At 38.0% G+C, this 576,716-nt stretch overlaps 2 long non-coding RNA genes across 7 annotated transcripts in view; one reads left to right on the top strand and one right to left on the bottom strand.

Moving 5' to 3' along the window:
* LOC102127669 (uncharacterized) overlaps positions 1-187,237 on the bottom strand; it is a 198,832-nt gene extending 11,595 nt beyond the window's left edge. The window contains exons 1-5 of the long non-coding RNA XR_006692093.3: positions 187,060-187,237; positions 123,581-123,805; positions 115,799-118,167; positions 56,911-57,042; positions 6,225-6,369 (exon numbers count right to left, since the gene is read on the bottom strand). This is a non-coding gene — a long non-coding RNA (uncharacterized lncRNA). The remainder of the gene's footprint in view (positions 1-6,224; positions 6,370-56,910; positions 57,043-115,798; positions 118,168-123,580; positions 123,806-187,059) is intronic.
* A 67,788-nt stretch (positions 187,238-255,025) lies between these two features.
* LOC102128208 (uncharacterized) lies at positions 255,026-566,639 on the top strand. 6 transcript variants are annotated; one of them, XR_006692094.3, is made up of 12 exons: positions 255,026-255,407; positions 256,713-256,863; positions 271,678-271,816; positions 325,220-325,411; positions 327,599-327,690; positions 390,308-390,395; positions 410,928-411,119; positions 509,059-509,217; positions 511,761-511,901; positions 561,533-561,731; positions 563,893-564,000; positions 566,499-566,638. It is a non-coding gene; the product is annotated as an uncharacterized lncRNA (long non-coding RNA). The 6 variants fall into 6 exon arrangements; XR_006692095.3 differs by lacking the exon at positions 256,713-256,863 and having other exon boundaries at positions 566,499-566,639; XR_006692096.3 differs by lacking the exons at positions 561,533-561,731; positions 563,893-564,000; positions 566,499-566,638 and adding an exon at positions 512,172-512,625.
* The last annotated feature ends 10,077 nt before the right edge of the window (positions 566,640-576,716 follow it).

Raw genomic sequence — 576,716 nt, 5'->3', positions numbered from 1 at the left:
GTCATTTAGATACATCAGTTAGATGAAATTCAATAGACTGCATTCAATTAATCAATTATCTTGAGAAGATAAAGTATAAAGTAACAATCTAAGCTTTTGGTTCAGAACCTTTAAGGTATCACTCACCATGACTGAGGTTGAGCCAGAAATGTCAGCTTTGCTAATTAAGTCATTGCTGTTTCATCTACTTTTCAACTGACCTGGCAAATCTGAACTTCAGAAGATGATAAACTATGACCAACACTGGGAATTCATTTTTTTAAAGCAAATTCAGAAGGTGTGAATTTAACCCAGTGACGAATGTGTCTTTCTCCTTCCAAAGCATCATCCATACCAAATTTTACAATTTGGCATCTGCTTTGACAACTCTAGCAAGCAATCATTTTGACAGAAGACCATCTGTGTTAAGCAATATGCAGAGCGTTTACATGAAACAGAAAGGAAAAGAACAGTGCCTAGGAGCAGATCACTGTCTAAAATGACCCTGGAGTTTGGTATTTAGAATCTCAGGGGAAAATATATGGCAAGAGTTGAAGATTTGAGGCAGATTCCTGTCTAGAATGGTTTCAAGGCTAACACTCTCCCTTGAGGATTGAAATGATGAGAAGGAAACATTTAATAAAAAGCTACCGGTACTGGATTAAGAAATTGGCTCTAGTCCTTTCTCTTCTATTAACTACTTGTTATGTAGCTACTTGACCTCTTGGTATTTTGCTCTTTTTTGCATTAACTAGTTCTGTGTTTCCTTGCATAAGTCCCTTAGCACATGTTTGCTAACAGGCTTCACAATTTCTTGGAATTGTCTATCCCTCCCTTCCATGCATTCCCGGGTTCACTCCAGACAATGAGCCTATCAGTCACATGTCTGGTCAAATTTCATTGCCTCAATTACATTCTTACCCTTGTGTTTGGAATAGAGACTAAGATATTCCAACTCAGAATAATCTATTCTCTTTAACTGAGATATAAACTTGAGATCTCTTGGCAAGAGCCATTTCCCATCACATGTACAAGGAACTTGAGAAGACTATTCTGTGTAAAACAGAGAGTAAAGTAGATAAACAGATAGTAAAGACAGTGGATAAAGAGAAAAACTTAGATAATTTACTTAAATTCAATTGTTCATGAAGCCTAGCCTTAATTATCTCCCTGGGTTTCAGGAGAAATTTTAGTATCCTCATTATTCATTGCTTTTTTTTTTCTTTTCTTAAGCTACTTTGTCCTTTACAGTAAAAAAAGCTAACTAATTTAACACTTTGTAGGATTTTGTTCATGGATTTGCTATCTTTAATTGGATGTATCACTTAAGAATCTTTGGTTCTCAACAAGGAACATTAATGATCCTAGTACAAAATCAGGATGCTGAATTATATGAATTCTGTCATCCTATGCTGTTCTAACCTATCAGTCTATGTCTCTATTGAAGGCAGATTTCGGTTTTAGTTAAAGGGGAATACAAAGTCAAGTAATAAATCACTTCTGTTCTTACAGATGAGTGGTAAGACATCTACACAAATAGCTATAAAAATCTACCAACTCTTGATGCCAACTGTAAGAGAAGCTAAAAACAGAATGTGCCTGCTACATTCTGGCATCACTAAGTAATTCTGAGTCTTCATACTTATGTCTGATTGTAGCATCAATAATAGCAGAAATTACAAATGAAAAATACAATAGAAACAAGTGCTTCGTATTTCTATGCAGCTGGCAAAATCTGCCCCTCTTGGATCCAAAGCTGGCTTTGCAGGGATAATTAAATATCTGATTGTCGATAATAAGAGACCTGACTGAATTGGATCTTATGGTCCATAATAACTTAAAGACAACAGTCAAGCTAAAGACTTAAATGGGTAATAATGTGCTTAGTGACAGTTGTTGGAGCTAAGATGGCCTTGGTTTTTCAGTACAACTTCTCTACTCACTGTCTCCTCAATATGTTTTCAATCTCCCTACACTGGTATCATTGCTCATGTAGTTCCTTCCATAAGAGGTATGTCCCCTGATCCATAAATCCATAAGAATAAGTTGCAGCTTCATCTCTTTTTTTTTTTTTTTTTTTTTTTTTTTTTTTTTTTTGAGACGGAGTCTCACGCTGTTGCCCAGGCTGGAGTGCAGTGGCGCGATCTCGGCTCACTGCAAGCTCCGCCTCCTGGGTTCACGCCATTCTCCTGCCTCAGCCTCCTGAGTAGCTAGGACTACAGGCGCCCGCCACCGCGCCCGGCTAATTTTTTGTATTTTTAGTAGAGACGGGGTTTCACTGTGGTCTCGATCTCCTGACCTTGTGATCCGCCTGCCTCGGCCTCCCAAAGTGCTGGGATTACAGGCTTGAGCCACCGCGCCCGGCCTTCATCTCTTTTTTTTACGGAGTTTTGCTCTTGTCACCTAGGCTGGAGTGCAGTGGCGCGATCTCAGCTCGCTGCAATCTCTGCCTCCCAGGTTCAAGTGATTCTCCTGCCTCAGCCTCCTGAGTAGTTGTGATTTCAGGTGCCTACCACCACGCCTGGCTAATTTTTGTGTATTTTTAGTAGAGACGGGGTTTCACCATGTTGGCCAGGCTGGTCTTGAACTCTTGACCTCAGGTGATCCACCTGCCTCAGCCTCCCAAAGTGCTGGGATTACAGGAGTAAGCCACCACACCCGGCTGCAGCTTCATTTCTTGAAGAAAGCTTTTAGCCCACTTTGCCACACAGTGATTTTTTCCATCTTCTGAGTGCAATGTATTTTATGTTTTCCCATTTCATTTGAAAATCATGTGGTGCCTTCTTCCATCTTACATGAGAATGATGCTAGCTACTCTGACAAATTCCAAAATGTGAGTGACTTAACGCAACAGGACTTGCTTGTGACATAGTCCAGTGCAGGTTTCCAGCCAGTAGGTGTTTTACCTCCACGTGATGGTTCAGGAACCCAGACTTCTTCCTTCATGCTCTCTATAAATATTCCCAAGGCCTTGGAGTCTTCTGTATGCATTGGAAAGACCAGAGAAGCCATCCTATCTTAGCCTCAAAATGACAAACATTTTTCTCATTTTGCATTGGAATAGAACTAGTCACATGGCCTCACTTGCAAGGGTGATGGGAAATGGAGTCCCTGGCTGAAGAGCTCCTTCCAAGTGCAATCTTTAATTACACAGGTGGAAGCTTGAATTTTGGTTGATGGTTAGCTTTGTCACACATTTTATATTCTTAATTCTCTCTCTGCAACATTTCTCATTTCAGTCCTTAAAATTGTTGATGGAGAGGGATAGCTGTTAAGCAATAATTTTAATCTCCCATAGCATATAATATACTACTACCTTGAGCAGATTTTGTTCTCATTAAGTGTCTTAATTGGTTTATACTAAATTGGAACAGTATACCAGAATTACTGCGATGTCAATTTCCCCCAAAGTGCTTGCATAGTACCCTCTTCTCTGGTTTACTCCTAGGAAGAAATAAGTAAGTGGAATGAGAGAGTTCCCTTTACAAATGTAATGTACTTTACTCAGTGATACTTATTTCACAAACATTTGGGAATAACCACAATGAACCAAACATCATGCCAAGTGCTTTGATAAAAGAAATGAAAATCTTAAGGCCCCTGACCTTAAGGAGTTTGGCAAGCCTGACGAGAAAAATCTATAATAAACTAGCAGGCTGATAGGCCCATATGTACAGAATGAAATGGACTTTATAATTTGAGCACAGAGGGGAGGTCTGTCACTTTATAGTTTGATCCATTGAGATGAGCTCTACATAAAAGCCCCAAGACCGTTATTCATCCTGATAAAATAAACAGTACTACTATTAATAATAAAAACCAATCTGGTATGCACAATATGTTCTATCAAACATTCTCAAGTGTATCACACATTCTATCGTGTGTATCATGTTGTTTGCTCCCCATTACAATAATCCTTTGCAGTAGATGTTGTTTTCATTTTGGTTTGGGAAATTTTAAAAACCTGAGACTCTGAGAAAAGTGAATTTCCTAATACTATAAAATTAATGAATAGTGGCACTTGGAATTGTCCCACTGACTGTTGCATGTTTTGTATTTATGTTTCACACACTTTTTCTTCCCTTAAGCTTTTGGCGAGAAAAGTCGCTCTGAACAACAGAGCCAATGATTGAAAATATCTCTGTGTCCTTAGAGGTCTAATGAATGGGTGGATTGGCATTTACAAAGCCACATGTACCAGTTTAGACCAGTAGGCGGCCGTTACCAAATTGCTTTTTCCAGTGAGAGTGCTAACTAGTACCTCAACTATATGATTCCCCAGAAAACCCAAAATATCAAGAATTGAGTTAGGGTCCAAAATTACCAGCTTCTCTTGAATATAGCAAGAGTTCAGATAGAGAGAGCCCTTCACTGAGAGTACAGAGTTCACGAACAGAGGCTTGGAGTCCATCTTGCCAATACCAGAGAACTCTGCTGAAATTGAGTAGTGTTACAGCTACACCTGCTGGACTTTTCCTAAACCAGCAATTGGAATTTCCACAGAAATTTACTCAGTGTGACAATCCAAGACAGAATTTAAAATCTTAGTGTCAATCCATCTCTCTCTTCAAAAGATTTGCAGTAACACATGTGTGAAATAAGATAATGTCCCGTGGAAAAAAGAATAGTCACAAAAGGTTATCTTACTTTCCATATGTGTAAGTATAGGTTTTCATGTGGTAAGAGATAACTTGACCTTAAATGTGCAATTTTAGATGAAAATATGATAAGAATAGTCTCTATTTTACTACCAAAAGCAAAAGTGGAATCAGTGATGATATAGAAATGCAATAACATCAGAGTCCATAAAGCTGAGTATATTTACACAATACATTGATCTGAAGAGTATTTTTATCTTCATCTCTCTTCTACAGGCTCAAAATAAAGGTCAAATTTAGTCTTCAGTGAGATTTCCAGGGAGAGCTCTCCCTTAAAGATCTGCAGCCAAAACTTGCTTTCATCTTCTTCTTCCCTCTTCATTCTTTTCTTTTCTAGATCTTTTCACCCCCATCATTTCCACCCCTGTCCTCCCATAAACTTGTGGCAAACTGTAGTCCATGAGCAGCAATACCAGCAACAGCATCTTGGATTCGTTAAGAGCTTTGCAGATGAGCTCAAACTCATATTTCATCTCATTCCTGAAGTCATCAGATTCAAGCTTGTCACATTTTCTGAACACAAAGCTCCAGGCATGTTTTATTCATTATCTGTTCTCATCTTTGAGACAAACACCTGCAACCCATTTCAGGGTCGAGAGACATCCATGAAGTTTCAACCCACCATGCTTAGGTTTTTGTATTTCTGCTTGGGCGAGGAATGTCAGAGTATCATGGTTCCTATGGCTACTTAGTAGCCTCTGTAAGTCCTGGGGCCAGTTGCTCATGAAGGTGTCCTTGCTGTTGGCATTTGAGGGCAAAGTTGAAACCGACACAGGGACGAACTTTTATTAGCTTTTTACATTGTATGACTTAAGCTCTAAGCCATTTTCTTAAAATGCTTGAGGACAATGGCATAGAAACCAAGGTAAGTAATGTTGAACTGAATTTGCTGCTCTGATGACTGTTCCAGTGTTCTACCTACACAGCTTCATGACTCACTGATAATGGGGATTAGTGGTTGTAACATTGGCACTCACAAGATGAAAGCCTGAAGCCTAGTTTGGTCACTGACTTCTAGGTAACCTTGGACAGTGGTTCCACTTTCCTGCCATGGTATATCTACTGTTGAAGAAGGATAATTGTGAACTAATCAATCATTTGCCAAAACAAAAACAAAAACAAAAAAACCTTCCTCATCTAGTGCTCGAAAGAGAGCACATGGTATAGATTGTGTGTTCCTTCTAGAATTTTTAAAGTAAGAACATGAGCAAATACATTCCAAAAATAGACAATAGAATAAATCAGTGGTAAAAGAGAACTACATCTCAGGTCTTCTGATTCCTAGTCCACTGACTTAGGAGAAAACACTGTTCTTGTGATAGAGTCTTCCTTGACAATAACTTACTTAACACTTTTAAAGTAATTTGAAATGTTAGAAGAAAAATAGAATTGGTTTAAAGTTTACAGATTAAAATGAACATGCACTAACAAACTGCATCTCAGCTTTCCATATATGTTTATCTTTCTGTACTCTGACAAAGTTATTAAGTCACAAATTAATTAACCAACTAAACAAACTCAGTATAAAAATAAAAGGAAAACGGTCCCAGAAGGTTAAAATGCAAAGTACTCACACAGCAAACTTACCAGCAAAAACCACCTCTTTTTCTTGAATTCACAGAAAAACAAATTGAAAAACTAAGTGAGAAAGCAATTGGTCAGTCAGCCAATAACCAGGATGCCAGGGCTGGGACCTCCTATACGGTCATGCCATTTCAGAAAGGGGTAGGATCTAGGACAAGCAACAAATAAGAATGAGAGGTGAGCCAGCTGACCATAAAGGGTGATTTCACTCCATCTCAGTTTATATTCTGATGATTACATTCTGGGCAACATCAATTTCTTCCTCCTCACCTGCTGGAGGAGATAAACATCATGGCCTGACACACACTCTACCTTTTCAACCATGACTAATCTAAAGAGAAACATTCACAAAAGGCCAACCATGTAAGAGGTGTTTGTTGAGGGCATACATTGGGATTTAAGTGTATACAAATATGTGTGCGATATAATCTCTGTTGACTGGTAATTTACACTCTATTTGGGTCAATACCAGTTCCTGAGAACTTAAGCAGTAGTAAAGAAAGGCACCACTATTGAAAGGGGGTTATAAAGGATATTAATGATGACAACAAAGAGCACAACAGGTTGAAAATACATGGGTTTAGAGGAGGGTACCTGTGGGCTAGAGGGCTTGAGAAGACTCCTCAAAGGAGAATTCTGAGTTGGGCATTGAAGGTTAGGTAGGAGTTGGCTGGCAAGAATAAAATCCAGTTGTAGGAGTTAATAGGAAAAACTAAAATCTCAGTTGCAAGAAATGCCATGCATGGAGATGAAAAGGTAACATTTCTGGAGTCAGCAGTTGAGACATACATGCTGATGGCTAAATGTGTCTGGGGAGCCTCACTCTTAACTCGATTGGTTTGCTAGTTAGCTGCAGAAGTCTGCACTTACTCCTTACTGCCTCTCTTTTATTTATTTTCTAATCACTGGGCATAATAGCAGCCAAGTCACTGGAGGATGGTGCTGTGACAGCATAATGGGCTCCGGCTTTGAAAATAATGTCTCAGTTTCTCCAAGCCCCCTTCTTTGGCAGCAGGAGACCATTAGCTTGTCATTGTCTAGCCCTATTGACATTATCTTTTAATTGCCCCCAAAGACCCATCTCCGAGGCAACGTGTGTCTGAGATTTTCAGAGCATTGGAGATTTTGGACTGACATCCCAATCCATTTTATCATTCAACTTCAGAAATTCTAAGGAGGGAAAATGATTAAAGAGTTTAAAAAACGAAGAAGAACATTATGGGAAGATGTACGGAAGGCTATATTCATGACAACAATTAAAGCCAAAGTAAAGTGACAAGGAAAGCAAGTTATTCTGCAAGAATTCTAGGAACAGATGTGCATGTCTATATGTAAAGACAAGTACACTATGTTAAATAGAATATTCAAGACCCAAATCAAATGTCTGAACTGAGTGTTTGTGTAATTTTGTATACGGCATAATGAGAGAAGCGGATGCTGCCAAGTCCTGAGAATATTTGCCGTGCCCCCAACTTTTCCTCGGAGACAGATATCTATGTCTGGGTGGTCCTTTTTATGGCCCCATTGTTTCTGTCGAGTGTCTAAAATGTTATTATGCCCAGGAAGATGGCCAGCTGCTTTCTATGTACCCTATGGACAAAATAAAGTAAACAGGTTGAAACGGTATGACGAGCGTAGGTAAGACATGAGAAAGCAGTTTTGGACCATGCAGCATTTGAAATCTAACAGCCAAAGAAAAGCAACGTTTCACTTTGTTAACAGCTGGTGCTGGTCTGGCAAGGTTTAGGTGTAGTCTGGTTGGGACTCTTCCGGGAGTAGGTGAAGGCTGGAAGAGGGAGGGGATAGAGCTTCCGGGCAGTCTAGGCAGTGGTGGGATGCGCTGTCTCAGGATTAGTGACAGAAGGAATTGATGCTGCCGTCAGGGACTCAAGCCCAGGCTGGGAGATGGACTCCCATCCCATGGAGAGGGACTCAACGTCTTTGAAGGTCCTTTCTCTCTAGTTTCAGGCTTCATCACCTTAGTGGCTGTGACCTTCCCCTGGAGGTCATTGGTAAGGAAAATGGACTTTGCATAAATCTATGTGTGTCCATGTGCAGTCTTTGGGCACACATCAACAAGGGCAACAAGGCAATCATTTTGGAATATGCCCTCCTCCTTGCCCGGCTCTGCCCATGTTTCCAGCTCACAATAATATCCTGGCTGCTGGCCCCTGACAAAAGCCTCTCCGGGCCTTTCCTGTAGCCTGCCTTCTTTCCCTGTTGCCCCTCCTCTCTTTGACATTCCAGAATCCTCTCCTTCCTGTTATTGTCCTGCTCATTTCTGATAAGATTACATTTGTCCCTATGAAGAGGAATTTTTCTCTCCTGTATGTTATTGTTTTTCAAAGACACACTAATGAAAAGATCTCTATCCTAATGCCAGATAATTTATACTAAGTGTTGAGGGATCTGAGAGAGGAGTAGGAGGCCCCAGGAGATGGGAAACCCAGATTCTCCTTTAATCACAAGTGAAACACTTGACGGCCTATCACCAAGCTTCTGATTCTGATTTCCAAATGCAGTTTTGTTTTGGCTACAGAGCAAGGAATTTTATTTTACAAGCTGGAGTTCACAGTTCAGCTGCACAGGAGAAATCAGAAGATGTGAGTTCCAGCACTAACCCTGCATTTGCATTTATTTGTTTACAGATGGTTTGTGGGCCATATCTTGCCTCAGTGCCCTCATTGTAAAATGGGGACATTATTACCTACCTCAGGTAATAATGAGGGTTCTTATGAGGGTTAGTGAAACACCATATCAATCATGCTTCATAAATGGAAAATATAACTACAAGGTAGTTTGATCACCTAAACGTATATAAATTGTGACTCAAGATGAGTCGCATGAAGTCTAGGAAATAGGCCCCATAAAGAGTATTAGAGAGGTTAGGCCCTGTCTTCATCCTCATAGTCAGCTTACAGCCTGTTTGAGCTCTGCCAAATGGAAAACGGACTGCAGTGATCATTTTATAGATGACGATATTGAGACCCAGAAAGGGCAAAAGAATTATTCACACTGGTGTTTCCTTCTTTTCTTTACTCTTTTCTTCTGTTTTATTTTCTTCTCATTTCTCTTCTTTTCTTTTCCTTTCTTCCTTCCTTCCTCCCTTTCTTCCTTCCTTCTTTCCTTCCTTTCTCCCTCCCTCCCTGACTCCCTTCCTTCCTTCCTTCCTTCTTTCCTTCCTTCCTTCCTCCTTCCTTCCTTCCTTTTCTCCCTCCCTGCCTCCCTCTCTTCCTTCCTGCCTTCCTTCCTCCTTCCTTCCTTCCTTTTCTCCCTCCCTGCCTCCCTCTCTTCCTTCCTGCCTTCCTTCCTCCTTCCTTCCTTCCTTTTCTCCCTCCCTGCCTCCCTCTCTTCCTTCCTTCCTTTCTCCCTCCCTCCCTGCCTTCCTTCCTTCCTTCCTTCTTTCCTTCCTTCCTTTGCTCTCTCTTTCTATTTTCTTTCTAAAGGAATATATATATGTATTTTAGCTGAACAACATGATGTTTTGATAAACATATACAAAGCAAAATGATTACTACAGCCAAGAAAATCAACATATCCATCACCTTCCATAGTTACATTTTTGTGTGTAGTAAGAACACCTAAAATCCACCCTCTGAATAAATTTTCAGTAAACACAATATGATTAACTATTATTAACTATAGTCTTCATGCTGTGTATTAGATCTATAGACTTAACAGCAAAACCAGCACAATAATTCAGCCAAGATTTGAGATACCTGGGTTAGATTTTTTTCAAATTTGCAGTTTCTCCTACTGGAAATGAGAGTATTGATTGTTTCCCTACTCTTTTTATATTTTAAGGCAGGATCTTGCTTTGTCACACAGGCTGGAGTGTATTGTTAACGATCATGGCCCACTATAGCCTCAACTTCCCAGGCTCAAGAGCTCCTCTTGCCTTAGCCTCCCGAGTTGCCAGAATCACAGGCATGCACCACCAGGCCCAGAAAATTTAATTTTTTGTAGCTATGAGGTCCCACTACGTTGTCCAGGCTATCCTCGCACTCCTGGACTCAAGTGATCCTCCTGCCTCAGGTTTCCAAAGTGCTAGAATCTAAGCTGTGTTAGATCTAAACCAAACAGGCCATGGACCTACTGTGGGCTCTCTAGCATGAAAACAAAGAGGTTAGATTTAAATTTGTAGCCCTTGTATTTCATCACCACTGATGATCTGCCAAGCTGACTGCCTTTTGATCTATCCTCCTGTTTAGGTCCTGGCAGTGCTTCTGTTGACTCTGCTTATTTATCCTTCTTTTGGCCCTGACTGAGCCATTTGATTTGCTGGTGTACAGCAGTTGCAGCTGGAGGGCAGTTTTCTATGGCCCATTTATCAGTGGTTCAGAGAATTTAACATCCCTCAGTGCAATGACAAATTTTGTCACCTCACCTGGAAATAATAGAAAACTGTTTCCACAGACCCCACAAGCACATAAGGAAAGGCCATTGAAGCATATGATGAAAGTGAAGGTGAATACTTGAAAGACCTAAGAATCCTAAAAAAAAAAAAAAAAAAAAAAAAAAAAAAAAAAAAAAAAAAGGATGTAGAGCTGTGGTTCTCAAACTTGGATGCACACTAGAAATATTTGGGGAGCTGGGAGATAGCCCAGGCCCCAACCTAGAGCAGTGGTTCGCCCACTTTAGCATTCATCTGAAGCCCTCAGACAGCTTGTTAGAACTGGCTGATAGCCTCTACCTGCAGAGTATCTGGTTCAGTAGGTCTGTGGTGAGCTCTGAGGATTTTCAAGGCTAACAAGTTTCTGGGTGAGGCTGCTGATCTGGGGATTTTCCTTTAATAAACACTTCCCTACACCAATTACGTCAAAATTTCTGGGGCCAAGATCCAGACATCAGCACTTTATAAAGCTCTGTAGGTGATTCCAATGTGTAGCCAAATTTGAGAAGAAAGGAGAGAGAGCAACTCAGATGCCAGAACTAGTAGCTATGACAGTCCTTTCACATTTCTAGTCTTCTCAGGAGGGTGCATCCTGAACCATTTGATCATTAAGTGACTAGGTATCTGCTTCTGTAGAATGCATAATTTAACTCGAAGGACACTACAAACTCACCACCCCAAAATATTCCTCCCTATGCTTCTTTCATCCCCTTCCCTTTCCTTGACTAGTTATCTAAGCTTCATGGGTCACCTATGCCTTAATCCCTGTGCCTTAAAGACATTGCAAAGGTCAGCCTGAGCTCCCTGATGGATGCTGGCAGGAGTGAGGTCAGAACCCGGCTGCAGGTTCCCACCTCCCCTCCCTGGGCTCTGAAGACACTTCTAGCTGAGAGAAGAGAATAGCAGGGTGAAATACCACCAGTCACGAGCTTGCTCTCATGGTGTGCAGTAGTCTCGATCACCCTCAGAGAGCCAGAATCTCTGGTCATGGGGAAACTTTGCATTAAGCAGGGAATAAATTCTCACCCTCTGGAGTTAGTGGGGTGATACCTACCAAAAATGAACTCAGTAGATGTTAACCTGATATTTAATCATGAGTTACAGTGAGTTAATATTAGTTTATCTGGTATATGACCAAGCCCATTATACGCATGTTCTTATTTAATTCTCACAGCAACCTTGTAAGACAGGCATTAGGTTTCTATTTTCTAGAAGGGGGCACTAAGGTTCAGTAAGGTAAAATAGTTAGCCAAAGGTCATAAAGCTGGGCTTCCTACTCAGATCTGACCCGCTATACCATTGAGTGGTAATGAATCCTGTTCAAAGGACAAGATAGCAGGGAATTGAGCAGGGTCCGGGAGCTATGGCATGGCGGATACTGAGGCCAGAGTCATTTTTGATACAGAAACTGTTAACCAGGTTCAGGAAGCAAGGCCACGCATGAAAAGGAGGGTACTGCTCAGAAGGCCATGCTTCTGACTTAATACTTTGGCTTCAGGCCACCTTCCTCAACTGCAGTGGTACCTGTGCAATGAAAAATCAAATACAACCAAGTTTGCAAACATATTCTCACTAGCTAAAGATATTGCTGACATGATGTAGCAGTAATGTATGTATATACATGTGGATGGGATTGTAAAATCTAGAAATGTGCAAATGCTGATCTGCGGCTTGTTCTTTTGAAAATTCTGTTTCTATTTCAACCTAAAATTTTTCATCTTGACAAATATTTTTCTAAGGTACGATTTTTAGTGAGTGTATTTTATTACATTATATGCATCTGCTGTACTTAACCAATTTCCTATTATACGAGTTTAGCTTTTATCCATTTGTCCTTTTCATAAAACAAAGTTATGACAAAGATTATTTACACAAATATCAAACTCTACATTCTTACTTTTTATGTAAAATTCCTCGAAGTTGAATTTCTGGGTGTTATGTATGAATATTTTTAAGGTTTTTTGATACTGGTTATTAAATTGCTCTGTAGAAAGTTTGTTGTTGTTGTTAAAGCAGTTTGCCACCTGTGTTGTCAGAGGGTGCCTATTTTTGCCAACCTTGAAAACACTGGATATTCACACTTTTAAATATTAATTGTGTAGGTTAAAATGGTGCTTCATTGGAATATTTTAAATCAGCATCACATTCTTGGAGACAATTAAAAAACAAATTTAACCACATAGGCTTTCTCTGTTAGTCATATGCTTATCAACCCCATTGTAATGACGAATCTTTGTTAAACAGTAATTTAGACACAGTAGCCACTGAGCCACACTTTACTTTATGCTCACTTCTATCTTACCTCCTTGATTAACTCTGGACTTTCTGGCTTAGAACTTGTAGGGGGTGTGTGTGTGCCTTCGCAGGGGTTGGGTGTCACTTCCCCAAACCTGTCATGTTTGGAATTGAAGCAAAGAATATTTTCTCCTTAGGAAAAGCAGCATTTCTATTTGGGTCCTCATTTCTCTACCACCCCCCATCCCCTTTTTAGCCACTTCATTTGCCAATTAACCCAGGCATTCCTGATTCTGGAGGTAAAAGGCGAAACAGAGAGCCATGCAGACAATATATAATACCCCCATGAGGGCATCAGAATTTGACAGCCTTCAATAGGTTAATTTTTCAAAGTGGTAAGCTGATATTTCTGTATAAAATGCACATCTGCAGGGTAAACGGTATTAAGTGTTGGTGAATTATGGTCCCAGCCTAGGGGTCACTTGAGCCTCAGTGCTACAAGTACCTTAATGCTTTTTTGAATGAAGGCTCCACTAATTGCTTCCATATGATTCTCCCCTTGTCCCTCCTCCCAGCCTCCCTCACTGTCCCCACCCCTTCCCCACTTGTGCTTTGGCACACACAGGAATAATGAGCTATGAAATTGTACCATATTGATTGGGGACTGATCTTACAATAGAAACTGCCATTTTCCACTGGATTTGCTTTGACTCTTGAAGTTCAGACACCTTTGGGGTCAAGTCTCAGAAGCCCTAAGCCCTCCCCCTCTGCTCCCTACTCCCTCATTCTTTTAAACCACTGGGAGCGAGCACATAGACTATGAAGAAGCAGGCAGACCATTAATTAGCTTGACTGTTATGCTGTCTGGTGGAAGGGGGATCTGAGGGCCTTTTAAAGGGTGTGTTGGCATGTTGATGGGAAGGAAGGAGGGGAAAAGAGTTACAAGCATTCCCAAAATATGCCCCTGGAAGGATCCCCTGTGTGAGGCAAGGCAAGCCAGTCCAGAAATGAGCCTTCGGAGGTTTGCCTGCTTCCCACCCAAAGACCAAGAGTAACACTGAGAGACAACACAGGTGGGCTTCCTGGATGGAGATTAAAGTTAAACAATATTGCCCATTTGGCTAAAAGGGGATCAGCAGGATACCTGGCAATGGGAAAACAGAGAAAGGAAACGTGGCGTGTCTAATGCCTATTGCATGCCAGGTGCCCTCATGAGCATCATTAATTCTAAACCACTGACTTCCCATGGAAAGTAAGCATGAGCATGTCCACGATGAGAAAAAGAAGGCTCACCCAGTCAAGCCACTTGCCTGAGATTATTACCAGATCTTGTAGATGGTGGATCTAGATTCTCACTCAGATCTGCCACGCTTCCAAACCTATGCTCTCCAACAGCTTAATTTAGTGGTAGATGGGGCATGCTCTGGCATCCTACAGTCCTGATTGGATGCTGACTTGTCCACTCACAGGCTAAACAACCCAGAGATGCTACCCAGTTTTTTAATTTGTAAAATGGGGATATTGCTATATGCCTTATCCAACTATCACGAGAACAAGAGAACACATACGGGTCAGACACGGTGGCTCACGCCTGTAATCCTCGCACTTTGGGAGGCTGAGATGGGTGGATCACTTGACGTCAGCAATTTGAGACCAGCCTGGCAAATATGGGGAAACTCCATCTCTACTAAAAATACAAAAATTAGCCTGGTGTGGTGGCTTGTGCCTATAGTCCCAACTACTTGGGAGGCTGAGGCAGGAGAATCACTTGAACCTAGGAGGCAGTGGTTGCAGTGAGCTGAGATCGTGCCACTGCACTCCAGCCTGGGAAAAAAAAAAAAAAAAAAGAACCAACGTGGAACAGCATAGCATGTAGTGCTGACTTAACACTCAGAAGATGTTAGTTGTTAATAGTTGTCATTGTTTTTACTATTATTATTTCTGTTTCTTCCTATAAACTACAAATCCCCACTGCCACAGAATCCTTGACACTCTGTTGGCCTTGAACTTCCCCTGATCAGTTTAGCCTGAAGTGACTTTGCATTCTCTTGAATTCCTCTACTGCTACCTGTCTTGTTCTCTTGGCAATAATATAAACTGCCTTCTCACTTTAATTGCATTATTGAAATGGTATTTGTATTTTATAGCCATTTAATTTCCTCCGTGTTTATGGCTTATTCTTCCCCAACTAAACTGTAGATATCCTTGTAGGGCAGGCGTCTCACATATCCTTCAGTTTCGTAGTACAGCTGGCTGGAAGCCATGCCAGTCTTGTGCTCAGAGTCTCAGGATTCTATTGTGTCATGTTTTAATACAGAGTACAAAATTCCATTTTAGATAACCCTAAAAACATGATGAGATGTGTTTTTATTCCCCACATTGCTGGTCTGATCTGTAGCCTGTACCTGGCTGGGCAACTCGAAACCATCTGCATATCTAAGGCCTTCTGCTGTTTATGCTGATGTTTACAAGTGAGCAGGTATTTAGCAGTAAAATTGTCTTTTGAAATATGACTTAAGTAAATTAAGTAGTTCAAAAATGAATCAGGCCGGACTACATTTTATTTGTTTTGAATGCTGCTGCTCCCTCCCCATGGATTGAACTTACAGCCAAATGGTTGAGATTTATTATCTTTGCACAGCGTAGATTCAAGCTGAATATGTTTATAGTTAGAGTTCATTCAGACACATTTTGTAGAAACTCAACACAAACTAGTTTGAGAGAAAAGGATACTGGGGATGAATGAAAAACCAAAACAGTTTGCTAAGAGTGTGAAAGCTGGAAAACAAAATAAGCAAAACATAGCAAAAAGAGGGTTTAAAAAAAGAAGAGAAAAAATATAAACCAAAACAGCTTTCAGGGATCTTAAAAACTGGAATCTGAACCATCCGCCTCTGTCTTCCTCCCTTCTCCCACCTCTTATTTTTCCCCTTCTCTCTGGGTGATAGATTTATTCTCTTTTTTCAGCTCTGGGATTATATTCTTAAAGCTCCATGGGCAAATCATAGAGGAGTTTTCTGCAGCACCTCCACTTAAGAAAACTACAAGGAAAATTCTGACAGAAGCATGAACATGCAATAGGATAACTGGCCTTATCTGGGTCCCCTGCCCACCCCTGCAGTCAGAAAGGCCAACTTTGCGGCCTAACCACTCTTCAACAATCTTGAGAGGACTGAGATAAAAAGACAATTGAATATTTGTCATATTTGGATTTGGATTTTTTTGTCTTGCACCTTAACTCATTACCTATTTATTTAGTACTTGCTGAGCACTGATGAATGAATAATGAACAAGACAGACATGTAGCTGACATTCCAGAAGGGAGGAATGGTGATGAAATAATTCTTAACCCCAGAATTCTTTAGTGCTGTGTTCAGCATGACTCCTCAACCAACCTTTTTACCGTCTGTGTGCTGGATAATAACGTGGGAAAACTTAGCCTCTCCTGTTCTCCATTACAAAAAGCAACAAATTAGTTTCATCATGGTGTGTTGGGCAATAAGAAGTGGAGGTCTCTGTATCCCATGTGAACAACTGAGCTTCAAGAGAGTGGAGGCTAAGCTGTTCTTTTCCAAACTATTTCTCCATTTGATCAGAAAGCCTCCTTTTGTCCCACAGCTAAAATTAACCTCAGCCTTTCTTTAACCCATAGCACTGTATTTTTATCTCTAGGGTCATGCATCTTCTACCCGATGTTACATTTATTTGTATTTGTATCTTCCCTCCACAACTGCTCCCCGGGAACATGATCCCACACTACGTTCATCTGGCTGTCCTCCCTATCTTTTTCAGCAGGGAATTTCCACGAGCAGGTGCTCAACAATAGTATCAATGCTTATGTGGTAATTCATGTACCAGGTACTATTCCACGTGCTTCACTTGCTGATTCATTTACTCCTCATAAGAATTTTATGAGGTAAGCCATATCAATATTTTTCAAGTGAATAAACTGAGGCACAGAGGGATTAAATAATTAGCCCAAGGTTACAGAGCTTGTAAAAGCTGGAGTCACAATTGGAACCCAAGCAATCCTGCACCAGAGCCCAGGATCTTACCCTTTATGCTATACCATCTCCAAGTGCAGTTAATAGGCTCCTGAGTTTTAAATGGGCACAAGTCTGCCCTGCCACAACTACATTTCTCAGCCATCTGTGCAGCTAGGTGTGTTCCTGTGTTTGATTTTTACCAATGGAATCCTAGTAAATATAACCTTCTAGGGAAGGGATTCTCCCTTTATTCTCGTTCATCCCTCCTCATGGTTATAATACAATAATTTGGATAAATGTTTAAGTGGGTGTGTGTGTGTGTATGTGTTTGTGTGTATGTGTATGCCTATATATAGAGGGAGTGTATATATATATATATATATATTTACATATTTATATAAACACTGATGTGTTAATTACCACATAAGTATTAATATTATTGTTGAGCACCTGCATATATATAGAGGGAGTGTGTGTGTGTGTGTATATATATATATATTTATATATGTATATAAATACTGGTGTGTTAATTACCACATAAGCATTAATGTTATTGTTGAGCACCTACTCTTGGAAATGCCCTGTTGAAAAACATAGGGAAGACAGCTAGTTGAATAGCTAGATAGCTAGATGAATATATATATAACTTTTATGGATCTTGCTTTTGGTATCTTTACTAACCTGAGGTCACAAAGATTTATTCCCACGTGTTTATTCTAAAAGTTTTATTCTTTCAAGTCTTATATTTAAGTCTATGATCCATTTAGAGTGAACATGTATATGATGTGAGGTAAAGATCTAAGTTTATTCTTTTGTCAGCTGATATCCAATTGTTCCAGTTATGTTGGTCAAAATGACTATGCTTTCTCTCTTGAATTGCTTTGGAACCTTTGTCAAAAATCAACTGACTGTAAATGTAAGGGTTTATTTATGGGTCTTTAATTCTGTTCCACTGGGGATTTCCATGCCATTAATCTATCTGTATATCTTTATGCCAGTACCACTCTGTCTTGATTGCAGTAACTTTATAATATATGTTGCAATTAGGGGCAATAATTCTTCCACTATGTTCTTTCAAAAAATTACATTCACTAGTCTGAGTCGTTTGCTTGACATTTCCTATAAAAAGCCTGATAGAATTTTGGCAATGATTGTATTGAAGCTAGAGATCAATATGAGGAGATTATCATCGTAATAGTATTGAATTTTTATATAAAATGTCATCTGGTAATTTTTTAAAAATTTCTTTAAGCAACACTTTGTAATTTCCGTGTACAAGTCTCACTCATCTTTTGTTAAGAATTCTTAAGTATTTTATTTTCTTTTAATTCTATTGTGAATAGAATTGTTCTCTTAATTATGTTTTGGATTGTCCGTTGCTAGTATATAAGACTACTGATACTGAAAATACAGCTAATTGTTATATATTGTCCTTATATTCTATAACCTTGCTGAATTTATTAGTTCAAGTAGTGTTTGTGTATGTGTGTGTGTGTGTGTTCTTTAGATTTTCTACATATAGGATCACTGAAAATTAAGACAGAATTACTTATGTCTTTCTAATATAAATGCCTTTCTTTCTTTTTCTTGCCTGATTGGCTCATGTACAACATCCAGTGCAATGTTGAATTTAAGTGATGAAAGTGTATATCCTGATCTTAGAGGGAAATAATTCAATTTTCTATCACTAATTATAATGTTGAGTGAGATTCTGTCTACTCCTACATTGATGAAGGTTTTCATCATGAATATGTTAAACTTTTTTCCAAAGTCTTTTCAGCCTCTATTGATATGATCATGTGCTTTTGTTCTTTTCTTCATTGATATAGCATAATATATAAATTAATGTTTTAATGTTATACCAACTGCGCATCCTAGGGTCATATTGCATAATGCTTTTTAGATGCTTTTGGGGTTGGTTTGCTTATATTTTGTTGAAATTATTGTATCTATCTTCATAAAAATAGTGGTTTCTAGTTTTCTTTTCTTGTGATGCATTTTTCTGGCTTTGGTATCAGAGTCATACTGGCCTCAACAAAGGAGTTTGGAAGTATTTCCTCCTCCTCCTCCTTTTCCTCTTCCTCCATAGTTTTCTTAAAGAATTAATAAAATATTGGCATTGTTTGTTCCTTAAATGTTCTACAGAATTTACCAATGAAGCTATCTGGCCCTGAGCTTTTATTTGTGAGAAAATTTTAATTCTTAATTTAATCAATTTACTTGGAATAGGTCTCTTCAGATATTCTATTTCTTCTTGAGTCATTTTATGTCTTTCTAGAAATTTGTCCATTTTATCTGCATTGTTCAATATGTAGACATAAAGCTGTTTATAATATTTCCTTATGGTACTTTTAATTTCTGTAAGATCTGTTGTGAAATTCATTGTTTCGTTTCTGATACAGGCAATGTGTGTCTTTCCTCTTTTTATCTTGGTGATTTTCTAAAAATGTGTCTAATTTTGTTGATATTTTTAAAGGACATACTTTAGATTTCATTGATTTGCTCTATTTTGTTTTTGTTTTCTCCTTTTTGTTGTTATTACTATGTATAATACATCTTACATAATTATAGTTTAATTCCAAAGCTAGGAATTTGACAACAATGTAATATGTCTATATTCTATGCCATTATACCTCACACGTAGATTTCTGTAATCACCACCACAATCAAGGTATGGAACTGGTCATCACCACAAAGTTCTCTCTCTTAATAACCATATAAAGTCACACACACACTTTCTTCCCTTTTTCACCAACAACCCTTGGCAACAACTATTTTTTTCCCGTGTCTACAATTTTGTCATTTCAAAAATTGTTATATAAATGGAACCATGTAATATGTAACATTTTAAGACTTTTTTCACTCAGCATAATGCTCTTAAATTTCAGCCAAGTTATTGCACATGTCAATAGTTTTCAATTATTATTATTAATATTGTTGAGAAAGAGTCCATGGCATGGGTGTACCATAATTTTACTTTCTATTTGAGGACATTTTGATAGTTTCCAGATTTTGACTATTACAAATAAAGCTGCCATGAACAGCTGTCCACATGTTTTTGGAGACCTAAGTTTTTATTTATCTGGGATAAATGTTCAGGATTATAATTGCTAGGTTTTATGGAAAGGGTAGGTTCAGTCTTTTTAAGAAACTTTCAAACTATTCTCTTAACTGGCTGTACCATTGTATATTCTCACCATCAATATATGAAAGAACCAGTAGACACCAGTAGAAACCATGTCCTCATCAGCATTTGGGAATGTTACTTTTTATTATCATTAATATTTTAGCTGTTATAAGAGATGTACAATAATATCTCACTATGGCATTAATTTGCATTTCCTTAATGAGTAGTGATTTTAGACATCTGCTCATCTGCTTATTTGCCATTTGTAGGTATTCTTTAGTGAAATGGCTCTTGGTGTTTTCTGCTTATTTTTAATTGGTTTATTTGCTTTTATTTATTGTTAAGTTTTGAAAGTTCTTTACATAATCTAGTTATAATTACTTTGTCATATAGGTGGTTCTCTCCCAGTCTGTAGCTTGTATTTATCCTCTTATCAGCATCTTTCACAGGGCAAAAGTTTTGAATTTGATGAAATTCAATTTATTGTTTTTTTCTTTTATAAATCATTTTAAAAGTTTACCTTTATATTTCTCTTCTGCAATTTGAATATGATGTGCCCGTGTGTATTCTTTTGTCATTTAACTTGCATGGTGTTGTCTGAGATTTTTGGAAAACTCTCAGCCATTGTAACTTCAAATATTTTTTCTCCATTTTCTTTTTATTTTCATTCTGTTATTTCTATTACACATATGTTACATCTTTATAGTTGTCCCAAAGTCCTTGGATATTCCTTTCCATTTAAAAAATTCTCTTTTCTCTTTAAATTTTAGTTTGGGAACTTTACGTTGACATAGCTTCATGCCCACTAATTCATTCCTTGGCCGTGTGAAGTTTACTGATAAGCTCATAGAAAGCATTATTAATTTTGTTATAGTGTTTTATTTCTAGCTTTCCTTTTGATTATTTATTAAACTTTCCATCTTGCTTTTATATAACTCATCTGTTCTTGCCTTTTGTATACTTTTTTCAGTAGGTTCTTTAGCATATTAGCCTATTATTCATAGTTACTTTAAATCTGTGGTTTTATTATTCCAAACCTTCTGCCATGTCTGTGTCTGGTTCTGAGGCTTGCTTGATCTCTGAGTTTTTTCACCTTTCAACGTGCCTTGCAATTTCTTATTGAATGCTAGACATGATTTATTAAGTAAAAGGAACCAAAGCAAATCGGCCTCTATTGTGAGATTTTATGTTTTTGTGGCTAGGAGTTAGTGTGTGCCTAATGTTTACTGTAGTTATAGGTGTCAGAGGTTAAATTTTCCTCAGGTGTCCTTATTTTTTTCTTCTTTGTTGCTTTTGGATTTTCCTAGAGACTTCTTAAATAAGTCTTACAATTTTTTTAGTTGTAATGCTTTACTATATGGAAACTATATTGAAGAGGCGATAAATGTGGGAGAGGTTTTCTATAGTCCTATGATTAGTTCTTTATTTTTTAGTGAGCCTGTACCCCTGGGCTGTAACCTTCACAAGTGTGTCTCAATTCCCTCTCCTAAAGCTTTCAGGGACATAGAAAGGCTAGATAGGAATGGAGCTGAGTGTTTCGAATGGCCACACATAGAAGGCTGGAGCAGGCTGTTGTTAGATATTGCTCTTCCCCAAGGTTAATTAGGCTCTGGTAAGACCCAAGGTGGTTAGGCTCTGTTAAAATAGTTTACTTTGAGAGGTGGCTTTTGTTAAAGAGAACGTAATACTCTGGGCATATTTCAAAAATGATTGCTCTTTTCTTCCCCCTAAAGGAAGCGTAAGATAATATTTCTTCGGTCTTCTTCCTAACAACCTGGGTAAAGCACCTGGTGGTAAAACACATGAAAATGTAGAGATTCTCTGAAGAATAACCTCCCCTCTGGAGTTTTTAACTCTCAGGCTTATCTACTCTGAGCCTCCAAAACTTTACTAATTACCATTTAAGTTCTCCTACCATGATACTGGCTCCAGAGGTAGGCTTCTGGGCTGCTGCTCTTGTTAGCTCTGATTATCCATATTCACTTGCCTCTCCAATTTAGGGGGTTTCCCAAAACTCACCCCAAGGGTCTCTAGCCAATTTTGAGAGCTCTCTTTACTGAAGGCATGGACATTGAAAAAGTTTTAAGTTAAGACCGTAATTATTTTAGCTCCCCTTTCATTAAATGTGGAGCAAACAACTCATCGGGGAAAGCAATAATATATCACCTGTGATTTGTATGAAAGGCAAAGACACTGCCATTATTATTCTGGCCACTTTCGGCTCAGCAGTCAGTGTTCTGCTGCTGCAAGATCATGAAGAAAGGATTGAATCTGATTGAATTTCTTACCCTAAGACATGTGTAAGCATGAGAGGAATCACGAGTACAGAAGAAGGATAAGATAGCAGGATTTACATTCGTATATATTGGACTTTTGGACTTCCTACTCTTAGGGTCATGTGGATGCTTGATTACTCACTGAATAGCCTGTGACATTCTATTTTTATCCAGAACATGGTAGAGGAATATGCCACTTAAATAAATATGTTTAAATAAATCAAAATTTTGAAAAAACATTTACATAAAGTAAAATTATATAGCTATGTTTTCAAGAAATGAGGATCAGACATATACTACAACTAATTGGACACAGGCAGAAACCAGATTTTGCCATTAGTTGAGACCAGTCTTATGTTCAAGGCAATGCTGGCTTAGTTACAGCACAGCAACCCCATGGGTACAGCAACCCCATGAGCCATTTAGGTGAAGTTTTAGAACATCAGATGACATGAGTAATTTTGCAAAGTTAAAGCATCTGCAGATGTTTTTATATGGAATTAAAAGCAAATAAAATTTTGAAAAACAATGAAACTCATGAAATTTATGGATGGTGATATGATTTGAATCTGTGTCCTTACCCACATCTCATGTTAAATTTTAATCCCCAGTGTTAGAAGTGGGACCTGGAATGATTGGATTATGGGAGCAGATCCTTCATGAATGGTTTAGCACCATGCCTCTTGGTACTGTTTTAGTGATAGTGAGTGAGTTCTTGCGAGATCTGGTTATTTAAAGGTATACTGCACCTCCTCACTTACTCTCTCTTCGTCCTGCTCTGGCTATGTGAAGTGCTGGCTCCCACTTCACCTTCCGCCATGATTGTAAGTTTCCTGAGGGACCCCAAGAAGCTGGGAAGATGTCAGCATCATGCTTCCTCTATGGCCGCAGAATCATGAACCAATTAAACCTCTTTTCTTTATAAATTACCCAGTTTTTGGTATTTCTTTAGAGCCATGCAAGAATGGACTAATATAGATGGACTTTGAAAAGGGACAAGTAAAATATATGTAGACGCTGGAGAAGTTAAAAATGAGTTCCTTTAAGAGATCAGCAATTTTTCTCTTTTTATTTAAGAATACAAAATTAAAAATAACTACAGAAACCTTAAAAACATGGAAAACAATAAAGAAGACAATTTAAATCTCACTTAATCTTAACATCCAAGGTTATATCTGTTCTTGTTTCTATGTATATTATTACATACTTTCAGCATTTTTCTTTTCCTACCAATGAAACTTAAGCCAAGGCTAACAGAAAAGAACTATCGGTAGATTTAAGCATTTGAGCCAAGGCATGAATGGCATTTTGGTGCTAGAGATGAAGATAGTAACAGCAAAGAGAACGTGAGGATGTGGGAAGTTTAAATGAGGGTTCAGAGTGAAGGTAGAGCTTTGGAGCTTGATCGCCTATGAGGCCATTTTCAGTTTAATTAACATTCTTACAATTTGGGAACAGGAAGAGCTCTTAGGTAAAGCAAAAAATCCCTCATCTGGAATTTCGGAAAGTAAATTCCATGAACAAGTATTGCTAGAAAGGGTTTATTAGTCTTCACTGAAAAACCCAGTTCCATGGTCAAGTAACTTTGATAATGACTGGGTTGAATAAAACCAGAAGACTTTTTTTTTTTTTTTTTTTGAGATGGAGTCTCACTCTGTTGCCCAAGCTGGAGTGCAGTGGCGCGATCTTGGCTCACTGCAAGCTCTACCTCCCGAATTCACGCCATTCTCCCGCTTCAGCCTCCCGAGTAGCTGGGACTACAGGTGCCTGCCACCATGCTTGGGTATTTTTTTTTTTTTTTTTGTATTTTTAGTAGAGATGGGGTTTCACCGTGTTAGCCAGGATGGTCTCGATCTTCTGACCTCGTGATCTGCCCACCTCGGCCTCCCAAAGTGCTGGGATTACAGGTGTGAGCCACTGCGCCCAGCCATGAATTTCTTTACTGTAGAATTTCTCCCATCATTTATGTTAATCTTCAGTGCTAATCTCTGCGATAGGAAATAGAGTGCTTTCTGTGTACCTGTTGAGGACTGTTTCTCAAATAATGACCACAAAAGGTGACCACAGAAAGAGTTAGTATTGCCAAGCGTACACTTCAGGAAATTTAGCCCTATATCCTTTTGGAATGATTATTTGCTTATGTTTCTAGTGATACAGGAGAGAGTTCAGACATCCTACAAATGCAAGTCACAAGACATAGCTGTCACAGAGCCACCAAGATGTCCTTGTTGGGCATGGAACAGGGCACTTCCTGGGCTCTCTGTCAGGTCTCAACTTATCAAGAGAATTGTTTGGGTGAGAAATCAGTTGAGGGACTACTGCCCTGGGGAGAGTCAGGGAAAGAAGGTGGTGAACCAAGAACAAGTCAAAGGGAGCCACATAACTGAGACCAAGTAGGCAGTGACTCAGTCCAGCACGGATTTGTCCATCGCAGGGAGTACACAGCGGAAATCAGCTGATCAGAGCTTCCAGGCAACTCATTGCCCTTTACAGTGGAAAGCATTTACAATGGAGGCTTCTTCTTTGGCTTTAAATAAAGCATGTGTTAGGAAAATTACTTTCTAAACTGGGCTGTAATGATCCAACTCCCTATTCAATAGATGAGTGTGTTGTTTTAACTTCCATAAGTATTAGAATAACACAATAAGACTCGTGTGGGGAAGGCAAATTACGCAGTCTATAGAGAGGTTAAATGAAAGGAGTCAAAATTCTACAAGTAATAAGGCAATGTGATTCAAGAGGGCAATAGCTATTATTTTATGAAAATGTATTGTCTGTAGAGATCTTCAAAGGGCTGGAAATGGTCCTGTTATTCCTATTCAGAAGAGAAACTTTAGATCAATAGTACTCTTTATGGCAAAGAAATTGGCCAGTAGAAGAAGGGGTATAGACATTAAAATAGGTTAGATTTGGGTTTTAAATTCCAAGTCCATTGATTCTCTTTTCCCTAGCATCCAGGCTAGAATCTGCGTCAAGTCATAAAAAGCCATAAATAGTTACAAGGCCTCGAATCACTTTCATCGTGCTCTACCTTGATGCATACCTTGGTTCTTCAGCAATATGACTTGGACACTTTGTTGTTCTCTCAAAGCTTCAATTCCTCCTCTGAAAAATTGGATTAGTCCCACTTAACTCATAGAGTTCAAAGGAGGTAAATTTTAAGTGTACATAAAGTGTCCGGCAAGATTCTCAAGCATATAATAAGTGACAAAAAAGCATTCACTGAGCGAGTTAGTGGCGGGCTAGGCACATTTTACCCTCTTTGGTAAATTACCAACCATCAATGCTGACATTTCCTTTAAAAGGCAATAAAAGGCCTCCATTATCAATCACTCATGTTCCAGGGAAAAGTTATTTAATCTGAGATGGCTGTATAACTTCAGGTAAGTTATTTAATAGGTGAGTTCTTCTGTCATGTTTCTTTTGAAATAATTCCATCTCATCTTAGTACGAAAGGAGTTAGGCGACCTGGAGAGGATACTCAGCTTTCTGAGACTTTAGGCCAAGTTCCTTAACATTTCTGAGTCTGTTTGCTTGTGCATAAAATACCTGTGATACTCGTCCAATTTATTTCATAGTAATGTAGTCAGGAGCAATTGAGATGAAGTATTTGGAAATCCTATATGAACTTCGTAAAGCAGGCTATATCTCTAGGTTGATCTCAATGTTATTTCTCCAGCAGTGGAAGAAGAGAGTTCACAGGTCTGTACTGCTGGCGTTCCATTAGGGTGAAAAGACTTTGGGAATTAGGAGAGCATGGTTCTCATTCTAACTGTATCGTCCTGTGCTATCTTAGATATTTAATTTAATTTTATCTATTTGTTCTCCATTTAATAAAAAATTGCTCCCCATATGACAAAAGAAATTCAGAGAGTAGAAGAAAAGGGGATTTAATCTCAACTCTCCATTCCAAATGTCTATGAATATTACAACCCTTCTTTTCTGTTGGCATTCTGAAAAATGGAGTCAACATTTATAAGTCTAATTGGATTCAGTTGTTCATAGAGAGATACCTGCCAGAGGCATATAGTTTAGTTGGATAATCCTGCTCTATTTCTGTAAAATTACCTTTTTCTTTCAGAGGAAACAAAAGCACAGCTTGGTCTCTTTTTTTTGAAAGAACTTTTTGTCTTGCATTCTTTTTGGTCAGATACCAGGTGCCAAGAAGCAAGTGATCCCACAGGAATTTCACTTTGGCACTATCGAGGACAAAGGGGTCATTTAAAAATTTCACAACCATGGACAGGCTCAGCACCTAGTTTGAAGCACGGAGCCTGATTAATTGGGCTGTCATTCCCAACAATTCTGAGCTTTGGCCTTTTCATTTGCCAGAAGGAAAAAGAAAGCAACATTCCTACACTTAATTTTCACAACCTTGAGCCAACAAAATATGACAAAATCAAGCTATTTCTCAACCATGAATTTCTTCTCCCTGTGATGCTTAACCTCACTGCTTCTTTTCAGTTGTCAAATTGAGGTAACATATAAAACTGAAATGTGAATGCAAGAGACCACTCCCATCCACTCACTCTCAACACAAAACACACACATTTTTTCATAGCTAGATGCACAGACACGCAAGCACATACTCACATACCACAAAGATACATCCTTGAGAAAAAAGGTTTTTCAAGAACCTGAATATTGTTCGTTACTGTCTTTGGAGTTTTTAGGGGACAGATTTTTTTGCATTATGTGTTGTACTTGTCTCATTTCATAAGCAACTACTAATAATGATATTATTTAAGAAGTTGGTAATAACAGCTGCCATCAATCAAATGCTTATTATATTTGAGGCTTTGTGTTAAGCTCTTTAGTCATAACATTCTTCTCTGAAAGGATATTAGATCAATCTTGTTATTATTATCAAATATCATTGTTATTATGGACTTCTAGATGAAGAAACAGAAGCATGGGAGGATTTAGTCACTTGCCCAAGGACACAGAGGGCTTGAACTGCAACTCAAATCAAAGTATTTCTGATCCAAAACCCCATACTGTAGACCTCTCTTCTCTACTCCTTTGTACACATATGCCCAAATTTAAAATCCCAGACAACCAAAATCTTTTTAAAGCCTTTGAAGCCCTAATCAAACTATAATTATCAAGCACCTTTGTGAGTCTTGAATAGAGCCCCTTCCCAGTTAAGGAGCAAGAACTAGGCAGAATTCACTCCTAGTCTCACAGCAGAGAATTAACAGTGTATTATCGGTTGGACAATATAAAATTCCTGATTGTTGACCATTTTTAACAACAGCAATGCCAATTTAATATGGATTTACATATTCCAAGCACTGTATGTTCGGCATAATCCAGGATATTATTTCAAACAGGAGCCAGGCAACAAATATAAGTATCTGAAGCATTAGCTATGAGGCCATAGGGGACATCTGGATGGTGAAGCGCTGGAGAGGACAGGCCTTGTCAAAAGCCATTAATAGAAAATAAAAGTAATAGTAAAAACAAAAAACCGTTTACTGGCAGAAAACAAAAACAAAAAAAAACCCACCACATTTTCATTTCTAACCCCTAGTTTATAAAATAGACTTACTAGCAATTAGAAAAAGAAAATTAATTGAAGGCTATAGTTTTCATAAAGCTGCACAGACATGTGGAATCTTCAAGTGAACCTTTCAGAAACAGCAGAATTAAAACAATTACAGTGACATGGCCAGAGACCATTTATTTTAAAATATCTGGTCCTGTAACACTTCACCACAGTATGAAAAAGATCATTAATCTCAGAGTTTATACAATAATATTTTGGGAAAATGTAACACCGCTCACAACACAGTCTCATTAGAATGGGTTCTACCCAATATGACAATAAATTAAACAAATAATTATCAAACTCCTCTATGTGCCCAGTGCTGTGCCAGGCATCATGAGAAATAGAAAAAAAAAGTGCAACCCAAGCATTCTTGTCCTTACCATGCCAACAATTTGATTTTTAACTATCCCCAAGTTTTATTTTATATTCCTAGCTGATGTTGATATCAAGGGACAAAGTCAAAATTCATTCTGGTGGGGAGCTGACCGCTTCAGCCTTTTGTTAAGCTACCATTCTTTTTCTGTCAAAGGGTGTCAGCCTTTCTACATGCAAGGGCCTGCCTGCCTAACTTGGACAGAGTGGGCTAGACTGCCCATGTCCTCCCAGCCCTTCCCCCAGGAGTTGGATCCCAGCCTCATAATCATTCCTGGGAGGGGGAGGTGCAGCTCAAGCCAAATTAAGCCAATGCTACGAGTGACAAGTAAATGAGTGCAAAGCTGCTCCAGCTCTGTCTGCCCTTTCAGAAAGTAATCAAGTCAAATTATCTATGAGAAGAAGCGAGGTTGAGGGGGCCTGCAAATGAAAACCAGACTCAGACAGCGGCTGACTTGAGAAAGCCCAGGAGCTCTATTAAAGACAGAGAGAGGGGGAGAGAGAGAGACATTTTTTTTCACTACCTCCAGACTCTGTTTACTTTTAAATATTTTGCTTTCTCCTTTGCTCATTTCTACCCTTTTGTTTACTTTGATTTGTTTCCTTTTCTGGACCTTCTGAAACTAGGCTGAGGACTCCAAGGGCAGGCAGAAGAGGCCATATCTGTGTGGGAATGGGGAAAGAATAAGGGAGCCCAGACTGGGGCTCTGGCACAAATGTCTCTGGGTTCTGGGGTGCCCTTCCAGCAGGGATGACGGGTGGTGGTCAGAACTGGCTTGGGTCTAAATCTTCTGAGTGCAGCTTTTGGTCCAAACTGCAGGTCATTGGTGAGCCCTGTAAAATGCATTTGGATCCTTTAGGCCACTGATTCTTCCCAGGCAATTTTACTCTCGAGAGGACATTTGGCTATCTCTTGAGATATTTTTGGTTTTTGGTTGTCACGTCATTAAAAAGTGAGATTTGATACTGATATCTGTTGAGTAGAGACCAGGCATGCCCCTAAACATCATCCTATAATGTACAGGATAGCTTCCCATAAAATAGAATTATCTGGCTCAAAATGCCCCTAGAGCCCAGATTGAGAAGCCTGCCTGAATAAGTATTAAATGACAAATGGTCTGGAAGTGAAGAAATAAGGGCTGGAGCTGCCCCTAATCCTTTTCTTTACTGTGAGCTCAGCATCCCCTGTGCTCTCATTTGGAAATGGAAGCTGAAGTTGCACAAGAACTGGCCGCTCCAGTGATGATTTCTCCCCCTTGGAAATACAGCAGTAGTTGTACAGTCACCTGGGCCCTCTCACAGGACGACACCTCCTGTTCTTCCACCGACCCCTGAGAATCATCACATTCCCTTTCCGATGGACCATCTCCAAGAAGCACTCGCCTTGGCAAAACTGCAGGCCCACATCACATCACTACTTCATCCTCCTCTTTCCACAATTAAATGTGTACCCAGGTGAAATCAGGAAGTGGAGGCTTTAAGGGGAAAAGCCCCAGTATGATAGTCTTTATTGGGCTGTGTGGATCAAAAGGGAGAAACCCAATTACTTTGCCATAAGGCTGCGAACCACTTGGCAAATGAATCTCTCAAGCCCAAACACTGCTAGGAGCCTGGGGATGGTCAACAGTTTTTCCTTTGGAGCAATATCGGATGAGGGAGTTGAGCAGTGGGAAGGTAGGAGGTAGCACGGTGACAGTGTCCCAATAATGCCCTCTGGTGTCTGCTTCACTTTATCTCCTGACATTCACAGGCCCTTTCATGGGCTCCACCTTTGAGCGGTGATCAGCCCCTCTGAAAGGCTTTCTCTGTGTTTGGCGTGATTTTCAGGGTCAATTGGCTTTAGAGTCTGTGTGCTCTTGTGAAAGGTTACCCACCATTTCTATTTCTAATAGAACAAACACAGTTCAGCTGGGCTAATTGTTTCTAAGCTCCAGAATGATGGATAGAGGAAACTAACTCTGTCTCTCTAGAGCCCACAGAGGGTTTATGATGATTCAGAAGTGAACTCAGGAAAATAAATGATTGGGTGAGTCAAGCTCCTAACAGGAAGGATCCACGGGCATTTTTGACAACATCAAGGGAGTCCAGTGATCAAGTGGTCACAGAGCTCTCCCTAAGAGAAGCAACAGTCAATTATCTGTACGGGATCTAGTTGCTCTGAAAAATGGACTTCTAAGCCTCCTGTCCTCTGACTAACTTGGAAGGCACAGTGTCTTATGCCATACTTTATCAGAGAACAACAGGAGCAAGAAAACACAGCTTCAATTTATTAAAAGATTATATTTAGATACGAATTCTTACCATCTCTCTTTTGCTTTTGTTCCACCTCAGTTCTCTCTGTCTCTTTCTCTCTCTCTCTCTCTCTCACACTACAAAAGCCCCAGTTCCAGTTCAAGGGGATTGTACTTTTGCCTTGGCAAAAATACCATTTTACATTTCCAAAAGGTTTAAATGCCTGTAAAGAGGCTCAGATGGTGGCTCAATCACTGACAGCCTCAGACTAAATGATTTTTGGATGCAGTGAATGGAATCCAATCAGAAGTATGTGGAATTTTATTTTGCTTAAAATTCACACCACTTTAAATTAAAGGAAGAAGCATTAGATCAAAGGGATGCCAAATTTTGTTTAGCCTCAAGAAACCATGGGCAAATTGTTCACATCACTTGGTTTCAGTTTTTAGTCTTTAAAGTACGAAGGATACGCTAGATAATCTTTTATGCCCTTTGGACGCTGACATTTTACGGATTTTTGAGCCAGAATTCATCCTGCTCATATACTCTGTCAGCCTTGCTTTTCTGGTAAGAGTGGGGTTCTCAACAAGTCAATAAGGCAGAGACCTGAGACTGGATTTGTACAACTTCCATTGGTCTTCGCTCACCATAACGGCAACAACAAAATGAAAACAAGTAAAACCCTCACACACACAAGCCATATGGAATTTTAACCCTTATTTTGTTTTGTTTTGTTTTTCTGTTTTAGTCAAGTTGGAAGGGGGCAGCTATAATGAGGTGATTCAAAAGAAGCTCTGCAAATTTCGATGGAACATCAAGAAATCACATTGTTTTTAAAAGGCTGAAGTATGCTTAGCTGAATGAAAAGCACAAGGAATTGGGAAATTTACACCACCTAGCATTCTCCTGCCTTTTGTTCACTTAGCCTCTGCTGGCTTGCAAGGAATGGTGGCACGAGTGATTATAAACAGATGCAAGAAGAATAACACTACTCTGAAGAGTAGGGCAGCGAATATATGAAAATACACTTTTCTGGGGCCTCTCCTTTGGCCTTAAGAGAAGATGGAGCTCCACTTTGCTCGCCTGGTGAAGCAGTTGTCACTCTGTCCATAAGGCCTCTACTAACAAATACAGTCTCAACAGAGTAGCTAGAATAAGGGAAACATCAGTTGCCAACTCTGGTTGATCAGCTACAATACCAAGATTTCCTTCATTTATGCAAGGAACATGTATTCAGTGTATATATGCATATGCGCCAAGCAGCATGCTAAATGCTGGGGATGCAACAGAGAATCCAGCATAAGTGGTCCCTGCCCTCAAAGAGCTTAAAAAGAGGGAATTAAAAAACAAACCCTCAAGGGCATAAGATGACAGCTTTGTGCTAGGTGCTTGATACAACTGACTTATTTAATCCTGCCACCTACCTGCTGTTTTCTACAGTTGAATAAGCAGAGAGATGAAATAATAAGTTCAGTTCCATATAGCTTATTCATTGACTTCATAATCCTTCAAATCCTTACTTCAAGATCCTTGCAGGTGTCATGCTCTCACTCACAACCAAGAACTTAACTCTTTTGGGACTTAGTTTTCTCATCTCCATAGTAAGAAGACTAGAGATAATTACTTATAAGGTGTCTTCCAAATATAGTGTTCTATTTCACCATGAACAAATTCTAAGGACTCTTCTATATTTGAACTTCTTAAAATATTTTTCCTCTCTTGGAATTTGGCTCTTTTCTTTCCTGGTTTCCTTTTTCTTTCTTTCTTTTTTTTTTTATTTTTATTTTGAGATGAGGTCTCACTCTGTCACCCAGGCTGGAGTGCAGTGGTGCAATCTTGGCTCACTGCAATCTCTACCTCCCAGGTTCAAACGATTCTCCTGACTTAGCCTCCAGAGTAGCTGGGATTACGGGCGTGCAGCATCATGACCTGCTAATTTTTATATTTGTAGTAGAGATGGGGTTTTGTCATGTTGGCCAAGCTGGTCTCAAACTCCTGACCTCTGGTGATCCACCCACCTCGGCTTCCCAAAGTGCTGAGATTATAGTTGTGAGCCACAGTGCCTGGCCCCTTTTTATTTCTCTGAATGGTTTTCTTCAGTCTTCTGTGATAGTTCATTGCCTCTGGCCCTTTGAAATAGTGTTGTGCAAAATCTCATTCTTGATCTGTTTGTGTTCTACTCCCATTATCCTTTGGGACAGTATTTCTGATATTTTGATTGCTTTGCCATATGCTGATGGCCCCAAAGATATGGGTGCAGACATCACCTTCAGCTCAGGACTGACGTTTCCAACTTCCCCCAAAACATGCTCATGTGTTGCTGTGTTACACAAGCACCTCACTCTTTTTCAGGGATATGATGGATTGGCACTGATGAATTTGGCATTCAGCATTACTTTAACCATTTTCTGATAGGCTTTTCCATATTTCAGAGGCTGGGGACCATGTTTAGCATTTTCTTGTGCGTGAATCATGTTCTACTTAGAAGAATTCACACAATATTTGAGAAGTAAGAGAGAGATGGGGGCAGCTTGCTAATGTTTTGGATGTTGTTGCTGGTAGGCAATGTTGTGAAGTGTTTTTTTTTTTTCTTTTCTTTTGTTTTTTTGTTTTGTTTGTTTGTTTGTTTTTCTTTTTTTCTCTGCAATAGCATTACACTTAGCATCACGGGTGTTGAAAGCATTTTGGCAGTTGGTGGCATCCTGAAACTTGTATCACAGCTACAGCTGAATGTTCTTATTTTTTAAATTAAATTATACATACAGAAAAGTGCATACATCATGCATTTGCAACTTGATAAATTTCACAAACTGAGCATATGAACTCCTTTAGTGATGTCCATATCAATAAACAGAACATGAAGAACAGTATCCCAGATGCCCCTCCCCCAGTTACTACCTCTCTCAAAGAAAGGATAGCCACTATCTGTCTGTGAGTTCTGCCTGCTGTAAAACTTTATAAATGAAATCATATAGTATTTTTTTGTGTTTGACTTCTCTGCACTTAACATTGTATTTGTGATATTTATTTATATAGCTGTGTGTAAAGATTATAATTGCTGTCTATATCTCATTTCATAAATGCACTACAATTTATTTCTAAATTTTACTGTTAATAAGTAATTGATAGTTTCTTGTTTAAAACTATTAAAAATGGTGCTCTATGAACATGGTGGGCCATATTTTTGGTAAACAACCATAAGCATTTTGTTGGGTGTACACATAGGAGTAAAGTTTCTGGGTCATGAGAGTACAATATTTAGCCTAAGTAGATACTGTTCAGGTTTCCAAAATGATTCTACCAATTTACACCCCACTGGCAATGTATTTGAGTACTAGTAGTTCTATAACCTTCAACACTTGTTATTTTCCAGAATGTTCTATTGTAACTAGTCTGATTGTACATAGTAAAATCTCATTGAGGTTTTAATGTCCATCTCCCTCATGATTAAGCTGAGCACCTTTTCATGTATTTATTGGATATTTGGATACCCCCACTTAATAAATTCCTTTTCAGACTTACCTTTTACTTACTGATTTGTAAGAGTTCTTTATATATTCTTGGTATGAGTCCTGTATTGGATAAAAGTATATTATCGTCCTCTGTGTTTTGCCTTTTCCATTTCATAATGGTGGATTTTGATAAACAGAAGTTTATTAATTAAAGTATATTTTATCAATTTCTTTTGAATTATAGTTAGCATATTTGTGACCTATTTCAAAAGTCTTTACCTATCCATGATAAGATCTTCTGTGTTTTCTTCTAAAACTTTATTGTAATATTACTTACATTTAGAGCTGCTATCTTTCTGGATTGATATTTCATTATAGAGATGGGTAGGGATCAAGATATATGTTTGCTCATCTGCCTGCCCAATTGACTTACCAAAATTTATTGGAAAAATTATTCTTTCCCACTTTGATGAAATGTCTATTTCTGAAAAATCAGGTCTGAAATATGTGGTGAGTCCGTTTCCACACTTTCTATTCTATTCCATTAGTCTATTTGCCTATCATTCACTAATACTACACTGCTCTGATTCCTTCATAATAGGCCCTTAATATTCTGTAATAAGTCCTCCAGCTTTATTTTTTATTATTCTTGGCCCTTTACATTTTGAAATATTTGCAGATATCAGCTTGTCAATTTGTAGACATACAGCCACGTGCACACACAGCTGCTTGCTTGTTTAGATTTTAATTGGGATGACATTGAATATAGTTTGTGAAGAATTGGCATTTTTTCTGTATTGAGCCTTCTGATCCATAAGCATAAGATAAACTGTCATTTACTTAGGTCTTATTTATCTCAATAGTTTTGTTGTTTCCAGTGTAGATTTCCTTGCACTTCTAAGTTTATTCACGAAGGTGTGATAGTTTTAATGCTAGTATAAATGGTATAATTTCAAATTTTGTTTTTTTGTTTATTTCCAATTTATAGAAATATTTTTGTTTTGTTTTGATTTTGTATATTGATTTTGTATACAGTTTTCTTGTTAGCTGCATTTACTAATGCTAACACATTTTTTACATTCTATTTGATTATTCTTACACATATGCAATCATGCTGTCTATAAAAAATAACTTTACTTCCTGTCCAGTAATTATGGCTTTTTCTTCTTCAGTGCATTAACTTCTGATACACTTTTGAATAAAAGTGGTGTTAGCATAAATCTGGTCTCATTATTTGTTTCAGAAGGAAAACTTACAATTTTTCATTATTAAATTATGGAGTTTTAAAAATTCTCAGCTTAAGACAGCCTTATGCCAAGTTTATGAAGTTTTTTCATTATGAATTGGTTTTAATTTTGTCAACTGATTTCGCTGCATCTACTATATTAACATTATAATGTGATTGTTTTTTTCTTTTTTTTTGTCAATGTGGAGAATGTTAAATTCTCTCACATTCTCAAAATAAATCTCAGTTTTTTGGACTGAATTATCCTTTTTCCTGTATTGTTAGATTTGATTTGCTAAACATTTAAAGAGTTTTTCCATCTGTGTTTAGGAGAAAACTTGGTCTATAATTTTCTATTCTTGCTATGTCCTTGTCAAGTTTTGGAATCAGGCATTATATAAGAAATTGGGAAATGCTTATGCTTTCTACTTTCCAGTAGGCTGTGTACGATTGGAATATTTCCAATTCACCAATAAAGCTACCTATTTCTAGTTCTTCTTTGTCAGCTCTGTAAATTGTATTTTTAAAACAATTTCTTTATTTTATCCAAATTGCCTAATTTATCAATATGCAATTATTTATAAAATCCCTTAATTTTTTTTAATGTTTATAAGATCTGTAGTTCTGTCCCCTTTTCATTGCTAATGTTATAATCTGGGAACTCCCATGCATATTAGTCATGTTTTCCAAATAGAATCAATAGGATATAAATAGACAGAGATACGTGAGAGGGGATGCACTCATGCATTCATGGAGGGTAAGAACTCCTGTGATAAACCTTCTGCAAGCTGGAGGCCCTGGGCTGCTGGTAGCATGGCTCAGTCCAAGTCTGAGGACTTCAGAACCTGAGAAGTTTAGGTGTAATTCCCAGTTCAAGGCCAAAGGCCTGAGAACCTGGGGGCCTGTCAGCACAAGTCCAGGAGTCCAAAGGCTGTGGAGCCTGAAGTCTTTGTCCAAGTATAGGCAAGAAAGAGTGTATCCCAGTTTTGTCAAATAGATTGACTCACCTACCTTTGTTTTCTATGGACTCCCCACAGATTGGATGGTGCCTACCCAGATTGAGGGCAAATCTTCTTCACCTAGTTCACTTAGACTCACATGATAATCTCCTCTGGAAACACCCACAGAGACACATCCAAAAATAATACTTTATCAGGTGTTAACTATTCCTTAATCCGTCAAGTTGGCACTTAAAATTACCCTTCGCTCATCCTTTCTTAACCCATCTTGTATAATATTGGTCCTTGGGCATAAAGTTTCTTTTATCTTGTTGTCCCTGCTAGGTTTTGTTGTCAAGATTTTGGTAGCCACATAAAATGAGTTGGGGAGTAATCACTTTTTATTACTACAAAGTTTATATGGAATGAAAATAGGTTTTTAAAAAATATTTTGCAGAACTTACATGCCAAATCACCTCAGCTGTGATTTTTATGGTGGGAAGGTATAAAGTTATGTACACATTTATTACTTAAATAGAAATAGGCAATTTAGATATTTACTTTTTTGTTAGTTGTATTAATTGATATTTTCTATTTTTTCACATTTATTGGCACAAGGTTTTTCATAATAATCATTTTATTATATCTTCAATGTCTGTACTATTTGTAGTTATGTCTCTTTCATTTTAATGATGATTACTTGTTCTTGTTAGTTTTGTTTTGCTCACTCTCACTGAAAATTTGGTTAAACAGTTAGTTATTTCATATAATCAACTTTTAGGTTTGTTGATCTTTATATCTGTGTATTCTATTTTATTAATTTCTGCTTTTTCCTCATTCCTTATCTTTGCTTCTGAACTTACCTTCTTTATCTTTACCAAGCCTATTTTGCCATGAAGATATTTACTCTGATAGCAATATAATTGCATCACTTTATTTGATTGAAATAGACCTACAATAATTGTGCCATACTTTTATTTTTGACCTTGGATCCTTATGTTTTTGACGCATTTCTTATGAATGTGTAGCAAGATTTTAGAAATCAAAAGTGGTAACTTTTTTATTTGAAACATTTACTGCATTTACACTTACTACAAGTATTTATAGATTAGCATATTTATATATAACATTTATTATGTATCCTGTATTCGTTCCACCTTTCTGTGTTTCTCTCCTCTTATTTCTTGTCCTCTTTTCATTAATCAGATACTTCTTTCTCATCGCATTTTTTCCTATACTACTTTGGAAATTATGCACTTTATTATTGTTTAATGGTTACTCTGGAATTACAACATGCAAATAGCAGTAGCCTTATCCTCACCCATGAGAACCTTTGCTTTTTTTTTTTTATAACTTTATTGAGATATAATTCATGTATTATACAATTAGCCATTTAAAGAGCACAATTCAATGTTGTGCAGCATACTCACAGGGTTATGCAGCCATCACCACAATCTAGTTATTGAAATGTTTTTGCTCCCCCTAAAGGAAAACACTTACCCCTTTAGCATTTATCTCCCACTCCCCAACATCCTCCCCGACCCTATGTAACCACTAATCTTCCCTCTGTTATTACAAATTTGCCTATTCTAGACATTTCATATAAATGGAATCATACAATATGTGGTCTTTTGTGTTTGGCCTCTTTTACCTAGCATCGTGTTTTCAAGGTTCATTGATATTGTAGAATATATCATTATTTCATTTTCATGGCAGAATGAGAGTTTATTACATGGATATTTCATATTTTACTTATCCATTTATTGGTTAATGGACTCTTTGGCCATTGCAAGGGTTCATATTGAGTGTCAACTTGATTGGATTGAAGGATGCAAAGTATTGTTCCTGAGGATGTCTGTGGGGGTGTTGCCAAGGGAGTTTAACATTTGAGTCAGCGGACTGGGAGACGCAGACCCACCCTCTATCTGGGTGGGCACCATCTAATCAGCTGCCAGCATGGCTAAAATAAAGCAAGCAAAAGGTGGAAAGACAAACTTGCTGAGTCTTCCAGCCTTCATCCTTCTCCCATGCTGTATGCTTCCGGCCCTTGAACATCAGACTCCAAGTCCTTCGGCTTTTGGACTCCTGGATTACACCAGTGGTTTGCCAGGGGCTCTTGGGCCTTCTGTCACAGATTGAAGGCTGCACTGTTGGCTTCCCTGATTTTGAGATTTTGGGACTTGGACCGGTTTCCTTACTCCTCAGTTGCAGATGGACTATCGTGGGACTTCACCTTGTGATCATGTGAGTCAATACTGCTTAACAAAGTCCCCTTCATATATGTATCTATCCTATTAGTTCTGTTCCTCTAGAGAATGCTTACTAATACAGCTATTGTTAATAATGTTGCTATGAACAGTCATGTACAAGTATTTGTGTGGACGTATGCTTTTTTTTTTTTTTTTTGATATATGCCTAGGAGTGGGATTGCCGTGGCATGTGGTAACTATATGTTCAATATTTTTAGGAAATGCCTCAAACTGTTTTCAAAAAGACTGCACCATATTACATCCCACCAGCAGTGTATAAGCATTCCAATTTCTTCAAACTCTTGTCAATAATTGTTGTTAGTTTTGTTTTTTGATGATAGCCATCCCACTGGCTAAAATGTATCTCACTGAAGTTTTGACTTGCATTGTTTTAAATGTCTAAAGATGTTGAGAATCTTGTCATGTGTTTATTGCTCTCTTGTCTATCTACTTTTAAGAAATGTCTATTCAGATACTTTCTTCATTTTAAAATTTCGGTTGTGTCTTTATTACTGAATTGTAATTTGTAATTTGTTATATATTTTGAATAAAAGTCCTCTATTGAACACATGATTTGCATACAGTTTTTCCCAATCTGTGCTTAGAATTTTTATTCCTTTGTTGATATCATTTGTAGCTCATAATATTATAATTTTTATATCTCACAATTTACTTATTTTTTCTTTCATCACTTGTGCTTTTGGTGTCATACATAAGAAATCACTTCCTAATCAAAGACCACATGGACTTATTTATATTTTTTTCTAAGAGTTTATAGCTTTAGCTCTTATGTTTAGGTCTTTGCACATTTTTGCATTAATTTTTGTGTATGGTGTGAGATAGGGATCTAACATCACTCTTTTGTACATGGATATCCAGTTGTTCCAGCACCAGTGGTTGAAAGGCTATTTTTTTCCCTCATTGAAATGTGTCTTCATCCTTGTTTTAAAAATCAATTGACCAAAAATTCAAGGTTTATTTCTAAACTCTCATTTCTGTTTCATTGATTTATCCTCATACCAGTACTACAATGTCTAGATTATTGTAGCTTTGTGGTAAATTTGGAAATTAAAAAATGTGAGTCTTACAATTTTGTTTTTTTCCCAAGATTATTTGGCTATTTGAATCCCTTGCATTTTCTCATGCATTTTAGGATCATATTGTCAATTTCCTCAAAAAACCAGCTGAGATTTAAATAGAGATTGTGTTGAACCTATAGATTAATTTGGGGAGTATTGCCATATCAATAGTATCAAGTCTTACAATCCATAAATCTGGAATATGGTTACATTTCTTTCAACAACGTTGTATAGTATTCAGTATAAAAGTCTTGAACTTACTTTGTTAAAATTATACCTATGTATTGTATTATTTTAAATATATAAATAATATTTTTTAAATGGAATTGTTTTCTTAATATTATGTTCAGAATGATCACTGCTTATAAAACACAATGGTTTTGTAAATCGATCCTTGATTCTGCAAGGATCAATTTACAAAACATTTTTAAATGTTTTGTAATGAACATTTTATCCGTTTTAATAGCGTTTTAGTGGATTTTTTAGGATTTTCCATATATAGGATGATGTCATCTGCAAAAAGAGCGGTTTTATTTTTTTCCACTCTAGAGCACTGCCCTCCCTCTAATTTCACTGGTTACAATCTCCAGTAATATGTTTTAAAAAGTGGCTACAGTGGATATTCTTACCATCCTCTGATCTTAGAGGAAAAGCATTCAATCTTTCCCTAAGAAACATAATAGTAGCTGTGGCTTTTTTTTTTCTTTTTTTATGAATGCCTGTCATTGGGTTGAGAATATTCTCTTTTATTCCTAGTTTGTTGAGAGTTTTTTTTTTTTTTTCCCCAAATCAGGAAAGAGGTTGTATTTTGTCAGATAATTTACTGCTCCTTTTGAAATGATCATGTGCTTATTGTACTTTCTTTTATTAACTTGGTATATTACATTAATTGATTTGTGAATGTTAAACTAACCTTACTCTAAGATAAAGCCCACTTGGTCATGGTGGATAATTCTTTTCATACGTTTCTGAATTTCGTTTGTTAGTATTTTGTTAATGATTTTTGTGTCTATAGTCATAAGACGCATTGGCCTGTGGTTTTCTTGTGATGCTTTTGTCTGGTTTTGGTACCAGAGAAATTGTGGCCTCAGAATGATTTGAGAATTGTCTCTTCCTGTTATAATATTTATAAAAATTTGTGAAGGATTGGTATTAATTCTTCTTTGAATGTTTTACAAAATTAATCATTGAGGTCATCTTGGCCTTAGCTTTTCCTTGTAAGAAGCTTTTCAATTAATAATTTAATCTATTCAAGTTTTCTATTTACTGTTGAGTCAGTTTCTGTAATTTATGTCTATCTAGGATTTTTTCCATAATATCTACATTTTCTAAATTATTGGCAAGTGTTTACATTATTCCCTTATAATTCTTTTAATTTTTGTAAAGTCAATAGTGAAAGCTCCTCTTCTGTTCTCAGTCCTAGGAGGTGGAGCCTTCTCTCATTTTCTTGGTCAGTCTACCTAGTGGTTTGTAGATTTTGTTAATCTTTTCAAAGAATTAATTTTTGTTTTGTTGATTTTTCTCTATTATTTCTTTACTTTCTTTTCAATTTATTAACACTGTAGCCCAAATTATTTTCTTTCTTCTGTTCACTTTGGGCTTACTTGAAGTCTTCTTTTTCTAGTTTCATAAAGTGGAAAGTTGGGTTATTGACTTGATACATTTTATTTTTTAATATAGCCATTTCTTGCTATATTAGTAGTGGATTATATGCATTCCATAAGGTTTGGTATATTGTACTTTAATTTAACTAAGACATTTTGATTTCTTATGATTTATTCATTGGTTATAGAGAAATGCGTTATTTCCACATACTTGTGAATATGCCAAATTTTCTCTGATATTGATTTTTAATTTTATGTTATTATGGTTAGAGGATATACTTGGTATGTACTTGGTATGAGTTCAATCTTTTGGAATTTGTGGAAACTTGCTTTATGAAGTTGCCTGTGGTCCATCCTAGAAAATGTTTCATATGTGCTTGAGAAGAATACGTACTCTGCTGATCTAGGTAGAGTATTCTATAGATGTTTGTTAGGTCTATTTGGTTTTTAGTGCTATAGTATTGTTAAAAGTTCTGTTTCTTTGCTGATTTTCTGACTAGTTGTTCTATCCATTGTTGAAAGTGGAATATTGAACCTTACATTTTATATGTTATGGCCCCAACAATATAATTATATACATATTTTTCTATGCAGTTTGTTTTCAGATGACTCAAGGAGAGCATCATGAAAAGAAAATTAAGAAAACAAATTCATTTATAATAGCTTCAAAAAGAATCATATACTTAGAAATAAACTTAACCAAGGAACAGACTCGAACACTGAAAAGTACAAAACATCGCTGAAAAATTAAAGAAGACATAAATGGAAAGACGTGCTGTATTCATAAATTAGAACACCTAACACTATTAAGCTGCTGATACTACACAAACATAGAACAAAGTTTCATGACACTGAATTTGACAAATATTTCTTGACGACAATAAAAGCACAGACAACAAGCATAACAAAAATACATAAATTAGACTTTATCAAAATTAAAAACTTTTGTGCACAAAAGGACACTATTAATATAGAGAAAGGCAACTCAGTGAATGAGAGAAAATATTTGCAAGTCATATATTGGATAAGGGGGCTAATATTTGAATATATAAAGAGTTCTTGCCACTTAATGACAATCTAATTTTAAAATGAGCGAAGAACTTGAATAGGCCAGGCATGGTGGCACATGCCTGTAATCCCAACAATTTAGGAGGCTGAGGCAGGCAGATCATTTGAGGTCAGGAGTTCTGGCCAATATGGTGAAACCTCATCTCTACTAAAAATACAAACAAAAATTAGCCCGGCGTGGTGGTGGGCACCTGTAATCCCAGCTACTCCAGAGGCTGAGGCAAGAGGATCACTTGAACCCTGAAGCTGGAGGTTGCAGTGAGTTAAGATTACGCCACTGCACTCCAGCCTGGGTGACAGAGGGAGACTCTGTCTCAAAACAAAACAAAACAAACAAAAAAACTTGAATAGATTATTTCCCTGAACAAGATATACAAATGGCCAAAAGCACATGACAAGATACCTAATGTCACTAATCATTAGGGAAATGCAAATCAAAGTCACACTGAATTGTCACTTCAAACTCATTAGGATGGCTAGTATAAAAACAGAAAATAACAAGTATTCTGAAGATGTGAAGTTAGAACCTTGTGCATTGCTGGAGAGAAAGTAAAATGGTACAGCCACCATAAAAGACAGTGTAACAGCTTCTCAAAGCATTAAGCATATAATTACCATATGACAAAACTGCACTCCTGGATGTATACCAAAGCAGTTGAAATCAGGGATTCCAAGAGGTATTTGTACATGAATCTTTACAGCAATAGTATTCATAATCACAAAAAGATAGAAACAATTTAATGTTCATCAGGGGGTGAATCAATGAACAAATTGTGGTATATACACAAAAGGGACTATTACTCATTCCAAAAAAGGAAAGTAATTATGATATTGCTACAATATAGATGAACCTTGAAGACATTATGCTAAGGGAAACAACCTAGGCACAAAAAGACAGATATTATATGATTCTATTTACATGACTTACCTAGAATAACCAAGTTCATAGAGAAATACAGTAGAATAGTGGTTACTTGGGCCTAGGAAATAGGTAAATAGAGAATTAATGTTTAAAGAACACAGAAATTTAGTTTGAAATAATTAAATTTTTTTTTGGAGATGGAGAGTAGTAATGGTTGTACAACAATGTGAATGTACTTAATTCCTCTGTGAATTTAAAAATTGTTAAGGTAATACATTTTATGTTATGTGTATTTCACCACAGTTTAAAAAAGAAAGAAGTATGCCATTATAGTGTATTTTGTAACTGCCTACATAATTACCTTTACTAGTATCTTTCTTAAAAATGTTCATTTGAATTATTATCTGATTTACTTGCTTTCAGCTTCAAGAACATTCTTTTACTTTTTTTTCTGCAAAGTAGTAAATTCTATGAGATTTTATCTACCCGAGAATGCCTTTTTATTTAACCTTCATCTTTGAAAGACAGTTTTGCTGTATTTAAGATTTAGGTTGACAGATATTGTCTTTTGTATTTGTTTTCATTTCCAGCACTTTGAGTATGTCTTCTTACTGCTTTCTTTTTTTCTTTTAACATTGATTTTGAGTTAGGTTTGCAGGTTTGCTACAGAGGTAAACTTGTGTCGCAGGGGTTTGCCGTACAGATTATTTCATCACCCAGGTATTAAGCCTAGTACCCATTAGTTATTTTTCCTGATCCTCTCCCTCCTCCCACCCTCCACCCTCCACCCTCCAATAGGCGCCAGTGTGTGTTGCTCCCCTCTGTGTGTCCGAGTGTCCTCATAATTTAGCTCCCACTTATAAATGATAACATGCAGTATTTGGTTTTCTGTTCCTGTGCTAGTTTGCTAATGATAATGGCCTCCCACTCCATGCACATTCCTGCAAAGGACATTATCTTATTCTTTTTTTACGGCTGCTCGGTATTCCATGGTATATATGTACCACATTTGCTTTATTCAGTTTATCATTGATGGGCACTTAGGTTGATTCCATATTTTTGCTATTGTATCACTGCTTTCTGATTTCAGTTGCTTTTTTTTTTTTTCTGAGACGGAGTCTTGCTCTGTTGTCCAGGCTGGAGTGCAGTGGTGCGATCTCGGCTCACTGCAAGCTCTGCCTCCCGGGTTCACGCCATTCTCTTGCCTCAGCCTCCCGAGTAGCTGGGACTACAGGCGCCCGCCACCACGCCCGGCTATTTTTTTTTTTTTTTTTTTTGTACTTTTAGTAGAGACAGAGTTTCACTGGGTTAACCAGGATGGTCTCGATCCCTGATCTCGTGATCCGCTCGTCTCGGCCTCCCAGAGTGCGGGGATTACAGGGTAAGCCCCCGTGCCCGGCCTCAGTTGCTTTCAATGGGAACTCAGCTGTCAATCCTATGGGCGTTTTCCTGTACGATGAGTCCTTTTATCCTGATGCTTTCAATACTTTCTTATTTCATTCAATATTTTTACTATGATGTGTCTGTGTATGAATCTCTTTGCATTTATCCTGCTTGGACTTTGTATAACTTCTTGGATGTGTACGTTAATTTTAAATCAAATTTGGGATGTTTTCAGCCATTATTTCTTCAAATATTTTCCCTAGAACTTATTTGTCTTCATATTTTTTCCTCTCCCTTCTTCAAATTGCATACTATTGCATTCATCTATCTTGCACTTTGCTGATTCTTCTGAGAATTTTTGTAGATTCTCCAATCTACTATTAGCCTCTCTAGTGAATTTTTCATTTTGGTTGCTATGCTTGCAATGTCACTACCTTCATTTAAAAAATAATTTCTATTTGATGAGATATTATTATCATACTTTCCTTCATTTTTACAAATCTATAAATCATGGTCCTCTTTTGTTCTTTGGACAAATGTATAATGGTTGCTTGGGCTGTTTGCCAGCTAAGTCCACCCTCTCAGCCACTTCTAAGTCATGGGTTTGGGTCACATTTTTTTTTTTCCTGTATGTGGGTGACACTTTTCTTTTTCTTGCATGTATTATAATATTTTTGTTGTACACTGCCTATTTTAGATAATCTATTGTAGCAACTCTGAATACTGATTCTCCCTCTCCCTCAGGAGTGGTTGCTTTGTTGTCTATTGTTTTGTGACTTGGCTAAACTAATTCTACAATATTCATTTCCCCCAGAGTGCGCAGCCTCAGATGACCCTCCTCAGCGTTTTTTTCCCTTGGCTTTATCTTTAAGCAAGGTTTTATCTTTTTGTCTAGAGATGTCCCCTGGGATGCCATAAGCCACTTATTTATCAAAGGTTCTGCTTCAATCTCGTTAGCCAGTAAGACCTTTATCCTACAGCATTGGATATATGTGTGGCCTTGAGGCTGCTATTACAGTTCACAGAGTTTACATTTCCTTGCTCCACATTTTCTCAGGGACTAGTTGCTTGAAGGTTTTTTCTCTGATTGCTCCTAGGGGACACATTATTAAGCATGCACATGGTCTTATAGATCTCCAGGGATGAGCAGGATTTTATTTTTAAGCTTGGCTTCCTGCCAGTCAGTGTTTGGTCAGAGGTTGCGTTTAAGATCTATGTGCTACTGACACCTCCGCCCTGTGTTGATGGGTCTGTGTGCACCTTCGGAAATGCTTTCAAATCTGCCCTGCTCTGATTATTCCCTTGTAGATGCAGCCTAGAGCTTGCACTCAGCCATTAAGACCCTAGTGCTGATGGTGACTTCAGGAAAGATCTTCCTGGCTGTCTCTATTAAACTTATGGCTGCTCTGCTATTTTGCTTGTATTATGAAGCTGCCAGCCTCCTCTTAATTGGTCTCCATGAATATTTCCATGATTTGCAACAATGCACTTAGTATGGAATTCTCCACACTCAGTTCCCAATCAAGTCTGTCCCTCTCCACCCTGCCAAACCTCCGCCACCCAAGCAGATCTCTTTCTCCACTACTCTGGAGCTGTGGGAGGGAACTGCTTTTCTTGGGAATAAAATCCCCTTTCTTTGAGTGGGCATCGGGGGTGGCTAACAGCCTCTTTTCTTTTCAGCTTTCTTCTCCTGGCATTAAGCTTTCATCCCACAAGCAAGCTGCAGGGGAAAGCAACTAGGACCTCAGTATTCTTAGCTTGAAATGCCTGAAGTAGATTTTCCACTCTAAGAGTACGGGCTGAGTGGGGAAAAGGAGAAATGTCCTCTCAGCCATGACTGCCTGGAACAGGGAGTCCGGAACATATCTGGAAAATCTGTATTCCCAGACTATAATCTGAGGGAAGAGGGAGTTTCTGTCTTGTTGGCATCACCTGCCCAGAGTAGAGTGCCCAAGTTAAAGCTTCTATAACACAAAAAGGGGTGTGAGGGGTAGGGGAGAAGGATGCAGCTCAAATACCATAGACTCTCATTATTCTAATAAACACTAAGTAGATTTTCTTAAATAATTATTTTTCCGTTTGCTGTATGCCCTTAGACGATTTCCAGATATTTAAATTTTTTTATTTTTGTTTATTTTTATTTTTTGAGATGGAGTTTCGCTCCTGTTGCCCAGGCAGGAGTGCAATGGCACGATCTCAGCTCACTGCAACCTCTGCTTCCTGGGTTCAAGTGATTCTCCTGCCTCAGCCTCCCAAGTAGCTGGGACTACAGGCATGCACCACCACACCCAGCTAATTTTGTATTTTTAGTAGAGATGGGGTTTCACCATGTTGGTCAGGCTGGTCTTGAACTCCTGACCTCAGGTGATCCACCTGCCTTGGCTTCCAAAAGTGCTGGGATTACACGCATGAGCCACCGTGCATGGCCGATTTTTATTTTTTTATTTTTTAAGATTTTTTAGTTTTTATTTTGTAGGTGTGTATATTTCTCTGGTGTTACCTCAATTACCCATCTTTGCAGAAATCATTTACTGAAACATAAGGGCTCAAAATAAAGGGATGAAGGAATATTTACCAAGCAAATGGTAAGCAAAAGAAAATGCAGTGGTTGTAATCCCAGTCTCTAATAAAATATATTTTAAACCAGCAAAGATAAAAAAAATAAAGACAAAGAAAGGCATTACATAATGGTAAAGGGATCAAAGCAACAAGAAGAGCGAACTGTCCTAAATATATATGCACTCAATACAGGAGCACCTAGATTCATAAAGCAAGTTCTTAGGGACCTACAAAGAGACTTAGACTCCCACACAATAATAGTGGGAGACTTTAACTCCAGATACAGAAATGATTTTTTTAAAAATTTCCAGTTAAATTGTTTTGCTTGGAGAGTGTCTGTAGCGCTCTTTATTCTGCCATTCCTGAAATCCTGCCCACTCCCTTTAGTTTATTTTTAGCTTTATTCATCATTGTCTTGATTTATATGCTATTGTAATATATTTAAATTCCATTTTAAAAAATCCCAAAGACATCATATTTCTAATTGATTTGTCATTATATTTATCCACGTATTTATCATTTTTTTCTTTTGCTGTGCTTTCCTTCTTATACCTCAAACTCTTCATCTGAGACACTTTACTTCTACCTGAAATGTGTCTTTTAGAATTATCTTTAGTTGTGTCTGTTGATGTGGTGACAGGGTGAGACTCTATCTCAAAAAAAATAAAAAATAAAAATAAATAAATAAATAAATAAATGAGTTAGGCTGAAAATGAAGCACACTGATGAATGAAACTGAGAGAGAAAAAGAAATTATCCAAAATCCTCTAATGGTAAACAGAGAAATGGAAGTAAACAGAATGAATAAGACCTTGTAATTAGTCTGAGAAAGTCTAATCAAACACAAAGAATGAGAAGAAGAAAACAAAATGGTTTGGAGACAATATGCTGATAATTTGGAGACAAGAGCTGAGAATTTTCCAAAACCAATGAATGGCACAAAACAATAGTTTCAGGATGCCAAATGAGCTCAAATCAGGATAAATAGAAAGAAATACAAAACTAGACATTTTATAGTAAAATCACAGCACTCTGAAGACAAAGAAAAACAGAAAAGTAGCCAGAGAGAAAAGACAGTTGAAAGTGGATTCCTCAGCGGCAACAATGAAAGCCAGAAAATGGGAATAATATTTTCAACGTGAAAAGAGATAGTAACGACCATCCTATAATCTGGACCTAGTGAAAATATATTTCAAGAAAAATAGAGTGAGTAAAATCTGAAAGTGTTTGCACGGTGGCTCACGCCTGTAATCCCAGCACTTTGGGAGGCCAAGGCGGGTGGATCACCTGAGGTCAGGAGTTCGAGACCAACCTGGCCTACAGAGTGACACCCTGTCTCTATTAAAAATACAAAAAATTAGCCGGGCATGGTAGTGGGCGCCTGTAATCCCAGAAACTTGGGAAGCTGAGGCAGGAGAATTGCTTGAACCCAGAAGGCAGAGGTTGCAGTGAGCCAACGTCGTGCCATTGCATTCCAGCCTGGGCAACAAGAGTAAAACTCCATCTCAAAAAAAAAAAAAAAAAAATTCTTTCCAAAATTTCAGTAGGTTTCTTTAATTCTTTCTCAGTCATTTATATATTTATTCTTACCTGCATATATTGTAAACCACATATTTTTATGTCTTTGAACATATTAAACATAGTCTTTGTCTCTCTCAGTCTCTGTCTCTTTCTCTTCCTCTTCTGTATGATTTCAAGATTTTTCATTACTGTTCTTCCAATTTACTAAACTATGCCTATAAGTAGATATCCCTCTTTTTAAAAATTTATTGACTATATGAATCTTACATTTTTGTACACATATTTTGAAAATTCTCAGCTGTTATCTCCTCAAATGATGACTTTCATTCTTTCTTTGCCCCATTCTAGGACATAGTTTAAATTTGCTGATATCCTCTACATGTTCTTACTTCTTTCTCATTTTCTATGTATTTTATTTTTCTGTATTCATTGTAATCATTTATCTGGATCTATATTGTAGTTTACTAACTCTTTTTAACTGTTTCTTTTATTTAATCCTTCTATTTTTTCCTAAGTTAATATATTTGTTATATAAACAGAATAAATATAAATCAATACAGATATAATTCTAATGTAAACTTAATAATTCTATTGGTTGTTTTTTTCAAATCTAAGGATTTTTAAAATTATACTTTAAGTTCTAGGATACATGTGCACAACGTGCAGGTTTGGTGCATAGGTACACATGTGCCATGTTGGTTTGCTGCACCCATCAACTCATCATTTACATTAGGTATTTCTCCTAATGCTATCCCTCACCCAGCCCCCCACCTGCTGACAGTTTCTTCATAGCATTGATGGTCTTTACAATTTGGCATGTTTTTGCAGTGGCTGTTACCAGTTGTTCCTTTCCATGTTTAGTGTTTCCTTCAGGAGTTCTTGTAAGGCAGACCTGGTGGTAACAAAATCTCTCCACATTTGCTTGTCTGTAAAGGATTTTATTTCTCCTTCACTTATGAAGCTTAGTTTGGCTGGATATGAAATTGTGGTTGAAAATTTTTTTCTTTAAAAATGTTGAATATTGGCCCCCAGTCTCTTCTGGCTTGTAGGGTTTCTGCTGAGAGATTCGCTGTTAGTCTGATGGACTTCCCTTTGTGGGTAACCCAACCTTTCTCTCTAACTGCCCTTAACATTTTTTTCCTTCATTTCAACCTTGGTGAATCTGACAATTACGTGTCTTGGGGTTGCTCTTCTTGAGGAGTATCTTTGTGGTGTTCTCTGTATTTCCTGAATTTGAATGTTGGCCTGCCTTGCTAGGATGGGGAAGTTCTCCTGGATAATATCCTGAAGAGTGTTTTCCAACTTGGTTCCATTCTCTCCTTCACTTTCAGGTACACCAATCAAATGTAGATTTGGTCTTTTCATGTAGTCTCATATTTCTTGGAGGCTTTGTTTGTTTCTTTTACTCTTTTTATCTCTAATCTTGTCTTCTAGTTTATTTCATTAATTTGATCTTTAATCACTGATCTGATAGCCTTTCTTCCACTTGATCAAATCAGCTATTAAAGCTTGTGCATGTGTCACGAAGTTCTCATGCTGTGGTTTTCAGCTCCATCAGGTCATTTAAGGTCTTCTCTACACTGTTTGTTCTAGTTAGCCATTCATCTAACCTTTTTTCCAAGGCTTTTAACTTCCTTGCAATGGGTTAGAACATGCTCCTTTACCTCGGAGAAGTGTGTTATTACCGACCTTCTGAAGCCTACTTCTGTCAACTTATCAAAGTCATTCTCCATCCAGTTTTGTTCTGTTGCTAAGAGGAGTTGCAATCCTTTGGAGGCGAAGAGGTGCTCTAGTTTTTGGAATTTTCAGCTTTTCTTCTCTGGTTTCTCCTCATCTTTGTTGTTTTATCTACCTTTGGTCTTTGATGTTGGTGACCTACAGCTGAGGTGTTGGTGTGGACGTCCTTTTTGTTGATGTTGATACTATTCCTTTCTATTTGTTAGTTTTCCTTCTAACAGTCAGGCCCATCAACTACAGGTCTGTTGGAGTTTGCTGGAAGTCCACTGCAGACCCTGTTTGTCTGGGTATCACCAGCAGAAGCTGTAGTATAGCAAATATTGCAGAACAGCAAATTTTTTTTCTAAGTTAATATATTTGTTATATAAGCAGAATAAATATAAATTAATACAGATAAAATTTTAATGTAAACCTAAAAATTCTATTGGGTTTTTTTCAAACCTAAGGATTTTTAAAATTTGATTATCATTTCATTTTGTATTGAATTTATTTAGACATGTTATGCCTTTTAGATTCTATATCTGATAATTCAAAATCTTAAGTTCCTGAGAGTCTAACTTGACTATTTTATTTGAATTGGCTATTTTTTTCATCCAACTATTCATGTTGTTTTGTTTCCTTGTATACATAATAATTGATGAGTAGTAACTCAAAATTTGGCATCCTGAGAGCTCAAATTTTGAACAGTTTACTCTAGAGACAGTTATCTGCATCAAGCAAGGGCTGAGGAATGCTATCTACTTGGACCTACTTTGGTTTATATATTATTGTATACAGAACTAATACAAAAATATTATGACCCCCCGTTCCCCTCTCTTAGAGAGACAAGAAGAACTATTCTTTTCCTTTTGGTGTGAATATTGATGTTTACTCATAAGTCATTTTTTGACTTTGAATTTGCTTATTAGTTTCAATATTTATTGTGGTGGTAGTGATGGTGGTAGTTGGTTGGTTATTGTTTTGTTGCCTTTGGATATTTCCCTTATAGGTTTGAGAGACCAACATTTTATTTGAAAAGTTTGTTTATGATAATTTATCTAGGTTCTAGTGTTATTTTTATAGAAAGATTCCTTTGAGTTTCTAATCTGTATACATTAATTTAAATATCTATATTAACATACACTTGTTCAAGATGCTCAGCTTTCACAATCTTATTATTTTATAACTTGATTAAATATTATTTGATAAATTTTTTTTTCTATAATTTGTATCTGTACTTCTAAACTTATCTTTGTTGAGACAAAACTGTTAAGCAATATATAACATAAAACCAAATTGCATAAAACCAGAAATTTCTACTCATTATAGCCTGTATAATTACCTTGTGAAATAGATTGGCTAAAAAGACCTATTTACATTTAGTAATGAGTAGACACTATCCATCTTTTTATGCTTAAATATTTTTGTACAATATCTGTTACTAATACTTGAGCTTGAATAAGCTAATGAAAATCAGCAGAGTGTTCTATAATTAGACAGTATTATATATTCCAGTAAGGCAGATCAGGGTCAAAATATTTTCTGGTGTTGACTAGGTGTATTATCTTGGGCTTTAGTTATTTTCATTTGTAAAATGGAAATAACAATGAGACTTATCTTGCATAATTAATGTCAGGATCAAATGATAGAATACGTGTAATAATGCAAAATGTCTATCAAAATACTTGACATATAGTATTCGTTGTGTGGTTGTATCTCTGATTATCAACAGTCCAGGAATGGGAAACAGTATAAGCAAGTTTTGAAGGAAATGGGGTTTGGAAAGTTAAGTCTAGAAGCCTTCAGGGAGAAATGGTCGCCTGCTGGAGAGTCAGACCACACTGATGAGGGCACCAGCTGCCAAAGCGAGGGGCTGAGGACGTGGGTGGCACAGAGAGGGTAACTTCACCAATTCCACAATTTCTCCATGTCTAATCTAGAAAAAAATGAATCCCTTAAGGCCTAGAGTTCCTTGAGAAGTGTCTTCATGCAGAAACAGAACTTAGATAACCTTCTTCAAGTGTGAGGTTAGATAATATGATTGGGTTAGGTTCACATCTCAACATTACCTGGTTGATACTGCCTCATACTCATTTCTGCCACTCCAGTTTCCTGAAACATGACCCTAAGAAGGAGTCACCACAAACTGTCATTTCAAGACAGAATGGTAGGTGGCCATATATGGGAAAATATGTTTTCAGAAGGGGGAAACAGTAACAAAAAGAAACCATGCAGAAAGACTCAGAACTACCTTGGAGTATGTGAATGTGATTATGTGTGTGTGTGCTGACAAACTTTCTTTGCTTGGCCAATCTTTAATGATGCTCCTGAACCTTGTTCTAGGCCCATCTGTACACTTCCTTATAAAACCCAGTTTTAGCAAAGAACTTTGCTGAGTCAGTTTAGCAAGAATCCTCTACCTTTAATATTTACCACTCTTGATACCTGATTAGCGGGTTCTCATCCTCCCCCATCCCCCAGGTGATGTCTGATCACTCTGGCCTGCCTTCAGCAAGAATTCTGTTAGGTTGGTTTAGCCAGAATCTCCCCTACCCCTGATGTTTCCTGTTAGTTTTTTTGTTATCTAATGACCCTCACCCTGTTCCTTGGCTATACATTCCCAAGCCTAATCTTTCTACCCCATGGCAAAATCGCATTGCCAGGGTCTCTGTGCCTATTATGTTGGTCCTGAATAAAGTCTTCCTTCCTGTGCTCTAACAAGTATAATTGAAAAGCTTTAATAGTGTGTGTGTGTGTATGTGAGGAAAGGAATCAGAGATGCTTCTACATATGACCAAATTACCAAGAAAGGCATGCAAATGATCATCACCATAAACAAAAGAAAATGACCGAGGTGAATCTCAAATCAATTTAGAGGTTTATTTTGCCCAGGTTGAGGACATGCCTGGGGGAGAAAAACACAAATCACAGGGAGCATCTGTGATCCACGTCTTTTGAAAACAGCATTTTGAGGACTTCACTATTTAAAGGGTAAAGAGTAGGCAGAAGGGGAAGGAGGGAAGGGAAAAAAAAGGGAGTGTAGGTAGTGATATAAGTAGTCACATCCTTGTGAGACTTTGATTAGCACTCACTGAATCCACATTACATGTAAAAGGAGCAGGTAGAGGAACAGTCAATTATGGACTAATGCATGCTCCATAAATCTACATTTTATATAAGATAAAGTCAACAGAGTACAGGAAGAAGTCAAACATGTATTTATCTTGGGGTGGGCAGAGGAATAATTTCTAGTCTTGTCTATGTCCAGTGCCTGTGAAGATAAGCTGTTAATTTACATTGTCAGAGTGAAGGAGGAGAGATATGCATGTGTCCTTCTATCTTGTTTAGGAACAAAAGGAAAGGCAATTTTTTTGTGTGACTCAGTGTCCAAGCTGAACTTTTGGCTTTGGCATAGTTAGTTTGGGGTCCTGAGATTTTATGTGCTTTCATTTTTCAAAGTCAGAATAGTGGCTATTTCTAGGGGAAAGGGAGGAGAAAGGATGATAGGGCAGGAGAATGGAGTTATTTTAGTTGCATTATTTTTATCTTTGTTGAGTTATAAGGTTATTCACTTATAAGACTTGGTAGAACAGTATGTAAATGTTTTAGTGACATTTCTGTACTGCCTAATATTTCTCAGTTTTAGAAGTGTAAAACAATAAATAAAATGCTACAGTTTAAAAATATGTAACAGCTGCCTTTATTTTGTAAAACCGTATTACATAGATAGCAGTTCCTAGCTGTTCTCATTGTGATTACACTCCTTAGGATGATCTGTGAGGTTTCTGATCCCCAGTGGGTTTATCCTTGTTAACTTTTATACTTTGAGGTTGGTTCCTCCTGCTTTCAGATGCTGGCAGCAACGCCCGACTTTAACCCATTAGGTTATTAAGAGGATGGTATTTACAATCTTTCTTATACCCATCAACAAACTAATCAATGCAAGCTAATTATTCATTAGTGTAAATACAAACACTGTATTGATAATCACTTCTGCTGGAACTACCTCTGTCAGCTTGCGCCAAAGTACTGCAGTGGGAAAGCTCGGTTGTCTTAAGTCTGCTTCAAAGGGAGCTTGACCTAACTAATGAATCTAGAAATGATCTATCGTTGAAATAGGGAATCACTACATTCACTAAGTACAGTTTGCTTATCCCTCACACACACGAAGACTGTCCTCTCTGTTCCCATTTTGCTCTAGTTTCTGGAGTCTGTTTATCTTTGCTGTTTACCTCAAGGATCAAAGCCTAGTGCTGGGGTTTTGATAAACTGACCCTCTTATGGAGTGCTTTCTGTGCATATGGAGTGGTCTCTGACACCTTCTTTTTTTTTTTTCCCCCCGTTTCAGGACTTAGTCCCTTCTCTCTGTCACTCTCTCCATTTATGCATAAGATACCATCCATTCTTCCCTCCTGAAAAAAATTTTCATCCCAAGTTAAAAGTATACTTTTTCCTTTCCCTTGGATAATTCCACCAGCACACAGGTATGCTGTAATAGTTTCCATCTTAAAAACAAAAAGATCCCCTCTTAATCCCTGTACAGCTTCACAACCTCTCACTTCCACCTCATTTCTCTTCCCACTTCATACCAAACAAACTTCGAATGATTTGTCCATAGTCATTGTCATTACCTTGAAATGCTTTCCCTTCCAACCCATCTGAATCAAGATTTCTTCCAACCACTGCATTGAAACCATTTTTGTCAAAGTCATGAAAGACATTCATCTCACTAAATCCAGTCAACCATTCTCTCTTCATCTTACTCAGTTTTCATACAGCATTTGACATGAGACTGCCCCATCCTTCAAGCACCCTCTTCATTTGACTTCAGAACCACCCACTCCCCGGTTTTTTCTCTTACCTGGTTGCTTATTTCTTCCAGTTCTTCTTTGCTGAATCAATCCCCTTCTCTCTCCGATTTCTAAATGCTGGCGTCCCCTGAGATCAGTCCTTACCCCGCTGCTCTTTAGCTGCATTTTTGCTTTTACCCAGCAACCTGATTTTAAATACTATCTATGTGGTGATGTCTCCCAGAAATACAGTTTTATCCCTAAACTCTTATAAATTCAAATTTAAAATTTACTTGCCTACTTGACATTTTTACTTGACTGTCAAATAAGTACATTAAACTCATGTAACAAAAACAAAACTTTCATTTTTCTCTTTCTAAACTTGCTTCTTTCTCTATTGTTTCTAAACGAATAAATACTATCATCATTCACCCAATGATTCAGGCCAAAACCTTTCATTCTCTAAATCCAATCCATCAGAAAGTTCTGTCAGCTCTCTCTTCAGAACGTATTCCAAATCCAGGACCTTCTTTGCAACTGCACAGCCCAGCCTGCTGCAGTCTCTCACCTGGTCTCTGGCCAGGCTACACCTATCTCACTCAGTCCTCTCTGGTCTACCTGACACTGCTTTTGACTTCCCACAGACCCTTTTTCACACAGCAGATATAATGATCCTTTATAAATAAACATGATATCAAGTTTCCTGCATAACATTCTCCAAATGACTTTTCTTTGCATCTTAAATACAAACTCCTGACTGAGGGCCTAGAAGAGACTATGTGACCTGTCCCTCACCTATATGCCCAATCACTCTCTCAGTTTATTATATTCCAGCTGTATTAGCTCATTTGCTTCTTCTTGCATGCCCCAAACCTACTCCCATTCCACAGGCTTTACACTTGCTGTCCCTTGCCTGGTATACTCAACCCAAATTGCTCGGTGACTAGATTTTTTATCTTTCAGAATTATCTCCAGATTCTTTCTCCCATCTTATTTAACTCTAGTTCCTCATGCTATGGTTTTCTGTATTACCTTGCTTTGTACTGTAATTCATCTCTATCACCATCTCAAATTATATAAAATCAAACTATTTTTAATGGACTGTCATCTTCTTTAGAATACAAGCTTCAAGAGCATTATACAACATGTAGAAGTAAAATGATTTCTTCTCACAGGACTCCTGATAACTTTAAAGTGGTCATTTAAATCTTTAAGATGTGAGGCCCAAAACCCTCTTGCTCTGGGGAGAACCGTTTCATTCACCTTAGTACTCTTCAGATACAAATTGGCCACGATATTAACCTCTGACTATCATCTTTGAATAGGACAATGGAGTGAGATGAGCTGGGTCTAAACTCTCTCCAGGAAAAATATTTTTCAACCCAATGAAAGAGTTATATTTTTATTTATTTTGATGTGCAGTGAAATATCTGTCTCCCTTACCTTACTTCTTGAAAAAGAATGAAGCACTGTTGCTTTGAAAAGTTGACAGACGATTCTAATCAGTCATCCTCAGGTTTAGATTTGAAGGTAAATTGGTCAAGAGTAAAGGTCAGAGAATGTTTCCTGAAGCTACTATAAGTCAAACTCTAATCCTAACCACGGATAAATAAATGGTTTAAACCAAATAGCTGAGAGGTTAAATTGTACCCTGAAAAATATGCTTTGAGCTTCCAGGAGACTCAAAAAATATGAACCTTTTTCCAAGTTACTAAATCAAACACTTGGCCCACTGATTTTTAAAAAAGTAAAACCAACATAAACTAAACTATGTTACCCTTGTAATGGGACTGTGATAGGAAAAATTATAAGTGTCTTCAAGAAAACTCTAGAACTTTGGATGCTACAGATAGTGTTGATAAGCAAATAATACTTATTTCACAAGGCAAAAACCTTTCAAATTACATTCTATTAAAATTCATAATTTTAATTGTTCTACTAAACTTTGCAGTGTTGGCTCTGGCTTAAATATTAAGAATTAGAAAAGGAAGTAACAGGAGAAGAAGCTAAAAGCCAAAGACATCCCGTTCTCATAATATGTTGCTGGAAATGGCATTGCTTTTAGTTTTACCTTGGGTTATATGGGGAAGTCCTTGTTATTACTTATCTCCACTTCATTTCAAATAGGGCAGTTTTCAAATGGACTCTAGGTGTAGGTTTTCTGAAGTGATCCTTTGGTAACACTTTTATTTCTGGAGACACTCTGCAAAAGATACGAAAGAATTTTGAAAATCATTTCCTGCAAAAACTTTGAAAACAAAATCTACTTTTTTTCTTTTTGCCCTATAGCATATATCCAACAACTAAAATACATTTCTTTAAACCAAATAATGATTAGGAAATACATGACAAATTGGTAGATAGGGCATATTGTCCACTATTATCCCCAGACATTATTATGTTCCTGTCATGTAAGGCACTTAATAATGTTTTGTTGAGTAAAACATGAATACTTACACATATGCTCCCCAAGAATAAGTGACATAATTCGTAAAAAAGGCAGGGATAAGTCGGTAGTTAAGTGATTTTTATTTCCAGTTCTGTCATACATTTACATTAAAGCCTTGATCAAAGTACACATTTTTAAAATGTTAAATTACTCCTTTAGAAAACTGTATACATTCATATAATTATTAATTTAATAAATTGTCTAGCATACCTTACATGACATATACAAAGGATATAAAGATGGAACATGCCTTTCTTCCCTCAAGGAGCTCACATCTAGAAAGAAAAAGAAAGAAACAATCAAGTATAGAATGGTAAGAGAGTATGATGGCTGCTGGAAGAGGTCTAAAAGTACCCTAGTCGAATGTCAGAGCCATTCTGGAAAATCACGGTGGAGTTCCTAGACAAAATGATGTCCAGGTAAAGTGTGAAAGACAAATAGGTGCTATGAGGCAGAGAATGTATGAGAAAGGGAAGGGTCTTCCCAACAGAGAAAGGAGTGAGGCACAAAAAACACAAATGAGAGAAATTACAGCATAGGGAAGTGAGAATAGCTCTACAGTGAATGAAATACTGGAAATAGAAAAATGGAAAGATAAAGAATAAGAAGAGAAATGGCAAACTCAAAAGTCATCGGTGCTCAGACAGAAAACTTAAAAATAGGAAGGACATGGTATGAAAAAATGGGGAGTAAAGAGAAGGGCAATTGAAGATTGCATGCCAAGCTAAAGACATTTGTGGTCAAATGATTAGACAAGATACTGGAAAAATATAAACAAAGTACTCTGCAGGCTGGAGTTTAAAGTCATGGATCAGCAACATGAGATTCCATGTAGCAGAAATGCTTAATGATTTGATTTTAAAAGGCCGTTAAGTGCTCTCCTAAATAATTTTAATTTAACTTCTAGATATTGGAAAAATTCTGAAGAATTTTAAGTAGGGCAGCAACATAATATTTCTAATAAAACAAACACACTGTAGGATATAGAGAAGATGGAAACTTGAGCACATACATCTGAAGGTCCAGTTCCATCATTCTCATGAAAGTAACCAAAAAAGATATAAAAAGGGAAATTCTGGACTCTCTTCTGAAAACTAGAAAAAGATAGCACCTTAATGTTAGAAATTTTAAAAAATGTGTAACTTACACTGTAGTGGAAGAGGTAGCCTGATCATTGGCTGTCCACTTAAGTAGGAATATTTGCCTTGGACATACACATGACAGATCACATCAGTATGTTAATATCAATGTTAATTCAGAGCAGCAAGAAGTGGAGTAAGGAATAGACTAATGCTACATTTGAACCTCAAAGCCACTTCTGGAAAAGGCACAGTTTCATAGGCCAGTCCAGCCAGATTTCACACAGCAGTACTTATACCCCACTTCACATACATGACAGTGGGAGATAAAAAATGAGACATTTCCAGGGCTGGCTACTAACAGGAGGTCAGACCTCAACTGGCTTCAGAATACTACTGTAACTAGAAAACAGTTATTTGTCATCTAATCCCACCGTCCCTACTTCAAGTCTCTATTTTTCTTGCATATCTGCCCATGACCTTTGTTCTTAAATTGTTAAGTATCATCTAAGCATGTATCATCTGAACATGACACTGCCTACTAGAGATGTTCACCTCAATTTTAACTATAAATCCTATTTAAATATAGTCAATCCTTTATAAGAATTAGGAGAGAAAAAAATTCTATTTTATGAAAACACAATGCAATTAAAAAGAATGATATCTGTCTGTGAAGTCAGAACAACTATTTTCCATGAAACAACTCTTCAATAATAGGAAAAATTTATGTTCCTACCCATTGATATGGCTAGGTTTAGCTTCTCCACCCAAATCTCATCTTGAATTATAATCCGCATAATCTCCATAATCCCCATGTGTCCAGGAGGAGACCAGGTGAAGGTAATTGAATCACGGGGTTGGTTTTCCCCACGCTGTTCTCATGATAGTGAGTTCTCACGAGAACTGGTTTAATAAGGGGCTCTTCTTCCTTCACTAGACACTTCTTCCTGCTGCCTTGTGAAAGAGGTGCCTTGCTTCCCCTTCCCTTTCCACACGATTCTAAGTTTCCTAAGGTCTCCCTAACCATGCTGAACTGTGAGTCAATTAAACTCCTTTGTAAATTACCCAGTCTCAGGAAGTTATTTAAAATGGACTAATAGGCCGGGCGCGGTGGCTCAGGCCTGTAATCCCAGCACTTTGGGAGGCCGAGATGGGCAGATCACGAGGTCAGGAGATCGAGACCATCCTGGCTAACACGGTGAAATCCCGTCTCTACTTAAAAAAATACAAAAAACTAGCCGGGCGAGGTGGCGGGCGCCTGTAGTCCCAGCTACTCGGGAGGCTGAGGCAGGAGAATGGCGTGAACCTGGGAGGTGGAGCTTGCAGTGAGCCGAGATCGCGCCAGTGCACTCCAACCTGGGCGACAGAGTGAGACTCCATCTCAAAAAAAAAAAAAAAAAAAAAAAAAAAAAAAAGGACTAATACAGCCATATTAAAAAATGTTTTTAATTTGTTAATTTAACTGTAGTTATAAAGGAGGAATAATCTAACATCAGGAGAGACAAAAATATATGATTTTCTGTTAACTAAAACTGTAATTGAGGCAATGAGTAGGAGTTTATACTTGGATTAAAACTGAATACATGATATAAGCATAAAGAAAAAATTCTCACAAACCTCAGGAAAAAAAGAAAAATAATGAGAAAATATAAAACGTATATTTGCTTTCAAATATTTTATATAAAATTGGAAATTCAAAAGAGGTGAGTATAGGAGATATAGGATATGAAATAATAAAATAAGTAATTTAAAATGTTTCTAATTTAAATAAAAATTTAAGTTTTCATAATGAAATAGATAACTAAAAGTCAAATTTAAAGAAACAGAAATTTGTTAGTGCATTTATGTTAATTTTTAACAGGAATAACATCTTTTAAGAATCCAGGTAGAAAAAATATATGTTCATAAAGGTAAAAATTTCAGCTGACATCACATTTTCAACATTTTCTTTCAGAAAATGGTGATGTAATTATACTCATAACTCTTTGGGTATAAAGAGAAAACACAAAAATGCTAGGTGAATTGAATGCCCATGTGTAACTGAGAACATGGAAAAAAAGAACTCTATATTCTTTTCTACCAACTCTATGTTTCTTTGATTCACCCTGTAAACTTGGCATATATATCTCCTTAAATCCTACTTGATCTCCAGATAAAGACAGCAACAACATCATAATTCCACATTACATGATACAACTATTGCCATACAACCAAATGTTCAGTGATCCCTTCCTCCTAAAGGGAAGACAAGTTCGTTTGTAATAATTTTTATAAAGTACTCTACTCAATGCCCTTTCAAAGTAAAAATTCCTCAGAGAACTGTTTCCATTGACTAAGAGAAGAAAACAAATAACTCAACAATGGAGAGATGATGCTACTAGAATACTCATGGTAAAAATGGTATAGGCAAATAATAAATAATTGTTGTTAATATGGTCACAAATGGAATTTGTGTCTAAAATTATTTTTGAAATAAAATTATTAAATATTCTTAGGAAAAAATAATATGCAAGATGTAAAATCAGAGATTAAAGTAACTAAAATTGAAAAAGATATTCAGGAAAATTGAATGTATACTGAGTTCAAAGACCCAAGAACCATGAACATCAAAGTCCAAGGGCAGGAGAAAATGGATGTCTCAGCTCAAGAAGAGAAAGAAACTTCCCCCCTTTTGTTCTATTCAGTCCCTCTGAATATGGGTGCCCACCCTTACTGGTGAAGGCAGATGATCTTAACATAGTTTACTCATTCAAGTGCTAATCTCTTCCAGAAACACCCTCACATACATATCCAGAATAAAATTTTGCTAGTTATCTGGGGATCCCTTAGCCCAGTCAAGTTGACATTATTAATAATTACAGATCTACCTCTTATCAATTTGGCTTACATATCTCCTTAAATCATGCCTAATCTCCAGATAAAGATAACAATAACATTGTAATTTCACCTAACATGATACAACAATTTTCATACTACCAAATGCACACTAATGTCTTCCTCAGAAAAGAGATGAAGTCCTTGAGTGACATTTTTCTCCTCATGTTCCATAACTTAAATACTATGATGTAAAATGAACAATACTTAAATCCTTATACAAGAGTCAATATAGCTTATGTTACCTGATATGGAAAAACAAAAGAGGATAAATAACAAAGATAGTGTTTAACATATGTATATATACATACATACAGGCATATTCATAACACAATTAGGAGATAATTCTCATGACAATTATAGTCCGCATTTCTGGAACTGGCCACATGGTTGTAGCTAGTATTTATAACTACCTTCTACTGCTATCCTGTACAACCCTTGCCTTCAGCAAGTCCCTCAGCTGGTCCTGGTTCCTTACCTGGTAGAAAGACTCAAATCTTCATTCCTTGAAGATTCTGCCCCATGAGTTGTTCCACCTGAACTGAGTTATCGTAGTTTTCCACTGGCCTTAATCGCAAAGTGTGGGAACACTAAGAGTGCCCTAAGGGAACTTCTGTATTCCAGATATGCTCTCCCTCACCCCCATGATGGAGCAATTTCCCCCTTGTTAGTCAGATCAATTACTATAGCCCACACCATGACTTCCTTATTTGCCTGTTGAATCAGGAGCATGGAGAGCACAAGGTGGCTGGGTGGCAGTCTTAACTCCCAGGTCAGGGAAATTATTCTCGTGTCTCCCGGTGAAGGATTCCATTCTCTGGAACTAAGACATCTAGGTCAGGAGAGCATAATGTTATGGAAACAGGAAGTAAACATTTTGTTTGTGAGTCACTAGGTGCAGTAGTGAATGATGCCACTCCCACTTCCACTCTTTGATTCCTGGACCCATGAATTCTGGCTACTACATAAATAGTATCATATATTTGATCCCTGATTGAGAGCATATACAGCCTTCTGGAGAACTTCATCCCATTCCCGCAAGGTATTGCCATCTAGCTGGCACTGTAACTGAGTCTGCAAAAGACAATTCCATCATTTTATCAGGCCAGAAGCTTCAGGATAGTGGAAAACAGAGTAAGACCAATGATTTTTGTGTTCCTGGCCCTATTGCTGCACTTCCCTTGCTGTGAAGTGAGTTCCTTCATCAAAAGCAATGTGATCTGCAATACAATGAAAATGGACAAGCCAGTGAGTTAAGTTCACAGATGGTAGTTGTGGTGTGCAGGAAAGGCAAATCCATATTCAGAGTATCTATTCCAGGAAGGACAATATACTGCCCCTTTCATGATGGATGTTTTCTCAGCTAATCAACCTGCTACCAGGTGTTGACTAATCACCCCAGGGAATGGTGTCATATCAGGAGCTCGGTATTGTTCTCTGCCGTTGGGAGATTAGACACTCAGTTCTTTGCAGTCCGGTTAGCCTTGTTGAGTGGAAGTCCACGTTTCTGAGCCCATGTGTAACTTCCATCCTTGCTACCATGGCCTCTTTGTTCATGAGCCCAGAGGGAAATGATAAAGTTGGCTGGAGAAAGAGACTGACATGTATTTATCCACACAATGGGTCATTCCATCCACTTTAATGGTAAAATCCTTCTCTGCCAAGCTCACTCTTTGGTGAGCATTCACATGAAATACAATATATTCATTATATTCTGCTTATTCATAGAGGTGTGCCCACATCTCTCTTCCCCAATTTTTTTGTCACCAATTTTCCCATGTGTCCTTTCTACATTTCTGATCATCCAGAAAAAAAAAACACTCACTACAGACCATGAATTGGCAGATAATCACCTCTCTAGCCATTTCTCTTTCTAAGAAAAGTGTATCATCAGGTGGAATGGTTGAAGTTCTGTCCACTGGGAGGATCTTCATTCACCACTGTTCTTCAGGGATATCCCTGAGAGAGGCTATAGGGGTGCAATTGTCCATTTTTGTGTTATGCCTGCATATTTTGCAGAACCCTCTGTAAGCCAGGCTGAGTCTTCTCCTCCTCTGTCGACTGCTTCTAGGGAACTTTTTAATGACTTCATAGCTGTAGGCTGGCAGAGAGCAGGAAGTATAGCAGGAGTGGGTATCATGGGCATTTGGGCCACTTCTTAATGTCACTTACCTGTGCCTTCAGGACCTGCTTAGCCCCAGTCACATCCATTTGATGAACGAGTGTTGCTATGTACACCCAACTTTATGGCTTTGTGGGTCAGTAGCCACCAATTCATGATGAGCAGCTCAGGTCATATGATAACATGGTGGTTCATGGTCAGTCATTCAGTCTCTATGAAGGCTCAATAGCTGGCCAAGAGCTGACTCTCAGAGGGAGAGTAGTTATCTCTGAATGACAGCATAACCTTGCTCCAAAATCCTCAAGTCTTGCACTATGGTTTCTTTACAGGGGCCTGCCAACGTCTCCAAACGACATCCCTATCTGCCGTTGATACTTTAACACCATAGGATGTGCTGAATTATATAGCCCAAGTGGCAGAATAGCTCTCACAGCAGGCTGGACTTGTTGCAGGACCTTCTCTTGTTCTGGACACCACCTAAAACTAGAAGTTTTGGTATGGTTTGGCTGTGTCCTCACCCACATCTCACTTTGAAGTGTAATAATATCCAAGTGTCAAGGGTGGGGCCAGGTGGAGATAATTGATTCATGGGGGCGGTTTCCCCTGTACTGTTCTTGTGGTAGTGGATAAGTCTCAAGAGATCTGATGGTTTTATAAATGGGAGTTCCCCCGCACAAGCTCTCTTTCCTGCCAAGATGTAAGATCCGCCTTTGCTTCTCTTTCACCTTCCGCCATGATTGTGAGGCCTCCTCAGCCATGTGGAACTGTGAGTTCATTAAACCATTTTTTTTAAAAATAAAATTACCTCCATATTGTTCTAATATACATTTCTACCAACAGTGTATGAGTGTTCCTCTTTCATCTCAGTCTCACCAGCATGTGTTATTTTTCATCTTATTGATAAAACCATTTTAATTTGGGTAAGAGAGTATCTTATTGTGATTTTTGATTACATTTCTCTGATGATTAGTGATCTTGAGTACATTTTCATTTACCTGTCAGTCCTTCACATCTCTTCCTTTGATAAATATCTATTCAGATCTTCTGCATATTTTAAATCAGATCATTTATTATTATTATTGCTGAGTTGTCTGAGTTTCTTATATATTCTGATTATTAATCTCATTAATTGAATAGTTTGCAAGTATTTTCTCTCATTATGTGGGTTGTCTAATCCTTTTGTTGATTACTTTCTTTACTGTGCAGAAGCTTTTCAGTTTGATGGGATCCCATTTGTGCATTTTTGTTTTAGTTGCCTGAGCTCTTGTGGTCTTACTCACGAAATCTTTAAAAGTACCATCTATAGAATCACCTAGCTCTTTTTATCTTAGAACTGGTTAAGGGTACTTAACACAAACATATTCAAACATATTGTTTCTCTGTAAATAGCTTATTCAATGGACTATTAGTCTTCCTTTTACTACTGGAAATAGAGTAATATTTAATTATGCATTAAATATTATATATGTATTTAAATATATGGAACATATTTAAGTCTAATCAGATTAGAGAACAAATTCAGAGAAACCCCAGAACCAACTCAGAAAATGTATCCTTAAACTTTTGTTTCTCTAGAACCATTTTCTATAATTCATTTTGTATTAAATATTATAATATACTTTTAAGATACAGTAAAATATAGTGAGAACCTATATGTTCTCAATGACAGCTAACATATATAATGAAAAAATATAGATATAAAAATTGGTTAAATTATAATTGTACCAGAGCGCACACATTACTTTCATTCCTTGTCACATCAGGTATGTAAAGTACTGATAGAAATGGTTTGAGATAAACTCTTAGATTTAGTCATTTGAATTATGAGTTTTTTGTGTATGAGGAGGTTTATTTAATATCCTTATTTTAACTTTGTGTGGTCTACAGAGGCTCTCAAAATTCAGAGAGAAAAACCAGAACTATGCAATTATAGTGGTAGTTTTATACTGCAACATGTTACATCAACTTTTTCTCTCAAAAGTGCCCACGATGTGTTAGTTGATAGCACTAATAATTAAATATATTATGTCCTTAAAATGCAATATTTTTATTGATTTTACTTCTTTCTTTTTAAGTTTTTTCTCTCTTTTTGTATTAAAGGTTTAGGAATTACATAAATTATGGATACCATGCATTATATTTTATTTGTATGCATAATCTCAGTCTTTTGGTAAGTAATAGCTATCAATAAACAAAAAACAATCATATTATAGAATAATGAATTAGGTGAAAACATGTTTTAAAATAGTGTTTTACTTCTCTATGGATTGTATTATGTCTATTTACTAATATTTGATAATAATTTAACAAAAAATGGAATCAATGTAGAAATAAGGAGCATAGTTTTTTTTTTCATTAAAATTAGTACTATTGACCTAAGATACGTAAGCCACTATAGGGTTCTCATAAATTTAATATACTTGAAAGACAGATATGAACATATCATACCTAAAATAAATATTCACATTTTCTCAAGACTTCATAGAACATTTACAAAATGTGGATAGTCAATTTAAAAATATATATATTTCCCAAAGTAAGTAATATTGTTACCTTCTCTGTCCACAATAAACTCAAGCCAAAAGGAAACAATGAACAACAAAATCCAAGACCAAACTGAAATCCTGCTCTCCTAGTAACTGTTAGATTATAAAGAAAACAGCACTAGAAATGCAGGCTAATGAGAAAACAGTAAAAATTATAGAAGGTGCATAAGAAAACATATATAATGCAGATGCAGAACTATAAAAAGAAAATTTTATATTTCAAAATACAATACGAGGGAGGAATTATGCTGATGCAAGATTTTTGTGAAGTAATATAACATGTGAAGATATATATTGATAATGTAAAGATGCATAATGACTCTATTGAGAAATCACTAAAAATAACATCAGGAACAGAAAGAAAAATTCAGTAGAAGAAATAAATACCCAAAAAGCCACAATAAACGAAAGAATCACAAAAGGAATAAGAGAGAAACAAGAAACTGATGATACTAACAAAAGTCACATCAATAGTTAAATTAAAAGAAATTTTTTAAATAAAATTACTTCCATATTGTTCTAATTTGCATTCCAATGAAAGAACACAATGTATCCAACTGGATACAAAAGCAGGATCTAGCTTGTTAACTGTTTATAACATCCACACTTTAAATATAATAGTCTGTAGTCAGACTAAAAATATAAGGGTGGAAACAGATATACTATATATACTAAACGAAAAAAAAAAGTAGTTATAGCTATATTCACATTAGGAAGTGTAAATTTTAAGACAAAGAACATTACCAAAATTTAAAACAGAACATGTCATTAAGAACTATAACATTCCTAAGTATATATAAAATAAAATAATGATTTAAATATATAAACAAATGAAAAGAATTAAAAGGACACATCAAATATATACAATCATGTATGAAGATTTTAACAACTACTTGTTATAAAGGTAGAAAAATATCAGGAATTATACAGAAGAGTTGAAAAAATATTATCAATCAATTCAAATTGAAATGGGTAAAACATTACAGAAAACTGCAAAATACACATTATTTGAAAGTTTTCATGCAGTGTTCACCATGATAGGCCATGTACTAGGTCATAAGATACATATCAATACATTTCAAAGGACTTAAATGATTGATTATGTTCTCTGACTGTGATAGTATTAAAGAGAAAACCAATAACAAGATTTAAAAAAATAATTAAATCCTTAAAAATCAAGCAGCATATTATTAAAATAATTCATCAGTCCAAAATAAATCTTTCTTTTGAATCGAATGATAACAAAAACACAAAGTGTCAAAATTTTTGAGATGCAGGTAAAACATTGTAAACAAAAAATTATAGGCTTAAGTGCTTATATTTGGTTCAAAAATAAATATTTAAAATCCCTTTTCAGAGCCTTCATGTTAAGAAGATTAGACAAAATGAAAAAAAAAAGAAGGGGAAGGAGGTGCAGGACAAGGAGAAGGAAAAAGATGAGGAGGAAGAGAAGAAACAGCAAATAAAGCCAAAAGAAATAGTTGCGATAAAAAAATAATAAAAGGGTGAAAAAATTCAACAAAACAGAAAATAATGAAGAAAGTCAACAGTCAAAAGTTGGTTCATCAACAAAACTGATAAATCCCTCAAACTGAAAAAGAGAAAAGATGGACCACAAATATTAGTAATTGAGAGGGATATCTCCCTAAATCCTACTGACTTGAAGGCAGAAAGAATAGCCCTTGCCAGACATGGAACCTATCACTTTGATCTTGGACTTTCCAGCCTCCAGATCTACGAGAAAATAAATTCCTAGTTGTATTAATGGTTTAGTCTTAGGTACTCTGTTTTATTATCACAAAACATAGAAAGAACTTGGTTCCAGGAGTGGGGTGTTGCTATAGCAAATACCTAAAAATATAAACACCGCTTTGGAAATAGTTAATGGGTAGAAGGTGGAACTGTTTTGAAATTCATGCAGAAAAAAAGCTTGTATTACCATGAACAGAGCATTAAGAACAATTCTAGCAAGGGCTCAGAAGAAGAGGAGAGCTGTAGGGAAAGCCTCGTCTTCTTAAACATTATTTAAGTGGTCATGAACAGACTATTGATAGAAATATGGAGAGTAAAGGCTATTCTGATGAGATCTTAGGTGGAAATGAGGAACAAGGTATTGGAAACTGGATGAAAAACCATCCTTGTTAAAAAGGGGCAATGAGCTTGGTTGAATTCTATGTGTCCTAGGATCCTGTGAAAGGAAGAACTGAAGAGTGATTAACTAATGTATTTGTCAGAAAATAATATCTAAACAACAAGCATTTAAGATGCTGCATGGCTTCTTTCAACTGCTTATAGTAAAAGGGAAGAAAGAATAAATAATTTAAAGATAAAATTTATAATTAAAAGAGAAGCAGATTGTAAAGATTTGGAAAATTCTCAGCCTGGCCAAGTAAAGAAAAAAAAAAAGTACACTTAGGAAAGAAAACCAAGGATGTAGACATGAGATCATTTTATAAAAAGATTAGTATAAATAGAAGAAAGCCATGTACTATTCATAAAGTAGTAGAAAGAACTTAAAGGCAATTGAAAGATCTTCCAGGCTGCCATGCCCATCGCAGGCCCAGAGTTCCCTCACCTTGGGGTCAGAATAGTTTTGAGGGAGGTTCCTAGGGTGCTTGTGATACCTTAGCTCTCTGTTCTTTGTATTCCAGTGTATTACTTCTTGGCTACCCTAGCTGTGGTGCAGGTGGGCCTAGGTGTGATTTGGGATGCCACTTTGAAGGGCTCATGCCTTAAACTTTGGCATCATCTATGTGGCATGCAGAGCACACAAGCTGTGGAAGTATGGCTGCCTCTACTTACATTTCAAAGAATATTTCAGACAGCCTTCCCGAGGCAGAGAACTATATAGCAGAGGTGGGAGCTCCAAATACAGCCCATGCTAGGACAATGTCCGGAAGAACTGTGAGGTCAGAACTACCCCCAAGGCCTGTTAACTGTAGTGCCACCAATGTGCAACTCCTGCCTGGGAGGACTGTAGACACTTAACTATCTCTAAGAGCTGTGGCATGGGCTGCACTCAGTGAAGCTGTAGGGGAGGGGGACATCCCCACTCCTGTGTGTCCTCTTGGTGGGACATGGAGTTCAAAAAGACTATTCTTCAGCCTTATCATTTAATGTTGCTTGCCCTGTTAGGTTTTAACCTTAGTTGGGACCTGTTACCTCTTCCTTCTTGCCTGTTTATTCCTTTTGCAACAGAAATGTCTATTCTATGCCTGTATCACTATTGTGTTTTAGAAGTACATAACTTGCTTATTTCACAGGCCCACAGCTTAAGAGAAATTTGCCTCTGGATGAATTGTGCCTTGAGTGTCACCCATTTCTGACTTAGACGGAACTCTGGATTTTAGACTTTTGAGATGATGTTGGAACGAGTACAGACTTTTGAGACTGTCTGGATAAAGTGAAGGTACACTGCATGTGAGAAGGACATTAGCGGGGGAGGGCAGGGAAAGAATGCTACAGTATGAATGTGTCCCTTACAATTCAAAATTCATCTCTTGAAAAAACTCTCCAATGTAACAGTATTAAATAGTACGGCCTTTTGGGAGTTAGTTAAGTCATGAGTGCCGCACCTTCATGAATAAATTAAAACTGTTACAAGAGGGCTTGATGGAGGGAGTTCACTCCTCTTTGTCCCTCTGCTATTTAAAGACACAGTTTTTCTCACCTCCCGAGGACACTGTAACAAGGTACCGTCCTGAAAGCAGAGAGAACAGCCCTCACTAGACACTAAACATACTGGCATCTTGATTATGGACTTCCCAGGCTTCAGAACTATATTTAAAATTGTGTTTTTATAAATTATCCAGCCTCAGGCATTCCACTGTAGTGGCGCAAGAAACCCCTAAGACACCCAACAACCAACAATTGGCAAATGAATTTTTAAACAGCAATTCCATTTACATCAGCATAAAAATCAAATACCAAAAAATGTGATTAAAACATGTGTAAGATGTGAAAAATAAAATAGTGCTGAGAGAAATTAAAGGAGACATACATACGTGGATTGATACATCATGTTCATAGGTCAGAAGACAATATTATCAAGATGTACATAATGTTGAATGCACATCTTGATTGATTTAACACCATTCTAATAAAAAAATACTACCCTTTTTTTTTAGATGCAGTGTTACCCAGGCTGGAGTGCAGTGGTGTGATCTTGGCTCACTGCAACCTCTGCCTCCCGAGTTCAAGTGATTCTAGCGCCTCAGCCTTCCAAGTAACAGGCACCGGCCACCACACCCAGCTAATTTTTGTAGTTTTTAGTAGAGCCAATGAGGTTTCATCATGTTGGCCAGGCTGGTCTCAAACTCCTGACCTCAAATGATCTGCCCCCTTAGGCCTCCCAAAGTGCTGGAATTACAGCCATGAAGCTCTGGACCCAGCCAATACTAGCATTTTGATAAGAAAACTTAAATTTATTTAGGAATTCAAAGCATATGTAAGAACAGAATAATCTTGAAAGTCAAAAGAACAACTTTGAAGAACTTTATCTTATTTCCAATTCAATATAACGCCATAGTAACCAAGACACAGTAGTATTGGTGCAATATTATGTAAATGGATCACTGGAATTGAATAAAGAGTCCAGAAATAAAGCTTCATATTTATATATAATTGATTTTTGACAAAGTTGTCAGCTCAATAAAGAAAGAAAATTATTTTTACCATATTTTACTGGAAGACTGTATTTTCATTTGTAAAATAAAAATTGTAATCCTGAACTCACTCCATATACAAAAGTCAATTTGAAATATAGTTCTAAATGTAAATTCCATAGATGACAGAAATAACATTAATCATAAAAGAAAATACTTGAGGGACGGGCCAAGACAGCAGACTAGAAGCAGCTCATGTGAGCCAATTTCATGGAGAGAAAACAAAATGGGTAGTGAACCTTGACCTTGCAGACTGATCATCTGAGAAATCATCTTAGGATTCATCAAGGCAGCAGGGAGAAGAGAGCAGAGAAAAGTAGAACTAGGCATCAGCCTGTCTGGGTTCAGCATGAAGTCAGGAGAACTCCTACAACATGGGAAAGGGTGAGTGAGTGAGAGCCTCCTGGAGGATTAACACTCTTCATAGGGACCTGTGCAAGACTGGGAATGGGAGAATCCTCTTGGCCCCCTTACACTCACCCACCATGTTTCTGGACTGAGACAGAGAGCCACCTGGATGTTTTGCGGGAGAAACTCTCCAATCCAAAAGAACCTCTACAAGACTTGAGCCCCAAAGCAGACCAATACCAGTGCCATAGCCCCAACAGAGGCCACAGTCACAATGGCCCTTTCCTGGCCAGGGCTCACCAAGAGATTCCAGTCCGGTTGTCCCACTTCTCCCTGGACTTGGCTGGCAGCCACAGCCTCCAGTTGTCTTGGCAAACACCCAGACAGTAGGGCAGACAACCTCATAACCGGATATGGATAGCTAGGGAGGCAATTCCTGCTGGAGCTGCCAGTTCAGTAGTCCTACTACTATGTGAATTCAGACAGAGGGCACAACCTCCTGTTTCCTGTTGTCCCAGGAAACATCATCTGGACAGCAGGGTGGGCAACCCCACCCACCCCTGCAACTAGTAGACAGGCAGGCAACCTTCTAGAGCTTCCAGCTCAGTGATCCCTCTTCTGCCTTAATGCAGCCAGTGGGGAAAGCCTCCCATTGTCCCGGGAAGCACCTAGACAGCAGACTGAGTTACCCCACACATTCTTACTGCTAGTAGCCAGGCAGGCAATTCTGGCTAAAGTTTCTAGTCCAGCAGTCCCATTTCTGTGTGAACTCAGCCAGTGAATACAGTCTCTTGTTGTCCTGGAGAGCATGGGATGGCAGAGCAGATGACTAGATCTACCCCTGCTACTGGTTACATGTGGGAAATACCTGCTAGAGCTTTCAGGCCAGTGGTCCGTCCCACTTCTGTTTAAACTTAGTCAGTGGGCTCAACCTCCTGTTGTCCTGGGAAACTCCCAATGGCAGAGTAGGTGACTCTACCCAATCTTACTTCTCATAGCCAGCCAGCCACATCTTCTAGATCTTCCAGTCCAGTGGTCTGACTTCTGCGTGGATGTGCTGAGGGGTGCAGCCTCATGTTGCCTGGGAAATACCCAGATGGCTGGGCAGGCAACTCCACTCACCTAGTCTCTCATAGCCAGACTAGCTACACCCACTAGTGTTTCCAGCTCAGCAGTCCTACTTCTGCCTGAACTCTGTGGGAAGCTGCAACCCCTCTTTTCCCTGAGGAAGCACTCAGGCAGCAGATTAGGCCTGACCCAACAAGGATACACCCTTGGACCAGAGCACCCAAAAAAGGAATGCAGTCTTGGAGACAGTAATCAGAGGAGGGTTTCACAATACCCAAGAGCAGACAAAAATCAAAGCCAGTTGATTAAACCCCCCTTATATCACAATCAAACCCTCAAGGGCATCAAAGAAGATAAAATTAAAAAAAAAAACTACTGAAACCACAGCAACTTCAAAGATTGAAGGAATATCAGCCCACACAGATGAGAAAACAACAGTGCAAGAACTCTGGCGAATCAAAAATCCAGAGTGTCTTCTTACCTCTAAATGTCTGCACTAGTTTTCCAACAATGGTTTTTAATCATGCTGAAATAGGTGAAATGTCAGAAATAGAATGCAGAATATGGATAGGAAGAAAAATCATTGACATCTAGGAGAAAGTTGAATCATAATCCAAGGAATCTAATAAAAACAATAAAATGATACAGGAGATGAAAAACGAAATGACCACTATAAGAAAGATCCAAACTGAGCTGATAAAGTTTAAAAGGTCACTTCAGGAATTTCATGATACAATAACAATTATTAACAGTGGAACTGACCAAGTTGAGAAAAGAATCTCAGAGCTCAAAGAACAGTTCTCCAAAATAACTCAGTTAAATAAAAATAGAGAAAAAAATAATAAAGAAGAATGAATAAAACTTAGAGAAATGTGGGATTATGTAAATAAACCAAATTTACGATTTTTTGGTGTTCCTGTAGGAGAAAGGGGAGAAAGTAAGCAGTTTGGAAAACATATTTTCCAAAATTTCCCCAATCTCATTAGATAGTTCAATATTTAAATCCAGAGAATCCCTGCAAGATACTATACAGGACAATTATTTCCAAGACACACAGTCATTAGATTCTCCAAGGTTGAAATGAAAGTAAACTGTTAAAGGCAACTAGACAGTAGGGGCAGGTCACCTACACAGGAAACTCTATCAGGCTAATAGCTGATCTAAGAGCAGAAATCCTACAAGCCAGAAGACATTGGGTGGGGTGGCGGGGGTGGGGGGGGGGGTGCTATATATTCAGCATTCTTAAGGAAAGGAGATTCCAATGAAGAATTTTATATCCAGCCAAACTAAGTTTCATAAGTGAAAGAGAAATAAGGTCCTTTTCAGACAAGCAAATGCTAAGATAATTTGTTACCATCAGATCTGCCTTATAAAAGGTCCTTCAGGGAGTGCTAAATATGGAGAAAAAAAAAAGACCTTTACCAGCCACCATAAAAATACACTTAAGTGCATAGATCACTGACACTATAAGGCAGTCACACAGTTAATTCTGCATAATAACCAGCTAGCAACACAATGACAGGTTCCAACTTCTAAAGTAAGGAGGCTAAATGCCCCATTTAAAAGGCACAGAATGGCACGTTGGATAAAGATGCAAGACCCAACTATATGCTGTCCACAAGAGACTCATCTCACATGCAATGACACCCATAGGTTCAAAGTAAAATAATCGAAAAACATCTACAAAGCAAATGAAAAGCAAAAAAAAGCAGGGTTGCAATCCTAATTTCAGATGAAACAGATTTTCAACCAACAAAGATTAAAAAAAAGACAAAGAAGGGTAATGGTAAAGAGTTCAAATTAACAAGAAGACCTAACTACACTAAATATATATGCACCCAATCGCAGGAGCACCCAGATTCATAAAGCAACTTCAAGAGACATTCAAGGACACTTAGACTCCCACACAATAATAGTGGGAGACTTCAACACCCCACTGACAGTATTAGACAGATCATCAAGCAGAAAACTAACAAAGATATTAAGGACTTGAACACAACACTGGACCAAATAAATCTCATAGACATCTACAGAACTCTTCAACCCTCCAACACCAGAATATACATTCTTCTCATCTGCACACAGACATGCTTTAAAACAGACCACATAATTGACCATAAAAAAATCCTTAGAAAATTCAAAAAAAGTAAAATCATACCAAGCACTCTCAGACCACAGCACCATAAAAATAGAAATTAATACTAAGACCATACAGTTACATGGAAATTAAAAAACCTGCACCTAAATGACTATTAAGTAAACAATGAAATCAAGGCAGAAATCAAGAAATTTTTTGAAACCAATGAGAAAAAAGATACAATATACCAGAATCTCTGGGATACACCTAAAGCAGTGTTAAGAGGAAAGTTTATAATGCTAAGCACTTATTCAAACAAGCAGAAAGATCTCAAATTAACAATCTAACATCACACCTGGAGGAACTAGAGGAACAAGAGCAAACCAACCCCAGAGTGAGCAGAAGACAAAAAATAAACAAAATCAGAGCTGAATTGAAGGAATTTGAGACTCAAGAAGCATAAAAAGATCAGTGAATACAGTATTTGCTTATTTATTGAATACAGAATTCAGTTTTATTAGTCTAGTAGTGTACTAGATACTAGTCCAGTAGCTTTATTAGTCTAACAGTCTACTAGCTACACTAATAAAGAGAAAAAGAGAGAAGATCTAAATAAACTCAATCAGAAATGACAAAGGGGACATTACCACCAACCCCATAGAAATACAAAAAAATTCAAAAGACTACTATGAACACCTTGATGCACACAAACTAGAAAACCCAGATGAAATAAATAAATTCCTGAGAATATATAACATCTCAAGATTGGACCAAGCAGAAATGGAATTCCTGAACAGATCAATAACAACTTCTAAAATTGATTTAGTAATAAAAACCTACCATCAAGAAAAAGCCCAGGACCATATAGGTTCACAGCAAAATCCTACCAGATATATAAAGAAGAGCTGGTAGTATTCCAGTTGAAACTGTTCCAAAAAATTGAGAAACAGTGACTTCTCCCTAGTTTGTCCTACGAGGTCAACATCATCCTGATACCAAAACCTGGCAGAGACGCAACATAAAAATAAAACTTCTGGCCAATATCCTTGATAAACATGATCAATTCTAGCAAATCGAATCTAGAAGCACAAGAAAAAGCTAATCCACCACAATCAAGTAGGCTTTATCCCTGAGATGCAAGGTTGCTCAATGTATGCAAATCAATAAATGTGATTCACCACATAAAGAGAACTAAAAACAAAAAAAACTTATAATTTTTTTCAGTAAAAGAAGAAAAGGCTTTTGATAAAATTCAACAGCTTTTCATGTTAAAAACCTTAAAAAAAACTAGTCATTGAAGAAACATACCTCGAAATAATAAGAGCTATTTATGACAAACCCACAGCCAGCATCAAACTTAATGGACAAAAGCTATAAGCTTTCTTCTTGAGAACTAGAACAAGATAAGGATGCACACTCTCACCCCTTCTATTCAACATGGTATTGGTAGTCCTGGCCAGAGCAATCAGGCAAGACAAATAAATAAAAGACATCCAAATAGGAAGAGAGGCATCAAATATCTGTTTGCAGACAAGATTCTATACTAGAAAACTCCATAGTCTCTGCCCAAAAGTTTACAGATCTGATAAACAGTTTCAGTAAAGTATCAGGCTACAAGTCTATGCACAAAAATCAGTAGCATTTCTTCTTTCTTTTCCTTCTTTCCTTCTTTCCTTCCTTCCTGCCTTCCTTCCTTCCTTCCTTCCTTCCTTCCTTCCTTCCTTCCTTTCTTTCTTTCCTTCCTTCTTTTTTTGATGGAGTCCCCACTCTGTCACCCAAGCTGGAGTGCAGTAGTGCAATCTTGGCTCACTGCAACCTCCACCTCCCAGGATTAAGCGATTCTCCTGCCTCAGCCTCTCGAGTAGCTGGGACTACAGGCACCTGCCACCACACCTGGCTAATTTTTGTATTTTTAGTAGAGACGGGGTTTCACTATATTGGCCAGGGTTGTCTTGAACTCCTGACCTTGTGATCTGCCCACCTTGGCCTCCCAAATTGCTGGAATTACAGGCTTGAGCCACCATGCCTGGCCAATCAGTAGCATTTCTATACACTAACAATGTCCAAGCTGAAAGCCAAATCAAGAATGCAATCACATAAACAGTAGCAAAAAAGAATAAAATATCTAGGAATATGGCTAAATGAGGAGGTAAACAATCTCTACAAAGAGAACTACAAAACTACTAAAAGAAATGACACAAATAAATGAAAAAATATTCCATCTTATAGATAGGAAGAATCATTATCTTTAAAATGGCCATACTGCCCAAAGCAATTTATAGATTTAATACTATTCCTATCAAACTACCAATGACATTCTTCACTGAATTAGAAATAACTATTTGAAAATTCACATAGAACCAAAAAATTTTAAAAGATCTCACATAGCCTAGACCATTCTCAGCAACAAGAATAAAGCTGAAGCCATCACGCTATCCAACTTCTAACTATTCTACAGGGCTACAGTAATGAAAACAGCATGGTGCTTGTACAAAAACAGACATGTAGACCAATGGAACAGAATAGAGAGCCCAGAAATAATGCCACACACATACAACCATCTGATCATTGACAAAGTTGACAAAAACAAGCAATGGGGAAATGCTTCCTATTCTATAAATGGTGCTGAGATAACTGGCTAGCCATATTCAGAAGATTGAAGTTGGACCCCTTTCTTACACCATATACAAAAATCAACTCAAGGCTGATTAAAGACTTAAATGCAAACTCTAAAATTTAAAAGCTCTGGAAGATAACCTAGGAAATACCATTCTGAACATAGGCCCTGGCAAAGATTTCATGATAAAGATGCTGAAAGTAATGGCAACAGAAACAAAAATGGACAACTCAGGCCTAATTAAAATAAAGAACTTCCACAAAGCAAAAGAAGCCATCAACAGAGTAAACAAACAATCCACAGAATGGGAGAAAGTATTTGCAAACTATGCATTCAACAAAAGTCTAATAGCCAGGATCTAAAAGAAACTTAAACAAATTAACCAGAAAAAAAACAAACAACCCCCTTAAAAAGTGGACAAAGGACATGAACAGGTATTTTTCACAAGAAGGCATACCTGTGGCCAATAAGCATAAAAAAATCATATCATCAGTGAAGAGAGATAGTTTGACTTCTTATATTCCTATATGATTGCCTTTTATTTCTTTCGTTTGCCTGATTGCTCTGGCTATCACTTTCAGTACCATTTTGAATAGGAATGGTGAGAGAGAGCATGTTTGTCTTGTTCCAGTTCTCGAAGGTAAAGCTTTCAGTTTTTACCCACTCAGTATGATGTTGGCTGTGAGTTTACCATAGATGATGCTTATTATTTGGAGGTATGTTTCTTTGATACCTAGTTTGTTGATGGTTTTATCATGAAAAGGGATGTTGGATTTTATTGGAAGCTTTCTGTGTGGTTTTTTTTTTTTTTTTTTTTTTTTTTTTTTTTTTTTTTTTGAGACGGCGTCTCACTCTGTCGCCCAGGCTGGAGTGCAGTGGTGCGATCTTGGCTCACTGCAAGCTTCGCCTCCCGGGTTCACGCCATTCTCCTGCCTCAGGCTCCCGAGTAGCTGGGACTACAGGCGCTGCCACCACGCCAGGATAATTTTTTTTGTGTGTATTTTTTAGTAGAGACGGGGTTTCACGGTGTTAGCCAGGATGGTCTCGATCTCCTGACTTCGTGATCTGCCCGTTTCGGCCTCCCAAAGTGCTGGGATTACAGGCGTGAGCTACCACACCCGGCCACTTTCTGTGTATTTTGAGATTATCATATGGTTTTAGTTTTTAATTCTGTTTTTGTGGTGAATTGCATTTATTTGTTTGCATATGTTGAACCACCTTTGCATCCCAGGGATAAAGCCTACTTGATTGTGATGGATTAGCTCTTTGAAGTGCTGCTAGATTCGGCTTACTAATATTTAGAGGTTTTTTGGTTTGTTTTGTTTTGTTTTGAGACAGAGTCTCACTCTGTTGCTGGAGTGCAGTGGTGTGATCTCAGCTCACTGCAACCTCTGCCTCCTAGGTTCAAACTATCCTCCTACTTCAGCCTCCTGAGTACCTGGGACTACCAGTGTGTGCTACCACACCTGGCTGGTTTGCAAATATCTTGTTGAGAATTTTTGCATCCATGTTCATCAAGGATATTGACCTGAAGTTTTCTTTTTTATGTTATGTCTCTGCCAGGTTTTAGTTTCAGGATGATGCTGGCTTCATAGAATGAGTTAGGGAGAAGTCCCTCTTCCTCAGTGTTTTTTTTTTTTTTAATAGTTTTAGTAGAAATTTTTTTGAATAGTTTTTATACATCTGGTTGAATTTCGCTGTGAATCCATCGGGTCCTGGGCTTTTTCTTGGTAGGTGTTTTTTATTACTGAAACAATTTTGGAACTTGTTACTGGTTTGTTCACAGATACCATTTCTTCTTGGTTCAATCTTGGGAGGTTTTACTTTTCCTGGAGTTTATTCATTTTATCTAGACTTTCTAGTTTGTGGGCATAGAGGTATTCATCATAGTCTCTGAAGATCTTTTGTATTTCTGTGGGATCAGTTGTTACACAACATTTATCATTTCTGGTTGTGCTTATTTGGATCTTCTCTCTTTTTTTCTTTGTCAATATAGCTTGTGGTCTATCAATTTTGTTTCTGCTTTCAAAAAGCTGAGTTTTGGTTTCATTTACTTTTTGTATGATTGCTGAGTCTCAATTTTATTCAGTTTTGCTCTGATTTAGATATTTCATGTCTTTTGCTAGCTTTGGAGTTAATTTTTCCTCATTTTTCTGACAACTCTAGGCATGACATTAGTTAATTAACTTGGGACTTTTTAACTTTTTGAGCTTATCTCTATAAAATTCCCTCTTAGTACTGCATTTTCTGTATCCTAGAGATTTTAGTATGTTGTCTTTCTGTTTTTTATTTATTTGAAATTTTTTTTTTTTGATTTCTGCCTTGGTTTCACTTTTTATTCCAAAATCATTCAGGAGCAAGTTGTTTTAATAGCCATGTAACTTTATTGTTTTGAGAATTCTTCTTGGTGTTGATTTCTATTTTTATTCCACTGTGGTCAAATACTGTGGTTGGTATAATTTTAATTTTTTGAATATATTGACACTTGCTTTATGGCCAAGCATGTAGTTAACCCTGAGTTATGTTCTGTGTGCCAATGAGAAGAAAGTATATTCTGTGGTTGATGGGTGGAGTATTCTGTAGATGTCTCTTAGCTTTAACTGATCAAGTGTTGAGTTCAAGTCTGGAATTTGTCAGTTTTCTGCCTTAATGATCCCTGTAATGCTGTCAGTGGGGTGTTGAAATACCACATCAATATTGTGTGGCTTTCTAAGGCTTTTTATAGGTTTAGAGGTATTTATTTTATGAATCTTAATTGCTCCAATATTGGGTGTGTGTATATTTAGAATATACGAATTGAACCCTTTACCATTATGTAATTCTTTCCTTTTTTTACTGATGTTGATTTAAAGTCTATTTTATATAATGTAAGAATAGCAACCCCTGCTCTTTTTTATTTTGTTTGCATGGTAGATCTTTTCCAACACTTCACTTTGAGCCTATGTGTGTTATTACATGTGAGATCAATCTCTTGAAGATAGAAGACGGATAGATCTTGTTTTTTTTTTTTAATTCAAGTTTCCATTATATGCCTTTTATGTGAAGCATTTAGACTATTTATATTCAAGGTTAATATTGATATGTGAAGTAGATTGTAAATTTGTTAGCTGGTTGATTTTTAGTTTCTATTGTGTGTTTGTTGTATAGGTTATATGTGGTCTATGTACTTAAGTGTGTTTTTGTGATAGGAGGTATCATTCTTTTGTTTCTATGTTTAGAACTCCCTTAAGGATCTCTTGTAAGTTTGATCTAATGGTAACAAATACCCTTAGTGTTTGCTTTACTAGAAAATATTTTATTTCTCCTTTGCTTATGAATCTTTATTTGGTGGATATGAAACTCTTGGTTGGAATTTCTTTTCTTTAAGAATACTGAAGATAGATCCTTAATATTCTCACTTATATTATCTTATTAGTCAATTAATTATTAAGAGACATGTTAAAATATTTACCCTGTTTGCAAGCTTGTAAATTTCTTCTAAAAAATGCCTTTTTACTTTACACATTTTGAGGCTCTTTTATTATATGCACACAAAAATTAGGTACTAGTGAATATACTGGTAAATCAAACTCTTAAAAAAATTTGTTAGAGGTTGTCTTTAGATCACTAAATTATTGGCTTAAAGTAAGACTATTATTAAATTCTATTATTAAACAGTATTGCATTATATTTTTAAAGTAAAATGTATCTGATATTTATTTTTCTATTCTCTTCTTTACAACCTTTATGTGTTCTTATATTTTAGAATAATTTGTTTTAGGCAGCACATAGTTAGATTGGTTTAAACAAGTTTGATATTCTGTCTTTTAACTAGAAAGTTTAATCTGTTCATAATTGCTATGATTGTATGTTTTATGTGTGTATATTTGTGTATGTGTGAAATATTTCTAAATATTTTTTGTTTTCTCTACAGCCCTTATTTCATATTTCTTTTCTGTCTTTGTGTTTATTGAATTTTTATATTCCGTTTTGCCCCTCTACTGTTTGATAAGCCACAAACTAGTTCCATTCTTTAAGTAATTTCTACATATATGTGTTTATAATATGCCAATTTATTATTTTTTCTTATATCTCAAAACTTGCTTTAAGATCATTTTCTTCTATCTGAAGCATATCTTGCAAAAGTTACTTAGATGTAAGTCATTTGTGTCAACTCTGTTGTTTTTTGTTGTGATATGAATGTCTTTATTCTACTCTCTTTATTCAATGATTAACTGGGATTCTCTCAGAACACTGAAAGCATAATTTTCCTGCTTTTATCACAATTGTTATTAAGAAGTCAGGGCTGAGTCAGTTCTTTGTTTATAGACTATCTTTTTATGCTGGGAGATTTTAATATCTTCTTTTCACTTTTTGTGTTTTGCAATTTTACCAGATATATTGTCTTTTTTATCCTTCTTAGGATTCATTAAGCATCTCAAAGCTCAGGGCTTGTTTTTGTCTTTATTTTCCATCTTTTCTAGACATTTTTAATCCTTTTTTCATTAAATTTTTTTTTGTCGTAGAAAAACTTTGGCTTTAATCAACTATTTGATAGTGCTTCCAATTATTTCCTCCATCTCCTTATTTAATCTTTCCCATCTCATATCTCTTAATCTCTGCAAAAATTGCGATACTTTCTCTAGATCTATTTTATACTTCACCCACTATTTCAGAATTACCATAGAATCTACTATTTAAATAATCCATTGATTTACAAAACTTTAATAATAAAATGTTTCTTTTCTATAATCTTTTTTAGAGTGATTTTCAAAGCTATCATTCCTTATTCATGTTTTCAATGCCCAGTTTAACTATTTAAACTATTTATTATTTACATGTTTTATATGTATATTCTAATAAGCAAGACTCTTGGAGGTAAAATTATGCTGTTTATTATTTTTGCTATCAAGTATGGTGGTTTGTTTCCGTTGGTTTTGAGATTTGGGACTGGGAAGCCTTTCTTTGATTTAATGTCCCCTGTGAGTTATAATTCAAGTTCAGCCTCACCGCTAATGAGAGCTCAGCCTGGCTGGTTTCCTTTATTAGTCACTTGTGAAATAAGGACATAAAGAAGATCAAGCTTTATTTATTTTATTTCAGAGACAACGGTAGAGTTTGTTCCTCTATTGTTTCATAAGCCATGCACTAGTTCCATTCTTTGGGTTGTTTCTAAATATATGCATATTTTACTAAAAGTGTAAGGTCAATTAATGTCTCTGAACTGTAAGTTAACATATTAACTATTCTTAATCTTCTAACTTAGCAATTATTCCTTTTCTAATCTTTTAGAGCTATTATGTTTTATAACCCAAATTAGACATCATTGTTACTATTTTGTAATCCAGTTGATTATTCATATCTCAAAACCTTAAGATTGTTTTCTATTATCTGAAACATATCTTTCAGTATTTAGTTTAAACTTCCAGTCCTATAATACCAAAAGTATATTTCCCCCTTGAGCATGCTTTTAAGATTATAAATTTATATTGCTACTGGGACCAGAAGGCTGCCTCATGATTCAAATGTGGTGCATTTGTCTTTTTTTCTGACCTTCCAGATGCAGCTGCACGAAGAGTGTCAGTACCATTGCTTTTGGCTATGAGTAGAAATGACACTAGCTGTAATTAAATCCCTATCATTTTAGAAATGGACAATCCTAAATTGCCACTTTTGTTTTCCCAAGCAAGAGTTTCCTCCTATGAGTGCCTTGCTTCACTAACATATCTAAATGTCTCTGTGTTTTCTAGTGCCCATTTGCTCAAGCCACTATCTGCTCTTCCTTGGATTATGACAGAAGCCCCTTAACTGATGTCTTCAATCCTCTCAGACCTTTTCAGATCTGTTCTTATTACAACAACTTCAAAAACTCAGGTACCAAACCAGTTCTTCAAGAATTCTGATTTTATTTAAAAGAAAACTAAAACGAAGGAGAGTCTGAAGGATTGACAAGTTATTTATTTAGCCATACAGTATTCTCAGTCTAAAAGGAAGGTACTGGGATAGGAAAAAGGGAAAAAAAAAAAGAAAGAAAAAACAAGATTGACGTGAATGAGACAGAAAGAGAAGAAGACTATGGGTTGCAGGATGGAGGAGTGAGAAGATCATAGGGCAGCTGAGGGTGCTGTGGAGATAACACTGTCCGTTTTTACCAATTTTTCTTTTGAGCAGGCCACAGGAACTGCCCTCAGTAATAGAGTGGAAATCACAGGGTGAAAGAGAGGAAAAGAGGAATGCCTTTCTTGCTTTTAAAAAGCTCAGGTATAATAAATCATATGCAACGTGACAGTGGATCCCATTAGACCTTCTTGGGCACAGGCTAATGGGGTTTGGACAGGGTCCAGTGGCAATCCACAAACCCACAAACCTCCCAGGCTGTGCTGTTTGCTTGAGTGTGAGCTGTTTGCAAGAGGGCAGGGGTATGTCTGGAATAGTTGAGCTGTTGTTTGGGGGCTGAACTGGCTTCTACTCAGGAAATGTTGGGAGAAAAACAGGTGAGAAAAAGTAAGAAGAGGAAATATACATGTATTGCCTAAAAGAAGAAACAGGACTAAGGGCCTGACTCAATCTTACTCCCCCTATGTCAAAGTCCATTTCCAAGAAATATATGACTATCAGAACCTACTAAACAGGTGTAAAATAAAATATTCTGCCACACCTAGCTGCCATTCCCAACAGTCTAGACTAGGAGAGTGTCCAGATGAGTGATAAGAACATAGATGTGAAGGAAAGAAAGAATAAAGTAGAAAGATAAATGCATTATTTTGTATCTCCAAGTTGCTCTCTTCTAACTGGGAGTGGTGCAATAAAGACTTTCAATGCACCTCAGCCCAATGCAGTACATATTTATCAAACTCAGCATTATTCCTAATATTACCTAAAAGTAAATCAACAGAAGCATAGCGAATTCCCTGAACAAAATGGGTGTGTGTTCGTGTGTGTGTGTGTGCGTGTGTGTATTTGGGGGGAGAGCTAATCCAACATTCGTCACCCTTCCTTTTTCTTAAGCTTGCAATTAATGTAAATCATGCCTTACCTAAATGAGAGACATTTTGTAGCTGCATTACTTGGGTTCCAAATTCTGACTCAGAGGCACTGAGAGGTTAACTAGCACAACTGGCAAGTACATTTTCCTCTACGTGAAACGTGAGAATTTAGTTTGTAAATATAAGTGCTTAGAACAATTACTGGCACTTTTTAAATGTTTGCTATAATGATCATATCCCCACTAAATCAAGTAAATCTACTTCCAAGTTCTCATTCACCAAAGTTCTTAAGATGTGTAATACAAATGTTTTGGTAGCTCCTTCTTCCTCCCACAGTAGAACAAAGACTCTGAGATTATGCAGTCCAGGTGAGAATGAGCAAGGAGGCCCATGACCGTAATTACTAAGCACACAGAGATGCTGGCTCTAATACAAATTTACTACGTGGATCCTTCCTACAGCTTTCAAGAATATAGGCAGGGCGCGGTGGCTCATGCCTGTAATCCTAGCACTTTGGGAGGCCGAGGCGGGCGGATCACAAGGTCAGGAGATCGAGACCACGGTGAAACCCCGTCTCTACTAAAAATACAAAAAATTAGCCGGGCGTGGTGGCGGGCACCTGTAGTCCCAGCTACTCAGGAGGCTGAGGCAGGAGAATGGCGGCAACCTGGGAGGCGGAGCTTGCAGTGAGCCGAGATCGCGCCACTGCACTCCAGCCTGAGTGACAGAGCAAGACTCCACCTTAAAAAAAAAAAAAAAAAAAAAAAAAAAAAAAAAAAAGAATGTGATCCCTAGTGCCCATCCTCCACAAGCTCCAGAGAACCATACACAATCTGAGGTCCAGGTACTGCCTGGCACAGTGTGCAAAGGAAGTACATATCTTTTCCACATTACAGTTCTCCCTTCATCTCACAGTACAAGTTTCTATCCCTTTGCCTTCCGGAAGCACCCATCTTAATCCTCTTCATAGCCCTAGGATTAAATCAACAAGGTTCTGTTAACATCCCCATGAGTTTATGAAAAGCACAGTCCTCAACAGCCCACAGTTATTCTGTTGAGATATTTATGTGTATATCTTCAGTCCATAGCAGCAAAATGTCACTAGTTAATTAATCTTAATGCCACTAAAAGTGGGAAAACTAAATAATATTTTACTCCAGATGACATCGCAAAGAGTAAACGGAAATATGGTTGCCAAAATATCATTTGGGTGTTTGAGGACTGATGTGACACAAAGGTAATGGGAACCCAAGTGTTGCCCTTACAGAAAGGGGAGTCCAACTTGGACATGATGAGTTTTAACACAGGAGGCCTGCCTTAGTACAATGGCATGCAAATCTACAGCAGTGGAGAAAGACCCGTGGTGACCCATGTTACTTTTATCAATCATGTATGTATTCAATCCCTGTTCTGCTTTCCTTTCCAAATTGCGTTTCGATCAGATGTGTGGGCAAAACTCAATACTTGAGGGGTATTTTCCTTCTTAGTGTTTGTCTCCAAAGTCTCTATCAATAGAAAATGAAGCAACAGACAACAATGCGTGGAAATGCAGGTGTCTCCATTTTAATAGAAGAATCACTTAGCTGCAGCCAAGAGAGTTATTCGAAAACCCAGGTGAGAATGCAGCTGTCAGAGCTGGGAACACAAATCTATCTCGAGAAGACTTTTATTTGCATCTGAGCAAAATCTCTATCTGTGAAAGAGCTGCCTGACTTGCTTCCAGGCCATTGTGAATATTTTGGTGGGAAAGCCTGCTTTCAATTCGGGATTGAAACATGCCTATTCTTATATCCCCTCTCCTGACACCTGCCTAGGATTCACTGAGAGAGAATTACTAAAAAAAGAGTGATGGCCAAAGACCATGCAGGCTTTGTTGCTATGGTAAAGTGGTCTTTGCTTTCTGCTCCAGATGTGGGCAAGAAAATACAAAGAAGTTTAAGAAGATTTAGTTTAAATAGAACTGGATTGATTCCAAATGGCTTAATGTTTGCACAAGAGAATCCCAATTCAGACCTAAAACATAATCACTGCTTGAGTTCTTTGCCTTCCTATTAGCTATTAGATTCTGCTAATTATACTCTGAAGTGTGAGGAGTGTTTGCTTGTTTCTTGAATCAAAGCACCAGTCTTTCCTAAAATGCATTGCCAACTTATAGCCATTTTCAAACTATTCAAGTGAGTCAATGGAATCTCTCTCCAGAGACAGTATTGCTAAGTGGTTGTGAACATAACCTTTGGGCTAGAAAGAGCTGAATTTGACTAAAAAATCTCTACTGACTTTGTGTAAATTATTTAACTCCCCATTGCCTCAAAAGTGAGGATGAGAAGTGAATCTTAAGAACTAAATGTTATAATGGATAAAAAGTGCCTAGTATACAGCCTGGTACATGTTGAAGAACTGCAGGATGATCATCATTATCTATGTGTTGTTGCTTAATTCTAGTAAATATGTGATAAGTATTTGACATAGTACATATATGATCCATTCTGAATTGCTAGACTGATCCCCCAGCCAGGAAATGAAGGCATGAAGTCTTTATTTATGTCTACTATAGTCAGTTACATGGCTAGAATTTGTATCACAAACCCCTTTGAAAAGAAAATATAATTAAAATCATTGATTTCCTTCCCCCAAAGAAAAAACACAAATTATAAAAATAGTACCAAGGTACAACAATCCCCTTAGCAGTATTATTCACAATAACCAAAGGGTGGAAACAACCCAAATGTTCATTGCCAGATGCATGGATAAACAAAATGTAAATACATACAATGGAATCAAAAATCATTCCATAAAAGGAAGGAAATTCTGACACATACCACAACATTGATGAACCCAGAAGGCATTATGCTGCATGAAACAACCAGACACCAGAAGACAAATACTGTATGGCTCTACTTAGAGTAGTCAAAACTCTACCTAGAGTAGTCAAATTCTTAGAGATAGAAGTAGAATAGTGCCAAGAGCTGGGGCAGTGGGAAATTTTGGATTATTGTCTAATAAGTTCAGAATTTCAGTTTGAAATGCTAAAAATATCCTGGAGATGGATAATCATCATGATTCCATAATAATATGAATATGCTAAATGCTACTGAGTTGTATACTTAAAATGATAAAAATGGAAAATTTTATGTTAGGTATATTTTTCCACATTAAAAAAATAGTGCCAGAGATTTCTGGTTTAGTAAGTTTAGAAGAAGGCTTATGTTTTTTGATTTTGTTTTTTTATTTACATACCATAAGATTTACCCATTTTGAGAGAAGGATTAGTTCAGTTTTAGTGAATTTATAGTTATACAATTATCCCATGATATGGTTTGGCTCTGTCCCCACCCAAATCTCATCTTGAATTCCCAAGTGTTGTGGGAGGGACCTGGTGGGAGGTAATTCAGTTGTGGGGTCAGATCTTTCCTGTGCTGTTAGTGAATAAGTCTCATGAGACCTGATGATTATATAAGGGGGAGTTTCCCTGCACAAGCTCTCTTCTTTTGTCTGTCACCATGTGAGAAGTGTCTTTCACCTTCTGCCATGATGGTGAGGCTTCCCCAGCCACGTGGAACTGTAAGTCCAATTAAACCTCTTTCTTTTGTAAATTGCCCAATCTTGGGTATGTCTTTATCAGCAGCATGAAAATGGACTAATATAGCAAATTGGTACCAGTAGAGTGGGGTGCTGCTGAAAAGATACCCAAAAATGTGGAAGCAACTTTGGAACTGGGTAACAGGCAGAGGTTGGAACAGTCTGGAGGGTTCGGAAGACAGGAAAATATGGGAAAGTTTGTAACTACCTAGAGACTTGTTGAATGGCTTTGACCAAAATGCTGATAATGATATGGACAATGAAATCTAGGCTGAGGTGGTCTCAGATGGAGATGAAGAACTTTTTGGGAACTGGAGCAAAGGTGACTTATGTTTTAGCAAAGAGACTGATGGCATTTTGCTCCTGCTCTAGAGATTTGTGGAACTTTGAACTTGAGAGAGATGATTTAGAGTATGTGGTGGAAGAAATTTCTAAACAACAAAGTATTCAAGAGGTGACTTGGGTGCTATTAAAGGTCTTCAGTTTTATAAGGGAAGCAGAGCATAAAAGTTAAAAAAATTGCATCTTGACAATGTGATAGAAAAGAAAATCCCATTTTATGAGGAGAAATTCAAGCCAGTTGCAGAAATTTCCATAAGTGACGAGAAGCTGAATGTTAATCACCAAGACAATGGGGAAAGTGTCTCCAGGGCATGTAGAGGTCTTCACAGCAGCCCCTCCCATCACAGGCTCAGTAGCCTAAGAGAAAATGGCTTCATGGGCGAGGCCCAGAGTCCCTGTGCTGTGTGCAGCCCATTGTCTTAGTGCCCTATGTCTCAGTCACTCTAGCTATGGCTGAAATGGCCCAATGTAGAGCTCAGGTTGTGGCTTCACAAGGTGCAAGCCCCAAGCCTTGGCAGCTTCCACATGGTGTTGAGCCTGCGAGTGTGCAGAAGTCAATAATTGGGGTTTAAGAACCTTCACTTAGATTTCAGAACATGTATGGAAATGCCTGGAAGCCCAGGCAAGTTTGCTGCAGGGGTGGAGTTCTCATGGAGAACCTGTGCTAGGGCAGTGTGGAAGGGAAATGTGGGACTGGAGCCTCCTCACAGATTCCCTACTGGGGCACTGCCTAGTGGAGCTGTGAGAAGAGGGCCACTGTACTCCAGATCCTAGAATGGTAGATCCACTGACATCTTGCACCATGTACCTGGAAAAGCCGCAGACATGCAACACTAGCTTTTGAAAGCAGCCAGGAGGGGGGCTATATCCTGCAAACCCACAGGGGCAGAGCTGCCGAAGGCCATGGGAGCCCACCTCATATCAGCGTGACCTGGATGTGAGACATGGAGTCAAAGGAGATCATTTTGGAGTTTTAAGATTTGACTGCCCTGCTGGGTTCCAGACTTGCAGGAATTTGACTGTAACCCCTTTGTTTTGGCCAGTTTCTCCCATTTGGAATGGGTGTATTTACCCAATGCCTGTACTCCCATTGCATCTAGGAAGTAACTAACTTGCTTTTGATTTTACAGGCTCATAGGCAGAAGGGACTTGCCTTGTCTTGGAAGAGACCTTAGACTGTGGACTTTTGAGCTCATGCTGAAATGAGTTAAGATTTTGGGGGACTGTTGGGAAGTCATGATTGGTTTTGAAATGTGAGGACATGAGATTTGGGAGGGGCCAGGGGCAGAATGATATGGTTTAGCTGTGTTGCCACTTAAATCTCATCTTGAATTCCCACATGTCGTGGGAGGCACCTGGTGGGAGGTAATTGAATCATTGGGTCAGATCTCTCCTGTGCTATTCTCATGATAGTGAGTAAGTCTCATGAGATCTGATGGTTATTATAAGGCGGAATTTTCCTGCACAAGCTCTCTTCTCTTATCTGCTGCCATGTGAGATGAGCATTTCACCTTCTGCCATGATCGTGAGGGTTCCCCAGTCACATGGAACTGTAAGTCCAATTAAACCTCTTTCTTTTGTAAATTGCCCAGTCTCAGGTATGCCTTTATCAGCGGGATGAAAATGGTCTAATACATCCCATAATCTAATTTTATAATATTTTCATCACCACAAAAGAGTTACCTGTGTTCACTTGCAGTTAATTAATGTCCTTACTCCTGACTCCCACCCTTCTAGTTCTGTATTTGCTACAAATTTCATAAAAATAAAATCATGCAACATACAGTACATTGTGTCTGGTTTCTTTAATTTAGGATTTTTAAAAAGTATTTATCAATGTTGTTGCATATATCAGGGTTTTATTTCTTTATGTTTCTCAATAGCATTCCATTGTATGCATATACTGCAAATCGTTTATGCATTCACCAGTTTGACACTGGGGTTGTTTCCAGGGTTTGGCTATTACGAATAAAGTTTCTGTGAACATTCATGAATAAGCATATGTGTAGACATAAAATTTAAAATTTAATTTCTCTTGCATGATCCAGGAGTGCAATGGCTGGGTTATATGAGAAGTGTGTGTTTAACTGTGTAAGAAACTGCCAATTGTTTTCCAAATTCTCTGTACCATTTTACATCTACAGTGTAAGCAAGATCTTGCTTTTGAGGTTATTCTGTTTTGTTTGTTTTCATTTGAAGCTCCACAGGCATCTGATGAACAGCTGTGTATGTCAGTTTGAAGCCAGTTGATTAGGGTATTTAACTGTTAACTAAAATTTTGTGGGATAAGTGTAACCACTGATATAGAAATTCTTGTTCCTCTTTCTGTCTTTTTTACAAAAAGTAACTGAGAAATTTTACAATCAATTCTACCAGTCTTTCTTTTTAAAAAATCTTTTAAGTTCAAGGGTACATGTGCAGGTTTGTTGTATAGGTAAGCCTATATCACGGAGGTTTGATGTATAGATTTTTTTCATCACCTGGGTGTTAAGACTAGTACCCATTAGTTATTTTTCTTGATTTTCTCCCTCCTCCCACCCTCCACTTTCAGGTAGGCTCCAGTGTCTGTTTTTCCCTTCTATGTGTCCATGAGTTCTTATCATTTAGTTCCCACTTCCAAGGGAGAACATATGGTATTTGGTTTTCTGTTCTTGCATTAGTTTGCTAAGGATAATGGCCTCCAGCTCCATCCATGTTCCTGCAAAGGGCATAATTCTGTTCTTTTTTATGGCTGCATAGTGTTCCATGGTGTATATATACCACATTTTCTTTATCCAATCTACCATTGATAGGCATTTAGGTTAATTCCATGTCTTGGCTATTGTGAACAGTATTGCAATGAACATATGCATGCATGTGTCTTTATGGTAGAATAGTTTATATTCCTTTGGGCATATACCCAGTTATGTGATTGCTGGGTTGAATGGCAGTTCTGCTTTGTAGCTCTTTGAGGAATTACCACACTGCTTTCCTCAATGGTTGAACTAATTTACACTCCCACCAACAGTGTATAAGTATTTTTTTTCTACAACCTCCCTAGCATCTGTTACTTTTTGACTTTTTAATAACAGCCATTCTGACTGGTGTGAGATATTATTTCATTTTGGTTTTGGTTTGCATTTCTCTAATGATCAGTGATGTTGAGCTCTTTTTCGTATGTTGCTTGGCCACATGTATATCTTCTTTTGAAAAGTTTCTGTTCATGTCTTTTGCCAACCTTTTAATGGGGTTGTTTTCTTGTAAATTTGCTTAAGTTCATTATAGATGCTGGATGTTAGATCTTTGTTGGATGCATAGTTTGCAAAATGTTTCTCCCATTCTGTAGGTTGTCTGTTTACTCTTCTTTTGCTGTGTGGAAGCTCTTTAGTTTAATGAGAGCCCCTTTGCCAATTTTGCTTTTGTTGTAATTGCTTTTGGCACCTTTGTCATGAAATCTTTGCCAGTTTCTATGTCTAGAATGGTACTGTCTAGGTTGTCTCTCAAAGTTTTTATAGCTTTGGGTTTTATATTCAAGTCTTTAATTCATCTTGTTTATGTTTGTACATGCTGTAAAGAAGGGGTCAAGTTTCAGTCTTCTGAATATGTCTAGCCAGTTATTCCGGCACCATTTATTAAATAGGAAGCCTTTCCCCGTTGCTTGCTTTTGTCAACTTTGCTGAAGATTGGATGGTTGTAGATGTGCAGCCTTATTTCTGAGTTATCTACTCTGTTCCATTGGTCTATATGTCTGTTTTCGTACCAGTACGTTGCTGTTTTGGTTACTGTAGTCCTGTAGAATAGTTTGAAATCAGAAAATGTGATGCCTCCAGCTTTGTTCTTTTTGCTGAGAATTGCCTTGGCTATGTAGGTTCTTTTTTGGTTCCATATGAATTTTAAAACATTGTTTTTCTAATTAAGTGAAGAATGCCATTGGTAGTTTGATAAGGATAGTATTAAATTTATAAATTGCTTTGGGCAGTATGGCCATTTAAAATATATTGATTCTTCCTATCCATGAGCATAAAATATTTTCCCATTTGTTTATGTCATTTATTTTAGGACTTTCATAGTTCCCATTGTAGAGATATTTCACCTCCTTGTTTAGTTATATTCCGAGATATTTTATTCTCTTTGTGGCTACAGTTTATGTGATCGTGTTCTTGATTTGTCTTTCAGCTTGGACATTACTGGTGTATAGAAATGCTACTGATTTTTGTACATTGATTTTGTATCCTGAGACTTTGCTTGTTAAGTTGTTTATCAGGTTAAGGAGTTTCTGGATCAACACTATGGCGTTTTGTAGATATGGAATCATGTCATCTTCAAATAGGGTTAATTTGACTTTCTCTCTCCCTATTTGGATGCCCTTTATTTCTTTCTCTTGCCTAATTGCTCTGGCCAGGACTTCCAATACTATGTTGAATATGAGTGGTAAGAGTGGGCAGCCTTATCTTGTTTTGGTTTTCGAGGGGAATACTTCAAGTTTTTTCCCATTCCCATTCAGAATGATGTTGGCTATGGGTTTGTCATAGATGGCTCTTATTATTTTGATGTATGTTCCTTCAATACGCAGTTTATTGAGAGTTTTTAACATGAAAGGGTATTGAATTTTATCAAAAGTCTTTTCTGCATCTATTGAGATAATCATGTAGCTTTTGTCTTTAGTTCCTTTAATGTGACAAATCACATTTATTGATTTGCGTATGTTGAACCAACCTTGGATTCCAGGGATAAAACCAACTTGATCATGGTGGAGTAGTTTTTTCATTTTCTGCTGGATTCAGTTTGCTAGTATATTGTAGAGGATTTTTGTGTCAATGTTCATCAAGGATATTGGCTTGATGTTTTCTTTTTTATGTTGTGTCTCTGCCAGATTTTGGTATCTGGCCTTATAGAATAAGTTAGGGAGAGTCCCTCCTTCTCAATTTTTTGAAATAGTTTCATTAGGAAACTACCAGATCTTCTTTGTACCTCTGGTAGAATTTGGCTGTGAATTCATCTGATCCTGGGCTTTTCTTGATTGGTAGAATGTTTATTACTGATAAACATTGCTAACTGTTCAGAGCTCATTATTTGTCTATTCAGGGATTCAATTTCTTCCTGCTTCAGTTTGGGGAGGGTGTATAAGTTCAGGAATATATCTGTTATTTCTAAATTTTCTAGTTTGCATGCATATAGGTATTCACAGTATTCTCTGATAGTTATTTGTATTTCTGTGTGCTTGGTAATATCCCACTTTTTCATTTCTAATGGATCTTCTGTCTTTTCTTTTTAGTCTAGCTAGTGGTCTATCTATTTCTGTCTTTCTTTATCCTCACATTTTAAGCCCTCTGTTATGCCAGATCTTTGGGATCTACAAGTGTGGAGTACACCAGCTCATAACAAGATGTTTAATAGCTAATGCACTGCTTTTTTCAGGATCATCTCTACATCCACAGGTAGAATTGTAGAAGAGGTAGGAACATTAGGTCTCCAGTCAATCTGTCTGGTTTTTGATTCCTGGCTCTACTACTAACCATCTGTGTACCTTAGGATATATTATTTAACTTCTCTGTGTAACATCTTTTTTAAAATCTTAAAATAGATATGATGATAGTACTTATCTCATAAAATTGTCATGTAATTAAAAGAGAGAACACATATAAAGTACTTAGAAAAGTGCCTCACATATCACATATACTATATTAAAAATAAGAGTGGAAAACTTTTAATAATGCTTCTAGTTTTTGTATAGACAGTCTCTCTCTCTTGCCTAGACTGGGGTGCAGTGGCATGATCATGGCTCACTGCAGCCTCAAACTCCTGGGCTCAAGTGGTCATCCTGCCTCAGCCTTCCAAAGTGCTGAGATTACAGGTATGAGCCACCACACCTGGCCTAATGATAATGCTTAATCCAAATGAATGATTGCTAAAATTCCTGGATGTAGTTGGAGAGATCCAACTTAGTTAATCTCCTACATGTGAGCCCCTTTAGGGAATACGAAAGTGATTAAAATGTAGTTCTAGAACCAAAGAAACAAACTCGTATGTGTGTGGATAATGTGAAGGGTAGAAGGAAACTTAAATACACAAATACTAGGATGAAGATCAGAATGCAAGCTTCTTTGGTTCTCTAATTCATTTCTTCTCTCACCTTATCAGTACCCATAATATCAGTCCTTCATCCTTCTTTGTTCCTGCCACCCTGTCCCCAATACACACACACACACACACACACACACACAACCCCCACAATATGGGATTTAACAATCTAACACCTACACATTGAGAAGATTGCAGTAGAATGAATTCAGCATAAGTAAAGCAAGATTTGAATGATGAACATTTAAAATAACATTTAAATGAGAATGTTAACTTAGATAAGGGCACTTTGAGCTTCATTTCACAGAATAAGACCTGCTGCACGTGAATGTTCATGTAGAATGATGGGGAAAGCTGGGGATGGCCATTGCTCTCCCCCACCCCATCTGCAAATGTTCACTGCAATGCATGTAGGAAGGACTCCAGAGAGCAGAGCAGACCGGTGTGTTATGGAAACAGTTTTCGTTGCTTTACTCCAAGCAGAAGTCACAAAAATTTAGGGATTTTAGACATTGGAAAGTGGAACCCTCTTCCTTTACAAATGAAAAAACTAAGTCTAGGGAAGTAAAATGGCAATATCAAAGAGTTATATTCAGGGAACTAGGACTGGAACCCTGAAAAGTTCTCTTCCCGCAAACCTGTGCCGGGTCCACTGATCTTAGCCTCTTTAAACCAGAAGGAATGACCATGTGAAAGGAAACAAGCAGCTGCTATTTTCTTAAATGCCACAGGGACCTTCATACATCAACCTGACACTTGTATTACATCAGCTTGCAAGCGCGCTAAGAGTAAAAGCCGCACTTTCTAGACGCACTTTCATTTACGGACAAGCTCTCTTCTCCACTGAAACCTGATGCTGAGATTGCATCCTGATAGGACTGTGGAGCCCTCTTCAGCACACACTGCAACAGTTAAGCCGGTGTTGACTTCTGACCTGCCTTCAATCCACCCTCCTTTGAGGGAGACCTGGCAAAACGCCCCTTCCCCCTCACTGTTCCATCCTCTTTCTCCCCACCTCCAGTGCCGGAGACTCCTGGCATGGAGAAGTTTATGACTAGGTCAACAGCAGTAAATATGTCAGCTTCTCTCAGGCCCAGCCTCATTCAGGTTCTTCTGGGATTTGTACCTGAGTGTTTCTTGGTTAATGGCTTCTGTGAGAAGCCAAGTGTGACCCAGTGACAGGGAGAGAAAAAAGACTCAAGGCTTGCCTTGAAACTTTTCTCCAAATTAGGCATTACATGGACATAAAAATACAAGGATGCATGGCCTGAAAAGATAAACATATTTGTCCAAACACTGAGGCAGAATATTTGACAGTAGGAATGTCAAGGAATGTCTAGACTTCCAGTGGCTCTACAATGATATCTTAGATCTATCTTTCTCCCACATGACGATCAATTTGGAGGTACATTCTTTCTAGACCAGAACTGGGCCCACAACACTATACAGCTCTTTGTCAACAACATTTAATACATATGAAGGGGCTATATTTAGTTACCATTTATGAAGTGTATAAAATGTGCCAGACACTCTTCCAAATCCTGTACCTGGAGTCCCATGTATTCTTTACAATAGCCTAGGATACAGGCAGCATTGCTATCACCTCTATTCCACAGATGAGGTTCTGATGCTAGATAGTAAGTGATAGGGAGGAGTGTGGGCCCAGGAAACCTGGTTCCTGATCTGTGCTCTTGACCACAGCAGTGTCTCACTGCTGTCTGGGAGAAGCCTTGGATGCTACTAGTGCCCCTTCATTTTCTGTAACGAGTGCATCTTATTTTGTTGGCTTTCTCTCTTTCTCTTTCTTTTTGCTAAACTATCTCTAACATAATTTTTCCATTCATCTTTATTTTATGTTTTCTTGTTTCTACCTTATCACTACCAGTGATATCAATAAGGATAGGTTAATCTTGGACTTATAGGTGACTGATCCCTGACTGGGTGCAATTTTTGGATCTTTTAAAAATACCATATTGTTGGCCAGGCGTGGTGGCTCACGCCTGTAATCCCAGCACTTTGGGAGGCTGAGGCGGGCGGATCACAAGGTCAGGAGATCGAGACCACGGTGAAACCCTGTCTCTACTAAAAATACAAAAAATTAGCCGGGCGCGGTTGTGGGCGCCTGTAGTCCCAGCTACTCGGGAGGCTGAGGCAGGAGAATGGCGTGAACCCGGGAGGCGGAGCTTGCAGTGAGCTGAGATCGCGCCACTGCACTCCAGCCTGGGCGACAGAGCCAGACTCCGTCTCAAAAAAAAAAAAAAAAAAAAAAAAAAAACAACCATATTGTTATATGCTTCTATATCCTACTTTTCATATGTTTCTTCATTTATTTCTGTCCTTCCTTCTTTTCTTCCTTCCCTCCCTCCTTTCCTTTTTCCTTTCATTCATCAAACGATCAAGTTAGACAATATACCAAACTATAAATTTGATTAGTGGTTCTTACCTGGGGTCAATTTTATCATTCCCTACCCTTGCAGGGAATGTTTGGAAATACCTGAAGACATTTTTGATTGTCACTACTGGGGAAAGTTAAGAATATCCTGCTAACATCTAGGGGGTAGAGGTCAGAGGGGCTTCGAAGCATCATGTAATGTGCAGAATACCCCTCCAAAAACAAAGAATTATTGGCCCAAAATGCCAATATCATCATTGCTGAGAAATCCTTAATTAGATGTAGAATAATCAAAGATGCCAAAAAGAGTTCCTTGTCTAGTGGAGGGGGGAACTAAACAAAAACTGAAAATAACATGTAAAGTTGGGTGCCTTGAATGTAGTATGTGTAAGTTACAGGGATGGCACAAGGGACACATATAGGAAACTTGTATGAAAGTATAAAGGAGATTTCCAAAGAAGGCTTCACAGGGGACATAACTGTAAAATTGGGTACTAAAAGCTTAACAGAATTTTTCTGTGGTGACAGAAACAAGAGCTCTGGCAATGAAAAGAATGGTGAGAAAAGTACAGTTTATTTTGGGAAACACTCAATAATTTGCATTGCTGGAGAAGAGATTATGAGACATTAGGTACCACACTAGGAATTTGCCCTTTATTTTACAGACAGCAGAGTCATTGAAAAGATGAAGGTAGCAAAACGGCAGCATCAGAATGGTTTCTTTGTGGAACCATTACATTCCATAGTACAGACTTCAGCTTATGAGAAGAAGAGACAGTGCAACAGTAGAGAGAAAGCTATGGTTAGACTCCAGAAAAATGGTACTGGTGACATGAACAATGGCAGGAGGATTTGGGATGGAGGAAGGGAGTGAAAATCAGAAACATTTGATGGGTAGACTCAACAAGACTGAATCACTAACTTGTAGGTGGTGAGAGAGAATAGTCGAGAAAAGTTCCTAGGTTCTGGCTTGGGCAATTGTACAGAAACCATGAAATGCAATACAAGAGAGAATCTGGGTCTTATTGGGGTGTTGGTTGAGGACACCATCGAGGTTTTTAAACAAGCATGTTGAGTCTGTGGAAACTATAAGTCTAAGAAATGGAGACATCCATAAAGTTGTTGGACGAATCTGGAGCTCAAGGGAAAGGTCTGGGTTGCATAGGCAGCTGGAGAACAGGTAGAAATGGGCTTTGTAGGGAAAGTTGGCAATTCACTATACAATGTTGAAGGAAGGAAGACAAAAGGAGATCACGCTAGGTGGCATTGATAGCAAAGGCTGTCCATTCTGATGGGCACGCCCTAATTGCTGGGGTTTTCAGAAAGTAAAGGATACTTCATGCAGGCTGGGAGAGAGAATGAAGGGTCTGATTATGGATGACAGTCAAATGACAAGTGCTAGACTCATAACTCAAGCCTAGGCAAGCAGATTAGTTTGAGTTAGAACTCTGGGCTGAGCAGGAAACAGAGCAGATCAACAATGACCCGAAATAGAAGTTCAGGCTAGACCAAAGTGCTAGGGGTTCACTGTCCACATAGAGAGTGGGTCTCCAGCAATGATACCACACCTGCAGCCACCAGCTGGGAGGGGAGAGGGTATTTCCTGCTTTCTTGTTGAGTGGCTCAGATACTGCTTAGGGCTACATCTCTAAGTACAGGGCTCAGGGAGAGCAATTAAGTGGTTCTGGAAAGATAGAGCTGGCACGTGCCACCTAGCTAAGTCACGTGGAACCTGAGTTGAAACCTGTACCAGATTTGTCCTTTTAAGAAAGTGTCTCATCCGACGACTGCTCATGACTCTCAGATTTTGTAATTCAGTAACATTGGTACCTCCATGTCTTTTGATCTATCTGGTAGATAAAGCACAAGATTCGTCTAGAATGAACCTATTTCTGACGACTCTGGGAGGATTCAATCACTTTTTTCTTGTTTTCGGTACAAATAACATGTTTCAATTACAAATAACATGTTTCCATTACTTCATTATAACCTATGTCATCCTGCATTACAAGTATTAGTTTACCCAGCATGTTATATTTTCCTTGATATCTCTGATGCCTAGGTTTGGTAAGAAGTCAATAAATTTTAATTGGTTAAAAAATAAAAACAATAATGACCCCTTAATCTATGTTTTGATTTGGACATCTTTGCCACTGTGCTTCTCTTAATTACTGATCTGTTGATTTTTCATTTCATCTCTTAAATTTCAAATTCTATTAGTCTTATGCGCAATACACACTCATTTTTGTTTGTTTAACACTAGAACACATTCCATGTCTGTGTGAAGTTGGCATGTTCTTGTTTTAATATGCTGCCTCATAGCCATCATCCTAATCTGAGTTGATGGGGTGCATTTTGGCGATGCAGAAAAACATGTAAGTTGCAATTCTCAAATTATATTTGGCAGAATATGACGTTTCCTCCCTCTCAGTACCAAACCTGACAAAAATATCTGATCAAATTTCCAAAATAATTAAGGGTTTAAAAAGTCATACAGACATGGTCCCAGCTTGAGCCTAAGCTGCACTCACCCCTGGGACTCAGACATGTCTGGATTTGACCGGTTAGCAAGTAGAGCAAGCAGCTCTCTGGCATCCAGTGAATGAATTCAGTTGCATGTGGGACAGAAGCCTTGGTAAAGGAGGATGGGTGAGAAGCACTGGGAGGACATCTGAGATCTTTTAAGTTCTCTGGGCCAGCATTAGCTGCTTCTGTTTGAGTCCTATAGAAAGCAAAGTGCAGCCATAAGACAAACTGTTTGAACAATTTCATTGTTTCCTGGGAGACTCTGAAACACAACCAGTTCTACATTGGTTCTCTGGTGACAAACTGAGGAAGAGGAGCCTTTTGTCTACATCTGCACTAAACCCAGCATAGCCTTGGTGTATTGAGAGCTCCACTCTGTATGGAGCAGGCGTGCAGACTTTGTGATGTGAACATGGATACTCCATGGTGGACACTGTCAGAGAGCAAGAGGGTGATACTCTGAACTGGCTTACCAGGAAGCAGGTACTGACAAGGAGACTGGAGCAGGAGAGGAAGAACCTTGCTGATGCCATGTGGCTACTGGAGCCCTAGGAATTGTTTGCAAGCTCAGGTGATGCATCTCCAAGTCACTCCAAGGAACAACTGGATTAGACTACAGGATTAGACTTTGAAGCATTAAAGAGGTTTTTGTGGAAGCAGGGGGAATGGCACTTGTGGAATTATTACTGTTAATTTTGTACTCATTGTGGTCACTCGTAGTCAAAGCCTGTAGAAATGTACCTTAAATTATTTGATGTAGATGTGTATAGATTTTAAACTATCAATGAAAAAGTGGCAGGTTAGATTTTTCTGTCATCTCCAAGTCCTTTTGTTCACTTATACTCTCTTCCAAAAACATTATTTTCCCTTTCCTAGATGTCTCAAAACTGGTATTTGCAAATATTCATCCGTTTATTCACTAAATATCTTTTTGCAAGAGTCTGTGAGATCTAATGGGCATGCTATAAGATTCCAGATAAGACAGGTTGGGGCTTGAACCCTGTCCTTGCTATTACTAACTGGGAGCTATTGTCAAGTTTCTTAATCTATCTGTCCCTCAGTTTTCTCATATGTAAAATGGGAATCACACACACACATTCACATACACATATGCCCTTATTGAGTTGCTGCGAAAGTATAGGTAATGTACTTATTTCAATGTCTGAATATAGTCAGTGCTCATTCATGATAGCTTAAGTAACCAACAGCAACATTATTATTTATTATGAACATGCAGGGCCCTGTGAGAAAACAGAGGAAAAAATGTCTCAGGGTCATTATCAAGGCGTCCTTTTCATGCTCCGATAAGAAAGGTAAGTCTTATATTTTTGGAACAGTCATGTTATCATTGAAAGATGAGTTTTCTCTCTAGTATTCCTGCCCTAGTGTCAGTCTCTGTTTTGGCATTTGGGTGTGAAGAGTGGTTTGTCTTTTTTGCTAGTATCTTTTGTTCAGTGAAATAGTGAATATATACCATTGTTCTGTTTATGTCACACGGTTTTATTTTTCTCATTAATGTTTTTCCTAAATTCCACTGCAAAAAAAAATGGCTGATAAAGATGGAGAAAAAAAAGTCTAGAAAGAGGGATTGGTTTGTGTCTTCTCCTAGTAAAATTTTCAGCCCTTGGCGGTGGTGAACATTTTTCTCTTATATCACATTCTCTGCAGTTGGGCTATTCCCACCACAGACATACTCAGGACTGGACATTATTTTGAGAACATTTTTCTCTCATATCACATTCTCTGCAGTTGGGCTATTCCCACCAGAGACATACTCAGGACTGGACATTATTTTGATTTTAGAGAAGGGGTAATCATGAATTAATTATTAATTTCAATCATGAAGAAATGATGGTCAAAGAAGAAGTAATAAAAAAAAGGAACAGGAAATAAATAGAGGCTTCACACCCAGATTGTAGGATGACTACAATCACAAGGACAGAAAATAACATGTGCTGGTGAAGATATGGAGAAAGGAGAACCTTCATACCCTGCTGTTGGGGATGCTGAATGGGGAAGCCCCTTTGAAAGACAGCCAGAAAGTTCTTCAAAAGGTTAAATGCAGAGTGACCACATGACTCAGAAGTCACATTTCTAGATATATACCCAGGTGAAATGAAAATAGTCTCCACCCAAAAAATTATGGCAACATTATTAATTATAGACAAAAAGTGGAAATAGCTCAAATCTCCTTCAGGTGACAAATGGATAAATAAAATGTGGGGTTTCATATAATAGTATTCGATTCATCAATAAAAATAAACGGGGGAACCGAGGCTGCTATGGTGTGGATGTATGGCATGGATTAACATGAAAAAAACTTTGCTCAGTGAAAGAAGGACATCATACTGTATGATTCCATTTAAATAAAATGTCCAGAATAGGCAAATCAACTGGGACAGAAAGTAGATTTGTAGTTGCCAGGGCTGGAGTGGAAGGGACTGGGGAAGCTAGGGAGGGACTGACATTGGGTGTGGGGTTTCTTTCTGGTGTCATGAAATGATCCAAAATTCACTGTGGTGATGAGTAACTCTGTGAATATACTTAAATCATTGACTTGTACACTTTAAGTGGGTGAATTGTATGGTATGTGAATTATATTTTAGTAACACTGAACTGAAAAAAATAGACTGATACAATGTAGATAACTACCCCACCTGCATTCCACCCCCAACTATAGTGAACTTTTATAAATAACCATGAGATATCAAAACTTTGCCCCGGAAGAAAGGGGATATCTGTGTTACAAATGCAAACATGGACAATTTCTTCAAGAAATAAAGGGAAATTAGAATTTTTTTAAAAACCTGCAACTCCAAGCTACATTTTTAAGAGTTGCTATGCACTTTGACATGTGCAGGACAGTTCCTCATCAACTATGCTGTGATCGTACAGTTTGCTGAAATATTTTCATTTCTAGCATATTACTGTATTGAGAAAGGAAAGTGCTTTGTGAAATTGTTGAGACCAAGAAAAGCAGCCCTAGAGTGGCCCGGAGGGAAAACATTGGGTCTCTTTATCATATTACTCAAAGGCCTTTTCGATCCTGGAGAGGTGACAGAGTCATCCAGGAGAGTGAAGGATAACAGCGTAAAAAGTCTCATGTAAAACTGAGACAGGGCTTTTCCTCTGGAAGAATCTTCAACTTCTGGCACTAATTCATCTTCCTCTAGCTTCCCTGAGGCAGGAATTAGTATTGTAAGCTCTTTCTAGACTGTAGGGTGAGCAAACTAGCCCCACACAGTGGAGCTCTTGTGGAGTGAAGAGTAGAGGGCAGACATTGAAGCGGCAAGCCCTGGCTCCATCCACCTGTGCCTTCGGTGGCAGCAGCTCTGGTCAGGGAGCACTCAAGAGGCTGCTGAAAGACGCAAGAGAAATAGGACATGTCCAACGAATCATCCTGGCACAACTATGAATGCTTTTTAGCTGTGAATCTGCTTATTTCCACACAAATAGTATAGGAACTGAGGGAATCAAATGAGAGCCACTGTCGCTCTGACAAAAGGAAAGAGAAAGGAAGAGAAACAGAGGAAGTAAGCATTGATACTGCATTTGTTTCATATTGACTTCTTGAAATCGTCCCTCGTGCAAAGCACATTCAGGCACTGTCGTGTATGTGATCTTGCTCTATGCTCATGAAATCCATGTATCATCTCTTATGTTAATCTTACAGATGTGGAAACTCAAATAAAGAGAGGTGAAAGAGTCCCCAGGACAACACAAAAAGGTGACAGAGCCACTGAATTTAAATCCACACCCTCTAATTCAAGGTTAGTTCTCTTCATGGTAACTGCTGTTTCCAATAGTTTCATGGAAACCACAAAATATTTTCTAATTTATCCTAAATATTTTAAATATTTTCATGACATTCTTTACTCCAATGTATAATTACCCTCTTTCCTGAATTCTTAAACTCTCTTCACATTTACTTAAGTAGCTTGATATTTAAATTATTTTTGTTTTTGTTTTTTTCAGTGAGACTGTAAGTTCCCAGGGTGAGAGCTGTGTCGAAGGTTCTGTTTTTTTCTTTCAAAATATCATGTGCACTTACTGATTCATAATAGGCATTCAATAAAAATTTGCTGAATCAAGAAATCCAGATATTCTATTTTATTTCCCATTGTCCTTCTCCTTCTCATTTTGAGCTGTCTTCATGTGTCAGGCACTATACTTAGCACAATTCATACCTTATCGCATTTAAACACAATTATTATCTACTTTTCTTACTTAAGAAAACTGAGACACAAAGACATTGGGTTTATTTTCACAAGGCCACAGAGCTTGAGCCTTCATCAACCTGATGCCAGAGCCCAACCTCTTAACCATTACAGGATTTTGTCTCAAGACCACCCATCAATGCGGTAATGGGATCTACAGTTGAACCCAAGAGCTCTGGGTTTTTGGCTGCCAACCTCATCATAAGCCTCTCCACCAGGGGAAATCAACCAGCCAAAAAGCTGTGCATTCTCTCCCCAGTATTTCCTTCCACCTAAGTTAGCATTGTATTCCCCAGAGTCACTTTCCACCCTGGCACACAAACCACAAGTAAAAAAAACTGGAGCATCAAACACCAACATTAGCAGGATAAAGATTCCATCTAATCATCCTACTATATCATCAGACTGAGTCCCCAGAATTCTAACTCTCTTTCACTCCATTCCCTCTGCCTCTCTTGAGGCTTTCATTTGAGCCTTTTCCTCCCAACTAAAACCAGATATGTAAAGATGGTATTATATTTCTTCACAGCTAATAGCCAGACTATGAAATCATCCAGCAAGCAACTCCCAAGCCATGTGAATCAGTCGTAACACATTTCCCTCATTTTTATAACCCTGGAGATGGAAGAAGGGCCAGGAGGTAGATGAAGGGGAGGGTTATTGCCAGGTATTGTTAACGTTTTCCCTGGGTAATTGAAGTAGGAGCAGTCCAGGTCAGATTAGAAGCAAGATCTTCTTGGAAAAGCTAGGACATAACAGGGACCTGGTAGACCCATATTGGATTGATTATGAAGCAGGAAGTGAAATCTGACATGCCTGACACTTAACACCCTAACCACATCCTGTCTCCTAGACGATGAGAATAAAGATATTGTATATTCAGTGGCACTGACATTTTTATGCCTCTTAATGAAAAGGGAAACAACTTTCTGGGACTGGTTGAAAGGATAAGGAAGCAGAGAACACCTTCACGGCCTTTAAGGAAGATAGGGGATTTGAGTAGGAAGTTGTATAAGGAAGGAAACATCAAGTCCTATATTTTGGGTGAATAAAGCAAACTAAGTTGCGTCAGCCTGGGCAAAGAATGCTTTGAGTGAGGAAAAAAAATGAAACAGCAATTGAAAACAGAAAAATCCAATAATGATTTCTTTATTACCTGAAATACTTGGGATTTTTCAATGTTTTCACTCTCAAGGTTTTCAACAATTTTCAGAACTAAAGGTATTTTAAAACTTGTATTAAGTGTTGATGGCTACTTGAGGATGCATGGGATTGAAGCACTGCTGTAGGTGTCTAGCTTAATAGCACATCTTGATCAATAGATGACATTTTATAAATGCAGCTTGAGGATTTTGACAGGTCCCTCTAAATGACCCCCTTCAACAGCCCAGTCCACCTCCAAGTGCCCTCTTCTAAACAACTGAAAATAAGAAAACAATTTCTTGTTATCGCTAGGAAAGAGATAGCTCTATTTCCCAAGTAATCGGTTTCCACGCATAAGCAGCAAGAAAATATTCTTCTTGCCATTCTGAACCTAAATCATTCTTGCTGTAATTTATGATCATTTTCTCATATTCCATATTAAATAAAAGTGGAAAACAGCTCAGCATTTCTTTCATTATAAGGTTGTAGTTGACATCAGTAGATAATATCCATTCTACTGTCTTCAGAGGAGCGGAAAGACAGGTGATTTTATCCAACATGGAACCACAGCCCCCAAACATGATGGAGCTGAGTAAATCACTGGGTGGCCTGCCAGGAATGACACCACAGGACATGTCATCAATGGTGACAGCAACAATAATATCTAGCACCTCAACAGCATTGCGTAATTTTGGAGAATATTTTTACATAAATCATCATATTTGATAGCCTTTTAAATTTTTATTTTAAAATGTATTTAACTTATTTACAATTCTTACCTCACCATCATGCAAGCCCCTTAAAATTTCCAGAAAGGAAATAGAAATTTCCTATGAACTCAGCACTCTTCCCTGTTTGTCACGTTTGCTTTTGTTTTTCATGGATTTCAGTCGTCTCTTCTCCAAAGTATTTCTTTCTTATTTTGGTTCTTTCTTGTTCTCTTTTGCACACTCATCCATGTGATTTCCAAGAACGTGATTCTCTTCTTTCTTTTATGTTTCCCCTCAAGGAAATGAAAGAAGCCTTTTGAAAAGACAGTTGCCTACCATGCTCATGCCAGCATCATTCAAAACAGCAAAGATGAAGAAACAACCTAAAAGTCTGTTGAGAGATGAGTAAAGAAATACAATGATTTCTTTTTTTCTTCTTCCCACTTTCAACTTGTGAGATCCCATCGCTGCCTTTTGGGCTCTTGCTTCTTTTCTGCTTCATGTTCCTGCTCACCATCACCTGCCCTACAGCATCCTCACAGAAAAAGAAAAAAAAAAAGCCAAAACAAAACCAATCTCTTTCTTCACTGGATCAAGTCTTTTATTATAGTGCATTCAGACATTCAGAATACATATATGAGGCCTGCTATTGTTCACATGTTCGAGTGGAAGCAAGTAGTGTTTTTTAATTTTATTTTCTTTTGCCCTTGTGCATGAACCTGCAGAAACTATTTTGTAAGTTCCTTTTACTATTCTACTGAGACATAGCATTAGTCTCACTTGTTGGTGGAAAATATTTGTATTTATCAAGGAACCTGACAACAGAAACCAGCTCGTCAATCTTGCTTGCTTTCTAGTGGAGTCAACTCTATGTTGTTGAAAGGTCATAGGATTTGGGGAAAAAAAAAGACAAAGATTTAGGTCAAAAAGACCTGTCACTCACTGGGACATGGATAAGACACTAAGTCCTCTCTGGGCATCAGTCAGCTCTTCTGTGGAAGGGAAACCCTACTTTCTGCACTGCGTCTCTCATGGTGATAAAAGGAATAATGGGATTGCAAATATAAATGCTTCATAAACTCTGAAGTTCTATATGTTAAATCAAATAAGCTGGAGACCACTAGCCTGAGTCTGTCTCCATACTTTGAGTTCCTACATAACTAAGTACAACCTAACTTAGCACTTAAACCTAACTTAGGAGTATAATAAACAGAAGAGTTTCAGCCCGTCACAGGGAGTCCACTCACCATACCATACTCAAATAAGGCAGACATCTTAGCTGTGGCCAATAAAATGATTTGTCTACTTTACTTCTGTGTCTGCCGATAAAAGCTCGCTGCTCACTCTCCTAAAAAAAAAAGCTCTCTGAACCTCTTCTGATTCTCAGAGTTGCCTGATGCCTGAATCATTTTTTCACTCAGGTAAATTCTTTTAAATTTAATTTGCCTGAAGTTTTTCTTATATGCCTGAATATGATTATTGATCATTTTTAAAACCCTAAGTTTTAATTTGCAATAAAACCCTAAGTTTAATATCACAATGGTCAGGAGTACAGACTTTGAAGGTAAAACTTCTGAGTTTATATCCAGGTTTTGCTGTTATAGTAGTGTGACCTTGCACGAGTTATTAACTTCTCTATGCCTCAGTTTTCTCATAATAATGGCATCTACATTAAAAGGTCATTATAATCCCATTACTAGTGAATATATGCAAAGTAGTTAGAAAAATAGTAGGTACTTTATAAAGTCACCTGCTATTTTATTGTTATTGTCAGTTTTTGTTATTTATTTTCATAATTTCATTTTTGACTTCTTTCTCTCCAAAGCACGAGCTAAAGATATTTGTTGGTCTATTTTCAATGCCACGTCTTCAGGACAGTTGGAGCTTCGTCTTTATGGCTTATGTTTTATATTACTGATTCACACTTTCACTTCTGGGTGATTTTTCCTTGTTGGTGTTCCTAGTGCCTTTGTTCTATTATTGTGAATGTGGTGTCATCTCCAGAAAACCAGATTGAGTTCAGCCTGCACACTGTTTATGTCTTTGGCTTCTTTACTTCCCTCTTCTTCAGAATCTGACAGGTAAAGTCTAATAGGAAAGCTTCAAACCCATAGAGATGGCTCTACGTGAAGTGTTACTCATCAGTCCCTCTGGTATTTTTTTGCTTAGGCTTTGCTCATGGACATCTCCTAGTTTACAACACCTTCCTGTATTTCAGAAGTCTCTATGGCACACCAGAGCTACGCATTGTCTTAGACAGAACATAATTGTTGGATCAATCACATCTTTGTGGATGAGCAACCTTTGATTTTTTCCCTTGTACCTATTTTCCATTTTCCCTGAAGTTCACGGAAAACCAATCACCTTCTCTTTGCTCTTGTATACCCTGGTTGCATTGTTTATCATTCCTGTTCTTCCTGTCAGACTTCACGGCAAGCTTAGTCTTCAATTTACAATGTTATCCTTCTGTTTCTCTCAAAAAATTTTCCTAATGCCTCCTATCCTTTCTTCTAACTTTTTCTACTTTCTCCCATTTGCCATTAGCAGCCAGAGGTAAACCCAGTCACCCTGTAACAGAGCAAACTCTGCAGTGAAAGGGGCTCACCCTGGATGCGTCTCTTCTCCAGGAATTTCACCTTGTGTCTTAATTTGTAAATTGTCATGGTGGTTGCTCCTTTACTTTGTTTTTCATTTTTGAATAGTCACGCTGTGTTTAGCCGTTCCTTACCTCTATCCCTGCCACCCCATCTCTTAGAGGAGTACTGCGCAAGCTCTCTGTGCTATTTTCCTCAGTGTCACTGCCTGTGGCTGCAGTGTCTTGAAAGCCCATGGCTACTTCCCTTTCCCATCCTGCTCACACTCAGAAGACTGGGATTGGAGCTTTGATTCTTGCTTAAACTCTTCATCACTCTTCTCTTTGATCCTGCCTTTGCGAATTTCTTCTTTTTGGTTTTTGATTTTGCTATTTCTGCTCAAATTTCTGTTTTTTTTTTTTTTTTTTTTTTTTTTCTATTTAAGAACTCCATTAAATGATTCCACAGCTGGAAATATCTATTTACTTTCCCAAAGATGGTGGCTTTATACTTTCCCTTGAAAACCCCCACCTCTCTCTTCCAAGTGTTCATTATTCTCTGAAATTTTTGAAAGTGAGACTGGGCCATCTTCACTTTTCTTACCATAGTTTAAATTTGTTCTTGTATTTATTTATTTATTTATTGAGAAGGAGTTTCACTCTTGTTGCCCAGATTGGTGCGCAGTGGTGCGATCTCAGCTCATTGCAACCTCCGTCCCCTGGGTTCAAGTGATTCTCCTGCCTCAGCCTCCCAAGTAGCTGGGATTACAGACATGCACCACCACACCCGGCTAATTTTGTATTTTTAGTACAGATGGGATTTCTCCATGTTGGTCAATCTGGTCTTGAACTCCCGACCTCAAGTGATGTGCCCACCTCAGCCTCCCAAAATGCTAGGATTGCAGGCATGAGTCACCGCACCTGGCCTTGTTCTTGTTTTAACAGGAATCTGTTCTCCCTCCATGTACTTCTGTCAATTTTGTGTCTGGGAAATTTAATTTCGCCTTTACTGAAGCATGACTAAAATAGGTACTATTATTCACTAACTCCACCATTCTGACCATAAATCCAGTCTAGTCTATTTCTCCACTTTTCTTGGTCAGCGAATGTTGCTATAAGGTCACACCTCTAGTAGCTCATTCTCACAAGGCATATTAGAAATCCACTGGCAACACCAGTATTCTTGATGCTTCTGAGCATCATATAAACTATTATTAAAATGATTTTTCAAGCAAAAATAATATTTAGTAGAATTTTCTGTGTTAGGCACTGTGCTAAGTCTTTTCTAACATCAGCTTTTTTAATACTTATAAAATACCTTATGAGGCAGGTAAAAACTAGTAGAACAATTTTATGGCTTTCTTTTTTTATAGGTAGAGATTTTATAGGTAGAAACTAAGGGTTGACAAGAGTAATGATTCATTCAGTGGGAGAACCAGAATTCCAGTGCGTGTCTTCCAGTTTCCATGGTGCCACATGACACATCGTTTACCTTAACCTTTTTCATCATTAAAAAAGTCATGAAATATTTTAAGTATGATGAAAAATAAAGAAAATAACATAATCAGCATAATTGATTAAATTTCAACATACTACCATATTTCTTGCAGAATTGTTATTCTTATTATTAATAGTAGCAGTACATTACACAAGTTAAATATTATCATAGATGCAGTTGAAGAGCTACGTGGACTCCAATTCAGTTTCATTATACTGAATTTGGTGAGTTATCATTCTCAGCTAATGTTTAGTGTCGTGCTGGAGAAAGTGTTGATGTTTATTGGTTGATTTTGTTTGTGTTTTTTTCTGTTTGTTTTGCTTTATGTTATTAAGAATTGTTTTTCTTTAATTAGTGCACTATTTCTTTCTGTGGTATTAGTGATGGTTGAGCTCAGGGAGTACATGTAGAGATAAAGCACCTGTCTATTCAATAGAGAATTAGATATGAGAGCTGGTTCTGAAGTTCCCAGAAGCTGAAGAGGAGTTTGTATTTAACAATTGCTGCTCAAGTCATTCTTCACTTAACTTTGGTGATTCGATTATTTTGAACAATGGAATAAACTGAGCAATTCATTTTTGTTCAGTATGAGTAACCCTTTCTCATCTATGTAACCTTCTTTCACAAACAAAATGTCATTGTTATTTTGGCTTTTGCTTTTCTGACTTGTGAGTAAACTACAAAGTGGCATTAACAGAGAAGTTGATACTGTATTTCCAGCAGTAAAATTGGGTTTTAGGAGAAATGGAGTAAACAATGTGTATTATTAGAATGCCAAAGGCAACAGTTAACCAGGACTATCCCTAGATGCCTTAGTAATTAAGTACTAGATATTTGTATTTCTAAAAGCAAAATTCGGATGGAAAGCTCTACCAAGTTAGGGATTGCCTAACTTATGAGGAATATTGGGAATTTCAATAAAAGGAAGAAAAGTTCACAAACTAGCATTGTAATGAAGAGTCGACAAATAGTATCTTTTAAAATAATAACTCTATAATTATTATATGTTTACTTGGATTAGGCACAATGGAAACTACTTTAAATATATTTCCTTGTATAATACTCATAATTGCCCTATTACATATTCTTAGTCTCATTTTTTAAATAAGGAAACTGGGGCTTAGAGAGCTTAAGCAATTTATGTGAAGTTACCCAGTTATTAAGTGAACAGGCAAAATCTGTTTAAATTCTCTTAAATATCATCCTGGAGATTGACCCTTCTTCCAGTAAAGTCTGTCAGATCCTAGTATTAATGTACTAAAGTAATCAGGCAAAGTAGGAAAAAATTAAATTGGAAAAGGAAAGATTTGTCCATTCCTTGTGTTCTTGCAGTAAACTCTACATATTAGCCATCATATCCAGCTTATATTGGATTTTCAATTATTTGACCTTTTGTCTGTTTCATTATTGCATCACTGATTATTTTTGTCTTGTACAGCACCCAGTGTATATAGCATCAAGTACTAATAAAAGGAAGTTCCAAATACAATACTTTTCCCTCTGGCTTAGTGGTGTCCAAGATTTATGAAGCTACAATAACTTTATTTATTGCACAACATAACTCTTCCCAAAGGAGTTGTGCAATTTTCATTTTGTTTTTCCTATTACAGATAAGAATTATTGGAAAATTAGCACTGTTTCAAAGATTGTCATGGTCTTAGGATATAGAAGACAACAAATGTAGTTAGATTCCTTGTTAACATAGTTTCTGCTACATAATAAGTCATCAATACATGTTATAGAATATTATTATTTGTTTTTAGTAAAATAAATCATAACAAACATACACATACAAAAACATAAGAAAGAGATATATGGAATGAAAAATGCACAATGATAACTTTTCATAGGCAGCTACTCTATCATGACACAAAAAATACACAGGAAAGACTTGAACTAGCTTTTGAGTTTATGATAAAAAATTTAGGCTAAAAAGTTGTTTAATGTTTGGAAAATGAAATTTCTAATAGAAATTTTATTAGCCAGGCTCTTATTTATTTCTGTTCTGAAAGATAACCATGTACTAAATGAAATGAGTCTCTGTTTTCCTAAGAACTTACATTACATGAAAACATTGCCTCAGTTTCAGTCCCTGCTAACAGTAATTTTCATAGTACTTCCCAATAAGTTTTACATAGACTATTTTAGCCTTTAGAAAAATGCTCCAATAAAATAGCTGCAGCAATTTGCAGACAGGGAAGCTGAGAAGAAGAGGTCATGTAAGTTACACAAGCATGTGGAACAAACAGCCCACATTTTCCATCTCCAAATCAGGATATTTCCAAAACTCAACTTCACATCTGTGGTGTGTAGCACATTCCTAGCACTAATTATCATAATAAACAGAGGGAAATTCACTTTAAAATAATAAATTATTATACTTGGATAATGGCAAACAATGGGTCATTACTCAATTAACAAATTTGTAAATTTGTGTCTTAAAATTGTTTGATTAGATTTTGGCTTGTGTGTTTGGCGAAGAGGTTGTGAAGTTCAGATTTCCTGCTGTGGAGAGCCTAATTTACTCACCATCCCATATGGACCTCCTACTGTGTTTCTTCCTGCTACTCTCAACCAATGACTGAGTGCATAGGGCAGGCTCAGTCCTGTGGGAGGTAGGACTTTTCACAGGTGTTAGCCTCTGACAGCTCTCCCTACATTCTCCTGTTCCCTCCGTCAATAAATATCTCACACATTTAATCTCAATTTGGAATCTGCTTCTTAGTGAACCTGAACTAATGAAACTTGTATCACTGCCCTTCCTCATGTTCCCCTTTTCAATTAATTAATGTGTCCATTTTGCATGCCTACATGGATTTTCTCCTTTCTATGTGGAATCTCCAAAATGTAAGTGCAGATCCATATAGCTAGATCTGATAACTAACTGGTTGGGAAAGAAATATAAATGCAGACTTTCCCAAGCTTGTTTAAATCTTCCAGGGTCTATTAATGTAAAATCAAAAGTCAGGGAGATATGTGGTCAAATCAGGATAAAGAAGGGCATAGTGAATCTCCTCTGCAGGTTTGCAGTCCACTTTCACATTTTAAAGAGTGAGAAAACCTATCATTGAACAAAACAGAAAGTTTAATTTTGTTTCTCTGTTTAACTTTATCTGTTTACACCATATTTATTTATTATTTTCTCAAGAAAGGAATAGTTTCCCCTAGCCATAATTGATAATATTCTGTATTCCTCTCCACCACTTCCACTTCTGTTTCTGAGAATTCTAACCATCTTTAGCTGCAATAGGCATCACTTATAATCTCCCTCTAACTCTGTGTGACTGTGGAGCTTAAAGTTGGAAAGCGTCTGCTCAGAGAGAAAGACTATTGGTGGACCCTTTTTTTTTTTTTTTTTAATATTCACAATAAAATTACAACTTACAGACTGCAAACTAAATAGTATCATAATACATGTTATTTTTCCAAAAATTGACATACCATAACTTAGTGAGTTTGTATTTGTGTGTGTGTAGGATGCGCTTAGTATTATATGTTATGTTTTACTGCAAATCGCTGCTACGGATCATCAGCTGAAACTTATGTTCATCCATAAAAATATTAGGTCTCACAAAGGTGAATTTTATCTAAGACATTTTCTCCTCCTTCTAAATTAAAATCATCAAAAGATAATAATAACCAAGACATAGACTAATTCTGAACAGAATTTTATCACACCCTATTTTACAGAGAAGGGAAGAGGTACACAGGGAGTTTATGTAACTTGTCAAATGCCACTTGGCTAAATTGGTGGGTTAAATAGGGATATGAACCCAGCTGGTTTCATTCTTAACCATTCCAGACTATTACCTCTCAAAGTCTTGGGAATTAGTTCAGCAACAAGATTCTAAGCAATAAGATTGGAAGTTAGAAGGCAAGGGAGCTTCAGTTTTGAAATTCGGACTGAAAAGACTCTCAGCATTAAATTTTATACCCAGATAAACTATCAGATGTGGTGATAAAATATTTCTGATATATTGGAGCTGAAAAACTAACTTACTACCACTTTATTTCAGGATATTAGAATTTTTTTGAACAAAAAATTAAAGAAAAAAGAGATCAAGAGGAAAATTTTACATCTAGCAAAAATAATAACCAATATAAGTGAGCATCAAAAGAAATATTCAGGTTTATACCTGGAAAGAAGACCTTCACAGAAAACAGTATGAATTAGAACAGAGGGAAAATTTGAATATATGAAAAATAATGCTTATGGGCCTATGGTAGAGATTAGAATTCTTGAAAAAATATCAATTACTTTATGGAAAACTAGGCAAATGAAAAACTGAGGAAATAACTCCAAAAAGAGCAGCAACAGCATCAGAGGGCTTATAAGAAAGACGGAAGTAGAATAGTGAACAATATTTGTATAATCATAAGAATGTGAACTATTGATTTCACTAAAAGCTGTGATATAACTATGTTAGGAAGCTGGGAGTAGATAAATCTGGGATGGTAGTGGGTGTAGAAAAGCGAATCCCCATTTCCAATGGTAGGTTATAAGTATATAATGTGTAAAACTTAAATTACAGATAGATAGATAGATAGATGATATACACACACATATAGAGACATATGAAATATAAATATATATATGTGTGTGTGTGTGTGTGTGTATCCATTCTCTTAGATGGGTGAGCTTCAATTTGATCTTTCTATTTGTGGTTTTGTTGACATTCTTTCCTTTTGCTAGGCATATATATATACACATACACACAAATATATATACACACACATACATATATAACATAGATATAATATATTTATAAGTCTAGCAAAATCAACATACTATTTAGATATCTGGAAGCTAAAATCATGTGAAATAACGAGAAAAAATAAGAAGTGTTAGCTGTGGAATAAAATGCCTGAGGAATGGGATGGGGTGGAACAGGGTACTTTCACTTTAAGACTTTGAGAATTATTTGACATTAGAAATCATTTACAGTTTTTACTGATATAACATTAAAATTTAGAAATTAAAAATTAAAAAAAATTTTACTATGTCTTTCCCTAGGAGGACTTTGGAGCAGGAACAGAACTTGGGGGAATAGAGAGAGCTGTTGTTTCCTTTGAGCACAAAAGTAGCCCCTGAATATCTTTGCACGAGGTATTAGGGCAGGAGTGGACAGACGCGGGCAGGAATGTGACACATGGATTTGAAACATTAGTTCTCAGTCCTCAGATCATGAGCCATGAAGAGAAGGTCACCAAAGGTTGTAACTATTTTTTTTTTCTTTGTTGCCTGCTTCCGTCAGGGCAAGCCCAGGTCCTGGTTCATTCTGCTCTACCCCTGCTGTGGAAATGGGTAGGACTGCCTGCCTTTCTGTCCATCCCACCCTGACTCCCCTCAACAAAAGTGGTGGGGGTGGGGGATTGCTGATCGGGCTGGACTGTGAGCACTGACAGGGCCCATTAATCATGCATGTGGCAGGCATGCTATCTCTTTCATCTCTCCTGGGCTTGATTATTGAGGGCAGCCATGGTGTCCTCTCACTCTCTCTCTCACCCTATGCAAATATTTACTCCATTGATTTGTGTGCCACATCCTTTGGTTTCCTTCCTGATCATGAAGCTGATCATATGAGCGAGATCTAAGGTTTAGGTGTGGGCTTTGGGGTGGGTGGATGCCAGACTCAGCCCAATTTGGACATCAGTTCAAGCCAAGATACGCCAATCCAGCCATTTCGGAGAGCCCTCTTTTGAGACTTGGGTTTTCACCTAGCCTACAATAAAATGCTACTTTATTTGTTAATTGTCTACTGATCCGTTCACATGGATCACTTGGGAATCCTGTTGGGGGCTGGGAAGGTAGATGGTTTGCAGGGCAAGATTCTGGTATTCCTGGGTCCCAGCTTCTCATCACCATTTAAAAAAAGAGATCCACTGTCACATTTATCTTCACTTCTAATAGACACCATGAAGAACAAATAATCCTACTTACTTCATGGAAAGACTTTGTTATGTACAAATGTAAAGACCTAAGAATACATTGTTTATAGTTTTGTTTTCTCACAAATCCTTATACAATAGACCTTGATTATTCGTGAGAGACCTAGGGATATTCATAAAGTCCTCTCCAATCTACTCTAGAAGTCTAGACTGCCTATCAAAATTTCCATTCTTTCATGTGCTTTTATAATAATAATTATTATTATCATTTTATTTCTAACAAAGAATCAGAAACAAAAACATTCCACGTTATATACATCTATCCAAATATCACATTGTACTCTGTAAATGTATATAGTTATATTTTGTCAATCAAAAATAATATAAACAATACATTAAAAAATAATTTTAAAAGGAACAAAAGGTTGTTCAAACAAAAGCCAAAATAATAAGAATATAAGTCTTACAGTAAGTAAAGAATTAATAAATATTGGGAAAAAACCCAACATTCCAGTTATGGGCATTGATCTAATAAGTGTAGTTCCCCCACCAAGCAATTTCATTATAAAAATGAAGATTATATTCTCTCTACTTAAATTAGAGTATTTCTAATTTTATGCAACTGATTCATCACTTAAATTCAGTAGATGAAACTCTAGCACAAGACTTATTTCATACAGGTACTCACTAAATCACTGTACAATCAATGTATGGATTTGTGTAGGCATTGGATAGAAGTATTTATCTTTATTTCCCTAATTGTCAGAAAATCAAATTTTGTCACTTAAACATCAATTTCCTCAGTCATTCCCTCATGACAAACTAGGAATCTGAAATTTGTCTCTCACTCTCCTAACAGTTTTATTTGAAAAGTAGGTCCAATCCAAAGTCATCCTCTTTGAGAACAGACAACATGAGGTAGGCTTGGTGGAAACGTTTCTAACTACAGACCCTGAATTTCTTGGCCATGGAATATATCTAAGTTGAGTGATTTTTCTCTTGGAAGCTCCTGTTACTTATCCAGCTTCATGTTTTAAGCCTAAGCATTTTTCTGCAAGGAAGTCATTCAAATGTGTTGAAATATTAGTCTCCCAGTGAAGAACTGTAAAACAACATGTTATTTCAACACTCCCTGCTTCAACAACCAGTTGTTTCCAGGCTCCCTGAGCCACAACTCATATCACAGCTAAACCTTTCTTCTGCATATTATCTGAATATTTACCTTCCTGTCCATGTGGAAAGTAAAGACCGATTTCCCTCTGGCCGTGGGAGAAGCCAGGTTGATGCTGGCATGGGAACATCTGTTAGATGGGCGAGCTCCAGCTTGGTCTTCCTATTTGTGGTTTTATGACTTTTGTCTCTTTCTTTCCTTGTACTGTTAATATTTTAGAAAAAAAAAGATTTGACATTTATTAAAATGAAAATCTACATGGAAGTTCTAATTAAACTGAATGACATAAAAATCTCAACTATCATCCAAAACGTGTTCATCAAATGACACACAAATGTCACCATGAGTCAGAATGTATTCTTCAAAACCACTGGAATTTATTACTTTTGCCCATTGACTTCTTAGAATAAGTGTCACGTTGTTTTGTGCTTTACCTTTATTTTAATAATGAAGTTAAGTAAGTTAAACACATATTAATTAAGCATGGAAAATGTCACTCATGTTAAAAAAGCACTTCAAAATCAGTCACTATTACAGACACTGTGGAAGTGATACAAATAGATGAATGGTAATGCCTGCCCTATTGGGCCTACCAGGAAAAACTGGCATGTACATTACTAATTCATGAAATATTTTAATACATAATGTAAAATACATAAAGTGCTATGCAAATATGGAGGGAGAAGGGATGGCTTCAACAATTTCTAATATACGTGTGCAAAAGATAATAAAGTATTACATAAAAATTACCCCCTAAAATCCTCACACGTTTCCCCAACTTGTTCTTACAAAGACCATCCATTTCTGACCCATTTTAAACCTGTCATTGTGCTCTGTCACATTTCACACTCCACAAAAGCTCTACAAATTATTGCCCACACACTGAAATTGGTTTCATACGTCTCCTGTCCCCAGCTGCCTGCACCCTGGCAATGACTGCGTTGCAACACAGTCGTGAAGGGCGTCGCCTGTGTGGTTAGCAGAGTGTAGGTCAGGCCAGGAAGCCTTGTGTGAAAGAGTAGCTGTTGGTGGTTTGGCTTAGAGAGCAGGAATCTTGCCAAGGATGGCTTTGCTGCTAGCTTTAGAAATGATGGATGGTGGCCGCAAGGCTGTTTCTTCCTCAGGACTCAGAGAAAGTTGATGAAAAATGACACGATTGTACATAGAGATGACCTTGGTGAGCCCCTCCAAGCTTACACACAGAGCTTACAGTCTCCTTTGGCCAGAGGATATTTAACACGGTGGTACTGCCTGGGAATTTTGAAGCTCTACATGCACTTGTAATTGGCTATAAAGGGCGTCCCTGAGCAGAACAGTCAGAGATATTAAAAGTTCTCCACACACAAGCCACATACACTACACCTTCAATATACACCACATATATACACCACACAAGTCATATACACCACACTTTCCACTGTATACCACGGACGTGGCCTCGGTATTTGTTCACTCATTATTTTGTATTTTGAAGTCCTTGCTCATCCTGGGGGTCAAGATGAGGAAAGACAATATTTTGAGTTAAATTCCCAGAATGCCTTTGACATTTCTTTTACTTATTTCTTTATCGCTAACCCTCTGTAAGAGGAATAATATCTTACCACATGATCATGAAAGTTTTGTGTAATAAAAGGAAGTAAACCAAGATGAATAAGATAAGATGCAGAACAAAATTTCCACAACACTTTACTCTGTTCACACAACCAAAAAAAAAAAAAAATAGAGAGAGAGAGACACATAGCTGACTTTGCATTAAGAATTAAAAAAAGCAGGGCACTTAGGATAAAAAGGTACATTCGTGACCTCTTGGACCAATGTTGGTTCAGTGCATTGACACTTCTGAAACAGGATGTGGACATCAGGCATTTAACCAGATCATTGGGATTTAAAGACATGTAAGACGAGGTTCCTGAATCCAAGGAACTCACTGATCAAGAGAGGACACAGGCCAGCAATCTCTTTCAGTGCCCTGTGGTGAGGGCTGAGACAGCCACCATACCCGGTTGTGCTGGGAACACAGAAGCAGCTCTCAGGGTAGACCCATAAGGACGATGAAATAGGCTAAGGGAAGAGAAAATATTTGAGGTGGATATTTAAAGATGAGCACAAAAATCTCCTCAATCTGTACATGGGAAAAACAGTGAGGCCCGGAACGATGTAGAAACTTACCTGGGGGTCCAAAGATAACAAGCCAGTGTCCCTCTCCGACTTGGAGGAAGGAGCAGGGAAGAATCAGAGGGTAAAGAGCTGGGCAGCTGGACCGGTCTGGGAATATCCGAGGCAGCCGGACACGCTGCATCGCGGGAGGGAAGAGTTCAATGCTTTCTGACAGCAACATCAGCGGACACCCCAGGAATCCAAGAGAAAAGGAGATGCCACCAGGTGGCAGAGGGGTGTGTAAGGAGGCTTCCAGATGGGCTCTGCAGGAGAATATACATTTATTTTACTCCTTTTATTTGTAAGAAAATGTACTGAATTGTTAAGCATATTTTTTCCTGGTTTTAGCTGTTAAAAAATTCTAGTCAGTAAAATAACATCTGAGGATGGACAGAATGAGAGGGGCATTCGGGATCTTTCCTTCCATGGCGCCCCTCTGCTGGCTCACCACCCCGCCAACCTCGCTCAGCTCAGGCCGCCATTCGCAGACAGCCCGCGGTCTCCGCCCCTATGCAAGAGCCTAGGGTGGGAGTTAAGACCGCTGCACAAATACGTGAAATAAAAGGGCTATGGCAAATGGGTCATTTAAGGTATAAGGAATTGGGCTGGGCAAGGTGGCTCACTCCTGTAAATCCAGTGCTTTGGGAGGCCAAGGTAGATGGATTACTTGAGGTCAGGAGCTCCCAGCCTGGTCAACATGGTAAAACCCCCTCTCTACTAACAATACAAAAAAAATAAATAAATAAATAAATAAAGGCTGGGTGTAGTGGCCTGCACCTGTAATTCCAGCTACTCGGGGGACTGAGGCAAAAGAATCACTTTAACCTGAGAGGTGGAGGCCGCAGTGAGCCAAGATCATGCCACCGCACCCCAGCATGGGCGACAGAGCAAGACTCCATCCCAAAAAGGAAGAAGGAAGGAAGGAAGGAAGGAAGGAAGGAAGGAAGGAAGGAAGGAAGGAAGGAAGGAAGGAAGGGAGGGAGGGAGGGAGGGAGGGAGGGAGGGAGGAAGGAAGGAAGGAAGGGAGGAAGGAAAAAAGGAAGAAAGGAAGGAAAAATTGGAATTTTTTCCCCCTGGAAATGCTTTCCTTTCATGTTGTCTATTGGTTTCCTTCTCCCTTGTTTGTCTTAGTTCATTCCTGGCTGTTCTTTGTTCCTGGCTTCTCTTCTTTTGCCTGCAGCTGAAACATTCTTTGGGGCTCCATGCTTAACTTTTCTTCTCCCTGCAGGTCCCCCAGCTTCACTAGCAATGCTTACTGGAGCCTTCCAGAACTCATTCCCACACCCAGGGCCCCTCAGCTCGAGGCGTGCCATCTGCACCCTGGAGGCTGCTCAAACTTATTACACCTGAGAGCACACTCGATAGCTTCTTCCTGAATATTACTTCTGACAAATGATGTTGCTGTCACACCTGGGCCAGAAATCTGGACACCAGCCCTGCTTTCACCCCATCCTAACCCTGCATATGCCCTGGCCAGCATCAGGCTGTTGATTCTGCATTCGTATCTTCTCTGTGTCACAGACCAGAGTCATTGGCTGCAAGGAACAGAAACTTTCTCAAGGCAGATGAGGTAAGGGGAGCTTGTTGTAAAACCATGGCAGACAATTCCATGGGTACCCAAGGGAATGACAGACTCGGCAAGCCATAATGAGGGCTGTGACTGGAACTGGAAATTCAAGAGCCAAAGATGTTCTCTCTATCACTCAAGAGCCCCAGAATCTCTTCCTTGTTTGCTCCCGATTCCTTTCTATTTCAAGAGAAATCACGTCCTCTCTGAAGCTGTCTCTGAGTCCAGGGATCCACCAACATGGAGCACTGGATGTGAGCACATGGCTCAGTCTGCTCCTGACTTGCCTCAGGGCCTATCAGGTTACACTGTCATCCTCCTGCATGTCTGCCTTGCCCTCCACATTCTCCAGACTGTGAGCTCTGTGAGGGCTGTGATTGTGTCTCACTCATCTCTGTATTCCCCAGAAGTCATCACATTCCCTGGCATGTAGTGACATGCAATAACGCTTGCTGACTGGACATCTGTCTCTACACAGACAGTGCACACATTTGCCATAACCTCAGTACAGAACACGTCATCTCTGAATGACTGCGAGAGTCTCACGTTCACCTCTGGTTTCTATCAGTCGCCCCCTGTTTGGACTCACCTGTTCCCCTTTGTCCATGTAGAGTATATTCTCTGCAGAGTCGTTGGAGTGACTTTTGTGAAACCCAGGTCAGACAATGGCATGTCTCTGCCCAAATCTTCCAGTGGCTTCCCATCTTGCACTGAAGCCGGATTCTTACAGATGTGAAAAGCCCTGTAGGATCCGACCCTGCACCGCCTCCTGCAACTCCGCCTACCACTGCCCAGTCACTGGGCTCCAGCCACAGCAGCCCCTCACTGTCGCCCATCACAGCCTTCTAGGATGCACTTGACCCACCCTTTGCTTGGAACTCTGGCCTCAGGCAGAGATCTTCATGGCTGCTCTTTCACATCCTCCAGGTCTCGGGTCACATATCAGCTTATCAGAAAGGTCTGCACCCCAAACCCTCTATATAAGGAAACACCCCCATTGAGGTGCCTCTATGCCCCTTTTTTTTGCTTTCATCTTTCATATAGCATTTTCAAAACGATCACCTATTATACATTTCATACAAATGTTATGCTGTGTGTCTCACATCTCTTGAATAAAGTGAGAGATTTTTAATTTGTTCACTAATGTATCTCAATACCTAAAATAGTGCTTGACACAGTAGATTCTGAAAAAAATGTTTTTTGAAATGAGTGCATAAGTCATTGGAAAGATATTTATAATGATATTTTTATTTGCTTCTCTCCAGTTTTAACCCATTTTGTGACTTTATCTTTCTGCTACTGTAAATCTATTATTTGTTGCTAAATTGGCCACACATCCTCTGGTTTTATTGTTGGGGGGGGGCAATCTTTGTTTTAATGTTTAAATTAAAGTGTAGTGCACTTCTATCCCAAGGAGAAGAAAAAGATCATATAGAGATGAATGGAAAGTAAAGGTATGAGTGGTATATTAGTCAGGGTTCTCTAGCGGGACAGAATTAATAGGACAGATGTATATATAAAGGGGAGTTTATTAAGGAGTATTAACTCACACGATCACAAGGTGAGGTCCCACAATAGGTCATCTGCAAGCTGTGGAGCAAGGACACCTGTCAGAGTCTCAAAGCTGAACTTGGAGTTCAATGTGTGAGGGCAGGAAGCATCCAGCACGGGAGAAAGATGTAGGCTGGGAGGCTAAGCCAGTCTAATCTTTTCACATTCTTCTGCCTGCTTTATTTTAGCTGTGCTGGCAGCTGATTAGAAGGTGCCCACCTAGATTGAGGGTGGGTCTGCCTCTCCCAGTGCACTGACTCAAATGCTCATCTCCTGCGGCAGCACCCTCACAGACACACCCAGAAACAATGCTTTGCACCCTTCAATCCAATCAAGTTGACATTCAATATTCACCATCACAAGTGGTGAATCATGCTGTCTAAACTCTGTATATGTATGTGTGCATGCTCCCATGTACGTACCCACATGTATGTGTACATAGACGCTTCTGTAGCACTGTCTCTGCATGTGCAGGTGCATATGCAATTATTTCCAACACTGTCCATTGAGAGGGCTGAGAAGGAGAGACAACCTAGGAGCAATGAGGGTGCTTAGCATTCAAATCTGTCTCTGTATGGAAAGGAAGCAAGGATCTTCAGGGGGATGGCAGAGAAAGTAGGAACAAGATGTGCCTGGAATATCCTGTTGTGTGGGAAGGTAAGGAAGTGCTTAAAAACATAATGGGGGCATGTCGCAGAGACACAGGAGCCAGCCCAGAAGGGCTCCCATTGGCCAAATCTGAGACATTTTGAGCACCATAATTAAAAAATTCAGTAATTGATGATAAACCTTTGAAAACATAGGAAAATCTAAGCCCATACAGCTAATAAATAGATAAACAAAGGGTAGCAGGAGTACTCTTGATTGCAGTAGAATGCTGGGTGCTGCTTAATAAATATGGAGGGAAGGCTGAGGACAGAAAACCATCATGTGCAACTTTCACAGTAAAGACTGGGTCAGAAATGAACAGATAATGGGTGCTCGATTTGGGGGACGTTTTAAAGAAGAGCAGGACATCCTTGTGATTTTAAATATCTCCTTACAGATTGCTTATTGTTGCAAGGGGAAAAAAAGCAGTGATTCCACAGTGGTGAAATCAAGCACCACGAGCAGGTGATCAAAATTAACATCACCAGTGAGGGACAATTGAGCTAATATGTCTCCAGGTGTAATACTTCGAAAAGTACTCACTATAGTCCATGAGCTATGTGGGGTGAAAATGCACAATCTGAACATGTTTACAAGTTAGCAAATAAATAACTGAGCCTAGCCTAGATTCTCTTCTAGAAAAGAAAAAGTGATATTCAGGACATCATTGAGCCACGTGTCAGACTTGGAATGTGGATGGCAGACTAAAGTTACTGCATCAACGTTAAATTTACCAAGGTTGATACATATACTGTTACTACTAAATGAATATTCCTATTCATAGGAAATGCATGCATAAGTATTTAAGGGTAAAGATTCAGAACGTATGTAATTTACTCTCAAATGTTTAATGAAAAAAGCTATGGAGAGTATTTAGTCATATAGAGCAGATGACAGCAAAAAGGGTCCATACTCTAACGAGATGGGAGTCTGAGCAAAAGGTATATGAGTCTTTCTGCACCTTTTTTTTTTTTTTTTTTTTTTTTTTTTTTTTTTTTTTTGAGACAGAGTCTTACCCTGTTACCCAGGCTTGAGTACACTAGTGTGACCTTGGCTCACTACAACCTCTGCCTCCTGGGTTAAAGTGATTCTCCTGCCTCAGCCTCCTGAGTAGCTGGAATTACAGGCATGCTCCACCACACCTGGCTAATTTTTGTATTTTTAGTAGAGACAGGGTTTTGCCATGTTGGCCAGGCTGGTCCCGCCCTGACCTCAGGTGATCTGCCCACCTTGGCTTTCCAAAGTGCTGGGATTACAGCTGCACTAATCTTATTCTTCGATTTTCAGTAAGCTTGAAATCATTTCCAAATGTGTTTTATTTATTTATTTATTTTTTATTTTTGAGACAGAGTCTCTCTCTGTTGCCTAGGCTGGAGGGCAATGGCATGATCTCAGCTCACTAAAACCTCTGCTTCCTGGATTCAAGTGATTCTCTTGCCTCAGCTCCCTGAGTAGCTGGGATTACAGGTATGAGCCACCACACCCAGCTAATGTTTGTATTTTCCGTAGGGATGGGGTTTCACCATGTTGACCAGGTTGGTCTCAAACTCTTGACCTCAAGAGACCCAACCATCTGGGCCTCCTAAAGTGCTGGGATTACAGGTGTGAGCCACCATGCTTGGCCTGTTTAATTTATTTTAAATGCACCTCACCATATTAGGTAAAGATAATATGAGCCCCATATGAAGTCCCAGAATTTCTGCAGACCCCTGGAAAAGTCCATCTGCTCTACTGCCTGCCTCTACTATTAACTCTCCCCCATTGATGCCCGTGGCCGTCACCTCTTTGTGCCCCATGCTGTGTGGGATGCAAAGCACTAGCGATGCTGGTGGGTGTGCAAGACACCTCCATTTAAGTTTCAGAGATAGGAAGAGTGTGATATAATAGTACAACAAACAACTGAAACTTACTTATAAGATACGCCTGTTCTTCAATTTTCCCAGCCATCTGAGTCAATGGGGATGGTTCTCTCTCTGGGTCTGTTCTTAGGTGCTGGCCTGTCACTTTGGGGCCCTAGACCTTCTCTCATCTTCCAGCTCTTTCCAGCTCATGATCCTCCTCCACTCTTTCTCTAGGCCGTGATCACGCTGAGCCATCCAGTGTCTCTTCCTCACCCATGCGCAGCACCCAGGTTCCTAGAAGAGAAGCCTCATCAGTGTTCTCTTAACAAAAGGACCCAAAGAAGAGAAAGGTGAGAAGAAATTATCAACATCCTGTCTGCTTTATCCCCAAAGCTGCGCAAAGTGCTTTACAGACATGATTTTATTTAAATGTCACAACTCCCCAAGACATAGGTATTCATACTATTGTGATTCCCGTTTTCCAGGTAATGAAACTGCCATGTATCAGTGACTGGCTAAGGTTTTATGCCTAAGCTCCTAAATTTCCCTAATTAAGCCTCAAATGCAAGTTTCTACTGAGATGGCTGACTTTCACCTCCAGAGAAGACAAACAGAACAAGAGTGTGAGATGTCTGCAAAGAGAAATAAGTATAGCATAGGTGCGGCATACCTATTTTATTTTATTTTATTTTTATTTACTTATTTTATTTATTTGTTTATTTTTGAGACGGAGTCTTGCTCTATCGCCCAGGCTGCAGTGCAGTGGTGCGATCTCAGCTCACTGCAACTTCTGCCTCCCGGGTTCAAGTGATTCTCTTGCCTCAGCCTCCCAAATAGCTGGAACTACAGGTACACGTTACCACGTCCAGCTAATTTTTGTATTTTTAGTGGAGACGGGGTTTTCACTATGTTGGCCAGGCTTGTCTCGAACTCCTGACCTCGTGATCTGCCCGTCTTGGCCTCTCAAAGTGCTGGGAATACAGGCGTGAGCCACCACGCCTGGCCTATTTTATCAAGTACTTAGTTTACTATACTTTGATTAGCAGCCCCTGGGAAATCCCAACATAGAACTTTGCTGCCATCTAGTGCCCCTTCTGCACCATTACCCTCATCAAGATGTCTGCAATTCAGTTCTGCCTGTGTAAAATCAATACCTAAAAATATAGAGGGGTATAGCGTATATTTCACTTGTATGTCACATCTTGGGGCAGAGGTTTTTCAAGCCCAAGCCACACTGAAATTGCTCCTGAAAATTAACCTGAAGTGCCCAGTGACTGTCACCTGTCATCATGCAATCAATGTTTTTGTTTAGGTGATTACCCTACAGGACAGTTTACAACATTTCTTTACATCCTCTAAATATTTAACCTGCATAAAATACCTGTGGATTAAATATAAGTATCTCCACTTTATGAATGGAAAAGAATGTGGCCCAAAGAATTTAACTTTCTCAAGTCCCCGTGGTTGGTTAACAATAGGTCTGAAACTTCAATTCATTTCTTTTTAATTAAAGCCCAGAAACCTTCCCTTCCCTTCTTTCCTGCCCCCACACCACCTTTCTTTCCTCTCCTTCCCTCCTTTCCTTCCTTCCTGCCTGCATTCCTTCCTTCTTTCCTCCCTTTCCTCTTCCCTCCCTCCCTCCCTTCCTTCCTTTCCTCTTCCCTCCCTCCCCCTCCCTTCCTCCCTCCCTCCCTCCCTCCCTCCCTCCCTTCCTTCCTTCCTTCCTTCCTTCCTTCCTTCCTTCCTTCCTTCCTTCCTTCCCTCCCTCCTTTCTCTCTCACTCTTCCTCTCCTCTTCTTCTCCTCCCTCTCTTGATCCCCCTTTCCACTCTTTCTTTTCCAGTCTCTCCCCAGGTATTTATTGTGCTCTGGGGCTGACTTCATTGAGTGGCTCAAGTCACCTGCAGCTCCTCTGCCCTCTTCAGGCATGTGGCATAGTCTGGCCAGTGAGACATAAGCAGATGCCTGCTGTGGGGTTCTGAGAAAGCCTTTATTATCCAGATATAGGAGCTGCCCTTTTCTCTTGCCCTCTTTCTCCCGGAGTAAGGGCATGTGGCTCAAAGCATAAAATGGGGAAAACGAAACAGAGAGACTTGAAAGGCTTGGGTGCTTATGTAGTTGAGCCTGTGGACATCCACCCATTCACTTGGGAGTGCACATTATAGAAGAAAGGTGTTTTTTCCATTTGCTTAAGCCACTGTAGTCAGGGTCTTTGAACATTCATTGGGAGCATTCCCAACTGAAACTGACGCAACAAGTCAGAGCACTGGGCTAGAACCAAGTCAGCACCTGGTGAAGCTCACAGCCCCACCACTCTGCCCTGCAGAGGGCCCACGGTTGTAAGAGGCTGTCCCCATTCGGAAGGACACCCTTTCCCCAACCTTTCCCTTCTGTAACTCTGCTTTGTTTTAAATAGTTTTCTATCAAGAATATTTCTCTCAAGAATATCAACTAGATTTGAAAGAGAATAAAAATTCAAGAGATAGAAACCATTAGAGGAAAAGAAACCACATTTTGCCTCAAATAAGAGCTGAGAATAACAGGGTCAAAGTGTGTTAGTTTTGTGAATCATTTTCTGGAACTCCCAGGCCACAGACATTCTATTCTGGCCAGAAAATTATAGCTTGACCCTGGCCCCATTTCTTCCTTGCTACCCCTTTGTATTGATTCTTTCTTCTTTATCCATTTCCTGATGCTGAGAACAGATACAAATAGCTGTGTGTAGCAAACCCATCGCACGTTTTCATCCCAGCTTCCCTTGGAAGCTTTCACGCCGAAATAAAAACTAGGAGGAATGCATTGCAAAGAAAGCTCTGAGCAAATCACCCCTCTCCTCGTGCTATCTCCCTTTCTGTTGAACCTGTCATGTCTCCGCCAGCTCAGTGACCTTGAACTGCTGCTGCCACCCTCCTCAGGCAAGGTGCAGCCTCTCTATAGAAGGCCCCTGAAGTTCCCTTAAGCAGCTCAGGGTCTCCTTCCAGGACTTGCCTCCTCCCTTTTGTTCCAAGACCTGTTTGGAGGTTTCCATCCTGCACCTTGTACTTCTAATTTTTTTACTTCTCTTTCCAGGCCCGTGGACAGAATTGTTAATGGGACAGCTCAGTTGCTTCCATCCTTACCCTGGAAGCCCTTTCACTCTCCCTTGGCTTCATGCCACTTGGCTTTGGGCTCCGTCTTTGTGGCCACGTGGTCTTATGTAACTCCAGACCCAGATCCAGCCAGGAGTTCAGATACTTAACATGTGGGTTGGTGACTTGTTACAGATTAGTTTGCCTGCATTAAAATGGCATGTCAGTCCCCCTAAATTAACTTTTTATAATTCTTCTAAACATCAGGATGCTGCCACGGGGACAAACCAGGAGTGTCCCCCTGTGGCCACCCCTAGAGAACTCCCCCACTCCCTTTATCAACATGGCAGGGTCATGCATCCATTGGTCAGTGATAAAAGCTACAAAATAATGAGTCAATAGTCCCAGCTGCCAACAGATTTGGTTCAGGGGCTGCCAGATGGGCAAATAGAGTGGTAATTCCTACAGTGGCTTTTGGGTATAGGGTTAAGTCCCTCTTGGAGAACCAAAGTCAAGCAACTTTTGGCTGGCAGGAAAAAAATGCAAAAGAACTATGCAAGGGAGCAGATGGCAAGGACGTCTTCCCATCTACCGGGAGGTTCCATACTTTTCCAAGGGCCAAGTCTAACAAGCATTGATAAACTGCATCATTTTCTTCTTTGCCCCTGATATCTATGCAGCTGAGCCTCTTTAACCACATCTTTTCTTTCTCAGAAACTTCCACGGAAGACCCAGTAGAGATGAGGGTGATGGAATATTTGCCACATTTCTTTGGCTTCTGCGGCTGAAGAGCGGATTCTGGTCTAGATGGGATGACAGCTTGGAACACCAACTGTTATCTTTATCTGTTCCAAGGGTATAGATTAAGCCCGTGTAGCTTACAGAAAGAAATTTTGCTTTCAGGTGGCGACCTGAATACCTATGTCGGAGCAGCCATCTTGCCATTGGCCACCTGAGTAGGGGATAGGACTGGATTTGCCCAGATTTTATTGGTGATCATAGGATTTTGGAACTAGAAGGATCATCAAGCTCGATGGATTTTCAAACTGGGCTCCACAGAATACTGTCGGGCCACAGAGTTCACTCAGGAGATGCAGAATCAGGGGGCAGTTGTGAGGGCAGTGATCAGGCCACTTCAACCAGGCAGCTCTACTTTTATTTACTGTATATTTTGAACTGGAGCAAAGTGGATAAGATCCCAGAGTTTTAAGACAGATAACTGGGATGGATTTATTATTCAGCATTCATATGCTTCAGTTTGTAAAATGGGGATAACAATAATCATTACTAAATTTCTTATAGCAATGACCATGTGCTTGGCATCATTTTAAGTGCTTTATATTAATTTAATATTAATAAATCAATTATTTACATTTATCATGACAAGTACTGTTTTATAGCAGAAATATTGTTTACAAGAGCGTTAAATTCTAGGGTCAGCTCATGAATAAAGGAAGTATATATACATTTAAAATGATCCCGATATAGTTTGAATGTTTGTCCCCTCCAAATCTCAGGTTGAAATGTGATCCCCAGATTTGGAAGTGGAGCCTGATCACACTTTTTTTAGTGTCTGGGTCCTGGGGGCAGATCCCTCATGATGGCTTCCTGCTGTCCTTGCAGCAATGTGAGTTCTCACTCTGTTGGTTCATGTGAGATCTGGTTGTTTAAAAGAGTCTGGGACCTCCCCGCTTCCTCTTTCTCCCTCTTTCCTGCTTCAGCTCTCACCATGTCATGTGCCTGCTCCTTGGCCTTCTGCCATGACTGGAAGCTTCCTGAGGCCTCCCTGGAAGCTGAACAGATACTGGCGCTATGCTTATGCAGCCTGCGGAACCATGAGTCAAATAAACCTCTTTTCTTTATAAATTACCTGGTGTGAGGTATTCCTTTATAGCAATGCAAAACAGACAAACGCAGCCCTGAAAATGCCAAGTTCTTGGAAAAGATACTACTTTTTACAGGGCTTGGGAATTTAGACCTGTATGAGCTCTCCTATCTCTTTTCAAGTCAGTACTTCTCAGGGAGTCTCAGCTGGTGTTTTATGTTTGCTCTCCAATGTGTTGGTGAAACAACTTCAACTGTCTTTCCTGTCCATCTGAATACTTATGGTACCTCTACATCAATGGTCACAAGCCCTTACAATTCATTCTTTACCTTTAAACAAAAGCTGTATCCTTATCCAACATGCAGTGATGTTTTAGTAACTTTACTATGTGTCAGGTTCTATTCTGAGAGCTTCACATATATTAAATTATTCAATCTTCAAAACATGCCATGGTAGTTTCTATTATTATCTTCCTTTCATAGGTGGAAAATCTGGTACGATGTGACAGTGGACATGGGCCCAAGCAGGCAGATCATAGAGCTCCTTTTCTTACTATTATACTCTGCTGATTATTTAGGCAGGATTATTTCCACTGCCTACATCATATAAATGGTATAAAAAATTAACCAGATAGGCAGAGTTGAATTCATGTAAAACTACTGCAATTGGGATGCTTCTCCCTGAAAATATGTTATCTCATTTAATATTTCCAAGAGGCATCAAAGCTTAATTCTATTAATAAGGCCTGTTTTACTCATGAGAAAACAGGATTAGAAAAAATAAAATATTGCCCAAGATTCTAGACTAAGTTCCAATGCAGTAGGACGATCGGGTCTAGCTGATGCCAAGACAATAATGCTCTTTAGCTGTGGTTTTGCTTTCTGCTGTTCCAGTGACCCAGGGTCAATCAAGATCCAAAAATATTAAATGGAAAATTCCATAAATAAATAATTGATATGTTTTAAACTGCACACCGTTCTGAGTAGCATGATGAAATCTTGTGCTGTCCCTCTCCTTCCTGGGACAAGAATCATGCCTTTGTCCAACATGTCCACGCTGTCTGCAATGCCCTCCCATGAGTCACTTAGTAGCTGTCTTCATTATCAGATGCACTGTTGCAACATTACAGTGTTTGTATTCAAGTCAACCTTATTTTACTTCAGAATGGCCCCAAAATGCAAGAGTAGTCATGTTGGCAATTCAGGTATGCCAAAGAGCAGTCCTAAAAGACTTCCTTCAACTGGAAAGGTGAACTTAATAAGGAAAGAAAAAAAATGTATGCTGAGGTTACTGAGATTTCTGGTAGGAACGAATCTTGTATCCATTGCATTGTGAAGAAGGGGGAAAAATGATGCTAGTTTTACTGTCACTTCTCATGCTGCAAAAATTTTGGCTATGGTACATAAGTCCTTAGTTAAGATAGAAAAGGCACTACATTTCTGCATGGAAGACATGAACACAAATATGTTTTAATTGATGGCAGTCAAGTTTCATACTGGGGGTCTTGAAACATATTTCCCACTGGGCTTCCACTGGGGGTCTTGAAACTTATTCCCCACAGATAAGGGGGAGTACTGTACCTACAATATTATCCTCTACCCCATTCTGCCTTCCTGTGCAAGACCGTTGAAGGGGTTAAATGAGATGATGCATGCGGAAAGCATATCACAGATCCTGAAGCAATAGGTTGCAATGAATGTTAGTTAAAATCACAAGTAGGTTCCCAGGAAGCAGACCCTGAGGCAGAGATAAGACAGCAGAATGTGTATCAGAGAGTGTTGGATCAACACATGTGTGAAAGAGGGATAGGAAGCAAGACTGGACGGAAAGATGAGTTGATTTGCAAGGAAGCCTCTCAGTCAATGCCATAGAAGCTGGAGAGCTAGGCTGGTTCACTGGAGTTGTCCTGAATTAGAACAAGGGAGCCACATCTTTATACCCCCGCATCGATCAAACTTTAGATGAAGGCTGCTCTGAGAAGCAGATGTGACTTTGGGTGAAACAGTTTTCTTCAGTCAAGGCAGTCCTCAAAGAGGTCTGAGAGCTGAGGCACTCAGCTGCGAGCAGCTACGGGAAACACCCTTCACTCCTGAAACTGTCACACTGAGGTATCCATCTGTTGTATTAATACTTGCAGTATTTATTGCTTTTATTATTATTATTATTATTGGCTTCATTACAAGATTTTGCTAAAATGTTTTCATGTTTAGACATGTTTGAAAATTTATGATTTAAATAATTCAGACCTACTAGAGAAGCAGAAATTGGGTCCTAGAGTGAGCCGGGTGGAAACCCCAGTGTGCGTCCTGTCCCGGCTAGGACCCTGGTGAGCCGGGTGGAAACCCCAGTGTGCGTCCTGTCCGGGCTAGGACCCTGGTGAGCCGGGTGGAAACCCCAGTGTGCGTCCTGTCCGGGCTAGGACCCTGGCCCAGCCCTCTAGCATCCTGTCTGCCTTCAGTCTCTAGTCTCCAGTTCTTTCCTCCCTTAACTACTGGGTGAACGAAGCCCTCGTCATAGTCTGAGCCATCTATAAGTAAGAGAAACAACCCCCAGACCTACATGGATTTGTTTTACTGGAGAACCAGTGTGTTTCAAAATGAAACCTTCACCTAGCTAGGTATTTCGGGACGAGGGATGCCATTAGAAGAAACAGGATTCACTCTATGACTCTGGGTTATATGCGAACAGGATTCGTGAGATTTACGGCCATGAAAGCCGTTGGGGAGAACCTTTATGGTTATACATTAGGTACAGGAGTATAATGTGCATCCCCCTGGAAAAAGCTAAGAGTAGAGAAATAGAAAGGGAAAGTGATAATCTTACTTAAATCCTAATCCTAAGACAGCTGCTGCAGTTGAGCACAAAACCTGGCTGTGAGTATCCTGGTAGTCAAATGGCTTCACAACCCTCTTAAAACTTCTTCTTTAAGGGGAGACCAGGGCTTAGAGAGAGCTAACTGCTGAGCTCAGGAGAGTCCCACATGAGATAGGTTCATCTGTGGACTCCTTTTACAGATGGTAGACAGGAAAGCCCTAGATGTCATATGACACTGGGGGATGTGGTGTGGTATTTAAGTGTGGGTGTATGTATGTGTAAATGTGTGTCTACTTATTTGAATCACTGTATTTATTTACACCTGTGCAAATTTGTGGTGGTTTAAAATATCTCCGCTGATCATCAGTTTCTACAGTGCCTATCTGGAGATGCCCCAGGAATATTCAACCAGCATTAACCCTGTAGGAGAAAATACTTTCCTAATGCCAACTTCTAGAAAGATGACGAGTATAATTTCCAGTCTCCATTCTTGCCCTAGGGGCTTGACCAGAATATATTAATGAGGGCCAGGCTGCCTCAGGCTCTTCATGAGGCTACTTCTTAATCATCTAGCCATCCGATCACACCACCTCACAGCCTTGATCCACAGCAGAGATTTAGAGCTCTTAGGAAAAAGGCAGGCAGTATGGGATGGTGAAGAGTGTATGGCATGTGTCTTCCTTTCAAACATGACATTAGAATGAGATATCCTGACTGCCCTTTAACGAGTTTCACAATGGCCCACTGGGAGCCCCAAGGATCTGACTGTAAGGTAAACACCAGAAAGTGGTGTGTACATAAGCAATGTGTTCTCTAAACTTCTCTGTACCTAAAATTATTGGTCGACACTATTAGAATTAGTAGTGTCTTTTCTTCTTCCCTTTGGTAAAACAAGAACACAATTGTAACCCGAACAGGCCATCTTTGAAGAACAGAAGCTTACGTTTCTGATCAATATACCAGCAAACCCACTTGACAAAAGGGTTAGGATGGTATTAGAAATCTTTTTTAAAATTTCCATCCTTATGTTAAACAGTATTAGCATCTTGCTCTAGTATCCTTTTCGCATTAAAAAATAATGCTTAGTGAGCTTTTCCAAGGTGCTCAGTGCTAGGCCAAGCACCCCCATGGCTGATCTCATTTAATCCTCTCAACAGCCCTATGAGGCAGGTACTATTATTAGATCTGGTTTATAAGTTAAGAAAATGGGGTTTGGAGAATAATTTGTTCAAGGTGACTTAACCAGTAGTGGAGAGATACTGAGTGAGTGTGGTCTGATGGCAGAACCAAGCTTCTCAACCATCCTGCTGTACTCACTCTTATTAAGATATCAGAGGATAGCAGAGAGAAGACTGATTCTATTTCTTTGTCTCTGTGCTCTGTGACCCATCGCTAGTCTTCACACCTACAGATAATTCTTATTAGAATTTGAACTAAAAATTGTAGCAGCCTTTTAAAGTTTACCTGTCTATTCCAAGCAGCTTTCAAAGGAACTCAAACTTGTCACTTGCCTCCACTTCACACTATGCATTCATGCCTAGGACATCAGAGATCTTAGTGTCTCTGAGGAAGGACAAACCCTGAGCAATCAAGGTCCTTTACAACAGGTGCTCAGTAACTTTGTCTCATTCTCTCTCAGCTTTCATTCAGCATGTGCCATCCCAGGCACCATGGACTAGAGTTACTGAGGGTCACTCCATTTGCATAGTGTCTCTAATCAGATCATATCTGCTTATTCCCTTTGCCTGAAAAAAAATTATTTTCCTTCCTCATCTGTGGAACTTCAATTTGTCTGTCCTTGAAAGAGTATCCTAAGTGCTACCTCTGATGTAAATTCATCCTGATCCCTCAGGCAGAATGAATCTCTTCTCTGTGATGCTAGAATGCTTTGAAATGCTCTCCATTATGAATCTATATTAGTCAGGGTCCTCCAGAGAATCACAACCAATAGAATGTGCATATCTGTAGAGATCTGTGGATCTATATACACATCCGTTTGTCTGTCTATCTATCTATCTATCTATCTATCTATCTATCTATCTATCTATCTATCTATCTACCTACCTACCTATCATCCGTCTAGATCTGTCATCTATCAATCATCTACCTATAATATCTATCATCTGCCTATATTTGTCACCTATCAATCATCTATCTATTACTATCTATCATATATCTTCCTCTATATCTATCACCTATCTATCATCTGTCTATATCTGTCATCTATCTATCTATCTATCTATCTATCTATCTACCTACCTACCTACCTACCTATCATCCGTCTATATCTGTCATCTATCAATCATCTACCTATAATATCTATCATCTGCCTATATTTGTCACCTATCAATCATCTATCTATTACTATCTATCATATATCTTTCTCTATATCTATCACCTATCTATCTATCATCTGTCTATATCTGTCATCTATCTATCTATCTATCTATCTATCTATCTATCTATCTATCTATCTATCTCTATCATCATGTATTGAGAGATTTATTTTAAGGAGTTCTCTCATGCAATTGTAGGGGCTGGCAAGGCTAAATTCTGAAGGACAGGCCTGCAGACTGGAGACCCTGGAAAGAGTCAGTGTTGTACCTTGAATCTAAATGCAGTCTGGAGGCACAATTCCTTCTACTCAAAGGACCTTTTGAGGTCTTTTAAGGTCAACAACTGATTGGACAAGGCACATTCACATTATGGAGGATCGCCTGCTTCACTCAAAAGCTACTAATTTAAATGTTAACAATATCTAAATAATACATTTACAGCAATATTTAGACTGGTGTTTAACCAAAAATGATACCATAGCCTAGCCAAGTGGACACATGAAATTAACCAGTACACACTGTTAGATTTTTCTGCAACTACTTGTTTGTGTCTCCCGGCTCCTCTAGAATGTGAACTGCCTGTGGGCAGTGATCCTCACGTTTTAGTCTCATTGTGATCATGACAAACGTCAGCATCACCTCTTTTCACATATAAAACTGTGAGCACTGCATCTACTGTCAAAAAAAAATACATCTGTTTCAAGAGTAACATGCTCAGTGCATAAGGCCGGCAGCAGGGAGGAAACTAGAACTGACTCAGCTACAGTCTTTGACAGCAGTGAACTGATTTTGCAGTGGATGAACAAGCCCCTGGCTTCAAATATGAAAAAAGGTTTCCTCGAATCAGGTCTCATAACTCTCTTTGGCCATTTGACTGCCCCGAAGCAGGCTGGGTGCATCCTGTCATTCCAGGGCCCAGGAACCAAATTCTGAGGGAGGGTAGCAGCTCTCCAACCTGCTGTCAGCCCCTGATGGGGTGCTCAGAATGCACCCCATCAGGTGGCTGATGGAAGCACTACAAGGTGGTCTAATTCTACCTAGAACTTACATTAACTTCCGTTTTGACTGTCCCTCCCAGTTCCCTCGATGTTCCTTGGAGCCATGAGGGGCAAAGAGGCGGCCCCTTGCTGCCCACTAGGTGGTAGTGGAATCCCACCTCTGTTGCACTCAGCACTTTCTGCTCTCTCAGCCACCAAAGTCTGATGAGAAAACTTCTAATCTGCTGCTGGAAATTTCAGGTTAACTGACTAAGTCACTTTAATTTTCTTGGGAAAATAGTTGCAGTCACACAAAAGATAAGAAGAGGCTCCTGAGCCCCCGACACCTGCAGTGTGAGAGCAGCCCAGCCTTTCACAGCCCTAGGACAGAGAGAAACTTCTTCTCCTGCCACCCAGCAGCCCCACATGTCCCCACCCGCAGCCCCACAGCCAGGTCACAGCTTGCTCCTGTCACAATCCCACGCAAGTCCTGTTTACTTCCACGTCTCCAAACCTGGAAGGATGGCATGCTTAGTACCTGCTGATGTCAGCCAATGGCCTCTCAGCCTCTCTGCCTTCCTCGCCTGCTGCTCCAGGGGAGGCAGGTTGCAAGGGCAGAGCTGACCATAAATTCTAGTGATCTTCTCTAAGATCATTTGTAGCATCAGACTCCTTAATGGACTTTGCTTATTCCTGGGGTGTAGGCACAGAAAAAATTAACTAGTAAAAATAAATAAAAATCTCATGTCAGCCACACACAGAAATATGGGCATTAAAAAAAATCTTTCCCCTCCTCCTTTATAACATTTTTTTCTCCTATGAGTGTATTTATATAACCTCTGCAGCTGAGATTTTTGAAGGGCAAACTTGCCCTAGACAGGGACAATTTGTAGTTTTAGTTAATTCAGTGTACGGGGTATGAAATGGTGCCCTGTGCAGAGCTAGTGCCCATAAATGTTAGTTGATGCTGACACTACCCTCTGGAAGTTTTATGGAAGTGCTCCTTTCTCTTTGTGACTTCAATGTCCTTCACCTACTACCTTCATCTCATTTTCCACTTACTGTGATAACGAAGGGCCACGGATTATTATCTTCAATTTACAGGTAGGAACAATGCGCCAGGGAAAGATGATCTGCCCAAGAACAGAGAGCAAGTCAGTGATCAGCTGACTATTTCTCTGTTCTTGCAGCAGCCCTCAATGTCTCTCTCAGTGAAGTGCTAACCTGTCACCCCTAAACACTAAACTCACAGAAAGTAGAATCAGGATCTCTTGAAACAGACTGGAGTCCTGGACTGTGCACCACCTGCTCTCTGCATGACCATTGCTCTCTCCTCTTGTCTCTTTTCACTGCTTCCTAGTCACCAACAGGGCAGATCATCAATTCAGTCTTTCGGTAGATCAATAGCCAACAATATTTCATTACTGCAGGAATCAGGTTGTTCCAGCAGTCTATTTCCGATTTCCCTCAAGTTAGAACATTTACAGGATGGAACATGGTTCGTATCCAAGCTCTCCACACAATTGACCTGAAACTCCAACCCTTTGGGCCTGGGAGTTATAAAGCTGGCCTGTAGAGTAATAGTGGCAAATATCTCAACATTGTGCATTTGCAGTAACTTCCACTAGCTGATATTCTATCCTCCTTCAAGGCTCCACTTATGTCACCTACGAGAGACCTTCTGTTAATCTTCCACTTCAGTTGATTACTCCTTGAAGCTTACATAAAATTTAGTGACTATTTCTGTTTTGAAACATTTCTTATAATGCCTTATAGTAGAGGTATTTACCCAAAGTTCTTCCCCATTACTCCCAATATTAGACTTCTGATGTCCTAAGGAATATGTACATATCATATTTACTTTGTGTTATCTCTGGAGTCATCACTTTGCTTCTCCCTAGGACAATGTTATAGGACAATGGACGGCACATATCCATATGAAAGCTTCATAAATGCTTGTTGGATGGAATTTAATTCTCTGAACTAGATGCATAGCCTTTAGCCATGTCTAATTCATTCTGAATTTGACCAGATTAATCTTCCTAAAACAACACTGCTTTCATGTCATTTCCCTACTAAAAAAGTTCTGAATATTCCTCACTGCCTAATAGGACTAAGTTTAAACAAGGGGACCTAGTATGTAAGTCAACTTAGCTCATCCCTGTTCTATTTTCCAATTGTCCTATTTTACAGTTTTCCAGTTGCATCTCCTGCTATCTCTGACATTCATCCTTTACTGTCCACAGGCTCTGCATGGTCCCTTGAAGGTTCTTTTCATAGCTCTGCTTACGTTTCTTTATGCTAAAGCTATATTTCCACCTGAAATTCCCTCTCTACTTCTTTGATTCTCAAAGTCCTCACTTTTCTTCAGGGAAGATGATGAATAGAAAAGTACCACTGGATTTTGTAGAAAAGAGATCATTAGTAACACTGAAGATAGAACACGGCATTTCTGTGAGGTTGGAGGCAGAAATAAGGTTTCTGAAGTGAAGAAAGGAAAGAAAAATGGGAGCAGGGTGTGTGATGCATTTAAGTAGTGGTTTGACAGTAAGAAAAAAGGTGATCAGTAATATGTCTGGTTGAGCTCAGTGGTTACAAAGGCATTTTGTTTGGTTTGGTCATTGATATAGGGATATCCCCATTGTGGGTGGGAACGATGGAGCAGGAACCTTGAGAGGTAAGAAGATGAAAGCTGTTGGAGAAAGACCCTGAGCATGGTGGTCCTCTCTCCAAAAGTTTAAACCTGAGCATCCCGCTCTTCCACTGTCGACTCTCCTCTTCCAGCTCTCTGTTCAGCCCCACGATGTCAACACTGGGGACTCATCAGACCCCCTCTCTTTGCTCTTACTCATTTCCTTCAACAGTTCCCTCCATCATCCATCATTTCAGTAGTACCAACAATCCCTTTTCCTTCTCTTAAATATTATCCCCACATGTTCAAGCATCAACCCTGGTGAATCCAAACAACTATCTTTGTAAATGTACCATGAACAAGATGGGATGAAAAAAAGTACAAAATAAAACACGTTGGTTCTAATTTCAATTAATTGTCAACAACCTCAAATAGTCCCTCAGGACTGCCAAAGATCATCTAACATTTTGTCAAGTTAGCTTACCTTTCTACGCACTGCAGGATGTTGCAAACTTTCTCCAAATTTTTAAATCGCCTGGCCACTCACTCCCTATCTCCTTCTCTTTCTATACACCCTATGCTCTCATAAGTAATTTTCTTTCTTTAAGATGGAGTCTCACATTTTTTTTTTTTAAATAAAAGACATCAATGGGAGTTCCCTCAGCCCCCGACAATCAAACCACTGTCTGTGACCTTCCTATTCTCTTTCCATCTTGCTATCAGGAACTGTAACACCTTCTACCTAAGACCATTGACATGACCTGAGCTTTGGAGCCCAGTCACTGCCATTCTCTTAGAAGACATCATTCCTTCTTCATCTTCTCTCTTTGGCTCTGTTTCTCAATTTGATCATTTCCATCTAATGTTACCCATGTTTATGCTTGGAACTCTCAAAAAAGTTTCTAAGGCTACTAATAACCTGCATGTCTGTAAATACAATAGGCATTTTCCAGTTTTCATCTTACCCGACCTCTTATTAGAATTCAGTATGGTTGGCCACAGCTTCTTTCTGAGCTCATTCCTCTTTGGCCTCTAAGACATCATGCTCTCCTGATTCTCTCTCTGGATGTTCCTTTTCTGTCTACTTTGCATAATCACCTTCTAATGCCTAATATTGATAATGATGATGAAAATAATAATTAACAAGAAGCAGCCAAAGAAACAACTTATATATGCTAAGTATTATGTGCTAGACACTCTTCTTAGAGCTTTTCATGTGTTTGTTCATTTAATACTCCCAAAGCCCTGGGGTATATGTTATTAGCTCCATTTTTACTGATGAAGGAATGGCAGCACTAACAGGTTAAGTAAATTGCTTGAGGCCACACAGCTACTATAATGAAGGAACTGGAATTCAGAGAAAGGCAATCTGGCTTCAGAGTCTTAGCTCTTTATCATGAAATTGCACTGTTTTATATTTTTGGAGTTACTCAGTGTTGAATTTCATAGCACATTCACCTTTATGCCTACAACTTCCCTTCCACCTACATACTGATAACTTACAAATTTGTATCTCCAGGCTTGACTTCTCCTCCAAGTTCTAGGCTTTACCAACTAATTGCCCATTAGATGTATGCACTTGGGAGACTTAAAAGCTGTCCATGGTAATTGTGATACAACACTGATGATCTCACTCCAGATAATGGTCTTCCTTCAGTGTCTTCCCTATCAGCTAATGGTACTGTCATTCATTCAGGTGCTAATGTCAAAAACCTAGTAACCCTCATCCCTCTTATCTCCATGTCTCATATCAGATACCAATTTGATTGTTTTCTCCTTGATCAAAATTCTTCAATAATTTTGTATTAATTAAAATAATAAAGTAGAAGAAACAATATTTGATGAACCCCATCTGACAGCATTCACTGTACGTTAGAAAACTGGCCTTATTTTAACAGGCGAAGTGTTTTAACAAGTGAAACGCTCTGCCCTGAACCAGGCCATGTCCCCTCCTCCGTCTGGAACACTCAGTATTTCTTCTAGGTAACTCCTGTTCGACCTTCAGTTCTCAGCTCAAACTCTTCCTTAGAGAAGCCTTTCCCATTTCTCCAAACTAAGGCAGGTCTCTTTATTATACACTAAATTCATCTCCTTCTCCTTTAGGGCAGAACACATTTCTTTATTGTAATATTATTTTGTTTTAGTTAATTATTTTATTGAAATCTATTTCCTAAATAGACTGTAAGCTCCATAAAGTAAGTGACTTTATCATGACAAAAATGAGAGTAATAATTAAGCCCAGATTTACAAGAACGCAGGGAATTGGGTGAGGAAAGTTAGACAATGTGCTCAATACAAAATGTTTTTGCTTCTTTGTCTCCTATATTGTTCATTTATAAGGAATTCTGCTAGTGGAAAGATATTGAGTATGTTGATAATGAAAAGATAGCTTGATTTTCTTAGTCTCCTTATGACAGAAAATAGTAGAAGGCAAAAGTGTGTGTATCTCTGTGTGTGTGTGTATGTGTATGTGTGTGTGTGTGTGTGTCTGTTATGTGTGTAAGGGGAAAAAGACAGTTGCCATCAATAATGTGTAAGTTTACTTGTAAATCTGGACTCTTTGAATCAGTCCACGTAAGGTGCTAATAAATTGGCAGGCAGGTGTAAACTTTGCTTCAGCTACCATACCTTGTGACATGAGGCATTAGCTCTCTTGGATGAGGCAGCCTAGAAAGGCCCCAAGTCTAAATCCATCCATGTCTACTGGGCTAAGGGAGATGGTAGTGAGATGGAAATGTGCAAACAGCTTACAGTGGAGGAGAAGGTTGAACTCTAGTTATGCAATCCACAGATAATACGCAAGAACTCAGCTTTAGCAAAGCATACTCAGGAGTGTGGTGTGTCCCCACATATGATTAGAACAAGGTCAACCCTTCTCAACAACTTGCGAGACCATACAGAGAAAGCAGAGACAATTTCAAGGTTTGCTGGACTGTTAGATTCCATAGCAGAGTATTTGGGACTTGAGGGGTAGGAAAATCCCCTTGGAATTAAACATAAGTGATGGGAAAGGCAGTACATCTGAAGAACACACTTCCTCAGGTACTTTAGCTAAGGAAGGGACGTGAAAGCAAGGTCATGGCTTAGACAGGCAAGCGGTAGAGTCCTGTCACACCGTATCACATGGTGGTTGCTTTTTGGACTTTAGACAGAAGAGATGGCCCAGGGTCTCGGCTTCTTTCTGCTTCCTAAGCCCCAGCCGCCAGTGATCTTTGTGTCCTTCTCTTTCTGCTCTGCCTGTGCCTACTTATGTTTCCCCTTTGCTTGTTCTTACTCCATTTATGTTGCTCAGGGATTGCTATTGTCAGTTTCAGGATGCTCAGCATCCACACACATGGGGCCATTGGGAGGATGGAATGTCAGCAAAAGCAAAAACATCCAGGGACCCACCTCTGTGTGGCTCATGGGGCCCTGACTTGCCAGAAGACATTATTCCTAGGTGAGGGCAGTGCATTCTGTCATTATTATATAGAACTCCCAACAGGAGTCCTATAAAATGATGCTAGACAGACCTTTTACCCTCTCCACAGTGGAAGCAGCTTAGCAGGTCAAATGCCTTGCTACCAGTAACTATGTTGACCCTCCACCCCACAGAGCATTGCTTAGCTTGGGATAACCCCTGAACTAAAAGTAGAGTCATTCTTTTGAACCAAATCTAAGAACTTGGAACTGGAAACTAAAATAGATTCCCCTACTGTCAGATACCTCTTTGCTGCTGAATCTTCCTCATGCCTTCTGCAACCTCCCAATTCCTTATTTTGCTTGTCTCCCTGGTCCTTTTATTACTGGCAACCAGACCTATCTCCTTTCCAGTGCCTACCCCAGTCCTAAAGCGCACAGCTAATTCCGATCCCATCCTCTCCCTATTTGCCTTATCTTACTAGGTTTTACTCGTACATCTTCACCTCTGTGGCTGAAACCTTATAGATGGTGAACTTCAAGGCAAAAACAGATTTTTCAGAGAAGTTCCCTCTTACGGTAGTGCCAGTACCAGAGCATGGAATGAGGCTGGGCATGCTGGTGGGAACATGTAGCCCTGGGGCTTATAATAAGGACATGGAGAATTAGGTGGAAGGTATATGGTAGGTGCTCAGTAAAATTTGCTGACGCATAAATCATTGGGAATAAAACTGATCAGTTTCCATGGAGAGCTGTTTTTGATCTTTAATTTTATTTTTGTATCAATGAAAAAATATTTTATGGTTTTTTTTGTGTGTGTGTGTGTCAGGGCCCTGATTACTGGGACATAGAGTAAAACATGTCAAAGCCCTTTGGAGCTTAATATTTAGGACAGTGAGTTATACCTCTCCTGGTTTAATAATCTGTATTAAATGAGAGCAAATTCTCATGATGCCCAGATTCTGGAAAGTATCTTGAGGGCTGGGAGAATACTGCTTCCTGATACCTCCATCCCCATCAAAGTTCAAAAGCACGAGTCATAAAAATATCCTTCTTAGGACCTTTGGGATGGTTGTTTCAGTGACTTTGGAAAGTAACATTCTCTCTCTCTCTCTCTTTCTCCCTCATTACAGTTTCTTAAATTACATTGGTGTTACTTGCTTCAAGGAGAATTTATTCAACTAATTGACAGCTGACTGGAGCCACACTATGGCCTTTTCTTTGGAATGAAGATTTTGGTAGCAGCTGATGCTAGAGACCAAGTCCCATGCTTAAGGTGTGAGCTCCCTTTTGGGCAGCTCCTGACTACACTGGCATGTTAATTCAGCCTCCTAAATCCTCAGCTCTAACGGTGTGCTTTTGCTCTGCGTGCTTGGTCTAGTGAAAATACTTCTAAAAGCGAATACATGATTTCTAAATGAAACAAACAAAATAACTGACCTCAGCCAGAGCAAAACTGCTTTTCAAAATCTTTGTATCACACTTTCATGAAGAAGAATTTGTTCCTGCAAACATACTACCCTTTCTGAGGACCAAACCCATGCCTGGAAGCTCATTTCAATGCAAAAATGAATTCTGGAAGCATTCAAAATGCCCAAGCGGGGTATCTCATTCCTGACCGAGACAGGGCAATTTGGGGTTGGGGGAACAGGTTATAGAATAATGACTAAATGGGCACAAATACCAGTTCAACCACTTACTACTTACGGGACTTTGAACTGCAGTTAAACTTCCTGGTGTGCCAGTTTTCTCATCCATACAGAGGGAATCACGATACTACCTTATAAGGGCCTGGTGAAAACTGGCATAATTCATATAAAATGTGTGTTCCAGTGAACAGCATGAAGTGGTTAGTTTTGTTGTTGTTTTTATTGTATAAACCCTACTCTTACTAGCTACCTTACTTACATGTATTCAATCCAAACTGGCAATTATGCATCTGCAAATGAATGTGAATTATCATATCGAATAGCAGAGATTCTTTCTACTGTGTGTGTGTTTGTTTTTAATAAGGACAATAACATTTTAGAAAAAGCTCTAGCTCTTTCTAATCTCTATAGCAGTTGTAATTCTTTAGATGGTTTCAGTTTTTCTGTTTCTAAAATGTAGAGACAATTCTCCATTTCTATTGATCTCACAGAGATGATGTGAGCACTGCTGAGATGGATGAATTTTGAGTTATTTGTATACCTTTTTAATAGTCCCACCTACTATTTTGTTTAGACTCAGTCATTTCTGAGGGTATTATTTTAGAACAGTAATCTTCGAGTATTATTTTGTCTCCAAAGGATGCTACACTTTCTTTCTTTTGAAATGCTCTGTTTATAAAATTCACCAAATATTAATTCATGTTATTATCAATAGTCATTTTACTAATTACCACATGGCTTGGTATTTATTTTGTCAATGATCTACTATGTCATTAGTTCTTCTCCTAAATAAAGATTTGTTCTATTACATTATAAAGAGGATTTAACTCAGCAGCAAGTGGTCTGCAATCCCAGCTGTGGCAAAAAGAAGGCTGGAACCAGAATCCTTCAGTCTTGTTTTTCTATAAGCTTCAATAGATAATGTGAAGAATGAATAACAGTGAGATGAAGGATATTTCTGACCTTTATTTCATGCTTTATAAAAATAAAATTTATCTCTGTCATTTATGCTTTCTTTTTTGTTCTTCCTGAGATTTCATTAATTTACACAACTCGTCATATACAATTTTTTGTCCAATGACCTTATTTTAGAATTCTCCTATTTGTATTCTCTGGGATAAAAATTAAATGGCAAATTACTTTTTGTGTTGTCAAGAAGGGCTCATTTTCTCTGTAATTTTTTTTTTTCATTTTGCTGACATTTTGTCCTCTGATTCTGATTCTATTAATTTTTTTTCTCTTCAATTTTTATTTTTAGTTCAGGGGTACATGTGCAGAATGTGCAGGGCTGTTAACGCAGGTAAACGTGTGCTGTGGTGGTTTGCTGCACAGATCATCCTATCACCTAGGTATTAAGTCCAGTATCCATTAGCTATTTTTCCTGATGCTCTCCCTCCCCCAATCCCTCAACAGGCCCCAGTGTATGTTGCTCCCTACAACGCGTCAATGTGTCCTCATCATTCAACTCCCACTTATAAGTGAGAACATGTAGTGTTTTGTTTTCTGTTCCTGTATTAGTTTGTTGGGAATAACAGCTTCCAACTACATCCATGTCCCCACAAAGGATATCATCCTGTTCTTTTTTATGGCTGTATAGTATTCCACTGTGTATATGTACATTCAAATGTGTATATGTACCACATTTTCTGTATCCAGTCTATCATTGATGGGCATTTAGGTTGATTCCATGTCTTTGCTATTGCAAATAGTGTTGCAATAAACATACACGTGCATGTATCTTTATAATAGAATGATTTATACTCCTTTGGGTAGATACCCAATAATGAGATTACTGGGTCAAATGGTATTTCTGCCTCTAGGTCTTTGAGGAATTGCCACACTGTCTTCCACAATGGTTGAACTAATTTATACTCCCACCAACAGTGTAAAAGTATTTATTTTTTTCGATACCTTCACCAGCATCTGTTGCTTCCTGACTTTGTAATAGCCATTCTGACTGGTGTGAGATGGTATCTCATTGTGGTTTTTATTTGCATTTCTCTAATGATCAATGATGTTGAGCTTTTTTTCATGTTTGTTGGTCACATGTATGTCTTCTTTTGAGAAGTGTCTGTTTAGAACCTTTGCCCACTTTTTAATGTGGTTGTTTTTTTCTTGTGAATTTGTTTAAATTTCTTATAGACCAGATATTAGACCTTTGTCAGATGGACAGATGGCAAAAATTTTCTCTTATTCTGTAGGTTGTCTGTTCACTCTGATGGAGTTTCTTTTGCTGTGCAGAAACTCTTTAGTTTATTTATATCCCATTTTCCAATGTTTGCTTTTGTTGCAGTTGCTTTTGTCATTTTCATAATGAAATATTTGCCCTTTCCTATGTCTAGAATGGCATTGCCTAGGTTATTTTCCTGGTTTTTATAGCTTTGACTTTTACATGTAGGTCTTTAATCTATCTTGAGTTATTTTTTGTATATGTGTAAGAAACGGGTTTACTTTTAATTTTCTGTATGTGGCTAGCCAGCACTCCCAGCACCATTTATTAAAAATGGAGTCTTTTCCTCATTGCTTTTTGTTGTCAGGTTTGTCAAAGATAAGATGGTTGCAGGTGTGTGGTCTTATTTCTGAGCTCTTTATTCTGTTCCATTGGTCTGTGGGTCTGTTCTTGTGTAGGTACCATGCTGTTTTTGTTACTGTAACTTTGTAGTATAGTTTGAAGTCAGCTAGTGTGATGCCTCCAGCTTTGTTCTTTTTCCTTAGGATTAAAGAAGCAGTCTGACCATGATGTGACAAGGCAGCTGGACTGCATTGTTGGTGGTTCTTCCTCATCCAGACCACCTGCATTCTCCACAGCTGGCAGGCTGGAATGGCAGATTCAACTGAACTGTAGAGATGGGGGCCACTTCTCCCCCTTGAACTCACTCCCATCTCAGGTGGACTCCAGCCTGCTGCCATTGGCTGGCTGGGGTTCAAGTCAGTGGGTCTTAACTTGTGAGGTGTCATGGAAGTGGGGCCTGCAGAAGGGTGTTATTCAGCTCCCTGAATTCAGCCTTCTTCCTAGGAATATGTACAGATGAATTTTCCACTTTGCAAGATCCTGGGACTGGAGTTAGTGAGCAGCTGCTCTGCTGAAACTCCATACAGCCCTGTGTATTGGACCCAAGGGTCTGGTGGCATGGGCTCACAAGAAGATCTCCTGATTTGCAGGTTGCAAAGATCCATGAGAGAAGCATGGTTCCCCAGGTGAGATCGCACAATCACTCACCGTTTTTCTTGGCTCGGGGGTGAAGGTTTCTTTGGCTCCGTGTTGCTTCTGGATGGACTATTGCCCCATCCCACTCCCTGTTTTTCTTTGTTCTCTGTGGGTCAAGTTGTTTGCCTAGTCAGTCCCAATGCAGGAATCTGGATATTTCAGTTGAAAGTGCTGAAACCATTTGCCCCTTTTCATTCCTCCTCGTGAGTGCTGTGGACTGTAGCCGCTTCTAATCAGCCATCTTGCCTCCCTTCGTTAATTTTTAATGACATTTAGAAACATGCTATTCTGGGGTTCTACTGCAATGAGGGAAACTGTAACGAAAAGACAGCAGAATATGTCAATAGGCTCCTAGACATTGGACCAATGTTTTTTCTTAAAGTTAAGTTCTCTGTGCACTACTCCATTTAGCTTCTGCTGAGGAAACTCGCTGTGAATAATGCTGGGATTCTGGAGGAAAGAGAAAGTTGACGTATCTGTTACGATAAACCAACACACCTTGCAGCTATTCATTTGCTGTGCTTAGAACTAAATTTATTTCTCAATCATTTGGTGAGTATAAAATGCAGAGTCTCCAGTTTTTATCTGCTCTGAGTAGCACAGCATACTGCTCCAGTAAGCATAATGGGTGGAAATTAGGCTCGGAATTCTGGCTGGAGAGTTTTTTCCACGTGAGGAAAGCAGACACAAATAAATCACCCTTTCTGCATAATGCCTTCACAGTAAACCAAAGGATGCCATGAGAGAAGATGATGGCCACAGCTCAGTAGCCTCTACGAATAGCTTTGGTAAGTAGAAAAAGTATGATCTAAGACCTGATGTTGCTGCTATTAATTGTAGACCTAAAAGGTCTGGACTTTTGTATAGGAAGGTGACTGCAGGGAGTGAAGTATATTGTCACTTCTTCTGTGCCCTGCCCTTGACTGACTCAGTCACTTTCTTTGGCTCAACTTTTCCATTTGAACCACAAATTGGGAGTAAATTTTGTCTTCCCAAAAATGTTAGGCCCTAGTAAGAAATCTACTTTTGTAAAAATCAAGGCAGGAGTTCTAAGTGGATGAATCTCAAAACAGAGCCAGTAAAACTGGGCATTTTCCTATAAAGCTAATGTAAGAAAACTTGGAATGCGGTACTATGCAAAAAAGTGAAATAAGTAAGACCAATGAAAAATTACAATCCTTGTGAAGCTTCTGAAATTTACTTCAAATAGCTCTTTTATATATAAATACAATATATGTAAACATTATATAAATAAAACTTAATGTTGTGATGTACTTTTCAAAGTATATCCACAGTCACTGTCTCATTTGAACTTCACAGTAAGCACTGTGGGCAGATATAATTCTCTTGGTTTTGCTTTTATGAAAACTGAAACTCAGGAAGATAAAATGATTGGTACAATGTCACAGGATGTATTAGTAGTACCACCTGGCACGATGACTGACAGATAGAAAGCACTGGGTAAACATTTGTTGGGTGAATGAACACATGAATGAAGGGGCCTGATTCCTAGTTTACTGTTTATTTCTAATACAATGTGTCATGAACTCCTGATACCTTCTGCTATATTATTGGTATTAATAGGGGACATCATTCCTAAAGAAAGTTATAAACTTCCAGAGACTTATCTCTTTCTATTTTTCTTTGCCAGAGACACTTTTCAATAATTCCGCCCTTGTACATCTCTATATCCTCCTTTCTTCACTCATGATCAGAATAAGCTTTTATAAGGTTCTAGGAGTGAGGATATAAGTGAAAGTAATCAGTTAAATCTGCTTTTTCCTATAGTTAGATATTGAGAAAAGAAAACAAAGATTAAAATTTTCAGGACTAAGTGGTCTGTTAAGTTGCTTCTAATTCATATCCTTTGACCACTAAACCAACTTTCATTATCTGGGTTCCTGAAAGGTTGAATCCTGCAGTGAATTCCGTATACAGGCTCTTTCTCAGCAGGAGTTCATGGGGAAACCGAAAGTCATGAAGAAAGATAAAAACCAGGGCATTAGAAGAATTTGAATCCTGTGGTACATATAACTACAGCAAATATTAAGCACAGCCTTACTTTTAGCCCTATTACCATAAATCATCACTTCAGGGCCTACTTATTTCAATTCTCAGTAATTCTCAGTATCTCAGACATGCCTAGTTTTTAACAATGAAAAAGAAAAAAGAAATACAAAGCATGTCAGATGGCAGGAAGAAACAAAGTCTGAGAGACAAAGCAAGCATTAGAACCAGACTCAGATACAATAAAGAGTCAGAATTATCACATTGGGTATTTAAGATAACTGTAATTAATATATTAAGAGCTATAATGGAAAAAGTAGGCAATATGCAAGAAAAGATGAGTTTTGTGAGCGAAGAGATGAATATGCTAAAGAAAGAATTTAAAAATTAATATTAAAATTCAGACACACTAAAACATAAAAGAACAATGTCTTTGATGGGCTCACTAATAGACTGGTCAAAGCTGAGGAAAGAAAATCAGTGAACTTGAAGATAGGTCAATACAACTTCCCAAACTGATTTGCAAAGGGAAAACATAATGAAAAAATAAAAAAGAACAATGGTATTAAACAACTGTGGGAAAATGTCAAAGATGTAACTAACATACAAATATATAGAAAACCAGAAGGAGAAGAGAGAAGGAACAATGAAGCAGGAGAGATAATTTAAACAATGTCTGAAAAATTTCCAAGCTTAGATGCTAACAATAAACCACAGATTTAGGAAGCTCAGGGAACAAGCAGAAAAAAACAAACAAACAAAAAAAACAACCAACAACAGCAACAGCCAAAAAGCCCACCACAAAACTCTAGACATATCATTTTAAACTGCAGAAAGCCAAAGGCAGAAAAACATCTTGAAGGAAACGAGGAGTAGGAGTGGAAAGATGGGGTTGGAAAACACTCCCTACCTATAGAGGAACAAGGAAATACAGAGAGATTCTCAGAAGAAACTATACTAGCAGTAAGAGTGACATGAAATCTTCAATGTGTTGAAAGGAAAAAAAATGCCAACATAGAATACTATACCTAGTAAAATGATTCTTCAAAAGAGACAAAGAAATTAAGACTTGCAAAGATAAAAAAAAAAAAAAAAAAAAAAAAAAAAAACTGTAGAAATTTTATTGTTAGCAGAATTTCCCTGCAATAAATGTTAAAAATAAAAAAGTTCTCCAGGGAGAATAAAAATGAAACCCAGAATGAAAACTCACATCTACATAAAGAAAGCAAGATTTTCAGAGAAAGAATAAATGAAGGTAAAATAAATTAGTTTGTTCCTTATCCTAAATTTAAAGACAATTGTTTGTTTAAAGGGATACTAGTAAGAATTTACTGGAAGATTACAGCATATGGACAATATAAAGACTAAGGTTAAAAGTGAAGAGATGGAGAAAAACACATAATGGTAACACTAATCAAAAGAAATATGAAATAGTTATATTAATTTCAGATGAAGCCAACTTCATAACAAGAAAAACTATCAAGAATGAGAGGCATTTTATACTGATAAAGGGTCAATTCTCCAAGAAGACAAACTTAAAGTTTTAAGATGTTTGCATTTAAAAACAAAGCATTAACATATTTGAGGCAAAAAAAAAACCCCATGAAAAAACAAATATAATTGACAGGAGAAATAGACAAATCCACTATTATAGTTGAAGATTTTAACATTTCTTATTCCATTAATTGATAGATAAGTAAGTAGAAAACCAGTAAGAATATGGTTGGCCTAAATAGCACTGTCAATCAACTTGGTCTAATTGACATTTATAGAAATCTCCATAAATAATAGCTAACTCCACCTTCTCAAGTGTACATAGAACATTAATCTAGATAGACTGTGTTCTGGGCTAAATCATAAAATATGATGCGACATATTAAAAAAATAGAAATCATACGAAATATGCAATTAGACCACAATGTAATTAAACTAGAAATTGTTAGCTGCGAGATAGCTGGGAAATCTACAAATATTTGGAAATTTAACAAAAATACCTTAAAATTATACATGGGTCAAAGAAGTCTCAAGAGCAACTTAAAGATATTTTGTACTAAATGAAAATGCAACATACTAAAATCTGTGGAATGCAGAAAAAACAGCATTTAGAGGAAAATATATAGTATTAAATGCATATTAGAAGAAATCCAAATAGTGTGAAACTAGAGAAGGGAGAAGGAGCAAGCCAAAGAATAGGTATAATAACAACTAAAGTAAAAATAATGAAATTGCAAACAGGAAATCAATATAGAAAATCAATGAATCCCAAAGCTGGTTCTTTCAACACATCAATAACATTGATCAACCTCTACCTGAAATGAAAGATGGGACATCACTACTAATCCTGTAAGTATTACGAGGGTAATAATGAAATGTTAGAAACAACTCTATGCACACCAATTAGATTAAATGGACCAATTTCTTGAATGACACTATGTACCAAAATTCACACAAGAAGAAATAGGTAATGTAAATAGGTTCGTAGCCACTAGAAATATTGAGTCAATAACTAATAACTCTCTGAAAGAGAAAAAAACAAAATTACTCTAAAAAATAAAGCACTGGTAATTCTACCAATGTTTCAGCAAAAAATGACATCAATTCTCAACAATCTCTGCCACAAATTAGAGGCAGAGAAAATACTTCCTAACTTATTATATGAGGTCAGTATTACCCTAATATGAAAACGAATACATTACCAGAAAAGAAAACCACATGCCAATGTCATTTAATATACATGCAAAGATTCTCAACAAAATATTAGCAAATTAAATCCAACAATGTGTAAAAAGAATTATATATAGGCCATGACAAATTGAACCCATTCAAAGTGTACAAGACTGGTTCAGCATTTGAAAAAGAACAAATTAAAGTCACGCATCAACTGGCTAAAGAAGAAAAATGATAGCATCATATCAAATGAACACCTTTCCCTAAGACAAGGATCAAAGTAAAGATGTACACCTCTCCACCTACATTCATTATCATACTAAAACTCATAGTTAATACAGTAAAACAAAAAAAAAAAAAAAAAAAAAAAAGAAAGAAAGAAAAGAAAGATCTACCAATTGGGAAAAAAGAACCAAAATTATCCTAATTCACATTTTGTATGGTTGCCTATGAAGAAAATAACAAAGTAGTCACACTCCTGGAACAAATAAATATGCATAGTAAGGTTGCAGAATACAAGGTTAATGTACAAAAGTCAATCAATTTCCTATATACCTGCAATGAACAGTAGGAATTTGATTTTTTTCTAAAAGTACCATTTATAATAAAATAAAAATCATAAAACACTTAGGTATAAATCTAACAATATATTTATAGAGTTTATATATAGAAAATTATAAAATTCTCTTGAAACAAATCAATGAAGTTCTAAATAAATGGAGAGACAGCTTACACTCACAAATTGGAAGACGCCGTGTTAAGATGTCGATATTTTCCAACTTTATCTTAATATTTAACAAAATCCCAGTTAAAATTTCAGCAGTCTATTTGTAGATATCAATAGATTTAAGTATAAAATTTATGTACAAAGTCACAAGATGAAGAATAGCCAACATGGTACTAAAGAAGAACAAAGTTAAATGATTCACATTAACCATTTACAAGACTTACTATAAAGCTACACTAATCAAGACAGTGTGGTATTTACTAGAGAAACAACGACATGCAGATTAATGGGACAGAATAGAAGGCCCATAAAAAGACTCACATAAATACAGTCAACTGATCTTCTAGAAAGACACAAGGGCGATTCAAGGCAGAAAGGATAGTTTTTCATCAAAGTGTTCTGGGACAATCGGGCATTCACATGTTAAAAAAAAATTTAACCTAGGCACAGATTTTACCCGTTTTGTAAAAAATGAACTCAAAATAAATCTTAGACCTAAAGGTGAAATAAAAATTATAAAACTTCTAGAAAAAAAAAAAAAACAGAAGAAAATTTAGGTGACCTTAATTTTGACGATGAGTTTTTAGATATAAGACTAAAACCACAATCCGTGCAAGAATAAAACTGATAGTTGGCTTTTATCAAAATTAAAAACTTCTACTCGAGAAAAGATGCTATTAAAAAAATGAAAAGAAAACCACAGACTGGAGGACAATATTAACCAAACACATATTTGTTAAAAGACTTGTATTTAAAATATACTAATAACTCTCTTTAAAACTCAATAAAAACAAACCAATTAAAAATTCCAGAAAGGTCTCACTAACACTTCCCGAAGAAAATATACAGGTGACAATTACATACATATAAAAAGAAGCACAACATTATTTGCCATTAGGGAATTGCAAATTAAAAGAATGAGATGCCAGCATATGCTATTAAAATGGCTAAAATTCAGGGCAAAAAACCCTGATAATACCAATTACTGGCAAGAATATAGAGAAACAGGAACTCTCATTTATTAATGGTGGGAATGCAAATGGCACAACTTTAGAATCTGGTATGGCAGTTTATTTCAAAAATAAACATCGTCTTACCACGATATCCACCAATCACACCCCTAGAAATTTACACAACTGACTTGAAAACTTATATGTACACAAAAACCTGCAAGGGAATGTTTATAGCAGCTTTATTCACAATCTGCAAGAAGACAGGGCAACCAAGTTACTTTTCGATAGGTGAATGAATAAACAAACTATGGTATATCTACACAATGGGATATTATTATTCCGTGTAAAAAGAGATGAGCTAACAAGTCATGAAAATAAATGCATGAATCTTAAATGGACATTTAAGAGTAAAAGAAGCCAGTCTGAAAAAACTACCTACTCTGTAACTGTAATTCTATGACATTTTGGAAAAGGTAAAACTAAAGAAACAGTAAAATAAATAAGTAAATAAAGAAAAATATGGTACCAGGAGAGTGGAGCCACACAGTTGAATAGATTAAGCATCGGGAATTATTTTTAGGGAGGTGAAACTATTCTGTAGTTACTGGAATAGTGACTGTGTGACTCTATGCATTTGTCAGCATCATAGAACTTTGCAGCACAGGGCTCGCTGACGGTATGCACGTTTAAAAAAATTGATTCAAAAGGTTGGAAGTTTCAGGATAGAATGCTAAATTTGACAAAACAATCTAATTGTATTACAAATATACAGAACAACTCATTGAAGGAGATGAAGGGTAAAAATACTGACTTATGTGACTAAAAATAAATGGTATTTGTATGACAAAAGACAATAGAGATTATATGTAAGACTGTACTCTAGTTGATAAATCGTTAACCTGAGCCCACAGGAGTACAGGTTCACAATTATAATAGTGCTATACTTGCGTATTTGTATTGAACAATTAAACAGATAGCAGATGGTGGGAGCCTAGTTTCTCACTGTTGCAGTGGGAGGTTACATACAAGCAAGTGCGGGTGGCCTGAATGATACATGCGGCAGAAATTAGATCTGGAGACATCTCTATGAACTTGTCAAGTTCGGTAGAGGTACAGATGGTTGCAGATGTGTGTCTATATACATATGAGAGTCAGTATGCCCACAGATATTTCCTTGTTCTGTCTGCTGAGAGGGACTAGAAGCAAGAACAACATTCCATAGCCTGTCTGTAGCTATGACTTATCACTTAATAAACACATGAAACCTTCAATGTGTTATAGAATGGAGCTCTGCTGGTATCACAGAGCTTCACTGTTTTCTTCAAATTTTGTGATAGTTTAAGATTAAAGTGGGAATTTTGCAAAAGTTTGCTTAGAAATGACAATGGGGTTATTATCCTCTTTTGCTGTAAAATATCAGACTCCAGCAGTTTTTTATGCCATGAATAGGGATATATATATAGTATTATAACTGATAATAAAATTAGTAGTAAAGCTATAATACCAGCCATGGCTGAAAGCTTGATAGGCATCATCTCATTATCTCATTGAAAACTCACAACAACATGTTACGGTAAGAACTGTTACTATTTCCATTTCACTACTGGGGAAGCTGAGAATAGAGATTTAATAACTTACTCAAGGTTACACAACAAGTAAATGAAGGAGCTGGAATTCTAACCTATGCAATTTGACTTCTGAGCACACATTCTTTACTGACATGGAAATTGCTTTGCAAAGGTAAGGCACTATTAAGCCATCCTCACTCATTGTAGGAAGGACACTATATCACTGACAGCACCATCTGCTATGAAGCACCCACATTTAGAAAGAATGGAGACTCTTTAATGACTGGCCTAGTCTCCGAAGCATGAGATTTGATTGCCCATCATTTAGAGCATAAGTGCTTTAATGGCACAAAAGAATTTGGATCACATGGAATCTGCCCCCCCAACCCCCCACAATTTAGTATATAAAGAGCACGTCTGTGATGGCAGTGTTGCCAGAAAAGCAGAAGAAATGTTAGTGCTGGAAAATGGAAATGAATTGATTGACTCCTGTACGTCTCCATAAGTGAGCACAATATGAATAATAATAAAAGCTTCAGTTTAATGTGTGCCTAGGATGTGCTAAACACTGTTCTAAGCTCTTAAGATATATTATTTCATCTAATCCTCACAAGAACACCCTGAGACAGGAATAATCGTACACATTATACGGAGGGAGAAACTGATATACATAGGGAGTGATTTCACAGTCCTAAGATCCCAAGGTGAGAAAATGGCAGAGTTGGGAGGTCTGATTACAAATCAGGTGCAATTAATGACGATGCTAAACAATCTACTTGCAGCCCACAACAAATGAGGATTAAGGAGTGACAGATTTCAAGTTGATAGATTCAGGTTTTACAGAGACAGAGTTTTGTGTTTGCTTGTAGATAACCATGTTTTTTTTTTTCCTTCACTATAAAAAATTCACTGCAATATATATTCTACTAATGTAGTTACAAAATTAAGACATTCAGAGCAAGTGAGATCCTTGCATGTCCCATAGAAATGAGGCATGCATTCCAGAATATCTGTGTAATTCAGTTAGGTTTTAAATTGTGAAAATCAGTTCACACTTTAGGACTTGCTTTCTTTGTGGGCCAGTTAGTTGTGTGTGTGTGGGTTTTTCTTTTTTTTTCCCACTGCCACAGAAAACATCCTCGCACCAGCCTCCAGCCATCAAATTACCAGCTGTCATAAGGATCGGCAGATCAACATTGTCCTGAAAAAACAGGGCAGAGTGCCAGTCGCACAGTTGATGGGTCAGTGATGATCTTTTAATTCAAAAGTCGCTTATAATTCTAGCAAGACATTCCTTCATCTGCCTGTGTAGTAAACCAACAGATCTCTTAAGGCAAAACAATGAACCGAAAGTGTGCCCCTCTCCTGGGCCCCACGCAATGTGGAGAGAGCCATGGTAATTTACTTTTGTACAACACTTCACCATGACAAGGGACTCTCAGATCTCTATTGGTCCTCATGCTTGCAGAGAAGGCCACACACACATCTACAAGGATAAAATTGAGACTATTAGGTGCTGGATGACTTGACAAGTTCGTCTTGAATTAGTCTTAAATTTGTGCCAACTCCAAATCCAGTATTTACTCAAGAATAACTTTTTGCTCTAGTTTGTGAAAGATACAAAATAGGTTATTCCTTCGTGTTTTTGTCGGATCAGAATAGGCATACCTTACTCATATTGCAGTGTTGCCGTGTTTCTGACGGCTTGTCCTAGTGTACGGGAGAAAGAATTTGGGGGAACTTCTTCACCTATCGGAATCACTAACTTTTTTCTAACCACAGCACTTTTTATTAATACCACCTCTGACTGAGAAATGTTTTGAACATATTATTCATGCATGTGGATTGTTGTATGTGAAAATTATAAAGTGAATCTTATTTATATTATTCAAAAGACATAGCCAATGTAACTCCCTCTCTGTCTTGTGGACAGCATGGAGCATAGTTCACCTTTGCAAACTGCCTGAGACATGCACAGAGAATGGCATTATCTACAAATGTTAGACTTTTTTTTTTTTTTTTTTGATGGAGTCTCGCTCTGTCACCAGGCTGGAGTGCAGTGGTGGAGGGATCTCGGCTCACTGCAACCTCTACCTCCTGGGTTCAAGAGATTCTTGTGCCTCAGCCTCCCAAGTAGCTGGGATTACAGCCATGCGCCACTACACCCAGGTAATTTTTGCATTTTTGTAGAGATGGGATTTCACCATGTTGGACAGGGTGGTCTCGATCTCCTGACCTGGTGATCCACCTGCCTTGGCCTCCCAAAGTGCTGGGATTACAGGCATGAATCACCGCACCCGGCCAAATGCTAGGTATTTTAAAGTCTGCAGGTGAAATAATACCCAAAGAGAAAATTATCCACAGTATTAGAGAAACATCATATATTAAGACAGAGGAGCTCAGAGAACAGAGATGATGAGTGGGAAAGTCCTAAAGAAATATTTCAGGAAAAAACAACCCCCGCCCCCAACCCCAATTAAGGATTCAACAGCTGAGAATGACCTTGTGTTTATCGTTACCATTTCAAATGCTTGTCTCAAACCAGCTGAGGGTGGAAAATAGCAAGTCACCTCCACAGTGCAGAGCTCTATAGGCTGATTTCACCTCAAAATTCCACGAGGAACACACCTGCTCAGCCCATTGGGTCAGGAGCCCCAGAGAGCTGCTCTCGCGTGCTACACTGTCCACCGGAGAGTCTGTCCACACAGCCAGGCTCGAGAGAGAACGTATGATGTCTTTTCCTTGCTTCCTCAGCTGCCATTTCTGTTGTTTATCTCAAGGCACATAGAAGTGTGGAGGCCCAGTTGATCTTGTTTAAGAGGCTGATCTCAGCCTACTGTGAGTGGAGAGAGGAAGAAGATAAACAGGATAATGAAGGGGCTTCCAGGTATGGGTGATGGTTTGATTCTTGAGCTGGGTGTTGAATGCACATGGGTTCCATTTGTAAACATTCCATTGGCAGGAATATTTTCTGAATATGTATTATATTATAATAAAATGGAGGGGAAAAAAGTCTGGCTGTATTTTGTCATTCCTGGTGCATGAGTAGTAGTTTTAGGGTAAAAGTCTCTAGTACAAAACCTTTGAGTTAGGACTTGGAATTTCAAACCCAACATACTCAGATATTTCAAATGCCTGAAGCAGTATGTGTTGGTTCATAGTCTTAACACTCTGAGTCCTACATTGTTTTTCTTCCCCTAAGGTTACTTTATTTCAGAGAAGTGTGAGAAAGTCTCTCCCTAAATAGATCTTAAGCCATGTTAGTCAGAATAGAACCATATCTAACTACCTCTCCTCTACCTTCTCCAATTTTTTTTGAGAGCAAATCTAATTGGTTAAAATTTCTTCAAGTGATTTATAATTAAAGAAAATAGTTACCTTATTTAACATTAATGGTCACTTCAAAAGCTATAGATAAGTCACAGAAAAACTTATTTATTTCTTAATAATACCTCATTTTCCTATAAAATGAAAAGGACTGTGTGGCCAGGTATGAGAGAGAAGTGTGCTGACTTTTTAACTTTTGCCTACAGAAATGTCAGTGCTGGCTTTAAGGTTAAAACTGTCACAAGAGACATGCTGGAGGGTGCCTAATCTAGAAAATAATAAAATAACCTTTATCTCTATCAATTAAACTATGTACACACCACACACACACACACACACACACACACACACACACACACACACACACACATTTCCATCCTGCAATTTATGCACCATTCCCTGGAGCTGTTTGAAAAGTGCTGAAAGTTCCATCACCAAACCACTCAGGAAAAGCAGAAGTTAACTAACAAATCTTATTCCCTAAACTGTACTTATGTAACTAATGATCCTTTTCCACTCCAGTGAAGTCCGACAGATTATAGTTTGTAGGAGAAAAAAAGAGGCTGGGGTGGTGGGGAGAAATAAGAATTTCAGAAGTTGAAGGAAGAGAGAAAATTTTTCAAACAAGAGCCATCTTCGCCAAGGCTGTCCAAAGGGGGCACACTGGAGCAGAAATCGGATCTAAGTTTTAAAGTATATTGGGGTTGAGGTGATAAGAGAAGAGACGGAGATTCTTTCCTCCAAAATAAGAGTACCCATGTCCTCCACTAGTGTGTGCCATGCCGCCCAGCTGAATCCCACAGAAGGTGCCATAGGAGTATGCTTAGCTCAGCTAAGCTCAGCAGAGGTCAGCTGTCCGGTGCCTGGCATGCACCATGTTTGCCAGTTGGACGGTGCAGATGGAACAGTCTGATGATGCATTCCTTCACAGAGATAGACCAGTGTGAGGCCTGAGGGAGGAAAGAGAACAAGCCTTGGCTCCAATGGCAGTAACATGGCCAAAGACTAAAACTGGGGTTCCAACCTGGGTTCTGTCACTCACTGATGCTGGAAAGATAGGTAATCACTCTGAGCCTCATTCTCTCATCTGCTTTCTCGTAAGTCTGTTAAGAACCCTAGGACGTGTTAACTCAAGGTAATGCCTTAACATATTACCTGATACACAGTAAGAGCCCAATACTTGGCAGCTATTTTTGTGAAAAAATCCCAGGCTCAGAAACTCCCTGGGGTTATAGCCAACAGCCCCTCCAGACAATGACCCAGTTACACAGGCACTGCACACTCACATTGTGGGTTGGGCTGCCAGGTTCATTTAGCCTTGAAGAAACAAGCCTTGAAATCTCTGCCCACCCTTTCATCCTTTTCAGCATCTCTCACTGAAGAGGTCGCGCCCACCAGCTGTCCTCTCTGCATGTGCATAGAACTTCCTTTCATCAGCCAACCTTTCTTTCTCTTGTTGACTCCTCATTCAAACAGGAGTATCCCATTTACCTGGGCTAATAACGTATTTGGAAAGTTGTTCATATGGTGCAAAGAAATAAAACCATATATGCATATTATTAACATTAAAGTTGCTGGGGAAAATGTTTTTTCGAGAGAAAATCTAATCGGTTACAATGTCTTCTCTAGGGATAAATGAGAGTGTGCATGCTGCACACTCGGCTGAGACTGTCGTGAGTTGGATTGTTTCCTCACACTCCCAAAGATATGTTTAAGCCCTAACTCCCAGTACCTCCAAATATACCTTTCTTTAGAGATAGGGCTTTTGTAGAAAGTAATCAGGTGGAAAGGAGGGTGTTAAAGGCTGGGTGTGGTGGCTCATGCCCTGTAATCTCAGCACTTTGGGAGGCTAAGGCGGGTGGATCACTTGAGGCCAGGAGTTTGAGACCAGCATGGCCAACATGGTGAAACCCCATCTCTACTAAAAATGCAAAGTTAGCCAGGCATGGTGGTGCGTGCCTATAATCCAGCTATTTGGGAGGCTGAGGCAGGAGAATTGCTTGAACTCGGGAGGTGGAGGTTGCAGTGACCCGAGATCACACCATTGCACTCCAGCCTGGACAACAGAGTAAGACTCTGTCTCAAAAAAAAAAAAAAAAAAAAAAAGGGAGAGAGATTATTAGGATGGACCCTAAGATAACCAGTATCATTGCGAAAAAGGAAAATTTTTGGAACCAGAGCCAGACAGGCACAGAGTGAGAATGCCAAGTGAGGATGAAGGCAGAGATCAGGATAATGTATCTGTAAGCAAAGGAACACCAAAGATTGCCAGCAACCGACACAAGCTAGGAGAAAGGCCTGGAGCATTCTCCCTCTTAACCCTATAATGGACCCAAGACAGCTAACACCTTAATCTAGGACTTCCAGCCTACAGAACTGTGAGACAATACATTTCAGTTATTTAAGCCACCTGGTTTTTGGTACGTTTTGCAGCAACCTTAGGAAGCTAATTCAGAGACCTGTGCACTATCTTAGTGGTTTTCTTCCCCTGGCTTTATACCCAGGGGAGAATTAATGTGTTTCTGACTGAGCTTTTTAATCTGCCCCTTACTAAATCACAAAGCAAATTAGATAGTTTCCCATCCTAGGTAAAACAAAGGCATTGATTAAAGATAACATATAAAGATTTAAAAATATATTTTCTAGATCCCACATTTGCAGATAGAGCAGGTAATTGCTTCTTGATCTGAGAGTGGATCTTCACATCTTGCACGTAGCTCTAAGTACTATTTCAAAGATTGGCTGGGTAGTCACCTGAAGGCATAGTGGCTGATGGTTAGAAAGATACTCAGCCAGAACTGGGGTGCTACGTATATACATTTTATCCAGGCTCTCCGGTCAGGTTAATGTAATATAACTGCCATCACCCTCTTCCACTTCAGATAATTGTCTGAGCAAGAACCTACTCTGCTCAGGGTACTTTGCTGAGTGTGGGTGCTTAGGACCTGTGCTATGTAAAACATTGTTTCAATCCAGTCAAGATAATTCATTGGTGGGCTTGATAAAACAACACAGAGCAGGCATGACTAGGGAGGGAATTATAAGATTTCAGCTCTATTAGGAGTTGTTTTTAAACTTGAAATTCATGAAGCTACTGAAGAAAAGATTAGAGTGTTTAGAAAGAAACAAAATAAGGAAATTTTGATGATGCACAAAGAAAAATGGTTTGTTTGTTTTCCTATCAAGAGTATATGTGCTAAGAATGATGGTTTCCAGCTGCATCCATGTCCCTACAAAGGACACAAACTCATCCTTTTTTATGGCTGCATAGTATTCCATGGTGTATATGTGCCACATTTTCTTAATCCAGTCTGTCACTGATGGACATTTGGGTTGATTCCAAGTCTTTGCTATTGTGAATAGTGCCGCAATAAACATACCTGTGCATGAGTATCACAAGAACAGAAAACCAAACACCGCATGGTCTCACTCATAGGTGGGAACTGAACAATGAGATCACTTGGACTCGGGAAGGGGAACATCACACACTGGGGCCTATCATGGCGGGGGGGAGGGGGGAGGGATTGCATTGGGAGTTATACCTGATGTAAATGACGAGTTGATGGGTGCTGACGAGTTGATGGGTGCAGCACACCAACATGGCACAAGTATACATATGTAACAAACCTGCATGTTATGCACATGTACCCTAGAACTTAAAGTATAATAATAAAAAATAAATAAATTAATAAATTAAAAAAAAAGAGTATATGTGCAAGATGATAGTATAAAAAAAAAAAGGTCCCTGATTTAACTAACATTGGCTCAACTTACGATTTTTTTACTGTACAGTCGTGTGAAAGCAATACACATTCATTAGAAACCATATTTTGGGTACCCATACAACTATGCTGTTCTTCACTTTCAGTACAGTATTCAATAAATTACACGAGATATTTAACACTTTACTATAAAATAGGTTCTGTTTTAGATGATTTTGTCCAAATGTAGGCTAATATAAGTGTTCTGAGCATGTTTAAGTTATACTAGGCTAAGCTATGATGCCTGTTAAGTTAGGGGTATTCAATGCATTTTTGATTTAAGATATTTTCAATGTACTATGGGTTTATTGGGCCACAACCTCATTGTAAGTTGAGTAGCATCCATAGTAGTGTGTATGTGGTTCTTCACCATATTCTTGTGTAAATATTTTGGCCCTTTCGTTCCTATGATCATTGGAGCCCTGTCCTAAGGAAGAACCAAATACAATATTTTGGAAGATGGGAATTGAAGACAGACATATATTCAGTATTTAGTAAAATGACAATGATGGTAATGCTGTTTTGGAGCTTAAACATGATGAATTAGAACACTATTCTTTTAGGAAGCAAACTGGAGTTGATGGAAATCCATATGTGGTCATGATATAGCAGCACACCTTCTCTGTGAAGGGCCCAGTGAACCTTCAGCTTTGTTGCAGGACAATGTCTCATAGTTTCTAGGTGTCTAACATTTATCTCTATGCTAGCTGTATTGAAGATATGTTCATTGTACCAGAAGACTGATTATTATTATTATTTTTATTTTTTGAGACAGAATCTCGCTCTGTTACCAGGCTGGAGTGCAGTAGTGTGATCTCAGCTCACTGCAACCTCTGCCTCCCGGGTTCAAGTGATTCTCCTGCCTCAGCCTCCTGAGTAGCTGGGATTACAGGCACCTGACACAACGCCCTGCTAATTTTTGTATTTTTAGTAGAGACGGGGTTTCACCATGTTAGCCAGGCTGGTCTCGATCTCTTGACCTAGTGATCTGCCTGCCTCCGCCTCCCAAAGTGCTGGGATTAGAGGCATGAGCCACTACATCCCACTAACAAAATCTTAAAAACTGTGCTATAGCTTAACCTCCATCAATGGAGGCATTCTCTGCTGTCGAAAGGTTTGTGTGTCTTCATGCATGTCATATAAGGGGTAGTGTGTCACATAAGGGGTAGAGAGTAGAGAGGAGGGAAGTAGGTAGGTACAGTCCTCCTTCTTACTCAACCTCTCATAAAACATTAGTAACAGACAACTATGCCCCAAAGGGAGACAAAACACCCTCAACACACTCTAGCTCTAATACTCCACATTCAAAATTCCTCATCCAAACTTAACCTAATTATAAAATAATTGGATGAAAAAACTTCTCTTTCAAATTGTAAAAGTGCTCTTGGAAGAAAGTCAAGCCTTTATCTCTTGCATCTTTAAGCATGGGTTAGTTATCTCAGTTGGCTAAACACCTTCTGGAATGCAAATTTTGTTTGAGAAGACTCTGGTAGAGGGAGGTATAATTTTAGAACTTGGGTTACTTCACTGTTTTGGGTATCCCAGTAAAAGCTGTGGGGTAGCCAGAGACCAAAAGGAAGGCTGAGGAGGAGTGAACATTGGCCTCATATGGTAGAAGGCAGGACCAAATTGCTATCCATGATATGCAACTTTTCTGAGGTTGCTGACGGTGGTAACTTCCAGGAGATGTGTATTGAGTATGGGGCATAGGATCTCCAGGCTGACTCCCTAGCCATATTTTCCTGATTCCTCTTCCTTACTACAAAGTGGTCTCCCATAACAGAGCCAACAATGCCAGATATCTGATTTCTCAGCCTCCATTTTAGCAAAAATGTCATCCAACTCTGGCCACTGGGACATCTGGGAAAGTCTACTAGAGTCTAGGGAAGATTTTTGTTCCTCAGAAAGAAATGGTGGGAGATAGAAACCTTGACTTGTTTTTGGACATGGTTATCTTAGTACATGGTGCTTTGAGCTGTACAATTTATCTTGCTACCATAAAGCAACAAGTCAGAGAATAGAAAGCCACTGAGCTTAGGATGATGCAGGAGCAGAGGAATGAGCCTGAATCTGTAGATCTTCTAAACACCAACTTTGACATAATTTATCTCCAGACATGTTATCATGTGATATACATATCCTTACTTTTAAAATCATGGTTGCCTCAATATTCTGTTACTTGATGCTGAAAATATCCTGCATGGTACTCAATGTGCTAACATTGATCACAAGTTCAAATTATGTAATTGTGAATTAATATAATGTAAATGCATACATTATCATGTATGTAAAAAGTACTGAACATTCACAAGTATCTTCTCAAGTATAGGACATGAAAATAAGCATGTACTGAAACGATTTATTAGGGGTTTGTGGCGAAAATAAGGACTGGAATGAGTATAATTGAGTGACCCAAAAGGCCATGCCTTCCTTTTTTTTTTTTTTCTTTTATTCCTCAAATCTACAAGGCTTTATGCTAGTTGATAGGTATACAAATGCAAAATATAACATATACTGCCTCTGCCTTCATTAAACTGTCAGTACATTATAGATTGCAGGGAGGGGTATGGGGATCAATATTTCACTACTGTCTTAGTTTGTTTTCCATTGCTTATAACAAAACACCTGAAACTGGGTAATTTATAAAGAAAATAAGTTTAGTTTTACAATTATGAAGGCTGAGAAGTCCAAGGTCAAAGGGCAACATCTAGTGAGAGGCTTCTTGCTGGTGGGACCCCTCTGTAGAATCCCAAGGTGGCACAAGACATCACATGGTGAGGGGGCTGAACATGCTAGCTCAGGTCTCTCTTCTCTTTATAAAGCCATCAGTGACATTCCCATGATAACTCACATTCCCATGATAATTCATCTATGAACCATTAATCCATCAATTCATGAATGGATTAATCCATACATATGGGCAGATCCCTCATGATCCAATCTCTTCTTAAAGGCCCCACCTGTCAATATTGACATTGGGGATTCAGTTTCAATATGAGTTTTGGAGAGGACAAATATTCAAACCATAGCACCTATATAGTCAGAATTTGAAATTGACCCTGAGTATATCTAACTCTTTCTTCCTTTGTCTTAGGTTGCTGAACATCTCCAGAGAGAAATATTCAAATGTAGAATGTTTATGATTATTTGGTCTCTCTACTAAACAGACCTTTAACACAGCCTTCATATGCAGTTCTCTCCATTCTCCACAATGACTACACCCCACCTTCATTATAATAACAAAGCCACCAATGTCAACACCTCTTTCCTTACTCTTGACAAGTGTCCTGATTTTCTACTTCACAGACAACATAGAAACCAACAGGGATCTAATACTCATACCCTATCCACCAAAGCAGCCATATCTACAAGAAATGTTTCCTCATTCTCTTTCCTCATATCTAATTATAAATCTCTATCTGAGGCTAATCTATCCCTATTCTCTTGGATCCATCCCTTCTTAGTTCTTCAAGAAAATTGCTTATGTAATTGTCCACATTTTTCAAATGCACTTTAAAACTCATGGTAGTGTATTCTATCTTCAAATTAACAAAAAACTTTATTTGTTCTGAATTTCCTTCTTCTGATATAAATTTTACCCCTTTCTTTTTATGTTTTCACTCACTATTCTAGTTTCTCTTCCCACAACTTCTTTGAAGCAACTTTTTAAAAGCCACCAATTACATTTTCATTGTCGAGGAAGTGAGGATTTTTTAGTCTTTAAGATGTTTGAGGTCTATGGAGTAATTGACAGTTGACCACCATTTCCTTAAAATTATCCAGTTTCTTGGCTTTTCTGACATCAGTTCTCCTGTTGTTTTTCCTCTGTACTCCCCAGGTTTCTGTCCCCTGACTACCCCTCAATCCCACCATTTAACTATATGCATTCTTCCCGGTTGATTATATTCAGTGCCATGACTTTGGCTGTTATCTTCAGTCCAACGAACCTCCAAACTCCAAATTCATCATGACCTTACCCTCCCAAGATACATTTCCATGTAGTTATCATACATAGAGCTCAAATTCAATATTTCCAAACTTCAGCCTACTGCCTTTCACATGTCACCAGATATGCTGCTTCTCCCATGTTCTCCAGGTTAGAAAATAACATCACTGTTCACCAAGTCGCCTAATACACTGCACAGAGAGTCTTCTCCCTTCATCTACTTTATCTAACAAATTATCAGCTCTTCTCAGTTATATCACTTATAAGCTCTCAAATTCATTTTTTCAAGTTCTATCACTGCCAACCTAGTAAGGTCTTTAACGTTTATTTCCTTTATTGACTGCAACAACATGATTTGCTGCAACAATGTCTTAACTCATATTCCTGTCTCACGTATGCATCTAGTATGTTCTTCTTACAATAAACAGTGAGATTCTTTTTAACAAAGAATAAACATCTGATTTTTAATCATTCTTTTAATCACTTTAATGAGTTCTCAGCCTTTAGGATAAAGTTCAAACATTTATTATTGTATTAAGACTCATTATGTGTGACTCCTCCTTTACTCTCTTGATTCATCTTATGCTGCTCCTATCTTCAATCTTTGGTTCTAACTACATTAAGCATTTTCCCAAATCTACTTAGGTTTTTCCACATCTTAGGACCTTCTCATCTGCTATTCTAATGTCAGGAAGGCTTTTTGTCCGTGAAATAGCACAAAGGATTGAACTGCCAAATCAGATTCACAAAAATGAGAGATCTTATCCAGTATTTAGCTTTGCTGATAATTTCAGGGACAAAAGTAATCATAAGGTCACTGATTCTCTGTAAGCTTTATTGTTATTTTATTTATTTTTTGTTTTGTTTTTATTTTTAAGTCTGGCCTCTGAGGACTCATACCTAGGTCAACCAAACGATGATTGTTCGTAAGACTTCCTTGAAGTCTTGTCTATATGTCTTCTTCCTTTTTTCAAATGGATCTGTATGCAAAGACACAATTTGAAACTTCCAAGAGAAGTTTGCTCTCACTTAGCTTTCGCTTTTTTCTTGCACATGAATTCAAGGTAAGTGAGAGGTGAGTGACTGTTGTTTTCTCCTTTCCCAGGTCTTCTCTGTTTCCTGGGCATGCAAAAAGTCTTGGGCAGACATTTGTATTTCTAGGAATACACTGGAGCTTTAACATTGTTAGATCTCTAGAAATATGCTATAATTTTTAAAGTCCCCTATGCATATTTATGTCTCCAGGATTTCTATTCGAAGTTTCCAGACAAGCTCTCAGTTGCCCCAACTGAAATCACAACTGTAAAGAGTGGAGATGTTGTCAGTACTCTGCCATGCCGTGAGGATAAACTCTGTGCCACCACCTGAGCTGTGCTTTGAGTCAAATGAGATAACCACCACACTCATTTCCCAGGGATCTTCAAGTCTGACAACATACTGGCTGTTTTCTGAGGACTATGCTTTAAAAGAAACTCCAAAAGCAATCAGCTTTCTCTATTGTCCACAATGCTGCTGGCCTTTGGTTGGTTCCCAAACCACAGAGCTGGGAAGAGATGGGGGATGCGTACAGCTCCAACTTCAAACTTCACACACCCCACTGTCTCATCAAGTTTTGGTAGTTTCTTTTAGATAGATGATTTTCAGTTCTTTCAGCGGCCTTTGTTTTTTTGTCAAAGTTCTGAAATTATACAATTTTAGTAGTTTGGTCTGCATTTTCATTGCTTTAGAGGGAGAGCAATTTTACAGAGGTCCTCATCTTTCCAGAGGTCGATCTCTGTACCTCTATGTGGTAGGCAGTATAATGTTCCTACAGGGCATTGCACTATAAATGCGTCATGTAAATTCTTGCCACGTAATATGATTTATGTACAGGTTCTGGGGATGAGGGCAAGAACATCCGAGGTGTAAGAGGACAGACTCCTAGGGAGAAGATACATACAAAGAAGTGATCCTAGCACTACGGGCATGTTTTTCCCTTGATATATTGCTATTCTTGAAATGAAAGTTTAAGCAAGTCACTGAGGAGTTGAGAGACTTTTTATAGTTTTTCAGAACTATAAAGATAAAAATTAGAGGAAGAGAGGCACTGGTAAATATTCTGGGTTTTAAGGTAGAACCTCTAGGGTCTACACCTTAAGCTTGGGAGTAAAACAAAAGTAGATAAAAAGTTACAAAGACCATAGTCTGGTTTAGTCAGCTCAATCCGTGGTTGCATTGAGATGATTTGCTCCCAATTAATGTGTTTGCCAGAGGATAGAGGACACACTGTGGAGAACAGCATCACCCAAAGCCTCTTAAATCCATCCAAACATAATATGTAGTCTTCAAGAAAAAATTACCGGTTGTAACAAAAAAACGGTATTAAGATAAAACACGCCATGGTAGCAAGCCACATATAATTCAGGTGTTGGAATTATGAAGATGTAAACCTAAGAAGAAAAAAAATTACCATGAATTTGCTCAAGAAAATTAGATGGATAATTTTAAATTATGTAACTAGAATTGATTCAATGGACAGATTAAAACAGATTAAATGGACAGTCTATATCTGAAAATATGACTGATTGGATTAAGAACTCACAAATAAATTTAATTACAAATTGGACCCAGCTGAAGAGAAAATTAATGAACCAGAAGCCACAGAAAATATTCAGGCTAAAGCATGAATACAAAAGTGATGAATAATGGAGAAAAAAGAAAATTGTAAAAAAAAGAGAAAAAGAAATAAAAAAATGTAAGATATAGTATAATTTTCCAATATATATAATTACAGCTCCAGAATATAAGGCAGTATAATGTTCCTACAGGGCATTAAAATGCAACATATACATTTTTGCCATGTAATGTGATTTACTTACAGGAACTCAAGATTAGGGCAGGGACATCTAGGATATAAGAGCGCAGACTCCCAGGGAGAGGATATATGCAAAGTAGTGATCCTAGGACTATGTGCAGTTTTTCCCTGCTAAATGCTAAAGAGGAAAGCATTATTTGAAGAGACAATGATTAAAAATTTTAAAATGCTGGTGAAAGGAATCAAGCCATAGGATTAAGTTTTATGACTTCTCCATTAGTTAAGGTTCTTCTAAGAAAATATCTTAGACTGGGTTATTTATAATCAACAAAAAAAGTGTTTCTCAAAGTTCTGGAGGCAGGGAAGTCAAAGATGAAAGCCCCGGCAAATTTAGAATCTGGTGAGGGTGCTGTGCTTCATAGATGGTGTTTTACTGTCATGTCATCATGTGGAAAAAAGGCAAAGATTTAACAAATTCCCTAAAATTTCCCTTATAAAGACACTGATACCATGCGTAAGGACAGAGCCCTTATTTCCTAATCACCTTCCAAAGGCCTTACCTCTTAATACCAGCATCCTGGGGGTTAGGTTTCAACATACAAATTTTGTGGGGATACCAACATTCAGATCATAGTAACCTTTAAACAGAGTCAATATTAATAAAACCTCACCTGAGCATGTATAATTAAAACTGCCAAAAACCTCAAAGCAGAAATAAAAATGTGTTACAAGAGGCTGAGGGTAGTTATGGTGGTAAGCATACTACATTTAAAGGGTAATCGTATGACTGACAGTTGTCCACTTCTTAGTAGAAACAAAGGGTGCAGGAATGATATTATTAATATACTGAAGAAAAATAACTGTCAACCTAGAGTTCCATACCCAGTAAATTTATCGTTTAAAATTGAAGTAAAATAAAGATGCTTCTAGGTAAATAAACATTTATGAATCGCTAGTATATCTTTCATAAGATAAACACTATACAAAATCATCAGGAAGGAGGAAAATGATACAGCAGAAAGCATGTAAATAAAATAAGAAAAATGAGTATGAAAGAATGAAAATAGGTGAATGAATCTAATGAAAATTTCACTGAACGAAACAATAACAGTGATACTCTGTGTATTCTAAAATATATGGATAATTAAATAAAGCAAAAATGAAGGCAAAAGAGGGATAAGTAGTGTTAAAGCTTTTTAAGATATTTGAATTGTCCAATAATCGGTTATGGCACTAATATATATTAAATACTAATGAATAAGTGATTCATATGATAAGCCCTAGAATAAACACTCATGAAATAATATTAAATATGTCTAGCTAGCTCACTGGGGAGAAAGTAGAGTAATAGTAAATACTTTTTAATCCAAAAGAAAGCATCAAAGAAGAGAAAAAGGAAATATAAAATATGTAGGTCAAATAACAAATGATAAATGGTAGGCATAAATCCAACTGAAGGTCATAATTAAAATGTAAAATGGTCTGAATTAAAGAACAGCAATTACTACTACTATATGCTACTTTCAAGAGATACAACTTCTTTTTATAGATAAGCTGAAAATTATGGTATATCTACTACTTGTCCATAGTATATCTACTATGTCCATAGTAGAAAAATATATACCAAGCAAATATTGAACAAAATGAATTTGGTATAGCTATATTAGTAAGATGAAATATACTTTATTGTGGAATGCATAGAGTTTAGAGGGTCACTACATAATTAAATAAATAAAATTTAATAGAAAGATATAACAATCCTATATATGTACACATCTAGTAGCACAGCTTAAAATGTGAGCAGAATTTAGCAACACAATTTTTTAAAAGCGAACTAGAAAATGTTCAAATATTTAAAAATTAATATACTGCTACATAACTCACAATTTAAACATCACAATAGAAAAAAGAACATATATTAAACTAAGTAACAAACAAGATATAACATATAAGACATGTAAATGCAGCTAACAGTGATTTTAGGAGAATTTACACTCACATATCAGAAAAAGAAGAAACAATGAAATTGAATGTTTTAACATCTCAGGTAGGTAGAAGAGGAACTATAAAACAAACTAAAAGAAAGTAAAAGGAAGGATGTTGTCTTAGACAGGGTTCTTCAGGTAAGCAGAGCTGGGAGAGAGGCATAGAGGGAGGTTACGGGTTGTGGAGTCCAAGTGTAAAATCTGCAGGGTCGCTTGCAGGCTGGAACCCTTGGAAAGAGTCCAAAGCCACTCTGCTGGCAAAATTTCTCCTTGCTCATGGGAAGTCAACCTAGGCCTTCTGTTGATTGAATAAGGTCTATTCACATTATGGAAAGTAATTGGCTTTACTCAAAGTCCACCAATTTAAATGTTAATCGCATTCAAAGCATAGCTTCACAGAAGCATACGAAATAATGTTTTACAAAAATATCTGGGCACCGTGGCACAGCCATGTTGACACAAACAAACAATCATCACAGACATCATAAAAGTAAAAGCAGATATCAATAAAATAAAAAGCAGACAATAAAGTCTAAAACTGGTTAATCTGTAAAGAGATTAATACAATTTGTAAAACCTTAGTGATACTGATTAAGTAATGGAAAACAGAAAGATAAATTTCCCAGCTCAAGAATGAAAAAATCATTACTTTATATCCTAAAGTGAAAATTGTCAAAATAATATTATAAACAAAAATATGTTAGTAAACTTAAAATTTTTAATAAATTTAAAAAAAACTTTCTTTAAAAGCATAATTTATAAAAATGAGTACAATAAGTAAAAATCTGACTGGCCTGGTGCAGTGGTTCATGCCTATATCTTAGCACTTTTAGAGGCTGAGGTGGGCTGATGGCCTGAGTCCAGGAGTTTGAGCCCAGCGTGGGCAACATGGTGAAACCCCGTCTCTACTAAAAATACAAAAATTAGCCAGGGCATGGTGACTCATGTCGGTAGTCCCGGCTACTCGGGAGACTGAGATGGGAGAATCACCTGAGCCTGGGAATTCAAGGCTGCAGTGACCTGTGATTACGCCACTGCACCCAGGCCTGGGCAATGGAGTGAGACCCTGTCTCAATAATAAGATTGATAATAAATCTGAGTATTCCTTTATCTTTTAAAGAAATGGAATCTTTCATTAGAACCATTTTTTTGAAGAAACTTCCATGCCAAGATGAATTATTCTAAACAATTTAGTTAGAAATAACAGCAATTTTACCCATTTTTTTTTTCAGGGAATAGAAAAAGAAATAAGTCACAAAATATTATACGAAACCATGATATACCATTATATCATAAGTACATTAAAAGAAAGGAAATAAGAGGCTTATCTCTCTCAGAAATATAAATGGAAAAATCTAAATAAACTGTTAGAAAATCTGGCTTAGCATGTAGAAAACAAGCCAACATTACATTATTACTAGGAGAGGTTCATTCTACTGACTCAAGGTTTAATATTTTTAAAATAAATCAATAATTCCCTTCATTAAGAGAATAATGATCATCTTCATAGATGCAGAAAAGGTTTTTGGAAACAAATTAATTTCTGGAAAAACACTGCTCTGAAAAAAGCAATTTAAGGACTTACAGTTTCAGCTCCAACTTGTTAAGAGCTTGGAAATCATTACTCTCATCCTCAGAAGGAAAATGCTGAACAAACTGAAAATCAATGACTTTTCTTAAATACGTAAGAGAATTGAGGTCACAGGGCAAACTGCTTCTCTAAAATAGAGAAGGAGAGGCAAACACAGAGAATTGCAGCTGAGATCAGTTTACCTGAAGCAGAGCCTTCTGGAGCAGGTTAAGTGGTAAGAACACTAAAATGGTGAATTTGGATGAATTTCTGTCTGCTGAGTATGGACAGCTTGAGATTTAAAAACTCCTGGGGGCATAGTATGAGGCAGGGCCTCACTCCAGAAGCCCTACCAGGTACTCAAGGTGAATATCACTGAAAAATATTCCAATAGGTCAGGCAAGGTAGAAGAAAGTAACCATCTGGAAATAAACCCAAAGCATATTAAAAGGCTGTTGTCTAAGGTAAACTACTAAACTACTACTTGTTTGACCTAAGAGAAGGACAATTAGACAACTCTAGTCTCCTCTATACTCCTAGTCTCACATGAGAGGATTAAAAAAATATAGTAAATGCTTTTGGGAATCACAGGCTAGGGGCTCAGACCCACTGAAACTGAGATATAATCATAAGTTTATGGAACATTTTATCTTCCCAACACCTACCCAACATATAAAACAGGTCTCTGGTATAAAAACAGCTTGTAACTGAGAAGCCATAAGAAATATTTTATTAAGAAGGAGTTCTTACAGAAAGGAAAACCAAACAGTAAACACAATCTAATTCTAATTCCTACAATGTTTAACATAAAACTTTACACTAAAAGCCTAACAATCTTAGTTTCTTTTTCTTTAAACATCATGTCCAGCTTTCAATATTATAATCTATGTTAAAGACAAGAAAAACAGGATGAAGAGACAAAGCAAAAATCAGAACCAAACCCAGATATGACAAGGAGTTTGGAATGATCAAATAGGGAATTTAAACAAACAAAAAATTACAATGTTCAGGGCACTAATGTAAAAAATGGGCAACATACAAGAATAAATGGGTAATATAAAAAGAAATTTGAAAATTATAAGGGGATATCAAAAGCAATACTGACAATTTAAACCTCCTGTAACACAAATGAAGAATGCCTTTGATAGGTTCATCAGTAGACTGGACATGACAGAGGAAAGAATCACTGAACCTGAAAATATACTAGTAGAATTTTTAAAACTAAAAAGCAAAGAGAAAAAAATTAAGAAACAGAAGACAATATCCAAGAAGAGTGGGATAACTAAAAAGATGTAACATAAGCATAATGCAATTATCAAGAGAATAGAACAGCTGAGAGGTTTACAAAATTAATGACAGACACTAAACCACAGAATCAGGAAGCTTAAGGACAAGTAGGATAAATATCAAAACATCTACATTGAAACATATCATATTTAAATTGCAGGAAATGAAAGGCAAACTGAAATCCTGAAAGAATCTGTGTAGGGGGAGGGGAGATGCCTTATCTATAAAAGAGGAAAAACATGAATTGCTTTGGACTTCTTTCTGGAAACAATACTAGCAAAGAGAGACTGGAGAAAAATATTTAAAGAGTTGAAGGGGAAAACAAACAAATAAACAAAGAACCCAATCTGAACTTCTGTAACATAAATTTTTTCTTCAAAAGTGAATGACAAATAAATATTTATTGGACAAAAAAAATGAGAATTTGTTGCCAGTAGATCTGCCTTTCAAGAAAGATAAAAAGAGTCTTTCAAGGACAAAAAATGATACATAGATGAGATATACACCTACATAAGGAAAGGAATAATATTAAAGAAAAAAATAAGGTAAAATAAAATAAAATCTACCTTTCCTATTCTTATTTATCCAATTTGTTTGAATTAATAATAACAATAATGTACCAGGTGATTATAGTATATGGATAAATGAAATGAATGACAACAATGTTATAAGGGATTGGACGAAAGAACAGGAATACTGTGGTATAAGGCACCTGAAAAATACTATATCTGAAGTGCCAAAGTTTTATTAGAGAAGTAGACTTAGGTTAATTTTAAATGTACATCAAAAACTCTAGGACACTATAGGTTTGTTTTTTAAAATAAATATATGCTAAGAGAGGAAAGAAATGGAATTATGAAATACTCAAAACAAGAGAAATCAGAAAAAGGGGAAGTTTTAAATAAAACGTATAAAAAGTATAACAAACAATATTAACAACGTTCAATTTGATAACAGATGAAATAAATGATTTCCTTGAAAGACACAAACTATCAAAACTCACAGAGAAATAGATAATCTAACAGTCCTCTATCTATTAAAGAAAATAAACCAATAATTAATAATCTTGCAATAAGGAACGAATAGGCTCAGATAGTTTCACTAATGAATTCTACCAAATAATTAAGGTAGAAATGATATCAAGTCTCTTCTTCTCTCCTACCTCTTCCAGAAAAATAAAAACAGAGGATATATTTTTTTAACTCATTCCAGGATTAACATTACCTTAATACCAAAACCAGATAAGGTCATTATAAAAGACATACTACAGACAAATATATCCCATGAATACACAGGCAAAATTCCTCAATGAAATACAAACAAGTCAAATGCACAATGTATAAAGACAATTATTTACAATGACCAAAAAGGATTTATTCCAGTTGTGCAAGGTGAGCTCAAATTTAAAAATTAATTAATGTGGCTGGTCGCAGTGCCTCACGCTTGTAATCCTAGGACTGTGGGAGGCCAAGGTGGGCTCATCACGAAGTCAAGAAATCTAGACCATCCTGGCCAAAATGGTGAAACGCCATCTCTACTAAAAATACAAAAGTCAGCTGGGTGTGGTGGCACACGCCTGAAGTCACAGCTACTAGGGAGGCTGAGCCAGGAGAATCGCTTGAACTTAGGAGGTGGAGGTTGCAGTGAACTGAGACCATGCCAGTGCACTCCAGCCTGGTGACAGAGTGAGACTCCATCAAAATAATAATAATAATAATAATAATAAATGTAATTCATCTAGTCAACCAATTAAAAAAGAAAAATGTGATGAGACAAAGCATTTGACAAAATTAAACATGAATTCATGATAAAAACTAATCTTCCTCAATATGAAAAAGAACATACACAAAAAACCTATAGCTAACATCATACTTAATAGTGAGAAACTAGAAGCTTTCCTCCCAAGATTAGGAACAAGGCAAGGATGCCATCCTCACTACTCCTGTTCAACAATGTCTTAGAAGTGCTAGTTAATGCAATAAGGCAAGAAAATGATATAAAATGCATACAGATTGGGAAGGATGAAATGTAATTTGTTCACAGACAACATGATTGTTTATATAGAAAAGATTAAATAATTGACCAAAACCAAACCAAACAAGCAGAAACCCTTCTGGAACTAATAAGCAATTATAACTTAATACTAGCTCCAGAATACAATGCTAATATAAAAAATTACTTGTTTTTCTATATACCAGAAATGAAAAATTGGAATTTGAAATATAGTAAAACACCATTTACATTAGTACCCCTCCAAATTAAATCATTGGGTATAAGTCTAGCAAAATATGCACAAGATCTAAATGAGAGAGCCTACAAAACTGATGAAAGAAATTAAAGAATATCTAAATAAATGAAGAAATATGCCATGTTATGAATAGAAATCCTCAATATTGCTGGATTTCAATTCTTTTCTACTTGATCTACAGATTCAATGCTATCAAAAGCAAAAATCCCAGAAAGTTATATTGAGGATATTAACAACCAGATGCTAACATTGCATGGAAAGGCAAAGACCCAGGATAGCCAACATAATAATGAAAAAGACAAAGAGAGAAGTTGGAGAACTGACACATCCATGTTCAAGCCTTACTATAAAGTGACACCAAGCAAGACAGCAAGGTTTTGGTGAAAGAATAGAAAAATAGATCAATGGGACAGAATAGAGAGCCCAGAAATAGGCCCAAACAAACAAAGTTGCATGGTATGATAAATGAACAAATGCAATTCAATTGTTAAAAGATATTTTTTCAACAAATGTTGCTGGAACCATTGGATGTTCATATGCAAACAAAAACTAAATCTAAACACAGACCTTATTATACTTTTTGCAGTCATTAAGTCATAATGGATTATAAATAGAAATGTAAAATGCAAAACTCTACAACTTTTGGCAGATAACACAGGAGAAAGTCTAGGTGTGCTTAAGCTATTGATAAGTTTTTAGAAGTAATACCAAAAGCATAATCCATGAAATAAAAAAACCCTGATGTTTTGAGCATTTTTAAAATTAGAAACTCTGCTCTGTGAAAGACACTTTCATACACTGGAGAATATATTTGCAAACAAATATCTATAAAGGACTTGTATCATATGCAAACATCCCTTAACATTTTAACCATAAGAAAACAAGCAACCCAATGAAAAATGTGCACCTCACCCAAATGTATAATGTTTTACCTGTAGTTCAATAACCATTCTGAATTAATTTGTGTATAATATATGAGACCTAGAGCAACATTATTACTATTATGCTAATCAAAAAGTCTTTTTTTCAGTGTTTTCTTGTCAAAACAGAAAAACAATAGAGAAATCAATGAAAAAAGATTTAGTTATTTAAAAAGATCAATAATATTGACAAAACTTTAGCAAGAGTGGCAAAAAAAGAAGAAGTAAGACACAAATTACTTATAATATGAATACAAAAGAGATATCAGTACAAAAGCTCCAGGATAGTGAGGGAATACAATACATACTACATTTCTCCTTTTATCTTTATTATTTCCTTTATTCTGCTTACTTTGGGTTTAATTTACCCCTTTCTTTTTTATATTCTTCAGGTGAGATCTTAGATTATTGATTTGATACTTTTCATTTTTTTCCACTGCAGGATTCAGTCTTACAAATTTCTCACTCAACTCTGTTGTTCCTGTGTTCCACAAATTTTAATAAGCTATATTTTCATTTTCATTCAGTTAAATGTATATATATTTATATTTTTTATATATATATAAATTTGTGCCACTGCACTCCAGCCTGGGTGCCATCACGAGACTCTCTTTCCAAAAAAAAAATATAAATACAAATATATATTGTGGATTTATATATACATAGAGCAAACGTTAAAAATAAGTGTTTTTGTGTTTTATATATGATCAAAAACATTACATATAAATAAAAATAGAACTCTGAAAATATTCAAGTAACCCTTTAAACCTCAGAAAGGCATATAGTTAGGCATATTACATAGTTAGGCATATTACCGCATATAGTTAGGTAATATTCTTAAATCCATTCTGCCAATCTCAATATTTTAATTGGAGTATTTAAAACACTTGTGCATAATGTAGTTGTTGATATATTTGAGCTAAATCTGCCATTTTATTTTGTTTTTTTGCTTGTTCTCTGTTCTTTGTTTCTGTATTTTATTTTGCTTGCCTTTCTGATATTTAAAGGGTTACTAGAATGTTTTTTAGAGTTCTGTTTGTATTTATATGTAATGTTTTTGAGCATATATAAAACACAAAAACACTTATTTTAATGTTTACTCTATGTATATATAAATCTACAATATATAAATAATTTTACATTCCACTGTCATTAGTTTATCAGTTCAAGTGACATAGAAAGCATATTTTCTTTTATGACTTCTAACATTATATCATTTATATTATTTGAATATTTTATATTTATATTATACTGTTATATTAATTTATAATGATTTATATTATTTTAAATATGCACATACATTTAGAACCACATCAGACTGTGCTATAATATTTGCACCAACCATCAAACATAATTTAGAAAACTTAAGAAAAAAGAAAATCTATATATTTGCTTGCTGAATTATGTCTTTTTTGTTGATCTTTCAAGATTTCTTCCTTTATTCATTTTGTTTTTATTTAGAGAATTTCTTTTAGCCATTATTTCAGGGTGGAGCTTCTGAGAACACTTTTTCATTTTCTTTCTTCTGAAAATGTCTTGATTTTATCTTCATTTTTGAAGGATTTTTTTCTCTTAGTTTAGAATTCTACATTTTTTTTTCTTTCAGCACTTGAAAATTATTGTACCACTTACTCCTGATCTCCATAGATTTTGATGTGAAATTCACATTCATTTGAATCATTTCCTCCCTACAGATAAGATAAAGTATCATTTTTCTCTGGTTGTTTACAAAAATTTTCTTAGTCTTAATTATCAGAAGTATAATTTATGATTCATCTTAATTGCATAATTGAGAGACAGGACTAGCTGGATTTCCTAGGCCGACTAACAATCCCTAAGCCTAGCTGGGAAGGTTACCGCATCCACCTTTAAACACTGGGCTTGCAACTTAGCCCACACCCGACCAATCAGAGAGCTCACTAAAACGCTAATTAGGCAAAAACAGGAGGTAAAGAAACAGCCAATCATCTATTGCCTGACAGCATAGTGGGAGGGACAAGGATCAGGATATAAACCCAGGCATTAGACCTGGCAATGGAAACCTCCTTTGGGTCCCCTCCGTTTATATGGGAGTTCTGTTTTCACTCTATTTCACTCTATTAAACCTTGCAAGTGCACTCTTCTGGTCTGTGTTTTGTTACAGCTGGAGCTGAGCTTTCACTTGCTGTCCACCACTGCTGTTTGCTGCCCTGGCAGACCCGCCGCTGACTTCCATCCCTCTGGATCCAGCAGGGTGTCAGCTGTGCTCCTGATCCAGGGAGGCGCCCACTGCCACTCCTGATCGGGCTAAAGGCTTGCCATTGCTCCTGCACGGCTAAGTGCCTGGGTTCGTCCTAATCGAGCTGAACACTAGTCACTGGGTTCCACGGTTCTCTTCTGTGACCTACTGCTTCTAACAGAGCTATCACACTCACCGCATGGCCCAAGGTTCCATTCCTTGGAATCTGTGAGGCCAACAACCCCAGGTCAGAGAACACGAGGCTTGCCACCATCTTGGAAGTGGCCCCCCACCATCTTGGGAGCTCTGGGAGCAAGGACCCCCTCCTCCTGTCATAACATAATTATGATGTGCCTGCATTCCTTTGGTTTTATCATGCTTGGAAATTGTTCAGCTTTCTAAATCTCTAGGTTTATGTTTCTTGCCAAATTTGGGAAGTTTTCAGCCATTATTTCCTCAGGTACTTTTTCAGCTCTGCTTTCTTTGTCCTCTCTTTCCTGGACTTGATGACACAAATGTTGTCTTTCATTATAGTTCCACAAGTCTCTAAGACTCTGGTTTTTGTTTGTTTTGTTGTCTGTTTTCCTTATATTTTCTATTTTTCTATCTTCCAGTTCTTTTATTTTTTTCATGAATGCCCATTTATTGAACTTTTTCTTCAATAATTGTGTTTATAAACTCTAAAATTTCCATCTGGTGCTTCTTTTCATCTTTTTTATTTTCTTTTTTTTTTTTTTTGGCTGAGGCTTTTTAATTATTTTTGTTTTTTTCCAAATGTGGTGTAGTCACCTATTCTGGCATTTTAATGATGATTTCTTTAAAGTCTTTGTCAGATAATTCTAACATCTCTATCATTTTGATGTTAGCCATTTGTGATGTTAATTTTACGCCAACTTGTAGATGTCATTGTGTGTGTTGGTAAGAATGTGCCTGGAAGAGATTAGCATTTGAATTACTATACTACTAAAGAGGATCTGTCCTCTTTACTAAAGATTACTAAAGAGGATCTGTCCTCACCAATATGGTTGGGGGGTGAGGGCAATATCTAATTTACTGAGGTTCCAGATAGAACAAAAAGGTGTAAAAAGAGCAAATTCTCTCTTTCTCTTCTTTAACTGAGAAATTTGTCTTCTCCTTTCCTTGGACATTAGAGCTCCTGGTTCTCAGATCTTTAGACTCTGAGACATACAACAGTCAACCTCTCTCCCTAGTCCTTAGGCCTTTGGCCTCAGACTTTGAGTTAAACCATTGGCTCCCCTGGTTCTCAGGCTTTAGGACTCAGACCAAATTACACCTCCAACTTTACTGGCTCTCCATCCTGCAGGCAGTATATCTTGTGATGTCTTGTCCTCTATAAAAACTTGAGTTAATTCCAAAAGTTAATCTCCACTTATGTGTCTCTATCTATATCTACATCTTATTGGTGATGTTTCTTTGGAGAACTCTGACTAATACAGAATCTATTGATTGTCTTTTACTATCCATTTTACCATCTTTCTGGTTCTTGCTAGGGTGAGTAATTTTTATTAAAATCTGAGCATTTTCATATTATGTTATGAGATTCTATATAAATCTTTCAGATTTAAAGAAGGTTTAACCTTTTTTTGTATTTAAACCTTTTGTTTTAGTTGACTCTTTTGGACATCACTACAGCAGGGGAAAGGAACGTGCTACAATTTTATTGCAAGGTGAAAGTAGAAGTCCAAGTTCGGCATTCAGTTTCTATTGACACTTGAAGAGGGAACAACTTTTTACTGCTGAATGGGCGCTCAATTTTCCCATGTTGTCTCCACTGACACTGCAGCAGAGGTGGCCTTCTTACTGCTGATATTGCACAAGTCCTGACTTTTTACTAGGACCCCACTGACCACTGCAAGATTCCACTGACCACTGGGAGAGAGAAAGTGGTATCTCATCTCTGTTGGGTACAGGTAGAAATCCAGGCTTCTGTGGTGTCTCTACTGCCCTTGTGAGGGTGAGGGTACCTCATTACCAGCCAACAAGGATGAAAGCCCTATCTCCCACTTGGCCTCCGCTAGCATGGATGGTGGTAAGACTACAGCTTTCAGTTTTCCCATGATACTTGCCTGGAGCACTGCGGCTATTGTCTAAAAGGTTTCTGTCTTACTAGGCTTCCTCTCTTCTGTTTCTCTGGCTAAAGAAAATCGGCCTTTGGTGCTTGTTGTTTTTGGTGGTGGTGGTTGGTTGGTTTTCTCTGTGCCAGTTGGCACTTCTGGGTTGCAGTTTCTTTAACTCCATATCTGGATATATGAGGCCAAAAGAAAACACCAGCAATTCACCACTATGTTATTTCTCAGGTCTCAAGGTCCCTAAGCAGTCTGTCTTTTAGAGTCTCTTTATGTTTGTTTTATATATTAAGTGCAGTGATTTTACCGTACTCAATGAGAGAAACAGGGAAAAATATGTTTATCCTATTTTCCCAGAACTGAAGTGTTCATAAGAAGTTTTTAAATAAACTTCATGAATATAATAATTGTTACTGTGAAATGAACACTCAACGTTTGTCTTTAGTATTTACCTCACCTTCATCTGTTTGTCTTTCTTGTGCTCTTTCCCTAGATAACACTGCATTTTTTTTCCTACCTTCTCCCATGGCTTTAATGTTTCCTAATTTCTAAGAATCAAAGTGAGGTGTGTTATGGACAGACTGTTCCTGTGCTGCTATAAAGAAATACCTGAGGCTGGGTAAATTATAAAGAAAAGAGGTTTAATTGACTCACAGTTCCTAGGCTATACAGGAAGAATGATGCTGATGTCTGCTCAGCTTCTGGGGAAGCCTCAGGAAGCTTACAATCATGGCAAAAGGCAAAGGGGGAGTGAGCACTTCCCATGGCCAGAGCGAGAGGAAGAGAGACATGGGGCGAGGTGCCACACACTTTTATACAACCAGATCTCATGAGAACTCTATCGCTGTAAAGTACCAAGAGGGAGATGGTGCTAACCCATTCATAAAAGCCCCACACCACGATCCAGTTCCCTTCTACCCCTTCTCTGACACTGGGGATTACAATTTGACATGAGGTTTGGGCAGGGACACAGAACTCAAACCATATCAGGAGGTAAAGGAAGCCCAGCTTGACAATTCATTCTTTTTATGCTTTTTCCCTAGAAAATAAATTACCATTATAATTTTTCAACATTTGGGCTCCATCCCATTTATTTTTAAAAATTCAAATAAAATTGAATGTAAAATACTTTGTTAATCATTAAAAACTTCATGAGTTATCCACTACGTTACTGGTTTTTCAAATTTTTTAGCACTATTGTTTCAAGTTTTAAAGTTTTACTATAAAGTCACCCAAAGAGAGTAAGGAAGCTATTATATTATATACAAAATTTTAACTCTGCCATTTTATAATTAAAGAATACAATTTAATCTACATTTTGTTTTGTGTATCCATAATTGAGAATTATGTAGTATATACTGATAAAAAGTTACAAATGAGATTTGTTTTCTTGATAACTCTCCTTGCAATGTCAGAATATTCCTTAATAAAACTTATCTAGATGTCTGAAAGATAAATATTGGAAACTGTGTTTCAGACTTGAATTACTAATGATACCTAATGAATGCTGGAATTCTTTAATTTAGAGAGTGCCAATGATTATATTATATAATCATTTAAAAGCACCATCATTAGGTAAAATATACTTAATAACTTACAACTTTATGAACTGTTTATCATCATAGAAAACACTTAAATATATTAGGCATTCATGTCAAATATTAGCCCAAAGTATAAAAATATTCTAGTTATTGTAATTATTTGTGAAAACCAAAATTAAAATATCTGGGTATTTTTCCTGAAATTTTTCCTACAGTTGTAAGCACAAAAATATCAAGACTTTAAGTTTATAGAAGGTTAAAAAAAAAGAACACAATTTATGATGAATACTAAATTTTACAATATGAAATTATGATAAACAACATATCATATCTTAAGTCCATTATCCTGGCAGACGCTAGACTTGTCTGGCACTTGTAGGAGTGTAGTATAATTGCTTATGCAATTCTATCTTCATAGACATTTGGAGGTCTAATTAAAAAGATCAATGTGGAACCACATTTTTCTAAGCAATGACACATTTATAAAAATTTCAATTATTTGGCCTAAGATAGCAGACAAAGTTTTATGCCAAGGTCTGCTCCAAACCAAGTTAATCTGGCAGGACAATTTAATGAACTCTCACCAGGGTGGGAAAAATTGGAATATAATACATTTGAATGTGTTAGTTTTATCAGTTTTTAAAAACAGTTTAAGTAAAATTAAAAATGAAGCAAATGCTTTAAAGTAACTCTCAAACATGAAACTCAGTTTCGAAAATTGCTGATCTACATACAGTATTAACCTCCTAGAAAAAGAGACTATCATACATTTTGATACTTCTAATAATCTGCAGTGTTTTCTGCACAATGTGAGCATGCAATAAGTGGTAATGATTTGTAAGTGATCATTTAAGTGTTGAAAGAACTTGGAAATTATATGCAACCGATGGGGGGTTGTTTCTGAGTATTTCTTCCCCAACATCTCTCTTTGAATTTGAGTCTTAGAAATAAGGAGAACTCAACCCTTCTAGATATATGCATACCTTGGTTTAAATAAAATTCTAGGTGACTTTTGGGATAAAAGAGATTCGGGCGCCACTCCCTTCCTCTCCCTCCATACAAATACGTCTGATAAGTTCAAACAATTATGAACAGTCCAACCGATACATGATCACAGGAAGCAATGAAATCTAGTAAAAAGAAATGTACCATAAGAGAAAAGAACATGACCTGAGACCTTGACTCATTAATGCCCTAGATAGGTAAAGGAGAGTGTCATTCAAGAGAGAGGATAGAATGAACCTGATTCTGGAAGGTTTCCTAGAATTTTGATTCTGCCTTGAGTAAAATGGCTATCTATGTTATCAAAGGTCATAAAAAAGGGGTACAGTTAATTATTCTACCAGAGAACTTCCATTGACTGGTTATTTTTTTCTGAGAAATGAAAGGAAGGTAAACTAGGACCAGAAAAGTAGTAACTCGATGGCATTAATGGGAGTGGAAAGCAAAGCACTGGGGGTAGCCACTCCACCAGAGTCAAGTATCTGTAGGACCATGGGGCCTCCAGCACAGCTCTTCTTCCATAGGGCACTAGAATACCCTCAATGGCAGCTGTTTGTGTGCGTGTCTGACTTCCTGCTCCCCGGAAGTTAGTGATGGCTGAGTGATGACCACATGCCATTCTCTGGGGGATTCTAGGATATATTTGGAGATGGACCTGTAGAAAAGACTGAAATCACTGTTCACTAAGTGGGTGAAAACTCAAAAATATTAAAATTTGATTATTAAAGGACATGTAGTCTTATTTTATACTCAATGCTGTTTAAGCTTAAATTTACTCATATACTGGTTACAATTATGCCAGTGGCTAAGAATATTTAAATTCAGCTCTTGAAAGAAAAGTGGTATTTTTTTCCTAGACATTTAGAACACACATGGTTAGAACTGTCATTTTAAACAAGGCACAGGACCACATGGTCTTTCTGAGCACATACAGAGATGCACTTGCAGAAGGTCTTCAACGATGGTCTCTGAACATTGGCAATAAGTAAACAAAAAAAAATAATAAAAACTATTGGCTTTGTTTTCTCAGCTCACATTTTGTTGACCATGCATTTAAAAAAAAAATGTATCATGGTAAAAACAACTGAAACTTTTAAAATAAATTACAAAAAGTAACAGTCTATATTTACTCTGCTGCCTTCAGAAGTTTCCTGGAAAGCTTAATTAAATAGCTATTCATCTGTGCATTGTGTTCGGTCTTCTAAAGACTGATAAGCTTGTAGTCTTAATTTAAAAAAAAAGAACTAGCGCAGCTTTTAGTTTTTATTTTGTTAGATCAAGAGGAAAAAGCACTCAGCACCTCTGTCAACATCAGTTAGAGTTGTTCAATTATAGGTTGATTTTATTCAGTGAAATATCAGTCAGGGCAGAAATTCATATTAAAGTACATGTTGTATATTTACTCATGTTTTTGCTTCAAGGTTAAAATATGAATGTTGAACTTGCTGACGCTCAATCTAAGTGCATAAGCAGCCGAATTCTCAACCTGTAGCAGTTCAACTAATCAGCCATCAGATTCAACAGTAGACTTAGCTATTTTGCCTGAACTTTCTCTAAATCTGAGGCACACTTTATGCGATCTACTTTCCCATTATTGTCTTTTGAGAAGCCGGAGTCTCGGCCAATATTTGCCTCTCCCACTCTGAAACTGAGCTGCAATAAAAGTCAATTAGGGTACCTCAGTTGATGTCCTTGTCACACTGGATTGTGGATTCATCAATAAAGAGTACACTCTTTTGACCATGTCCTTATTAAGACAACTCACATGCTTTTCTTGAAACTAGGAAATAGCACTGATTCATAGATTCACATAGCTCCAGAGCTGCGAGAGATCTCAGGAGATCAGCCCATGCAGTCTTCAAGCACATCAAAGTCTAAAAATAGTCTCTAGGCTATAATTGAAAAACAGTGTAATTTCTGTGTGTACAAATTGCAAATAGCAGGTTTCATCAAGAATTTGTATTTTTTAAAAAAATTGCAAGTCTAAGATGCAATAAAAACTAAATGCACAATGCATGTTTTTTATACAAGCACATGAACAAGCTATGTTCACTATTTTTGTTTTTTTCTTCATTGATCTCTGCATGAAAAGGAAAATGAAGAGATAATTATGTCACTTGTCGTTTTAATTAAGGGGAGTTTCTTGGGTAGTGGTGTGGGTTCAAGGGATATTTGAGGGAAAAGACTGGAAGTGATAAGTAGATTTAGGAGAAGAAATACAGAGTGAACTGACAAGTGTATAGACTTTAAAGAAGCCAAAAAAAGAGACTAAAAAAGATATTTATATGGACAAATTAGATGGAATGAGTAAGTATATAAAGAATCAATGATGTAATCATCCAGTTGCAAAATTTTGTTTTGGTTTTGTTTTTCCCTTTCAGGGAATAAGATTTTGAATCTTTTCTTGGGAATCCATGATGCAATCTTTGTCAGAAGTAAAACTTGAAATGTCAGCGTAAAGAAAAAGGAAGTTAATTATATTTAATGCAAGTCTAATAAGCTCTTGGCACTTTACTTATATTATCAAACTAAAGTTTCACCGTAATCCTATGAGGTGGAAATTGCTACCTCATTTTATCAAAGAGAAAACAGAAGATCAAACCACCGCATGCTCAATCGTACAGCAGGATCCAGATCTGTGAGTCTTCATTATGCATTCCACAGGCAGTTTCTTCTTGTCCCATTGTCTTCAGAGGAGAACAACCCACTGGCATTCCTTACTGCGTCCAACCCTGTCTCAGGGAAGTCTTGGGTAACTATGTCCGGAAGGCAGCCACTCCCTTCTCTGTCTTTTTAGGGACACGGAAGTAGTGGGATATTTTCTTGGTTTCACATTCAAAAACACATCTCTTCTTCTAGGAACAAGCAGTGATTTAAAGGCTTGTTTAATTCTAATTAATTTAATGACAAAATAAATTAATGTCTCTGAGAGGCAAGTTGTTAATTATATCCTAATAATAGGGATGTCTCTCGCAACCCCACATGCTGTCAGCAGCCTGCCTGCTCTTTTCTCCTTCTAAATCCCGTTAGCTCACATTACTACTGAGCTAAGGACATTTTTATTTGAATTACATAGGATGGATGCTAGGAGTTAGGACTTTGGGAATCAGTTTCTATTTTCTTAAGCTCAGGCCTTTCATGGGGAAAAAAATCCAGACTCTCCTTCTGGGGTTAAGATTTATTTATTCATTTATTAATTTAGTTTGTTTTTCTTGAGCTTATGCAGTTGCTTGACCATGTGCTGGGCACCAAGGATACATAGATGAATTAGTTCATGCAATTCAAGGTTTAGAATAACAAATCAACACTCCAGCCATTACCACGAAGTGGAAAATGCAAAGGCAGAAGTTCATGTCTTATAGGAGCACAGAGAAGGGGCACTCTGCACAGTGTAGGCAGAGGCTGAGGGCTGGAGAAAGGATATTGGAGTGCTTTTACCTTAATTATAAAAAAGCATTAGCTAATGTATTCAACAGAGTTCCCCAGATAAACAGAATCAATAGGATATTGGAGAAAGAATTTATTAAAGGAATTGGCTCACATGATTACAGAGGAAGAGAAGTCCCACAATAGACCATTTGCAAGCTGAAAAACCAGAGAAACCATTAGTGTGGCTCAGTCTGGAAACCTCAGAATGAGGGAAGCCAATGGTGCAACCCTCCAGTTAGAGGCAGAAGGCCTGAGAGCACCAAGGCCTCTGGTTCAAGTCCCAGAGTCCAAAAGTTGAAGAACCTGGAGTCTGGTGTCCAGGGGCAGTAGAAGAAAAGATGTCTCGCTCTGGAGAGGAGAGAGCAAAAAGGGACGATCCCTCTTTTTCCACCTATGTTTCCAGCCAGTACCCAGCCCATGGGAGGTGCTTTCCCACAGAGAGTGAGTCTTCCTCTCTCAGTCCACTGACTCAAGGTCATTCTCTCCTGGAAACACACTCACAGACACAACCAGAAATGATGCTTCACCAGCCATCTAGGCATCCCTCCAGCTAGTCAAGTTGACACCTAAAAGTAACCATGATAGGTGGGCAAGGACCAGAAGGCAATGGGTGGGGCCGGGGCGGGGGCAATAATTCCAGGCAAAGGGAAGGAAAGAATAAAAATGAGCAACAGAATGATGCATTTCAGAATTACAAGCTGTTCAATATGCAACCATGACTCAAAAAAAGCAAGAGCTGACACTGGAGAGGGGTGCATACTCAGCTAATAATTAAGAACTGAAACAGATACTGCTGTTTGCCTTTTCAGCAGTCATTCCAGTTTTTGTGCAGATATCCATTCATGGAGTAACCAGGGGAGGAAAACCCAGCCCCACTCCCATACAGGTAGCAAAACACTATTGGTCCAAACCAGTCACAGTCTCCATTCCTTTCTACAGTGACTCATGTGGTAGTGGGCAGGAGACACAACTCTGGTTGATGAGATGTGAGGGGGATACACCCAGATTTGCCCAGAATAGTTCTGATTTCTGCTTCTGGTCCTCAATAGATATTAATAGTCACTCCCTTTCACTCTCAGAAGGGTATTTGTGTCTTCATTCACAAATGTATGAATGAATGAATTCATAAACTATTTAGTCATTCTTTATGGTTCTACAAAATACTTTCCTTTTCAAAAATGTTCAAGGAAAACAGTTCCTCTTTTTCTCAGGATAGCAATGCACAAAATATGTTGCTTGGAATTTCCCCAATCATCTTGCTGAGGAAGGCAGAGTGGAAAGACAGAAGGAATCTGAACCCTTGAAAATCTCATGGAGACTCTGAACAACTCAACTATGAAATCATCCTCTGTTCAGTTTTCTTGTTATAGGAAGTAATACAATTCCTTATTATTTATATCAGTTAAGTTGGAGTTACCATTTCTAAAAATAAAAATGCATTAACTGTTTGTTAGGATTTGAAATTCTTGATGTGATGAATTACACACAAAGAATATGTATGTGTTAAAGAGAGAGAGCGAGCTTTGGTAACCCTTTCATCCCAACTCTCATTTTTTTTTTCCTAAATGAGTAAACTAAAATTTCAAAGGAATAAAGAGAATTACCTAAAGTCACGTATCTTGATCGTTGGAGAGTTGACACTAGCACCAGAGCTCCCAAGGGCATCCAAATGTTATTTTGAGCTGTACTCTGTGCAGTGGTAGGCTATCTGGGCTCAGATGTACTGTCATGGAGACCTCCGTCCCGTGAATGCTCATCATATCACTTAGGAGTCCAGTGTCTAAAAGAATAAACATGACTTAAGAATCTACAGTGTGCCAAACTCTAATCTAGGAAACTTGCATATATTTCACTGAACACTTTTATTTTCATAAAGAGATTGACACTCTTATTGTCTTCATATTGGTGAAAAAACTGAGATTCATAGCTGTTTAGGTGACTCTCTCAAGGTCACAAAGCCAGTGATAGGATGGGAAGTGGTTGTGGGACTTTGGAAAGTAAAGTGTGTGGCTAGAACAAATAGCAAGAAAGCAGAGAGAACTGAAGGCTTTCAAGAACCCTAAATAACTTTCTACTGCAGTTGGAGTTCTCAGTCAATGTTTTGACTGAGATACAGTTTTGCACATTTTGAAATGTATGCAACACTCGTGCAGGTTTTATTTTCTTCAATAGAAAACTCTTCCTGGGGAAAGGAGCTGTATCTCCCAGTGACATCATTACACTTCTCACAGTTTTGTCAACCTATGTAAGGCTAATGGTAAAAATGTTTCACAAAGACTTGCTGATGGATATTTTTTTTTCATCTGCAGAAAAGTGCCCGAAAATGAAGTCAATCCATAAGAAAACAAGGCCAAAAAAGGGGAAGGGGTAGATTCTCAATGACATTGTCTTTTTCACTTTTTGAGCGTCTGGATCCAAGTACTCTTTAATTTGGTTTACCCTTCTAACTTTTAGTTGCATAAACAAATAAATCTCCTTCCTCATGTAAGTCAATTTGCATTGGGTTTCTTTCACTGCAATTGAAAGTGACCTAACATATTTCCTTATTATGATGACTTACCTATAACCTTCATTTCTCTTACTTCTAGTCATTGATTCTTTCTATCTCATTGTAGGCCTCACATTGAAATTATGAAGAGTTATGGTTTGATGGGCTGGCAATTCAGCTTCCAGGATTGAGCTACTCTTGGGCAGAGTTCTCTCATCAAGCCCTTCTAGAAGAACTTGCTGCATGGGTCAAGTATTGATCTGAGTCCAATTAGCTGTGATAATTACCGCATGGGCACATGAGACATTGACAGCTCATGCATTTAAAAGTATCAGTTCTTCCTTCCCTTTAAAGGTGACCTGAGGGCATTGCATGTATTCAGAGCCATGAATCCAACTTTGGAACAATATTGTTGTCTGTACACTTCATGGCATGGCAATTAAAGAGTGGACAAAACTGATCTTAGTTTGTACAATAGGAAAGCTCACAAAAGTTGCAAGTAAATTGAATTCTATTTTAAATATGCTGGAGAGTTTTCTATTGACTTACGTCCTACTTTGAATCCTTTAAAAAGTGAAAAATTAGTTTCTAAATTTAGCCCTTATGTAAACCCAGATTTTCAAACACTGGGTTTGCCTAAAGTAAGATCCTCTACAGAAGAGAACAGAGTCCTCCTTCATTTGTGTTCTTCAACAGTCTGAAAGTTGCTAAATGTCCTTTCACAGACCTATTGCGAACATATTCCATTTTTAAATTTAATGAGTAATCAGTCCATTCTTGCTCATACCCTAAAAGTGGTTTCATTTTTAATTGCAAGAAAACATTTAGACTACTGCTTCATGATAAGTGTCTGTTCATGGAGAAAATACACGACAGACCCCCACCCTGAGCCCTCACCAAACACACAAACTAGCATGAATGCTACCTTCCAAATTATTTTTGTACAACTACATTTTTATACATTTTGAAAAACAGAAATGCATTTATGTGAAAAGAGTGGTTTTGTTTTTGTTTCTGGCATTGATATTGATTATTATACGTCTTAGAAGCATTCTTTAGCCCCTAGGCGTTTGCTTACCCTAGGTTAAGGGCTTCTAAGTTTAGATCACTGGAGACACTCTGATCATTTTACTCTGGCGTTGTTTTTTTTTTTTTAGGTGTTCATATTACTTCTGTTTTAAAGATACGAGCTATTACTCTGCAAATAAGGTCCATCATGAGTTCAGACCAGAAGCACCTTTGCAACCTGGCCTTAGCCTTACCTTTGATCATTAATGTTACATTTACATGTCTGCGGCTTTATACGTGTTATTTTCTTTGCCATCATGCAGAAGCCAAGTATCTCCTTTCCTGGTGGCCCCACTTTCCCCTTCCCGTCCCCAGGCACTTAATTGCCCATTTCTCTGTGCTACAGAGAATGTAATGTGTACTTCATGGCACTATGCAATTAGTTGTGCCTGTGTGAGCCTCACTCACTAGTGCAATCTGTCTCAAACTGGGGTTCCCTTACCTCTGGTACACACAAACACTTTTTAAAGGGTACATGGAATGAATAATGTTTAGGGAGTCAAGTTTCATGTCCTCAATATGGAAGTTGAGGAAGTTATATTCATTTCTGAAATTGACTTTCCTCTGAACTCAATTATACAGTTATGCTGGTTCTCTTTTATCACAGTTCTTTCATCATTGCTCTTATTACTCACAATTAACAAAAGCTCTTACCCCATCTTAATTTGAACATCACTCTGAGTAAGCAAGATATAATTTGAAGTACAGTTGTTGGCTAAATCTTCCTTTACTCAAAGCCTCATATGTCCCCATCTCTTTCTTTATGAGATAAATTGTCAAAAGAATCCTCTTGTATTTAATAATTACTTATCAAATTTTGTAATAAATAAATTCTGCTTGACCAATAGAATAAAGTTTCAAAAATTAGATGTATAGGTATTTTTATAGCAAAGATTTTGATTCAATGAAAAAATAAAAGATTATCCAGAATAAAACTATCAAATGAGGATAAAAGTTATTAGAAAATATAAATTAAAATATAATTTTAGAAATGCATAAAGGATGCAAATTTTTATTAAAGAAACATTTGTTTATATATCTTTATAAATGAATAAACATGGGTATCAAAGCACTATTGTGTTACGTTCCATCTGACAGATATACAAGAGTTTTAATTTAAAATAGCAACACTTAAAACACAAATATTGTTTCTTGCAACTATTTATAATTAATGATGAAAAATACTAATATCAATTTTAAATTGTGTGTCTACATTTTTTCCTCAAAATTCTTTCTGAGCATAGAAAATACCACACACTTAAAATAAGTCTAAGAATATTATTTCTCAAATTCAAATGTGTGTGAATTATTTGAGGGATCTTGTTAGAAGGCAGATTCTAATTCTATACATCTGGAGATGGTGGAGGCTGAAACTCTGCAATTCTAATGCACTCCTGTGTCCTTAGACTATACTAAAGGTAGCATGGTTCTAGAGAAATATTTTTCAAAGCACAGGTCACTCCTCATTATTGGATAATAAAATCTATTTAGTGACTCCTGACAGCATTTTTTTTTTAACAGCAGAAAATAATAGAGACAGATAGCAGCACAAAAAATAGAACCTTAAAGAGAAGATGAAATGTAAAAGCGCTCTTAACACAGTAAAGGTATTATTTCATGGATTTTATTCCTGCTTTATGAGAGTTTGTACATAGGTCTCACTGTAAAACACATTTCTTACTGTGGATCATGGGCAAAAAGTTGAAAATCATTTTAAAGGAAAGGGTTTGCCTTACTATTTTTACCCCCAGTATCTGCCATAGAAGTTAATAGATAGTAGACTGGGCATGGTGGCTCACGCCCATAATCCCAACACTTTAGGAAGCCAAGACGGGTGGATCACTGCAGGCCAAGAGTTTGAGACTAGCCTGACCAAAATGGCAAAACCCCATTTCTACTAATAATATACAAACTAGCCGGATGTAGTGGCCCACACCTGTAATCCCAGCTACTCGGCAGGCTGAGGCACGAGAGAATCACTTGAACCTGAGAAGTTGCTGTGAGTTGAGATCGCACCACCGCACTCTAACTTGGGTGAAGAGTGAAGAGTGAGACTCTGCTTAAAAAAAAAAAAAAAGAAAAAAAAGATGATAAGCAAGTTTGTTAAGCAAACAAATGCACATACAAATAAATGATATACCCATATAGCTAAAACCTCATGTTACTTTAGAATTGGGTAATCCTTTATTTATTTGTGGAACAAAATAAATGCTAAAATATCCTAGACTTTTACTAAAGGGGGCAGGCTGGCTATTGTCCTGTGTTAGTAAAGGTACTTTGCAGCATACAAGGAACATCAGAAAACCAAAGAAGAGGACACACACTTCTTGTTTGTGATTCTAACTAGAATATAAAGTCATAAGATAAACGCATATGAAATGCTGATCAAAATAATTCACACACCCCTGATCCTCTAGTGAACTTTAATGATCACCAGCTTTTGGTCTCCTCTATGAATTAAGATAGTAATCTAAACCCTGAATGCTTTGTGGGTGGTAAGACCATGTGGATAAAAGCATTAAAAACAATTTTAAGGTGAGATTTATTCTCTTTGTTTTCTTTTCTGCTAAAGTATTCTGCTAGACATAGTTACTGGATTATTTCTTGTTGTACCCTGTGGTAGGAAGATAATAACAACTCATATAAGAGGGGCTTGAGAATAATTCTGCCTGCAGGCTGGAGGCAAAACTATGTGACCTCTAGAGCTCCTTTCCCAAAATATGTTTCCATTTAATTCATTTTTTCAGAATTTAAAAATTACACTCTCTGCAGATGTGCCTCAAGGTGTGAACACAATAAATAGAGACACAATGAATTCAAATATTTTTAAAGAGTTTGTGGCAGCATTAAATACAGAGAAATAAAAGCAACTAAAGAACAAAGGATTTCAGCATTATCCATGCCCACCCAGAACATTCCCATCTCCCAAACACAAGACTGTTCAATTTTGCATGGGGCAAACTCTCTGGAAAATATAAATGACTAGGTCTCTTGGGAACCCGATTTCAACATGAGATATGTGGCAGAAAATCTAGGCAGAAATAAAAATATTGGGTTGCATTGGTATACAAACACCATCAAGAGCTGAAGATGTAGTATTTCTCCCCCTTGACTCATTGACTGACTATACGCATGTCTTCTAACCTTCCTGAGTGTCAGTCTTTCCAACTATGGTGACAGTGATGATGTTTATCCAATACACATCTCATGGAAATATGTAAACTAAAACCTGGAAGGTATTTTAGATATGTATGGATTCTGTAAAAATGCACACTTGTGTGGTATGGTAGGCAGAACAAAATCACTTCCAAAATATCCATATACTAATTCTGAAATCTGTGAATATGTAACCTTCCATGGCAAAAAGGACTTTACGTGTGTGGTAAAGTAAAGGATCTTGAAATGGGAAGATTATCTTTAATTGTCTTGGTGACTACAACGCAATCGCAAAGGTGTTTATAAGTGAAAGAAGGAGGCAGGCCATTCAGAGTGATTCAGTGTGAAAACTCAGCCCTCCATTGCTGACTTTGAAGACTGGGAAGGGAATGAGTCAAGGTAACTGGGTAACTTCTAGTACTAGGAATTGACAAAGGCAAGGAATGGATTATTTCTCAGAGGCTCCAGAAGAAATACAGCTCTGTTGACACCTTGATTTTAGCTCAGTGAGACTTCAGACCTCCAGGGTTACCAGATCATAAATTTGTATTAAGCCACTAAGTTTGTTTTTGTTTGTCACAGCAGCAGTAGGTAAGTAATGCCTACCTACCTAAGTGGTAAATCAAACAAATAAACCTATTTGAGATGTAAATATATGTATAAAGTTGCCATTATCAGATGGATGGTTTAGAATGTGGTGCTAATGAGAACAAGGTCTGGTTTTGTTCTCTTTATGGGCAAGTTTCACTAATGGGAAAAAAAAAGGAACAAAGTGCACATGCATGCAAAACTCTTAAGTTACATCTATATCCCTAACCCTGGCCAAATATGTCAAAAATGCATGCTAAGGTTTATATGTAATAAAGAATAAAAGACTGAATATTTTAACTTAACTAAATTTCTAAGATGATGTTTATAAATAAATGCAATTTCGTATTTTTAAAGACACTGAAATGTAAACATATATAAAAATAGGATTAAAAGTTTAAAAGTTTAAAAGGTACTGTCATAATACGACTTGTTTGATTCACATATTTTGATAATTATAATTATACACACTTTACAGAATTATATGCATTCAAATTGAGGCTGAGAGAAGTGAAGGATCCTGATAAAAGTTACAAACCTTGTTAATGAGAAAACCAGGATTCTATAACCCAGGATTCTATAACCCAGATATTTCAACGCTAAATTATTTCAACTCTATGCCACCCTCAGAGCTATGGACTATGTTGAAAATGAATCAAGATGCAGGGTGATATGTCAATTTATGAATGGGTCTCCTAGCTCAGTCACAAATGAGAAGACAAATGTATGTAGTTTTGAAACCATTAGCATTATTTGATCTGACTTTAAATAAAATCATTACTAGTTTTGCTGCCTATCTTTTTCTTTGCAAACCATGAAGGCTAAATTCTAATACCATAAGGGCAGCTGTCTGTGATGAGTACTATTGTTGTGTTAACTATATTTTCCACAAAAGCTGATTGACTGATTCTTGGTTTATATTGTCAAATGCTGCAGCATATATTGACATTTCAGGTTGTTTTGGGAAAATAAAAGCATGTGTGGGCATGTGTGTGCTTGTGTGTGTGAATCCTTGCATGTATGAGTATATATGTAAGTCTGTTCACAGAATTTGAACCAGACAGGTCAATTACATTTCATATCTCAGGGTTAGCTTATTTTGTTTATGAATTTCTTTAATGATTTAGTCAGTATGTTATAGCACTATTCTTTACATAAAAAGGTTGCCTCCACTTCACTTTTATTTTTCTTTATTATTATTATTTTTTTTTATGAGACGGAGTCTTGTTCTATTGCCTAGGCTGGAGTGCAGTGGCACAATCTCAGCTCACTGCAACCTCTGCCTCCCGGGTCAAGTGATTATCCTGCCTCAGCCTCCTGAGTAGCTGGGATTACAGGCATGCACCACCACACCTGGCTAATTTTGTATTTTTAGTACAGACGGGGTTTCTCCATGTTGGTCAATCTGATCTCGAACTCCCGACCTCAGGTGATGTGCCCACGTCAGCCTCCCAAAATGCTGGGATAGCTCGGCTAATTTTTGTATTTTTAGTAGAGATGGGGTTTCCCCATGTTGACCAGGCTGGTCTTTAACTCCTGACCTCAGTTGATCCACCCACCTCGGCCTCCCACAGTACTGGGACTACAGGCATGAGCCACAGCGCCCAGTCATCACTTCTATTTTTATTTTTGTTTTTATTTTGAAATTATTTTTTACTTATAAATGTTTGCAAAAATAGCTCAAGGAATTCCTGGACAGCTTTCACTTAGATTCTCCAGATGTTTTCCACTTCTCTTGCTTTATGAGTTATTCTCTCTCTTACCTTACACATATAAATACACATACACATATGTATATATGCACATACACATACATTTTATGTAATGTATGCAAATATATACATATTAACACATACACATTTAAATATATATATTTTGAAATATTTAAGATTAAGTTGTAGGTACGATAAACTTCTACTTCTAAATATTTCAGTTTGTGTTTCCTAAAAACAAGAACATTTTCTTATAAAACTCTGTTAAAGTAGTCAAAATCAGGAAATTAATACTGATAAAATGCTATTATCTAATCTATAGATCTTATTCAAATTTTACCCGTTGTCTCACTAAGGCAATGTACTTTTTCTAGCCCATGATCCAATCCAGGATCACACAATCACACATTGCACTTAGTTGTTGTATTAGTCTGTTTTCACACTGCTGATAAAGACAAACTGGAGACTGAGCAATGTACAAAACAAAGAGGTTTAATTGGACTTACAGTTACACATAGCTGGGGAAGCCTCACAATCATGGTGGAAGACAAGGACAAGCAAGTCACATCTTACATGGATGGCAGCAGGCAAAGAGAGAGATTGTGCAGGGAGACTCCTGTTTTTCAAAACCATCAGATCTCATGAGACTTATTCACTATCGGGAGAACAGCATGGGAAAGACCTGCCCCCATGATTCAATTATCTCCCACCAGGTTCTTCCCACAACATGTGGGAATTCAAGATAAGATTTTTGTGGGGACACAGTGAAACCATATCAGTTTTCATGTACTTATGTCTTCTCCAAAAAAAGATTTTTCAGACTTTCATTTTCTTTTATGATCTTGAGATTTTTTCAAGAGTACTGCCTAGGTATTTTAAAGACTATGTCTCAGATTTGTTTGTCTAATGTTTCTTCATGGTTAGCTTAATTTTATGGATTTTGGGCAGGAATACAACAAAAGCGATGTTGTCTTCCTGTTATTGCCTAATAGCTGAAGGCACATAAGTGTTGATTTGTCACATTCCTGGTAATGTTAGCTTAAATCACTTCATTAAAGCTGAGATCTGCAAGGTTTTTTCACTAAAATTTTTATTCTTCACTTTGTAATTAATAAGCATCCTGCAGATAATTCTTTGAGACTATATAAATATCCCATTTCTCATCATACTTTTACCCACCATTTAGTATTGATGTTTCTTACCTGAAACAATTTATTTCTGTGGTGGTTGCTTTTCTTTTTCTTTAATTTTAGAAATCTAATGCCGGTGTAATTAATTATTTTGCCTTACAAGTTACTATTTGATATTTTTGCTGGAAAGTATTTAGATTATTTTTCTTAATCTATGAAAAAAAGCTATGTTTTATAGAAAATGTCTCAGAGTAGATTTTTTCAGATAATTTTCTCCAGGTACTCTATTGACCCTTCCACTATACAGATTCAAGCCTTCTTTCATTTCTGCAATGTGTTTTCAGATTCTAATTTCAAGTATTAATTTAATTTTGTTACTGTTCTTTGGCTTAGGTTCTTCAGGGGATCCAACTATACTAATGTTATTCCTTCTTTGCCTATCTTCCTTTTCCACCATTTTATCTCTAACCCTTTTTACTTGTTTTTTTTTGTTGTTGTTGTTGTTGGTCTCATTTTACTTTTCTTAGCTGGTTCCTAACTTTCTTCAAAGCCTCTTGTTAAATTTTCATGTGGAATCTGTTCTTCTTATGTGAGATGACATTGTCTTTTTTTTTTTTTTATTATACTTTTAAGTTCTAGGGTACCTGTGGATAACGTGCAAGTTTGTTACATATGTATACCTGTGCCATGTTGGCGTGCTGCACCCATCAACTCGTCAGCAACCATCAACTCGTCATTTACATCAGGTATAACTCCCAATGCAATCCCTCCCCCCTCCCCCCTCCCCACAATAGGCCCCGGTGTGTGATGTTCCCCTTCCTGAGTCCAAGTGATCTCATTGTTCAGTTCCCACCTATGAGTGAGAACATGGAGTGTTTGGTTTTCTGTTCTTGCAATAGTTTGCTGAGAATGATGGTTTCCAGCTGCATCCATGTCCCTACAAAGGACACAAACTCATCCTTTTTTATGGCTGCATAGTATTCCATGGTGTATATGTGCCACATTTTCTTAATCCAGTCTGTCACTGATGGACATTTGGGTTGATTCCAAGTCTTTGCTATTGTGAACAGTGCCACAATAAACATACGTGTGCATGTGTCTTTATAGCAGCATGATTTATAATCCTTTGGGTATATACCCAGTAATGGGATGGCCGGGTCATATGGTACTTCTAGTTTTAGATCCTTGAGGAATCACCATACTGTTTTCCATAATGGTTGAACTAGTTTACAATCCCACCAACAGTGTAAAAGTGTTCCTATTTCTCCACATCCTCTCCAGCACCTGTTGTTTCCTGACTTTTTAATGATTGCCATTCTAACTGGTGTGAGATGGTATCTCATTGTGGTTTTGATTTGCATTTCTCTGATGGCCAGTGATGATGAGCATTTTTTCATGTGTCTGTTGGCTATATGAAAGTCTTCTTTTGAGAACTGTCTGTTCATATCCTTTGCCCACTTTTCGATGGGGTTGTTTGTTTTTTTCTTGTAAATTTGTTTGAGTTCTTTGTAGGTTCTGGATATTAGCCCTTTGTCAGATGAGTAGATTGCAAAAATTTTCTCCCATTCTGTAGGTTGCCTGTTCACTCTGATGGTAGTTTCTTTTGCTGTGCAGAAGCTCTTTAGTTTAATTAGATCCCATTTGTCAATTTTGGCTTTTGTCGCCATTGCTTTTGGTGTTTTAGACATGAAGTCCTTGCCCATGCCTATGTCCTGAATGGTATTACCTAGGTTTTCTTCTAGGGTTTTTATGGTATTAGGTCTAACATTTAAGTCTCTAATCCATCTTGAATTAATTTTCGTATAAGGAGTAAGGAAAGGATCCAGTTTCAGCTTTCTACTTATGGCTAGCCAATTTTCCCAGCACCATTTATTAAATAGGGAATCCTTTCCCCATTTCTTGTTTTTCTGAGGTTTGTCAAAGATCAGATGGCTGTAGATGTGTGGTATTATTTCTGAGGACTCTGTTCTGTTCCATTGGTCTATATCTCTGTTTTGGTACCAGTACCATGCTGTTTTGGTTACTGTAGCCTTGTAGTATAGGCCTTTGACAAAATTCAACAGCCCTTCATGCTAAAAACGCTCAATAAATTCGGTATTGATGGAACATATCTCAAAATCATAAGAGCTATTTATGACAAACCCACAGCCAATATCATACTGAATGGGCAAAAACTGGAAAAATTCCCTTTGAAAACTGGCACAAGACAGGGATGCCCTCTCTCACCACTCCTGTTCAACATAGTGTTGGAAGTTCTGGCTAGGGCAATCAGGCAAGAGAAAGAAATCAAGGGTATTCAGTTAGGAAAAGAAGAAGTCAAATTGTCCCTCTTTGCAGATGACATGATTGTATATTTAGAAAACCCCATTGTCTCAGCCCAAAATCTCCTTAAGCTGATAAGAAACTTCAGCAAAGTCTCAGGATACAAAATTAATGTGCAAAAATCACAAGCATTCTTATACACCAGTAACAGACAAACAGAGAGCCAAATCATGAACTTCCATTCACAATTGCTTCAAAGAGAATGAAATACCTAGGAATCCAACTTACTAGGGATGTAAAGGACCTCTTCAAGGAGAACTACAAACCACTGCTCAGTAAAATAAAAGAGGACACAAACAAATGGAAGAACGTACCATGCTCATGGATAGGAAGAATCAACATCATGAAAATGGCCATACTGCCCAAGGTAATTTATAGATTCAATGCCATCCCCATCAAGCTACCAATGAGTTTCTTCACAGAATTGGAAAAAACTGTGAAGTTCATATGGAACCAAAAAAGAGCCCACATTGCCAAGACAATCCTAAGTCAAAAGAACAAAGCTGGAGGCATCACGCTACCTGACTTCAAACTATACGACATTGTCTTTTAAAAAACATTTTTCTTGAATTTAATAAATTCACTTTCTTTCTGCATTTCTTTTGGTCCTTTTTTGCCTTTAATTTTTGAATTTCTGATTCAGAATGTTTTTCCGTATCTCCAAATGCTTGTTTGTGTATGTTTAACTTTGTTTGCAATGTTGTTACAATTCCTGTCTGCTTTTTTTTTTTTTTTTTTTTTTTTTTTTGACGGGAGGGAAGAGTGATAGAGAGAAATGATGTTTTAAGAGTTTGTTTCTTGTTTTCAATGTTTTTCTTTTGGTAAAGATCCTGGTTTATTGGTATTCACTGATACCAGTATAGCAAGTCTACCCTTTTTGCCAAGTCTTTGTGTGTGTGTGTGTCATAGAAGAGTTTGTGGGGCCTACAATATATTCTTTGTTTAGCAGGGCCGTGAAATTACCTCTTCCCTCACGTTTCCATAAGATATTTTTTTTTCCTTTTTGCTTTTGTCTCCCTTAGAAACTACATCATTTGAAACCTGCTATGTAAAATCACATATACCTAAAATTCCCAGCTGTGAATTCAGTGTCCTCAGCTACTAGTATTTTCACACTCAGTGTGAAGTTTTTCATTCTCACACAAGTTTCAGAAAAACTTTAGGCCTGGCACTATCTCCCATCTTCTCTTTTCCATGCGTAGTGGGATTTTCATATTTTTGTTATTTTTGAATTGTTTTATTCTCCCAGACTACACCTGTTTTGTGATAGCAGTACAAGTAATTGTTCACTGCAGTTTGGTAGGGTTTTTCCCTTTTATTTTGTTTATAGTTTATGAAGGCATGGACATTGTGTCTTATAATTTACCTAGTTTTGTCTTTTCCCATGGTTCTGTTATATTTGAGGGGCATAGACAAAGAGGCTTGCATTTAAGCAGTGATCATTGTCTTAGGTTGCTCATAAATTTTCTCCCATTTACCTTTAACCACTACCTATAATTAATCACATGACATTCACTTATTCTATTTTTTAATTATTGGTACTATGTGCATATATCAACATAGGTGTCATTAGATAACTGAAATATTCTTTTGTTTAATTTTTATTCACATCTTAGATTTGTTTAGACTCTTCCTTAAATACAGTGTTCCTGAGGTTTGAGAAAATTGATCTATTTCTTCTGTAACTTCCCATAGCCTGGCCTTAGGCACTAAGGGAACACTCTTTGCAAGGGAAGACTGACTTTTTCTTCTTGTCCTCTATTGCATGCTCAAAAATCACAGATGAGAAACATTGACAATATCATAAATATCAAAGGCCACCACTTTTCCTGTGTACAAACCAAATTTCTAGGGTATCCATAGCATTACCATACCACCCTGGCCCTGAAGAGTCAAGTGTCTGTTTTACCCTCTCATGTTGAGCTGAAACACAAAATGTTTCACTCATCAAGAAATAGAAGCCAGGTCAAACACACCCTTTTTGACTTTAAGAAGAGAAGAGATATCTAAATGTTTCACTCATCAAGAAATAGAAGCCAGGTCAAACACACCCTTTTTGACTTTAAGAAGAGAAGAGATATCTATGATCAATTTATTTTTTCAATCTTAGTGATGGCTTGATGTGAAAAAAATAAATTAGGAACAAATAGAATATAACTATCAGAGAAGCTGACTGACAAAACCTGTAAAATGGACATTTTTACAGAAATTGGAAATCTTCATGCAAATGTTTTTTTCCAGATCTCATCCACAGTACAAAATGAGAAAATTAGAATTATATGATGTTTGGGATGGAAGAAATCTTCAAAAGATGTATATATTACATCTACATTTCCATATTAAGGGAGTGGTGATTACAAGCATAAAAAGAGTAAGTACAGTGTACTGAGCACTTGTGTGATAGGTACTGTGTTAATTATTTTGCATACAATATGCTTTTTAGTCTTCAGAACAACCTGTTGAAATACCTTGCAGTGGACATTATCAGTTCCTTTTTTAAGTATCTATTTTATTCTACGTTTAAAAAACAGAAGTTTCCGTGTACTTTGGATGTACTAGCTTCTGAAAATATCCTTGGGCTCCTCTAATTTTTCTTCTCTGTTACAATTGGGTTGGCAATCTGATTAAATCTTGGCCAGTGCAATGTAAGTGTAAAATGTACTACTTCTAGGCTCAGGGAGGCATGTTGTTTAGCATCAGTGTGCTTCCTCTATTTCCATTATCTTGCCCCTCTCTGACAGCTGAATAATGTAAAGGTGACCTGGAATGTACAAGATAGTAGAGCCACAAGACTGAAGCATCTTGTGATACAAACTACTGCTTAGAGGACAGTTGCTAAACCTACACTGGACTGAGTAAGAAATAAACTTCTACTGTTTTAGGCCACTGAAAATTGAGGTATTATTGGTTACTATGGCACAGTCTGTTCTACTCTGAATAACTAAAAAATCAGCACTAGAGGTGATACACTGTTGTAACAACAACAACATAAAGCCTGAGCCATGTGGCCTTGGTTTATGTATCAGGAAGCACTGGGTAAGAAAACTCATGTTTGAGCCTGGAAAATTGAAGATCCATATTATGCAGATGCAAAAACATTTTATAAAAGGGACTTCTGCTATAATTAGAAAGATAGACCAAACCTATTGAATTTATAACTCTAGGGGAAGACATTGGAAAACAGACTATTAGTAGGGCATGCCAACTACTATTGGGCATATTAGGAAAGGTATTACAGAACCAAGATAAGACTAAGAAAAAATTGAATGGTTTGCAGGAAGAAATAAAATAAATAAATAAAGTACAGAAATTCAGATCTTTCCACGACTGACAATCTTTATGTGTCTAGTCCCAGATTATTAAGATTTAAGTTTTAAAAAGGCATTGATAAACCAAGGTCTAATAAAGCTTCTCAGTCAGTCAAAACAACTCAATGTTCAACTTATCAGTAGAAAAAAAATTACTGAAAGCAACAATCAGATTAAGAGTGTGGTCTTTTCAACTACTGTTCTAGATACCTTCAAAGGGGTAGCTCTTAAATTTAAAAGGAGAAGGGATGCAGCATTATGAAAAAAAATTAGTCAAGTTCTAGAGTTACATCCGAAAAATAACTTCATGGTTATTGGCCATGAAACTGAACAGAAGCAAATGGATAAGAAGTATCATCATTTTTGTAAGAAATTATAGTGAAAGCGTAACAAAAAATCTCACAAAGTATGGACAAAAAAGGCTTTGATGTTTGAGTCTTTAAAAAAACCCTGGGGTTCCCAAACCACTCCTAACTACAATGCAGGCTTAGATGTTTGCAGAATCCTCAAAGAGGGCATGCTTTACAAAGCCCAGTGTAGACTGCCTTACGGAGACCAAAGAGAATGACAGAATCTCCATGACAGCAGAGCTGGGAGATTTGGTGAACATGGATGGAAAATTTATCCCCTATCTATGACAGAGTAATGCAGAATCCAATCCAATAACTTCCTCCATCACTCAGGTATAGAAATTTTATGTTTCCAGAACCTCAAAATTCAGAATCCAGCTGATATCAGTGTCTCCTGTGTTTCTCAGTTTTCTCTTTTCCAAATGGGATACACAGTATGGTTCTTCCATCCAGATTGATTATATAATGAATGTATATGTGGGGAAATGGGTAATTCTGCCTTTTAATTTACAGGTTGACAGTCTAGCAGGAGACACATCCAGATTGGATAGAGATGCCCATACACCACTTGGATTTTGTGATGGATGCAGGAAGTGAATATTTTCGGGTCTGTCCTTTGAGGAACAGGTGAATGGGTTCTATATGTAGGTAGAAAAAAAGAAAGATTTTCTAAGACCAGATCAAAAACCACTAGTGCTCACCAATATCCATGTAGTCTTCTATGTTTTTCAGACTTCCTTGTATTTGTATCTGCCATTTCACTTGTCCTGGTAAATGGAGTGTGAATGGAAATACTGGTAATTTACATGTCTGATGGCTTCCCAACCCTTGTCCTCTTCTCCCTACAAGCTAGAGAGATAATTTAGGAGAGCATCGGAAGCAACAAGATGGAGGAGATACAACACCAAATTAATCCTGAATTCCATGTCACAGCTTAGAAGAGAGTTGTTTGACCAACATGAGACTATGATATGAACCAGAAATTAGCTTCTATTACATTAAATCTCTATGATTTCACTATCTTTATCACTGTTAGTAGAGCTATGTTAGTCTTGGCTATTAAAAATTTTGAATGCAGTTCCAGGTCAAGGACTGGGTCCCTGCTGACCCCAACTTGTCACCACATTCCATTCCCCTGGCCTTGGCCATTTGTTCAAGGTTGTTTTGTGATCTTGTTTGGAATGCTGAGCAGAGGTGTCTGTCTTCTGGCTAACAAATTGTAGACACATGAGCTCTGCAACTGCTACAGCCATTTTGTCACCATGAAGGAAGTCAAATTGGAATAAAGTGCCACAGTGGAAGACAATAAAGAGAAGAAAGGGAATTAGATTATTGATGACATTACTGAGCCACTGAATCAAACAAACCCTGGCAACTATCATGCCTCTGTTCTTCAAGACACACAGGCCAATAAAACATTTTATTGTTTAAGTCGGCTAAGTAGAATTTTCTATTGCTTACAACTGAATGAATAATAAATAAATTTGAACTACAATAATCCCAATTTTAATGATGAGGAAATTAAGGAACAGAGAACTGAATTGAATTAACATCATACGCAGTTGATAAGTGGATGTACTAAGAGTTGAGACCCAATTTTCCAACTCCAAATCCCATTTTCTTTAATCACTCTATGTTGTATTATGCTATTGTTTCCCACTCTGCTGTTCTCACGATCTGCCACTGAGTGTTAGAGGCAAGAAAAAAAATAGCAAAATCAATCAAACAAACAAACAAACAAACACCACTAAACAGAAAACAGGATCTCTGTGTCCCAAGATATTATTCTTTCTGGAACTCTTACATCCATTTTCAGCAAGCCAAATTAGAAAATTGATTCCTCTTTTCAAGCCCTGATCATCATAGAGGGGCCTCTATTATCCTTGAAGGAGTGCAGCCATAATAACAAGGGCTGGTGATTATTGGATTTGAGCTCACCACCCTGGCTCGAGAGGAACTATAGAAAAGGGAACATGCTGTGGAATCAGTAAATGCAATAGCTAAAAACAGCCAACAGCTGTGCCTGATGAGCATCTGGGCAATGTTTTTGCCGGGTTTGGGAGGTACATGGCTACATTAGTTACAGCATTTTATAAATTTTACAGCCAGAAACTTCAGGTCAGCATATTTAACAAAAACAAATCTTGTATTTCTAGAGTGTGGACCAGATGTTAATGTATTCGAAAGGGTATGTGTTTCTGTGAGTATCTGTGGGTGTTTGGTGTGAGAATGATAAAGATGTGTTTTTCCACAGGTTAGAGGCCTTTGCTTATGATTAGGAATCATAGAAACAGGTGTGTAGTTGGTTGGGAGTGGGAGGTTAGAGGGAGGAGGAGAGTTAAGTGAAATAAAAGGTAAAATGAAAGAAGGAGACACCTTGTACAAACACTGGATTTTAGAAGTTCCAAATTCTCAAGATTCATATGCCAATGATATACAAAACATCACAAATAGTTTTGTGTTGAAAGACACAGATTTTTATTTTTCTATAATTAGACATGAAAGTACAACCTCTGGAATTAAAAAAAAATAAAAGACTTTCTGATCCTTGCCCTGCAATTTTATTCATACCCTCCTCCCACTTCATTCTTGGTATTGACTATCCCTTCAACATGCTTAATAACGCCATAGGCAAAATAAGAATAAATGGAAGTATTTTTCAGATGCTTCCTATTTCTAAGATAATTTATCAGCAGAATATCAGAATCACCAAATGTCAGAGCAGGAGAGACTTCCAAGTTCACATAGTGCAAGGAAGATGCTTGGAGACATTTACTGTTTCTACTTCAGATGGGACACGACTGAGCCATTCCAACAAAAGCACTGTGCCCATGGCAAAAGCCACTGCAGATCTTCTTGTTACACTTTTAAATCTCTCTGTCTCTCTCTGTCTCTCTCTCTCTCTCACACACACACACGTGCGTGCGCACGCACACACACACACACACATATACACACACATACAGCTAACCAACCTCTTACCCCTCTTTCATTCAGTCAGGAATAATTATTTAGCATTAACTAGATTAGTTGCCAGGTCTATTTTAATGGAATCTCATCACTCTATTATAACAAGCCTCTGAGAACTGCTCAAAGAATCAGGACTGCCAGCCCCAGCTCGAAGGCTGAACGAGGCTAGGGCTGCATCTTATTCACCTACAATAACAGAGAGTTGCATTAAATGTGTCTTCTCTCTGTCCCTGAAATCCTCGGGAGAATTAGGGAAAGTCTATCACCTGCCTGAATAGGTCTTTGTGAACTCAAGGTTGACAGGAAAAGAGACCAGAGAGGAGAGAAAAAGGGAAGAGGGGTGGAACCTCAGGATACAAGAACACAACTCGACTTTGCTAAGTTACCATCATTACACGGCGAAGAGGTTAATTCATCTGGGCGAGGTTGGTCATCCCCTTCCACAGAGAATTCCACTGTGTGGAAGGTGTTCTACGTATGCCCTAAGATGGGCTCCTTCCAGGACTCCCAAGACTGCCAGAAAGCTTAGACAGTGACCCGAAAGGACAACTCTCCTGTTTCCTTGCCTTCAGAAATGGCCAGGGGTCAGCAGACTCCTACTCTGGGTGAAATCCAACCTGACACCTGTTTTTGCACTAAGAATGGCTGTTATGTTTTTAAAGTTTGAAAAAAAAAAAAACCCCTAGAAGAATAATATTTCATGACACAGGAGAATTCCATGACATTCCATTTTCAATGTCCATTTGTTAGAATCCAGTCATGCTCACTCATGTCTGTGCAGCTGGCTCCATACTAATGCAGAGACCCTATGGCCCACAAAGCCCAAAATACTAAAATATTTCCTCTTTGGCCTTTTGCAGGAAGTTTGCTGACCCACCGGCATATCTCCTAGGAGGAGGTAAATTGAAAATAAGTTAGCAAGTGAGACAGCCTTACACATTCGAGGGTCTGAGAAAAGTCTAGCTTACGTTTATATAGATAACATAGGAGGAAATTTCTCTTAAAATGATGCAAATCTTTTGGCACCAAAAGATACTAAGTTGGGAGACTACCCTTGTTTATTCATTCAGCCATTTATTCATCCAACATACTTTATTAAGCACCTACTGCATACAAAAAACCATCATCTTCAGGGAGAGGGGGTGTGACAAGGCTTAGGATAGCAAGGCTCTGCCTTTTGAAGGTATGGCCCCCTGAATTGCCTCAAACACACTTCTTCCAAAAGAATAATATTTTTCCTCAAGTTTTATATGTATATATATATACACACACACATATATGTGTGTATGTGTGTGTGTATATACACACACGTATATTTTTTTTTGTGTGTGTGTGTGTGTATATATATATATATTTTTTTTTTTTTTTTTTGAGACAGAGTTTTGCTCTTGTTGCCCAGGCTGGAGTGCAATGGTATGATCTCAGCTCACCACAACCTCCACCTCCTGGGTTCAAGCGATTCTCCTGCCTCAGCCTCCCAAATAGCTGGGATTACAAGCACACACCACCACACCTGTCTAATTTTTGTATTTTTAGTAGAGATGGGGTTTCTCCATGTTGGCCAGGCTTGTCTCAAACTCCCAACCTCAGGTGATCCTCCCGCCTTAGCCTCCCAAAGTGTTGGGATTACAGGCATGAGCCACTGCTCCCAGCCTCCTTAAGTTATATTTAACTAACTCTCTGATCCAAGCATATAAGCTCTTTCTCTTTTCTTTTTAAAATAAAAAGTAACATTTGTCACATAAATAATTCTCTACTGCAGATGAAAACGAAAATCCTTTGGCAATTTCTCATAAATGGGTCTTTGGTTTACTGCTTTATCCAATGTAAAGACGTTAACTTACCTCTGTAGAGCCCTTTCTGTGTAGAAAGAACTTTTGCACACACCAACACATTTATTGGTTGAATTAGGTACTATGAATACTTCCAATTTACAGATGATTAAACCAAGGCTTGGGGATTTTGCTAGTATGTCACTGGAACGGGTCCCAGTCCAGGTTCCTTCATTTCAGACACAATGACTCTCTTGGCAACTGAAAAACTACTTATTTTCTATTTGAGCTTCACTTTTTATCCTGGTTCAGAATGGAAGAAACAAGAGGGATAAGGCCCTAAGAAACTAGGCAAATGGGTTCTTGAGAACTGGTAAGTATGGCTGCTGACTGGAAACGTGATTTGGACAAACAAATAATTCCCTTTTAGGCTCTGCACTCTACACATTTTTATGTTAAATTCTGCTTTGCAAAATGAAATGGACAGTGATAATGTGTTATAATAAAAAGTGACCTCGATTTGGCCACAGAACACTTGACCAAATCTAACTCTGCTCTTTCACCACTGAGCTGGGTGTCCCTCAGTCTTTGGGCAAGTCACTCCAAATTTTTCTATCTCTAAACCCTGTTTTATTGTTGTTGTTGTTTGTTTTTTTGTGGGGGGCAGCCTATAAAAGGGAAAGTCTTCAACTAGTAACACGCTGAGTTCTTTCCAGGTTTAATACTCTGAGACTGCATAAATCCTTCTTCAGTATTTTGAACTCAGTGCTAACTTTTATAAAGATGTCAATTTTACCCCAAAGTTATATAAAATGGACAATTTTAGGTGATGATAGATCTTTCTCACATTAAAAATAAAGTATATTTTCTTTGAATAAATCCTACTTTATGACAAAAACAAAATGCTTCCCCTGGAGCGGTTTTGATTCTTTGTCTAAATTCAGTGAAGTAAGTGAAAATGCAGTAGAATTCTGTTGCTTCAGGTCCCACGTGCCCCTAGGATGGTCCTTTTAATCTCAACCTGTCATGATCTTACTCTCCTCCCACTGACAGTGCCAAAGTCCAAGTGGCTAACTTGGGCTCGAACACATTTTGCCTCATGGCTTTGCTTTTATGGCATCCTCTTATTCTATTACTTAAATTTAGTCAGTTGAATGCATTTCTGTCTCTTGCTTTCCCAGTGAAATCCTTGGCCCCTTTGCTAGTAGAGCGGTGATCCTTGTCTCATGCCCTGAATCCTCAGAGCACTGATCACAATGCTTAGTATTTGCAGAGCTGGGGCTCTGGAGCCTGAGAGTCTTGACTAAGCCTACTGCCATTTATTAATATGCATCTAACAAGTTGAGTGGACAGGCATTAACCAATGTCAGCATGGAAAACTTAGGAACGGAAATATTTAAAGTACTTCCCCAATACTAAAAATTGTAGATATTTACATAATAAACATGATCTCTCTTAAAATTGGCATATCTTTGTTGGAGCACATAATAGTAACAATAAATGTTGATTAAATTATTTTTTTCCCTTGGGACAGCACATCCTTGCAAACATTACAATTCCCTGTTTTTCTTTGATTGATGCAACCAAAACACCAATGTTCAAGAAAGGATCCACTAAATTTGTTACTTTATTTTTTATTCCCACTAAAATTTGCATATTGATTCATTCATGTCATGTTTTAGCCCTAGGATTTTGGGCTGCATCCTAACATAGAGCTACCTGGCAGCAAAGAATAATTTGGTTTGGAAATTGCTGACTTTTAAATTATTAACACGAAAGCACACCAGGAAAAGAAGGGTTTCCTTAGCAAAATGCTAGAATCACAGCCCTTTCTCTTGAAGTTGTCACCATTCAATGTGAAAGATTGTTTGATGTTGCCGAGACTGAAAAACACCAGTTCATTTGTTTTTTGTGATTTTTTTTTCCTAAAGAAAAGCCTTTGTTTCTCAGTTTGATATTTTTCATGAATAATTGGAGACTGCGGAAATTGAAAAGGATTTTTGTCTCCAGTTGAACTGAAGTGATAAACATTCTTGGAAATCAAAACCTGCAAAGCAGAAAGTACTTTTTTCCCCCAACTGTTTAAACATAACCTAGATATTGGGAGGCAAACAAAAATACAAAACAGAAACAAAAACCCACAATAACAATAGGGTGTCTGCTCCATACTCTATACAGCCACTGGGAACGTTTTTATCCAGGTCTCTGTGATGTATTTATTACACAATGCAATAGCTATTATTCCTAAGGGTGTCTCTTGCCTAGTCCAAAGACAATCTCTGTGGCTCACCTAAGCAGGTATTCAGTCTTATCAAAGCTTCCAGATACAGGCCTCGTATCTTGTCATTCATATCGGTGCAGTGCTTTCCAGGTGAACCAAATTATGTTATGTTTTTCACTCCTGGGGGATCAATTTGATAAATGATAATAATGATAATAATAATAAAAAAAATAATACTAGCAACTACCAGGTAAAGAACACCAATTTGCCAGGGATATAAAGTACTACATGACTTAAGGCTGAGTTAATATTCACAATGCCCTTCCAATATAGGTATCATTAGTTCCATTAGGCAAATAAGGAATTTGAAATTAACCAGTTTTTTCCAGAAAAGATACTAGTCATGAGTGAGCTAGAAATTAAACTCAGGTGAGTTTGCCTCCAAAGAAGTTGCCATGTCTCATTCCTAGGATGCTTTAAAATCCAGATGCAGCATTTAGACAAACTTCAAGGAAGAAACATGATTCAGCAAACATTGTTTCTAAACATGAAACAAGTGATTTGGACGGTGTTCTGAGAGGAAATCTCTTCATTCATTCACAGCAAGGGCGGTGAAGGGTGGCTCAGGGGAGGAGGTTGTGGGAATCGGAAGTGAGACTCATAAATCCCATAATGAGTCAACGGAGACTTTCACATTTTACAGTGGGAGAGGAGGTAGAGATCAGTGCAGATCAAGTGCTTCATTTTGATTTACCCATGCCTCTGATTGTTGGAAGACACAGGTCTTCTCTGTTACACCTGCCCTTTCAACCAATCCCCAACCAAAAAAGAACATCAAAGTAGACTATCTCCTTTCACAAAATGCTCGTTCAATTGCCTTGCCCATATGCTTTAATCTGCAGATAACAGGTGAAGTGAGCAGAGAATGAAATGTAATGATTTTGTCCTATTACAGTCATCTTCTCCCAGAAGCACAATGGCCAAAAAAGAGGAACACACGGAGGGAAACTATGAAAGGGATACAAAAAGATTTGCATCATGTTAGAATACATCACGGGCAGCACTGACTTCGGGGCTTGCCCAGAGAGACCATGCATAACTTGACTTAGACGAAAGGGAGAAGAACAGAGGTCAAATGGGGGAGCAGTAGGAGCTTCAGGCAGGGGCAGACAACTGGTGTGGCAATCAGACCAAGTGCACCGGCATGTGTTGGGTTTATGACTTCAGAAGTTCCTAGCAGATATCACAAGTATATCTGGCATGGAATAGGTTCATTTCAGGACTCTTACACAAGAAAAAAGTAGAAAAGATCTTGAGACAGCTACCAGGAAGAAGTCAGGCAGCAGGCCTCTCCTAGTTTCTTGGGATGCAGTTCTGGTCTTAACCCAGTCATAGAAGGCAAAGACATTCAAGAGGGAGAAATAAAAATGTCCTGGATACTCCAGAGACACACGCTGACAAAAGGCAAGGTCATCAGCCTGAGATTCCCAGGACAGAAGCAGGAGGCAATGCCAGACCAGAGTCCAGGTGGTGGAGGTCTTAAGAAAAGCACAGGTTTCAAACAGATGTGGTCTGAAACTAGGTGGAGGTTGGCTGTGGTGTGAGGTGGCTTAATATCGCCAAAAAACATTATGCCCTCCTGGAAGATAGAGTGCCTGCCTGATTTAGTTGGGATGTTTAAATGTATATATACTTTAAGTCATGGGGTACATGTGCAGAAAGTGCAGTTTTGTTACATAGGTATACACGTGCCATGGTGGTTTGCTGCACCCATCAACCTGTCATCTACATTAGGTATTTCTCCTAATGCTATCCCTCCCCTAGTCCCCCATCCTGTGACCAGCCCTGGTGTGTGATGTTCCACTTCCTGTGTCCATGTGTTCTCATTGTTCAATGCCCACTTATGTGTGAGAACATGCAATGTTTGGTTTTCTGTTCTTGTGTTAGTTTGTTGAGAATGATGGTTTCCAGCTTCATGCATGTTCCTGCAAAGGACATGAACTCATCCTTTTTTATGGCTGCATAGTATTCCATGGTGTATATGTGCCACATTTTCTTTGTCCAGTCTATCTTTGATGGACATTTGGGTTGGTTCCAAGTCTTTGCTATTGTGAATAGAGCCACAATAAGCATACATGTGCATGTTTCTTTATAGTAGAATGATTTATAATCCTTTGGATATATACCCAGTAATGGGATTGCCATTCTAACTGGTGTGAGACAGTATCTCATTGTGGTTTTGATTTGCATTTCTCTAATGATCAGTGACGATGCCTTTTTTTTTATATGTTTGTTGGTTGCATAAATGTCTTCTTTTGAGAAGTGTCTGTTCATATCCTTTCTCTACTTTTTGATGGGGTTGTTTGTTTTTTCTAGTAAATTTGTTTAAGTTCTTTGTAGATTCTGGATATTAGCCCTTTGTCAGATGGGTAGATTGCACCCATACATCAGGTAAATGGATACAGCAGTCAGGGCACCATTACTTTTCAGCCCTCACTGGTGGGAATACCGGCAGTCCCGAAAATCTGTGCACCAGTGCTGATGGCAGAGGACCAATTGTGAGTGTGCACAAAGCCAAACTTGCAAATGCCTCTTGTTGTTTGCAGGGAAGAAGGAAGAGAGGTAGGGGAAGAAAATAATTTCAGAATACAACGCAAGGGGATATGCCCCTAAGTCTAACTAAACCAGAAAAAGTTCCTGGGAGAAAAGGAATTAGTTTCAGAGACTGAGTTACCAAGCAGAAAGCATCTTTCTTGGTAGTGTGTCAGAGCAAAATCCTTCTGAAAACGAAGTTCTGTGCCCTAGCTGAATCTTCATCCTCCCCTCCACCAACGTGGGTCATCTCCGAGACCAGCGGTATCAGCAATAACTGAGAACTTGTAAGACATGTGTATTCTCAACCTCCACCTCAGACTTACTGAATCAGAAACTCTTCTAGTGAGGCTAAAACATCTTTTTTAACAAGTCTTCCAGATGATGATGATGATGATGATGATTCACTATGAATTTTGAGAACCACTGGTCCAATTTGTGACTGAAACAATTTATTTTCCTTAAACTCCTCCCATTCTGATCCATTAGAGGTCCTCAACAGGGTACCATAGTGTAGAGCTATGTTAGGACCACTCCCTTGTTTCTTGGAGAAAAGACCTTTGTGACTGGTGGACAAAATCCTGGGGATGATTCAGAATGTTACTTCATAATGAGTTAGTTCAAACTACTTTAAAAATATAATTTCCAAAATGTTAAAATCATGACTCATACAAACATAAAATTTGTACATGTCAAAGATTCTATTCAATCCCTTAATGAATGAGGAAACTAGTAATGATGGTAAAACATAGAAATGAGATATTTATAGGCACTTAAAAATAAAAGAGAGATGGTAGAATAATATTTGAAGTAAATCTGTTAGTACCCCATGGCGCAATAAAAACATAACTTTGGAGATTATCTTTTCTATGAGACCTAAAATCACTTGCATCTCTATGAAACACAAATCTACAAGTTAACATCTAGCTTTGCAGAGTTTGGGAATGTAAATAAACAAAGTCAAACAATGCTACAATTTCCTAGAAAATTAAATATTTCTTGGGTGGCACGGTTAAATCATGCTCCAGAATGACATTGAAAGGACAGGCAATCATCCTCATAGCACTTTCTATAGGCTTTGGAAAATTTTTTTCTTAACATGACAGATCTAGTCTCTAGGTTCTAATTATTGGTAGATGTTTCATCCCACCATACCTACAACTGGAGTTGCCCCTAAGTCAGAGGCAAGGAATGCCCCAAACCATCCTGAAATGGAGCCAGATGAGATTCCAAAGAAAGAAGTGCTAAATATCAGGCTGATCAGTTCAAAGCACTGATGAGAGGAACCCATGTACAAGGTGCTGCAGTGTACCTCTGTGAGAGACAGCAAGAGAAAAGGGATATCCTACCTAGCTATGTCTCTGTAATGGAGTGTACATGAGGGCTTGAGCTCATCATTCCTCATTAATCTGCAAAACTGCGTGGAGCTTGCTGACTGGCTGATCATGGGGGTTCACTTCTCTCTGCACTCTCATTCTGTGCTGGGTATGTGGCAGCTGCTGCTTCTCCTTGTTCCTATGATCCATGACTTGTGCAGTCTCCTTAACCACCCTTTTGTGAAGCCATTTCATTCTCCCAAAAGCCAGCTGCAGACACCATCAACAAGTGCTGGTTCAAATACAGAAAAAAAGCATACAGGGATCACTATGTTCTGAAAGGCCTCTCCCTAAATGGGACCTTGTTCTTTGCTAGGGATTTCTTTCCTTTTTTGAGATGGAGTCTTGCTCTGTGGCCCAGGCTGGAATGCAGTGGCACAATATCCGCTCACTGCAAACTCTGTCTCCCAGGTTCAAGCGATTCACCTGCCTCAGCCTCCTGAGTAGCTGGGATTACAGGTGCCCGTCACCATGCCTGGCTAATTTTTGTATTTTTAGTAGAGATGAGGTTTCACCATGTTGGCCAGGCTGGTCTCAGACTCCTGACCTCATGATCCACCCGCCTTGACCTCCCAAAGTGCTAGGATTACAGGCGTGAGCCACTGCGCCCAGACAGGATTTATTTGAAGATGCTGATTATGTCTCAGCCAGGCCAGGGGAACTCAGGTAGGCCATATATATGTGGAGTGGCTTTTAAATATCAGGACTAGAGAGACATAGAGGATGAGGATGTGACTGGGATCCTAATGGGGAAGGAGCTGGTAGCTGCAGCCAGAAAAAAAAGCAGGACCTCAAAGAGAGAGAAGTAGGGCACCTGCTGAACACTTAATTACATTTAATTTCTCCTAGCAGAAAAGCCAAGAAATGTCCAGACCTGGCTGTCTTCTTCAGCCTCCAACCTCCCCACTGTCTCTCTCTAGAAGGAGTTCTCCACTTAGAACCCACGAACTCTCCGAAAGATCTGAGGATAGAATCCAGGGAGTCCATGAACTTGGATGGAGAAAATGTTGAATTTTTATTTTCACTAAGTTCTTATGGAATTTAACATTTCTTTTAATTATTAATGAAGGCAACAAATTACAAAAGTATTATTAGCAGTACTGTGACTTTGCCATGCATATTTTCATATCAGTACTGTCAGTCTGCTTTTTTTAATGTATTAATAAAGGAGCACACATAAACGATATGACTGGTTTCCAAATAATTTCATAACTGCATTTTAACATAAATAGTTTCCTTTGTAATCCTGTGTATTTTATTGTGTGCATTTAAAAACATTGTTCTGAAAACAGATTGATATGCTCTATCAGACTTTTAAAGTGGTTCATGGCACAAAGAAACTTAATAACCCTTGTGTATTGTAACTTCAAACAAAAGAAAACAAAGCAAAAATCAGTTTTGTTTAGTTTATCCACCAACTTGTGCTGTGTAGGTTTTGTGGTGGTATTTTCATTTGCTTCAACTAAACTAGAAAAATAACATGCTCCTGTTTATTATGTACTTCTGTATATTCTTACTGTGTATTCTATATTATTTTCTTCCTCAGCTGGTAAACACACACACACACACACACACACACACACACACACACACACATATCTTTCTTTTTGAAAAGAATTCTCAGTGTTTTAAAGTATCACAGTTAGGACACAAGGGAAAAGATGTTCTGAATATTTTAGGACTTCTCAACATGAACTTAAGCCATAAATATCCATTAATGCAGAATCCAGGCAACTGGACCTTTTGACCTCACTAAACCCCTTCCAGAGCAAGACGCTTTTATTCTTCTTCAAGCCTCAGATGGCAGATCAGGGGTAAAATAGCCCTTATTTCCAATTATGTGCTTCCACAGTCATTGTCTACAAGGGGAATAAGCAGTAATAAAAAGGATGTGATGCTACTTCATAACCAAACTGGATTTTTTTTCCTCCACTTTTGATTTATATTCAGCATTGGGCAGTCTGCAGAACTTCTTATTAGGGAAACAAAAAAGACGAGGGAATAAGAACAAGTGCTATCTTTCTCTTTTTTACAAATTTGGTAAGAGATGAAAAGCCAGGCAACAAAGGCTGTTACTCAATCAACCACTTTCAGACTTGGGGTCAGAAGCTGAAAAAGAACATGTGCAGAGGTCAAAGAGATGGATTCAAGTGCCTACTCTGCTACTTACTAATTGTGAGATTAAAGACGTGTTATTTAATCACTTGGATTCTCTTTTTTTTTTTTTTTTTTTTTGTGAGATGGAGTCTCACTCTGTCACCAGGCTGGAGTGCAGTGGCGCGATCTCAGCTCACTGCAACCTCTGACTCCCGGGTTCAAGCAATTCTCCTGCCTCAGCCTCCCGAGTAGCTGGGACTACAGGTAGATGCCACCACACCTGGTTAATTTCTTTTGTATTTTAGTAGAGATGGGGTTTCACTGTGTTGCCCAGGCTGGTCTTGATCTCCTGAGCTCAGGCAATCTGCCTGCCTTGGCCTCCCAAATTGTTGGGATTATAGGTGTTGAGCCACTGCACCCGGCCTCGGATTCTTACAAGGTATGAATGTGCTTATTCTGTCTATCTTCAAGAATTGCTGCAAATGAAGTGTATTTCCCAAAAGACCACAAGGCTTCATTAGCAGACCTTAGTTTGCAAGATGGGAAAGAGGTTCAGATAGACGTTTGAGTCTGAGCACCAAAGGGTAGGTATAACTGAAGGAATGGGACATGGAGAAGAGAGACTGGAATCTTATCTCCCCATCCTGTTCCCTACCATGAAAACAAATGCCTGAGCTCTCTTGGGAAGAGTTACTACAGGCATTGCTGAGAGGGCTCTTTTCTTTGAAAGCTCTCTGAGACACAGGACACAGGCATCATGATGTCCAGGTGAAAAAGTATGACAGAGTGGGATAGATGAGCTGTGTCCTTATTTTTTCCGAGAAAACAGCCTGGCTGTAGAGAAGGCAGTCTGAAAGAATGAAAAGGGATTCTGAAGCACTACTCTGGTTTCTTTGAGAACTGTCAGGATGTGGTGTCCAGAGAACCTGCATCTCAGGAAGCACTAGAGCCACGGTAGCTGGAAGCACAAATCACTGCTCTCCTCTGACTTCATGGACACTGAACACCAGGAAAAATAAGGGGATCCTGTAACACCAGGTTTTGGCACCACTGCAAACAAGATACCTCTGGGTATTTCCAGAAATGACTGGTATAGAGAAAGAAGGGGAATCTTGATGTACTTGATTATATAGGTAGGGGCAATGAAAAGTAGAATTAGAGTTATTTGTTTCTACTGGCAGGCAGGAGGGTGGCTGGGAAGTTTGGATTAGATGAAGACAAATTAGAGGTAGCAGACTGGGAGCCATCTTTGTAAGCTGTAAAGCCTTACAAAAATGTAGACTTTGGGTGTGACTTTTTTTTTCAGCAAATTTCCTGGCACACCCTATGGACAGTAATGAATGTCTCTTGGTTGTATGGAGGAATAAACAACAAAAGGGCTAATTTTAGGATTGATCCAAGTAATTTACATAGAATATTCATTTCAGCTAACTCCTCTAACATAAAGAATGTTTTCCACATGTGAGCACCCACAAAATGAGTTTTCGTGTACATCTTGTAAACCTGGGGAAAGGAACCAACAAGGGAGAGCAAAAAAGAGTAAAAATTGGAAACACTGGCCTGACCAGCCAGCTAATTTTCTCCTGCGTAGAAATAATACCCACAAGTCCTGTCTCTCACTGCTTTTCATGTTCTGCTTTCAATCATTTAGGATTCCTATTGAAGACCCTTCACTGAATTCACTCATATATTTTCTAGTTCTCTCTATATTGAGAATACAGAAAGACAAAAATAAACGTGGCTTTATGCACTTTTCATTTTTCTGTTTGATTCTTTTTAAAAAAAGATGGGCAAACACTCAATAATTGCTATATGATTTGCTGGTTGAGTATGACATGTATCGTCAACAAAATATCAAGTGGATTTTATGAACTTTCCCAAGTCAATTTGGTTATATGTAACTCTTGATTCTTTTAGGGAACGCTAAGATTTTGAAGTAGGTGATGGTTAGTTACTTATCTATTATACAATCTTACTACCACTTTGCAATAAATTAAAACGTCAGACCAAATTCTCTCCATCACACAAACATATATAAAGAAAATATCCTGGCTGGGCATGGTGGCTCATGTCTGTAATCCCGGCACTTTGGGAGGCCAAGGAGGGTAGATCACGAGGACGGGAGATTGAGACCATCCTGACTAACATGGTGAAACCCCATCTCTACTAAAAATACAAAAAAGTAGCTGAGCGTGGTGGCACATGCCTGTAGTTCCAGCTACTCAGGAGGCTGAGGCAGGAGAATCACTTGAACCCGGGAGGTAGAGGTTGCAGTGAACTGAGATCCCACCACTGCACTCCAGTCTGGGTGACAGAGTGAGACTCCATCTCCAAAAAAAAAAAAAAAAAAAAAAAGAGACAGGAAGAAAGAAAAAGAAAGAAAGAAAGAAAGAGAAAGAATTAGTAAAGAGACACAGATCATGCAATCATTTACAAAATCTCTGGTAGTTTTGGGTGATGCAACCACACTAGTATAAAAAAATTTATTCAAGGTAGTCACAATAATTTTCCAAGGGTAAGATTTTCTGATTCTTATAGTTGTTATTAGCCAAACAGAAATCCCACAATGTGGCTAGGTATAGGATCACTCTAGGAACAAGTTTCAGGAGCTTCCTAATAACGGTGCAGGTGATAGATGACATCCCAGCACTCCATTTATACAAGAATGGAGTGTATCTTTGAAACATTTTAGCCAATTCACATATCGTATATAAACATTAAATATGGAAATGTATGCACATGTATACAAACATGTGTACATAAATGTATCTATGAACACACACATTATAATAACATTGTCCAGGTCAGGGATCAACAGATATTTTTTTGTAAAGGGCCAGATAATAAACATGTTAGGCCTTTCAGGACATATAGTTTCTGCTGCAAAGTCCATGTAGCAATGTCTGTGCTGCAACAACTCAGCCATGCCATTGTCGTATAATAACAGCCACAGACAACAAGTAAAGGAATGAAACACAACTGTGTTCTCGTGGAAACTTCACTTGTGGACAATGAAATTTGAGTTTTATATAATTTTCTCATGTCACAAAATATTTATTTTGACCTTTCCAGCATTTAAAATGTAGAATGTGAATAGATTAAATTATTTTTGAGAACATTTGTATCACTCTCAACAACAGTGTTTACCTTTAACTGTGTGCTGCATATATTTAGGTGTAGCCAATTGTTAATGCTGTTCTTCTGTGGAAAAAAGTCATTCATGAGAATGTCTCATTTCTCTGTGATTTTCTGAGGTGTGGCAACGTATCCTCTGCAGTTCCTCATTCGATATCGATTTACAGACTCAGACTACGGTCTAAGACAGGCACCTACTCATAGTCTCTTTTGGACTTTAAACTTGCTGGAGGTTTCCCTGTTGTGAATTAAAAGGGACTGAGATGAATAGGTTGATGAGATGAGAAAAGCACTTTTCTACTCCTGGATTAGGTTGACACCCAGAGTGGTACTTTTACCCACATACCCCCACCAAACCACACATACAGACATAGGCACACACTATACCCATATCTTTTGATAGAGAAAGAAAAAAGAATTTTATTTACTAGAGAATTTAATTCACATCATGAAGATGAAATCTCTCTGAGATTTCAGTTCATAATCCTTCTCCTTTCAAGCTTTAAATTCTACTGAAATTCTCAACATGCTTTCAAAAAGATGATTTCCCATAGCCATTATATATTCATAAAATTCACAATTACGTATATGCATGTATAAGTTAGTATTTAATAAAGAAAAAGTGTAAAAACTGTTCTTACCTCACAGTCATGGACCATCCCAAAACACGTGATGGGCAGTATTTGGCCTGCAAGGTATGGTTTGTCAACTCCTCATCTGGACTGTACTACTTTATTGTTTTTTGTTTTTGAGATGATGTCTCACTCTGCCACCCAGGCTGGAGTGCAATGGCGTGATCTTGGCTCACTACAACTTCTGCCTCCCAGGTTCAAGTGATTCTCCTGCCTCAGCCTCCTGAGCAACTGGAATTACAGGCGCATGCCACCACACCCGGTAAATTTTTTGTATTTTCAGTAGAGACGGGGTTTCACTGTGGTAACCAGGATGGTCTTGATCTCCTGACTGTACTACTTTACAGTCAATTTCTGAAACAATAATTTCAGAAATAAACAATTTCTGTGATCAGAAAAGTGAAAAGACAATAATTACAGAATACCTGTTTGCACGTGTTATCTGATTTACTCATTATAAAAACTCTTGCTAGGTACCGTATGATTTTTACCTATCTACACAAGTGGAAAGGAGAGCTTAGCCATGTTGTAAATACAGAGTAGAGAGTCAAGTGCTGACCTGACTTTAAAGTTCACGGCTCTCCTCTTCAAAGTCATGCTTGTGGATTTTTCCTTAGAAGGGAACAATGATCCTTTTAAAGTGGAGAGGTTCTGAGCTTCTTTCTTTGCAGTGACTCTGCTGCTGAATTCCATTGCATGACATGTGACTGGCCCCTTTGAGCACAGCGAATACAATGGGGATGGAGCTCCTTGGCATTGTGCACAGAGTCTGACCTGTTTTCCTTTGTTGTTGTAGTTTTGACTTTTTTTTTTTTAATTTAGGAGGTTTTTGATGAGAAAACACTAAAAGGCTTTAAACCCTGGATTGATATAATCAAATTTGTGTTTTACAAATGTAGTGTTGAGATCTGAGGCTACATTTCAGAACAAGAGGTCAGCACCAAATGAATCATTTATATGACCAGTTTATATAATAAAAGCAAAGATACAACAGGAAAAACCTATACTTATTTGAAATGGTAAAAGTATATTCTAAGTTTTAAAAATTAGGTATATGTATTTTATGCACAAGAGGACCTGACCAAAAAAATAAGAAGCACATACAAAATAGAACCATGCTTTATCTTACATTTAACCTGAATGTTACATAAACTACATGTTAATTAAACAATTGATATTACTTTGCTTTACTTCTTAGATTTTTTGAAATATAGTAATTTTGATTTTTCATTTGAAGGACAATTGTATAATACTTAAGAATCCTCATAATTTTGACTCAAAAATATCACGTGTAGGTACTATTTTTCTTAAGCAAAGTAATATATGTTCTGGTATATAAATTGGCAAATTTTGTATAAAAGTAAATCACTGGAAACAATCTAAATCTCTATCAATACAGGATTAGGTTAACGGATAATAATATATCCATACAATAGAAAAGTATGCAGTTTTTAAGAAGATAATTCAGTATATATTGCTTTTTAAATATCTCTAAGATATATTGTTTCACCTAAAAAATAGCTACATGTCAGTGCATATCATTTATAGAAAATGTATATCTATTATTACCATTCTGTTTCTGTTTCCGTGTGTGTTTTGTCTGTGTGTGTTAAATGATACATGATTTCTAGGCAGTGGAATATAAAGAGGAAAAAACAAAACAAAACAAAACAAAATAAAAGCTAGTTACCTCAAAGGAGGAAAAGATGTTTGCAGGAGACCAGGAAAAAGGCCAGGAAGGTTTTGTTTTTTTTTTTTTTAACTTTATAACCTTTCATACTTTTTGAATTTTTTATCGGAAACCTGTATTACGTATTTTTTAAAAAGCTTTAAATAAAGCTCTAAGAAGTCTAACAGAGTGGATTTCATTTATTTCATTTCAGTAAATATCCATTTAGCAAGTCGACACAGCCAACATTGCTACATCAAATTCGGTATTTTTCTTAGAGTAACAAGCGCTGAATGGATGCTTATTGTTGTAGACGATGCTTATTGTTGTAGACGATGATGCTTCCGGAACGGTTTCTTCCTCATTTTTAAAGAACAGTCGGGCACAGTGGCTCACACCTGTAATCCCAGCACTTCGGGAGGCAGAGGCAGGCGGATCACGAAGTCAGGAGATCGATACCATCCTGGCTAACACGATGAAACCCTGTCTCTACTAAAAATACAAAAAATTAGCCAGGTGTGGTGGCAGGTGCTTGTATGTAGTCCTAGCTACTTGGGAGGCTGAGGCAGGAGAATGGCGTGAACCGGGTGGGAGGAGTTTGCAGTGAGCCGAGATCCGGCCACTGCACTCCAGCTTGGGCAACAGAGTGAGACTCCGTCTCAAAAAAAAAAAAAAAAAAAAAAAAAAAAAAAAAATTAAATGAATAAAGAACAGAGTTGGTCTTACCCCACATCTTTTGTAACGTTCTCAGTTGACACCAAGAGAGTCCCATGTCTCCAATGAGAACAGTGAAGTATTAGTAATCACTCATGGGTATTATACACCATACTCTGTTCTAAGGGCTGCACATGCACAGACTCAGTCCATCCTCTAAACAACCTTCTGCCAAATGCTGATTTACAGTTAGGGAAACTGAGTCACAGAACGCTTATGCCACATAGCTGCTAAGCACAGGGCCTGGTTTTAACCCCAGCAGTCTGGCCCCATCATGCTCTGCTATGGGCTTCTACACCACTAGGGTTAAGGGGCTGTCCCGGCCAAGGCCCCCGAGTCCCTGCTTGACCATGACCATCTCCAGAATTCTTCACTTCCTGCGTTGAGTTTCACCAAGGGAGAGGTCCAAGCCACTTAGATTGGCACACAGGTTTCTCATGACCTGATGTCCTCACCTCACAGGCTTTTGCCGTCCTTTCTTCAACCACTTCTCTCACCCCGTGGTTAGGTGCACTGAGCAGTACCCAGTTCCCTTAGTATCCATGCTCTGTCTTTTCTCCCTGAATTCATGTGTGAGGAATATCACACTTCTGTATGCCTGGCTGGCTACTGCTCACCCTTAAAAACCCAAGCCAGAGTTTTTATTCCCCTACTCCCTCTCCTTTTCTCCCCTTCAACCACACACAGCACCAGCCTGGATTGTTCATCCACGTGTTCTATCAAAGCGTTTGTCAGAATGTGTTCTAGCTACCTATTAGCATGTCCGATTTCCTCAAGGCTGGGTACTCATTGTTGGCAGCTACTTTATGTCCCCAGCTTCTTGTTCAGTGTGTGGGTACATCATAGGAGTTCCATAAAAGTCTTGTAAATAAACAAATGAAAACTCTAAGGAAGAATTCCATCTGCCTGGTGATGCTCTGCTGCATGGCTAATTTTCCAAGGGCACTCTGAGAATAGGCAGTGATTGCCACTCCTTCTAAGTTGATTTAAATGGTATAAACAATAGATACAAAGGGTTTTGTCAGTCAATAAAAAGCACTTTGTAAAATTTTGCTTGGGCACTTAACAATTCAATGATTTTAACTTTCCACTGTCTCCTACCTCCTCCATAAAATATTTTTAGAAATAATTTAGACTGTAATGACGACTCTTGCCAACCTTGTAGAAGTCTATTCCATTCTCTCGGTACATGACAAAGGTCAACCATAGATCACGTACATTTCTGCTTTATTTTGAACTATTTCTTACGTGTTATTCTTGACTCTTAAACGACCTCCAATGTGTATGCATAGTAGGTGTTTGTAGACATAACCTTCCAAGTCATTCAGCTTCTAATGTCTTAGATTTTTCATCCATTGAGTTAGAATTACTATGGCTCTTTAATTTCTTCTAGAATAATTCCTAGTAAAAAAAATTCAATCTTTCTTAATGAGATTTACTCATGTAAACTTTTTGTCTAAGATATTTACTTATAAGAATTCATTTTATTTTCAACAAACTCATAATGTATTAGTATCCTTTGGGAAACTGACAGACAAATTAGTTAAAAAGAAGAAAAAAAAAACTAGTGCAAAGTCACATAGTTAGGAAGAGGAAGAGCCAGGATTCAAACCTGGGGATTTAAACACCGGAGACCACATTTATAAGAGACCGGAGACTACTCTGCCACTCGTATATGGTTGTATTATACTTTAAAGGGTGAAAATAATCTTGCACAAAAGTAACAAGAGGATACATTCTGTAAGAGACACGAGTACTTTGTTTTCACCCACAGCATTACCTCTCAGGGGGTTTGTGACCCTTCACAGTTTACTGCATTTCTCTTGATATCTTTTCATGTGTTTTTGAGCCCTAACATTTTGCTATTTCATGCCTAACACTGTTTCTTCAGGATATAACCACCCCAGAATAAAGAGGGAGTATGCTGTATTTTATAACCTGAACCCAACTGATATTGAAAGAATACATACAGTCATGTCTGGGAATTCCCAGTCTATCTCACAAGTTCCATCTGACACTTGTCACTGTCTACTGTCCCCTGTGAGAAGGACTCTGCCACTGAGATGGCTTCCTGGGGTTGTCTCATCATCCTACCTTTTCTGCCAGTATGAAGGCTCATACCAAGGAGGCTCCTGCCACATGGACCCAGAGCTGCCCATGCCCCTACCCCCACGGTCCTCACACATACTTGCTGCTGCCTCCAGAGCCACACGTCGTTAACGCACTGTGGATGAAGAAATGGTCACATGTAGTGGTTTCCGATGCCTCAAAGCCAAAGCTCCTTGACTAATGGAAATGAGGCCTTTCCATCTGTGCTTCATTCCATCAAATAGACATCAAAGCTACGGTATCCTGTGCACTCAGTTCTCACATAGAGTTAATCAGCCCTTTCCATTTCTTACTTGTGGCAGCTGTCTTTTCTTTCTTTTTTATTTTTATTTTTTTGAGACGGAGTCTCACTCTGTCGCCCAGGCTGGAGTGCAGTGGCCGGATCTCAGCTCACTGTAAGCTCTGCCTCCTGGGTTCACACCATTCTCCTGCCTCAGCCTCCCGAGTAGCTGGGACTACAGGTGCCCATCACCTCGCCCGGCTATTTTTTTGTATTTTTAGTAGACACAGGGTTTCACCCTCGATCTCCTGACCTCGTGATCCACCTGCCTCGGCCTCCCATGGTCAGGCGCGGTGGCTCACGCCTGTAATCCCTGCAGCTGTGTTTCTAAGTTTATAAAAGTTAAACCAGTGAACTAATCTGAGTAGCAGATATTCTATTTTGCTAGGACTTCTTTGCTCCCCTCTGACATCTGAGGCATTTTCACTGGGTCAAAGTTATGTACCTGAAGTTTATTTCTTTTTGATGATTTTTTCCTCTATAAGCCTATTAGCAAACATAGGGTATCTGATGTAGACACAACTTGGATTCAAACTGGGTCCTCCCTCACAGATTAACTATAGATATTATGGAAAATGCCCAGAAGTGGATGCCACAGTACTGTCCTCATTAACGGCAAGTAGTAAGATATGTGTGTGTGTGTGTGTGTGTGTGTTTAAAACTATGTAAAGAAGAGGCTAACACGGTGAAACCCCGTCTCTACTAAAAATACCAAAAAAATTAGCCGGGCAGGGTGGTGGGTGACTGTAGTCTCAGCTACTCCAGAGGCTGAGGCAGGAGAAGGGTGTAAACCCGGGAGGCGCAGCTTTCAGTGAGCCGGGATTACGCCACTGCACTCCAGCCTGGGCGACAGAGCGAGACTCTGTCTCAAAAAAATAAAAATAAAAATAAAAACATTATACATATATATATATATGAAAGGATAATAGTCACTTATATGTGATATGATGATAAAGTGAGCACAAACCAGGAAGCACAAGACATGACCAACTTTAAAATATGGCGTACCTGTATTTTGTATTTTGTCATTTCTAAATTCATGGAAATTGAACCTGAGAAAGTGTCCTCTTTTGAGGAAGACAACTAAAAATGAAGACTACTTCATATTTGAATCAGGTGGTTTGTGTGTGGGGTTCCCCATCACCCAGTAGAAACGCATTCCAGCCACCATGAAAATGAGTGCAGAGAACTGATCATGGAAGACAAATTGCTAGCACACACAGCCTGTTGAGAAATGAGCTTCTGGCACACTTGCAGGCAGCTTGCCAGGTGGTGTGTACTCTGGCAGGCAGGGAGCTTACAACACACCTGGATGGTGCAGACCAGCGCCACTCTGCTTGGACGCTGGGCCAGGTGCATTTGCCACAGTCCCAGGAGGTGTCTGGTTCCAGCAGGGGCACAACTTCTCCTTTCACTTCAGAGCAAAAGCTGCCACGTAATTTTTTCAGGATGGGCCCAGATTCTTAATTGGACAGGTGTGCGAGAAAACTCTGGCTGTGAGCACAGCGTGTTCTACCATCGAACTTTTCTGTCGACATCCTTTCAGCACTTCCTGTCAGGCTAGCCTTAACTCTGTCAGGTCAGACTCCGGCAGGCGGTGGGGCTAGCCAAGAATGACAGGAACATGAAGTTGTGAAAAATCAAACACTAACCCACAGGACTGATTTTCCCCCCACTTTTTCTCAAGTTCCCAAAGGCCAAAGGGAAAAAGGAAGCTCTCATCTTTTCTTTCTCTAGGATCTGCTGTACTGATTCACCATCTGTTGACTTTGATTGGTTAACTCTTTCCGTGGTGCCATCTTTGTCACCTTGAGTGTGTGTGTGGGGTGGAGTAGGAGAGTAGAGGGAGCAGAAAGGAGGGAGGAGGAAGGAAGAGGCAGAGACAGTAGATATTTTTCAATTTCTGGGAAGGTAGAGTCATTGGGAGATTGAGATGAGATTGAAATAATTTTTGCAGAGATTAAAAGTCAAAGGTGACAGATAAGGAAGGGGGGCAAAGAAAAGGAAAGTAAACGAGTGTTTGTTAGCTTAGCTAACATGTGCAAGGGTCTGTGCTAAGTTCTCATAAATATCAACACCGTTCCTTCTTCATTCGCATTTCAAGGGGAAAAAACTTCTTCAGATACAATATCCTATACCATTCCTTCTCATACAATTTAGTTTACTAAGGAACTGGTCATCTGGGTTTCATTTTTGCCTCTAGCATTGACATTTATTATATGACTTTGAACATTTCCCATTGCTTTCATATACCTAATTTTCCCTAATGGGAAAAATAGATTAGGAATACTATACTAGCCTTCCCCTGAGAATATACATAAGAAATAATGCCTATAAGAAATATCAATGGAGTGGGGTCTAGCTATCTACAGAATGTTATTATTGATGCTGTTTTGGAATGCACTCATGATTATACAGACTGGGAACCAGGCCAAATGGAAACTACACCACCTTTTCTCCAAACAATTAAGTAGTTGCCATTTATCACTCCCTAGAAATAAGGTCTCCCTCACTGTATGCTGGGTGTGCAACTTAGTCAGGGGGGTTCCCAGGTAATTACTACAATCAAATGTTCATGAGCTTAACATGCCCCTAAGAATCATATGAACTCTCACTTGCCCAGCCAGGGCAACAGGATAGCAGACAGCCCAGATGCCACTCCATGAGCCGGCCATGCTGAATCACCCACTGAACCTCATGTATGCCACTGCTCCAGGAGTAATGGGTTACTCCAGACCTGCAGAGAAAGGCTCGGCCTTCCAGGTTTCTGCTGGGTCTTCCAGCTGCAGAGAGGTGTATCTCACCTTCCCCCCTGAGGAGTAACCAGCTGTGGAGCAAGTTGGACTTAACTATGTGGCCTCCTATGGATCATATAGAAAGCTCAAGCTCCCTGGGTAACTTGCAAATTTGGACTTGGCCCATGGAACAAGGCTTGCCGGGGTCATCTGCTCTGTACACATACCACAGGCTCCAGAATCTCATAATGTATCTGATGAAAAAGGTATCCCTTAAAATAGATCCGTTTTATAAATTTTTATTTCAGTTTGTGGGAGATTTAAAAGTATTTTGTTGTGTGTGTATCTCCCTCCTGCACTTTCCTAAAATGAGGCAGCCCAAATAAAAAATTTTAAGACTACACAATTCCCCCAAAAGACATTTGAAGTGTCATTAATATTTAAATTTACTTGAAAGTGAGAAAGTACTAGTACCTTCTAGAGGAGAAGCAGGAAAGAAAATGATTAGGGGAAAGAAGAAATCAAATTCTTACAGATAACTTTCTATGGAAAATATGGTTGCATAGTAATAATGGTACAGTAATAATTTTAATCATCACTAACATTCAAGTTCTTATTCTGCTTACCACCTCACATGCACGATTTCATGTAATCCTCAAACAACTCTGTACAATAGCTATTATCTCCATTTTAGAACTGGTACTAATGGCTGGAGAGAGTTAGAATTTTAGAGAAAACATTTCTCTACATACTTAGAATTTTTTTCTACTTCCTGTTTTATCATTTTCTAATAATATAGTCTCTAGAATTGGAACTTTTCAAGCAGGGCTCTGGGCTAGAATATGAGCTAAAGATAGTAGAAACAAGAAAAAAGACATTGATTGAAAGACAGGGATGAAGCAAGGACGTCTGTGTTCAAATGCCGGAAAGGACTCTCTAGAGTTTTGCCCTCAAGGCACCTGCTTCTAGGAAGATTCTTGTCTCACTCATTTCAGAAAAATGACATTGCTTTTCAAGAAAACAAAAACACATCTATGGTGATATGCCTAATATGGCTCTCTGTCCAAATGTTTACCTTCCTCACTTCTCTAATGCTCCTGTAATTATTCCAATTTTTTGGGGGGGGGATGGTGATTTTGGTGATAGGCTTTAAAAAATTAGGGTTCACATGTACTAGGGCGATAGGGCTGATATTGGCATATTGCCAACGTGTGATATGAAATGACTCTTAGTATTTCTCATTTGATACAAACATTCTGAAGGAAATATAGACATCTTTCACTTATCCCACAGGATATTTGCACCAAAGGCTCTACAAATTAAAATTGTCCAATAAAACAATCATCAGCTTTATGTCCTAACATTTTTTTCTTCCTCCTATTTCTTGCATTTCTCAGAAAATCTTCTCTAACCCTCACAGTTGGTGTGATTAACTTATTATTTTTCTAAAACACTTGAGTTTCATAGCGTATTTAATGGTCATTGTTAACAGTGTTTATATAACTATTTGTTTAGTTTTTTTTACAGTAGACTGTGAGCTCCATTAAAATGGGAAGTGCATCTGTCTTGTTCAGTGTTTTATCTCAAGAATCTATGCAAGACCCATGTCTGCAATGAATGAATGTATACATTTTTCTTATTTAATAGCTTTATTGTTAACATAGCCATTTAATATATACCACTCCCTCCTCAATATACATGAATATATCATCAGTCACAAAGGTTAATGTTTAAAATCTATACTCTCCATCTTCTCATGACATCAGCCTTTGTTATGTGCACTTGGAGTATTAGTACAAACTTTATCTAATTCTCCATTTTTCAGCTTCCTCAAATTTAACTCAATTCTGAACAAGTTACAACACATGATACTCAGCTGCTTTAACTTCTTAACACTGCCCTATTGAATTCTATCAAAATCAGGTTTCTGTTTTTGAGCAGAACAAGTAAATCAAGGAAGACTTGAAGGTGGCTATGAATTTTTTTTAGTTGAGTCAAACTAATTGACGAAAGTCATATTTTTCTAAATTACAGATTCTGGCTCTTTTTCACAGCTGCCTAAACTTGTTTTAGTACTTCCATTCTTTTTCTTGGATAATATTTCTTCATGTATCTTAAGGATCTTAATCTCATTCATTTTGTTTAATTATCTCTTTTTTGGGGGTCATGAAGAATCTTATTTACTGCATCTTGTAGACTATCTTTCATGCTTTGAAAAAATTTTTAATTTTGGAGTAGAATAGATTCAGAGAAAAACTGAGAACATAACACAGAGTTTCCATGTACCTTGTACCAATTTCACCTAATATGAACATCTTACATTTGTATAGTACCTTTTTCACAATTACTGAACAAAAGAGTGATACATTATTATTAACTAAAATCTGTACTTTATGCAAATGTCCCTAGTTTTTAGCTAATGTCCTTTTTCTGTTCCAGAATATCATCCACAATACAAGTCTAGTCTAGCTACCACATCTCCTCAGGCTCCTCTTGACAGATAGTTTTGCAAAACCTTTTATTTTTGATGACCCTGACAGTTTTGAGGCAACCTGGTCATGTATTTTTTAGAATGTCCATCAATTGGGATTTGTCTGACATTTCTCCAATGATTAGACTGAAGTTCTGGTTTTGGCAAAGGGAAACTACAGAGATCTCACCACATCATTTCAAGGGCATATACTATCAACATGCATTACACTGTGATGTTAACCTTTATCACCTGGCTGAGGTAGTGTTTGCCATGTTACCTACTATAAAGTTACTCCCCAATTCCTTTCAACTGTACTCCTAGGAAAAATGTCACTATGCACAGGCCCCTATTAAGGGGTGGAAAGTTATGTTCTACTTCTGTGAGGAGAGAGTATTTACATGCATTATCTGGAATTCTTTTGTGTGGGAGAATTGTTGTCTCTCCCTATTCTGTTACTGTTTACTTTGGTTTATAATTCAATACAATTTTATTTATTTTGCTACTCAAATCATTTCATGTTTGGTCTCTGAAGCTCTGTCATTAGCTCCTGTGTCTCTATATTAGTCCGTTCTCATGCTGCTATAAAGAACTCCTACAGAGTAATTTATAAAGAAAACATGTTTAATTGACTTACAGTTGTACAGGGCTGGGGAAGCCTCAGGAAACTTACAATCATGATGGAAGGGGAAGCAAACATGTCCTTATTCACATGGCAGTGGGAAGGAGAAGAATGAGAACCAAGCAAAGGGGGAAGCCTCTTATAAAACCATAAGATCTTGTGAGAACTTATGGTTATGAGAATAGCATGGGGGAAACCTATCCCATCATTCAACTACCTCCCACTGGGTCCCTCTCATGACATGTGGGGATTATGGGAACTACAATTCAAAATGAGATTTGGGTGGGGACAAGGCCAAACCATATTGGTCTCTTTGGCATATTGTCATCAGTGTGGTTTTTTGTTGCTGTTGTTGTTTGTTCATTTTATTTGTTTGTTTTAGCAATTTTTATTTTTATTTTCTGGCATTACAAGATGCTCCAGGCTCATATTGTACAATTTCTTCCTCATTCCTAGAATCACTCATTATTCCAAGAAGTTCTGTTTTATTTCTTTGAAAATTGTATTAGAAGTCAAAGCCTCGACACTAAGTCTACTTGTTTCTAGATCTTTTCATGTGGTGTGTCACTGTTTTTAGGCTCCTTAGATGATACAGTAAGGTATATATTAATCCTTGTATTTATACCAACTCATGTATATACACACACATATTTCCGTATTTAACTATATTAAGTGTATTTATATATACCCATTATCACACAGGTCATCCTGGCATCTTACTTTTGTTATTTGTAACATCTTTCTCAATAGTGAGAAACTTCATTTCTATCCTCCACATCTATTTACTTAATTGTTCAATTTCAGTATGATGTATAGTCTTTTCAGAACTGTTAACCCATACTACTGAAAGAAATAACTTTGTGAGAGTATAGTTTTTATGTACATTTCCTTTGTCCTTTAGTCTAAAAGACTCCTCTCAATACCAAAGTTACTTAGGTCGGAACCTTTTTCATCCACCCACTTCAATAAGGTTGTAATGCACTTAGATAATTTGACACATTAACATTCCATCCTGGAGCCCCTCAGACCTTTGAATTATACTTTAACCTTTGCATGTATTAACAATAAGATTCATTCTCTGTGCTATAAAGTTCTATGGGTTTTGGTAAATTGATATTTTCTTGTACCCACTATTAAAGTATCATGCAGAATAATTTCACTACCCTAAAAAAAATCCCTGATAAACTTACGGTTGCCAGTTCTACATGTAAGGAATTTGGAAGTTGCCACCCCATCTTAACAATAGGTAAAAAGCCTAACAGTCTGAAAAATAAAAAAAAAAAACTCTTTGTCTGTAAAAGAGGTAGGGGCATAGGGCAAACCCTGCCCTCAAGATGTAAGAGAGAGACAGATGGGTATAAGAAGTCACCCCTTACCAGAGCAGAGACTCACAAGTAGAAATTGCTTTGGGAACCAGTGCCAGGGTTGGAAAAACTGAACTGTAAATTAAAAATTGCTAGTCTCAGTATGGACAATTCTGTGTCAAAAACGATAAAGGAACCCATTTTGGAGGGATGTTTTAATTTAAGATCTTTAAGGACAGAGAGCACCTTTCCAATGATTAGGAGAGACACAAGATGGAAATGAAATTTTATTACTTACAGGTCCTGGAGGGGAGGGTTTATGGCATGTCCAGAGGCCACTGACATGCAGGTCAAGGCAAGCAGGGAGAGAAACAGGGAACCATGGGCTATTGCCTTTACTGGGCCTAGGACATTATTCAAATAGTATTCTCACAGGGAATTTTAATCGGTTTGTTTAAAGAAAGCAGGCATGAGTTCCAAGAGGTCACGCAGTGACTAAGAGCCAGCCACTGTGAAACTAAGAGCCAGTCACTTTGTGAGACTAATGAAAGGCTGTAAAGTTGGAATTATGAAAGGGGTTTGAATTCTGCTATAATGTAGGTGCAGTTAAACAATTACCAGCCTATTCCCTAGCTTGCTTTTCTATAATAGTTTACTGCTCAAGAGTCATGTAGCAGGTGGTCACAAGATTTGTAACTTCCCTAATTGCTCCTAGAAATAACATCACTATTGTAAAATCTAAGATTAGTCTTTGAGATATTTTTCAGACTTTTGCATTCTGGTGACTAACTCCACTCAGACTTGTGACTCACACCAAGGAACTGACTCAACTGGTCCTGTGACTCCCCCACCCCTTTCCCAGAAACTCGTTCAGCACATAAAGACAGTTTTTAACATCCCTATGATTTCATCCACAACTAATCGTCAGCACCCATTCCCTAACTCCCTGCCTGTACAATTATCCTTAAAATTCCCAGCCTTTGAGTTATCAGGGAGGTGGATTCAAGAAAAATCTCCCATCCTTCCATTCAGCTTTCTTGAGATAATTAAACTCTTTCTCTGCTGCAATGTTTCTGTCTCAGTCAATTGGCTTCAACCTGTGCAGCAGGCAAGAAGAACCTGTTGGGTGGTTACAAAACTATAAACTATAGGACACTCTCTCTACTCCCACACCTTACCACCACATTACTAAATAACTATTTATGGCAATATCTTTTAACCAGTACATCATGTTCAGCTATCAAACAAAAACAAAAACAAAACAAAATGAAAACTGCAAGGCATATCAAAAGGCAAACAAAACAAAACAAATCGCAGTTTTAAGAGAAAGAACAAGCATCATAATGAGACATGGCAAAGATGTTGAAATTATCAGAGAATTTATTTATTATTTTATCTTTTCATGTTTCTTTTTTGTTAAATTTTACTTTAAGTTCTGGGATCCATGTGCAGAATGTGCAGGCTTGTTATGTAGGTATACATGTGCCATGGTGATTTGTTGCACCTATTGACTGATGCTCTAAGTTTTCTCCTCTCATCCCCACACCCCAACAAGCCCCCGTGTGTGTTGTTCCCCTCCCTGTCCATGTGTTTTGTTTATTCCACTCCCATTTATGAGCATGTGGTGTTTGGTTTTCTGTTCCTCTGTTAGTTTACTGAGGATGATGGCTTTCAGCTTCATCCATATCCCTGCAAAGTACATGAACTCATTCCTTTTTATGGCTGCATAGTATTCCATGGTGAATATGTTCCACATTTTCTTTATCCAGTCTATCATTCATGGGCATTTGGGTTGGTTCCATGTCTTTGCTATTGTAAATAGCACTGCAATAAAAATACATGTGCACATATCTTTATAGTGGAATGATTTACATTTCTTTGTGTATATACTCAGTAATGGGATTGCTGGGTCAAATGGTATTCTTGGTTCTAGATCCATGAGGAATCACCATATTGTCTTCCACAATGGTTGAACTAATTCACATTCCCGCCAACAATGCAAAAGTGTTCCTATTTCTCCATAGCCTCACCAGCATCTATTGTTTCTTGACTTTTTAATAATCACAATTCTGACTGGCATAAGATGAATTTCATTGTAGTTTTGATTTCCATTTATCTAATGATCAGTGACGCTGAGCTTTTGTTTTTGTTTGTTGGCCACATAAATGTCTTCTTTTGAGAAATGTCTGTTTATAAATCCTTTGCCCACTTTTTGGTGGGGTTGTTTTTTTTTTCTTGTAAATTTGTTTAAGTTTCTTGTAGATTCTGGATATTAGACCTTTTTCAGGTGGGTAGATTGCAAAAATTTTCTCTCATTTTGTAGGTTGCCTGTTCACTCTGATGATCGTTCCTTTTGCTGTACAGAAACTCTTTAGTTTAATTAGATACCATTTTTCAATTTTGGCTTTTGTTGCAATTGTTTTTGACATTTTTGTCATGAAGTCTTTGCCCATGCTTATGTCCTGAATGATATTACCTAGGTTTTTTTTCTAGGGTTTTTATGAATTTGGGGTTTACATTTAAGTCTTTAATCCATCTTGAATTAATTTTTGTATAAGGTGTAAGGAAGTAGTCCACTTTCAGTTTTCTGCATATGGCTAAACAGTTTTCACAGCACCATTTACTCTATAGAAGATCCTTTCCCCATTGCTTGTTTTTGTGAGGTTTATCAAAGATCAGATGGTTGTAGATGTGCGGTGTTATTTCTGAGGTCTCTGTTCTGCTCCATTGGTCTATATGTTTGTTATGGTACCAGTACCATGTTGTTTTGGTTACTGTAGCCTTGCAGTATAGTTTGAAGTGAGGTAGGATGATGCCTACAGCTTTGTTCTTTTTGCTTAGGTTATTCTTGGCTGTACAAGCTCTTCTTTGGTTTCATATAAAATTTAAAGTAGTTTTTTCTAATTCTGTGAATAATGTAAATAGTAGTTTGATGGGAATAACATTGAAGCTATAAATTACTTTGGGCAGTATGGACATTTTCACAATACTGAAGTTTCCTACCCATGAGGATGGAATGTTTTTCCATTTGTTTGTGTCCTCTCTTATTTACTTGAGCAGTGGTTTATAGTTCTTCCTGAAGAGGTCCTTCACATCCCTTCTCAGATGTATTTCTAGGTATTTTATTCTTGTTGTAGCAATCATGAATGGGAGTTCATTCATGATTTGGCTGTCTGCTCATTTATTGTTGGTGTAAAGGAATGCTACTGATTTTCACACATTGATTTTGTATCCTGAGACTTTGCTGAAGTTACTTATCAGCTTAAGGAGGTTTTGGGCTGAGATGATGGAGTTTTCCAAATATAGAATCATGTTGTCTGCAAACAGAGACAAGTTGACTTCCTCTCTTCCTATTTGAATACGTTTTATTTCTTTCTTATGCCTGATTGACCTGGCCAGAACTTCCAATACCATGTTGAATACGAGTGGCAAGAGAAGGCATCCTTGTCTTGTACCAGTTTTCAAGGGGAATGCTTCCAGGTCTTGCCCATTCAATATGATATTGACTGTGGGATTGTCATAAATAACTCTTATTATTTTGAGATATGTTCCATCAATACATAGTTTATTATTTTTAATATAAAGGAATGTTGAATTTTATTGAATGCCTTTTCTGCATCTATTGAGATCATCATGTAGTTTTTGTCTTTGGTTCTGTTTATGTGATAAATTACGTTTATTGATTTGCATATGTTGAAACAGCCTTGCATCCCAGGGATGAAACAAAGCTGACTTTATCATGGCGGATCAGTTTTTAATGTGCTGCTAGATTCGGTTTACCAGTATTTTATTGATGATTTTCACATTGATGTTCCTCAAAGACATTGGCCTGCAAGTTGTTTTGTAAATGTAAACAAACTAATCCTAACGCTTATATAGAGAAGAAAAAGACTAAGAGTAGCCAACATAATATTGAATAAGAAGGATACAGTTGTAAAACCAACACTTCATAACTCCAAAACTTACTATAAAACTGCAATAATCAACAGTGTGGTATTAGCAAAAATAACAGATGAATAGATCAATAGAGGTTATCAACAGATCCACATATATATAGTCAGCTGATCTTTGACAAAGTAAAGGAAATACAATGGAGCAAAGATAGGCTTTTCAACAAATGGTGTTGGAATAATTGAATGTCCACAAGCAAAAAAAGTGAATTTATAGACAAAATTTTCAGCCTTCACAAAAATTAACTGAAATTGTATCATAGACCTAAGTGTAAAAGGCAAAAGTATAAAACTATTGAAGATAGTATAGGAGAAAATCTACAAGGCATTGAGTATGAAGATGAGTTTTTAGATACAACATCAAAGCCATGATTTACAAAAGACAGAGTTGATAAGCTGGACTTTGTTAAAATTTAAAACTTCTGCTATGCAAAAGACAATGCCAAGCAAATGAGAAGACGAGGCACAAGATGGGAGAAAATATTTCTAAAACATTCATCTGATAAAAGATACTGTTTTTAAATATGCAAAGAACTCTTAAAATAGCAATAAGAAAAGAAGCAATCCAATATTAAAAATTGGTAAAAGATCTTAACAGAAATTATTAAATAAAATATACAGATGAAAAATAAGCATCAGAAAGACACTCCAGATCATATGTCATCAGAGAAATGCTGATTACAACAAGAATAAGATACACCAGACACATATTAGAATGGCCAAAGTCCAGAGCACTAGCACCACCAAATGCTGATGAGGATATGGAGCAGCAGGAACTCTCATTCATTGCTGGTGGAATTCAAAATGGTCCTGCCTCTTTGGAAGACAGGCAGTTTCTTACAAAATTAAACATTTGCTTACCATACAATCCAGCAATCTCATTTCTTGATATCTACTAAAAAAGGTTGAAAACTTATGTATACAACAAACTGCATATAGATATTTATAGCAAGTTTATTTATAATTGCCAAAACTTGAAAGCAATCAAAATTCCCTTTATGAGAGGAACCACAACTCTCTGAAGGAAGTGGATTGACCTTGCAGGACCCAGGAGACACCTCAAATACCGTGCCGGTATCCACAGCTGAGAGACCCACAGACAGTTCACATCACAGTACTCTGTGCAGACAATCCCCAGTACCAGCCCAGAAGCTGGTAGACTTACCAGGTGGCTAGATTCGGAAGAGAGATATCAACTACTATAGCTCACCTCCCAGGAAGCCACATCTATGGAAAAGTGGGAGAGTGCTACATCAAGGGAACTCCCTGTGGGACAAAAGAATCAGAACAACACCCTTCAGTCCTAGCCCTTCCCTCTGACAAAGTCTACGCAAATGAGAAGTCAGAAAACCAGCTTTGGTAATATGACGAAACAAGATTCTTTAATACCTCCAAAAAATCACACTAGCTCACTAGCAGTGGATCCAAACCAAGAAGAAATCCCTTATTTACCTCAAAAAGAATTCAGGTTACTTATTAAGCTAATCAGGGAGGCACCAGAGAAAGGCAAAGCCCAATGTAAGGAAATGAAAAAAAAAAAAAGATACAAGAAGTGAAGGGAGAACTATTCAATGAAACAGATAGCATAAACAAAATCAAAACTTGAGGAAACAATGGACGTTCTTATAGAAATGCAAAATGCTCTGGAAAGTCTCAGCAATAAAATTGAACAAGTAGAATAAAGAAATTCAGAGTTCAAAGACAAGGTCTTCAAATTCACCCAATTCATAAAAGACAAAGAAAAAAGAATAAGAAAATATGAACAAAGCCTCCAGGAATACTGGGATTATGTTAAACGACCAAACCTAAGAGTAATAGGCATTCCTGAGGAAGAAAACACGTCTAAAAATTTGGAAAACATATTTGGGGAAATGATCGAGGAAAACTCCCCTGGTCTTAGTAGAGACCTAGACATCCAAGTACAAGAAGCACAAATAACACCTGGGAAAATTATTGCAAAATGATCATCACCTAGGCAGACTGTCATCACATTAACTAAAGTTAAGATGAAGGAAAGAATCTTAAGACCTGTGAGACAAAAGCACCACGTAACCTACAAAAGAAAACTTGTTAGATTAACAGCAGATTTCTCAGCAGAAACTCTACAGGCTACAAGAGATTGGGGTTCTATCTTCAGTCTCCTCCAATGAAACAATTACCAGCCAAGAATTTGTTTTTCTTTTTTTTTCCTTTTCTTTTCTTTTCTTTCTTTCTTTCTTTTGTTTTTTTTTTTTGTTTTGAGATGGAGTCTTGCTCTGTCACCAGGCTGGAGTGCAGTGGTATGATCTCAACTCACTGCAACCTCCCCCTCCCAGGTTCAAGTGATTCTTCTGCCTCAGCATCTCAAGTAGCTGGAACTATAAGTGCGTGCCACTATGCCCAGCTAATTTTTTTGTATTTTTAGTAGAGACAGGGTTTCACCATGTTGGCCAGGATGGTCTTGATCTCTTGGCCTCGTGATCCACCTGCCTCAGCTTCCCAAAGTGGTGGGATTACAGGTATGAGCCACCACGCTTGGTCCAGCCAAGAATTTTGTATCCAACAAACTAAGCTTCATATATGAAGTAAAGATAGTCTTTTTCAGACAAACAAATGCTGAGAGAATTTGCCACTACCAAGTCAGCACTACAAGAACTGCTTAAAGGAACTCTAAATCTTGAAACAAATCCTGGAAACACATAAAAACAGAACATCTTTAAAGCATAAATCTCACAGGGTCTATAAAACAAAAATACAGTTTAAAAAAACAAAAACAAGAAAGCAAGGTATACAGGCAACAAATAGCATGATGAATGGAATGGTACCTCACATCTCAATACTGACATTGAATGTAAATGACTTAAATGCTCCACTTATAGAGAATTGTAGAATGGATAAGAATTGATCAACCAACTATCTGCTGCCTTCAAGAGACTCATCTAACACATAAGAATTCACATAAACTTAAGGTAGAGGGGTGGAAAAAGTCATTTCATGCAAATGGACACCAAAAGTGAGCAGGCAGAGTTATTCTTATATCAGACAAAACAAACTTTAAAGCCACAGCAGTTAAAAAAGACAAAGAGAGACATTATATAATGATAAAAGGCCTTGTCCAATAGGAAAATATCACAATCCTAAACATATATGCACCTAACACTGGAGCTCTCAAATTTATAAAACAATTACCAATAGACCTAAGAAATGAGATAGATAGCAACACAATAATAGTGGGGGACTTCAATACTCCAAGCCCAAGTACTTACAGCACTAGACAGGTCATCAAGACAGAAAGTCAACAAAGGAACAATAGATTTAAACTATACCCTGGAACAAATGGACTTAACATATATACAGAACATTCCATCCAACAACTGCAGAATACACATTCTATTCTACAGCATATGGGACTTTCTCCAAGATAGACTGTATGACAGGCCACAAAATGAGCCTCAATAAATTTAAGAAAACTGAAATTATATCAAGCACTCTCTGAGACCACAGTGGAATAAAAGTGGAAATCAACTCCAAAAGAGACCTTAAAAACCATGCAAATGCATGGAAATTAAATAACCTGCTCCTGAATAATCAGTGGGTCAAAAATGAAATCAAGATGGAAATTAAAAACTTCTTCAAACTGAAAGACAATAGTGACACAATGTATCAATACCTCTGGGATACAGCAAAGGTAGTGCTAAGAGGAAAGGTCATAGCCCTAAATTCCTACATCAAAAAGTCTGAAAGAGCACAAATAGACAATCTAAGGTCACACCTCAAAAACTAGAGAAACAAGAACAAACCAAACCCAAACCCAGCAGAAGAAAGGAAACTATCAAGAGCAGAGCAGAACTAAATAAAATTGAAACAAAAGAAATACAAAAGTTAAATAAAACAAAAAGCTGGTTCTTTGAAAAGAAAAATAAAAGTGATAGACCATTAGCAAGATTAACCAAGAAGAGAGAAAATCCAAATAAGCTCTATAAGAAATGAAACAGGAGATATTACCACTGAAATCACAGAAACACAAAAGATCATTCAATACTACCATGAACACCTATACACACATAAACTAGAAAACCTAGAAGAGATGGATAAATTCCTGGAAATATACAACCCTCCTAGCTTAAATTAAGAAGAATTAGATACCCTGAAGAGATGAATAACAAGCAGCAAGACTGCAACGGTAATAAAAAAAGTTACCAACAAAAAAGTCCAGGACCAGACGGATTTACAGCAGAATTCTACCAGACATTCAAAGAAGAATTGATACCAATCATATTGACATTATTCCACAAGATAAAGAAGGAACCCTTACTAAATGATTCTATTAAGCCAGTATCACCCTAATACCAAAACCAGGAAAGGACACAACCAAAAAAGAAAACCACAGACCAATATCCCTCATGAACTTAGATACTAACATCCTTAACAAAATACTAGTTAACCAAATCCAACAGCATATCAAAAAGATAATGCACCATGATCAAGTGGGTTTCATACCAGAGATGCAGGTATGGTTTAACATATGCAACTCAGTAAATGTGATACACCACATAAACAGAATTAGAAACAAAAATCACATGATCATCCCAGTGAATGCAGAAACAGCATTTGACGAAATCCAGCATCCCTTTATGATTAAAACTCTCAGCAAAATCGGCATACAAGGGACATACCTCAGTGTAATAAAAGCCATCTATGACAAACCCACAGCCAACATAATACTAAATGGGGAAAATTTGAAAGCATTCCCTGTGAGAACTGGAACAAGTCAAGAATGCCCACTCTCATCACTCCTCTTCAACATAGTACTGGAAGTGCTAGCCTTCAACCATAAGACAAGGGAAAGAAATAAAATGCATCGAAATCAGTAAAGAGGAAGTCAAACTGTTGCTGTTTGCTGATGATATGATTGTTTACCTAAAAAACCCTAAAGACTCCTCCAGAAAGCTCCTAGAATTGATAAATAATTCAGCAGAATTTCAGGATACAAAATTAATGTACACAAATCAGTAGCTCTTCTATACACCAACAGCAACCAAGTTGAGAATTAAATCAGGAACTCAACCCCTTTTACAGTAGCCTCAAAAAAAAAAAAAATACCTAGGAATATACTTAACCAAGGAGGTGAAAGACCTCTACAAGGAAAACTACAAAAAATTGCTGAAAGAAATCATAGTTGACACAAACAAATGGAAACACCCCATTTTCATTGATGGCTCAAATCAATATTGTGAAAATGACCATATTGACAAAAGCAATCTACAAATTCAACACAATTCTCATCAAAATACCACCATCATTCTTCACTGAATTAGAAAAAAAATTCTAAAATTCATATGAAACCAAAAAGAGCCTGCATAGCCAAAGCACGACTAAGCAAAAAGAACAAATCTGGAAGCATCACATTGCCTGATTTCAAACCATACTACAAGGCCATAGTCACCAAAACAACATGGTACTTTTATAAAAATAGGCACATAGACCAATGGTATAGAATAGAGAACCTAGAAATAAACCCAAATACTTACAGCCAACTGATCTTCAACAAAGCAAACAAAAACATGAAGTGGGGAAAAAACACCCTTTTCAACAAATGATGCTGGTATAATTGGCTAGCCACGTAGGAGAATGAAACTGGATCCTCATCTCTCACCCTATACAAAAGTCAACTCAAGATGAATTAGGATATAAATCTAAGACCTGAAACTATGAAAATTCTAAAGACAACATTGGAAAAACCCTTCTAGATATTGGCTTAGGCAAGGATTTCGTGACCAAGAATCCAAAAGAAATGCAATATAAACAAAGATAAATAACTGGAACTTAATTAAACTAAAGATCTTTTGCAAGGCAAATGGAATAGTCAGCAGAGTAACAGACAACCCAAAGAGTGGGAGAAAATCTTCACAATCTATACATCTGAAAAGGACTAATATCCCGAATCTACAACAAACTCAAACAAATCAGTAAGAAAATAAACAAACAATGCCATCAAAAAGTGGGCTAAGGACATGAATAGACAATTCTCAAAAGAAGATATACAAATGGCCAACAAACATATGCAAAAATGCTCAACATCACAATAATCAGGGAAATGCAAATCAAAACCACAATGTGGTACCACCTTACTCCAGCAAGAACGGCCATAATCAAATAAATAAATAGTAGATGTTGTCATGGATGTGGTGAACAGGAAATACTTCTACACTGCTGGTGGGAATGTAAACTAGTACAACTACTATGGAAAACAAGGTGGAGACTCTTTAAATAACTAAAAGTAGAACTACCATTTGATCCAGCAATCCCACTACTGGGTATCTACCGAGAGGAAAATAAGTCATTATTTGAAAAAGATACTTGCACACTCATGTTTATAGCAGCACAATTTTCAATTGCAAAAACGTGTAACTAACCCAAAAGCCCATCAATCAACGAGTGGATATATACGATGGAATACTACTCAACCATAAAAATGGATGAAATAACAGCATTTGCAGCAACCTGGATGAGACTGGAGACTTAGTCTAAGTAAAGTAATTCAGGAATGGAAAACCAAACATTGTGTGTTATCACTGATATGTGGGAGCTAACTTATGAGGACTCAAAGGCATAAGAATGATACAATGTACTCTGGGGACTTGGGGAAAAGGGTGAGAGGGGGCGAGGGATAAAAGATTACAAATAGGGTGCAGTGTATACTGCTTGAGTGATGGGTGCACCAAAATCTCACAAATCACCACTAAAGAACTTAGTCATGTAACCAAACACCACCTATTCCCCAACAACCTATGGAAATAAAAAAATAAAAATAAAAAGCAACAAATACTATAGTTATCTCAGGGTAGTATAATTTTGGATAATGTTTATTTTGCTCATATAGTTTTCTGAATTTTTAACGTTTTGTACCATAACCATGTATTTACTTACTTTTAAAATGAGAAATTATTTCATATGTGAGAAATAGTACTTTTGACGCATCTACAGAGTTAGCGAATACAAGTAAAATAAACACCCACGTGCTTATATAATACTTAAGAAAAAAAAACACATAACCAACATTTTTGAAGCCAACCGTGTATTCTCCCTGACAATATCTTTCTTTTTCCACTCTCCTTGATTGTCTATATGGTTTTAGCATGTATCTATGTATTCCTAAACATTGTATTGTTTAGTCTACTTTGGCATGCTATATAAATGACGTTCTACTATTTTAAAAATGGCCTTTATTTGGTGACTGGATAAATAAACTGTAATACATTCAGATAAGAGAATATTATTCAGTGCTAAAGACAAGGAGTTGTCTTAAATGCATATTACCAAGTGAAATAAGCTAATATGAAAAGGGTATGTACTATATGAGTCTACTACAGGACATTCTTAAAAAAAACTAAATTTATTGAGATATAGTAAAAATACCAAAAGATGCCAGAGGTTAATAGGAAGAGATGAACAGGAGAAGCACAGAGGATTTTGAGGGCAGTGAAACTCCTGTGTATGATTCTGTAATGGTGGATTTATGTCATCATACATTTGTCAAAAACCATAAAATGTAAAACATCAAGAGTGAACCCTAATGTAAACTATGACATTTGAGTGATTATGATGTGTCAATGTAGTTTCTTCTGTTGTCACAAATGTACCACTCTGTTTGGGAGTGTGGATAGTGGAGAAGGCTATGCACGTATGGGGACAGAGGGTATATAGAGAAATCTCTGTAGATTCTTATCAGCTTGCTGTGAACCTAAAACTGCTCTAAAAAGTAAAGTTTATTTAAAAAAAATAAGAAGCTGTAGAAGCAGCTAAGCACCTAAGAGGACAGATTGTATCATCCACTTATATGAAGTTCAAATACAGGGAGCACTAATCTCCAGTGTGAGAAGTCAGGATAGTTGTGAGGTTAGAAGTCAGACTATGTTATCTTGGGGAGAGTGTGGTCTGGTAGGTAAAAGAAGAAGAACTTCTGGGTTTAACTTAATATTTGTTTTTTTTTTTTTTTTTTGATTCAGGTATTGTTTACTTGAGCGTATTCAGTTTGAGAAAACTTACTTACAATTTGCCACTTTTTCTTTATGCATATTTATACTTCAATAAAAATGTCAAAAAGTAACCCTGAACTTAAAATAAAAGTTAACAAAAATAACGTACACATTGGTTCAGCAATTGTAGCAAACGTATCACACTAATGAAAGATGTAAATAACTGGAAAAACTATAGGAGGAGAGAGGGAGATACATGAGAACTCCTTACTTTCTGATCAATTTTCTGTTAACCTAAAACTACTCTAAATAAATAAATAAATAAATAAATAAATAAATAAATAAAGGCTACTAATTAAAACCAACCAACCAAACAAACAAAAAGTGCCAAAAAGTTGCATCTACTTCATAGATAGAGTTTTGAATATGAAATAAAATAATTAATGCAAATGTTTAACATAGTATTAGGACATTGCAAGTATTAACTAGATGCAAGTTTTCACTTATTATTATTATTATTATTAAGACATCATTTGAAAGTTCTGAAGTAAAATTAACTCCGGAGGTAAAACTATGAAAGCCTTTATACATTCTGCAAATTTATTAAGCTACTCTTCTGTTTTTGCTCCATACTCATGATTTTTTCTTCTCTAGAATAAATTTATTAGTTTAACATGTATTTATTGAGGATTTACTGCTAACATTAGACCCAGGTTTCTATGACCAAGATGAGTCATCTTAGATAAACTTTTTGCCCTTTTTATTTCTAAATTTCCTCACCAGTAAATTAAAGATAAGATATTTTCCTGCTTTTTTCAGTGTTCTTTGAAGCTCAACTGAATCCATTTAAACTACTAAAAATACTCATATTTAAGCTACTGCCACAACATTTTACTAAGTGCTGCAAGTGAGCACAAAGTACACTTAATTTCCATCGGAAAGTTTACAACTTACTCAGCGAATGAGACATATCACCTAGGAAAATTTAAATAATAGTACATGGCAGTGTGTACTTCAGTGAGAAATGAGGGAAAGGTTTTTAGCACTATCTTCCAAATGCTTGACTGTTGATGTATCTTGTTTTCTCTAAGTTCTTCCTATTTTGCTAAGTTATAAGAAAAAGATTCACTGATCTTGAGCATCAGAGGCACAAAATAGGCTTTGGGGCCAGCTATGATTTGCATGTCTCTTCTCAAACTCATGTTGAAATTTAACTGCCATTGTAACAGTATCCACCTCTCAAGGTAGATGAGAAGCGGGGCTTTTAAGAGGTGATTAAGCCACGAAGGCACTGTTCTCATTAATGGATTAATGCTGTTATTGTGGGGATGGGTTTCTTACAAAAGGATAACTGCAATCCTATTTTTTCTTTCTCTTTCTCTCTCTTGTCTTCCACACATCAAGAAGGACCTCATAAGATGCTGGCCCCTTAGTCTGTAACTTCCCAGCCTCCAGAACTGTGTGTGAAATAAATTGCTGTCCATTATAAATTACCTAATTTGTGGTGTTCTTTTTAAAGCAGCGGAAAACAGACCAAGACAGGACCATAGAGACTTGGGTTCAGACCAGCTCTGGCTACTTAACATAAGTGAGTCTCTGGGTTAGTCTGAACCTTAGTTTGCTCAATAATAAATCAGAATAACTACTTTGCAATTACCTATGTTAGCAAGAACATGTGCCTGATATATATGCCACAAAACTTAACACTCCTATGATATATAGTTTTGCTATATGCCAGTAATATGTTTAAGAATTTTATATTTTGCTCATTTAATAAATGAGGAACCTGAGGCAGAGATGTCCATAAGTTACCACAGGTCATACAGACAGGAAGGGGTAAAGACACGCTATAAAGAAGAATAAAGTGCCAAAATGGTTTTAAAAGCTATTAACTTCAATTATAAAAATTTAAAAATTTCAAGATATGAATAAATGGGTAAATAGATTGGTAGTGTGACTATGAAGAGATTTGGTATTAGCTAAATAACTTAAGTAAGAATATTATGCTTTTCTTGAACCAATAAATGCTTATAAAATTTCAATAATAACCCAAAGCAGAATAATAGGTACTTGCATATTTTATTTTGTTCATTTATTTTTTGAGATAGGGTCTCACTCTGTCACCCTGGCTAGAGGGCAGTGGTTCAATCACACCTTACTGCACCCTCTACCTCCTGGGCTCAAGCAATCCTCCCATCTCAGCCTCCAGAGTAGCTGGGACTACAGGTGTGTGCCACCATGCCTGGCTAATTTTTTCACTGTTTTTTGGAGGTAGGTGGCAGGGGCGGGTCTCACTTTGTTGTCCAGGCTGGTCTTGAACTCCTGGGCTCAAATGATCATCCTGCTTTGGCCTCTCAAAGTGCTGGGATTACAGATATGAACCATGGTGTCCGGCCACTTTATTATATTTTAAATCTAAATTTGATTGATGTGTTTATTACTCTAGTATTCATAACATTAAAAATATTAAGAACTGTAGTTAACTCTTATTTATTATTGCATTTCTATCTTGAAATTTCTATCTTGAAATTCTTTGTTTTTATAAGGATGTTGTAAGATCAAAATTTCAACTTTCATACTTCAAAATTTAACAAGAAGAAAAAATTCCTAAATCATATACCACAACGTCCCTGAAAAATCATGTTAAATCTATGAAATTAAGTAATATGAGGATTCTGAAGAAAATTTGCTCATACCAGTCAAACTGTAAACCAGCACGAATTGCACATGTTGTTTAATAAGACATTTCCTTATAGGTGTGAGTCTACAGAAGTTACCATTTTAAACACCACGCTTGTCAAAATCATTTTGTACACTGCTAACCATTTTCAGTAGTTGAAGGATTTTTTATATTTATCCAATTTACAATCCCTGCTTCTACCTTCTTTTAGAAAACATGTAATTTAAATTTTTCTTCCTATTCAAATTCTATTATAGACAAAAATGTTAGCAATAGCATTAATGTGCCACTTGAGTGTGTCTATTTAGTACTGTTGCCAATGTTTAATACAGTGACTGTAGAATTAATCTTGCAGCTATGATAATATTGTTCATGCACCATATCATCAATGTTTTAGAGTAAGACTATTACAATTTTAATAATAAAATTAGCATTAATAACTTTCAAATAAATTTTCAGATTTGTTTTAAAAACCCGTAAGTTATTCTATGAAGGTGATTTAACTATCCTACTACTAATAAAAATGAATACAATTCTCATTTGGAGAAGATGTGCTTTAGACTCCCATGAGCAAAGGCTGACAGAAAGAGAAAGTATATATGGATAATTAATGGAAAGTGGTGGCTATTTGTGTGGAGTTGAGTGGAGGAAAAAAAGTATTAAGACCAAAAGCTAACACAAAGATTTAAGTCTATGTGACTCGGATATTGGTAATATCATTAATAGGATTAGGTGAATCTGGTTTGGCAGCAGAAGCAAAGTGAGGGAGAATAAGGGGTGTTGATGACGATCTTGGTTTCAGATATAGTTGATTTAAAGATGAAAATGTTCAGTGGCTAAAAAAAAAAGGTTGCACTGAAGCTTAGAAGAACGGATATTCATATCTGAGGATCTTCTATTGATCAGTGGAGTATCAAAATTAAACACAGCCTCTAAGGGAAGCACAAAGATAGAAAAGGTGAGGGCTAGAAATAAAATCTGTGAGATTATTCACACTTCTTAGTCAAAAAACAGCCGGACAAGGACAGGAACCAGGATTTTGGCTGCTCTGGAGATACTTGCTGAGGTGCACTCACCTGCAAGAGAATATAACCTGAACCAGAAGAAAAAACCCAATGGCCTGGGCCTGGGAGATTAGTAGAGATGGAAATGTATTTTTGGCATAAACAAAATTGATCTGATTTTATTCTTCCCATTGGGTTTCCACCTTTCTCTTCTACAGTTTGTATCCAAGGTAGGTCTGAGAATTAGTTTGTTCTGTGATGGGCAGCAGATTTTCTTTCCAGAGCCCATTTTAAGAAGTATTGTCATACAAGAATCATCTTTCTCTGTTTTATTTCTAATGTGGATTGTACTGTTCAAAATATTTGCTGTACCTTTCTGAAGCAGGATTTTTACATTTGTGCTTCACTGATATCAGGCTTGGACACGTGACCTGCTTTAGTCAATGAAATGTCAGTAGAAATGATATGCATTATTTCAAGCAAAAGTTTACAAGCATTTTTCATCATTTTACCATGCTCTCTTCTGATTCACAGCTGACAATATCCCAGAAAGGGTTTCTCTTTTAGCCTGGATCCCAGGCACAAGGTTACATAGAGAAAAGCTATCAAAGACCCCAAAATGGGGCATAAGTAAGAAAAAAACCTTAGTGTTAAGGGTCGTTGAGATTTGGGGACTGTTTGTTAGCACAGCATAGCTTAGCCTAATCTGGTTGATGTAACCTCTAACAGAGGCGTTCTGCTTTGCTATCCTAAAGACGGGGGTCAAGGGTGTGTGTTAGGCCATTCTTGCATGGCTAGAAACAATGCTTGAGGCTCAGTAATTGATAGGAAAAGTTGTTTAATTAACTCATGATTCTGCAGGCTATACAGGAAGCATAGTGGCATCTGCTTCTGGGGAGGTCTCAAGAGGCTTAAAAACATGACAGAATTGAAGGGGGAGTACGCACTTCTCCCTTTTTCTTCTGAAATTTGGATCCAAGGGGTTGGGGGTCTGAGGATTTACTGTTCTATGATGGCAGAGTGGGAACAAGAAAGAGGGGGAGTCAGGTGCAGGAGAGGTGCCACACACTTTTAAATGACCAGATTGTCTGAGGAACTCACTATCACTATCACAAAGACAGCACAAAGCTGTGAGGAATGTGTTCCCATGATCCAAACGCCTCCTACCAGGCCCCATCTCTAGTGTTAGGGATTGTAATTTAGCATGGGATTTGGGCAGTGACAAATATCCAAGCTATATCAGATAGACTATGGCAAAAAAAAAAAAAAAAACAAAAAACACCAACAAAAAACCACCACCACCACCCTGGGCTGATGTGAAATAGTCTACCCAGTGTTTCTCAGTCCTAATGAGAGAGTTGCTGTTGACATTTTGGATTAGATAATTTTTCCTTTAGAGGAGCATTGCAATTGGTTAGCATCACTAATTCCTAAATACTAAATGCCTGTATCACATATCACTTATTGCGGCTAGATCATAATACTATCCCAATTATTAAAATAAACAAAACCAAAAAACTCTGGTGGGTGGTAATACTGCACTTTTTTGTTAACCACTTGACCAGCTGATGCCTAAAAATTCTAAATTGAGAATGAGTGAATGGTAAGTGTATCACTTAAACATACAGACCTAGAATGCAGGAAATAATCCTGTGTTTTTTTTGTATCTCCTCCAGTTCTTAACAAATACTGACTGTCCTATGAGCAATACTCATAAAAAATTAAATGAGTAATATTATTTTGAATTCTGATCCATTCCAAAAAGAGGACCACAATCTCTTTATCTTCAATCTATAGGCAATATATATACACGAAGCAGAATTCCCAAAGTCTCATATAGAAAAATATGAGAAGTTATGCATACTCATGCCTTTAGTTCAACATAGAAATACGCTCTCTCCTGGGAGTTTTATCCTCAAGTAAAATCTCTTTTCCCATTGCCCACTCTAAAAAAAAAAGTAAATGGTTATTAGAAAAGTTCAGGTTATAGGAAGTATTTAGTGAACCTGCACCAATGGAAACATGTCACATGATTCCTTTTCCATCAATTCCAGATGTGAATGGTAGCCCTGGGCAGCTAGCAAAGTGCCTGGGCCTTTGTTCTGAGATCACAGAGAGAATAGGCAGGCAGCTATGCACAAAGCATGTCTAACGTGTTGCTTTCTCTCTGTGGGGCTCATACCAGAATCTGTGTGCTGTTGCAAGCAGAGCTGCTCCTTTCTCTGCTAATTGGATCATGGACGGTAAAAAGTGCCAGGTTTATCCTTAGGCAATGTAAAGCATTGAGGCTGAAAGAAGAAAAAGGAATAATCTCTAGCGAGAGAAAGCTGGCAGGAAGACAGGCACAGACATCACTTTTCTCAAATGCTGAGCAGTGGAAGGTGTCATACCTAAGGGATTTAGGCCTAGGACTCCTTATTACAGTTATTCAAGATCCTCTATCAAAGGACTGGAAAGGACAAGAGAACACACAGACCATCAGGTGAAGCAAGATCAAAAGATTGGGCAGTTAACAGAATTATATCCCTCTATGGAACATTTACTTACTCCAGAAAGGTTCTGCTAAAACACTTCAGCATGTCACAGTATGACTTGAAACTCTCATTATGTTAGTCATACCAGGATGCTAGCCCTATGAGTTCACTTGGGTGCATTTCCAGTTGTTTCACACAGTATATTATTTGTCCAATTTAGGTTGTGATTTACTGAGAAAGAACATTTTCACTCTCCATCAGCATCAGTGTAAGTAATAACTTCATTGATGTCAGACTTGTCTCTCCAAAAAAAAAAAAAAAAAAAAAAAAACCTGTTAAATCCACTAGGGCAAAGTCTCTATCTCAGTTTTTCCTTCATCTGGCTCCTGTTCCTTAGTGCAGTGATAGACCAGTTGACTAAAATCGTAGAGTGTATACCAAGTCATATTCTAAGCAATTATTTTCTTTATCCCTATAATCAGTAATACCAAAAAAGCATGAGTCCCATTTAGGTAGCAAGTACACTAAGACTGACTGATGAAATTGCAATGCCGTCTTGTTTCCTGAACTAATAACCTGAGCCTTTAACAAAAGTATGTTGTTCATGGTAAGAAAATGACATATGTTAACTGTCTGAAAGAGTCATATTAGAAGAGTTAGATATTTGGTGGCTCCTAAAGCATAATTTGAGAAAGGAGTCTCTGGTTCTCTGTGAACTGCAGACTCTCTAGATCCCTAGCTCCTTTGACATAAAGAGACTGTTAGGTGATATTTATGTCCTTGAAAGGAAGTGAAATAAGGCAGCTGATTGGGGTTTGCCCTTTACTCTCACCCTGACCAGTTCTTCATTGTCTTTTATTTTTTTTTCCTCTGCTAACTATAATCTGATTAACTGCACTTCAGCATGCTCCCGTAAAAGGTTATGGCTAGGGTGGATGGGATTGATGGTGCTGTGGTTTATGAGTGCCTGAAAACTCTCTGCAAATATTCCTTGACTTAGCAGATACTTCCTGTTGGATTCTTGGGAACAATTACAGATCAGGTTCTACTGACTTCTGGAGGCTGTTCTGTGTGTTGAGTGCGCCCCTTGAAAAAGCTGAAACATTTTCCAAATCTGATAGCATATATCAGGCTTTCTCACTTATGCTTCCTTTTGATTTCACATTTTCTTGCAGGTGAGCCAAAGATATTTATAGATGAATTCAATACTTTTTCCTGTTCAGGCTTTGAGTTATTCTTGAGACTCATTGTGGAAGATAACGAGTGAGGACAGAAAAAACTCGGACTTGAGGTTACAGAACCTGGATTCATCTTTTTGTGTTTTTCTAATATGTAGAATGGGGATAATAATACTTGTCTTGCAAAACTATTGTGAGGGGTAAATGAGCCAGTATATAGACATTATATGGTATTCAAGAAGTGGTAACTTTGTTTTCTTTATTTGTCTCTATATCATCATGTTAAAAATATTCAACCAACATGGCCACTTCACTAAACAAGACACAATTTATGTTGTTCTCCATAAAATAGAACGGTATCTTAAATAACGGAGAGAAGAAAAAAGCCCAAATAAAAATAAGACAATAATAATAAAATATGGTTCACCAGAAAAAACTATTCAATAATTATAATAATACCATCTCTAACAGAAAAATGAAGCTTCAGCTTCTCAGCTGTGCCATCTTTGCAGATACCTCTACTTTAAGTGTTCTGTTCAGTTCTCCCTACCTAAATTTCTTTTTGCATATGAAGATTACAATAACCGAACAAATACCATATACATTTGTGAGATCAAAATAAGATATATAAATACGGAAGTCTTTTGAACAGTTAAAAGCAATACAGGTATAGAAGTTATTCTTCAAATAATACCTCCTTCATTGGTATCATTAGAGAAAGAGTGTTTCATATGAGTTAGTTTTCATAGAAATGGAGTCTCCAACTTTCTGTAAAGTTTTATGACTATTTTGATTAAAATGTCCTAAAATGCTTTAGCATTTTCTTTACGTGGAATACAGTGACATGTTATTTATGTTTCATGATCAAAATTATCAACATCAATCTTTCTAGTTTTCTGTAAGGGTGATACTGTCAGAAACGATTAAGTATGGAACGTTGTTTCCCCCTACATTTAACAACTTCGGACTGCTGAATTGTAACCTTTTAGCCAGTTCTTACAATTTTTCTGTCAATATGCCAATCTTTTTATAACTGGACCACATTGATTTTTAATTTTATTTATGACTTTGAATCACCTATGATGTAACAAAATTATAAAACTTTTAAAATAAAGCAGTAGATACAGCGTATTCCTAGGGTCTCTAAATTTTTAATGTTTAGCATATCCTTGTTCAACAATAACAGATAATACTTATCAAATACAAATCATATTAAGTATTACACTTATACACTTAATTTCATTTAATCCTGGCAACAAAAAGAGGAGTGCCCCATTAATGTCTCCAATGAAATATGAGAAACCTGAGGTTTTAGAAAGATTATAGATTTTGTCCAATGTCAAATGAAGTGTTTGAGAATTAAAACTAAGTTTATCTGACTCTATAGCCCGTGTTATTCACCATACACCTTATTGAGAAATATCAATTATTATAAAGAAGTACAGACAAGTGGTGGAGCCTGTGATCCAATATAGAAAATGCCAATTGTTACGAATATGGGGAAAATAAGGTAAGAAAGAGAGAAGGCAAGAAAGCATTGAACATCACGAGAGCACTCAAAGTGAACATATTCACCGAATGAAGACTAGACTTATCAGGAGAAAAATGAAAAATGTCTCAAGGAGGAGGAAAACCTAAATGAAGATTGCACTGTAGAAACCAAAGTGGACATCTCTGAGTCAGTTCAATAAAGAGCAGTTGCTTTCCCTTCTCTAGTCCGAACAAATTAAGACAAAACAGTGGCATAGGAAGAAAGAAATATATCACCTTAATTGCAACAAAAAGCTTGTTTCCCAAACTTGTTTTAATCCTGAGGGCACATATAGAAAATGATAATGTTTTTATGGAAACACAGATAAGCAAATGAGGCTTCCTATGACCGGTGATGAATGGTATGAAGTCACAGTAACCACAGGATCCCATCCAGCCACCCTAAGTCCTGAGGGAAATCATATGTTGGTATAGTTACCAGTGGAGGGTGTTGGCTATGAGTCGTCCAGGTTCCTGGTGTTTTGAACAAAGAACTGGACAAAACACACAAAGGAGGCAATGAAAGATGAAGCAATAAAAGCATGGATTTATTGAAACTAAAGTACACTCCACAAAGTAGGAATAGGTTCAAGCAAATGGTTCAAGAGGGCTGCTTACAGAATTTTCTGGGGTTTAAATGCCCTCGAGAAGTTTCCCATTGGTTACTTGTTTATACCCTAAGTAAATGAAGGAATGGCCTACGACCAGTCTGATTGGTCATGGGACGGCACCAATCAGAGGCTGAAGTGAAGTTCAAAGTTACATAAGAAGACTTGGCCCATGAAAAGTCTGGTTGGTTGCAGGAGGGGAACAATCAGAGGTACTTTCCATTTATCATCTGCCACACAGTGCAAAGGGAGTAGCCTCTGATCCTTTTGTTACTTTGGTGTAGTGAGGTGGGGTTTTCCTTTTGATTCTGTTTTAGAAAGTCAAGGTGAATGGGCCTTAGGTTCCCTACCCCCAGACTCTATTTTCCTGTCTCAGTATGTCTTTGGCCATTTATGGAATCTCATTTGGGAAATTTCATCATAAAGTATAAGTTGAAGGATGTGGCTTAAAGGGCTTACTAACTAAATCCTGGAAATAATGCACTGACCCATTCTCAGAGAGCTCTAGATCATGAAGGGCAACTCATGTTCCAATGCAGAGCATGACTGTATAGGAGGACAGGTAAATTTCTGCTCTGTTAGGAAGCAGGTCCCCAAAAGGAAAAGGAGAGGAGCTGAACCAAGCATGCCTAAATTGTTTTCCCCAAATTTATCTATTAGGTAAAGCCACTATTCCTCTCCTCTAAGCAGGGTGAGTAAAGAGGTATTTAAAGGTCAGAGCTTTAAACCAATTGGGCACCCTCTGCAAGGACAGTACATGAAGTAATAAAAAAATTCCCTTGTGAAGTTTATTAGCCACATGAAAAACTGCATATACAATCAGAGAGATTCTCCATATTGGTTAGAATTTTCTTGTTTAGGGAAACACTGGAAGCTTGTTTCTAGGTGGATTCAGGCATGAAACAATAAGTATTGAGTAGGAAAAGAGATGTCATGAGAAACGTATGAATATGTGTTTGTAGGTGATATGTGTATGTGTAGATATAAATATCAATATGTGTTTTTTGAAAGAGAGAGAGAGAAAACAGGGAGTAACTAGGGCTATTTAACCTAGTTTTGCTTTGGCAATGTTTTAATCTTGTTAGTTGAATGCAGTGAAGTCTTTACTGCCACTATAGCATGAATACATATAAATACTTAAGAATAACTTAATTTTGATAATTACAATTAAAACAGTGATCACTTTTAAATGAGTCTTCAGCACAAGCTTATTTCAATGCAATGACTATGAAAGCAAAATGCCTGTGTGCTCTAATTCAGCAGTCTCTGAGAATAAAGAAAGATAAAATTGCTTCCTGCAAGTGCTTAAACTGTATACTTCACATCCCAAAATCAGACAGTTAATGAAAACAGATGGTTGTTGATATTCTAAAGGTAAATCATATTGTCACAAAAAGATGAGTCACTATTTGAGACAGGGACCATTCGTTCCTTGTATAAAATGATGCCCAGGTCTCAGATCTCAAACCTCCCTGTTCATATTCAAGATTTTATTTTACCATTGGAATAAATGGGAAATGAATCTAATCTTTCCCACCAGACCTGCTAGGGACCAAGCTTTCACTTAAAGATACGCCAACATTTCCAAGACAAGCATTTTACTTCCTTTCGAATCCATAAGGTCTTTTCTGTCTACTTAGCGATAAACATATCTCGTTACTTCCCATAATGAACAGCAAATCAGTGACTCTCTATTTCACACTTCACCCAATCACAAGCACTTCAGCATACAAGTCCCATGTAGTCAAAGAATTATTGAATTCTCTTGCTGTAGATGGTCTTGTACTATTTTTTGAACACAGCATCCACCTCTAGGCTAAAGAATGTGGCAAGCCTTTCTCTAAAAGCTTATTTTTGTAGATAAGCACTCACAGTGGACTTGGGAAAAAGAAGAATCATACTGGACTATGCCTGGACCTCGAAAAGCTACTGTCAGAGTACAATAGTGGTATTATATAAGTCAGGTACCTTGGCGTTTTCATTTGAAAAATTCATAGTGTTACTGCTTCTCATGGATGAGTGGATAAGAATCAGAGGAAAAAACAAATTATGAAACATAATGACATCAACGTCAAAATACTCCTTGCAAAACCTTCACTTGGAAAATTCCCATAAACAGCATTTACTATCCATATTGGCATATGTGAAGTGCATGCATAATCTTACACTAAATGAATGTGAATACAAATCTAGTTACCTGCGATGTTGTTCCCAGAAAAATCTTTTGGGAATCTCAGAAATTCAGGTCATTATCTGACTATTGCAGAGACAATTCCATCATCAATCAGAAGTTTTCATAGTGCTTATCCAGCCTAGTAGATAAAGAGAGATTAGTAAAATGGGGAGGTGCTAGTTAACAGGTATAAGGTTTCAGTAGTGCTAAATTAACAGAGATATGCTGTACAACATTGTGTCTATAGTTAAAAATACGGTATTGTACACTTAAAAATCTGTTACGAGGGTAGGTCTCATGTTAAGTATTCTTATCACAATAAAATAGAAATCAAAAGATGTAGGGATGCAGATATTTCCCCTTTAAGTTTAAATATGTCTTTGTTTTTGCTCTCAAAGCTCAGTTCTATTTAAAATCACAATGCCGAGAATCTTCTGAGAAAACCAGAATCAGTGGAAACTATTGAAATAGAAATGTATTGAGTGAAAGCAGATTATTCAGGAAAGAAAACCCCTCACTTTGAACAAACAGTGTCTCGGTGACACAAGTCAGACGTTCACCACCAGCAACTTCTGTTTTCTCTCTTTATATCCAAAATGTTTCGGAGAAAGTAGCCTTAAATTTATATTCCCCAGTGGCTGGAATGCCCGCCAGAGCCTCATCGTTACCATAGGAAAATATCTGTTTAAAGACCATCTGTTCTTCGGCGTGTCTGTTGAAAGTGCGTTGAGAGATCTGTAGCAAACAGTTTTTCTGTATATAAAAAAATCACTTTAAAAATGAGTGAAAATCGAATCAATGTTAAATCTATGTTGATACCATACCGATTCATTTGCTTTTTTTTTTTTTTGAGACGGAGTCTTGCTCTGTCAGGCTGGGGCGCCGTGGCGAGATCTCGGCTCACTGCAAGCTCCGCCTCTCCGGTTCACGCGATTCTCCCGCCTCTCCGGTTCACGCGATTCTCCCGCCTCAGCCTCCCGCGTAGCTGGGACTCACTGCAAGCTCCGCCTCTCCGGTTCACGCGATTCTCCCGCCTCAGGCTCCCGCGCAGCTGGGACTCACTGCAGGCTCCGCCTCCCGGGTTCACGCGATTCTCCCGCCTCAGGCTCCCGCGCAGCTGGGACTCACTGCAGGCTCCGCCTCCCGGGTTCACGCGATTCTCCCGCCTCAGGCTCCCGCGCAGCTGGGACTCACTGCAGGCTCCGCCTCCCGGGTTCACGCGATTCTCCCGCCTCAGGCTCCCGCGCAGCTGGGACTACTCTCGCGAGCCCCCGCGCCCGGCTAGTTTTTGTGTTTTTAGTAGAGACGGCGTTTCACCATGTTAGCCAAGATGGTCTAGATCTCTTGACCTCGTGATCCTCCCACCCACAGTGCTGGGATTACAGGAGTAAGCCACTGCGCCCGACCGGCCACATTTGTTTTTTTTTTTTTTTTACTGGGAGAAGAAAGGGTTGAGGCCCTGGGGTTTAAGGAGTTGAGTGCATATCCTACAAGCACCTGTGAAGACTAGTCTGGACTGGGAAGGCCCCATGGATCCGGGGTAAACAGAGAAATCTTTAGGTGACAGCATTTACCAGGTATGTTCCATGAACTGCTAGTTCCACCAAATAGCCCTACAAATTCCAGGTCATGAAGGCCTTCTTGGTGCGTTGGTTTGGAAATTGCTAAATAGTTTAAACTAAGTTAACTGAGTGATTTTAATGCCATAATTTTCAGATTCTCTAGTAAACTAAGTTGTATTATGAATCTCCAAAGAGACTACGGGGATATGCAATATTTCTCAAACCTTTTTGGATTTAAATCCCCTTCTCTCTCTCTCTTTTTCTTTTGGATGGAGTCTCACTCTGTCGCCCGGGCTGGAGTGCATTGGCACAATCTTGGCTCACTGCAACCTCTGCCTCCTGGCTTCAAACGATTCTCCTGCCTCAGCCTCCCGAATAGCTGGGATTACAGGCACACGCCACTACGCCCAGCTAATTTTTTGTATTTTTAGTAGAGACAGGGTTTCACCATATTGCCCAGGCTGGTCTCTTTGTTTTTTTTTTTTTTTTTTTTTTTTTTTTTTAAAGTATCTGTCATAACCAATGTTCCACAGAATACAATTTGGAACGTGCTGTAAAAAGAATGGGGAGAAATGGAGAATCTGTGAGATTAACAATAATAACGAACATTTGTATGTGTCTTGTAGTTTGTAAAATGCTTCCTCATTCATTAGCTCTTTTATTCCTTAGACCAATTTTATAGGAAAAATAGCTCAAGGACATTAAGTGACTCTCTAAAATACATGCAGTGATAAAAAGGTCAAGTTTTGATTTGGCTCTAGGTTTTCTGGCTTTAGTTCAAATATCCTGTCACTATACTGTGTCACTATACTATGCTCAGTGAAGATATCATCTGTTTCAATGTTTGCCTTTTGTTTCAATGACTGTCCTACATCCTGTTTCTCAGTGTTAGTATAATTAGGACTTTCTCCACCAGAGCAAGTTCCACGAGTTTTATGTCCTCAGCCTCCATCTTCTTTCTCCATGAAACCTCCCTCTCTGTAGTTCCACCTTTGCTAGATGTTCCAGCAGAAATAACTAACACACTCAAAGGAGGTCATGAAATAGTTTTAGTAAAGAGACGTTTTACAAAAATGGGGAGTGGAATATGGGAAAACAGAAGAGGATGATCAGTCTCCCAGGGTTAGCAATAACTCACAGCTCTCATTGCAATGGGTGAAAAGCAAAAGATGAACAGTCTGTTGCCACAGGGGAGAGAACCTGGGTAGAGGGGGTTTCTCAGCAAAAGGAAACAGCCAAGCTGTGGTGAAATGGAATGGAGGGAAAGAAGAGAATAAATACTCTGATTTTACTCTCCTCCACTTTTTGATCCCTTGCTAGTCCCTGGAATTAGCCAAAATCAACAAGAAGCCAAAGGACAGGAGAACTTCTTGATGCAGTACATAGACATCAGCTTCCCATGTCACCAAGCCGAATGGTAAAGAAGTAACCTGGATCTAAAGGAACACAAGGAACAGATTCAGCATCCCAGGTAATCGAGGCTGTCAAACCCCTTTAAGGACATAAAATGGACCTTAGAGATTTAACTTCCACCCATCAGGAAAGCACGAGAGGAAGTCATTAGGAAAAAGCTGGAAACCATATTGCTCAACATTTACAGGGATCGTAATTTTTTTGTAGTGTCTTAGTTAAACAACTTTGGTCTCATAAGAAGCATATCAGAATTGACTTTTCATTCTAGCCAGAGGCACAAGTAGCAGCCAGCATGAGAACTGTGTTATACACACTACCTGGTTCTCATCACCTACTGGGTACATTTTTTTCTGCTAGAAAAGTACTATCTGACATTCTCCTGAGCCATCAGCCCCTTCTTATTCTAAAGGTCCAGTTATACCTTAGATGGGAGAGATTCCCATTATTCCAGCATCAACACAGCATTGAGTCAATTGGTTGTCAGTTTCTCCAGATTTTGTACTTAAGGAGATCAGTCACTGCCTAATTAATTAGATTTCACCTCCAACATCCAATTCTCAGTATTACCAGGTTCCTGTCATTGTACTGTGTCCAAGCACAGCAGAGAGAAACAGGCAGAGTCAGAAGGAGACAGAAAAAATAAGAACGAGAGAGAATAGAATAACCCATTGATAGAATTCTACTTCTTATATATTTGGGGCTTATTTTGCAAGTCTTCAGATGTTCATTATTTTGTGAGTTTTAGAATTAAGAAAATATCCCACATTAATATCAGAAGATTGTTGGTAGCAATATATATATCTGCGAAATTAGTTTTAATTAATCAAAAATGGTACTTTGAGCTTACATGCTGTCCCCCAGTTCTGCTGACCTACCTTCTACAACTTTTCTTTGTTTTTCTTTCTTTTTTTCTTTCTTTTTTCTGAAACAGAGTCTCACTCTGTCGCCCAGGCTGGAGTGCAGTGGTGAGATCTCAGCTCACTGCAAACTCCACCTCCCTAGTTCAAGCAGTTCCTCTGCCTCAGCCTCCTGAATAGCTGGTAGCTGGGATTACAGGCACATGCCACCATGCCCGGCTAATGATTTTGTATTTTTAGTAGAGATGTGGTTTCACCGTGTTAGCTAAACTGGTCCCAAACTCCTGACCTCAGGCAATTTGCATACCTCAGCCTCCCAAAGTGCTGGGATTACAGGCATGAGCCACTGCGCCTAGGCCACAACTTTTCAAGAAATTAAATGTTTAGTTTTCTTTTAAGATTTCCAAATGTCTAACAGCCAAATAAAAATTGAAATAATCCATTACTTTCTTCAAATGAGGTAACCCACAGTTGCATTTATGAGACTTGTTGACTTCAGGAAACATTTCTGACCAGGGCCTGCTGCTGACTGGACCCCTTTTTAGAACGTTGATAGAGTATGCATGGCTCTGTTTTACTAATTATACTTAATATGGGTCTCAACCTAGGGTGATCCCTATATAAAGGGCCTACTGAGCCCTCACCAACACTTCACAAAAAGAAAAAATCCATATTCTCCTGAACAAATGATTCAAAGATTTCCAAGCCTTTATAATAGGGTTATATTCCTTTTGCTACAGCTTCAAAAGTGAAATGTCCTAAGTACCCCAACCAGACCTCTGGACCTCAAAAAAGAAAATTGTCTAATGCCTGAATTCTTCCCTATTCTGGAAGCAAAGGATGAAACCCTCCCCAGGCCACAGTCAAGGATATTCAGAGCACTGATTTCATAACCTTGGTTTCCTGGTTTCCCCTGGCAACCACCAGTTCTTCCGAAGTTACAGTGGAGAACAAATTAGAAGCAGAAAAGTAGGAGGGGTGCTGTTAGAAGCAAGCGCACTGGAAAGTGACAAGTGTCAGAAACAGAAGGGACAGAAGATACATTAACTGGAAATGTCTAACAGCCTACGGCCAGTAAGTGTTGGCCACACAGCCCTTAGTTCCACAATCATCCCTCAGGGTATCTCTATATTTGAGCCATACCAATGGCCCTGACTCATCAAGAAAAGATTAACTTATGTCAAGAATATTCTATTTAGTAAGGAAAATAAGTTTGCAATACATTTTAGAAAGATTTCCATCAAAATGATTATATATATAAAGTATATTTAAATTATGAAGCCTTAGCTATCTGGAAAATTCAAATAATGGGAACATTTAATAGTTAGAAATACTGAATAGAAGAGTTTTTTTTTGTTTTTTTTTTGTTTTTTTTTGTTTGTTTGTTTGTTTTTTGTTTTTTTGTATAGGGTTATTTATTCTCAGGACCAAAGGCAGGTGCTGGGAGGTGCCTTGATTGCTTATTGGTATAACAGATGTCAATTCCCCTTGTCCCAGGATGGAGTCTGCCTGATTTTTCCAAGTCATGTGAGTGAAGGAGAACAGAAATCAGTAGCACAGTGAAGAAGGAATGGACAGAAATGGAAGATGTATAACAAGTGGCAATGCTAGAATATAAATGTCGGAAAGAGAATAGTTGGAAAAACAACCAAACTAGTAAATGATTGTTTCCTCAGCTTTTCCTCATTTCTCTGCCTCCCTCTGCCTCTTGTCCTCATTTCTAAGTATCTACTTTCCTTTCTGAAATAACTACCAATTCCAGAAGCAGTTGAGCTTATTCAACAGAATTTTACCCTTCTTATCAATCTGTAGGTAAACAGAGAACCGGTCTCCCTCTGTCTCTCTCTTTCTCTCTCTCTCTCTCCCTCTCTCCCCCTCTCTCTCCCTCTATTTCTCTCTCTCTCTCTTTTGTCCATCTGTCTCTGCCTCTCTGTCTCTATATGTCTCTATGTGTGTCTCCCTCTGTCCCTGTCTCTCTGGCTTTTTGACTCTCTGTCTCTCTGTCTCTGTCGCTGTCTTTATCTCTCTTTCTCCCCAGTATCATTCCCTCTGTGCCTCACTTTTCTAATATGTCTGGCTAAAAATTAGAGGAGACAGGACTGAATCTGAGTTAACTCTTCTTGTAATTTGGACTGCATATAATTCTATCTCCAAGGTAGCTTTGAAGCTAAAAATTGAAAACTTTTAAGATAACATTTTAATTTCCTTAAAATACAGAATAACGATTGCTACATCTAAACAGCATTATATTTCAGGTTCTGGTCAGTGCAAAGTAAAAGTACAAAAATTATTGGAATGGAAGAAACAGAATTATCATTACTCTCAAATAATATGAATTTACAGATAAATTTACTAAAATTCATTTTAAACAGTTGATTATTGTTAATCAGTGTACAAGAACAATGTAGAAAAGTCAACAGTTAGAATATGCAATCTAACTGAGAAAAAAGAAGCCCATTTCCAAAGAAAACATAAGACCTTGGAAAAATGATTTTCAAAACATGTACAAGACTTTTGTGGAAATCATTATATCAGTATAAAATAGACAGACATTAAAGAAGACCTAAATAAATAGAGACCTAAATAATTGGAGAAACTTACATTGCTCATAATAGAAAACACAAATACTAACTTTCCTCAAAACCCATTTTGTTTTTGGATACCACGAGATATGCCCATATTGTGGCAGGCCAGGTCTTGCTAGTGGTGGAAGAGGCAGGCCTCCATGACAACTGTTTCAGCACTGACTAAGTGGTGAAGGTAGGTATTACAGCTGAGACAGCCAGTGCCCTTATACAAAGGCTGGAATGTAACAATAGCCCATCAAGTTTTGCACAGGCCTTTCCTGGGCCTTGAATATGGCAACATAATGAAGAAATTCTTAACAGGACTTGTTTAGGATTAAGCAAGTTTTATTGCAGATCTGAAGAAACTCCCCAGCCCTCCACAAACAAGTTGTATTGGGGTCTGAAGGAACTCCCCAGGCCTCCATGATTTACCAGGAGACAAGATAAGGGAATCACCCTAGTGACTGGACCCGTCTAGCTGAAGTACATTTACTGAGGCTCCAGAGGAAGGTCTTCAGGACTCAAACCTTAGTTACAGATTAGAAGTTACATACTTACATACAGACATATAGCTTAGAAGGTATGTAAGCTCTGGAAAACCTCTTAATTTTGAATTGGTCTGGAAATAGTTTCCCAGCCTTCTCCCTGTACTCAGGTACAGAAATAAACTCTCTTCTTTCCCAGTTCATCTGCATCTTATTATTGGGCTGTGAGAATAAGTAGCCCAACCCTTGATCAATGTGGGAACAATATAAGGTAGCAAACTTATTTGATAAATGTTGGGTGCATTCTGATGATCCCCCATCTCCCTCCCTCTCCTTGGGCCCTCCTATTCTCTGAGACAAAACAGTATTAAAATTATGCCAGTAAATAAACCTAAAATGGCTTCTAACTGTTCAGATGATAAAAAGAGTCACATGTCTCTCACTTTAAATCAAAAACTAGAAATGATTAAGCTTAGTGTGGAAGGCATGTTGAAAGCCTAGACAGGCCAAAAGCTAGACCTCTTTTACCATTTAGCAAAGTTCTGACTGCAAAGAAAAGTTCTCAAAGAAGATTAAAAGTGTTAATCCAGTGAACACACAAATGAAAATAAAGCAAAACAGCCTTATGGACAATATAGAGAATGTTTTAGTGATGTGGATAAAATATCAAGCCAGCACAATATTCCCTGAAGAAAAGTTCTAATGCAGAGCAAGATCCTAACTCTCTTCACTTCCTTGAAGGCTGAGAGACAAGAGGACACTGTAGAAGGAAACTTTGAATCTATCAATCAGAGGTTGGTTGATGAAATTTAAGTGGTCATCTCCATAACATAAAAGTGCAAGGTGAAGCAGCAAGTGCTGATGTAGAAGCCTCAGCAAATTATCCAGAACATAGCTAAGATCATTGATGAAGATGGCTACATTAAACAACAGATTTTCCATGTAGATAAAATAGCCTTTTCTCAGAAGAAGATGCCATATAGGACTTTCATAGTTAAAGAGAATAAGTCAATGCCTATCTTCAAAGCTTCAAAGCCTTAGCTAAAGCTGACAAAGGCTAACTGTTTCATCTGGACGCAATGCAGCTGGTGACTTTAAGTCGAAGCGAATGCTCATTTATTATTTTAAATATCCTAGGGCCCTTAAAAATGTCACTAAATCTTTTATGCCTGTACTATATAAATAGGACAATCAAGCCTGGGTGACAGCTCATCTTTTTAAAGCATGGTTTATTGAATATTCTACGCCCAATGTTGAGACCTGCTACTAAGAAAAAAGATTGCTTTCAAAATATTTCTGTCCAATGACAATGCACCTGGTCATCCAAGAGCTCTGATGGAGATACACAAGGAGATTAATGTAGTTTTCATGCTTACTAACAACATTCATTCTGTAGCCTATGGATAAAAGAGCAAGGATCAATTTCAACCTTTCAAGTCTTATTATTCAAGAAATACATTTTGTAAGGCTACAGCTGTCATAGAGAGTGATTCCTCTTATGGATTTGGCCAAAGTAACCTGAAAACCTTCCAGAATAAATTTACCATTTAAAACGTCATTAAAAATATTCGTAATTCATGAGAGGAGGTCAAAAGGTAAACATTTCCTAGAGTTTAGGAGTTGATTCCAATCCTCATGGAGAACATTGAGGGTTTGATATGGATTGGCTGTGTGCCCACCCAGATCTCATCTTGAATTCCCATGTGTTGTGGGAGGGACCCAGTGGGATGTAATTGAATCATGGGGGCAAGTCTTTCTTGTGCTGTTCTCATGATAGTGAATTAGTCTCATGCGATCTAATGGCTTTATTAAGAGGAGATCTCCAGCACAAGTTCTCTTTCTTTTCTTGCTGCCATCCATGTAAGACATGACTTGCTCCTTCCTTCTGCCATGATGTGAGGCCTCTTCAGCCATGTGGAACTTTAAGTTGAATAAATGTCTTTCTTTTGTAAATTGCCCAGTCTCAGGTATGTCTTTTTCAGCAGCGTGAGAACAGACTAATACAGTACATTAGTACCAGGGTGGGGTGCTGCTGAAAAGAGACCAAAATGTGGAAGCAACTTTGGAATGTGTAACAGAACAGGCAGAGGTTGGAACAGTGTGGAGGGCTCAGAGGAAAACAGGAAAATGTGGGAAAGTTTGAAACTTCCTAGAGACTTGCTCAATGGGGCTTTGACAAAAATTCTGATGGTGATATGAACAATAAAGTCCAGACAGAGGTGGTCTCAGATGAGAATTAGGAATGTGTTGGAACCTGGAACAAAGGTAACTCTTGTTATGTTTTAGCAAAGAGACTGATGGGATTTTGCTCCTGCCCTAGAGATTTGTGAAAGTTTGAACTTGAGAGAGATTGTTTAGAGTATCTGACAGAAGAAATTTCTAAGCAGCAAAGTATTCAGGATGTGACTTGGATGCTGTTAAAGGCATTCAGTTTTATAAGGGAAGCAGAGCATAAAAGTTTGGAAAGTTTGCAACCTGACCACACAATAGAAAAGAATATCCCATTTTCCAAGGAGAAATTCAAGCCAGCTGCAGAAATTTCCATAAGTAACAAGGAGCCAAACGTGAATCCCCAAGACAATGGGGAAAATGCCTCAAGGGCATGTCAGAGGTCTTCATGGCAGCCCTTCTCATCACAGGCCTGGAGGCCTAAGAGAAAGAAATGGTTTTGTGGGCCGGGCCCAGGGTCTGTGTGTTGTGTACAGTCTAGGACTTAGTGTTCTGCATCTCAGCTGCTCCAGTCATTACTAAAAAGGGTGAAGATACAGCTAGGGTTGTGGCTACAGAGGGTGCAAGCCCCAGACCTTTTCAACTTCCATGTGATGTTGAGTCTGTGGATGAACAGAAGTCAAGAACTGAGGCTTGGGAACCTCCACCTAGATTTCAGAGGATGTATAGAAATGCCTGGATGTCCAGGCAGAAGTTTGCTGCAGGAGCAGGGCTCTCATGGAGAACTTCTGCTAGGGCAGTGCAGAAGGGAAATGTGGGGCTGGACCCCCTACACAGAGGGGGTCTGCACCTGGAAACACCCCAGACACTGAATGCCAGCCTGTGAAAGCAGCCAGTGGGGAGGCTGTACCCTGCAGAGCCACAGGGGTAGAGGTGCCCAAGACCATGGGAACACACCTCTTGGCTTTAGCATGACCTGGATGTGACACATGGAGTCAAAGGAGGTAACTTTGGAGCTTTAAGATTTGACTGCCCCACTGGATTTTGGAATTGCATGCAGCCTGTAGTCACTTTGTTTTGGCCAATTTCTCCCATTTGGAATGACTGTGTTTACTCAATGCCTGTACCCCCACTGTATCTAGGAAGTAACTAACTTGCTTTTGCTTTTACAAGCTCATAGGTAGAAGGAACTTGCCTTGTCTCAGAGGAGACTTTGGACTGTGGACTTTTGAGTTAAGGCTGAAATGAGTTAAAGACTTTGGGGGACTGTTGGAAAGGCATGATTGGTTTTGAAATGTGAAGACATGACATTTTGGAGGGGCCAGGGACAGAATGATGTGGTTTGGTCCTGTGTTCTTACCCAAATATCATCTTGTAGCTCCTATAATTCCCATGTATTGTGAGAGGGACCTGGTGGGATGTAATTGAATCATGGGGATAAGTCTTTTCCATGCTGTTTTCATGATAGTGAATAAGTATCATGAGATCAGATGGTTTTATTAAGAAAAGTCCCCTGCACAAGTTCTCTCTCTTTTCCTGCTGCCATCCATGTAAGATGTGACTTTCACCCTCATCAGTCAGCAGCCAACAACACTGAGGCAAGACCCTCTGCCAGCAACAAGATTACCACCTGCTGAAGTCTGAGATAATCATTGGCATTTTTTTTTTAGCAATAAAGATTTTTAAGTGAGGGTAAGCAAGTACATTGTTCTTTTTATACATAATGCTAGTACAAGCTTCCTGAGTTAGTATAGTGTAAATGTAACTTTCATAAACATGGGTAAAACAAAAAATGTATATGATAGATTATTGTAGTATTTGCCTTATTGCTGTGGTTTGGAGTCAATTCTCAATACCTCTGTGAGGTATTCCTTTATAGGTAGATAGATGGATACATAGATAGATAGATAGATAGATAGATAGATAGATAGATAGATATACATGTGTTTACATGCACACACGTCTCATATATAATGTAATTTATAATAGTGTACAATTTATATTGATGTGTTGAATTTTACATTTTTTAAATCCTGATTACTTTGGTTTCTATGCTGGAGACAGAAGTGAAAACTCGCAATTTATTTGTATATATTATTTCAGCAACTCTGTTTTCCCAGGGAAATGTTAAATTTGAGCCTTATAGAGTTCCACAATTTCTACAGTTTCTATATGCAAAGCTGAAGACTGGAAGCATACTTTCTAAGTGCATTCATTCATTCATTTGAAATAAAATAACCTGGTGAACTTGTACCAGGTGGCAGGACCATCAATGAATAATAAATGAATCCTGTCCACTTGTCACTTAAAGTCTGTCCTCCTATACTGGAATGCTTCTGTTAGCACTCCATCCCCTGATCTACTTTTTCAGTCTTCCTTGTTTCACTTTTTTTCTTGAGATGCTCACCTTTGCAACTGCCCTAGTTTCCCTTTCCCTCCAGCTTCTGGTTGGAGTTGGCCAACGAGAGACACTGGTATAAGATTGGATGGCTGCTGGAGAGAGTATTTATTACTCCCTTTATTCCCTCCCTGCCCTGCCAAGACTCCAATAATAACTACCATCTTCCTAGAGGCTACAGCACTTAGTAGATGGCTTGTCATAGCTGCAGCTTTCACCAGGTTTTGAAGTCAGTGTTCCCTCCCTTTGCCCTTTTAGGACAAGGAGTGATAAGAGCTTTCCACTCTTCCTAGTCCTGGCTTCTTCATCATTCCTTCTGGGTAACTTTATTTCTTCCCTTTCTTAAGCAAAACCCTTGTGAGTGTGCCAGCCACTTACCTCTACTTATAATCTAAGGTTGGTACCTGAGATAAAACCGACAACATGTGGATCTGACACATCTGAAGTACTGTTCTTATTTTCTTGGTCTCACCTGTGTCTGCTCAGCACTTCTATGACACAGAAAACGCTACCACATGCTGAATTCCATGTGAGTCCACGGGCTGCTATCTCCAGACACCTCCAGGCACATGCCCTGGCTTTGCAGCACCTCCTGCCACTTCCAGAACTCAGGTCAAATTCAAGGCAGGATGTGGGTCTTGGCTCCCTGTATTGACGCCAAAAAGCTCCGTGGCGTAAATCAGAAGTGCTGAGGATTAGCTCCCCTGCAAAGTGAACATGGACCAGTGGGAGAGAGAAGACGGGAGGAAACAGGGCAAAAGCTCTGATTCTCTGATCCCTCTGATACCCAGCCAGTTCTGCAATGTTCACTGTGGCCAAGCAGGTGCAAGTGTGGAGCTGTGTTTCCTCACTGTCAGGAAGCAGAGAAGCAGTGGTTGGCAGGGCAACACATCTCCTTGGATCCGCCTCCCATCTTTTCCTACTTCACTTTCCTTTTTTCTCACTCCCACTGCCCTGGGATGCTATGTTTCAAGCAGATCTCTGTGAAGAAGTTACATTTAAATTGAGACTTGATGGATAAGAAGCAAATCATATGAACAATATCTTGATGGAAGAGAATAGCAGTAACCTTTGTGTTAAGGCAGGAGAGAGTGTTTGTGGAACGGCCGGAACACCAGTGTGAGTAAGGCGTAGTGAGAGGGAGGGAATGGGGAGTGAGATAATGTCGGAGAAGATGACAAAAGGATTAAGCCCATAAATATGCTAAATTTAGTCTAAGTGCAACAAGTGAAATAGGAAATTATTGGACACATTAAACAGGAAATGGTCATAATCTGATTTGCATTTTTAAATCCTACTCCGGCTGTCATACAGAAATGGCCTTTCATGGGACAGTAGCTGAATTGAGGAAACAGAAACTTAAGGATTGTGGTAAACTTGAACTGAAGTGGTGGCAGAGACCAAGGAGAGAAGTGGAGTGATACAGAATGCATTCTGGAGGAAAAAAAAAAACATGTCCAGGTTATAAATTAGATATGGGAGCTGAGAGAACAGAAGTGCAGAGTCTGACACCAAGGCTTTTGAATTAGTAAATCAATGGATGAGGATGGGTCATTTACTGAAAGAGACACACTTTGGGGGAAGTCTAGGTGGTGAAGGAACTGGTAGTAAAGAGTTCCATTTTTTAACATGCTGAGTTTGAGGTATTTATTATACGTCAAAGTACAGATATCAAGCAAAAATTAGAAACACAGAATTGCCGAACAATATCATTGGTAGGCATTATTATAAAGTGGGTATTTAAAGTCATGGGGAAGGGTTATATCATTTAAGAATGAATGGTAGAAAAATAATAAAAGCCTATGTCAGCCCTTGCAGAACAGGAGAAGTTAGTCAGAAAAGAGATTAAGAAGGATCTGTCAGAGAGATAAGGGGAATGTATTCTCTCCATATGATTGAGAGGAGAGTGTTTCAAACAGGGAGTGATCAACTAAGTTGGATGCTGTTGGCCTGTAGAGCTACAGGAAGACGAAGAATGCTCCATTCAATTTAACTTCACGGAAATCATTGATGGCTGAAAGCAGACAATTTAGTGGAGTGGCAAGACAGAAAGTCAGAAGTGTAAGAAAAGAGAAAAAGACAACACCAAAATAACCTTTCATATTCAACAAATTGGCAAACATTAAGCAAATTAATTACACCAAGTGCTGTTGAGCATGTAAGGAAACAGGAATTCTCATACATACACTTCAGGAGGCTTTGTAAATTAGGAAAACCTGTTTTGGAAGGCAATTTGGAAATACAGGAGTCGGGGAAGTAGAGTATACTTATCAATATGACTTGGCTCTTTACTTCTCAGTATGTACCCTGGAGAAACTCGCCCACATGCACAAGTGACATGTGCAAGAGTGATCATTGAAGCCCTGGGATAATAGAGATTCAAGGGAGATGGTCTGACTGTCCATCCACATGGAATGGCTAAAATTTTCTTATTCAAACAATGATATAATATAGATAGGAAGTAAAATATAAGAAATTAATCTATATCAGTGTGAATACATTTCAAAACAAAATGTTGAGTTAAAGAGCATTGTCAATAATTGCATAATAGTAATAACAGTGGTAATTAATGAAAATTATTACTAATAGCATAAATATCATTTACAAAAATTTAAAGACATGGCATAGTGTTTAAAAAATTGTGAGTGTATATGTATATAGAAACATGAAATTTTAAAATGTTCATGGGAGAGATATACATCAACTTCAGGAAAATGGTTACCTCTAGATTGGGGAGGCAAAATATAGTAGAACAGACCTTTAGTTATTTCTGTAATACTTTAATTCTTTTTTTTTTTTTTTTTTTTTTTTTTTTTGAGACGGAGTCTCGCTCTGTCGCCCAGGCTGGAGTGCAGTGGCGCAATCTCGGCTCACTGCAAGCTCCGCCTCCCGGGTTCACGCTATTTTTTGCAGTTTTATATATGTTTGGAATATTTCTTCATTCTTAGTTTTTTAATAAATGATAGCTGGGGAGGTAGAGGAAATGAGTCTAGAGAATTTGATCAGAGAATTTGTCTCCTGGTTGATCTCATCAAGATCTCTAACTTTAAGCAGCATCTGTGTGTGGACTCTGTCTCCCCTGAGAGGTAGGCTGATATGTACATACTTCTATTCCACATCTCCATCTGGATATCCAATGGATCTTCCAAACTTAGCCTAACAAGTTTTTGATTCCTCACTCTTGCTCCCAACAAAACTTGCTCCTCTTTGTTTCCTCACCTGCGTAACCAATCCCACTCTCCACCCAATTTCCCCGGCCCCAACTTTAGGTTGTATTCATAATTCATCTCTCTCTCTCTCTCTCTCTCTCTCTCTCTCTCTCTCTCACACACACACACACACACACACACACACACATCTCTGCTGTTAGCAAGTCATTTTGATGTTAGCTCAAAATATAAATCTTATGGCCACGTTCACTGGCTCATGCCTGTAATGCCAGCACTTCAAGAGGCCAAGGTGGGAGGATTGTTTGAGGTTAGTAGTTTGAGACCAACCTGGGCAAAGTAATGAGGACCCCATTTCTATAAAATATTTTTTAAAATTACCTGGGCATGATGGTGTGTGCCTGCATTCCTAGCTACTTGGGAAGCTGAGACAGTAGGATTGCTTGAGCCAAGAAATTTGAGGTTATAGTGAGATGATCATTCCACTATACTCTAGCCTGTCTCAAAAAATCTGTATCTATGTTTCTATATCTATCTGTCTATACCTATTTATATATCTCCAGAATCTACCATTTCCCACCACTTCAACTGTTGCCATCTTAGTCCAAGCCACTGTCTTCTCTTCCTTGCTCTGTGGCAATGGATGTTTCTTTTGTTTCTCATTCTAACTCTATAGTTCAACAATAGACTGGTATCTTTTAAAATGTAAATCACAGCCGGGCGCGGTGGATCACGCCTGTAATCCTAGCATTTTGGGAGGCTGAGGCAGGCAGTTCACGAGCTTAGGAGATCGAGACCATCCTGGCTAACACAGTGAAACCCTGTCTCCACTAAAAATACACACACACACAAAATTAGTCCTGCGTGGTGGCATGCACCTGTTGTCCCAGCTACTTGGGAGGCCGAGGCAGGAGAATTGCTTGAACCTGGGAGGTGGAGCTTGCAGTGAGCCGAGATTGTGTCACTGCACTCCAGCCTGGGTGACAAAGCAAGACTCCATCTCAAAACAAAAAAAAATAATAAATGTGAATCACATCATGCCACCATCCTGGTCAAACTCACGAAAGAAACAAAATACAGGTTCCTTTCTGTGGTCTCCATAAAGCCAAAGGAATTTTTATATTTTATAGAATCTCAAATAATATTTGTTGGATAAATAAATGAATGGGAGAAAACATTACTGAAGGAATAAGGAACTTGAATTGGTGCAAGATCATGGGCACAAGTGGAGGAGCCAGCATTTAACAGTAGGTGAAATATCACTCCAGCATAACAAGAGAAATGCTGGAGGAGATGGTTGATGCTTTGGTGGAAGGAGGTAAAGGATTTCCTGCTTGATGGGTTTTATTTCCTCAGTGAAGTGTGAGGCCACGCCAGCAACTGCCAGGATGTGTGGCATGTAGGATATATGTAAGAAGAGAGGAGAAAGCATGCGTCAAAGAACACAAAATCAAAATTTCTGCCAAAGTAGGATTTTCAACATGTTTACTGCCTATTATGGCTTAGTATTTATGAATTTAGTATTAATCCAGTCATCCTCATCAAACCATTTTCTTGTAATATTTAACTGCTTGAGTGCAGGCACAGAAAAGATGGAAAGTTAGTTCTGATGAGCTGGAGTTTTTACTGGAGTAGAAGAGAGAAAGGAGGGAGGGAATAGTAGATAATGATTGTATCTAATGATGGATCATAAAATCTAAACTGGGCAAAGAGTACAGTGAAGATAGGAGGGAGGTTAGGAATAGAGAGAACTGATGGTGTTCATGGATTGGAGATTTAGATGTGATATGAACTGCAGCAGAGTGAGAATTAGATACAGGAATACTTGGTATAAAGATTACAAAGGTGAAACACCAGTGTGATATTGACAAATGTATGTTTGATATTTGTTTTTTGTTTTATTTTGTTTTGTTTTGTTTTTTGAGACGGAGTCTCGCTCTGTCACCCCGGCTGCAGTGCAGTGACCAGATCTCAGCTCACTGCAAGCTCCACCTCCCGGGTTTTTATGCCATTCTCCTGCCTCAGCCTCCTGAGTAGCTGGGACTACAGGTGCCTGCCACCTCGCCCGGCTAGTTTTTTTGTATTTTTTTTAGTAGAGACAGGGTTTCACTGTGTTAGCCAGGATGGTCTCGATCTCCTGACCTTGTGATCTGCCCGTCTCGGCCTCCCAAAGTGCTGGGATTACAGGCTTGAGCCACCGCCCGGCCTGTTTGATATTTGACCCAATTTCCTGGCATACAATTCCTAAAATCCTTGGAATCTTGAAAGTGCTGTCTTTTGTGTTTGCTAGTGATTGATTGATAGCTTCAGGACGGGGCTGGTCACCAGAACGACCAACGCAGACTAATGCTTACACCAGGATGAGAGGGCTGGGACTTTCAGTTCTACTCCCCAGACTCCAGGGAAGAGAGAGAAGCTAAAGGTTAAGTTGATCACCAATGGCCAATGGTTTAATAAATCATGCCTAGGAAATGAAGCCTCCACAAAATCCCAAAAGTTCTAGATTCTGAGAGCTTCTGGAGGTTCCTGGAGGGTGGTGGGCCCGAGGAGGGTGTGGAAGTGCTTCACCCCTTCTCCCTACCTCACTCTGTGTGTTTCTTCATCTCTACCCTTTGTAATAGCCTTTGTAATAAACTGGTAAACATAAGTGTCTCTCTGAGTTCTATGAGCTGATCTAGCAAATTGATGAAATCTAAAGAAGGGGTTGTGGGAGCCCTAACTTGAAGCCAGTGTCAGAAGTCAGAAGTCCCTGAGGCCCAGACTTCAGACTGGTGTCTGATGGAGAGTGGGGCAGTCTTGTGGGACTGAGCCTTCAGCAGGTGGGATCTGACACTGTTGCCAGGTAAATAATGTCAGAATTGACTTGGACTACACCAACTGGTGTCTGCTGCAGAACTGACTGGTGTATGGGGAAACCCCATCCTTCACATTTGGTCACAGAAGCTTTCTGTGTTGATTGTTGAGTAAGAGACTAGAAGAAGCATTGTGAGTCTGAGCGTGAGTTTCTTCTTCAGAACTGGCAGTCAGGGGACTGATTGGCTGATTGTAGGAAAGGTCATTGAAACAGAGGGGATTAGGGTATTGAGCTATATTAAAGAACAATTGAAAATGTTGAATGTTAAAGAAAAAAAGTCCAGTCTTCAGAAAGACAGAGAAGGTTACTAAAAAGCAATCAGGAAGGGGCAATGCCATTAACATAAAGGTTTGTTTGTTTATTCATTTGTTTCAGGAGGAAATGGGGAAGGGAGACATCTAGAAATGTCACTAAAGACAAAAGATTATACTCACCCTATTTTCCGCATGAAGGAATACAGTCTCACAAATAAACCATCGCTTTTTGAGATGTGGCAGAGAAACAGCATTCTCAGGTAATCATGATGCAATGTATATATATATATTAAATTATCACATGCACATCTTAAATATATACAATTTTTGTCAATTAAATATTTTTAAAATAAATAAGAGATTTTGTTCTGTTTGTTCTGGTATTACCCAGTACAAAAACTATTACTTTTGTCAATGCTTCCATAACTTGGGACAAAGTTTCTTATTTGTTCACTATATTCTCTCTAGTGTTACTTCACCTTTTGAGGATCAAAACCAAAATAGCCTGATATGGTTTTACTAGCTGTAAAAATGCATTTTTCCTTTGGTATTTGATACTTGCAAAAATAAGAGTTAATAAAGCAGCAAGATATCTGCCTATTGTTGTGTTTAGGGAAATAAAAAACTAATCAGCTATTTAAAAAAATTCAGAATGCTAGCCTTTGGTATCCCCTACTGTTTGATTTTGGGCAAATCATTTAACATGTTTGTTCTGAATTTTTAACCTGTAATGTAAGCTGGACCGTATGATCTCCAAGCATCTACCTAGGTCTAGAGTCCTATTTCTTTGTATTTATCCTATTTACCACATTGCCTTCTGTATTTTACCAGTTTTCAATTATTTTGGAATTATATCTGCTATTTGCTAAAAATGAACTTTAAATAACTGAGATCCATGTGGTTTTCTTCTGCTTCCCAAAAGACGAAATTGGTGGAAATACAGTAATCTCTACAGATAACTCTTGGTTAGCCACACTAATAGAACTTAGCATCATCGATGAGAATTCAAATATTAAGTAATAAAAAAAGTTTATATTTGAGTTTGGACTACACCTTGATTTACTTATTTTGCAGGTATACTTTCTGAATTACACCATTATAAACTAAGCATTATAAATTAAATATTCACATTCTCTAGGTAATTATCAGCTGAGAGGTATGAGGATGAAGAGTTCTGAACTTTCTAATAGAAGAAGAAAGACCAGACTGTAATTAAATAATTTAAAAATGCATAATATGTCACAACAATAATAACAGTAATACTAGTCAACAAATGAATCCGTTGGATAATGGAAAGTTAACTAAATAAACTTGTCTCTGTTTGCCATCCCCAACTTGAAATAACCTAGGGCACAAATATGTTAGCACAGTACCTGGCACAAAACAACTCAATAAATATTGATTTTTCTCTTTTTTTCTTGATTATTAATACAGGTTCCTTTTTTATTTTCTTAATTTATATGAAGGTCACTTCTTCTCTATTGATTTGAATTCTTGTAGAACAAAGAGATTACAAATACAAAAAGAAAATGTTGAAACCTTGTTCTAAAGGAGAGCTTAATGTGACAATAAGAACAGTTTCCCTTGCAGTAAAAATACTGTTAGGAAGTGTGTGGACTCAAAATTCGCATCAAACCTATTTATTTTGCAGATATGGGGTAAATTTCCCCGTTAGTCACTAAGATAGGCATATAAGTTACCATGACAATAATTATTATAAGCAACCAGTCTTCAAATGGATAGTTTGAACATAATACAATATACTTTAACAAATGGGATTTTAACACTCTCTAGGTATTTTCTCTGCTGTGTGAAATGCACTGTGTGAAATCTCTTTGTTCAGCTCAGACAGGTCGTTTGTCAAATTCCTCCTCATTATTAAAAATGTATTCAGTGGCATTTAATGAGTACATATGGATTCAGAAATGATCACAAATCAAAATTTCAAAAGTCATATTTTTATCTGCACTCTCCGAGGCTATGAATATGTAGCAGGCCCTTAATGTGGACTATTGTTAGTGCTCAAACAGGATCTGATTCTTATCACTGAGATTTTATAGCCCTCCTTTTTCAAGTAAGGAAGTTACAGAACCCAAAGAGATAGAGTGAGTGTCTGTGAAAGAAACCCCGAGAATGGGGATTCTAACCTCAAATTGCAGTCCCCATTCAACTATTCTTTCATTTAATGACTTTGTAATTAATATTTGCTAATTTATTATTTTGTTTAGAAACTGTTTATGAAGTGTTTGCAAATAAATTATGCTCTGTAAGTACTACAGTATTAATAGTAACAATAATTATTGTGTGAATAAGTGTAATTTGAAATAGAATTCTTGGATTCCCATTTTGAAGCGTTGCTTTTTCTCTTTGCACAGTCAGAAGAGTACATCACAAAATTAGGCAGTGGGAAAATTCCCTTTTCAAAACCATACAGAGAGAGAGGCCTCACAGATCTTACCTAAACCGAAAAGATCGATGGTAATAAGGCTTACTGTTTATCATAGCAGAATATTTCACAGAACTAAGAACAAAGGCAGTTTATGAAAATCTCACTTATTTGGTCCAGGTTCTATTCCAAGAATACCTTTAAAATGTGGTTCACTAAAGGATAAAAATATTTGCAGGAGTGGATACAGCTGTCACCTAAAACTACACATAAACATGAAAGGAATGTAGGCAGGATTTTAAACCAAAGACACTCACCCTAGTCTGGTCCATAAAAACTCTCCTCACAGCTCTTCTTGCTCTTTTGCCTTCTGCTGACTTGTTGCAGTTGGATACAGAGACTGGAAGCTACAGTTCAAGGTGATAGAGCCCAAAAAAGGTAGAGCTGGGATCCTCCAACCATTGTTTGAATGACAGCTGCTTGCTTGAAAATTTATGTGAGCAAGATATGTACTTCTACTTGAGTGTGTGTATGTTTGTATAAATATATGTAGACACACATTTACATATATACACACGTGTGTTTTTATATATGTGTGTGTGTGTGTGTGTGTGTGTGTGTGTATATATATATGGTCTTAGTCCTTTTTGTGCTGCTATAAGATAATAGTTGAGACTGGGTAATTTAAAAGAACAAGAATTTATTTCTTACAGTTCTAGTGGCTGAGAAGTCCAAGGTTGAGGGGCCGATATCTAGTGAGGGCTTTCTTGCTGCATCATCTGATGGCAGTCGGTAGAAGGGCAAAAAAGCATACTTGTGGGAGAGAAAGGATGCCAAACTCATTTTTTTTTTTAAATTAGGAACTTACTCCTGTGATAACGTACTCCTGGAACAATGGCATTAATCCATTCATAAGGATTCCTTGTGACATAATTACCTCTTAAAGGCCCCGCCTCTCAACAGCCTTGCATTGGGGATTAAGTTTCCACACGTGAACTTTGGGGAACACATTCAAACCTTAATATGTATCCATACAGTATATATAAATAATGTATATAAATAATTTGTAACTATATATTGAGTACTACGTAAGTATATCAATGCAAATTATATATACATATATTAAGTTATGTATTATATAATTATATATAACTTAAATCATAACATAATCATATATAATATACATAATAGTTTAGTTCTCAGAGTGACTGCTTTCATTATGTGTAATATACAGTACCATATCATATAATTATATATAATCCTTATACACATTATTATATGTTATATTTATATATGTGGTCATGCTACATAAAGATATTTCAATCAATAATGGACCACATGTATGACAGTAGTTGTATAAGATTATAATGGAGCATATAGAGAAACCCGATATTGTCATTGCAGATCAAGTAGGGGAAATTATTGGTATTTAGTAATGGTGCTGGGATGTTTGGTTTTCCGTATTTAAAAAAATGTATATATAAATATATGTACCATCTGGGCTTGTGTAAGTGCACTCTATGATGTTGCACAACAATGAAATCACTTAACAGTGCGATTTCCCAGAATGTATCCCCATCGTTAGGTCGTGTTATGATCATGTGCCTGACTGTATATAATCATAAAAATAGCAAGTATGAGAACTACATTAGGATCAAACTTCCAGAATTACAGTGCAAGGTCAGAATGAGCCAGCAACGTGACCACCTTGATGCCAAATACTGAGCATTTATCTAGTGCTTTTACCTCCTCATTGACAAAGGACAGGATTGGTGCTGCCATCAAGATGACACTATAGCCTGCAGATGGAGATCATGTGCCAATAACAACATAGACAGGAGCATCACAGGGCAAGGATTATGGCAGGTGTTGACAGCTGTCTCTCAAGTTACTTCTTTGTAATCATTTGCAGGAGACAAATACAGGCAGCTACAGCCCAAGGCTCGCTGCTGAGCTGCTTCCAGCCCTTGCTAAACCAGGGTAGCATTACAGGCTACCTCCAGTTCTACAGACTTTGCCACTAAAAGCCCTGTCAATACCAGATATACACTGGGCTTGTACAGGCTATGTTCACCTCTGTAACTCTTCTGTGTTTAACAGCAGGGCAGCTAACTTCATCATCCTTCACTGGATTTTCCTTTTCGGCTTACATCTCCAAGAAGATTCTAGTCCTGTAATATCTTTCTTTTTCCCTCTATTTACTACAGGGCTATGTCTAAATGTGATTAGATTTACTCCATGCCAGTGCTTCTTGGGTCTAAAGTCACAAACTGCTAACAGGTAGATCTGAGAGATGCTCAACAATTCTGCCTTCCTATTTTGCCTTTCTATTTCTCTCGCAAGTCAATGCAGTGTAAGTTAAAACCAATTTCTTTCTTTCTCAGACAGACACTGCAGCCATTACATTGGGGGTTAAATGGTTTTCACTCTCCTAAAATGGTTAAGATGCCTGTGTTATTGGGTTACTTCAGCTCCCTTGATCCACATCCTGTTGCCAGCGAAGGTCACCAAGATTTTGGAAGCAGAGTAATGAAGTCTTAGGGGCCCTGGTTTTATTTAAGTAGTGTCAGCACATCATTGGTGGTGAAAAACCTACAAGGTGTGATACCTCTTCTGGATTCTCAGAGCCCAAGCTGAGACTACAGGAGTTCACAGTAGAAGTTTATTTTCCACTCGAAATGTAGTTTCTATTCTTAGGTTTACATCCAAAGACACAGAAGATCAAGGCTTCCAATGGCCCTTCAGAATGCTGTAGTAACGTCGACCCTAGTGACCTGAGATTGTTGATGTATGAGACTCTTTTCCCCTATTCTTCAGCATGTTAGGGAAGAAGATTTTCAAAACTTTTCTGTGTAGCCTGTCTATATGTCCATACTGAAATTCAAGGCATTCCCCATAATGTCTAACTCCAATCCTTCCTTTTAAGTCTCTCTGCCTTCCTTTCCTCCTCTCCGTTATTCAGCAATAGTGAGGCAGTCCGCTCAACAATGCCCTATTCAAATCTATTCCCTGCTTCCCTAGAAAAAAAAATGCTACAATTTGACCACCGAAGGGAAGCATCACACATTTTACGTGTAAAACATCCCATCTTCATAATTTTAATCTTTTTTTTTGGTCTTGTATCACCAATATTGAAGTACAACTAAGGAGAATTAGAGATTTGGAGTGTGGGCTACATGTTACTGGCTTTTGCTGGACTTTTGGGACAGAGAGAGTGGAGGATGTCTTCAGCTCCAGTTATGCAATGATACTGAGCTCCATGCTCAGATACAGGAAACAGAGGAAAGGATAGCTACCCAGAAACCAAGAACAGTCTTCGGGTTAGGTGGATTCCTTAGGGACACAGCTGCTAAGTAGGAGAAAAACAGCACAAACCAAGTCTTCTAATTCTTTGGCCTGTTCTCCAGTCCTCATTCACAGAGGAAGTGGCAAGGATCCAAGGAACAGCTTTTGCTAATTATTAGGCATTTTCACTCAGGCTGTGTTCATTTTCCCAGGGTGATATAACTAAGTGTATGATTTTATTCTTGCTTATTTATCTGGTTACTTGTTAGCTCTTCATTTCCTTACTGTTTCCTAGTTTGGATTCCAAAACACCTTTCTAATGCCACTTCCTTGCTTACTAAGCTTCATTGACTCTCTATTGCTTATAAAATAAAATTGCATGCACAATTAACTATAATACAGTAAGCTAATAGTAGCATGTATTGAGCCCTTTTTAAGTAAGCTGTGCTGTGTGCCTTCTGTGTATGACACCTAAATGTCACAACTACCTTGCAGGGTAACTGTTTTATTCCCATTCCACAGATGAGGGTTCCGAGGCACTGAGAGGCAAGAGGCTTACTCACTGTCAAAGAGCTCCTAAGTGGTAAAGCCAGAATTTAAACTCAGATTCTTTTGAATCCAAAGTCATTACCCTCATATTAAAGTATGTCATTGTGCTCATTGGTCAGTTCATTCATTTACTTAATTGACGTTAATGACACTTGTAGCAACAAAATATTATGGGAAGGCAAAAAAGGGAGCAATTAAATCAGAGACATTTAGAAGGGCGAAAACTTTAAGAATAAATAGAACTGAGTCAAGTGCTGAAAGTTCATGTAAGGTGTGGACTGGCTTTTGGAAGATGGTTTTTCTAGGATAGTGAGCATGAAAAAATAAATAATCAGTCCACAGAAAATAGAAAAAAAAAATAACCCACTTAAACCCTATGACAAATGTTTCTTTCTTCGATTCAGCCCAACTCTACTGAGTTTCAAAATAAATGTATGATTCAATTTAATGTCCTTTGCAAAAAGCATGTTGGTTTGGGAAGATGACGATGCATATATTATGTTAGAAATGTATAGTTTCCTAAAGAGGCATTTCTTTATAAGACAATGGGTCTTACAAGACTACAGGAAAGGACATACATCTGGGGAATTGTCAGAGATGTCACCTGATTCTTCCTTTCACTGGACTCTTCTAGTAGATGAAGCATACTAAACATTTTTTTTTTTTTTTTTTTTTGAGACGGAGTCTTGCTCTGTCGCCCAGGCTGGAGTGCAGTGGCTGGATCTCAGCTCACTGCAAGCTCCGCCACCCAGGTTCATGCCATTCTCCTGCCTCAGCCTCCCGAGTAGCTGGGACTACAGGTGCCCGTCACCTCGCCCAGCTAGTTTTTTGTATTTTTTAGTAGAGGTGGGGTTTCACCATGTTAGCCAGGATGGTCTCGATCTCCTGACCTTGTGATCTACCCGTCTCGGCCTCCCAAAGTACTGGGATTACAGGCTTGAGCCACCGCGCCCGGCCGCATACTAAACATTTTGAGTGGGTACTGTTGGAAGGGAGAAAGGCCCCTGATGAGAATCACGTGGACAGGAATCTCCTTTGTCAGTGAGCCCCTGGCATTACATGACCATGGCCATCTTACACTCATCATGGGCCACTTCTTAGGTCTTCGTATGCCCACTGCCCCCATATAACTTGCCTTTGAAAATGTCTATTTTGTGTGAGAACTGGGAAGTGGAGACATGAGTTTCACGTAGTGTGTTCATTTGCAGAGGCAGTGAGTGATGCTTCATTCTGAAACAAACGTGTGAGTGAAAAACAAACAATCCACTCAGACTAAACCTATCTTCCAGCGTCCCTCCTGAACCTAAAACAAACAGTCGACTCAGACACAAAACAGATGCACATTATCCTGTCAAATTCTGCTCTCCTTAACTCAATTTAGCATGGTGACTGCAATCTTTTTTTCTTTTCTGTGTTGGTTGTCATTCTACCTGGGACTGCTGAGAAATAAAGTTTGTTCTTTCCCACAACTCATATATGTCCAAATATGAAATTTTCATGATTTTATTCTCTTCTCTTACGCTTCCACTTCCAACACACACATCAAATCATGTGAGGTGAGCTGGGGGCAATTGCTCTTAGTGCACTGAGCCAATGGACACATATTTTACGTTCCATTTTAAGTCCTACTTAAAATTTCTTCCTTAGGATAAGGTTGGTCTTTTCTGATATATATATATTTTTTTACTTTTTTAATATATTATTTTTAGAAACTCGGAAGGCACAAGATGATCCTTGAGAGATTCTCTTAACATTATTTACTCTATTTCAGAGAAATGGCTGGGAAAATATACTTCACAGTTGTACACGATCATTCAACTTGCAATGAAATACTTGTTGAATCTATTGGACTAGATAAATGTGAAAGCCAAAAGAACACACCAAAAACTGTACACTCCTATTATTTCTCCTTTTTCACCGTGGTTTCACCAATTCAGAAAGCAGACCGTAGCTTTGGCGGTTGGAGCTCTTGAAACTTATACTGCTAAGTAATAGATAAGGGATAAGTTGAAGCCGTCTCTCTGCCTCTCATTTCCTTAGACTCCATATGTTTAATAGCTCCTGCAAAGCTTTCCATTGTACAGACTCTTAATGCAGCTGTCGTAAGTGCAGCCATAAGAATTTCCTCTGATAAGAATGATCACAGAAAGCAAAATACCTGTTTTCCCGTTCTCATGCATTTACTTACTATGTAGGTAACCTTCAGCAAATCATGTTTTTTTTTGTTTGTTTGTTTGTTTGTTTTTTCCTGGGCTTTCTGTATCCTCAGCTTGAAAAAGAAGACCAGATGCTCTTTGGGGCTCTCCAAGCTCTAATCTTATGATCACAGTCTCTGGTGGGGTGATATCCACTATCAACATCAACTTGAATGAGTCTTTTCTCCATCTAAGAAAAAGCAAACTAAGAGAGCTTGAAAACTGCATATAATAATATCATAAAATTCACAGGCTGAAATTGCAGGGTCCAACATTGTTAGGTAGATGATAGGGGAAGTCCATGATTTAGAAGCGGAAGCAAGAGATTTAGAAGTAGAAGCTGCTCCCAGTCTCTCATCCATCCACCCAGAGACATTGTAACGATCATTTACCTAGGCAGCCCAATGTTTCAGTTTCCTCCTCAGTTCCTGTTTATGTAGAAACTAAGGTTTTGAAGTTATCCTAATGTTTTATTTTATTTGTTTTGTTTTATTTTGGCCTAGCATCTCAGGGCTTCAGAGGCAGATAATTGTATATGTTCAGGCCAAAACTGGAGAGTGTCACTATTTCCCTTCCTTTTCTATGAAATTTCCTGTCCTAGATTTTTAACTCTTTATCCTTTTCTCCCTTTGTATGTCTCAAGTTACACATTTTGGTCTGGCCATGGCTTTCCACCTGCCCGCTCTATAGCTCTTAAGAGTGGCCCCACATGTTCTGTCCCAGATTCATTACTGAAGGGACTCTGCCGCAGGAAGGCATGTGGCCTCAGGTACTCCTTAGTGCTAAATTTAACTTTATGCTTGCTATCTCCGTACGCCATTTCCCTTCGCTGTTTGTGCCTGCGTTTTCCTCATATGAAATGGAGATAATAACACTTGCCTTCTGCAGCCCACCAGGGTGTTATGAGGATTAATTAAAGTTCTTTGAAGATGACAAGTCCTGAGCATAGTTATTATTAGCTAAGCAACCTGCCTGTTTTAATATTAAGGGTCTTGAGGAAGGGCAGATGAGCTCCTTTAAGCATAACCCTCACTCCCTTTTTTCCCATATTACTTTTTGCCAGCTCCAGCATGCAGAGAACCTGAGGGTGTTCTTTGCAAAATGTGCTTTTTCAATAGGATTAAACTGCATAAATAATTGAAAAGTGGCAATGCGCCTGAAGAGTGGAGAGCACCTTCTCATTACTTCCTGCCTTCCCAACCACCTCCGTGGAACCCTAAGAGCCCTCTAGTTTCCTAAGGCGAACTGCAGAGGCTGGTGTGAATTAATTCTTGGCATATACATACCATTTTGTTCACTTCAAAATATTTTACAAAATATACATTTTTAAAAAACCCATACATTAGGCTCATTGATTCTCACTTCCATGATGGAAAAACTGAGGTATAAATATATGAACCCATTTGCCTAAAGACACAGAGGGAAAACAAAGGCAAAAGCCTCATTCTTAAACTCATGGATTATTAGGTTCAAAGATCCAAGTAGTTTAAATAATGGCATTTTGAAATTTAGAGTTGCCCATCTCTGGCCTTAGTTCTACTCTTTAGGGTAGCACCAGTTTGCTGGCTTTTCAGCCCTGGAAGTAATGAAAACCTAAAAGGCGGCTGTCAGGCTTCTGGCTGTTCCTCATAATGGTATGTCTTCTCATTATCAGGTAGAACATTCCTCTTTCGTGTGTCCATTCTATTCACTGTTCTATAAAATCTCACCTCTTCTCTCTGAGTCTTCTTAAAGTGTGATGCTCACAATATATACTGAGTACTCTAGATACAGTCAGACTAGCATGGAGCAAAATGAGATTTTACCTCCCTTATTCCAGACTCTGTTCTATCTTACACAATGACACGTCATACTCATGACTCCTATTACATTTAACATCAGCTAACATTGCCACATCATTTTCACCTCCTGCTAGCCAAGGAATTTTTTGTTTATCTTTTACTGATTCAATTGATTTTTACCTATATGCAAGACTTCACATGTATAGATAATTATTTAGCATTCTAGTCTTCCCTTGTTTTTCTCAGCTTGATTAAATCGTTATCAACTCTGACTTTCATGTAGCCTGTGAGCTCACTCTTTTTACCAGCAGTGGTAATGATGATCCCTTTATTTCCTTTATTGCCTTTGCAGATTGTCTAGTCTGCAAAGGAAGACAACTCAGGAAAAATAAAAGCAAGACAGAAGCAGAAGGAATGGAAGTTAGGAAGTGAATAAAATGTAGAGAGGATAGTGATAGTGGAGAGAAAGACAATTTAAAATTTTCTCATTTCCTAACATACCTTTCTAAAGATGTGAACATTGCAAAAGAGGAAGAATTTCCTTTTTCCCAGAGCACACAGTAGGAGCATGACTAAGATGAGATGAAATGTGCAAATATTGAATTTTGCAGACATTTTCTCTAACTTGTTATAACTTCATTTTCCCTGTGCCATTTCACCTTCATGTTGCTCATCAGGATTCCTGAAAGGGTCTCAGTAACTTGGAGCAAAAAGTTTCTGAATGGATCCTATAGGAGAATCATACTTCCTTTTTTATTCCTGGGAGTCCTTTTCGATGCGGATGCTTTTCTGTTATTTTCCGTGGATCTGGATGGCAGTGTCACTTACTCTCAGGCTATTAGTTTCCTGACTACTGAGCTTTCTTTGGCTATTATAAGTTCACCCCTCTATCCTCATTTGGAAATGCAGGGATTGTCTACAGGGATTGTCTTTCATTTCTATTTTTATTAAAAAAAAATTTAATGCATTGCCATTTTACCCTCTTGCCTGCAATGATTGCAGAAAGAACCAAACAGCAGCCAAGAAGAGTCCTAAGTAATCCTTAGAGAAATAAGTGAAGTCATAATTGGATAATCTGCAACCAACAATTATTATCTGGGTTACAGTCTTTTTGAGTGTACCTTCATGCCAGCGTGGGGCGGTATAAATAGACATGTGCTCTGGGAGAAGGAAGAACGAAGCCCAGAGAGAGAAAACAAAGTAGAAGGTAAAGAGTTTCCTGTGAAGAGTCAAAGCTTTAAAAAAATTAAAGCTGTAACACCACAAAGATTGCCTTTTGAATTGTACAAGTGAGATTCTCATCTCTGAAATCCAGTTTAGGTTAATGGCCTGAGGAGACTCTTGGCTTCATCCTTCCACAAATGTATAAATTAGATTTGAATGGTGCTTGCCGGAGGCTCTCCGCCCATCTCGGAGAAAAGGCATGATGCCATTATTTTCCTTAAATAAACAATAATAATTTAGCAATATAATTTAAAATCTATTAGCAATAATAATTGTTGATAGTAAAATAATGTAAGTCATATTAAAATAATTTAAACCAGTAAAATAGGAATACCAATCATTTACTTCTTTCCTTCTTATTTGATTGTGGATTCAGAGAAAATGGTGCCAGTGATGTAAGTTTCCATCAAACAATATGCCAGTCGGGGGAGATGAATTAACTGGGCAGATTTCACCGCTACCCCCACTCTGTACTCCTTTCTCCTCATACCCATCTCTTTGGTACACAAATGCTGACCTTGCCATTAAATATCTTACAGTTGTTAATCCCTGCTGCCTTTAACCTCTGAGTGACATTTCCATTTCCTGCTTAGATACCCAAGGAGCATTCTATTGGCAGTGAAACCTGGTTAGAAATACGTAGCCAGGCAAGGGGAGGTGGGGGGAACAGACAGGCCTGTCTCCGGTGCATCTCGTGGTGTTATAGCTTGTTTGTAAGCCTGGGACTGCTGCCTGGGAAGCAGAATTTTCATCAAAGTTTAGGGATACAAGGTCCTCACTTTTTCTCCTGAGGAGGATTTTTTTTCCTACCTTAAGGATTTTCAGAAGGCTAATTTAAGCCCTAGAAGAAAAAAAAAATAAGCTAGAGATCTAGAGATTGCAGGAAGTAAAAAGGAAACATTGGTGGGATAAAGCACAAAGAATTTCATAGTAAAAGGACAGCCTATAAAGGGATGAGCCTGGCTTTCTTACTTGGATTATGGAAACCTGTCTTATTATTCACCCAGTACCATGTGTTCCTGTGTGTCTATCCATGAGTGTCTGTGTATGTGCACACAAATGAGTTAGTGTGAGAACAAGATAAAAAATGAGAGACAGAATTAACTAGGGATAGCAGGCTTCTTCTTAAGCTCTAATCTTTAAATGAAAAAATACATAAATGTTTGGCACAGTTCCTACCCATGATCGTTCTCCTTTGAATTGGCAGAAGACTTCCCCATCTCCATACGATGCATGCGGTTGCCTCTTCACAGGGTGACAGCCAATATTATCTTAGAGTACTTGGTAGGATCATGGAAAACCCTAAGGGCCTTCATGGTAAAAACAAAACCAAACAATATGCACGCACACACACACACACACACACACACACACACACACACACACAATGAGAATAAATTAAAAAGTAAAGTAAAAACAAATGTTCTCCCAAAGGTTTACAGACACTATTAAAAGCTCTTCATCATCATTTTTAATTGATATGATCTTACCACATAAAAAGATGGATAGGTCTTAATCTTCTTCTTAAATAGCATTTCCTGGTTATAAAGGGGTTACCTAAGTCAATGTGACACTGGAGAAAGCTTCAGGAAATTACCACAGGGCTATTGGTGAAGAGGTGTGAAGTACTGTTGTGCAGCACCCCTATTGACTTCTGTAGAGATGGGACCATACTCGAGAGGCTAAAAAAGAGACCAGAGCTAGCGAACAAGACAAAGGTTTATTGAGGGGACTTACATATAAAGCAATCCATTGGCAGCAGGCTGGATAGGAGAACCACAATCCCTTATGAAAAACATAGTATTAGAAATACCACTTGACCCAGCAATCCCATTACTGGGTATTTACCCTAAGGATTATAAATTATGCTACTATAAAGACACATGCACACGTATGTTTATTGTGGCACTATCCACAACAGCAAAGACTTGGAACCAACCCAAATGTCCATCAATAATAGGCTGGATAACGAAAATGTGGCACATATACACCATGGAATACTATGCAGCCACAAAAAAGGATGAGTTCATGTCCTTTGCAGGGACGTGGATGAAGCTGGAAGCCATCATTCTCAGCAAAATATCACAAGGACAGAAAACTAAACACTGCATGTTCTCACTAATAAGTGGGAGTTGAACAATGAGAACATGTGGACACAGGGAGGGGAACATCACACACACACCAAGGCCTGTTGGGGGGTTGGGGACTGGGGGAAGGATAGAGTTAGGAGAAATACCTAATGTAAAAAATGAGTTGATGGGTGCAGCAAACCAACATGGCATATATATACTTATGTAACAAACCTGCACGTTGTGTACATGTAGCCTAGAACTTAAAGTATAATAATAATTAAAAAAGAAATAAAAATAAAAAAAATATTAACATCATAAAAAAATTCAGTTATATAGCATTTTCGCTTAGCACCCTCCCCCTAGCAAACTCCACCTGACAACCATCCCAAAACAAAGGGACTCCAACCCGTGCGACCTACATACCATGGGATGGGATGGGCATTCAGATGTTTCTCACAGATAAGGAATGAATCTTCAGGCTGGCCACTCCTAGATTCCTTAGCTAGGAACCAACAACACACTCTACTTAGACCATAGGGTCATTCTCAGGTTATGCTTAAGTTAAGATATTGCTGTCAGGTATGTCTGCCATACAAGTACCCCCCACGGCCTCCAAGTAATAAGAGGGAAGGACTTTGGCCTGGAGAGATTGGTTCAAGTAAATTGTGTTGTTTTGTAGATGGTGATGAAAATTTTTAATCATTGTTAGTGGATCTCCTTTGTTTTCATGAGCCAGTGAATCCTAATGAATTTTAGTCATTATTAACTCATTCTATGGTATGACTATAAACAATAATTTTACAGAAGAAATAGTTGTCGATAATCTTTAATATCTTGGAGACTACAAAAGGGATTTAAAAATGATCACAGAAATTCCCATTCATCTCAAAAGGTCCCCAAATTGGGCTATGTTTTGATACGTGGTGCTGTTGAGTGCATAGTTCCACAAGAATTTTGTTTGTTTGTTTGTTTTTGAGATAGAGTCCCTCTCTGTTACCCATGCTGGAGTACAATGGCGCAATCTCAGCTCACCAGCGCGATCTTGGTTCAGTGCAAACTCCACCTCTCAGGTTTGAGCGATTCTCCTGCCTCAGCCTCCCAAGTAGCTGGGATTACAGGCGTGTGCTACTACGCCTGGAAAATTTTTGTATTTTTAGTAGAGACAGGGTTTTGTCTTGTTGTCCCGGCTGGTCTCAAACTACTGACCGCGGGTGATCCACTAGCCTCTGACTCCCAAAGTGCTGAGATTACAGGCATGAGGCACCCAGCCCAGGTTCCACCCAGAATTTTAAAGCAGTAAGTTAAAACTCTGTCTTTCTTCCACCTTTCTACTGTCATCGAGATCAAACCGAGTCTCAGACATGATTAAACATTATCTTTGCAGTCCAGTCTTTGGCAACATGTCTTGGCTTCAATTTTAACTTCCCATGATTGGTTATAATTAAGGTTTTTCTGTTCTCCGTTTCCAAAGTTGCAAATTGAGAGACAATATTGGTCTATACTTACATAAATAAGGCAGAAAAAAATAACTGGCTAGAGAAGCTACAATGATAAGCGAATTCCCCAACTTTAACTTAGGCCATCTCTCCAGCTCGACTACCTTTCTAGATAAATCAAATCAAATTTGACAATGAGATTAGCAGAGCTTGAACTTTCTTTCCTTGTCAGTAGCAGTGGTTGTACTCAGGAGCAGTATCTAATCTTTATTAACTTGCGTTTTCCAGAAAAGTAAGTCTGTGTCACATCAAGAAAGGTGAACAGGAATATCCATGCTAGTAATCTTGCATGCTACAGGGCCAACCACATCAATCATGGTACCTTATAAGACAGGGTGATTAATGTCCCCAAATCCTTTTAAGAAGAAAAGCCTTCTTGGAAAGTCAGTCCTCATAATTTACATCTAGAGTTTAGAAAATTACATGCGTAACTTAATGCACAGGAGGATTTGACCAAAATCTGAAGACCCAGGACTGGATGTTTAGACACCTTAGCCTTTTCAAACCTCAAGGCAATTTTCAGTAGACCTGTAAAAACCATTTTCTTTCCCTGAAGGGGTTCATCCAGGAAACTGAAAGAATTAAAATGAGTGCTCTGCACAAATAAATCAATCTTATTAATGAATTCCATGGGCTTTTCTCATCCTAGTAACTTGTCAACAAATAAATAGTTACCCAAAGATTTCTGTTGGCTGTCATTATTTCAGGGGTTGCAATAATCAACAGTTCTTTAATGAGTAAGATCTTAGGTAATTTCTCTAGTAATTCTTTAAACGTATACCTTAGTAAACATGATTCCATGTGCATAAAATGCTCTAATTTTTTTAGCTCCTGCTCTGGCACTGACTTATCTATCTAGCAAATTATTATTTAAAAATAAAATGATTTTCTCATTATCTGTTCTGCAAAGCTTCCCTGACACCTTCATTTTCTCAATAGACATTCTTCTCTCCTCCCTATTTCCTCTTCATATTGTTGTATTTACTACATTGCCTTGTGATTTCATCTGGTCATTTAGTTATTCATTCCGTAAATACATATTGAGTACTTACTGTCTACTGGGTACTGTTCCACTCAGTGAGATGAAACAGCATCTGAGATAGGTTAGGTCTGAGAACTCAGGAGTTTTCTTTCTAAGAGAGGAAAGATAGATTAGTTTACATGATTTTCTTTATCTGAATCTTTTTTCATAGTGACTTTACATAAATGGTGCACAGTACATATTGGTGGGGCTGAGTTTAATGTTAATTAATTGATTGGTTAATTATTTAATGTCTGTGTAATATTATGTCACCTGGATGACCTGAATGCTTACTTTTGAGGCTTTGCCCTGGTAATATACAGTCAGTCTTCTGTAGCTGTCTCATCTGTGCTCTGAAGTCCTATCTGTCTCAGCTAAGACCCGACTTTCCATTCTGCTCTGAGTATTAATCATGAATCTTTTCTTGAGTGTCTGCTTCATTTGTCACCCTGCTCAGAAGTATTCTCTGGACACTTTCTTGGCCAAAGCCCATGTTTCTTCCATTGCCTACTACAGCCCACTGTTTTCTGTTTGGCGTGAGCTGCTGTTGTCGTGTTGCCCCCAAATTCTAAGCTGTTGATCTCTCCAGGGACCTCTATCTTGGTACTAATATCTCCCAGGCTGTACCGACAGCTCTCCTGAGTCTACTAAGAACACAGCGGGAATGGCCTGACTTAGACAGCATTCTCTGGTGAACCTCTGTCCTCACTGTGGTGGTTTGGTGGCCACAGGCAGAGTGTTGTAGGGCTGCCCCAGGGCTCCCACTGCTGCCGGTTCAGGCTACTGTTGCTCTTCCCACCCCTGACCCCCAATTTAGAAGACAACTTTCTTTCCTCTATTTTGCCTTCAGAAAGAGACTCTTCAGTACATTTGCTTGGGCCCTGACATTTACACTTTTCAGATACAAAGCTGTTCCTTCCCTAAGGCACACACAGAACACAAGGAGGACTGAGTCTGGGTGGAATTTAACAAAAGCCACCATATTGTGATTTGAAACATTGCACTATTTTATTCTTCTGCCTGGCTTTCAAGTCCATCTATTTTGCCTGACTCATTTCCCCGTGATAGATTTCCTCACAGATGCCCTGAACTCCCAACAGGGGCCCACAATTTTATCAAGCATACACTTAAGCCCTAAGTGCATGCATGGTTCAGAATGTCCTCATCAGGACATTCCTATCCTAGCTTCCATGTGAGTCAAAGGATGCATAAAAACAATGCTGAGGACTGGCAAACAAAAATGTCATTTACTTTCACGTGGTAATTGCTGCCTACCTGGGAGCCCCACTGAATGTTTTACATAAGGAGGATAAATTAGGTTTCATACAAAGTTACAATTCTTCCTCAGAAATTATTAACAACATAGATTTTGAAGTTATTCTTAGTTTACCAGCCTTTTGATCCACATCGTCTTTTTTTTTTAACCAGAACAAATCTTTGAAATATGTATCAGTTACCTCATTTTTACTTTTGAGTTACTGAAATTTAGATTATTTAAGTGAAAGTAGCAAACAACACTGAAATTCTGACTCAAAACCCCGTGGTATGCCACTATTCCATAGTAATAGTTTATATCTTTAGCCTGTAACTTATATATTAGGGATTATACCCACTGCCTTCACCTAAATTAAGGGCCCCAGAGGAGCTGAGAAATACATTATTTGATTTTGTGAGTCTTCTAGGTCTCTAGGTTAGCAAAGCAATCTTTGCTTCTTCAGAAAAAATAAAAGCCTTAAGAAATTATATTTCTTTCTTTTTTTTACTATATCCACTTCAGTAAAAACAAAAACAAAACAGTTAAAACCATAGAGGGATTAAAAATTAAAGTCCCATCTCCATCTTTCTGAGTGTGACTGGGCTAAATACATACCACAAACCAATGAGAGGAAGATGGGAAATATGGACGCAAGGGAAAAATCTAAGAGCATGCTAGTTTTAGAGGGAAATTTTTTTCAAGAACACTCCATTGGACATATTGCTCCCCATAGTTATTGTATGTTGTAGGAACATACCCATTGTCGATCTTGTTTGTTGTCACCAAGTAAGGATGGGAAACTACTCAAGAAAATGTAAGTGCCTTCATCTGCCCACTACCTTAGTTTGTAGACATAGCCCATTCCCCCCAGATAGGTACAATTTGCTGTCAGCACTTTAAAGAATAATGCATAGCCTTAGTCTACCTGACCACGCATACACAAATAGAAATATAAGATCAATAGTCGGAGCCCTAGAGTATGACCTCTCTTACCTGATAAAATAGTCAGTTTAAAAGTGGATAAATAGAAGTGGAATGAGAGACCATAGATGTGCGGAATGTGGGTTACCAGACATCCCCTTTATCAATAAGAAAGGTTGGATTTTCATGGTTGGTGGATAGGCTGCTGCAAATCTACCCCTTCCTACATCTTCAGTGTGGAAGAAGCTGAAAAACAGTCTTCTCCATTCTCCCACTATCTGTCTTAGTGTCTCTCTGGAGACTTCATACATCTTGATGGGTTAAGGCATGACTATGCCACAGAAAGAGGAATGAGTATTTTCAAAGCTTTGAAGCTCCAGATCAAATCCACAGGGCTGGACAACATCAGGCGATTTGATCTCTATAGCCCTACGGGGAATATAATGGGATTTTATTTCTTTAAAGATGGTAGTGTGTTTTCCTCTCATTAAAATGTCTGCTTTTTTCATTTTATTGACAGTTCTGAGTTTGTTTTTTCCTTTGGGGAGGAACTACAGGTTTGAATGCCCCTTATTATCTAGCTTTAGGCATCTTTGAACTCTTTTTAAAGTATTTGCTTATTTTTAGAATTGAATTAACTACCCTGTGCCTTAACATAATATGAATCCATAACTGTCAGTGGCCCAGACAGATGTCCTTACAGCACATGGGTTAATCCTGGGGCATCCATCACTCACCAAGTCAAGTGCTAAAGCCAGTTAAGATACAGCGTGGGCTGAACACCTACATATATGTATATGGGCCTTAAACTTGGGTTAATGGATGACAAGATGACTCTGAGGCCATTTAATTCTACTTGATTCAGGAGTCAGAAACCAAACCAATGAAGCAAAACAAAAACAAAAAAATCAATCTCTAGATTCCTGAACATTATTGCCAACCATTCAAGGCTTCTCATTCCCTGCTATACTAAGCTAATATCCTCTGAATATTTTATCTGTCCTCATTCTTTCTTTCTCTACAGGATCTTTTAAAATATGCAGTCTTCTTTTCAGCAAAGTTGTTTTTCTTAAAGTCCAAATAAACACACGTTGCTTGCTTCCACATATAGTATCACACCTTTGGTCATCTTGAAGAACCTCCTCTCTTTCTTCTAAAACCTCCCAAAGTATACTGGAGCAATTCTCAGTTGTCAATGTTGGGTCCACAGACACCCAGCAGTCTCTGAGGTCCTTTTAATGGGCCCACTATTTGAAAACTATTTTAATGTTAATACCAAAATATTATTCTCCTTTGTCACTGTGTTGAAAACTGAACCAAGGCATGAATCAATGTAGTAGAAATAAACTGTGTGTATGTCGTCATTGCAATGCTGCTAGGTGCTTATAAAAAATTCCACATAAGGTGGTACATACCTGTAATCCTAGCTACTTGGGAGGCTGAGGCAGGAGAATTACTTGAACCTGGGAGGTGGAGGTTGCAGTGAGCCAAGATCGTGCCACTGCACTCCAGCCTGGTGACAGAGTGAGACTCCATCTAACAAAAATAAAAATAAAATAAAATAAAAAATTCCACATAAAATGGAATTTGATAAACTAATAAAATTTGTAATGTCATTAAATCTTGACCATTGACTACCCCTACTGTCAATATTCTGTGTGACAAAATAAAATGAATGCATAAACACTTGAGGCTTATCTAGGTAAGATGGTTTGGCAAATGGAATGTTAACATCATGACGTGAGTTCCACCCAGGTAGAAGCTTTAAGAAGCATCATGATAAATACATAATACTAAGAAATAAACAAAAACAATTATTAGAACCAATAAAGGAGTTAAGCAAGGCTGTAGAATACAAGATCAATGTGCAAAGATCAATTGTATTTCTCTACATTGGCAATGAAATGAACATTCTGAAATGAAATTAAGAGAATTATATTTGAAATAGCATCAAAAAGAATAAAATACTTAGGTATAAGTTTAACAAAAGTATAAGATGTATACTGAAAGCTACAAAATATTGGGGGAATTTTAAAACATCTAAATAAATGAAAAGAAATCCCATGGTGATTGATCAGAAGATTTACTATTGTTAAAATGTCAATACTACTTAAATTGACTGGCAGATTTAACACAATCCCTGGTGAAATCCCAGTTGGCTTTTTTTTTTTTTTGCAGAAATTGACAATCTGATCCTGAAATTCCTAGGTAAATGCAAAGGACCCAGAATAAGCAAACTAATCTTGAAAGAGAAGTAAACAGTTGGAGGAAGCCACATTTCATGATTTTGGAACTCACCACAAAGCTACCACAATTAAAACACTGTGGTACAAAGATGCGCAAATAGGGTACTGCATTAGAATTAGGAGTCAAGAAATAAAGCCTTACATGCATGTGATATGGACAGGAGGCAGGGAAATACTGGGTGGAAGAGGGTAGTTTCCCTGCAAAGGCCCCACCCTTAAGCCTGGAAACTCATGGCCCTAAATGGGAACAGGCAATTTTGCTTTTGTGCCTAAATGTTGCCTTTTGGCCCATCACGCCCCCTTATCCTGTACCCACATAAACTCCAAGCCCTAGGCTCCATGAGCAGAAGAGCAGAGGAATAGAATAGCTACAGAGTAGCAGAGCAGTGAGGCAGAGAAGGAGGGAAGAGAAGGAGCATCGGAATGTCCAAAGGAGTTCAGCTGGGGACAGTCTGAGAGGAAATCAGCCGCGGAACGGCCAAACTCCAGGGGAAGATCATCTTCCCACTCCATCCTCTTTCCAGCTCCCCATCCATCCTGTTGAGAGCCACTTCCATCTGGCAATAAAATCCCCAGCACTTACCATCCTTTAATTTGTCCATGTGACCTGCTTCTTCCTGGATGCAAGACAAGAGCCCGGGTACCAAGAGGGCACTGAGCTGGTTAACACTTAAGCCATCTGCAGATGGCAGAGATAAAAGAGCACTGTAACGTGCCCACTGGGACTTCAGGAGTCACAGGCACCCACCCCTAGATGCTACTGTGGGGACGGAGCCCAAAAGTGCTCACCCCGGCTCCTGCACCTGCCCATCTAGGTATTCCCCCTCCTGTAAGGGGTCTGACAACGTGGCAGTCGAACAGTTGAGCCACACCGCTGTTGCACATTCTGCGATGGGAGTCAGGGAGTTTTCCCATTTCATATGGCTAATTGAGTTTCAACAAGGGTGCCAAGAAAATTCATTAGAATGGCCATTTTAACAAATTGCCTTAGAACGACTGAATATCCACCTGCAAAATAATGAACTTAGAATCCCCTACCTAACACCATACACAAAAATGGATAAATAACTTAAAAGTAAGACTTAAAACCATAAAATTATTCAAAGAAAGCATAAATCTTCTTGACCTTGAATTAGGCAATAGTTTCTTACATATGACACCAGTAGTGCCAAAAACAAACAAAAAAAGAGAGATGAATTAGAACTGCATCAAAATTAAAGACTATTGAACTAAAAACAATACCATCAAGAGAATAAATAGACAACTTAAACTCAGAGAAAACAGTTGAAAGTTATACATCTGATGGGGGATTTCATCAAGAATATATAAAAATTTGGACAATTCAACCGTAAAAAGACAAATGACCCAAATTAAAAAAAAGTGTAAACTGTGTGAATAGATATTTTTCCAAAGAAAATATAAAAATTATCAATAAGCACATGAAAAAATGCTCATCATCAAGCACTAAGGAAATGCAAATCAAAATTATGAGATACCACTTCATATCCATTAGAATGGCTATAATCAAAGAGACTGACCTTAAAAAATATTAGCAAGAATGCTGAGAAAGTGGAATGCTCACGTTATTGATGGAAATATAGGATGAAGTCATTTTAGAAAAGAGTTTTGTGATTCCTCAAAAGGTTAAACATGTTACCCAGAATTTCCATTCTTAGGTATATGCCCAAGACAGATGAAAAGATAATCTACACAAACTTGTATATAAATTTTCCTAGCAGCATTAGTCACAATTGTTTAAAAAGTGGAAATAATCCAAATGTCCATCAACTGATGAGTGGATAAATAAAATGTGAACCCATAAATGGAATATTGCCTGGCTATAAAAAGTGAAAGAAATATTAATATATGCTAAAATATGGATGGATCTTAAAAACACGATCAGTGGAAGAATATCACATATTTTATGACTTTACTTGTATGGCATGTCCAGGTTAGGCAAATCTATAATGAAAGAGGATCATCAATGGCCAGAACCAGGGTTGGGGTGGGGAGAACGGAAAGTGATGATTAATGGATACGGAACTTCTTGTTTGAAAAATTAAAATGTTCTAAAATTCTATTGTGGTTGTGCAAAGCCTATGAATATACTACAAAATATTGTAGTGCATAATTTAAATGGGTAAATTGTATGATATGTAAATTGTATCTCAATGAAGCTGTTTGTGTGTTTTTTTTTTTTTTAAAGCAGCAATATCATGATGTTCTGCCAGTTCTCTACCAACTCCTGGATATACTATTCTACTTTGGGTACCAATCATTTCCTGCAGCTCTTATGTCATTGAGTACTTTTAGTTTGCCCCACACTATTTATCATTTATTCATATATTTATCCAACAGTCGTTAAGTATCTATTACATGTTAAGTGCTGTACTACACACTGGATTAAGAGAGGGAGTGTGCAATAACTTAAAAAAATGAAATAATAACAATCCTTATTATTGGGCAAAGGGGGTTTGTAAAATTTCATAGTTGTGATGTTTTTGGCTTCATTCATTATTTACCTTTTATTTCTTTTTTTTTTCCCCAAATGGTGTAGGTCCTTGACTACCTAATTTAGGGATACCCACCACACATACCTAGCTTACTATGGAGTGCTTTGTAAGAACCAAAAAAGTGTTGCTTACTAGTTGGAAAGTATGCTAAAGTTTTCATAAGTGTCATCATTTTTAAAGAAAACTAGGAAGTTCTTCAAATACCTGTGCATTTAGTTCAGTTTTGGTAATGTTAAAAATCAGAAAATAGGCAAAAGCATGAAGATGGGCAATCCCTCTTTCAACTGATTCTAGACAAATTTCCCCATGGAATTAGCAATATTCTTGCAGCGACCTATGTAGATCATGTACCAACCACCATTATAGGGGGCCTGATCATCCTACTCTTAGTAAGTGTACTCTGGGGTTTCATTTCTTCAAAGCTATCATTTCTTCAAAGCTATCTGCACTTCATACTAAACAGTAATCAAAAAGTGACCCTGTAAATCTCAGGCTTCTTGTGTCGTTGCGCATATCCTGATTTCCTGAGAGGGGCTCCTGGGATTTGTCTCTCGCCACTCAGGCTGTAAAACTGTAAAGATTTGAGCTAATTGAGTTGCATCCTCTGTTGGCACTGGGCTCTCCAGTAGGCTTGCCCTCAGAGGCAGAACTGAGGACAGCAGCATCGAATCTAATATTCCCAGGAAAGGCTGGGATTAAAGTGCCTGAAACAATTGCATTTACAAATATAAGACATAATTAACTTGCAATTTTGCAATTATTTAAAATGTGTTATTTTATTTAAATGAGTAAGCAGTGAGAATGTCTGAACTGTTGGGATGGGGCTGAGTCGAGAAGAAGAGGAAGTTATGAAGATGGAATCATACCCAGGGGGTAAAGCCTGAGCACAGAACCAATGCCTGAGGCCCCAGGGAGTTGATGCCTCATTATAACCACACCCCCTGGAGTTGCTCTACAGTCTGCAGAAAACTTAGTTCAAGAAAAGAAGGGAGGATGTCATTTTTAGTTTAGAAGGAAGATGAAGCTGACAGCTGAAATTCTGGCATCAACCTGATCATCTTGTTAAATAATTGCCTGAAATTTTCCTCCTTAAGTAAAAACACCATATTGAGTATATTCCCATTCAGCAAGAGCATGAAGATGGGCAATCCATCTACAGGTAATTATTGAATGCTTATGATGTTATGGTGCTGGACCAGCCTACTCCCGGACCTCCCCATCCCTCTATGGGGTACAAACAAGTATCGAGCAAATACTTTCCCTCAAGGAGATTTATCATCTAATAGGAAAGACACATTGTTGTCAAATAAAACCCGTGATTCTTAGTAATTCTTAGTAATTTTCAGTGCCTTACATTTCCTGACTATTTTTGCATTCTTGGTTTCATTTGAACAATTCCAACAGGACATCATTATCCTTATTTGGTAACCATGACATTTAGAGTGGAAACACCAACTGATTTCCTCAAAGTGACTTGCTTAGCAAATCATGAGGTCTAAACTAGAAAGAGGATCTCTGGCTATTAGAAGTTGGTTTTTGTTTGTTTCTTGTTTTTCTTTTTCTTTTTTTTCTGCTACCATGTTTTCACTTATTTCCAGCTAGACAGGATAGATGAAGTTCAGGCCAGGGTGAAGAAACCTCTAACATTCGCTAGTTCTCTGCTGTTGTCTCAGGTTCCCTTGGTCAATTGAGCTCACAGAGGGATACACCAAGCAAATGACTATTCCTTAATTTCTACTTAATTTCTGTGCAGGGCTTTAGGCCCCTTCCTATGTGATTTTTAGAAGTGATATAGACTGGACCTCAAGCAATACCAGAAAGCTTGTTTTTAATGTTCAAAGCCTAGATTTAAAAGTAGCATAAACAGCCTAAGCATACCTCCTCTTTCCAGGCTGAGCCCGTATTTCAAAGGAGGAATGAGGAAGACCACACTGCTCCCAGCAGCAGCCACTAGGCTGCACCTGCAGCATGGGAGGGGATAAAGACAAGAGATCGCAAAGTACATTCTGAAAAGATGGAACAGACATAAAGCATAAAGGTCATGGGAGGGTTTATATCATCATTGTTCAATGAAAGCCTAGTTCCCTAATATTTCTTTAGCATCAGAACCTGTCTCTCTGTCTTTATGCAAACACAATTCCTCATTCTAATGTCTGAGTTTTTAACCCAAATACATTTGCTGTTTGTTTAGAAAGAAAATTCCATCTGAATGCACTATGAAGCAGGGTAAACAGGGGCTGATTTATAGTTCCTTTACTGTGCTTATGGATTCCAGGCACAGGACAAGAGAAGGTGTCACCAATCTGACTTGGTGCACCAGCAGAAATCATTCATTCCTATATTTGAGCTGTCGACCCTGGCTCAGGAAAGATATGGCCAAAAAATAGTGGGTGAACTAGAATGCTGAAACACCAGGAAAAGATGAGTGGAAGTACCTTATAAATCATGCTGCTATAAAGACAAATGCACACATATGTTTATTGTGGCACTCTTCACGATAGCAAAGACTTAGAATCAACCCAGATGTCCATCAGTGACAGACTGGATTAAGAAAATGTGGCACATATACACCATGGAATACTATGCAGCCATAAAAAAGGATGAGTTCATGTCCTTTGTAGGGACATGGATGCAGCTGGAAACCATCATTCTCAGCAAACTATCACCAAGAACAGAAAACCAAACACCACATATTCTCACTCATAGATGGGAATTGAACAATGAGATCACTTGGACTCTGGAAGGGGAACATCACACACCAGGGCCTATTATGCGGAGCAGGGAGGGGGAGGGATGGTATTGGGAGTTATACCTGATGTAAATGATGAGTTGATGGGTGCTGACGAGCTGATGGGTGCAGCACACCAACATAGCACAGGTATACATATGTAACAAACCTGCATGTTGTGCACATGTACCCTAGAGCTTAAAGTATTAAAAAAAAAAAAAGAGACTAGCTCGTTATCAGGCAAGTGAGAGGTTATGACCAAGGATTGGCCACTGAACGAAGAACTAAGGAATGCTGAAGGCAAAAAGGCAAAAAGTGAAAGGAAAACAAGAAAGGCCATCTGGGTAAAAAGCTGACAAGGGCAACAGAAACAAAAACATGTTCTGTCTTTAATCCAGTCACTTATCTGAGAAGTCAGAATTCTCTTCAGCTAGCACATGACATGTTCAGTGTCCATAGTGATTGCTTCTCTTTCTGCTGCCATATAAAAGCAGAGACGGAATCTAGGGGTAGATTTTGTTTTAAAAACACAAACTGAATTGGATCAAAAGCAAAGACATTAGAAGAAGAGAGAGACTTTGCCCATCTTCTCTGTTTAGCCTGCCTGATTTTTCTTTTCCAGTGCAAGTTTGCAGCTCCCTTAGATAAAGGGTTGTGGCCGTTCTATCCCTTGCTCCTCCTGGGAGATGCCTTAATGACAAATTATTTCACATGAATAATTGAAATTTATAAAATTTTCCATTTATAAAATTAAAGTTTTACAGTTTCAAAGAAAGCAAGCTTCTATATTTCATTGTGTTCCATACATAAGCAAGTGATCTAACCCTTTGCCAGCTTGACATTCACGCAACCAGGCATCTGTTCAAGGGTCAGCGTTTACCCTGGAAGGATATGGGATGCAATCTGCCTAGCCTTGACCTTCAAAGAACAGAATGGTTTTGCAAAATTTGTTTTATTTTTTCATTTTTCACCTTGAGTGGAAATTATCATGGCATTTCTCTTCACTATATTATTTATTATAAGGATTTAACACAAGTATTGGACTGATAATAATATTTTTGGATTCTTTTCAGTAATCTATTGTAGCATGGCTCTGAGATACAATAAAAGGCTGATATTGATTGGACCGCTATAATAATAATTAAAAAAAAACAAGCCTAGTTGGAAAATTAAGATAAAGCTCGAGGTGAATTCTGATGACAGCAACACGGGATTATCTTTGGATGGATACACTTCTGGATCATTTTCCCAATTTGGCTTTAAATTGTATTAGTCATTTCTTTTTATGTTCTGGAATTATCATAGCCATTTTTTCCTTTTTTCAACTGTATTTTTAAGGATTTGTGAAGGAATTGTTGGAAAGCAATTCTCTGGGCTAAGCACAAAGTATCCCAGTAGTAAGAAAACCACTGGCCCATTGAAAGCCCCAGGTGAGCCAGGTCTAAATAATCGAGAGCATAGCAGGACACAGTCCAGTGGGGACCAGAAGCAACTCACAGGCCCATGAGAGGACAGAGAGATGGGCCTCTTGAGTCGGTATAGAGGAGAATGTGCTTCTAGGTCATAGAAAAGGAGGAAATGATATTGAGGAGAAAAGCCCACTTAGGGATTTTTCTGGGGAGAAAATTGTAGATATAGGACAACAATGTTTTACTGCAGTGGTAGCTCAGAAAATCAGAGAAAGAGAGAAGACTTGTCAAATCCAGTTATAAAAATGTTAACATCAAGGACAGAACTTGAACCGAGACCCGAAGATACAGGATGATTTCCCTCGTGCCCTGTGCCTTGCCAAAAAGGAGATAGAAAGCGTCCATCTCATCACCTGAAGTTATTTAGTAGAGAATCTGTCTTTCTTTAAATAAGCCAAACTCTTTTTCTTTCCTAATTGCTTAAGTCTCTCCCTTGTGGTGCATGTTCTTTTGTTCTTTACGGTAATGCCTTGCAGTTATACAGAGCTTACTACTTACAAGGCACTTTCCCCTACATTATACCACTTACTGAATCAAAAGGATTACTACCCAGATCTCTTCAGAGCTATCTAGGACAACACTGTGCCGGCTCATGAGCCAAAGATCCAAGTTCGAGTCCAGAAACCAAGGTCAAGTCTGTATGAGAACTTTAAGTGACGTAGGACTGAAATGCAAAGGGCTCTAGTTTCAGAGTGTTTTTGACCCTACCAAAGGTATGCATGGTCTAGATGGAAGTCATTCCATCAGAACTTCAGATTGTTTTCCCCTTTCAAAAAGACACCTCTAGTTTCCTGTTACACTGACCAAGACACTCCAAATGTCAAGGAGACCCTGACTGGAGAGCCCTCTAAAGTTTGCTGATGAAGGCTGTTACTTAAAAGGGTTATGTATTTAAACCACAATTAACGTTTTGATAGTGTGGAGGTCAGATAACTCTTGCCAGAAGGTGGCCAAAATTGGGGCATCTATTTAGAGTCCTTGTGATGCTATCGTTAGGCTCAGAGCTTGAGTTTTTAGAATTACACTACTCACATTTACATCCTAAATCCTAAATCCATCACTTAGCAGCTATAGGCACTTGGAAAATAACTTTACTTCTGTGTCTCTTTTCTCATTGAAATAACTGGAAAATAGTACCTCCTTGGTGGATTGATGAAAGGATCAATATAAAGTCATGTAAAACAGTCAGTACCAGGCCTCATGCAAAGTCAATGCTTTTTTTTTTTTTTTTTTTTTTCAGACAAGTTCTCACTCTGTTACCAAGGCCATGCGAGTACAGTGATGTGATCATAGCTTACTGCATGCTCAACCTCCCAGTGGGCTAAAGCACACGCCACCATGCCTAGTTAATTTTTTTTTTTTTTTTTTGGTAGAGATGGGGACTTACTGTGTTGCCCAGGCTGGCCTCGAACTCCTGGTCTTAAGAAATCATCCCACCTCCTACCCCAGCCTCCCAAAGTGCTAAGATTACAGGTGTGAGCCACTGAATCTGGCCACAAAGTGAATGCTCTTAACTGTTAAGTGGTTAATGATAATTTGTAAAGTCAAACAAATACTTTGGCCTTTTAAAAATGTATCTAAATGGTTTGATGGCCTAAGGCCACAGTTCTTAAACGTTAGTGGGCATCTGAATCACGTGAAACCTTGGGTGGGACGCAGCCATCTGTGTTTTAACAACCCCCTTTAGGGCTCGTTAAAGCACAGATGGCTGCGTCCCACCATGGGTTTCAGATTGTTTGGATCCAGAATGGAGCTTGAGAGTTTAAATTTATAAACGAATTCCCAGGTGAGGCCTATGATGCTAGTCCAGATATCTCTCATTCTCACTCCCTCATACTATTTAAAATAGAATCTCTGAGGGATGGGTTCTTGGCTTTAGCAATTTTTTAAAAGCACCCCAGTGTTTCTGCTGCGCAGCCAAATTTGAGAATCACTAACAAAGGGTATGTTGATTAATTAAAAAGAAATATTTTATTTGACTAGCTCAAATAATGGCTTGATTCATGGTTTCACAAGGTGTTAAAAATATATATTTATTGGGTAAAGATGTATGGTTGAAAAGACTTTAGGATAGAAAGAGGTAGCTATGTAATATTTACACACTAACAGAGCAGCAAAAGTTAGACAAAGAGTAGGGAGATTTGTTTATTAATTCATCTAGGAGCTGTAGGTAGATGAAAAGGAATTGTTTGTTTACATTGCTATGACAGTTTAGGACAACTGTTCTTTTGGAAATTGCACTTTGTGTTCTGTTCTCATCTCTGAATGTCTTGTAGAACTTGATTAAACAATAAAAGCTAACTTCTATCTACAACTTTACCTTGTCTCCTCTCCACAGATACAACTATATTTTTGGCAGCCATATTTTTCTTCTCACACTTTATGAATAGATTACTTTCTCCAAGGAATAGTTTAATGCTATGAGAAAATGCTTATGATGTAATGTCATATGCAGGAACATTCTTCTCAGATATATCAAATATTTAAGTGAAAACATACCTTACTTGTAACTTTCTGTATATTCCAAAAATGAGCATTTGCTACTTTTATAATTAGGAAATAAAATTATTTAGCTGTTAAAAATGAGTCTGGGTTAGGTTTATTATTAAGGTTATTTTATTACTCTTTTAAAAACTAAAAAGCAAAAGAAACAGGAGAGTAAAAAGACATATCTTATCAAACTTGCAGTATAGTTTAATTCCAAGTATAATTTCATATTCAGCTGAGGTATAGAAAAAGACCTGCACCTATTGGTTTTACTCAAAATCATGATAAATAGTTCCCAACCTGCAGGGTTCTATACTGGAAAAGAAAAAGCAAATGCAGGGAATGTGGGCTTTATAATTTTGCCTTTGCCTCTCCTTCCTGAAGAAAGTAGTATCATTTTTGCAAAAGGTACACCATATTTATTCATTTGTTTACTATTTATTTTTGCAAATGGCACTTCCAGATTCTACAGTCATTTGCATCTGGGCAGGTCTTTTTCAAAGAGCCACGTAGGATGGAGCACCTTGAAGCCTACTCTGTTAACATGCGTGACTTCCTAATCCAGACCAGCGACAAGGATCACCTGGGAACTTGTTGGAACTACCACTTCTCAGAACCCCCACCGTGACCCCTAGAATTACTGACTCAAGTACTTGGGAGATGTGGGCCTGAAATCTGATTTTAACAAGCCCTCCGGGTGATTCTGATCCCTGCCAAAGTTTGAGAACCTCTGCTTCAGTCAATACATTTCTGGTATTTGTTCTGCAGAGATCCACAGGGAACTCTATGGGAAGTACACTTCAAATGGTAGTGTTACCCCCGCCTTCAAATGGTATTGCCATCTACCATCTGGTTAGATTGCTTTGATATAGCAGCAGTCTCAGCACTGGCAGCCCCTGCTAGCAGAGTCTAACTGCTGTCCCTATGGCATAGTAGCAGCTGTAGCTTATGGTGGTCCATGTAGCACCATTCTTAACACACTCTTTGGGCTTGTGGAGCACCCATGAGAGCTCAAACAACTGCTCCAGAACACTGGCCTCAGCTAGTCCAGCAGTAGAGAGAATGGCAGCAGTGGGACAAATATGTACAAATGGTGTCGTATGTCTATAAGACTCTCCTTGAGATCAACTGCCACATAATCCATGACCTCTTCTACACTGATATTTGGAGCAATTCTATTCCCAGTGATTTGTAAAGTGAGGTTGTAGGATTGTTTTCCTCAGTCTCCCCTTAGAACGCATTTCTGTGTTCAAACCCATATCTACTGCCTAGAACCTACAGAGATGGAACCTAGGAATATGCATTATAATAAGCTCACCAGATGAATCTTGTGCTTGATGCTCTAGACTAGCCTGTAAGCGTCATTCATAAAGGAAAGGATTATTCATGACTGACTTACTCCTTATTTTCCCTGTAGCCAGCATAGATCCTGGGATATAGTAATGCTCACTATGTATTTGTTGAATAAATAAATAAATGTAGAATGCATGAAGAAATGAAGGAATAGATGAATGAATGAAAGGATGGAGGGGGTGAATAAATTCAAAGGACAGCTGATTTTTTTTGAACATTTGTTTAATATAGAGGATTCTAAAATGTTGGAAATACTGATTCAGCTGAAGTCTGATGCTAATCAGACTTCTCTGCATTGCAGAGGCAGAGGTAATTTATGAATGGACATTCTTGTGTGGCTTATGAATTAGCTATAGCAAATTATCAAGCCAAGGCTAGTTTTCCTTCTTTACCATTTCCAACAGACTTCTGAACTGCACATATTCCCATGGTATTAGCTACACAAGCAATAAAGGAGGCATAAATTCAGGGTATTCTAACAACGATTAGTCCAGCCAAAAAAAAAAAAAAAGAAAAAGAAATCCTTTGGAAAAATAAGTGAATTTTAAAGGAGATTTTAAATGATTATTTGAAGGTTAAGAAGTATTTGGGATTATCTGCTTCACTGCATTTCTTCCTTATGTAGTGTGTATCTCTGAGAATGGCTGTGTGGCACTTGACATGAAATGGTTATGGCTAGGAAATCTGAAAGCATCCCCAAAAGAGGCTCAGTTCCTTGGCAAAATGCACAGTCTCTTTTGCTCCAAACTTGCCATATCATTTTGTAAATGGTTTATAAAGAAAATGTCTTTGTTTACTTTTGGAGTTTTGCAGAACAGCAGCATTTTTTTTTTCCTCACTGATAAAAATCCTCTCTCCTGGATCTAGCTAGTGGCCTGTTAAAAGGTACCAAGTGACCTTTTCTTGTGGCTTGTCAGAATGAATAAAGGACACAGGTGAGATCAGGTTGCCATTTCTGATTTGATCTCCTTGCCTGGGCCTTTGGGGCCAGAGGTCTGCCTGCTGGTGGAGATGAATGGAACACGAAGAACAAACTCATTAGACTTAGCAATGAATGGGCACTGAGTTTTCAGTGTCTAGTTCTCTAAGCCTGCAGGCACCTTCAGAGAGTAACAAATGATGGAATTAGCTACAATGCCACAATCCAGTGGGATGAACACAAAAATAACATTTTTCCTACCGTCACTAGAACTACACATGCTCAATTTTTATCAAAGTCATACACATAAGACATTTGAAGTCAGATGATACTGAAAGTGTATGCCCAAATCAGCCCCTCCTTGCCTTACTCCTTCACGATCTCCTTCTCCTCCCCAGAAGCAGCCTCTTTCAAAGGAATCAGTCGCTTCTGTTTTGCTCGTTATTCTCTATTTTTTAACAAATGTGCTTACATTGCTGTTTCATGTTTTACTAATTTTATATAGACCCTACTTATTTTCATTTATACTAGTTACCCACCAATATGTACTTTGCAGTTTCTACCAACCTCCTGTTAACTAGCAGAAATTTGGATTGAAATAATGACTCACAGAGTTTAATACTGAGCCACGTGTTGTCCTACGAGCGTGTTTTATTTCTTGTACAATGCTTTGTTTTCCCTAGAATTAATAATTGCCGTGCCTTTTTAAATGTGTGTATTTTCTGTTCACCTGAGGCTATTTTTCTAGCTTCTCCATATCTCTCCAATCCTTGAAAATACTTTCCTTCTCACATCTCTGAAAATATCAGTTTCTTGGTGTTTTTCTCTGAAAGACTACATCCATCTCCCTCCATCTCTTGAAGTCTGAACTGATAGCTCTAGTCTTTCTGCATATCCGTAATCTTGGGTTTTCCCTTGGTGTTTATTCATCTGTTTCCAAGATTATTTGGCTTCTTCTTATCTGGTTTAATCCCTTAGTTTTTTCAGGCATCTCCTAAAACCTTGCTACTCAAAGCGTAGGTCACTGGCAGGCGGCACTGGCATCACCAGGGAGTCTGTAAGAGACGCGGAGTGTCGATCCCCACCTACAGGTGACTTGTTACATATAAAGATTTGAGAATCAGTTCTCTAAACATCGAGAGCTGTTTGGGCTGGATATAGACTTCTAGACTGGGAATTATTTTCCTGCAGGATTTTAAGACATTATTATCATCCCAAATCAGATAGCTGATGAAAATATCTGTCACTATTCTATCCAAGATCTTTGGTGCGATGTTCTATATTTTTCTTCTCTCCTATTGCCCCATTGTTTGGAAGTTTCAAAATAATATGCTTATGTCCCCATGTATGTGTGTGCATGTGTGTGCACATGTGTGTGTTCATGTGTGCATGCGTGTGTGTATGTGTGTGCATTTGTGTATATGTGTGCACATGTGTGCGTGTGTATGCATGCCTGTGTGTGTGCATGTGTGTATATGTGTGCACATGTGTGTATGCATGCCTGTGTGTGTGCATGTGTGTATATGTGTGCACATGTGTGCGTGTGTGTGCATGCCTATGTGTGTGCATGTGTGCATGATTTATTATGCTGAGCACTCAAGAGCTCTGAAGACTCACAAGCATCCTTCCGTTCTGAGAATTTTCTCACATTATTTCTTCGGTAATTTTTATCTCTGTGTTTTATTTTTCCTGGACTCCTAGTTGAATGTTGGACTCATTTATCCTTAGTTTACTTTTATTATCTTTCTACTATTCTTCTTTTAGTTTGTTTCACTTTCTAGAAGATTTCCTTAATTTTATATTTCCACCTTTTATTCTTACTTTAGTTATATTTACCACTTCTCTTTCTGGTTTGATTATTTCATTTAACAGCACCCTGCTTTTTGTGATGGATTCAATATCTTCGATTTGTTCTCAGGAAACATTAATCATGATGTTTTGAAGGGGGTTTGTGTGCATGTGCTCTCTGTATTGTTTCACTTTTCTCTTAGTTCCTTTTCTCCCTTTTTCTTGGAGTCAAAGATTTTCTTCAAAGTTCTGGAGTCTGGTAATGCCTGTTTGTTCACATTAAAGTCTGTTCATATTAAAGAGCAAGGCCACAAAAGGCAGACTGTGAGTTTCTGCGTAGATACGTGTGGGCCTCTTGAGTTCTGGGGGCACTAAAATACATTGAATAATAATTGTCCTTTTTATTCGGAGACCTGTCACTATCAGTACATGCAGGAAAATCTTTGCTCTGGGCTGTTATGTCTCCAGGAAATCTCCTAATCCCTTATATGAGGGATGCGGATGAGATGGGAAGATAGATGCCAGGCAGAATTCTGGAAGCCAGATCAGGGAAGGGCCCTGAGGTTCTCTCTGTAGGTATTTCTCAAACCATTTCCCTACTTTGGGCCTCATACCTCACTCATGCTGTCTTCTGTGTTGATGCACATGATAAGCCCTTTCCATTTCCATTTCTGTATCTCCAGAGAATTATCATTCCTGCATCAGGGTGGGGTGGGGTGAAGGGAGCATCGTCTGGACACCCAGCACATGGGAAGGTCTCTGAGGGGCTTTCCAGTACAAGGACCTTAAACTAGGGAGCCTCTTGTCAGTTCAGCATATCATCTCCCGCTGCCAAGACACCTGGTGTTTCTATTGGACAAGCAGAGTTAGGGTGGGGCGGGCAAATGGACTGTTCTTTGACAGTATTCACCATGTGCGGGTGCTAAGCTGGAGCTCCCTCTGTCCTCTCAGTCCTTGAAAGTCATTTCATTTGTTCTGTCTTCCAAAAAACTAGTTGAAACTTGGTCTCCTATAATTGTTACCCTTAAGAAAATTTTGGCGTCATGTAGTGGGGTTTAGGGAGAAAGGGAAGAAGGGGAAGATAAATGCACGTGGTTAAACTGCTTTGTTTAACCAGACAGCAAATGATCTTCATTACGACTTATTACTCACACATTTAAAAATAATATAATTGAATATTCTTGACTAAACATAGTGAATTGAAGAACACTGGAGATCCCACCAAAATGTGAGCAAAGAGTTTGTTTGTTTGTATGTTTGTTTGTTTTTAAAGTATGAACCCTCAAGTACAGAGGAACTAAGAGGAAACGATAACACTACCTGAAACTCCAGAAGCAAACTAGAAATGTTAGCTGACTATTAAGAGAAAACTGAAACCTATGTTGGCGGGTGGCAAGAATGGCCAGATGCAGTCTTTTACCACAGAACTCCAGAAACTTGAAATATTAGTGATTCCAGCCAGATACCTTGGAATGTGGAGGTGCAGATTGGCCTAGAAGGAACAATAGTAGTGAAAAGTTCAAAGTCATTCCAGATTGAGGTTGCCAGGTTTAGCAAACAAAAATACAGACTTGGGGGAATGGGTGGGAGGGGAGTGAGGGATAAAAGGCTACACACTGGGTACAGTGTACACTGCTCTGGTAATGGGTGCACCAACATCTCAGAAATCACCACTAAGGAACTTATGCATGTAACCAAACAGCACCTGTTCCACAAAAACCTACTGAAATAAAAAAATGCAGATGCCCAATTAAAATGGAATGTCATAAAGATGGGAACAATAGACACTGCAGAGACAAAAGGGAGGAGGAAGAGAGTGGGGTAAAGAATGAAAAGCTGCCTGTTGAGTACTATGCTCACTTCATGGTTTCGTATTCCAAACCTCAGCATCATGCAATATACTCATGCAGCAAACCTGCGCATATACCCCCAGAAACTAAAATAAAAGTTGAAAAAAATCAAAATAAAATTGAATGTAAAATACACATTTTAATTTGGGTCATACTTATACAAAAACAAACAAACAAACAAAAATGTTCATTGTTTACCTTAAAGTGAAATTTCAGGCCAGGCGCAGTGGCTCACGCCTGTAATCCCAGCAGTTTAGGAGGCTGAGGCAGGCGGATCACGAGTTCAGGAGTTTGAGACCAGCCTGACCAACATGGGGAAACCTCATCTCTACTAAAAATACAACGAATTAGCTAGGCATGGTGGCACGTGCCTGTAATCCCAGCTACTCAGGAGACTGAGGCAGGAGAATCACTTGAACCTGGGAGGCAGAGGCAGAGGTTGCAGTGAGCCGAGATCACGCCACTACACTCCAGCCTGGGCAACAGAGCGAAACTCCATTTCAAAAAGAAAAAAATAAAAAGTGAAATTTCACTGTGTCCTGTACTTTTTCCTGGCAGCCTTACCCTAGATCCTCTCTCCCACCCAGCACCAACAGGAAACTGTCTCTCCTCTTCCAGACAGAAGACTAGAAATGTACTCCTAGAAGAGATGAAACAGAAACTTTCTGGACATAGAACCATCACACCCAAGGGACTGCTTCCTGGACACAGAGTTCACTTCCTGGAAAGGGAGGACTGTGAGCCTACTCACTGCTCCCTGCTGCATCTGCTCTCCTGCCCTCTTGGCTCTCAAAAGGCTGAAAGCCAGGCTTGTAATGCTCGAAATTATCTGGGGCATATGTTGAACCCCTTTAACCAAGAAACTTCTGTTTCTTGATTAGAGGTTTGGAGATCTAGAATAGAGATTTCTTTCTGAGATACTGAACTGAGACCTGCACAGACTAATGGGAAGGGGTCACACAATGACCCCAGTCAGGAAAACCTGCCAGCCCAGAAGCTCCTCTAGGGGTACAGACTTGCAAGAGATGTTTAGTCAGTCACATTTCAAATATGAATGGTCAACTAAGAAATCCCAGATATTTCAGGAAAATCTTTCATATAAAAGACAAAGATAAAAACAAAAATATTAAAAAAGGGAACTGGAGGACAGAAAAGCAATATAATGATCAGAAGAAAACTTTAAAAATGTGCATTCTTCAAAGGGACAAGATTTAATTTATTGATCATTGAAATAAGAAGAAAATGAGGTGGAAAAAATATTCAGAGAACAAGGAAGCTCTTAAAATTAAAAATGTGAATGCAGATATTAAAAATTCAGTCCAAGATTGGAGACTAAATCTAAAGAAATATCCCAGAAAACAAAAAAGAGTAAAACAAAATAAAGTTAGGAAAATAAGAGAAATAATTAGAAAATGCAGTTCGTCTATATCCGACTAACGTTTTTTTCTGATATAAGTAGCAAAAAGAAAGGACAGAAAAACAGAGTAAGAACCTATAAAATAAATGAATAATAAGAAAAATATTAAAGTAAAATCTCCAGAATGAAAGAACATGAGTTTCTTGATTAAATAGGCTCAACATATACTCAAAATAATGACTGAAAAAATAAAAGAGCCATGTAAAAGTATGTTGTTTCAAAAACCTTGGGGACAAGATTCTAAAAATTTCTAGATAGAAAAAAATGTCACAGGTAGATAATCAGGAATCATATTCTCGACATCAATATTAGAAGACAGAAAAGAATGTAGCAATGTCTTCAAAATTCTAAGAAAATAGAATTTTCAACCTAGAATTCCCTTCAGCTAAACTATGAAATAAATATGAGGTGAAGATAAAGACGTTTTTAGATGTGTGAGTACTCACAAGTTTGCCTCCAAGTATTCTTTCTAAGGAGGTTACTGAAGGACATGCTTTAGTACAATGAAGAAGCAAATCAACAACCAATAAGAGATGATATCCAAAAAGTGAGGAATCCAATACAGGAGAGAGGTGTGGGGAACTCCCGCGTGATGACAAAGGCAATGGGGGGACAGCCGGCGCAGAGTAAGCCAGCAAGTACCAGGCTGAACTGGAGAAGACAGAGGGCACCCACAAATAAAGATGAGCAATTCTGAGAAAATATTTATACTGCTGACATAATGTTGGGATATAAATGGATATTAGGTCCCTGGAAAACTAAGAAAGTGAGAGGAAGAGAGGGAGAAGATTGATTCTGTCATCAACACCAAGGAACATAAAAAGAAGGCGCAGGAAAGGAGATGTAAACCAACATTTCCAACAGGAAAGTTAAATTTAAAACAATGTGGCTCAGCAGTAAGTAATGCCTGAAGAACGATGTGTTTTAAATAAAAGTTATAGCATAGCTATATTGGGAAGATGTGAGAAGGTAAAATTTTTGAGAGTATATGTGTAAGATTGTATGTTTTTATGTGAGAGAACATATGTATTTATAGTTGTGAAAATTGAAGTCAACCTTTTACAAAGTAAAAAGTTGATAGAAGCTATAGAAAAATTAAAAGAATAGAGATCAGAAATGTTTAAATGTTTTTGAAATATTGAGGCTAATATTGGGGGGGAAATCTCTAACTATTGAAAATGATTCACATCTGGGAATTGGTGCTGAGGAGGGGTGCGGCCAGGAACTGCTTTTTAAATTATAAATTTTTGATTCTATGATTTTCAACCATATGCATAAAAATCTTTATAAAGAATAGATACATTTACATTTGATAAAACAATTATAGACATATGCATATATGTGTGTACATTATCTATAGATGTATATTGTTTCTCCTATATGATTTCTCCTATATTATTCCTCCCCTTGCCCAGGATATAGTAGTGAGGTCCATCAGTTTCTTCCTCATACTAATTTTCTTTCTAAACTTGTACAGCACAAGTAGCCTGTACTGTCTTGTTTTCTAGCTTTTATGTGTCTTTATCTAGTCTACCCAGTTAGACTTTTGGTCCACCAAGATAAACATCATACCTCATATTTCTCTTAAGTCTCTCTCACAAAGAGACAACGCTGCACTGAACCCTAAAACGCACTCAATAAGTGCATGTTACTGATTCTACTGTTCTAATCTTTGGAACAATGTTCTATTTGAAGTTCAACAAGACTAAAATCAGAAAGATAGGTGCAATGAAAGGAAGGCTCTGGGAAATCTCCCTTCGATTTGAGGGAGAGAATTCACATGGATGTGGTAGTGTCATGATACTTATATAGTAATATCCCTCGTTAGGGATAACTTTCTCTCATGTAATCCATTGAGTTAGTGACCAAGTTCATCCAGACCTTCAGAACTCTATTCTAAAGGCTATGGTAATACAGACCATAAGGGAAAGACCAAGGAGTGGACTCCGTCCTTCAAGGACCTGCTTCTTCCATCGTGTTCATGAAGCTAGAGCTAAGTTTCAGATTTCTGGGTTCAAATGTAATTTTGAACAATACTAGTAAAAACGTTTGGTCTAGAATTACAATGAATATGAAAGGCTATGACTGGCAACAGTAATAGTTTCATAAAGGGAAATTAGATCAAAAGAGGTTTATATACAAAATACTTGGATTTTAGAACTCTAAGGAATCTATCAATGCTTGGAAAAGCTAAGTTAAAGCAATTTAAAGGAAATGCCATGTTACACAGCAGGTAATAAAGTTTATGGAATTCATTAAGAAGTAAAACAGGAATTAATGTTCCTAAAGGGGTTTAAATAAATTCATAGATGACTGATCTGTAATGGGTTATTAATGAAAATTTGATTATGTTTTTAAGCTAACCTTTGAAGTTGATGTTAAGGAAAAAAAATAATAACAACAAAAGTAAAAACAATAAAAATAACAAAAGCAATTATTGAGAGCAATTAACTATTCCAGGTAATTTATATTATCTTGTTGAAATCTAGAGCTAATTATTATTCCCCACATTTTACAAAGGAGGAAAACCAGTCTCTGGTGAGTTAATCATGGGCATTAGATTTTAACCAATCCAAATATGTAAGTTCCAGGATAGCTTAAGCCTCCCATAATTGCTGGCCCAGTATATATGATGGGTCTAGTTCAGGATTGCCTTTGCTTACTACCCATGTATTTATCAAGGTGAAAGCTGTTAAATGGGGATAAAGAAACCAAATGGACCACATGCAGCCTGAGGAATATATGCAGGATGGTCGCAAATCCCAGTTTGCCTGGGGCAGACCCAGGGTAGCTATTATTATAGTAATAGCACTTTCACTCTGAAAAATGTCCATATTGGAAGAGAAATATATGGTCGTCCCAGGTATGTCTTAGTAATAAAGAAAAATTGGAATATTTAGGCACCGAGTGCACAAATATACTTAAGATTGTATCATGGAATACACTGAAATGTATCCTCAACCAAGCAAAATTTCTTAAAACCAGAGCCCCAGGGCCCCCAGCACATCATCACTTCCATTGCTAGTTCAACCCCACAACTCCTTCCCTTCCCACCTTCCATATTTGCATATTTGCATATTTCTTCCACAGTAAGAACTCTGGATTCCAACAATATTAACACACAGCCACTCATCTGTTTAATTCTAAAATATACACAAAATAGTTTTCATAGTTGCTACATCCAACCAACAAAAATATTTAACCTACAAAAAGTTCAAGATGTGTTTGTACTTCTATTTCCTCCAGTACTAAGAACATATAGTCAAAATTCTATGATAAAAATTGGTTGGTTTAGTTCTTTTTCCCCCACCTTTCAATGTGATTATGTTATTTATTTTAGATATTTATGGTTTAAATATATCTCCTGTGTACAGAATAATTGAGTTTAACTTTATTATCCAATTTGAAAACCTACTTTATATAAGTAGGCGAGCCAAAACTATTCTTCTTTAACATATGATTGTTATGTTTGACCTTAACACTGCATTATAACTTATATGATTACTGCTTATATTATATGTACAATGTTTTTCTCTATTGAGTATGTCTTCCTGCTATTTTTGAAAGTATATTTTGGAATTTAGAAAAATTTGTATTTTTCTCGTGAATGACCTTTGTATTCTTTTTAAATCATATATCTAATCTTTTTTCTTATTCAATATTTTACAGTTTGATTTTAATTTTTTACTATTTAGTGTCAGTAGTTTTAGACTCTCACATGTAAACTACACAACAGTCAATATTATTCTATTTTGTCCTTTTTTCTAGTAGTTTTCAGTTATATGATTTTATCTTTTTTCAGAAAATACAGCATTTACATATTACTAGTCCATTCCTTATTGCACCTTAAGTCTCAGCTGTATAGTATGATGGTGTGTATATATACATACATACCTTGGAGGTATTGCAGGTTCAGTCTGAGACCACTGCGATAAAGCAAGCATCACAATAAATTGAGTCACAGGATTTCTTGGTTTCCCGATGCAAATAAAAGTTATGGTTACATTATACTGTAGTCTATTAAGTTGCAATAGCATTATGTTTAAAGAACAATGTGCATACTTTAATGTAAAATACTTTGTTGCTTAAAAAATGTGAATGATCATCTGAGACTTCAGCAGTGGTCATCCTTTTGCTGGCAGAGGATCTTGCCTCAATCTTAATGGCTGGGGACCAATCAGGGTGGGGGTGGCTGAAGTTTGGGGTGTCTGTGGCAATTTCTGAAAATGAGACAACAATGAAGTTGATGCAACAATTGGATCTTCCTTTCGTGAAAGGGTTTGCTACAGCATGCAGTCCTGTTTGGTAACATTTTTTCCCACAATAGAACTTCTTTCGAGATTGGAGTCAGTCTTCTCAAAATCTACTGCTGCTTAATCACCTAAGTTTATGGTATATTCTAAATGTTTTGCTGTCATTTTAACAATGTTCACAACATCTTCATCAGGAGTAGATGCTATCTCAAGAAACCACTTTCTTTGCTCATTCGTAAGAAGCAACTTCACATCCATTAAAGCTTTATCATGAGATTGCATCAGTTCAGTCATATCCTTGGGCTCCATTTCTAAGTCTAGTTCTCTTGCTATTTCCACCACATTAGCAGTTACTTCCTCACTGAAGTCTTGAACGTCTCAAAATCTCTAATCACATATGATGATAAACATTTTATCATATGCTTAATTTCCATCTATATATCTTTTTTGGTAAGACGTCTGTTAAAATCTTTTGCTCGTTTACTAATCAGGTTGTTCATTTTCTTATTGTTGAGTTTTAAGTGTTCTTTGTATATTTTAGAAACTATTTTTTTAGATGAGTCTTTTGCAAATATCTTTGCTCAGTCTGTGGCTTGTCTTGTCATTCCACATTATCATTTGCAGAGCAGAAGTTTTAATTGTAATAAACTTCAGTATATAATTATTTCTTCCATGGATTATGCCTTTAGTCTTGTACATAAAACGTCATCACCATATCCAAGATCATCTAGGTATTGTGTGATGTTATATTCTAGGAGTTTTAGAGTAGATCATGAAGGGTGTAAGGTTTGTGTCTAGTTTTATTTTATTTTTATTTAGATGTCCAGTTACTCTATTGTATTGACTTTGCTTCTTTGTCAAAGATGAGTTGACTGTCTCTATGTGGTCTGTTTATGAGGTATCTACTCTGTTCCATTGAGCTATTTATCTAATCTTTTGCAAATACTAAACTGTCTTGACTACTGTAGCTTGAGAGTAAGCCTTGATGTCATTCAATGTCAGTCCTTTGACTTGGTGTTTTTTCAAAATGGAGTTTACTATTCTGAGTCTTTGGCATCTTCGTATCAATTTCAGGATCACTTTGTCAGTATCTGCCAAATAATTTGCTGGGATTTTATTGGGATTGCATTGACTCTATAGATCAATTTAGGAAGAACAATCATCTGGATGATATTGATTCCTAACCAAGAATATAGAATATCTCTCCATATATTTATTTTTTATTTTTTATCATCAGCGTCTTGTCGTTTTCTCTGAAATAGATTGTTGTGTGTTTTGTGACATTTATTCCTAAGTACTTTATTTTTTGAGTGCTAGTGTAAATGGTAATGTCTTTTTAATTTTTCATGTTTTGCTTATTTATTACTGGTATATAGGAAAATGATTGATTTTGTATACTAGCCTTGTATCCTTCAACCTTGCTAGAATTGTTTATTGGTTTCAGGAGTTTTTTTGTCAATTCCTTTGGATTTTCTGTATATACAATTATATCATCTGTGAAGAAACATAGTTTTATTTCTTTACTCCTAAACTGCGTACATTTTATTTCTTCTTCTCATCTGATTGAATTATCAAGGACTTCCAGCACAATATTAAAATCAGTGATGAGAGGAGACATCCTTGACTTCCTTGTTCCTCATACTACCTGGAAAGCATCTTCTTTTTCACCATTAAGTACAGTGTCAGCTATAAGTTTTTTGTAGATGTTATTTACCAAGTAGAGAGCATGCCCCTCTTTTCCTTGTTTACTGAGAATTTTTATCATAAATAAGTGTTGGATTTTGTCAGTTATTTTCTGTATCTATTGCTGGGATCATATAATTTTTCTTCTTTAGCCTGGCAAAGTGATGATTTACATTAATTGATGTTCAAATGTTGAGCTAGCCTTCAATACCTGAAATAAATTCCGCTGGATCATGGTATGGAATTCTTCTGTTTGTACATCATTGGATTTGATTTATTATTAGTTTGGTATGGATTTATATATCTATGTCAGTGAGAGATATTTGTCTGTATTTTTCTCTTCTTGTAATGATTTGTCTAGTTTTCAAATTAGGGAAATGCTAGCATAATCAAAATGAGTTGGGAAGTGTTCCTCTGCTCTATCTTCTTGAAGTGGTTGTAAATAGATGGTATAATTTCTTTCCTAAATATTTTCTAGAATTCGCCAGTGAACCCATCTGCATCTGCTACTTTCTGTTTTGAGAGTTTATTGATTTATGATTCAATTTTCTTAATAAATATAAGCCTATTCAGAGTGTTTTTTAAAATATATATATTTAGGCGGATTATGTCTTTCAAGGAATTGTATAATTGTATCTAAGTTATAAAATTTGTGGGCATAGAGTTTTTCATAATATTCCTTTATTATCCTTTAATGTCCATGGGATTTGCAATGATATCCTCTCTTTCATTTCTAACATTAGTAATTTTAAAATTTTATTTAGCCTGGCCTAAAGGCTTAAATTAAATTTAATTGATTTTTCAACTAATCAGCTTTTGGTTTGTAGATTTTCTCTATTGATTTCCTGTTTTCAGTTTCATTGATTTCTGTACTACTGTTTGTTATGTCTTTTCTCTGCTTATTTCAGATTTAAATTGTTCTTGTTTTTAGATTCCTAAAATATCAACTTAGAAGATTGAATTTAGATCTTTCTCTTTTAAATACATATATACATGCGCTGCTATACATTTTTCTCCAAGCACTAGTTTTGCTGTGTCTTACAAATTTTGACAATTCATATTTTAATTTTTATTTAGTTCAAAACATTTTTAAATTTTTTCTTAAGATTTCTTCTTTGACCCAGTTGTTATTTAGAAGCATGATGTTTAAGCTCCATGTATTTTGGGATTTTCGCACTATTTTTTGATAACGATTTCTAGTTTAATTCCACTGTGGTCTAAAAGCAGATCCTATATGATATATCTTCTTTTTAATTTGTTAAGATGTGTTTTATGGTCCAGAATGTGATCTATCTTGAAAAACATTCTATGTGAGATTGAGAAGAATGCATAATCAGCTGTTGTTAGACAAAATAATCTATAGATGTCAATTATTTCCAGTTGATTGATGATTTTGAGTCCATCCACGTCCTTACTGATTTCTTGCCTGGTGGAGTGTTAAAGTCTTCAATAGTAATAGTGAATTAATCTATTTCTTTTTGTAACTTTATCAGTTTTTGACTCACACATTTGGATTGTTAGGCACATACACATCAAGGATTATTATGTCTTCTTGCAAGGCTGCTCTGTCTGAAATTAATATAGCTACTCCTGCTTTCTTTTGATTGGCATTAGCTTGATATATCTTGTTTCACCCCTATATTTTTAGTATATATGTGCCTTTATATTTAAAGTGATTTCTTATAGACAACATATGCATGGGTTTTGTTTTTGATCCACTCTAACAATCTTTGTCTTTTAATTGGCATACTTAGGCCATTAACATTTAAAGTCAATATAGTTGGATTAATATCTACCATGTTTGTGACTGTTTTCTCTTTGTTGCCTTTTCTCTTTGTTCTTGTTTTTGTCTTCCATACTTTTTCTGCCTGTTGTGGTTTTAACTGATCATTTTATAGAATTTCATTGTCTCTCCTTTCTTAGTCAATTATATTTCTCTTTTTCACTTTTTTAAAATACTTGCCATGGAGTTTGTGATATATATTACAATGGATCCAAGTCTACTTTCAAATAACACTATTCCAGTTCAGAGGTACCACAAGTACTTCATAATAACAAAATTTTTCTAATTCTTCATTCCTGTTTGTTTTATCATTGCTGTTATTCATTTCACTTATATATAAGTATCTGTAAGTGTCCATAAGTATGTGCATATGTACACAAATACTTTGTTGCTATTACTATTTAAACAAACAGCTATCTGTTAGATCAGCTAAGAATAAGAAAAATAAAAGTTTTTATTTTACCTTCATGTATTCATTCTGAGGTATGCCTCTTTTATCCCTTCTTTATGTAGTTTTGAGTTTCCAACCTACATTATTTTTCTTCTCTGTAAAGATCTTCTTTTAACATTTCTTGTAGGACAGGCCTACTGACAACAAATTTCCTCAATGTTTGTTTGCCTGATAAAGTACTTTTTTCCTCCTTCACTATTGAGGAATAATTTTATAGGGCACAGAATTCTAAGTTGGTGGGGATTTTTGTTTGTTTGTTTTTGTTTGTTTGTTGTTGTTGTTTTCTCTCAACACCTTAAGTATTTTATTCCACTCTCTTTTTTCTTGCATGGCTTCTGAAGTCAGATGTAATTTTTATGTTTGTTCTTTGTAGGTAGCGGTTCTCCCTGGCCTTCTACCCACCCAGGTTCTTTGAAGATATTTTTCTATATATTTGATTTTCTGCAGTTTGAATCGGGTATTCCCAGGTGTAGGTTTTTCAGCATTTATTCTGCCTCGTGTTTTCTGCACATTCTGGATCTGTAGCTTTGTGTCTTATAATAATTTAAGGAAGTTCTCAGTCACTACTGTTTTGATTTTTTTAGATTCATCTCTGTGTGTGTGTGTGTGTGTGTGTGTGTGTGTGTGTGTCTCTGTCTCTTTCTCTCTGTCTCTCCCCCACCTTGTGTTCTCATGAGGCATGTATTGCACCTTTTGTAGTTGTCCCATGGTTCTTGGGAATTCTTTTTTAGTATTTTGTCTTTTCTCTTCAATTTTGGAAGTTTCTATTGAAATATCTTCAAACTCAGAGATTCTTTTCTGTGTCTAGTCTACTAACGAGGCCACAAAAGGCATTATTTATTTCCATTAAGGTTTTTTTATTTCTAGCATTTCTTTTTTATTTTTTCTTATAATTTGCATTTCTCTTTTTATGGTATTCACCTGTTCTTGCATGTTGTCTGCATTTGTTCATTAAAATCCTTAGGTTATATGCTTTTTAATTCCTGGTCTGATCATTCCAAGTCTTGCTATATCTGACTCTGGTCCTGATGCGTGTTCCATCCTCCAAACTGTTTTTGCTTGTTAGTGTGCTTTGTAATTTTGTTGTTGCTGTTGTCAAAAGGTAGACATGATGTACTAGGTTGTAAATAGGCCTTAGTAATATGGTAAGATGCAGAGGGAGGGGAAGCGTTTGATAGCTCTATGATTAGGTATTAGTCTTTTGATGAGCCTCTGCCCTTGGACTGTGAATTTTTTCCAGTGCTTCTCAGTTCCTCCTGCCATGTTAAGTCAGGCAGGATGGCTAGACGGAGCTGGAATTGGGCATTCTCCTTCCCTAGGTTAGTCAGGCTTTGAAAAAACACTGGCAGGTTAGGGCATGATTAAACTGTTTCCCTTGAACATAGTAACGTGTCTGTAATCACAGCTACTCCAGAGGATGAGGCAGGAGGATTGCTTGAGCCTAGGAATTTGAGACCAACCTGGGCAACATGGTGAGACCCCCTATCTCAAAATAATAATAATAATAAATAAAAAAGTTTCTCTTGAGGGCAGGACTTAATAAGAAGCTAAAATTTTTAATCTCTCAGACTTGTCCACAGTAACCCTCAAGCAACTTGTCAATTACAGTTTAGATTTTTCCTACCTTGGCACTGATTCCCATAGTGGTTTCCCCTACGGGGTTTTTGCTCCAGTAAGTTGTGCTTCTCTGTATTTGTCTGTTGATCTTGCCAAGTTAGGAGCAGCAGTTTGCCCTGTGATGGATCTACGCACAGTTGCTTATTTCTTTTCAGTTTGTTTAGACTTTTACATGTTGTTAGAATGGAACAGTAATTTCTAACCTCTTTACATGCCAGACCAGAAACCAGAGGTTAAATGCTTTTATTCCTATTTTATGTGTTTATTTTTTTAGAGACACTTTGTATGAAGTTAATTTAATGTTTTCATTTGTTTTGCTTTTTCTGCTCCATTCCAAGGCATTTTGTGGATAGACTGCTTTTGTCTAACCATATCCTCAAGTGCAGCTAATTTAATAGATGATGCATATGGTGTGGAGAGAAATAAAATATGGCTTTGCTTATCTTGTTTCTTTTCTTTTTTCTTTTTTAAGATTCTTAATCTCTCCCCTTGTACTTATTCCCTTGTACTTATTTCTCTCAAATTGCTGATGCATCTCCAAGGGGCACCACACCTTCTCTATATATCTTTTTTATCCAAAGAAACGATGCTTCTGTGAGGCACCACCTCTGGTTCTGAGCAAAGAAGCAACTTCCCTGTAACCAGTTATGTAAACAACCATATACCAACCGTAACTTTTTTCTTCCTTCTTCCCTCCTGGAAATAAGAAATCACCCAAATCTTTAAGTGTCATATTTTTAGGTTATTGGGAAGATAGTGGCACCCTGAAAGACATAATAAAAGCTATGGAAGGAACTGATATGCGAGGAAAAATAAATCAATGCATTATTGGAGGTGGAAAGTATACCTTAAAGGTCTCTGGCTATTTTGAACATTTCTACAGTCTGCCCAGTTTCTATCTCTGGAGATTTTCCAGATAAATAGTGTGGCTGTTTCTTTTATTCACGACATGCTGGTACTGACATTTAACTGGTTTCTGGATGTGGCCATCACTTCCCACCAATCAGCTCACCAGTTCAACCCTTCTGAATTTTACATGTTTGCTTCTAGAGCCTATACTCAGCTGCCTTTTTAAAAAAATTCACCTTCAGCCTTGCTGTAGCTCAGAACCTGGGGATTCAGTTGGTACCTGAAACCGAGCCACAAATGCCAGCCAGTTCACAAATGTAAAGTCATAGAATATGCCCAGAGCAAATGTGCATGTTTTTTCCTGGCACATAAGTTACTTAGGTTTCCAAAGTTGAGATTAAAAAATTATACAATTGTGATAAGCAAGTCCCGTTGTATATTTTGTATCCCCAGTGTCTTCTTGAAGTATGAACCCTGAGTATTCATTTACTAGTTTACTAAATATACCAAGGTAAATACTTGGAATAAATATATGGTAGGTAGGAGAGTGCCGTTCCCAGAGTCTTCGAATTGTAGTGGTATGTACAAGAAAACCACTGATTACAATACAGTGTGCTGAATACCATATATAAGATGCTATGTTAGTAAAGAAAACATTCCTACAAAACTCAGGCAGACAGGGAGAAGGTTTCCTGAAGTTCCTGGAGAAGTGAGGAGTATAAAGTCCCAAATGAAGAATTTGGCATTTGCAAAGGAGCAGGTGCTGGTCTGTGCAGTAGAAAGGGTAGCTGATAGGTGTGAAGTGGGGCCAGATTGTGGTTAACCTGAATGTCAGGAAAAGGAGCTTGGCATTGTTCTGGTGGAAAAGAAAGTTACTAGAGTGTTGGGGTGGGGAGTGAGAGTAAGAATCAGCTTTACGTTTTAGAAGGGTTCTTTATCAGCAACACTGTGGGCCACGTGTTGAACTATGCTTGCAATATCACAGCATCCTAGTTCCCACAAGCACTCGAGCACCCAATCAATAAGACTAAACCCATCACGAGTTCTTACATCCATGTTAACAGATCAGAAGGCAGGCTGTGGATGAATTGCCTAAATTACTTTGCCAACATAAGGCAGCAGCCAGTCTGAACCCTGATCTATATCCCAGCTAGCAGAGAGTCAAAGAGCCTCTTAATTCAATTTCGTATAATCTCCAAGTAAGCGCAAAATTTCAAAAGCTTTCCAAAATTAATCAGTTTCAAAAATTACACTGGATTCAATGCTGAAGCTAAGTAAAAGTTCAGGTTTTCTCTGCTGTGTAACTTAGCTGGTCTTTCCTGTCTCTTATTCATGTTGGAAAAATAATAGATGAACTTTTGCGTCATTGATATTGCAGTGTCTTTTGTGAAGATGAAAGTATAATGTGTGGTGAGGTGGGGAATAAGGCACATGTGGTAAGCAACTCAGACTAGAATGGTGTCTGGATACAATACAAGAACAGCTTTAACAGCTTTTAATCTTTTTACTAAAAAGGACTCAAATTTTTTTTGCATGGATCTCAGAGTACAGCTTCAAATCCAGCTCTATCATCCATCAATTCTGGGATTTTAAGTAAGCTACTCTGCTTCTCTAAGCCTGAGTCTGAGGGACGTTGGGGTTTCAGATGTAAGAGGAAATGATGTCTTGCACTTTAGAAGTGCCTTTAACTCCTGAAGTGTCAAATTTTTCTTATATTTGCATCTCAGAGTCAGGGATTTATGACCCCAGAAGTCATGGATTTAGTACTTATGTCCCCCTTTCCTCAACTTCCACAGCAGAGTGATTGGTTCCATGCATCAAAGGACAGGACTCTGCCTACTTTGTTAGGGCCCCATTGGCTGTTGAAACCACCAGCCAGAAATTTTTAGGGATGCAACACAGAGATCATGCCCATATCCTCAGCTTCTCATAGACTTATCCATGACTTCTGACATTATGGAAAATGCATGAACATGAAACTTTAGTGACAGAATAAAGTATAAAACAAAATATTTCTCTGTGACCTTCATATTGCCACAGACAAGGTTTCCTTTAGAGCGGCAGTTCCCAACCTTTTTGGCACCAGGGACTGGTTTTGTGGAAGACAATATTTACATGGACCGGGGGTGGAGTGGGAAGGAGGTGGGATGGTTTTGGGATGATTCAAGGACATTACATTTATTGTGTACTTTATTTCTATAACGATTACATTGTAATATATAATGAAATAATTATACAACTCACCATAATGTAGAATCAGTGGGAGCCCTGAGCTTGTTTTCCTGCAACTAGATGGTCCCATCTGGGGGTGATGGGAGACAGTGACAGATCCTCAGGCATTAGATTCTCATAAGGAGCACTCAATCTAGATCCCTCACATAAACAGTTTGCAATCAGGTTCACAGTCCTATGAGAATCTAATGCCACCGCTGATATGACAGGAAGTGGAGCTCAGGAAGTAACGTGAGTGATGGGGAGCGGCTGTAAATACAGATGAAGCTTCGCTGGCTCACCTGCCACTTACCTCCTGCTGTGTGGCCCAGTTCCTAACAGGCCACAGACCAGTACCAGTCCATGGCCCGGAATTTGGGGCCTCCTACTCTAGAGAATACTGTATCCAAGGAATATATAACATGTCCATTTAGAAACCAAAGAGTTATCTTTCATGCCACAATAATTTTTTATTTATTTTTATTTTTTTATTTATTTTTTTTTTTGCCTGGGCGAAAATCTCAGAACTTTCTTACTATAGCCACCACTGAACAAATGAGAAAAAAATAAGCCACAAATTCATGAAGTCAGTATGCTTTACCAAAGAGTAATAAATGTACAACTCTGTTTTACAGCCTGAAGAAATAAGAGATTTATACCAAAATAGTCCAGAAAACATTTCTCTGTTCTAGGACCAGGTTCTCCTGAGATGCCAGGCAGCAGTGTAGATTGAAGGGTTGGAGGGCTATTCTGGTACACCTGAGGAAAGCATAAAACACACAGATTAGAATTGGGTAAACACCTAACTGCCTCTGTAAAAGTGGATTCTTTTTATCTCTTTATTATTTGAAGATAAGATTTTCTTTTTTAAGTCTTAGAATTCATGGGCTTTCGGTAAAATTCATAAATGCTTATTCTTTCATGTCACCCCTCATGGATTATAGCTAAATCCCACTGGAAAATTCTCATCATATTTCAAGAGAGCCCTTGGACTTTTGTTAGGAGGGACTTAACTCTCATCTTTGCAAAAAGACAGTGTTCCCATGGTGATGAGGATGACGTCATCAGGACTGGTTTCTGCCATGAATACAGCCCCATTGATCACCACGGGAATAGATAGGATAAGAGATAACAGGATTTTCTGTACAAACACAGGTAACTCAAAGATTAGCCAGGCTAACAAGCTATGAATTTTCACTAAATGTAAGCCTGATAGATTGCTTAAGATTATTATCCTCTTCACTGTCAATGGCACTCTAAAATAGCAGGAATTCTCCTGTCCTATTAGGCTCCTCCAAGGATCGGTAGCCTATATGGGTAGGTGGCAACTTAAATACATTACTGAGGTGCTAATATTAGGCTTTTGTGATCATGAGAAGTTTTTGCTCTATTAAGCCAAGTTACATAAAGCAGGAGCTGGAAAGTCAACTGGAGTGTTTCTTTTTTAGAGAACTGGAAAACTGAAATAAGTTTTACAGCACACTATAGCCGATCACCTAACTTTATTCTAAATGGAAAAGCTATACCCTTTGCAAAATTCTATTGCATTGAATTATTCTTCTATAACCATTAGTAAAGGGAAAGCATCAATTAATGTGTGACAGGCATCTTCTTCCCATGATCATAACCAATTTTACTAATATAAGTCTGTGTATAACTTGGCCTAAAATTAGTGGGTTCTTATGTCCTAATACATGCCCTTCAATATCTTAGTTTTCAATACTATAAAAAGAATATTCATGTGCCAGTATATCCATCTGTCTAACTACCTGTCTATTTATTAAGTTTTAGTTGAGTACTGATTATATTCTAGGTCCCATGATATAGATAGGAAAAAAACTGAATTATGATATTGCTCTTGCCCTACAGAACTGCAGACTCTGATGAAGGAGATAAACACATACATAATTGCAATGCTATATAATGTCTTGAATATGGGTTTATACTGAGATACACATAAATGCAGGAGTAATTAACTTTTCTGTGAGAGTTAAGGAATATATTACAGAAGAGATGGTATTTGACAGGGGCCTGGGACTAGACTGGTACAACTCTTTGTAGTATAGTTAATATCCCTGGCTCACAAGGGGTGACTGAAAAACAGGAAGTACAAACATCAACTGGGGAAAGCTGCAAGAAGGTTGAATCTCTCATTCACATGTAGATCCCTGACTCCCTCAATATCTGAGCCATATATGAAGTTAAGGGTGGGGTTCATGCTAAGCATATTTCTGGACCCTGTCCAAAACACACAGTTGGCCCAAGGTGGGCTCAGTGTTTTTAATCTTATTTGGACTGTGAACTCCTTTAATAATCTAATGAAGTTTCTAAATCCACTCCTCTGAAAAATGCAGAACACATTAGAAATACAAATTTGCAAAGAATTTTACAGCATTCCATGAACAGTTTAAAGAGTATCTATAGAGTCTATGTTAAGAACTTTTAGTTATTAATTTAATAGACAGATACTAGAGTTATAGTGCTTGTATACAGCTAGACTATTCAACTATCTCAAAAGATTATGGGGAAAAGATAGATAATCTATAAGCTAGAATATCTTTGTCTCTGCTGTTTTATAGGGCCAAATACATTATTTTCTAGCTCTGTAATCTTGGATAACTTCCCTAAGTCCCAATTTACTCATTTTTATAATGAGGATATTAATCTCATTCTTCAGAATTTGTTGTCAGGATTGGAGATAACGTACACGGAGTACCTAGAAAAGTGTCTGGCATATAATTTATTTGATTTGTATCATTATCATTAGTATCAGTATAACTGTTTGTATTGTATAATGACAATAAAATTACATTCCAGAAATTCAGGGAGCAAATTATGGCGATCAGATGCAATATCTATTTTAATCCTTTGGAGATATGTTAAACTTATTGTTTATTTAGAATTCCCTCTGCCCTCAAGATGATGAATAAAATATTGCAATTAGGTTCTAAACCCTCTGGGTAGAAAGTATAGCTCCTATATATTCTGTACTATGTTCAATAAATGTTTAATAACATGATACTACTACTTGGGATTTCTATAGTTGTTTTATTTGATAGCCTCCAAGTACTTTATAGATATTAGTTCATTAATTCTTCCAATTCCACAGAGACTTAGAAGGTAGGAAATGTGAAAGGCATCTTCTCTGTCTGTTGGTTTAAATGCATGCCCTCCCCTCTCCCCACAAACCTTGTTGTGCCATTCTCTCCAGTGGCACCAGTGTTTAACCCCTTCCTGTTAGCGTGAAGGCCCTTCACCAAGTCTACCAGACTAGCTCATCTCGTGCAACTGTCCCAACCTTTTTTCTTCTCCTTTGTTAAAGTTTGCAGTTTCTGTTCATTTATCTTTCATAGACCTGATCTCTAAAATGGGCTGATTCCTTAATAGAGCCAGACTATAGGCATTTCAAATAATAGATAAATAAATAAATATTAATTACAATAGCTGCTGTCTATTGAAGGTCAGACACTAAAATATATCAAAAGTATCATGTATTTTGTGCATCTCAAAAATTATAAACCCATTGTATTCTCTCATTATTTCCATTTTATAGTGAGAAAAATGGGTATTTAAGAAATTAAATATACTTGTGTAAGGTTGCACAGCCAATAAGAGGCCAATCTGGAAATGGAACCCAGGTATGTTTACCCCTAAAATATAAGAAGATTTATCAGGAATTATGCAAATTCTCTATCTATTTCTCAGAGTACTCTGGGAACCTTCCAGAACCATCAGAGCTACCTGTCTGTGTCTGGGAAAATTAGAAGACTTGCTTTGATATTGGAACTTGTAGTAAGGTGAGCTATCACTGAAGCTCCTATGATTCTAATTTCCATTTGTCCTTCCTTCTTCCCCTCCCAGTCTACCACTCCCTCAGAGGACTCCAGGAGGATGTGGAATTGATGCATCATCCCAGAAGCACTCTAAAGACTACCCAGCAGGACTTTCCAACAGCCAGAGTGGACATCCTATAAAGCCTCGCTTCCCATCTGGGTCACAAAAAGATGGAAGAGACTCAGTGCTGTCTGAAAAACTGTGCAGCTCCTGAAATCCGTATGTTCAGTGAATCTTTATGTGTACAACATTCCTTTTTAGTCCTCACTGACAAGCATCCTCTCATGCCAGTGTCTCCACTCTTAACTACTCTACCTTCCTCCCTCCTGGAATCTTGGAGGATTTCTGAGACTCTACCATCATTGCAACACCTTTCTCCTCCATTATAACATCAATCATGCCATACTTTCCATCCCAACTGCTAGCGATAGACACTTGCATATAATAAAAAATATTAATTGAATTAATTAAGAGAAAAACAAAATGAGACATATCAAGGACTTGCTGTGAGGGACACTATAATGTCTCTCTCTCTTCATATATATGTATATATGTAATGTTGCTGTATTTTTTAATTTAAATGTTAATTTTTTTAATGCTGCTATTTTGATATCCACTCTAGAAACAAACCAAAAGAAATGAGTTTCAGAGACTTAAGATTCCTGAAGCCATATCATGATTAAATGGCAGAAAGGGAACTCAAATCCAAGTTGACCCAGGCTATAAGCCTTGTCCTCAGCTACCTCGTTAGCTTTGCTGTGAGAGTCAGCGGTGCTGCAGAGCTGGCTATATTTATATTTTCACTACAGTTTTTTATCAATGAGTTGACCTTAGACTTTACCTAGTTAAGGGACCCTAGCTTTTCTGTGAACAGGTGCTGTGTTTAAGTCTTCAGAGCTTGTTTGTCAATAAAGAAGGAATGAATGGGTGGACCCATTGGTGGTAGGGTTGTGGGGAAATCATCAGGAAGTGAGAGGAGACAGTGACATTCATGAGAAGGAGTTACCAGAAAGACATGTTTTGGGGTCTAGTCACTCTTAGTAATTCACCTCCTACCAGAAAGCACAGGGACTGCAAATTCTGTTCATTACCCTCATATTCTCATTTATCAGATGGGGCATTTATGCCAGAAAGACGGAATTCATTTCCCAGGGTAAGCAGCTACCTTAACAATTTATACTCAAGTTCATCCTCAAGGAATTGGGGGCTGATTAAGCATACAACTCTTCGTGGAAGACCCCAGGCTACTTAGATGCTTGGGAGATATGTGCCGCTGCTGTGAATAAAGTTTTGCAAATAGTAATGCTGATACTATCTTTATTTCAGCAGCTAGGAGGAAAAAAAGCAAACAAAAAGGAACAAAAACAAAACAAAAAATTGTAGAGTCTTAAGAGTTACTTTATAAAATACTAACCATGTTTAGAGAATTCAGCTTCCTGCTCCTTTAGGAATATTCTAAATTAACATTTTATTAACCATAAATTACATTTTCTCTTGAACTTGTTCAAATTCAGCTGTAACCATTGTTCCCACTAGCAAGGTGCCTGCTGTGTACCAGTCATAAAGATTGCATGAGAGAAGTGAGCTAGTGCTCAGAACTTTCTAGTTGTGCCAGACATATGCTGGGTTGCATTTTAATTCTCACGAGCACAGAGGAAACATGATTGTTACCAACTGACAAATGAAGACAGAATATGTCATTGACTGGATAATGGGTAGATCTGTGGTTTGACCTGACATTTGTCTGACTCCAAAGTCCAGGCCCTATTCTTTAGTTTATACTCTATGCTCTTCAAAGCCCATACTCTACTTCTCTGAATTCTGCAGTGTGAAAAGACCCATGTCCAATAAGGACCTGTGCAGACTGTGATTCCAATCAGATGGAAGCCAGAGTGAAAGTCATAGAGCCCTGCCTCCAAAACACCACTGAACTCCTCGTTCCCTGTGCATGGCCTAAATGCACCTCGGTAGGAGGATTGAAGAAGCCCAGTCACCAGGACAAGCTGTCTTCAGGGATTCCTGAAGCCAGGCCCATGAATTCTGTGTCCCTGAGGAAACATTGATTATGTCCCCTTTCTTGGCTTCAAATATGGGTCAAGACAAAGACCAGAAATGGTGCTCAGTTTTTTATCAAGTTGGGGGTAAAGAGCTCTATATGTGAGTAACAACACTAAACTGCAATTCTATAGTCACCCTTTTTCAGATATACTGTCTTCAGTCCCCTAGGACAGAACCCTCTTGGTTACTTTAGTATCAGTGTGACTTATTCTAGAGATGCTCATCTGTAAGTCTCTTTTAACTTAAAAATGTGATATAATTGTTTCTTCCTGTCCCTTTAATTCTAAAGACACTGCCAAGCAATAGGCAATAAGCAGGACATCAATACCTCTACTGCTCTTTCCCTAGGTCCAGGATCCTGCATCCTCTCTCCCATCTGGAATCATCAGCCCAGTGATTTTTCCGAGCATCACATTGTTTACCAACTATGAATCCTTCAGGTATGCCTGGTATCCTCAACCCACAAAACCTTGATGTGGATGTAGAAAAAGTAATGCAAAATAAGTCTGATTCACTTCATCGATATAATTGGGGAGCTAAAGTAAAAAGTATTTTTGCCTTACTAATTTTCTCCTATTGCTTTTACTCTCAAAGACGTTTTACATCTTTTGTGTTATGTAATGTGCACAATATCCTTAATTATTAGGGAGAAAAGAGATTAGTATCCCTTCTCATAGTAAAACAAAGTCAAAACACAAACAAAATTAAGACCCAAATGAATGTCATGACCAAACTAGACTTTTCTGGAGCTCATCTGTAGCCCATCTCTTCAATTCAAACACAGGACATTTTATAGAGTCAGGATGCTTTTTCCCCTTAGTGTTTATCCTAAAAGATAACACTCCCTTAGGTAGTTATTTAGGAATAGATTTATTTTTGGGGGTTAGTTTTTCTTCTCCTGGAACAGTCATAGTAAATATGCATATTACCTATGTACAGAAATAGTAGCCTCCTACTTCTCTCGGCAGGTTCAGAAGATAGTTCTTTTTAGAGTCTGTGAAAGACTGTTGATACTGTCAGTGGTGTTAACCAAAGCTACACCTCAGATGAGACTGAGCAGCAATGTGTCTGTGCTTTCATGTGGCTAAAGCACTAACACAATTATAGTGTCCTAGCTGACTGACAGTTTTGGTTGCTGGTTTCTTAACAAGAAGAGATGGTATTAAACCTGGCAATTGTCTATTTTTACAAGCTTAAGGGAAATCACTCAGGTGAATAAAAACTCAAAGACCTAAGTTGAAGAGCCTCATTAGAAGATGTTTGAATATCATATTGCTTTATTCCAAAGGTTAAACACATTTAACCCAGGAGGGAGAAATTCTGCAGGAGGCAAGTGGAGCATATCTTGCTTCTCAGCTAGCTCTGAGGCTGAGAGCCCAATGCCACCCACCCAGCAAGCAAGCAGACACAGTCTTGGGACCTAGAGAAACACTTTAAAGGCTAGTTTTGTTTGTTTTATTTTTATTTTTTATTAACTGAGACAATTTGGAATTTAGGTCAATTGACAGAGAGTGCATAGGGTCACACTCTTTCAAGGCAGCTTATATCTGGTTGTATTTGCATGAACAAATGGGTGGGCCTTGAGCAAAGTGTAGCTGAGGATAATCAGTTTCTTCATTCCAAATCTTGGCTGCAGCCTCCCCAGCACCCTACGCCCAGTTCTGTATGTTTCAACAAACAGGAGATATGAAGGAGCTGACAGGGTTTAAGGAAGACATTTAAAGATGAATAATGAGGCCAGGCGATGTGGCTCATGCCTCTAATCCCAGCACTTTGGGAAACTGAGGCAGGTGGATCACCTGAGGTCAGAAGTTTGAGACTAGCCCAGCCAACATAGTGAAACCCTGTCTCTACTAAAAAATAAAAAAAATAGCCGGCGTGGTGGCAAGCGCCTGTAGTCCCAGCTACTCGGGAGACTAAGGCAGGAGAATTGCTTGCACTTGGGAGGCGGAGGTTGCAGTGAGCTGAGATTGCGCCATTGCACTCCAGCCTGGGCAACAGGAGTGAAACTTTGTCTCAAAATAAATTAGTTAATAAATTAATTAAAAATAAATAAAGATGAATAATGAGTCAATAATATAATTGTTTTAAAATAATGGCTGAAATAGTATTGTGTTTAACTACATTAAAAAACTTATTTTCTTCTGGAATATGAGGCATATGGTAATACAGCTTCTACTGAGTGAGAGGAAATTGGTTTTAAACTACACTGAGGTAGAGGAAGTTGCAAAGAAATGTGTCTTAGTCTGTTTTGTGCTGCTATAATGGGATACCTGAGACTGGGTAGCTTATAAAAATGGAAACTTATCAGCTCACAGTTTTGGAGGTTGGGAAGTCCAGTGACACAGTGCCAGCATCTGGCGAGAGCCTTCTTGCTATGTCATCACATAGTGGAAGGCAAGAGGGCAGGAGAGGGAAAGTGGGGTCTGACTGAACCTACCCTTTATATCTACACCAATCCCACCCATGAAGGTAGAGGCCTCCTGGCTTAATCACTGCTAAAATGTGCTTCCTCTTTATACTGTTACAATGGCAATTAAATTTCAGCATGAGTTTTGGAGGGGACAAACATTCAAACCATAGCAATGTGTAAAGCCAAGAAAAAACAAAAAACAAAAAATCAGCTACTTGCATTGAAAGGTTGAATGCCTTGCCTTGAAGTGGAAGTACAGTTCTACGGGACTGTCCAATGCTCTTTTCGTAATGCAGTGATGCAGGAATTCAACAGACAATGCTATGGGTTGGTTTCACTATTGACTACTAGCAATTTAGCATGATTCAAAGAGTGATTGCTTTCTAAGTACAGAAGAACAAGAGGTTGAAATAAAGGTCTTTCCTTCAAGGTCTAGCATAAATACCACCTCCTCTAAAAGTCTTCCCCTACCTCCTGAGAAGGAATTAATTTATTTCTCTTCATTACTCCCACTAGATAATTAATTTCTCCCTCCTCATTAATTCCACCTTTTCTATGGTGTTTATCAGAGTCTTCTTTACAATATAATTAGCTAGTTCTCTAATAAATACCATATTTCCTCCTGACAGTTGCCATGTCCTGTTCATTGCTGTGCACTTCACAGTGCCCAGTAGGATGCCTGGCACTAGCAGAAGCTCAAAATGTAAAGTGGATTTAAATAAACAAAACTCTCTGGGTCTCTCAGGGAAATTTAAAGCAACAGATGAAGAAATATTATCCCTGGGGACTTGACTTTCATATTTGGTAAACAAATGACCTACATTTAAGTCAAAATATAAAAACCTCAAGCAGAACACAATTAGACAGCTTCAGATTAGAAGGATTCAGAAGACAGGAGTCAAAACAGATGAGATCTGAAGAAGATTTCCGAAGTGTCTGCCATCTGCACAGTATTAAAATTGTTTTACATACAATTTCATTTAATGCTGAAAAAATAAAATAAAAATTTAAGTTGCAAAATAAATGTTATTGTTTCCACTTTGAGGACTGGAAAACTGAGGTTTAAATAGACTATGTAATTTGTCTGAGACCACACGGCACTATTAAATGATTAACTTAGACTCATAATTAGAGTCCAGGTTACCTTGGCAGCACTTTGGTGACTTTACTCTGCAGATTTGCCTTATATAATAAATGTAACATGAAGGAGATGTAAAAGGGTACGGATTATAGGAAAGGTGAGAATGGCTCTGATATGCTGAGTACTCATAAAAAATAACTTGTGCCATGTGTGGTGGTGCACACCTGTAATGCTAGCTCCTCAGGGGGCTGAAGCAGAGGACTGCTTGAGCCCGGGAGTTTGCTCTAGTGAGTTATGACTGCACCTATAAAAATCGCCATTGCGCTCCAGCCTGGGTGATAGGTCAGGCCCCATTTATTAAAAAAAAAAGATAACTCCTGATCTCAAGCTCTTGCCTTCCACCCAATAAACCAATCAAATGTTGATATTTCCTGGGGTTTCTTTGTTAAGTTGGTTGTGGTTGCTATCTGTCCTGCTGTGGTGAGTTGAAAACATGATTCAGAATCATCTTTATCAGGTCTAATAAATGACCCTTTAGCCTACCTGAATCTCTAGGTCTGAGAGCCAGCCCCTCTTGGTATGATCTGGCCCACACAAGACAAAATTAAGTTTCCTCTCTCACTCCGGGCTTCCTGGACCCACTGAGGTCTTCAAACTATAGTTCAAACTAAATGTTTTCCCATTTCAGTCTCAATGGAAGTGGAAAATTTCTCTGGAGAAGAGTCACTATGTACAGACATGAGATTCCATGGCTCGTCTGAGCCCAGCTGCTGGAATAAACCTGAGCTAGAAACTTTAATGCAATGTGAACTTTAATGTGACGATTAGCACAGGGATCTTTTCCCTGAGGCAATTAACTTCTGCTCTTCTGTCTAACCATGATTTCAGCACTGGCAGCAGGCAGGAAATGAATGTCACCGTCACAGTCACAGTCAGTCAGCTTAGACTTGTACCCATAGGGGTCATTCAATTCAAGATTTCTTTGCATTGTTCATGCTTGGAGACCCAATATTCCCTTCAGGTGCTATGATTACATTAGAAGAGAAATAATCACCAGTGGCCCCCAAACCAAGTCAGACTTCTCAACATCTGGAGAATGCTACCATGGTGCATCCCTATGCTGGCATTTTCTCAGAACCCTTAATAAATAAATGGAACTCCATATATCCCTCCATTTATGTCCCTAAATGGTAGCTGCTTGGGGATGCATAGATGTGTTATTGGCCACCAGGGACTCTCTTCAGTGGTGGAATGTCCTGTATCCAAAATAGGCAAGAGATAAACAGTAGAAAACAACCAATTGGGGAAATTTATAGAAAAAAACACTCAAAACCCATCTCTAAATCAATTTGAAAATGTATTCAACTCAAAAAAAGAAAAGAAGAAGAAGAAAAAAAGGAAAATAAAAGAAAGTTTGGGATATATCATCCTGGCAGAGAAGGAGGCAGGGTAATATTGTGACATTATCCTTAAATCTAAGAAGATAGAGAGCCAGCCATCCTTCACTGAGAAAGACATGGGAAGAAATGTGACTGATTGTAGTAGAAAAACCTCAGGTTAGTTATAAAAAATCCCTTTCTGTGAGGTGTAGGAGGTCCTCGAACAAATGAGTAAAATATAATTTAAAAACGTTCTCCTAGAGAGCATAAGGAAAGTGTCTTAAAGCAATTCTGCCTAGAAACAGGATCTATAGAATTCTTGTTACTCAAATGTGTCCCATAGATCAGCCGATCAGGCATCACATGGTAGCTGGTTAAAATGCAAAATCTTGGGTACTACTCCAGATACACTAAATCAGAATCTGCATTTTTAAAAGATGCATTTATCCATTAAGCATCAGGTCCAGATAAACAACTGAATTTATCTATGGCTTAGACAGTATTCATGGTATATAGTCATTTTTTGTTTTTAAAGAAAATTAACTTAACAGCCTGCAAAGCTAGAGATTTTCTCTTGTTTCCTATTGCCTTTCTAGTTCTCTTAGCTTGCAGTACTCACAGCTGCCTGGATGCATATTCAGGAGCACCAGTGACCTTGAATTGGACGGCAAGCCTGGGGTCATCCCTGAATGCCTCAGAATCTCTGTGTCATGATTTTAATTTTTGAAGAAGCTTTTTTTTGTCAACTAAGTCATGTATATGCACATACAAACACACGAGCATAAACACACACAAACAGAGTATGTTTTGAAAAGAAAAGAAAATCATAGTATTGATTTGTGTAATGAAATAATGTTTTCCCAATATTGTTGGTTAAATTCTCTAGTCTGGCTTCATCTCTTTTATTTCAAATGATTTAACTGTTGATTAGGTATTGAAAAATCTTGGTGGGCATAACACCCCTTGAAAATCTTATTTCCAAAATTGTATGCATTAATATTTTACAACATATTGACAGTGCCTCTGCTTTTTTGTTCCTGGGCCACGTGTCAACTGTATCTATCAAAGGAGAACTTCCATGTTTCCTCTTTGCATGGTTGAAATGTGACTTGTGAGGGCAGGTCTGATTGGTGGGTGCTCCTCGGACTACTTTTGGCTCTCCCTTGTTTCCCAAACTTTATCTTTCTGCACTGCTCCTTGTATGTGTTGGGAGAAGCTCACTGCTCCCATGGGGCAGGAGAAGAAAGGCACAAGCACTGTATCTACTCTGGTAATATATTCGTGGCACTACTCAGGAAATAGCAATAATCAGAGAGTCATAGAATTTTAGAAATTGTAAAGGGATTTGTAGATGACCTGGTTAAACTCCTTCGTTCTACCGATTGGGAGACTAATCAGAGAGGGAGTCTGTATAACCCAAACTTATGTAGCTATTTAGTAACAGAGCTGGGACTAGTGTTCCCAGCTAGTTTTCCTAATTTCTGGTCCAATTGCCTTTTTCATGCACACATGCAACAACAAAAAATATATATCTTCTAAATTAAGTCACACCTTCACAAGATCACATATACCACGAAAGGTCCAGGACCGTGTCTATATTGTTCATTACCATGTTCCCCCTGCAGAGGCATAAGAAAGCTCCAAAGGCATATTTATTAAACAAAAGGACACATAGGCAGCTTTTCTTGAATTTTCTGTTCATAGCTTAACATAGTCAAACAAATTAATATTCAGTCTAGCTATGTCTTGATCTAATAACCTATAATATTTCCATCCACATATAACCGTCTCCAGTAATCCTTCAGAACACAAGTGGTGAGTTAGGTTTCCAGAAGTAGCGATGGGCTTATATTTCTTCTGGTCTCAAAGCAACTGCACACTGTAAGATAGCATTAAAGGGACTGGTTGTGTTGGGGAAGAAAATGTATCCTAGATGAAATGGGGTGGATTACACATGAGCAGGCAATCAAGGAGAGAGGTGATGGGCATGGTTGTTCTAACTTCATAACTAACACTGAACCAAGTTATTTCTAAAGACACCTTTCTACTTGTTCCTCAAAACACACTAATGAGAAAAGGAAAAAAAGTGTGAATTCATATATGTGTGGGTGTGTATATATATGTTTATGTATAAAAGTGTATGTGTGTGTATATATATGTATATATGTATATATGTATGTGTGTATATATGTATATACACACAGAACACAAAACCACACCCTCTCTCTATATATATGCATATATATATGTGTGTGTGTGTGTATGTGTATATATATATATAGTGGGAGAGAGAGAGAGTGAGAACATAAATATGGCTTGATCTCTATTATTTTCTCAAGGATGTGTGGGCCAGGGTAGTCATTCTTTGTTTCTGATTTTGTTTTTTCTCTTAAGACTTCTCAACCTTGATAACATTCACTATCACCATCCTCAGTGTCTCAGTGGTATGCACGAATTGATGGGTAAATAGTGGGAGGGAGGAAAAATATTAGAATCCCCCATTTCACCTATGTGGAAAATGATGAATAGTATAGCTTCATATATTGATCCAAATGTGTTATATCTTTCTAGTCATCCTACCTAGTTTATTTCTATAATAGATTTTGTTCTTTGTCAAGGTCAAAACAAAAGGAAATATTGGACGAACCCATTTTGTCCCACTACCACTGACACAGTTGTGAAATTGTACTGTATTGTGAGATATGGATAATTTAACGTGATAATTCATGTAGAAGTTTATTTCTGAAATATAGGAAAACAACTAGTTTGGGGAACAATTGATTATCTTTGCATTTGTAATTAACTAAGGAAAAACACAGAAAAAAATAACTTTGTTTTAGTCATTGGATTCACATATTGCTAGAGAGGACTTTTCACCCTGATTTACATGCATTTCTGCTCTTCACCTGAAAATATAAACGCCAGAGGCTGTATACCCAATCATCAACATGCTGAAGATTTAGTATCTTAAAATATTGAAGCATAGAATGACTATCATATATTTTCAATACTTAAATGAAAGCAGTCCAGAAACTTTTCTCACATTTTTAATAAACAGCTAAAATGTGTTAATGTTCACTATTTGCCAGGCACTCTGCCATTTAATTTCATAATAACTGTTTTATATTGTTATTATTATCATACATTCCAAATGAGAAAATCAGGGTTTAGAGAAAATTTAGAGAGTTAGGTCATGCAACTAGTATCCATAGACTTGGGATAAAAATCCTACTTTAACTGTTGAACCATAGCTCATAATGAATGTGTGCTTTTCAGAAAAAATAAAACTAAATGAGTTCAAGGAGAAGCATCAACTTTAAAACCCACACCAACTAATTTTCCAGTCTGATACCTCTCATAGATCGAAGCCAGGGTCATTTTGTCCAACTTGCTCATTTTACAGGTGAAGAAGTTAAGTGGTGTTACTAAGTGTATGCAGCTAGTTAGTAAAACTGGAACTGGAATCCACGTTTCGGAATCCTCCCACATTAGCAATCTCTCTGCTATACCACTCTGTTTCTCAACAAAGCAGCAACAAATTTGAATTCAATGTAGAATTATAGTTATGAATAAAAATTTTGAGTCAGCTGTTCAGCCTTCCCAAATTTTCCAACTTAAACTGATAGCCAAACAGTCAGAACTTATGCTTAAAATTAAGCCATCTTGCCTGGAATCACGGTTTTCTTGGATCATCATTGAAACCGTGTCCTCTGCAACATCACTGCCACCAGGACATCCATCTCCACACTGAACATCGATGAAACTGACTCGGCTTTCCACAGTTCAATGCTCCTTTCCAAGGCACCTTATGGAACTTGAACTCATAGTTTTCCATTGGCAAACTTTTTAATATCCTCAATCTTTCCTTAAATGTTCTCTTCCTCTGTTGTCCTGAATGAAAGTTTTACCTAAGAATGCTACTACCCGTCAAGTTACACAAACCTCTGGACCTGATGATTAGAGTGGGTGCTTGTCTTGCTCCTCATTTCCACTTCCAAACAATTATTTCACAGTTTTCCATCCATTGTTCTATCTCCTCTGGAGTTTGTGCCATCAGGCTATGCCACTCCCCACCCCACATCATGTTTGCCATCACCAACTGCCCATCATTTCTTCCTTTCATGGAAGTTCTTATGTCTTGGCATACTGTCTTCACCCCACCTTTATTCTTGTCATCGTTGTTGGTGACTTTAGCATCCACATGCATTATTCCTCCTTCTTTGTCTTTCAGTTCCTTTGCTCACTCACTTCCACAGTTTTATTCCTCCTCTCCCCCTCAGCCAGCCACTTGCCTTGGTCATATTCCTAATTTTACCATTATATCAGTTAGGAACTAGAACCCAAGTGATCTGGAATTATCCTCTTAATTCATTGATTTTTTGAAATTCTATTTTCTGTTAGCCCATACTAGATTCTAATTTTCTTCAAAACAGGGACCTTATCAATTTAGTTCATCATTTTATCTTCAGAATCTAGAGTAGTACCTGGTATAAAGTGGGCACTCAATAAGTATCTGTTAAGTAAAAAGGCATGGTAACACACTGGATCCTATACTTAGGGACACTAATAAATCTTCCCAACCCCTGAAGAACTCACAATTTGCTAGAGACTTACAACTTAGCTATAGAAGTGAGAGGGGAAAAAAGGCCTTATAAAATAAACTATTAAATCATAAGAACAGTAGCAGTAATAGGTGTTTATTCATTTACTGTTTCATTTATTTATTTGTCCATTTAGCCAACACATTTTTACAGGGCACTTTCTATGTACTCAGCTCTCTTGAGTAAAGAGTTTCAAAGATGAATGAGACATTATTTCTGCCTTCAATTACATTACATTATTGGGAGAAGAAGACATGGGAGAGTCTCCCTTAAAACAGGGAGAAATAACTACAGCTCACCGTGTATGTAAGCATGACCTGCTCTCTCAATCAACTCCCTCCCCATATACACAGCCTCCAACAAGAGAGAACTTATATGTATAGACATACAAGTTATTGTGTTCTTTCTTCTCAGAGTATCTTTTTAGGTGATAGAGGTAGAGGGGTCATGTCAGAAACACCAAAACGACAATGGAGGGGACCCCCTGTCTCTTAAAATAAAGAAATAATAGAAAAAGAAACATCAAACAATTTTTACATTTGCATTTGTATATATAAACAAGAAAAGATGAAATCTAAGGAAAAAGACGGACATATTTGCTTTAAGAGCATGTATTTTCATCTCCCGGTGTGTTTTCTGAGCCTTCTGTCATAAGACTGCCAACTATTTCAAAATTAAAAAAGGAAAACAAACATATGCATTGTATGTCTTTTGCAGCTTTCTATAAACTTACTTGAGGACTGAGCTTACAACAGGAAAATGATGCTGACTGAAAATAGAAGTGGAAAGTAAAGAGGAAGATTGGGTGTTGTAAGTTAGGGTAAATTTTGCTGCAAATCAAATGGGTACAAATCAGCAGGTGTTAAAGGACAGTCCCTAGTCCAGACAATGGATAGGTGCAGTGATTCTCCGTAAGGCTGGCAGCTCACAAAGCCAGGCTCTTTGCCTCTCTCAGCTCTGCCTTTCCCAGCCATGGCTTTGTCTGCTGACTCCTGTTACTGTGGCTGCATCAGGCCCAGCCATGACATTTGAACCCCAAAGCATCCATACTAAAGGGAAAGAGTGGCCTTTTTCTTTTCTGAAGTAAAAAAAAAAAAAAAAAAAATTGTCTAAAAATTTTCAAAAGACATTCTCTCAAATCCTTGTGATTGGAATTATGTCACATTTCCATTCTTGAAGTCAAACTCATGGCTAAAGAAATGGACTAATACCTTGGTTTCTTGGATAAGTCAGGCCCAATCTGGCAGCCATGGCCAAGGTCATTCTGCTGTGAACATGGTTGCATGGACCCTGGAAATCATGATTCTTTTAAGAGAGGAGAAGGGAGTGAATGCCAGGTAGTCGGGGCCAGCTACATAATGTGCAGAGCCAGTGCAAACTGAAAATGCAGTCTCCACTTCCCATGGCAAAGGGCAACCCCCAAGGGAATGTCACTTTGCCCTGGGTTCAGGGTAAATGAGAGACACTTCTCTCCCACCCCTGCTCCCCAACAAGTCATCAAATGCACCATGGCACTGCCAACACAGGGCAAAGATGGGCACCACCTTGCTTTACCCAAAAAGACTACAGGGTGTAGGTACAAACCCAATCCTGCCAAACCTGCTCCAACGCCCCGCTAGGGGCAGAAGAAAGGCTGACAGAGGGCTTCCCCTACACCCAGCTTGGACAGCAGAGGATGGCAAAGGCCGTCAAGCTAGGGCAAGGAATGAGATCCAAGGCCAGCAGTTACTGGAACCAAATAAAAGGTAACAGAAAACAGAGAAGCCAGCCACCCAGCCCAGGATGCCAAGAGGCAGATGGAGGTGGGAGCTCTCAGCTGAAGCTCTCAGCCCAAGCATGCCCTCCGTGAAACCCTGAGTTCGCAGAGCGTTAAACCTGAGTGTGAGGCCTTTCTGAGCAGCGCCCTGTATGACTGTGCTGGCCGCATACGCATGAAGCTGACCTCAGAGGTGGCAAGCAACAGTGTTAGAGAACAGGGGTTTGGGAAAACAAAGAAGGAAGGCTTTGAGAATAGCCTGAAAACAGAGGAACCCAGGAAGCTGGTGCATAATATTTAGAGCTATCGTCACTACTGACACAAGATTGAGAGGGAAGAAGAGCTTTCTAAAAGTTATAGGGAGGTAACAGCCAATCCCATTTGTGCAAGGTGGCAGAGCAGCCACAGTGTTCTGGAAATGCACTGCAGACTTCTCTGGCTCTGCATTTCCTCCCTGTTGTGACCTGATCCCATTCAAGGTTTTAAAAAGAATGCTCTTGAGCCAAAATGAGGGAGAAAAAAGGAACAACTGCCAACTCACAAGGAGAGAGATGATTCCTTATTAAAGGGGAATTATTAATACATTCTCCGTATCCTGTCAAATCTTAAAAAAGTGGTCAGTGCTATTTAGCATCAGTCACACCATCATATAGTAATTCCTCCGGTGCAGGCTTGGCCCAGCACCTCTGCATGAGAGAGATTAATCACATCCCACGGAGAGGGGTGATTTTCAAAGCTTTAGTTTTAACCTGGTGGGCATGAAAATGCTCTAAAATGTCTCCCCTGAGATCTTAATGATGTGCCTTTACACACTTTCTACATTAAAAAATGCTTGAGAGATAAAAGTGCAAGCCCTTCCTGTTTAATATTTATAGGCCACATCATTAAAAGGGGAAGATCAGCTCTTCTCAAGGGGAGTTGCCCATAGAGAGATTCATGTCCTGGGAGGTCTCCGTCCCAGCCTGGCTTGCAGAAGAAGATTCCAATCCCATTCTCAAACCTTCTGTGTAAGACTTGACATCTGACTGAAGAGGGCTGAGAAGTAAAGTATTTTGCTTAAAATATACTAAGTAAAAAGAGAGACTTAGCAAAATTGAATGCTAGAAGGAAATATATCAGTATTTTAACTGTGTGTAGTGGAGCCATAGGGGATTATTTTTTCTTTGTTTTGTCTATTGTTCCCAAGTTTCTATAATAAGAATAAATTATTTTTAATAGGAGAGCTATATGCATACATATGCATATATACGTATAACACATGTATGCACATACATACGTGTACTCAGATATTTACACAGAGATATATTTATATATTGCATACCTATGAAAACCACATACACAAAGAAATTTTGTGAAATAAACCAAAGCATTTTTATTTATTTGCAAAAAGGTTAGCTTAAGATAGTCAAGATCTATAAAACATCATGGAATCTAGGACTGGATGTGTTCCCCGCCCCCACCCCCAGCATTTATCAAAGTTCTTTACATATTAAACAACATCATTAACAGAAAGAAGGAAAGATAAGATGAGGTAGGGAAAGAGGGAGGAAGGGACAGGAGAAGGAAGGCAGGCTACTATCTCATAATGTTTGGCAGTGGATTCGAAAACACTTTGAACCAGAATATACAAAGTTTAGAAAATGTCATAACTCTCAAGCAGTTGTCGGTTTTTCAAAATGTCTACCATTCCTCAGTCTTCACCACTGTGGCAGTGACTGTGGCATGAACAGTGTAAGTAAGCTTTAAGAAGTTAGAAATGAGGCAGCTGACCAGACGTGCACACAAGAACTGACATTTGAACATAAACAGAAAGCAAGACAAAGCAAAATACACAAACAAGAGATTCCACTGTTCTATCCTCAGAATACATATTTACCTAGACTCTACTCTTACTCAATACAGACATTTCTGTCAGGTTGTTTAGCCAAGTAACTGCTTCCTTGTGGGGAGCGGGGCCTTAGGAAGTGGCACATCAGAGCAACCATACAGTTCCACACAAAGGAAGAGTCAAGATCGGGACTTCAGGGGCCCCAGGGAGAATCTCTAGCCTTGCAGTTCTTATCTGGAAACATTTATCTCCTTCAGGTCTCCTATCCCACCATTAGATAAGGCTCCTGCTAGGGGAAGTAACAGTGTAACTTCCAGTCACAGGACTGATGAAGCGTTTCCTTCTCTCAGATTTTCTCAGGAGGCAGAGCAAGAGCTCTGGAAACCTGGGGGAGAAGCTGGGGTGAAGGAGGGGGAGGGAGGGAAGGAAACAGGGAGGGAAGGAAGCAAGGGCCTTGGGATTTCAGAGACTGCCTGGCTTTAGTAAAATAAAAAGATGGCTGGAGTTCTCTGACAACTTCGGGAAAACCATCAATAGCGTGTCAAGGGCCCTTCCCTTTACAGAGATTTTCAGAAAGTCACGTCAAGCAGTTTATTCTGTGTGTGTATGTCTAAGAAGGAGGTTTGGGGGGCAGAAGGAAGATGCTCTTAAAACAAATGGATACCCGCCATCTGGGATTTTAAAATCCCAAGCAGTGGCAGAGGGAGATGTTGGGCATTGCCCCCAGAAGAATGATCCCCTCTCCGACCTTCCCCTGTAGGGCTTCACACTGGGAAAGCCACCTGCCAGCCGCCTCTTCTGCCTCTTCAACCTTGTGGATAAGATGGGGAGATGGTTCTGAAGAAGGAATGGCAAGATCTTCCTGAAAGCATTCAGGAAATTGGATTTTCACACTTGCTAAACTGGGGGAAAGGAAGAAGGAGAACAAATTACTTCCAGCTGCTTTACTTCCTCAGCTCACACCAACTGTTAGAACTAAGGTTGTGCATGGTGGATCATTTACAGAAGGCACAAGTAATCAGTTCACATTCCAGAATGGCTGATTTGATCGCCCTGACATCTGAATAAATGCTTATGCCGTTCTCAGTTGAAAAGTTTCCCTGAGATCGTTGAGGAATCTGCCCAACCCGTTGGGCTCACTTGTCCATCCCAGCCCAGTATTTATGAAGATCTTTTCTTAAAAAAAAAAAGAACACAGAGACAAGATCCCATTATGTTGCCCAGGCTGGTCTCAAATTCCTAGGATCAAGGGATTCTTCTGCCTCAGCCTCCCAAATTACTGGCATTACAGGGATGAGCCACTGCCCCGGGCTCTAGCCCAGTATTTCTGGAACCAAGGAGAATGCAAAGTGAAGTGTTTATTTTACCTGTTCTCAATATTCTTTGATTATCATCTAATGATCCTTTGTTTTCTGTCCTCCAAATAGTGCAGAGCAAAGTGTTGACCGATTTCTGGAGATTGTCATTCTGTGGAAAAAGTACAACCTGGAACCTTCCTGCCTTAACTTTCTCCTCCATGCTGTCCGGGTCTCAGTGCTGCAGCCATTTGATCATAGATCTTAACTGACGAAATGAGTCTGAGCAAATGCTTAGAACAAACAGCTGGATCTTGGAATAACTGGTTTGAAGCTACAAATACACATCAAGGGTGCCCTTTGTTATTTGCTAATGAAGCCGAGGCTTGAACTTCCTGGAGAATCAGTTCAATGTGAACACAAGGATTAAATAGCCCTGACTCTAGTCAAAAAGAAGAAAAAGAATATGAAAGCAATATCATATCTGTAACACATTCACAGTTGTTCTTAATCTGGACTGAGCATTTTTATAGCCTGAAGATCTTTTGAAATATAACCATGTCCTTAGCCAATTTTATTTACTCTATCTGGGTTGGTGCCAGAGACTTTAAAGAGCAACCAGGTTGAGAACCTCTGCCAGTGACTAGATAAGTAATGATGCAACTTCAGTGGAAAATACAGAATGAGGATTGTATGCATTTTATGAGGTATAAACTCCTACAGTTGAGCTGTTAAAATGTTCTTTTTCCAAGTCAGTTCTGAATTATCCATGCAAATGAAAGGGCCAGTGAACCAGAAAATATGTGAGCTGATAAAACAAACCGACAATAAAATTTAAATTTGACTTTCTTGGTCAAATTCAGGATTCAGAAAATGAAGGAACGCTTAGTATAAACAAGACACTGCACTAGGAGCTGTGAGGGATACACATGAATAACATATAGTTGCTATTTTAAAGAAAGTCAAGTTCACTCATTCACGCATGTGCTAAGAACTGAGTTCTGTTCTAGGCATCAGATTAGAAGCAGTAGAGACAACAGACACATTTCCTGCCCTCTTGAAGTTTGTATTCTATCGGAATAATAATTAAAAATGTTATACTGGGCCATACTTATGGTCACCCATTCTTAGAAAAGTGGTACTAAGGGACACCGAGGTGTAATGTTCGCATAACTTCTTTATGTCTCGGACTTAGGAATAGTGGCATAGACATGGATCAGTAGGTGCAGCAAACCACCCTGGCACACGTTTACCTATGTAACAAGTCTGCACATCCTGCACTTGCACCCCAGAACTAAAAAGAAAAATTTAAACATTAAAAAAAAAAAAGAAATAGTGTCACAAAGAGGTGAAAGGACTAAGAATACTAACAGTGGGGCCAGGTCTAGAGTCCAGAGTACAGCCCAGACTTAAATCTTATCCTCTATTAAATGCTGCCTACTTCTGTTCCCTGTTTTTCCAAACGAATTTTGGTACACCGTGTAGGTAGCTGTAATAAGTTGCCCTTCCTAATTCCAACTCTAAGAAATTGACATGGTTACCATGTAAACAGCCTTGCCTTTTGTCCATAAAGAATCACACATCTTCCCAGTATGTATCATATATAATGGGAGAAAATAAAATAGTATTTCTCAATCTTGGCTGCAAGTCGAGGTCGCCTGGGGAGCGGTAAAAAAGGAAACATACATACATACCAACATATATGCATACATACAGACAGACAGGCTTGGGCCACACCCCAAAAGATTCTGATTTAATTGTGGTTTAAGCATCAACATTTTTAAAAGCTCTCAAAGTGATCCTAATATACAGCCAAGATTGAGGACAAGTATAGTAAAGATAGTGTCTAAAAATGTCTTGGTTTGATTATTAAGAACTTGAATGACCTTGGACAAATTATTTAATAGCTCTATGTCTCAGTTTTCTTATCTTTAAAATGTGGATTAAAAAGCACTTACAGAGATAATGAAGAATGAGACAATGTATATGAAAGTAATAAAAACTGCTTGATATATATACTTTAAAAAGTGTTATATACAGCTTTATCATTTTCAGCGAAATTAGTTTTATAATTATGTGCCCGTCAAGAAAGGCAATGCCTCTAGGCCCAATATTTTTTACTCTTTCAGTCAGTTTTCTTTTTCATTCATTGGTCTTTCATAGGAAAGCTCATCTTTTATTCTTTTATGTTTTTCTCCTGATTAGATCATGAGCATGGCAAGAGGAGACAGCATTATCCATAAAAAAAATGGCACACAGAGGGCCCTTCCTCCAGTCCCAGTTCTGCCATGTTCATGAACTGTGCAAATCTGCATGGGCCATTTTACCTATCTGGACCTCACTTGTAAAATAAATAGCTTGGAATAGATGACTTTTGAGTTTATTTCTGACAATAAACTCTTGTCATTCCAGGTACTTGTATGTTACATTTTCTGAGAAACTAACTTGTCAATTAACCAATACTTCAGAAGAACTAATATTTCAAGACCCTCTCCTCAAAGGTGAGAGAAATGCAATGAAGAATTTGAGACGGTCCCTCTCCCCAGGATGTTTCTGATTTATGTGGAGAAGTAGATGTATGCGTGAAAAGTGAATTGTCTGAGTCTGATTCTTCTTCAGTGGCTGAAGCTACTACTGTCCATCCCTCCCACTGATTACAACCAAAAGCTCTAGAGAAAATGTAACATACAAGTACCTGGACCCTCGTATGTGTAAAAAATAATAATAATACAGTTGGATTTTGGAGTGAAGTCAAAACTCAACAACAACAAAGGAGTGAGTTTTTTTCATTATGTTTTGTTTTCTCACAATTTTACTCCAAGGGTGTGGACTCCAATTATGAAGAAAATGGTGTCAATGTAGTTCAGCAAAACATCAATAGAAACCCTATCTTTCTGGTCAGCGAAAACATGGCATAAAAAAGAAAGAAAAGTCCTAGAGACTGAAGAGTACAGGAGAATCATAGAGCAGAGAAAGATGGAGAAAAATAATACCTTGATACTGTGCACTAGTCCACATAAGTTGTAGCCGACATAGCAAAAATGTGGAGACCTGAACTGAGATTTGAACCGCTGACCACAGGTGCTGAAACAGATCTTACAGCTGAACCTAAATGAATTGGCCGCCTGCTGAAATAAACAACTAGAATGAAAACAGTAGGGAGTAGCAAACTACAGCATGCAGGGTCATTTGACCCACTATCCTTTTTTTGTATATACAATTTTTATGGAACACAATCATGTCCATTCATTTACACATTGTTAATGCATGCCTTTACAGCAGTGAAGGTGAGAAGTTACACAGAGACTGCATGGGCCACGAACCTAGAATATTTACTAACTGGCCCTGTGCAAATACATCCGCCAACCTTTGCTCTAGCAGATTATAACAGGACTCAGAGTCTGTATCGCACAAAATTCATAATGTCAAAAACAAAATAAAATAGTTCTTGGTGTACAAAGAAACAGGAAAATGTGACCAATTCTCAACAGAAAGTAAAATCAACAGATGCCCTAAGTGCTAGAAGTCTTAGAGACTTTAATGCAACTTTTCGACTATGCTTTATGAAGTGAAAGGAAACTTAAAAAAAAAAATCAATGAAAAGAGATGAGTTTTTAACCCAGAAATAGAAACTACAGATGGAAGAAAATGGAAATGTAAATTTTACAAATAGAAAATTATAGGATCTGAAATTTTAAAAATTACATTAGTTCAGGAAAAGAATGGAAATTACAAAGGAACTTTTGAACTTCAAGTTGATGAACTTAATGATACATCAATAGAAATTATCCAATCAAAATACTGTAGATAAAGGAGATTGAAATGAAGTTAACATAGACTCAGAGACCTATGGCAATAGGTCTCATAAACAATAGCAAAAGGTCTGGTGTCAATCTTATTGGAGTCCCAAAAGAAGAAGGAAAAGAGATTAGTGTATTTAAAAAAGTAAAAAAAAATAAAGGCTAAACATTTCCCAAATTTGGTGAAAGACACAAATTCATGAATTCAAGAAGCTATGCCAAACCCTAAATATGATACATGAAGAATGAGAAAAAGAAAAGAAATAAACAACAAAAAAAACCCAGACACATTATAATCACATTGCTAGAAATCAAAGATTAACAAAAATTCATAAAAACCCAGAGGTAAATAACAAATAGCAGATAAAGGAGCAATGATTCAAATTGCCGCAGATCTCTCTCACTAGAAGTCCTGAAGGCCAGAGGCAGTTCTGAAGGAAAAGAACTGTCAGGTTCAAATACTAGATCCAGTAAAGAAACTCTTCATGAATGAAGGTAACATAATGGCATTTTCAGATAAAATACAAATTAGAATAATATATAGTCAGCAAACTTCTTTTAAAAAAATGCAAAAAGAAGTTCTTAATGCAAAAGGAAAATGATAGGAAAAAAAACTAAGGCTTCAGGAATAAATGAAAGGCATCAGAAACAATAAATACCTGGCAAATTTAATAAATTACTTCTTTCCTCTTAAGTTCTTTAAAATACATAATACTGCTAAAATTAAAAATTACAACATTGTCTGATAGATAGTTCAATATACACAAATGTAATAATATGACAACTACAAAAAAGGAGAAGGGCAGGAAGGCCTTCATTTTAACATTTCTATGCTTTATTTGAAGGATAAAACATTATGAATAAATTGTGAAGATTTGAATGTCTCCAGTGCAAACAGATAGATAGAAGATGGATAAATGGATAGATAAGTAGATAGGTAGACAGAGAGAGAGAGAGAGAGAGAGAGAGAGAGAGAGATGATAGAGTTCATAACACAAAAGATGACTTAAAATGTAATACAAAAAAATGTCCAAACAAAAAAGTTAAGAAAGAGAAACAGAAGTAAAACAGAAAAAGAAAAACTGAAAAAGTAGGGAGAAAATTCATAACTTAACAGTAGAACCAAATCCAACCATTGTCAATAATTACGTTAAATGCAAGTATACACCATTGAAAATATATAGATTTTCAGATTAGTAAAACACAGACCCAACTATATAATGTCTACAAAAATCTTATGTTAAATGTAATGATAGAGACAGGTGCCTTAGTCCATTCAGGCTGCTATCACAAAGCACCTTAGACTGGGTGAATTATGAACAATAGAAATGTGTCTCTCACAATTCTGAAGATGGGTAAATCCAAGAAAAGGCGCCTGTAGATTTGGTATCTGCTGAGGGCATACTTTCTGCTTTCTGATAATGTCTTGTCGCTGTGTCCTCACAGGGTGGAAGCTGTAAGTGTGCTTCCTTGGGCCTATTTTTAAGGGCACTATTCACATTCAGGAAGGCTTCACCATTTGACCTAATCCCCTCCCAAAGGGCTCACCTCCTAATAGCATCACATTAGTGGTTAGCTTTCAACATACTAATTTGGGCAGGAGTTGGGGAGGGCACAAACATTCAGATCATAGCAACAGGTTAAACAACTTTTAAATGTCCAATGTGTTAAAGAATTAGTCTCAAGAGAAATGAGAATGTATTTTGAATTGACTGAAAATAAAAAATTCAACATAAAAAATTTTTGGAATGCTGCTAAAGCAATACTCAGAGGTAAATTTATAGCATTAGATGCTTAGTTTAGAAATGAAGGAAGGTCACAAATAATCTAAGCTTCCATTTTACAAAACTAGAATGCGATCCAAACCAGATCAAGCTGGAATATCAGGTTGGTGCAAAAGTAATTGCAGTTTTGCACCAACCTAAAAGGAAAACAGAAAAGAAATCAATAAAATTAAAAACAGAAAAACAATAAAAGAATATCAGTGAAACCAGAAGTTGTATTTTGAGAAGATAAATAAAATTACTAAACTTCTAGACAGGCCAAAACAGAAGGGAAATGGCACATATTACCCACATTACCTCACTGGAACAAAAGAGAAGATATCGTTCATACAGTAATATGATTATGATAGGATACTATAAACAAAATTATACCCCAAAATTAGACAATGAAGATAAAATGTACTAGTTCCTTAAAATTTACAGGCTATTGTTGTGGCTTTCCTACTTTCGCTGGAGCAGGAGGGAGTGATACCCAGCGGCTTCTTCACTCCCATAGTTGGGCTAGAGGGAGAGAGTGTTACAGCTCTGTACCTGCCACCCACACTTGGCAAGCTGGAGAGCCACAGTTCCTGTGCTCCCACAGAACAGCAAGTTCCAGGTTCTTGTTCCACGACCAAGAAGAATAACGCACGTGAACACCAGAGAGTGAGCAAGGCAGAGTATCCATTAAAGCAACAGAAAAGGCTCTCAGCAGAGAGAGGGCCTGAAAGAGGGGTGCTGGCTGCATGGCTAAGTTCAGGGTTTTTGTGGATTGGGAAGGAGGAGAAGTGTGTTGACTGGTCTGCGGGCCGTTTTGGAAAGAGCACCATTCAGAAAGAGACACCATAGTGGAAAGAACCAATTCAAGGCAGAAGTGAAGGCTTGACCCACAACCATTTGGGGGCTGGAGTGACGTTTGACTCTATGCAAATGAAGAGTCGGCCAGTGACCAATCACAGAAAGATAGGTATATGTGAAGTAGGTGAAAGATAAGGACCAACAGGGAGGAAGCACACCAAATGAGAGTGGGAGTCCTCACTCTGGTCTATGGATTCTACCCAGAACCGGCAGCTCAATTTTCAGGCCTAAGACAGTCCTTGGCTTGAAAGTCAAGTTTCACCAGGGACCATCCCTACCTGCCCAGGAATTTGCCTGCCTCCTACCACTATCCATATCGAGATTCAGAAAAACAAGAGATCTATTAAACAAATTAAATGCGTTAAATAAATTGAAGTTGTACTTAATGATCTTTCTTAAAGAGAATATAGACCCATATGGTTTCAGGGACAAATTTTATTAAGGAAGAAATAATACCAATATACACAATATCTAGAAAGTAGAAGAGGAGAAAACACTTTCCCACTCATCTTTAGAAGTCAGGACACCCCTAATAAGAAAATCTAACAAAAACAGCGTGAGAAAAAAAGAGCTACAGATCACTCTATCCCTCATGTACTTAGATTGAAATTTCTCAACAAAATATTAGCAAGTCACAGTAATTAAGATAGTGCAATATTGACAGAGACCATTCCTATAGCACAACTGAACAGTCAGTGCAGAAATAGACTCACACAAATACTACCAAATGATTTTTGGCAAAGGTACAAAACCAATTCGATGGAGAAACTAGTCTGGTTAATAAATGGTGTCGGAACAGTTGGACTCCTCAGGTCAAAACAGAGACCAACTAAATAAAATCTTCAAGCTAAACTTTATGTATTATACATGAAATAACTCAAAAGGAATCATAGATCTGAATTTATTTAAAACTATCAAACTTTAAATAGAAAACATGGGAAAATAGTTGTGTGATCTAGGGTTAGGCAAAAAGTTCTTAGACCTGACACTTAAATATATTTTGTTTGATAGTAGAACAGTTACCCCAGCTCTCTTTTACTTACTATTTGCATGGAATATCTTCTTTTCATCCATTTGCTTTCAACTATTTGTGTCTTTGGCGGTAAAGAACATCTATCTCCATCTGCATAATGAGATTATAAAAGGTACTTAAAAAATTATCTTCCTACTCTTTTTCCATCTTTCAAATGTTCTCTGATAAACCTATACTGCTTTTATGGTCATAGACTATTAGCACAAATTCAAACAAGAAAACTACTGTAAGAGTATACAGGAGGAAATGTTAATTCAAACAAATACAAAAGCAAGTGAGAAATGAAAATAATTTCTTAAGGGCTAGTGAGGCTTTTTGCAATTTGTGTGAGGAGAGCCAAGTAAATTCTAGAAATTTGAAAGATTAGAGTATAATATTAGACTGCTAAAAACAGAAAATATTCATGGAGGAGTTTAAATATCATCTGAGACTCATTTAAAAAATCGAAGAAATTCCAAGTATAGGAAAATACAGGAGCAAATATGTAGAGTTTGAAAATTCGAAGGTACATTTGGAAGATATGTGCCAACTGGTGTGGTTTGTTTGTAAGATTACATTATTTTTTATTTTCTTTAAAATATCTCTTTCCTTAGATGTGTAAGTGCAGTGGGATGATGTCTCTGGAGTGGTCTCCACTAACTCCCTGAATCACCGACTCCTTTACTATTTTATAATAGGTAGCTTAGCGAGCTATTGCCCTTTCATAACAGATTTCTCTTTCTGTTTACTTTAGGCTTCATACAAAATTAAAATATGCATCCACTGGCTGGGGATATGTAGTTAATATATAGTTAGTTATCTTCAGAAGGCCATGCCTGCCTGACATACTCGAGGCTGGAGAAGGATCAGAGGGTCAGGCACAGTTTCAGTAGCATGCACTAAGCTGAATTCCTCTTTCTTATCCTCTCAGCAGTTTTATTTGCAACTATGAACCCTAGAAGGCACATCTGAGTACTGAAGGAAAGTCACAGCTGATGCTGGTACCTTCAGAGGTCCTTACACTGGGGAGATGTAGCTTCAGTCAAACTGCATAATATTTAGCTAAATACATTTTTCTCCTCTATCATTATTTATTTTCTCCATTCCTAACACTTGTGCCTGTAGTTAATTTTGCATACATTCCTGCACCATGTGACATTTTCCTCCTCCCATCTATCTGGCGTGTGCCTTTTTCCTCAGGGAACAGCATCCTTCTTTAACCAACATATTAACATAAAACTCTAATAAAATAATGCATTTTTATCCCGGCCTTTGAGTTTCATCATTGGCCAGACTGCTTAGAGGCATGAAAGAAATCCAGAGGTGGATTACTCTTAGGAAAGCCCCAGGAGATCCAGATTAATTCCAAAGTGACCTTTTTTTTTTTCCTTCAATTCTACCTCACTGTTTCTCAGCAGTAGTCCTGAGCCTTCACATTGTCTCGTTGTCTCTCATTTGCCTCTGTGTAATGATAGCCATATAACTGTTAAGTCAGAATGACATCAAAACGCTGCTTTTTCTGTCCCTGGAGAAGGCCTAACACTGGAGGTGACATTTGATATGGGACTTGAAAGGCTAGTAAAAATGCTGAGAACTATATATGATTGAGCGCTTACTATATGCCAGAAATGGAATGATATCATTTAACCTTCACTGCAACTAGCAAGTTATAATTGTGCCCCCATTCATAGATGAGGAACTGAAGCCCAGGTAGGTGAAGTAAATTCCTGTGGTCATTCATCTAGGAAGTAATCAAGCTGGGCTTCACATTCAACCAGCCAGGTTTCAGAATTTAAATTCTAAACATAGAAATAAAAAGATGAAGGGAACATTACACATGCCAAAAAAATATATAGAATGCAAAGATACCAGCTTATAAGGTCTTTGTATTGAGCAAAAGTGAGGATTTCAGTGCCGCTTAAATGTAAGTTGTGTTGAGAGAGAAACTAGAAGGGAGATAAAGAGTTTTGAGGATAATAACTGGGAGAACAATGAGGATGTGGAAATAGGCAGATAACGTTAACCTCTGAAAGTTATAATATGAAATAAATATGTAATGGATTAGAGCCAAGATGCAAATTCCATTTAAATAGACTGGCACTTTCCAAGATTAAGACTTTGACTATGACCTAATTAAATATATTAACTTATATTTTTTAAAAGTTAATCCAAAATTTTTTTCAGCAATAGAATCACACAGAGAAATGAATCAAAGCCAACAGCTGCATTCTGCATGCACCGCATTCCACTGAGCAGGGTGTGTTTTACTCCAAAACATTCATCAGGACGTCAGAAGATGATGAGACTGTTGGTAGTATCATCAAACTAAGAAATTCAGTGGATTGCATTTTTCAGAGTAAATCCTTTTTTTCACATGAAATTTTATGTATAAATTCAGTATCCAATACAGAAGAAAAGACTGTTTAGATAAGGAAGACTTGGAAGACCTAGATTCCAGGGAACTCAGTTTCCCTTCGTATCTGTAGTAATAATACAATTAATATTTGAACAAGCTACATCTCGCTGTGGCAGTTCTTACTTCATCAAGGAACCTTCTGATAATTAATTTTCTTCTCAAATAGATTCCATTACAGGAAGGCGATGACCTGATAAGAAAACAGGTTCTGTTTTTGGTGCCAGGGATGCATCTATGCAAAAACAGCTCATCTAATAGATGTATTTCTCACGTAAATGAATATACTGGAATTCTCATTTGTTCATTGTCCCTTTTAAGTTGACTTGTCTCAGTCATAGCTGCACTTCTAATCCTTAAAAACATGACCCTCCTCTAGGTCACTCTACACCAGCTCCTCGGTATCTTCTTTAAAACAACGCTTTATGTGCTGTGCTAAGAAGTTTAAATTTAATCTGACAGCAATGGAGAGCCAACATTTATTTTTTTAAGTAAAAGATTTGCATATGTCTGTTTTAGTAAATATTTAGAACTATCAAGTATGGGTACGACGAGGTTGGGGAACATTTCATTTTCTTTTCATCCCACCTAATTTCACGCGACTAATCACTAGATAGTAATCTTTATGCTAACTCGGTACCCACACAGCTCCAAAGGCTGAGGATAGAGTAATGAACAAAAGAGACAAGGTGTTTATCCTCGTGGTCCTTACATTCTAGAGTGGGAGATAGACAATATAAAACAAATAAACAAAAAATCAAACTATCATACAGAGCATAGGTCAGCCACCTGCAACAAATCTGGCCTGTTACTTGCTTTGGGAAATACAGTTCTATTGGAGGAGAGCAGATCCATTTGTTTAAATATTATCTATAGCTGCATTCATGCTGCAATGGCAGAGCTGAATCGTTTTAAGAGAGGTTGTATGGTCTGCAAGCCTCAAATGTTTACTATTTGGTCCTTTTCCGAGAAAGTTTGCTGACCACTGGTAAATAGTATTTCAGTTTATAGCAAATGCAATAGAGTAAAATAAAGCAGGGAAAGGAAATAGTGTGGGGAGATGCTACTATCATATTATATAATATAATAACTATAAGTAATAAATATAATCTGAATGAATAAGTGGAGTGTTCGGAGACAGCCTTACTGAGAAGGTGTTAACTGAGCAAATACCACTTATCTTCCGAATCAATCCAGTTGACATATTTTATGGTTAATCTCTCTGTGGATAATCTCTTCATGCAATGATAAATTGTCTATATTAGTGCCTTTTTATTTTGCATTTGTACAGTTGCAATAACACTGTGGCTTAGCTGTTCAATATCCATCTCTTTCCCTAGTGACCCATTCCACACCATTCGTCCAGATGAACCTTTTTGAATTATTTCACTCCCTGCCCAAAAAGCTTCTGCAACTTTCCATTAACTATAGGGTGACCATCAAACTCCTTAGTCAGGATTCAACATCATTCTAGATCTTTTTCCTGGTAACATTTTCAGAATTATTTATCTTTCTATCCACTAAACCACAGTCAAACTGTAGTCTTCATGGTCTCTCTGCTATTTTTTGAAGGTTTTCAGGTTGACTTTGATGCCTGAAATGCCCTTTCTTCCCATCCCTGCAGGACACGATGAGAAGTATCCCACTGAGCAGAGGGCTGAAGGAGAGGAGCAAGGCATGTAGACACCTGGGCAAGGAAGAGTTCAGGCAAAAACCCAACGGCAGGAGTGTGATTGGTGTCTTTGAGCAGCGGGCTGGAGTGCCCTAGTGAAGGGAGATGAGAGGGCAAGGTGAGAAGTAAGGGAGGAGGCAGGGAAAAAATGGTGGCAGTATAGACTTTGACTCAGTGAGAAGGGAGCCAAGGAAGGTATTGAGGGGCTTCAGATGACTGAGATGTGATCAGAATTCCGTTTCGGCTTGCTGCAATAGAATGTAAACGACAGGCACAAAAGGGGACAGTCAAGAGAATGTTAGAATAATGCAGGTGAATGCTTTTAGCATCGTAGGCCCAGGTGGTAACTGTCATAGAAAAATTGTTGGATCAGTCTGGATAGCTTTGAAAGTAGAGCCTACAGGAGTCTTTGGTGTATGGATGTAGTTCACATAGAAAGAGTGGAATTAAGTAGCAGCCCAAAGTTTTGGCCCAAGCAAACAGAACTATAGAGGTGACATTTGCTGAAGGTAGAGATAGTGATGGAGGAAAGGGAGAGATTATTTTGGAGGGCAAGGTTGGGGGTGGGCAGCACATCAGAAATTTGGTTTCAGACACATCAAGTTAGAAGTGCTGTTTGTATCTTTAAGGAAAAATATTTGAGTTGAAATTTGGATATATGAGTGCTGAGAGCCCAAGAAGAGGTACAGGTCAGAAAAATAAATATGTTCATGCCTACATATTCATGTTTCCATCATGGAGATGCACAATTATAGTGTGTATAGTGTGTAGGAACAAACTACTTATAATTATCTGTGATTAGACTGTAGTTCAGTTTTACATAAAAACAAAAAAGTACTCTGTGCACAGTTTTAATATCTATTGTATTTCCCTAGAAAGCAACTATTATGTAAATCAAGAAAATATCACCCTTAAGTTTGGTTCAGAAGTTCCAAAAAAAAGTACTATTCACCGTTTTGGAAAGCTATATTGCAGACAGCAGTGTTTCCTGTAGTAATTGAATCACCTACGGCATATCTGAATTCTTTTGTTTTGGGGGCTATTGCTTTTAGACTGCTTCAATATGTAGAAGAAAGTGTCTCATTTTAAGCCACCGTGCCATATACCTGAGCATTTACATATTGTAATACTTATTGTTTTAGTATAAAAAATGTTTAATTTTTAACTTTATGGTATAGCTAGTATATTATTATAAATTAGTTTTCTTTTGTTTCTATTTTATGTTATTTTCAAGGCTTTCAGGTATTCTAATTTTTCTTTACCATTGCTGCTGTCTGGAAAGTCTTTTCTCTCTGTCTACGCTGACATTATGGTAAAGCATGCATATGTGCATAGGAATAGGTACATTTCAAAATTGTTAAGGGGTCCTACAAAATATCTATAATAAAAAGGAGACATTGGGTTTGACAGGGTTGAAATCTCTGCCTACCCTGAGTTCCCAGAGCCACATATTCCAAATCCTCAGCGTACTTCAGGAAAAGCCTCCAGCCCTGCTCCCAGGAAACTCTCAAGGGACAGGGACAGATGATGAATGAGACACACGATTAATGAACCACACAATGGGCATTATCCAAACCATAAGGCTGGCTGGCCTTGTGGGTTTCTTTGCTTTTGCTCCATCGATTTCAGCTTTAAGTAAGTTTTAAAATGGCAAAATTAGCATTTCTACTACCTGTCTTCAAAAACATAAATAAAATGAAATTTGCCTTTATCTTGTTCTTTGAGTTGAGCACAGTTCATTTCTTAGTTCTTTTCTTCAACACCTCACGACATTCTCAAGCCAGCCCTACTCTGAAATAGCATTGATGGTATTCTTATTTTCCTTTGTCACCAATTATAATTCACCAGCAGGTATTACAGGCGTCTTCGTTTGTTTAATCTGGCACTGCTAATTTGATAACATGTTCTCCAGGCTTCACCTCTTCTTACAGTGTCATATTTGGGTATTATATTCCTCCTACTTATGTGCTGAATGCTCTTTCCCTGACAAACAAATTCATAGTTAAAGATTTGAGGTATATTCAGAGTGTACTTGCTTAAGCAAGGCTTCGAAAGCTCTCAAATCATTTTTAGTCATTTGAGGTAACATTGCTTGTTTAGAAAACCTGAAGCTCAAGAAAGAGGGTTAATCCAGGGCCAGGAAGATTTGAAAGGAAATGAAACAAGCATATAGACGGTTCACACCGAGGCAACAGAAACATGAAGGCTTAACCACCAGGTGGCCACATGCACAGGAGAGCATATTCAAAATGAATTGCCATAGGAGACCCAGTCAAATCAGATCCCAGCGCTCAGCATAGACTCTGTACCTATAATCGGTTAAAGGTTTTGAAACATTTATTTTGAGGCTTAAAATATAAATTTAGAAATCTAGTCATCCAAATTCACCATCAAAAGAAATCTTTTAGAAGTCATAACAATGCAAAGCACAAGCATGTGTGCATGTGCATGCATCGTGTGTGTGTGTGTGTGTGCGCGCGCGCGCATGGTGGTATTACAGGGATTACGAGAATTTTGCTTTCTATTGTGTCAAACAGATGACATATTCTTTTTCTTTTTCTTTTCTTTTTTTTTTTTTTTTGGAGACGGAGTCTTGCTCTGTCACCTAGGCTGGAGTGCAGTGGCACCATCTTGGCTCACTGCAAACTCTGCCTCCCAGATTCAAGTGATTCTCCTGCCTTAGCCTCCCGAGTAGCTGGGATTACAGGTGTGAGCCACCATGCCCGGCTAATTTTGTATTTTTAGTAGAGACGAGGTTTCACCACATTGGCCAGTCTGGTCTCAAACTCCTGACCTCAAGTGATCCACTTGCCTCAGCCTTCCAAAGTGCTGGGATTACAGGCATGAGCCACCATGCCCGGTCCTGCCAACATGTTTTATTATGTTTTTCAAATAATTGTTTCTGTACAGGACTTGATAGGCTATTACGTCTTGCATCAGGACCTTTGCATGTGCTATTTCTTCTATCTGGAAATGAGTGACACTCATTATTAAAATGGCTAATTCCTACTCATTATTCTTGTCTTAACTAAACATAACTTTCTGAGAAGACCTTTTCAATATCCCAAATATGAAACATAGTGCCCATTACATGCTAATTTTTATTTTCCTTTACATTCTTATAGCAATGTATGATGCTTTATGTATTTCATCATTTGTTAAATGTCTGTTTCTCCCACAAAACTCTGTATTTCATTGGGGCAGGGAACTTTTCTGTTTAATTTTCCTATTCCCCGTTACCTAGTAATATCTAGCAAAGAGTTTTTGTGAATAGATAAGTGTAGGATGTCTAGAGAAATTAGAAATGAAAATTGGGTATATATATGAAATTATATTTTAGAGATAATTCTTTAAATTCACAAATTTCCTCTTTGTAAACATCTTCCTGAATACATTGAAGTTTAAACACAATGAAAGAGTGATAATGTGATGTTATAGTTAATTTTTTGTTTCTTTGTTTTACCTCAGCTGTGAGCATTAGTTCCTTTGTTTTGTAACCTAGCAGACCAATCGTATTTCTTATTGGCAACTTTCTAAACAGTGATATACACTTTGGTAGGGCGATGAGAGAATTAACTACCAAAGTAGAATTATAGAGAAATTTTGATAGATTCCAGCAACTCTTATTCTAGATAACTAAGCATGACACATTTAATGAATAAACTTGACTCATATTAAATATCTTAATATTTATACATGTAAGAAACCATCTTTGGCAACAAGGCTTAATTGATATTGAGATAGTTACTTTCCCTGGAATGGCTTTTTAGTTGTTAAGTGAAGAAAACTGTGAGAAAGAAACCATCACCTCCCAGAAACTCATTACTATATGTGGACCTTAACTAATGTGGATTCAATTTACATTTCCATTACTTCTTTGCCTGCGACCATGCATCAACTTTCAGTTCTTCAGTTCTGGAAATGGTGAAACTAGGAGAATGCTGAGTTAATGCAAACATCTACCTTCACCACTTCATAACACAAGCTGCTCAGACTGCTAGAGAGAAATTTCATACATTGGGATAATCGTCAACACAACGCAACTACATCAGCTAGCAGTCCATCCCTTGAGATGCCCCCTAATTATCCTCTTCTCTCATCCCTATAACAGCTTTTCCAAGCCTTCACCACTCTCCCTAATCACACAGTATTGACCAGGGTTATTTGTTGAGAAAAACAGAAAACACTACCTGATTGTAGTAGGCAAGTCTTTGTTAAGTCTAGAAATAGTTTATGGAATTGTTAGGAGGGTTGAAGAACAGATTTTAGGCTAAGGTTCTAGAAAAAACTCCCAGAGCCACACCATTGACCTAGTCCACCAAAGGAGCTTTGCCTCTTCCATGCCCAGGGAGCTTTCACATCAGAAATACACAACCTCAGCTGAGCTCAGAACTGTGTTGCTGTCTTCTGTGTGGGCAAGCCACATTCTTCGTGTTCTGCCCCCTTCTCCTCAGAACTCTGCTCTGAATCAGTTGTTCACAGTGTATCAAATTGAAGAAACTAAAATACGTGTCTAGTTTTTAACCACAAGGGAAACTAGGAGATAGAGCTTTGGGGAGAATGTCACATTGGTAAAATAGGATTTGCACTATGAGAAGCTATCAAAATGTGAAAAGGACATTCAATATGCTATCATTACTGCCAACTTCACAAATGTCCTCTTAATTGCTGAGAGGAAATCACACTTCCCAGAGTCCCCTTTCCCATAGCCACTTGTTATCTGCCAGTGAGAGGTATTCAGGTGGGATTTTTCAGGTGGAGGGGGAGAAAAAGCCATTTTTCTCTGGAGACAATGGTAGCCCAGATGCGTAGGTAAAGAATTTTCGGCAGTGTAAGAACCACTCCTCTGCTTATGCAGACCAAGATACTTAGATCTTTCTAAAGGCTTTTGTAATTTCTCACAGTTTTCATGAGAATCTTTTAGGAATCTCTTGTTTGTAATTGAAGGCTAAGATTTTTAATGTTGACCACTTGACCTTCGTTCTCTCAGCATATGTAATATTTGTACAAACCACCAGTTCCCTGAAGTAAAATCCCTCATTCTTGTATTTGAATAAAGATGCCTTCTCTTTTCCCAACTAAACTTGACACATTCACATTCCACCATTTTCCCCCATAATTTCAACAATGCACAAATAATCTCACTTCCCACTTTTCAGAAAAGAAAACAGAAGTATATGGAAAAAAAATACCGACTTCCCATTCGTTATCATATCTGCATTTCTATGCCATGTTAGTTCTTTTCATTCTATCCCAAATGATGAACTGTTTATTTCCTTCTTGAAGGTTAATTCTTCTATTATTCTGTAATTTTTCAGTATCTCTGTCCTCTGTATCTTTATCATTGTCCTTCTGCTTGGAATATTCTCCATCTCCTTCTTTAGTGCTTTTTAATCATACAAGTATGAAAACTTATTTCCCATATTAATCCCAAATGGACAGGAAACATATCTCATTCACCAGGATGGTTAAACCATGCTTTGAAAATGGCTCAAAAATATTAACGTTGTGAAACAAACTAGCTTTACTTCCTCCTCATGTGGGCTATGCGTCTATTGTCAGTGGTCACAGAGCTCTGCCCGTTCTGGTCCTTCAGAGACTTAGGATGACCAAGGCTCCACCATGTTAACCCAATGCTTCAGGATTCAGTGATCAAACAGAATATGGAGAAGTAACATATGTCACTTCCTTTTTAAATTTATGACCAAAGAAGTCATATGGCCATGTCTAAATTTAGGGGTCAAACAGGGCAATGTAGTTGTGGGCCCAGAATAAATTGGGTTCTCAAAATGTTAATGAGCACTATGAAACTCTATCATAAACACACACGCCCTTGCTCAACAGACGTAGGTCTCTCCCACCGTTCGGCTAAACTTCTGCCATTGGTGGTCTGCATTTTACCACCCACATTTCCTTTTATCCCATTTCCTCTCTAGTAAACTACTGTCTACTTTTTTTTCCCTAGAAACAGAATTGGCAATCATTTCCTTTGAGGATTGTTAAATTATCCAGTGATGCTTTTGAGAAACCTGATGCAGTTCTAATTTTTTATCTGCTGTATGTGGGTTTTTATTGTCCTGTTCAAAGTTTAAATTATTGTCTTTATTCCTAGTATTCTTAAATTTTGTGATATGAATTTTTCTTTGTTTCTGATGTGGGTCTTTCTTATGTACTGTGTGGAATATTTGCTTCTTCAAGTTGGGTTTTCAAAAAGTATTTGATAATTTTCTTCTCTCTGTGTTCTCAGTTCTCTGATTTTCTGGAATTCCTATTAGTCTTAGACTGATGCTTTAATACTTTTTTCTCTTTTATATCTTCAATTCTCCTTTCCTGAGACAGCTACTTTTATCTTTTAACACTTCTGTGATGATTTAATATATTTCATAATATTCTCCATTTCCAAGATTATTTATTCCATTCATGCTCTTTTTAGAGCATTTGTTATGATTTCACAGATGTATGTCTTCTTTTACCTTTCTGAGTATATCCATGGGTGCATTAATGATGCTGGTGAAATTTTCTTTTGTTCTTTACACACTCTCTTTCCTCTCATTTTTTTTCTATTCATTTCCTCTTATTTTTGACCTTTGTATTAGAAGCTTTCTTTGAAAATATCATTTTAATCTTGGTTGTCAGTTCTCTTAAGAGATAAATGTTAAAATGCCTTTAGGAAGCTTTGTGTGCTGAGGCAGCTCCCGACAAGAGGTAGACTTCATTGTGGGGATGTGTGAGCAGGAACCTTAGAATTTTGTTAGGAAAGCCCCTTACTGTAAGTAACTATCAGGAGAACCTGCCCCTGATAATTCAACGTGGGTTCTTTTCTGTTTTCCATAAGTGTTGGCTGGTCTGAGAAGTAAAGGAAAAGAGTACAAAAGAGAGAAATTTTAAAGCTGGTGTCCGGGGGAGACATCACATGTCAGCAGGCTCTGTGATGCCCCCCAAGCCACAAAACCAGCAAGTTTTTATTAGTGATTTTCAAAAGGGGAGGGAGTGTACAAATAGGGTGTGGGTCACAGAAATCACATGCTTCCCAAGGTAATAAAATATTATAAGGCAAATGGAGGCAGGGCAAGATCACAGGACCCGGGGCAAAATTAAAATTGCTAATGAAGTTTCAGGCACGCATTGTCATTGATAACATCTTATCAGGAGACACGGTTTGAGAGCAGACAACTGGTCTGACCAAAATTTATTAGATGGGAATTTCCTCATCCTAACAGGCCTGGAAGCACTATGGGAGACCAGTGCTTATTTCATCCCTTATCTACAACCATTAAACACAGACGTCCCCAAAGCGGTCATTTTAGAGACCTCCCCTTAGGAGCACATTCACTTTCTCAGGGATGTTCCCTGCTGAGAAAAGAATTCAGTGATATTTCCTTTAGAAAGGAGAGTAATATGGCTCTGTTCTGCCCGGCTCTCAGGAAGCCAGACCTAATAGTTATCTCTCTTTTTCCCTGAACATCACTGTTATCCTGTTCTTTTTTCAAGGTGCCCAGATTTCATATTGTTTAAACAATTTGTGCAGTTAACACAATCATCATAGGGTCATGAGGTGACATACATCCTTAGCTTATGAAGATGACGGGATTAAGAGATTAAAGACAGGCATAGGAAATCACAAGAGTATTGATTGGGGAAGTGGTTAATGTCCATGAAATCTTCACAATTTATGTTCAGAGACTGCAGTAAAGACAGGCATAAGAAATTATAAAGGTATTAATTTGGGGAACTAATACATGCCCATGAAATCTTCACAATTTATGTTCTTCTGCCATGGCTTCAGCCAGTCCCTCCATTCAGGGTCCCTGACTTCCCACAACATCTCTCCCTTTCTTTTTATATAAATGTACCATGGCTATGAAGGCTTGTTTGTTCTCTCCATTTTGACACAGGATTCTTTGACTGGTCCGGCACACTAAAGACAATCTGATTAAACAGAGAAATATAACTTCAAAATTTACTACAGTGGAGCCCCCAATAGACTTAATCCAAATCATGGGGTTTAGTCCATAAAGATTTTCTGCCACCTGATCTAACGCCTCAGCTCCAGGCACAATGGATAAGTGAGCTTGAGAGGCTTCAAAAAATTGTTTTTTAAATTTAATTATATACAATGATAAATTATCTTCCCTACCCAGAAGGTGTCCTTTGACCATTTCCCATGAATGATCAGTCTTGTTATAGGAATATGGGGTGATACAGAAATCCGAAGTGTTCCAATCACACTGCATTTGCATGTGAGGTTTGAGACTCACTATCCAATCTCCAAGCCAAATAACAGACTGTCTTAAATCATTAATTTGATTAGCCATTTTTTGATCAATGCCTTGTTGAGAATTCCACATTTGGGTGGAATTGGCTTGCCAATCATTAACAAAATGAGTCATTTGAATAGATTGATGTAACACCATTCCGGCAGTGGTGACCAGTGCAGTGACTGTAATTAGACCCATGATCACAGCGATTATAGTGAAAACAAATCTCTTAGATCTTTTTAGAATTCGCTGTAACACTTCATTAATTAAATGTATTGATGGGGAGGATTCCCAAGGTCTGGGCAAAGTTACCAGAATCCAGATTCCTTCTTGAGCTCAAACCAACATTACACCTTTCCTGGTGTCAAAATGAGAGTTAATACAAGTGTATAAATGACAATTAATACATTGGACAGTTTGGTTGTTCATCCAAATTTTGGTATTTCCCACTAACAGCATGTAAGGAGGCTTAACACAACTCTGTATGGGAACAGTCAGGTTGGAGGTAAGTAAAGCAGAATGTCTGGATCTACGTTGATAGTGAGAGAAGGGGATGGTAGTGGGGACAACAGACAGAATAGGTTCCCTTTCCCATACTCACAGTCCAGACATGGCAATAGCCAATTTCCAAAGTTCTGGATGTTCTGGGCTCAGAATGGGGAGTATCAAACGAGGCCTCGGGGGGTAATGCCTTTATCTTCCCCTTTTAAGGGAAAGAATGAGTTGAACCTCCTATACAAAGTAGAATGATGATTCTCGTTCTCACAATAAGAAATAAAATAAGTAGCCTCCAGGCATTCCTTTCTGCCAGAGGAACAATTGTTTTTTAAACAGCCCTTTGGTGCCCAGTCTATTACTAAACCATATGAGTCATTTTTTAATATTACTGCATGTGAGTTAACACAATCTTCCCAAATTAAAGTTTTAGATGGGCCCTCAAAATTTTTAGTGCATGGTTTTCCTGCAGGTTTATATTAAAAATATGGGGTATCTCCCATTTCTCCCCCTTTCATTTGTTTTAAGGAGAAAGGGAGAGGCCAGAGACCAAATGTCCCAGTTCCTCTGTAGCTGATCTCTCCGGAAGATAAGCAGCCCAGACTTGAGTTTCTAGATGGATACAACCAGGTGCATGTCTGAGGCACAGAGGCGGGTATTTATAACCCGTGGTAACATTAAATGCAGTGCCTTCTTCTCCTGGTTGAGCAGGGCAACAATCATCTATAGCTCCAGGTATCCACACACTATCGTTAGTGTAGATTTCTGCAGGAACATTTATCCAGGTGAGAGGTCAAATAAGTGGAGGAAAAGGCACATAAGCCCAATAAGAATAATTTTGTGTAGCAGGTAAATCACTGTGAGAGGAAACTGGTGAGACAGAAAGTCTAAGGAGGAGAATCATTAAATAAAACCTATTGTAAGCGAGATTGCTTGCTGAAGGAGGAAGAGAACAGAGGGATGTTATTTTCAGACTAATAGAAATGGTGAGATTTTCAGGTGCGTAAGGAGAAAAAGAAAGGTAATCAGGAAAAGTGGGATTAGTTAGGTGGGTCTCCATTGCCATCAGGGAGGACTGAATTAGACCCATTGTGATTTGGTGTGCCTGCTTCTGAGGAGTTGGCACAGATCTCACCACATCTGAGGGCGATCTCTGACACGGACGTCTTTTCCCTGTGATTTTCATTGTCAGTATTCACCCGAAGCTTGAGTCTGTTGGTGGGTAGCCAGACAGGGGATTGATGAAACACAAGCATATCCTCTTCGCCATGTTATAATTGTGCCAGATTTCCAGGTATTGGTTTGGGAGTTTTTCCATAACACTGGCTTGCCTTCGTGTAGGCTTGCCTTCGTTAGGGCTTCAGCTGGTCCCTCCGTTCGGGGTCCCTGACTTCCCACAACAAGTGACTATTTGCCTTTTCTCTTCTCATCATCATTTTACCCAGAAAGAAGTACTTAGATAGCAAGACTTGCTGGTGCAAGTCCACCTGTCAGTGTTATGGGAGTCTATTTGAGTTATCTATTGCTGTATAACAAATTAGCCCAAAACAGTGGGTTCAAATAACATTTGTTATCTCACAGTTTCTGTCACCAAGAATTTGGATATACCTTAGCTGGGACTTCTGGCTCTGAATCTCCCATAAGTAGGGTGAATAATCATCCCAGTTTTCCCAGAACTCTCGCAGTTTTAGCCTCACAAGTCCTGGGTCCTGCAAAATCCCTCAGTCTGGGGCAAACCAGGACACATAGTCGCTCTACAAGGCTGTGGTTAGCATAGAGCTCTGTTAAGCATCTCCTCCTACCTCACTTATATAGTGGTGGGTAAGATACAGGTCCATGCAGGCAAATGGACAAATGTCTTCCTTATTTTCTTTCTCTGAGGATCTCTTCATAGAGCTTGCTTTGTCAGACCCAGTAAACAAGAAGTCAAAAGAAATACCAGCAAGAGTGCTAGCAAGACAGACATCATAGCCTTGTCAATCATGGGGGTGACATCCTATCTCTTTGCCATATTCCGTTAAGGAGAAGCAAGTCATCAGGTTCAGACCACACTTAAGGGTGGGAATTCCAAAAGGATGCAAGCACTCGGAAGTGGGAATAGTGAGTGTGTGTCAGAAGCTGCCCAGCACAGAGTCCAAGAAGGGAATGGGCTGGATGGTGAGGGGATTTAAGGCAGATTGGGACTGAGTTCTCATGATTTCAAAATTGCCCCTCACTATGTGCAGCATCCCCAAAACAACACCCTTTCCAATTCAGCTCCTCTGAGAGTTAATTACCTATATTCTATGGAGGTCAGGAAGATGGTGTTATCCTTCGTGTGGGGTGGTGGATGAGAAGTATTTAATAAAATGCATCTTATGAAGATTTTCAACCAATCCTCCCACTCATAGTCCCACCAGAGCCCCTGACCTCTGATGTGCCACATCCTTCAACTCTTGAGCCTTTCCAGTGTTTGGAAACACAAACAGGTCTACTTACTGTCATCACCTAACTACCTTCCCCTGCAACCACCGAGCTTTTGGCTTTCCCCTTTAAACTTAGTCATTTTTCACTGATAAAACTGTTTTCTGTCTGCCTACATATAATCCCATTTCTTGCTAACATTTCCTGTATTGTTAACTCTTCTCTTATAACTTTCTACTTTTTATACTCTTTTAATTTCAAAATAGTGATGTTTCAAAGGGAGGTAGGATAAACAAATGTATTTAATGCAACAGGTTAAATAAGAATCCTGTTATTTCCTTAAAATCTATAATACACTCTCTTTTCCACCCTCACTATCATAGTTTTATTTATGCATCTCCAGTGCCTGGTCTAGTCACTAACACAGAGTAGGTATTTTAAAAATTAGATGAAACCAAAGTAACGTGACTCTCTTGAGCATAATGTGACCTAGAATAATTGAGAAGAAATCTTGACATAGACAGACACAAGCGAGGAAACCAAAATATGTCATCTACTTATTGTTCTCAAGTGTTAAGAAGAAAAATAAACAGAACATGGGGAACCTTGCTTAACACTAGACCCATGAAACCAGGGATTTTTGTTTTACACACAGTTGTATCCCCAGTGTCTAGTACACTGACTGTCATATAGTAGATGCTGAATGCTGAATAAATGTTTGCGTCCTGTTTGGATATAGTAGTGACAGTAACTATACTGTAAAATCAAAACACTTGGATGTGAGGTGGCAACAGCTAAATTACTTCAAGCAAGGTTGACACCCCACTGAGATCCACATCTTTAGCTCTAAAACTAGACAATAATGTTTACCCAATAGATATTGCTTTGACATTCTGGGACAATGTATGCCATTGCACCTGGTCAAATTCTCCTGTCTAGTATTTTCTTAAAATATATATTTGTTTTTCTATTCCAGTGAACAAAAATCCCATTCAGAAAAAAATGTATTACCATTTCATAGTCTGTTACTAAATAAATCGCCCAAATCCCTCAGATTATGTGTTATTTTAAAGTCAGGTGTGGATAGCACACCTTTTGTTTCCCTAAGGATCGTACATGTATGTGTATAAGGAGAGAGAGTCAGCATTTGGAAGGAGTTTGGTGGTTATCCTGACCTGCCGTGTAGTAGTGGGGAAGTCTCTCATGCTGGCTAGAGTAATGTAGAGAAATTTATCCTTTTCCAGTAATGAAAAGTGATTTTTTTCCCCATTATCAGGGCCAACTGTCTCTTCTTACCCATTTAAGAGACTTGACATTCCCTCTCCCTAAGACTCTGATGCAAGTCCTCCCCTTCCTCTCTGCTTCCATACTGACCACTTGCTGACTTTAGCAGTATAAGTCAAAGTTGGAGCGAATAAAAGCTGGAAGATACCTAAACTCTTAATTGAATCTCTAGATCTTTATTGACTTTTCCCTCCTCATCCTTCCTCCTTTCTTCTTTCTCTCCCTCTTATTTTAGAAAGAAGTTTTTCATTAGTGAATAGAAAATATTTAGGTGTCTGACATCTCCAGAGTGGTAGTGATTGCATTGTGCATTAACCTGAAAGTTCATCCCCAGCTTAATAGGCCTGAAGAGGAATGGATGCACATTGGCTAACCCAAGAGATGGGATTGCTACCTAAGTAACTAATTCATCTTCATAGCAGATGGATGTCAAGGATATTCGAGAGTAGATACACCCAAGGTCATGCCAATTAGGTGTGGAGGAAAGCCTGACTAGAAGTTAATTTAAGATATAAACAGCCTCATTTCCCAAACCTAGGCCCATAATGAACACCTTACATAGTTGATAGGCTTTGGAAAGATATTCCAGGGCATGTGCTAACTTGGGGATGAATTCTTCATGAAATAATACATCCATTTGGAGGCATTATCAGCACAGAGGAAAATTATGAACTTGGCAATTTCTCCTTAACTGTTTCACAGCTGGTTTTTCTTCTTTGCTTGCCTGGTTGGACTCAATGTCAGTAAGTAGATATTGATTATTCAAAATGCTTAAAAAGGAAACTATAGATGATAAGAAACATTAAGAGTTCATTATATATTTGGTCCCAAATTGGGATGGTGCTATACTTCAGAGAAAGTTGTGTGTACTACCTCTTCAACAATCTTTTAACATTGAATACCAATATTCAAAGTTCACGTAGACGAAGAACCCACATAGACAGATTCTCATCTTACATGAGGGAGCTGCACAGAACCTTAACCCATACTTTCTAGCCCCTGAAAACCACTAATTCTACTTTGTCAGACAATGAGTTGCCAATGATTAAAGGTGACTAGTGATATATGTAAGACAGCAGGGTATGTGATTGCTTATTTAAAACTTTCCTTGGCTTTTGTGTTTCAAATAGGCTACTGAGATTGTCTGGTGATGCCGCCCAGTAGCTTTACTTACTGTCAAGATTGGGTGCATCTCCAGTTTCTCAGCAGCCAAGATTATGCCAGGTGGAGGAGAATTTTCTACATCAGGTTTAACATCTTGAGTGCTCTTGATTTCTTTGGTGTCATCAGAGATCAAACGGGAAAATTTGCTCTATGGAAAAGATCAAAAAAAGCAGAACAAGCCAGAGGAACTCTTAACAGCCCAAAAGTATGAAAAGTTTGTCAGAAGGCAACCTCAGCAAGAACCTTTATTCTTTCTACCTTTCATAGATGGATGGCCCCCTGCTGTGTCTGCAGCCCAGCTTGTGCTTAGGTTTTTCCATTTTGCTGAGACCTCTGTTAAGCTAATTTGATATTTTAAAACTCTGTTGCCACTATTCTTATTTAATAAGGAACTGATCAGTTCTGTATTCTGTTGTGCCCTGCTGTTGCTAGCAAAGCTAAAACAAGACATTTTGATTAATTTTTGTGTGTGTTTAGCAAAAACTTCTAATATTTTGACTCTAGAATATTCAAATGCACATTCTGAGTCTGATATTATGATTTGTGGCAGGTGTTCAGTTATGGAGACAATACACTTCCAGGACGAAAATGTCATCAGTGTATAACATGCATGTACAGACATTTACAAAGCACAGAGCATGGGTATCCAGAGCAAAGGACAGTGAAAACATTTTCCTGAATAAATGTCTCAACAGTGAAACATGCTATGGAGTTTCAGGAGATTTTCCCGAAGGGAGACAACTGCAAAATGCATTGACATTCTCCTTATAGACATAATCATTCCTCATATTCTCTACAAAATTCTATCACTTTAGAGGTAGTCATCACATTATATTCTCTATATGGATGCTCTATCACAATTCTGTTATATTCTCATTTTTAGAAGGCCTAAAATAATAGGAAAAACTATATACTTGACCAATGTGGTCATTATAATCATATTGCAAGCGATCATTAGTTTTAAGTTTTAACCATGATTTCCTTAAACATCCAACTGCACTGTTACCTTTAAACATGTTCTAGTTTATGAAAATATAGTACACATTCAAATATTCTAAACACCTGCATTGCATGGAATAAGGTTAGCAACTTAATAGATTAGATGATACAATAATAATAATAACGTCTAACATTTATTAAACACTTATACATAGAAGCCTCTCCTGCAATGTTTTGCAATCATGGATTGCTTGTTGGTTTACTCAAAATATCTTTCCATCGCCCTATTGAGTGACACTAAGTTTACCCTTTATGGAGGTAAAAACACTTGTGATAATACATTGTATTAAATAGAGAAACACACATCTTTGCTTGAGTCACCCTTGGCAGAAGAAAGGCTATTGTTAGAAACTATCTCGCTCTCTCAGCTTCAGTGAACAAGAGAAACTGAAATTTGCAAGAGACACATCTCAGGTAATCAGAGAGCTTGGGCCATTGGAGACTTCAGAAGGATAGTCTGAAGTATGTTTCTGCCTTCCAGCAATGAGTTCCTTAGTTTCCATAAATGAGTCGTGGGCCAGTATAGAATGACGTACACTTCTAGACTGTTACACACACTCATAAGACGGGGTAAATAAGTCTAAGAAATACTGTGTGAAATAAACAGATTTATACTGCAGAATACCTCATAGCTTTTATGGCACCATACTAAGTCTTCAAAAACTTGAGACAATTTAATTTTTGTTTTAAACAAATTTGTCGTTCTCTCTCCCCAGCTCCCTCTCCAAGGCATGACTAATTTTCTTTTGAGTCTCACTCTGGGAAATGTTGTTTTAAATGATTAGATTATTATTCAGAATTAGATACAATAAAATTTCACAAATACTTGTTAATTTAGTTAGGATAATCGCCATCTTGTTAAATATAATACTCAAATAACTTAAAATGAATGGCAGTATAAACACATTTTTCCTAACGACAGAAGGCACTGGATGCAGAAAAGGAATAAAGAGTATTTGGGCCTTACCCTTAGGTTGCTCACAGAAATAATACCTAGCCTATGATCTTGGTGGTGGTTATGAAGTCCACATAAGATGGGTTACAAAACAGAGAAAAATAGTCCTCAGTGTGGTAATAGTGATACCTGGAGTTATAAGACCAGAGCTAAAATGTCAGCATTGTAATGATCATGCAGGTGCTTCTGGGAAGGTAATATCACATATTACACAGTATGGTTTTAAGAACTAAATGAGACAATAGACTTGAGAATGTACTTGGTAAATCCTAAAGCACTCTTATAAGACTTTCCCAAACTAAAGTTCATGGACATATCGTGAGAAGATTACTAACTTTTGTTATATTTTGAGTTTTATTTCAATTGTATCCTTACAAAATGTACTTTTTACAGAATTTACAGATTTTGCTTTTACTCTACAAGACTTATTTTACAGTGATAATTTTTTATCAAAATATATTTTCAAAGTATAAGATCTTGTTTTCTTAATTGCATGTTTCTCAAACTGAGATCCCTGGCTGTCTTTTTGAGGTCTGTGAGAAACAGGCTTACTTCAAGTGGTTCTTGGAACATACAATTTTGAGAATCACTGCTGTGTAATATCTGTATTACCTTATCAACAGAACTTTTAAGAGCAGCTGAAGAGGATGCTTACTAGCAGGGAAAATGGATCAACTTCCTTCACATCTTTAAAATGACTTTACAAAGGCCTCATTTAGAAATTTTATTCCAGGAAGTCAAGCCTGGGATTGTTAAACATGCAACATAGTAAAGTATCCACTAATCAGAAGGAAGATGTATGTGAGGTCTGTAATTCAACAAGCCATTATACAATTTAATTTAAAAACAGTCCTAAAGAAAAGTACATGTGATGACTGTATATTGTCACCAATGAGAGAGTTAGCATTTTTTCCCCACAAATTTTAAATCAATTGCCACACTGTGGCGATGTCATCTTATGTTGCATGTCCGAGCTTCCTCTATCCTCTAAGCACTGGCAAAGGCCTGTAGTTTTCCTGTCCCCAAATGGGGCTTCATCTTCCCAAGGTATGCAGGCAGAATTCCAATTAGAGTGGTCGCTAGGGTGCTCAGTCTCCTTGGCACTGAGACATCAGGGAAGGAAAGCTCTCTCCAGGTGAGCTTCTGTGTTTCCTCGGATCTGCCCCTTCAGGTCTCTCTCCAACAGATGTATTCCCTACACCACATAGGTTAGTCTTAGTACAAGAAGGGGGACTTCACAGAGGGTTCCTGTCAACGCCTTACGCAGGTGTGCACGCCCTGCCCTTGAGATCAGCGAGTGACTTGCAGGATCTTTCAGAAGCTTCAAGGATTCTGTCAGTGAAAGAGAATCTCATGCATTTAATATTTAAAAGTGAAAATGTCAGGCAACACTCCTGGTCTGCAGCTTTGAGTATCTTATGAATGGGCTCCTTAATTCCGATATGTATCCTTTCCCCTCTCTTTCTCACTAACAGTACAGCATCCCCCTGAACTTCAGAAGAAGAAGTTATGAAAGATTAATTGAGCTAAAGGTTTCTAGTTAATGAGCACTCTATTGTTTGAAAGTAAAATATATGAGGCTCCCAGGGACAGGATGTACTCAGAACAGGTAAAACACTGGAATAAATAAAAATAGTAGCCAGATTCGGCTCCTTCTCTTGTTTTCATGCTGATTGTTAACTATTTTCTGTCCCAATTTTAATGAGCTTAATGGATTTATTTTTTGTGCGAAGATTAAGGAACCTTCAGAACAGGTTAAAGGGTCTTCATAGGGAAGAACAGAAGATACTGCAATTAATTTTAGACTCAGTTCATTTTGAAAATGATCATCTTGAATAAGTATATTATCAGAACCATAAAGGTAACAATTATGAATAAACATTTATTGAACACTTACTACATCAGGTTCTGATCCAACTGCTATGAATTTACTCATATAATAAATGCAATTTGCATATAAATTAATTATGACTTCGTGAGATAAAAAGTGTCAGATCTGGGGTTCAGACTCTTGCAATTTGGTTTCCATTGGTTCTTAGCACCAAAATCTGCCGGCAGAAAGATAGATTGGATTTTAAAATCAGTGAACTCCAGTATTTTACTCTAGTATTTAAAAGATTATAGGCCAGAGGAGAACAAGCATTGTATTGAGAAACTGAGAAAGGGGACATAGATTTGATTTTGAATATTACCAATAACAGTTATATGACTCAGGGAAGTCATTTGACCCTCTGGGCTCCACTTCATTCATTTGAAAAAAAAAAAAATAATAAAAGAATTGGATTAAATTTGGCATGACAAATACCTGGTAAACATGCTAATCCCCTAGTCTATCTTCTTGTTATAAACCATTACCCTCTCTTTTCTACTAAGTTTAAAAATAGTATTACAACCTTCTCAACTCAGCTTTCCAAGTAATCTCTTTTGATTGATTGGAGCTGGTGTGTGAGATAAAACTTAGTTTTCAGCTTATATGATATACAAGCTCTCTCCCATTTCTAATATTAAATGGCTCTTTGTATTTAATAACATAATTATACAACTGGGGGAGAATCTGAGTGTGCGCTTTAAAAGGAGATGAGCAGAGCAAGCTGCAGATGGATTGGGAGGAGAGGGAACTGAATACTGAGAAATATGAAGACACCGTCTGAGTCTTAAAAAATATTTTCAAGGCTGATTCATGCCTGTGTCTTGAACAGTAGGAAGCCTTCTCCAATAAGAAAATTTACTTCCCTGTCTAGGCCCTGCTCACTTTCTCAGCACGCAACCAGAACACTGAATTTATTACTAGTACAATGAATTACTCATTTAATCACAGGCTTGGATCTTGCTGTTGCATCTTCTCCCTAATTGTTTTATTTTCCATATCTGTGAATGTGTCGTTATCCACAATCTCATATTTGCTTTCAGACCACATGCTAGCAAAGAGCAGGAATGTTGTTCTGTATGATACTTAGACAGCCACATGGACTTAGATTTCTAATAAATATTATTCAAGGATAATAGAATAAAGAAAATGAGTAGGAGGAAAGAGAAGATAAATTTGATAAGGGCATGATTCAAGACACTATTGAGATTAATCTGTGGGAGAAGGCCTTACATATAAAGAGAAGCATAATGAGTTTACAACTCTAAAATGAATTCTGTGTGCTCTTATTATTCTCTCTTTATTGGATCCCGTACTTCTCTGGGTGGTCTTTATTTGAGTCCCATACAGCTGATTTTTAAGGGGAATATTCCCCTTTCTTGGATGTCTCTCTTTTTGCTACAAAGGTCAAGGATGAGGAATAGGGAAAAGCAGGCTTAGATAAGACGGATTAGATATGCCTTTAATCTAATGGAGGCCATTTTCTTATAGAGGTTTGTAAATAGTTTGTTTCTGAATGTATCACGTTCTAAGTCTCAAAAGTAGTAGGCAGCTGGATAAATATTCAGAGATTCAAGAACCTTGTCTAACTCATTATACCAATCAATACAAAAAATGGACGAAACATGTCATCTTTCAGGAAAGCTGAGAGGAGCAAATGGCATTAAAAGGAAGAATAGGAAAGTTCTGCTTTTAAAAATGGTGCAGTGGTTTGTATCAGGTAGATTCCTTTCCTGAGAGCAACTTTTTAAATGCTGAATTAAAAGGACCCTGGAGAGAAGGGAACATACTGAGGTGAGGAAAAAGTTATTCACTGCTTCTTCCACTTGGAGATTCGCCAGTGAATAGCGTGAGGCATAATGGGCAAACAACATCGAAGACAAGGCTTTCTGGAAATATCATGGGAGATAGAAAACAGCTATTAAGGATCATGGCTAACAAGTTTTCAGGGTTGTGGGGCCAAAAACATGGAGGAAAAGACGCGACACATGTGACATCAACGTTCTTTGTGACTATTTTTCCTTAAAGCTTTGCCATATCGTATGCTACATAGGAACAAGAGAAAACAAGAAGAAAGTGGTTTCCAAGAAGATAAAAAACTAAAGAGAGCTTTTGGCAGTGTAATAGAACAGAGAAATAAAAAATTGTAATTCAGGGTTTCTTCCTGGAGATGGATAAATATCCCTGGCTTTTATTTTAGAAATGTGAAAGGTTATGTCTTAGAATTAAAGGCAAACTAGAAATAAATCCACCCTCAAACCCTGAAATTTAGTATTTCATGATTTCCATCTTTCAATAAATAAACCTGATATGCTTTCTTTCGAACATCGAGTCAGGTGAAAATTAAATCTTTTCTGAAGAAAGAAAGATCATCCAAAGGCTACACGATGTCCCATATGTAAGTTTAAGATTCAAATAAAAATTATCAGGAGTACTAGGATATAGCTGCAAATTATTAAAAACTAATATTAGGTTGGTGCAAAAGTAATTGGGTTTTTGCCATTACTTTTAATGGCAAAAATAGAAAGAATGAAAAAAAAGGGAAAGGAATGCAAGTATTTTCAAATAAAAGATTTATTTTTCACAGACTTTAGAGGAACTGCCTTTAAATTACTCAAATAATTGGTGAAAAGATACATAATTTCCCTAGAGAACCGTACTCTATACACAATATAGTAAAATAAAAAACTTAGGAATAATAATGCAGTTACTAAAAGAAAATTTCAATAGATGGATTTATCAGTAGATTAGGGAAATTTAAAAAGATTGATAAAGTGACAGCTAAGTAGCAAATTTGGACAAAAGCACACAGACTGTCAGAACCTTATGAGACACAAAAATGTTTAACATATGTGTAATTGGAGCACCAGAAGGAGAAAAAGATACAATCTTTGAAAAAACAGTGGCTGAGAATTTTCTAAAACTGATAAAATAAAGACACATATTTAAGGAGCTTTATAAAATCCATGCATAACATTTTAAATAAAACCACTTCTGGGCATTTTATTGTTAAACTGCTGAATACCAAAGGCAAATAGGAAATATTAAAACAGCCAGAGAAAAAGATACACATCGCCATGAGTAAATAACAATAAGAACACCAAGTGTCTTTTAGCCATAAGATTATATATTTAAAATATTTTTTTTTTAAAGAGGGGCAACCTGAAATTCTCCACCCAGCAAGAATATCCTTCATTAAACACCTGTGAATTTCTGTTGCTCAATGTGATAGAGTGACTGGCATAAGACTCACTTTCTGCTGTTAACAATAAGCAGTAAGTTGGACAAAATATGAGTAATTGTTTTAAATTATTTGACAATGGGAAACAAGCACATGAAGCTACTCCCCAAGAGAAAGAAAACTCATTAATTGAGCCCAGTGATCACAATGGTTCTTTACTTGGGCACCATTTTTCAACTATAGCAAAGTGAGCTGGAATGAAGCATAGTGCTTAAGACTTGAAGAGGCAGAGATAAAAATTTACAGCAACTAAAGAGTTTAGAATATACAGGGTGGTTCACTGGAAATGAAGGAGTTATGTGGAGAGAAGTGTATCCAAGAAAAGTAAATAATCAAGATTAAATCTATATAATTCACTACATTAACAGAATACAGAGGAAAAATCTAATGATCATATGAAGAGATACATAAAAATCACTTGACACAATTCAACACATACCTGAACTCTCTATGCAAAATTGTCATCTGACAAAGGACTATTACCCAGAATCTATAAGGAACTCAAACAAATCAACAAGAAGAAAACAAACAATTCCTTCAAAAAGTGGGCAAAGGACAAGAATAGACAATTCTCAAAAGAATACATACAAATGGCCAATAAATATATTGAAAAATGCTTAATATCAGTGACTATCAGGGAAATGCAAATTAAAACCACAGTGAGAGACCACCTTACTCCTGAAAGAATGGTCATAATTTAAAAATTAAAAAATAATAAATATTGGCATTGATGTGGTGTAAAGGCAGTACTTTTACACCAGGGTTGATAATGTAAACTAATACAACAATTTTGGAACAAAGTATGGAGATTCCTTAAATAACTGAAAGTAGAACCACCATTTGATCCAGCAATTCCACTACTGGGTATCTACCCAAAGGAAAAGCAATCGTTATATGAAAAAGACACATGCACATACATGTTCATTGCAGCACAATTTGCAATTGCAAAAATATGGAACCAACCTAAATGCCCATCAGTCAATGAGTGGATAAAGAAAATGAGGTATTTATACACTATGGAATATTACTCAGCCATAAAAGGGAATGAAATAATGGCCTTTGCGTAAGCTGGATGGAGTTGGAGGTCATTATTCTAAGTGAAGTAACTCAGAAATCAAAAACCAAATATTGTATGTTCTCACTTATAAGTAAGAGCTAATCTCTGAGGATGCAAAACATATGAATGATGTAATCTACTTTGGGGACTTGCGGGGAAGGGTGGGAGGGAGGTGAGGGATAAAAGACTACACATTAGGTGCAGTGTACGCTGCTTAGGTTACGGCACCAACATCTCAGAAATCAGCACTAAAGAACTTATCCATGTAACCAAAAACCTTCTGTTCCCCTAAAGCTATCAAAATTTTCTTTTTTTAAAAATAAAACCTTCAAACTAGCCACTGTAAATATGTCCAAAGAACTAAAAGAAGCCATCATTAAAGTAAAAGAAAGTATGATGACAACACTATATCAAATAAAAAATATCAATAAAGAGCTATAATATTTTAAAGTACTACCATATAAAAAATTCTGGTGATAAAAAGCATAAAAATTGAATAAAAATTCACTAGAGGGGCTCAACTATAGATTTGAATTATAAGAAGAAATAATTAGCAAACTTGAATCTAGATTGATGGAGATAACACAACTCAAAGAACACAGAAAAGAGGAAGAAAAAAAAATGAAGAGAGCATCAGAGAAATGTGAGGCACTATTAAAGGAGAAAGATAAAGATGTAAAAAAGTTAAATAAATAATGGATGAAAGCTTCACAACTTATTGGACTTATTGAAGAACAATAATGTACACATCCAAGAAGATTACAGACTACAGATATGATAAATAAAAAGAGACATACACTCACACACAGACATATAATATTGAAATGCTAAAAGATAAAGACAAAAAAATCTTGAAAGCAACAAGAGAAAAACAACTGTACAGTTACAAGGGATCCCCAGTAAAATTCAGAGCTGACTTTTAAACAAAAATACTGAAGTCCAAAAGGCAGTGGGATACATTAAAAGTACTCAGAGAAAACAAACCTTGAAAATGAAAAGTAAAAGGGCAGATGTAAATCTGACTTTATCAAATAATAGTACTAAATGTGAGTGGACTGAATAATCCAATTGAAAGGCAGATTTACATCAGTATTAAAAATATATATATAATTGTTTGATGTTTATAGAAAACAATCTTCAGATTCAAAGAAAATAAAGATTGAAAGTAAATGAATGGAAAAAGCAAAAATCTACCACAAGAAAACCATCATGGCTATACTATCAGACAAAATAGACCTTAAGCAAAAATATTACCAGAAATAAAAGGAAAGATTTTAGTAATGATAAAAGGAATAACCTGTAAAGAAGACACCATAATTATAAGTATATATGCACCTAATAATAATATATGAAGCAAATATTGACAGATTGAAGGGAATAATGGAGAGTCCTACAGTAATAGTTGGAGATTTCAATATCATACTTTCAATAATGGATACAACAAGTAGGCAAAAGATCAATAAGAATATAGATTTGAACAGCACTGTAAACCAATCAATAACAGGCATCTACAGAATGCTCTGCCAACAGCAGGATATAAAGTCTTCCTCAAGTGAATGTGGAACATTTTCCAGGATAGATCATTTGCTAGGCCATAAAAATAACCTCAATAAACTTAATAGCATAAAAATGATAGAAATTATGTTCTAAAGCTATAATAGGATAAAATTAATAGTCAATAACGGAAAAAATTTAGAAAACTCAAAAATATGAAAACACTGTGAAGTAACTAATGGTCAAGGGGAAGTTAAAAAACACTTTATGCTTCAAGATGAATGAGAATGAAAACACAGCAGACCAATTTGTATACCCAGAAATAAGACTGCACACCTACAACATTTCATCTTCAAAAAACCTGACAAAAACAAGCAATGGGGAAAGGATTCCCTATTTAATAAATGGTTCTGGGAGAACTGGATAGCCCTATCTAGAAATTGAAACTGGACTCCTTTCTTACACCATATACAAAAATCAACTCAAGATGGATTAAAGACTTAAATGTAAAACCCAAAACTCTAAAAACCCTAGAAGAAAATCTAGGCAATACCATTCAGGACATAGGCACGGGCAATGATTTCATGATGAAAATGCCAAAGCAATTGAAACAAAAGCGAAAATTGACAAATAGGTTTTAATTAAACTAAAGAGCTTCTGCACAGCAAAAGAAACTATCATCAGAGTGAACAGACAACTTACAGAATAGGAGAAAACTTTTGCAATCTATTCATCTGACAAAGGTCTAATATCCAGCATCTACAGGAAACTTAAACAGATTTACAAGAAAAAGCAAACAACCCCATTAAAAGTGGGCAAAGGACATGAACAAACTCTTCTCAAAAGAAGACATTTATGCAGCCAACAAACAAATGAAAAAAAGCTGAGCATCATTGATCATTAGAGAAATGCAAATCAAAAAGACAATGAGATCCCATCTCGTGGCAGTTAGAATGGCTGTTAAAAAGTCAAGAAACAACAGATGCTGACAAGGTTGAGGAGAAAAAGGAAAGCTTTTACACTGTTGGTGGGAGTGTAAATTATTTCTATCATTGTGGAAGACAGCGGCGATTTGTCAAAGACCTAGAGGCAGAAATACCATGTGACCCAGCAATCCCATTATTGGGTATATACCCAAAGGAATATAAATCATTCTGTTATAAAGATACATGCACACATATGTTCACTGCAGCTCTATTCACAATAGCAAAGGCGTTGAATCAACCTAAATGCCCATCAATGACAGATTAGATAAAGAAAATGTGGTATATATACACCATGGAATATTATGCAGCCATAAAAACAAAAAAAGATTATGTCATTTGCAGAGACATAGATGGATTTGGAAGCCATTATCCTCAGCAAACTAACACAGGAACAGAAAACCAGACACCACATATTGTCACTTATAGGTGGGAGCTGAATGATGAGAACACATGGACACATGGGGAGAACAATACACTCTGGGACCTATCGGAGGATGGGAAGTTGAAGAAGGGAAAGCATCAAGAATAGCTGATGGATCCAGGACTTAATACCTAGGTGATTGGATGATCTGTGTAGCAAACCACCATGGCACATGTTTACCTATGTAACAAACATGCACATCCTGCACATGATCTTGGAACTTAAAATAAAACTTAGAGGGTACCACATTTTGTATTTGAAATGGCTAAATTAAGAAAGAAGAAATAAATCAAATCAATCACTTTACCTGCCACCTTAAAAATGGAAAAAAGAAGAAAAAGCTAATTTTAAAGCCAAGAGAAGAAGACAATAATAAAGTTTAGTGTAAATACATGAAAAATAACAGAAAAACAATACATAAAATCAATAAAACCAAAAAGATCAAACAAATTTTTAGATGAATTGACTAAAAGATGAATTAATAAATAAAATTCAAATTAGTAAAATCAGAATTAAAAGAAATGAGATATTACTATCAACTTTTGAAAATGAAAAGAATTAAAAGGAATATTATGAACAACTGCATGTGAACATATTAGATAAATTAGATAAAATGAACAAATTCCTACAAAGATATAGACTACAAAAACTAACTCAAGAAGAAATTGCCTTTCTGAATAGAACTATAACTAGCAAGGAGATTTATTCAATAATCAATAACCTATCACAAAGAAAAGTCCAAATCCAAATGGCTTTACTTCTGAATTCTATGAAATATTTGGAGGAAAAATAATATCAATGATTTATAAACTCTTCCCAAAAATAGTAGAGGATTGAATACTTCCCAACTAATTTGAGTGCCCTGATACTAAAACCAGACAAAGACATCGCAAGATAAGAAATCTACACCAAAATCTTTTAGAAATATTTATGCTAAAATTTTAAAATATTATCAAACCAAATCCAGCAAATATTTAAAGAATTATGGATGATGAGCAAGTGTAATTCATCTTAACTGTACAAGATTGATTTAACATCTGAAAATAAATTGCTTTAATATACCATTTCAATAACACAAAAAAATTATCTCAATAGAAACAAAGAAATCATTTGATAATAGCCAATATTCTTTCATGATAAAACATAATGAATAAATTAAGAATAAAACTTGATAAAGGACATCTACAAAAATACACATATAATATCATTCTTACTAATGAAAATCTAGATGTGTTCTTCCGAAAATCAGAAAGAAAACAAAAATATCTGCTTTCACTATTTCTAGTCAACATTTTACTGGAGGCCCTAGCTAGGGGAATTTGGAAAGAAAAATAAATTAAAAGTATTTTTTATACAAGATTGGAAAACAAGATGTAAAATTATCTCTATTCTCAGATCCTACATATTAGAAATCCTAATACATTCATTAAAAAGTGATTAGAACTAATATATGTGTTCAGCAAGCTTGTAGGCTATGTGATTAACATACAAAAATAACTACCTAAACAACAATAATAACAACATATTGTAGGGCTTATATAGATAAGTAACATATGATAACACCAACATGATGGAAAGAGGAGAAATGAAATTATGCTATTGTAAGTCTCTGACACTATATGGGATAGGGCATAATATCACTCAAAAGTGAACTTTGATAAGTAGGGTAAGTATTCTATAAACTCTAAAGCAATGACTAAAATAATTTTTAAAGAGTTATAATTATTTTCTGTTTCTGATAAGCAGAAGAAATAAAATTTTGTGATAAGAATATTCTGTCAATCCTAAAGAAGGCATTAAATTTTTCTGAAAAGTAATCAGAGCACGGAAAGGACAAATAATAAACACATGGCAAGGTGACAGTATTGAATCTAACCATATCAATAATCACATTAAATGTAAATAAACAACATACCATAATTAAAAGGTGGAAATTGTTATTCTCAGTTTACAAAGTGGAATCCAACTATATGATGCCTACAAAAAACACATTTTAAATATAAATGAACAAATAAAAATGATTAAAGTATTAAAGTCATAGGGAAGTGGGAGGTAGCTACATTAAGATGAAGGAATTTAGCTTTCTGAGTAAAAGAAAAAAAGTCCCCAGAAATTAAAGACATTTTATAATGGTAAAATGTCAATTCATCAAGCAGTAATTATAAAAGTGTTAAGAATTATGTACTTAATAATACAGCTTCAAAATACGTGAAGAAAAAGCTAATAGGACCTTCTCAGCCAAATAAGAATGGAAAGGAATTTCTTTAACTTGACCAAAAAAGAAAAGAATCTACAAAATTCTAATCTTAACATCATACTGAATGGTGAGAAATTTGAAACTTTCTTGATACGATCAGAAATAGGCAAGGATGTTCCCTTTCTCCACTTCTCAACATTGGGCTGGAAGTTTTAGCTAAAGTAATTAGACAAGAAAAGGAAATAACAGGTACACAATTTGGGAAGGAAGAAATAAAACTGTATTTGCTTGCAGATGACATGACTGTCTGTAGAAAATTGCAAAGGATCAACAATAAAACTTCTCAAACTAATAAAAAAATTGCAACAAGATTACAGAATAAAAATTTAAGAGAAAAGTTAATTGCTTTCTTGTATATCAGTAATAAACAATTGGAATTTGAAATTAGGAACATATTGTTTAAATTAGCCATAAAAAATGAACACTTAGACATAAATTTAACAAACTATGTACAAAATATATTTGAGGAAAACCACAAAAATCTGAATAAGAAATCAAAGACCTAAATAAGTGGTGAGATATTTCATGTCATGGAGAGTGATATAGTTTGGATGTTTGTCCTTGCCAAAATTTCATGTTGAAATATGATCCCCAATGTTGGAGGTGGGCCCTGATGGGAGGTATTTTGGTCATAGAAGCAGATTCCTCATTGCTTAGAGCTGTCCTCCAATAATTAGTGAGTACTTGTGAGATCTGGTTGATTAAGTGTGTAGCACCTCCCCTTCCCACTTGTTCTTGCTTCCCGCTTTTGCCCTAGAACATGCAAACTCTTGCTTTCCCTTCCACCTTGAGGAAATGCTCCCTGAGGCCTCCTCAGAAGCAGATGCTGGCACCATGCTTCCTCTACAGCCTGCAGAACTATAAGCCAATTAAACCTTTTTTAAATAAATTACCCAGTCACAGATATTTTTTATAATAATGCAAGAATGGTCTAATACAGAATATTGGTACCAAGAAGTGGGCATTGCTAATAAAGGTACCTGAAAATGTGGAAGCAACTTTGGAACTGGGTAACGGGCAGAGGTTGGAAGAGTTTGTTGGGCTCGGGAGACAAAAGATGAGGGAAAGTTTGAAGGTTAGCTTTGTAGAGACCTGTTCAATGGTTGTGAGCAACATGCTGATAATGATATGGACAGTGAAGTCCAGGTTGATGAAGTCTTAGATGGGAATGAGAAACTCATTAGAAACTAGAGGAGAGGTCGTGCATGCTATGCCTTAGCCAAAAACTTGGCTGCATTATGTTTTTGCCTTAGGGATCTGGGGAATTTTTAACTTGAGAAGGATGACCTAGGGTACCTGGTCAAAGAAATTTCTAAGCAGCAAAGCATTCAAGATGTGACCTGACTACTTCTAGCAGCCTACACTCAGGAGCAAAGGAATGACTTATAGTTGGATTATATTTAAAGAGGTATTGAAGTGTATAAATTTGGAAAATTGACAGCCTGGCCATGTTGTAGATAAGAAAAAAACATTTTCAGAAGAGGAATTCAAGCAGCCTGTGTAGCACCCACTTGCTAGAGAAATTTGCAGACTCAAATGGAGTTAAGTGCAAATAGCCAAGACAATGGGAAAAAGGCCTTGAAGGCATTTCAGAGACCTTAGCAGTGGCCTCTCCGTCACATTCCCAGAGGTCTAGGAGGGAGGAATAGTTTTGTGGACCAGGTCCAGGGACCCACTGCCCTATGCAGCCTCAGGATACTGCTTCTTCCATCCCAGCATCTCCAGCTCCAGCTCCAGCCTGGGCTCAAAGGGGCCCAAGTACAGCTCAGGCCACAGCTGCAGCTCCATTTGGTGCAAGCAATAAGCCTTGGTGGCTTCCACATGGTGTTAAGCCTGTGAGCATGAAGAGTACCAAAGTGAAGACTTGGCAGCCTCTAGATTTTAAAGTATGTACAAGAAAGTCTATGTGCCCAAGCAGAAACCTGTTGCAGGGGCAGATCCCTCAGAGAGATCCTCTACCAGGGCACTGTAGAGGGGAATTGTGGGGTTGCAGTGCTCAACACTGAGCCCTCCTGAGGCACTGCCTAGAAGAGCTGTGAGAATGAGATCCAAGAATGATTGATGCACTGGCAGCTTGCATCTTATGCCTGGAAAAGCCACAGATACTCAACAAGGTGTGAAAGCAACCATACAAGCTGAACCCTGCAAAGCCACAGGAGTGGAGCTGCCTAAGGCCTTGAGAGTCCACCCTTTGCACCAATGTGCCCTGGATGTGGGACATGGAGTCAAAGGAAATTATTTTGAAGCTTTAAGATTTAATTACTGCCTTGCTAGGTTTTGAACTTGCATGGGACCTGTAGCCTCTTTCCTTTGGTCAATTTCTCCCTTTTGGAATGGGAAAATTTACCCAATGCCTATACCCCCATTGTATCTTGGAAGTAAATAACTTGTTTTTAATTGTACAGGCTCATAGGTGGAAGAATTTGCTTTATTCCAAATGTGACTTTAGACTGTACTTTTGAGTTAATGGTAGAATGAGTTAAGACTTTGAGGGACTGTTTGGAAGGCATGGTTATATTTTTTAATATAAGAAGAACATGAGACTTAGCAGAGGGGGAAGAATAATAAAGTTTGGATATTTGTCCCCACCCAAATCTCATGTTGAAACGGAATCCTCAGTGTTGGAGGTGGGACTTGGTGGGAAGTGTTTTGGTTGTGGGGGCAGATCTCTCAAGGCTTGGAGCTGTCTGTGCCATAGTGAGTGAGCACTCATAAGATCTGATTAAGTCTGGGACATCTCCTCCCCCACTCTCTCTAGGTCCTACTTTCACCATGTGACATACCTGTTCTTACTTTATCTTCCACAATGAGTAACAGCTTCCTGAGGCCTCCCCAGAAGCAGATGCTGGTGCTATGCTTCCTGTATAGCCTTCAGAACAGTGAGCCAATTAAACCTCTTTCTAGATTACTCAGTTCAGGTATGTTTTCACAGCAACTCAAGAATGGCCTAATACACATAGGAAGATTCAATATTTTCTTTCTTTTATAACTGTTACTTTTATTTTAAGTTCCAGGGTACATGTGCAGAAAGTGCAGGTTTGTTGTACAGGCAAATGTGTGCCATGGTAATTTGCTGCACCTATCAACCCATTACTTAGGTATTAAAACCAGGATGCATTTGTTATTTTTCCTGATGCTTTTCCCACTCCCTCTGACAGGCCCCAGTGTGTATTGTTCCCTTCCCTGTGTCTATGTGTTCACATTGTTCAGCTTCCACTTATAAGTGAGAACATGCCGTGTTTGGTTTTCTGTTCCTGAGTCAGTTTGCTGACAGTAATGGCTTCCAGCTCCATCCATGTCCCTGCAAAGGACATAATTTCATTTCTTTTTATGACTGCATAGTATTCCATGGTATATATGTACCACATTCCCTTTATTTAGTCTATCATTGATGGACATTTGGGTTGATTCCATGGGAAGACTCAAAATTTTCAAAATGATAGTTCTTTTTTTTTTTTTTTTTTTGAGACGGAGTCTCACTCTGTCGCCCAGGCTGGAGTGCAGTGGCCGGATCTCAGCTCACTGCAAGCTCCGCCTCCCGGGTTCACGCCATTCTCCTGCCTCAGCCTCCCGAGTAGCTGGGACTACAGTCGCCCGCCACCTCGCCCGGCTAGGTTTTTGTATTTTTTAGTAGAGACGGAGTTTCACCGGGTTAGCCAGGATGGTCTCGATCTCCTGACCTCATGATCCGCCCGTCTCGGCCTCCCAAAGTGCTGGGATTACAGGCTTGAGCCACCGCGCCCGGCGTAAAATGTTAGTTCTTAACTTGATCTGTAGGTTCAATGTGAACACAATAAAATCTCAGCAAGTCATTTGGTGGATATTGGCTTACTGAATCTAATGTTTATGCAGGAAGCAAAAGACTCAGTCAATATAATATTGAAAAAGAATAAAGTTTAAAGACAGACACTATGAATTTTCAAGACTTACTAAAATGGAAGTAATCAAAACAGGGTGCTTTTGGTGAAAAAAAATAGACAAATAGGTCAATGGAACAGAAAAATCCCAGAAATGTACCTACCACAAACTGATCTTTGACAAAGGTTTAAAGGCAATACAATGGAAACAAGACAGTATCTTCAAGGAATGGTGCTGGAACAACTGGACATCCACATATTGAAAAGTGAATCTAGAAAAAGACTTTACATCTTTCAAAAAATTAACTCAAAATAATTATAGATTTAATGTAAAATGCACAACTATGAAATTCTTAGACTATAACATAGGAAAACATCTAAATAATCTTCGGTTTGGCCATCACTTTTTGCCAAACAGTAAAGTTTCAATCCATGAAAAGAGTAATTAATAATATAGACTTCATTAAAATAAAAACTATTACTCTTCTAAAAACACTATCAAGAGAATGAGAAGACAAGCCATAGACTTGGAGAAAACATTGCAAAAGCCATATTTCTTAAAATACTCGTATGAAAGAAAAAGAGCCTAGCCAACATGGTAAAACCCCATCTCTACAAAAATACAAAAATTAGCCAAGTGTGGTGGTGCACTACCGTAGCCCCAGGTACTCCTGAGGCTAGACAGGAGAATCACTTGAATCCGGGAGGCGGAGGTCACAGTGAGCTGAGATCACACCACTGCACTCCAGCCTGGGCGACAGAGCAAGATTCCATCTCAAACAAACAAATAAATAAATAATAATAAAATAAAAAGAACCTTGAAACCTAACAATAAGAAAACAAACACTATGATTAGAAAATGGACAAAATATTTGGGTAGCTATTTCACCAAAGAAAAGTCATAGATGAAAAATAATAATATGAAAAAATTCTCAGCATCGTATGTCTCTAAGAAATTCCAAATTAAAACAACAATAAGGTACTACTGCATACCTATCACAATGACCAAAATCCAGAACCATGATAACACTAAATGGTGGCAAGGATATGGAGCAGCGGGAACTCTCATTCTTTACCAGTAGAAATGAAAAATTCTATGGCCACTTTGGAAAACATTCTGACCATTTCTTACAGACTAACCATAGTTTTACCATATGATCCATCCATAGTGCTCTTTGGTATTGAGATTCGTATCCTTAGTATTTATGCAATGGAGTTGAAAACTGACATCTACACAGAAACCTGTACGCAGATGTATATAACTATATTCCTAATTGTCAAAACTTGGAAGCAACCAAGATGTCCTTTCATGTATGAATGAATAAGTGAACTGTGGTGCTTCCATACAATGGAATATTATGCAGCTTTATAAAGAGATGAGCTCTCAATCCATTAAAAAAAACATGGAGGAGCCTTAAACACATATGACTAAGTGAAAGAAGTCAATCTAAAAATGCTACATACTGTGTGAGTCCAATTGTATGACATCCTGGAAAAGGCAAAACTATGGAGACAGTAAAATTATCACTATTTGCTAGGGGTTAGGGGAAAGAGAGGGATACATAGGCAGAGCACAGAGGATTTTCAGGGCACAAAAACTATTTTTTATGACACTAAAATGGTGGATTCATGTCATTATACATTTTTCCAAACCCACAGAATGTACACCAGGAGTGAACCCTAATGTAAACTATGGATTTGGGGTGATAATTCTGTGTCTATGGGTTAATTGATTCTAACAAATGTACAACCATGGCATGAGACATTAATAATGGGGAAGGTCATGCATATAAGGAAATAGGAATATGTATAAATTCTCTGTATTTTCTGCTCAATTTTGCTGTGAACTTTAAATTGCTTTTCTAGAAGTCTAATAAAAATATGCAAACTAATAGGATCTCAAGGAAAAATAGACAAGTCCACAATTGTCAGATATTTCAATGTATGTTTCTCAATAATTGATATCAATGATTGATAGAACAGGTAGACAGAAAATAAGGATACGAGCACTTGAAGATTGAAGAGGAAGAGACCTGAGCTACCATGCTCAGCCCCCTCGCCATGTGATGCCCTGCACTGCCTTGAGAGGAGACTCTGTAGAGTCCCCAGAGCAAGAAGGGTCTCACCAAATGCAGGGCCTTGGCCTTCTACTTCTCAGCCTCTGTAATTCTAAGAAATAAATTTATTTTTAAAATAATTTACCTGGTTTCAGGTACTCTATTATAAGCAACAGAAAATGAACAAAGATAATATTTAATATTATATTAATTAAAATTCAGTTAGGCTTTCTTGGAAACTGAGAGGCTGATTCTAGAATAATGATAGAAATACAAATGACCTAGAGTATCCTAACCAATTTTGAAAAAGAACAAAACTGCAGGAATCACACTAGCTGATTTCAAGACACTATCATATTGACATATCAATAGCACAAAATTGAATGTTCGGAGATAGCCCAACACATGTATGCCTAATTAATCTGTGACAAGATGCAAACATCATTTAGTCAAGGAGTCACAGTCTTTTAAACCAAATTATAGGAATAATTAAATATCCTTGTGTAAAAATATATGATTTGATCCATATTTCACACCATCTATACAAATCAACTCAAAACAGATCATAGACCTAAATATAAGACTTAAAACTTTTAAACTTGCACAAAAAAAAATAAAGAAAATCTTTATGAATTTGGGGTATCTAAAGAACTCATATATAATTTCAAAAGTATAATTCATTTTTTAAAAGATGTATAAATTGAATTTTATAAAAGTGAAAAACTCTTCTGTTTGAAACACATTAGGAGAATGAAAAGAAAATCTACATACTGAGAGAAAATATTTACAAATCATGAAAACAATAAGGGCTTTATATTCAGACTTATGTAAACATTTTTAAAAATTCAATTATACCTAAACAAACAACCCAATAAAATGGCCAAATATTTGAACAGACTCTTTATCAAACAAAATATATGGGTCATAAAAAGCATATATATATATATATTTTCAATCTCAGTAACCAGAGGGGGAATATAAATTCAGACCCCAATTTGATACTCCTATATATCTGTTGGAGTATTTAAAATTTAAAACATTGACCTTATCAAGTGTTGGGAGGCTGTAGCCATAGGTTGTTGATGGAAACATTAAGTAGTACACCCTCTCTGGAAGACACCCTATCATATGATCCAACTGTTCTACTCCTAGATATTTATACAAGAGCAATAAAACCTATGCCCATATACAAAACTGTTTACAAATGTTTTATTAACTTTATAGGTAACAGACCAAATCAGGACACAACTCAAAAGTCCAACATGATGTGAATAGATAAACAGACTATGGTATAAGCACATATATCTACTCTGAAATAAAACAAATGGACAGTAATAGCACACATTGTGTTATTCCACTGATATAAAATAATAGAAAAGCACACAGTGTATTATTCCGTTGATATAAAATAAATAAATAAATAAATAAATAAATAAAAACAATGGCAAATATGTAAGTTCTTTAGTAAGACTGCAGACTTGTAATATTTTGCACCAGATAAGTTCAAATGACATAATAAATGTCTTGGAATGAGTGTGAATTGAAGTATCAGAGGTATGATTCTGATCTAAAAGAACAGAAACCATAGCACATTTTGTGAGTCATTTTTAATATTTTAGTAATCTTTAATAATGATTTTTAAAGTGTTCAGTAATATTTGGGGCCAAAGTAAAGGGAGGTTGGGAAATAATGGTACATTATTTCTAGTACCAAATTTTTCTTTTTTCTATTATCAAGACACAATAATAATTCACAGATCTGATTTGCCACTTTTATTATGCAGCAAGTGTGAGAAAGCACTCCAGGGATATGGTTTTTCCTTCAACTTCAATATCATTTATACAATAGGTTAATTTAACACTGTAAATAAGGAAATTCTAGCTGGGTGATATGGGAATACACATGGATAAATTTAGGCAGTACTTGGAATGAAACAAAAATCAATGACACCTTATTACACAGACTTTTTTGGTTCTATGTGCAAATGCTCAAAATTATTTTCAGATTTTTTTAACTAACTGGATTAATAAAACAAGAAGTTGAAACATCAAATTGGAAACATTTTGAGGTCCCTGTACACAAGTGTCAGATGACTGCTGGTACCTGGTAAATATCAACCAGTAGCAGAAATCTATTAGCAGCACTTTCCAGCATTCCATGAAGCTGCCTACCACAATCTGTGTTATTCCTAGTATTTGGTAGAGCCTATTGGAAAATCTCTGTGTCATAGTCCATTCTCATGCTGCTATGAAGAAATACCCAAGACTGGATAATTTATAAAGAAACGAGGTTTAATTGACTCACAGTTTTACATGGCTAGGGAGGCCTCAGGGCACTTACAATCGTGGAGGAAGGCACCTCTTCACAGAGTGGCAGGAGAGAAAATGAATACCAGCAGGAGAAATGCCAGATGCTAATGAAATCATCAGATCTCATGAGAACTCATTCACTTTCATGAGAACAGCATAAGGGAAAGTGTCCCCATGATTTAAAGACCTCCCATCAGGTCCCACCCTTCACGTGCGGATTACAGGGATTACAATTCAATATGAGATTTTGGGTGAGGGCACAGCCAAGCAATATCAATCTGGCTTGCCACCATTACACAACAAAAATCTCTACTTGTATAATGGAAATTAGTAGGGGGAAAAAAAGTTTTTCTGGGTTTTTTAATAATATGGACACTCCTCAAAATAAAAAATGCTCACAGTATCTTGGGACACAGGAGGGAACTGAGAGCATTTCTTTTTCTGCTGTAACTTTCTTTCCTTCCTTCCTTTCTTCCTTCCTTTCTTCCTTCCTTCCTTTCTTCCTTCCTTCCTTCCTTCCTTCCTTTCCTTCCTTCCTTCTTTCCTTCCTTCCTTTCTTCCTTCCTTTCTTCCTTCCTTCCTTCCTTCCTTTCCTTCCTTCCTTCTTTCCTTCCTTCCTTCCTTCCTTTCTCTCTTCTCTCTCTCTCTCTTTCCCTCCCTCCCTCCCTCTCTCTCTCTTTCTCTCTTTCTTTCTTTGTGTCTTTCTGTCTTTCTTTCCTTCTCTCTTTATTTTTTTTTGAGACAGGGTCTTGCTCTGTCACCCAGGCTGGAGTACAGTGGCATAATCTCAGCTCACTGCAGCCTCAACTTCCTGGGCTCAAGCAATCCTCCCACTTCAACCTCCTGAGCAGCTGTGACTATAGGCATGTGCCACAATGCTAGCTAATTTTTGCATTCTTTGTAGAGATGGGGTTTTGCCATGTTGTCCAGGCTGGTCTAGAACTCATGAGCTCATGCAATGTCCCCTGCCTTTACCTCCCAAAATGCTGGAATTACAGGTATGAGCCACCACACCTGACCCCATCTTTTTCTGCTATAAGTTTCATATCAATAAAGAAGCAGGAATACGAGCCACAGAGTAGAGAGGCCCTTCCAAAACCAGGTGTTACACCTGAAAAGAAACACGAAACACAAGTCTGTTTCTGGTTCCTTTCCAATCGTTGACCTTTCAGAGTTCTCTCATCTTAAACTGTGGAATCTGTCCAGCTCACTCCTACAGAGGAAACTAATAATCTTCTTTTGCTTTTTTGTTTTTTGGGAAGTGCCTTAAGGGAACTCAAAATACATGCAAATAGTTAAACTCCTACTGAGACTAAAATACCATTTCCATAGTTTATTAAGCATCATAAGATCACACAGGTTTTATTTTTAATTCATTTGAAGAGAGATTTTTTATTTTCCTACCTCCATTCTCTCTCTCTCTCTCTCTCTCTCTCTCTCTCTCTCTCTCTCTCTCCACACACACACACACACAAGAGCATGCATACACGTACACAAGAGCATGCATGCACACACACACACACGAACAAACATATACACATATATTTTCTCTTTGTAGTACATGGATATTCTTATTAGTTCATTCTTAGAGAAATGAAATAGTACACATATGACTCACAGCCAAGTTAGAGACTTAAACTCTGCAGAGATAGAGATGATGAAATAATCACAAGAACAATTCCTTTCAAGAGTTTCCTCATGTCCTTTTCTATCCTTTATAGAACAGAACGTCTGTGCAAGTGTATTCAAGCAAGCTAAACATGTAGTGTTAAATAAAGCGTTAAACCAACTCTAGCAATCACACATAAAGCTTGTTTAAAGCTGTTATTTCTGTGTAATATTTATGAATAGACTCAAAAGAGGATGAATTGCCAACCAAACAAAGCTGAGCTGGTGGGTTCTGCTCTACAGTCTATGCAATCACTAGTTGGAAAGACACAGTCAGCCCATCTACCAGCTCTCCACTTTGGAGAGGATCTCCATGTTCTAATGTGATTTGTTAGTAAGTTGATCACATGCCAAATTTAATTTAGCTTTTTGAAATATCAAGCCATATTAATTGTTTGTTTTTATTTTGTTTAGATTTTCTCTTCCCTCGTTGAACTGGAAGGCAAACGTTCACCATTTTTTGTATACCATGCTGTTCTAGATGCTGAAGCTTATGTTTAAGGTAACTTTCAATTTTTCCAAATGAAATTATCAAAGCAGCACTCTCCTGATGCTCAAAAATCTCACATAACAACCTCTATCTTGTATCTTCTCCCATGAGTGGGAAGTGCCTAGAGAAGGTCATCATGAAGGTGGTTACTACATGGTACTGCCTATGGGAAGGTAATGTCTTAGACTTGGAGATGTTGGTTTTTCTTTTCTTTCAGTTCCTCCTGGAAGTAAAGATCATTCATTACCATGTGCTCAAACTCAGAGGTTATTAAATGTTGGAAATTTAGATTCCTGTGCGAGAAACTCATGGAGGGGGAAGACAAGGAGCCATTGAACTGCCTAAGCCTTCTCCCTTCTGGTTGTTAATTTAGCAGAGCCTCAAGTGATGCCTTTCTTATTGTTCCGTAGAGAAAGAGACCTCTCCTTGTCCCTGGGCCATTGGTTCTATTCTCCAAAGTGAGCTGTGTGGCTGCATCAGATGACAAGGGGCACAAGGTGTTTTCCAGTCAGGGAACTTAGAAATAGAAGGAAAAGCCCACAGACAAAATGAGTTTAAGGGTCCTGCAACGCAGGGATGCTGTTCTTCAAAGAGAGCCCTGCAACAGTGTGTAAGTAAAGTGAGACAAAGAAGACTTCATATGATACGCTATAAATGTTCCCCAAAATAGAAACAAGGTTCCAAACTTCCATATTCTACCTTGAAGTTCACACCTTCCTTCTCACCGAGACAGGTTTGATTTCTAAAAATAAGATACTGCTCTTAGGGATAGCATCCAGTAGCACCTGGTAGCATCTAGAATCAGAGACAGTTAAATTCACTCTGCTTATGCTGGATTCTATCTCTGACGCTGGGCTGCCATATCAATCTTTCTGTGTTCCTCTTTTCTCCTCTGCAACATTGGTACCCTCCAACAATAACTTGGAGGGTAGTTTTAAGGAGAAAATGAGCTAGTACAAATAGAAATTTCCTTCTATTGTGCCTGTCATTTCTGTAGGCGCACAATAAATGTTAACATTCCATCTTTGAACAAGTCACTTTACTTTTCATTTCCTTTTTAAAATTAAGGCTTCTGTTTTAATTGTAACTTGGAGGCTTTCTGGACCTAAAATCAGGCAAGAGTATAACTCTTTGTCATCAGTCTCATTTCCACAATGCCATGCTCTTCCCAGGGTGTCTAACTATAGTAGAGGTCTGAAGTTAGGACACTTTCCCAAGGAGAGATTAAACACTGCATTCATTATGGCAGCTGCAAGCCTGCATTATTGCTCTTCCAAGAGAGAGATTTATGGCTGTATTTAATGAATGCTAATAGTTTTCTTATCAGTGGGTAGCAATACAAACATTTTTGTGTATAGTAGGGTTAAAGTAAGCCTTCAGAGTATCCTTACAAAACTTGAAAGCTAGTGATTAGTTCTTGACAAGCCTGGCTAATAACAGGAGTTCCTGGAAGGGTGTATAGGCCTAGTGTAGCCAGAATACAAGATGCTTCAGTGTTTTACAATTTCACATCTGTCCTCTCAGAACTGGGCTGTCACAAAAAATCCACGTAGCTTTTGTGCTTTTCTGAAACATCTAAGCAGTTTCACTCTTTAACCAGCGTACTCTGGTTGCTGAGTAAAGGAAAGCCAAAAACCTTTTTTAATCAGTTAGGAAAAAAAATATTCATATAACTTCAACTTGCTTTGTAAATAGATACAGAGTCAAAGAATATTTTTCAGGCACCTACTATTTCTGGAAGACGTTGTTACACTCTTTCACATATATATGGCATTTAATTGTTATAGTATCTCTGTAAAGTTTGGGTCCTGAGGAAACTGGAACTTCAAGAGGGCGTATGATTGTGTCCAAAGACACATTTGCAAACTTACATCCGACTTCAAGTCCAGGTGTACTTTGCCCATGTGTTCACTGTACATTTCAAGGGCAGTTATCCTGCTCTTCTAAGCCACTCAGGAGAAGGCTGTGGTCAAATGAGGATGGGGAGCTCAAATTTAAACATTGCCAAGAGTGATAGTCTCTAAGATGAAAGAGTACATATCTCCAAACTAAAAATGAATGTTTTTATATTGATAAACAAAAATGTCCTATCAATCAATTTACACAAATTATATACTGAGATAGGCTTTAAATAATGTTCTCTAACATGTAGTTATAGTAACAGCAGCTCAATAAAATAATTACACTTAATAACTAGCCTCAGTCTTGCTCAGTCTCTCTGACACCTTCTACAATGGTTATGATTTAAACCATGACAGTCAGGTAATTCATGTCAAAAAGCCCATTACTCCAAAAATCACTCTGAGCCTAATTCCCTGAAAATTTTAGAGCTTTTTCTTCTTTTCCTTTCAATAAAGAAACGAATAGGGAAAACAATAGCTGAAGATGTGTTTATGTAAAAAATGTTAGCTTTCATTTCAAAAAGTGTTTTCAGCTTTAGTAGTGGTCTACCTTTGGGGAAGTTAGTCAGCTTCTCTAAACATGGTTCCTTTGTTCCTTTTGAAGTTAGACTAATGACATCTACTTCCCAAGACTGTGTTCTGGAAAAACATTGGTCAAATTTCAGTTTATGGGCTGAAAAACCTCTGCCAACACCACACAATTAATGTTTTTTTACTTTCTTGTGAAGGGACAAATGAAATTAACAAATCATGGCTGATTTCTATTGTACTAAAGTGAGTCACATCAAGAACTGTGTGCCGCTTTCCCAGAAGATAAATTTCACGCCTTATAACAAATGGAACATGATGTCCCTGCTTAGTGCTTAATGTTGTTACTGACTTCCCTGCATGGGCGGTCAAGGTAAAGCCGCTAAGCTGCTAATCATCTCCGTATGCAATCATATAATAGTAAGGGTCAGAATAGCTCATGGGTAAATAGTCACCTGGGGTGGACAAAGTTCTGTGTCTGTCCCCCAAACCCTCCTTCCCAAAATGGGCAAGCAGAAGGGCTGAAATCAAGGTAGTTAATATATAAATATAAATTCTAGTTTGTGCAGACATCAAGAAATCCAAGAAAAATCCCCATGACTTCTCATGGCTCATAAGGTCTCAAAATGTCTACTGTATTGTTCATTTTTGCTCAGGGAAAAACATCAGACCTCATTCTTGCTCTAAATAAAAAATAACACAAATATAAGAGTCATCCTAAATTATGGCATAATCTGAAAACAGAAGACATTTGCAGAGTTCTTAGCTCTGTGAAGGCTTATAATCAGGCATGAAGAAAAAGGTCGTTGCTCTCCACTTCTTACTGGTTACTAAGGTGAGAGTGAGTGAATACCTCTCAGCACAGCCAGGTACTATCTAACAGCCAACCGTGCTAGTTAAAGGGGCTCTTGTGGTGTAAGTCCTTAGTAGTAAGAGTGTTTAGCTTGCTCTAGCCTAGCCCAGAGGATGTACTTCCAACTATGACATCATCTGAATGGATCAATTAAGGAGCTGAAATCTGTGGAGTCAAGACATACAGAAACTCTGTTTATCCTTTCCATCTCTAGGGGCTTCTGCCATGAATTCAGTAACCCGAAGGTGAAAAGAACATCCAAAAGCCCCTCAACTATCTCAGAGGTCAGCAAAGGCCCCAAATGATGTCAGGACATTCTGACTCACCTAATTCATTCCTTCCTCTCTGTTCTTTCTGACACATCCAAATATGGTGGCAGGTAGCTTTCCATGACTACATGCAAAGATCATCAATGTCTTTTGTGCAACAGCACATATATCCACAAATAAAACATGCCTTGGGGAATTCAAGTAGCTGTCAACAGCTGCCTCCAATGGACTTTGCCACTTCAGGTAGCTCCCTCACCTTCCCTGTGCTATTGTTAGAGGTGGGTTAAATTTATAGGACCAGCAAGACTTCTGAGAATATAATCTGCCCTGCCAACCAATAGATTTGGAGAAAATGAAACTTCCACTGGCAGATAATAAAGTCAGAGTGCCAACTAAATCCATTAGAAAAAGTTTGTGTTTTGAAATTCTCCCCCTCTGTTTAAAAGATGTGAAGTTGTCATATCTCGAACTCACCTCCACTCACAGTCTTTTCTCTCCTAATGAGTCAACCATGGTATTATTCTTGGAAGTGGAGTCATTTTGGAAGTGGAGAGAAATTATCCTTGTATGTGTCAAAATTTGTCAAATATCTCAAAATCTCTGGGAATGAGAATGACAGAGACGTTAAACACAAGACAAATATAGAAACTTGACAATAAAGCCCCTTGAGTTGCAAATCTTTTGCCTTCATAATCTGCCAGAACTCACATTTTGGAAGCCTGAGATGCTGTGGACATAATGATGAGAATACACTCTGCTTGTTGCATGAGAAATTTCAGCTTCGCCACCACTATCTCACTTCTGTCTCTAACCCCCCTTCTCTTGCCCAACTTAAACCTCAAGAAAAAAACAAAACAGAACAAAACAGGGTCACCAGAATATACTCCTGGTTAGATTGTCCAATTTGCAAATCCCCTTGAGGTAGAAACTATATCCAGATTAGAATCTATGTGCCCAAGTCTCCAGCTCACTGTCAAGGTGCTTCCTGTCTTTGTCCAGCGGCGTTCACGGAACCTCTTTGAAGAGGGCAATGTCTCCAGGCTGCTGGGAGCAGATAAACGCCGGTTGTTTTACACAGGCTGGGTGGGGGAACGGGTGTAAACCTCTTTGCATTGCATAAAGGCAGTCTGATAATAACAAATTGTCTTGTCAACCACAAGAGATACTTAGTTATTAATGGAAATAATAACAGATTATATCAGCTTTGCACACTATAATCAAAAGGAAGATCAAAGCAAACTAATATTACAAACAGTTAACAGTGAAGACATGCTAATGAGATAAAAACCACTTTCATCTCCCCCTTCCCAAATGCACCAGTGGGATAATTATTGATAACAAATAATGGCATTTAAACATGGACAATATTTTTAATACCAAAAGTCCAGCCACACCAATGAGGCTTTTTGCTATTAGATAAAATTGTTTTCAGTGTTTTCTTAAAATAAAACTGCTTAATTGCATTCTGCTGGTGTTATAGAAATACATGGTTTTGAATCATCCAATTGTTCTCAACTGGTTTAAGCTAAACTCACGTTGCCTTTGGTTGTGACTACAAACATCTAAGCAAAAAGCTATGTCAGTTTATTAATAATGGAGACAGGACACAGAACCTGATAAACCCCTCCCTGACTTGTCATTTAAGAGTATCGCTATCATAGTAGAGAATTTTTTATATTTACCCAATCTCCTCACCAGTAAGTCAGCCCTTTTCTTCTTTGAAGCACTTTACAAATATTAGTGTCAAGGCCATTCTCAAGAGGTAGCAAGATGTTTTTATTACCTTTTCTCCTATATTCAAAATGACAAAAAAGATCACTGACCAAGGGTAGTTTTCTTCTTACAAAGTCTTAATTTGAAGTTTTACATTCAAATTATTGTATGTGCATAATTCTACAACAAGTGTCATTTCATGATAAACACACAATATTTGGGTATTAATGTATATATCTTAACAAGGATTTTAATAATCCTGACTTCATAAAATATAAGGATAAAATGTCTAATATAGATGGAAAATAGCCTGCTAAGGACTCCTTCAGTCATAAAATTCAAAATAGGGGCTGTAGACTGACCTTACCTTCCAAGGAAAGAAGACACTGCAACTCAATGCGTGAAAGTGAAAAGCCATAGATTTTAGCCCGTGGATATGTCATTTGCTTATTCTAGGAACTTGAAAATATCAATAAACATGTTTAATTTCAAAAATCTTATTTTTTTTGATTTTGGGAAAATCTTAATCTTCCTTCATCATAGTGTAAGGATAAAAGATTTATCCTTGGTAACTGTAAAATATGCTGTACAAATTTGAAGTTATGATATAATATTATTTATGAGTCATAAGAGTAACCATGTTTCAAAAGTAGCTTATTTTTACTTTCAATACAAAGTGGAGTAGAGAACATGTACAGGAGAAAACCATAAATATTTCTGGAAAATGGAAAGCAAGAGAATTCTCAATGAGGGACAGAGTGGAGGGAAGGAATCTTAGTAAAAAAATAAAACAGATGGCTGCAGAGGAGGTGAAAGTTACTCATCCAGGCCTAGTTCCAAGGATGCTCCAAGATCTACCCTGGTAGGTGTGGGGAGCATGACTGGCTTTGTGTCAGAAAAAAATGATAAATTCTAAACATCATAGTACATGAAATATTTGGGCCAGATTTCTTACCTTCTCTCCTCCGTCCCCTGTCAATCTTTGCCCATACAGTGAGACAAGCTACAGTGGCACTTCCCCCATAGAAAAATGTAGAGATATCAAAAGGATATAGGAACTTGTTTGAAAGCCAAACACAGAACAATTTGAGCATCAGAGTAAATAATGATAGCAACAGATTATAGTACTTGGAATAAAATAGGAATGCATGAGCCTGTACCAAGGTAAATAACTAAGTAAATAAATAAAGAAGGGAAGTGTCTACCACACAGTAAAATGTCAACTAATATTAATTAATAAATGTGAATCTTTATTCTTTAATCTTAGAGTGTAAAAGTCTGGCAGAAACTATCTTAAATATACGATAAAACTGAATACCACATGTCATCGTGTGTCTTCTGCTGTGGGGCACTAGGAGGAACACAGCATCACTATTGTATTTCTATCGCAGGTACCTAATCAGGAGGAACCAAATCCACAAGCCTAAGCTAAGAGGCATTCTACAAAATAATTAGCCTATACTATTCAAAAATGTCTAGGTCAGAGAAGACAAGCAAACCACTGCAATATTTTTCAAATTGAAGGCTATCAGAGAAGTTTGACAACTAAACAGTACACAGGATTTTGGATGGAATCTAATCCTTGATGAGCATTTTTGGAGCAAACAGCAAAATTGAAATGGGTCTTTGAGTTAGAAGGCAATATTAATCTTAATGTTGATTTTCTGATTTGGATGGTTATACGGTGGTTTTCTAGAAGTACATCCCTGTTTTTAGGAAATATCTACTGAAGTACTAAAGGGTAATGACCACCCAAGTGTGCAACTTACTCCCAAGTGGCAGGGAAAAAATGGCAGCATACATAAATAGAGTAATAAGAAACATGTGGCTGGATGTTAACAGTGGTGAACCTGGGTGTCATGAGTGAGTTGGGTCTCCCCAAAATACTTGTTGAATTTCAAATCCACAGTACTTCAGAATGTGACTATATCTAGAGATAGGGTCTTTAAAGAGGTGTTTAGGGTTAAGTGAGGTTATCCAGTCTGACTGCTCTTCTTATAAGCAGAGCATATTTGAATACATAAAGATATATCAGGCCTGGCACCGTGGCTTACGCCTGTAATCCCAACACTTTGGGAGGCCAAGGCGGGAGGATCACTTGTGGTCAGGAGTTGGAGACCAGCCTGGCCAACATGATGAAACTTCATCTCTACTAAAAATACAAAAATTAGCCAGACGTGGTGGCACATGCCTGTAATCCCAGCTACTCGGGAGGCTGAGGCACAAGACTTGCTGGAACCCGAGAGGTGGAGGTTGCTGGAACCCGGGAGGTGGAGGTTGCAGTGAGTACTTAAAAAAAAAAAAAAAAAGAAAAAAAATCAGAGAAGTGGGCACACTGAAGAAAGCCCACGTGAAGACACCGAGATAAGGTGGCCACCTGCAGGCCAAAGAAAGAAACTCCAGCTCCCAGAGCTCTGAGAAAACTTCTGTTGTGTAAGCTGCACAGTCTGAGACATTTTATTATGACAGTCCTAGCAAACTAATACATTGCACATAGAGTATGTGGGTGTTCTTTGTGTTTTTTTCATATATTATTGTATCTTTATTAAGGTAATATTTATGTAAAGTAAAAATTCACAGACCCTAAAGTGTATGGCTTGATGAGTTTTGATATATATTGCTTTTTCAACATAGAATCTTATATTATAAAATTGTTTTATTCATTCAGCAATGTATCTTGGACGTCTTTATCCACCTATCGCATTCTTTTTTATTTGTACAGATATTACTTCTGATTGGAAAATTCTAATTATATATGTTTTTGGAGTACAACATGGTGTTTTGGTATATGCATACAATGTGGAGTGATTAAATCAAGCTAATTAATCTATCACCTTGCTTACCTATCATTTTTTATGGTGAGACATTTCAAATTTATTCTCAAAATTGTTTTGAGACATACATTATTAGTGACTATAGTCACCCTATTCCTTCTGTCTATCTGAAACTTTGTATCTCTTGATGAGCAGCTTTCCATTCACTCCCTCTCCACCTCTACTCCCAGTCCCTGGTAACCATCATTCTACACTGTATTTCTTTTTTTTTTTTTTTTTTTTTTTTTTTTTGAGACGGAGTCTCGCTCTGTCGCCCGGGCTGGAGTGCAGTGGCAGGATCTCAACTCACTGCAAGTTCCGCCTCCCGGGTTTACGCCATTCTCCTGCCTCAGCCTGCCGAGTAGCTGGGACTACAGGCGCCCGCCACCTCGCCCGGCTAGTTTTTTGTATTTTTTAGTAGAGAGGGGGTTTCACCTTGTTAGCCAGGACGGTCTCGATCTCCTGACCTCGTGATCCGTCCGTCTCGGCCTCCCAAAGTGCTGGGATTACAGGCTTGAGCCACCGCGCCCGGCCTCTACACTGTATTTCTATGAGTTCATCTTTTTCAGATTCCACATATAAGTGAGATGATGCACTATTTGTCTTCCTGTGCCTGGTTTATTTCACTTAGCATAATATCCTCCAATCCACCGATAGAGGCTTAGGTTGCCTCCATATCTTGTGAAAAACATGGCACTAAATACACCACAAATGGGACATTTGTGTCACAGTATGAGAATTCAGACAAGGCAGAGCATTGCCTTGTTTGACCTCAGCTGGAAACATGTCTGTAGCTCAACTCAATTTTTTTCAGCTCTGCACATGTCCATGAGTGACTGAGAAAATATAACAACTATTTATTTGGGGGCTACAAATAAACTTTAGCAAGTAGGCAAATTTGCAATATAGAATCTGCAAATAATGAGGATTGGCCGCCTGTGTGATGTATTTTTTTCAAACCAATTTGGCTCAAGCTTCAATATGGCATGATGTTGTAGACCTGATGAGCTATAAGAATTTAAGTGATAATGGATATCATTTTTATAACTCAAATTATAATAATTCTGTAACAAGTATCCTTTACATAAATATAACGTTGGAAATACTATTTCTTGATTTTTAATGTTCAAATCAACATACAGACAAAACACAGATGTCCTAATTATAATAAAATATCATAGAATAGAATGTAAGTTCTATCTTAAAGCAATTAGGTAAGCATAAGAGACAGAGGTCAGTCGAAGAAAAGATTAGGGGCTCAACAGTTTTCATTTCACCTACTTGGAAGTCAAAATAATTTACAAAAGTTCCATTTTCTAAATCTTCCATTTAGATAATCTGATCAATCATCCATATGAAACAATTATACAAGCTAAATAAAATATAATTTAAAAAAATTTTAAAACACATCAGTGATTTGGAAAGAAAATAAGAACTATATGGAAGCCAAAAACTAAGTGAAAGCAGGAATCTGGTAGAACTCATCAGTGGACTGAAGCTGGCTTTTCCCTTAAGGCCATTTGTTAAAAATGATGAACTTTGATTATGATCTTCAAAGCCTGGCAAGGCACAGAGAAAAATCCTATGGAGCCCAGGGCTAAGGAAAATGGGACTGTTAAAAAACATGCACAGATGGGCGCAGTGGCTCACGCCTGTAATCCCAGCACTTTGGGAGGCCGAGGTAGGCAGATCATGAGGTCAAGAGATCGAGACCATCCTGGCCAACACGGTGAAACCCTGTCCCTACTAAAAATACAAAAATTAGCTGGGCATGGTGGCGAGTGCTGTAGTCCCAGCTACTCGGGAAGCTGAGGCAGGAGAATCACTTGAACCCGGGAGGCAGAGGTTGCAGGGAGCCGAGATTGCCCCACTGCACTCCAGCCTGGGCGACAGAGTGAGACTCCATCTCAAAACACAACAACAACACACACACCCCCAAAGACTGAACCCAGGAAGTTCTGCATTTTGTGGGTCTCTGGAGCTTATACAATTTTTAAAGCTTTTTAAAAAATTTTAACTGACACATAATAATTGTACATATTCATGGGGGTACATAGTGTTGTTGTGATGCAGACCAGATAAGGGTGATGAGCTTATCCATCATCTCAAACATTTCTCATTTATTCATGCTGAGAACATTGAGTATCCTTCTTCTAGCTATTTGAAACTATATAGTATAGTATTTTTCACTCTGGTCATCCTATAGTTCTATAGAACACTAGAACCTTAAGGAAAAACTAATACCAACCTGAGAAATGTGAAGCTGGTTCTACATGAGAACGGGGCTTTGAAGCGTCAGCTTTCTCAGCTTCATGGGAGAACCTCCTCCAACTACGTGCTGCAGGCCTCAGGGAAACTCACGGGAAACTACCAGGAGACTTCGGGGACCATTATTTTGTTTGTTTTGGTGAAGTCATAGGGTCAAACTAGCCTCCTTAAAGCTGTGGGTGGTCAAAAAAAGTCTATCGGGCTATAATTTAAAGAGGTTCTAAGTTGGTAGTGTTTTCATTTACCTTACAAAAGCACCTTCAACCAATGTTGGGCACAACTAGGAAATGATATTTGGAGTGTAAATACGTGAAAAAAGTAGAAGGCAGAATATGTAACTAGTTATAATTAATTAATTAAAGAAATAGGCCAAAACATCATAGACAGGAACATGTCAGTAGCAAATAAAGATATGAAAAGATGCTCAAGAGCATTAAAATTTAGGAAAATAAAAGTTAAAATTTATGTTGCAGTATGGATAAACCTTGAGGACTGCAAACTAAGTACACAAAAAGATAGTTATAAATGAACAAATATTGTATGATTCCACTTGCATCAAGTTCTAGAGTACTCAAATTCCTAGAGACAGAAAGTAGAAGGAAGGTTGCCAGGGGCTGCTGGGAAGACAGAATAAGAAGTTAGAGTTTAATGTATACAGAGCTTCAGTTTCTAGAAAAGAGTCCTGGAGACAAATGGTAGTGACAGTTGCACAACAATTTGAATGTACTTTATTACCACTGAATTGTACGGCTAAAAATCAGTAAAATAGTAAATTTTATGTTATGGGCATTTTACCGCAATTAAAAATGTAAAAGAAATAAAAAGTAAGAGTACGATGAGATACCTTCATTTCTAACAGAAAACCACAATATAAAATTCTGACAAAACTACTTGTAAGAAAGAATTCATACACTTTTTAATGTGTGTTTTTGTGGTTGCTGTTTGTGGGGTTTTATTATTATTATTGAGAGACAGGATCTCACTCTGTCATCCAGGATGGAATGCGATGGCAGGATCATAGCTCACTGCCGCCTGGTACTCGTGGCTTAGGAAGCAATCCTCCCACCACAGCCACCAGAGTCTCTGGGATTGCAGGCACAAGCCACACCTCCAGGCTCAGGCCTCATACACTTCCAATGGGAGTACAAATTGCTACTTCCACTTTGGAGAGCAATTTGTTTTTACTTGGTAAAGAAGATGCAGATACCTTAGGATTCAAGAATTCAACTCGTAAAATTATGGTTTTCAAACTAGGGGTCTTTTAATGGGCTGTAAAATTAACTTAACGTGTAATAACCAGAACTTCTATGTTTTTTTTTTTTAAGGGATAGAATACAAAAGGGCAACGTGATAGATAATAAGCATGGGTATGATTTCACAAAACATTTTTACTCATGTATTTTGTGTGTGTGTGTGTGTGTGTGTGTGTGCGTGTGTGTGTGTGTGTATACACTGGGATTATAATATGAAATGTTTTACTTAGTGTGAGTGATGTTGAAATGACTGAAAAATATTGCCCTAAAGCAGGGAATGGCAAGCTGTGGTCCTGGCCAAAGCTAGGCTGGGTGATGTTCTTACATGACCCATGAGCTAAGGATGCTTTGTACATTTGTGAGTGCTTGTAAAAATCAAACAAATAACTAATAAGAATATGTAACAGACAGGGTGTGGCCTGCAAAACCTAAGATATTTATCATTTGGCTGTTTACAGAAAAAGTTTTCCAACCTCTGACCTAGAGAGGTTGTGTGTAGCCTCTAGAGGGGCTATGTATAGAGGAGATTAGAAATCATGCTATATCTCATACATACATTTTCTTTTGGTTTTCTTCAGTATTTAATTCTTGTGCACAAGGAGACGTGTTCAAGAGTATACATTGCAGCATTATTTGTTTTAGAAAAAACACTGGAATTAATGCAAATGCACATAAAACAACAGAATGGGTATGTAAATTGTTTTTTCATATAAAGAAATTCTATATAACAGCAAAAATAAAAGAATTCTAGCAATATGTAAGCACCTGGATAAACCTTGCAGACAGAAATTGAGCAGAAAAAGCAACTTTCAGAGAAATGCATTCAATATAAGTCTATGTATGCCAAGCTTAAAAGCATGATAAAGTAAAAAATATATTATTTAGAGTTATAAATATTTGTAGAAATATAAACCAAACAAAAAATAATAAATGTATAATTCAAAATAGTTCTGAAGGAGTCAGACAGGGAGTAGGATGGGGGCTATATGTAGAGAAGATTAGAAATCATGCCATATCTCATACATACATTTTCTTTTGATTTTCTTCAGTATTTAATAAAAAAGATTTTAACAAAAAATGCTAAAATGACAAATGAGAAAAAAATAAAGTCAACTTACTAAAATTGGCAGGAGAAGGAAGAAGAAACTGTGTGAGGGACACTGATTTACACAGGCCAAAATGCTCATCTTTTATGCCAATGAATGAATAGATACTCTATAAATATGACAAATTAAGAAATAGAGGAATAATGATTATATTTTTAGATGTGGTAACAAGTTCTAGAACCGAAAGCAGAAAGAGCTAAAAGTGGTTATCTCTCAGATCTTGGACTAGAGATGGGAAAGGTTGGGCAGGAGAATTTTCTGAAATTTCATACCCTTTTATTATTTTTAAACCATCTGCATGCATAAATATATATACTATATATAATATAAAATTGTGTGTGCATATATAGCTATATAAATACACATGGTTCATATATATATATATGATATTATAATTATTAAAAGTTTAAAAGCTAAAGAAGCATCTCATTAAATGCTCAGATTTAAAAATAACTTGCCTTAGACCTTGAATAATAAATCTTTCTACGTTGAATCATTATTTGATGAAAGCCCTCTGCAGATGGAGTTTTCCCAACTCCTCATCCCTCTGTCACCAAAACATTATCATCCTTTAAGTCACAAGTTCAATGTTACCTTTTTCACCCAGGTTTATCTGCAATGCCCCAGTTCACGGTAAACTCTCTCCCTCCTCAAACTCCTGAAGTCTTCTTTCTAGCTTGTTTAGAAGATGTTTCATTTTCTAACTCAAAAAAATCATCATTATAAAAATGTCTAATTTTGGTTATCAGATGTTAAACTACTTGAAGACTATGTTTAATTAATCTTTGAATAACCCCAATTGACTTGTATTATGCATTGTCCATCAGAGAAACAGAAAATTTTGTGAAATTAATTAATTCTTTGGACATGTAGACTATTCAGGATAGATTTACTAAACTTCATTTTGAAAGCCATAGCCATACAGAAATACAGCACACATACATGCACATATATTCACATACATACAGTGATACACACACATAAACATGTTTATAAGCACGTGTGTATATATATCTATACAAATATGAACACACAAAAATACACATGCATAAATATGTGTGTATTTGTGTGTGTAAAATAGCAATCACTATGCTTTAATAGGAACCTTTTGATGGGTAAAGATTGTTTAACAACTCTTTCTCTACCAGGAAACTCAAGAAGATTGAATAAATGAAGACTAATGCCACTTGGATGAGACTATCTGTGGCCCTTCCTTGAATGACTAATCAAACCTCTGTATGCCTTTTCCTTTGAGAGCAATATCCAGTTTACATTTTTTAAAGACTATTGACATCATAGTTGAAAAAATATCCAACAGAGACTTCTTTTTCTTTAGAATTATTTTAGAGTAGTGATCTGTAATTTCACAGAAAAGAATGCCTGCATGTGGGGAAAATAAATAGGATCACTAAAATAAAACATGTTGCTGACTACTTTCAAAAGCAAGAAATGTCATTTCTAATCTTTGAAAAGAAGCTACAAAGAGAATTCCCAAATATCTGTTTTTCCAAGGATCAGAAAACATATATATAACATATCTTGATAATTCACATGTGTACAAATGCTGCAATATCTTCTTTCTTAAACAGACAGAAAACCCAGGCTGGGCACGAGGGCTCATGCCTATAATTCCAGAACTTTGGGAGGCTGAGGCGGGTGGATCACCTGAGGTCAGGAGTTCAAGACCAGCCTGGCCAACATGGTGAAACCTCATCTCCATTAAAAATACAAAATTAGCTGGGTATGGTGGCATGCACCTGTAATCCCAGCTACTTGGGAGGCTGAGGCAGGAGAATCACTTGAACCCAGGAAGTGGAGGTTGCAGTGAGCCGAGATGGTGCCACTGCACTCCAGCCTGGGCAAAAAGAGCTAAACTCCGTCAAAAAAAAAAAAAAAAAAAAAAAAGCAGAAAACCCAAAAAAGCCAACATTTTACTTGAGCTTTTGCCACTGCGCTCCCGTACCCAGTGAAAGAACGCTTCTCAGAACTATCTTTGCCTATTGTTTCCAATGTCTTTCCTCCATTTATCTCTTCAGTATATTCCAGTGAGACTTTCACATCACTCCTACAGAAACAGCTCTCTTCAGGTCGCCAAGGACCTCAGCACAGCTGAACGCACGGCCAGTTCTTGGTCAGTCCTCCGCTGCCTGCCAATCAGCAGCCTCTGACACCTCTGAGGACTCCCAACTGGGAAAGCTTCTTCCCCTGGCCTTCAGATTCTTACTGTCCCTTAGCTGTTCTACAGGATCATCTCCTCCTCCTCATATCCCCAACCTCAACTCTAGAGGCCCTTAGAGCTCTTCATTGAGCTCCTTTTCACAAGTACAACCCAGGTGATCTCACCTTGTCTTAGCTTAGGGGCCATGGGGGCATGGATATTATGCCCTTTGTGAATGCCCTAATTCAGGCCTTTGCTTTTGGAGCACGTACATCTTATCTACCAGCGTGCGGCAGGAGAAGAGTGAGGTGGGGGCATGTATTTGACTTGCTCCCTCCATGTGGGGCCTGCTTAGGGCTGCTGCTTTCTTGCACTTGGGGGGCTACAGATACAATCTGGTGGCCCGCTTCTCACTGCTTCCCTCTATCAATTTTAGCAAATGTTTTCCTCCCTTATCCCTTTGGGTCTAAGGGAGATTATAGCTCATACTGTCTAGCCTTGGAGTAATATACAACCTACTTTGTAAATATCCTACTATAAATACTTTATTATCTTGTTCTGACCTCACATTGTCCAGTTTAAGTGTGGCATCTGTTTCCTACCAGGGGACTGACAGATGCTGAATGTAATGCATTTTCTGTACTATATAATATTTCTATCGTATGAATGCATCAAAATTATCCATTGAGCTTTTAAGGTACATTTTATTTTATTTTTGGAAAAGTTTTCCATCTGTAAACATTGCTGCTATGGTTATACATTTATATCATTTCTATACATGTGCAAGGTTTCTCCAGGGTCTACATCTAGTGGTGCAATTGCTAGATTATGGGGTACATATGTTTATTTTCTAAGATTTTAACAAACTGCTTTTCAAACAGTTGTATCTATTTACAACCTCACTAGCAGGGTAATAGACTCCCTATTGCTCTGCAAGGTCAATACTGATACTGAGAGACTTTATTTTTTGTAATTATTTCGTTTCAAAACTTTATCTCACAGTGTTAATTTTTTATTTCTGTTTTACTATGGAATTGAGAATTTTTATACACATAGTGATGATTTGATTTACATAATCCAAGAGTAGCCTTTCATATTCTTAGATTACTTTTCTATTGGGTGGCTTGCTTTTTAAACAGTTTACCCTGAGAAACTATTTACATATTCTCCATATGAACCATTTGTCACTAACATATGGCAAATATATTCTCCTAGTTTTTGGCTTACCTTTTCACTCTCTTTATGCTCTGTTTTGATGAACAGAAGTTCTTACCTTTAATGTAGTTAAATTTATCAATGTTCTCTTATGGTTTGTATTTTGAGGACTTTACAGTACATCGTGCCTATATGAGGTTATTCAAATATCTCCCTATAATTGTCTTCTTAAATTTTTATAGCGTTGTATTTCACATTACAGCCCTTGATTCATGTGGATTTTAAAATAATAATAAATAAATAAATAAATACCCATCTCTGGATGTAATCTCCATTCTGGTGTGTCATCTCCATCATATTTTAAGTTTCCATATGAGTGTCTGTTTCTCTATTTCATTTCATTGCCAACTTGTGTGTGATTCTTAATAACTCATGAAAAATTGTAGGAGAAATAAAACAGACTTTTTTTTTTTTTCCAGAATGGAGTCTTGGCACTTCATTCTTTGAATAAATTTTAGAATCACCTTGTCAGGTTTAATGAAATTCTTGTAGGTTTTGGGTTGGAACTGTATTTAATCAATGTGTCAGTTTAGGGTGAACTGATATTTTTACTATATTGATTATTTCTATTTATCAGCATATCTCTCCACTTGTTTAGGACTTTAAAAATATCTTCTGCTATGATTTATATTTTTCTACATCACATTAACCTCAAATATATTTAATCTTAGGCTCCTTATCTTAGATTTAATCTTAGGGTCTATATGTTTTTATTACCCTTTGCGAAATGTTCTCCTTATGTAAAATGGTGTATAGAGCATTATTTTGCTATTGAGTTCAAATATGTCAAAATTGCTAAGTTTTTTTAAATTCAAAATATGTTTGTTTCATGGATTTTTAAATTTTTTTTGTTTTTTGACTTCATTTTTCTAAGAGGACAGTCATACTGTCTGCAAATAACTGGTTTTTTTTTGAATTCCTTATTTTTAAATGACTTTTGAATATAGAATCCTTTTTATTATGTTAAATAGAAGTGATAATATTGGTCATTCTTATCTTCTTCCTGCATTTTAAGAGAATGCTTTCAATGTTTCACCATATTGTTAATTTTTTAACAATAAGTACCTTTAATCAAATAAAAATGTTTCTCTTATTTTTTCTATTCCTAAAATAATTTGAAAATGATTGAAAATAGCTGTATTTTCTATTTCCAGTGAATTTTTAAACTACAGATCAAAGTATTTGCATTCTTAGCTTATTTTGTTAATTTGCTATTAAGAATTTTCTCATTTTACTCATATTTTTTATTTGTACATACTTCTGCATAATATTACTTTTATTTAACTTCTAGTGTATCTGTCCTTGTGGACCTTTTTAAAAATTCTAGTAATTTGTGTTGATACGGTTTGGGTGATTACCCCCTCCAAATCTCATGTTGAAATGGGATTCCCACTGTTGGATGTGGGGTCTGATGGGAGATGATTGGATCATCGGGACTGATCCCTTCATGAACGGCTTAACACCATCCCCTTTGTTATAAGTGTGTTCTCACTCAGTTCACACAAGGTGCAAGATCTGGTTGTTAAAAGAGTCTGGGACCTCCCCGCTTCCCTGCCCTTGCTCCTTCTCTCACTGTATAACATGCCAGCTCCCTGTAGCCTTCTGCTATGATTAGAAGCTTCCTGAGGCCTTGCTAGAAACAGAGGCCAGCACCATACTTCCTGTGAAACCTGTAGAACTGTGAGCCAATTAAACCTCTTTTATTTATAAATGATTCAGCCTCAGATATTTCTCTATGGCAACACAAGAATGGCCTAACATATGTGTCTTCTCTTTTTTTATTTTGATCAGTCCTGCTGGAAATTTTTCTACTTTATTAGGCTTTGCAAAGCATCAAATTTTGGGGTATACACTCTCTCCATTTTTTTCCATATTTTCAATATTATTAATTTCTGTTTTTAACTTTAAGTCTACCTTTCCTCTTGTTCCTTTGGTTTTATTTTATTGTTATTTATCTCTGTCTTCTTAAATTCTTCCTTCTGTTCAATACATTTATGCTTTCTTCTTTTCTATTACAGATATTTAAACTTGTATTTTCTCATTACCATTTCGGCAGAAATGCGTACATTTTAGAGATAGTATTTTATAATCATATTGTTCAGTGTTTCCAGTTTTCCAAATGTTTTCTATTTTGAGTCATAAATTATTTTAAAATGTGTTTTTCAAAAATATACAATCATATTTTTAAAATTATTGTTGTCACAGATATCTAAGTATTTGTGAGATGGCTAAACAGTATGTTCTGTGTGATAATGAGTCTTCAATTGAAAAAATAATCCATGCATACTTGAAAAGAAAGCATATTTCCCAATTACCGGGTGCAGTTTCCCCATATGTCTTTGTTTTCCCTTCACATATTTTACATCCTTCCCACTTTTTGCCTGGCTGTTTTATTGATCCCGGAGAAAGGTGTGTTAAAAATCTCTCATATGATGGTCAATTTAACACTTCCTCCTGGCAATTCTGTAGAGTATTGCTTTGAAACTATAAAATTATGCTATTGTTGTATACAAGTTCAGAATTTTCCTGCTGAATTTAAATTTTAATCAGTATGGAGAAACTAACTGAAATAATGCCTTTTATTACAAATTGTCTTTTGTTGGATATTAACATACCAGCAGGATCTTTCTTTTTATTAGTATTTTTATATGCTTTTTTCTTTCTTAATATTCTACATGCATGGAAGCTTATGTTTTAAGTGGATATTTTCAATCTACTCTGACAAGCATTGCCTTTTAACTTGCAAGTTATGTCTATGTACATTAATGTAATTACTGATAGATTTGAAATAATTTTTACCATTTTATTTTGTTATTTATACCTTTTTTTCCTTCAATTTCTGCCATCCTCTGGCAAAAATGGAGGATTTTGGATTTTTGATAAGAGAGATTTTTATTTGTTTTGTTCTAGTTCTCTTGTTTGAAAATTACACATTTGATTCTTACTTTTTTAGTTGTTACCCTAGAAATTTTAACAACCGTATCTGCTTTAATCAAATATATAGTTGCTTTCTAGTCTATTTGTTCTGTTACCCGTACAACTATCATCTACCATCATTTTCTGCATCTGCGCATGTGCCCTCCATTTTGTTTCGTTTTCTTTTTCTTCTTTTTGCCTTCGTAGCTTCCTCCTACAGTCCTATTTCTTCTTTCTAAAGCAAATTACTTATAAGTTCCTTGAATAAAATCTGTTCTTGGTAAAGTTTTTCAGTTTTTATCTGAAAATGTGTTTCTTTCTCATCTGTAAAAGATAGTTCCACTCTGCATAGATTTCTGGGTTTTCCGTCCTTGCCTCTCAGTATTTCGAAGATATTGCAGTCTTTCCTGGCTTCCACCATTGCTACGGCAGGTCAGCCGGCAGTGCAAATCACATCCGTTTGGAGGGAATCTGTCTTTTCTTGCAAATGCATTTCATATTTCCAAGACAGACTTTTGTGTTTTGCATGTTTGTATTAAGGCTCTGGTGATGGATTCCTGCACATCTTTGTAGTCTGTAATACATTAGTCTCTCTAGATCTGAAGGTCTGTATATTTCATTAATTACAGAACATTTCCTTCTGTCCAATTTGTTCTATTGTTTTGTCAGACTTTGGCACCCTATCCTCCGTGTCTCTTCTTTTTCATACATCCCATTACTTTTTCCTTTGTGCTTTATTTTAAATTATTTCTTTAGGTTCATATACTAGTTACTAATTCCTTCATATGCTATTTAGCCAGGTCCATAAATTTTTATTTCAATAATTAAATTTTTTCTCTCTAGTTGTTATCTTTTTTAAAAAATCAAGTAGTGGTTTATTTTAATGTCCATTGTCCATTAGTGTATTTTAATAGCCCTTTCATATATTTTCACATATGTACCATACTTTATAGCTATTTTACAAATATCTATCATCTTTTTGGATCTGATTTTGTGATCTGATGTTTCTGCTGACTCTCATGGTGGCATAGTTTCTTATTGATCTTAGAATTTATGATTGTTAGCCTCTTTCTTGGAACTTTATCTATTTGAAATTGTAAAGACTATATTTAAAGTACAGTTTCTCTAGAGAGGATTTGACTTCATTTCTGCTGTGAACAAGGGCATTTTCAATCAAGAGCGGTTTCAGATTAAAATTTTGGCTTGGGGCTTTGCAGGCCATAGAAGTTTTCTCTGGACGTCTAGTTCATCATATCAGTAAATCAATTTTTTGACTCTCACTAACATTTAAAACAGAAAGTATAATTTTAATAGCACATCGAGATCAGACTTATACATACATGACTATTAATCTTTCTTCATAAAAATTACATTTTAAAAGGTGGATTTTTGTATTTTTCTAAGACATAGTTAAATGTGAAAAGAATTGTAGGTGTGGTCATTCTCCTAAGTTTATTCTGATTTTGCTTTCCACTTGATTTAAATGTTTTAATCTGTAAAATTAAAAAACACATTTTTCTTTAAATTATATATTATTATCTGGTTTGACAGCATGGATGACGGAGGCGATTGCTCTCTAGATCTGTGGGGACTGAGAATTCAGAGGAATACACACAGCTGAGACAGGAGGCTGAGCCACATGAAGACACAGTCAAATTCAAGAGGGCAAAACCAGATGCTGAACATTGGAAGAAGATAACAGGTATAAGAAGGCCTGAAGACAGAAAGTGCCTCAGTTGAAAAGTAAGTTGGTCCAGAAAGTCAACTTCTATTGGAAGAGGGTGGTTTACCTATGTCACACTTAAAAGGGTGAGTACAGGGAGCAATCAGACACAGAGGCCCAGAACTAAGGGCAGACCCACATCACGTCCAAGAATACCCCGAAGGTGAACGAAACACTCCATTAAGCTACAGAAGAACATATTAAAACTTATATTTGTATTTATTTTTATGACTTTTTTAAAAAGAATTTCCACTTGATACAAGTTTTAGAATACACATAATTTGTTACTCAGTAGCAACTATATGTATTCATTTACTCATGCATCTGCTCACCAAAGTCAGGCATCTTGTATGTGTTAAATATTGCCTTAGCCACGGAGACAGAGGTATGAACAAAAATGACAAAATCTCTGCTCTCATGCAGACTCCATGTGGTGAGATAGAAAATATGTGGACACGTAAATATATATCAAGTGATGTTAAATGATATAAAGTAAAAGACAAAAAACAAAACCAATGGATCAAGCAGACAGAACAGGACTAGAGCCTGATGGGGAGAGGCTAGTTTAGGAAGGTCAGGTCGGATAAATCCTCCTTGAAGATTTGGCCTTTGGACTGGAGTGATGTGAGGGAGTGAACCAGGCAAAGATCTAGGCAGAAGACATCATGAGAGCCCAGGCCTTGAGGCAGGAAGAGCTCTGACATCTTTGGGGAAAGGCAAGGAAGCTAGCATTGTGGCTAAATCAGGAGTACCATGAGTAAGGTGGCAGGAGGTGGGAGAAAAGGTCAGAGAGGCAAGCAGGAGCCAGATCACTCAAGGCCTTGTAGACCTCGGCAAGGAATTTGATTTTAATCTGGTTTAGAAGGGATGCGATTGAAGATTTTGACGACACGATATGATTTACATTTTTAAAGGATCATTCTAGCTACTATCTTGAACTCCTGGCCTCAAGCGATCCTCCCAATTTAGCTTCCCAAAGTGCTGGGATTACAGGCATTAGCCACCATGCCCAGTCTGCTAGCTTACGTATTGAAAATAGGCTATAAGGGGAAGAAATAAGAAGAGCAAGAAGGACCCGGCTCTGTAGCTCATGCCTGTAATCTCGGCACTTTGGTGGGGGGGGGGGGCCAAGACTGGCAGATCACCTGAGGTCAGGAGTTTGAGACCAGCCTGGCCAACATGGTGAAACCTTGTCTCTACTAAAAATACAAAAATTTGCCTGGTGTGGTGGCGTGGTGGCATGGTGGCAGGTGCCTGTAATCTCAGCTACTTGGCAGGCTGAAGCAGGAAAATTGCTTGAACCCAGGAGGTGGAGTTTGCAGTGAGCAGAGACTGCCATTGCACTCAGCCTGGACAACAAGAGCGAAATTCTGTCTCAAAAGGAAAAAAAAAAAAAAAAAAAAGGAGCAGGAAGCAGGGGGGCTGTTGCAGGTTATAAACAAGAGAGAACTTGGTAGCTTGGACCAAGAAAAATAAACAAACAGTACAAGCTTCAGAGCTGTGTGTGTATTTTTTATAGAGTTGTACAGTCAGAAATACTTAGAATCCACTGTAAAAAGTATGATCAGAACAAGAAGGTGATTGCAGTACAGACTAGAGATATTTCTTAATATTTTATGGAATACAAAATATTCTTGGTAACTTTGGAGCTGTTAATTCATTGTTGATAGTGATTTTTAGGAAGACATGCCTCTTTAAAATATATGCAGAAAAAAATAAAGATATTCAAAAAAGATATGCGATTGTTGATAGGCAGGTGTGATAATTTTTCTCCACAGAGATTTCACTTTATCTTCAAGTGTGTAAAATGTATGAGGACACAGTGTATGCTCACAATAAGTTCTGTAGGCATTCATGCTTAAGTGAGAGAGATCTTTGGGTTCCAAGTGTATTATTGAATAATGTGATAAGGTGTGATTTTTATTTTTAAAACATCAATGAGAAATGTTTTAAAAAGGCATTCTGTCTTGTAAGGATCCATTGAATAGATAAGGGAATGTGGCCAGTTTAAATTCTGGGCTTCAGCCCCAGTTGGGTCTGGATATGTTTCACACATCTCCTATATAAGAGCTGTTTGGTCTTGGGCAAGTAGCTAAGCCTCATTATCTTATTCATAAAACTGTGCTGTTGAATGTGTCTGTAGGAAATACTGTTCATATATGAAAAGCATGCAACACAGTATGTGGCACAAAATAAGTCCCCTCTAAGTGGCTATTTTATTATCACCATTCTATTATCATTGTTAATATTATTCAGCTATTAGACTTGCAGTTCTCTGGGAGTCAAAACAAGTGAAGTGGCTTCAGTTTTCCCTGAGCTATGCTTGAGAACAAAATGACATTCTGTATTGATTTCTACTCTCCACAAAAATGTTTAAAACTGACATAGAAGAGTGCTGAATACCCAGCATTCCCTGAGCAAAATCACAAGGCATGGACTTCTGTTTAGTTCTCAGATAAGTACCCAGTAAATATCATTTTGAATGAATGACTCCTGGAAGTTGCTCCACTGTTTTCATGGGGTGATCACTTATAAAGAAATGTAAAGATTCTCAGACCTCTGACTTTGTAAAAAAGAATTTTACACACTATCTCTTTTGTTGTTTACTGAACGTTTTTCCCATGCCAACATGCTATGGACTTAACTGTGTTCCCCTCCAAATTTGATTGTCAAAGACCTAGCCTCCAATGTGACTGTATTTGAAAACATGGCCTGTAAGATGATTAAAGCTAAATGACATCATAAGGATGGGAATCTAATTCCAACAGGACTAGTGTCCTTATAAGAAGAGGAAGAGACACCAGAAATGTGCACACACAGAGACCAGGCCATGTGAGAACAAAGTAAGAAGACACCCATCTGCAAGACAAGGAGATAGTGATTGATAGTGTTTGATAGTGACTTTTAGTAAGACATGCCTTTTTAAATATATGCAGAAAAAATAAAGATATTCAGAAAAGATATGTAATTGTTGGTAGGCAGGTGTGATATATTTTCTTTACCAGAAAACAAGTGTGCTGGCACCTTGACTTTGGATGTCCAGCCATCTCTGCTATTTTGTTATGGCAGCCTTAATTGACTAAGATAGATTTTGATATTGAGAGTGGCCCTAAAAAAACAGAATCTTCAAAATAAATTTCCTGAATTGGTTCTGAGGTTTCTGGCATTGGCTCTCTAATCTGATTAGATTTAGAAACACTAATGACTTACAGTAAAGAGAGCACTGATGGTCAATAGTGTGATCTGGCAATAAAACTATGCAACGTATCATAGATGGATACGTTATTGAACACCTATACGAGGCAAGAATCTAAATAATCATGTCTATGATACTTTCAAACATTTTTGTCACAGTAACAAGTAGAGTGAGATTGGCTGCTTGCTCCTAATGTTGTTGGACAAAATGGTGAAAGAAAACGAAGAGCTCAAGGAGTCAAATCTTCAGCTCTAGGATTACATAAAGACTTGAAAGCACCTATGTCTGTCCCAAAAAAGGTGGTTATCTCCTGTAGCCACAATACTAAGATTGCTAAAAATCAATCTCAGAATATTATCCATGTCAACTGAGTTCCCAGCCTCCCTGGGTGTCTATTGTGTAAGTGAAGGCATTGATTGGAAGGATATGCTGATAACTCTGATTTGATCATTACACAATTTATACGTGCATTGAAATATCACGTTGTACCACATAAATAAATTTTTAAAAGTTACACAAATTATGCATGTGTTGAAATATCACATTGTACCCATAAATAAATTTAAAACATAAGAATGTGATTCTGAAAGTTGGAATGGGGATGTGTAAGAGGACCCTGATGGAACTGAGGATATTGAGTGCCTAAATTCTGATCAATCTTTGCCAGGTGAAGCAGCCTTTCCATCCCAAATAGCATCAGCCTCTTTACTCCCATCTGAGGGAATTAACTCTGAATTGCCTGAGAAAACAGTAATGGCCTCCATGGAGGCAATTGCCTGGCAAGACAATGTTGATTCTCCTTAGAGCTCCCTGCCTCCCCATCCTTCTTTGTTTCTAGACCTAAAACTACACTTAAGTTCCAGCAGGCCCCAAAAGGTGAGCTACAGAGTGTGACTCCTGAGGAAGTGTGCTACACTCCAAAAAAACTACTAGAATTTTCTAATGTGTACTGACAAAAATCCAGGGAGCATTTGTGGAAATGGAAATTAAAGGTGTGGGATAATAGTGGAAGAAATATAGAGTTGAATCAAGCAAAATTAACTGATATGGGCTCACTAAGCAGAGAATCTGCATTCACCATTTCCATCTAGAGAATTTAAAAAGGCTCCAAAAGTTTGTTTAGTTGCATAACATCATCAACAGGGATGAAGAAGTGGCCCAGAGGGAGTGAGCTGGAAAGGTCAGACCTGCCTTGGTTTACTCTAAAGGAAATAATTCAAATGCTTAGAGAGACTGCAGTGTTAGAGTAGCTTTGTCACTAAAGGCCTACATATACACGCTGGAAGGGTCCTGAAGACAACTTTCACTTCAATTGTGAGACATGAATTTGTGAGGGGAGTCCCAGCAACTTCAGAGTGCCCCGGAATTGCTCTTCTCTGAAAGCCAGACCTTACAGTAAGAATGCGGCCATGGGATTGGGAAATCTAAGAGCAATGGGAGCAGCTGGGTCTCAGAGTGTCAGGGCCCAAGTGGTGGCCCACAGCCACCAAGAGCCAGGTGAGTATGGCTACCGTAATGGACAGCAGAGTCAAAGCAACAATCATAACAGCCTGACTGGTGCAAACTTACTGAGCACTGACCACTGAAGCATGATGCGGTTCAGCAATTTGGAAAGGGAGGGCTTTATTTCTCATGAAAGGTTGCAGCCTGCAGCGTGGCCATTCTGACAGTACAAGTCTCCCGCTAGAAGCCAGCAACAGGCACTTCAAGGGAGGAGCAAAGGGAAGAGGAATTTATGCTGACTAGCCATATTTAATAAGCTAGAAGAGGAGTCATGAATACTCATGGAAGGAGAAACGTGTGCATAGGCAAAGGAGGCTCATGCCCCTTCATGGGTCCCATGTTCAAAAAATGGCGGCGTTAGCATGATCCAAGGGTGGCGTTTTCAGCCCTCTAATGTGAGAAGTTGAAGCAGAGGACTTGAAAACTCTCACTGCGCCTCCTCCACGGACTGGCTGGAACCCCTCCATGGTCGGTGGTCTCTCATCAGGAAGGAATGTTGGTTGGTTGCTGGGCGAAAACGGCAAAAAAGAGGGGCAGCCTCAGGTATTGGTTGATATCAGTGGTGAAGTCTTTTGAATGAGCTGGTTTCTGTTTAGCCCTTAGGGAAGAAAGTCCAAAGGGCGGTTAGCAAGGGAGGGAAGGGTAGAACAAGACATGTCCAGTCTCCTTTTTCATCATGGCCAAGAACTCAGTTTTCAAGGTTTCTTGGGGTCCCCTTGGCCAAGAAGAGATGGTCTATTCAGTTGGTTGGGGGGCTTCAAACTGTATGTTTACTTCTCAGCACTAATTAGGTGCCAGATCCTGAAACTCAACTATCTCAGTTAATCCCACCAACAATCCTGAGTGGCAGGGATGATAACCCATCTCACAGCACAAAAGAGGAAACTGAGGAGTAATGACATAAAACAACCTGCTGTAGGCCCACAACTTGCAAATGTTCAAGTCAGAACCTTAAACCCGGGTAATCTGAAACCAGAGCCCCAATTCTAAGTGATTAGACCTCACTGCCTCTTCAGCAAGTTCAATAACAAGGACAAAGATGACTTATTTTTAGACATCCACAGTCTGAGTCAACAGTTCGTCTTCTATCCAGCTCCTTGCTGCTTTTTTCAAACTGTGCCTAGAATTGAATTAAACCCCGCTCATCTCACTTCTGCCTCTACCGATACACAAAGCAGTGTCCCCTGTCATCCCTCCCTACCCCTCCTTCTGTCAGCATTGCAGAAGAGCTTTGGTATTCTTCACACAAATGTGAAAAGTCATTTTGGTTTCTTAAGCACAATGGAACGGCCTTCCCACTTTAAAATTTCATTAGGAAATACACCCTGAAGCTAGGATGTGATGAACTCAGGTGAGACATCAATCCAGGGAGGCAGGCGAGTGTTGGAAAGAGGGTGGACATTGCTTGCTCTGGAAATGTGAGGAACAGGGTTTAGTGAGAATGTATGTCTGTAAGAGCAGCATAAAGAGACTCTCAGAGAAGGCTGAAAGCTCTCATTGCTCCGGGAGGCTGTAATTCACAAGTGCAATAACAAAGCCCAGAAGGCTCAAGCTAAAAATAAGAAGAGAAAAAGTAAAGTTATCTAAGGAAAATTAACTCAATTTCAAGGATGTTAGTTGGGCCAGGGCTGAAGGGGTGGGGGGTCAGGTTGGGGGGAGTAAAACAATACTTCTTACGTTTTTTGGTAATCCTAAATTACTCAATGTAACAGGAGAATTTGGAGGGAAATATGTTTGTATATCACAATGTTCCTCCTAATTGGTACTGAATACAATTATACAACCTAAATTAAGACAAATTGTGTCATCTCTATTCTGAACCAACTCAAAATCAATGGTCCACTGCAGATACTTTCTTGGGGAAAAGGGAAGGCAAGAGTAGGTCATGTGTGTCTGCTCCAGAGCCTGTTCCTCTGTACATGAAGCTGATAGACACAAATAAATAACAGAAGGAACAGCTCTGTGAATAGTTTCTGATTACAGCAGAAGGCATTGTTGAGAAAGGAAATGAGGTCTGAATAGGGAAGAGATTACAGTCCCCCTACCGAATGCACTATACAGATTTGCATATTTCCTTTCGCTTTCCCAGGATTTCTTTACTTCAGCAAATAGAACAATTCTATTGATGAGCTCACGAGTCCTCTATCCTCTCCCATGGGTGGTTTTCAAATATTAGTGTACCTAAGAACCACCCAGAGATCATTGTCTACGTTTAAATTTCTTGACCCCAGGCTCAGAAACATAAACTGGAATACTTGGGAATAAATCCCAAGAATCAGTATTTGTCAAGCATCTCAGCGAATTTGATGCAGATAATTTGTGGACCACACTTTCAGAAACACCACTGAAGGTTATATATGCATGTGTGTATATACATATGTACAGTTAATTTTTTAGGATTTGTTTTCATTGGTGTTGACTGTTCAGCATTCAACGTAAATAATATCCCAATAAAGCTTACTATACTCTCCCTGCTTTCACCTCTACACCCCTTCTCCATTGTCCCCAGGATGAGAACAGGATTGATTAAGTCAGTCACAAATGATAAATCTACACTATCAAAGGTAATCTGCTTCCTAATTTAAGTATTTGGATTTTTGAACTGTTATTTATAGCCAACATTAACTATGTCCTCTAGATTTCTGATTAGCCAGTTCCTGATTATTAATTATTGATGTAATTGTTGACTCAAATTTGATACAAGACTTCTATCTAAGGTCAATATTTTTTCATAGTTTATTAGCATAATAAGGTGAAAGTTCTTATTTTACTATTCACTCTCGTGTTTATTTTTTAAAAGCAATTAAACATTCATTGCAGCAATGCTTTTAATTAAAATGCTTTTTCATTTTCAATCAGAGATGTATGAAATACAAACAAAGCAAATTGAGAGTGAAAATTTAAAAAATAAACATTTTGGCAACTCAAGTAGTTATCACTTATGATCTGTGTTAGTTTGTGAATCACTGCATAAAAATAAAGCTAGCTGAACAGTGAATATAGAATAGGTTAAAAACAGAACGATCTTATGTTCGCCCTCAGGAACATCTCTGGTGAATTCTTTTTGTTTTGTTTGAAAATTTAGGGGACAAAAAGGTTACAGAACACACTTAAGATCCATATGCATATATTTTGAAAATCCACGCCAAGGTTTCTCAACATGATGGCAGCAATTATGCCTATATTTATGTCTTCTTCTTTATATAGCCATTGCCCACCACATGGAAAGTGCCCAAGAAGTATGTGTGGCTACTGAAGAAACTCACTAATTTGGCTTAAGTAGAGGAAGCCCAGTTTGAATGTATAGAATAATTGTTTTAAAGTGCCCACTGTCTTACCTTGTATTACATTCAGTATCATAAACATCTCCTGCTGAATATGATTAGTAATATACTTTAAAATGGTGATATTTAAAGATTTGTGTGTACCTGACCTTTGAGGGTCCTTAAAACACCTGATATGAAATGACCACGTCCCGTCCACCTCCATCCGCACAGTGAGACTTCGGTGAGAAACAAAAACACGGTACCCAGAGCTAGGCGGAGGCCTGCCCTGGGAAAGCTGGAGGGCAGTCAGGAAGGAACTTGAGCGGCAGGCTCCAGAGGGATCTGTGCCACTGGAGTAGGTGTGGCATTAGCAGCTTGGATGGGCCTTGCCTCAACTGAATTCCAGAAAACCTTGTCTCCAGAGGCCTTCGTTCTAAATATGAGGACGTCTCTGTGCCTCCAACCGTGGTATTCTGTGCAGATGGAAGGTTTATTTAAAAGTGACTCAGCAGAGTGGAGAAAGAGCAAAACTGAGGATCTACAAAGAGAAATACCAGCAATAATAGCAGGCCAAATTGCCCTATGGAGTCCTGGGAGGGATCGAGAACTAAAGGCACCAGTTACCATGGAAAGTAGGGGTGAGGCTGAGACAACTAATAAGGGTAAGAAAGGGATTTACTTAAAAACGTGCAGAGGTGCTTCAAAGCTCCCATGCCCCTATCTGCACCCAACAAAGAGAGACAACTACTCCTTTATCAACCATATAGGAACGGGGAGGTATTTTTCTCTCAGAGCAATTAAGCCAGGGAGATTTTGGGTATAAGGACAGCAAACACAGAAGAAGGTAGCGCTGAGGTTTTGGAAAAAGGAAAGTTGTTACACTACAATTATCTTCAGTTGGGATAACTACAGTCCCCCTATTCCCCTGGATAACTACCAGTTCCACTAACCATAAAGTGTGTACATCCTCCCTCTCCAGGAAAAGAGAGGCAAGAAGATACTTTTCTGGAAAAAAAAAAAAAAAAAGAAAATTTCTAAGACATGAGCTATAAATACTGACACTTGGGAGTCCTCGATTAAAAAAAAAAAAAAAAAAGATGGATACACAACTGCTACTGTACAATGATGCTCACAGGTTCACCAGACATGCCTTTTTGTCATGTTTCCAATCTATGTTTTAGTGTATCACTCTTAAACTATCGATTATCTATTAAACTAACATTTATTATCTATCTATCTATCAATCATCTGTCATCTACCTATCTATCTATCTTTCCCTCCCTCCATCCATCTATCCACCAAGAGCCACCAATTAGTTGATAAAATCTTCTAACATGAACAAAAGAACAAAATAGCATAGGAAAGAAATAGGAAAAATAAATTTGAAGGTAAGAGTGAGGCACAGAACAAAAGAAAATTACAAAAACAAATTATCCAATAATTCTTAAATGATAGAAGAAAGTGTTTCATTTTAAAAAAGGATAAAAGAAAAGGGAAAAAAGTAATAAATGCTGAAAATAGTGAAAAACCAAATGAAATATCATGAAAAAGTCAGGCATGTATAATTTGAGAACAAGAATGAAAGGAGAGTGTGGAAGGGGAAGGGAGAGGATGTTAAAGAGACTCTGACCAAAACTTTTCTGAATCCAATTTACAAATTACGAAGCAACAGATTCAAGGAGATTCATAAACCCATAGAGGTATAAATACAAAGAATACCACATGTAGGCATATCATAGTAAAACTTTTAAAAACCAAAGAAAAAGAGAAATGTTAAAAGCAATCAAAGGGAACAAGATACATTACCTTCAAGTGAGAAACTACAAGACTGACAGGTCCCTTTTTCAACACAAAACTTGGAAATCAGAGAACAATGAAATGGTATCTCTGAAATGCTAACAAGTACTTCTCAACCTGGAATTCTATGCCCAGGGAAAATAAACTCAAAATATATGGGTGAGATAAAGGCTTCTTTAAATGCAGCCATCAAAAAGGATGAGTTCATGTCCTTTGGAGGGACATGGATGCAGCTGGAAACCATCATTCTGAGTAAACTATCACAAGGACAGAAGACCAAACACAGCACGTTCTCACTCATAGGTGGGAATTGAACAATGAGAACACTTGGACACAGGGCGGGGAACGTCACATCCTGGGGCCTGTTGTGGTGTGCAGGGCAGCGAGAGGGGTAGCATTAGGAGAAATACCTAATGTAAATGACCAACATGGCACATGTCTACCTATGTAACAAACTTGCACATTGTGCACATGAACCCTAGAACTCACAGTATAATAATAAACAAACAAACAAAAAATAAATAAATAAAAATGAATAGTAAAAACAGAGATTTTACTACCAGCATACCTAAAGGGAAATAAATCCTAAAAGGAAATTTTTAAGGAAAAAAAAAAGTTTTTCTTGGATGAATAACAGTAATGAGGAAGAAAAAATGGTGCTTGTTTAGATAAAACTAAATGGCTATTGAATGTTTAAAACCATAATAAAAACACCTATGAGATTTAGGATATTTGAAAATTAAAATACATAAAAACATAGCCTAAAACTCAATAAAAAATAGTGTTCTAAAATCTTTGCCTTACAAATACTTTAAAAAAATGTTATTAGGTAGACTTCGGTATGCAATGGATAGATTTATCATTTTTGAAATAATAAATGCAAGAAACGTATGAGAAGAAAATGGGGTAAATAGAATAATAAAAATTACTTGATAACTCTAAAAGAAAGCAATACAGATGAAAAAGATCAGAAAAAAACAGACAAATAGAAAACAATGCCACTGTAGATATAAAATCAAACATATCGGAAATGGCATTAAATATCATGTACTAAATACTTCAGCATATTAATATGCAAAGATTATCACACTGGATAATGTAACAAACTCCAACTATATATTTTTTTTTTTTTTTTTGAGACAGAGTCTCGACTGGATAATGTAAGAAACTCCAACTATATTCTTTTTTGTTGTTGTTGTTTTGAGACGGAGTCTCGCTCTGTCGCCCAGGCTGGAGTGCAGGGGCCGGATCTCAGCTCACTGCAAGCTCCGCCTCCCGGGTTCCCGCCATTCTCCTGCCTCAGCTTCCCGAGCAGCTGGGACTACAGGCGCCGCCACCACGCCGGGCTAGATTTTTGTGTTTTTTTAGTAGAGACTAAGGTTAGCCAGGATGGTCTCGATCTCCTGACCTCGTGATCCGCCCGTCTCGGCCTCCCAAAGTGCCGGGATTACAGGCTTGAGCCACCGCGCCCGGCCACTCCAACTATATTCCTTTTACGAATGACCCACTTTAAAGATAAAGATGCAAAAATATGTAAGTAAAAGATTTTTTAAAAAGTTCATATAGGCCGGGCGCAGTGGCTCAAGCCTGTAATCCCAGTACTTTGGGAGGCCGAGACGGGCGGATCACGAGGTCAGGAGATCGAGACCATCCTGGCTAACACGGTGAAACCCCGTCTCTACTAAAAAATACAAAAAACTAGCCAGGCGAGGTGGCGGGCGCCTGTAGTCCCAGCTACTCGGGAGGCTGAGGCGGGAGAATGGCGTGAACCCGGGAGGCGGAGCTTGCAGTGAGCTGAGATCCAGTCACTGCACTCCAACCTGGGCGACAGAGCGAGACTCCGTCTCAAAAAAAAAAAAAAAAAAAAGTTCATACAAACACAAATGCACAAAAGCATAGCTAATCTAATAAGAAATTAGACTGTAAAAAACGAGTCACTAAAGATATTAAAGCAATTTCGTAATGATATGTTCCATTCTACCTGAAAATACAATAATTCTAAACTTACATGTACTTAAGAATATAGTCTCAAAATGTGTAAAGCAAAAGTAAATGCATAGAAAGAAGAAACAGACAAGTCAAAAAAAATTGGAGATATCGACACATCTCTCTCACTATGTTATAAGCAGCAGATACACAAATCAGCAATCATAAATGAGATATGTATAACATTATTAACAAAATTACCCTAATTAATATACATAGAAATTTACCCATAGAAAGTTACCCTAATTGATATGCATACAATACTGTACCCAACAACTGAAGAATCCACATTTTTCAAGTGCATAGAGAATGTGTTTCAAAATAGATTACATTTTGAGCCATAGCAAGTCTGAAACAAATTTCATAGGATTGGTGTCATACAGAGTATATTATCACAGTAGAATTGTTAGGACTCATTAGCAAAAAGTTAATCAGATTATCCCCAAAAGCTTGGAAATTAAGTAATACATTTGTAAATGATAATGGAAATTAGAATGTATTCTGAACTGCATAATAATGAAAATAAAATATAACAAAACATTTGGAATGCAGCTGAAATTATGCTTTGAGGGAAATTTGTGGCCATATGTATATACATATACACATACATATAGAATATTTGTGTGTATGTGTGTATCTATATTTTTATGTATGTAAATACATATATATACGTGTATACACACACATATACATGCATATATACACATAGACAAAATACATGGATTTTCATCATATATAATAAAATGTATATATAAAAATATGCATATATAAAATATGTATATATAATAAAAATAAATAATGTAAGCTTCATATAAAGAAAAGTAGAAATAAAAGTTCTAATTAAAATTAAATAAATTAGAAGAAAGGAAATAATAAAAATAAGGGCAAAAATGAACTTAAAAGTTCATTTTTTTAAAGAAATAAAGAAATAAAAATAATGGAAATTGATGAGGAAAAAGAGATAAAACACATATTATCAGGATTACTTTGATCCAACAAACATTAAAATGTAAATAAGGGATAATCTAAATCTATTTGTGTCAATAAATTGGAAACTTTAAGAGAAATGAGTAAATTTCCTATAAAAAATAAAACTTGCCAACAGTGACATAAGAAATAGAAAATTTGAATATTCTTATATTCATTATAGAAATCAATCTCTAATTAAATACTTTTCTACTCAGAAAACTCCAGGCCCAGATGGCTTCACCAGCAAATTCTTCCAAACTTTAACGGAGGAAATAACACCCATCTTTCATAAAGTTTTCCAGAGAATAAATAGAGAACACTTTACAACACAATTTTTAAAAGTCACTTTAAAAAACATTACAGGACTTTAAATGATACCAAAATTGATTTTAAAAATCTTTTTAAATGAAAAAATAAAGGCAATTTAACTTACAGCTGATAAACATAACTAGAATATTAAGAAATCACATTCAGAAATAAAATATAATATCCAAGTAACGCTCTTTCCAGAGATGCAAAATTCTTTCAATTTTTAAAAGTCAATAAATGTAATTCATTAATGGAATACAGAAGAAAACCACTTGATCATCTTAACAAATACAGGGAAATATTTGATAGAAGTCAACTTCAATTCATGATTACAAAAAAAAAAATCCTTTCTGATAAAAAGGTTTTTTAAAATAAAAACCTACAACTAATTGAACTAAGATGTAAAATTTTTTCCCCCTAAGATTGGAAGAAGACAAGAATGCCTGTCATGCCCAATTCTATTCAAAATTGTGATGGCAGTTCTAGCCAGAAGGAAGAAACACAGAAAAAAAATAAGTAAAAAGTATACTTACTGGGAGAGAATAAAAATTATCACTGTTTGAAGACAACATGATTATGCATTGGATACACAAAAATAATCTGTAGATACCCTTTGGAATTAAAATATGTATTAAAGTAACAAGATACAAAGTCACAATACAAAATGCCAATTTAAGTTGTTTTTCATAACAGCAAAATTCAATTAGGGCATAAAATAGAAACCGTGTTATTTATAAGAGCGTGAAGGAAACATCAAACACATAGTAATGAATGTAGCAAAAGGTGTTGAAGACCTCTACACTTAAAACTAAAAACATTAGAGAGAAATTACAGAAGACCTAAGTGAGTGAGGGAATACAGTGCTCTCGGATTGGGAAAAAACAATATTATAAAGATGTTAATTCTCCCCAAGTTGATCTATATATTCAAAGACCTTCCAATTAAAATCCCAGCAGTTTGTTGTTGTTGTTTCTTTAATGAAAGTGGCAAACTCTTTTTAAAATTTATATGGGTAATATATAAGTTTATATAGAAATTCTTAAAAGAACAAAGTTGAAATACTTGTACTAAAAGATATCATTATTTTTAACAAAGCTACAGTATTGGCACAAACCTAAACAACAAATTCAATGGAGGAGACCCAGAATCAACAGATGCTTCCATATACGGTAACTACATGTATTAAAAAAGTGGCACACAATATTGTGAGAAAATATGTTAATAAATAGTAGAGAATTAATTGGATTGGCATATACAAAGAAAAATAAACTTGTTCCTTTCTTATATAATACAAAAATAAGTTTAAAACAGTGTCTAGACCTAAATAGGAAAGCTTATGCTACAAATTTTCTAGAAGAAAACTGAGATTATAATCATGAATATGAATAAGCAAACATTCCTTCAACAGGACCTCAAAAAGTATTAACTATTTATGAAAATAAAGGTAAGGTAGACTCTATGAAAAAAAAAAACACCTTTTAATTGCCAAATACCACTGTGAAAAGAGCCCCAAAATAAACTCTAAATGGAAGACATTTGAAAGCATATATCCATCAATGAATTATATGCAGGACATATACGCACATGTAATTCTTAAGAATCAATAAGAAAAAGACAAAAAAAATCTGATAAAAAAGTTGGGCTAAAGTCTTGAATATCAGTTAATAATAAAAAGAGGTAACCACAGGGCAGTATGACACACACGCCCGGGAGAATGATTAATATTAACAATAAACACCTAACAATACCAATTGTGAATGAGAATATGGATCAGTATTCTGGTATCTGATCACTTGTGGAAGTGTAAATTGATGTGATCACTTTGGAACTGTTTGGTAGTGTTTACTAAATCTGAATATGAACTTATCCTATTACCTAGCAGTTCCATTGGTAGGTTTATTTCAAACAGAATTTACACATATGTTGACCAAAAGAATGTACAATAATTAGCATAGCAGGATTTTTCACAGTAGTTCCAAACTTGAAACAACTCAAGTGTCTATAAATAAAATTTGTTGCATTTACATAAGATGGAATACTATACAAAAATACAATAGACTACTGCTAGAGAAAATTATGTAGATAAACCTCATAAACATAATATTAAATGAAAGAATCCCAATATAAAAGAGTAAAAACTGCATGATTCCATTTATATAAAAGTGAAGAGCAGGCAAAATAATCTATAATGATATGGCTTAGAACAATAGTTACCTCTGGATATGACAATGAATGGCTTTTATATGTGAAAATTTGTTTGTTTGCAGTATTTTCTACTCTGATGTATGTGGTGCTTACACAGATGAGTTCAGGAAATATTCATTGCATTATACAATTAAGATTTGTCTTAATTTTAATCTTAATATAAATATAGTACCTCAATTATAGACATTGACAAAGATTTAAAAATTTGGTACCTAAAATTTAAAAACAAGTCAAAGAAAAATAATGAGATACGATTATACACTTATTACAATGATTAAAATTTTTTAAATTAAAAAAAATAATTGATAAAAAAAATAATAACCTGACACCAGTCACTGTCAAGAGTATGTATAGAGCAAGAAGAACTCTAATTCATTGCTTATGGGAATGCAAAATGGTACTGTCCCCTTGGAAGACAATTTGACAGCTTCCCACAAAGCTGAACATAGTCTGACCATACTTTCTAGCAATTATTTGTTAGATATTTAAGTAATTTATTTTGAAACATATCTACACAGAAACATGAACACAAATGTTTATAGCAGCATTATTCATAATCTCTAAAAACTGGAAACCATCAAGATTCCCTTCAATAGGTTAATAGTTAAACTGTGGCACATCCACAACCAGAATGCTATTCAGTTATGAAAGGGAATGAAATCACAGTGCATGTGATTCACAGTGCATGATCCCATTTATATGACACTATGAAAAACACACACAAAAAAGTCGACATGGAAAACAGAAAACAAGAGTTTTGGAGTGGAGAGAAGGTTGACTAAATGAAGCACACAGCATTTTGTAGGGCAGGAAATTATTCTGCATAATACAATAGTGGTAGATACATGGCATTATTCCATAGTCAAATGGTACAGTCAAATGACAATTCTTATAGTTCTGTATAAAAACTCATGGATCTTTACATCACAAAGAGCAAACTTATGTGTAAATTTTGAAAGAATTTAACTGGGAGGCTGGAGGATCTCAGGATGTATAAAAACTATGACAAAAGAATCTAACTGCATTACAAATGTATGACACAACTTCAATGATGGGAGTGGGCAAAAAAAGAGCTGTTGATCTAAGTAATGTGGAAAATGACTAGAAAGTGCAAGGCTAAAGGCAAAAGAAATTGTCCATAAGCATTGTACTCTAGCTGATAAAGTTGCTTCCCACAGAGGTAGGGGTTAACAATTCTTAAATTGTTGGGCATGTATACTAAAGTTGAAAAATAAGTAAGTTAATGGCAGATGATGCGAATGAGGTAGTTTCATGTTGGAAGGGGTCATTCACAGATAAGCAAAGGGAGAAGGAAGCTAGAATGAACTTGAAGAGTTGGATTACAGTTGGAAACATCAGTATGAACTCAAGTTCATCTTAAAATAGACACTGATTAATAGCTATAGGAACAAATATAGATGTGTGTAGATACACAGCTCAGTATATGAGCTATATATGATATGGACAGGAGACAGGAAAATACTGGGTAGGAGAAGGTAGTTCCCCGGCAAAGGCCCCACCCTCAAGCCTGGAGACCCACGGCCCTAAATGGGAACAGGCGATTCTGTTTTTGCACCCAAAAAGTTGCCTTTTGGCCTGCCATGCCCCTCTCCTGTACCCATACCCTAAATCCAGGCTCCAGAAGCAGATGAGCAGACAAGGAGACAAGAAGATGAGGAAACAAGCAGATGAACAGCACAGCAGAGACAGAGAGAAGAGGAGGAACTTATGAACGTCAAAAGGAGTTCAGCTGGGGGTGGTAAGAGATGAGTTTGGCTGCTGGATGGCCAAACTCCAGGGAGGGGAAGATCATCTTCTCACTCTCTCCCTCTTCCAGTTCCCCATCCATCCTGCTGAGCGTTACCTACACCACTCAACAAAACCCTGCATTCATTCTTTGAGCCCGTGTGTGACCTGATTCTTCTGGGATGTTGGCGAAGACCTCAGGATACAGAAAGCTGTCGCGTTGGCCCTCTGCCCTTGTGAAAAGGCAGAGAGTCCACTGAGCTAGTTATCACTGAAGCCATCAGCGGATGGCTGGGCTAAAAGAGCACACTGCAGCACACAACCACGTGGGCTCCTGCACCTCTCCGTCTGCATTCTCTCCCTCCCCTCAGGGGTTTGAGCAGCAATGGCAACCAAATGGGTGAGCCACACCCCTATTTCACATCCTGTAAAGGGAATCAGGGAACTCTCCCATTTCACATGTAGGTGTTCACTGCGAGGACCTAGAAGCAGTGGCACTCTTGTAGCAATGAGCATACCACGTGCCCAGATCTTGTTTTCCTACCCTATTCACCAATGAAAGGAGCAAGAGCTCCTTAAAGAACTGGCAGATCTAGGGCAGGGGGAGCAATACAGTAGATGAGTCTGGAGAATCTTGTATTGCCAGAAGGTAGGAAAATGCTAAAACACATTTAAAATAAAACAAAACAAAACAAGAAACAAACACAAAATAACAGAGATATGTCAAAGGGGCACAGAAGCCAATTGACGGAGCTCCCAATAATCAAAGCTGGAAGAAATTGAGTAACAAAATGAATAGCATACTATTGGATCATAACTCAAGTATAAAATAAGTACCCATGAACCCACTCTATTATGAATAAATAATTGAACACTCAACTAAACAGGGGAAAAGAAACAAAGCTCTCATATGGAATTTTAAACAATATCTACAGACACTACCCCCTCAAAGAGGTAAAACATAATCCCCACCTTGTAAGTGTAGGTTTTACTCAGGGACTTGTTTCAAAAAGTACAATATGGAATGAAGAAAAAAAATAAACTTTACAGTGGAGAGATCAGGCAAAATGTACTTTATTGGGTATTTAAAGTTAATAACAGCAGTGATAAATGATTTTGAAAATGGCACTTCATCTCTGTGATCTCCCTCCCAAAAATGTTTAACTCAAATTCCACAATGAGATAAAACATCAAGCAAACCGAAATTGAGGGAGTTTCTACAAAATACCCAATCAGTACTCCTCAAGGTCATCACCAGTACTGTGGAGGTTATCAAAAACAAGGAAAATCTGAGAAACCATCACATTCCAAAAAAGCCTAAAGAGACAGGAGGTCTAAATGTAACATTATATCCTGGATGAAATCCTGGAATAGAAAAATTACAGTAGGGCAGAAACTAATAAAATATAAATAAAGTATATAGTTTAGGAGTAATATACTAATTTAGGTTTATGAATTTGGCAAATATACCGTACAAAGGTAAAATGGTAACAATCCAGGATACTAGGTGTGGGGCATTAGAACTCTCTATACAGCTTTTGCAATTATTCTATTCAAAAATTTTAAAAGAAATTATTCAAGTGGAAAAAAATCACTAAAATGGCTTGAAGATAAGTGAAGAAATCCCCCCCCCCCAATAGAATTGTTTAAATGTATAATAAAAGATAAAAAGAAAATGACAGGACAAATTCAGAAAGTTCTAAATTCAACTAATAGGAGTTCCCTGCCCACCTCTCCCCCTGAAAAAATAGAACAAAATAAAATCATGGGAAGAAATAATAATAATTAAATAATGATAACAAAATAAAGTATTTAATGCAAACATTCCTAGAACTGAACAACATGACTTCAAATTGAAAGAGACCAACCATGAAAAGAAGTATAAAACAGGAAAAAAAAGGACACCTCCAGAAAACACTCAAGATATACCAAGTGACAGAAATAAGAAGGGTATCATATTTCCACCATGAGAGTGAGAGAGCAGAAGAAGAAGACATTAAAAATGCTAGACAAAAGAATGTCGTATCTCGAATTCTATACCCAGCCAAACTAAGAATCTAGTTTAAGAACAAAATAAAACCTTTTTCTGATAGCAAAACTCCAACTATTGACCTTTCAGAGCTCTGCCTCAGGAATCTACAGGTGAATGGGACTCACTAAAGCCAAGGGAAAGAAGACTGAGACAGAGAATCCACCTGGGAGAGGAGTGAAGGAGATTCTCATGCTAACTGTGGACAGGAGCCCCAGAACTGAAAAACTGGGCTGCAGACCTTCCGAACAAGCAATGCTGATGGAAGCAGTAGATGGCAGTTCCCAGGGGAATATTTCAAGAGAAGTATAAAAATAGTAAGTGAATGGACAGGTTTTGATCATGCAGGAAATTTTGTGAACCGACATTTTTACAAAGCTGTTCGTAAAGACAGAAATGTTTGGCCAAAGAGTCAAAGAAAACTAAGAAGACAATAAGCAACTGTTTACTTATTTAAGGTGGAAAGGGGAGGATATGTTATATAAGAAACGGCTGTAACAGAAGCATTCAATAAGGCTCTACAGTAAATAACATTTGCATGCTCATAATTTTGATGTTGTTGCTGTTATTGCTGTAAGCACGTATAGCACCTTTTTAGTTTTTAAACCAGGTGTTTACTTAGATCCAAAAATAATTAACATTAAAGATAATAGAAAACAAAAAGAAAATGCATTTAGTGATTTACCTCAGAAAGGCTTATGCACCACAAGTGTGCCGCGGCATGTCAGTTGGAAAACAAGCAGAATTGCTTTATATTTCTTCACAGGAATTCAGAATGTTTGTTTAGAATTCAGATGGATGTGGTTTCAAATGATCTCTCCAGCTAATGAACTACCATACCCTCAGTGGTGGTATGAAAACCATTTGTTAATTTATGAAAAGTGAGACTGTCAGGAGTTGTGCAAGTATTAATAATTCTTTATTTTTCTGAGCATTTGCTTCCCTAATTTTTCTAAAAATTAATCTGATAATTCATTCAGAGTAATGTCAGACTTCTTTCTTTATCAGAATACTGTGCATAAAATTGTTTATAGTGATTATAGGTACTTCCATGCCTGATAGAGACAAATTTTTGATAGAATCCATTTATTCTCTGAAACCTGTATTTAATCACAAAAACTCTATTTCGTTCTCAAGAATTAGATAATTGGACTCATTAAGTGGTGTATCAGAGAAGAACAAAGTTTCTAATTGTATTTACAATGAACTGTATGAGTTAATAAATAAAACGTGCTAACAGTCTATTAAAATGACTAAAAACTTCTAGAATAGAGTATGCTATGACAGGTATAGTTAGAAGGCATATTGGTACACATAGGTATCTCTATATGTATTATGTTAAAGCCAGTCTTTGGAATTCAAACTGATGACCAGTGGACCTAGCAAAATTCAAATGTTAAAATATATTAAGGACAGAAAAATTCAATGACTGATTGAGGCAAACATCTCTCAAGATTTTGACATTCATGCAGAGCAGACTTTCATTCATTGTCTTGTTTATTGGTTGTTGTTGCTGTTTGACACCAGGTAAGACACCTCACATATGCAGAATCAATCCATCCTTTAACATTTAAGGGATGATCTTTTATGCTCTTCCTTGATGAGCCTTCCTGCTAGGAGAAGGGGTCAGGCCATTGTCCTGGTGGAGAGTTTTGTGTCCACATGCAGTCATTTAGGAAGAAGCACTCTCCTTTCTCTTCTACACTGTTGAATTTTGTTTCCAGTTCATGCTATGTCCCAAGATACGGTGTTCCAGATTTGGAGGCCTGGGATTCATTGCGTTTGTAGGCTAAATAAATCAACTGAAGCAGTAATCACTTGGGCATGAATTTTATTTTATGTAACTTTTATAACGAGACAAATCCAAAAAAGTCTGACTGATATTAAACATTTTTTGTATTTAGTAGCATCTTTTGGCACCACTGTAGTTACATTCCAGCTGAAATACTCTGCTATCTGAATTTCATCTTTAAATGTATTCATAGTAATAAGTTTTTTCACACTCACATGTTAGACAAGGAGTATGAGAATTAGCATCAGATTTGATCTTGAATCTTAATTCTACTGCTTATTAACTATATGACCTTGGACAAATCACTTAAATCTTTAAATAAGTATTTTTTAATTTGCTAAAAGATACTGGTTTACCCACATGGTATAAAAATTAAAAGTTTCCAAAGAACGAATATATTTTAGAGCATTTATAAACTACCAAGCACTGTTAAATATTTGTTATTTTTATTCTTTTCCTGGTTAGCCCATGTTCAGCTTAGTTGATCTCCCCTCCTTCACCAGAGAAATTCATATTCTTCAGCACTGTCCCCCAAGGCTCATTACTGATGGAGGCCAAGTCAACGTAGTTTTTGCTATGGGACTCCCAACAATGCTTTCTATTTCCCATTTGTCTTTTCACATATTTTCTTGAGTCATATATTTTTCTTTTCTTCTGATTACTTATTTTCTTCCATTTTTTGTCTCTTATTCACTGCTAAAAATACTCACTATTCCACCTAGATCTTGGGCATATTTGTCTCCCTTCCTCCCAGTATTTTCCCAGCAGTACAATGAGCAGACGCTTTGGAAATTCAACCGATAAAGGAATGGCTTGTGCTTAAATTTTTTAAAAATGTGGTGCTTAAAAAGAGTTCTACTTCTTTCCTGGAGACTCTAAAATATCTAACCTGCTCTGTTCTTGAACCATTGGATCAATGCTGTCTCACGGAGGTTACCCAGGTTTGCCTATGCTCTTCAGGTACACCCATTCTGCCTAGGCTTTGTCTCTTGATTCCAGGTCTTCTAACACCCCTTGGACTGGATATTTCTCTTAAATGTCAATGCTAAAGGCTCTTGCAATCTCCTCTTCTGCTCTTGATCAGTTTTTCCAGACAACTCTACTCTCATTCCAGCTTATAGAAATTTAAGCACTGTCATTGAGTCTCTTGAATAGCATCCCATTTATGAACACACACACATACACAAGCACACACATAAAGTGAATAAGATTTATGTGTAATGGCCAATGTATTATCAAATTTTACAAGTAATTAGGCTAAAAGATCTAAAGAGTTCTGTGTCCTAGCCTCTGAGGTCATGTTGTGCATCTGGGAGTCAGGTGAGAATTCATTGCCTCAGGAACGATTCTGCAGTCATCTCAGTAATCAATTACAATGTTTAACAACTTGTATCCTTAGGATTTGTTTTCCTTTTTTCTTTTTAAAACAAATGCAACCTGCAGAGTGTGTGAATAATTCATTTGCTTTTACATTTACATACTTTCCCATTTGGTTGAACTTTGCGAGTTTTTACTTTTCAGCATTTTTTGTTTTTGTTTTCTTAAACTAATGCTGAATTAATGGTTGGTGATATGCTAAGAAAAAAAGCCAGGAATCCTTACTCCTGAATAGGGTTTTCATTACAGGACATTAAGTCAGAGATATTTCTCCCATTATGAAGGCAAAGTATGCATTGACCAGGTTAATTAACTTATTACTGATTTGGCCAATAGCCGTACACAAACTATTCACATTTTGTTTCTTCCTTTATCCTGTATGACTACCCAGAGCCAGCAGCACTGTGTGCAATGCTTCCATGTAGCAGAAAGAACTTCAAGAATGGAAGTATACATTAATCAAGCTCTGCATAACAATGTTTCAGTTAATGATGAATGACATATAGGATGGTGGTCTCACAAGATTATAAGAAGCTGAAAAATCCCTATCACCTAGTGATGTATTCCTTGTAATATAGCACAACACTTTACTCATGTTTATGATGGTGCTGGTGTAAACAAACCTACTGTGCTGCAAGTCGTATAAAAGTACAGCACAAAAGTGTGTACAATACATAATACTTGATAATGATAAGAAATGAATATGTTACTAGCTTATGTATTTACCATACTACACTTTTATTATTTTAGAATGTACTTCTTATTTTTTTAAGTTTATTGTAAAACAGTATGCCATGTTACATTGGCAACAGCCTCGTACATCTCTTCATTGCATCATTTTTTCTTATACTTGACTTAATGTTTGTTTTGTTCATCATGGCCCCAAAGCATACAGAATTAGCTGCTAAAGTTGCCTGTCTTGTCTAATGGTTGACCTGGAAACAAAATGAAAAACGTGATTAAGGACAAGGCAGGTAGGAAATCAGTGTTGGTTATTGCTCACTGGTCAGATATGCCCCCATTCTACCACAGCTATGATCTTAAAGAACAAGGACAAAGTGTTGGAAGCTGTTGAAGGATCTGCTTCATTGAAGACGATGGGACTAACAAAAATATGAGAAGGGACTATATCAGATATGGAACAACTCCTAGCTGCCTTGATTGAAGATTGGACACAAAAGTGTTTGCTTGTCCATACCATGATGATCATAGCCAAAGCAAAGTTTGTTTGCAATGTTAAAAGAAAAGATGGACATGACTATAATGTTGAATTGACTGCTAGGTCTGGGTGGTTTAATAAATTCAAGAATTATCATTTGTTACATAGTGTGAACGTGAGTGGTCAGTCTTTGGATGTTCATCTGAAGGCAGCTAAAGAATTTTTGGAAACTCTAGATAAGCTGATTGTGGAGGAAATTTACTTGCCAGAGAAAATCTTCATTGTGGATGACACCTTTCTATTCTGGAAACAAATACCTGAAAAAAACAAAAACAGGTCTTAACGTTTTTAAGGAAAGGATAACAGTCTTACCTGCGGGCAAAGTTTCAGGCTGCATAACCCCATTGTGATCTGGCACAGTGAGAATTACAGAGCGGTCATGCATGTCAGTGAGCACACACTGTCGGTGCACTACAGGAGCAATAAGAAGTCATGGATGATGCAGCTCCTCTTCCAACACGCCCTCCTGAATTGCTATGCCAGTAAAATGTAGAAGTGCTATTTGGAGAATAATATACCTTTCAAGATTTTACTTACTGTTGACAATGCTCTGGCACATCTTCCTTTTATTAATGATCTTCATCCCAACATCAATGTGGAGTTTCTCCCTCCAGACACAACCTCTTTGATCCAACCAATGGATAAAGAGTTACAGCAGCTTTGAAGACTTACTACCTGAGGAGAACTTTTGCTCAGGCTGTTGCTGCAAGTGAGGAAGACACACAGAAGATACTGGTGTAATTCAGAAAAGATTACAACATCCATAACTGCATCAAGAACCCTGCTTGGGCTTGTAGTGATGTCACTAAGGAATGTATGAATGGCATCTGGAAGAAGACTTTGAAGAGGTTCACCCATGACTGCAAAGGCTTTTCCAAGGATGAGGGAGTTGCAAAAATCCGCAAGGCTGTGGTTGAGATGGCAAACAACTTCTACCTGGGTGTGGGTGATGATGACATTGAGGAGCTTCACTGGTTCTTAAAGAATTGACTAACGAGGAGTGATTGGAACTAGAACAAGAATGGGTAGCTGAAGAAGAGTCCAAAGAAAAGGAAACTGTAAGAGAAGAAAAAGAAGAACTCTCAAGAAAATTCACTGTGAGTAGTTTATCAGAAGCTTTTGCCTAACTCGACAAGTTCCCTAAAAAGTTCTAAACCATGAACCACAATACCAAAAGGTTTTCATTAATAGGGAGCAATGTTCATGTGTATTATCTACTTACAAGCAAATCTGTGATAAGGAAAAAAAAAATACAAAAACAAGTAAACCACCATGGATATATTTCTGAAAAGAGTGACACCTTCTCAAGAGGAGTCTCAGGCAGGTCCTTCAGGAGATACTCCAGAAGAAGGCATTGTTATCACAAAAGACGACAACTTCACGTGTGTTTTGCCCCCTTGAAGATGTTCCAGTGGGACACGATGTGGAGGTGGAAGATAGTGATGCTGATGATACTGACCCTCTGTAGGCCTAGGTTAATGGTGTGTTTGTGTCTTTGCTTTTTTAAAAAACAGTTTAAAAAGTAAAAAAACAAGTAAAATTTAAAAATGGAAAAAAGCTCAAGGGGGTACAGATATAAAGAAAGAAAATATTTTTGTACAGCTGTAGGATGTGTTTGTGTTTTTAGCTAAGTGTTATTATGAGTCAAAAAGTTAAAATAATTAAAGCTTTTGTAAAGTAAAAACGTTACAGCAAGCTACAGTTGTTTATTATTGACTTTAATAATATTAAAAATATATTGTATTAAGTTAATGCAGCCCAAGTCTATCACGGCGTACGATAATTTCATAGGCATTCATATTCACTCACCCCTCACTCACTGACTTGCCCAGAGCAACTTCCAGTCCTGTAACCTCTATTTATGGTAAGTGCCCTACACAAGTATATTGTTTTTTGTTCTTTTATACCCTATTGTTACTGTACCTTTTTATGTTTTGGTGTGCAAATACTTACTGTTGTATTACAGTTGCCTAGAGTGGTCAGCAGAGTAACATACTATACAGGTTTTTATCCTAGGAGCAATAGTCTACATCATATGGCTTAGGTGTGTAGGAGGCTAACCCATGTAGGTTTGTTTGCCTAATGATGCATTTCCCAGAATATATGCCCATCATTAAGTGATGCATAACTATACTTCCATATTCTTACTGGGGTAATTATAATAGAAATCAGTCTTTCAGTCCCACTCCATCTTTGCCTTCAAATTTGGTTTGGAAACTAGAAACTAAAAGTTGGTTAGCTTGAAGGGAGGTACCCAGCTTGTCTGCCATGACAATAGTAAAACGCTATATTATAAGGTATTCATCTTGGAAAAAGTAGCAGACATTAATAGTCCTAGATATTCAAGACATCCAACCTCCATATATTTTCCAAGTATATTTTTCCAGCTCTTTTGTTTACTTGCATTCATGAACAACTTTGTGACGGAAGGAAGTATAACCTTTATCCAATAACATCACTATGAAAACCAGTGCAGACTGTCCTTTTCAACGGAAATTTTTGTGTGGAGTTTAGTATTAGGCTTACCTATATAAAACCTTCTTCTATGAGTCAATCTACCAATCCACCAAGAATTTTTTTTTTGAGACAGTGTCTCACTTTGTCATCCAGGCTGGAGTGCAGTGGTGCAATCTCAGCTCACTGCAACCTCCACCTCCTGGGTTCAAGCTATTCTCCCAAGCATTTCTGATCTTACTCTTCCACCTACACCTTATGATATGATTCAGGCAGAGTCCATTTGCTGTAGTTTGGATATATTTTCCCTCCAAACCTCATGTTGGAATTTTACCCCCAATGTTAGAAGTGGGGCTTGGTGGGAGGTGTTTGGATCATAGAGGCAGGTATCTCATGAAAAGATAAATGTCCTCCCTGGGAGTTGAGTGAGTTCTCCCTTTAGTAGTTCCTAGAGAGCTGTTGGTTAAAAACAGTTGGGCATCTTCCTACCCTCTCTCTTGCTGCCTCTCTTGCCATATGATCTCTTCACATGCAGCCTCCCTTTCACTTTCTACCATGAGTGGAAGCGGCCAGAAGCTGAGCAGATGCCAGTGTAATGCTTATTATATATCCGCAGAACAGTGAGCCAAATAAACCTATTTTCCTTTTAGGATACCTAGTCTCAGATATTCCTTTATAGCAACACAAAATAGACTAAGACTTCATCCCAACTGGGAAGTTCTGAGCTCTCATCTACATGTACCTTGGATAGATAGGTGCTGTATGCTTTCTTATTCAAGAGAAAAAACCGTGTCTCAATTACTTTGAGAAAAATTAACAATAGATAGGATAATTTAGGACACTTTGCACATGCAGTGGTTTCTATGATTGTCTCTGTGATGACGATTTACTTGAGTAAAATCATGAACCCATTTTCACAGGAGAAAATAATTTATTTTTCAAATAAAAATAAACTTATACCCAACGTGATCTACAGAATCGATGTAATCTCTATTATAATTAAAAATTATATAAAATTATTTTCTATGAGCCAATCCACCAATAGAACTTTTTACAGAAATAGAAAAAGAAATCCTAAAATTTTTATGGAACCACAAAAGACCCTAATAAACGCAAACAATTTTGAGTAAAAATACAACAGCTTAAAGCATCATAATCCCTCTTATCATAATATATTATCAAGCCTAAGATCAAAACAGTATGGTACTGGCCTTAAAAACAAACACATAAACTAATAGAATAGAATAAAGATCCCAGAAATAAGCCCATGTATGTGTGGTCAACTAATCTTTATCAAGGGTGCCAAAAATACACAATGGGGAAAAGACAATACTTTCAATAAATGGTGTAGGAAACCACAATAATTAAATTAAACCCTTATCTTACTCCGTACACAAAAATCAGCTCAAAATGGATTAAAGACTTAAATGTAAAACCTGAAACAATAAAATGCTTAGAATAAAACATAGGAAAAAATGATCAATGAGATTGGATTTGGCAATGATTATTGGATCTCACACCAAAAGCACGGGCAACAAAAGCAAAAATAAGTAAGTAGGGTTATCTAAAACCACAAAGGTCTTGCACAACAAAATAAATAATCAACAAAATGAAAAGGCCAAACATAAGAGAAAACATGAAAGAACATATTTGCAAACTATACATCTGAGAACGGGTCAATTTCCAAAATATGTAGAGAAGCGCTACAACTCAAGACCAAAGAAGAAGAATAATAATACATAACACTAACTCAAGTTTTAAAAAATGAGAAAAGGACCTCAATAGACATTACACCAAAGGAGACAAACAGGTACATGAATATATGCTCAACATTACTAATCACCAGGGAGAAATAAATCAAAACCACAGTGACATACGACTTCCTACATGTTTAATGTCTATTATAAACAAAAATAACAAAGTGTTGGCAGGATGTGGAGAAAAGGGAACCTTTGTATATTATTATTGGGAATGTCAATTGGTACAGCCATTGTGGAATACACCTTTGTATTCCACAAAGGTGTATGGAGATTTCTCAAAAAAAAATTTAAAAATAGAATTACCATTTGATGCAACAATCTCACTTCTGACTATATATCCAAAGGATATAAAATCAGTACATCAAAGCAGTATCTGTACTCCCATGTTCACTGCAGCACTATTTACAGTAGCCAATATGTGAAAGCAGCCTAAATGTTCATTCACAGATGAGTGGATACATAAAATGTGATATATACATACAATGGACTATTATTCAGCCATAAAAAAGGAAATCCTGCCATTTGTGACAATATAGATGGATCTAGTGGACCTTGTGGCAAGTGAAATAAATCAGACCTGGAAATACAAATACTACATGATCCTACTTTAATGAGGAATCTAAAATAGTCGAACTCATAGAACCAGAGAGTACAACAGTGTTTACCAGGGGCTGAGGAGCGGGGAAGTAAAGAGGTGTTGGTCAAAGGGTCCCAAGTTTTGGTCGTGGGGGATGAGTAGGTTCTGGAGTAAAAAGTACTGTACAATTTGGGGCCTATAGTTAACAATAATTTATACTTTAAAAGTTTTCTAGAGAATGGATCTTATGTTAAATGCTGTTACCACAAGAAAACAAAAATTAATTTTAAAAGAAAAATTTAAAAATGGGGCAGAAGGAAACTTTGGGAGGTGATAGAGAAATTTATGGTCTTGTTTGTGGTGATAGTCTCATGGGTGTACATTTATCTCCAAACTCATCAAGTTGTATACATTTAATATGTTCAGCTTTTTGTACGTCAATCATATTGCAATAAAGTGGTCAAAAACAAGAAAAAAATCAATTTAGTCATCCATTCTTGATTGACTGGTAGTAGCTTTTCCACATTGTAGATTATCTATCACAGAATTTTAGCACTGAATTACTTTTCTTCTTGACACTCAACCAACGTGTTGTTATTTTTTTCTGGGGACATAAATTTATTTTAATATTAGTCTAACTAAAACTGCATGAAAAGGGGCGAAAACTGAAAAGTTGTCATTATACGCTAAAGCCAAATATAAATGACTTTGGGATCTCTCTGTATTTCTATTCCCCTCTGTTAGAGCAGATAATCAAATATTGGCACCAAGTGCAGGGGAAAGTTGGAAATGATATATAAATGTGTTTGTGTTGCTAGAGTTTCCTGGCCAATTCAGTGACACAGAACCAGAAATGGCCAGGGTGTAAATCCCACTGGATGAAAATATCTGACAGCTACTAAACTAGCAAGAGGCTTTCCAGTCGCCCCTGTGAAAGAACTCAACATGGCAAAGAGGAAAGATTCGAACGGAAAAACATTTCTTTGTAATGGGGAGTCTGGGTTCATTAAAACTGCCTATATCTTTTGAGCATACATTATGTTATTACCACCTAAGTGACCAATTTAGAAATGGGACCAATAAAAAATGAGGCAGTTGTATCCACTGCATCATTAATTTTCAGGGCTATTGGCCAGGCGTGGTGGCTCACGCCTATAATCCCAACACTTTGGGAGGCTGAGGCAGGCGAATCACCTGAGGTCAGGAGTTCAAGACCAGCCTGGACAACATAGTGAAACCTCGTCTCTGCTAAAAACACAAAAATTAGCCAGGGGTGGTGGCAGGCGCCTGTAATCCCACCTACTCGGGAGGTTGAGGTAGGAGAATCGCTTGAACCCCTGAGGCAGAGGTTGCAGTGAGTTGAGATTGTGTCACTGTACTTCAGCCTGGGTGACAGAGAGAGGCTCTGTATCAAAGATAAATAAATAATAAAATAAAATAAAAACTAAAATTTTCCAGTGCTACCAAGGTGTGTCTGTGTGCGTGTGGGAGGAGGCATGTTTTCATATAAATCTGAAAAGTGAGTCAGTCTAATGGAGTATTTTTCCTTGTAATCTGGGGACATTGGTGTCCTTGTGTTAGTCATGCTTCAAATGTCAAAATACCCAAACTTTAATCCCTGGCATCAAATAATAAGTAGTATGTGATACTATATTTTTAAAAAACTAAACGCCACTCTACTTTCAAAATGCTTATTTTGAAAGAACTCACCATTGCTACACATCAGGGACTTCTCTGTGTCTCCCATTCCTTCCTTTAAGAAAAGCAAACTCTAATTCCATTATATTGACCCTGCTTCTTCTTTTTATAGTAGGAGGTGTTTAGGGGACAATAATATTTTAATTGATAAATTGCCGTATCAGTGGAGCCACACATATATAGATCTGATAAAGAGATCCTAGACATTGAACAGGAAGCATTAGGTTTGATTTGAAGTTGTTCCCCTTTGTTTATCTATATTTTATTTGTGGGGAAAAAAGTTACAAAAATATATTTAGTGGCCAAAGGGGTGAACTGTGGCAGACAAATAGTTGACTATCAAATATTCATGCTTCCCAGTTACTGCTGGAAGTGGCTGCCCCTCATGGAATATATTTCCTAGCCTTCTTGCTATAATTAGGGCCATGTAACCAGTTCTTACTGATGAAATGTGAGCAGAAGTGAATTACATCACATATAGGTTTAGGTGACCAGGCAGGTGTGACTTCTCCACTCTCTTTTCTCCCATTATGCAGCTGGATGGAGAAGACTCAGCAGGGAACCCAAGGCCCTGTGAGATGTTGAACCAAAAAAACTTTAAAAAGCCTGGGACCATGAATAACAACGAGGGCTGTTTCCCAATTAAAAACACCTATTTTAGACTCAAATAAATTTCTAAGAGTTTTAGTCATCTTAAATTTCCTGAGTTTGTTGGTTATACCAACTAATGTTACCTGAACTAATACATCACACCACTTGATTTATAAAATTCATTCTCAGTATCTTCTTTAATGTCGTCTAAGTCAAACTCCAAAAATATTCTATAAATCTCATCCAATCAACACATATTTAGTGAGTGGTAAATATATGGAAGATTATTAATATATCATTTTTTCTTTAGGAAAATAGAGTCCAAAATATCAGATCTAGAATTCTAATTATATATATCACATAATTATATAAAGAGACTGTAAATATGGTACCAGAATATCACTTTTTACACTGCTCAGTTTCAATTCTTACCTCTATTTCCATCCTCTCACTCATTCACTACTGGAATGACATCCTCACGTCTTTGTATATCAGAAACTAATTTTGCCATTTTATAAAACTGGACAGGAATAACATGTGTTTGTTGGTACTTACCATTTCTACTCCGCATAAATCCTGCTAAATCTTTTCAGTGTCACTGGGATGGCTTGATCCTCCATGGTTTTCCATTCTTAGCAAATTAAGATGTCCTTTGGGACCTGATCTCATCACGTAAGTCACTTAAATACTGTATGGAAAATATACTAATCTCTTTGTGTCTGTGTTGAAAATCACCAATGTGTACTCTCAATCGCCTGCAATTATCTCCAGTCCAGGCTTCCAAATGGGAAAATATATGTCTCTTGATCAGAATCATGTTCAAATCCAATTAGATAAAGTCTCCCGACCACATGAGGTTAATATTTTCACTCTCAAATAAAAACTCAGGTCAACTTAAGAAAAGAAAAATATTTTTTAAAAAACTCTATCCACAGTTTGCATAATTACTAATAGTGCCTCTAAGTAAGTCTCCTATGCTGGCTGCACAAATAATTTCTAAAGTTTCTAACACATCAATTTGAAATGAACTGGACCGTTACTAATTCTCTTGATTTTAAGAAGGTTTCAATTAAGATTAGCCTCCCCTCACATTTTATTACAATAATGCTATTCCTAAGAGTTGCAATTTCCATAGCTCTGTAAAAAACATGTTTCCCATAGGATTGCAGAATAACTAACAATTCTATTTTTCACATTCCTGCCATGTGGAAAAGAATAGCTATCATTACATTAAGACTCTCAGAGAATTGAATAAAAGACACATAACCGAGTAAATCTCTTCTACCTTCTTCTCTCTGCCAGCACCTTGCTGTCTCCTTCAACACTGCTCCAGGTGATTTGTGCCTCAGAGTGCATTTCAGAGGTTCTGGTCCAGTAGAATTGCAAAATGGTTTTTGCCAGGAGCATTTTTTCTCATTCATTTGAAAGGAAATTGCAACCACACATTTCTGACTCATTTATGCTTAAATCATCAACATTTTGGCTTCTGGGAGCTTTCTGATGACCAGCTAGGCTAGGTTACCTTTAATGAGCCTTTAAAATGCATTTTCCTTAAAAAACAGAAATTACAAAGTGCTGACCATCTCATTTATTATGCAAAATAAGCATAGTTCAAATGTGTAGTAAAAATTTTAAATTGTATTCAGTGTCTATTTTTTTCTATAAAATTAATTCCCTCAAATCTAAAAAGCATTTGCTGTTATACTTTTGCTCAAGTTTTTCATTTATCTTCACTTTCCTTTTAGCATTCATGACAAAAAATTGAACTGACTCTTATAGTTCATGTCAGATATTTCAGTAATTTCAGCATCAGGTACAAAATACCAAGGTTCCTTTGAACCTCGAGTTCATATTTGAGTAAGGTTGTCCGGGACCTTCAAACGCTTCGGGTCAGCTCACTGGGCTTCATTCGACTCCTCTTCCTTCAGTTTTCACTGCAGCCACGGTTCCACGCCAGCCTCTGGCAAGATGGTTTCTCTTTCAGCATCACTGTGCCTGTGTTCCTGTGTCCTTGGAGAGGCAGGTACCGGATGATGGGAATGAGATGAGATGCACTGAAACTGACATAATCCAGAGTTCCTGCAGGCATTTATGGATGGTAGAATTTATAGTCAATGAACGGTTCCATTCCCTGGATATCAAAGTGGAGTTTACATGTTTGTGTGTGTGTGTGTGTGTTCTCTCCATATCAGTAACTATTCAACCCAATTGAACCTTCTTTTTTGTCATGAAGAAATACTTTCTTTCTAATCTATGTAAAATAAGACTGGACTGGGAATCAGAAGACATGGATTCTAATTTAATCTATCATTTGTTAATGACTGTGACTTAATAGTGGTAGATAACGTTTAGTGAGTACCAACTACACTCTAGACACTTTATAAGTACTCATAAAACTGCGTAAAATAGGTTCTATTACCATCCTCATATTACAGGTTGTAAAACTGAGGCTCAGAGAGGTTAAGTAAGTCATGATTTGATCCCAGGCATTCTGACTCTAAAGCCCTTGAACTAATTGTTATGTGCTAACATCCTATAATTTCGCTCACTGGAAGAATAAAGGCAGTGGGCTATTAGATTCACTCTTTTACTCAACAACTGTTTATTATGCATCTACTATGTTCAGGTAAAGTTGTGGAAAATGGGAATGAAATGAAAAACAATACAGACAGAATTTCTGTGACCTTGGAGCTTCCATTTCAATGGATCAGTATAGGTCTTTCCAACTTTAATAACTTTAATATTCCTTACTTAATGGTTCTGTGTAGATCCTGCCTAGTCTTCCATGTAAAACTCAAGTCTTATCTCCTTTACGAAGACTCGTTCTGGCTATGTTCACTCTTTCTGACTTCTCTATTTTCAACAACTATCATCTGTTTTCCATTATATTGTCATTTCACAGTTGTATTTAAGTCAGCTCACCATAATAAAATTTAAAAGTTATCAGAGAATGAGCACTTTAGGGCAAATAAAAATGCCTTTCACACAGCAGGTTTCGATAAACACTGTTTCAGATTTATTAGATGACAGGAGATTCCAGACGATTTAACCTGCTCTTTGTTCACTTTTTCCTGGGTCATCTCCCTCTGTTTTATTTTCGCTTCCACTTCTATGTGGCTAGCTATGCCCTTTCCTCTCCTAAACTCTATGTACTCCACAATTGTTTAATTCATTAAGTAATATGGTAAATCCTTATAAAGTCTCTCTTAAGGGTCAGATATCGTACAGGGTGACGTAAAGATAAATTAAGAGTCCCTAGACATTGAGGATGGAAGTTATTGAAGTTATTGATAAATAAATTGCAGTTTAGTGAAGAGTGGACCATGTTAGATGCCAGTGAAGTTCTAAATCAGAACCTAATACTCACTGGAAATGGGAGGATGACTGTACTCAACAGTGGTTCCCTTGAAGTTGTGTTCTGCAGGATAAATGGAAATTTTCTTGGTAGAGAAATAAGGCCAAGAGAATTTTAGGTAGTGAGAGTGGAATATGAAAGAGACATATTTGGCAAGGAAATGTTTGGCAGTGATAGAACATTTGTGGGTGGATGTAGAAGAGACTGCAATTATATGTTGGGGCATATTTAACAAACTCTGTAAGATAAATTAAATGCAGTAAGCAGTGAGAATCTAAACAAGGTTATTAAACAGCAAGTGCCATTGAAAAGAATTTTCTAGTTTGGAGGACGATGTCAATGTTAATGTCCCTGCTCTTCTTGATGAGTGTCTGCCATTAACCCAAGCATATCGTCCTGCTCTCTTATCTCAACACCAAATGCCCTGGCAACAACGCCTGCAGAGAGTGCTGGAATATCAGGGTCGGGAGCTAGAAGCAGGGGACCACTTCTGACCTAGAGTTAAGAGAGAATCACTCGAGAGAATCCTCATGACTTCTAACCAAATTACTTAGCCATATATCACATAAAATTCCACAAGAGTAACATTAAAATGTTAAATAGAGGATTTTGGAGATTTTCTTATCTAACTCAGATAAGGAAACTGAGACCTCAAAAGATTTTTTTTTTTTAATGAATGCAAATTCCAGTTTATAGGCCCAGCAGGGCATAGTGGCTCACACTTGTGATTCCAGCATTTTGGGAGGCTGTCACAGGTGAATCACCTGAGGTCAGGAGTTCAAGACCAGTCTGGCCAAAATGGTGAAACCTGTCTTTACTGAAAATACAAAAAATTAGCCCGGTGAGGTGGTGCACACCTATAATCCCAGCTACTCAGGAGGCTGAGGCAGGAGAATCGCTTGAACCCGGGAGGCGGATGTTTCAGTGAGCCGAGATCATGCCACTGTACTCCAGCCTGGGCGACAGAGTAAGACTCTATCTCAAAAAAAAAAAAAAATTCCAATTTATAGGCCCACGTAACAGTCAGCAACATACAAAATAACTGGCTTGACATATACTTTTACTTTATAATCATTTTGTTTTGTGCTTTCTGGGCAAACATGTCATCCTATCATTGATGTACGTTATCTGTGTAGGAATCAGCCCATCATCTGCTTCCCATACCTACATTAGAATCCAGCAAAGAAAGTAGCTCTTCTCTGCCCCCAACTTTCCTGCTTTAAGGAGCCACATTTAAAGTTATTTATTTGCTCAAGTTTACTAGTGGATAGAATTTGGAAGCATAAATAGCTTGTAGAGGAAATACATTTCTCTTTGGGTTTATTTACTTTGTGCAATAGATGTGCATTAGATTTGGTCTTTCTCTAAATCAGGGCAAGATCAGATGCTTGTATTTAACACTAGAACTTTTGAGACAGATGAAGCTGTTTTTGTATCTAATTACCAAAGGAAAAATGATCCTCTATAGTCCTGTTTACTAAAGCTGCTGACTTTTAGTTACTTTGGGGGATGAAGTCTCAGCTAATCAAATATTGCTTGGTCTTCCATTTACCATTATTTAATTATTTTGATATTGTTCCTCATGTGTTGTTTTACTCAGATGTTATATTAGTCAAGACTCTTTTTAAGAAAAACAAACAAACAAAACAAAGACAGAAGTAGCTTAGGCCAAACAAGAGATATATTGTCACATATAGCTACAAAGTTAGCGACCATTACACATGGATGGATAGAGGGACTCAAACAATATATGTTTATTTATCTTTCTCTCTTCTCCGGCTCTTCTTCCTGCTATGTGTTGAATTTATTGTAAGGCTGGTTCTCTCCATATGGTAGAAAAGATGGCTACTAAAAATGGCAAGCCTAGACCCATATTGCCTGCCAATCTAAAAGAATAAACCTTCTGCCTTCAAATGTCTTTATATCAAATATCTTCATATAAGGACCCTGATTAGACCTACTTGGATATCTCATTACTACACATCACTCTCCCCACCAAACAATGTATTTTGTACTTCATCCAGGTACAGTGGTTAGTCTAGTTTGAGCTGCATGCCATGATTGGGGTGGTGCGAGGGGTAGGGCTGTGATGGACAGTCCTGCAATGGGGCTGTGGTTGTTTCTGCAAGCAATGGAGTCTGTCAGACTACAATGTCATCTGCATAAGACATAATTCCAATAATTCCTCTTCTAACTGTCTCTCATAAAACAAACAACCACCAGTACAACAAAAACATTTGTTCCCTTTCCATCCCAAACAGAAATTGAAGACACATTCTTGTATTCCATTCTGTTTCGTATCTAGAATCCCTGAGTGTGGGGCATTATTCTTGTTAACTCTACATGTAGTTCCTCAGCATCTAGCGACATGGATGGATAAACAAAAACCTGCCTTACCCTCAAAATTCACAGTAAATTATGATGGGATGAAATGAAATAACTTCTATTGAACTATCATGTAGGAAAGTGGCAACTGTTTATAGAATTCACTGCCTCTTGCTTGATAGGGAAAGCAAAGATTCTCTTTCTTGGAGTGGGATGAATGTTGTGGTAGTTTATCAGTCAGGAAGATTTCAGCAGCAAATAAAACAAAGCTTTGGTTAAAATTGGTTACAACTCTAAGAGGCTTTGTTACTTAATAAAACAAGAGATTCATAGGTAGGGCCAAGCACTGCTCATAGTACCTCTGGTATCTGGGCATGACTGTCTTAGCTTTGTCCTTCTGGGTGTGATGTTTTCATCCTCAGGCTTGTCACAAGGTGGTTGCTGGAATTCCAGTGCCATATCCAGGTGAAGTGCAGATGTCACCTGTTCCAAAGGTCAGAGGAACTGTTTCTTAATGAAAATGAAACTTTTCCCAGAATATTCAACAAAACTTCCCCTCCCCTCAAAATAATATGTGTCTAGGAATTAGGTACATGTTTATACCTAAATAAATCACTGTCAGTGCTATTAATTGCTATAATTGGTTTATATTGCTAGAGCTGGGAGGGTTTGCTGCATCCTCTGAATCATACGCTGTGTGGAGAAAGCAGGAATCCTTGAACAAAATCAGGATTCTATAAAGAAGAAAGGAAGTGGAATGAATGCTATCTATACAATCTAACTTGTCAACCTAGCTCCTCAATCTGGCTGACTCCAGTTCTACCCTATAAGAGGCTCTTCAGAGTTTATTGTCCTTCCTAACAATACCCGGGGAGGAGGTGGTAATGCCCGGTTTTTGAGATGGCAGTCACACATCTTTGTTTACCAGACTTGGGAAGAAATCCAGTAATACGCCAGCTTAAAAACTCTACTAAGCTGTTGGTATATATTTTTTCTTGGTCAGTAAATGATACCAGAAATCTGCTGAAGTAAACTGTAATTTACTTTTACAGTTTCTATTTTTTAGCAACAGGCATCAAGGCTTTGACCATCCCCTGAACATTCCACTAATGGTTTCCACCCTGGTTTCAGCTTGTTGTTTAAGGCAGAGATAATTTGTTCTCTGCCACCAGGCTAGACCCCAGTGGAGGGTGATTTTCAGGGGAATATTGTCTACTAGACTATGAGTTTATGCACACAGGAAGTTTAGTCTGGTTCCTATATATTTGGCCTTTCCCATTTCCTTATCTTCTGGTTCCAAATCTTATGATTTTTCATTGTCCCATCTTTGCTCATACCAACTGCAGTTCCACTAATCGTTTGGCCTTCAGTAATAATGTGTCATTAGTCGTAAGAGAAAGGTCCATTCTGGTACATACTATTCCTTTTCCAACATGTAAATTGAGACTGATGACGACAATGATTAATTTTGTACCTTATCAAAGACCATAACAGCCTTTTGCATCTCAACATTTCTTACCCAATATCCCAGTAATATAAACTAAGTAGTATTTAGTACAAGTTAGATTAAATAGAGAGCAGTTTCCAATGGTTTGTCTTCTACATGATGAAGACTGGCTATTTTCCAGCTAAAAAAGAGGGACTACCTCTCCCTCCAACCTTCACCTCACTTCCATCCGGTCTTGTTCCTATTTTAGGCTTTGTCATGCGTAACGCCTTCCTTGGAAGTACCCATTTTTCTATTAATGAGAACCCTCTTGTCTGTGATGTTTAAAAGCTTTATTAAAACTGGCTTTCCACAAAATGAAATGAATGATCCTACTTGACCAGAAAGCCTTAGGAATGTTCAGACTTTGGGCACAGTCAGGCCTGTGGATACAGAGGCTGCCATGAGGATGCTGACTTTGTCTCTGCCTCTCGGCTCTGCTCCGCTCTGCATGACTGCATGGACTTCTTCTCCGTCAGGTTTTCTCCATGTGTCAGGAAACATGGTTTCTGGCAGCCCCAAGCCTCCATTTGTATGACTTGCAATTCAAAAAAGAAGAGAGACCATCTGTCTTCCATATCCATATACCATATCCATCCAAATTTTTACTCTGGTGGAATTACTGGGGTCACATGCTTCTACTTGCACAACTCACATTGATCACGGGGTGGGACACATATGATTAGGTAAGTCTGGGCAATGGGGTGCCCACTCTTATAACAAGGGTAGTAGGACACCTGGAAAGACAGATCAATATTACACGAAGGCCGGAAGTGGGTTCACAGGCAGAGGCACAGGGACAACAAAAGCAGTGTGCTCACTACGGGTAGGAAAGAAAGAAAGCTGGCCAAGGTCAGATTTGAGTGCCACATTGTTCCCTACCCAGGGATTTAAGCACCCCAACTTTATTCTGCTCTCTAACACTCAGCAGCAACTTGTGCTGTGTGGGAAGATGCATTTGTCCAATAAGTAAAGACAATCATATGGATGTATCTTAAAGAGTTCTTCAGATGAATGCTGCTTTCCAAGTGTAAAATGTTGTTATGAGAAAACCTTTGCAACTTGAAGTTAATTTATGCAAAGGGGAGTTGGAGGTTAAAAGCAGCACTATGCAGCCATTTCTCAAACTGTCTTTTTTACAGCTTACATTAAAAGACTGTCCCAGCTACTCGGGAGGCTGAGGCAGGAGAATGGCGTAAACCCGGGAGGCGGAGCTTGCAGTGAGCTGAGATCCGGCCACTGCACTCCAGCCTGGGCGGCAGAGCGAGACTCCGTCTCAAAAAAAAAAAAAAAAAAAAAAAAAAAAAAAAGACTCTCCCTAACTCCCCCAAAATGAAAAAAAATTCAACCACAGAATAACCCTCAATACTATTTTCTTTCCCAACAATATTGCTTTCCATTTTTCTGATTTTTCCAATGAACAGATCATGTGAAAGCATTAATGATTGCACAATGCACAGGGTTAGTAAGGTAAGCGGAGCTCATAATTACCTCATTTACATTCTTTTATTCACTGAAACAGAATTCTTAATGACTTTTATGTGAAATGCAGGGTAATCAGCACAAATGAAGCTCTCTGGTGCAGGGTGCAGAAGTGAGCCAAGTCACTGGCTTTCAACAAAAAATGCTTGATGAATGGTCAGACAAAGGTGCCCAGCATGGTGCCCTAGGATGCTCCACTGGAAGAGACTTAGCAAAGTCTTATGTTTTAGGAGACTAGCACAGTGAGGTTGAGATCTAAGAAGCAGGGCTTAAAAGCAGGAAGAACCAGTATAGTATCCGCAACCATCTCCCTGACGTTCTGTAGGAGAAATAAGCAGCCTTCTTTGCTCAAAGTATTGTAGGTTAAGAAAACCAGTCAGTGAATGGAGAACCCTACATATTAGTCCTGGCCTGTGCATAGAGCAGCTGTGAAATGTTAAATGAATTACTTCACCTCTCTGGACTTTAGATGGTCCACTTGTGAAAGAACAGGTGCACACTGCAGAATCCCCTGGGAAACAGGTTCCCCTTAAAACAGATTTGTTTGATATTTGCCTGGTCTACAGTACAGTATCTCCTAGGGAAGGGGTACAACAATTGTATTCTGAACAAAATCCCCAGGTGATCTTTAAACAACCAGCATAAAATTGAAAACACTAAAAACTACAACAACAAAAAACCTGACATATTCATGTGAGCAAGAGGCTCTTTAGGTGAACCATTCTCGACATTCAAAAAATAAAAAATATGGGGAGGATAAAAAGCATGTCCAATTAACAAGGACACCTATGGCAGCATGGGTATTCAAAAGACAAAATGAAACATTTCAAATGTGTGGCAATTATATTGAATTTAATGATGACATGAGCCAGCCAATGCGAAGGACAGATAATTTTTTCTAACATTAAGAAATCTTAATGCTGGAGAAACGCACCCTATGTTCTGGATGGTTACCTGGACGGGCTAAGAGTCGTAGTCAACAGGACTAGAGGTTTCAGCCCAGTTTTCATACCTCTCTTAATTGATACAAGCAACGAGTCCTGTATTCCAGATTTTAACATGATTAGGTGCTCAGATTTTAACCTACTCATCTTTCGCCAGTGCTTATACAATGTATAAATAAATGTATGTGATTTCTAAATTCTTTCCATTTATAATGTATCATGGGTATGTTGGAACCTGAGTGCAGTGTTGACAAATATTCCAGTTATTCTAGAGATATTCTAGATTTTCATATCCATGATGCTGATTCGTAAATGTGTTAAAATTATTCTAGGATTTTTGGGGACCCAAACTGTAAATCAAACAAAATTCATTGTAAGCATTGCCTCTTTCTTACACAGTAATACTACGCATTAAGAAAACCCATCTATGTTATTTAATAAAAGTCTTTGACGGTTAATTTTGTCTGTGTACTCTTAAAATCTGTGAGAAATATGATAGGACTAGTGTGTCTTCTTAATATTCCTAGCCTCCATGATTTTATCTGATCAGTTCATGGTCTAACTTACAAGTGTGTATTGTGGCAAACGGTATCTCTTTTCTGCAGAGGGAAATGCACTAACACAGTATGGAAACCAAGGTGGTGAATGTCCTAGTCTTTCACTGGGTAAGTGTCAGTGTTCTGATTTGAACAAGGAGGTTAGGATCACATTCCCCATGCTTTAAAGTAGTGTATGCTCCTCCCCACGACACGATTGCGAAATTTCTACTTCATTATCAAAGTTTGTGGGAGTGACTGTTGTATTTCTTTCTATGCCGTCTAATCATTATTTCCCTACTACTTAAATCACTCTATTGTATCTGCGGGGGTACATAATTTAACTATACATTGTAGCCTGCTGCTACTTAACTTCCTGTATCTCTCAGGACTGCAGTCCAATAGTTTTGGTGCCCTGAAGCAGACAGACATAAGACTTGGAAGGTGGGCTGGGAAAAGGTTGGGCGTGGTCGAGGGACTGCCTGTAGCCCTGGAATACCAAACAAGCGCAGAGTCCACTCAGGCACTGTATGTTGAGTCTATGACCTCAGGAGCTTGGCCGGCTCCTGAACATTGGTTATAGGAAGAAACCCTCTTTTCCTCTTTAATGGTTGCAAAACTTTTTTGAAGGCAAATACATGCACTTCCTCTCTGCAGAACATGCATGTTCGCCAAGTAGAGCAAAGGTAAGTAGGGTTTTTCTCTGTAGAAGACAGCTGAGCAACAGCTTAAGTGCCGCATTTGGATGCAAAACCACCACATCCTCACCATTCTGTGCCTTATTTCCACAAGAGTGATGGATGTGGATATAGTCACAAAGTCTGGCTACTCTGAAGTCCCAATATCTCAGTTATCATGTAGCACAAATTGTCTCTGTTTTTGCCTAAGCAGTTAAGTCTCTTACAAATATGTTTGCAAGCTGATAGATCACAGACCCACATTTGTTTAAGTAAAACATACTTCCAGGACATCCATACTAGTTTACCAGGAATTGCTTCTTCTGTGTATGGACCTTTTAGGCAGCTCAGTCTCCCTGGGCTTTTCTGTTAGAATAAGCTCAGTCCACCAGTGTGTCTCACTACTCCCCCAGACATGGACATGCCCACTAGGCATGGCTTCTGCCAGCTGTTACCAAATGCCCTCTCTTTGGCCCTGAAACCACTTAGTCTCTACATTGCACCCATCCCTGAGCTTCCAAGAGACTCTAGATTCCCAAAATGCACGTTGTACTCAATGACCAAGTCAGGGAGAATGTTATTTGTCATTCGTGGGGTTTTCTTCTAAAAATGTCCCAAACCACTGTTGCTTTTCCCTCATCGCCTTGCAGAATTCACTCAAACAAATCTACCAGATTTTAAAATATTTCTTCTGGACTTGTAATTAGTGTAATCAGTTGCTGGTGGATTTAAGTAACTTTTTGGTTCTTAAAATCCCTGCTCTCCAACCTGTGGGTTTGGGATTCCTGTGTCAAGTTCCTTGTGTTTAGCTCTGTATTTTCTTAATGATTTTTTCTCAGGCTTTAAATAAATAGATATATCCTGCCCATTCCTTTTTTTAGTCAAACATAACCAAGGTGCATTCTGAACCCATCCTGAAGAACACAACAAAGTGTCTCAGGAATTAGAAGCATGAGACTCCTCTGAAAAGGGGAGAATTATAGGGCTGAATAAAGAAGGATTTATTTTGAGTCTTTATAGAAAAGAGTTGGGCTCCAAGAAGCCCTTCATTTCCTGAGTTGCCAGTAACTACCCCTACTCTTAGCAATAGACAAGGTTATCCTCAGGAGAAATTGAACTCACTTCCTCACTGAATGATTAGTGATAGCATAGTGGAAGAAGTGAGGCTCCTAAGTAGAAATAAAGAATTAAGTGAGCACATATATACTGAGCTCTGAGAACCCCCTTTCAACCTACTACTTGTCTCTTTCCTTTTAGCCTTGGAAATAATTGGGGACACATGCAATCCTTACTCCCACCCCCTGCAGGACTGGTGTGTTTTCCATTAACTTTTTAATGGCACACTTTTGAAGAAAAACAGTACAGTCTATAGCTACTACATATTTCAAGAACCTCTAAGAGAAAAGACAGAAATCAAAATAAACAGAGGAAAGAAACTTTGAATACATAGAGACAAATGTTTGGAGCAGCAAAACAAACAAATAAAACAAAAACAACAACAACAAAAAGAAAAGAGACAAATGCTTGGAGCAGCAGTAGATAAAATCAAATAAAATGTGATCACTGGTTCAATCAGATAATATATGGCAATGGTGAAGGAAGAATAGGATACTATCAGAAAAGAAACATGGAAAATTCTTAAATTCTTATAAAAAACATTGAAAGTTCTTAAAAATGAGAATACAATATTTAATGGAAGGATTGTACCATCACTATGAGGTCATATTAAAAGACAGTAAACAAAGAGACAAGACAAAAATTTAATGAGAAAAAATGTGGAAATTATAGGGCTAATGAAGTAGGTCATACATATAATTGAAAGAGGTTTCAAAAAAATTATAAAAAAGAGCAAACCAAACAGATGGAAATTTATTTTTAAAAATACAAAAAACAATTCAATAATTGAAGAACATGAATTCCAGATACAAAGAAAAGACCCACTGACTTCTCAGCACTGAGTTAAAAGACTTTAAAAAGTCTTCCTCCAAACAACAACATCCAGAAATTTCAAGAAAAATTGGCAAATTAAAAATATTAGAACTATTCAGAGCGCATTAGTAAAAAGGTTATCACATTTAAAAAACTGAGAGAACAAAATGGCATAATCGACTTCACAAGGACAACAAGAAAAGCAAAAAAGACAGTGGAGACATGCCTTCAAAATTCAACGTGAAATTCCCTTTCACTCAATGAGTGTAAAGAGAATAAAGACATTTTCGGACATGTAAAATCTTGAAAAGGTATATCTCAAAGACTCTTTTCCAGAAAATTGCTGGAATTTGTGTGTGCAATTACACCTAGGAAGTAAATTAGGAAGGAAAAGAGATGGGATTAGGAAATGACCTACTTTGGGTGGTGAGACAAGAAACTGAACTGACATCTGTGTGGCAGTCTAGGTGACAGAGGACAACTGGAAAAAAGGAGGGACATGCATTACCATTTTCAGAGCATATGATTACTGTAAACCTGAAAATCTCAGCACAGCCAACCAAAAATCATTAGAAAACTTAAGAACAGACAGAAGGTGGTTGACTACAGTGTTATTAAGCAAAACATAATAGTTGTCAATTTTGTTCAAACAAAAATCTCTTAGGAAATAAATGCAAGATGAAATATTATGAATATCTGACAGAAAAGATAAAATGCTTAGCAAAATACTTAATAGATTTGCAGAATCCAAATGATGAAAATGTTAAAACTTTGCTGAAGGAAACCAAGACATATAAACAGAAATATATATCCTTCTAACAGCATAGGAATAATTAATATTTAGAAAATTTCAATTGTTTCTAAATTAATGCATAAGTTAATACAGTCAATTAAAATAGTTATTGTTATATGTTTGTAAAACTAGTCAAGTTAATTACAATTTAAATTCAAATAGAAAAACAGATGAGAATTCTTAAGGAAAAATACTTACGGTGAACTTCCTATATTAGATAATGAAACTATTACAAAATTGTAGTAGATCATTTGTTACTGACACATAACTAGACAGATCAATGGATTAAAGAATATCCACACACACACACACACACACACACACACACATCTAGAGGATTTAGAGAACTACAAAGGTGATATTTCAAAGCGATGAAGATGGAATGTTGTTTTTAACAGGAGAAAATGAGACTTTCCTTGTCCTCCACCATTTGTTTCCTGATAACGTTTTACATTAGTATGGTACATTTGTCACATTTAATAAACCAACATGAATACATTATTATTGGTTAAAGTGCATACTTTACTCTGATTTCCTTGGAAAATACCAAGGAAATCTCTGTTTTCTATTCCAGGACAACACGTTACAATTATTCACCAGATCTCTTTAGACTGCTTTTGGCTGCGAAGGTCTCTCACAGTTTCATTGTTTCTAATGATCTTGTCAGTTTTGAAGTCCACTGGTCAGGTATTTTGTAGAATGTGCCTCACTTTGGATTTGTCTGATGATTTTCTCATATTAGACTGGGGATATGGATTGTGGGGAGGGAGACCACAGAAGTAAAATGCCATGCTCATCACACCAGATCAGGGTAATACTATCAATATGATTTATCATAATTATGTTAACCTTGACCACCTGGTTGATACAGTGTTTGCCAAGCTCCCTACTGTGAAACTACCCTTTTTTCCCTTTTGCAGTCTTTCCTCTTTGCAGAAGTTACTTTGCTCTGCTCACAGAGAGTGAGGCATTATGCTCCATCTCTTTGGGAGTGGAGTATATGTATAAATTATTTAGAATTCCTCTTCATGGGAGTTTCATCTCTTCTCCCCATGTATTTTTTATTTGATCATCTATTTACGTCAGTATGGACTCATGAATAATTATTTTATGCTTGAGAAGTACTTCAATAGCATGTTATTTATTTGTATTTGTTGCTCTAACTGTTCTGGCATTGGCCGTTGGTGGCTCTTTCATTTGCTTCCTGTGTTTCTTTGACATACCCCTGTTACTGTGTTTTTGTTGTAGTTGTTATTTGTTTGTTTTGAGTACCTCCTTGTTAACGCTGTAAGATGTTTCAAACTAATCTTGTACATTTCCTGCCCAGTCCTAGAATCAGTCACTTTTCCAAAAGCACTGTTCCTTTTATTGGAGAAAGGTATTAGAAAACAAGATCTGGGCACTAGGCTTGTTCATTATTACTGGGGCACCACTGTTTCCAGGCCCCGTGTGCAAGGAAATGTATGTATGCATACAAACTCTTCCATATATTCATGTCTATAAATATTTTCAAATGCATCTATTCATATCTATATTAAGTTAAATATTAATTAGTTCACACTGGTTTCACCAAATGTAATACATTATCACATGGATTATTCTAGGCTTCTCCTTGTTAATCTGTTTATCTGTAACCTCCCATTCCAAAAGTGAGAAAACTGGATCCCACCATCTGCCATCCATTTACATAACTGTTCAATTGTAATATACTTTTCAGAATTGTTAATCAGTACCCTTGTGAGGAAAGAAAACAACAAAAAACCTTATCTACTAGAAGACATTGCTATATACTGGTCTTTGGATCTTTAGTGTTATAGACTCTACTCATTTCCAAAGTCACTTAAGTCAGCCCCTTTAGGATGGTTGTTTCATAAATTTTTAATATACTTATAATATTTTATCACAGTCTGCATTACATCCGTAGGCCCTCTACGTGATTTTTAAATTTGCGTACATTAAGGTTTCCTGTTTGTTGTATAACAAGGATTTTGCATTTTTCAACAGGATTGGAAAAATGCATAGTATCCTGTATCCACCATTTGAGTATTATGTAGATTCCTTTCACCACCCTAGAAAAACTTCCTGTGTTTTAAGTGCTCAATCCTATCCCCACCCCAAGCCCCTGGCAACCACAAATTTGTTTACCATCTCAATATTTGTGCCTATTCCAGATTATCTTATTAATGGAATCACGCAGGATATAGACTTTTCAGACAGACTTACAGAAGCAACCATGTTGTCTGGGGTAAATACCCTGGGTTCATTGTGTCGTGCCAAGAAAATTTAGGACACGGTCACACACAAGGAGTTTAGGAGTGGAGGTTTAATGGGCAAAAGAAAGAGAAGGAAAAAGAAAGGAAAACAGCTCTCTCTCCAGCGAGAGAGAGGGGACTTCAGAAAGGAAAAGCCAGCCAGCGGGGGATGCGCCGGATTTTATAGTCAGGCTTGAGGAAGTGATGTCTGATTTATGTAGGGCTCATACGTTGGTTCCATCTGGTGTGATGTTTACCTAGCATGTAGGGAAAGGCTGGTTGTCCTACCTTAATCCTATTATGCAAATGAACTCTCCCCTTGGCCAGTGCCATCTTTGCTCCTTACTGTGCACGTGACTGGCAGAGAAGGGAAGATGGCGCCGCCATTTTGAACATGTTTAGTCCCACCTAGCTCTTTCCTGAGAGCATTCACCCAGGCAAGCTCCTAGCTTGCTTGTGTATGTCTGCACCTTGACTATGTCTGCAGCTTGACTTTATAGGCTGTTCTTTGTTAGAAGATGATATGGGGCTGCTTTTCATTAAAAGGAAAACCTTACAGAGGACTTCTATACCTTCACTATCTGCCTATGTAATTTATTCTTAACTCCTGTACCATTACTTAGTAATATACAATTAAAATTCATGTCTTTACATGACTTGATAGTTCATGTCTATTTGTCACTGAACAGTATTCCACTGGAAAATGCACCATCGTTTGTCCATCGATTCACCTTTTCAAAGACATCTTGGTTGTTTCCAGTTTTTGGAAATTATGGATAAAGCTGATATAAACAATTATACACAGGTTTTTATACAGATAAACACTTTAAAATCCGATGGGTAGATACCTATGAAACCGGTTGCCAGACTGTAAAGTAAGGCCATACTTAGCTTTGTAAGAAATTCCCAGGCTTCTATAATGCTACACCATTTTGTATTTCCATCAGCAATGAATGAAAGTTCCTGTTGCTTTATATCCTTGCCAGCGATTACTATTGTCAATATTCTGCATAGTGGTACCTCACCATAGTTTTAGTTTGCATTTCCCCAGTGACAAATAATGTTGAGCATCTTTTCATATACTTATTTGCCATCTGGATATTTTCTTTGATAAGGTGCCTGTTTAGATATTTTTTCCCATTTTTAAATTGGGTTGTGTGACTAATGAGTGTTAAGAGATCTTACGAAACCCAAAATGTCAAAGATTTTCTTCTAAAAAATATTTACTTCTACAACTTTTATGTTTCACATTTTGCATTAAGGTATATTTTTCTGTAGGTTGTATGGTCTCTGATAGTTTATTTTTGGAGGAAAGGTGACATATAAACATTATATTTGTTGAAAAAAACTGTCTGCATTGAATAGTACATGTACTTTTCCCTAAAGCTTGCTGATTATATGCGTAGGTCAATTTCCGAGTTTAATCTATCCGTCTAATTTGTCACCAGTTCTGCACTGCCATGATTGCTGTAGGTTTACACTAAGTTTTGAAATTGTGTATGAATGCTCCAGTTTTGATTTTGTTCAACATTGTGTTGATTGTTCTAGGATTTTGGGTTTCCCATATAAATTTTAGAATCTGTTGATCTGAAAAAAAAAAAAAAGTATGCTAAGATTTTGATACAGATTTCAGTGAATCTTTGTATTAAGTTGGGCAGAATTGACACCTTAACAATTTTGTATTTAAATTAAATAATAGAGAATCTCCATTTATTTCTATCTTCTTTGATTTTGTTCATTAGAGTTTTGTAGTTTTCTGAATACATATTCTGTAAATATTTGTTAGGTTTATGCCTAAATACCTTTTTTTATGCTATTATAAATGGTATTTTTAAATTTTAAATTCCACCGCTCATTGTTGAGGTATATATATATATCAAATATAAATACATTTAATAAGCTAAATAGCCAGGTCACTGGATACAAAGCTGATACACAAAACCAATTACTATTTAGCTTATTAATTCCAGGAAGGCCTTTTCTGAGAGGAGCAATTCTACATAGACAATAATTTTATCTATGAACAAAGTTTTATTTCTTGATTTTTCAAAATGTATAGCTTTCAAAACTACTACAGTAGTTTTTATCCTTGTTTCTCTATAAGTGAGGTGTTTTTGACTCTGGCATCTTTCAAGATTTTCCGTTAGTATGCAGACTTCTGCAATTGGAATATGATATGCTTAGTGGTGTGTGTGTCTGTGTATGTGCAGGGTTTGTGTGTGTTTATGTTTACTCTAGTTCATGTCCTGAAGCTTTCTGAACCTGTGATTTAGTGTCTGTAATTAATTTTTGAAAGTTCTCTGTTATTATTTACATCAAATATTATTTTTTCTGCTCCATTATTCCTTCTCTTTCTTGAATTGTAATCATTCATATGGCAGACCTGTTATTTTTGTCCCCACAATTCTTAGATATTCTGTTTCTTTTTTTAATTTTTTTAATACAAAAAGTCTATTTTTCTTTTATCTTTCATTTACATTTTAGTTTGGGAAGTTTCTTTTGATTTATATTTAGGGTCACTGATAATTTTTGTAAATATATCCAGACTATTGAAAAGTCCATTAAATATATTTTTATTTCTATTATAGTATTTGGATTACTAGGCTTTCCTTTTAATTCTTAGATTTTTGTCTTTTCTGTTTATATTGGCTATCCATTATTGCATGTTGTCAACTTCTTTTTTTTAGAGTCATTAGCATATTATTTATAGTATGTCGAATGATCCCAATATCTATGTTGTATCTGAGTCTTGTTCCAGTATTGCTGTATCTCTTTAAAATGTGGTTTTTCATTGCTTTTGCCATGCCTTGTGCTTTTTGCTGAAATCTGGACAAGTTGCATTGGCAATGGAAACTGAGATAAATAGGCCTTTAGTGTGAAGATTTATGTGTATCTAGCTAAGAGTTGGGCTGTGTTTGATGTTTACTCTATCTATAAGTGACCGAAGCTTAAAATTACTCTGGTGTTCTAAGTTTTTCCTGCCCTCTTGACTTTGGGCTTCCCTGAATAGTCTTCCTCAAAGTCTCTCTTGCCGCCCTTTCAGCTGTAATCCACTGTTACTGTACTACAGTCTTGTTGGAGCGTTGGTAAAATGTGGAGGAGCAAAGATCTTTCTATAACACTGTGATTAAATATCAGTCTTTTGGTCTAATGTGACTTTCACAGGAGTTTCTCTAGTGGCATGATTTCTCTCCCAAATCCCTGACCACTACTCCCTTCCCTGGCTGCTATGTTCCCAATCTTTTTCTGTGAGGCCCTTACCTCTTTTGCGAGACAGGAAGGCTGGAGGGAGCTACTGTGTAAAGAACTACCTTCTTCCAGCTGGGATAAGTCTCTGGCAAATGCCTTTCCTCTGATGAGTAGCAAAGTAATTTACTACACCTTGTTACAAAGGTGACTCTGGGTGTATGTTAAAATGATCACGCTTCCACAAGTTGTCCTTGAGCCAGGTGATGTCTCTCAGATCTTCACTATGTGAATCTAATGGGGTTTATAGAGATCAAACTCACAAAACGGTGTCCCCTTCAAGACTAAGACTCACAGGAGATTATCACTCTCACTCTAGTCCACATGCACCCTCCAGCAAGTTGTCATAATTACTATTTAAATGTTACTAGTAACCAGTGGTTCCCGTGGCTTCTTCTGCAGGTCACTAGTTTTCTGCATGTTCCCCGATGCTCTTGTGTTTCTGGTTTCTAGAATGGTGGTTTGCCCTGCTACTTCAGATATCTCATAGACTCAAGGAAAGTACTTGTTTTTCAGTTTGTCAAGGTTTTTGGCTGTTGTCGTAAAGATGAGAGTGATGACTTCAAGCTCTTTACTTGTTGAAATTGAAACTCTAAGTTTTTATTAGACCTTAAGTTTTGCTCTTTTTCCAAGATCAAAAGTTCCTTATTTCACTTTGATTCAGATAAATTTGCTTTCCAATTTTGATTGCTACCTGAACAATAATGAGTGCTGTTCCTCTGGTCCAGCTTTGCTAACAATGGCTAAATAGAGTTGCATCTCTCTGCTAGAAAAATTACTAAAATAAAAGGCCATTCTGCGTCCTTTCATTCATGCAGAGCAAAATAGAGGAAATAGTCTACTTCCATTGCCAAAGAATTGTAGTTAGTGTTTTTTGCATCTTAAAATTTCAACTGAGTATCTGAATAATTAGTCCCTTTTTTCTAAATCAGAAAAAGTTAATAATGATAGTGAAAAAAAGGCATAATTATCTGCCATTTATTGTCATTGTTTATTTCACTTATCTAGTACCTATGCTTACGACCAGTACTGTACAGTTTATTTCATTTCTGTAAAATAATAAATTTAAGTGACTTTAAGAAAATTTTCAAAAGGGAATTTCTTATCTGTATTGATGTGTGTGTGCAATGTGTGTGTAATGCCAAGGGAAACCCCTCTAGTCAGAGAAACTGGAAAAAGGGAGCCCTGTGGTCTGAAGAGTGTGAATGAAAAATATGAACCCCATTATTTTTCCTTCTCTCTTTTCCTTCACTTCGCCTCAAGGGTGGTTCCAGTCCACCTCCAAGAGAAGAAAGAGCTAGAGAAGCAGATACACTAATTCTGTGTATATATTGACACAAGTTCTTAACTCCACGTTGAGCATCACTGCTAAAGATTGAAAGTTTGTCTCTCCCAAAATTCATATGTTAAAACCTAATCACCATTGAATTGGTATTGAGAAGTAGGACCTTTGGGAATGTATTACGTTATGAGCCCTCATTAATGGAATTAGATTCCTTATAAAATGGACTCTGAAGCACACCCTTGCCCCTTAAGCCACGTGAGGACATAACAGAAGATCATAACATCTGGATCATAACATCTATGAACCAGAAATAGTCCCTCATCAGACACTGAATCTTGTGTCACTTTTATATAGAACTTCCAGGACTTGAGAACTATGAGAAATAAATTTCTGTTGTTTATAAGCCAGTCAGACTGTTTTTTTTCATCTTTCTTTTTGTTTTTGTAATAGCAACCAAATGAACTAAGACAATGCATTTGTGGAACAGACCCAAAACAGCATAGCAACGTCTATGAAAAGGAAACTACTCCATGAAATAGACTAATGGCTGAGTAGTGCATGCATGGGAGAGATCCAAAGCAATGTAGTAAAGGGTTTGAAAACATTGGTAAAACCCTTCTAGACATTGGCTTAGGCACAGATTTCGTGACCAAAAACCCAAAAGCAAATGCAATAAAAACAAAGATAAATAGCTGGGATCTAATTAAACTAAAGAGCTTTTGCACAGCAAAAGAAACATCCAGCAGAGTAAACAGACACCCCACAGAGTGGGAGAAAATTTTCACAATCTATACATCTGACAAAGGACTAATATCCCGAATCTGTGACAAACTCAAACAAATCAGTAAGAAAAAAGCAAACAATCCCATCAAAAAGTGGGCTAAGGATATGAATAGACAATTCTCAAAAGAAGATATACAAATGGCCAACAAACATATGAAACAATGCTCAACATCACTAATGATCAGGGAAACACAAATCAAAACCACAATGTGATGCCACCTTACTTCTGCAAGAATGGCCATAATCAAAAAATTGAAATACAATAGACGTTGGTGTGGATGTGGCGATCAGGGAACACTTCTACACTGCTGGTGGGAATGTAAAGTAGTAAAGCCCCTATGAAAAACAGTGTGGAAATTCCTTAAAGAACTAAAAGTAGAACTACCATTTGATCCAGCAATTCCACTGCTGGGTATCCACCCAGAAGAAAAGAAGTCATTATTTGAAAAAGATGCTGTACACACATGTTTATAGCAGCACAATTCACAATTGCAAAATCATGGAACCAACCCAAATGCCCATCAATCAACTAGTGGATAAAGAAACTGTGGTATACCTATATATAATGGAATACTACTCAGCCATAAAATGGAATGAATTAATTGCATTCGCAATGACCTGGATGAGACTGGAGACTATTATTCTAAGTGAAGTAACTCAGGATTGGAAAACCAAACATCCTACGTTCTCACTAATATGTGGGAGCTAAGCTATGAGGACACAAAGGTAAAATAATGATGCAATGGACTTTGGGGACTTGTGGGGAAGAGTGGAAGTGGGTGAGGGATAAAAGACAACATATATGGTGCAGTGTATACTGCTCGGTGATGGGTGCACCAGGATTTCACAAATCACCACTAAAGAACTTACTCACATAACCTAATACCACCTGTACTCCAATAACTTAAGGAAAGTAAATAAAATAAGGAAAAATAAAATAATAAATGATATTTGGAAACATTACCCTCAGAAAGTGAAACAGAATTTGAAGTCTGATATTAGTGAGGTTTACTGTCTGCTAGACAAACAAAATAGCAGCATTCTCCAGAGGATTATAACAGGACCCAGAGTCTCACAACACGATTTTCAAAATGTTAGAAAGACAATATTAGTTATTTTGACATACAAAAGAACTAGGAAAATAACCAATTGTAAAGGATTATCTTTTGATAATCAACAGATATCATCCTGAAATCCCTAGAGGCTGGAATTATCAAAGACTTCAAATCATCTATTATAATTACATTCCATGAAGTAAAGGTAAACACTCTTGAAATAAATTGGAAGTAAAAGTCCTAGGCATAGAAATAGAAGTTATGCAAAAGAACCAAATAGAAATTTTTATCATTGAAAAATATAATATCTGAAATAAAAAATGTACTGAATGGCCTCATTAGCAAAATGGATAGGACTGAGGACAGTCAATGAACTTGAAGGGAATTCAATAGAAATTACTCAACTTGAACAACAGATTAAAGATTTTAAAAATAGCTTATCTACATTTGGATAAAAATAAACACACTTTAGGGTTATTATTAAAAATATTCTCTGCATGACTCTGAACAAGTAGTAAAATACCAAGACTATCCCTTTTTATGACATAATAATAAAGAAATTGGACATATATGTCCTATTTGGTCATAAAAATGTGTAATACTTGGGATTGTCCATGAGCTGTATATATTCCCCTGAGGGAGGTACTAAGTAAAAGCTTGGATGATCAAAGATTAGAAAAAAGGTTTGAGGTTTGCAGAAATATTTAATCCAATTTTTATATTGCTGTCTGAGGTCAAGTCAGTGTAGCTAGCAAATAATAAAGTTGCCATTTGACAATGTTTCAACATTGTTACATCTGTTTTATAACCAATAGTTATTGCTTCACTGAAGAATTCCTTGACTGGGGGATGTTATGTGCACCTGCTCTGATGCATTCACTGGGGACTTGGTCTAATATGGGGGCAATCTCAGCAGCCTGTTCTTTGTGCTAATGTTTCTATGCTTCTTCCCGCCTTTGAGGGAGTTCATTTCTTATAAGGCCGTGAAGTCAAGGCTGACCATACAATGGTACTTTTAAAATGTTTAACGCTTTCTAATCTGATGGATCTGAAATGGTATCTCATGGTGGTTTGATGTGCATTGTTCTGATTAACAGTGCAGGCGGTACTCACTTAAGCATAGTGGTGTGGGGCTTTAAAAATGACTATGCAAACTGAAACCATGCAAAGTGATCTGAATAATCAATGGAATAATTTACAGCTGTTCTTTGACCTTTTAAAACTCTCTTACTGTTGTTTACAAGTGTATAGAAAAAATGAAAAAAGTAATGCTAATAGTTACTAAGTACACAGTAATTTAAAACATTAGAAAAATAGAGAATTAGTGTTTTATTTCTTTGAAAACAAATTAACAAGAGCAGTTTAATGCTTGTGCTTTCCTGTGTAACAAGATGCAGAGAAAGCACTTTTCCCATCCCTCGGTGAATTGCCATACTCCTTTCAAAGTTTGGAATATTTTATCCTTTCACTATGATAAAAGTACAAATATCTGAAATTTCCATTATGGTGAAGTTTTTTGCAGTACCAATTTCTCTGGGACTTCTTTATTCTTTTTAATATAACCATGCTTCTCTTTCACATCAATAAGTTTATCCTCACTATTTTCCTCTGGCATCACGTTGGAGTCTCTCAGTTGGTGACAGTGTCAGCACACCCATCGTGAGCTAGATTCTTTGTAACTCCACTTATATTTGTTTCAAAACTTCACTTCCAATGTTATCGCTGTATTTCTTTGCTGCACTTTCATCTTTGTTGGCCAATTTCTTCTCTGTAAAAATGTTACATGGTGTTACTCCTAGCAAGGAAGCAACACAGGCTAGGCACAGTGGCTTGTGCTTATAACATCAGCACCTCTGGGTGGCCAAACCAGGGAGAATTGCTTGAGGCCGGAAGTTTGAAAATATCCTGGGCAACAGAGTGAGACCCTATCTCCATATGTGTGTGTGTGTGTGTGTGTGTGTGTGTGTGTGTGTATTTAAATTAGCTAGACGTTGTGGCATGTACCTGTAGTACCAGCTACTTCAGAGGCTGAGGCTGGAGGATCACTTGAGCCCCAGAGATTGAAACTGCAGTGAGCCATGATTGCACCACTGCACTCCAGCTGGGGCCACAGAGTGAGACCCTGTCTCTAAGGAGAAAGAAGAAGAGAAGAAGAAGAAGAAGAAAAGGAAGAAGAGGAAGAAGAGGAAGAAGAGGAGGAGGAGGAGGGAGGAGGAGGAGGAGGGAGAAGACACACAACTATATAGATTGTTGACTGTTTATAAATTAGATAACAGATATGCAATGACCAATTATTCATAGGCTTAAAAAGAGGTGAGATAGTTAATCATTGATCATGATGAGCGTCTTTTATTACACAGTAAACCGAAGAACTAGCAGCAAAGTTTGTACTTCATGTAATTACTCACAGTTAACATACCCTGGTGTTTGAAATTTAAACTATGTTGTTGTAATACTTGTTGTTTAACTAAACTTTGTGACTAAAATCTGGGCATATGAGAACTGTGCAAAGTGAGGACTGCCTGATATCTAGAGCATCTCTTAATATGCATATTGGCCTTTCAGATCTCCTGTCCTGAAAATTGCTGGTTTCAAACTTTTGACACTTTTTTCTATTTGGTAGCACATATTTTTCTTGTTGATTTTCAATGAACTGTTATGTGTGTTCAACATATTTACCTTTGTTAGTCATATACAAAGTAAGGTTTACCATTTGTAACTTACCTTTCAGCTGTTTATGCTGCTGTCATTGAGATTATATTTTTCATTTTAATGTAGTAAAATGTGTCTATCTTTCCCTTTATTGTGATTTTTATATCTTTTCCAGAAGTGCGTTTGTACTCTGCTACTGTAAATATATACTTTTATATTTTCTTATAAGCTTTTTTAAATAAGTGGATTAGAGTTTATTAAGTAAGGAGTGAAGGAGGTATGGCACAAATAGATGTATGTAACACCAAACTGAAAAGAATCTGGGGTTTTTGAAAAAAAAATCTTTCAGTTACAGTTATACACAGGGCCACTTTCTCCACCAAAGACACAGGGACCTCTAAAAGGAGAAGAGGAAATAAGTCTCATGGTAGGGCCAATTGTTGTTCCTGGGTCTTGGAATAATCTTGACTAAGCTTTCAAAGCCAGACAATGGGCTAAGAGTCGAGACTCCATAGTGGATGCAGTTTGACCCAGCAAGATTGCTGTGACTGTGAAGCCCTGAGTGGTAATGCAGGTGCGGTGCGTGTTGTGAGCTGAGAGCACTGGCTATGGCCCTGGTGGAAGCAGTAGAGGTCGTAGGTAAGGGTGACTGCCTTGCCCAGACATCCTATGGGTACTGTTGGGTTCTTGCACGTCTTGCAAAGGAACTTTTCCTTGAAACTTTCTGGGTTGCTGCAGTGGGGCTAAACCCCTCAATGACTGCTGATTGCGATGGTTCAAATGGTGCCCCTGGAGTCACATGGTTGGGATTCGCCATGGGCAACTATGGAGAGAAAATCTACAATTTGCTTTTCTTGTCTTATTGCATTGTATATTCATTTCCACTGTAATTTTGGACAGGGTGTTAGTATCATATATTCCTAAGTTATTGTCCTGACACTGATAGGAATGCTTCTAATTTTTGAAAAATCAAATAGTGTGGTTTTTGGTAAGTACTGGTAAATTTGCATTGTAAGAATAAGAATGTTTTCTTTTATTCTGACTGTGAGAAGTATTTGTGTTGAATAGATTTTGCATTTTATCAAATTATTATCCTGTTTGGGATAATATAATTTTTCTTCTTTAATATTTAATGTAATGAATAAAAAATATATTCTAAAAGCATACAAAGGCAATGACAGTATATGAGAATCAACAACCTACTGTCTTCACATAGCACACTTAAGCTCCATTAGCCAGCATCATTAGTCAGTCTTTTCCCTGTAAGAAAACTACCATGGGAAACCAACTTCTAGAGTAATTGTTGTCCAAAGCAGAGGTGCCTCAGTGAAGTCAATTCTGGTTGAATCTCTGTAATGAGCTCCTTCATCTAGTTCAAAGGAAAGGTGTACCTTTTATTTTATTTTATTATTTATTTATTTTGCCTCTGCCTGGCTCTTTGCCTTTCTGAGCTTTCAAACACAGATTGCATTGAGGAGTAATTATCTTGAGTCATGGGATCAAACAAAGTAATTTAGAACAACTTGCATTCACCTCATACTCTTACATTCAACTTTGAGGTTACAAAGTGGTACTGCATTGAGCCATGTGGTTGAAGTCCCAAGAATTCACATTCATTTATATGCAAGCACAAGATCTGTGTTACTCTAAGCTGTTAGGTTTTGCTTGTAAATGACCATCTTCATACTCATGCCCGCTCCTCTATGTCATCTTTATCACCCTCAAGGTGAGTTTATGAAGCACTCTCCTGAAAACTGAAGACTGAACTAGAGGTGACTGGGCAGACACAAAAACTGTCACGTGGAGGCTCACATGCTTTGCAAGTCTGCTTTGCTCACAGAGATACAAAACAAGGATTGATTCTATCCACTGTGGGGTGTCTGCAGGCTCCTGCCAGATACAATTATGGCTTTAAAACAAAAACAAACCCAATAAAGAGAAGAGTATGATGAGCAGCTCAGGAGCACAGCTTTTTTTTGGCAGCCTTTAGCAAAACCCAGCTGACTTTCATTTGGTTTTCATTGTGCCTACAAACAGGAAAGGCAGGATTCATAGCCTGCCAAACAGCCACTCTTCCCTTTTGAAGCAACTTTATCAGAAAGGCACATTGCTGATACTTTTCAAATCAGCCTATGGAAGGAAAAGAAGAGGCAATGTTTAATCCACTTAGCCCTACTTCATTCCCACAAACTGCCACCTACACACCACCAACACACATACCAGACACTCCTTAAATGTAATCCATGTCTCTGTTCCAATGCAAGAGATGAAATGTGCTTCAAAATGGCCACAGAAAGCTCCCTGGCCTCCTACTCCATACTCTCTTCAGCAACCAGGGAGAGGAAGTGTTAGACAGCTTTATGTATTTGTTTACTTGCTTTTTATTTATTTTTCTTTGTTCATTTTCTGTAAGCTAAATGTTGACGGGATTTTAAAAAACACTTTTGTTACTGCTTTATTCATAGAATCCAAAACAGTGTTTGGCATATATTAATGCTCAATAAATTTCTGTTGGAAGGAGAATAAATAAAATAATATTTTCTTCCATTGCAACCAGCATGGTGTTTGTACTTGGCTGGAGAGAATTACATAAAGAATGACAAATTCATGAAATTCTGTTGTCTCCTATGCTGTGTCTGTGCTGGAGCTCTTCTGAGGAATGTAATAATTCAAGTTAGAGGGTTTGGTACTGATTTCAATGTGTAATACTGAGATGAGATGAAAACATCACTGGGTAGATGTAAAAGGGAATTTGGATTGTATTTAACTCTCTTCCTTTTCCAACCTCTTTCCTATTGTCCTAATTCCAGGAATACCCCTAAATCTAGAATTGCAGATAGTTGAGTTCTGTACCTGAATGACCTAAGACTCTTGGGAAAGAAGGTTACCGACTTGATGGATCGGATTCTTTAGCAAAGAAAAACCTAGTAAAACCAGGTCTAGTCTAGACCTAGTTTCTCAGGGAGGCATTTGGGTCACCACAATCTCCTCAAGATTTAGGATTGTGAAATAACTTCTAGCGCCAGTATTAGGGTATTCAGTTAAAGTTTCCTAAGGAAATTGATCAGGCTTCCAATTAATCAGATTTAATATTTTGTAAAGAAGGAAAAGGAATTAGCACAATTTTGTCCCCATGCTGAGATCTTCCAGAAAGGCAAAATATACAAAGTGGCAAGCATAATATATATACACCACTCCCTACTACATATTAGGAAATAATTTTGTTTTCTTGTTAAGTGTATATTCCTGTCTATATCTGTGTATTCAATGTGTATGATTGTTCTGTATGTGTAGCAAGTGTGTGTAATATGTGTATGTGTGCAAATATACACGCATGCACACATTCAGCAAATAGCTACCTATTTATATGTCTAACAGGTTTCAGATGTGGAGATAGAGAAGTGAGCACTTGTAGACACATTATTTCTTGTTCACTAAAATTGGTGTTATTCTTATAATGAATGGTAATAACTCTTATTTTCCTCTAAATAGCTTAAAGCAGGTAGGCATAGACCTTTCTTGACTTAGAACAAAATGTTGGTGCCAGAAATAGAATTTAAAGGAAAACAACAAAGTGCAATCTAAACTTACAAGTTTCAAGTTTGACTTTCTCATGATTTGGGGAAAGTATGACTTTTTTGTAGCTTTCATATGAACCACCACTAATGGTATAACAGAATGAGGTGTCTCTGAGAGAAATAGGACCTATACAAAGTGACCTGGAACACATGGGAAAAGATGAATTCTAAAAAGGATTTCACCTCACAAGCTTTCACTTAATGCTAAGATTTCTACTGCCAAAGTTACTTTTTAGGTTTATCACTGCCTCTATTAAAACACACATACATTGTGCATCCTTTAATGATGGGGGTACATTCTGATTAATGCATCATTGGACGTTTTGTCACTGTGCTAACATCATAGAGTGCATTTATACAAGCCTAGATAGTATAGCCTACTGCACACCTAGGCTATATGGTATAGCTTACTGATTTTAGGCTACTAACCAGTACAGCATGTTGTTATACTGAACACTGTAGACAATTATAGCACAATGGTAAATATTTGTGTTTTGTAAACATAGAAAAGGTTTAAAAAAAGGTATAAAAGATAAAAAATAGTACACTTATATAGAGCACTTACCATGAATGGAGCTTGCAGGACTGGAAGTTGCTCTGGGTGAGTCGGTGAGTGAGTGGGGAGTGAATGTGAAGAACTAGGACCTTACTCTACACTACTGTAGGCTTTATCAACACTGGACACTTAAGCTACACTAAATTTACTAAAAGAATTTTATAAATATTATTAAGGTTAATAATAAGTTAATCTTAGTTTACTGTAACTTTTTACTTTGTGAATTCTTAATTTTTAAAAATCTCTTTGACTCTTGTAATAGCAGCTCAAAACACACATTGTACAACTATACAAAAATATTTTTCTTAGTTCTTATTCTATAAGCATTTTTTTTCTCTCTTTCTTTCTTTCTTTCTTTCTTTCTTTCTTTCTTTCTTTCTTTCTTTCTTTCTTTCTTTCTTTCTTTCTTCTTTTTTTTTGAGATGAAGTCTCATTTTGTTGCCCAGGCTGGAGTGGAGTGGCGCAATCTCAGCTCACTGCAAGCTCTGCCTCCTGGGTTCACGCCGTTCTCCTGCCTCAGCCTCCCAAGTAGCTGGGACTACAGGCAAGCGCCACCATGCCCGGCTAATTTTTTGTATCTTTTTTATTAGAGATGGGGTTTCACCGTGTTAGTCAGGATGCTCTCTATCTCCTGACTTGTGATCCACCTGCCTCGGCCTCTCAAAGTGCTGGGATTACAGGTGTGAGCCACGGCACCCAGCTTCTATAAGCATTTTTCTATTTTAAAAATGATCATTTTTCTTTTTTACTTTCAAAACTTTTTGTTAAAAACTAAGACATAAACACACACATTAGCCTAGGCCTACACAGGGTCATGATCATCAATATCACTGTCTTCCACCTCCACTTCTTATCCCATTGGAATCTCTCCAGGGGCAATAACAAACATGGAGCTGTCATCTCCTATGATAGCAATGCCTTTTTCTGGAAGCCTCCGAAAGAAGCTGCCTGAGGCTCTTTCACAGTTGACTTTCTTTTTATAAGTAGAAGGAGCGCACTCTAAAATAATGATTAAAATGTATAATAAATAAATACATCAACCAGTAACAGTCATCCCTTTTCAAGTACTATATACTGTACATAATTGAATGTGCTAGACTTTTATATGACTGGCAGAACAGTAGGTTTGTTTACCTCAGCATCACCATAAACACCCTGACTTGGGATGGCTACAACATCACTAGGCAACAGCAATGTTTTGGCTTCAGTATAATCTTTGGAGACCACTGTTGCATCTGCATCCATCATTGAACCGTGGTTATGCGTTGCATGACTGTAATCCAGAGTGAGTGAGATTGTAAGCTGCTGTAAATTAATACCATCTTAATGTGATTATCTTATTGAATCTTTCCAAAAGATAGTTCATTGTGTACAGGGCACAGCAGACAAGAGAAGAGGAGGTGCTCTCCAGGGCAAGGTACCGCATAGGGACCCCCTTTGTCAAAAAGCTGACCCAGGCAGGGGACTGGGACGGGTGAAGAAGAGAGGAGAGAACTGAGTGAGGGCAGACTGGGGTTTACTCTGATGCGAAATAAGGATCATTAGCTATATGGGGATCGTATTTCTTGTATTTACACTCATGAGCCCAAGAACAGCATGGTAGACGTTATAATTAAATCATGTGCATTTGAAATTACTATATTATACTAACAGAATCAGAAAGTACCATATGTTAAGCAGCACACAAAGAAAATCCGTTGTCCTGTAAGTCCTCATATTAAAGTGACTACAGATTGCTAGGTGAGAATTTATAATTTTGAAGTGTTTTAAGATTATTGGATATGTATGAAAAGCAAGTATAAAAGTCCTCATTGTGTATCAAATGAAAGAGACCCTGGAGGAGACAACTGGGCTAATTAGAAACTAAATTTTATTCTAAAACCAGAATGCCAATCTGTTGATTTGCAAGGGTAAATGTAACTTCCAAGATAAGAGGAAACCAGCATGTCTGCTTACTCCAAGGTAGCCACATGGGAACCTGAATGATCTGGGTATTTAGGGATGGACTTGAGAATTGGATAGACATGACTGTGAACCCTGGCTCTGCCATGGACCAGCTTGTGCCCTCAGCTGGTTTTCTAACCTTTCTAAACCTCAGCTAATACATTTGTTCTATATTTTTTGTAAAATGGAGGAAATAGTCCTTACTTTAAAGGGTTATGATATCATGTGTGTAAAGAGAAGAGCACAGTATTGACACTGGTTAGGCAAACAGTAAATGGTGGTTTTTATCATTACTCATGTCATTCAAATAGATGATGATATCAGCTCTTGTGTGGCCCTCAGACTAAGTCCTTCTCCCCTGAAACAGTATTGGAATAGAAACTTATTGATGTTTAATGGGTTCATAAGTAGTGGATTCCTACCTTTAAATTTTTGCACTCCTCTGATTCATGCACTTGGTTTAATGTTTGCTGTTGAAGGTTAAAGAATTGTGGAAAGATTATAGCAACAACCAGGCAAAAATTAGTTTTTGCTTTGCTGTGACACCTCATACAATGCCAGCATCCTGGTACACCGCCCAGATTTCAGGGTCTCGTCTCGGCTCCCTAGTTTCAGAAAGTGCAGCTTGTCATTGCCCCAATTTGTCTGGAACCATGGAGACATTTTAAGACTAAACACAAGAGATATATAAATTATCTGAATGCCAGTTTAGTTTATTAATATTGATGGAGATTGGCAAGAAAATGTTTCCAGGAAACAGAGTGTTCGAGCATTTTACTGGGGCATGTTTTCCTCCATGCATCTATGAACTACAGGCTATGAGTTGACTGACAAGAATTACATTTGAGCAGTGGGAAGTCGATTGTCAAGAGAAATGTTTCATGCAGACTTCAATGAGGCCTAAACATCCTTGCACTGAAACGAGAATTTTATTGTAAACTTTCTAATCAACAAAGAGTCATTATACCCCTGTGACTCAAACATGCTTGTCACGATAGTACTGTATAACAAATCACCCTGTGACTCCAGACATCATAACATTAAACATTGATTTAGCTCACATGTCTGTGGATCAGCGGTCTAGCCTGGACTAGTGGGTATTCTGGCCTCAGCTGAATTCACTCTCATATCTGGCAGTGGGCTGTGAGTAAGCTAAAGTGACAACGATGACTTAGCCATGTATCTTTCTTCCTCCAGCAGGACAGAAAGAATATGTTATCATGGCAGTGTCAGGGGGTAAGAACTGAGCCCAAGGTGCAAGCTCACGTCAAGCTCTGTTTAAGTCATATTTGCTAAGTCTGTTGGCCATGGCGAATCACATAGACAAACTTGGAATTAGTGAGTGAAGGCACTAAAAGTTACCCAGAAAGGGCAACGGATATAGGGAAGTGTGAAGAATCAGGGCTGTCAATGCCATTGATTGATCGGAAGCTCACCTTGCTACACATCTGTCTCTAATCTTGACTCTGTGAGATGCAGTCTTAACAAGTTTTACGGATGGCCTTTTCATGATATTGACAGGCGATCTCTTTCTTTTAAAACTAACATTTTTTTTCTGATTAAAATAATAAGGCTTATGGTAGAAAATTTACAAAATTGAAGACATCTCACCATCTAGAAATCATCTCTTACTTTTTAACTTGAATCTTTTCAGATTGTTCCATGTGCTCTTTTCAATTCATTGTGAGAAATACAGAACAATACTATTAAGAAAATTACAATTATCTATAACTCCAACGCTAAGAAATAACCAGTTAGCATTTTATCATATTTCCATCTGGTATTTTCTATTCTGTGTGTATGCGTATTTGGATATATATTTGCATGTATTATCATATCACATGTCTGATTTTGTATCCTGTTCTCTTAAAACTGTTACATCAATAGCATTTTTTATTTCAAATTTTTAAATGATGATTTTAGTGAGTATATTTAATTATATGAATATACTATAATTTAATTAATAATTCCTTAACTATTATGCAATAGGTTGTAGAAAATCATTAGTTCCATGATTCAACCAATTTTTGAAGCTCTTACCTACAGTTCAAGGTCCTGTTCTTGTTAGTTGCAACAAAATAATGGTTTTGGCAGTCAGGGTTCCTCTTCTAATGTAACTTCTTAAATAGGATTGTAATTGGTACTTTATGTACATTTTTGTTCTCATCTCTAATTATTTTTAGAATAAATTCTTACAAGCAGTATTATAAGGTTGAAAGACAGGAATATTTTTACTATTCTTTAAACGTAAATAAACTGCTCAAATACATGCCCAAAGGCCATATCAAGTTATGTCTTTCATGTGAATGAGAATGTTTCTTTATGTCATTGGCCCTTCACACACATCCCATATATAATTTTTGAGAGAAACTTCTTGCTGTGATTTCATATTTTTTATTACTAATTGAACGCATTTTCCATATTTATATTTCTCTTTTATTTTTTCTTATTAACTGCTCTAATTACTTTCTCATTGATTGACATAAGCTTTTCATATATTAAGGATATTGAGCCTTTTCTGCCATATATGTTGCAAATGTTTTCTCTTTTTTGTATTACTTGTTGTTTATGTTTTGACATAAAAAGGTTTAAAATTTTATCCAGTCAATTCTATTGATTGCTTCCTTTGAGATATTCCCATTAGTTTTAAACATGAACAATTTGCCTTATCAAGGATGGGACAATTATTCATTTGTATTTTCTTCCAATTTATTTCTTTTTTAATGGGAATCTTTAATTCATCTAGATTTTATTTTGATGTTTAGTTTTATATGAGGATCTAAATTGATTTCTTTTTCCTCATAAACTTAGCCTATTTTCCCAGAACCATTTATTGAATAATTGACCCCTCATCATTGATTTGTGAAGCTTCCTCTGTCACATATTAACCATGAAGACACAAACTCGAGTCTGCTTCGGGGCCCTGTTTACTGGTGGATTTTAGTACTTGCTGGATATTCAGTGGCAACACACATTTGCTACACATAGTCTGTACTTTTATAAAGATACAGAGCCATGTAGAGAAAAGAATATGACTTTTGAGATAAAATCTGGACTCAAATCCAGGTTCTACAGCTTGCTGATTACATGGACCTGAGCAGCCGTTTAATTTTTCTGAATCTCAGCTTTCTCAACTGTAATATAGTTACAATAATACCTCTTGATATATTGTTGTATGAAGCAAGTCAACACACGTGGAAGAACTTTGTGAACTGTAAAAGGCTTTACCAATGTTAATTTTTATAATTAGTATAGATATGACCTGGACTCCAACTTTATTATGCAGCCCTATTAGACATGGTTAGTTTTTAATTCGGATAAATTCAGTAAAGGAAGGTGAAAAAGTAAGTAAAAGCCAAGCCAGGCCTCCGCTCTATTATGCTTTGAAGAGGAGTCCTGAACCATCTCTAAAGCGTATTTCCCATTTTTGTTCTATGTAACTGGAAATCAACGTGGTAAATACCAAGCAGGATAGGTATTAATTAATGAGGTCAAGTGTAAATGCCATTAGATGTGGAAGAGACAAAGTAAAGCAATTAGTGGGAATGCTATAGAAAATGGTTTAAACAGTAGCAAAGAAAGACTATAAACACAGAAACCTAGCCTTGAGAAATACTTCACTGAAGAAAGGAAGCAGGTGTCGAAGTGACTTCTCTTGCAAACCTGTGAACTCAGCATTAGCTTGATACACAAGGACAAACAGCAAAATACTGCTTCTCAACCAAAACAATTAGCAGAAAACTTAAACTAGAGTTCATGAGTTTGGAGAGTAAAGAAGAAACAAGGTTTGTTTCCATTTCCCTGCAGCCCTAGCTTGAGAATGAAAAAAGCGTCTTCCAGTGTCCAGAATATTCTCCACGGCCCAACCTAAAAATCCTCAGTGATCTGCATAATGGAGACACCACTGCTTCCACAGTTTCTCAAAATTCCTTGAAAAGCCTGTAATCCCAGCACTTTGGGAGGCCAAGGTGGGCAGATCACTTGAGGTTGGGAGGTTGAGACCAGCCTGGCCAAAATGGTGAAACCCCATCTCCACTAAAAATGCAAAAATTGGCTGGGCACGGTGGCTCACGCCTGTATCCCAGCACTTTGAGAGGCCGAGGCGGGCGAATCAAAAGGTCAGGAGATCGAGACCATCCTGGAAACACGATGAAACCCCATCTTTACTAAAAATACAAAAAAATTAGCCGGGCGTGGTGGCCGGCGCCTGTACTCCCAGCTACTCAGGAGGCTGAGACAGGAGAATGGCGTGAATCCAGGAGGGGGAGGTTGCAGTGAGCCGAGATCGCGCGGAAATCGCGCCACCGCAACCCAGCCTGGGTGACAGAGTGAGACTCCATCTCAAAAAAAAAAAAAAAAGGCAAAAATTAGCTGGTGTTGTGGTGTGCACCTGTAACCCCAGCTACTCGGGAACCTGAGACAGGAGAATCGCTTGAACCTGGAAAGCGGCGGTTGCAGTGAGCCGAGATAGCCCCATTGCACTCCAGCCTGGGTGTCACAGCGAGACTCCGCCTCAAAAAAAAAATTCCTTTAAGAATTAGCTCATAAAGCCATAAGGAATAATCACATCCCATCTGTACACTCAAGATTGAATCTGTTTAATAATCGCTAAACAGAACTCATATTCACCTACAGCAGCAGGCTTATAGTAGATATTTGATTCATTAGTGTTGACTTGGATTAAAGAAATCATGCCATCTCTAGATTCAGTTAGGTGACTACTTATTGGGACCTCTCTTCCTGGTGACTGTTCTAGGCATGAGAGGGATGCGGAGCTAAATCAGACTTTGTTTTCTTTGCTCACGTATCTAAAGTTTAGTAAAGGGATAGTAAATACATTCATAAGTATAAGATAAAAAGTTATGGATGGCATAAGCTTGATATCGACAGGATATTCCATGAATTCAGTGGAAGGAAAAAGACACAGGCATAGGGAAAGCATGGAAGTCTTTATCAAAGAACAGACGTGTCATGAAATGCAAGAGTGAGTGAGTGAGAGAGAGAGAGGCACTTGTGATAGGTAACACAGCATTAGCAATGTGCTGGTGGTACAAAGATGAAGGGGATGTAAATAGGAAACTGAAACAAGATCAAATGCAGTGTTAGTTTTCGATAGACTAGTTAGTATCGTGAGTATCAAGTTGTGGAATGCGGCTGGGAACTGAAGCCCCTAGATCAGGGCCCTATTCTTCTGCAGGACGGGGTTCTGCTGTCATTCACATCACTGCCCAAGGTAAGGATTTATTTATTGCATAGGTCGCTATTCCTGATTTCACCAGTGAATCCTAAATTCCCCTATAAAAGCATCTGCCAGCCACATGGCTTTTCAAATGCTTTCTACTCTAAGCTGAAATATAATCACAGAAAAATAGGCCATGGCACTCTTCATTTCTTTCTTTCCTTTTTTTTTTTTTTTCTTTAGCCTAATTGTCAAATGGCTTGTGGTTGGATAATAACATGATATTGTAAAATTAGCTATTACTCGTACATAGTAAGAGTTAATATTTATAAAATGCTTTTCTATAGTTTATTCCCTCTTACTGGTACATCTGTGTGTAGCCAATTAAAGACATGAATATAATCTTACCTACTCAAATTCCGTCAATGGAGAATTTCAGGGATTCCAAAATGTAAAGAGGTGATGTAAGTAAAAAATACAATTTAAAGAACAACTCTTCACATTCAATAAAAGAAGATTAGATTTCAAACTTATAAGCCTAGACCAGCCCTGACCGTCTGATTTTTGCCCTCTCTGTTACCTCAGGCTAACCAGGTAGACACTTAGGATCCCAGCTTCCTCATCCATAGGAAAGGAGAAGAAAAATATCTATCAATCACATGATTCATATGATGATATAACTACTATGGGTAAAAATGTTTCACAATCTGTAAAGCATCAGGCATATGGAAGAAATTGCTCATGAAAATAAAGCAGGTTCTCCAGTGGTTATTGTTTTGTTTAAAGTCATTTCATTATCACCGCTTACCTGCCAGGACCACCGTCCATGTGGAGGTGACACGTTCTCCCCATGTCTGCATGGGTCTTCTCCAGGTACTCCCATCTCCTCCCCTATCCCACAGGTGTGCACACTTGGAGAACTGGCATGTCTACATGGTCCCATTCGAGTGAGTGTGGGTACATATGAGTGTTCCTCGAAATGGAATGGTGGCCTGGACAGGGTTGGTTCCCACATTGTGCCCTGAACTGCAGGGACAGACTACAGCGATCCTCAACCCTAATCTGGAATAAGCCAGTTAGAAAATGAATGAACGAATACAAATTATTGTCAGATAGAAATATGTAATGTCGGCCAGGCACGGTGACTCATGCCTGCAATCCCAGCATTTTGGGAGGCCAAGGCAGGCAGATCAGCTGAGGTCAGGAGTTCGAGACCAGCCTGGGCAACGTGGTGAAAACCCGTCTCTACTAAAAATACAAAAATTAGCCGGGCGTGGTGGCGTGTGCCTGTAATCCCAGCTACTCAGGAGGCTGAGGCAGGAGAATCGCTTGAACCCGGGAGGCAGAGGTTGCAGTGAGCCGAGATTATGCCACTGCCACTGCACTCCAACCTGGGCAACAGAGCAAGACTCCATCTCAAACAAACAAACAAACAAAAAAAGAAGAAATTTGTAATGTCTACAGGAGGAAGTGCCCCTGACAGTTTTCACTTTGCAAACATTTATTCTTTGATTTGAGCCACCACCACGGTGACCACGGTCACTTACTGGTTCACCAAAAACTTGGTAAAGAATTATCTTACTTGTTTGTATTAATCTTTCTTAAGTGTCTGTATAACTCACATGTTTTTCAATGTTTAATATTAGAAGTATTTTTGTCTTTCTTTAGAAGTTTGGTGATATTATTGTGACCCAAAATATGCCATAGGAACTTAACTCTTGTTTCTATCAATTAACCTATGGTAAAATGGGTTTTTATTTGGTGTTTTGCTTAAAGTTATGGTTCCCAAGAACTTATCCATGGTGTTTGACGAGGACTTGCCATAACAAGTCTTCCCAAACACACTTTATTTCCACTCCTTTCTTTAATTATTTCTGCTGCTTATGATTACATGTTTTCTATCTACCTTGCCATCTATTTTCCTGTCCTGACCCACATCTGTAGACTTCATTTTGGTATCTGGAAATTAACAGGCTATTTCTATTCTAATCAGTGCACATTTCTTCTGGCTTTTAGCTGAAACTACCCTGAGCATAGGCAGCTTTCTTGTCAATTTCAGAGTATGCTACTTGGCGTTTCCTTTCCCAAGGTGCAGGCTTTGACATTCACTCCGCTAAGGGTATGCACGTTCCTAAGTCTTTGTATATCCAAATCGGTGGAGAGTGGCCTTTCTGCCCAACGTGGGCCACACTGTGTCTTTCCACCCTCAGTTTTCTACAAGTACCACTGTTCTCTCTCAGGTTACTGCCTAATCAGCTGCTTCTTGAGGTTTCATCATTTCCTTATATGAATATCATTGCACAGGATGCATAATATCATTAATGTTAGTAAATATAATTAACATGGATTAAGCATACTACACGGGCCTGGGGTTTATAAATTATTACATCAACTAATAACTCTTAAGCTAATATTCATTGGGAAATTACTACATATAGGGCACTGTAATTGATCTTGTTTCATTTATTATTAACAACAACTCTGAAAATTGGGTATTATTAGCTTTCTTTGGTAGGTAAGAAATTTGAAACAAAGTCAAGTGATGTGATTTGTTTAATATCACAAAATGTTACATGAACTAGCTGGAATGTGGAATCCAATATGATCGTAAACCCAAGCCCCTTCCATTCCATCATGACATCATGTTAGGCAAAGGCTTTGTGGTTTGCGGAGACACTGAAGTTCTCCTGCAAGATATATTGGACTGGGCCAGTCACCCTTCATCTTGTCATTATTTTTGAGGGCGGTTACCATGCCATTTGGGACCAAAAGAGATAGAAATAGAAATGAGAAGACCATTGATCATTCTTTGCTAAGGGCTGAGAGAAGAAATTTAGAAGCTCAGGACAAAGCTCTCCTGAGCAGGAAATGGAGTCAAGGCCCATTGGGTCTATCCATGTGCATATCACCAATCCAGCAACAGCTTGCTAGGGCCTGTGGCTTCTGGAAAGAGTGGTTTCTTCTACAGCTCAGCACTTCAGAGTCAAGTGTTGGGCAGTGCCCAGGAATTAACCATCTGTGGCATTGAGGGTTCACCTTAATCAGGGCCTATTTAGGTTGATTAGTGCCGTAATGGAGGCCAGCTGTTTCCTGATAAGTCAGGCAGGGCTCTGACTAGGTCCTGTGCACAACAGATACTGCTGCCTGCCAGAAAAATCCTGCTTCCACACCCAAAAAGAGCTCAGGTTTAGATCAGATCCCCTGGGCTCCCGTCATCTGCTTTTTGCAGGGGCTGAAGAGGGCTCGCTCAGTAGCTGACTCGCCTTTTCAGCCCTCCCATGGTTGTCTAATCCTGAGGCCATTTGTGATCATCAGATGACATAGTTAAAGGAAAAATGATTAGGAAGGTTCTTGCAGAACAGTAAACCAGACAGATCCAGAAGGTTGTTGCAGAACAATAAACCAGACAGATCCAATCTGCAATAAATATAGTTATAAAACAAGTGACATTAGCCAGAGAGGGAAAGGGCCAAACTCTCAGGACCTGAGTCTGCTGGGTAGCTCATCTTGACTGTGAACCTGTGGGCAGCTGTGGGATGCAACCTTGCTGCCATTAGATAATTTCATTCTGCTAATTCTCTGGAGATGAATAGAACAGCCCTGAGATTGTAAACTCTTTGGAGTAGAAACTGATTATCTTGCAGGCCTAGGTCAGCCAGGGCAATGGCACACATCAAAGTGTCTGCATGCAGTGTTTATCCCTCTCATCTGCACAGAATACTCTTGTCAAATTAATACAGCAAACTTGTTACAGTAAATGATGGTGCCTGGCTTTTCCTTCCACATAATACACCATTTATTTTTTCTTATTAGAATTCGGCTTTAACTGAAGGCTTTGCTTTCCAAATTTTTATGGATATATAACATAGTTTCATATGTGAAACTGCTAAAAATGTATAGATTTCTTATAAAATTAATGAAATGTAGATGTGACATTATCCTTACATATATGATCAATGACTCAAAGGTTCACTTCCTTGCAAAGTGAATCAACCTTAACTGCCTTGGTCAGAAAGAATATCTATCTACATCTCTACCTACCTATGTCTGTGTCATCCATATCTATGTCTACATATAGGGAGAGATCATTGAAATCTTGAATGTCTTATTTTATTTTACTTTTACTTTTATTTTATTTTGGATTCAGGAGGCACACATGCAGGTTTGTTCCAAGGGTAAGTTGCATGATGCTGAGGTTTGGGCTTGCAATCATCCATTGCCCAAGTAGTGAACATAGTATCCAATAGGTAGTTTTTCAAACCTTGCCTCTCTCCTTTCTTTCTCCTCTCTAGAGCCCTAGTGTCTATTGTGCCAGTCTTTGTGTCTGTGTATACTCAATGCTTAGCTCCCACTTATAAGTCAGAACATGCTGAAACCTGAATGTCTTAATTTTTATGGAATCAATATGTACCATTTTTAACTATTCCAAAAAGAAATGTATTAGAAAAACTACTTGTCATTTGGTCTCAAGTAGCTTTATTATTTGCCATATGTTCTGCATGTATTAAGAGTAGAAGGAATGGGGGGTAGAACTTGGGTAATGTTGGATAACTAAAGCACCCTGCAAAGTGTTTATGAAATAATATTAATCTTAAAAATGGCAGAACAAGCGTCATATAGACTGTAATTGTAAATATATGAAGTAATCACGTATGTGTAAAGCATGCAATAATTAAAACAACTGCCATCAGATGATGGGATTATGAGATTCTCACTAGTAATAACATCTTTACTGTAGTTTAAGATTCTTCTCAGTCCTCTCTGAAGTCTATGTGGATTACATGATGAGTCCAAAGCCCATTCTCATACCCACTATGCTGCTTTCTGTTCCTCTCCCTCAAATCGGAGGGTCCTACATAAGCATCTGGCACAGAACTATGTGGCTGCATCGCAGGGCAACATGTTACTCATACAGCCAAATTAGAAAAGGATTGGAGTTGGGAGTCAAAGAAAGCTGTACTCCCTCCCTGACTCTATAGCAAAATAGCTGGAAAACATGGAACAGTTATTTATCTCTGGCTTATGTTCTCATCTGAAAAATGAGAGAAAGACCTTTTATCCCATCCTTAAGGAGTAAAGAATATCACATCGACGTCATGCTTAATGTGGTGCTTAGCCCACTGCAAGCCCTTAATGAAGTTTAGTTCCTCGGTCCCTTCTCCTAGCAGTTTCTACCTAAGTCACCATCCTCACTGTGCAGGGCCAATCATAAATAAGTAATAAAATGTTAGAATGGCAGGAAACCTTGGAGGGCACCTAGAGAGCCCGTATTTTAGAAAAAGAAGCAGAGAATGAGAAACAGGAAGGATACACGGGAAGAATGTCGCATATTCCAGGTGCCTGGAATTGTGAGAAAATCACTCTTCAATTTTTCTGGAAATTTATGCTGGAGATGATTTTTGCCAGCCTAAATTTCTTTACCCTACTGTAAACAAATAAAATGTTCCGGGAACACACAAGCTGACCGAAGAAAGGTGAGGCTTACTCTTTCCCTTTCTCTCTCATTTTAACCCATTGATCAGAAGGACAACATTTGAATTTAAATTTACTGTGGCCTCAGTCACCAAAACAAAGAATGCATTAAACCTTCAGTGGTTTCCCCTCTGCCTACCAGCTGCATTGTAAACCTAGACTTCCCTCTTCTCATGAGTCACATCCTAAGCAAAAACTCCAGCATGAAAGAAGAGAAGAAAACAGGTGGGAAGTTTGTCCCCTTTTCCCCCTTACACTGATAGGAAGACTACATGTGTACACAAGCATGCACACACAGAATACACATGTGTCTGCTCTGTTACTATTCCAGGCAGCAGGGCCACTTTCACAAGGATGACTGTGTCTCAGAAAGACTATGGCTCAGACAGCTGCAGAAAATGTAAAGACCCTTTTTTGCAAGGTCAGGACAAGGACAAATGGCTGATTTAGGCAGTAATAAGAGAGCGCCCTGTCACAGAAACTTTCAGCTGTATGATGCAAAATCTGCACTTCCCCCTCAAATGCAATGTGACTAGCAGTTCCCCTCTGTCCACACCAAGAGGGCACTCTATGAAATATACAAATCTACTTTGCTAACCACCGTTACCACATATTCTTGAGCAAACAGAACAGATTCTTCCAGACCACACTATTCTTTACATCTCCCTTTCCCACACTTGAAGGGTCTCCAATTTCTTAAATTGCTTTCAGTAATTTGTGTGGCTTTCATCCTAGCCTCTCTAGAGGTCTTGTCACAAAACAGCACGTGGCAAATCTGTTGTCTTCCTCCCTCGCAGGGTTACATTAGTTTTTATTTCTTACCTCCACTTCTTCCTAAATGGTGTCATCGGAGATTGACAGAAGCCTGAAATGATTTGTTGGGATTCCTCAGGCAGTAAATGCCTCTTCAGACTACTGCAGAGAAACACCAGTGTTATGGCTTTCCAGAATTGAATTTTGTAATGTTTGAAATAGAATCATAAGTGAAAAAAAAAATCAGAATGCAAAGTAATATGTAAACTACAACTGATAGAATGTGTATGCATGTAGATAGACTCTGAAACATTCTAGGCACTAGTAAGAATGATGGTTTGGGGGTGCTGGGATTAAGGTAGATTTTTCTTTTTTTTGTATTTTATTCTGTCATCATTGTTAATGTTTCCATTTTTTAAAGATCCCAAAAACACTTTCTGGGATTGACTGTCACTGGGATAAACTAAACTCAATCAACAATATGAGTAGCAGCTTGGTTTTCTTGCCAAATGGCTATACCCAGAGTTGTAATCATAGTATGAACTTTTCTTCTAATTAAGCAAAATTCCATCCAAGGTCAATGGAGGAAGAAACACAGAGGAAGGGGGGACTAACTGTTAAGCCACACAAAGCCAGCTAAATCTGTCAATCATTATGAGTCATCCAAATGTAGGAGTCACTCCAGGGCTTCAAACTTTGGAAGCTACAATAATTACCATTGGCATCCTTCAAAAGATGGTTGAAAGAACAATTACAGTTCACAAGGATACCTAATTTGAAAAGGATAGGAATTGGATCCTTGAATATTTGCCACAAACTAAGGGCAGAATTAGCAGACTATACAGTACCGTTTTATTCAGAAAACAAAAGCAACAACCAAAACCAAGTTTCCTTCACTCTTAATGTTTCCTTCTTTTCAGGATCAGCTTCTTTTTGTTTGAGGGCTCAGCAACCCTCAAACAGGTTTCAGGGATCAAAGGCTCCCTTATGTTGCTGTAGAAAATAGATCTGCCTTGCTTATTATAAAATTTGATCTTCCTAGATTTGGATACTGTATCTTTTTATTCTGGTCACAGCATAACCCCAGAGGACAGTCCATACTTAGAACATCTTAATTTTGCTTGTGGTTTTTTTGTTTTGTTTTTTTTGAGGCAGAGTCTCACTCTGTCACCCAGGCTGGAGAGCTATGGCCCAATCTCTGCTCACTGCAACCTCTGCCTCCTGTGTTCAAGTGATTCTCCTGTCTTACCCTCCCAAGTAGCTGGGACTACAGGCATGTGCCACCAAGGCCAGCTAATTTTTGTATGTTTTAATAGAGACAGGGTCTCAAACTCGTGACCTTGTGATCTGCCTGCCTTGGCCTCTCAAAGTGCTGGGATTACAGGTGTGAGCCACCATGCCCAGACAAAAGAACATCTTTAAACTAATCATTGCAGTGGTGGTTGGTAAATGATGTAAAACAGCTCCGTCACCTGAGTTTCTCTCCTTAGAGTTAAAACCAAATATGTAAACTACCACTAGTATCACCTTCCAGCCAAAAGTAACATTGCTTAATAGATGTCATTTGTAGGAGATATGATATAGCCTGCTTTTGTGAGCAACATTTGTACCTGCTACCAAACTCTAAACTTCTGCTGTTTTGCTTCTCACCGATTTGGCAACAGAGTAGAGGCTTCCTCTTTTCCTGAGCTTGAGGCAAGAGATATACCAAGATCTCTTCTCTGCTTATTGTTTCTAACTTTTCATCCTGCCTGTCTAGAAACCCCTTTGGTCAAAGTTTATTCCTGTTAGATTAAAAAAGCAAAAGAAGACTGTGATTGCTTGATTGCTTACATGAAATAACAGAACATAGGAAACTCAGATCTTAATAATATTCAATTTAAAATTTTTCAGCAAATATTTATTGAGCATTGCATTTGTTGGGGATACACATGTGGCTTCAAGAAGTTCAAAGATCAAAGAGAGAGAGAAGACAATATGCTGAACCTTTTGTCTTGCACTGTCCAGTACAACTTTCTGCAGTGGTACAAGGTTTTATGTCTGTGCTATCCAATATGTGACCTCCAGCTACCCATGTCTATTGAGCCTGTAAAATATACCTTGTATGGCTGAGAAACTAAAATTGTATTTACCTTTCATTATTGCACATGTAAATATCCACATGTGGCTGGTAGTTAGCACATTGCTGGTGTGTGGTGAGTCCAGAAGACAGAAATGTATCCAATGCAAGGAGAACACACAGCACAGACACCTCCCTTAGACTGGGACAGGAAGGGATGATTCCCTGAAAAGGTTGAAACTTGGCCTGAGTATTCAGTAATAAGTAAGAGTTAACAAGATAGAGAATGAAGGCAAAGAAGAGTTTCTCACATGGATATGACGGTGTATGTAAAGGTGCCAGAGGTGGGATAGCATGGCATGCTCTAGTGACTGCAAACAGTTCTCAGTAGCTGCCATTCAGGGCTTTTGTGAATTTACTGCAGGGTGAGGCAGGGGAAAGAGGCCGATCCCGGGCAGCCTTCTGACGTCGCTTAAGAAACAGTATTACCATCAGAGGCATCATCATCATTAATCTTGCTTTTAGAAAAAGCAACCCACTTGTAATACAGAGAATGGATTCAGTGGGAAAAAGACTCGAGTCAGGGAGACCAACCAACAGGCTAATGACCTAATCTTAGTGATAGTGTCAGAGGCCTGAACCGAGGTAATAGTAGACTGATGATTCTAAGAACACCAGTAATTTTCTAGCATCTGTCTGGAACCACTGCTACCAAAATGACATTCACAGGAAACTTTCCGTTCTACTTCAAAGAAGAGGTGGGTGGCATCACCATGTACTCATTTGATGTGAATGAAACAACCCAGAGATGGAGAGAAATCTAAAAATGCCTTCCTTTATAATATACTGTGAATGTTTATTTTAAGTCTAATAAGTGCTATCAATTTTTAGCCCAATAGTTTTTACTATTAAAAACATTTCTTTTGCAGAAAGAAAACAAAAGGACTTTAAATTTATGGAATTTCCTTACATCAGCCAACATACACTAAGGAATAAGTCAACTCCAAGGATGTTTTCAAGTATTATCTCAAATATTATTCCCTCAAGAACGCCTACTCTGCCTAAGAGACACCATTAGGTTCTTCTACCAAATACTCTTGTAGCAGCCTGGACTGTCTTTGGGTGTTTTACACAATTGCAACCAAGTCTCAGACTGTGTAATTCTTTGTGTCGTATCTGTATCCCCTCCATGAGGCCAGGGTTTAGTAAGCCTTGTGCACCACTGCATTCCAGAACACAGCCCAGGGACACATGCTTAGTAAACATGCTTTGGCTGATGGACACAATATGCTAAAATGTAGAGAAATAGTTTAAACAAGAACTACTCTCTCCTTGTTTCAATTTCCTTCCTAGAAAGAAGAAATAACCATTGTAATTTCAAAAGAGTCCTATGATTCCCCTATTTTTAAATACCGCATGTAGTTTCACACTCAGCATCACGGCGGCTGAAACTTGCTTCCACGGTTTCCCATAAAGATGCTCAGGCTTTAAGATCTGATAGCCTACGCTCTCCCTTCAATGTGTCTGGAGTAGAGTGAATTGTTTTTAAAAGCTGTATACACCCCATGTTTTGCACTGTGACAATTGTTCATGTGTCTGCACCATAGACATGGTGAGGATTTTGTTGAAAGATCACAGCGAGGAATGGCAGTAACATGGCTACAGGCTTCTCATGTTGTGCCACACTAACTGGACTGTAGGAACATGAGTTGATACACTTACTGTTCCAGTAAAGTGTAGAGATGAATCAAAAACTTCGATAAAAGAAAACCCAGCTCTACCTTTCCCATTTGCCTTTCAGGCTATAAAAGATTTAAGTCCAGAAACAGAACATATTTTGTGGAAGTTTATTTCTTTTTTTCTTTAAAGGAATAATAACAACTATTGATATATAACAATGTATTATTATATATTGATATAATAACAACCTCACCTGCTGATAAGACCATGTCAAGGCTGGAAGATATGGCAGTGTGTCTGGAACCAGGACTGCAGTGCCAATAACATGAGAGACATTTGGTACTGAGACAGTCACTTTTCTCCACGTGGGACCATAATGTGTTGAAAGAGATACAAGCAATCTCTGGATCTTAGCACATTTCTTGTTGCTATAAGTGAATAGCTGAAATCTGGGTAATTTATAAAGAAAATTTTACTTGCAGTTTTGGAGGCCAGGAAGTCCGAGATCTAGAGACCACATCTGGTGAGGTCCTTCTTGAAGGTGGGGACTCTCTGCAGAGTCCCAGGTGGCACAGGGAGGGCATCGCATAGCAAGGGGGCCTCATGAAGGATCGCTAAACTAGCTTTTATAACAAACTCAATCTCATGATAACTAACCCACTCCCTCAATAGACCATTACTCTAGGAACGAAGTGATCCATTCATGTGAGCAGAGCCTTCATGACCCAGTCACCTCCAAATGTCCCATTCACTTTTCAACACTACTACATTAGGGACCAAGTTAACAGCACATGAATTTTGGAGGGACACGTTCACTCTGATAAATCACAAATCCAGGCACTGAACAAACACCTGTACCATTCCAAGCCTCTACATTCAGGTAATGTGAATTCAGAATGGGGAATAGCCCAACTGCCAGGATTCCACACAGCAAGACAAACTTCTCCCTATAATAAAGACTACGGGCTCATTTTCATCTACATGGATCATTCCTCTTCAACCCTATAAAACTGAGAGACACATTTCCTGAGATTTGTTTAGTCCATTATAAACTTGGAATGAAAAGATGTGAGGTCAAGTGCAGACTCCACATTCTTTCTCAATGTCTGACGCTCGTCCAAGGATTCGAGTTTTAAATTTATTTAGAGCTGGTACTGAGAGAGATCTAGAGGTCATGGCGGTAATAAGCCAAACAGAAGGCAATAATGCAGTGCTGTCTGTTCAGTTCAACCTCCGTGGAATTTGGAAACATGAAGCTGGAGCCAGAGAAAGGCCCTAACTCTGCTCAACAAGTCAAACTGTAAGTGACAGATGGCCGGAATTCAGCCAGTGACAAACAAAGCAATTAACAGCATCAGAATATAAAATGCATCTGTGTTGCTGGAAAACTTTATAATCTAGAAATTTGTAAATTGTTACTAGACTGTCACTAGTTATTATTCTAAACTTTGCCTAGGTATCGTTAACCATGCATGACAAATACCGACTTTTCTCCTGAAAAGAATAGAAGCCCCACAAGAGCCAGTCTTTGCTGGTTTTGTTCATTGCCCTATTGGGGTGCCTGGAAGGGGACCTGGAACGTAGCAGGCAGTCAACAACATTTATTGCGTGAATTAACAAGTAAATGAATGAGACGACATGGCCTACTATTTATTTGTACACTTGTATTTTGAGAATCAATTTTCCAATAGGCTTAAAGTAATCCACCACACTCCCAAATGTTTCTTTCTGGCTTGCTAGGCCTTCCTACCTTGTATCAAGATTATGGGGAAAAGCTTGAAACTCGATAGAATTAATGCTCTTAATCACACAGTTCATTCATATGCTTTATCTGGCACCTCTGGTTTCTTAGAAGAGAAGTCTCGTTTTCCAAACCCTGCAGAATGCGTACATGCCAATCAACCCAGTCAATATTCATATCCAAACATTTTGTTCGGGTATACTCATGTACGTCCAGTGCAGAAATGACATTAGTAATTGTGGCCCTGATTAATTCTTACCTGCGAGGCCACTGTGGAGGCAAGTTTAGTATACAAACGGGCAAGTTTAGTATACATACAAATGCCTATCGATTTGTAACTCTAGACAGTGTACTCCCTCTTTCCCCCAGTGAATGATCCATACTTTGTATGTTTATAGATGGCAAGGCAAGTTATTCCGGGGAAACACCTTTCCAGGCATGTTGGAATGCAGTGCTTCTGTGAGATCTTTCTTTATCAAAAGTTGCTGAAAGCACTTCCTAAACATACAGGCTACGTTACAAGATAGGTACTAAGAAGAATGAAGACTTACAAGACAGTATCTTAGTTAAGTCAATTTTTTTTTTCCTGGAAAAAAAGTCCTAATATGTAATCATTATAATAATTTTACACGGATCAGGAGAGGTGGTAAATGAGATAAATACAGTTTATCAAGGTTTCACTGCAATTCTCATTATTCTTAATATGAATAGCAGCCCTTTGCAGGTTAAGGTATCACAGAGAAAGGTAGAAGATAACTTCTTTTTAGTCATTTCCATTTTGTCCCCAAGACTGAGGAGACGCAAGACAACGATATGAGTCCTTAATAAAATTCTGCAGTGAACCTCAATAATGTAAGCTGTCCCTTCCTTCACCCACTCATTTCGGTAAGGTATTAACTTCACGCCTACAGAGGTCATCTAAATGGGAATGTGATTAAGTAGTTGAAATCATTTTACTTTTCTTAAATCTGAATATTCAACCCTGGAAATGTATTTCAAAACAGACCTACATTGGCAAATTAAAACACACAGAATTTAGTAAATGTGAAAAGGTCTGTTCTATATTCAGAGATATAAATAAGTCTATTAAACTTACAAGGTTTTGAATCTTAAATTTTGCATGTTATGACATAAATATATTCTGATTTGTAACTCATCATAACATTAAGGGAGGTTGTTTTGCATTTGAGATGCAGAAAGACAAATATAAACTGATAGAAAACATTACAATATATCAGGAGCATGAATAATATAATTACTAAAGGCCTCAATACAGCAGCATGTGCTTCATTTTGCCAATATGATAAATGCATGTAGCTGAGGTTTGTTAAATATATATGTGTGTATATAATTATATCAATGATGTTAATTAAATCGTATCTCCAGTTGTCCAAGAAAATGTTAATGTGAGCCCCTAAGCTTCAACTTTACCATTTTTAGTATTTTTAAAAAAGCATATTTTTATACATGACCACCCTCTTTTTTCTTAGGTTTATATTTATCATTTTCCATTCGAAACACAAAATTACCTCAAGCTGTTTAGTTGGGGAAATATAATTGCTATTTTTCTGGTTGTTATTGATAACAAATAAGCCTGATCATGAAATGTCTCCCCTGGAAGTAGGGATATTTGGTTTCGGAACAGCTCTGCCACCAACTAAAGCTGTTACCTTGGGGAAGTAATGTAACCTGTGTAAATTTCCTCATTTGCAAAACAAAGGAGTCAGCTTAGCCAATCTCTAAGGACCTTGCCAGTCTGAATAGTCTAAATATCTGTGATCTATGACTCTCCCTATTTAGTCTAATTCAAAAGGCAATGCCAACTTTTGATCTGTTTTCTTCTCTACCATTGTAATTATTATTGATCTTTCAGAAATACTCCCTGTTTAAAGCCTCTGGGGGTATTTGTAAAATGGAGACACAAGGGCTATGAGGAAACAAAAGTTGCTGTAATAATGAATATTTCATTCCATTATCTGGTCATAGCACTGCAATGCATTCCCCTCAGTCTCATGGGAATCGAGGATAGGGCTTTACCCATGGACTCCGGTATTTTAGCCCTGCAAGATTCAGGAGTCAGTCTTCACACTCCAGGATTTTGAATTTCAGATTTCTTCCTCTCAGACAAGGAGAAAGCCCAGCTCTAGAAAAGAATGGCCTGGGAAGAGGAAATGCTGCATTTTTGAACTGGGCTGAAATGTACCTGGTCTGAACTGACCTCCTTTTCTGCTCTGCTGAACAGCTCTACCTCATTTTTCCTGGCACTAAAATGAGTCCTGCTTGAACTGGCCATGGGAGGGGGAAGATTTGGCATGGAGAGATTTTGGCTCTTCCTACTTTACAGCTCTTCTCAGCTTGATTGGCAAAGCTCTGGATAGCAACACCACCCACCTCTTTCTCTTTTTGCCTCCTGTTCCTATCAACCTTCTTTCAGTTCGCCTTGCTGAGATATACTGAGGTAAAATCTAACTCCATGGCCAGTCATTCGGAGCACAGATACATACACAGGACCCAGGAGTGCGTGGCTTCCTCCAAGCAGCTCAAGCTGTGCAGCCTTTGTAACTGTCAGAGGTGCCTCTTGAACAAGAAATGGCACATCCACTCCAACTCCACTCATAATGGGATCGCACAGTGATTCAGTCTCTAATTGTTCTAAATGTTTATGCAAAGGGCCCATGAGGAGATACAGCTGACTGTTTAACTGATAATTATAGAGTGATTAAGCTTGACATTTCCAGAGAATTAGGTGAAAAACCTACTAGACTTTGCTAGGGTCAAAAGACTAGGCACCTTTATGAATTTCAATACCGCAGCGCTCATCTGGCTAGGGGAAGGAGGCGTATTTGAAAATATTCCCGAATAATTTTTAAAAGATTTTATGCTAATGGACTATTAAACATTTAATGCTCTGTTAACAAATGGTTATTTCTCCATTAAGCACCATCATGACCTATGCATAGTTTATGAACATTCCTGTTGTCCTTGAGAGAAATCACATACTGTAAGGGCTAAAAATAACAGTCACGTGAGGTGCAGAGTGTGATTTGCATCCGGAATTCAGCAAACATCATCCAGCTCAGAAGCTTGTTTCCAGGCACCAGACTCAGGAAAAGGCTCCAATAACCTTTCACCAAAGCTGAACATTCTGGAAGGACCAAGTCCCATTCCTTAGTGGGAGCTAGTGTGGAATGCCATAGCTTCTTTAATGGTAAAGGACTTTAAATGACCTTCTTCCAGTCTTTCAAACGCAGCCTTTCTCCTTTGTCTACACTCTGCTAGTCCCATGACAAATCTCCTCTATCCAACAAGAACCAACATCCTCCACACTCCTTTCCCTTTAAGGAAACACACAGACCAGCCACCACTGGAAGCTGTTTTAATAATTATCTGCCTTAACGCTCTACTTTAACAATACTGAAACTGATTTGCAGAGAGGAGAAATAACCTCAAAAACAGCCACACATTCACTAGTAATAGAGTTTGGAATACAGTTATGAGTCCTACGTCAGTGTTCTTTGCTATTGCTGTTTCCACCTATTCAAGTTGCGTAACATTTTCAAGAATGCCCTCCTCCATAAAGTCCATGATGATTGCGCCAACCATTTTTTACTTATTTCATAACAGCACATGACACACCCTGATGTCATACTCCTTGCCACTTGATTATGTTGAATTTTGACAGGCCCTCATTTCAAATGGTGGGGGAAGATAGATAGCTCAGAAAGATGAGACAGGAAGATTAATGAGGATAGGGAAGGCGGGTTAGATACCAGGCACTTAGAGCATGGGATTAGTAGCTAGGTATAACTTTAGCTTGCAGAAGAACAAAATGTAACTTCATTCTGATCAGTCTCCTTCATCAGAGCATTCAGCTTTCCAACATCACACAATGACCTATTTCCCTTTGCTAATTAACACTCTTTGGTTTTGTCCTAATGGCTACAGGATTGCATTTTAAAAAATCATAGGGCTCCTTTGCATTGCAAACAAAGCCCTATGATGTAGCCTTTATTACATGTCTTATGTATCCTCATTTGCTGACAGCCCCTTGCCTTGAACTTTATCTTCCAGTAATACTGAAGCTTCTGCACTCCTCTACACCATGTTGTTTCAGACTTCATTGTCTTTGCTCACCCAGCTCACTTGATCTCAATCTGCATGCTCTTCCTCTGAAATCTCTACCTCATCCTCCAAGAGAAACTGTCCACTGTGCTTTCGTGTTGCCTCCCGAGCATCCTCCTCTTTGGACACACTGCACACTGGACCATAAGTTTCTCAAAATGAGAGGCTATGCCTTTGTCCTCTCTAAGCACAGCATTATACCTATGTTATCTATCCTGTATTCTGTGGAAGTGGTGGGGTGGGAGGGGCATCCTGGGGGAATTGATTTTCCAGATACCTGCTCTGTAGAAATAACTGAGTCAGTAGGTGTGACGGTATGAAACTCACCCAAAATACTTGTGCTGGCTGGGTGTGGTGGTTTATGCCTGTAATCTCAGCGCTTTGGGAGGCCAAGATAGGACTGCTCGAGGCTAGGAATTTGAGACCAGCCTGGGCAATATTGTGAGACCAAGTCTTCACAACAAATTTTAAAAATTAGCAGGACATGGTGGTGTGCACCTGTAGTCCCAGCTACTCAGGAGGCTGAGGCTGAAGGATCACTGGAGCCCAGGAGTTTGAAGCTGCAGTGAGCTATGATCACACCACTATATTCCATTCTGGGTGACAGAACGAGATCCCATCTTTTAAAAAACAAACACAAAAAACTTATGTTCATATTGTCTACAGTAAATTAGAGGATGGAAATATTTTCCCATTATGCTTTCCACCCAAATTCCACATAAAATTGGAATTCCATAATGCTTTATAAACGAAATTTATGCAATATATTTGCTCTCATCAGCATTGACTTTTATTATCATTGTCTCAAGTTTGAATCTAGAACTCAAGGCTAGATATTAAGTGAAAATATATGTCACTACCAAGGGCTTTATGAGAGCAGAAGATGGAAATAAAACTCCTTTCACTAGAGTCCCAGTATGGATAATTGCCCAAGACACAATGCTTCTCACTAATTTAGCAAGTCCTTCAATATCAGACTTCATTTTATAATTTGTAATTAAGAGATTTCTTTGGAAAGTTGAAAAGTCATCATTCACCTTGGAGATCAAGATGCTATCGGGGCATTTTGGTAGATCGCGTTTTGGGTTGACTTTCCTCTGCAGCCGTTAAAGATATCAATGCTTTTCTTTTCATCATAGCTACTCCTCTCTAGTGCTACCTTCTGTCACATTTCTGACACTAAAATTGCCCCAACATAATGTTAAGCAGAGTGAGGTTTTTCCACTTCTTGGTTTCTTGGTCTTTTTCTGCACAGAATTCTAAACATTTATACCCTTCTTCATTTTCCCTTCTGTAGGAAATATACTTGTTTATCATATATTCTGTGTCACACACTGTGCCAAATCCTTTAATACATCACCTGCCTCATCACGTCATTCTTCCCAATTCTGTACTATTTATTACATTCAGAAGTGTACATTAAGTACAGTTTGTTCTCTCCATCTTACTTATTTTTTTATAATGCAAATTAGCTCACTTACAGAGAGGAATGAGATCAGTAAAATGTAGAAGTTTCATTGGTAATAAGTGATTTTTTCCCAGCCCATACATTTTGTGCCAACAAGTAACAGCACCTGTACACAAAATATACTAACTAAGTTGAATGCAGCAAGCTACAAAAGAATAATACTATAAGTAGTGCCCATTTATCCCGTGTTCTTTTTTTGGGGGGGGCTCTGTCTCACCACATGCTCTGTTTTGGAAGGGTGCCTATTCCAGTCTTTATGCATTCTGACCTTGTGTTCATACACAGTGTTTCCACCTTTCCTTATACTGTCTTTGGCCAAGCTATCTTCATCTTTTCTCTTTTGTTTTTATTTTTTATTTAATTTTTTTTCGAGACAGAGTCTTGTTCTGTCTCCCAGGCTGGAGTGTAGTGGCCCAATCTCAGCTCACTGCAACCTCTGACTCCCAGGTTCAAGTGATACTCCTGCTTCAGCCTCCTGAATAACTAGGATTATAGAGCGCACCACCACACCTGGCTAGTCTTTGTATTTTTAGTAGAGATGGGTTTTCACCATGTTGGTCAGGATGGTCTCGAACTCCTGACCTCATGATCCACCCACCTTGGCCTCCCAAAGTGCTGGAATTACAGATGTGAACCATTGTACCTGGCCCATCTTTTTAGTTTAAAAAAATTACATTTACTTTATATTTATTAGGACTTTAACTTTTTAAAATTGCTAGCACTTTAAAAAATAATTTTTGTGTCTTGGTTATCAAATTGTGTAGATTTTGACTCATTTAACTCCAGCCCTACTTTTCCTTTATTGCTATTTTATTTCTAGAACACAATTTTTTCAGAATATTAGAAATACATATAGTATTATAGCAGAAATATCTATATAGCAAAAGTACTAAACACAAGATAGGGATTATTATCAAAGTGATATGAACAAATGGGGTCACAAGGCTAAGACCGAGTAACCTGACGATGGTCACTGAAGCAGTGAGTGATACCACCGGTACATGAATCCAGCTCCATTTCATTCCAAGCCATTTGCTGTCATCATGATAGCATGATGCTTCCAACTCTGCCTGCCACCTTTCCATCACCTCCTCATCACCCGAGCTAGAAATAACACATGGGGGAAGAACATGCAATTCCTGCCTGTTCCGCCTGTGTGTGTCTTTGAATGCAGATGTATGCTCATCCACGCATTTATTCCAGTGGTCTCAAATCCCACCTCCAGACAGTCAGAAGGTGTCAGCACTTAGGTGAACACAGCGATCTCACTGCACACCCTATGCCTTCTGGGCGAGGGAACACCTGGCTGGAATCACAGTGTTTTACTTGGCTCCCAGAACAGCGGTGTGAGCAGTTACAGCAATTACCATGCCTCCTACAGATGACTCGCGCCCCGCCAGTTTGAATGGACTAATGGAGGACTGAATCCAGGCGGGAGTAAAATATCTCCACCATAAACTGAAACATTTTGCTGTTTGAATTGTTGCCAGTTTTTATAACAATTCCCATCTTAAGCTGGCTCAATACATATTTAATGAATTCTTCTATAAAACCTTTAACAGCCCTCAATTCATTTCAAGTGGCAAATGACTCAGCAGTTTTAAACGATGAGCTGGGTGCTGTCTCTATATTCATTACCTCAAAAGATAAAGTGATTTTTTTTTTCTTTTTACAAAATGTTCTTTTCCAAACAGAGTTTTCTCCTTGTGCTCACATTCGTATAATGTGAAAACACTTACGTCTGCCAATCCTCTTTCTCTCAATGATGTGATTAAACAGGAGGCGTGCTGGAAGAGTTTCATAATGAAGAGTTGTGATAGATGTTAGGATTACATGTTACTTAATTGTTGTGTCATCACTTACCAATAAGCCCTAAGGACCTCTTACTGTATCACTCACTTATTTATTCAAGTGCGATTCACATTTATACTTTATAAAGTACAAATAAAGTAGAAGGTGGTAGTATACCTTATGAAATTTATAAAATATATAAATAAATATATTTATACTAAGCCAGTTAAGAACACTGGCCTTAAAATGCTTCAATGCAGAGTCAGGACCAGAAGGTATTAAACAGAGAAGTCTGACTTTTGACTTACCCCTCATACCACACATATTATGCTTTACCAGATAAAACTCTGCAAACTCTGATCACTTAAAAAGCTAGGATGTACACTGACTTTTGGCCATCTGCAACCTTGAGGCCCCTCACCTGCTGCAAATGTCTTACACTAGCAATTTTAAATAGGGAATAGGGCAGTGCCCCTCCCCACCCCACCCTCACACATATGTGTGTATAAACACAGCAGGCACAACCCCAAAGCCCTTTGCTACCTCTCCAGTCTCATCTTCCACTACTTTCCTGCTTCCTCAGTTGGCTCCTGCCCACTGGTCTAGTATGCTTCTGGCTCAGGACCACAAGCTTGCTATTCCCTCTATCTGGAAGGTTTCCCCTTCCATAGCTTCATAGCTCTGCTTCATCAACTTTTTGGTTTAAAACTTACCTTTCAGTGACTACTGTATTTAAAATAGTCCTGCCAGCACTCTCTTCCTTCCTTCATCTATTTTTCTACACAGAACTGACGACACTGTGTCTGTTATATATTTTACTTGTTATTTGAAACTCCTCCAGGCCTTCCTTACCCAATTACTATGTAAAAACCCACAAGGACAGAATTTGCATGTGTCTTCTTTGCTGCCCCATTTCAGTGCATAGAACGTGTCTGCCACATAGCAAGCTCTCCCTCACCATTCGCTATATAACTGACTGAATACATGCAATATATACGTCCATACACATGTATCTTGTTTGCTATACAAAACCACACTGTACACCAAGGTTCCCGCCACATATGCAGAGAAGAAATTCTTAATGTGGGCATAGTAGTTAAAGTATCCTAAAACAAATGAGCCTTGGGATCCACCCTGTGTTTCACTGTAGAAATCACAGTTTTTTGTTTGTTTGTTTGTTTGTTTTGAGACAGAGTCTTGCTCTCTTGCTAGGCTGGAGTGCTGTGGCGCGATCTCGGCTCACTGCAACCTTCGTCTCCTGGGTTCAAGCAATTCTCCTGCCTCAGCCTCCCGAGTAGCTGAGATTAAAAGTGCTCGCCACCATGCCCAGCTAATTTTTGTATTTTTAGTAGAGACTGGGTTTCACCACGTTGGCCAGATGGTCTCCATCTCCTGACCTCGTGATCCGCCCATCTCAGCCTCTCAAAGTGCTGGGATTACAGGCGTGAGCCACCATGCCGAGGAGAAATCATAGTTTTTATTGGAACAGATCCTCTCCAACCTGTCTGAAATTAGCTTAAATAATTTTTTTTGTCTACTAAATCCAGACATTATCACAGTATATTTTATATACTGGTTTCTAGTTTGCATTTACTTGCATGTTATATTCAAAAAGTACCCCCAATCCAACTACTTTATGTAAAATAAATGAAATCAAATGGAGCAATTGTTGTCAAACGTATATTCTAACAAAAGCCTCTCGGGGTGGAAGCATCTTCCTAAGGGGCAAAGGTATTCCTTCTGCATCTCTTCCTCCAAGCTCAGGCTACCATTCCTTGTTTTGAAAAGTGTCTAAGAGATGCCGTCTTTGGCCTTAATAACCATGGTGGCTTCTTGGTTCTTCATATTCGTAATAACCACTTAATGACAGCTTGTTCTTTATGTTATCCATATTTCTAAGTTTTCTACATTGAGAAACTGAGGCACTCCTTGTCCAAAGGCAGGTTACAAAACAGAAAACATAAAACCGAACCTGTTACTGAACCAAGGTTTGCTCACACAGCCCAGTGAAGCCCAACACTAGCACGGAGACTTGCAGAGGGAAATAGGGAATTTGTTGCATGGCTGCAAGCAAGGAGAATGGGCAGATAATGCTTAAGACCTAACCTTCCCAGTGGATTACAGACAAGGGTTTGTAAAGGTCAGGGGACTTTTCAGGAAAGCAGATGGTACAGGCAAAATCATAAAGCAATCCATGGCAATTATATGTTGGTTTGCCCCACGGGTGTGACCCTCTCCCAGGCCCCTTAGGAACAAATTTAGAACAAAGAATGGTGGTTAAAGTTCAGTCTTCAGTTCCTCCTTATCTGAGGTCTATGTGATAGTGGCCATCTTTTTCCATCTGGTGGGGATTTCTCAAGAACAACCAAAGAACATATGTTAAGATCATCTTTTAGTTTCTGTTGAACCCAAACCCCATGTAACTGGTTGTTGGGGAGACTGCTGCTGCTATCTTCTTGCTTATTAGATTGCTCACTTACTTTTCAAGAATAGCTCTAGGTGCCCGCAATTCCCCTTGAAGGTACACAAGACTTTTCCTTATTTTCACTTGAGAGACCCACCAGGCCCCTGAGAGGGGGGTCCCTGCTTTGTCTCAACCATCCCATATCGAAGCCTGGTAAGCAATATCTTCACCTTCTGCTCTATGTTGTCCTCGTTATTTTTAATTGGTGGGAAAAATACCAATGACAGCAAGAAGTTATCGACCCTCTTCCCGGAAGTCTGCTTTGGGGTTTTCTTCTTAATGAGTCCCCTTCGAAGAGCAGCTTTCTGAAATTATTGTTATTATTATTATTTTTTCGCAATCTGGAATCACACATGCACTGATTAATGGCTCACCCAACAGAGGGGACTCAGCGCCCACTCAATTATCTTCCACATGTGTTACTGGCTGGTGAGACAATGCCTGATGAGAAATCGGGTACATTTGTGTGCCACTGATAGGTTCCTGCTTCCTGGGGAGGCAATGCTATTGCAATTTTTTTTTTTTTTTAATTCTTTCTACCTCCACTGCACTGGTGAAGGTGTCTGGTGTCCCTGCACACCTGCTGGGTTATGATCTTCACTCAACGAAGACACCGTTTGTTTTCTAATGAACTATCAACTCATTTCCTGGAATCAGAACTTCCAAATCCCCTTTGTGATGTGCTCCTTTCTAAACCTCACAAGGGTTGCAGAATATTTCAGCCTCGAGGCTCACAGAAATGCCTGGACACACGCCAGAGACGGAGCAGACGTTTCTGAGCACAGTTGGCTCGGCGAAGGAGTGAGTGCACAACATTCAAACGAGGACTAACTGCAGTGGGTGTTTATTTGAGACCTTTTTCAGAATCACACCCACAGATCTCTTCTGCCTAATCAGAACGACAGAAGTCATGGGCCATCACCTTGTTTGTGATTGAAATCAGGTGAAATAAGAGAAAGTTAAATGATGCTTAGTTTCTAGCAAGGATTCTGCTTTGCTGCAGCTGGCCTCGTGGCACATTCTGAAGCTGCTCAGCCAGAAGAATGAGCAGCCTCTTGGACTTGCTCTCTCTTTTTCTTCTAGAAAGGCACTTATTACATGTCCTCCAGGTCACCAAGGAGAGGGATGACCTCTGCTGGGAACTGGTGTCTTCTCTTGCAAGGGCTTCCCTTCCATATCATGCCCTGTGTCTTCCTTTGCTCATGTCACCCCTTTTGTTCCTCCCACCCCTACACTGGGAATCCCACAGGGCCCTGCCCAAGACCTCTTTCTCTATGAAGTCATCCCTGCTTTCCTCCCCAAGGAAATTTTGGTGGTTTTTTCTTTCCTATGCTTTTATTATAATTCACACAGACCTCCAAGATAGAAGCAGAATTCTTTTATTTTCCTTTTTGTATCCATCTCCTTTCCTAAATGGTAAGCTTCATAAGAAGAGGATTATGCCTTTTACATTTTGATTTCCTCATACTCACAAGAGTGACTGAAAGTATACATACTAAAAAAAAAAAAAAAAAAAAAAATCATTAAACGAATGGTTAATTCTTTGGGTCTCTCCTGGAATTCAGGAATAATCATTGTATTTTATTTTTTTGTCTTTAACTTTTTATCCCTCCAGGGCTTCAGAAGTGATTGACGAGGATTCTAAATTAGGATGAATGTAGGTACTAAAGTTTAAGACCATGGCTGCAAGGCAGCAACAGGCAGACGCAGAGACACATTTTGAAAAAGCACATTTTTCTAGTCTTTTCAAGCCTAGAAGCTGTATTCCTTGGCCCCGGGGATGACTAAGACTAAAGTGGTAGAGCTCTGTGGGACTTCAGTCCCTAGTTAGTCTCACTTATGCCACCTGCAAACAAGTGAGGGAATCAACAGATGGCTGAAGTCTATATTTGTAGAATAGAATTACAGGGGGAAAAAATAACCCTTGTAACCAGCTCCTGAACTTAAGAAGAAAATTTCTTTCTTTATATTTTTCTAGATATGACTTTGAGAGAGGACTGAGGTTGGAGGTAGTAAATTTTGAAGAGCAGGCTATCTAATTTTCTTTTTTTTTTTTTTTTTTTTTTTTTTTGAGACAGAGTCTCGCTATGTCGCCCAGGGTGGAGTGCAGTGGCCGGATCTCAGCTCACTGCAAGCTCCGCCTCCCGGGTTTTTACGCCATTCTCCTGCCTCAGCCTCCCGAGTAGCCGGGACTACAGGCGCCCACCACCTCGCCCGGCTAGTTTTTTGTATTTTTTAGTAGAGACGGGGTTTCACCGTGTTAGCCAGGATGGTCTCGAACTCCTGACCTCGTGATCCGCCCGTCTCGGCCTCCCAAAGTGCTGGGATTACAGGCTTGAGCCACCGCGCCCAGCCTCTAATTTTCTCAAGAGGTGAAATGAGCAATGTTACCTCTATGGCTTCCTGAGATGGTTTGGCAACATTTGTAAAACTGTGATCAGCCAGTGGCCACTGATGAGACAAAGAGGGTCTCATGTTTGGGATAACATGAGCACTAATAATGGAGGAAATCATCACCTCCTGACCATATAGAGTTGTTCTGAGAAATCTGCAAATGTACAGGTCATACTAGTGACATGAAGACTCATAATTTGTCATCTAAGAATGATAATATCTTAATTCATTTCAGAGTATTTAAACGTAGTTACCCTCAAATTACTGCTTTTTAGCCATTGTAAACAACTATTCTTAGTCTTCTAAGTATACATATTTTTTGCTGAGTCCAATATGGACTACTTCTGTAAGGCAAGATGTAAGTAAATCATTTCTAGATGAAAAAAGTCATTTCAGTTTATAGACAGCAGGCACTTTTTCTCATTTGGTGGAAGATCATATTTTACTAATTAAGAACAACTGGTTTGAAGTAGATTAGGCTCAAAAAATGCCACAGACACCAATGAGGAAAGAAATCACACCATATATATATATATATATATATATATATATATATATATATAGGCATTACCTTTAGAGCAACCCAACATGAGTATTAAAGCAAATTTTCTTTAGTTTTCTTAAAAACTTCCTTCTGGGTCTCTGGGAACTGAACTGAATACAAAAGAGCCATTAAGAGAATTGAATTTTCAGCTCATTGAAACCACAGCTTCATAAAGATGCGATAGTTCTCTTATAAATCCTTAACTTTCCACCAAACAAGTGAAGTTGGAGTCAGTTGATTTCCAAGCCTTTGCACTGATTTTTCTCAGGGAATAGGGCCAAGCCAGTGAGAAAGCCACCATGTTGAATCGGGCCATGTCACATTCAAGAGGCCTGGGGAAAGCCAAAACACATTTGGTAGAACAAACACCATCGTAAGTTGTTATAGTGTACATGTTTCTCTTAGATTGTATGGCACTTAAAGGGCTAATGTGTGACTGGGAACAATATAAAAGAAAAGTTCATTACAACTAGTTAAAAATAAATAAAAATCTAAATCAATTTCCATTAGTTAATGTGTAGATACTGCACATGTCTTAGAGAATTTTATTATAAATTCATGCTGAACCTGTGAGTAATGGCAGTTAGTCCATGTCTCCTTCCCTAATAAAAAGGAACAGGAGTCTGTATCCAGTGCTTTCGTATTAAATGAAATATTTAAAACATGTCTTCTTGTTTCTCATGGCCATGTCCTGATTACGTCAAGCCAAATTAGATAAGTACATAAATTGGGGTAAACAAAAATGACAGATAAATGAAATGCATGGGGACATTCCTATGAAAACCACCTATGAACTCTATACTAGGTGGCAATTTCACAGGCCACCATCTGGGTATCCTAAAGAAGCTGCCAATCTTCCAGAGGTACTATGTTTGTGCCAACACCCTGCCATTCTCTCTCCATCTCTGCCATGTGTCTGATTTTTTTACCCAAGGTTTAAGATGTATTCTATGAAGATAAACAGATGAGTAAGAGAGCTCTCAATCCTCTTCCATTTGTCTTTTTGCATTAATAAAACTATTCTAGTTTTACCCTTTTTAAAAATAAAGCTGCTTCATGGAATGCGTGGAATACTATCTGTAAGTCTGGCAGTAAATATTCTTACATTTTGGTCTGTGTTTTGCCTTTCCTCCATGTACAATTGCAAACAATTGTCAAATGCTTAGAAGCCCAATACAGTGTTTCTGGAAGCTTTTTATGTTATGAACACTGTGTTAGGACTTAGAAGTAAAACTCTGAGCAGTATAGAGAAGGCCTCTGACCTAAAGAACTTATAATCTATTTTTTTTTTTTTTTTGAGACGGAGTCTCACTCTGTCGCCCGGGCTGGAGTACAGTGGCCGGATCTCAGCTCACTGCAAGCTTCGCCTCCCGGGTTTACGTCATTCTCCTGCCTCAGCCTCCCGAGTAGCTGGGACTATAGGCGCCCGCCACCTCGCCCGGCTAGTTTTTTGTATTTCTTTTGGAAGAGATGGGGTTTCACTGTGTTAGCCAGGATGGTCTCGATCTCCTGGCCTCGTGATCCGCCCGTCTCGGCCTCCCAAAGTGCTGGGATTACAGGCTTGAGCCACCGCACCCGGCCAAGAACTTATAATCTAATGAAAGAGAAAGGCATGATAGAACATGATCATTTTCATGATAGGGAATTCAAGGTGCCATGGAAGCATACAAAAATGTACATAAACAGTTTTGGTGGACCATAAATAGTTTCCTACAGGAATTGATGATTAAGAACTGAAGGATAGCTACAAGTTACCTAAATAAAGGGATGCTTGTTCCAATCAGCAGGAACAGTATGAGAGAAAGCAGAGAGGCAAGAAGTAGTGTGATGCTTTAAAAAAAAAAGGTTGAAAACATCCAAAAAAAAAAAAACCATGGCACTGACGAGGAATTGGCCTGATGACTCCAAGGAAGGTGCAGAGACAGGTGAGCAAAGGCCTTGTAGACAAGGTCAAGATTGCAGATTTCACCTGAAGCAAGAGGAGAGGTGTAAATTTGTGTGTTGGAAAGGTTATTCTGTCTGCAGTGTGGAGATGCATTGCAGGGAACCCAGCCTGGAAGCAGGGAAATGGGTTCCCAGAGTGGACTTAGCCACAGTATAGGAATAGCTCAATTTTATTGAGAGCTTATTGTGTGTTGGACACTATTTTAAGTATCATATATGAGTTAACTCCCTTAATTCTAACAATAACCCCATGAGGTAAATATGACTCTTCTTCCTGTTTTGTGGATGAGGTTAGGACACAGAAAGACTGAGTCATTTGCCCAAGTTTACATAACTAGGAAAGGATATATTCAAAGTTTTTGTTTTTGTTTTATAATTTCAACTTTCATTTGAGATTCGGGGGTACATGTGCAGAGTTTTACATGGATATATCACATGACGCTGAGGTTTGGGGTACCGTTGATCTTGTCCACCAGGTGGTGAGCATAGTCCCCAGTAGTTTTCCAACCCTTGTCCCCCTCCCTCTCTCCCCCCTCTAGTATCCCCCAATGTCTATTGTTGCCATCTTTATGACCATGTGTACCCAGTGTTTAGCTCCTACTTATAAGTGAGAACACGTGTTATTTGTTTTTCCGTTTCTGTGTTGATTCACTTAGGATAATGGCCTCCAGGTACATCCATGTACTTTTGATAGCTGAGTAGTATTCCACGATGCATATGTAGCACCTTTTCTTTTTTTAACCCACGGTCCATGGGGACCTAGGTTGATTCCATGTCTTTGCTGTTGTGAATAGTGCTGTGATGAGCATGCACGTGAGTGTGGTTTTTGTAGAATGATTTCTTTTCCTTTGGGTATATACCAACTAAAGGAATTGCTGGGTCAAGTGATAGTTTTGTTTTAAGTTCTTTGAGAAATCTCTAAACTGCTTTCCACAGTGGCTGAACTAATTTGCATTCCCACCAACAGTGTGTAAGTGTTCCCTTCTCTCTGCAGCCTCACCAGGATCTGTTGTTTCCTGACTTTTTAATAACAGCCATTCTGACTGGTGTGAGAAGGTATCTCATTGTGGTTTTGATTTGCATTTCTCTGATGCATATCCAAACTTTTAACCCAGAAAGTCTTTTTTTTTTAGTCTTTTTTTTTAAGACGGAGTTTAGCTCTTGTTGCCCAGGCTGCAGTGCAGTGACACGATCTCAGCTCACTGCAACCTCCACCTCCCAGATTCAAGCAATTCTCCTGCCTCAGCCTCCTGAGTAGCTGGGATTACAGGTGCCTGCCACCATGCCTGGCTAATTTTTTGTATTTTTAGTAGAGACAGGGTTTCATCATGTTGGCCAGGCTGGTCTCGAACTCCTGAACTCAGGTGAGTCACCCACCTTGGCCTCCCAAAATGCAGGCATTACAGGCATGAGCCACCACGCCTGACCATAAGCCAGAAAGTCTTAGACCAGAGCCATATTCTTTTTTTTTTTTTTTTTTGTAGACAGGGTCTTGCTCTGTCACCAGGTTGCAGTGCAGTAGTGTGATCGTGGCTCACTATAACTTCTGCCTCCTGAGTAGCTAGGGCTACTCCAGGCCTTCTGAGTAGCTAGGACTATGGGTGTGTGCCACCACACCTGGCTATTTTTTTATTTTTATTTGTTTAGATACAAGTTTTCACCATATTTCCCAGGCTGATCTCAAAATCCTGAACTCAAGTGATCCACCTGCCTTGACCTTCCAAAGTGCTGGGATTACAGATGAGAGCCACTGTGCCCGGCCCAGAGCTCATATTCTTAATAACCACTGACCTATATATAATACTCTGACCTTGGTGACATTAATGGGGACAGAGGACAGATCCTAAGAACTCAAGAATAAGGCAGTTTCAGGTCAGAACCATCAAGTTTTTCATGGTAAGACTGAGCTGAGCGTCTGGAATCATGTAGTTCCTAGTGGAAATGCACCCAAGCCAAAGAGGTTGAGATAAGGGTGCAGGTCAAATTAAGAGGTCACCACACACATCAGTAGAGGAGATCGGACACAGGCGGAGTAGAGAGAGAGGATTTCAAAACACACACAAAATCAAACAAAGCAGAGCAAAGCAGGTTGTCAAAAGATGAAGGAAATATTCAGGGACTAAGAAATTCTCAGGCACTAAAGGAATAGAGCCAGGCAAGCAAGAGAACAGATGTGAAATAACAAATCAAGGCAGAGTTTGCTATTGGAGACAGATTTTTGCCTCAGGCCTGGTGCTTTTTTACAGTTCTTGTTGAGTTCCAAACCAGAGTCTTTATGACTTCTGGGCCTTGCCCTGCTGGGGTGCAGAGAAGGGAGTAGATAATTGGGAACATGTGGTCAAATTGACGCCTGTCAGAAGATGGGGAGTAGCACTTTATAACAGGTTCATCCTGAGAAGAACATGAAGGATATACCATAAATACTTGTTATTAACAGACTTGTAAGTTCCTCTACATTGTGGAAGCTCGATAAAGATTTGTTGTATGGATAAATAAATAAGTGAAGTGCCTGTTTACTGCACTATCAATGACTAAAATGAAAGAGGGGGCCTCTGTACATTTAAATTCCCTTTCCTAATATAAAAAGATAATGGACAACCTTCTTCATAATAAGTCTGTCGCCAAGGATAAACCTTAGATTCCTGGTCCCTTAACCAATATTATGACATTTAAAAGTAATATTTCCAATATTGTATAGTTAGTATAAAGAAAGATTGTGAATATTTAAAAAAGGGAAGATCTGACTTTGGAAGCCTGTTCTACACTGATCAGCCACAACTCCTCATCTGGAGAACTGAAACTCCATGCTAGGTGTGAACAGAGTTGAGACTATAAAAATAAACCCTTAAGTATATAGACAACTGATTGTGTTACACATGTGCCAGGGCGATGAATTCATTGGTGAAAGTAGTCTTTTCATCAAATAGTGCTGGAATCATTGCATACCCACATGAAAAAGATTAACATAGCTCCTCACCTCATATCATATCTGAAAGTTAACTCAACGTGATTAGTGAAGAGATGAAACAGTTTTTTGTAAGAGACCATAAGAGAAAATCCTTGAGACATTGTGCTAGGCAAAGATTTCCTAGATAGGACACCAAAAAAAAAAAAAAAAAAAAAAACGCATAAATTGGGCCTCATCAAAATTTGAAACATTTGCACTTCGGAAGACACAATTAAGGAAATAAAAAGGCAAGCAACAGATCGGGGGAAATATTTGCAAAGCAGAAATCTGATAAAGAACTTGCATTTGGAATTTACAAAAAACACAACTCAATTATTGAAAGACAACCCATTTCTTAAAAGTGGGCAAAGGATATAAACAGATATCATCCCAAAGAGGATGAATAGCCAATAAGCACATTAGAAAGATGCTCAGTATTTTATTTACTAGGGAAATGCAAATTAAAACCACAACAAAATACCACTTCATATTCACTATAATAGCTTACTAAATAAGACAGACATTTTGATGAAGTTATGGAGAAATAAGAACCCTCATACATTGTTGGTGGGAATGTGACATGGTGCAACCACTTTGGAAAAGAGTTTGGGAGTTTCTCAAAAAGTTAAACCTAAAATACAGCATGACCCAGTAATTCCACTCTTAGTTGTATATTCCAAAGTAATAAAAAACTTGTCCATAGGAAGACCTGCACATAGATGTTCATAAATGTTCATAACAGCATTATTCATAATAACCAGAAATGGAAATGACCTAAATGCTCATTAACTATTGAATGGATAGACAGAGCACATTCTATCCATACATGAACTACTACTGAGCAATGAAAAAAAAGGAACTGCTGACACATGCTATGTCATGGATGAATTTAAATCCTTGGGCTGAGTGAATGAAAGAAGACACAAGACACTGCATCTTGTATGGTTCCTTCATAGAAAATGTCTCCCAAAGGTACATTTATAGGGGTAGAAGGTCGATTCGTGATTGCCTGGGGCTAGGGGAAGGGATATGGGTTAGATGATTTATAAATGGACAAAAGGGGATTAAGTGTTCTAGGACTGATTTACTGTGATCTTCATAGTTCTACCCCTTGATAAAGTTAGTAAAAATTACTGCATTTCACATTTGAAATGGGTAAGTTTTATGAAATGTGAAATATACTTCAATAAAGTTATTTTAAGCCAATAGCAAGAATTAAATAAGTTAATTACCCAGGAAATGTTCATTTCTTTACTCTCTCTTTCACTTTATTATAGTTCATAAGGAGTGCCAGAGGCAGAGCACCATGTCTCCTCTTTTTCACCCTCTTCTCATATAAGCCATTTTTTTCCATTTAAAAATATAAATAACTAAAGGAAAGTTTAAGTGATCAGTTTCTACGGTTAGAAAACTTCTGTTTTCTCTTCACATTCAAGACAGAGGGCTCTGAATAAGAAAATCTGAACAACGCCTCCCTCTCCAGAGCAGCCTGCCTTCCCACCTTCCGTCGGGCTCATGACGGCACAGATGCTTCGCACAAGCCCAGCTGGTGGAGTCCAATGTCGCTGGCTTTGCTGAGTGCCTGGGTGAGGACGCTGGCCTCAGCATGTTAGCAATCCCTATTTGCTGGTTGTAATAGATACATTTTGCCTCCAGCAAAAAGTCTGCGAATAGTTAACAAAAATAATGAGCAGTAGCAGAGAATTAATGGCCTCTTTATGAGAGATGGAGTTCGGTGTTCAGTGTTCTTGAATAGGAAAATTGTTTTATAGGCAAAATTAACTAGAAATACCTTATTTAGCCAATTTTAAGGTAATGGGTTTTGGCTTCAAAATGTCAGTAAATGCAGGAAGGAAGAGCCAGGTAAGGTTTGAGCTACTCACATAGCATTTTCTCAATTACTGAAAAGAGCAGGTGTGCCCCTCTGCAGCAGGTAGAAGTGTGAGTAGTTGCAACCCCTTGCAAAAGGAAAACAAAGACAGTGATTTCTGTAGGTGCATTTGAGCTTTATCTTGGTTTACCTTTTGTCTTGCACTTTTTTTTTTCCAGGGATGCTGAAACCATCAGAACATTCATGTTACCTTCAGTGGCTGACCATGCTACACTCATCTGTGTGAGTGATCCTTACCTACCTCGCTGTTTATGACCTATGTTCAGCATATACATCCTGAAAATGCTGAGCCAGACCCCCAGCCGGCCAGTTCCCAGGTGAGCCCTGGAGTGCCCTGTGGATGGTAGCTCTAGAGACCTGGATTTGAGAGATGCCATTAATAGGAACATAGTGGTCCAATTGATAGGGGTACTGGGTTACACCCTAAGCAAGCAGGCTTTTCCAGTCATGTATTTATTTAATCCATTTAAAAAACGAACAAACAACAACAACAAAAATGAACTAAAACACAACGACAAAATTACACCAAACATTGTTGACATGGTGGTAAGTCATTTCAGACCACTAATCAGATTGTTAAAACTGACCTAGCAAGGATGAGGCCAGTAAACACGGAAAGAAGGTCACCAAAGAAAACCACACCCACTCAGTTCCTCAAAATTGTCATCATCTGGGCATCGTTCGGGTCCATTTACGGGACAATTCCTGTTGAAGAACGAAGGCAGGTGTCAACAACTGCATCTAGTTCCACAGCTTTCCTGCTGTTGTCTCTGTGCTGGCACCATCAATTTGCTTTTTTACTTTTTTAGCAATAATACAATAACGTGCTGGGCACTGTGCTGAGTTTGGCAGGGAAAAGAAGACACAACCCTCTCAAAAGCTCTCACAGCCTGTCAGGTCTAAACCCGAGGCCCACGGGGAGCTTTGGGGAAGAATATGCCAATTGTCTTCAGAATAGTTTCAAAGGGTAAAGCATGTCAGGACAGTATGATGCACAGAATCGGTACCAAAGAGCTGCACAGAGGATGTGCTAACTGAGATATGCTTTATAAAATGATTAGAGGCATGAGAGAAAGGAATTCTCAGACTATTCCAGAGGAAGAAAATAACACAAGTAAGACCAAGTGACAGGAAGGCCCAAAGGCTTCAGGGACCAGTCAGGAGTCCAGCTTGACTGGCATGAATTGTACTTGGGGATGGAGGTAGATGAACCTGGTACAAAGCACTGTGGAGAGTGCAGAGTAGACAAAGCAGGAGATCGTGATATTCCTTTAGTTAAAATCGTAGCGTGTAGGTACATGAAGAAAATTGCACAATAATATGGTTAATCTGGTGGTTGCTGCACCATAGATTCAAACGGGGAGAGTTGGGACGGGGGAATTCACTTGGGAAATTGTTGGTTCCACACAGCTCATGCCAGTGGCTGAAGAGAAGGTAATTTGGAGTGAACCCGGAATCAAGAACAGTGTGGAAGCCAGTGTAGTTAACAATCCAGGCAGGCAAAAGATAATAACTTGAATTTGAATTATCCTGGCTTTGGTCACACACACACACACACACACACACACACACACATACATATATATATGAATAAATAATTTTGGAGATAGGATAGCTTCAGACTAATGACAGAGAATGTTCAAGATATCAACAGAAACTGATCCCCAACACAGATTAGGTGCCTTTTGTCACTTCTTCGTGTCAATCTGTTTTCCTCATCTACTCCTTTAAATGTCTCTCACCTTTAGTTTATTCTCTTACGAGGAAAACTTGATCGCAAACTTCCAGGCTTCCATCCTGTTCTCCCTGCAAAAGACTAGAAAGTGCTACACAAAGGAAGGTCTTTTAGAACAGACACGTCCCTTAGGTTGGAGGCACCTACCTCTAACCTGCAACTACCTCTAACCTAAGGGGCAGTTGTCCTTAGTATTCTCAGTGCTTGGCACAGCCTGAGACTCAGTAAAGTTTCAGTGAACACTTTCTGAATGAATGAATGAAGACAGTGTCTTCATACTTCAGTGCAAATTAAGGTAAATTAATCCCAGCAGCTCTATCTTCTTTAAAGGAGTCTATCAGGATCAAAACACTCTTCTTTCTACCTCTCCTTCTCCTCCTCAGAACATCATCACTACCAACAACTAACTTTTGCTAGGCATTTCCTATGCTTGAGTCAATGTAGTCAGCAGATGTATTCATCCAATTGAATTGTGGCTTCCTCTGCTTCCACCGCGGTCTGTCCTACGGCAGAGTTAAAACAAGCCAATGCAACTCACCTGGACACAGTCTTCTCAATGAAATTCTCAAGAGAGAACGAAATGCATTGTCTTGAGCTCCCTCTATAAGCTTTCTTCCTCTCAAAGAGCACCCCCAACAAAACTAAGCAATTAAGGATATTTGCCTTACTCTCAAGCCAGCTCCCACTGCCTTCCTTCAACTGATTTTCTTCTGGGGAATGAGAAAAAATGGAAGAAGGTGGTAAAGAATTCTAGAAGACAAGCAGCATGCTCACATCAGGCCCCAGGGGTTCATAGAACCAAGAGGAAGGTGCTGCAGAGGTGACTGGCTTTGAAGGACACTCACAGAGATAATCAATTTGATCACACAGGCAGACACTGAGGTATTTGTCAAAATGTCAGGGTTATGGTGAGTGCCAATATATTTGCTTTCCAATGCATTCATTTTTTAAAAAGCCTGTATCTAACGTGACATTGGACACAGTCCTTTTTCCCCCTCATCACAGTTTTCTGTTAGGAAATATGATGTGCTACTTTTCCTTTGGGAGTGGAATTTATACCTAGAGACTTCTTGCCACACAAGGAAAGGAGAGTTATTTATTTGTTTGTGTGTTTGTTTCTTTTAGGAAGGTTCGAGAAATACACAGCAATAAGTGAATACCAGGCCCATGTTTTTCTTTGCGTTAAACCTAAAACCCAGCTGAAAAGAGAATCAGAGAGAGAATAGAAGATTGGCACATGACAGAGCCTTGAACTCCCTTCCTAAGGTAAACGGAGCAACATCTCACACCTCCTGTTGGAGTTAACCAAGTGATACCGTGTGTATATTTGCCCTGCCCAAATCTCACGTTGAAACGCAATTCCCAAGGTTGGTGGTTGTGCCTGGTGGGAGGTGATTGGATCATGGGGGTGGATTTCTCATGCATGGCTTAGCACAATCCCTTTGATGCTGTCCTCACGACAGTGAGTTCTCGCGAGATTTGGTTGTTTAAAAGTGTGTGTCACCCTGCCCCCATTCTTGCTCCTCCTCCCACCAGGTGAGATGCCTGCCCCCCTTTGCATTCTGCCATGATTGGAAGCTTCTTGATGTCTTCCCAGAAGCAGAGGCTACTAGGCTTCCTGAACAATCTGCAGAACTGTGAGGCAATTAAACCTCTTTTCCTACAAATTACCCAGCATCAGGCATTTCTTTATAGCAATGCAAGAAAGGTCTAATACACGAAGGCAGCCTGCTACCTGTCTTTCTCATGCTACCTACAGAAAATGTGTAAAGTCCAGATTAGCCTAGAGTCCCCTGGGAAGATGCTTGATTGCCCTACAGAGAAGTCTGTCAGTGTGTTACCATGGATGATTTATTTTATGCCAAAAGATCTGCAGGTTGATCATCCTAACCCAGAGATTGTTTAACTTAAAATGGAAAAGGTGAAAATAATCAGCTCCTACTGAAATGACACAGTGTCCATATAGCTACTGTTGAAGCACTGAAATTATAACTTATCTTATAATTAATAGGAAAGAAGAACAATCTGTTGTTCCTCAAGTGAATTATTGAGACAACTGGAGAAAATGTGTTAAAAAGTACTGTGTAGGAGAATTCTTAAAATGGAGACTGGTCAGCTGTAAAAAATGCCATGTGAAAGACTTCCATATATTGGGCCATTAATTATTTTGGTTTCTGTAGATTTCAGAAACGATCTCTTGTTTTCCTCCAGGGAGCAGTGGTGCTAAATAGGTAATGCTCTCTACTGGCTGCTCTTTCATCAATCTTCAGCTTTCTGACCATCAGAGGAATCCTTCCCCCAACCCTGCCCTTCCCTTCTCTGCTGGATCTGCCTACTCTTTTTTGGAATGTGTGCCTCATGGAAGAATTTAAAGGTTTCTCAGCAAATGACATAGAATATTTCAGAGATGTCATTTTGGTCCTACTAAGCCTCTAGACCTGGACATGGGTGTGTGTACTAGTTTCTTATCTGCTGTGCAATCTTGAGAAGTATTAAAAATTCTGAATTTTATTTTCTTGAGATGTAGATGGTCATAAGATATACAATTATAACCCTAAATATTTTATGTGTTGGCTACTATTGTAAACGCTTTGTGTACATCAGCCCATTTTATCCCTTCTATAATTTTCAAGAAGCGATGAGGCCCAGGGAGGTGAAATGATCTGCCCAAGGTGAGGTGGTCCTGAGACAAATGGAAGATTATTCAGTACAGATCCTGGGGGAGGTGCTGAATCAGTGTCCTCTCGCCTCCCCTTTTCCCCTGATTTTCACATCCTTACAAATACAAGACTAAAACCACCACGCAGGACTAAACACCACCATGGATGTAAAGAACGGGGCACAATGCACTACTTTTAGAATTCTGCTACTTCTGAAAAGGCACAAAATATATAGTTACAGTTGAAGGTAGGTCATTTTACAACTATGCCATGACTGGCTCTCAGAGTCTAGCTTTGTGTCCTATTTGCATTGTAAAATTCAGTAACTGTTTGGTAGAGCACATGTGTTCTGATTTAAGGGCATCAGTCTGGGGTCAGGATGCTGGTAGTTGGCTCAACTCTAGCTGATTTTGGCAAATCCCTGGATGATCCTTGGGTACAGCACAATCATGCAGCCTCAGTTTACCCATCTATATAATAGGATTTGTTACAACTGCTTTCTTCTTTCAGCTCATGTTACTGAAGAAATATGAGTTCTCAAATGGCACAGCTGCACCCATGTCTGCCAGGCAAGGGAAAACACAGCTATAAAACTCCCACCATTAGCAACTTTTTTCTGAACACAGGTCGGTTAGAGTGACCAAGGCAATTGCTATTTTTGGCCGTACTTCAAGGGGCCATATATACACCTCAGCTCAGTTTGCAGTCTCTACTAGGCCTACTGGCCAAACCGTGTTAGAGAACCAGTAACTATTATTGGATTTAGTCCAAAAGGTGGAAGATGAAAGCACGTCTGTGTTCAGAGCATCTATGAAAGCACAAGCTGTAGCGTCTTCATTCCTGTGAATGGAGAAACAAGAGACTTCCTGGGCTTTCTACGAACAGGATTCCTGCAGAGTGGTTTTGCTAAAAGGCAGACAGCAGGGCAGTAACAGCTGTGCTGTGTCCAGGTCCATCTTCAACCACAGGAACTCTCTGAGGATAAATACGTGTGTGTGTGTGTGTGTGTGTGTGTGTAATATACATATTACACACAGAGACAGAGAGAGAGAGAGAAAGAGAGACTAATCATTTAAATGTGTATGATATGCTGGAGAGGCAAAACAAACTTCCTTATGAGACTCAGCCCAAGAATATTCAGCCAGCTGAAGAAGGACACCAGCAGATGAGAAATTTCAGTCTCAACTTTTCATGGCAGAAAAAAAGAAGGAACGAGTAGTCTTTCAGAAGAGAAAAAATCAAGATTCATTCTCCTGCAAAGGTTACAAATAATGTTGACTGTTTCTCTCCCACCTCTTCCTTCCTTTGATATTCATCAAGCAAAATGCTAATACGTGAAAAGTCTTCCAATTTAGGTATTTCAAAATGCAGTCTCATTCAGATGAGATACACCCAGCTCTCTTACAGTCACCATGTTGTTTTTGACAGCATGAAAATGGGACTGCATCAATCCGCACAAGCCCTTCTCCCAGGAATCCCTCTTGAGTCTGAGTTCTGGGCAGCACGGCAGCCGGGCTGATGGGTTTTACCTGCAGACTGGGGCCAATAAACAGAATGAAGCCCAAATAGCGTCCTCACCAGCGTGCTTCTCCAACCAGCATGCTTCTCCAACCAGCGTGCTTCTCCAACCAGCGTGCTTCTCCAACCAGCGTGCTTCTCCAACCAGCGTGCTTCTCCAACCAGTGTGCTTCTCCAAGAGGCTCCATATCTAGGAACTATTCATAACAAACCTGTCTTGTCCCTGTTATAGCCTTAAAATCGCTGTGCAAATTAGCAAGGGAGTGAAAGAAGCCATAGGATTGGGCAGGAGAATTTTTTAAGGCCATATCTATCACTTAGCCATTGTTCTGGTTGTTATTATAAGTGCCATAAAAGAAACATCTACCACGTGCCCAGAGTCCCTGCACTGAATTCTGAATAGTTTGCTTCCCTTGCTCTATGCTCCACTGTCAATTTCACTCTATTTTTCACTCGGCTTTTCCTGAAACTCTTGGCTGCCAACCTTCCTGTCTATCTAACATTTACTTTCTCTCCACGCTGCCGGGGCTTGGTGCAATGACTCCTGGGCCTCTCACCTATGCCCTCTCCTGTTCTCATGGGCTCTTGCTACCTGTGGATAACCTTTCTGGAGCAGCCCTTCCTACTTAACCTGGTCATCAGATGTCCTGGTCCAAATGTAGCCCTTCCGGATCACATGAGATCTATACCCCACACCCATCTACCCAGACAGGATAATGTTACAAGGGATGCAAACAGAGTTTATCAGCAAGTAACAAAAATATTGTGCATCTGTTATACCCAGGATACTGTCTCAGCTAGCATGGGGTTACCAAAAGTGATACAATTAGATCATTGGCATTTTTTCCAAGTTGCCGAAGTTAGTCTGGCAAAGAATGTCACATCCAAAATTCGCTCCATCAAATTTTGCTTTTAAAATATGTAAATATATAATTAATATTATAATTATACATTAATATTAACATGTTTGTGAATAATATTCATATATAAATTAATTGGTATATACTATATATAAAATCCCTTCTCTCAAAAAAATCCAATACTAAACAACGACAAAGACTACAAGATAGGATATGTCACAGGGAGGAGTGTGATCAGTTGCTGAGTGAGAGGCTCGGTGAAGGCTGTGAGTTAGAAGTAGAGAGGTCACCGTGTACTAAAAGCTCTACGATGAACATGGTGGCCGAGGAGGCAGCTGGAGCAGCCTTTCTTGAAGGACTGCATTAGGTGTATGGTGGTAAAATACCACAAAGAGCATGATAACCCTGGCAGTGAGGGATAGTTCAGCAGACACCTAGGAAGATGTCACCATAGGACTGGTTCAGAAATAGAAATATAAGATAGTACTTAAGACTGAGGTTAAGTGGAATTTTCTTATGTTTTATTGTTTCCATAAGAAACAAAAGCAAAACAACAAGAAAAAAACTCCAAAAAACACAAAAATTCTTTATGATCCCAGGAACTCACATCCCCCTTTAAGTGCTTGAAACCAGGCACAAGAAATCAATTTGTTTTGCAAATGGTCTTGGGAATGACTTAATGTTTGGTTTTGTTTTACTAAGTAACACTTCACGGATGACAAGCAGCAACATTTCATCCTTGCAAACACGGAAATTGCTCAAGCACCACAAAACCATAGCCAGATTGATGTTTCGCCTATTCAATCCTTCCTCCTTTTCCATACCCCCATAACCCTGATCTTACTGTCTTGATGCTTTTGAAGCCCAGCTCTGCCTTTGATCTATTCTGTCTCATTATTAGCTCAAGTTATTTGATGTCTTATAGGTCATAAATATTCTGATATTGAGATTTCCAAATGAGCCACTTACCTAAGGCAAGCTGGAAGCAGCTCTTTCTGGAGGATCCCTTTGCCCCGGATACTCTAAGATCCATCATCAAACTTGGCTTCTTTGATAAGGCTGTCTTAAGGTGACCTTGGGCCTTGCCTCTACTGATGCCTAATATAATGGCAGTAGAGTTAAGGCTGGAGGTGGAGGTACATTCAGCAGTGGGGCACCATTAAGTTCTGCTCTCCTGATTTTAAAGGCAGAATTTTGTGTTGCTGATAGATCTGGGAGACACTACTTCCCAGCCCACAGTTAAAACAGTTGGTTTTAACAATATAGACAGTAAAAGCTCTAATGCAAATAGGGTGAAGCACAGCTGTGATAAATGTGTCTTAGCCAGGGTGGTGCTCGAAACATGATCTGAACTCACAAATCCCGCTACTGGGTAGCAACATAAATCCAGAGGGATATGTTACAGCCGCAAAGGGCAGGGGGAACCTGTGAAGGAGGAGTCTGCCTCTAAATCATGGCAGAGGTAAATAAATATCTTCAGAACCTCGAAGATCATCCTTTCAGAAGGTGGCCCACGGGAACAGATTTATTCACCCTGCATTGAAAGCCACCAGACCTGGAAGAAACTCCAATCTGCAATCATTTTTCACAAAGGCGGGGCAAGGGTTGAGTCATACTATTTCTCAGAACACACCATTTTATTTTCTTTTATTCTTTCACATAGAGTTGAAACGTTACAATTATATCTTAAAGTATTGTAATTATTGTAGATTTTCATAGAAATAAAGCCATTTATCGGTGGGGGAAAAAAACCCTTTGTCAGATTGTGTATTCCAATTTTGGTGTAGGAAATTTATGGGCACCATAAGCTAGAAAGCTCACGCTGTGACAAGGTCTGCCTGGGTAAAAATGAAGAGCTCCTACCCACGGCTCTTCTGTTTCTGGCAGGAAACAAGGGATAAAAGAAAAAGACCACGGAACTTTCATGTTTACTCCCTTCAACTTTTCTTGTTGTTGTCATTATATTCATGACAAAAATAATAATAGTGCTACTCTATCTGTATACTTCACCATTTATGAACTGTTTCCATGCATATTAGTGTGACACACATCCTAGGAGGATGATTGTTAGTATGGCCATTTCACAGGTAAGGACGTTATAGACAGAGAATAAGAGAATTGTATAAGGGTGCAGGGTGAGTAAATAGTTGATCTGAGCTAGCCGCCAGATCATATGTCTTCTCAAGAGATACTGTAAACCTTCTACTCCCCCACATTGTTGTAAGAGCCTGAGAGTCTCCCTGGCCCCGATGACCACTGAAAAAATAATGGGGTAACAGAAAAAGACATAGCTACTGTGCAAATTCCCAAAGACCCAAGAATCGAATTGTTTTGAATAGTAGGGATAGTTACAAGACTGATTTTTAGAAATATAGAGACCTCAGCCCCAGCCAAAGGGAAATCACGCTTGCCTAGATCAAGACACTGTGTACTTTTTCTCTGATGCATTTATCACAGGAAAATTTAGAGTTAATTGTGTGATCACTTAATTAAGTCTGCCTCTCTCAATAGGCTGGAAGTTCCATCAGAGCAGGGATTTTACTTGCTCCTTTGCACACCATTTCGTCCTCATGTCTCGCACACTGTTTGGCACTCAATAAGTATTAATTGAGTGCTTGAATGAATGAACTAATGAGGGAGCCAAGACTCTAAAGAAAGAGATAAATATGGCTTTCCCTTTGAAATAAGGAATCTCATGTTAAATATGAGAAGAATTAGATGGGGCAGTGTGATCAACACAACCCACTCCTTTTGATTCTATATGTTTCAGAATAGAATCTCATCCATGTTCCTTTTATTTCCAGCTGCTGGCACCTCATTGTAGGAGATCGAAACAGTCAGTTCTGTTGAGGGTGAAAGGGAAGGAAGGCATGGGAGAAACAGTAATCTGATGGAACAAAAAATAAAATTCTTGGTGTACTAGGAGAGCCACAATAAAAGGAGAATGTCACTTCCAAAATATGAGGTTGGAAATAGCCATTATTATCATTGTTTCTAAAAGAGATAACCTTAACTCCAGTCTGAGCAAGGCATGTACAGTGAATTCCTTGGGTGAGGGCCCCTTTGCTTTCTGGCTGGACCCACTTGAGATAGCCAGATTTGTTAAGAATCTAGTCAAGGAGATAGGTAAAGGTAAGCAGTTGGACAGGGGCTTTAACCTCACCTTGGCCTCATTAATAGTAAATTTAACTAAACTGAGCCAAGTGGCTTTGCTTCTAACTTCAACTTCTGTATTTTATCATCCTTTTTTCCTCTGTCTTAATTGTAGTTTTAGAAAAGTCACTGTGAGGTCAACTTGACATACGCAGCATCTCGAAATGGTAAAAGGCCTGTAATGAGGGGGATGCTTGTCATGCACTCAGCGCCACTGATTTCTTGTGAAAGAATATTAGTTGCTAACAGCAATAGAACATTCTTGGAGTCTTTAGACTTTTTGCTATTGAACGCCAAGTTTTTAATTTGCTGCTCTTAAATCAAGTAGAATTTTGCTTTAGTAAGAAAGAAGTAATTTATATACAAGTTCACAAAAAGTGCTTTTAACTTGGAACGACAGGTAGGGGTGTGGAGGTTGATTTTTCCAAGTGTAACTGGTAATGCAAGAAGTGTCTTATTGATGTTTGTCTCCAGCTTACTCATACGTCAGCCTCTGGATATATTAATATCAACAAGGAAAAAAGTGCCCTGTTAGTTAAACATTGAACTAGGCCAAGTCAAGAGGATCACTTGAGGCCAGGGGTTCTAGACCAGCCTGAGCAACATAGTGAGACTTATCTCTACAAAACACTTTTTAAAAATTAGCTAGCACGGTGGTGTGCACCTGCAGTCCTATCTACCCAGGAGGCTGAGGTGGGAGGATTGCTTGAACCCAGGAGTTTGAGGTTACAGTGAGCTATGATCACGCCACTGCACTCCAGGCTGGGCAACTGAGTAAGACGCTGCCACAATAAAAGGGGGGGGGGCAGGTGCAGTGGCTCATGCTTGTAATCCCAGCATTTTGTGAGATCGAGGTGGGTGCATCACTTGAGGCCAGGAGTTTGAGACCAGCCTGGCTAACATGGTGAAACCTCGTCTCTACTAAAAATATAAAAAATAGCTGGGCGTGGTGGCAGGCACCTGTAATCCCAGCTTCCAGGAGGTTGAGGTATGAGAATCGCCTGAATCTGGGAAATAGGAGACGCAGGTTGTAGTGAATCGAAGTTCTGCCACTGCACTCCATCCTGGGTTTAAAAAAAAAAAGAGAGACTCTGTTTAAAAAAAAAAAAAAAAAAAAAAAAGTAGGTCTTAACAAACCAGGTCTTCTTCCTCCTCAATGGCCACTTTTCCCTACCATGGCTCACTCTCCTTCCATCCTTCTCTGTGCGTATCCCTTCCTTTCACCCCTGTCACATGATTCACTATCTCAGGTCCCCATTTCAAGGCCTCAAAATACTTAATACAGGCTGAATACATTGTGGGTACTCCAAAGGCATCTGTTGAATAATTCAATTAACAGTTGAGGCAAACCCTCAAAGCCGTTCGGAATCATGCTCCATTCTGGGAAGATTTGCTGACATGAAAAAGTGTGCCATGACTTAAGACACCAGATGCAGCTTTATGTCCAGAACGGAAGAGATCTCAAATAAAGACATCATTACTAGATTGTTCCTAACAGGTGCCCCTTCCATATCTGGAATGCCAAATCCTGCTCATTCAAGTCTTCTTCAAAGACAGGTTCTAAGGCTTCATTAATGTTTATAAAACATTTTGAGATCTCCCTGAGAGTGATTGTAGAATAAAGTGATAGTAGTAGTTCTGGCCCAGCTGGAAGGCATGCTCATCAAACACCTCTAGGAAGAATTCTCTAGCTAATTGGATTTTGCTTGTTTTCAGACACCTGCCAATTTTTCTTTTATACCCGTAGGTTCTTAACTACATTATAATTTCTGGGATTTGGTTTTATCTCTTCTTCCAGAAGGCCCCAGAAAACATCCCTTGCACCAACATATTCATACTCTGTATGGCCCTATAAGATACGGTGGAGTGGGGAGTGAATGAGGATTTGGAGGGGCCAGTTTGAGTTAGGGCCCTTGAAGAAAAGTTTGTTTCTTCATATACTGAATCTTGGTAAAGCTAAGACTAGATCCCTGATCTGCTGTTCGCCGAGCAATTGGAAAAAAGTTTTGTGGTTGGTGTCGTTGTATCTACTTATAGGCAATGAAAGTCAGGGGTAACATTAAGGCACCTGTAAGATGTCACAGTGCAAACTGAACTTAGTCTGATAATCAACTCAAGAATAAAGAAATCTAATTTTGCATATTCAAGGCTTGAGCTGCTCTCTAGCCCTGTGGGTACTAGAGCAAATTTTCTTACATTACCTGTTGGTCACCCTTTGCCTCATTAAGTGACTGTAGATCAATGAGCATGCGGAATCATGAGACAGTTCCATCCTAGGGAAGGCAAATTGCAGTTCAACTTCAAAGCAACACACCTGACCTCATACAAAAGTGTTCCAGTTTATTACTTTGCACGACTGTGTGTTTCAATTTATTACACTGATGACTTACCTTGTACTACTCTGTGTTCAATTATGTATTTTCTGTTCTCATTACAGACCTTCAAACGACCGCAAAAATATATTCATTTAATGCTTTTTCTGTTCTTTTAAAATTTTTATTACTCAGAAAGGAGGAAGAAAATGGTTTGAGCATTAGCACTGGGTATAAACTCAGATTGATTCTATGTATTTAAATTACTCAGATAATTGGAGCAAAGAAACTCTTTCACTGGAAATAGCTAAATAGTAGCTGGAAGAATATATTTAGAGTCTTCACTACCTAGATAGTTTATATCCACTAATACGACCAGTCTGCAGAACAATGCAGGGAAAGGGGTATAACAAAAAAACCTCTGGGGATCAAAAGAGATCAAGTGTAGCAGGGTGGTATTTTGGAAAGAGATGGGGTCAATAATTTGAGAGATTTATGTTCCAGTTGAGAATCATCTACTTACTAGGTTTTGCTTTGAGAAAGTCTTATTTGTCAGAATAGAGTATGTAGTTCCTCCCCATTGCAGATTATATGATGTTTTCAAATGTGAAGAGCCAAAATTAATCTAAATTAATTAATTAGTAAGAAGAGTATTATACTTACGATGAACAATGCATGAGTCAGTGTTCTATCTCACTCTATAGAATGCTCTAGGCTTTGTCTTATGTTAAAATAGGTCCTGCCCGTCGGTTGTGGCTTAAAGAACAAAGATTATTGCACTTGTTTCATCACTGAAACTCTCTTTTCTGAGGCTTGAAATTTATTTATTAAGGACAACACTGAGCTAAGGCTTAAATGCTAATGCCTCGAAGAGAAGTAATCCAATTACTTACATTTGTCCTAAGGGGCAAGTGTATAAAGACTCACAGTGAATTGGGGCCTCTACGTAATCTGAGGTTCAAAGCCATTGACTGATTCCATAGGGAAGCTAAGAATAAAAAGCAACTCACTCTCTCTCTCTGAGAACCTGTCATTCCTCTTCCTGCAAACTTTCTGCTGCTACCAAGGCTGGACAATGCTTGCCCCTAAAGAATATTAGACACCTTTTCTTGGGCTGTCCATTGATAGTTCTGTCTGTCTACTCTCTAGGGAATAACCATCTCTCTTTTAGAATGTTGTTAAATTATCCTGCAAAACCTGGTAATAAATTATTTTTATCCTCATTAATCAAAAAAGCATTCATTCAGCAGTTGAAGTTGAAAAGAAATCATATTATCACAATCTGAACATCACAATAGTGTGAGTCTTTACTAGAATTTTTAATTCAAAGGAACAATTTGAATGTGAAGAGTATTGGAGAAGCAATCATTTATTTAGGTTACACAATGAGAGAGAGTCTATTTATTTTCCTGATTAATTCTTCCTACCAATTTAGTTCAATTTGAAGCAATAAACCTCATGGATGGCATGATATTTTCCTGTATCCTGAAATTCACTTCTCGTTCTTTACTTCATTCATTATTCATTCACCTGATAAACATTTATGGATTTCTAAAACATTGCTAGGTACAAAGTGTTTGTAATATGGAGACTTAAGGGACGGTTTCCCAACAGGTCTTCTGCTAGTGTGGGGCTCCTAGAGATTGTAATAACCCTCTAGCCCTCTCTTGCCCCTTTGCCTCCAGGACAATGTGAGGAGCAAGACTTCAAATTTCCTGGTTACTCAGTTTCCCAAGGTCATTGAAACTAATACACAACATCCCAATTACCCAGAGCGTTCCCACGAAGCTATTTTGCATTTTATCTGGCACCAAACTCAATTTTTTTTTGTTCACCCTGACTTTAAGGAACTATTTTTGATTTAAATCATTCTTATTCTGATCCCTTTTTTTCAACATCACAAAGCTATGCTTCAGCATCAGCCAGCAGTGCCTCTTCTCTGCCACCTTCTTGAGGTGAAACCCTTTCAGTAGTGTGCAAATAAGAAAACTTCCTTGAAAGGCAAAGGCACAATCTGGCGCTGCCTTTCCTGAGAAACTCTCCTCATTATAAAGGCACACGATAACCTATTTTGAAATATGAAACAGTCCTTTCAGGCTGCAGTTGAAAAACATAGTATTTTAAGATTTGTCTTGAACACCTCCTTTCAAGGGCTCCTTAATAAATTCCTGAGTTTAAAGGGAGTCACAGAAGATAAGTATCCTCTTTGCTTTTTCTTTGTTCCCTTAAGAAATTAATGCACGTTATGATTTATGGAGGCCATTCCAAGGCCTGGTGTATCTGAGATCCCATTTGCTAGGCACATCTCGCAGCGGTTCATTCCTAGAACTGTCTTCAGGGAGGGGCGGTGTACCAGGCATTCTCCCATAAAGAACAGATGGCACAGCCAAACTTGGATAATTCAAGAAGACATCGTCTGCACAAAGACTAACAATAAAGGTGCAGGTTGGGTGATAGGGAGACCCCCAAAGGATGGCAGAAGAACCCTGGGCTGCCAGTGGCAACTGAAGCCAGCTCCAGGACTAAAGAGACGAGGAAAGAGAAAGGCTACCAGAAACTGGAAGGGGAAAGGGTCACATTAGCAGGCTGCCTAGAAAGGTGGAACAAGGGACACAACTCGTTTAACACAACCTTTAAAAAAGGAGCCAGAGGAACAAATAGTCCCTCCCTTCATCTCCAGCTGGAGTTCCCCTTTGGCTGAATTCACCTTGAAGCTACAGGACACAGGAGCCCACCAAAGATTTCCTTCTAGGTCAGCTTCCTCGGGCAGAGAGCAAGGCGAAGACAGATAGAGAGTGTTTCCAGAAGGGCAAATGGAGACCACCTGGCACAAGCAGGGAGCCTGCTGCCTGACCATCACGTACACAGGGCTATGGTAGTAGCTTCCAACTGGTCTGCCTGCTTTAGGGTAAACACACACCCAGGTTAGCCCAGCACAATGGCTGTTATATTTCTACTGCATAGTAATAAATAGTGTCAATTTTCACTGTCAAATGTGCCCTGGTTTAGATAATAAATTAAATGGTCATTCTATCCTGCTTCAACTCTTCACCCCGTCGAGTTCTGTAACCTAACGGAGTAACCCTTTAAAAGAGAAAATGGGGCCAGGTGAGGTGGCTCATGCCTGTAATCCCAGCACTTTGGGAGCCCGAGGTGGGCGGATCACCTGAGGTCAGGAGTTTGAGACCAGTCTGACCAACATGGAGAAGCCCTGTCTCTACTAAAAATATAAAATTGGCCAGCCACGGTGGCACATGCCTGTAATCCCAGCTACTTGGGAGGCTGAGGCAGGAGAATTGCTTAAACCCTGGAGGCAGAGGTTGTGGTGAGCCAAGATCGTGCCATTGCACTCCAGCGTGGGCAACAAGAGAGAAACTCTATCTCAAAATAGAAAAATAAAAAATAAAAGAGAGAATGGAATCACAAGTCATATGTTCAAAACTCCAGGAGGACGCCCACATCAATTGCAAAGTATCACAGCCCACAAGGCTTACTCTGCCTCCCTCCTGTCTCTCTGACCTCATCTCCTTCCATCCTCTCTGGCTTCCTCTGCTCTGGACACACCTGTCTCCTTGGTCTCCTTCAACAAACTGGTCACACTGCCAGCTGGGCCCTTTACACTCGCCGTTGTCTCTGTCGGGAAACCTCTTTTCCAAGACAGACCTCTGGCTTGCTTTCTCTCATTTCCTTAACATACTTAATGGGGAAAAAAAAAATCACCTAGCAAAGAAATCTTCCTTGACCACCAATTCTATGTCTCCTTCAGCAGTCAAAGTCTTCCCTTTGCTCTGTTTTTTTTTCCTTTTTTGACACTCCCCATCATCTATATTTATTTGGTTATTTTCTGTATTCCTCCATTAGAGCAGAAGGTCCCTATGAACAGATACATATCTGCTTTGCCAGTTACCATAATCCTAGAGTTTAGTAGAGTGCCTGGCACATATTATATGCTCAATAAATATTTCCTGGACAAGTACAAGATGAAGATTACTCATGTAAAAGATAGAGTTGGCTTCAATCTGTGAATCACAGGATGATTTGTTTCATTAGACTAAGCAATTGAATCATATATGTTATATAAATTCTAAATTATTATGCAAAATAAGGGTGATTATTAATATTGCTCTTGTTACTATCATCAGCACACAGAGTGAGTGGAGAGACTAAATTATAACTGAAGTTTCTTACCGTCATTTCTTTGGCTATAATTTTTATATTTTTGCATATTCTTTCTTAAAACATATTAAGACTATTTCTGATAAAGAATCCTTTTACTGCGTAAATAAGTACTTTGTTCATTAAAATAGTCATGAGTCATATTGAGAATACAGGGTTTTGTGTTTGGTTAATTCAGGCCCAAAAAGGATAAGTGACCACAAAACTAATGAGTATAGTATTAAATACTATAATACTAGAGTATTTAATACAATAATGAGTATATATTAAAATATAAAGAAAACAAAGAATATTTCAAAGGAGAACACAGCTCAAGGTTAAAATAAGGGGAATATCTGCTTTAGGAAAATTTCCATGGGAGTTGATCTCACTGGGAACGACTGGCACGTGTATTTTCCCATCAATCCGGTCTTCCAGGAAGATATTATTTTATTTTTATCCAACCAACCAAAAGGTGGCAGACTGTACAACACAACATCGCACCTGCCCTAACATTGAAAATACAGCGGTATTCAATGTGCTTTATATTACCCACATTTTTTTAACACAAGCCATTTTATATATTCAGAGAACATTTTGAAACCAAAGCTACTATTTAGCTTATTACAACATAAGAATCTCTTTTCTTATAATGATTAGCATCAGAGCTTTTAGTTGGTCCACATGCCAGTTTTTGGTCTTGAAGTCCAAGTAAAAGAATTGAGGGAAAAAGAGAAAGGACATCTGAGCAGTGACAACCCTAGGTCCCATCTGAGCCTCACAAGTGTATTTTCACCATTTTTATGGATGAAGATGCTGAGGCCCAGCACAGTTGCATAACTTGCCCACAATTACTCCATAATTCTGGTGTTTGATAAGTCCTGGAGGGTTTTAACCCACATCTGTCTTTTTCTAAAAGCCATGACCTTTTACTTAGACCATGCAGCCTTTTCATTTCTAGACTTAATGAAACTAAAAGGACATTTTATCGCTAGAGTTTAAGCCAAGTTCATGCCCAGGCTCTACCAGCTCAGGGATCTAAAGCAATTTCAAAGAATCAGAGTTAACTCAATCGAATTTAGAACCAATTTGTTTCCATTCTCTTGAGGAAGAAAGGTGTCAGCTATTACCATTCCTACCATCAGATTTTATCACTTTCAAAGGGCCATAACTCACCCTGTCCTCACTGAATTCTTGAATCCTCAAGTTTGCATGCTGAGCCCCAAATGGGTGCTCAAGGCTTTGCCTTAAAAGTGCATAGGTATGAATATTTTCTTTATATAAAAAAAGCTTAAGTTATGTTTAATTTTCTAAGTGAGATGATGAGGAAGGATGTTTATTAACAAACACATAACTCTATTAAATAAGATAAATTCAATAATTATTCACGCTACACACGATTCTTGAACATAAAATATTTGTCCAGAAATTGACTTTAACTTGTGAGCTTTACATTTGCTTTCCCAGAATCAAAAGTATAATTTAATTTTAACAACAAAAAAGCCAATATTCTTATGTGTTTCAGGAACATACCATGTCAGATAAGCATTTTTTAGTACAACTGCTATGTTCCCACTAGAGTGCAGCAAGAAGATTATTATTTAATCTGTGACCTGTAGAGAATTTTAATATCATAGGGAGCCAGGAAATAACAACACATTTGACACCTTTTTATTTTATTTTTTTAAAAAATATCTGCTTGAAGGCAGGACGCGGTGGCTCACGCCTGTAATCCCAGGACTTTGGGGGGCTGAGGCAGGTGGATCATGAGGTCAGGATATCGAGACCATCCTGGATAACACGGTGAAACCCCATCTCTACTGAAAATACAAAAAAAAAATAGCTGGGCCTGGTGGCAGGCACCTGTAGTCCCAGCTACTCAGGAGGCTGAGGCAGGAGAATGGCGTGAACCCGGGAGGCGGAGCTTGCAGTGAGCCAAGATCGCGCCTCTGCACTCCAGCCTGGGCGACAGAGCGAGACTCCGTCTCAAAAGAAAAAGAAAAAAGAAGTCTGCTTGAATGCCCAAATAGCTCATGGCATAGCAAACTCCTAAAAGTGCAGAAGGGGACCTATGGGCTGCAGATATCAGAGAATACCTGGTAGAACTTAGCTAGACCATGTAAAGGTCAAGTTTGGTTTTCCTGGGACCTCAGAAGTGCCTCAGAGGCATCCCCTCCTCTTCATTGCTGCTACCATGGCTTCAGCAGGACTCTTTTTTCTCTCCCCTAGCGCTTTGCTGCTCAAAACTTGGGTGCTTGTTAGAAATGCAAAATATCAGGCCACATTTGGACCTCTTCAATCAGGGTTACATTTTCACCACATCCCCAGGTAATGTAAATCTAAAGTGTGAGGAACACTGATCTAGATTATTGTGATAACTTCCCCAGGTGCTATGTGTGTCAGGGTTTGTCCACTCTGCACAAAGTTAGCAGAATGATCTTCCTATGGCACATGTCTGTCTCAGTCGTTCCTCAGCGTAAAGCTCTTCCACAGCTCTTGTGCTGCCAATGTTATGTCCAGACTCCCTGGTATGGTATGTGTAGCTCTTTAGATCACCCGACCCCTCTCAGCTCACCATCTTTCTCCATAATCCACGACTCACCTGCCATTTCAATCCCCAGGCCCCCGGCAAGTACTCAGACGTGTTTACATATTCACACTGCCTTGTTTTTAGAGTCAAATCATTCAATCAAATCCAGCAAAACTTTCTTCCTTTCTTAGTATTCCAGGTTTGTATTGATCCTCTAACATTCTGGTCTATCACTAAACTCTCAGTGAGAACTGACCAGGTTTCCTCACTCAGAGATGATAGTTTACTCTTCTGTGATCCCAAGGCCCCTTTGTTTATACTTCAGTTGTCCTACTTACCCCAAGGCTGTGTGCCCAATCGTATACGGGTTTAAACAGGACGGACAGTTTTAACTTAGGCAGCTGAATAGATGGTGAGTGTCACTGTGCATTAGCTTGTTGGTTGCATTCTAGTATGACAGCTGGGTCTGCAGGAGCAAAATGAGTTTAAGGCAATTATCCTAGATAATCTGCTCCTACCGTGCAAAGGACCATAGGACTCTGGAGTTATAAGACTCCCTATTTCTGTCACTTGCTAGTTGCATGATCTTAGACAATTAATCTCTATGAACAAGCTTCACCATCTTTAAAATATGAATAGTAATTAGAGCTGTTTTCCAGAAAAATTGTGAGAATTTAAAAAGATAATGGATGTGCAACATTTTAGAAAACTATTAATGGAAAGTACTGTATACATAATGTTCATTATTTTTCATTTATTCTCATAATATACTTAGAGCATTTATTATTTCCTGAAAACTGTGCTACATGTCTGAGATAGCAAGATTATTCATACATGGTGTCAGCCTAAATAACAAAGAGTATCAGGGGAGGTAGAAACAAAGGAGAAACTTGGAGACAATGTGTAAGTTGTTACTCTAGCAGTAAGCAAACTAATTAAGCACAAGACATTTTGGAAAAGGCTTCACACAGAGGAGGTGACATTTCAGTTACCCTCCACCCAATACCCTGACTGAGGATAAAATCATGAAAGTCCTCCACCAGAAATATGTATAATTATCAGGTCCTACTTTATCTAGACAGATATAGCAACAAAATTCTAAGTTTAAAATAATATGGATACTTAGATGTCAGGACTTTTTTTGCTCTTCACTCAGAAACTGCCGTGGTACATGTTGGTGCTTCTCTCTGTCCCATCTCATTTCCCCCTGCTCCATGCCTGCTCAAGGCAGACAATTTCCAAACTATGCTATGCTTGGCCCTGCATCCAAGTTGGCACCAATGTTTTCTGCATCAGTAATGTGCTGGGGTTTCTTTGATAATTGAGGGTCATTCACAGGCCAAGACACTTCAAACCTTCACATCTTCCATGAGGTACCCCTTGTTTATCCCAGTCCCTGGGGATCTCTCCAGTTCTTGACCGTATCACCTGGTAAGCCACTTGCTCACATGCGTGGTGCTGCTACTTCACTTTTTTATATTTATGCGGTTGCTGTGGCCAGGCTGGTCTCCTGGCCATGAAGAATGGAATCTTGGCATTCCTCCACCTTGGCTTCCTCCATTGCTTACTCTGAGACTTTGAGCAAGACTCCTCCACCTACCCCCCACTACAGCTCTCTGTGCTACCGTTTCTTCATCAGTAAAAATTATTCAACTATCAGATTAGACTAGATGATTTTCAAGCTCGCCTACAGCTGAAACAATCAATGATTCTCTCCACGAGAAAGCTCTCAACTTGTCTTTATAAGGATACTTCTAGCACAAAACCGAGCTCATTTTGAACCCAAATTCATGTGCACCCCAATCCCACCTTTGTCCTAATGCTGTGAGAAAATAATGCAGCCTATTTTTGCAACCCCTGTCACTGTTCCACCATATAACATCCTATTATTCTTCTGAAATGGAAGATTAAGTTTTCCAGCGTGTCTGACTGAAGGCCCAATATCACGAAATCCATAACCATTTGCTTGCAATTCCCCTGGGGAAGGTTATTAACAACAACTTAGTCCCTGATAAATGACTATGTTTCTAAGGTAGTGGTTTATATCAAGGTTCCTAAATACACATCATTTAAATTTACCCAGACAGCTGTGTGTCAAATAAACAGCAATGGATTATTAAAACACACACTCACTCTTAGGCGAGAGGCTGCCCTGCCACTCTGGATATGCTGAATCAGTGATTTGCCTTAAATATACAGGTGTATTTAATAATCCACACCCACTCCTCATTTTCTTTTAAAAGAACGCTTGCAATGTTGCCAACAAAGAAGAGTGGCTCGTTGGTAGTCACCTGCAGTCCAGAAACATACTTGGTAATAGGCGGTTAAATGTCGCCAAAGCAAAGTGAAATCCTCCATGGAATAACGGGGTTAGAAAAAAGCTGAGGGCCTCTAGGGCAAGTCCCTATTCAATGGCCAAGTGCCTTCTACTAGCATCTTCATGAAAATAGCCACAGAGCTGCTTGTGCAGGATTATCTCCAACCAGGGGACAGGAGCCACCTCATGAGGGAGACTCTCCCAAGAGGGGACAGTTCTCAGGTCTTTAAAATGTGTTTCTTATCGAATTATTGGTGACCCAAAGGATAAACACTTGAGATGATGGATACCCCATTTACCTTGATGTGATTACTATGCATTGCATGCTTGTATCAAAGTATCTCATGTAACCCATAAATATATACACCTACTATGTACTCACAAAAATTAAAAAGAAAAAAAATAAATTTTTAAAATTAAAATAAAATGTGTTCCTTTTAACACTTTCGACCCTTTTTGCTAGTCATTCCTCTATCCAGAATAAGCAACCACTTCTAATTAAAAAAGAAAGAATGCAAAGAAGGAAGAAAGAGAAGACATGGTCGATTTGTGGAGCATTTACTATTGTTTTTCATGTTACATACATGATCTTAATAATTTGTAGTCACAATAACAGCGTGACTAAGAGTAAGTCATTTGAAATCCAACACTTGTGGCTTTAGATCTAGCTTTTCATGTTAGAACTGGTGATCCTTGGCAACTTATTTACTTCTGTAAGCCTCAGTTTTTCCACTTAAAAAATGGATTACATTTATTTCAATGCATTATTGCAAAGAGTACCTAACACTATATATAGAAAATATACAGTCTCCATGCAAAGAAAATGCTCAAAACATGGCTATTTTATTAAAACCAGCAGGAACATTGACCCTCACAATAAATCTTACAGTCACTGTGGGTCTTCTGTTTTGTGAAGGTAGTTGCAATCTCTAATTAAAGTCCTCTGTTCTCTGGATTTAACATACCAGTCCACCTAAACCCAATCCGGCATGTAGAAAGTCTCTTTCTTCCAGCATCCCACCATCTGCTTCTGACAGCCCTCTGGGTCATGTCTAGCCATTGAGAAGAGTAGAGCATGCACTAGACATAGCGTCCCCCAAGGAGATTGCCAAGCATTGACTGATGTGAAACTGTGACCTTGCCTGTACCAGACACAACAGTTACACAAGTGTGGTACAGGGGTCCTCTACCTGTGCTGTTTCACTATCTAAAGTTCAGTAAAGGTCTTCTGACACTGGCTGATGTACAGGAAATAACTCCATAAAACATTTGAACACATGCGCGAATGTAGACTGAATGAAGGAATCAATGAATCAATTAATAAACCAGGAAGTGGCCAAGCCAAAGTCAGATAAGCAATGGGTGGGAAGTAGATGGAAACAAAGAAACATGAGTTTTCCCAAAACCCCGGGGATAGTGTTGTGAGTTCAGGGGTGGAAGAGTAAGCTGTCTTCATTTCACTTTCCCTGTAAAAGAGGGAGCTCTGGACATGGTGTTCTGATTAACCTTGAATCAGGAATCACAGGGGTTGCTTGCGTGTCACGCTGTCATGGCTCCATCTGATTCGAGACGGCACTGTTCTCCTGTTTCCAGTACTTGCCTCCTCCTCTCCATTTCGTCAAATCTCATTCTTACATCTTTGCTGCTGCTTCTCATTGCTGGCTTCCCCTTTTATATATGTAGTGGACAAAACGCTCCATCACCAGGGCTTTCCATGAGCCTCTGCCCTCAACACCTTCCAGCTAAAAGGTGGGCTTGAGGTTCAAAGTTGCATAAGGCCCCAAGGACTATTGCTTTAACACTGCTTCTAAGCTAAGAACAGAGGTTTTGGGCTTTTTCAAAAATCAGGCACAGTTTTGAATACCCAAGAAAGAAAGGTAAATGATTTTGTTAACCAGTTCACTTTCATTTAAAGAGTTGACAGACAGCAATCTGACTTACTTAATATTGTCATAATATTTTTTATCTACTATTAACCCTCTTCTCTCTACTCCCTTCTCCAATTAGCACTTGGTGTTCACTCTGCAGATCTTTTGTGAAAGCCGTGTGCTACAGAAAACTCCTCCTGAGGCCAGCTGACAGGAAGAGGTGCCAGAATAATCAGCCTCTGTTGTAGTTCTCTGTGGTGGGAGCTGATCCATTCCATGATTGTAAATGGATCGTTATAAACTCAGCATAATGAAGCAGTAATTACCTAAGAGGTGATGGATCAGGGGAGAGTTTCTAGGCTAAATGATTTGCAATGTATCGTATTGCAGCGATTAAGCTAAAATGATCACAGAAATGTCACACTTGACTGGTGCAGGTTTTGTATCTTCCTCCCTCCCTCCCTCTTTCCCTCCTTCCCTCCTTCCTTCCCTCCCTCCCTCCCTTCCTCCTTCCTTCCTTCCTTCTGTCCCTCTTTCCTTCCTCCCTTCTTTCCTTCCTTCCCTCCCTCCCTCTTTTCTTCCTTCCTTCCTTCTCTCCCCCTTTCCTTCCTTCCTCCCTCCCTCTTTCCTTCCTTCCCTTCCTCCTTCCTTCCTTCCCTCTCCCTTTCCTTCCTTCTTTCCTTCTTTCCTTCCTTCCCTCCTTCCTCCCTCCCTCCCTCACTTCATTCCTTCTTTCCTCTTCCCTCCCTCCCTCGCTCCCTCCCTCCCTGCCTCCCTCCCTTCCTTCTTTCCTTCCTTCCTTTCTCCTTCTCTCCCTCCCTTTCCATTACTTTCTCTTTTTCTGTTTCTATTATGTGTTCTATTAGGGTTTTTGTTGTGTTGGTTTTTGCTTGTTGTTTCTTGAGACAGAGTTTCAGTTTTGTTGTCCAGGCTGGAGTGCAATGGTGTGATCTCAGCTCACCGCAACCTCCGCCTCCCAGGTTCAAATGATTCTCCTGCCTCAGCCTCCTGAGTAGCTGGGATTACAGGCACCCGCCACCACACCGAGCTAATTTTTGTATTTTTAGTAGAGATGGGGTTTCACCATGTTGGCCAGGCTGGTCTCGAACTCCTAACCTCGTGCCTTGGCCTCCCAAAGTGCTGGGATTATAGGTGTGAGCCAAAGCACCCGACCTCTATTGGAGATTTAAATTGTTTGGCGTTTTGAATTTTTTGCTAAAGACTCTGTTGCTTGGGTGCTATCTTTAGAACTGGACATGGACACACACACACACACACACACACACACCCCTGCCTCACACTTAGCTTTTAAGGTTTGCACGTTGTGAGAGAAGCTTTGTAGCATTACATCGTTCCATTATGCTCCAAGAAAATTAACTGGTATTAGTCAGTGGAGGAGGCAGGGTCGCAGCAGCTAAGAACCTCTGTGGGACTCAATGCAGTTTAGTAACTCTCTGGCCTCTTTCTATAAAAATGTTGGCCCGGAAACAACTCCTTGAATTTAATCTGTCTTTAGAGCAGTAATAAAGGTCTAGTAACTGGACAAGATATACAAACCTATCAGGTGCATGAGGCACAAGGGAGTCATTTGGAACATGCATTTGATTCCTCATGGTAAACATGGTTTTGAAGACATCTTGGTCGATCAAGAGATTTATCCCATTGAGAGAAACAGAGACAAGAGATAAGGTGAGGGAAGCAAACCCCAGTGTAGGAAGGCTTGGTCTTAAATGCAGCTTCGTTCTAAACCCTTGGCTGCATTCCCACCAAGTAAGCCTTCTTTCCTATGATGCCTCGGTCTTCACTCTTTGACCAAGAGAGATCCTTCTTGTCCCACATCAAGTTTCCCCCTTAAAGGCTGTTGTGTCAGTTGGAATGGCCTCCTGTGCATTTTCCAAAAGCTTTCCTTTCAGTTACTCATCAACCTTGCTTCAAGGTCAAGGTCACTTTAATATTCACACCAATTCAGTCATGCCACCCTGTCCCCCACATAGCACGTTCCTCTCCTTCCACAATAAATAAATGTGTGTGTGTGTGTGTGTGTGTGTGTGTGTGTGTGTGTAAGAGAGAGAGAAAGAAAGAAAGAAATAGGTTTGGGTTGATATTAAATCGCACGTGGGTGTACTTAGGCATGTAATACAGGATATTTTTGCCTGCAAGTGACAGAATCCAAATTCAAAACAGCTTAGATAAAATACATTATCAGCTTTCTTCACCCAGAGAAGGGCAGTGTCAGAGACAGGAATCCTAGGGAAAACGATCACAGGGATTCAAAGCCTGAAGGGCCCTTCTTCATCTCTATCCCTCTCTCTACACAACAGCTTCATCCTTCCATGTCTGTTTCTTCCGCATGGGAGGAAATAATCATTTTTTCTTTCTTTGATTAATTATTTCAACAATATATCAGGCATTATTGTAGGAACTGGGGAATATGAGTGCATAGAAGATCTCTGCTCTGAAGAGCTTGTATTCTAGTGGTTCCAACAGCTGCCAGGTCTACTATTTCAGAGTGAATGCACATACACACACACACGCACGCACACACACACTCACACACACACTCAGACTAAGAAACATACTTTTTTTTGCCATAAGTTCAAAATCCTGAAGAATGACTGTGATGGTCAAGTGTGTATGAAATGTCCGATATCTATCCCTGGACTAATTACATACATAAATCTAAAAGGACCCTTGAGCCACACATTGGCCAGAAGAGAGGAAAGTTTCCATTTAAACATCCTAGTTGAAGTAGGAAACAAAGCATTTCTTAGAAAGAGAGAACAATTTTAGAGCTACACAGTATCTACCTATATATGAGTATCTCTTCCCAGATACTCCTTTGGAAACAATTTCCAATAATTTCCAAAAAAAAAAAAACCAAAAACAAAAAAAAACCAAATAACTTCATATTTTAAAAAGACCTCATGATTCTTGCTACCTTGATACCTTCTATATCCAGGAAGTAAGTACTACAGCTTTGTGGTGCTACCCTCACCTGTAGTAGTGTCAACAGAGATGAGAGAGGAGGGGGACTACCTTTGTGGCTTTGTGTTTTTGTGTGTAAATTTTTAAATACTGTTTGATGTAAACTTGATGTCACATTTTGCCCATTCTAAGCAAATAACAGTGATTTTATGTGATAGGAAGCTAAAATGTGCGAAAGGAAAGAAGTAGTTAGAGGTTGTTGAACAATAGACAAAGAGCTGAATGTGGGACTCAGTAACCAAAAAAAGAAGAAAAAATAATTAAGAAACAAGAAAAATTCTGCAGGTGAAAGTGTCTAAGGGCCTGGCTTGGTATGCTGATCAGGAAGCATTTGTCACAGTTTCCTATACCAGTGGCCGAGGATCTTACCCTAGGCTCTAGATTGAGTGGAGTTGGAGAGCATGGATTTCTAGAAAGGGAGTCACATGTTGAGAAAGAGCCAGATTCCAGTGATTCCAGAGAGACACTGAGAAATTGCAAATTTTGCACATCTTATGAAGCAACGAACTTCATCAGAAAAGAACTCAAACTCAGGCAACCTGAGATTAAGTTCTGGCTCTGGCATTTACTGGCTGTATCACCCAATGAAGGAAACAAACTATACTGTGGTTTCCAGAACTTAAAATAAAGATAATAATATACCTATCCTCTCTATTGCACAGAATTGTTGTGCCTCTCCTGTAAGAAGAAAGCTTTCTCACCAAAACTGGCCACACCCTGATATTACACCTACCCTGTGCCTATGAAAAGAAGATGCTGAAGAAGTCCATAAAAGTTGGAGGAAAGCCTGTAATTCTCAGAAAGAAACCTCAAATCCTCCTCAGGCTTAAGAATAAATTATTTTAAAGGCACATCCAGTGTAAAAACATGAAAACTAAAACTTGGGCCAAAGGCCACTCTGGGAACATCTGAGTGTCACATTCAACTTTGGAGCTATTGCATTACTTCACCTCTCTACCCGTCTCTTTCCTTACCCATCTCCCTTCCTTCTAGAGATGCCTTATGTCATGGCCAAGCAACGTGATGTCCCCATATGCTGTACACAATCATAAAATACTTTGGGATTTGGCTAGAGGAAAAATACTAAAAAATATATTATTACTCTGTATATATATATTTTCTTTTTCTGAGAGAGAGTCTCATTCTGTCATCCAGGTTGGAGTGCAGTGGCACGATCTTGGCTCACTGCAACCTCCATCTCCCGGTTCAAGCCATTCTCCTGCCTCAGCCTCCAGAGTATCTGGGATTGCAGGCACACGCCACCAGGCCCAGTTAATTTTTGTATTATTTTTTAGTAGAGATGGGGTTTTACCATGTTGACCAGGCTGATCTCGAACTCCTAACCTCGTGATTCGCTTTCCTTGACATCTCAAATTGCTGGGATTACAGGTGTGAGCCACCTCGCCCGGCCTGTATAATTTTTTTTTTTTTTAAATTCTGACAAAGTAACAGTATTAGATCCATTTTCAATTTCTTGGCATCCTCAACAGCCCTAGAGTTTTTAGTCTTCCCATTACATACCATAGTAGACAGGTTAGCTCATACATGTGGAGAAGCGTTAGAGGTCTGCCTCCTATGTAGAATGAGGAGTGATATCACTCTCGGTTTCACCGAGAAAGTCTGCAGTTTGAACCAAGCTCATTACCTCTTAGTATGCAGTGTCAATTTTCTGGGTTAAAAATAGTCCACTCTGATGCCTTTTAATGGAATAAAGCTTCGCCAGAGCAATAATGGAACACAAATTTTATGGGAATCTAATGCAGTTGAGTGATTTCAATCTGCATCTGCACTTTCATAGAGAGTTTGTCGTTGAATTGGGTTTGATAAATATCATAAGAGTAATGCCAAATGGGCTCCTGACAGCTGATGTGATTGACAGCTGTCAAATGCAGTGACAGATCAGGCTGTCTTTCAGGAGGAACGTGATTCATAGACCTCATTACAGGTAGATGGATGGCACACACAGACTGCAGTTGGTTATCTGGGCATTTATTCTCCAAAATGCCAATGGGGAGTACACACTTGTATAAATGACCAAGTCAATCCCTTTACCTACTGTATCCAATTACCTCTTCTCTGCCTACTGAACTCCTGTCTAGCTAACAGCTGGGTCTTCATGTCCAACCAACTTGAGCAGCTGTTTATATAGAGAGGCTCCACATCAATGGACTTATTTATTGCATGTCTGCCTCTGTACTTGGGCTATTTATCTCTCAGCTCACTGCATCTGCCTATCAATTTTGTTGTTGTTGTTATTCCCAGGCTAGAATGAGCCAGAATTTAGAAAACAACATAAAATTAGATTTCTCTTGCCCAGAAGGGTTGCTGAGCGTCCTGGGTTCTCATTCAATATGAGTTATTCTCTTTCCCTCCAGGCCAGGTATATGACCAAGTGCCTGCGGAGGTTTATTACACATCAGATCAAAGCTCAGTTTATGTAGAAGGAAGGATAATGAAAAGATGGGGAAGAACATGAAGAAGAGAAGAACATGCATATGTCTGTTGTTTCTGGTTTAGATATTTTGCAGATGATGTATAACTAGTTAGAGAATATTTATCGTTTAAGGGGTAAGGATGCAAATCACATTTGTTTTAAAATTTTTGAGTTCTTTAGTCCTGAAGGCTGCTGGGTGCTAAGAGCAGACTGCTCACCAATCCCTCTGGGAGAAATCACTTCTTGGGGTGATTGTCAAGCAATCTCAGGGGATAGAGCTATCCACTGAGATCCATCAATCTTCAGTAGCACCCTAGTATTAAAAATTAGAAAGGAAGAAAATATCTGTAAAGCAATATGGTGAATTTCTGCTTTAGCATTCTCTGAGTTAGAATGTTTCTGAACAGTTTAAAGCTTGAAAAAGACTATACTATTTTTCAAAACTTACTAAGAATTTGACTCCTTGGAACTCTGATGCATATGCGCCCTCTAGGAACTCATGAGGAGCATCTGTTTCTATACTGCAGTAAAGGTTACAAATAAGTCTAATAAGAATCCTTCTCAGGTTTTTTAAAAACCAAGTGGTTTCATTAATTGAAATCGAGGTCAGTCTTATTTCTGACCCCAACATATTTTTTATGGCTCTCCTGGGAAGATTTCCAACCAGACTGCCCTCTTTTTAAACAAACTACTTTGCAGTAATATCCTAAATCATTCTTCATTTTATTAGCATTATTATCTCTAATGTTAATATACATATTTAATACTCTTTTTCTCAAAGTATCCTCCAATACTTTATCTCAGTTTAATCTACTGACAACTCTAGGAGACAGAGGATCTACTAGTCAACTTACAAAGAAAAGGAAACAGTGCAAAGCCATTATGTGATACCTAATGGCAACCAACAAGTTCATGACAAAGAGGAGACCTGAACCTGCACTTCTTGAGTCCAAATCCGCGTGTTTATATTTGGAGGGCTTATAAAATACGGGCGTAGAGGGAGAGAGAGTGAGTCTCTCAGCACCATGGAAGTGTATGTACTATTTTGCATTTGTGCATAATGTACTTTATTTTTCCTATGGAGAGAGGATAAGTACCAATGAACTAGATAATGTTGCTAGTCTTTTTTTTTTTTTTTTTTTTCAATCTTCAGGGAAAAATCTATTCCTAGAGACAGAAAGACTGGTTACCAGAAAGTAGCTGTCAGTCCTTATTTGGGTCACCTGCAAGCACCTTTCCACAGTGAGGAGGCAAAGACAATTTTTGAGACAACTGACATCAAAACTAAGGAAATGTGTGTGTGCAAATATTTATTTAATAAGTATTTTTAATAAATACATACTTTCAGTAAGTAAGCAATTACTTTTGAGCCCCAAAACATAGTAATCCCTATGGAATCTCAAAAGTTAAAAAAAAAAAAAACGCAGAAAGAAAAACAATTATAGACTCTACCCTTGAAGTATTTTCAATCTTAATCATATACCATAGAATACACTGGAAAGAATTAAAGACGTAACCACTTTTCCACTCTTATGTTTTAGCTGTAATGTGGAAATAATGAAAGCAACAAGAGCAGGACAAGCTAATATATTCTAAATAATATGGAACTGGTCAATGTGGAGTTTCACGGTAGATTAGGGCAGCACATAGATGCATCCTGTAGAAAACCCTCCTGATATGCATTTCATGGTCACCAACACAGTTAGATGCAACCACAGACTTTTTCAGGAGCCATAGCAATGAATCATAACGCTGGCACAGTACCCGCAGCCTGCAAATCGTCTTGCTAGCTTTCTTTTCTCTCGCCTTTACGCTATAATTTCCTTGTTTGCAGGAATCATACCTTGTACATGGCAGGTGAGCAATGAAACGTTGTGGAATAAATGAATGAATGAATGAACTTCTATGTCTTCCATGTCAAATATAGGCCTTTGATGTATTTTGGTGTCTGAATAAATATTACCAGATTTGGAAGGCAAATATGAAAACAAATCAGTAAAAAGGCAATTCCAGGAGAGTAAAAATTACCTGCAAAGGAAAGAAGGGCTATCAACAGAGGGGGAACAAGACAGCTGCCAATGTCTGCATTTTAATATCTTCGTATCTTCCCATTTTGCACTGGCCACGTGATTTTTCAGCACCACAGTCAATAGCATCCAAAATGCTATGCCGTGCAGGTGACTTATTTTAAAAAAAGAAAAGTTAAACTTTCACACCTATCATCTAAATCTGTACTTAGCCTCAAATCATATTGTTAGTAAAATGATATTTCTTATGACTTTGGCTGTCTTGAATTTCAGAATAAAAGCAATTTCTAGACCATTCAGGAAATAAACCTGCAAATGGACTGCAGGGAAAAAGACTGGATTCTAGATGAATCTACATGAGTTGAATTATCCAGGTAGTATACCAGTCTCCTGCATTATCCTCACTGTATAGACACTGCTGAAGTCTTTATTCAGCATTATCAAAGCCTGTCACTACTCAGTTACTGAAACCATAACCCACCCTATCAAAGCTGACTCCAGTAAGCAAATGCTTCAAAACGACTCTTAAGATTCCACATTCCAAAAAGCCAAGTCCCTGAAGTGAGAGAATAAAGTCAACAGCCCTGCTATATATTTTCTATCTTTATTTCTATTTTTAAAGGGAGTTAATAATGAGGTTTCTCTCTCCAGGATCAACTCCAATTCTGTGGCCAATATTCAGTTTAAGCAGATATTTTTACTCATCTAATAAGAATTGATATATCTAAGTGGAAAAAATAGTTTCATGAGAGAGAGCTTAATCCATTAGATAGAGTGCCAGAGAAAGTCATGATGAAAGGGAACAGAAGCTAAAATCAGACTCTGGTTCCATCTTAGGAGTGATATTTTGCCAAGCAAAGTGCACAAGATAGGGTAAAACGTGCTGCCTCAGTAATGCATTTGAAGTCCTGAAACTATCAATCCTTCAGCAAGTTTTCTTGAGTCACAGCTGGGGTTCTCTGGGTGAGGACTGCCTGAATAAGGATTCATTTGGTCAGTCAAAGAAGCCTTTTGTGAATAAAACTAATACCAGACTCCAGAGGTTCCTTCACACATTGTGCCGGGCATAGTCTAAGGGCTTCTGCGCATGGTGTGTGCCCTTCTAGGAATAGCTTTATCTCATCTCTGATAATTGAAATGCTTCTTTCTTCTCCTGGATCAGCTCAAATATATGTTCTCCAAAGCTCTCCGGGAATATTTCGGGGAGTGATAATTACCTTTTCTCCTGCACTTTGTGTCAGTCATTCATTCAACAAACTATTTCGAGTACCTGTTATGCATCCAGCACACAAAAGCAAATAAGACAGGCTCATCTCCTCAAAGACATTGGTGCCACTGCCTTCCAACTTCTACTTGCAAGCTAGCAATTATAGCGTAGGATGCTGAGGACCATGATAGAGGCAAGCACAAATTTCTATATGCACCTGATTTTGGTCCTGGAATAATGGGCACAGTACTGTTGGAGCAGAGCTTAAATGATGACATGAAGTTCAAATGACCAAAGTGAGCAAGAAAAGCAATCTAAGCAGAGGATTGTGAAAAGGTGTGAGGGAAGGGTATGAGTAATTTGGTATGACTGGAGTGGAGCAGTAACTGAGGAAAATGAAGCTGAATAAGATGGTAGGAGTCAGATCAGGATGAAAAGCCTGACAAGCCTCTCAAAGGAGTTCAGGTTGTATCCTGTAGGCGATGAGGAGTCACTGAGGATTCTCAGCATGGAGGTGATGGGACCATATTCACATGCTTTCTAAGGACAAATACTCCTATAGCTACATGGAAGTGATTTAGAGTAAGACCGGAGGCAAGCAGGTGAGTGTGAAGGCTACTGATACTCCAGACAAGAGAGGGAAAGCCTATCTATGAATTAGAAGGATGACAATACAAATAGAGAAGAGGAAATTGATTTCAGAAATGTATGTGCACCCCATTGTGTTTTAGTATTTATCATGTTCTGAATTCCATTATGATTATTTGAGTGCATATTATCTATGCCTTCCTCTAAACCATGGGGTTCTTGAGGGTAATGGTCAGTCTCATTTATAATTCTGTTTCTTACAAGCTTAATAACATAGCCTGTTGAAAATAATGGGCCAGGTATGGTGGCCCACGTCTGTAAACCCAGCACTTTGGGAGAGCAAGGCAGGCAGATCACTTGAGGTCAGGAGTTTGAGATCACCCTGGCCAACATGGTGAAACCCCGTCTCTACTAAAAATACAAAAATTAGCTGGGCATGGTTTTGTGTGCTAACTACTTGGGGGGCTTGAGGCAGGAGAGCTTCTTGAACCTGGGAGGTAGAGGTTGCAGTGAGCCAAGATTGAGCCACTGCACTCCAGCCTAGGCGACAGAGCAAGACTCTGTCTCAAAAAAACAAAACAACAACAAAAAAGGAAATAGTGGAAACTCAACGTATTATGTGTTGAAATCTATCAGGTAACCCTGCATTGTCCATTAAAGTAGGCTGTCTTATTTTGTGCGCTGCCTCATGGTTTGATGTCAGTCAGTGACCTTAGAGAAGCAGGTCAATAAACGAAGCATGTGATTTAAGCTCATGTCTTAAAATAAGGCCTGGAATCAGTTGGGAACCCAAAGTCAATAATCTAAATTTGTCTAATATGAATTCTCTTTCATGATAGAGGAAGATATGGGGTAACTAACTTTAAGTTAGCTCTGCACCTTGGTCCCACTTCCCCAGCCAAACTTGAGATGGGAACCTCATTCTCCAGGGAATGATGTTCAGAGCTTCGGAATTGGGTCACTTCCCGTCAGCATCATTAGGCAGGATCACTGAGGCCTCACTGGGAATTCAATGGAAACTAGTCTCAACATTGAAATAAGAGTGTGTGTTGTATCTCCTAGGGGAGACAGCATCCTAAGCTGGACAGGTTTTGTCTCTGAGGTTGCTTGAGGGACATGCACACAGTGTTAACTCCAGTGAAAATGCAGTATAATTAATCTATCTTAACAGCTAGTGATAGGCAGATGCAGAGTATTAATGATGGAATATATTTATAGAAATGATACACATTACAAGAATAATCAGGTTTGCAGATATGTATACTTCCATTGGGCACATATACTGCGTATCAAGGGTACTATTCTGCTAGTTGCCTCATTGAAAAGGAGTGCAAGTTTCCTAAAAAGCTAGTTACAATTTCCTGGCTAATTTTTTAACAGGGGATCATGAACATATTACATAATATGCTTTTGGACAAATTCTTCAGAACTTACACACTCAGATGTGTGTTGTCCTCCAAAGCTATCCTTTTGAAGTTCTATACTTATGCAAAGGCCCTCATCTTGCTCAAACAATTCTGGGCCCTTCTCATTAGATCCCGCCTTGAAAATGAGAACCAAAGAAACAAAATCACAGATGTTAGGATAGTTAGATCTCATATGAGTTCATGTTCCAGTTACAGTCTCCAGATCAGATATCCGATGCTGAGTCAGGCAGGTAAGAGCCACGTGTATATCTCACACGAAAGTAAACTTAAACCATATGTAGAAAAATCACATGCTGTCATTGAATGCATAAGAGCAAGAGATGATTTCTATCACAACCTCTTAGATATTATAGGACAATGAGTAAGCCTTGGGAATAAGTGCAGCCAGTACCACAAGGACTGGCACCACGTCGGTGGCATTTGTTATTCTACTTTAAGCACCTATCAGAATCTCAGCCACAGTTGGCAACAAGTTCATGATCATTAAGTTATTATTTTTCCTAGATATTGCCTTCTGTTTGACATTTGAAATTTCTTGGGATGAAATACTGCCAGCTTCTTTCCATCCCTAACTGACTCCACTGCCTTCTCTCCCCTTTGATGAGAGGCACTTCTTCCAAACCAGGAAGTGCCTAATGGACATATGGGAAAGAGGGATACATTTACTTATACACAGTAAAATTTTGTACGACATATGTAGTGTGAACTGTACAATCGCCTAGCTAGAAATCTAATGGAGGTATAAATGGGATTCTGCAATAAGATGTTCATAAATAATCTATGAAACAGAATCTTAAAGATTGAAAGGTTCTGATGATTTGCGTGTGCTTCAAAAATATATCAAATATTATGATCTAAGAAATGGGAATGAGGTTTTAGTAATGTGTCTTATTTAGCTTCAACTATTCATCCAAATTAGTTATCAAGTTTCTACTGACTGCCTTCTCAAGCAACTTAACACTGACTTGGATGCTTGGAGATTTCTCCTTGCCTGAATTAATACTTAGTTGGGCCAAAATATCTGATCTCTGTACAGTCTGTTCTGGTATAACATTAACTTGCAAATGCCCAAGATAGGAGATTGCTGTCCATTTTACCAGCCATAGATGTTTAAGCAGAACCCAGGTGTGAAATCTCATTATTGCTTTGGGTGGCAAGAGAGGGAAGAATAGATGCAGGAATACAAAAGCCAATAGGCACAGCCATTCCAGGTAGTTATTGTTGATATAATTTCATTGGTAATGAAGCCTAAGACAGTTTATCCCATGAGCTCCATATCAGTAATGTGAATAACAAAAAATAAACAGAAATGGGTTACTTGAGATGTAGGTCATCTCCCCAAAGGACACAACTCTAGTCTTTCTACTCTAGCTGATACAAACTGGTATTATTTAAAGTAACAGTTCAAATGCAAAAATAACTAAACTTTAGAACTTCTTGGGAACATAGAGAAGTCTCAGAGGTCTAAGGCTCAAGAGGAACCCCAACTCCACTTTTATTAGTCATTTATTCAGGCCTATTGGCCTGTAGAATTTAGCTGTATACAGAAATCCAAAGCTCTTGGGTAATAATAACAATAATAACTAATATGTATTGAATTATCACTATGTGCCAGGTACTGTGCTAAAAGCCACAGGCATTATTACATTGAATTCTCAAAACAATTATATGGGGTTAGTGAAATTTTAATCTCTGTGTTTTCAGATGAGAAAACAAGCTCACAGGAGTAATCATGAAAGGCCACTAAAATAAGAAGTAGAGCTAAGGCTTCAAAACTAGAGCTGCCTGATGATAAGCTCAGTGTTCTTGGCCCTGTGGATATTCTCTTGATTCATATGGCTCTTATCTCATAAAATCATTACCCATCAAGATTTTGGAGTAGCAAAGCCTATATATAATTATATTATTATTTTCTTTTATGCTGCTATGATGCAATCAATGGCAGCTTGGTAATTTTTTATTTTTTAACTTCTGTTAGCCCCATAGTGTCACGATGTTTGGAGGATTCCCACTTGTATGGTACTAAAACAACTATACTAAGTGTCAAATTTCCTTGTTGGTATGAAAACTACAATTCTTCAGCCTTCCTTAGCACCACTTAAAATTCTTAGATTATGTGAATAGTATGTTTCTCAGTTATAAACAGAACTCTAATGATTATTATCAGTAGCCTCACTGAACACCATTAAACCATGCCAGAAGTGGCTGTATTTTCATGTAGGGAAGGTCTCCATTAAGGGAGAAATTGCAGAAACAGGATTACAGAAATAAAAAAAAATTACAAAATTCCACAAGCCTGTTGTCCTTCAGACATTTTGGATTTTTGGTCTCTCAACTACCAACTTCAAATGGACATTAAAAAATCAATCTTTTAGTTACCATACATAATCAGCTTCAGATTCTTTTTATTTATTTTTTTTTTTTTTCCGAGATGAAGGCTGGAGTGTAGTGGCATGATCTCGGTTCACTGCAACCTCTGCTTCCCTAGTTCAAGTGACTCTCCTGCCTCAGCCTCCCAAGTAGCTGGGTTTACAAGTGTCCGCTACCATGCCTGGTATTTTTAGTAGAGATGGGGTTTCGCCATGTTGGCCAGGCTGGTCTCAAATTGCTGACCTCAGGTGATCTGCCCTCCTCAGCCTCCCAAAGTGCTGGGATTACAGACGTGAGCCACCGTGCCCTGCCTCAGGTTCTTTTTAGGTATTACCTGCAAGTCTTTAGCAGTAGGTGAGCCAATTATCAGTGTGGCCTTCCTATGGGAATCTCTTTCAAGGTATTATGAACTCTAACACATTGACTATGCCTCAGGTGCTCTTCTGAAGGGACTTTCTCACCTGTTGTTGTAAGTCCCTCATCAGAAATAACATATACCCTCACCTGCTAGAAATGCTTCCAGAAGGGCTTTCCCTGCAAGCCCTCTTTTGGAAATGCCTCAACTTGGCTAAAAAAAAAAAAACCCTCCTTTTCTAAAGTGACATCTCCTTCTAGACAGCCAAACACAATGACTGGTTGATTAACATCTAACTCTGCCTCCCCTTTGTTCCACTGAGGTATGATTTTGAAGGGCCTTCCGGATACCAGAACTATGGACGGGATCACAACTGAGAAAGTCACTGGGACTGCATCCCAGCTCAACTTTCCCTTCCACTCCATCCTGCCTCCTCCCCTGCCTTCCACAGGTGTTGGTCCCACGAGTCCTCCCTGATTAAAGTCCTGTGTGCTGATCCCTGCTTCCCAGAAACCCCCACCTGTCACACCTGTGCTAACACAATTTCCTTACCCATCTTTTCTAAAAGTCTTATACATTAATAGGGTATAGGAAGCCATGGGAAACAAATATGAAGGGGAAGCCCCAGGGAAATGTAGAGACAGACAGTACATTGATTAGCAAAGAAACACTTTCACGCCATTGGGATGTCCAAATGCAGTACCGTTTCCCAAAAATTCAATTCACAGGTGCACCACCACTGAGATTCTAATTTGTAACTAACTAACTACCGCTGACAGCTCTTGGGCCATAACAGGTGAGGCAAAATCTGTAAGCAAGAGTCATTGCTTGTGGGAATAGAGGAGACAGAGAGAATAAAACTTGCTGTCAGCCCTCTTCCTGCTGTGTGGCCCTGAAGCACAGTGATCACAGCACAGATGCAGCCTCCTTTCCCTTGCCCGAGCCCCTCGAGTCTCATGAGTTCTTGGTCTGCAAGGCTAGTCTGCAAAGAGAGGACTGGTTGGGCAGTGCGATACCCCTGAGGAAGCCTATGAAGCCTTCCAGCACCTTCTCACTATTGGTGTGTAGTTGATTCTTACTCGGGAGCAAAGGACTGAGAAGAAGAAATAACAGCTCATCAGAACGTAGGCACATAAAAAGTCAGAGATGTTAACATCCTAAGTGTAAGTAACACTCTGTACTGCTGGGCAAAATTTATTACTTTCCTTCCCGTGGCTCTATGTTTTTTTTCAGTCCAGTTATGAGAAACCATAATATCTGCTCTCATTGCTGATCTGGAAAACCATATCAAGTTATTTCACACAAATAAAATATAGTGTTCTTTCCTAAAATAACCTCAGTTAAATTCTAAGTAATGCATAATATAATACATTTATTTTAAATGAACATAATTTTCTGTAGTCTAGTCACGGCATGCAGTGCGAACTTCAGGATCTAGCATTCTATCAATGGTCAAGGTGCTGCAAGGACAGAGATTCTGCATCTTAATTGAGGGGACAAAAGTTATACGGCTTTGGAAACTGTGGAAAAGAAGGAAGGTTGAATTAATTAATATTAAACAAATGAGAGCTGTGAAATTTTACAAATCATGAAGTTAATACATCTGTCTGCTAGTCATCCCTGTTGGAGTGGGTCATAGTTCCCAAATAGGTTAAGCTGTTTCTCAAAAATATGTTAAATGGGTTGGTTTCCTTGGCTTTTCTCATGGGTCCTTTATGAGACTGTGTAAAAATTGGTAAGCCTAAATGAAGCCACCTCATTTCATCCTTTATGTTGCTTCTCCCTTTGCCCCCACTTTCTGAACTTATTGGGATATTTTAAATTCAATTTCTGTATTAAGACTAAAATATGGCTCGGTGCAGTGGCTCACGCCTATAATCCCAGCACTTTGGGAGGCCAAGGTAGGTGGATCACCTGAGGTAAGGAGTTTGACCAGTATGGAGAAACCCTGTCTCTCCTAAAAATACAAAATTATCTGGGTGTGGTGGTGCATGCCTGTAATCCCAGCTACTTGGGAGGCTGAGGCAGGAGAATCGCTTGAACCTGGGAGGCAGAGGTTGCGATGAGCCGAGATCATGCCGTTGCACTCCAGCCTGGGCAGCAAGAACAAAACTCCATCTCAAAAAAAAAAAAAAAGAATAAAGTATTACTGAAAGCTTGCTTTGAGCCATTGTTTCAGACTTCAGCATGAGGAGAAATCTCAGACTGCTAGCCCTACCCCCAGAGTTTTGCGTCAATGAGTCTAAGAAGAGGCCTGAAAACATGCGTTTCTAACAAGTTCCCAGCAGTTGCTGATGCTGCCATTTTGAGGACCAAGCTGAAAATTACTGCTCTTAATAGTGTCAGGTTTTAAGGTCCTTTCAAAAGAGGTTAGAATAGGGTAGCACGTGATTGCAAGGGCTGGGAGGTAATTCATCTTCAACAGAAGTCCATGATAGGAAAAAAAAAAAAAAAAAAAAGAGAGAGAACCTGAATGACAAAGGGCTCTTTCTAGGCCGGGTGCAATGGCTCACGCTTGTAATCCCAGCACTTTGGGAGGCTGAGGTGGGCAGATCACGAGGTCAAGAGATTGAGACCATCCTGGCCAACCTGGTGAAACCCCGTCTCCACTAAAATTACAAAAAATTAACTGGGTGTGGTGGTGCGTGCCTGTAGTCCCAGCTACTTGGGAGGCTGAGGCAGGAGAATCACTTGAACCCAGGAGGCAGAAGTTGCAGTGAGCCAAGATTGTGCCACTGCACTCCCACCTGGGCAACAGAGCGAGACTCCATCTCAAAAGCCAAACAAACAAACAAACAAACCCCTAAATGAGATAGCCCAAAAGTGCCTAGCAGAAGTGCATAAGGCAGAGCAGAATCGCAATGAACAGTGGGGTAAAACTAAATGGCCTGATGCTTTTAGTCTTTCTTAAAGAGGTTATTGTACATTTTGTCTAGATTTTGCAATAAAAAGAAAATTAAGAAAATGTCATCTACCCCTAAAGAGAATGTGTGAGTGTAGATGAAAATACACAAGGGTAGAAAACAAATACAAGGAACTTGATAAGACAAGCAAAAATCAAAGGAAAGCTGACCCCTCCCCTCCTCTCTTGTCTCATGCTACAAATTGAAACGGAGAAAGTAAGCTAAGAGAATAAACGGTACAAAGTAATTTAGCTGCTTTGCAAAGTTCTTTAACTTTTAATAACAGCAGAAAGATCCCCTTTTAAAATATGAATTTCATCTCGCCTATGTGCCTTTAAGGGAGCATAACTTATTTATACTTTTCTCCTTTCTTCTAATTTACTGACTCCCTCCATCTCCTGCACTCTCCCTTTCAGCTAGAACAATAGAGTTTTGAAGATGGATATGTAGTAACAGCAGCATCTTTAGTTCTCTCTATGACTCCTCATTATAAGGTTATTTCCTAATGTTTGGAAATAGAAATGTTGCCTTTGATGCTACCGCTTAAATTTTCATTTTTCTTTTTCTAAAGAAAGTGTCCCCTATTTATTACCTACCCTTGTCACCTTGGCACAATATGGTAAATAGTATTCTAAATAAATATTTTCTAATACGCCTTCAAGTACAACATTCCTTTTGACTGCAAATAGGATAATTGGACAGAGAGAAAGAAAGCAGCATTGAAGGCACTGTTTTAAGGGAGAAGAGTGGAATTTGTGTTTGGTTGCTCTGATGCAGGGCTCGTCAGCAGTTTCCAAGACTGCCTAGTGAACTCATGAACATTTTAGTGATTGGGCTGCCTGTATTTGGAGCTCAGCAGGGGCAAAGATTTGAGACATTCTTCTAACTAGAAAGATAGCTATTCTCTTTGCACGTCTCATCTTTCCTGAGTGTTTTTGTAGCTTTTTCCATTCCTCATGACTTATTTCCATTGGCCTCTTTCACCTTGTACTGTGAACACCCCAGAATTTCTTGCATTCTGTCCCCTTCACTCTCCCTCTTTCCCTTAATTTCAGTTCCTTTACCTGCCTCTGCTCCTCTCTGTCTTTCTGGTCTTTTCCCTGTCTGTCTCTCTTATGTTTCCACTGACATATGGATCTTCTCAACTTGCTACCAAGGAGCTGCTTTTGGCCTCTTGACAACACAAGGTGCTGCCACCCTGACAGGCAGGAAAAGACAGGCGAGGCAAGCATATGTTAATGGAAGGGAGGTGCAGGAAACAGAGAAGCTGTTGCCAGTCTCAGGCATCAGTTACTTAATTAGAAGCCAAAAACTCTTAGCTCTGGTTGTCACTTTCCTCCTTTGAGAACACAGTCATCCGTTTGGTGTCCTCACTTTTGAGTAGCACCCGTCTGGGCTCTCTCAGCTCTGTGAAGTTGAATCTAGTCATTGCAGCTGACAGGTAACAGGCAAAGCAGAAAAAGAAAAAAGAAAAAAAATGAAAACAGAGCCAGGAAGCTGGAAATAGCAGAACATCTATTTGTACATCATGAGCCACAGGCCAGAAACCCAGATATTGGACTTACTACAGAGTCTCCAGGCATCGGCTGTGTGTCTCCCTGGTGCAAGGCACTACCCAGACACCAAAGAAGACCCCCATCTGTGTTCCCATGGAGACTATATAACAGCTGGGGAGCCAGATATGTAAATTCTTAGAGTCTTCACTATCCCCTGTACGAGTCTGAACCCTACTGTCTTCCTCCAGCCTTGGCTTACTCAGCCCTCAGTCATTATTTCTTCTTTCGGTCCCTTAAACTATTCCTCTCTCTTCCCACAAGGCCTTGGTAAATGCAGTTCTCTCCCTAACTTCATCTACTAATTTCCTTCCTGTCCTTGAAATCTAAATTCAAACATTCCTCTCTTGGGTCAGAGTGACCAACCCATCCTGTTTGCCTGGGATCTTCCCAGTTTTACTGCTAGAAGCCCCAAGTCTTAGGAAACACCTATATTTCAGGTAAATCAGGATGGTTACTGACTCTAGTCAAATCCCTTGATGATACACACTATAAAACATTTAACAGCCTTATTGAGATATAATTCACAGATCATAAAATGCATCTTTCTAAAACATACAATTCAGTATTTAGTAAATACACAGAGTTGTGCAGCCATCAACACTATTTAATTTTGGAGTGTTTTCATTAATCCCAAGAAACACCCTACTCATTAGCAATCACTCCCCATTGTCCCCTCCCTTCAGCCCATAGCAACCATTAATCTACTTTTTGTCTCCATGGATTTGCCTATTCTTAACATTTCAGATAAAAGGAGCTACACAAACATATGGCCTTTGGTGACTGGCTTCTTTCACTTAGCATGATGTTGTCAAAGTTCATCCATGTTGTAGCATGTATCACTTTATGTTCATCAGGGGTAATAGTCTGGTTTTTCTTACTTGTGTTAGCCATCTGGTTTTGGAATCGGGTAATATTGGTTTCACAGAATCAGCTGGGGAGTCTCTCTTCTAATTTTTGGAAGAGTTTGTGAAGTATTGATGTTAATTCTTATTTAAAACTCTACTAGAATTTACCAGTAAAGCTGTTAGGCTGGTGCAAAAGTAGTTAGGTTTTGCAACTAAAAGCCATGGCAAAAACCACAATTAACTTTGCAACAATTTAATATCTAAGCCTGACCTATTTTTCATAGGAAATTTCTGATTTCTAGTTCAACTTCTTTACTTATTGTAGATTTACTTGTGTGTTTCTATTTACCTGTGTCTTTTTGTATGTATATATCCACATTATCTGATTTTTTGGCAGGCAATTGTTGATAGTAGTTTCTTATACTTTGTTCTTTCTATAAGATTATTAGAAGGAACCCTCCCACTTTACTTTAGCAATTTGAGCCTTCTACCATTTTGTCACTCTAGCTAAAGTTTCATTGGTTGTGTTGATCTTTTCAAAGAAAATAACTATGTATTTCATTTATGTTACTCCATTATTTTTTATTCTCTATTTTGTTTATTTTTACTCTCATATTTAATATTTCTTTCCTTCAACTTGCTTAGGTTTAATTTGATGTTTTTTTCTCTAGAGAATTAGAGTGAACATTTAGGTTATTAATTTGAGATCTTTCTTCATTTTTAGCATAGGCAGTTGCAGCTATAAATGTCCCTATAAACACTGGTTTAGCAGCATCTCTTATGATGCTGTTATATGTGTTTTCATTTTCATTCATCTCAAAGTATTTTCTAATTTTGCTATAATTTTTTATTTGATTCATTGCTTATTTAATAATGTGTTGTTTGATTTTGTATATTTGTATATCTTCCTAATTTCCTTTTGTTAATATTTTTAATTTTAATCCATTGTAATCAGAGAACATTGTATAATTTAATCATTTCAAATTTATTAGAGTTTATTTTGTGGCCTAACATCTAGTCTACCCTGAAGCATGTTTTGTGTGCACTTGAGGAAAATGTGTATTTTACTGTTGTTGAGTGGATTGTTTTAGATGTCTTTTAGGTCTAGTTTTTTATAGTGCTGTTCAAGTCTTCCATTTCCTCATTGATTTTCTGCCTCATTATTCTACCTATTACTGAGAATGGGAAATTAGAGTCTGTAACTGTTATTATTTAACCATCTATTGCTACTTTTATTTCTATCATTCCAAGTTTCTTGTATCTGGGACTTTGTTGTTAGATGCATATATATTTACAATTATTATGTCTTCCTTACAGATTGGCATGGTTTGGCTGTGTCCCCACCCAAATCTCATCTTGAATTGTAGTTTCCATAATCCCCATGTGTTGTTGGCGGGGGAGGGGCTGGTAGAAGGTAATTGAATCATGGGGCAGGTTTTTCCTGTGCTGTTCCAGTGATAGTGAAAAATCTCATAAGATCTGATTGTCTTACATAGGGCAGTTTCCCTGCATACTCTCTCTTGCCTGCTGCCATGTAAGACAAGCCTTTGGTCTTCCTTTGTTTTTCTCTATGATTGTGAGACCTCCCCAGCTATGTGGAATGGTGAGTTCATTAAACCTCTTTTTCTTTATAAATTACCCAGTCTCAGGTATGTCATTATTGGCAGCATGAAAACAAACTAATACATAGATTGACATGTTTATTATTGGGTAATGTTCTTCTTTGTTTCCAGTAATAATTTGTCTTAAAGTCTATTTTGTTCGATATTAGTATAGCCACCAAGCTCTCTGTGATTGCTGTTTGCATGACATATCTTTTTCCATCCTCTTGTTTTCAATATATTTTTGTCTTGGAATATAAAGTAGAAAGTAGAAAGCATATAGTTGGATTTTTTAAAAATCCATTCTGTCATTCTGCCTTTTGATTAGAATGTTTAGTCCATTTACATTTATTGTTTTTACTGATGAGGTAGAATTTATATCAGGAATTTTTGCTTGTTTAGCTTAGTGCTTAGTTAATAACTAAACAAATATCTCCTAACATTTCTTGAGCCAATAAGTCTTCCATCCTTTGCCAAGGGACTCTGTGTGTTGGCGCACACCTTCAATACTTTGGTAGGCACTTTGTAATTCCATCTTCATCTTAAATCCCTGCCTGCTTGGGGCCCCAAAATCAGCCAGAGATGAGAAATTAAGAGTTTTCCCAGGTCTTTTATGGAAACTCGTAATATCTGCACGTGCACATTCTTTTTGTGTAGATTCCCAGCTTTTAAATGCTAATTAATACCTTATCTCACAGGTTTATCTTTTAAGATTTTTGGTAAACCTTTTGTTTTGTGAACTTGTATTATAGCCTCAGGCAGATGCAATGTTAAATAATTACCACTGATTGTTCTTGACACATGCTCAAAAATAACGTCATTAACACAGAGTAAGTTCCAAATCAGGTCAAGTAAAGGCAGTTCTTGTGTATTAAATTTTCAATGGAATTTATAAGCAGGTAAAATAGTGGTAATTCATGGGAGATAAAAATTTTGAGAGCTCCAAATATGTCCTTCCTGTTCCTACAGCTCCTAGGCTGCTGATTTTCATAGCTACCATAGTTACGAGGCTACTATTAATACTATAAATTTTCAAGGGAACTACAGAATGGGAAAAGAAAATGATAATTAGTCAAGTTAAAACACAACAAAATTTGCTGTTCTTACTGAGAGTCAATAATTTTTCTTGAATAAATATTGTTCAGATTGTTATATGCCTTTGTTAATCTTCACAGTTCTAACAAAGTTGAGTTTGATAATATTCGCCAGTATTTTTGTTGCTTTCTGAAGAAGAGACTTTTCAGAGGTCCTTATCCCACAATTCTGAAAGTGTTTTTCCTGATTGTACACACCTATGCTATTGTGTATACCTCTTTTTAGTAACAAAAACATTTCTTAATATAATTTATTTTTAGAGCAAGCAGTCTTGGGTTCGTGGAAAAATTGAGCAGAAAATACACAGAGTTCTTATATAGCCACTACCCACCACCACAGCTTCTCCCACTTTCAACATTCTGTATCAGAGTAAAACATTTGCTAAGATCGATACACTTACATTAACACACCATTATCACCTGAAGTTCGTATTTTATACTCTTGTTGTACTCTTCGTGCTGTGCATTTTATGAGTTTTGACAAATGTATAATGACACGTATCTACCATTATACTATCAAACAGAACAGTTTTACTGCCCTAAAAATACTCTGTGTTGCTCCATTCATTCTTCCCTCCACTCCAACTCTTGGCAACAACTGACCTTTTTACTTTCTCCATGGTTTTACCTTCTCTAGAATGACATATACCTGGGTTTGTATACTACACAGTCTTTCCAGATTGGCTTCTTTCACTTAGTAATATGCACTTAGTAAAAGTTTCTCCAGTTTTCCTCATGACCTGAAAGCTCATTTATTTTTAGGGTTGGATAATGATCTGCAGTCTGAATGTACCATGATTGATTTATCCATTTACCTACTGAATAACACTTTGGTTGCTTCTAAGTTCTTAGTTATGTAGAAGGCACCTAAAACATTCAAGTGCACATTTCTGTGTCGACCTAAGTTTTCAACTCATTTAGATCAATACCTGGGACTGCAATTGTTGGGTCATATGGTAAGAATGTGTTTAATTTTGTAAGAAACTGCTAAACTGTCTTCCAAAGTGGCTATACCATTTTGTATCCCCACCAGTAGGAAATGAGAATTTCTGTTGTTCTACATACCTTGCTAGTAGTTGTTGTTTTCAGTGTTTGTATTTTGGTCAGTCTAATAGGTGTGCAGTGGTGCCTTACACGTGTTCTAATTTTCAATCTCCTAATGATATATAATGTTAAGCATCTTTTCACGTGCTTATTGCCATGTGTATATTTTCTTTGGTGTGGTTTCTGTTCAGGTCTTTTGCCCATTTTTTAGTTGGGTGATTCATTTTCTTACTGTTGCATTTTAAGAGTACTTTCTATATTTTATATAATAAAAGTCCTTTATGAGATGTGTCTTTTGCAAAATATTTTCTCCCACTCTGTGTCTTTTCTTCTTATTCTTTCACTATGTCTTAAAATAACATAACTTTTTAGTTCTAATGAAATCCAACTTATCAATTATTTCCTTTATGAATCAAGGCTTTGGTATTGTATATAGAAAATTATTGCCATGCTGAAGGTCACTTAGATTCTCTCCAGTGTTAGTTCTAGGAGTTTTGTAGTTCTACGGTTTACATTGAGGTTTATGATATACTTCGTATTTCTATTAAGTAGGTTTCTTCAGAGAACCAACACTGAGAGGAGATAGATAGATACAGATTAAATTTAGATATAGTTATAGATGTATATATATGAGGGGCTTTATTATAAGCATTGGCTCACATGATTATGGAGACTGGCAAGTTCCACAAGCTCCTATCTACAAGCTGAAGAATAAGGAAAGCCAGGGACATAATTGAGTCCAAAGACCTGAGAATGGGGCAGGGAGGGAGTGTGGCAATAATGTAAATCCCAGTATAGGTCTGAAGGCCTGGGAACAAGGAGTGCCAATGTCTGAAGGCAGAAGAAGATGGATGTCCCAGCTCAAACAGAGATAGAGCAAATTCACTCTTGCCTGCTTTTTTATTCCATTTGGGTTGTCAAAGAGTTGGATGATATCTGTCCACGTTGGTGAGGGCAATCTTCTATGCCCAGTCTATCAACTCAATCTCTTCTGGAACATCCTCACAGACATACTCAGAAATAATGTTTTCCCACTTATCTGGGCATCCCTTAGCTCAGTAAAGTTGACACATAAAATTAAACATCACAGAGTTAATTTTTGTGAAGGGTATGAGGTCTGCGTCTAGATTTTTTTTTTTTTTTTTTTTTGCATGTGGATGTCCAGTTGTTCCAGCACCATTTGTTGAAAAGATTATCTTTTCTCTATTGAATTGCCTTTGCTCCTTTGTCAAAGATCAGTCGACTATATGTATGCGTGTCTATTTCTGTGTTCTCTATTCTGTTGCACTGATGTATTCATCTATTAACAAAACACTTCTAAAGCACCGTTTTAAGCCTCTTTTATAAGCATGAATCACAGTTATAATTTTACATAAAATTTGATATATATTGCTTACTTTCATTAAATGGAAGGTTTTTGTGGATCAGATATATTTACTTCGGTTACCATGATATCCCCAGCTCTTTGCACTGTATCTGACACATAACAGGAGCTCAATAATATTTGCTGATTTAATGAATAAATGAAAACCTCTCATGGGAACCCAAAGGTGGAACTGATGAAAGAAATACTGGAAGCATGAAACACAAGTAGGACCTATTATTATATGGTGAAATAGATTTGGCAGAAAGATCCAAAGTAATTCTCTCAGGAATCATACAATGTCAGCAAGAGGCCTGTAGCTCTCTACTTTCCAGACATGTCCCAACTGCCACAAGTAAAGATTCAGTGGGTCTCAACTCCTTGATCTCCTGCCCCTAAAGTTCCACAGAAGTATCTATTGTAGCAGTAAGAGTGGTGACAGCTTCTAATTTGCATAAAAAATTTGTTTCCAGTATCACCTTCTTTTTCAGGTGAAAGGGATGGTAAAAGCAATCTGACATTGTAATCAGCTGAGAAAGGTGTTAGATTGAATAATGACATTGTAGTGAAGCAAAAAAAAACAAAAAACAAAAAAAACAACAAAAAAAAACCAGTTACTATTTTAAGGGACTGGGATTGTGAGTTGGTTAATGATTTGTTGTAGATTAATAAAGAAATACAGTCACTTAGGGAACCCCAAAGCCTTGTCTGCCCCACAGTGAGCCTCTCTGGAAAGGAAGGAGGTTCTCACCCCAGGGAGACATGACTTCTCAGCTTTGTTTTAATTGCAAGCAAAGTCATTTACCGAGACGCATAAAAATTCCATTCATTTTGCAGCTCCTCAAACACTCCAGCATTGAGCAGAAATATTTTTTTACATTTTCATTCCATGTAATAACTGTTGCATATTCAGCTCTTCAAGAAGCAAGGGGAACATTTATCACAGTGCAGCTCTGAGTAAGTGGAAAGTAAAGGAAATACAGAAATGAAAGGAGTTGTTCACACATTCTTAAAATACCTGCCAGGACCCTTTCTTCCATTCACTGGGAAAAGAAGGCAAACCCAGCAGCATTTCAGGTAGCCCTAGAGCGACCTTCATTCAGCAAGATATCTCCAGCAAAAGCTAGCTGATGCAGTGTTTTTTTTATAGATGAGTTCTACAATACAGCCCAAGGTAGTGGTTATCAAATATAATTCTGCATCCCGTTGGTGTGGAATAAATAGTACGTGATGTTAAAAGTAAAACACTGTGTTCTTAAAAATCATTAAACCACTCTATATGTTACAACTGATATTTTAAAATGTAAATTAGACCAGATTCAAGACTATACTGATGATAATATCAGTCTCACCATGTTTCTGCCCATAAGGGTTAGTTGGATTTAGATAAAATATTTTATTTTCCTCTTTTCAAACTGTTTTGCATACTGTTTAGATACATTTTAATTATACGTATTTAACTGTGACTTATGAGGCCATGCCATTCTGCTTGATTTCATCATTTGTCCTCAATTATATCTAAAACCAGAATGAGGTTATATTTGATGAATCTAACCCAAAGGATTAAAACTAAAAGACAGAAGTCTTTGAGGGTTTCAAGTTACCATATTAAAGGGCATCACTAATTCTCATGTAAATATGTTTTTAAATTATTCAAACTATTTCTCAAAATGTTTATAATGGATCAGAAATATATTTCTTTTAAATAAGAGCCCACGCCACCATCTAATTTGGAGCAAGATAAAGCAAATAGTTTGCTAGAGAGTAATCTTTAGTTGCTCTCTTCAAAATAACTTTTATTTACAGAGCTGTGTTGGGAAGGATGATAAGTGATATGGTTGCCAAGGGAAACTCTTTCCTGATTGGAAGAGAGGTCATCACAGGTTTCTACAAAGAAAGGAGAAGAGATGGCTTTATTTCCTAAGATTTTTTTTTCTGCTCTTACAGTGGAAGAAAAAAGCAGCAGAAACAAAAATTGCCTTGTCTGCTCCTTATTCACTCCGTGAATTCACAGAAAGTCTGTAGGTAATGAGCCTCTAGAGGTGCCGACCCCCATGACAAGTTTTCTTAGCATTGCTTAAATTATTATTTGACTGTGATGTTGTTTACCCCTGTGTTTATGTTTGTTCTGTCCAATTAGAATGCATAGTAGTTATAGGTAAGGTTTACATTTCATAATTGGTGTGTTGCCCAAGTGACTTGTGCATAGTTAGATATACAAAAAATGAATTAACTTTAATTTTATTGTACTTAATCCATAATAATTACAATATAGTTAGAATAATTTTAAATAGAATTATGAAATGGTCCTATGTCTCCTTATTAGTTGTTTAGAAAGGTTAATATATAATGGATCTAGAGACTCATAAACAGGTTCTACTGGAATGTATGATCTCAGAGGGCAGGGTCTTTGTCTTGTTCACCTGTATCCCAGCCCAGGGTCCCCTATCTGGCATAGTCTGACATATATACAAATACACACACACACACACACACACACACACACACATATATATATACATGCTTAATAAATAACTGTTAAATAAATAGATCCCTCTGTTCATGATTATGATCAGTATAACTACAAATACAGAATCAAAGACAAAATAATGTTTTATATCCAAGCAGTCTTAAAAAGAAAAAATAAAATTTAAGAAATATAGGGCCGGACACAGTGGCTCATGCCCGTATCCCAGCACTTTGGGAGGCCGAGGCGGGCGGATCGCAAGGTCAGGAGATCGAGACCATCCTGTCAACATGGTGAAATCCCATCTCTACTAAAAAAAAATACAAAAAATTAGCCGGGTGTGGTGGTGGGCGCTACTCGGGAGGCTGAGGTAGGAGAATGGTGTGAACCCAGGAGGCAGAGCTTGCAGTGAGCTGAGATCGAGCCACTGCACTCCAGCCTGGGCAACAGAGCGAGACTCTGTCTCACAAAAAAAAGAAAAAGAAGTATAAATACCAATGCACCTTTAAAATACAAAAAATTTGGGAGGTGACTCAGAAACAAGATAGAGATTTTTTAAACAAGAACAGAAATATGTAGGTAGAAGTAATTCATTTGTAGTCACATAGCATATGAATACCTGATAGGAGGCCATTAGGAGATGATTTCTTTAAAAAGATTCTAAGTGGTGGATTTACCTAAGAACCTGTCTTCGTGGTATGGTGACAGTTTACTTTTTTACTCAGCTGACTGTCTTTAGGAGCATTTCCTATCAAGCTGCTCTTTTGCCTTGAAGATAATGACTTGGCTAAAAGAACACCTGGCTGAAATGTAGCTTTCCAGTAGTCATACCCAGAGAATGAGTCCCAGAGAATGACTTTATTGAAGAGAATTCACCCAAAACATGGAAAGTGCAGTTGCTTATCCAAGTCCAGTCCCAAAGCGTGCAGGCTCAATAATGAAGACATCAACTGAACTTAGGCAATTGATGGACTAACAATGGAAATTACCATTTATTGGACACTTATTGGAGAGCCAAGGATTGTGTAAAGTGATTTTCATAAGCTGTTACTGATTTTTATGGTAAAATTATGAGGCAGATATTATCATCATTTTTTAGGGAAATGGAAGCTCAGAGGCGTGAAGTAACTTAGCTAATAAAACTTTGAAGTAACAGAGTTGAAATTTATATTCATGTCTGTCTCACATAAATCCAGAAGCCTGACCTCATCCCAGACAGACCTTTGATCCTCTGTGACTGAGGCCATATTTTCACCCTATTCACAATTTTGACCAATTCTAGTTACTGCCTATTCACCCTCAGGTTTTCTTAATGGCAGCTGAGTCATCATTGAGCTCAAGCGCTAACCGTGGAAAACAGTAGCTTAGTGCTTGGCCCCAGGGAGTGTTTTTGGAGGGAGACTGGATAGCACAGTGAAAATAACTTAGCCTTTGGGCTTCATGGCCAGATAGCATTGAATTTACATCTCCACTCAGTCACTTCAAAGCATCCACAGTTAAGTCATTTCATGTCTCCGAGCCTTAATTTCTCCTATAAAATACATCTCTTCTGGAAGTCTCACTGTTGTTGCTTGTTGAAACCATGGCTGAAACATTGCAGCAGCTACAGAAATTCAGAGTCACCTGGCATTCCTGCCGCTAAGAATAAGGAGGCAGGGGGTCTGAGAGGTTGACACTCTGACAAGGAGATAGCACATGAATTTCTACCCCTAGTAACTACCATTCATTTTGGAAAAGGTCAATATCTATAACTTGAAATTGCCCCTGCCAATGATCCAGTGGTCAGTCTGATAATGTGATGCACTTTTTTCTGCCTAGAAATAGTTGGGGAAGATAGTATTTGTAAAAAAAATGTAAGATTGACTACTGTCATTGAAAGTTAATTGCTGTCACAGAGGAACATGGAAACTAGATATTTAAGATTACACAAATAAATAAGATTTAAGAGACAAATGCATCTGTGACCTCTCTTAAAATACCTATTCACTTACAGCGCACCTCCCTAATCAGGAAACTAGTCATTTCTCTGGTTATAATGACCAACTCACAATGGCAAGAGTCAGATGGGGTATATATACCCCAGACATGATTATCGAGTGTGTGAGAAAGAATGTTTTAAGGCTTAGTAAAGGTCTCCCGCATGACCACATCCATATTTTAAAATAAAGAGACTTGAGGTAGCCTAACACATATATAATATAAAATAAGATTTTTTTTTTTTTGAAAAAAGACAGGAGAGCAATTAATTGCTGTTGAAAGAAAGAGGAGAGCTAGAGTTACCACAAACCTGTGATAAAACTATTAAAATTAGGCACTACACATGATGTTCCAAGGCAAGAGGAGAAGCTTAAACAACGGGTCAAAGAGAATCATATGTTTTTCTTACTTGTTATGAATTGATTTTATCTTATTCACAAGAGAAGGAAGCAGGGAGGTACTCTTGCTAAATGATAAGCTGTTGGGGATTATCTCCTAACTTAGAAAATACTAACACATTTAATTTTCACAATAATCTAATGAAATGAGCCTCAGAGGTCAGCAAACTACAGCCCGTGAAACCAGATAGCTGCCTGTTTTACTACGGTTTGTGAGCTAGGAACAGTTTTTACATTTTTAAACGGTTACTTTTTAAATGGTTAAATAAGTACCTACATAATATCCTCCATTTCACCTCTTGGCTGCAAAGCTTAAAATATGTATTATCTGATTCTTTTAGAAAAAATTTGCCAGTTACTGGGCTATAGTATCATCCTTGTTTTGCAGAAGAGAAATTGAGACATTTCTTCTCTTCTGCTTCCAAGCGGTAGGGCTAAGGTTTGAACTCAAGCAACCCATTCTAGATTGTGTATTCTTAACTGATGTATTGCGCTGCTACTGAGGGATGAGGAGCATCTCTCTTTGACTATGGCTGTAACAGAAAAGGTCAGTTCAAAATTATGCCCACCACCTAAAGACTCAAAGTCACTTGGGAGTTTAATTATAAATACTGACTTAGAGCTCCTGGTGGAAAGCTGAGCCTTGCCACAGGAAACAACTAGCTTTCAGAAAAGGCCAAAAATAGGTCCTAGAGAAACCTTGACTGGAATGGGATTGGTGAAGAGTTAGTCCCTTGACCAGGGGAGTGGGAGTAGGGTAAAGGTAGAACTCCCATAGGACACTCTAGAAAAAAGACAAAATAAATGAAATGTAGTCGACACAGTATGGTCTGGACTTCACTAAGTCTTGGGGACACTGAGAAAGGTTCCTTTTCATTTCTAGGAGGTGAAGATCAAGACAATAATGAAGATGGCCCAATGAGACTGCATGGAGACAGATCAAAGAAGCATGTTCTGATATTCGTGCCAACCCTCAGCTCAATGCCAATGAGAGATCTCCTCAAACAACCATTGAATATCTATGATTGGCTTCCGGACCAGTTCTGAAACCAACATCCAGTGAGCTTACCTCTTTTGAACCTGTATCCTTCATGTGTAAATATTTGTCTATCTTTGCACTTTATGCTACTTAGTTTAAGACTCTTGATTGCAAATGTTGGAAATATATCTCTAGTTCCTTAAGCAAGAAGAGAGTTTATTAGAAGGATTCAAAGTTAGGGTGGTATGTGCTTTTAGAAACTAAAGAGGTTGAAGGTGGTGGCTCATGCCTGTTATTCCAGCACATTGGGAATCCTAGAAGTTTGAGATCAGCCTAGGCAATGTAGTGAGACCCTGTCTCTACAAAACCAGAAAAATTAGCTGGGTGTGGTGGCACATGGCTGTAGTCCTAGCTACTTGGGAGGCTGGTGTGAGAGGCACCACTTATAGGTACCATTATAATCCTCCAAGAAAGGCTGGATTTGTGAAAGGGGAGAAACCAGTACTCTAGCACCTCTTTGAGTGCAGAGAGAGAACCTCTGAAGAATTTTAATGCTGTAGACTGCAACTGTGGTGATCAATAGGCAATCATAATTGGTTGAAGAAGTCAGTGCAGAGCAGGATGAGAGGAATCTGAGCCTGACTGGTGACTGCCTACCAACAGGACAGGGTCACTCCCCAGTGCTTACCATCAGGAAAACACGGCACCAGGGCTTCCAGCCATTAGGTCTAGACTGCCTGTTTCTAAAAGAAACCTCATGAGCTTTCACTTCTAAAGTGAAAGCAGACATTGATGGTGAGTAGACAGAAGTGGGGACAGGAAGACAGAAGTCTGTTTCATTGGTCACATGGTCATGTGATCACTATCCCAGGGATTTTGCTATGATAAGAGTGAAATATTTTGGTACTTTTCTGGGAATATAGAAGGAGCTTTAAATGCTAAATTCGTTATATCAAAATTCTTTTAGTAATTCTCTTTTTTCTTTTAAACACCTCCAAGAAAGATCACACGACTCGCCTCAATAAGGCATTAATGGCATCCTAACCTCTTTAAGATGTTCTGGAATGTGTTTGAGAATTAAATGGTACAGAAAATAAAAAAGAGTCCAAGTTGAAATCCCCTTATCTCTCAGAGTGTTCTGAAGCTAGCAAAGCACTGGTCTCCTCTGTAATGAAAGCCTGTTCTTTGGACCCAACTGTCGGATGCCTGCTTTTACCAACAAGGCAAGGAGAGACTTTGATTTGCACCATCACTAACTGCTTTGGCAGGAGAATGTTTGTTTGAACTACACTTTAGAAAGGATAAAAGGACAGTAAAGAAAATCACGATTCTCCCCCACCCCCCTCCTCCCCGTTAACCTATTTCCTCTGTTATTTCCCCCTTTGGACAAATAAAAATTAAAAAAGAGAAAAGAAGATCAATAAAATGCTGTAAGCTCAAAATTATTGATCTTTCTCCAGCATTTCATTTGGCATCAAAAGAAATTTATGACAGAGAGTAAAAAATTAACGAAATAAAATAAAACAAGAGGAAAAATTCCTAAGTAGTTGAGGAAAATTAAATTCTATATAGTTTATCATAGAAAAACCTCAATATTCTGGCTGAGGAAACTTTAAAAGTCTGTTTTCTGTTTAGTCTGTCCTGGCATCATTTTAGCTTTCAAGTACTTAGAAGTACCAGGAAGTTTTTGGACCCCTGAACCACAAAACATAAATAAAATAATGCTGTGTACATGTAGAGTCTTAAATAAGCCAAACTTATTTTCTGGCTGAGATGATCTTCAAAGCCAGCTTTCTGCATGCCTGTTCTCCCCATTCCCTTTAAATCCTTAGATAATTGAGACAATTTGCGACAGAAAAGAATATGATGCCAGCATAAGACAGGTCAATTCAAGTTTGCCTTCAACCTGGTGGTATGAAGGCAAGCTTTCTTTACTTGCTCACAGGTTCCCATTTTTTCTGAATATTCTTCCTGTGTTTCACGGCCAGTGAATGTGATGGAAGCACATTTCCACCCTTTTGTTTGTCGTAGTGAGAACAGCTTTCAGTAGGGGAGGAAGCCCTCCTTGTGTGCATGCCACACCTTTTTCCTAATTTCAAGAAACTTCCTCTGAAATTTGCTTTTTCTACTACTGGGTTGTTTTGTTGTTTTGTTTTTAGCACGGTTGTCACAAAGCGGTTGTTCCTCTCAATGCTTTTCCACGTGCTGTGGTTTGGCTGATCCCTACAAGCCCAGCAACCCTATTTCCTTAAACATCACCACAGTGATTGTCAAGAACAGAGGGAGAAGCCCGGACTGCGGCCCACGAACTCAGACATGCCTGAAAGAGATAGAAGCTTGACTGCTGGTTTCATGGAGGAGTTTGCTGCAGGGTAGCCCCTTATTTATTTTATTATTATTATTTTTTTACAGCCAAGTATCAAAAGTTTGGGAGACTTTTTGGATTTTGTCCAAAATCACACACAAGTTTGGAAAAGAGAGGGAACTAGAACTTGAATGCCTCCAGTCTCTGTCTTGCTCTCTTCCCACGACGACACAGTACCTTTCCCACACAGGACCCTTGGATGCAAGTACACACGCACATACACACGCTTTCTGGAGTCAGCATTTTGCCTTCACAGACCTGGAAAGATTGCCCTTTGATTTGTCACAGCAGAGCCTGTTGGCAGATGGTGAATCAGCCTCAGGCTCGACGTCAGCCTTTACTTAAAAAGAGCTCCCCTGGTATCCCTCCATCTTGCTCTCTGGAGGATGCCTGTCAGGCTGGTCCCATCTGCTCCCACTGTTTTCCAGGAACTGTGTATCTGGGTTTCACATAGGACTGCGATGTGCCTGGGAGCATTTTTCCTGACTACATTGCATATGCTCATTTCCTTCCTTGGCTCTCTCTAGAGCAAATGTTTCAGTATATCCTTCAATTAAACATCGAATAAGACAAGGACTTCGTTTTCCCACCACCCAGTCCACCAACCTCCCTTCCATTGGGACCATACTCCACCTTCCTTCCTGTCGCAGTGACTGCACCATCTCTGCTCCCACAAAAAGCCAAACCCACCACCTGAGCATTGTACCTCTATCTCCTTGAGACTCTTCAAGTCCTTTGCTCTTGCAGTCATATCCTCTCTCTCATGCATCATCAAGTTGGCACTCCCTAGCGTGCTTGTGGTCATTCCCAGCAGCACACTGTCTTATGCAGTGATATAGTCCAACTGGGAGAACACACCCACCCCTCCACTTACCACCTGGCAACTTTATTCCTCTAATAGCAAAGCTCTTAGAAGAGTGGTTTATACTCACTATTTGCACTTCCTCACCCTAAATTTTTTGAGCCTACTCCACTTTATTCCCTGCCATTCTGTCAATGTCACTCCATCTTTTGTCAAGGTCACCAACTACGTCTAGATTATAACACCAAATGGTCAATTTTCAATTCTCATCTTCCTTGGCCTCTCAGCAACATTGATCACAGCAGATGTTCTTTCTTATAACACTCTCTTTACCTGTCTTCTAGGCTTCTCCACGTAGAGAAGGTGCTATCTTATCACATTGCTCTTTTTCCTCCGTCTTCTTTTCTGCCTCCTCCCTCTCCTACCGACCTCAAAGACGTTGGTATTTCTCAAGTTTGTTCCTTGCTCTCCTTTTCTCCACTAAATGCTCTTCCCGAGTAATCTCATCCTGACCCATGGCTTTAAGTTACTCTCAGATATGTCTCTATCTCCAGCTTCTCCCTAAAGCTCCAGGTATATATCCACTTCTTACCAGAAACTTAATTTATCAAAAACAGTTCTCACAACCACACCCTGCCCTTTGGTTGATTTCGCTTCTAGTTTCCTCTGTTTCAGTAAACGCTTTCTACATTCACCTAGTTGCTTAGGCCAAAAACAAAAGTACAATTTCTCTGTCCCTCCTGGCCCATATTCCAACCCATGAACAAGTCTTGTTAGTTGAAGCTTCAGAACATTTCCTGAACACAAGAAGAATACTTTTCATATCCTTTACAATTGTGTCGTATTGAGAGCCAGCATTAAGGGTTTTCCAAAGTACTTCTACTTTTGTCCTGCTACAGTTTATTCTTCACACAGCAACTGGAATACTCCTTTGATGGTCAAAACAGCAAAGAATCCTCCAATAGCTTTCCTTCATACATATACTATAATCCTAAAACCATGATCTCCCCGGCCCTATATTATCTCCTTTATATTTGCTAGCTCCTCTGCAGAAAATATCCACTCCCGCCTTCAAATCTTTACATGACTTGATTCCTCACTTCATTCAGAGACTTCCTCAAATTATATTCACTCAGAGAGTACTTCTGTAGCCCCCCATTCAAAACAGCCCTCATAAATGCTTTTATCCTGTCATTTAAAAAAATAATACTCACTGTCTGAAGTTATATTGTAATGTGTTTATCAATTAGTGTATCAATTAGATTAATCATTTAGATGTTTATTTGCAAATTGAAAATATTCCTTCAGGAAAGAGACTCTTCTGTCTCTTTTTTTACCCCTAAATCCCGGAGCTCAGAATGGTATTTAGCACACCGGAAGTGTACTAAGTTAGAACTTGTTTAGGGAAAAATAAATAAACACATGTAAGCACAGGTACCATGAGACACATGATAGATGATTCAATATGAGGTGCCTGGGTTAAGAATGAGCCTGCCGATCAGGCTGATGTTAAAGATAAAGGAATGATTATTGTGAGATGTCAGAGATTATGTTCACCCAATGTTCTCCTCCTAAATCATCCAGAAAAGTAGGATGATTTTTCAAACAAATGTACATTTAAAAAACATATTCTTTGTGTATTGATCTGTGTTACTTTTCCCAAAATGCAATATAATTGATACCTCTTTTAATTTATTTCTTAGTGTTCAGTTCACATTTTTCGGCCTGCCAGAAAGCAAGACCATTGTCAAGCGACTATAACATTCTTGTCTTTGGCTACGTCTCTTCTATCATCATTCCCCTTGTAAGTGACTCAGATTTTATACGGATGTGTATATGCTTGAACTATGCCCTAAGTACCATATGTCATCCTACTTCTTAAAAACCTGACAACATATCTCCTTCCTATTCTTTGTTCTAATAGCATACAGCATAAAGACCTTCCCTCTTTCTCATTCTCAGAGCTTTCATAGCAACTTCTCTGTACTTCTTGTAAGTCACTTGGTATTTTCTGCTTAATAACATAGACTAGTATTATATTTTCTATTGAAGATTATATCTTCTTGAAAGCAGAATAATTGTACGCCCATCAACTAGGAGGCTGTCTGGCAAATACTAGATGCTCAATGAATCACTATTGAATGAACAAATGAATCATTAAATACATAAATAACTATTAAATAAAACAAGATTATTGTCTGTAAGTAAAAGCTGAGGCCAAGGAACAAAAAACTTGGCTATCATTTGGCCATCTGGGTTGCCTCTGCAGAAGCTCATGAATATGGAGCTAACTACCAAGCAGCTCGGCAACCACACACTCTTCAACTGTGAAATGTCGTCCATTCTCAGAAGTGTGTGTTAGTGTGCATGTATGTGTGTGTGTGTGTGTGTGTATGAGTAGTGGCAACAAAAACAGGGCGATCCTTGGTTTAATATTTTTTCCTTCTCATTTTGGGTCCAAGAAATGGATTCTATATCTGATTTCCTGATGAGCCCCTCTGCTTCCTCACACATTGATGAGGAATTGTGGAGGGTTTTTTCTTTTCAATTATTATTTTACTTTAAGTTCTGGGATGCATGTGCAGAATGTGCAGGTTTGTTACATAAGTATCCACGTGCCATGGTGGTTTGCTGCACCTATCCACCATCATCTAAGTTTTAAGCCCTGCATGACATTAGGTATTTGTCCTAATGCTCTCCCTCTCCTTCCCCTCACGCCCCTACAGGCCCCGGTGTGCGATGTTCCCCTCCCTGTGTCCATGTGTTCTCATTGTTCAACTCCCAGTGAACTCATTCCTTTTTATGGCTGAAGAGTTTTTACAAAGAAAATCATCCCTTCTATGCATGGCTCCTGCCCAATAAGCTCCTTCATCAATTAGGAGAGGGCTCGCCAGCCTCTGCCATGATAAGGGTCTGCATCTGATTTTTTTTTTTTTTTTTTTGAGACGGAGTCTCGCTCTGTTGCCCAGACTGGAGTGCAGTGGCACGATCTCAGCTCACTACAAGCTCCGCCTCCTGGGTTCACGCCATTCTCCTGCCTCAGTCTCCCGATTAGCTGGGACTACAGGCACCTGCCACCACGCCTGGCTAATTTTTTGTATTTTTTAGTAGACGGGGTTTCACCATGTTAGCCAGGATGGTCTCGATCTCCCGCCCTTGTGATCTGCCCGCCTCGGCCTCCCAAAGTGCTGGGATTACAGGCGTGCATCTGATTTTAACGTTGCTCCAGGTTAAAGTATCCTCTGCCCTGCACATCATGGAGAAGAGAGAAGATATGAATTCTCTGGATTGATTTCTGTCCCAGTCCACCGATTTCCACTATTTGTTACTATTGTAAAGGCTGTGTTACTTTTTGGGGCTTTTCCAGGTGTCTGAAATCCTAGCAAGGGTCACAGAGTAATGCATCTTAAAGGAACAAACACAAGTGTTGCAAATTTACTTCTTAAAGCATCTTATAATCTTACTTTACTCTATAAACTGGTAATATTTTTCAATATAGGAGCCATTTGTAATGATGCTAACCATTACAGATGAATTTGATATTTAATTTAAAATTTATACAATCAATAGTGAAATGTATGAAGTCAAAAAAGTAGATGGAACATTCTTCCAGCTACTTTGTGTGGTTTGCAATGTTTCTGTCCCTACTACCACTGCCATGCATGATTTTTGGAAACACGTACTAAAGGGAAGCCATTGAGCCATTTACCTTTACTCAGAATTGAAGGGGAAAATCCTGAACTAAAATAGAGGCACCAATTTACAAAATGGAATGACCCATAACAGGGAAGCCAACTAACTAGTCCCTCTGGAAATTCCTGTCCTTGAAATGGGAAGCTCAGGGCTGGTCTGAGCTCCCCAACAGTAGATGGAGGGAGGCAACTTGCCCCATTCCAAAGGAACTTCACCATTTCAATCATCACAGCACTTAGAATCAAGGGAGAAAAAAAAAAGCACCGTGGTCTTACTACAGGCAGCAAAATCCCTACATTTCTTAAGGATTAATAGTAAATCTTTAACAGAGTGTTTCAGATTCCCAGTTAATCTTAGAACACAGGTACGCTTCCCCAAATGGCAAACCCGAACACTGTCTGGCTGAGCTATATTTCATCTGTACGTGGGCAAATATTTTTGTGTTGACAGATGCAGGCAGGCCTTGCAAGCAACCCCTTTTTGCTTTGGACAAGTCAACTATATATCGTTCTTCCAGAGTTTCTAGTGAGGGCTGTGAGTGAAGAAGGAACATAGTTCCTAAATAGCTTGTTTTGAAAGGCCTCTATTTTTTCAGTTTAGAACCCGAAGATATATTCCTCCTCTGTATGGGATTTTCATAATGGCGTATACTCAGGCAGCACTGAAGGCTGCCCTTGTTTAATAGGTTTGGAAATGGGAAGCTGACACAAAGTGTCTTCTGAATATCTCCTATCCTATTTGCCTGCCATTCTGGCAGGTGCCATCCCATCATCGTGTGAGCTCTGGGGCTTTGTGTAACTGTACAGATGAACACAGAAGACAGACAGAGGGCAGCTGGCATGATCGGAATGATACGGAGAAATACAATAACTTCTCTTAAATGCACTTTGTATTTTTCACACATGCATACATCTATATGTACATTTCATGTGGTAGGTTCTTTTTGCTCTACATCCCCTAAAAGCTGTTATGAAATTGATGATTCATTTGAAAATCAATTATGTTTTGAAATCCGGGAAATATGGCATTATTCTACATTTAACAATCAAATTTATAGTAACAGATATGACAAAACAAATGTAATGTAAATAAGGCTATTAAAAAAACAACTCGGTGCAAACTGGCTTACTAAACATAACCATCAAAATGGATCTTAATAGAAATTTTGGAGTTATCCCCAAATATCTTGCGAGTTCACCTTCCCCTGTTTTTCTGCTCCATGGTTGGCAGAGCTTCTAAGAGGTTCACTTGTTTGGGTGCCACTATAATTTGCAGAAAACCTATTGCTTGGGAAAACTATTTCTGGCTTGTTCCTATGTTTCAGGCTTGGAGTCTTTCTATCAGCTTGTTTATTTGGCCTTAACTAGGATCAGAGTTGCTCCAATACCTTGGGCATTTGTGATCACAGATCCAGCTGAAGCGTCCCTTCATGCTCTAATGAGAACAAAAACAACTATGTGTCCTACTTCATTCCAAATGCAACTCCTCCTACTTCTTCAGTGTAGTAGCATCTGCCTTGTGTTGCTTTAAGAAAAAATTATGGGCTTGGCACGGTGGCTCACACCTGTAATCTCAGCACTTTGGGAGGCCGAGGTGGAAGGATCACGAGGTCAAGAGATCACGGTCATCCTGACCAACATGGTGAAACCCCGTCTGTACTAAAAATACAAAAATTAGCTGGGCGTGGTGGCGGGTGCCTGTAGTCTCAGCTACTCGGGAGCCTGAGGCAGGAGAATTGCTTGAACCTGGGAAGCAGAGGTTACAGTGAGCCGAGATCGCACTGCTGCACTCCAGCCTGGTGACAGAGCGAGACTCCATGTCAGAAAAAAAGAAAAGAAAGAAAAAAAACAGAAAAAATTGTGAAGTATTTTTTGTCTTCAGTGTGACCAGTCTCTGACTCTCTTTTCTTCCTGAGACTGACCCCACCCCTTCCCTTATATTAGTTGCTATGAACAGGAAAGACTCTAATATGAATCACATTTATATTAAATAACTTTTGAGTATAAATCCCTTCAATAGGTAGTTGCATTTGAAGCTTTTTAACCTTAATTATAGAAATGGAAAATAGAATTAAAAACTATTTCCTTCTTAATGGAACTCCATGCATCAGCAGACCATGGAGAATTGGAAGAAATTGATTTTAACCTTAAAATCATAAATCAATATTTTGCATATGTAAATCCCATCTAGGCATAAATTTCTAAAAGCCTTTTTGTGCAGTGGGTAAGAGTAAGTAGAGAAGAAATAAAATATATGGTCCGTGCTCACTCCTCTCTACATGTCCCAGTGTCTTCTTGCAGAAGACTAATGAAGTCAAACTGGCTGTGGCCACTTAAAGATTACATGTTCTTGGGAACTATTAAAGGAAAGGTAACACAAGTTGAATTAGGAGCTGCTTTCTCTTGCAGGCTTGGGAGCTGAGCCTACCCACCACCACCCAAACTCAATGACAGCTGAGAGATGAGCCTGCCATTATCTGCCTTTCAACCAGTACTCCCCAAAGACATTGGAGCTTGCATTGGAATGACCAGGCCCCTTGAATGGGGCATATTTCCTGGGGAGGAGGTCAGGAATCAGAATTTTCATAAGATTATTAGGTGATTATTAAGTATACTATTTTTTTTTTTTTTTTGAGACAGAGTCTCACTCTGTTGCCCAGGCTGGAGTGGAGTGGTGTGGTCTCAGCTCACTGCAACCTTCACCTCCCAGGTTCAAGCGATTCTCCTGCCTCAGCCTCCTGAGTAGCTGGGATTACAGGCTCCCACCACCATGCCCGGCTAATTTGTGTATTTTTACTAGAGATGGGGTTTCACAACCAGGCTGGTCTTGAACCCCTGACCTCAGGTCATCTGCCCACCTTGGCCTCTCAAAGTGCTGGGATTACAGGTGTGAGCCACTGCACCCGGCCAAGTACACTAAATTTTGCAAACCTCTACTTTGTGCCAGTTCCTAAATTTCCTAAGTTTCTCTCATAGATTTCTTTCTTATCAGTCTCTTAACCACTCTTGAGTTGACCATAACATTCTTAGGCTTACTCTGTCACAAAATATGGAGACATCAATTATGCTAAGCCCTTTTCTAATTTTTGCCTCCTGCTTGTCTCTTCTTCTGACCCATCTGTGGAGGTAGATCACACCATCACTTCCAGCATAACTATAGACAGCTTTGTAATCTCAGTGCCACAGAATCTAAGAAACTGTAAGCATGATAAACAGAGGATCCCGAATGTGTTCCCCAAGATCATCTCTTAAACAGCAGTACACCAACAAAATCCAAAATTCTTTGCTATAGCTGGTGGTTGCAAGAGAGATAAAATAAGGACTTGTGGCTGTTGAGGTCTTAGATCCAGGGCCTCTGTCCATACAGATGAGGAGTCAGAATGACAATGCACATAAGAATGATGAGAGAATTACTCCACATGTAGATAGCAACTGAAAAAAAAAAGTGGTGAATACTGATGCTGATTTATATTAGGAAAGTTGTTTTTTAAGCTGTAATTGTATGTTTGTTTATGTAAGAGCAATGTTAATTACTGTCATTGATATCTACTGTTTACAATTTTTGCCTAATTACTATGTAGAATGATACGCATGTAACAATTATATATATATTTTTCATTTTCATTATTATATTCATTTCTTAAGGGCAAGGACAACAGTTTTTTTGTTTTGTTTTGTTTTTGTTTGTTTGCATGTTTTGTTTTTTGTTTTGTCTTTTTTTTTTTTGTATTTCTGCACCCTCCAGGCCACTAGAGCAGTAGGTTATATATTGTACCTTTTCATTAAGCCATTTATTGAATTAATTAACGTTTAAGTCTTACTCTTGCTCCACTTGTGTCTACGCATGTTTACCTAAGTGGCCCCAGGAAATTATTTAGTCTCCAAATCACCACCACAGATGCATAAATACCTTTTCTAGCATTCCTGGTTATGTCAGAAATAGAGGATAGAGTCCTTTACCTTAGCTATAGCTATAAGAAGGAGACAGGGGAGGAGGAATACAGAGAGGAAGAGGCTGGAAGGACATAGGGCCAAAGGGATGGATGAAGAGAATTCCATTTGAAATTGTAACTGACAGAAAATGCTATACAGTGCATACAGCAGTTAATAAGCATATAGTTGCCCAAGTCAACACAAAAAGTCTTGGACAACCACAGCTGTGTATGTCCCTTCAAGCACGTCAACACTCTGCTCATCTCTCAAATTAGAATGTGAGACGGAATTGTGTTGCCTTCTCTATTCAGGACATATTGTTTAACAGTCTCTCTCTAAGGACAAACAAATGCTAATTTTGGTCTCCTTCAAGACCCATACGGGATATACCTTTCTAGTCTGTAGTCCCAGCTACTCGGGAGACTGAAGCAGGAGGATCATTTGGGCCCAGGAGTTGTAGGCTGCAGTGCTCAGGCTGTGAATAGCCACTGCACTCCAACCTTGGCAACACTAGCCCTGTTAAGTGACATATGTATGATATGTTTTTTTCTTTCTTCCTTACCACATGCTTTCACAAGCTTTAAATAGCAAATCTCAGAAGAAAAACAATGGAAGAGGAGGAGGAGGGGGGGGAGGAAAAAGAGGAAGAGGAGGAGGAGAAAGGGAAGGAGAAGAGGAAGAAGAGAACAAGAGGGCAAGGGGGAGAGAAGGAAGAGAAAAGGAACACATACCATGTACACAACCACACACACATACACAAAATCAAAAACAAACAACAAAAAAACTTCAACAAATTCTGATCTATCCCAGCAAATAAAACCTAGTCATCAGGTGTTCTAACTATGAACTGCTCCTTATATACATTTCAGAAATTCAAATAATATACTTGCTGTTTTTCCAGGGTCTCCAATTCATGTGGAAATTGAACGAGGGATTTTTGTTTTTGTTGAAAATTGTCATTGTCAATTTTTCCTTTATCCCTCACCACTAGCCACCCCTAAAATGCTTTACGACCAAGAGGCATTACTTCCATCCCTTTCAAATTCATTCATTTCCCAACAAATCCCAATTTCTTTGTCTCTGTATCTCCCACGATGCAAGACCCTGAGTTTTATGTTTACATGATTAGAGGACTAACTCCATTATGGATGTTCAGAATTCAGAGATAATGCCCATTTCTGTCCATAACTTGGATGAATGAATGAATGAATGAATGAATGAATGAATGAATGAATGGAATAGGGTTTATGAATTTCTCTTTCCCAATCAGAGAAAATTTATTTTAGCTTCCTTAGCTACCAAAGTGTCAATCATTCTCTGTCCATGACAAATCCCTTTAGATTTCACATAGAGCAACATTTTAAAAATAGAATTATTTCACACTCTATTTAACTTCTAGAGTTTATTAACAACAAACTTTCTACCAAGTTGAATAGTTTCTTAAAGAAACGTTTCTCTTCATGAACATTTTAAAGTTATTTGAATTGTACAAAACAATTGTGAAGTCCAATTTTAACCTAACGGACATCTGAAAGTTCTCAGTTCCTCCAAAAAGGAGGATATAGCTTTCTTTCTATAAACAACAAATTAAAAATTAAAATGTTAAAAACAAACACAAGTTTTTGTAAATATATTTTGTAAATTTACATTATATTTACTGATAGATATAAATATATATATATAGATGAAGATAATAGAAGTATAGAGTGTTGATATCGGGATTAGTCGATAATTTAATGACAGGATTAAAATGTAAATTGCTTGAATACAAACAAGTTGTTGTTGTTTTAAATCATAGGTGTAATAACCCATGCATAATGGGAAGATTGAAAGATTAGGAGCATATACAAAATGACAAAGAAAACTCACAAGTGCACTATAAGAAATAAACAGTTGTTTGTAAGTTTTTAATATTTTTCCTCACATATATATAACTACACTATAACACAGTTTTGCATCCTAATTTTGAATTGATGTTACACTGAACATTTTGATACCTAATATTAGTTCATTGTGCAGATTTAAAAAAAATTTTTTTCTCCATTTATTGCAGGTTTTTATTTATTTTTGTCATTGTTACAAGGTTGTTGGAGACATTTTGTCTTGACAGATTATTTATTTATTTATTTATTTATTTATTTATTTATTTAGGATAGAGAAGTGGAAATATATTTCCTAGGCTCGTAGATATGAAATTTGAAATAGTAGTACATTCTTGGCTATATATTTTCCCAAAATATTTTTACTATTGATGCATTTTTGAGAGGCATGTGAGTGTCTGAATAACTTCAACCTCACCAACGGTGGATATACTTCAATTTTCTCCAAATTTGATAGGGAAAAGAATATCAGATTGTGGATTTTCTTTTTTCATTGATTCAACTGATACCAACCCATTTTATGTGATTTATAGCCATTACTATTTCTAATTCTGTGAATCAGATGTTAAATTTTTGTACTTTATTAAGAACTGCTTATTTATAATAATGAACAATTAAGTTTATTTCTAAATAGTTGATATTTTTAATTTCTCTTGTGAAGGAATTTTTTTTTCATAATTTTAAGCTAGTTTTCCACATTTTTATTGGCCTTTTGAGATTCTTCTTTTCTGTTTTGCTCATACGCATGTTTTGATCTCTTTTATTTTGGCCTTTTATTTGTGATTTGTGTATTTCATATTCATATTCTTTCTATGAATTTTTTATTGGCTATATACATTTCAAATGTGTTCTAGATAGTGACTTGGCTTTTTTGTTTGTTTGTTTTGCTTGCTTAGTGTATCTTTTCTGTACAGAAGTTTTAAAGTTTCATATACACAAAATATTCCATTTCGTTTAGTAAGATGTATTCTTTTTGCAATTTGTTTAAGAAATTAAATTAATTTGTTCTTCTTCAAAGGCTATAAGTTTTTATAGTAAACCGATTTTTTAAAAATGTTTTAAGTTTTCCTTCTAACATATCTCTTTAATTCACCTGAAATTTATTTTGGTGTAGATATGAAGTAGGGGGCTACTTAATATTTTTTTTTACAAATAGATAATCAATTGGCCCAGCATTACTTACACTCTAGCCCCTCATTGATCAACAATTTATGTCTTTGGGGAGGCTGGGGTGGAAGGATTGCTCTACACCAGGAGTTCAAGACCAGCCTGGGCAAAATAACGAGACCCCTATCTCAAAATAATAATAATATGTATTTGTTTATCAAGTTTTTGCATATATACGTGATTTTCTACATGACATAGTTTCTATTTATTGATCCCCGCATCAATGAGACACTGTTTCAATTAATAAAAATACTAAAATATTAATTTATAATATAACAAGTCTGATTTTTTTTCCTCAAAAGTGCCTTGACTATGTTTAGCCCTTACTCTTCTATGTAAATTTTAGAATTAACTTTTCAAAGTCCACAACAGTAAACCACACACTGAACTTTACTATAAATTAACTAAATTTACAGATTATTTTGAAAAAAATTGGTGTCTTCATGACATTGAATTATCTATGACTCTCTAGACATAGTATATCTCTCAAGTCTCTTTTATTATCTTCAATAATATTTTCTAATTTTCATCTTAAACATCATATACATTATTTTAGCTTTACATCATGCTCACTTATAGTTTTTCTTGCTATGATTATTAGAATTTTTTCTTAATATTCTGCAATTGTATATTACAGGTATATAGAAAAATTATTGATTTATGTTGATATTATATCTAGCAATCTATTAATGTTTCTAAGAGTTTTCTTGTAGAGTCTTTTCAATTTTTCTACTTAAGGAAGCACATTATTTGTCAATGAGATAGCTTGCTCTCTTTTTCTTTTTTCTAATATCATGTTTTGTGCATGTTTGTCTTTTTGTTTGGGCCCAGTCTCCCAGATAGTGTTCAGTGGAATCCTTGAAACCACATGTTTTTCTCTTATTAGTAACTTTTTAACAAAAACATTATATTTACATTTTGATAGATGAGAACAAAATAAGAGTGAAATAGCACACTGAATAACAGGCTTGAGCAGAATCACCCCAGTATTCAGTATGGCCTTGAATAGTGAAACATTAACCAATTAGCAAACCTTTAGCTGGTTTGAAATGTTAAACATTCCTCTTTAAGTTATGTGAGAAGAATAAAAATCCCAGGAATAAATTAAAACTGAGAAATAGAATTAGAAACATAATGAGAATCAGATTGGAGATAAGACAGTACAAATTGCAATCTTTGTGTTTTGATAAACAATTCATTGTATGAGCAGTACTCAATTTTGTAACTGTATCATGTTTCTGCTCTTTAA

Source organism: Macaca fascicularis, chromosome 14 (genome assembly GCF_037993035.2).
Source record: "Macaca fascicularis isolate 582-1 chromosome 14, T2T-MFA8v1.1".
Lineage (NCBI taxonomy): Eukaryota > Metazoa > Chordata > Mammalia > Primates > Cercopithecidae > Macaca > Macaca fascicularis.
The sequence above is the reverse complement of the archived record's forward strand: the minus strand, read 5'-3'. Positions and strand labels throughout refer to the sequence as shown.